Below are 576,716 nucleotides of genomic sequence, written 5' to 3' on the forward strand. Positions count from 1 at the left end.
AAAAGATCCAAATGGAAATTCTAGAGAATTCTGAAATTCGAGAGAAGCACTGAGATGTATCATACTAACAGGAAAAGTTTATTAGAGGAGCTCAACAGAAGATTTGAACCGACAGAAAAAAGTCAGTGAGCTGTTCAAACAGAAATTATAAATCTGAAGAATAGAGAGAAAAAAGATTGGAAAAAACAAAAAGACCAAATCTCAGAGACTTATATGGGTCACATGAAGCAGTCTATCCTACATGTAGTTGAAATTCCAGAAGGAGAGGAAAGAGAAAGGGGAAGACAACATACATGAATAAATAAAGTGTGAAAACAATGCAATTATTGGTTGACTTCTTGTCAGAAACAATACAAGTTGGAAAACATTGGAATGATGATTTCACAGACGTGAAAAGAAAAAAATCTCTCAACAAAGAATTCTATATCCAGACTCTTTTTCAGAAATGAAGACAAAACAAAGACAATTTCAAATAAATAATCTGACAAAATTTGTTGCTGTAAGACATGCTGAAGGAAGTCCCATCAGGCTAAAGGGAAATGACACCAGACGGTAACTCAGAGCCACAGGAAGGAATGAAACACACAGGAATTGGTAAGTATGTGCATACATATGAACAATTATACTTACGTATTTTCTGTTTTATTCTCTTAATTCCTTTAAAGGGCATATGACTATTTTTTTAACTTTTTTAATTGAGTTATAGTCATTTTACAGTGCTGTGTCAAATTCCAGTGTAGAGCACAATTTTTCAGTCATACATGAACATACATATACTTATTGTCACATTTTTTTTCGCTGTGAGCTACCACATGATCTTGTATATATTTCCCTGTGCTATACAGTATAATCTTGTTTATCTGTTCTACATATGCCTGTCAGTATCTTCCAATTTTGAACTCCCAGTCTGTCCCTTCCCACCCCTCTCCCCCTTGGCAACAGCATATGACTTTATTGTGGGGCTTACAACATGCATAGATGTGATGTACATGACAACAATAGCACCAAAAGAAGGGGATGCTACTAGACTGGTGGTGAGTTCCTACATCTTATCAGTAGCACATCAGTGTTTACTTGAGATAGATTAGGATAAGTTAAAGATGCATAGTGTATCTTTAGAAGAACGACTGACAAATAAAGCAAAGAAATACAGCTATCAAATTCATAGAGGGATGAAATGGAATACAGAAAATAATTTTTAAGCACAAAAAGTAGTAAAAGAGGAAAAGAGGAGTAACAACAATGAAAAAGATGAGAGAGCTAGAAAAAAAAAACAGCAAAATGGCCCACCTCATCCAATTGTATTGCTAATTACATTTAATATGAATGGACTAAACGTGCCAATCAAAAGTCAGATTGTCAGATTGGATTTTAAAAAGCAAGATGCAATGTACGTTTTCTATCAGAGATGCCTTTACATTCAATGACACAAATGCTAGCCAATGTATTTTGTCACTTTGGATATCATCTCTAGAAATTCCACTTGGGGTTTTCTTCGTATCTTCAGATTCTCTCCTCATTGTGGCTATGTGGCTCTTCTATCTTCTGAACATACGGAGCATATTTATAAGAGCCGTTTTAATGTCCTTACATGTTAATTAGTTCAATTATCAGTATCCTTTTTGTTTCTGTTTCTATGATTGGTTTTCTGCCTGGGTTCTGGGGCATTATTTTCCTGCTTTCCTGCATGGCTTGTTGTGGGGTTTTTGTTTGTTTTTGTTTTTTTATCAGATACTAGACATCGTGGTTTTATGTTGCTGGTTGCTCGATTTTCTTGTGTTCCTTAGTTATTGATATATTTTTTCCTGACACCCAGTTAAGTTATTGGATCACACTTAGATCCTTTCAAACTTGCTTTTAAGCTTTTTATTTTGGGTCCACAGCTGCCTTTAAGATGGTTTTGGGCCCATTATGATGTGCTTGACCTTTAAGTTTCCTACTGAATGTCCCATATATTATGAGATCTTTCCATGCTGATTTGTGGGAACAAGAACTTTTCCCAGTGCCACTTGAGGTCCAGGAATTGTTCTGCCTGTTCCTTTCCGATAGGTCATTCCCTGACCTAGGCTAAGTCTGTCTGACTCAAGGGTAGAAAAGCACCCAGCCAGTGATCCTTGCAGCTCTCTGGAACTCTCTTTCTGCACAGCTCCCTCCTCTGCAGTACCCTGCCCAGCAAACTGTGGCTGCCTTGTTCTCCCCTAACTCCAGTCTCTGTTTCCTTAACACAGCAAGACCACTGGCATCTGTTTGGTTCCCCTTTTCTGTGCCACCACCTGGCAACTCCTTCCAGGGGGTAAACTGGTGCGACTACAGAGCTCGCCTTGTTTGTTTTCCTTCACTCATGCATTGCAGCCCTGCTTTGCTGTTGTACAATTACTGAAAACCATTGTTTTATATAATTTTCTAGTTTCCTAGTTGTTTAGGGCAGAAGGGTAAATTTGCTCTCCATGCCAATATCTTGGCTAGAAATAAAATTTCAATTCCCCTGCTTTTTAAAAATACTTTTACAATATAATATGTATACATAATTTTTTTAACTTTGGGTATTCTAAGTTTATTTTAAATACATAGTAAATAGTACTGTAAGCTGTTTTTTAAATGATTTGTTTTCTCCACTCAGAGTAATGTTTATAAGATTTATCTTTATAGTTTTGAGTGGCTACCATTCAGCCTTTTTCACCACTGCATAACATTCTGTCGTGGGACTGTACCAAGACTAACTTCTCTTTCCTTCTGTCAGTGTTTGGACTGTTTTAGTTTTGTGCTATCACGAACAAAGGTGAGTGCTAATAGGACTATTCTCATACGTGTATCCTAGTAGAGACATACAAGAATTTCTCTAGGATATATACCTACGAGGAGAATGACTGGGCTTGGGGGTAAACAATATCCACTTTTTAGGATAATGCCCTCCTTTGTATTTTTCAACCTACTAGGCTACTTTGAGTTTCTCAGCCCAAAGCTGAGAACTCTTTACCAACTCAGAACCTTTGCACAAATCGCTTCCTCTACCCAAAATACTTTTGCCACTTGCCATTTACAAAGCATGCCCTTTGCATCCTTTAGATGTCAGCCTAAGAGTCACCTCTGCAGAGAGGCCATCTCTGCCCACCCACTCCGAAGCGTGTTTCTCCTCTGTATTCCCTGTCACAGCACCCAGTTCATTTACTGCCTTTTCCTCTCACCGGGCTGCAAGGGTCATGCGGGCGGGAACAGCATCTATCTTGTTGAACAGTTTATCTAGTACCCAGCTCAAGTGAGTATTTTTGAAACCTGTTTTCTGGATGAATGAGTTCATAAGCAAACCAAAAAAAAAAAAAAAAAAGACATTATTATTATCTGTTTTACAAACAAGGACATTGAGGCTCAGGAAGGGTTATGTAACATAGCAGCACAATACAGAGAGTGACTGAAGAAGCCAGGATTTGACTATAGGGCATGTTTTTCAAGGCTTTGGATAACAGAGTTAAAATAACAGAATCTTCCAAAAGTCTCTTAGTTTCTGGGACTCATTCAATATCTGGTGTTCCAGGAGTTTGGGGAATGTCTTGAGCAGGAACTAACTAGAATTCATCCATAGGCTACTGAGCATCTCTTACTCTGCATGCTAAAGATAGGTACCTTATACATTGTTGCCATATCATAAAAGAGTTTCTAGGGAGGATGGCGAGTGGGATTACTGGGGTATATTTCACTAATTAAATGTGGAGTATTCCACTGACTTAAGATCAACCTTATCTGTTTTAAACATGAACTAGAATGAGTTATTATGGACTTATTGAGTACATGTCCTTTCATCGCCGTGTCCTGCATGTCCAGCAGAGTGACTGACTTACAGTGGGTAGCCAGTACATATTAGAGGAGTGAAAACCGGCAGAGCTGGGTTGTGAGAGGGGACACCATTTCACCTTAAGGGTAAAACAATGCCACTGAGATTATACGCACAGGTTTTTCATATTATATCCAGGGATACCTCAGAGATATTGCAGGTTTGTTTCCAGACCACTGTAACAAAGAGAATATCATAATAAAATGGGACACATACAGTTTTTAGTTTCCCAGTGCCTATAAGAGTTATGCTTACAGTATGCTGTAATCTATGTGTGCAATAACCTTATGGCTTTAAAAATGTGTATACCTTAATTTAAAAATACTTTATTGCTAAAAAATACTAACCAGATCTGAGCCTTCAGTGAGTTGTAGTAGGAACATCAGAGATAACTGATCATAGATCACCATCATAAATAGAATAATAATGAAAAAGATTGAAATATTGCAAGAATTACCAAAATGTGACCAAGAGACAAGAAGTGAGCAAATACTGTTGGAAAAAATGGTGCCAATAGACTTGCTCAATGCAGGGTTGCCACAAGTCTTCCATCTGTTAAAAAAAAAAAAAACTCAGTACAACAAAGTGAAGCAAAACAAAATGAGGTCTGCCTGTATATGGACACATAGATACGAAAGCAAAATAATATGACAGCATGTTCCGAAGACTGTTACTGTTACAGAAAAGAAGCAGTATAAGTTATAGTAAAATTAAGTTACTTGACAAAACCAGCATATCCTGGCCGAAAAGACTCTTGAAGCTATGGAACCGGTGGTAGAGTTATCCTTTACGGCAGAATTAACTACAACCACGTATCACACACATACATGCCAGGAAAAAAACCTAACGAATGTGATTCTAGTAGAGACATGACAGCAAAACTAAAACTGAAAGATAGCAATCTAGTGCCGGTTGTTATTGTCTGAGGCTGTTTGGCACCGTGACTGAGATTAGAGGTATGAACATCAAATCTGGGTTCTAACCCAGATCTGCCATTTCGGACCATGAGAACTCAGCCAGTCACAACTCTGAGCTTCAGTTGTCTCCTCTGTAAAGTGGGGACAATAACATCTCCTTCGTGGAGTTATCATCAAGGTTTAATGACACAATAGGAGTGTTTAAAACAATCCCTGACACGTGTTCAATGCTCAGTAAGTAAGAGTGTTACTATGATCACCATGATTTTCATCATCATCATTATATCATATTGGTAATTTGATGAGCACACTTTAATGGTCAACTCATAGAACTGGAGATCTACCGTGACTGTGACGGTTCAGGAAGTATTTTTTCTATATTTTTTCATTTTGCCATGGCCTCCTTTTCTCTCCTCAAACAATAGCTCATTGTAAAGTTCCTGGCCAACTGGATTAATCTGTTGATAATATGTTATAACTTGATAACAGTTCATGTCAAGTGTACTAGAAATATAAACAATATTAAGGCCTATTCCAGAGGAATAATACTGTGTCCTTGTGGTCATGGGGCATCGAGGTCTTGATCAACGGTTAAAATAAAAAAGACTGAGAAAGTTTTGAGAGTGGGAGAGGTACCTCTTCTACACAGCAAAGGAGAAGGAAGTTGGGTGGACATGTGGGTGAATCTGACTCCATCCCATTACACCTGCCTATCAGAACTCCTCTGAAAATTAAATAGTATAATCACTGCTAACTTGCTTCGTGGAGCACCTGGCATGAAGTAGATACTAAAAAAAAATGTGATCTCCTTTTTCCTTCCCCAAACTCTCGAGTGCTCTAGAGTCTCAGTGGAAAGAAAACAAAACAAAACAAAACAAAACAAAACAAAACAAAACAAAAACCAAAAAAACCTTTCTGAGGATAAGGGGCATCTGGGTGAGAGTGGGAGAGTGTTGTCTGAAGCTCAGAGGTCTTCCTGTTTTCACAAAGGCATGAATTAAGGAAGCAACAAATAATGGAGCATCAAGGAAGAATTGCTGTGTGCCCTCTCTTTGATTTTTCTTTTTTTTTTTTTACTTCCATTCCTTGTCTTCCTAGTGTACCTTCTTCCTAAGGCTGCATTGTAGCCTAAACGCTTTTCGAACAAAATGTCCAGGTCACCTGACCATATGAACTAAGAACTGAGTTTTGGAAGCTATGATAAAGATACCACATAGGCATGAATCCTTAGTGATTATGCATTTTTGAAGATTAATAAATTCTATGAAGCTTCAATTTTCCTTTCAACTCACAGTTATTGAGTATCACTTAAGTATTAGGAACCATAGTAGATTCCAAGAATCGGACATCACGCTGTTCAAGTGGTTTGCAGTCCAACTCCTTTCCTGTCACCCTCAACCCTTGAAGGGTGGCTGCAAAGGAGAATATCTACACAAAGACAAAACCCTTCCACACTGATCTTCGACCATTGTCAGCCTTCATAAAGATAGGAAGTCAAAGTGAGGAAACACCAGAAAGCTACAAAGACAAAACAAATAGACACGTAGGGCAGAGTGACATGGTTAGTCAACCTGGTGCAAAGTTTTCTCTTAATCTCCATATTGTCATCGATTCTTTTGATCATTTCCAGGCAGTATCTGAAAAAATCTGCTTTTTGTCTTTTCACTTATTATCTTTAAATCAGAAATGCCACTTACTTCCATTTTCTTTTTTGTATATAAAAATAAGACTTAGAGTGTTTCTCTTGAGTGTCTTGAGATACACACACTTTCTTACATGCTATGCTCTAATCCCACATGTGGACTCCACTGGATTTTCTTCCATTCCAATTCCCTTTGCCCTATAGTGCATGATTATTTTAAATTAACTCCTTGCTATGTTGGTTGCATTATCCTATGCTACTTTAAATCCCTTGGGAATCAAGGAAAACTAAATAGAAATATATGCCCTTGGCTACTATACTAAATTTGTTGACGGTAACCTCCCTTTATGGATTCTTTTAGAAGAATGGCTTCCTGTAGGATTTTTTTTTAACCAGTCACAGTTAAAAGACAACAATTGCACTAAAAATTGCTAACTTTATAGGATTTTAATTTATTTTCTTAATAAGAATAATAGGTCAGGGAATTTACTTTTTCTAACAGTCCGAATTTCAGAGCCCTTTTCACCTAGTTACAAATGAAATTCGTATTAGGAAATAATGTATAAAAACATATTAATATAATTATATTTTAAAACATTCTGATCGGTTTCTTCCAATCATTTCTGCACTGTATGATTTGTAACCAGCAGGATGGTTAAAGGTTCACAAAGTCCCCTGGAAGTCTTTCTTTTGGGATAAGTCCAGCTCATAGCATGAAATATTATAGCTGCATAAATTATTAATACCACTTTAATCCTCCGTTTGAAACTACAGTGTGAACCCGACTGCTTTCCTGTGTAAACCACACCATGGGAGCATGTTAAGCACCTCTGGATGCTGCTCTAATTCTTTCAGCACTTAGCACAGTGCCTCCGAGCACGGTGGGCTCGGTTAGACATGTTTTATTCACTGGGTTCAGATCACTCGAATGCATTTAATGCACTAAATCATTCATAGGTGAAGTGGGGCTCGTAGTCAGTTCAATTCGACAAGCATTTATGGAACACCTATTATGTAACCCGATCATGTCACTCCCATACTTAAAATCTTTCCCTTATTCCCTCTGGTTCTCAGGATAAAATTCAACCTCCTCCATACAGCATATGAGGCCTCACATACTCTATCAACAGCAGCAGATATGTGGCATGCAGGCCCCTACTCCCAAAACATACAGAGCTAATGGATCCCATCACTTTTTCCCACAGAGACTGGATGTGGTTTCAGAATCCTTCTCCATACAAAGTTCTAGGGAACCACCACCAACAGACCAGAGTTGAAATCTATTTGCCAGCCCTGCCAGACTATCTCTCTAGTCTCCCCCAGATCCACCAAGCACCGTTTGCTTCAGCCACAGCACATGCCACGTAGTTTCCTAAACACGCAACACTTCCACACTGTGTGCCTTTGCGTCTGCTGTTCCCTCTCCCTAGAATAATCTTCTTTTCCGTGTGGCGCTCACTCCTACCCACTCTGCACGATCCAGATCACGCTCGCCTCCCCAGGCTAATGTGGATGCCTCTCTTCTGTGTTCTTGAAGTACCTTGCACCTGGGACTTTATCATGTCAGACCATGCTTGCTAATTGCTTGTCTCTCTCCCTGACTAAAATTAAATTCTTCGAGAGCAGAGGTCATGTTTGATTTCACTTTGTGTCTCAGGCAGCTGGCACAGAGCCTGCACACTAGCTGTTCAATAAACGTACAGAACAAATGTTCTAGTCGCTGCACTAGGCTTCAGGGACACCAAAGAGAATAATGTGTAAGAGCAGGAAACGTTTACTGAATGTTCCTATATGCCAGGTCCTCTTCCAAGCACTTTACGTGGATTGTCTTATTCAAACCCACCAGCAACAACCCTTCCAGGGGGGTTCTGTGATTAGCCCTCCTTTTGTTAATTGAGGAAACGAAGGACACACAGAGAAGCCAGTGACTCCTCCAAGGTGATGCCCAGCCAGAGAGTCTGGTTCCCGAGTTCCTAACCGTTCTGTTCCACTGCCTGGGCCCTGCGTGGACCCTGTCTTCACAGAGTTCAAAGGCTGGTAGAGGGAGACAGGCAGGTACGTGACAAATCACTATATAGCATGGGAGGATTATAACAGATGTTTGTGCACAGGGAGGGAGGGAGGGGGTGGACCACAGAAGATTAATGTGGTTGGGGTAGAGGGACAGGTGTTCAGGGAAGGTTTCGCTAAAGAAGTGGTATTCAAATTAGGTTTGAAAGACTAAGAAGAGCACACGAGATGGAGATGAAGGGAGGGGTGCTCTCGGCAGGAGGAAGACGACGTGCAGCACGCACTACCGGGGGGGAAGCAACGTGACGTTTGGAGACCGGGACCAGCTATATACTTTGTGAAGCCCAGGACAAAATGGAAATGCAGAACCCCTTGCTCACAAATGATAAGAATTTCAAAACAGGGATAGCAGAGCATTAAATCACACCACCCTTGTAAGTGCAGGGCACAGTTCGCTTGTCCGTGAAGCCAGACTGCCGGGCACCATAAATGCTTCAGCATTGCTGTAACAAGAAGTACCTGGGGCAGAAGCACTTTATGAGGCAGGAAATGACACTGCTGAGGTCAGCAGAGGTCAGATCATTTGCCCTGCTAAGCAGCCTGGACTTTGCCCCGTCGTTAACAAGAGGCCAGAGGAGGCTACTCAGCGGGAGCAGGGTAACCTGATGGGAGTCATTTGCGAAAAGATACTTCCGGCCCTCTTGATGGGACGTAGATGGAGGATGAGAGGAAAGCACCGCAGCAGTAGCAATTAAATGGGACCAGAGAGGCGCAAGTCTTGAACTTGGCCTTTCCAGGGGTGTCTGAGAAAGGTGGATCTGAGAGATGAGTAGGAGGCACAGCTGGCAGGAGTTAACACTCGAGGTGCACAAGGAGCCTGCAAGGAAAGAGAAATGGACCAAAGGCTCAACCAAGGATGTGGGGCTCAAGAGAACACGTCACTGTTTTGCTTAGGTCTACCAGACCCACTGAAAGCTGTGCATGAAATGGTTATTTAGCATCATTTATAGCAGGGACACCCCCAACCCTTGTACAAACTATAAGAAATCAAGTCCTTGTGCTGATTTCCATTTCTGCAACTCCCACAAGCAAAGAGGCACATGAAGAGTCTATTTATTTGCTTCTTGATCTCCTTCCAAAGAACCATGGCTTTTTGGGTCACTCAAGTGTTTCCCATGAAACAGAAAAAGAAATGATCCTGAAACCCATCTAATGTGATTTCTCAACTGCCAAACTGTTCCCAAAAAGCTTCGTGAGTTCTCTTTGGTTTTCTGGTACTGCTTGAATGTGATCTCCAATATAATAAGGATAAAATTAAATTAACACGTTGGTATTTGGAAATAGAAGTTCAATGTAAATACAGTAATGTCAATTTAATTTACGTGAAGACAGGAAACACCCAGTTCCTGGGAGGATGACAGTGATTCACAGAACTTCTGTGTTCACACTGCTTCTCCTTAATCCTCTAATGGTATTTTCTTCTATTCAGTTTTTCAAGGTTTTCAACCCATTTGTAGAAATTATCCTAATCATGCTAACTTCCCTTTCACCTATTTGCTGATTAAACTTAGGGAACCAGAATATCAACAGACACAGACTTAAAGAGTGAAACCATGGATCTGCTCATAATCAACTTTGTTAAATAACAGTTTTTGAAAATGGGAACACTGCAGATTGTAATTGGGTTTATTCTCTAGTTCCAAGGCTGTCACTTAAAAAAAAGAAAATTAAGCTGGAGGTATAGCTCAGTGGTAGACCATATGCTTAGCATGCAGTAGGTCCTGGGTTCAACCCCCAGCACCTCCATTAAAAAATAAATAAATAAACAAACTTAATTTTAAAAGAATTGAAATATAGTTGATTTACAATGTTGTGTTAGTCTCTAGTATACAGTATAGTGATTCAGTTTATACATATGTATATATATATTCTTTTTCATTATAGGTTATTACAAAAATTTCTTTAATGATCTAAGCACTCCTAAAGAGGACAGCAGTCATCTAACAATATGACACCAGTTGGGCAGCTTGGTGTAGCTGAAGGGTCATGGGCATTCGTGGGACAAGGGTTGGTACAGGTGTGATCTTGGTCAGGTTATCTAATCTCCCTGATCCTGGGTGTAAAGTGGGATTTCTATCTGCATTGCAAGTTTAATAGGGGACTGAGTGAACTCGCAGAGGTGTAAATCAGTTGTCCCAAAGCAGACCTTCAATAAAGTGAGGTTCCTGAGTAGCCTGTTCTTATGTCTTGTAGAGAAAATTAAGTGATATTTGATACCTCTATACTCTCTACCCAGTTTTAATTGGTTGGTTCTGAGAATACCTGAGTAGATTTCTTCCCTTTGGGTGTAACCAGGTGGGAAGATGCTTACGGATCCCAGCTTCAGAACCCCAGCAAGTCACTGAGGCTGGAATCTGCTCTGCCAGGGTCAGAACTTGAGACAACCCACGACTGGCACAGGGAAACTCAGAATCTTTATCTTCCAAACAGCCTTTCTTTCTGTCCCAGGAACTGCTTTTTAGCCTTCACGTTCAGTCCTTATTAGCAATTTCCCCAGAAGTCTCCCCCACCTCCCTGACCTCTCTGCTCTGTCAGATCCCCTGTGGTCAACTCTCATAGCAACCTGTAACTGTTTCTTCGTAGAATTTAGCACAATTATAACTGAGCAATCAATTCTGTAATTAGTTGATTCATGTGTATTTCCTTCAAAGCATGTGAATTCCTCTGGAACTCCATCTTGTTCATTACTTGTGGGCCTGTTCCTGGGGCATGCTCTTGCACATAGTAGGTACTTAACAACTACATATGACTGAATGACTGGGTGCTGGGTCCTTGTTAACTGATAAACAGTAGTAGTCATAGTTATACATGATACAGGTTAGCTTGCTTGATTCATGTGTGTACACTTTGTAGAGGACTAGTCTTCATACCCAAGGATGTTTGTGATTGGTAGTCAGTACACTACATGTATTGAATTGCTTTTCTCATGGCTACGGTTAGGGTTAGGGGATGGATTTGTGCATATCCAGCTATACTCTCTTGCTTAATAATTGTAGTATCTGCCATTGGACAAGTTGGGTGAGACAAATGACTCTCTCTCAAGGATGGCATGGCCTCATATAGTGGACAAGTGAGGAGAATAATAGAAATGAGAGACACCTTCCAAATCCACTGTGGTGGTACCTTTAAACTCACCTATAGAAGCTGAGTACACCTGAGAGTGACTTTTGGTGGGTTCCCAGCAATGGAGCCAATAACTGGGTGGTGGAGGAAAGCAATTAACAGTGAGAAATTACCACAGAGAAGACATTGAATCCACTGGCATTGATACTATTCCCCAACTAAGTTGAAGAAACTGAGGTTCAGAAATTTTAAGAAAAGTTTCCAAAGACAGATTTAGGATCCAAAATAAAGACAACTGATAGACAGAGATGCAAAGAAAATACTGGAAAAGGGGCAAGGAAGAAAATAACAGGGGGAAATAGAGAGTAATAGGATGGGGGCCCGGTCTGCAGACGCTAGGGACAGCCTCATTTTTCTAAGACATTATAATTGTAATAACCGGCTCTGTGACCCGTTTGCTCTCCCTAATATCCATCCCATTATTCTTAAAAGGCAAAAACTCAAGGTATGTGGACTAGGAGGTGGGAAAAAGACAACCCCACCTTAGAGCTAGAATTATCAGTAATCACCTTAGTCGGGATGAATTATCAGATACCTGACAAGGATGTGAGGATGGGTGAAAGAAAAGGAGGCGTGTGGGCAAGATCAAGAAAAAGTGCCCAAGAGAACAGGTTGTGGGCATAAAAATCCTTCCACCATCACCATTTTGCCCTACACCAGCCATTCTAAATCACCACTTTTCACCTTAGGTATGCAGTGGACATGTTACAGATACATGGTCTGAGCTCTGCCCAACAGAGGTCTGACCTCACCATGGTCAGTCCATGAGCTTGGCTTCTTCTGTATAACAATCTGAGAGAAAAACATTAAATGGTTCCACCATCACCAAACTAACTCATGCCAGGACCTAGAGTCACTCTTAACACCTCTACTCATATATTCATCAGAGCCAATCATTTGTTAAGGTCCAGTTCTCTCTCTGAATATGTCTTAACTCCATTTCTTTTCACTCCCTCTGCAGCCACCCTCTCCAAGACCCTGAAATCCCTCTTACACTGTTACAGCAGCCTCTTGACTGGTCTTTCTATGTCTGCTCTTGCCTTTGTCCAAGCTATTCTCTCTGCCCAAGATCCAGAATAGCATTTTGAAACATATAATTAAAATTAAAATTAAAATTAAAATCCTTCAATGGCTCCCTATTGTTTGGGGGATAAAATCCCCAATCCATCTGACAACCAGCAAGGTCCCATCTGCCTCGACTGGTCCTTGGCTAACTCTGATGTCCTACCTCCTGCTTCCTCACCCCTCGCTGATCTGGCCTTCTCTCAGTTCTTCAGGCTCACCAAGCTCCTTCCCTTTCAACCTCCCACTTTTTCCATTTAATTAACATTTTTCCCGTTAATATCCATCTTCCTGACAAGACACATTGAAACCCGCATGAGGTTAGGGGCCCTGTCTACCATTTTCAAGGGCCATGGTCTACCATTCCATGTCCAGAGCCCAGCACAATCCATGGTGTATAGTAAGAGGTCAATAAATACTTGTTGGAAGAGTAAACAAGTATTTGTTGACTGAGTAAATGAATGATAGTATCCACTTATTCAGTCCACAAATATTCATTGAGTCAGAACCTCTGGCAGGCAGTGTGTAAGGCAGCGAGCATACAGTGAACAAAAATAACAGTCCCTGAGCCCTTAGAGCTTATAGTCCAATAGACTTTCTCCCTTTTTCTCCTGGAATGAAATAACGGATCTAAGATCTTATAAAATCTTATACGATAATCTTGCTCTTCTTTGAGTTTTCTTGAGCTACATGATTTAGCTCTTAAATTCTCTCTCCTAAGCTCTTGCTCTGTTATTTTTCTCACCTCCTCATGGACAAGGTAAGATACTTGAAGGCAGGGAACTGTTTCAACTTTTTTTTTTTTTTGGTCCTATCTCAGTTTACCAAGAAATTTCTTTAAAAACAAAACAAAAACAACTGTGCTGTGTATTTTAATTAACAAGTGATAGGCACACCTGTATGTTAGAAATCAGAACAGTGGTTGTATGGGATGTGGGCATTGACTGGAAAGGGGTTAGAGAGCAGCTTTCTGGGGCAATGGCAAGGTTATACGTCCTCACTGGGTTATATCATTATTGAGATTATATTTCAATTGGGTTGTGTGAGTGTGTACATTTGCCAAAATGCATCAAATCGTATGATCCATGTCTTTCACTGAAGATAAATCTACTTCTATTAAAAATACTTTTTTCTCCTTTTAAAAATACTTTTTAAAAGTAACATATACTTATTATATGAAACACAATCAAATAAAAGTACACAAAAATAAGAAAATCAAAATGACCTGTAATCCCATCACTCAAGAGGAACGTTGTTTACATTGTCATGTGTGTCCTCCCAAATTATTTTATTTTTTACACACAAACACACAATATGGATTCATACAGAATGTAGTGGCGGGGAGGGTATAGCTCAAGCAGTAGAGTGCGTGTTTAGCAAGCACAAGGTCCTGGGTTCAATCCCTGGTACCTTCTCTAAAATTAAATACACCTAATTACCTTTCCTAGCACCCCCTCCCCCCAAAAAAAAGAATGTAGTGCCTCCTAATTTTTTTTGATAATCAGTACACTGAGAACATACATAAAAGTTTCTTTATAATTACTTCTTACAGGATTAATTTGCTAAACTAAGTAAAAATCAGGATCCTAACTTTGTTTCCAAAACTTTTAAAGCCTATGATATTCCATCATCATCACCAACAATAATACTGGCTGAATGTGAAATGCCATCCCTAGAGTGGTTTCTTGACCAAGAATGATCTTCAGACTGTGGTGCTAAGATTGCTAAATCTTGACTACCAGATGATCACTAACAGTAAATCTTTAAGCTGTTTCCAGATTTACGATCAGCTTTAACTAAGAACAGTCTAGTGACTAAGTACATTAAACATCACCTCAGAATCGATTCTTCTGTCCTCATCAGATTATTAAGCTGTTACAAGATCCAATTTATGGCATGTTACCCTTATATTTATTGTTTAATTCGTGTAGATTCTAATCCAGTACAGGGACCCCTATAATTGTATGGCTAGACTGCTGTGATCTACAGCTCCATAAAATTTACCACAGCATGAGATCACACACGCAAATCTCACATTTATATCAGACATTCAAACCACATCAAACTTAAGGCACAATATTTGAAGTCAACAAAGCCACAGCCCACCTCTAACACTTCCTAAAAATCTATTGCTAAATCTAGTTCACCAAGAAGACATCTGGGTAAATATTCTAGCGTGTCCTTTGTTAGTTTCCTGATGGTGGTACACAGACTCAGACAGAAGAATTATTTGAAACTACCCAGAAAATTAGAAAAGTACGGACTAGAAGCAAAGATCTGTGAGAAAGAGAAATGTCTTTAGCTTTACACTTCTGGCAAGCGATAAAAGGCAGCTTTAGTGACAGCAGCCAGATGGAGATCAAATGACAACTGTGAGTTCATAATGGTCTCCAGCATTCTGGCAAGCACAGGGGCAGTAGGGGAAGTGGGAGGGATCAGCTTTACTGGTACTACAAGCCAATCTGGTGCACATCAGCGTTATCTGACGTCAGCTAAAACCAGTTCTGAGGCACTACATCGGGACCAGCTGCTAGATACTGAAAGCGCCCTGACCTGGCTCTGTGTGCTCCCCGAGCGCTCGCTCATAACATTTACAGAACGCGACCAGTTAATTTATGTTCCCTACAGCAGGGAGGACCCAGATGTTGAAGCTGCAGTTGCTGATTTGAAAGGAGTTCACAAATACAGGAAGCTCTCAGAGGATAAAAGAAACATTAAGGGTATTCTACAGTTTGGGAAACGCATTGTTCTGTATTAAAACACACACACACACACACACACACACACACACACACACACACACTCACACATGAGAAAGTTTTCAAGAACATCAAGCCCTGTTCCTTAGCATGCAGAACTATATCATTCAGGCTATCAAAACTGCACAAAGATCTAAGGTACACAAATAGGGGAAGTTTACTTCATCTGTATTTAGAGACGGGAACACATATACTGGATTCATCTGTGGCTGTATGAAAATCCAGGGGGATTTTTCACAAAATTAGGTGAAGACAGGGAAGCCCAGTACTTCTACCACCAGCAAGGATGCCCCAAATGTTAGAGAAAATGAAAATAAAATATTTTATTTAGATGAAAGAATTGGAAAATGGGTGTCATAGAATTTACACTCATGGCATTCTATGTGCCATGCTCTGTAAGTGTGTACTTCTATTATCTCACTTCATCATAATAAACTGATGAGATAGGTACTATTATTACTCAGGAAAGAGACAAGAGAGGTTAAGTGATTTGCCCAAGCCTGCCTCCAGAGTCTGCACTCTGAGTACTATGCTGTGGGGCTGCGTGAACTCCAGCTGTCCTAGAGGACGATGATCTGCGGTGAAGGTGAGATCTGGAGTCTCACAAATGTGCATTTGCATCCTGGCTCTGCCACTTAGCTATGGGTCCTTTGCGCTGGTAACTAGCTTAACCTCTCCAATAGGCCACCGCTTCTTCAGCAATAACATGAACCTTAATTTTTTTTAAGTGGAGGTACTGGGGATTGAACCCAGGACCTTGTGCATACTAAGCATGTACACTACCACTGAGCTATACCCTCCCCCCTCAAGCAATAGCATGAAGATTATAGTATCTACCTCAAAGATGGTCGTGGGAATCAAGTGACGTCATATAAATAAAAAGTTCCAAGCATATGATAAGCATTTAACAAATTAGCTGCTTTTATTGTTAAATCACAAGTCTAGTTAGAAATCTTCTGAAACATCCCAGAAGCCAACTTCTGCTGCAAACAGATTTTAGGAGAAATTCTAAAGGGTTATATATGGGTTGAAAATTTGACATCTCGGTTTCTTTTTTTTTTTCCCCCCCAGTGAGGGGAGGTAATTAAGTTTATTTGTTTATTTATTTTTAGAGGAGGTAGTGGGGAAGGAACCCAGGACCTTGTGCACACTAAGCATGTACTCTACTGCTTGAACTACACCCTCCCCGGTGACATCTCAGATTCTTGAAAATTCTTGCTAGTAAGGGTTTTAGGTTAAAAGGAAGGACTTTCATTAATTAAAAAAAAAAACACCTCTGAAAAGAGTGAAGGGATATTTATCCATGTCATGGATGATGAGAAGTCACTTGAGAAAAAGTAAGTTGCAGAGTACTGCCAAAAGCCTGCGTTTGAAGGCTCCTCACAGCTAGACACAAAGACATCAGGATTTACACTGTGGCTGGATTTGAGACGCGTATAGCTTCAAGATCACAGATGGACTTGTTTTGATAGCTTATGTAAAAGATATAAACCCAAACTTATAAAATGGAGTAGAGGGTCCAGTTGCTAGGGGTAATGAGAGACACACCAAATTAACCAAACTTAATTCAGATGGTCATTAAACAATGACCCCACCTGGTTTTCAGTCGTTTTACCATCTGTTATAGCTGTTGCTTCTCAGACGGGAGAGTTCCCACTAACTCCCAGGTGCGACCTGTTTATTAAGACACAGTGCCAAATCATACTCCATAGCATTTGGTAACTAGGCAATATATTAAGGTTAATAAGGCAAGCTGTAACATAATCTCTACTAACCTGTTGAAATGGATTGAGATTTTTAAAAAATTGATACCAGAGAAGAGGAATAGGAATATGTTTTTAATTCTGTAGACAGATTATCTGGTGATTAAACTTTTTAGGCTCAGAAAAATAGCTTTTTTATGGTAAAATAAGATAGTAAAAGTTGTGATGGCTGCTGAAAAATATAGAATAATTATTAGAATAACAAAATTATTTAGCAAAATAATGGTAGAGCTGGAAGAGTCTTACAGGACAAGCTTTTCAGTTTCCAGTTGTGACCAATGTGTGTCTCAAACCCTGCAGCCCCCTGTCCCTCAGCCCCACCCCCACCCCCACCTGGCCACTTCAGCCAGGACACTTTTGCTTTTATTTATCTATATGTGGGATTATGCCTACTATTTCTTTTGCGGAAAGAGAGTTCTCTTCATATATATATGTATATATATGTCAAGTGTATACACATATTGCCGTATATAGTGACAGCTGAAGGAAATTTCCACAGAGTAAGAATTTACTGCACACACAACAAGATGGCATTAAGTACTGCACACTACAAGATGGCATTAAGGGTACTATATGAGGTTTTGATGCTACATAACAAGTGTGTGTGTGTATATATATATATATATATATATATACTGGACAAATGAGGAAACCGAGGTATGAAATGGGTAAACAATCTTAAGATCGGGCATTATTCAATCCACATTCTTAGAAGGACATCAATTTAGATTTATCAAGCTGGCTGTGCACACAAAGTAGCCATATAGATCTTAGTTTTATAGCATCATTTCAAAACATCCCTAAGATACAGACACAAACTATAAAGAGTCAAATGAATCTATAGACAGGCATTCTTGTATTTGATGGTGAATCTTTTTCAAAATAGGGAGGATGCCTTACCAAGGGTGATGTTCCAGCTGAGAAAGCAAAATCCCTGACACATTTCTGCTTAGTGGCCAGCGATACTAATAGGCCCTTCTCCTCCTATGTCTTAAGGGGATGAGCTAGAGCATATGGCAAAAATCCTTATAGGTCAACGACAGAATGTTAAACACAATCCATCACTTTGCCACAAACTGATATGGTCCATGAAGCAGAGGAGTAAAGTGTTCATAATGGACAGTCAGATAACAGTCTGCTCACTGCATTCTTCGGTTACTAAAAATGAGGCTACTTTAGACCTTTACAATATAAAGTCAAACAGTAGCCAGAGGACTGTCAGACAGCCTCCCAGAGCAACCATCCAGAAATGGGTGCTTCAAAAGACCGTGTCCTAGACACTCTTTAAAAGATCAGAGTCTTACAGGGTTTAATCGTAAATTGTCCTTTTTTAATATTTAATATCTTCCAGACCTTGAGACTGACATTCCACTGCCAAAGTAAAGGAGGACCAAAGCGAAATATAAGAATGCATATTATTAACAGAATAGATCTTACAAGCAATTTCAAACTAGAAGCTCTACTGGCAGAAATTTCCAGTGAATAGAGATTAAATGCTTACAAGCACTAAAGCCAGAGAAAGAGGTAAAAGTTCAGATAGTAATAAAGAAGGCTCTTATTTTCCTTTACGCCTTATTTCTTTTGTTTGCAGTCTCCTAAATATTACTCAATGCCTTTAATTTCATCTCTATTTGTGTTTCTTGTATGTTGCTTATATAACAAAACACCCTATCTCTGCTCTTTTAAATCTCCCACTTCAAAACTCACCTTCATAAAACCTTTCAAGGTTGTTTTCCTCATCATTATAATCTCTTTATGCTACATTGAAAGAACAAGACTTGAAGCTTGGCAATTAAGCACCTTTTAATCTATTGGGTTTTATACGTGTATACACTACAGACTGATAGAGGTCACAAATCCTTAGTTACAGAATGGGCCAGTTTATAGCTCCTGAAAAAAATATTTAAAAAATCATTGCAGGGGAGGGTAATAGCTCAGTGGTAGAGTGCATGCTTAGCATGCATGAGGTCCTGGGTTCAATCCCCAGTACTTCCATTAAAAAAAATAATAATAATTTAAAAAATCATTGGGGTGGGGTGAAGAGTGTATGAAGAAGAACATAAAATGTAGATAAGGGTATACAACCCTCTGTAATTATAACAGTACAACCAATAGAACTAGGATTCAATCAAAAATGGTTTCTAATATATAAGAAAATATATAGCTTTATGTTCCAGTTCATTATTTACATCTTTAAATCTGTATAACTTATTAATTCAACAATATCTGATTCAATAAATATTTATTAAGGGTATACTCTGTGCAATGCACTATTCTAACTACTTAGGGATCAAACAGTGAACAAAACAAATTCTACTCCATTGAACTTATACTTAGGGAGTAGAGTGGGCAAGAGAGAGGAACCAGATAATAAAGACAATATATAAGACAAGTATAATATGTATCTTAGAAAGTTTTTAAAAAGAGAGAGAACAGGGTCTAGGGGATCTGCAATGCCAGGAGTGAACAGGGTTGGCCTCACTGAGAAGAGAACTTGACAGGAGAGAGCTTTGTGGTGATCTGGAGAAAGAATATTTCTGGCTTGTAGTCAATGCAAAGGCCCTGAGGCAAAAGAAAGGCCCATGTGGCTTGAGAGAAATGGGCATGGGGAAGAGTAATAAAAGATGAGGTTGGAGTAGGCATTCAATATTTCTTAAACAACTGTTTAATAGAGATATAATTCTCATTCTCTACAATTCACCCTACATGTACTATTCAGTGGTTTTTAATATATTAATAGAGTTGTGCAATTATCACCACCATTACTATTGGAACATTTTCATCACAGTGAATAGATTTTTGTAGGATCTTTTAAACCTTAGTGAGGACTTGGCTTTGACTCTAAGTGAAAAGAAGAGCCATTGGTAAGTTTGGGTTGGATCCATGGCTGGGATTTGACTTGCTTTGTCTAGCCTTACTTTGGCTGCTGGAGGTGAGCAGAGGGGGGGTGAAAGCAGAGAGAGAGAAACTAGTTGTTGCAGCTGTCCAAGTGGGAGACGATGGTGGTGGTGGTGGCAGCCCTGAGAAATGGTTGGATTATTTTACATTTTGAAGTAAGCTGATAGGATTTGCTGATGGACTGGATGTGGGTGGTGAAGAAAGGAAGTCAAGGATGATACCATGGCTCAGGGGCTGAGCAATGGGAAGAATGGAGTTGCCATTGACCTAGAGGAGGACAATCAGGAGGCCAACTTTGTCATTCTAAATTTGAGATGCTTACTGTATATTGAGCCAGAGATTGTGAGTAAGCCTGAGGTTCAGAAGAGATGACTGACCAGATTGGAAGGATACTGGGGAGTCATTAGCTTATAAATATTTAAGGCTATGAGACTCAATGAGGTCACCAAGAGAGTGAGTGTAGACAGAGAAGGACTAAGCTGTTAAGAGTTAGGAAGAAGAAAATTTTACAATGAAGTGGATGGTGAAAAGAATCACTTCTTCTATTTCAGAGATAGAAAATTCAGAAACCTGGTCAAAGTGCCAGAACAAAATACCAATGGCCAACTACCAACCCAGACCACCTATATTCTCACCTTTGATTAGTCCACCAAGCGGAGACATTCACAGAGGGAACATTCCTACTGAGACAGAAACCTTCTGACCCACACTCAACCCAGCCGAGAGGTGGGGAAATGGGGTGAGGGAGGTCCTTGAAAGGTGTCCTAGCAAGTCTTTTCATTTGACACCTTAACTGGCTGGCTCCTGCACGGCTGGTGACATGTGAGCAGCGGGTGGCAACACAGGGGGTTAGCCTAAACCTCAAAGCAACACCATGACTCCATTGCCCTGAATAGTGACAGCTGAAGGAAATTTCCATAGGGTAAGAATTTATTGCACACACAACAAGATGGCATTAAGGGTACTATATGAGGTTTTGATGCTACATAACAAAATAACGCAAACTTAATGGTTTAAAAAAACATATTTATTATCTCACACCTTCTGTCTGTCAGAAGTCTGGGCATGGCTTAGCTGGGTTCTCCTCTTAGGGTCTTACAAGGCTAAAGTCAGTGTTGCTCAGTCTACCTTCTCATCTGAAGGCTTGAGTAGGGAAGGATCTACTTCCAAGCTCCCTCCAGTTGTTGGCAAAATCCATTTCCTTGCAGCTGTTGAACTGAGGAAGTTTGCCTCTTCAAACCAGCAATGGAGAAAGAAAGCCTCTGATGTTTCCATGCTCTCTTCAGAGAAAACCTAGGCCTGCTTCTAAAGAGCTCACCTGATTCGATCAGGCCCACCTAGCTTAATCTCATTTTTGATTAACTCAAAGTCAACTAAAAAGGGACCTTAGTTATACCTGCAAAATCCTTTCACCTTTGTCAGGGACTGAAACATAATTATGGGTGTGATAGCCCAACAGCACTGCCATACTCTATTGGTAAGAAGCCAGGGACAGGTTCTGCCCACACTCAAGGGATAAGAATAACACCGAGCTTAACACCAGAGGTTAGAGATCATTGAGGCCATCTCAGAATTTGCCTACACTGTGATGGCCCAAGAAACTAAACATTTATATTAGATTCAAATGGAAATATTGATCCTAAGAAGTGATATATTTTTAGGTATAAAGTATATCTTGTTTGAATGATCTTCTCTGGGAAAAAAGAAAGTGGCGGGGGGTGGGGAGGGAATTTAGAGTCTGCCTTTAAAAACTAACTTTACCAAATTTACACAAAAAATACATTAGGAACCTTATGATTTTTAACAATAAAATATAATATAGTTCTAGGTAGGCGTTAAATACATTTGTTATAGGCTAATCGATCTTCTTAATGTGAACGATGATCTGTCTAATAGTGAAACATAAAGCATCATATGTCTTTCAGATGTTAAAGGACTGACTCATTTTTGAAAGAAAGAAAAGATATCATTCTGCAGTGTAGAACCATTATAGGAATATATGTATGATAAAAGTGAAGAAAATATCAAAAAGACTTTTTTTTGAAGTACAATTTACAATGCTGTGTTAATTTCTGGATTTCTGGTGTATAGCACAGTAATTGATTTATTCTTATACATATATATATTCCTTTTCATATTCTTTTTCATTATAGGTCATTACAAGCTTTTGAATATAGTTCCCTGTGCTATACAGTAGGACTTTGTTGTTTATCTATTTTATATATAGTAGTTAATATCTGCAAATCCTGAACTCCCAATTTATCCCTCCCTACCCTCTTTCCTCCTGGTAACCATAGTTTGTTTTCTATGTCTGTGAGTCTGTCTCTGTTTTATAAATAAGCTCATTCATGTCTCTTTTTTTTAAGATTCCACATATACGTGATATAATATGATATTTTTCTTTCTCTTTCTGGCTTACTTCTCTTAGTATGACAATCCCCAGGTCCATCTATGTTGCTGCAAATAGCATTATTTTATTCTTTTTTATGGCTGAGTAGTATTCCATCACATATATACGAGATATATATATCCCCCACAACTTCTTTATCCAGTTATCTGTTGATTGACATTTAGGTTGTTTCTCTGTCTTTGTTATTGTAAACAATGCTGCTATAAACACTGGGGTGCATGTATCTTTTCAATTAGATTTTCCTTCAGCTATATGCCCAGGAGTGAGATTGCTGGATCATAGGGTAAGTCTATTTTCAGTTTTCTAAGAAATCTCCATACTGTTTTCTATAATGGCTGCACCAAATTACATTCCCACCAACAGTAGACAAGGGTTCCTTTTTCTCCATAGCTAAGTGGTAGAGCTCATGCTTAGCATGCATGAGGTCCTGGGTTCAATCCCCAGTTACTCCAATAAAAAGAAAAGAAAAGAAATGGATCAAAAAGACTCAATGTGCAAAGCAGGTAGCAGTGCTAAAATAATTTAACAATTCTTGAGTACATATTTTCATCTGATTTCCAAATATAACCGGTTAGCATCCTTATAAATATTACTGGAAGTTCATTCCAGTCCTGTGCCGTTAAAGTACCTGGTGTAGTTTTAAAAATGATTTTACATGTTGGAGTTATTTTTTAAGATACACATATGTATATACACACACATATATTATATATCTATATATCTAGGGATATTCCTCTGATAATTTGTACCATCCTCCTCCAGGACTAATAAACATCTGTGAACCATATCATCTACGATCAACCTAATGTATAACAGCAATCTAGCTGTAGCTAAATGCAGCTTCTACTTCCAGTTGGGAACACCAGCTTTGAAAATAATCACTAATGAAACATTGTAGATAGACTCAGCAATGAGGCAAAACGATGTAACATAGCTGAGTCAGAAAGTATGACAAATGAGTATTTTTGCATACTGGAAGACTAGGCTTATCTCACAGAGAACAACCCATAACACTTGAACAAATCACTTTCCCATGAGACCCAATATAGAATGCAATATAGTTTTTGAGTGGGGGACTAGGCTGATATTAAGAGGTAATCCTTTTATAGTGCATTTTTACTGCATATAGTTGGCCTGGGTGGGGCATTACTAGGGCTGTGGTTCATTTGAATTGGCATAACAATAGGCGGGTTCTACTGTCCTACAGTTTCCGTTCAGATGACTAAAGTCATGGGACTCTCAGCATAGCTGGCTGATGACAGTGCATACTATTTTGTCCCCAAATCCAGTTCAAGCATGGATATAGCAATTAGACAAGTACTTTAAAGGCAAAGGACCAGAAACTGTACAATTCTTGGTATATTGTAGGACATCAAAGCAGTTTTTTGGAAGTAGAGTTAAATGGGAAACATATTGAGAGAATTCAGGCATTGCAAAGCACTGCAGGATTCTGGGATCTTATTCAACTCTCAATTCTAGTCAACTCAATGAACACTGACTGTGTTTCTACGAAACGCAGAAATTGTGCTAGGTGCCAAGAACACCAAGTTGATGAAGTCACAGTCCCTGCTGTCAAGAAACTCACTCATTTCCCTAATTTTGTGTCAGCTTGCTGTGATCACACTTTCTTCTAAAAAACTTTGAAGAAATACCTAGTAGATAGAACCTTGGAGTTCCACGGAACACAGTTCAACAATCTCCAGATGATGACTCAGGCCAGATTGCATAATTCAGATTTTGTTTGCAGATCTGAAAGTGCTTCAAGCTCCTGCCTAAACTTCAGTCTAAAGGAATTCTTTAACAAAGACACTCCGTGTGAGAATTTAAGGTATAGATATGAAATATACCTTACACGCCTGGGTATATTATACATTGGTCAGCACCATTCCTTTACCCATTGTCCCTTGCTGACAAAGCAGTTAGGGATTAAGTGCAAAATGGCAGCGCAAATAAATGAACCAGAAAACCTACCTAACATTTTCCTTTTCCACTAAATTAAGAGCAAGAGAACTGGAGAATATTTTGTCTAGAATGACACAAACATACGGGTGCAAAAACTCCTGTGTAGCTTGGCAAAAAATTACTTCTGTGACCTTTGAACGGTGATGTTAATAATGCAAGGATGGTTTTGAATGCAAGCATATGGGAGCATTTTCACCACTTTTGGTGACTTCAGTAGGTTTAACACATACTTTTGCATTTATTGCATAAACTCATAAAGCAAAGTAAAGTACCCTCAACCTGTTCAGTGAAAGTCTATACATTCAAGTTTGCTTTTCAAAAGTGTATAACTGCTGCTTTCTTTCCACCCACAGATTGCCATTATCTCAAAGGTGAAATTTTAGCATATGACTAAAAGGTCCTGTAGCAGCAGCTTCATGATTCAGCATCTAACATCAATAATTCACAGTGAGATCACAGGCTCCCTGTGGAAGATAGTGACATACTTGCTTGCCTTATGAAAGGAAGTTGAGGGCTTTTTGAATTTAGATGTGTAGCTTGTGTGGGTGTCAGACATTTGTCTCTTAGCTGGTGCCGTGCAGAAGGATTCTCCTTTGGGAAAGACTCTGAGAAAGGAGAATTGGAGTTGTAAGGCTAGGATACACATGTGTGGTAACCAGCTCCTCCTGAACACGATTTTCCAGAGTTACCGTGGGCAGGTGGGAAGCCTTGCTGCTTTCTGTGGAAAAGATTCCACAGAATCTTGGTTCCCTGCCACTACCAAACACAAATGTGTTGATTTTTCTTTTTTGAGCTTCCAACCCTTGCAACCTTCCAAAAATAAATCAAACCAGCCATCAGGGCACCAAAATAATACTACTACTAATAAACAGCTTTGCCTAGACTTACATAAACAACACTTCTGAGGTAAACTTTGCCCCAGAGGTCTGGACACACTCTTTTTATGTAACCGGCTTACTAATAATTACTAGACTTGGGTGCATTAATCCTGAAAATAGATTTTCATGGAAGCCCCCCAAAACAAAAGCCATGAAACAAATTTTTAAAAAATGAGCCCCAACTAGAGAAACACTTAGCAGCCTGCTCCAACCCTATCTGAAGTCATCTCCCACCCCTCAACTCCCGCCACTGCAAAGACCTCCCCTCCTACCCACCCCGCCCTCAGGAAGAGTCCACTGGGAACCCGGTCCTCCTCTAGCCCCGCCCTACCCCCCGTCCTGCCCCCGCCCTCTAGGCGCGCCTTGCGCATGACTCCTCCCCCTTCCGCTCCTTTCAGCCTGGTTCCAGGAGCTCGGGTCAAATTATCGGGAGCAGGCTTATTTGCATAGCCCAATGGCTGTGCGTATGCAAATGAGGCAGGCGGTGGTTGGCTGGTGGGTGGCAGAATAAATCCTGCGAGCCGGGCCTTTGTCCTTCAGTGGCTGTGAGGCAGCTGCCGTGTCGGTGTTGTGGTCCGTGGCAAAGCGGGGAGGGGCCGAGAGCCGGTGGGCGAGCGAGCTGGGCGGCAGGGGCGGACGGCGCGGCGGCAGCGGGCGCTGGAAGAGCCTGCGAGGGAGTGCAGAGAGCAGGCGCCCGCGTACCCGCGGTGGCAGGAGCAGCCCGCAAGCCGCTCTCTCTCTGTGGGGGACCTGCAGTTGCAATATGACTTTGGAGGAATTCTCGGCTGGAGAGCAGAAGACCGAAAGGTAGGTCGGCCGGAGGCTCTTCTTGAACTCTGCTTGCCCACCGCGCGCACCCCAGTGCTGCCAGGCTGTGCAAGGTTTGCCCGGGAGCGAGCGGTTAAAAGTTTGCAGAGGGCACCTCTTCTTTTTTCCTCGGCGGGGACACTTCAGAAGCGCGCGTGGCCAGAAAGAGCGTGCCTGGTCGAGCCCCTCCGAGACTTTGCAAAGGGCAGAAGTAACCATCCCTGCCCCTGCGGCTCCTACCCTCGCGGCTCCTGCCCTCGGGAAAGGGAGGCGGGTGACACTCTCGGGGCTTCCCACAGGACGCGCGGCCTCTGGACGTGCGAGAGGTCATGGAAGTGACAGCTGGGCGAGCCCGGGGTTTGCAGAAGGCCCAGGTGCGCGGTGGCGCGTGCCCTCGGGAGAGAGAGTCGCGGTGCAGGGCGAGGGGGCGACGACGGTTCGGAGGGGCTTCGGGCTGACGGGACCCCCTTGCTCTGTCTGCGTGTAGGATGGATAAGGTGGGGGATGCCCTCGAGGAAGTGCTCAGCAAAGCTCCTGAGTCAGCGCACCATCACCGTCGGGGTGTACGAGGCGGCCAAACTGCTCAATGTGTAAGTGGGACCCCAACGTGTCCCTCGCGGCTCCACTAACCGCCCAGGCCCGGGGAGGTCGCCTTTGCGGGGCGCTCCTCGCGCTGCAGCGCCGCTTCCTGCTGTTTTCCATCTGCCCCTCGGCTGCCTGTCTCAGGGACAGCGAGCGGGCTGGGGCACGACCCCGGGGACCCGGGGGGCGGGGGTGCGGGCGCCCACGCGGCGAGTTGGGCCTTTGGGCTCACCAGCCCCGCCCCTGCCCTCAGCGACCCCGATAACGTGGTGCTGTGTCTGCTGGCGGCGGACGAGGACGACGACAGGGACGTGGCTCTGCAGATCCACTTCACCCTGATCCAGGCGTTCTGCTGCGAGAACGACATCGACATCCTGCGCGTCAGCAACCCGGGCCGGCTGGCGGAGCTCCTGCTTCTGGAGACCGACGCGGGCCCCGCGGCGAGCGAGGGCGCAGAGCAGCCCCCGGACCTGCACTGCGTGCTGGTGACGGTAAGGGAGAAGGGGACTGCGGGCAGGTCGGGGTTAGAGTCCTGGCAGGAAATCGACAAGAGCTGAGAGTCGGCTGACTGCGGATCTGGGATGGGTGGGGGTCAAGAGTTGGGCGCCTTTGCCCCATTAAAGAGTAGCTGGACTTTCAGCCGAGATGTGCTAGTTTCATCACCAGGATTTTCTCTGGTACAGAACATGTCTAAGCACGTTGGAGGCTGCCAGAAGCGGAAGAGATCCTTGTGAGTCAGCATTGTCAGCCCAGCTACTCCCTACCTACATCTGCACTACCTCCCGTGACTAATTCCTTTAGCAGGGCAGATTAGATAAAGCCAAATAAATTCCTGGCTCACCCTCATTAAGGAGTCAGCTTCATTCTCGCCAGTCAAAGCTAAAAATAGAAATGGTGTAGGAGAGAGACCTTATTAATTCCCTAGAAATACATTAAGAGAATGATGTGGAAATTTTTTCTTCGCCATCTTGCATTTTTTTCAGTGGAGCTTTTTTCCCCCCAGTAAAAACCTTTGGTAGGTAGATAACTTGTGTTTACAGAGGTAAAAGTGATCGTTTTGTCTTTTAGATTTCACTCCTTTTGGACTGATCTTGTTAAGTGGCAGCCTAATTATTCTGTTACTCCTGAAAAATACTACTCTCCCTTTTGGGAGGATAACAGGTGGCAACTCTAGGTAACTGCTCTGCAGCTCTCACCTCCTGGTAGCACAGCATGGAAGTATTTCTCAAAGTTGCTTCACTCAGGTCTCTGTCCACATACAAGTTTGGTAGCACAAGCCTGTGAATAATACTCTTATGCAAAACAATAAATATTAACATGCAAACATATTATATGGCTCAGTGGGTTGCATGTGTTTATACTTTGCAGAGTGTAGCTTAGTAGAGAATTACCTTTAACTGGTTTTACAGGAAACCCAGCTACCTAGAATAAATTTTATTTTTTTATGGTTGTAACTGGTCTCCATGTCACACAGCCAAAGTAATAGAATGTTCAAGCATCTTCCCCTCAAAAATGGTGTAATTATTAGGAAATGCTGATTTTTTAAATAGTAAATTTATTTTCCTGAATTTGTCCCCAGAATCCACATTCATCACAGTGGAAGGATCCTGCCTTAAGTCAACTTATTTGTTTTTGCCGGGAAAGCCGCTACATGGATCAGTGGGTTCCAGTGATTAATCTCCCTGAACGGTGATGGCATCTGAATGAAAATAACTGAACCAAATTGCACTGAAGTTTTGAAATACCTTTGTAGTTACTCAAGCAGTTACTCCCAACACTGATGCAAGGATTACAGAAACTGATGTCAAGGGGCTGAGTGAGTTCAACTACGTGTTCTGGGAGCCCGGAGATAGATGACTTTGCAGATGGAAAGAGGTAAAAATGAAGAAGGAAGCTGTGTTGAGACAGAAACACAAGTCAAAAGGAACAAAAATTACAAAGAACCACGCAAGAAGGAAAACAAAACTATGTATTAATTTAGGATCGTTGAGTTACATTTAAATAAACCAAATATGCTTTGTTAAAGTTTAAATGTGCAGCAGTAGTGTGGGTATTTTTGGTTCATATGCCCTCAAGTCAAAGAAAAGCAGAAAGGGTTAATCCTATTTTAAAACCATATTTTATTGTATTTTGATGAGATGTTAAATTCTCAAAGTTTTATTATAAATTGTACTAAGTTATTTTGTGACATGAAAGGTTATTTATGCTATAAATTTTTGGAAACACAATACCTACAATAAACTGGTATGGAATAATTGCATCATTTCTTAATGTGTGCTTTTGTTTCTTTTTACTTGGACTTTATTTTGAACGAGTTTTTTAATACGGAAAAATTAAAACCCTCCTGAAATGATATACATTATGTATATATATAGTATACATGTGTCTATATTATATAAATGGTGTGTATATATGTATGCATATATATTTTTCCCACTTTTAAACATTTGGGCTGGACATGGCATGATTTTGCTTTTTCATTTATTATTTAATGGAAATTTTACCGATGCCCTGCTCTAATATAATTTTGCTTTTTAATTTATTATTTAACAGGTATTTTACTGGTACCAGCTCTACCTGCTCATCCAAAGTCAGAAAAACAAAGGTGATTTAAAAGGAGTTGGAGTTAGGGAAAAGTGTTAGAAATTGCACTCGATGAACCTGAATAAATCCTTACATTTCAGTGCTATTAGTGCTATAAGAAGATTATATGCAACATGTTAAGGAAGCAATGAGGAAAGAGTGACCGAAGCTACCTGTAGGACCAGTGAAGTTCTTGGGGAGAGATCATTTTATTTGGATCTTAAACCAGGAAGAGGTTATTGCTAGCAGTAGTTTCTGAAAATGTGTGGCAGCCTGAAAGACCAAAACTTGTTCAGGGGACAAAGAGGGATTCTGTGTGCCTCTGGTGTAAAAAGATAAGGGAGAGATAAGGTTGAAAAGGTAGGTGGGGATTAGGCCCAGACTGAAGGGCATTCTGTGTCACCTTAGCATTTGGGCTTCCTTCTGTAAACTTTGGCCAGTGTGCAGAGGCCTTCACGCAGGGAGTGACGTGATCAGTGTTCTAGGAAGATAACACTGGGGACTGGAAGACGGGTTACTGGGATAAGCGGCCGTAGGTAAGAAGGCCAATTAGAAAATGACTGTAACAGTCCAAGGCTGTGCCCTGTGCAGAGGCATGTTCAGGGAACAAGCAGCCTGCCAAAGATTCCGGTGCCTTCCAGCTGTCTGCTACAGTTCTAAGGGGTTTGGTTAAATTATATCAGATGGGAGAGATGGAAGAAAAGAGCAGAAGAAATGAAAGGCTTCAGCAGAAGAGACATTTTTACTTGGAACAGTCACTTGATAAATTAACTGCAACAATCTCTTGAAGATACAGCCAAAGAAAGCAAAAAAACAAACAAAACCTACTGAGGTGAGGCCTAACATAGCTTTAGTCCACAGGCTTTTTCTTTGCCTCCTTCTCAAACCATACCCCCCAGGGCTCCCCTGCCGCCTGTCTCCCATCCTTGTCATGACTCCAGGCAATCAGGCAAAAGTAGAAACAGGAGAGAAAAACCAGCTAACAGTAACAACAACAAAAAAAGCCCTCCAAGTTTCTGCCTATCTTAGGAATAACATAGGCCGCTGAGCCCTTCATCTTGCAATTAAGTTTCTGTTTTTCCACATCTGCTAGAAATGTGGGTTTTCAGGCCTTGTTTAGACTTGTTGCATCTTACTTAAGCCAGGGCCCAATCCAAAACATAACTGATATTTAATACTCATTTCTTACATTATCAAAAGATTGAGAGCAGTGCATTTTAAACAGATTTTTTTTTTAAACCTTCCCACTAAAGTAAAAAAATATTTCCAATCCTTTTTCACAACTACTTCATGAAAAACCCTTCTGCAGAGATGAGAGAATTAAACTAGGAAGGCTGAGTGGAGAGGAGCAAGATGACTTGATGGAAAGAGCAGCCAGTATTAGTTCCACATTCCTTTTTCCTCATCTGCAAAAAAGATAAAATCTCCCATCTTGCAGAGTTGTTCCTCTCCTACAAGACTGTAACTTCCTGAAAGGTCAGAACCAATAAGTGTAGTCCAGTACTTAGCACACTTCTCAGCGCACAGTGAGTATTGAATGAATATTTGTTGACTAAATGATTTAGAAATAATGAATGCAAACTACCTGGCATATGGCAGGTACTCAATATGGTGTGTCTGTTACTAAAACTTAGGCGACAGCAATCACAAAATTTTTGAGGCATCAGAGAAATTCATTGCTTGTAACATGGTATATATATTGGAAGGAAAGCGTCTTGAATCTGTATTCTAAATTCATAGTGTTTAGAGATAGAAAGTGGTAGTATACATTCCTCAGATGGTTTTGTTTCAGGAAAAATTTCAACAACGAATGCAATGTTGTTTTGGTTTTTATATTTTAACTGTTGTTATTCTTTCCTGATTGAACACAACACAAAATTAACATGGCACTGAAAAATCCAGTCACGAAACAGTTAATTGTAAACAAGTGTGCAATCACCTGGGCAGATCCTACCTCTAAAGGATGCTAGTATCTTTCAGTTGTGGCTTTAAATGCCATTAAACCTACTTATTGCAAGTAGGTAGAAATGTTGCAAAAGGAACAAAAATCCCCTCCTCTACCTGAGGTGTGTTGTTTGTGGAAAATACCTACTTTTTCCACTGGCAACTTCACCCCAGTGTCAAAAATAGCACTGCCTCCTCCTTTCCACAGTTCACCAAGGCCCTCAGTAAGTGAAACTTCTGTAGCGAAAGGACTCATGAAGGCCACAAAATTTCATTTCCTGTAATAGGTATTTTATTTCCCAAACAAAAAAGGGTCATTACTAGGAAAAAGCTGTTTGCATATGTCAATTGGAAGTATTTCCAAAGCACGTTTTGAGATGCCTTACTGGAACACTTGTGAAGTCGTTGTTTCTTCAGTTTTCAACTGTATGGGTTAAATTTTATTCGTTGATAAGCGGGGAAAGGCTGCAAGCAAGGAAGTGTGTTTCCTTCAAACGAATAAAACTCTCAATGGCATGATTTAACACCAGGCTGGTGTCCCTCAAATTGAGTAGAACATTTTTTTTTTCTTTCCTTTTTAACAGTCCTTAGATAAACATAAGAAACTCTGTGAGAAGGCTGTGTTCATGAAGACCACCAAGAAGTACTTAGTGCATACTCTGGGCAAGGGGCTATGCTGGTTGTATTGAAGTCTACAAAAACTCAGACACATACTCTGGCTCTGAGGAGTTCACGGTCTGGTGAAGCAATGAGATGCACACATCAACAGATACAATCCAAAGAAAAAAGTGCCCGGAACATAAGAAGGGCCCAGAGAACTGCGATGGGAATCCAAAGGGTAGACATTTCTGGAGGGCACATGGGGATGACATGGAGAAAAAGATTGTAAGTTCTTTGATCAGAAGCTAGCATCGTATTTTGCAAGCTGCACAAATTACTTAATTGATTGAATATGGAATAGAATGCTTGGTGCTGCGGCGAATTCACATATGTAGCCTGTAAGGAGGGTTTGTCCTTAAGAAGTTTATCATCAAATAAGGAAATCAAGATTAGCAATTCACTTCTTTAGCACTATTTATGGAAAGCCTATCATGTAGCTGGCATGGTGTTAGGTCCCGGGGCTGCAAAAGTGAAAAAGTAAGGTCTCTCCCTTTAAGGATGTGCACAATTTAGAGCAGAAGACTGACACCTGCGATGCAGGGCGACGTGTGATGACGTGTGACGTTCAAGGCCGACGTGTTCCTGGGGGCCGGGAAGGTTTGCCAGATCCAGGGTGACCCAGAGGATGAGGAGACATGAAGGGGACTTATTCCAGGAGGAGAACGGCAGCTCTGGAGGGTAGGAACCCGAGGTATGTTTGGGGCGAGCTTCCGGGGCAACTCACAGGGCTTGCTACAGGCTGAGCACAGCTCTAAGCACTTTACAGGAACTTACTAGCACTCACAACCACTCGGTGGAAATAAATACTATCATTGCCTCTATTTTGAAGGTGAAGAGACTGATACACAGAGAGAGAAATTTGTCCAGAGTCTGTTAGTAAGTGGTGAATCTGAGATGCACACCGAGGCCCTGGAATCCATACTCTCCAATGACAGGTGGTGAAGTGGGAAAAGGTGGTAGGAAGCAGATCATAAAAGACCCTGCAAACCAGCCCCCTTTTTTGGTAGGAGATAGAAAGCCATTTAAAAATAGCTGCTGGGAGGGGAGAGGATAGTTCAGTGGTAGAGCACATGCTTGCAGTCCTGGGTTCAATCCCCAGTACCTCCATTAAAAAACAACAACAACAACAACAAAAAAACTGTTAAAACTGAGAAAAGAGGCAGTGTGCTATTACCACCACGAGAGAGGCAAGGAAAAGACGAAAATTATGGCTCATGAAGTCCTAATGCGAGGTTGGAAACTGGCAGCCACGAGAACTGTGGCTCATAGAAATTTTTTTGAATCAATTGTCAACATGTAAACATGGAGAAATTTCTTAGAAAAACCTTGATTTCCATTGTCTCTTGAAAAGTTGCCCTACGTGGCAGCAGCGGCCCACATTCTGCATGACAGTGTTTGGCCGGGGCTGAGGGGAGGCTCCTTCCTTGTAGACAAGGATTTCTAGTTTTCCACAGACCTCCCTCCTCCCTATTGTGAACTCGAGCCTGCCGGACTCAGGCTTCCCTTCCTAATCCTTTTAGGCATGTGGGGTCTACCCTTCATTCCCCAACAACAAATCTCTCTCAGTCTGGGGCTCAGATTCTTCCTGTGTAAAATGAGTTACTTGCACTATCAGAATTTCTCACATTGTTCCGATGATAATGGAGACCTAGGGATGTTTGTAAAAATACAGCTTCAAGACCCCTTCCCAGGAGCTTCAGATTAAGTGGGGCTAGGAAAAGTCTGTATTTTTTTTCTTTTAACAAGTACTTCAGGCAATTCTTATTATCAGGGAAGTCTGAGAAACACTGAGCGCTTTCTTGGAGTTCTTCCAGCTGAGACTCAGCAGAACCACTCTTTACAAATCTCGAGAGAGGGAGAGAGGACAGTTTTCACCTGATCAGTTTCCAGGCTCCCTGATGTCAGCCCACCAGGAGTGGAGGAATACACATTTCTCTGCAAATCTTGAAGGGATTCCCAGGGAAGAGGTACAACCAGAACAATTTGCTACCTGTTGACAGAGTTAGAATTCACTAGTTTACTAAGGTGATTACTGTACAAGTTATGAGACCCACACAAGGTGGGAGAGGCCACCTACAGGATGGCTCTTAGCCCCGCCTTGAGCTGACCCTGAGCAACAGACCTGTCACGTGCTGGGCTCTTGGACAAGACAAGGAAGAAGCTGATTAGCATGATAAAAACCACCTGTTGTGCAGGGCACTTGTCAGGGTAAGCGCTCCAGAGGCGACTGGAGTTTCTAGTTTTCTTATTAGCACTTTCTGGCTTCTAACAATCCATTTGATTTCTTGCTAATGTGCTTGAGACTCAGAGAGGGCAAGAGACTCACGCCTCCAAAGCTGCATGGCGAGTAAGGGGAGAATCAGAATTCTACAGTAAACTCAGCCTCTCAAGGAGGCCAATCAGGCAGCAGAGGTTAGCCCGGGGGAGGATGAAACTAATTGGATCTAATCTTTTACTTAACTACTAAGTGGGACAGAGCCTCAGGAAAACTAAAGGAGACAAAAAAAAAAAAAAAAAAAAAAAAAAAAACCAGAGAATTCTAAGAATTGTTCTCTTTCATTTTAGAAGTTCATCACAGGGAAAAATGATTTTTGTGCCCCTGGGTGCTCTTCTGCTATTGTCTTTTCTACAATTAAGTGTCTGAGAACTTATGCAGAAAAGCAGCAAACTCCTAGTATCACCGCTTAACACCTGATTACATCACCGCATTGTAATCACATTACAATCATCAAAATAATCACTCTGCGAGAAATGGTTCACCTGGAGAAGAGCCTTCTGATTTCATTTTGTTTCTTCGTGAAACTGTTATGGATAGAGCTGACAAAAGAGCAAGCAAAAGAGTACAGCAGTTAAGACAGTGGGCTTTTATAGCCAGAAAGACCTGCGTCTTGGGTCTTGGATCCCATCTAGAATTTGGGAAGGTTAGTGTAACTTCTCCCAGCCTCAATTATTTCTCCTAGAAAATGGGAAAAGAAACAAGGCTTGTATTATTGTCCCCACCTCCCCTGGGGAATAAAGAAGACAATGCGTAGAAAGCACTTGACTCAGTTCTTGGAAGTACTGGATATATGTAACCTAATCATAATCACATCTCCCATGAGAATTTTTCTGTGCGTGTATGTTATGTATGTATTCTACATAGTTTTATCTTTGCAAACGTAGAGGGTTATTTAAGTGAAAAAGAACCCCCCGTCCCCCAGTAAACTACATAGCCCAACAGAACTGAATACGGAAAGACACCATCCAATTAAATTATGTTACTTTCCATTTCCATTAACTTAATTTAGTCCTTTATCACTCAGTTGGATTATCAGAACAGTTTCTGTTCAAAATCAATGGCTGAGCCCATGCTGTGCACCAAGTACTGTGCTGGAACTTGCTACGGAAAGATGATTATGGTGCAGTTTCTACCTGCCTTCTAGTACGTACATCTAGCATGGAAAGCTGACAATTTTCAAGGTGGTGTGGCGGCAGGGCAGGTTTGGGCATGCGGGGTGTGTTTGTGTGTGTGTGTGTGTGTGTGTGTGTGTGTGTGTGTGTGTGTGTGTGTGTGTGTGTGTGTTTAGGGTGACGGTGGCGGTGGGGAAGACTTCCAGGGAAGGGCGATGCTTGACCGAAGTCCTGAAGCATGGTTTTACTGGCCTAACCGAGTCAGGGAAGAAAAATGTGGTGCACGAGGGACTCTTTTAGTCTGCGGTGTTTGCTAGAGGATTAAGTGTTAGGAAGGGAGTGGAGAAAGGTAGGCTGAAAGGGTAGACAGAGACCAGATCATAGAGGGCCTTGTGTTCCCTCTCAAGAAGCATGGCTTTGCCCTGCAAGCACTGAGGGGGCTCCAAGGATTTTATATAGAAAAGCAAAATGGGCTAAGAGTGATCTATGGTTCACTCTTCTCAGACGCGTTCAGTTGCTCAGATCCGTGTGATGGAGTTTCAGGGGAGTGTAATGTAAAGAGATAGCTGTTCATCATTCTCATCTGTTCTGCCCGCCTCCTCCGTCCTTCCCTGAATCTTCCCTCTTGTTAGCACCCCTCTCCCCAGCCTCAAAAACAGGTTTGAAATATAGGCCTGGCTCATCCTTCTGGCCGTGGTGATTGGTTGGGGGATAAATACGTGACTTCAGCCGGACTAATCAGAGATCTTCCTGAGACTTCTCTGCCAGCGTAGAGAATCTCTTTGCGGCGCTGCCAAACTGATGGATGGACGTGTCTAGGGTGGCTAGCAGCGGCCCGCCCGCTGCCCAGACTGAGTCTGTTGAAGAGCAAGGGCAGAGGTGAAACCTGAAAGCAGAGCTGCTGACGCCGGCTGTACCTGAAGTGAGGCCCGTGGATTTTCAGTAATGTGCGTCAACAAATTTCATTTTCAACTAAAAATAGGGCTTTAGTTTTATTTGCAACTAGAAGTGAGGGACTGAGGGATTTCCTGGACCCAAGACTTTCAGGGCTAAAACTGAGACAGTCCCAAGTAAACAGAAGTGGTTGGTTATCCTAATACCAGGGGTGGGTGGGGAGGTGGGGCAACCACGGAGGCTGGAGTCTAGATGGAGTAGTACAGTCAAGGGATGATTCGGGTCTCAGCTTACAGTTGGTGAGGAAAATCAGGGCTGGATTTGAACAGTGTTTGGGAAATGAAATAGGCATGACTGATTTCACAGATATAAGGAATGAGGGGGAATTCTTGAAGGCCTCTCAGATTTCCAGCTGGGGAAATTTAGTGATGATACTACTATAAATTAAAGTTTCGGGAGGGGAGCTGGGTTTAGTCTTGGACACATTGTATTTCAAGCTGTGTGTGACCATCTACTGAAAATGTCCAGTAGAAGAGGTAAGTCGGATGTTTGGCCCAATAGTTGGTCCGGATGCTCTGTTTTGGGAATCCTCGGCGTATAATAACTGTGAGAGTGGGTGAGCTCTCCAGGAAGAATGGTGAGGGGAGAAGAGCAGCAGTGGGCGGGGAATAGAAACCTGGGACTAAGGGTGGGATTTCAGAAGGCAGACAGAGGAAGAGGAAACAGAGGGGAAATAGGAGTCTGATGTCACAGAAGCTGGTGGGGCAGAGGGTGAGTTAACAGTGGAGAATAATTCCCGCTGTTAGATGAGTCCCTGAGACCGAAAGTTTCCATTGAATTTGGAAATTAAGAGTTCACTTGGCTGTTTTACTGGGCAAAGTCAGTTTCGTTATCCTGGTGGAAGTAAGACTACGTTGCAGTCAGTTGAGAAGCTGGGAGGTGGGGAAGAGAAGACGGGGAAGGTGGACGACCTTCTGGAAACATTTTGATAAAGAAGGAAAGAAGAGGATAAGGGGCTTCGGGAATAGCTGGAGGACGTGGCCTTTAACCCACGGTTGCTTCTCACCCGTGAGCCTGATGGGAATTATTTGGATGCGTGTGATGGGGACATTTGGATGTGGGAAGGTAGGACGTTTTAAGAATTCAGGCCGAATGACTGACCCCTACATTTTTTTTTTTGATGGGGAAGGCAGAATTATTTGCTTGGTGGGAGGGAGATAAATAGGGTTTGAGAAGGGTGATAAAAGTTTGGAATGGAGGAGATGAATAAGGACTAATGAAAGAATTGTGAAATTCTGCTGGGGGCTCATCAGAGGTTAGAAACACCTCTGCCAGTTTCTCTCCAAGTTTATCCTCCTTGTACATTCTAATTATCTTTAAGAAAACAAGGCTTGTCATGTCAGGACCCTGCTTAAACAATTCTACCAACTCCCACCACCCTCTGCCTATATAATCAGTAAAAACCCTTAGCCTTTGATGACTTAACTCAAACTTCCTTCACAGCCTCATCAACATTTTCCTTCTCTTACTCCCCACGCAGAGATCTGTTACCTGATACCCCAGACTTCTTCAGAACCTAGCATTTGTACATACTGTTTTTGCTGCCAAGAATATCCTTTCCCTATTCTTCACTAACTCCTACTCATCCTTCAAAGCCCAACTGATATATTGCCTCCCCTGTGAAATCTTTTCTGACTCATTCAGGCAGGGCGACTTTTTATAATAGCATTTACTACATGGCACAGTAAATTTATTGTTTCTCTACCCCCTAGTGCCCACCCCCAAAACCCCACCCTCACTATCGGGAGATCCTAGTCTTTTCTGGGTTTATCCTAAGACATACTTAGCACCGTGCTAGTAGCAACTACTACACTCCTAGTAGGAGCTCAACAAATGAATGAATTCCTCTTTGTCCTGCTTCTAAAAACCAAATGCTATTATTCACATTTAATGTTTGAGTGATCTGGTTTTCTTTTTGAAGTTATATTTTATGAACTTATGAGATATTGTTGGTATTTTGTTGAAGAACTTTACTTACTTAATTCTATTAGTTGCTTATATACAAAATACCTTTCTACAATTCATTTTTCCTTAAATATTTTTTCCAGTCCTGATGATGAGTCAGTAGCTGAAATATCAGGAAGTGATTCTTTAAATACCTTTTAAATATCTATAATTACACACAGCAAACCCACATACCCTTCTATGACCCCATACTAGAGTTTGCTTCTTTCCCTCCTCATTTTCAATTGAAGGAGGAAAATGTAAAATAACTGGGGACAAAGTTGCAAAAAAGCAACCAAAAGTGAATTGCTCTCCTCTCCAAAATTTGTGTAAAACTTAGAGCTAGAAGAAATCTTAACAATTACCTAGCCTAAATCCTTCTTTAAAAATAGATCCTTTTTTTTTTTTTTCTGGAAACAGGACCAGAAGTAATGCAAGTCCTAAGGTTGCACAGCAAATTAGTGGCAGTTCAGCTAGAACCTACATTTCCTGATTCCAAGACATGTGCTTTCTCTTACTTCATACTGACAACTCATGGAAAACTGCATTTAAAAAAAAAAAAGAGCATGTCAAATGTACTTTTTGGGTCTCTCTAAACTTCCATTACCTCATGTGTAAAGTAGGGATAATAATAGTAGCGACCTCATGGGATTGTTGTGAGAATTAAATGGATTAATAGACGCAAGATGCTGAGAATAGTACCCGGCCATGGGGAGTCTAGTATTGTTTGTTCTTCTTTAAGGTCATTACACTCCTGATTACTAAGGAACTAATTTGCTGACTTGACTTTGATTAATTTTATTTAAATTTTTTTAATTCAAAAAAAATTTTGTTACTGTGTTGACATACAATATGTTTCAGGTATACAACATAGTGACCCACAATTTTTAAAGGTTATACTCCATTTACAGTTATTATAAAATATTGGCTGTATTCCTTGTGCTGTACAATAGATCCTTGTAGCTTATTTATTTTAGTACATTTTTAGTACAGTTTGTGCCTCTTAATCCCCTCCCCACACTCCACTGGTGGCCCCTAGTTTGTGCTCTACATCTGTGTATTTCTTTTGTGTTATATTCTCTGATTTGTTTTGTTTTTTAGATTCCACATACAAGTGATATCATATAGTATTTGTCTTTCTCTGTCTGACTTATTTCATTTAGCATAATACCCTCCAAGTCTATCCATGTTGTTGCAAATGGCAAACTTTCATTCTTTTTAATGATTGAGTAGTATTCCAGTGTGTGTATGTATACCACATCTTCTCTAGCCATTCATCTGTTTATGAACACTTAAATGGCTTCTATGTCTTAGCTATTGTAAATAATGCTATGAACACTAAGGTGTGAGCATCTTTTCGAATTAGTGTTTTTGTTTTTTTCAGATACATATGTAGGAGTGGAATTGCTGGGTTGTATGGTAGTTCTGTTTCTTATTTGATTAATTTAAAAATTCCAAAAGTTATTTTGTTTCTCCCTCCTACCCATATCGATTCAAACCATGCTACAAATATGAATACAGACCACGGGCTGCAGAGTCCAGCTGACCTAGGTGTATGGAATTAGGGTCTACACTTTTCAGCTGTAGGACCCTGCATAGCCTGCTTGACTTCTCTGAGCCTCAGTTCCTCATCTGCAGGAATGAGTTAAATAAAGTCTACTTTCCAGAGTTGTGAGGCTTCAGTGGGAGGATACACACAGAGTGCCCAGCCTGTTGTCAAGGTTGGGTCCTTCCTTTCCCCAGAGCCCCACATGAATGCCTGTAAATATCGACAGATATTGTATGACCCATATTGAAATGTACTTCATAGATCTTAGATCTAAAGGGGTTTATTTAGAACAAAGCAGTTTTGATGCATTGGTTGTGGGAAAATATTTCAGCATTAAAAGTAGGAACAACCTGTTGAATGTGGATGATTCTTGAAGTGCAGTTCTCCAAAGGGGTGCTAGACTTCTGATACACTGTAAGGCTTCTTTGCGATTCTTGCCATAACCAGGTACAAGCTGTATTATTCCACATGCACATTTTTGAAGATATAAATTGGCTTACTTTTTATTTAAATCTATTTTAGAAGGAAACTTTATATCACAACTTGTTCAGCGAGTGACTGCTTTAGGCCTGCCCCTAACATGTCAACTTTTGGATGCACTGGGTCCTTATGATGTCACATGGTTCGTGTCCTACGTCAGGACCAGATTTAAGTTCTTTTTGTGGATGGAGCTTCTACTTCTATTATTAAGGAGTGTGTGTGTGTATAAAGATGGGGGCGTGATTAGATCTAGAGACCAGAAGTAGCAACTTGCACATGGCTGTCTCAGCTGCAGGTTTCTTAACTTCCAAGTTCAAGATCTTACCATTATATATCTCAACCATTCCAACTACTTGCTTTCATAATTGAATAGATGATCTAGGAGGATTTCTAGGGTCTAAAAATGTTTCACATGTCAAAATAAGTCTGAATACACCTAAAACTTTATTATTAAATTCTCCTTTGGGCTAAGCATTGCTCTCCCCATAGTTCTATCTCACAGTACCAGTGGTCTTCTACAGACTACTACGTTGTCATTAACATTTCAGGATGAATTTATCTGGACTCCATGTTCTTCCAGTGCAGAGGAAATACTGGTTTCTTAAAAAATTGGTAGTTGAGGTGAGGGTTCTTGAGAGCAGCTGTACATGTTTGCCCAAGGCTGGCCTACAGTGAAATAGCCTTTAATAGATGTGATTGACTCAGATAAGGAGACAGTAACTGGGGCAACAGAAGAGCTCATCTGAAGGCAAAGGTTTGCTCACAGTGGCAAAGGGGAGCATAGCAAGCAGGGTCATGCTCTGAAAAGAAACTATTGCTAAAGGCAGTAGTCATGCCAAGTTGTGCAAAGGTGGCCAGAGCTGACGGTGGGGCAGGTTCTGCAGTCAGAGCCGCAAGCCCAGAGTTTGTGAAGTCAGGCATAGGGAGGGAGGGAGAAATGCTCAAAAGACTGTCTACCTAGACCCAAGTAAGGCTTATGTGAATGTCAATATGTCTATGTGTAACCAACCACTTGCCAATGAGCTGACCACAGTGCGTGCCCAGGGGAGCTGGGCTGCCGTACGATGGGCGTTTCCACACTGAGCTCCCACCATTACCAGTAGGTTTGAGTTCTCTGTTTATAACGTTAAGGTTGTGTACCATTGCATCTTACTTAGTCTACCCTTTTCAGCCTCATTATCCTCTCTCCCCTTATCCCTACCCAGTCCCACCTGCCACTCCCAATGCAACTGTCTTCCACTGAGAGTCACAGGAACTTCTTTTTCGGGTAATTTGGTTTGAACCAAAGAAAGTGCTTGTCAGTTGCTATTTTTTCATGACCAAAGTGTCTAAGTTCTTTAGTCCCTTCCCAGAAAGGGTTGGTGGCACCCTTTGCCCCTACTCTCTGTAGCGTGTGACTGCTGGTTCTCAGAGGCAGGGGCCACCTCTGCAGCTTGCCCAGTCCCTAACGAGGCCCTCGTTGGCTGCCTTCCCCCCTCCTCCCAACCCTGTGGATGACATCATCCTCCCTTCATCTTGGTGGGAATCCCAGCCCCGGAGGAAGGGACAGGGCAGGAGGCAGGGTACTGTTAGCAAACACTTGGTGAATATGAGTCATCAAGTCTAATGACCCTTCCCTTTGTTATCTGTTTCCATGGTCACGGCCGTGGATGTGAAACAGCCTTCCACACATCGTGAATCATTACATCACTCCTGCTTAACAACTTCCACGGCCTTCCTCTTGCCTGCAGGGTAAATACATGGTATGGGAGATGCTCTGCACGCTAGGCTTTGAGCTCACTTTTCTCTTCCTCATATCACGCCCTCCCAAGACTTCATTCCACTGCATACAGGGTTTCTTCTCTCAAGACCTAGCTCAAACCCTGCCTTCCTCGGAAGCTTCCTCAGACTTTGCTCAAGTGGAGGCAGCCCTTCTCCCCCTGGGCTCTCACGGCACTGCGTGTGCAGTTGCGTTCAGGCACTCTGCACATGGGGCTTTCATTCTTAGTTTATGTATCAGTCATTCCCACCCTCCGTGCTCTAGACTGTGAGCTTCTCACAGGCTGGTGTGAGCCTTAGTCATCTGCGTGTCATGAGAGCCTGGGTTCCACATCTGGTTCTCAGCAGGTGCTCAGAAATGGTAACTGAATGAAGGAAGGAAAAGGAGAAGAGAATTGGTCTTCTATTAATTTTTGAGCAAAATATGGGTAGGAAGACACAATGAGGCACTGACCCAGTAAAGAGAGCAACGGTGCTTTAATGAAACTTTTCAAAATCTGTGGACACGTTAGCTGTGAAGCAAATGTTTTTTATTCTTTCCACAGAACAGATTTCCAAACAATGATCACAATGTTTAGGTTAATAAGATGCGGGACAGACGAGTAGCCAAAGAACGTTATAAAACAACAATCCCATCAACTATATCGCAAATGCAAATTTACTGAGACATCAAGAGAATATATGTTTATAGTTACATGGCTACAAACAAGACATTATTACAGTAATCAAGTCCATAAAACTAGAAAAAAAAGCCGTGTAACAAAAAGGCCTTTCATAAGCTATTAAATGAGCGTACACAATAGACAAACCAATTTCAGACTTGAAGCAGCTTATAGCACCAACATGTTGGCAGGACCAGTAGAGGGGTGGGCAGTTGGACGGACAGGAAGGATCTCAGCCATTATCTCCCTAAAGCCTGTTGTTTTACAGATGGTGAAATTGAGCCCAGGGAGACGCACTGCCTCGTTCAGTCACATGGCACAGGGGCACAGGACTGTCTAGACAACGATCCAGGCCACCCAACTCTACGTACATACTTTATTTTAACATACAGATAGTTCTATTTGACTTAATGCATTTTTTCCTATTAACAGATCTACCATAAAAGAAGTCAGTACAATTCATAACACACGCTGGTGTTACATTTATGGAGAAAGGACTGACGTGTACTGTGGTTCACTTCTTGGGCCTATATAGATCTTAAATCAAAATTCAGAGTGATCACTCAGATGACACTTAGTTGCACGTTGGTTGAAAAGAAGGCATCTGAAGGGAAAGTTTGGCACATCTTCCACTATCTAAACTAACCTATGGCTCAAAATTACTAAATCAGTGGTGTAATTTTTTTCCTGATAGTTTAAAGATTAGTAAAGTAGAAAAATAGTCCAAATAGAAAGCAAATCAGGTCTTTCCTTTAAAGGGTAAGTATGGCACTTTTCATTTTAATAGGGGGAAGAAGTGTTAAAAACCTAATCCTTTTTAGAAAAAAAGTAGCTACAACCTACAGCTTGTGAACCACCTGGTATAGAAAGTGTTTTTCTCTATTTAAAAAAAAAGTTTCTGTAAAATACTTTGGAGTCAGGAAATTCTATCTAGCATATCTTGCCATGGTCCTGAGGCCTCAATTGGACAGATTTATGATGAACTAATGAAGATATAAGAATGGAAAAAGAGATCACTGTTAGCAGAAGCAGGGTTAAAGGCGAAGTATAGTGAACATACGTAAATAGCTTCATAGATATGAAGCCAAGAAGCTGCATGTACATCAGGGATTGTGTCAGCATAGTGGTGGTTGGAGAAAATAACACACTGGGCATTTGTCCATCATTATCCTAAACCAGCTGCTGCAGGACAGTTAAACAGAGGCTTCACAAGTAGAATGAAGCCTGATAAATAAAAGTGACTTCCGCATATCATATATATGTATACATATATTATATTTTTCTCACATAGACGTCTCATTATAAGTAAGTCAACATTTAGCTACAATTATTTCCCTCCTTGGATCCAGGATCAAAGGATTTGATTTCACTTTTCTTTAGCATGCCCTATACCCAGTTAGGAAGTTACATGATGTTCATAGGCACAGCCGTTACAGGATCTGGCCAGCAAAAATGAAAATGAAATCTCCTGGGACCTCAAGTCCTTTCCTTACCACTATAAGCATATTAACAAATATATAGCAAAACATACTTGTTTTCTGTTAGGTAAAAGATCATGTTTTAGTACTAAAGAATAAACTATGTTTGCTACCAAAAATGTGTACATTAACAGGATAATAAAAGTAATTTCATGAAAATATTTTATAACAAGCTGCATTATAAATATTTAAAGAAACATGGTAAAAATGAGAGTGAAGGTAAGATTAGTGTTCTGAAACTATCAGTAGAAAAATATACTTATTAAAAAGAATGTCTCATTAAGTGATGCATTAAATGTAAAGTTATCTTAATGTACATTTCAAATTTCACCTTTTGCAAGGAAAAACCTCTCTCTCCAACAAGTGCCTGTAATTTACTCGGAAACTGGGCATATTGCAGAACCAAGCAGTAGGTGACAGTAGGTTAAGGGCAGTGGCATGATTCCTACACGGTCTTGGAAGAGGGAGGCCATTTCACAATGCTGAGAGGATAGGTGACTTGGAGAAATACTGAATATATTTGAGCACTTTAAGGACAGTACTGCATTTATTCACCCACAATCAGCATAATACTCGAAGCCCCGTTAGATTTTAAAGGGAGCTTGTACTGTAGGGCGGGAGTGTATGGAACAAGGAAAAACCGTTGCAAATAATTCCTTCTTGGGGTTGAATCCTTTTTGAGAATAAGTTTTTAATCCTTCATTAGTAGTTATTTCTAATGAACTAAAGAGGAATTAAAATATCAAAGGCCTGGTGTATGGTTTGGGCTTGTACATGAGGATTTAAAAAGATGGACCCTCTCTTCCTTTTTGGTCAAGTTAACATACCCTCCCTCTGGCCATAGGAGATGCCTTCTTTTGGGATTCCCCACTGGAAATTCTGAGGCTATGTCAGGGCAATATTCATGCCCAGAGGAAAACAAGGTACCTGACACCCCCCTGCTGGACCCCACGGGCCCAAGGAGTGAACCACTGAACCCAAGGCTCTCTCGGATGGCGTGTGGACAAGGTAGGGAGGACGCTGATGCTGCAGAGCTCTGAAAAGAGCTTAAGTGTCTTGATACCTTTACGTTCTTTGTATGTTTCTCTCCCACCACATTCCACCCACCTGGGGCTGGGGAGGGGAACATTACCTCTGAAGACAGAGGTTCTGGCAGCAGAGGAAAGACACAAGGCAGGCGGAGAAAGCGAGCTAAACCACAAAGTGAGGCCAAGGAGAGCAGCTGGTTTTCACGCACTTCTGCTCTGTTCCCATCATTCGAGCGGAGCTTTCAGAGGTGTCTACCACGACGCAGAGAATGGGCGCCCTGGCGCACAGCTGCCCAGAGGATCCCCAAGGGCCTCCTCCCTGCTTCTGGACTCAGGATCACCGAAGCCCGAGAGCCCTTGGTGAGCTAATACCTCCTATTATCAAAGGGCTTTTAGTTCAGTTTCTAAATGTTAATTGGCACAGTTTATTGTAGCCTAAGAGGTCAGCAAGATTTCAAAAGGAGAGAGAGGACTTCATTACTCAATCACGATGAATACAAACTTTAGGGTGTTCTTTACTTTTTGTACAGTAACTACAAGAAAAGGGTTTAACTCTGCCTACACACAGCTCAAGATAAAGGTATAACTTCTGGAGTTGAGGAACTGATGCTATGGAGAGAGAGACATTTTACTAAGGAAACAAGCTTTGAGATGTGTATATACAAACACACATATATATATATACACAAAACACTCCTCGCCCATGTATACTGTACAGATTGGCACAACCCTATTAAGAACACACTATGATAGAAAGGTTTTTAGGACTTAAGTTATTCTTGACATTTTTAATCTAGATGAGTGCTTGGGTAATTTAGGTCTTAACTGGATCACTCATACATTTAAAAGTATCTAATTGTGTTTTTTTTTTAAAAGGCCAGACCAACTTTCCTTCAGCAGTAACCTGAATGGAAAAACAAGATTGTTATTCTGTATTAATTTAGTAAAGGGTATTTTAGAGAGAGGACAACTTGGAAAATAAAGACTTCAGAGTCCATGATTCCAAGTTAAGAGCGTTTTAGTTATTAGCAGTGGTTACCAAATAAGCTGAAGGGTCAATCTTTTCAAGGAGCTGCTCATACTTTGCTTTGTGAGAACAGGGGAGGAACCGCCTCACTGCTCCTCTATAAGATGATACAGGTTTTTTTATCCTTGAAAGGGTTTTCTGAAGTTGGTATCCCCATCAGCAGAGGGTCACTCCTGGCATGCTCCTCGCAGTAGGACATGAGGTCTGCTGATGCCTTTGAAACCTGGCAGGTGGACAAACCAAAGCAAACAAAGAAAAAAATACTTCATTTACAAACTTTAAAGACATTGAGTGCTACCCCACTGGGTAGCTACCAGATTACTTGTAACTTAAAAAAAGGAAAAAGTGCTTTTAAATGGAGAAGTCTGGCAGCTAAGGTCTTCCTTAACCAAGCGATCAGACTGATATCAGGTGTTTCCGAGGGTGAGTGCGGCAGACGCACCACCAGCCAACTGGTATTCCTGCCGAAACATGTAGCCGGAATCTGATCGTCAGCAAACCATCCCACCTGAAGTAAGGGCCGTTCTGTACTCAAAACTGGGCTTTGTGTCAGATAATAATAGCAGCTGATCCCGAACGCAGTGGCTGTGCTGTGCTTACGTAGAAGAAGGCTCCTGGACTTAGGAGACGGCACAGTACAAGGGGTGAAGAGTCACGATGCCTGCAAGTAACTTTCAAGTAGTTTAGATACACAAAACTCACATAATTTTTCTTTAAACAGAAAAAGGGAAAGCAAATGTGGCACAATGCTAACAATTGGTGAATCCTGGGAAAGAGCATACGGGTGTTGGTTGCCACAACTCTTCCGTAGGTTTGAAATGTCTCAAAATAAAAAGTTGCAGGGGCAGGAGAGGAAGAAGAAAAGTGTCTGTAATTCAAGGGAAGGTTGTATCTTACTTCCTCTTCAATAAAAAATTGATGAGAATGCAGAACTGAGTTAAAGAGCTGAATAATGGGCTTGGAGCCAGAACTCTGAAAGAATGGAGCCAAATTCTAGGAGAGCTTCAAGACTGACTGTTAAAAGTTGGGCTTGGGGAAATAAAAAGGACAAAACTAGCATGGGGAGGTGCAGTACCTTCCTCTGGCGCGAGTTAAGAATGGCAGTGCCACACCCTGTTCAGAAGTCTCGCGGGGAGAGCCCTCAGAACGATCAGATCAATGTCCTCAGGACAGGGGCACAGGGCAGCAGAGCCCTGTCAGAGACAGCACAGGCAGCCTCCTGTTTGGAAGACAGGTGACTGTCTCCAGGCCCATAGGAATTTCTCAGGTGACCACTTCAGTATCTAGGATACGGGATGACTCACAACATTCCAGGGCACTTACAGCCTAGCCCTCTCTCGGGATTTGGGGAGAGACAACTTCAAAGTCAGGTGACCCAACACATGCCTCCTGGTTTCTTCCAGGTCTCAACCAAGGCTGGCGTGACTCACCCCGGGTGCAGAATGTGGTCATTAAAGTCCACACACGCTGAAAAAACTGCCTTCTCCTAAAAAGGACACCCGACGGCTGACATGTTATGCAAGGCTACCTCGGCTGCACCGATAGCTCTAGAACTCTTACTACATTCCCAAGGGATGACGAGGCTGTTTATAACGTCCACCTGGAACCCCTGTCCCGCTGGCGCACACAGCGAGCACAGGCCTTGACCGTGTGCATTCAGGGCAGGCAAGTCCTCAGGAAATCCTGTCACGGGTTTCAGGTTTTCTGTCCAAGCAGAGAGGCTAACTCAGACACTAGCTCACCAGTGCTTTTGATGTGAGGCCCGCACTAGGTAGAAATGAAAGAAGATTCAGAGGCTCCCAGCTTGCCGGGGGTCGGGGCGGGGGTGGTGGTAGTGGGAATCCTGGCACTTGGCTGAATTAAAGGGCACCACCTTCTCAGAAATGTGGTCTCGCCCTGGGAGAGCAGACAGAACAGGCCAGAAAACACGCCTGATCCGGTCAAGGCCTCTTACCTTTATTCTTTCAATGGAGGCCTCCATCCTTAACTGCTGCACGGTTCTCCTGGCCTGGGCGATATTGTTGGTGCTGGCGGTTTTGCTTGACATCTTCAGTTATGGTTCCTACTTGAAGTCTGAAAAAGAATTTATTTTAAAGGTGAAGAACAGTCGTCTTTAAGTTGTTGAATCACTCACAATGCTCTGTGTTACTGGGGGGAAAGGAGGCAAGTGCGGCCGTCACCCCCGCCTCCCGGAGGCGGTTACTACGAAGCCCCTCAGCAACTGGAGTGACGGCCTAGGTGTCTAAGCTCGGAGTTCTCTGGGCACCATCATGAATCTTTCGTCTGCAGAAACCCGGTACTAGTAGTTAAATCCAGGCGCCCCACATCCAGCACCAAGCAGCCTTTCCTTGGATTTTCTAAGGGGAAACAAATACACACCAACATCTGTGGTAGGTACGAGGCCTCCAGCAAAGGTGGGCACGGGCAGCCAGAGGCCACGCTCCACGTGCAGGGCACCACTACTGCCCTGGATGTTAGTAGAAGGGCTGATCTCACTTCGCTTGGCTCTCTTACCCAGTGCTTACACTGACGCAAGTCCTGGTGACAGAGAACAGCCAGAGAGAGTGCTTCCGGAGAACTCTGCACAAAGGGAGCCTTTTTAGGTGCTATCGAGATCTGCAATCGTTTGGAGAACGTAAGTTAAACAGGCAGATAAGTCTTTAGTCAAGAAAAAGTGGGAACCTTTCGGCTGAAAGACTCTCAGTGACAGATGATCTACAACAAATGTCAAATGGAATATAGCTGAAAAGCCTGAAATAGGCAATAAAACCTCATCCGTGTCCCTGCCCCTGTGACCTCTCTCTGGCCTCCTCCTGGTGGCCATGGTGTCTGCTCCTCCCACACCCCCACCACATGTTTGTGGCCTGACTCTCCCCTGGGGCCTGAGCCTTTGGATTTGAGGCTGCCCTCTGCCTCTCTCTCCCCAGCCACCTGGTGAAAAGCCAAGAAAATATTCTGGACCTTGAGCTTCGACTAGTCTGGTTGTCCGACGGCAGAGTTCAAGGGGAAGGGCTGGGGAGAAGCACAGCCTGGTGCCCTGCCATCTTCGGCTCAGCTCTCTCTCGGCAAGGTGGCACCGGAAGGAATCGCAGAGCTGGCAGGCCTGCCAGCAGTGTGGCAGTTTTATGACTCAGAGCAGGTGGACAGTAGGTGTGCCTCCCTGGTGCTATGCCTGGGCTCAGCAAAGTCTGAGGGCACCGTGGCGCCGGCAGCAAACCCCGGCTGACTCAACCTTCCAGAGGGCCGCAGCGGCACAGAGCAAGTCTGCCATGAAGGCTTCCACCAGGCAAGCCTGCAGAAAACAGCAACCCCCAGGCTCCGACGGTGTCCACCCGAGTTCCACCGCACTCAGAATGTTCCCGATGGCCGCGTTCAGGGACGTGGGGAGGGCTGTAACCTCTGAGGTCAGAGGTAGCTTTGGATCAAGGGACACATAAAACTGCTTTTAACTGTGTGCAAAACTTTGAAATCCAGCCTAGTCAGCAAGCTTCCTGTTGCTGGTTTGGACCTTGCCACTTACCAGCTGGGTGAAACCGGGCAGGTTGCTTAAGCTCCAGGAGCCCATGTCTTCTCATGTGTAATATGGGGATGCTACTGGTTTTGAGGATTTGATCCCCTGATGCACATGTGGTGTTTAGCACAGGACCAAGGCACTCCATATAGCGCAGCTGCTGTTCTGTTTGTCCTCAGGGGTCGCACCCAGCCCAGTGAGTGGATTCCCTGTGTGCCTGTCTCTCCCCGCGGCGAGCGGGCCTCCAAGGTGGGCTACAGGCATGGGCCCTGGGCAGTTCTGCTGCACTCGTGTCAGGTCAGAATGGAAAGCTACTGACAGCCAACTGAGGAGTTCCTTAGAAAAAGGGAGCACTTGCAGTGCAGGAAACTGGGAGGAGGTGTCTCTGGCAGGGCACGGTGGCCTTGCCTTGTCTGAGGCATTGGGCGACCTGGTTACAACACACTTCCTGACTCGCTGCCTCTTCCTCAGATTCCTCCATCATCCTGCCCCACCCAAAAGAGGGGCCTAGGGTCTCCTCCTAGTAGCTTCAGCGGCCCAGCCCCCTTCTGTGCTCCCAGGCAAGGGTCTTGAGCAGCAGGCAACCCCTCTGTGAACAGAGTGAAGCTCCCTGATTCAGGGCTTGCTGGTCCTCACTTTGTTCCCCGGAGCACGTTAACCGGGGCTCCCCAGCCAGCTGGCGCCAGTTCCCAGGACTGGCTCCCTGCCTCCAGAAGGCGAATGTGACACCCTTTCCAAGCGGCCTGTGGTTTCCAGGCTGCACCCTCAGGACTTTCTAAATGTTCTCTTTGCAGGAAAATAACGCCAAGCATTCTCTTCTTCTTCTCAACCTCCAGGGCAAAAAAGTTTCCAAGGCCTGAGCAAGTTTTCCTGTAACTGCAGAACATTTCACACACGTAGGAGGCCTGGGTCAGCCATGCCTCCCACCCACTTGGCCAGAAGCAAAGAGTCCACAGTCAGCCTTTCTTTTTAAAGTGCTCCGGTAGGTTCCCCTAAAATTGGCGAGAAACTCTGCATCTAGTGCATGAAGCACTTACTTCCTGACTGTATTATAGTCACGATTATAAACAACGATTCACAGTTCACACCGGCCAGCTTAGGGCTTCTTACAGCTTCTCCTATTCTGGCATCTGTGTTCTGATCTGCCTCACATAGAGCCTTCTCCCCTGTGCCTCAGATAGCTTCCTGCTCCCTTGCACTGGGGATTCCTCTAGAAAAAGTTGCACACTGCACCACTGGAAGGGAACATCGTTTCTTATTATAACGCACTTCCTACGGAGAAGTTGAATCAAAATTGTTTTAACTTAAGGAGCTTCTTCGAGGAACTCAGTCGGCTGAGCTGCCTCTCGTGTACACCAGCAGGGTCATGGCTGTTGGATGCCTGAGTGGTGGGCAGTGTTTACAGGAGCTGGAGGTCTCGCTGAGGACTCCCTCCCCGCTGGCAGCTGCTCTGCATCTCAGCAGCTGGGCTGCGGCAGAACCAGACCGAGAGGCTGGGGCACAAATATCTCTGAGCATCTCTGCACCTTCAGAGGGTTTTCTTTGGTCTTCCCTCAATGGCAGGGATGTCTGGATGTTTGTTTGTGCTACGAGTGGGATAAAGAGCTTGCTTTATTCTTACTCCAAGAATATCTTCCAAGACAAACACCACCTGACATTTGGAGGGAGCCTTAGAGCGCACAAGTGCTTTTGCCCACGTCTGTCCGTGAAGCCCTACTCTCATCCTAAAATGTATGTTGCTCTTTCATCCTTGTTTTATAGACAAGGCAACTAAAATTGCAAAAACTTGCTCCAAGTTGATCCAGCTCACAGCCTTGAACCAGCTTGTAAGCCTCTCCACCCCAGAAGCCACACTTCCTACTGTATCAAGGAAAGGATGCAATGCCGACGAATCTGATTCACAAACACTCAGAGCATCACCAAACAGTCCACAATGTGGTTCTCAAGCAAGAGTGACCCTGACTCTCCATGACCTGGAGTTGTGGCCTTGCTGATGGCTTCATGTTTGTGCAACACTCCTTCTGGTGTAGAAGGTATCTATTTGTCTGTCTAGTGCCCTGAAGGACAGGTCTTCCCTCTCATGTCTACAAGCTAAGAAAGAATGTTCTTGCTGCAGCTACTAGGCAAGGCCTGAGGTCAACATCTGGACATCCCGGGTCTCCAGGGCTCTGTCCCACCCAGAAGGGGCCAGGGCCAGGGCAGTGCCTGCTTGTGCAGATCCCCAGGTTTATAAAACTCTGGCTATTGCTTCTACAGCCTGTTTTTCATTTTCATATGTGGCTGAGAGATTTGAATAAACCTATTTAATATTTAGCTATTCAAATACTTTGCATTGGTTTTAATGCTGTTGTTCATCTGAATTCTCAGCTTCCCAGAAATTCCTAGGAACAAGATGTTGCCTTAGGGAAATGTGAGCATGTTAATCTTTTTCTAGAGGGGCCTGAAGCAGGGAGGGGAGGCTGGGGATAGAAAGTGTGTCACAGAACAGACTCTGGGAGGAAGGCATCAAGAAGGCCCAGGATCTGAATCACAAGTCATCAATGGCCTGGCCAGTACCTGCATCACTGGAGTGAAGCCAACACTGAGCAAACACACCCCTTGTAGGTGTCATAAAAGAGCAGGCCGCAAAAAAAGACAGCAGCTGTCCACTTATCCTCTGATCCTGCCCTCGACTCTCAATGTCCTCCTCCAGCTCTCTCTGCCTGCCCTTCCTCTGGGAGGGGGGCCAGCGATCTCTCTCATAGGCTTGCTGGGAGGACGGACAGGAGCACCGGCAGTAATGCCCCCCCGGGCACACAGATGTTTAGAAAGGGCTGGGCCCCTGGGCTCAATGAGAGGAAAACCACGCATTCAAGGGGAAACGGGAAAAATTCAGACAGCAAAGAGTTTCAAGGTAATGTGATCCATAGCAATGTCTCCTAGTAGGGCCTTGAAGGAGTGCAGGGAGGGGAGAGTCAGGCTCCCAAGAATAGTTTTTCTATGCTCATGAACACTTACTACTTTCTATCAGAGCCTGCAGGCTGAATCCAGGCTATGGATGTATTTGGTTGGGCCCCACACAAGGTTAACTCCATAGTGTGAGAGAGAAAGTGAGAGAGAGAGAGAAAGACAGAGAGAGAGAGAGAGTGTGTGTGTGTGTGTGTGAACTTTGATTGCCAATTGAAAAATGGAAATATTTCACTTTAAAAGAAAGAAAAATGTCTGAAAAAATAAGAAAATCTTACAAAAGTGGGCTGGATCTGAGTAGCGGTGCACCTGCCGGGCCCCCTATTTGAACTCGTGGCACCGCCTTTCTGCGGTTCGTTGGCTATTGAGCCGCTGGGAGCTGCTCGAGGATTAGGCCAGGGCACTTGGGCTCAGGCCTGCCCCTGCCCCTTCCCACCTCTGGGGCCCTGCACAGGACGTGCAACCTGGCTAGGCCTCAATTTTCTCATGGGAAAAATGGGGATAATAATACTTCTCCATCTCAAAGGGCTGTTGGGAGCATCAGATAAAATGAGCATGCAGGAGGAGTAAATGTAGAGAACAGTCCTGCTGAGCATTGAGTACCTGCATCCTCTGATCACAGCCCGTGGGCAGCCCCTGATGGCCTCCCCACCTCTGGGTGGGCCTTGCTGAACTGCAGGGTTGGAAAGGTAAAAAAAAAAAAAAAAACCCTACATCTCCTACTGTTATCAGGGGAATTGTGTCCCCCCAAAATTTGTAAGTTGAAGCCCTAATCTCCCCTTCCCACCCTGCCAAAAAAAAAAAAAAAAAAAACAACCTCAGAATGTGACTGTATTTGGAGACAGGGTCTTTAAAGAGGTGACTGAGCTAAAAGGGGCTCAGTAGGGTGGACCCTAACTCAGTAGGAGTGGTGTCCTCATAAGAAGCGGGAATTTGGCCACAGGTGGGAACAGAGAAATGACCACGTGAAGACACAGGGGGAAGGTGGACATCTACAAGCCAAAGAGAAAGGTCTCAAGAACCAAGCCCCTGCCACCCCCTGCCCTGACACCACGAATGCAGACTTCTAGCCTCCAGAACTGTGAGAAATTAAATGTCCGTTGTTTAAGCCACTGAGTCTAGCAGCCCAAGCCAAACACTACACCCAGGTTCTCCCAGGCCTAGAGCTCCGGACGATGGAAGTGAGAAGGCCAGCTTCTTGCTGCTGGGCTTATTTCTCCTCGCAAACAAGGTGGTGGGCGGGCATCTGCTCCTTGTGGCTGGAGGTGCTGCCCCCCCGCCCCGCCCCATGTCCAGTCATGAGCTGTATGGTGCTAAGCAGCCATGTGGTTGCAGCAGCCCCCAGTTCTTCACATACTGGAGGCCCCTGGGGCCCCGTTCTGCGCTGGTGTCTAGTAGTTCCTGGGAGCTCCATCAACAGCCTACTTCCCCACCCCTTCCACTGATTACACAAGCACCTCATCGCCCGTATTCAAGCTCATTCCGCTCACGTCCCCAAGAGTGCTTTTGGTTTGCTGTACCTGACCCCTGACTGATTCACAACTGTTAGTCTGTTGCTTTGTAATCTGTGAATATCTTACAAAAGTTAGCTATGATTTCTGTCTTCCTACCATCATTGCTGAACCTGACACACTCTAAGACTTGAAAAGAGGGAGAGCTAAGACCCAGAACTCTCCTTCTCCCCAAAGCTCACAGGCAATGAGGCCAAAGGTGGCTGAACCTGTGAGCGACTGGCTGCACGTCCTGCCCTGCTCCTGTCCAGTGCTGAGAACAAAGGGCAAAAACAATGCGTTGCTGGCCTACGGGGTGGAAAATAAGCCAGAGAGATGAGGAAGGGCTTTGTGGAGTGGTGGAAAACATGGTTTGGAATTGGGTAGAGACAATGAAGTGATGGTAATATTCCTTTCTAAGAGAAGTTTATTAGGCTCAGAATCAGCAGAATGAAAAAGAAAGAGGACAGCTCTCTCTCAAGACCTCATTAGAGCTCATCCTCTAAAAGCAGGTGCTTTTATACTTGCCAACCCTTCAAGGTCCTTGTCTGGTATCTTTGATTAGTTGATTTTACCTGCCATCCAGGGCACATGTCCTTGAATAATGATGATGATGGTGATGTTACTGTTATAATGACAGTAAAGTTCAACAAGCTACCACCATTTATTGAGTACTTAGTATGTGCCAGGTAAGTAAATTCCAAGAATCATTTCATTTAATCCTCTGAGAAGTGAATTCTTTAATCATTTCTGTTATAAAGGCGAAGCACAGAGAGGTTAAAAAATTCTTGGTGGAGATCACACTGATTTATGTAGCAGAGCTGGGACTCAGGGTCACCAGACTCCCAAGGTCATCCTCTTCATCACCACTCTATACCGCAAGCCTCTGAACACCAAGGACACAAGGAAGGGGTCGGGAGAAAGCAGGGCCAGGTGTCAGCAAGAAGCACTGGACAAAAGGAGACAAGGCCTCCATTTAAGGCCTGTTGCTCCCTCAGATAGATGGTCTCCTAGCAATGACGGTAGAATCGTGGCGTTGGGTGGCCTTGCGAGAAGACCTAAGTGAAGGAGAATTGGTTGCTCTTATTGAAAAGAAGGGCTGCCCCAGATTCTGGGTAGAGCTATTGCTAAAGACACAGGATGGTTCTGTCATCCTCCTGGGCCCGAGCAAAGCCGGCAAGAAGCCACAAGAATGAGCCAATCCCGGGCAGCAGATCCAGAGGAGAGAGCTGCAGAGCCTGAGCAGCTGGTTCCTAACTTCACTGTGTCTCTGGAACACCTGGGGCGCTTGTTGTAAAAAACGGATTCAGAATGTATCTGTATTTACAAGCTTCCTGGGGATTCTGATTTAGGTCCTCCTGAGAAGCACCAGTGCCTGACGGTCAGTCTCTGCCTCTTGGTTCTACCCATGTTTTACTTCTGCATGGGTCTTAGACCAGGTCAAACTAAAAGAATGTCACTTCCTACCTGTACTTAACTTTTCAAAACTCTGAACAAGCCCTGGAATGTTCTAACTCCTTTTAATGACCTTTCACCTTCAGTTTCAAATAGCTCTAATCATTTAACATCCTTTTTTGGAACTCAAGTCTAAATTTGTTTTCCTAACAGCCACTTCCTCCAGGAAAGTGTCTCCTCCCTGGCTTTTGTGATGCTCCCCCAACCCTGTTCTTGCCTGTCGGCTGCTACTCCTTTCTTCAGATCTTGCTACTCCTTCCGACCTGGCTTTCTCGGGGGCTCAGTCCTGGAGGGCTGGTGTAGCAGAGTGAACAAGGGCCTTACAGTCAGATAAACTCAAATCCTGGCTCATTACATGCTACCCCAAGTTGCTTCACTTCTGACCTTCAGTTCCCTCATCTGTAAAATGGGAAGGGATAATAATAGTATCTACCTAATCAGGCTGTACCAGGAGGAAATGAGAGAAATATGTAAATTACTCAGCACCTGCCTGACCCACATTGGTCCTCAGTTATGTAAAAGCTCTACCCTCAAGGACTTGAGCTCAGACCAGCGCACTTTGCACGCATACAGCCCTGACCCTTTACCTTAATTCCAACGTCTAAATAAAAGCTTATTTGGATTTGCACTCAAGTGTGCACAGCTGCTTCAAACACCACATACCTAAAACCCAACACAACACTGCTGCCTGCCCCTAACCTTTCTGATGCCCCTTTCTCAATGAGTGACACTACTGTCTTAGTCACCGAGGCATCCCTTTGCCTCAGCGCTCCTTCCAATTCCTAAAACTAAGCTCCATCCAATGACATGTGAGCCAAGTATGTGAGGCTAAATTTTCTACTAGCCACACGAAAAAAAGAAAAGTGAAATTAATGTATTTTATCTACCCCAATATGACCAAAACTAAAATGTACATCAGTGGAAAAATCTGAGATATTTTACCTTTTTTTGGTACTAAATCTTTGAAACTCAGTGTGCATTTTGCACGTGCAGCACCTTGATTTGGACTAGTGACATTTAAGTGCTTGCTCAGTCGTCACCGTGGCTCCTTATTGGACAGTGTAACCTCAGGCGCCGGGACTTTCCAAATTCTCTTGATTCCCACTTTGACAAACCAGGTCCCCATTTAAATTTTTCCCCATTTCCCCAGTCTGCCTCAGTCCTGGCTCCCAGCATCTCAGGTGACAATTACTGCATCAGCCTCGTAACAGCACTCATGTCCCTTACTTTTCTCCAATTGAATCTATCCTGACTACCATATGCTCAGATAACATACCATTTTCACCTTATTTCTCACTAGCTCAAAAAATTTCCAGGGGTTCCTCAGTACCCCCAGGAAAAGTCCAAAGGGCTGGGCTTTGCTGTCAAGATTCTAGGATTTCCACCATCACAGTAAATATCCTAATCGTACACGCGGCATATTCCTACACAGAGCTTGCTGTATGCCAGACACCAGCCTACATGCCAAGCACTGTCAACACAGTATCCTACTGAGTCCTCACATTCGATGTATTTCCATCCCCATTTTATAATGAAGAAACTGAAGCACAGAGAGGTTAAGTATATATCTAAGATCAAACAGCTAGCAAGCTGCTTGGCTGAGATCTGAGCCCAGGCAGCCTGACTCCAGAGGCCCAGCCCAGCCCCTGGCCTGCTCTGTACTGCTGTGGTGTCCCAGGGTTGTCACCCCACCCCCTGGGCTGCATCAAGTCCCACCCGCAAATCTCCAGCCAAGTTCTCCGCCTGCTTCTCTTGGCCTATTTAAATTCTCTCTTCTTTTAGGCTAGTTTACATTTTTACCTCTTCCAGGAAGGTCTCCCTAATTACTTTTGCTTACAGTGGTTAATTCCCTGTATGAATTCCTGCTATATGCTTAAAGCTCAGGGGTTCAAAGACCCCTAAGGATGCATGATGAGGAGGCAGGGGGAGTTGTGAAGGAATCCCCTCAAATTGTATTCACTATTCGGTGTGCATGCCTATGTTTATTTTTTTCAAGTATTTATAGCTATCATCAAACTCTCAAAAAGGGTTGGCAACACCATTTATTTAGATGCTTAATTGTATGTTATTTAATACTTATTGTTATGTAATTGACTTTGTGTGTGTGAATACTGTTTTCCCACTAAACTGTGGGAAGTTTAGCTCAATAATAATAGTATACAAGCGCATTTATTCATTACTGAACTATGTGCCAGCTACTGTATCAAGTACTCTCAACAGATAATGGTTCACTTAATATTGGCTGCAACTCCGAGAGGTTGGATTTATTATGCCTATTAAGACTGAAGCTCAGGAAGGTTGAATAATTTGCCCAGGATCAGACACCGAGAAAGTGGTAGAAACAGGATTTGAACCCAGATCTCTCCTACTTCAAAGCCACACCCTTAACCAGGCAGGTGAGTTATCTGTGCCATCTTCTCTCTCATATTGACTAATGCAGAGAATGAAGCCTTAATAAACACTTGGGTTAGATTAAGACACGCAATGTAGCAACCAATGCAACACATCAGCCAGTGTGAACCTATCACGCTGGGTGTTAATGTGCCCAGTGTTTGTTTCCTTAGAAACAGGATACACCCTGCTGCTCCTTCCCACAGCTATCCTGCAAAATACTGCCTGTTCCAAGTCAAAGGTTACCTGCCTGCCTGGTTCCCTTGACAGCTCTGAGGTGCTGAGGTGGAGTGCCTGGGATCCAATGCACTTGAATAGGGCCAGTTCCTGGCACTGTGAATGGTCACCTCCAGCGTGGGCTGGCCACTTGTGGGGTGCCCAGATTCTGGGGGCAGTGCTGCTTTGCATCCCCCATACTATGCCGCAAACAGGCCTGCAACCAGTGAAGGAGGGCCGTGCGAGCAGCTCTCTGATGCGCACTGCAGAGGTGCAGGGCCCAGCCCCTCCGTGTGCTGGGCCAGGGGCCAGTCATACAGAGCACGTGTTCACAGTCAAGACTGAGAGTGACCTTTACAGATGAGTTTTACTCTCTACCTAGCATAGCAAGACTGACTGAGAAATGATTTGTTCGTCTCTGCATGGCTGCCTTAAGTCAGCTGGATGACCCTTTTGTTTATTCATGAATGAATAAATAAATGAATGGATGAATTCCACGACGATTTAATATTGAAAACAAAGACAGAATGCTTTTTCTGTGTGGGGCACTGTGCTTAGGGCTTTACACAAAGTTATTTTATTTATTCTTTACAACATCCATGAAAAAGAAAGTACTATTATTTCATTAACTAGTTTTTAAATTTTAAAAGAATATGTGTTTAAAAAGTTTAAACAATCCAAAAGGGTAGATGACAAAGACTAGCTGCCCTTCTACTCTAGGCTTCCTGAGGCAATCACTGTTACCAGGTTCTCGTATTTCCTGCTGAATACATTACATGCACACAAAAACGTGATTTATTCATATAAGCATGTCTCTCAAAAAATACAGATGGAAGCATGTTATGTGCATTTCTCTGTTCTCCATTTTTTATTTTAACTAATATTATATTTGGAGGTTATGGTGAAGGTGGTATTTATTAACCCATTTTCCAGATGAGGAAATCGAGGCTCTTCAGAGCTAAACTCAACCCTGGAGCTCCTAACCATCAGTGCACACACTGCACCTGCCTGCAGGTCCTTCAGTAGGAGCTTGCTGGGGCTGGAGAGAGGAAGTAGGAATAATCAGAGAAACAGAAGACTGAATTTTTGCCTTCAGAGGGCTCACTGCTTTCTAGAGCAAATGATGCTGTAGGAAGTGAGGAAAACCGCTGGAACAGTTCTTCTCCACCCCCCGACTTTCTGAGTCAATAGGTCTGGGCTGGGGGTTCGAGAATTTGTGTCTCTAAGAAGTTCCCAGTGATGCTGAGCATGGGCTTTTTTTTTTTTTTTTTTTTTTTTTGTATCAGAAAGAGTTCATTAGAAAATTCTCACCCTGAACTGGTGTAGCATGCGATGTGGTACTGCCATTCATTAAACCCAGGTGGTCCTGCTGCTGTGGGGACCACTCATGGAGAAGCAACGATGCAGGGGCTCCTCACTGAGTCACCCCCACTCCTGGGCTCTTTCCCTCCACAGATGCCCAGGGTGCAATGAAGCGGTCTGGTCCCTTGGCTATGTTCTCATGTTGTTTGGACTCTTTCTCTCACTCCATATAGCACTGCTTGCTCCCAAAAGACACAGGCACTTCGCCTTGAGGAAGTTATTCCTGGCAAGGGACACAGGACCAATCTAAGGAAGGAGGCAGAGCATTCCAAAGGCCCATTCATCTCTCACCTGTGGTAATGTGGTCTGTGGCCCTTTGGATACCCAAACCCAGAATACTTGTGCCTGATTTTCCATCTGTGTGACCGGCGGGGAGTCCTCCCCACCAGCCTTCCTGAGGGACTGACCTCCCCTAGCTGAGCAGGGCTGGACGTTGTCTGCAGTGAGATCCCCCCCCCCCCCCCCGGGCTCTGTTGTCCCCAACTCAGCCACTCTACCCTCGCTCCTGGTGGGCTGACAAGACAGCAGAACAGAGATGTTTAGGATTCTAGTTGTGAAGGCCTAGCCCATCTGATCCCCCTTAAACAGAGGGCATGCTTTCTAGCACTGCTAAGCAGACAGGGGCACACCACTTGTCCAGAGTGAGCTAAAAGAAACAAACACGCAAACAACCCAAACACCTACTGGGAGGGTTGAAAGTGGGGCCGCAGGCAAATGCGGTTACATCCATCCTAGACTACGAGGCAGCTAGGTAGTCGATCTCCTGCTTTGAACGGTGCCAGCTGCTTGAAGGCATGGGAGTTTTGGTTCAGGAGAAAGGCTGAGGACGGAGAAGAGGCTGTGCAGCTCGCTGACATTTACAGTCACCAGCTGCGCTGGGCATCGCTAGCCAACAGTGAATGTGGGCTGTTGCACTGGTGATTAAAGGGCTTGTGATTCCAGCAAGATGGACTAAGTCCTGAATATAAATAAGGAGTATCAGTGGGCCAATAAAGCATGCCAAGTGTGCAAGTATTAGGAGCTTCGAGAAGACACGGTCGGTGAGGGCTTGAGCAAGGACAGATGCATTAAGAACACAGTCCTTAAATGGATCAATCCCTGAAGGGTAAGATGTGGATAGGCGGTAGTGAAGGAGTGGGGAGAAGCTCAGGACGGTGACTGCGGGGAGCAGCAGACAGTGGATTAGAGCTGTTTCACTTTATGTGAAAATGGGGCCACCAAAGGTTTCTGAGCAGAATGACAGGCAAAGGGAGTGTTATCAGAAAAACAATCAAACAAACTTATGCAGGATGGACTAGAAGTGGGGGCCAGAGAAAGACAAGTAGAATATTGCCATGGAAGGTCTGGGGGCAGGCAACATGGTCAAGGTCATATTTGCGATCAGATGGAACTGGGTTCAAATCTGAGCTGTGCCACGTTGGTGTGTATGATGTGGGATGGACCACTCAGCCTCACTGAACCCCGAGTTCTCTGTAAGATGGGCTAACAAGAGTGCTTACCCCACAGGACAGTGATGATGAAATGGAATCATGCAGAAAAGAGCCCGGCACACAGAAACCACCCATTGTTACCCACCAGCACCATCACTGCTATTGGGAGTTAGAGCATAAGGTTTCAAACAGATGGAGGTGATCGGGATGTAGAGGAAAAGCTGGATGCACGAGATAGGAAATGTAGGCGTGAACAAGACTTCTTTCTTTGGATAGGTGGTGGTGAAGCGCTAGACTTTGGAGGGAGAGCATGAAGGAAAGGGCAGAGCATCCCCTTGGGCCATCTCCATATGGGTGGGGATGAGAAAGGCAGCTTCAAAGGGGCCAAGAAGGAGCAGGGGGACACTGTCACAAAAGCTGGGGAAGAGAGGCAGGAAGGGCAAGTTAATGCTGTATAAGTATATTTAGTTAGTTCTAAATATGTTTAGTTAAAATATATTATGCCCAGAAAACATATTGGAAGAATATACTCCACAATGTAGCAACTGCTAGGTGGTGAGAATTTTAGGGGGTTATTAGTGTTTCTATGCACTTCTGCAGTGTGTTAGTTTTTATTTATTTTTGCCCTTAATAGCTGATACTTGTACAGCACTAACACTTGCCAAGCATTGTTCTAAGGGATTTACAGACATTAACTTACTTCATCCTCAGAACAACGCTATGAGGTTGTTACCATTGTTTTCCTCAGTTTAGGATTAAAGGAATTGAGGGAGGCAGACGCCTAGAACACAGCCAAGGCCAGGGCGAAGGTAAGTAGAGGGGCCAGGGCTGCGATCCCGGCCAGCCTGGCTCCAAAGTCTGGGCTCTCAAGCACATGAGATGCTTTTATGATAAAAAAACAACAACAACAACAAATTCCCAGTAATTGTTATTCACAAAACCAGGTGGAGGGGCAGGCATTCGTCACTTCACAGAGGTAAAGGAAGGAGACAGCAAGTATAGCTCATAGAACTCGGTGACTGGGGAGCCGCTGGGGGCCCCTGGGTGCGTGGTTTCCACAGTGTGAGGGGAAGGGAGGTCAAGTGATAAGGGATCTTGTGGGGGAGGGTACAGCTCAGTGGTAGAGCGCATGCCTAGCATGCACAAGGTCCTGGGTTCGATCCCAGGACCTCCATTAAAAATAAGTAAATAAAAACCTAACTACCTCCTCCCCCCATCAAGAGATAGATAAAAATAAAAATAAAATAAAGAAATTAAAAAAGAAGAATGCTAAGGGACCAAGAGAGAACCATTAATTCAGGGGATGCAGGTGGTGAGCGTAAGGGACTGTTCAGAGAAATGTGGCAGTCTGGCAAAGACAAGGAATTGGATGGAAACTTTTAGGGGCAAGAGGATTGTTTCTTTTAAGGGATGGTTGTCATCTGAGCATTTTCAAAAGCAGAGGAAGAACACTGAGCAACCAGGGAGAGTGAAGACCCCAGAAGGAGAAGGTCACTGAGAGAGTCAGAGAGCACGGACTCCAGACTGAGCTTGGGAATGAGGAAAAGGAGGGGCTGGGAACAGGGGACCAGAGAGCTACAGAGGCGGAAAAGCAGAGGATCAGGCCGCCAAGCAGCTCAGGCTGAACGCCTTCCAATAGGTGAGAAGAAAAGGGGAAACCACCTAGCGATGCAGCAACAACATGGGCGAATCTCTCAGACGTCACGCTGAGCAAAGGAAGCCAGTCACAAAGGAGCACATATGAATTCCATTTACGTAAAGTTCAAGGCAAAACTCGTCTATGGTGACAGAAACTGCACGAGCGAGGGGAGTGGGTGAGGGGGCAGATGAGGCAAGACTGGCCACGGATTTGCGCTAATTGTTGAAGGTGGGTGGCGGGCACCCGGGATGCATTCTGCTTTTGTGTATGTCTGAAAATTTCAAGGATAAAAAGTTAAAAGTCAAGTTCTATGATCCTAAACTCATCATAACCTATAACACGATAATTACCAACACGATAAGATGAGCTCTGTCATTAAAGAGTGGAAGACAGGTTAATTATTATCCACCGTTTCCTCTTCCAGATCACGATCTAGCAAGTATGCCCAATGTCCACAGAGCAGAGAGGTAACTGCCTTTCAAGGAGGCACAGATGGGACTGAAACAGCCATGAATCGGGCCCTCTGCCCATCTGACATGGCGCTTAGGCCCGGGGTCCCAGATGCCAAAGTTTAACTTGCCAGGGAGCCTCGCCCCTCGCTGCATTCACCGACAAAACCCGGAAGGCCCAGCACTGGTCTGGATACCCGTAACTTGTACGTGCTACAGACCACAGAGGAGGATACTTAATTTTTCTCTCTTCCTTCATCTCATCTTCTTCTGCCATGAAACTCTGGCAAGGAGACGTGCCTGACCTCCTTTCAAACCTGTCCAGACTTGACAACTACTTTGGGGAAAAGTAGTGTCTACTGAATTCCTGGAGTGACCAGCAAGGTGAACGTTTTTTGTGCTGGCCCTCCCGGGTAAAGCACTTGTTTGATTTGAGCCTCGTGGTATCTCAAACTTTAGATATTTTCAAAGGGAAAAGACTGAAGATACAAGGGGTTCCCAAGTTGGTTTCTTGTAGCTCTAACTCATTCTCTGTGTAAACAGATTCGAACTCTCCCTTTCCAAGCAAACTTGTTGATTAACTCCTCTTTCAGAAAATGTTACTTGAGGGAAAACATGGAATAGGAAACACCAAGCCAAGTCACTCAAGGTCCCAACCTCACCAGCAACATCAATGCAATTTAAATAATTTGGCACCCAAAAGGCACACTTCTACTGCAGCTCACTGAATTTTGTAAAATTTCAGTATGTCTCTGTTCACTTTAAGAGATGATATAAAATTCCTCAGAAATATGAATTAATTCAAATCCATTAAATTTTTCTTTCAATGAGATACAGGACTTTGGAGAAAGAGGGCTGAGTTAAGCAAAACATGTATCACGACAGAGTAACACTGAAAACATTTGGAAAGATGACACCAATTTAAATACACGACGTGTGACTACCAAGCTCGTTAAGGTTTGTTCTCTTAAACTCAAGAATTTCACAAAACAAGATCATCAAATGGAATGCAGTGGGAAAGGATGCTGCCTGTAAGCCCTGAAAAAGAATTTCTATGGCTACTTTCAGCCCCAGATTTTTCCAGGCCAGAACTATTTCAAATATTCTGCTTCTCTTGGTATACCAGGAACTTACCAGACCACACGTCCCAAGAGCTGGCTTTACAACCACGGTCACTGTAACTTCTCACAAATACTGGCATCTACTTCACCCATCAGAATCCTTTAAGTCTAATTCTCTACCTTTTGGTTGGCCCCTTGAGGCCAGCCGCCCCATATTACACAGTTCTTTACTTCTTCCACATACAATACACACAAAACTATACACACTGATTTGACTTGCTATGAGACACATGGATGGTTATGAGACACATGTTATGAGGAAGTGATGGCTTTGCAATTTTCCCTCTTCATAATTGAGGAACTACAAGGGACAATACATTCCCGGGGCTGGACAAGGAGCAGGAACTCAATACTTTATTTTGACACAAGGATCCATGGCAGTATTGTAGGTGAGGGACGATTAGAGCCTGAACCTAATGTACAGAAATCAGAATTTGTGAAACAAATGGGGATCATGTCACACTACAAAAGGATTCCTTCAGATAATACTTTCCCAGATGCATTAGCTACTGGACTCAGTGGTCAAGTCAGAGAAACTCACTGTTCAGCTCTGATTCTGATTATGTATCAATTAGGAACCATAATAAACATCTCTAAATTGTAACATTTTAAACACTACCTTCTTGTGTCTTGAGCTCAGTTTGACCTGCTGTTTCCACAGTGTAACATGAGCGCATATATTTTCCTCATTCCTGTTCTTCTGAAAGTGAGGGTGACACAGATGCTGGTTTTGGACTACCTGCTACCCTTGGTTTCAAACGCAGCTCCTTGTTTGGTCTCTGTCCTCAGTGGCACCTTCCCCCTTGCATTAATGACAAATATAGGAAAGTACAATTCTGATGCTGCAAGCTCTGGACAGAAAGAACTACCCCCAGGTGACTCTATCGCTTAAGTCAGCCTGTGCAGGTCAGGTGCTTGAAGTGGAGGGAAGGGGGCTGCGTCCCAAGGGAAATTCATCTTATGAGTGGCAATGGGAATACACTTTCCAGCAAATACTAACACCAATACAACAATATTTACTGCCCTTTATTTATTCATGCATTTAACTGGAAGGTTAATTAAACTTTTCTAACACTTAATGAGTCCTGAGATTAAACTCCTGAGAGAGATCACAAGAAATCAGCATTTAGTTGCCTGTGACCAAATATGAGTTTCAAAAGGCTGAAGTAAGTTCTATCAAAAGTTTGTCCTTGGGGTACCTTCTGAAGTGCATGAGATTCTTTGGAACATTTTTATGCACAATAGAAGTCAAAATAAATGACATGTGTTTATATTACTTGTAGAAATTACAAGACTGATTTTAACAGACTGAGTAAATAAACAAACTCAAGTCTCTCAAAAACAGCTGTTTACCTGTCAGTGTCAACATTTATAAATGAACATGATCGTGGGAAGCTTGTGTCTTCGTCTATAAATGAAAACCATCCCCAGCTAAATTCTGGGCAAACATATCCAAGTGTCACATGGAGATGCTGCCACGTTTGTACGTCACATTTGCCTTGACCCAGTGTTGAAATCTGGTATTCTATTTCTAATGTGGTAAGTCTGGTGTAATAACAATGCCACCAAAAGACTGAAACTTATGAAGTGCTTTCTCATATACCATCTATATCTTGTGATCTCTCTCAGGAGTTTAATCTATATCTTAAGACTTCATTTTATTTTAATTTCTACTAATGGACTGTGTGCACCTCTTTAATTTAATATGCAAATTTATGGGATCAATAGGTAAGATATTTTTGCAGAGAACTTAAAGTGTGAGGATCTTTTTGCCTCATAAGACTCCTATCTCATAGTAGCCTATCAGGTGCTTTCCCTCTGAATATTTAGTGTACTTTCACTTTTAATAATTCCATATGCTTCTTAAATAGAGAAGAGTATTGGTTTTTCCTCTCAAATATAATCTGTTTAGTGACATTTTCTTAGAAGCAGATTATACCTGCACTTAAGAGGTAGTGTGCTAACTACTATATCTAAAATAGATAAACAAGTTTATACTGTGTAGCACAGAGAACTATATTCAATATCTTGTAGTAACCTATAATGAAAAAGAATATGAAAATGAATATATGTATGCACATGCATGACTGAAACACTAAGCTGTACACCAAAAATTGACACATTGTAAACTAACTATAATCAATTAAAAAAAAAAAAAAAGAAAAAGTTAACACACACACACACACACATACATACACACACACAGAAAGAGGTAGTGTGGAGTGAAAACCAGAAACCACAAAGTGACTACTAACAGAGTTGCTTTCAGAATCATCTGAGCAGTTCTTTCAATGCACCCAGGTCCAAACTTCACCCTCAAACCTCCAGAATCAGAATATCAGGGTAAGTCCTGGGAAAAGTACATTCTGCAAGAGCGCCGGGTGACTGGGCTGCACACTTGGATGAGCGAGCCACAGGTGCTGTTCAGGCGCAACCCCTGGGTCTCCCTGACTTCTCTGCCAAGCTGGTGGCCTTGGGCAAGTCCCTTCCCCTTTCTGAGTTTCAGCTTCCTCATCCTTAACAAAGGACGACAATGTAAGTGCTCTGCGCCTCTTCTTTGCTTCTCTCTGAATGGTCCTTTCTTCCCTGCTCTGCAGAACTTCTCAGATCACTGGCTTAAGTACTTAATATTTATGTATTGCCCTAACGATCAAGGCAGGGACTGTGTCACTAAAATAAACCATGCAGGTGACACACACAGCTGCATCCAGTGTCCTGAAAGAATTATGCGCATTGGATGGGGGTGGGGTGGGGTGGTCAGCACAGAGCTGCTTCTGAAGCCCCAGAAGAATTTATAAGTGGGGGCCAGCCCAAATAAGGGAACCCCTTACCATGTGGGCTGTAAAGCAAGCAAGCATATAGGAGGAAAAATATGTTTATGGATGTTTTAAAATAAAGCCATGCCTACAAATACGGTAAGCTCTCTTTTAGCCAGAATGTTCTGGGAACGGGTATCAGAGCAAACTGAAATTTCTGGTTGAGTTACCATGTACAAGGGCACACTGCTGCCAGTCTCCCAAGATAACAGCACAATACACACACCACCCTGAACATAACTGCTGGTTAAGAAGGCACTTCCGTGAAATGTCATGATTCCAGATAAAGCTGAAGAACTCTTGGAACTAGTCCATTTTTTGGCAGTGATGCTGCTGGGCTGCCCCACCCTCCTGACTCTGCCTTCCGTCTCTGAGCTCCGACTCTCCCCGGGCACGTCGCCGTGCCTCCGACTGTCCCGTTCTGTCTCCTGGGCTGACAACTTTCTTGCTCCACATCCTCCAAGTCAGCTGTCCTTGAAGATTTTGCCTGCCTGCCTATTTTCCCTCTTTGCCCTCTCCTTCTGTCTACCACCAAGGGCTTGCAGAGGACTCTGTCATCCATGTCCGGTCCCGGAGCTATGTGTGGGGGCCCCCCACCTCTCCCCAGGAGGCCTGTTTCTGGACCTGGCTTCTCAGTCTCTCTGCTAGTAAAGCTACCTTTATGATGGTTACCTAGACTCCAAACGTCAGCTCTGTTTCTGAGACCACCCCGTTGCTCCCTGACATCCAGAGAGGTGACTGGTCCTGCCAGTTCTACTTTCCTATCCTCCCCTTCCTCTCTGGTGCCCCTGATGTCAACCTCTTGGTCAGGCCCTCCCTTGGTATGTGTGCAGAGATGACTACAGCTGCCTTGGTTTTCTTGGTTTCACAGAGCTCTCCCCCAACAGCTGTCAACCTGTCAGACTGCTGGCTACGGACCAGTAATCTTAGATAATGGCAAAGGCTAATTAAACAGATATGAGCCCACTTACTCTGCTGGAGTGGCCGGGACGGAGGAGCTGGGAGCACTACCGCTAACTCCGCCCCCCTTCCATCTCCACAGCAGACCCTGCAAGGACTCTGCAGATTCCCAGGGCTCCTTGAAACACAATTTGAAACCACTGCTCTGAGCCATCAAAGATACAACAGCCAGATACATCTTAAAATTCAGCTCTAATTATATGATGCTCCTCAAGAATCATCAACTGGATGCGGGGAATGTAAAAGTATTCCAATATTCCAGTATTCACTTAGGTGGAACATTTACCTATCCATTCTAGTCCTAGGTGTGTATCCAACAGAAACGTGTACACAGATCCACCGAAAGACACGCATTAGAATAGTCAGAGCAGCGCCGTTCATAACAGCCCCCAAATGGAAATTGCCCAAACGCCCCAAGCAGGGGAGTAACTCACTCAGCGGAATACTCCACAGCAAATGACAACAAACAAGCTTCAAATACACGCAGCGATATGGATGAACAGCACAAATATAACGCTGAAAGAAGCCAGATGCAAAGAGTAAAAAGAAGTACATCCCATCGGAGTCCATTAGGAATGAAAAAGGGGAAGGTGGCAGAGGGGAAACAAAGGGGCCTTTTCCAAGTGTTGGCTACGTATGTGTTTAGCTTGTGGAAAAAAAAAATCATTGTACTTACGATTTGGGTAAGTAGCTGTAAGACGTTATACTTCAAAAGGAAGTTAAAACAAAACAGAACAAAACAAAACCATCAACTGCTCCTAATTAACTGAAGTAAATGCAACTTCCACTGCAGCCCAGAGATCCTGCACAACATGGCTGTGATCCACCTTTCCAGTCTTCTGCAACTTTTTTTTTTTTTTTTTTTGCTTTGGGGATTCTTTACCTGCAGAGGGTCCAGGTACCCTCTCTGAAATGTTGTGGGTATGTACATTTTCTAGGGAGAGGGTCCACAGCATTAATCCAAGAGCACCCGCAACCAAAAAGAAGTAGAGAAAACCCACCTGACTTGTAGCCCCTCAAATGGCCCCTGGAATTGAAGTCTGACATGCTCTGTTAATTTCCCTCAGACTCCACACCCGCTTCCAGGTCCTGCCAGGTTACATCTTCCACTGAGTCTCTGCTGATCCTGCAATCAAAAGCAACCCCCATCTTCCCTCCCACAACTATTTATCAGGGGGCTGCTCTGATCCTTTGGTAGGCACTGAGCATGTACAAAAAACAAACCCTCAAGGAGCTTTCAATCCAGCAGAGGGAAAACTGATGTATCCCTGAATAACCTGCAGCAGAAAAGCAGCATCAGGACAGACAGAGAGGTCAGCACAAGGGGAGTTCAGAAGAGGGAGTGATTCCTTCTGGCTGAGGGAAATCCGGGCAGGCTTTATGGAGGAGGTGGCACTGCACTACAGGCTTTGGAGCTGGGAGGGGAGGGCACTTCAAATGGAGGGGCAAAGGCTAGTGCACAATGTGAAAGGTAGGTAGTAGATTTGCCAGAGCAGAGACACCATGAAAAGGAGCTGGAAGGCGTGTGGAACAGAGTCACAAGGTTGGCTGCTAGGGTAAGGAGTTTGGATTTTATGCTGGAGGCAACTGAGAGCCACTGAAAAATTTTAAGCAGGGAATGATATGATCACAGATGTGCCTCCTTGGTATGTCAGATGAATGGAGACGATCTGTTCCTCCTTTGAGGGTTGAAAATGCATTGTTCTGCCTCTCTGGCACTTAACTGCCTCTCGGGTAAGGCGGTTATCTGTGTGCTTATCTTTTTGTGCCCCCCACCCCCACCCGACTTAAGCTAATGAAAGACAGAAATGGTTTTAGTGCTAGTATACTGTCTTACGCCTGGCAGCGCTCAATAAATATTTACTTAACAAATGAATGTGCAATGTCTCCTTAAAATGGGTTTTGAGTGAATGAGGGAAGAGAGTGGGATGGTGGGACAGAAAAAACCCTCAGGGCACAGCATAAATGAGCCGGACAAGTTCAGGTGCTGCATTCGACCTTAAGATTCCATGTCTCTGCCTAGATGTTCACTAGACTGAATGACTGGCATCTGATCTGGAGGAAAAACTGTAATCACAAACGAGAATACTTAAGGCTCCTGAAGGCCCTAGAGAATATGTATGTGAGGAATGGTGTCCCACGCTGTGTTCATTCTTCTGTGAACACTATCAGTTCGATGCCCTCAGAATAAAGGGACTGTTACATCAGGAGACTCCAGTTAAATCCTTACCACCCAGAACATGGAATCCCAGGGTCCGGCCTCATTCTGGGCCCTGTTCCCTGATTCCCAGTGGGATCTGGGAAGGTGGGAAAAAGACTCGGACTGTTCAACCTCTCAGGCCCTTGAGTTTCTTATCTACAAAGAGGGGATTTCTAGGACCGCAAGTACTTTGCTGCAAAGAAAGGGGTTCTGCCTCCAATCAAAGCAGAAATTGAACACTGTGTTGGGAGAGAAATCAGCTCAGGCCCTGAGCAGCAACCCCTCCCCCGCCCCGCCCACTCCTGCCCCACCTCCACCCCCAGAGCAGCCCTGCTAATAATAATAATAATGGGCCAGTTTTTCTTTTCACATCACCACCTTTTCCCCTTTTGAAGCTCTTTCATCATGCCTCACGAACACCCTGTGATTAAATTACTCTGTATGTCTAGCATCTGGGAAAACTGAGGCAACAGGAAATCGGATGACTCGCCCAAGGCCCCCCAGAACTGGGAAAGAACCCCAGTTCCTGACTTTGAGACAAGGCTCTCCCTATTCCGGCTCACACTCTGGGATCTCTTCCCCCCTGGGCAGGGAGCCAGGGTTGGGGGAGGAACTGTCTCGGGGAGTGAGGACTCTGCAGAGGTGACCCAGTAATGACAATGGCCCTTCTGGTAGTTGTGCCCACTTGTATTTGGGCTCAGGGAGGGCCCTCCACTCGGTCAGGGCCTGGGTGATTGGAGTGCTCCATCATGGCCAAGGGCAACACAGGGAAGCTGAACCCCTGAGGATCCGAGCAGCCTGGGTGGCTTACTGGAGGGAAGGCGTGGGAAAGGAAAAAGCAAAGCTTCACACCCCTGCAACAGCGCAGGCTCCAAAGCCGCCCACTGCCCGGCCGAGCGGAGCCCGCATGGCGCTGGCTGGGACCGGAGCCGGCCCACTTAAGGGTCTGCTCTGCGTTTCCTGCCTTCTCACTGCAAAGCCTCCCAGCCCCAGCAGGCAACACCCATTATTAGCCACTACTATTTAGTCTAGACCTATTTTTGAAACCAGCTCAGGGTGTTTCCCTTACATTATTATTTTCTTCTTCTTTTTTAAATAACAAAAGGAGTATGTTGAAAAAGTCAACCTCTATGCATGTGAATACGATAAAAGGTTAAAACTCCTCCTTTCTGATTTCACTCCAAAGGGGTGACTACTGTCCCTAGTCTTTTTTCTTCCTTCCACACATCTTCTGGCCTTCCTAAACACAACCGTCATACACACTGATGTGGTTTTTCAAACACATGGGATCATATTTACACACAGTTCTACAAATTTCATTTTTCACTCAATAATAAATATATCATGGGCAACCAGCCTTGCTCATATAGGAAGCTGGTACATTTTTCTAATATTAATTTCTCATTTTGAGACATTTAAAATTCACAGAAAAATCACAAAGGGCAACATAAATATATATAAAGGAGTGATTCTAGCTGGGGGAAATCTGGGCAGGCTTTACGGAGGAGGCGGCACTCTTTTAAAAATTTGGAAATTCTGTAATTGGTCTCCTTCTTCCCCATGGATTTCTCTCTAGTCATTCCAGGGAGTCAATGTACAACCAACCTTGGAACATGCAGGGGAGGGGAAAAGCGGGGCCCCACCAAGCACTATCTGCCTGCTGCAGGACTTTGCACAAGGTGGCTCTGGCTAGCTGGGTGCCAAGACACCAGCACCCAGAAGCCAAGCCTGCAGAATTGAACTGCAAAGTTCCTCATCCAGCACCCGTCCCCCTGGAGGAGCAGCTCTGGTGAGCGGCAGGTGACTGGAGGAGTGGCAAGTTCAATAGTGCAATGCTTTGCAATTGCTTCCCCCTCTGGAAATCCAGGAGGCAACCGTGTGCAAGGGCAGCTGCCTTGTTTAAGCACAGGGAACTTGAGTTTCTTTCTCACCAGCACATTCTTTTTGCAGATTCTGCCTGGGCCACCCACAAGCGTGTGGCTAACCCTGATAGCTGCCCCCTGTCCCAGTAAAAGGGCATGCTAATCCTGACTCAAGGGCAGAGACCCAAGTGCAGCTCTGAGCTGCTATCTGGACCAACCAGATGGTGGGAGGTAGGGAATCCAGGGCAGCTAGAGAGAGAGCAGCAAGGGAAAGAGGGAGGGCGTGTTTCCTCTGTCATGTGTTTCTGAACACCATGAAAGAGCATTTTGGTTGCAGCGGGACCCCACAGGTAGCAGATGTTTTGATTCATTCTGCTACATTTAGAACATGGAGTATTTCTCTCTGCACAACTCTCCCCTGGGTTTTTTAGATGCACTGACTAATTTAGTCCTCACCGTCACGCTGTGAGAGCATGCCATATTATATTTTGCCATTGTACAGATGGGAAAAGTGAGGCAGGGGAAGCTATATAACTTACCCACTTAGTAGCAGATACAGGATTTGACCCCAGGTACTCTGGCTCCAAAGCCCACACAATTAACTGGCTCATGCCTTCGTATGCTACTGAGGTGTTTCTCAAAATGTATCACAACATAATAGGCATATACAGAAATAAAGGCCCATGTCACACCTATTTTGGAAAGCCCTAGTTCAAACAAAGATCAGCAGGCTTCTTTCATGCAGGACTTCTCAGGGTCTTTCCACACTAAGATGCATTTATGATCTGCAAGAAGCATGTGGTTTGCAGCATTTCCCTCAATTATTTGAACATAAATACTTTTTTCCTAGGAACATCTCATGAGATCATCTGCTGACCACACTTTCAGTAAATGCTGGCAAAGAGAGTGATGAGGAACAGGGCTAAAGTTCTGGCATTTGCCATTCAACTAACTTTGTGACTTTGGAAATTGCTTAACCCGTGCCTCAGTCTCCTCATCTGCAAAATGGGAATAAAAATAGTCCTGCTGTCTCATGTAGCTGTTGGGAGGATCAAATGTGTGTTTTTAAAAGGGTACCTGGCTCTAAGCATTCAAAACTATTGAGCTGTTATAATGATTATCAAGAATACTGAATAATTTAAGAAGAACTAGGGGATTATGAGAATCCCATTAATAGGAGGTGAGAATCCTTCAAGTGATATAAATTTTTTGTTGAATCTTCACTAACCACAGTTTCTGTCAGAAAAAGAAAAATGAAAAATGTTTACACAAAAGAGAATCCTAAAAACCCTGGAGGGCATTACCATTCCAAGAGGAGAAAGAAGGGAAAATATTTAAACAAAAACAAAACAAACAAACAAACAGACAAAACCACAGACAGAAAGTGTTTTTGGCAAAGAGGGTTCTCTGATACGGGAACAGATGCAGACCAAGGACACTGGCTAATTTCCTGAGCACTAAACAAAGCTGAGCCTTGAGCAGTCCTTCACAAGGGACGGAGCCAGGTGCTGGATCCACTGTGCTCAGAAGGGAGGGAGATGCACGCCGATCATCCTTTTTTGAGGGGGGGTGGGTAGGGTAAATTCTCATAACTGAACTGAAAATGGCTTGGAATCAACAGGATGTCTTCCTGTTCCCGTCTCACGGAGTGACTCAGCCGTCTGCCATTTCACTAGCAGCCACTGTGGGAGAACTCTGTGCAGGAACTTTGACTCAGCAAAATGCACCCCCTCCCTGCCTGACACGGCACCCCTCCCTGCCCTCGCCGTTCTGGTCTCGCTTGCCAAACACGTGACAGGGGACAAGAACCAAGCCAACTCTCCCACCCCAAATACTCAAAACCCCCACCAAACTGCAGAAGACTGCTACTCCCTGATGCAAAAGTGGAAGCCAGGGCACGGCCAGGGCTCCAGGACCCAGGGCACCTGGAGCGACTGCTTGCAGTGGGGCCAGCGCGGCTCTGGCCACCGGACCTGCTTCCTGTTGTGCAAGGATGTAAACGAGCCTGTGCTCAGGCCAGGGCCAGCTGCGCTGTGTGGCAGGGATGTGTGAGTAATGGAGCCCCCAGGGCAGCCTCTCAGTGGAACCTGCTGGAGGAGTCCAAAGACTCAGACTGTGATGCCAGCCCCAGAAGCTGGGGCCCCTCCTCCACCAGGGAAGCTGTCTGGGCATATGGAAGGGCAATTTCCTGAAGCACAGCCTGGGGAGGACAGGAGCCAGGAACATCAGGAGACTGAGTTGGAGGGTAATTAAAACCTAGGGGACTGGCCTGCAGGCTAAACTCAGAACGGTTTCTTTGGGTCACTTCTAATAGGCCTCAGTGTCTTCATGTGTAAAATGAGAGGCTCCTCTCTTTCCCGAGGCCCTCGTCTGTGCAGGCAAGAAATGGGTGTGCTGTCTAATATCCTCCTTAGAAAGGGTCTTCCTCCCCATTTTGCAGATGTGCAAACTGAGGCTTGGAGGAGTGACTAAGCTTGGCCAACAAAGTCCGTACAGGTGATTGAGTTGTGGAGCCAGAATTTGAACCAAGAATTGTGGATATTCAAATGTGTCCCCTCCTGAAGTTCCACATGGGCTTCCAAGCTTCCTTAAAATGATATTTGCAACTCAAATCAGGTTTTAAATTTTCAACATGAGAATTACTCACCTGGTAAATTGTCTACTGCAAATTAAACATTTTACTTTCACTGACCCTTTCTGGACTATTTATTCTTTCGCATTGCCAAAAGACATGTGCTTAGGGAACTGTAAATGGATTTTGAAATTAGCTAAAGCAAAGTCTAATTATGATTCTCCTATTAAATCACTTGAAAAATAAATCACTGAAGTAATTTCATGGCCAAAAATAAATGCGTTCTGTTCTAAGGTGATACCTCGATTACTGGTCTGAAGAAAGTTGGTGCTGAACATCAGAACAGGCATATGGGTGGTGGAAAGCTTCAGGCTCAGGTTAGGGAGACTGAGGGGTCCACCTAGGCCTGGTCATTAATGAGCTGTGTAATTCATACAAGTCACTTAATCTAACTCCCTTCCATTTCTGTATCAGGAAAACAAAGGGTGTGGTTTAGATCTGTGATTTCCAGCCGTTTCAAGACGAAGACTTGAAGATGTACACTCACTCACTAAACTCTCTCCCTTCCAGACAGTCGGTCTTTTAAGAGGAGCTTGCTGGTTATGAGAATACAAGAACACATTGTTCTGCTTCACTAACTGCAACATCTTCATATACTTGAACAAGAGTCATGCACTGATGGTCTAGACTTTTTATTTGGTTTATTGTCAGTGTGTGACTCCTATACACTCTCTCACCCTTGGCAATATACTGTCTACTCCCCTTGCCATCTTTGCTCTCCACAAATTTTGAACTTTCGCATTAAATGGCTCAAAGGCTCCTTTCAGTGTCAAACTTTGATTTTATTATATGCCAATTATTACTTAAGAAACCACATACCAGGTTTTCTATTTTTGGTTTGGAATAAGAAAGCAAATTTTCGATTAGTGATTTTGTTTTGCGCGAAACCACATTCATCATGCAACAGTTTAATAGCCACAGATTAACTCACTCATCAGACACATACCGAATGCTCATGCCGGGCATACAGAAGTGAATAAAATAGACATTGTCTCTGTCCTCACAGAGCTTTGGAGTCTGTCAAGTCTTTCCCACGATCTGAGCCCTCCCTCTGTTTATGCCCAGCTCCAACCTCCCCGGGACTTCTGGCTTCTAATATCCACCTGCCTGCTCAACACCTGCACTTGGATACCTACAAGGAATCTCAGACTCAACACGTGTACAGCAACCTCAGGATTCCTCCCCCAATGCCTGCCAAAATCCACCCTTTCTTAGCATTTGCCACCTCTGAAATGGCAACATCACTCATCCAAATGCTCAGGCCCAAAACACCTGCAGCATCGTTGGCTCCTTTCTTCCTCTCATACCCAGCAGGCAACCCCAGAGAAAGCCCGGCTGGCCCTACCGACAGAATCACACCAGAACCCAGTGGTTTCTGATCACCTCTAGGCTCCCAGCATGGTCCAGGCCACCCTCACCTCTCTCCTAGACTCCCAAGACGTCTTTTTAAACATCCTTTCCTATTTCTTTTTTTTCTTTTTTTTTTTTTTACTGACATACAGTTTATCTTACAATCAGCAGCTGGAGTGAAGCTTTCTAAATTTAATCCAATCATATTGTTCCTTTTGCTTAAAACCCTTCAGTGGCTTCCCATCATTCCTGGAATAATTCCAGGATCTTAGCATGGTTTATGAGACCTTAGATCTGGCCCCTGGCCACTATTCCAGTTTCCTCTCCCAATTCTCAAGGTCTACTTGCTTTTCCATAAATACATCAGGACTGGTCTTGCCATAGGGCCTTAGCATTTGCTGTTCCCCCTCCTTGGAATGCTCTTCCCTTAGATATGTGCGTGGGTTATTCTGTGTTTTTTTCAGGTCTGTCTCTGCTCACGTCACCTTCTCAGGAAGGCATTCTTTGATTGCCATGCCTGAAATAGCCAACACCCTACCCTACCTGTCACTTTCTTTCCCCTTATTCTGCTTCAGTTTCCTTCTGAACGCGGGTCACTTCTTGACATTATATTCTATGTATGTTTTGTCTGCTTTTGCCTCTAGAATCTGAGCTCCATGAGGACAAGGTCTGTCTTCATTTTTAAGGCCTGCCTTTTTCAAAGCTGGCTGCCCAGCTCCTGGAACCACGCCTGGTATGAACGAGGTGAATGAGTGACTGGGTGACACGATGGTACTATACGTCCCGTTAACTGTGTCTTATGTGCCAGCTTCTGTTTCCACATTATCCCTAATCCTTACACTCACCCGACAAGGTGTGCAATACCGTAGCCGTTCCAGAGACGAGGAAATGTGCTCAGAAAGCGTATGTAAACTGTCTGCAGTCTCTCAGGCACTGACTGCAGGGGACAGGGGGTGATCCAGGGTTTAAGTCGCACACGTGAGCTATGAAAGCCGAGGAAGTTAGTGGTACAGTGTCTGGTAGCTCAGTGACTGTCGGGTGGGCCTGCCGTTGGTTCTGTGAGAATGAGATCACAGAAATGATCCCAGCGGCTACTGAAGCAGCAGGAGTAACTTCTGAAATGGTCTTGGTGGCGACTGTGGGGTCGTGTACTCTGGATCCCTGGCTGCCCCACGGCTCAACCCACCCTCGCCATGCTCGCTCTGGCTTTCTGCCCCGGAGTCCTATCTTCCCAAGAGCTCCTGCTCACACTGGCTTCTTTCCTCCTTGTTAAAAGTAAGAGGTTCCAGGGTTTGCCTTGCTCCACATCTCATCCTCCTCAAGGCCGAGTGACAGTTCTTAGGCAGGCAGGAGGGGTCATGGGAGGGTGTCCCCAAGGACTATGACCAGTCACCCTGCTTGGGGCCTGGGGGAGGCAGCACCCCGCCAGGACCCCGCCCTCAGGCCTGCCCTCGGCTTGGCAGCTTCTAAAACTCCATCAGTGCCTCCAGAAGAGGTCCTCTCAGGAATGAAACATGTTAGTCAAGCTCAAGGAGACAGACAGAGACAACAGTGGAGACCCACCTCACTGCATAGGGCAGCCCTGCCTGGGGTGTCTCAGGGAAGATGCCCACTGAGACACTGGGAGTCCACATAGGGAGCACACAGTCTCAGCAAGGCTGAGAGGGAGATGGCTCAGCCGGGCTGCCCACAGGCCTCTGTCCCTCCAGCAGGCCCACCTCTCTGGGGGCCTCAGGTCAGCAGGTCTCTGCCCCGCACAATGCTTAGTAAACACCAACCGATGTGTCCCCTTTCCAGGCGCCAGGCAGAGGGCCTGCGGTACATCAATACCTTCTGTCCTCAGACAGGGAACCCCAGGGACCACAGTTTCTGTGACACTCAGGTCATGATCAGAATTCTGGGCCTAGCTCATCCTGCTCCGAGAGCCTCTCCTTTAAGGTGACATCTACACAGAGTCCATCTCCTCCGTCGTGTTTGGAGTTTTACCAGCTTAGTCTCAGAAGATCATCTTTATTCCAGGCTCTGCTGGAGAACAGAGCAAGTCCCTACAACGTCCTATCCACCAATGCATGATGGCTTTTCCACATGGGGACCAGCATGGCCTTAATTCAACCTAAGTGTACTGGACACCTTGTGTGCCAGGCCCCATGTACCGGGGAAACGGCAGTGAGGGAAGGTGGACAACACCCAGGTGATGAGAAGTATCGCTGGGGGATCATACTGGGAGATCACAGGGCCAAGGGGCTCTTACTAGCCCGGGGCCCTAGGGATGGCTTTTGGGAACTGGGTTTCAAGATCTACACCTTCAAAGGTACACACTGCTTCAGAGTTGTCTGCCTGGAGGGTGAGAGATTTACTCCCAATGATCCTCCAACTACTGTTACCAAGAACGTCTGGCAGATGAGCATCAGTAGTGAGGGACGTGTTCTGTGTCTACTCCTGTAGGTCAGAGCAAGCCAGAACTGGACATGAAGCAGACACAGTGAGTTCAGATTCTGGGGGACTGAACGACCTGCTTCATTCATCTAAGACTGTCATGACCACGAAGGCCAATGTGAAACTGGAATTGCTGTCGGCAAGTAGTTACCAGTCTTTTAAAGCCACTTTTGAATCCTTTCCAAAAAGCACAGGAATGTTCATATGTTTTGAATCAATAATCCTATCCCAGGGAATTTACCCTAAGAAAGTAATCCAAAGTAAAGGGTATTTGCATAGAGATAGTCACTGCAGTATTATATATTAAAATTTTTTTAAATGGAGAGAAAATAAAACTTCACAAAACATAGAAATGGATAAATTATGGCATGTCAGCTAGATAGAGTACCCTTCACCACTGAAGGTATAATTTTGAAGATTGCATTGCTACATAAAAATGTTTGGGATATTACGTTAGTAAAAACATTTTTACCTATGCTACGCACAAAGTGTATACAAATTATACAGCTGACCCTTGAACAACACAGGGGTTAGGGGCACAGACCCTTGTGCAGTTGAAAATCTGCCTATAATTTATGGTCAGCCCTCCTTATATGGGGTTTGTCAAATGCATAGTTCTGAATCCATATTCAATCAACTGCGGAGTGTGTAGTACTGCAGTATTTACTACTGAAAAATATCTGTGTAAAGTGGACGTGCATGGTTCAAACCCACGTGTTTCAAGGGTCAACAGTCTAAGCAAACAAAGCGATCAGAACATGGAAAGATGAACTTAATTTGCTAGAAAGGACTACGAACACTCTTGCTGTTGTTTGAGCAATAAAAAAAGTTAAGAATATAGCAAATAAATATACCTATTTCTCCTATATTTCCTCCTCAGTCTTCAAGAGCAGAAGTCTGCAAATTACAGCCTATGGGCCAAGTCCAGCCTGCTGACAATTTTTGCAAATAAAGTTTTACTGGAATATCGGCATGCTCACTTGCTTATGTATCATTCAGGGCTGCTTTTGTGCGACAGTGGTAGAACTGAGTGGCTGTGACTGGGAACGTATGATTTACAAAGCCTAAAACAGTTACTATGTAGCCTTTTATAGAACAAGTTTGCCAGCCTCTGATCTAAACTAAAGAAAGATCATGGCTTCATTCAGAAGTCCACCATACACAACCTAATAGATACTCCATGAATATGGATAGATCCACAGAGAAGTGCCTGTTTTATACTTTTATCCATTAGTTCCTTAAAAAAAATTAAAATGAACGACTTCCCTAAATACTTCTCCCCACTGTTTCTTCAACATGAGTAGGAAAGTCATGTATTGATCACATAGCTAGCTTATTATCTAATTTGGACCTCAGTGCATTTTAATAAAATACATAATAGAGAAAGGAGACAGAGAAATGCTTCTTAAGTTAAAGATTAGTGCTTAGAACTGAAAAAGCATTTCTTATGCTTAAAATTTTTTGTTTGTTTGTTTGCTTTTTAAAGCTTCTCTGGCCTTTGAGAAGAATCAACAAGCCAGAGTTCCAGGCTATTCCGACTGATTGCACACCTGGACTTTAAGGCCTTTTCTTTTCTCCTAAGCTGTTCCTTATTGCTCTACAAAAATGCATTCACCCTGGAAGAAAGTTCACCATATTCTAACCAAAGTTTCTACCAAGTTACCTGTGCTGTTAACTGTCTGGAATCTGTTTTCTTTGTTTGTAAAGAGAGGAAAGACTGGAGCCCAGGCCGCAGTGTCAATGGCTCATTCTCAGGTTTTGGAGGAGCTGGGACACAGAATCTGACCACCAAAGTTACAAACTGCTCTTTGATTCCAGCATTCTTAAGAATTTGGAATAATTAAATTAGCTGTTTGACATTAGAATAAATTACTGAAAAAAAAATACTGTGCATCTGAGGACAAACTCTCAAATCAATCAAGGAAGCAAAATCTAAGTCAAAAGTCACATACTGCCCGCTGCAGAGCTGGAGCTGGCAGCAGACCTGTTTTATTTGGCCCACAGAGAATTATTTGGAAAAAAAAAAAAAGGAAGCAAAAACAAAACCAACAATGGAGCCAACATTTAGACTTTGGGAGTTTTCACAAAGAAATCCAAATTTCTGGCTTTTTTTTTTAAGAGAGCGCACATTCCCACGTGGCTGCAGACTAGAGGTTAGGGCCCGGCCTCGCTCACTGTGACGCTGGCCTGGCCTGGGTCCTTCAGTATATGTGAGCTTGTGACCATGGGGTAAGTGATCTTTGGGAAATTGTTCCGGTGTTTCGTGTCGATGATGGGACCAATGACAGCTTAGGAATCAAATACTTCAAAGTCCTGAGACTAAATGTCAGTTCTTTCTCCTTCTCCACTTGGGGGTGACATGCATGAGGGGGAACTAGCCAGAGACAGATTCTCCAACATCCCTTCAGAGATGACTTGAATAAATAGATGGCCACAAAAAAGACTCATGCACAACAATGTGCATTAACAGACTGACATCAAGAAGTGTGTTACCCTCATGACCTCGGTCTGCTTATTTCCCCAGACTGTTCTACAACTACCTAACCTGTAATCACGTAACAAACACGTGCTGGAAAGCTACTGCAGGCAAGCCACTATGCTACATACTCACGAGCGATTCAGGAATTCTTTGATCCCTGGGATTTAATAAATTCATCTGGGAAGAAAACACCCACACAGACCAGAGAAGAACTAACAGCCCTAACTCTGTGCCAGGCACCATGCTCAGAGCTTTCATCCTCGCAATTACCCTATGAGATAAGTATGATTATTATCTCAAAAGAGGAATACATTTTAGAGCCTTAAATGGTAGAACCCAAAGAAGCTGAAGAGAAATAGTGCAGAACAGTGCGTACAAAGCGACACATACCACCTAAAAAAATAAATAAATATTTTTTTATCATCAATAAAGTCGTTGCAGTGAAAGATTTGATGCAGAGACCAATCAAAATACCATCGGATGGGTCTCGACATCATAAACTGCTATTTTCCACTCTTTGGAATGTAAGTTTTGGTGGCATGCAGACATACATTATTGATCTTAACAATAATGGTTAGTATTTATTTCAATGTTAGGAAAAATAGAGATAATTATACATCAGAGCAGTGGTTTTATCAATATTGTTTGGGAAAAGACTAAAAAGTGAGCTAATTTAAAACAGATTTAAAGAAAAACATTAAATAGATGGCATTAGATGATACACAGGTATGACATGATGGTGGTACGCAAAATACTGGTGTTCTAAACTCAGCCGAAGAGTAAAGATGCAAGCTGTCTATTTATTAATCAAGAAGAAAAAAGGTCTCTGATTGTTTAGGGCAAAACTCACAGCCACGCGGATTCACTAACAATGGTGTCTCTGGGTGGAGGGTTATCACTGAGGCTACTTTCTGGGATCTGAAGTAGGGAAGCAGTGGGGGGAGCTGTGTGAAAACACAATGCTGTCTAGTATTTTAGGAATTTGAATCCTGGATTTGCAGCATCAAGATTTAGTATGCCTTGTACTTAGTACCTGAAACAGAAGCAAGGTTCTTCTTGACAACGTCAGCCAGGTAGGCAAAACAATGTCAAAACACAGCCAAATAACACAAAATGCAACCCATTTTTGTTAACAAACCATAAAACTGCACCTAATCCCATGGCACACACGTTTCTATACAGCAAATGACAGAGATGGTTTTATTTGCTGCTAACAAGGCCCAAGGCAACAGGAGAGTGAAACCTAGATACAGCTGGATTAGATAAGGAGGGGGACAGGCCAGAAGGCCTTTGGACATAAGGGTACTTTGCAAGGTGAGGCCCTGGGAAAGAGGACGTTTAGTTTTCCTCACACTGGCCCATGTTTTGTTTCTTGACCCGGTCACACACAAATGCGCATGTGTGTATACACATGCGCACGCGTGTGTGCACATGAGCCCTTTAAAACGTATGTCACGTATGTATTTTTTTAAACTTCAGGAAACTCAAAGGGCAATGAATAAAGGCTGCTGTAATGCTTATGGCATTTTTATGTTTCTATTTATCAATAAACTGAATTCTTTGTCTTTGGAAACAGGAGCTAAGTTATGAGGCAGGCCACTCATCCAGGTTTTTTCAAAGACTCTGGTTCCTAAGAGACTTGGGAACATCAGTCAGGTACTAAGTAATTTTCTGGAAATATATCAAGACAGAAAAAATAGTATTTTCTGTAAGTAGAGTACTGAAAATGGAGAATATTATAATAATGTAGAAGCCATTTTGGGTGTGCTAGTGTGTATGTGAGTGGTGGGGTCGGGGGGAGAGGTATGCATAGATGGGAGGGAGGTGAGGGGAGGTGGGGGGAGGTGGGGGAAGGGGGTGGTGGGGGAGAGAGAGGGAGGCAGACATCCTCAACAGGCTTCGCTTGAACGACAATAATGTTAACAATAAACTGAACAGTATTTATGGGGCTCTTATACTAAGTAGCAGGCACTGTGTTAAACGCTGTACAAGGACCACCCCGTTTAATCTTCCTGCTAATCCCACAGGGGGAACCACTGCCATCCGTATTTGATGTATGAGAAACTAAGGCATGAAAACATTAAGTAGATTGGAGCTGTAAGTTGCAGCGCCAGGATCTGACCCTAGAGAGACTGACTCCAAACCTTTGCTCTTAAACTTTAGTCCCCCAGCAGCCTTCTAAGCAAGATGGGTCCAGGTTTAGCTGCAGGGTTTTGGAACTGCTGTATGCGAGTCTAGAGCCGGAGCTGGCATCCCCAGGTCTCCCTGTGCTGTGCCCCACAGCCCCCACCCTGGCACCTCCCTATACCTGATTTTCAGATGTGTAAAGGACGTTCGTGAGAATGGGTGCCAATGTGTGGTCTGCTGAGGGAGCCCCTGTATCTCAGTCCAGACAAGACACAGTTCCAGAATCACAAATGAGTAACCACTACTTGGCGAGTGGCTGCAAGGAGGACCCAGGTGGCTTTGTGAGGGGCTATGTAAATGCTCTCACTACCCCACTACAAAGTGTGCATTAGTCCCATCTGATAGAGTGAAGCCCAGAGAGGCTCAGTGATTTGCACCAAATCACATGCCTAGAAAGGGCTAGACCTGGGATTTGAACCCAGGCCTCTGTAGTGTCACGCTCTGTGCCCTCCTAGCACATGGCCTGAGGGAATATGTGATCCCATCTGAAACAACACTAGCAGTGGCTACACTGGTAGACTGCAGCCGGGCTGTCTGCCGGGCTTGACCGGCTCTGCTGCCCACTAGCTGTAAGACTGGGGCGAGTCCCTTTATTATCTCTGTGCCTCTTTCCTCATCTGTAAGATGAGGATAATAATTGTACCTACCTTCTTGGGTTGTGTTGAGGAATGAATGGGTTCATATTTGTCAAGTGTTTACTTATGTGTTTGTGAAATAATTACAAATACAAATTTCTCTTATGTGGGCACTTACACACAGATGGCGAACCAGGCAGGTGTGGCAGACAGAGCATCAAGGAAAGATGTACCTACATCAGGTCCCCCAGTGGCCGACATAGGAAGCTCACCACCACCACCACCGGCGGCGGGGCCCAGCAGGCTGGCACCTGAACTGCTGAACTGAAGAACTAGGCTTCAATAAAGTGCTAGGCTTTAGGCCCAGATCGGACATGAATTAGCTGTGTACTTGGAGGAGGCATCTCACTCTTCTGGGCCTCAGTTCCTCCCATGTGAAAAGCTGCTGGGCCCAGCAAGGCCAGGTGGTGTGGCACAGGGGGTGAGAGGGGCCAGAAACTGGGGCCAAGTGCCCTGGATCTGGTTCTCCCGCGTAGGAATTTTATAACTTTCAACAGCTTCATTTCTTTGAATTTCAACTTCCTCTCCTCTAAGAGGAAGAAAATGGTACCTGTCCCCCATATTTCACAGGGTTACAGACAAATAAGAAGACGAATTTGAGAGCCCCCTCTCCAAAAACAATCTACAAGAACACCTCCTATCTCTGGGGAGCAGGTGGACACTTAAATATTTGTGGAAATGGTTCTATCACTTACCACAATCTGGAATACTCCCCCGCCCCACATTGGTTTACTTCTCTCTCGTCTCCCTAGAATCTAAGGTCTCTGAAGGCCGGATACCTCTGTCTCTATCTGTGCAGTTAGTGAAAAGTAAGCACTTAAGACATATTTGATGGAATTTGTGGAAAGTAGGAATATAGAAATCAATGAATAAAAGAATTGGAAGTTACATGAGGAGCAAAAAAGCTGACCTGAAGATTTTAATTAAAGCCTAAAGAACTGAGAAACAGAAAGGAAGATATGCAGGTACAAGGCTCTCACATATCACAGAAATCCTCTGAATTCTTTGGGGAGGGAGTTTGGGTGAGGGACCGGCTGAGTTAAGATACTATAAAGAGGTTAAATTAACATACTCAGCAGGTACACTGACTTTCTAAAGCTGAATACTGACTGGGATAATTAAAGACCAGAGCCTTCTCTTTTTTAAAAAATTGACTCCCCTATAAACTACCTGCTGACAAAGGCATAATTGTAAGAATACACAAGGAAACGTTTCTGCTCCGTTCTTAATTTTAAAAAGTCCCATTTTACCCCAAGCTCAAGGAGCACACACATCCACCAGACCTTTTAAAAGGAAAATTACAAAACACTTTTTTTTTCTTGGTTTGATTTGTTTTTTTAAATTAAGCCTGCAACATCCTCTCTTCCCAGTAACCAGCTCAGAAGCAGCTTGTGCTGGAGAAGGCACTGGGAGGAGGGAGGGAGCTACCCAGGCGAGGAGGCGGTCACCCCAGCCCTGCACCAAGGGATGGAGGAGTGCCCAGAAGCCTCCTCCATCGCTGTTGGGCTGTGTGGCCGAAAATACAATCTGTCATTTTTTAAAATCCTGTTCTAAAAATAGGAGGTTTGGCTTAAATCCGCCAGTTGGTGTTTTGATTTTTAAATTATGTGCAAGAAATCATGCTTAAACCCTAGTGAGTACTGGTAAGTAACTCAGGGAGGTTGCGATTTTCTTTTGTTTTCCAGGTTCTAAAACATTTATTCTCTTAGGATCTGGGAAAGGTGAAAGTAGATAAAAGAAGGGTGGTAAGCAATAGTTGAATAAATTGCTGTATGTCTAGTATGTGGACCTGGTATTGAAAAGAATGAATTAGATCAATTTTTACAACCCAGAGGCCTGTCTGTGATCATTAAGTGAAAAGCGCAAAGGTCACAAAGAATGTTAATAATCCTATTTTTTATTATTTACAACTTGGATGAGTGATTTCTTGAATACGTGTAAGCACATTTGACTGTCCTTTATAAATGGATTACTGCATTCTGTTGATTCTTATTTTGTGGTTGGTGTTATTTCTTTGATAACTATGTAAGCTTAAAAAGCTAAAGCTCTATTCTTAGAAACCATAAACAGTACATATATGTATATTTTAAAACGGTTTTATCTCTCAATGAATTGCTCTACCTAGAATAAACTTTGTTTACCCAAGAACTTCAGGATAAAAAAATAGTTAAAATGATAGATTCTATGTTATATATAGTTTATCAATAAAATTTTTTAAAAAGTGAAAAAAAAAAGGATGGTGATAAGGATGCAGAAGGCATAAATCCCAGATTGAAAGCAAAAGGCAGCTAGACATCCCTAAAGCAAATAGCGTATTTTAAACGTTTTTTTTTTAGCGGGGGGGGGGGCTATAATTCATTCAAAATAAATGGAAGAAAACCTGATGAGTTTCAACTTACTCATACCTTTCCTGATGTCATTTCTGGAACCAAACTTCATGCATACAAAACTGCAAATATTTCTAACACGTAGCTTTAAAAGCATAAAGACTGTCCTGAATGTTGGGTGGGGCAAGAGTTGGTCTTTGGGATAAGAGTTTTAAAGTTTCCCTGATTAGGCACCAATCATAACCAGAGTGTATTTCAAGAACGATGCGTTATTATAGCATCTTAATTAAGGAAGATTGATTTCACATGAATGAGGCTATTTTTAAAAGGCTTTCATATGATGGGAGGAGGGTGGGGGGTGTTATAAAGAAGTATTAATGCTATCTGCTTCCAGACAAAAAGACAGAAGTATCTTAAACTTTTGATTTCACTTGTGAATTTTAACAACACAATTTTCGGCTACTCTCTAGAGTATAAAGAGCTGGAATTTTGGGTGTGTGTGGGTAGCATTATGTGCGAACCATGAAAGTCACCACTGCTCCCCCTCGCCCCGGAACAAACACCCACAAACCGATGGGGATACTCTGAAGGTTAAATTGGATAGTTCAATTGTCCAGGAATGTACGCTATGCAAACAATGTCGGCTCCCTGTGCCAACGCAGAGATACTGTGGGACTTGAGGCTGCTGGCCACCAGAAGGATGGTGGGGCATAGTTCTATTCACTGGGGCTAAGTGGGAACGGGCGGAGAGTGGCTGCAATGTTTCAGTCTCCTAATCTGCAGAAGACAAATAATTACAGAACTTGCTGTATTAAAACCAGAGACTGTTAGTCTGCATGCAGGGAGGAGGGGGTGGAGAGGGGGAGGGCAGGGATAAAGAGCCTTCCTTTTAGGGAGCAGAATCGGGAAGAAAACCTGCAAAGTGGACTACAATTCATTTTTCAAAGGATTCGGCTGCTGGTAAAATGGTTCTTCTGAAGAGGGGAAGTCCTGGGTATTTTAAGAGTCTGGTTAAAGATCAATAAAGAAATCCCTGGCTTTTCAGAGGCTGGTGGCGAAGAAATGAGTGTGAGGAGGCAGGCTGCCAATCAAAGATCAATCCCCTAGGACGGTCAGAGGCTGCCAGCAAGGAGACCATAGGCTTCTGGGAAGATGCAGTTTGCTTTACAAAAATCTCCCTTAAGCAGTTTTGTTTTTTTTTTTTAAGAGAAACACAAGGGATGTGGGACCTTCAATCGAGGCAGCAAGGAGACAGGAGGCTAATGGGAGCCTGGGGGGTGGGGGCAGCAAGAAAAGAGGGTGGAGGAAGGCCCTCAGTGTGTCTCCCTGGGACGGCGGTTATTTTATTTGCACCCTCTAAGAGTTCCCGAAATAATTAACACGCACTGCCATTCTTGTTTTTCCAGTGGTGATTTCATCCAGTCCCGGCAGAAACCCAGAATTAAATGTCACGGTTTTGTTTTCTGGAGAGCAAAACTCTCCCCCGAACGCGGGAGTTCTGCATTCCGAGGAGAGCACGTGAGGTCGGAAGCTGCGCAGCGCGCTAATCATTAACACGCCTCGTCTGAAGGCAGCGCTGCCCCTTTCTCTGCTGACGACCACGTTTCCTTCTATTGGGCCCTGCCCGGTCCCGGTTTACTTTCTGTTTCTCCCACTCACTTCCATGCATTCTTCCGTAACACAAGCGAGGTCCAGAATAGCCTCTCCCTTTCTGCTGGCCAACTCGACACATCCCTCACAAACCCTCCTTCTTCTAAATACATTCATCTCTGACCGATTTTTCCAAGGCCCCTCCCTCTTCTCACTGCCCTAGGGTAGGGGTGAGGGGTGGAGAGGAAGTTCCTCTCCTTCCCAAATGATGCAGGAGGATTAAGTAGAAGCAAGAGCTGTAAGAAACTGAACATTTAAAAGTTGTCTGAGAGGGAGACATGCCTAGAAATTAAGTGTGGAAGGAGCTAGGTCTGGGTTTGTTTGCATCCTAGCTTTGGCATTTACTAGCAGTGAGGCTCTGGATAGTTTACTTGAACTCCCTAAGCCTCAGTTTTTCTCATCTGCAAAAATGGAGATCATAATGTAAAAACCCTGTCAAGGGCTGTAAGGAGAATTAGACACAGCATATGAAGTGCTTCCAGTTCCTCAAACGTAGTGAACACTCAACAAATGTTTGCTGCTATATTATTATTATTACTATTATTATTACCCCCCTTTGGATAAGAGTGTCACACCCTCTTCCCCCACAGCATAACTAATAACAAGAACTCTGTTGAAAAGAACCGTAAGGAAGGCTCGGGTACAATTATTTGCCGACCCAGCCCCTGGGAAGCACTTCGCAGAGGAGATGTGCAGAGCAGAGCTAAGGGCCTATTTTTGGGCATTTCCAATCAGGACACAGCGGTTGATCTGGACGTGTTACCTGGCAGAGCAGCCTCAGCCACACACCCCACTCTGCAGGCTGTCAGCATTCCCAGGGGGAATGTAACCCATCCCCAGTCTCAGGAATTTTACAGCCAATCTGCCCCCCTCCTGATGTCCCTTCTCCCTCTTGGTGACCTCTAGGCTTGAGCTAAATGAAAAGCAATCGCTCTAGCCTCACGAATAAGGTGAGGAGCCTGCCTGCCTGTCCTGAGTCACTGGTTAAGGCCTGTCTTGTTTGTAGACTCTCCCAGAAAATGACACAAAGCACACAAAGTCGGGCTCCAAATCTCAGAAAGGCTCTGATTCACCAGGGCGTGCTTCAGAGCTGGAACCCTGGGCACAGGAGGTACACCACTGCCTAGACTGCCAAGAGCCTTTCTTCTTTGAAAGAAAGAAAGGAAGGAAGACATAGAGAGAGAGACAGAGAGAGCAAATAAGTAAAAGAGAAGAGAAGAGAAGAGAAGAGAAGAGAAGAGAAGAGAAGAGAAGAGAAGAGAAGAGGAGAGGAGAGGAGAGGAGAGGAGAGGAGAGCAGCCTGAACCTTTCCTAATAAGGTAATGCCACATGCCAGTTGTGGTTTCCAATTGCTCAGCATCCCGGGGTCAGATGACAGGCACTGCAGCCATCGCTTCACGCTTGTGCAAGGCTCTCCGGGAAGAATGGGAAAGTCTCTGGTTTGCCCCTGGGGATTACAAATGAATAGGGACATGCTCGGCCGGTGGAGCCCCACATTTTCCTGATTAACCACACCGGCCTCACATCCATCCTTGACGCTGCAGCCTGCAGGACCCTGGCTTTGCAGCCCATGCGCGGCGACTCTCAGGTTGCTCTGCGTGCATGCTTTCTTCTCCCCCCAGCTAGGTACAAGCTTCTTGAGGGCAGAAACGCTCCTTTATGCCTTTTGTTTCACCCTGCCATGCTTATCAGGGTGTAATCCACCCAGCAGTTACTCAGTAAATGCCTGATGACGGACTAGGGCTGAGAATTCCACAGATCAGTAGGTGATCGCTTTATGTCATTAACCCCCAACTTACAAATCGGCAGGGTTTCAAAAGTTGGTTTCAAAGAAGGTACTTAGGGAGCATATTTTCCCATAGAAACAGTGTTATAAGGGGGGGTTAGGTTTCTAGGCCCACTCGTTTCTCAGATTATCGTACACATGTTTATACACCTTCTTACTGAGCAATGTCATTCGCGTGAGACTCACATTAGACCAGCAAGCACACATGCAGAATAAACGTGCATGCATGTACTCCTGTTTTTGCTTTTGGTATTAAGATATCTTTTTCTAGCAGTTTTAAACTACTTTATCATTTGGGCCACCTGGATTTTCCCAACCATTCATTCACACACAGCCACACACCCCCCCATACATGCATTCATATTCTACCTATTTCCAAAAAATACTTGTAGTAAAATTCACAGCCTCCAAGGCGGACTATTTATATTTTTGTATAAATAAATATAAATGTGCTCTGGGGCAGCACTGTCCACTGTCCAGGATGGGGCCTTCCAGTAGGTCAGGGTTGCAGTGTTTGGGACCATGAGTACAAAAGTACATGCACCAAAGGAAAAAAAAAAAAGAAAAAGAAAAGGAAGAAAAAGTACATGCACCAAATGCCTCCCTACGATACTCCCTGGACACTTAGGTAACCAAAAAAAGCCACACCTTGGACCTTGTTCCCATTCAACAGCATCCCCCAAAAGATACATCTAATTGCATTTCCAGCATGAAAAGTGAGCCTGGTAGAAAGGGTTCTCCTGTGGACACTCCAGAAGAGCCAAACCGAAACAAGCAGCAAACGGGAACCTCTCCCAAACCTCACATACTAACAAACTCATGTACTAGATGTGTCTCTCCCCGTCTTTTAGAGTTCACGTCTGCCTTTCTAAACCAAATCACATAGTACAACAGAGATGTCAGGTTAATGACCGTGAAGTGTGACAAGTACCAGTGCATTTGTATCACATCTGTCTTTCAGCAAGAGTTATTACCAAGACACAAGAAGCTGTGGTCTCTTCCCCACCCCTCTGCGCCGGGCTCACCCTTGACTGATTGGGCTGACTCTTTAATGGGAAGCTCTGAATAACTGGACATTCTCGTTAGCAGCTCTTTTCCAACATCAGCTCTTAAAGAAAATCTAACACATGTTCCTTTACTCCCCCACTGCTGGGAGAAAGACAGTTTAATCAACATAGAGATTAATGACCTCGTACGCATCTCTCCTTGGGGTTTCAGGATGCTGCTCAGCTCCTGGCTCTAATCAGGGACAAGAGGGCAGCTGTCTGTCTAGCAAGTTTAGGAGACTGGGCTGAACGTACCTGAAATTCCAGTAGACCACTGTGAAAGTATGATTGTTTACTTTCAAAAATTTCACACATGAGCAGAGCACTGTTGTCTCTGGAAAATGCCAAGTGTGCAGGGGTGGGGTCAATAGGTTTTAAGCAGTCAGATCCCAGTTATTTGAATTATCATTCTAATTTGAAAATGGCAGGCGTGTGGCAACGCATGCTGCCTCCTCCCACCCCTGCACCCCCAGCAGACATCACTAAGGGATCGCAGTGCTCTTTTCTTGTTCGGCGCAGACATGAGTTAATTAACCTCTTTTCAACACCTAGCTCCAATCAACTGTAGGTGACACATAAGTTTAAAACAATTAGCTAGTCCTGCTCTAACTAATTTAGTACTTTACTTTTTACCTCTATGCACCTGACAGCTGCCTAAGGTATCATTACTTTAGCAACATCCTCTCTGCTCTCAGCTCATCCCTCTGCTAACCTGAATTACAAATAATATTACCTTTTGCCCACTGTGTGTTTACTATGTGCCAGACACTGTTAGACTCGAAATGCCAACTTATGTCTGTGTGTCCTTACAAAAATCCCAAAGCAAGCAAGGGTAGCTTGAACCTGATCTGTGTTACAGTGTCCTGCAACTCTTCCTGGGGGCTGAGTTAGTGGCCTCCCTTTGGCCTCGTCCAGTGCCACCACTGCACTGACCTTGCTGAGCTACAAAAGCAAGCTCCTGTGGCATCTTCCCCATTCAGCTCCATGAAGGCCAGACCCACGCCTCACTCACCTTTGGATGCCCAGCCCCTGGAACATGGCTGTGTACAAAGTGGGTGTTTGGTAAATGTGTTGTAAGAATGTTTTTGTTTTGTTTTTTAAAGCTCCTGTTTTCAAATAATCTCCTGGCCCCACCCCTCCTCTGGGCCATCCAAGGCACGATGGTCACTCAATCTCTGTTTCTATCTTCACTTCTCACTGCTATTGGGTTTTTTTGGGCTTTATTCTGCCTCCCACATGGCACTGCTCTCCTCAGTTCTACAATCCTCACACCTAGTGAAGTCCCTGAGCAGGGATGAATAGATTCTCTGCAGGGAGCTGTAGCAAAAAGAGCACTGGCCTGAGTGGGGAGAGCAGGGAGCTGCTTCTGGAGCTGTGCTGACCCCTTGGGTAGTTTCCGCCCCTGCTGGTTTCTGTGCTTGTTCATGGGAGAACACCTGCCTCAGCAGGACGGGCAGCAAACAGAATGTGTGACGGTGTATTTAAGCACTGGGTCCAGTTTCAAACAGGTTATCCCTTCTCCTTTCTGTGACCTGCCGTGGACAGGGCCCGGGCTCTCGCCAGTATGTCCCCATCCCTCTTGGGGCCGGCAGGCTCTCCTCCAGTCCCCGGGTGCAGCCCACTTTACGCGGGTCTGAGAATGGGCTGTGCCCTGCCCAGCCTGCGGAGCTGTGACCTCTGCAGCCCTGCCCGCAGCCCGTGTGCCTGCCTTTCTCCTCACCACCTCCCTGCACAGATTCTTCGGACAATCCCGGGGAGCCTCCCGGCGTGCGCTCTGACTCCGGTCGCCCGGCAGCCGGCGCCGGCCGCACCCGCCGCCCACGCGCGGCGCTCAGGCCCCACCTGAACGCCCCGCTCCCCGCCCGCGCCGGCTCCGCTCGGGGCGGGGCGTCCCGGCCGGCCGGCAGCGCCCACACACTCTGCAGTCACCCTGGCCGTGTCGCGGCTTCCACCTCCTAGTCCTGCGCACTCTCCCTCCCCAGTATTTCTCAAGTGACTGTTTTTATCCTCTGCCACCACGCCCGTTGGGCCGGTGAGCAGCTCCCCGCAACACAGCAACAGCTTCCTAGCTGGTCCGCCTTCCATCAGAGCCCCCAGTCAAGCCGCTCTTCCTGAAAGGAAATCTGATCGTGGCCCTCCCCTTTTCAGGCTGCTTCCTGGACTTGGACGTGGCTTCCTCCAGGAAGCCTTGCTGGTGTGCTCCTGCAGCACCTGTATTCTCCTGTTAGAACAACCAGCATGCCTGTAGGTCTTCTCCCCTCTGGGCCCACCGTGTTTTCCTCTGAACAACCCAGAGGTATTTTATAATTCCTTCTGTGGCAGGCACTCTAGCCCGCCACTCAGTAGCCATCGCCCCCTTCCTCCGTGCTGGCAGAACAAGTGCACCCTTTCCTCATGTGATTTGGGCAAATCTAGATTGATCTAGGGCATGTAAATGACCCCATCCCATTTGTCTGGGATGAATTTAGGGATGAACATATGCCTCAGTTCTGGCAGCAAGACACTGAGGGGAAGCTGGCTGGGGGCTTTTGAAAGGTCTCTTTGTTCTTAAAGAAGGATGCATAAGAAACCATTCCTTACCTGCTTTGGCACTGGGATGAGAAGATAGGATGCCTGCAGCCTTTCTGTACCTGTGAGGAGAGCTAGCTGATGCTTCGAGGTGGACATAATAGAACTTGGCATTGTCAAGGAGCGCTAAATTGGTCAACTGGGAGCAGCCTTCACCTGGACTTCTTTTTTAGATGAGGGAATAAGTCTCCTTCTTTAGATGAGAGAATAAGTCAAAATGGTTTAGGCCATTTTGAGTTGGGTTTTCTTTTACTTGTAGCCTAAACAGATATAGCTTCTTAGGACATTTTCTATTTTGTCTTAGAGGCATGGGTATATATCTTGTTCCCTCTGTTAGACCACGGGCTTTTAAAGGGCAGAGTCTGCACTGGATACGTCCTTGTAGACCAGAGGCAGGGTGGCTTATCCCACCCGCGTGCTTGAATGAAGAACCATCACTGTCTTCTGGCCTCATATTGTGAGGTGCCCCTACCCTTCAGATGGGTCTCAAGCCTTCTTCAGGAGCTTAATGCTTTGTTTTTTGCTCAAATTTTAAAAAAAAGTTCCACATAGGAAGAAACACCAACAAACTATAAAAACTCTATGGTCAACTCCTGGAGGCAGAATTTATCTCATCCACCCTTATACAGCTTATAGTACTGAGCACACACTTAGTGCAAAGTGGATACTCAAAATGTTTGCTAAACGAATAATTCAATTTGCCTCTGATGAATCAAGGGCACTTAAGACTTTTACAGTGTCCTAGGGTCATAATGATGAACAGTAATTATGAACAAATTGTGCTAAATGTAACTTGGTCCTGGGACATCACCAGTGGTAAGTTGTTGTTTGTTTATATGAGAGCCTTGATTCCACCAAGATGCTCAGGCTTTAAAACAGAACAACAGGCAGGGCCAGGCAGTGGAGAATGAAACAAAGACGACAGTTCAAGCAGCAGAGGCGCCCGCTGAATGTGCGCTCAGTGCCCGTGTGGTCTGTGCCAGGTTCAAGGCCACAGCCACAGGCAAGACAGACCCTGGGTCCTGAGGGGCTTGGCATCTGCCGGGTGTGGGTGGGGAAACAGACGACTTCTGAACCGTGTGGTCAGTGTTATAAAAGGTAAGGTAGAGGGTACGACAGGGATGCCCAGGCCAGACTTGGTGAGTCAGGACGGCCCTCCAGAGGAACATTTATGCTGCACCTGAATGCAGCGGGGGATGTGGTTAATCTAAGGGCATGAAGAAAGGAGGGAAAAAGAGGAGCATGATCAGGCTTGCAGTTTACAAGTCCATTCTGGCTGCACTGTGGGGTGGGAGAGCCAAGGCTGGACTCAGGGAGCCGTCAGGAGGCTGATGCCGTAACTCCCTGCAGAGTAACAGGGGCCCCTCAGTCTGGAAACAGCTGATGACAGATGACATCAGGCATGGGTCCCTAAGAGCTGGTGGTGCTGTGGCTCAGAGGGTGACAGCTCTGGACCCCAGCATTCCATCTTTTGAGTTCAGGATGGGGAGTGGGTTTGAGTTGGAGGCAACATGAGACAGCGCAGCGGCTTAAAGTTGCCATTTGGTTTTAAAACAGTTTGTTAGAACGAAATATGAAAACATGACACTTTAAGAGCAGAAGGGTAGCCCTGCAGAACTGGGGTGTGTGTGTGTGTGTGTGTGTGTGTGGTGTGGATGCACACGTGTGCACGAATATACAGGCATGATGTGAGCTCGTGCCTCCTCACTCACACTTATCCCATAGTTACGTGCACACAGGGACAGTTCTGGTCCCAACACTGGGACCCCTAGCTCAAGCCTCTTTGATCCTCCGTTTTTCCCAAAAGTCCCATGAAGGGGCTGGACCTCAGAATCTCTAAAATGAACACCTACCTTGAATTTCCAATTTTGGGCAGCAGAAGGGTTTGGTAAATGAAGGGCCCTGGCTAACTGACCACAGGGCAACCTGCACGGTGAGGCGTGTGATTCTCGATCACAGCCTCTCACTGACCACAGGGCAACCTGCACGATGAGTTGTGTGATTCTCGATCACAGCATCTCACTGACCACAGGGTGACCTGCACGGTGAGGCGTGTGATTCTCTCAATCACAGCCTCTCACTGACCACAGGGCAACATGCACGGTGAGGCGTGTGATTCTCGAGCACAGCCTCTCACTGACCACAGGGTAACCTGCACGGTGAGGTGTGTGATTCTCGATCACAGCCTCTCACTGACCACAGGGTAACCTGCACGGTGAGGCATGTGATTCTCAGCCTCTGCACCAGTTCTCCTAGTTGAGGTTCAGGTGCGCCTCAGCCCCAGGCGGCCCAGCGGGGCCAAATGGTCCAGAGCTCCAGTGGTGGGCATCTCCCTCCATTCCCCGGGATGGCTTTCCTGAGTGTGGCATCACGAGAGGACAGGTAGGAAGCACTGCTTTGGATGGGACAAGGAAGAATGCCCATAGGAGCCCGGCATGGCCTGCGGCCTGTCACTCACTTCCACTGTCTGCCAAGTGTCCAGCCGCTCTGTTAACGACACAGCAAACATCCACCCGCTTCTACCTACGTCCTGGGGAGGCGAGCACAGGACCAATGTGGCCAGAAGGGGACAAGTAGTGGGGCCAAAGGAGCAATGACAAGTGCGGGCCCTTCTACCTATGCCCTCAACCTCACGCCCCTCCGCCTCTTCAGAGACTCATTCTACCAACTGTCACCTCCCCGTCCAGCAGCTCTGGACCCTCCCTCTCTCCCCTTTGGCGTGCATAATTTTGGTTATGGTGGAAAACGTCTTCTATTTCAAGGGAGAAATATTCAGAGAGAAAATCACTGCTTTCCTTGAGAAGGTTGAACTTGGGGCTCGGAGTTCACACACCCCCCCTGAGATGCTGAGAAGTTCTGAGGAAGATTGGAGGTAGCACAGTTCACTTACAGAGAAAAAGCAGGAACGGAGAGAGGGTTACAAAATTAAGTCTCCCTGCTCAGAATCACAGGTCTGAGCAGGAGATTTTAGTCAAACTTCTTCTGGGCTTCCTGTTGCAGTGACACATCCAGAAACGAGCCAGAAGCCCTGGGACTGGATTATTACACCCAGAGACTGATAAATGTGGCCTGGGTCCTGCTTTCCTTCCTCAGGCCTTCTCTGCACTGTGAGGACCGAAAACACTGCCTGGCCTCAGGGGCCAGCCGGCTAACAGAGGTGGTGGGCCCCCTCCACACTCATGTCCCCGGCACTGGCCAGGGTGTCCCGACTGAGGAGCGAGCAGCCTCAGGGCTGCCTGGGTGCCCCTGCACACGCCGATGGTACAACATCCAGGGCTGGCCTGGCACCCTGCCACCTGCTGGCCCTGGCTTTTTTTTTTTTTTTTTTTTTTAATGGAGATACTGGGGATTGAACCCAAGACTCTGTGCACACTAAGCATGCGCTCTGCCACTGCGCTGTTTCCCTCCCCCGGCCCTGGCTTTCTGAGGCTAAAGAGATGCAGTGGGACACCCCTCTCCCAGAACAAACAAGCCCAAGAAACATCTGTCAGAAAAGGGTGAAGCAGATAAAATTCGCCGAGATGCTCCCTGTAGAAGTGTTTCCTGGAAACACCTGCCACGATGACAGCCTTTTCCTGTCTGTTCCAAGGGAACAGTACCTTACTACCCACAAAAGTCAGGGGCAAAATCCAGCATGCGAAGCGGCACTGCGGCCCACGATGCTCACGGGCGCCGGTGTGGTTCGGGGTAGGAGTGTGAAGACCCGCAGAGCGCTTCCTCAGGGAGTCTCCTCTGTGCTGGCTAATTACAGTCTAGAAGGATCCAACTCAACAAACACTCATCAGGCACCTACTGCACACAAAGCATCGTGGGAGGCAGCACGGCACAGCAGTAAACAAACACCGCCTTCGGAGTCCAGTGGGCCGGGGTTTGTGTTCTGACTTTTCCACTCACTCCCTCTGTGACCTCAATAAGGTTACATAACCTCTCGGTGCCTGTTTCCTCCTCTGTAAAATGAAGGTACTAACAGCATCTACCTTGCAGAATTACTGTAAAAACGATCCTTAGAGCTCTTAGAGTAACTCCTGACCTCTAGGAAGCAGGCACTCAATGCCTGTTGGCTATTACTATTATACTTTTTTCCTTCTCTATAAAATGGGCACAACACTCAAACCCACCTCACAGGGTTGCTGAGAGGATTAAATAGAATAATGAATGTATGATGTTTAGCATAATACTTTGCATGCAGTAAGTGTTGCTACTCCTTGAAGATCCTCCCTAAATTATTTTGAAATAAGACACTCAGATCCGAATGATGGTCCATGCAACAAAGAAATTCTTTCTTTGAACAACTTCAGCAAAGGGCCTTTTGTGACCATCCCCCTCACCACTCCCCTCCACCCTGAGTCCCAGTTATGCACAAAATACTCTGCTTTGTGCTGATTAAGCTCCATAGTGATGTTCTCAGGAGTTCTGATGTCCCTCCAAATAGTCTAGGCTTCCCTTCAACCTGATAACGACAGGCCACCCACTTTTCCATTTAAGGGGCTATTTAAAATTCCAGCGTTGTGAAACAGGGAGCCAGGCATGAAAGCTTCTCCTGCAAAGACTTCTAAGGCCCGTCCACTTGGCTGGGCAGGGAACAGAAAAGCGGTGTTTTATGGTATCCAACGCCAGAAGCAGAGTCATAGCTGCTACACTGAGGAGCTCTTCCTCCATCCTGGCGCAGTGCTGAGCAAGACTGAAGCATGGCGTTACTGAAACAAAGGCCTGGGGAAGTTTCAGGGTGTCCTGGGTCCTAGCTGGTGGGAGCAGAGCTATGGGCTCTCAGCCACACTTGGCCCTAAAGTCCGTGAGCACAAACCCTGGGACGGGACACCTGCCTCTGTCCCACAGCCAGCACCCCAGCTCATCCAAGGGTAACTAGTTTCCAATTTTAAGATCCCACAGTACTGTCAGTGGGGCAGTCCTTTTTTCTGGCTTTGTCTGATATTTGGCCAACCATGCCACCTAGTGGCCAATCAAGCACACCACCATAGGTCTTCTCTAAAGGCAGCCGGTGACACTCTGCTCACCTAAGAGGGACCTGGCCCATCAAATCCAAGGGGAAGAAACAGAGAAATGAGGCCCAGAGAAATGAAGCAAATTGCCTAAAGTTAAAGAGAGTAGGAAGCTAAAGAGTGAACAGTATGGAAAACCTGAACCCTGGAGTTAGGACGTTGCTCTGATTCAGACTTTGCCTAAATCCTACCTTCAGCAAGATGCTTTCTTCGATCCTTCAACAAATGTTAGTTGAGCACCGACTATGTGCCCATCACCATGCCAGATGGCGGGGACGTGAAGATAAGCCAGGAGGACAAGTCTCTGTCTTCACAGTCCAATGGGAGAGGAAGACAACTAAACTGGAACTCGCCAACGACAACACGAGTTAATTTAACTGAAGGACTTCTCTGGGGCCAGACGCTGCCAGGGGCCTGAGGGGTAACCTTCGCAAGAATCGTGTGATGGGGGTACAGTGATTACTCTCGCTTTAAAAATGAGGGTGAGAACACTAAGCTATGACCAATAAGCTAATGAACTCTTACACCTTTCCAAGTTTCCGAAAATGAGGTTGTTGGACTAGATGCTAAAAAAATGTCTAAGTCCTCTATCCAGCTCAGTTTTTCTTTACTTCTAGGATTGTGGGGGGAGAGCTTAGACTAGAAAACAGGTCATTTGACCAAGACTCGAGTGCTTTCTCTTCATACATGGTGCTAATCGATGCTTATTAATAATAACTGGTAGGTATCAAATGCTTATGATATTTTATATCCAGAATTTATATCAGCTCATGTGCTCTTCCTAACAAACTATGAGATATGTTTATAATGGAAGCAACACCTGAGTAAAAACATCATGCTCTAAAATGGTTCTTTAAAAAAAGGTCCCAAGATAAACAGGGAAGCTTCCAATCTAACCCTGGTGTAGGATTCTTAATCACTGTTTTGCCTGTTTGATCTAGTTCTTCAGTGGATGAAGAGGACTTACATCTTGGTGTCTTCAGGCTCCCAAGACTGGTATGGATAATGGGCTCAAGCCAATGATGGTTCAAAGAGGAGTGACTGGCCAGGGAAATGGGGAGCACAACTCAACAACATTACTGCTCTGGGGGTGACTCTGGGACTCTGGAAACAGCTGGAGAGCCTGCAAGGCCAAGTGCAGGTAGACCTGACCCCTCGGCTTTATTTATGACACCAATGAATAAAGCACGTTCCAGGAGTTCCACCGAGTACATCAGAGATCAGCAAACTCGCCAGCACAGTACTGCCTTCACCTTTATTCTGTCCTCCCTGGGGATATCTGTGCAGCATCTGCTTTGGGGGCGATCAGGCAAACTCCCACCACGATGGAGGCATCGAGTTCATGGGGAGCCTTGCTCCCGAGCCACAGGAAGCACCCCTACGTCCTGCAGCAGGACCACTTCCTCCTACGCCTGGGAAAGCAGACCCTGCAGGACCTGGAGCTTTCCCAGCTCTTGTCAAGACCCTCGCCTCCCAGCCGGGGTCTCCAGAATGATACTCCAGTGGGCCAGAGAATGTATGCTAGACACACTGGAACGTTCGGCCTGCAATGTCCCGGTACCCTTCCCTAAATGGCCTTTCTAGGTCCCCAGATCCATGCCTGCCTTGCCCAACCACCACCCCACCCCAAGCCGAGTCCACCTGTCACAGGAGCCACAATGCTCCCATAGTACCCAGCACGGGCCGCAACCACCGATCTGCTGCGGACTGTGAACACAGGAGCACTGGGTGGCTTATCCATCCTTAGGTACTCAGTACCTAGCATCATGTCTGGGTCACAGAAAGTGCTAACTTCCAAAAACTGGGAAAGCACAGCAAGGAATTCCAGGGCTGGACGAGGCTTAAGAGGTTATCTCATTTCAGCTCCTACCCAATAGAGGATTTCCTCCAAAATACCATTGAGGAAAAACAAAAGTTTTTAAAAACCATGTGTGTGCATGTGTGTACACATGCATAGATCTACAGCAGCCTTCTACAGAATGGGGCACGTGGCGGTGCGCAAGGAGCGAGGTGCTCTCAGCTCTCCTCTCTTTGTGAGTCAGCCATTACCTTTCCTGAGAAGTGTTTTTCTTCCTTATTTTTCAAGAAATGCATGCTATGTAGAGAAAAATGTGTAACATATACTAACGTGGATGCAAGATAACGAAAGTTAACACATTGCTGTATGTCCTTCTCATCTTTTCTCAGTGTCTTTAAGGCAGCTGAGATCACACTCTAGTATACAGTTCTATGTTTTGCTCCTTTCCAGCAGTGGCATTTTCCTATGGGATTATAAGCTCTTCATAAGCACCCTGTTTTAAAACTTCTATTTTGACATAATTTCAGACCTAGAGAAGAGCTGTAGGACTAGTTCAAAGAATTCTCTGATACCGTATTTCACCCAGATTTGGACCCCTCAAATGTCAACATTTTATTATAATTACTTCAATCCCTGTACTCCCTTTCCGAGAGAGAGGCAGAGAGGCAGAGAGACAAGAGAGACAGAGAGAGAGAAAAAGACAGACAGACAGTGAGGTGATGTTTTTACTCCTCAATACTTCAGTGTGTATCTCCTGCAAGTAAGGAGTACTCTTAAGCAACCTCACTGCTATTATCTAATCTACAACCTTATTCAGATTTCAGCAATTGTCCCAATGGTGTCCTTTATAGCAAAAGAAAACCCCAAATTCCACACGGCACTGAACTGTCAGAGCTCTTCAGTCTCCTGTAACCTGGGACGGTTCCTAAGACTTTCTTTGTATTTCGTGGTATTGATATTTTTTTTTTTTTAAAGAGTAAAGGCCAGTTGCTTTGTAGAATGTGCCTCAGTTTGGGACTGTCAGCTGTTTTTTTCCTGATCAGATTTAGGTTTTGCACTTTTGGTTCCTCGAAATGAATACACATGAATTTTAATAATGGCAGTGAGATTCCATTTTACATAGGCATTTCCTCATTGCAGAATCTTGGGCTGTTTTATAATTCTGCTATGATTCCAAAGTGAAGTGCTTTCTCTTTCTTCCTACCAACTATCTGTTGGCCTTTCACCATTAATTTCTATATCTAAGGCTGTATTTAAGGATATGGAATTAACAACTTTTTCTAAAACACTCCAGACAATTTGCAGTCCCACAATTGATAACTGCGCCTTGCACACTGGCATATTATAAGATATATTTTAATTCAGGGAAACAAAAAAGTAATATTGCACTGCTGTTTCAATAGACTCCATCTTAAAGTATGGTTACAAAGAGCACTGTTCCTCTCATGATCCTAAATACATCTGTTTGTTCACTTGTTCATTCTTTTGTGTTTCTTCATTCAGGAAGTCTTCACTGAGCATCTGCTCTGTGCCAGGACCCTTCTCTGTGCTGCATCAACCTCTCATGTAAAGAAACATACATGATAATACAGATGATGCTGAGGGCTATGAAATACCCCAGTAGCAAGTAACTGGAGGGGGCACCCCAGGGGGAGCGGGCAGGAGCCTGGTGCTTTGAGAAAGACACAGAGGCGGTGTGGCTGCAGCTGGGGTGCACAGAGGGAAGAGGGTCAGGCCCCTGAAGCCTCTCCAGTTCCATCTCATACCACATATCACGACAATCCATCCAAATGACTGCAGAACACTGCCCTTTACTAAAAACACGAGCGCCAGAATACACATTCCTAAAGTCTGCCCGCCCCTCTCCTTCCTGTTCGTCCTAGTCAGCAGAGCCTGAACTTTAGGGTGCTGCAATTTGTGAACAGTAATGAAAGCTTGAAAATGCTCTGAAATTAGAGGGAACTTACAAGCCATTCTGATGTGGCTCAGCCTTGCAATTACCTGAACATCAAGGAATCATTAATGAATCAGGCTGTTTCAACATTAGATTAATGGCCAGCTTCAACAGTGGAAGGGGGAAAGATGCCCAAAAAGAGAGAAAGGTAGGGTGTGTGTGTGTGTGAGAAATCTTGGGGGAAATATACACCCCCCTCCCCCCAATAATGCCTATTTAGTGCTTAGGACAATTGGTTTCCAAACCCTGGGGGGAAAAAAGCAAACATGATATGGTCAATTTTTTTTTACATAAAAACTGCATGAGATAAAAAATTAAAGTAGACAAAATATATAAAAATATGACCAATAATCATTAGAAAAACTGTTAAACATTGAAAAAATTTACAATAACCTATAAAGTGTATGCACCTTTTTTCCTTTCACATCCCATGTAGGCAATTAATCTGCTTTACGAGTAACAACCCACCTCTCCCAATGCCAGGCCCACAAACTGAAGGGCATCTCAGGGTTCCTGAGAGCAGAGAAAAGAATAAAAAAAAAAGAACCCAACTGTATAAAAGCATTACTAATATAAACACCATGACTGTATCCTCCACTTGGGGAACGGCGATCCCAGGACAATGGCGCTGATAAACAGTCATCAGGGACACGAACGACCACTTGGTGAACAAACGACGGCCGATGAGATTTCCACTGTGAAGGCGCTGGTTATTGAAGACACAATGGAAGCTAAATAACCGGGTCAGTTCTGGTCATTAAAAGCAGTAGAGTAATTAACAAAGGATTAATAACGGTGTCAAGAGAAAACCATGCTTTAACAGAAGGCCACATACATGGGAAGGTTTAAACAGACCAACTATTATCCTCCTAAGTCTGTTTTGCATTTTACTTTTAAAAATATATAAAACGTGTAGGAAGTAGCAGTGAAATAACTCTTACCTTGTTAGTCCCACTGTGACTTTCTGACAGGTGTTAGATGTAAGCGTAAATGAACTGAGGCAAATAATTTAAAGTAGCAGCACCAGAGGAAAAGATTTCAATGTGGACAGTGGTGAGTTGGAGTGTGTAAACCAGGATCCCTAATAGATGTCCAGTTGGTGGTTGAAATTCTTATTTTCTGGTTGGTTTTATGTCTCTGCCGCAATCTCAAGGAGTAAAAGAAGCCTACAGACTGTTAAGGATTTGACATAACTAGCACTGGGGCAGAGTTTTGGCAAAAAGTCCACTGTATTGTAATAAGCTTGAACCTTAAACCTAGTGGCATTTTAACCATTTTACTCTTTACAGAAAAAACACATTTAACCCTGAGTTTAAAATAACTGTTTTAAGGCCAAAAGATACTCCCAAACCTCAAAACCTTATAGACTCTCAGCCCCTTTCACTGTCCTAACTCATCCCAGGCTGACAATTTCTTTCCAGATTATCAGTCACAACAATGATGTCTGATAGCTCATTTTAAACAGTTCTCGACCTCACCACCAGGGGGAGAAGTTTGCCAGCATTTGAATGAAAGAGGAAATCATTTTCAAACTTGGATTTTTGCATGATGGTAGAAAGATATTCATGTACAAAAAGGGCCTTTCCCCTCCTCTCGTTTCTTCTCAATACATTTAATCCTAACTGATTAGCAAAGCACTCCAGCCCTTGTGTGGAATAAGGAAGGGGCATGATTAGGGCTGAGAGCAGGCCAGCACTCTTGATCAGCAGAGTCCTGTAGGCTGGCCGGCCTATCTCCCCAAACTTGAGATCAGAGTTATAGTTTTGCCAAAGCTGATACAGTTTCAAGGATATTCCTTTCCGTTTTTTTTTGTTTTTTGTTTTTTCTAAAGGAGAATTTTCCACCAAGCTTATTTCAGCCAGTGGATGGGTGCCTCACACGGGGCTGCAGGGCTGGGTCCCTCCTGCCTGGCTCCTTTGTAGGGCCTCCCTCCCCACAACCACAAAGCCACTGGAGGTCTGAGAGCTCCTGCCCTGCCTTCCTGCAGGAACGGTGGGACCTTTCCACCCCGGGGAAGGTGTCTGGTGGCCAGGAAGGAATCCAGACAGCAATCCCTGGCTGTCCCCCCACCCAGGTTAGGAGATGTGGTGGGAACTCAGGTCTAGCTGGATGTAGCCGCAGCACAGGACACACACAGGGGCAAAGTCTGTAACTGAGGTAGAAGCAAATGGGAGCTTTAGGGTCTTGGTGCAGGGGAAATGGGACCCAGAGTGTGTGCCAACTCTCTCAGGTCTGGGGACAGATCCCATTTTTGTGGCTCTTAAGCTTTATAAAATTAGGGGGCGTCTTTAAAAAAAACACACACACACACTCAGAATTGGGAATAGCACATTAGCTACAGGACATCGGATGGGGTCCTCGCCAGGGAGAGATCTTGAGGCTTCGCTTCACACCCACCATTATCCCCGTGGTTGCCCTGCGAGTTGAGGATGCACTGGGACAGGGTTCCCGCCAGCCTGGCCCACAGAATGGCAACGGGTGGTTCCTCTCAGGCCTCGTGGCTCAGTTCCTGCCTCAGGGAGTGGGCTACAGAGCTGGGGAAGGAAGAGGGCGGGCAGCCGCCCTGAGTCTCCCTTAGGTCCCGCTCCATCCTCATCCTGCCCTGAGCGCATGGCAGAGGCTGCACACACATGCGCTGGCCAAGCAGCTGAAGGGGCCCCACTGCTCTGCCACCCACCCTTCCCTCCCCTCTTTGTGGCTTCGCAGCCACATTTCAAGTTTCCACATCAAGGAAGATTACTGCTGAACCGTCTGTCTGCAGGAGGTGAGTCAGACCCAAACGAAAAGTGAGTTTGGGATCATTCGTTCACCAAAGGTGTCCAGGCATGAGTGACACGAACTTCAGAATCAGTCCAACCAGTAATGACGTCAGTGTCATTCTGCACAAACCTGGTATTTGCTGCAGCACGGGCACCTGGTCAGTAAGAAGCAAGGGGGACTGGCGCTCTGCTGGCTCAGGACTGCCCCTTGCTCCAGGAGGACGGAACTGCTAGACGGAATGCAGGCATTGCTGTATCAGAGGGAGCAAGCCTCCCCGTCAGGAATCCCAGCCCGGGCAGGCGTCAGCTCTCCACCCTCCAGACTATGTCTCTGTCTCTGGTTTGGGTCATCTTATTACAGTTCAGGCCCTGTCTTCTCCTCCACGTTCCCTTCCAGGACCTCCTTGGGTGCCATGAGGAGCCCACTATGCGTCTTTATTGAAAGAGCACAAAATAAACCGATCTCAATTTAGAGCATCTAACTAAATATAGCTAAGTTTGAGTATTTTCACAGTACTTGTAAAATCAACATATAAATTTGTCCTCGTCTCATGGCAAATTCACCTACCCAAAACTTAACATGGAAATGAGGTGAAATCTAAAGAAAAGGAGAGCTGTTTGGTTTAGGCATACAGATAGCTTGCTTTCATATACGCTACTGTTTGTTATTTATAAGCAAACTGGAGACTAAATATTCTTGTTCTTTCTTGAACAGCGAGAACAACTTTTTACATATAAAAGTGTCTTCAAGAGACCATTATAAGGAAAAAAAAGTGTTCTGCAGATTCTGTAAAATGGAGATAATGTTGTGATGGGAAAACGGAGACCACTGTTCTGTGGATGTTTACTATGTGCCAGGCCCTGTGCTGAGCATTTCCTACAGATTATTTTGCTTAATCCTCTCAATAACCCTGGGCAGTATTATCCTCAATTTATTATGTGAAATTTGAGGCTTTAAGAGTAAGTGGCTTCAATTCACTAGTAACATGGATGGACCTAGAGATCGTCGTTCTAAGTGAGCCAGAACAAGAAAGAAAAATACCATGTGACATCACTCATACGTGGAATCATAAAAAAAAAAAAAAAAAATGGGGGGGGAACTTACCTACAAAATGGAAACAGACTTGCAGACATAGTAATAGTAAACAATCTTATGGTTACCGGGGAAAGAGGGTGGGAAGGGATAAATTTGGGAGTTTGAGATTTACAAATGTTAGCCACTATATGTAAAAATAGATTAAAAAAAGTTTCTGCTGTATAGCACAGGGAACTATGCTCAGTATCTTGTAATAACCTTTAATGAAAAAAAAGTATGTATCTGCATGACTAGGACACTGTACCTGCTGCATACAAGAAACTGACACACTGTAACCGGCAGTACTTCAATAAAAAAAAAAAATTAAAATTAACAGAGTAAGAGGCTTCAGATATAGAGAACAAACTTATGGTTACCAGGGGGGAAAGGGGGTGGGAAGGGACAAATTGGGAATTTGAGATTTGCAGATACTAACTACTATATATAAAATAAACAGCAAGTTTATATTGTATAGCACAGGAAACTATATTCAGTATCTTCCAGTAACCTATTATGAAAATGAATATATGTATGTACACATATGACTGAAACATCATGCTGTACACCAGAAATTGACACAACAGTGTAAACTGACTATTCTTCAATTAAAAAAAGTATAAAAAATTTTTAAAAGAGTAAGTGACTTGCTCAACTATTACTGGAGAACTGCTACTTTTTCCAAGGCTTTAAAAGTTTTTAGAAATCATCCCAATAGGCCAATGCAAAAAATGGTAATAGCTCGTTTATTGAATGCATACCCTGTGACAGGTCACTGTGTTGAATTTACTACATGCCCAACAATCCTGTAAGGCGAATGGCATTATCCCCATGTAACAGATGAGGAAACTGAGGCTCAGGGAGGTGAAACCACTTCTGTCCCAATTGTCTCCAGTAGCTGAGGAAAGGTCTGAACTCTAGTCCTTCTGCTTACAAATACAAAGTTTGTTTTAGGTATCAGCATCTTGGCTCTTTTATAGATCTAGATTTTTGAATGGCCCAATAAAACCCACTATACTCTTTCAGGCCAAGAGAAGAGGATAGGTAAGCAGTGCTCAGGAGATCAATTCTGCCCTCTGGGCCTCTGTCTCCACATTATCAGGGCAGGAGGGAGGGAATGGGGCTGAGGAGTGGGAGCGAGAAGCATCTCACGTCTTTGAGGACAGCCATTAAAAGTAGTAACTCGAGGACATAAATCAGGTTCACAACTGGATACACAATGTACAGACTTGTCAGGGGGAACTAGTCCATGAAGGCACTACCCAAAATGCATTTAATACATTCTTAGGCCACGGTCCCCAAAGTAACTCCAACCTTAGCTGACCCAAGCATCTTGCTAGCACACATCACCTGCTCATCTGAGATGCTACCCTCACCATGGGGTGGAGAATTTAAACACAGTGACCTTATTCTGGGATCCACCATCACTGTGGCCCAACTTGCACATGACAAAGAAGGACCCCTGGGCAGAGAAGCCAAGTTCACAATGCTGGGGCAGACAAATCAGCTGAGTCCAAAGGACGCTTAAGCATAGAAGAAAAACCACAGAAAAGTGGGGACAGGGGTGTCTTTGGAGGGCAATAGGGCACATTTTGCCAGGCTTGATCTTGGAGACTTCATAAACTGTGGACGGACTCCTGATCAAAATGCCCCCCGTGAAGCATGGCAAGTCAGCTCTACCAAGAGAAAGGATGTTGGAGCCATGGGCATGAGAAATGGTGCTTGAGCACAGAGCTTCCCAACACTAGCTTTCTGTGCGGTTATGTGAAGTGCACCTTGGCGGGACAGTAAAGGAGACCCACACAGAGACAAGGTCAGAGGCTTCCGTGTGGTCTCAGAGAACAGGGTGTGGGGGAAAGCCTGGCTGCCACTCAAATCCCTGCAGCCCAGGCAGATTTTCTCAGACGAGGTTTGCATGCACACTCCCGATCCCATTACAGGAAAGCTTACAGGGACCCAGGCTTGGCTTCATGGAAGTAGCATCTTCCCAACAACTGCAAGTGTCTGAAAATCAGAATGCGGTGTGCGGGAGGGAGGGGAGTGGGGGACAGGGAGCTCCCCACGCCTGGACAGCTTTTCGCACAGGATGAAGGACCGCCGTTAGGGGTGTTGCAGAGGAGTTCCTTGTGCTGGACCAGCAGTTACTACGACAAGATGCTCAAGTGGAAGTTTCCATTGCGGCAACACGACTCAACGGATGGGAAATTCCAGAGCCAGGGGCCAGACCATTTCGTGGAAATTTCTAAGAAGCTGACCGAGCTGGCTCAAAGGGCCATCAGGAGGATATAAACAGGCTCGGGACAGTGGAAAGTGACGGGGGATTTTGAGGGGCAGATTCCTCGGAAATGCGCTGATTCCCACCCTCCTCAAGGTGGGTAGGGTGGCGGGAGCCCGATTTTCATCTCAAACCTAGAGACAAGGGTTTCAAAGGCAACACCTGGAGGGCTAGACCGGTGTCTCCTAGAGTCTGGGGACTGGTATGTGACACCTGCCTGAGGACACAAAATGTGGGAGCAGGGCTGAAGTGACCTAAGGTGGCAGAGAAGACAGTGACTGCTGGCCCTTTCCCCCATCGGGGGTTAAAGGAAGTGAATGCTGGGTACCAGGAATGCCAGCTGCCATCTCCCCAAAACAGGCTCTCCCCACCAGGGCTTCAGCCTGGGGGTGAGAGGACCCCAGAGACGGAACCTGAATGAGGACCAGAGGTTGCTGGAGGATGGAGGCAGCCAGCAGGAGAGGTACCGCCCGCATCCCGGGAGAGCCGGGTGGAAGGGGAGTCCTCGGGACAGCCACCGAAGCAGCCAGGAGGGAGAGAGGCCACTTCCCCACCAGCCAGGCTCAGAGACCCAGTGCCAGGAGCAGTGGGTTAAGAAGTGTCCTCTCTCTCTGCCTCATCTGGACAGGCTGAAGCGGTGGGCAAGATGGGAATACTGACAGTTCGATAGACTACAGTGGGTACTTCCAGTTTCCAGCTTGAGCTCGGGCGTGTGTGTGTGTGGCGTGCGTGCGTGCGTGCGTGCGTGTGTGTGTGTGTGTGTGTCTGTGTGTCTGTCTTCAAGGGGCCATAGGGCTTTTTGTCACCTAAGAGTTATCAGAAAAACCACAGCTCTAATCAAGTTTTTGTCAGGAAATGGGGAAAAACACACCACCACTGAATCAATTAGAATGGCACAGCGAGAGGACAGGAATAAATCTGCGTCTTAATTATGTCTCACAAGTTGCACTGTGCAGTGTCCTAGTCACAGCTGACCTTTGCCAGCACTGACTGTGTGCCAGGCACGAGGACAAGAACCTGACAGGCATGACCTCATCCAGGCCCCCAACAGCTCCGTGAGGCCAGCACTGTCGTCCCTTTTGACAGATAAGGAAACTGTGGCTCAGAGAGGCGAGGCGACTTTCCCAGAGTCACACAGGTAGGTAAGTAAAGCAGGAGCCTGGACTCAACCTCAAGTCTCACACTGAACCCCAGACTCTCTTTTCTCCTGGATGACTGGCTTTCAGCAGCCAGCAGTGACTGAAGCAGGACAGGGACTTGGGTCCTTTCCATCCTTCCCTCTCAGGAGTCCCTGAGATGGAAAACCAGAGAGCAGAGTTTGCAAACCACTAAATGGCACGATCTCAGCAGCCTCCTCCCACTTTGGGATTTGATAATTCTGTCATCTGAGGGTGGGGAGGTGGAGAGAGGTGGACTCAGCAGACATGGGGCAGAGAAAAATTCAGGGTTTGTCTCCTGTGTTTTCAGAGAAGCAGCTGGAAGGAGCTGGTTCCAGCAGGTGGTACCGTAACAGACCTGAGGTCCACAGAATTGCAGTCACATGTATAAACACATAGTTGGATAATGCACGCCGAGCACTTTGCACAGAGCGGGCACCAGGGTAAGCATTAAGTAAATGGCAACTACGACTGTGAATGGTTTACATATAGGCCTAAAAGCCTCAACATGCAATTTAATGCAACATACTCAGCCACTGACATCACTGTGTCTGTTCCATAAGGAGCTGTGTTTATCATGGACATTAAACTCTACTAGTTGAGCCAAAACAAGAAATGAATGTGTAAGATTAAGCTCGCCAAATCTAAAACAATTCGAGTGAGCCTGAAGCACGGGCTCTTAAGCCGTAGAGGGAACCAGGGAGTCCTACGAGCAAATGATGGAAGCATGATCCCTTCCTCCAGGAAAAAAGTTCACACACATTCTACAAATAATTATAGAAGCTCATTCACTGATTCATTCAATGGATTACAGGTCCATTGAGGCCCACTCATCATCTTCAGGTCTATCATCCAGACTGGGGGTCCTCAGGCCAAAAGCTGCCCACCTGACCCCACAGTGGGGTTGCCCACCCTCCCTCCTCTCCGTAGGCTCAATCATGACACCAAACTTGGACTAGGTATTCAGTGTAACTGAAGCTGAATCTAATTTTAAACCTTTCAAGTTTAATAGACCCCAAAGTAGGAATTTCTAAATCAGTGCACTCTAGTACCTAGAAACTGTGTTTGCTTGGAATGCTCTTTCTCTTCCTTTCTTCTTCTGGTAACAGAATTCCTCCTTTTTGCCTAGGGCCCCCCACTGCTGCGATTCTGGTGGGGTTCACCTTCTCTCAAGGAACACATGAACAAGCCCTGACCAAACATGTAGTGCCTGTGGTCTACTGCACACTTCCGGCCGGGTTGATTTAGGCAAGGAGTCCAACCTGGGCCAGTCAAGATCCCTCCTTGGTGCTATTGCTAGAACAATGGCAAAAGAGACACTCTCTTTTCGCTGGAATCCGCAGCTGCGAAGATGATGGAACTATAATGCTGATGGCTACCTCTGCATCATGGTGAGGGGGAGCTTGCCTGAGAATGAAACTGAGAGAGTTAAGCAGAGTCAAGAAACACAGAGAGTGAAGGATAATGGCCTGCTGATATTCTTTGAATCCCTGGATGCACCTATGCCGGAAGGCTATGCCAGTGTAAGTCAAGACACTAGTTTAAGTTGGATTTCTGTTACTTGCAACCAAAATCATTCTAAGAAACCTGACCTAAATGAAAACCAAGCCCAAAAGGAAATGCCCATTTATGGGCAGTCCTCATGGAATTCTGGGCTCTTCTCCAACAATGATCCTTCCTAAATTAAAAATTTTTCATCCTGTAACATTCCTGCAAAAAGTCTGGGCTTAACATTACTCTCATACCACCCTCTGCTCCTGATGGTTCATCTTACCAATGCTGGCAACCAATCAAATACTACCTCTTGCAATAAATAGTAAAGATACTGACTGGAAGAAGAGAGTTCCAGAAGCGGACAACGGTAGCTCAGTTTATAGCTCACTGCCACTGAATACATACCCAGAGTCTACCACTCCTATTCCAACGAGCCTCTCACACTGCCCTGGTTCCCCAAAAGGTCAGAGCACTCTCTGGTATCTAAAATGACCTAGAGCCATGGGGCCTAAAACAGAAGGAGAGATACACGTGGAGCAAGGGAAGTGGGCCGCACAGGTCACAGAGGACCGCCTCAGTGTAAAATCTGTGTATCAAAAAGCCACTCCACAGACTGAGTTAGGGAGCAGCAAGACTTGGGGTTGGGATAAATACCATTCACAGAATACTTTCAGGAAGTTGTCTGTTATTCTTCTAGAACAGGGATGGTAAGTAGATTTCATCTGGTGTGCCAGATCTGGTTCACAGCCAAGCATCCAGACTCAGCACCGAGAGTCATGACAGTCTGTGGGGTCCGTGTGGGGGTGGGGAGGGCTGCGGGGCGGGGGGGGGGGAATGAATAGATGCACTTGTTATTCCAGGTGAAACTATGACACTTTATCCTTGGACTTAGCAAGGCCAACAGAGAAATGCACACCTGGACTGGAAGGGCGCTTCCTGAGCTACACTCAGGTGTCCGTCCCATCACTGGCTGACACCAGCGGTAGTCCTCATGCGTCTATTTCTACTGGGACATTGTTTGCTACCTTATGTGGTATCCTCTCCATGAGCACTCAGGAGAAATTACTTTAAGTCTTGAATCACAATTAACCTTACTTCTTCTGAGTAACTAGCATGCTTTTATCTTCCAGCCACCGCGAACTGTTAACTAAGCATGTTTTCCTGGTAATGATTGCTCAGAAGCTCAGAGGGAAGACTGTGGGACCTGCTGGCAGGTATACAGGCTCTCACCCAAGAACTGGGGGCCTAACCTTATCTCTGACTTCACTTTTCCTTCCCCACAAATTTCCTTCCTTCCATATTTTTCTTAATCTTACTATACGTGTATTTAAAAGCCACCTCAAAAATCTTTAAAAGAAGACAGGCATGTATACTAAACCAACAGCAATCAAAATAACTGATTTGTACAACAAATCGTATGGTGAATGGAGAAAAGTTTTTACAAATGCTGCCTGTTGTGGTAGCCCTTATGGGGAAGTTCTAAATGAGCAGGGTGAGAAGGTGGTGGCCTTGGACCAGGAATAGCCCTGGGAGAAGCCGTCAAGTCAGCAAATGTCTCAGACTGGCCCCGCCCCAGCCCTCCTGGGGATCTCTCCCTCCATCCTCAGGCAGCTGGGTGTCCTCTCGTCCACTCCTGCGTGTCCCACGCCTACTCTCTCACTAGGACTGTTGGTGGCTCTCACTTCTCCCACCAAATCAAAGCAGCTCACACTTCTACAGGACCTTGTACTTGACATTGATAACTTGTCAATGGTTGATAGCAGCTTACCCAACTATTTCCTCTCTCACGAATGAAAAGGAAGAAGCCAAAGCACTGAATCACTAATGATGGAATAGGCTGTAATCATGATACAGATGCAATTGAATAAGGGGTTTTTCCTATAAATCTCAAATCATTCCATGTAAAGCAGTTTGAAGTGTCAGGCACACAGTTGGTATTGAATAAACAGTAACACTAGTTATGACTATAGCTGCTGTAATTACTAATCCTTCTTCCACTACTTGATTACTCACTGTCTAGTCCTCTGTCACTACCATGGCTACTACCATGGAGGTAACTGCCCCTTTCAAAACACTAGCCAGCCACAGATCCACAATCACGTATTTTAATTATATTTTACAGTTTATAAATCACTCGCACAACATCACCCTTTTTTATCTCTTGGCAACCCTCAAGTTAAATGTTTCCATTTCACAGAAGAGGAAACTGAAGCTCAGAAAGATCGAGTTTATAAGGTCCTAGAGCCAAGAAGTAGCAGAGCCAGGACTCAAACCCAGGTCTCATACACATTTCTTGTTCTTTCCACAAGTGGTTGCCAACATCAGAATCATCTGAGTGCTTCAAGATCCCGGGGTCCACCTAATGAATGCGGACGGCTCAGGGAGGGGACTGTGAGCTTGGATTTCAGCAGGTGCCTCGTGTGATTCCGAGGAGCTGCTGGTGGGGGACCTGGGGCAGGGTCCACGCTGCTTCTGGGCTGACTAGGTCCTGGCTGTGCTCTCGGTCCCATGCTGAGTACTGCAAGGGAGGCAAGGGGAGCCTCCCGCTCTCAGAGCGCTGACAGAGCTGCTGAGGAAGGAAGACTAGCAAAGGGGAAGAAGAGTGAATCACAGAAGACAGCGTCTGGCTTTGAAGTATTCAGGGCGGAGAAGATCACAGGCAGGGAAGGCCATGTCACAGAGAAGGGAAGATTCTCCTGGGCCCTGTAGAATGGGAGGGATTTCCAAGCGGAGAAGGGGTAAGCAGCATGAGGTGTCCTCAGGAGAAATGGTAAATAGGCCAGTCTGGCTAGAATACAAGGGACAGTGGGAGGTGAACGAGAGAGGGTGGGGCCAGATAACGGCAGTGGAGAAGCCAGAGAGGTGTCCAGGCTGGTGTGGATGACACAGAGGCACTGACAGTCTTGGAGCAAAGGAGGAGCATCCTGGAAGCTAAACTGAAGGATGACTGGTGTGGCTGTGCTGTGCATAATGACAGGAGGTGGGACAATGGAGATCTAGTATCGGAGAGTGGAGACCAGGATCCCACCGAGCTGCCTGAGATGCCATATGGCAAAGACCAAGACCGCAATCCTAGGGTCTGTTGATTACAACGGGATGAGAAGACAGGCTGTGAGATGGGAGCGTGATCTGAGCCCTCTCACTCTCCAGGTTCTTTTTATTTGATCACAGCTGTTTTCATGCCACTCATAAACACTGTAGGGTAGACTGTAAAAGTGGCCACAATTTTTCTCCCCTGTGTTTCCATCCTCCCTGCAATGTGACTCTGCAGCTCCTCTCACCAAGAGGTAGAATCTAGACTAGCCACAGAGTTTTCTCTAAACAGAATGTGGTGGAAGCAATGTTGCGCCAGTTCTGAGCCTTGGCCTCAAGATGCTTCTGCTGTCCTCTTGGTACCCTGCCCAAGCGCCCTGTAAACAAGCTCAGGGTAGCCTGTAGGACAGTGAGACACACGTCTTAGGCATTGTCATCACTCCAGCCGACAGCCAAATGACCCCCAGCCTCAGTAACCTGGACCTGTAGCTGACTGAAGACACATGAATGGTTCCAGCTGAAACCAAAAGCATCACATACCTGGGTCCAGCTTAAATTGTCAACCCACAGGATTATGGGCTAGAGAAATGATCATTATTTTGAGTCACTAAATTTGGGGGAGGTTTGTTATGCAGCAAAAGCTAACTGATGCACACCTCAGATAACAGCATTGCCACATATTAGGGAGTAGTGCCACATGAGGCCTCAGAAGCTTTTCCACTTAAAAAGCATATTCCTTTCCTAGGAACTTTCTAAAGGAAGTTTTCTACCACTATAGCACTGGTATGTCACAACAATCACATTTAGGTTTAAAGAGAGATGAGAGAAAAAAACAGGGCAGTCAGGAAGCTAATATGTTACAGCTATGAGCCAGTTTTCATTACAACACACCGCAAGGGACTGTCTAAATTCCCTGGCCAAAGTAACACTGTTGTTTTGGATACTGTGAGAAACAAGCAGATCATCAACAGGGGCCTGGAAATAGTTTCTTACAAGAAAAAAGTTTTAATTTAATAGTATTTGGCATGTAATCATAGATCTTTTCCCTGACCACATTCTTAGCAAAAGAACATGGATTGATCTTTTTTTTTTTTTTTTTTTTTAAGGCATGGAAACATTGTAAACCATTTTGGGGAGGAAAAAAAAATGTGAATAAATAGACATCTAATCATAGTACCAGTAGGGGTGCATCTAACTTAGAAGTGTGAATATCATTTCAAAAATAATGTTAAACAGTCACTTTGTCTTAAAAATGAAAACACACTCACCAGTAAGACTCTGCGTGGCCCACCGTTATCGGGTTTTAGGTGATGGAATGAATCTGAAATAGAAAGAAACAAACATTCCATAAGTAAACCACATTTGGAAAGGGTGTGCTTTCGATCCCAGTGACTGCCATCATGCTGAGCATTCATTCTTTCAGTTAAAGATTAGCAAAGCTTTTTCTGGCTCCTGATGGAGTAGGGAGTTTTTCGCCCACATATTTCAACTTCCTGAGCAGAGAGCATTCCCCCATCTCCTTCAGGGAGTGCAGAGCGTCCAGGCCAGTATAACTATAAATGGTAGTGTTTTCATCCAAACCCCTCCAAGTCCGGGGATGCCTCCCTAGTCATTGCTCTCGCCTCGTTCCCTCAACTCCCTTCTGCTAACACCAAACCACTACTCCCTGTATGGGACCAATTAAAAAATGGATGGTCCAGTATAACTTGAAGGGCAAGGGGAGGAATGTACAAGGCTCTCCCATCGTGGTCACCTGATCACACGTAACCACACCTTTGGCTTTTACTGACAATGGTGAGCCTAAGGCACTGCTATTCAACAGAAATGTAACGCCAGCCACATAATTTCAGTGATCTAGTAGCCACATTAAATAAGCAAAAAGAAGCAGATGACAATTTTAACATTTAATGTAACCTGATTGATTCAGAATATTATCATTTCAACACGCAACCAATATACAAAATCATTAACGAGCTATTTTGCATTTTTTTTTAATCGTGCTAAATCTTCAAGACCCAGTACATTTCAACCCAGGCTTGCAGCATTCCAAGTACTCAACAGCCACAGGGGCCGGTGGCTTTGACACCAGACAGCGCAGGCCTAGGGAGTCTATTCTTGGCCTTCAGGTACTGGCAAGGATCCAAAGTGAGTGAAATGCACATGGAGATTTTGTTCATCTATTTTCCTGCTCCTCAGAATCCATCATTAAGTACCCTCTTCCATGACGTCATGTAGTAGAAATAATAACATAATAATAGCAAATATTTACACAGCACTGACTCTGTATTCTTGGCATGCTCCCATGTCACCTCAATGAACCTTCACGATAATTTCACAAGGGGACTTGTATTATCATGCTTGTTCCTGTACTGAGGAAACTGAGGCACAGAGCGGTTAAGTAACTTACTTGAGGTTGTAAGACCTTGGCAGAGCTGGGATTCTGATCTACGTAGTCTGCCTCCAGAGCCCATGCCCTCAGCCACTATACTCTCAATTAAATCTGAGCGGCTCAAAATAGGACAATTACTTTCAGTTTTAATTATAACCATCAAGTGATCCAAGGCTGCTCCCATGATACATGGTCAGATAATAGCAGTGATGGCAGATGGAAGAGTTATGGGGTGCGCTAACAAATTAAATTTAAAGTAATTTGGAGTGGGAACACAAAAACCACAGGCAAGCCTGGGGTCAAAAAGACTGCACTGGTCTGGGGGGCCTGTCTGGAGGATCAGGAAGAGGGTGCAGGGGGAGGTTAATGTGGGCTCTTTGCAAAATCGTGTCTGTGATTTTTCTGAAGGAAGAATCTATCACTTTTATCTTATTCTCAAATGTGTCTGTAAGATGGACATCTCTGGATCTGTCTTGGCAGGGGCAGGGAGTAAGAGGAAGAATCAGGTAAAAAGGAATTAAGAAAACATGTCCTTTTACTTTATTAATCTGTGACCTCCACAGAAATCACACCCAATGAGCAAAATCAGATCCACACACACACGGATTCTCTGCTCAAATTCTAGGGAAGGAGGTCGGTCAGGGTGGCCGTTTAGAATCAACAGTCCATGGGCTGAGGCCACAGGGGATGCTGCCTCCCACTCTCCCCCGGCGAGCCCTGAATCCGCTGAAAATCCGTCAGTGGCTCTCTCTAGGTTGTAGGATCAAGTCCAAGTTCCTTAGCCCAGTCTCCAAAGCCCTAGTGATCTCGTGCCTGCCCCCTCCTGGGCACTCTCTCACTGGCACCTTGTCCTTTATCCACATAAACCTATTTATGGGTCCCTAAATGTCACCCCCCCCCCACTCCTCTGTGCCTTGCAGATTCTGTTCTTACTGTCAAACATGTCCTTTCCCTACAGTATCAGCCTGCCCTCAAGTCTCAATTCAAAAACCACCACTTCCAGGGAGCCTCTGTGAACTCCCTGGGCTGGCTGAGGACCACGCTCTCTGCAACAACAGTAGTAAAGCAGTATTCACTCAGTTCAATCGATTGGCATGTACTACTCCTCCCGCTGATAGTAAGGCAGGCTGGTTTTTGTACAGCTGTGTGCCAGGCTTTATGTGCTCCTTTCATCCTCTCAGTAACCATCTGAAATGGGTTCTTTTACTACCCCATTTAGCAGGTGGGCAAACTGAGGCATAAGTAGCCTATGGTCACGCAGCTTATAAGAAGCGGGGCCAGACTGAGAACCCGGACAGCCTGGTCCCAGCGCCACACCGTGCCCGCCTCCCACTCTGTTCCACTGCTTTCTACTCTCACTGCCCGGGTACTTCCTTCTGTTAATTCAAGGCTCCTGTATTTCAGTTTTTCATTTACTGGTCCCTCTGCCCACTTGTTGGCAGACTCTCTGAAGGTTGAGAACGTGTCTAATTCACCTTTGTCTTTCCAGAGCTTTGCAAGGTGATTGGTATACAGCAGATGTTAAATAAAGGCCCACCCAAGGAAACACTGGCACAGCAGTCAAAGGACAGGGGACAGGGCGACAAACTTGGGCCTAAACACACCAGGAGAAAGTCTCCAAATAAGCGGTCAAACAAAGCAAGCTTCAACTTCATCTTCTAAATTCAGCCAGCGCTGAGGGAATGATCCTTTCCTAGTTTAGTACGAGAGGGAGCAGAAGCGACTCAGAGTGTGGCCAACTCGACCAGGTCGCCAACAAGTCCGTCAGTGTCATTTTACTTTGCTCAGGGATTTAAGTAATGACATGGCCTCTAAAAGCCTTGGCTGGCCACCAGAAGGAGATGCCGGAAAAGGCACTTTCCTTTAAAAAATGCAATATTCAAAAAAAAAATAAAAAAGGACATAGAACCACTTCCTAAAGTTTTCTTTGGTTTCAAATAACTGCGAGTATATTCCAAATATATATTTATATTCCATATATATATTATATATATATATATATATATATATATATATAAATATATATTTATTTATTTATTTACTTATTTAACAACAGCTTCATGTTGAGAATCTCCTTGTGCTGTTCAGACATGGCTGTGCCCATTTTCTATCCTGGAGTTCTGTAATATGTTTCTTTCCATCACTGTCTAAACTCCCCTTGGATGGATATAAAAAGTCCTTGCAGGAGGACATTCTCCTCTTTCTCTAACGAGGGAAAGACAAAGTTTCAAGATCTGGGACATACACAGCCCTCAAGGGAGAAACAGAGCTTCTTCTGACTCACGCCAGAGGCTGCATCAGGACCGTGGGTCAGACTGCCGACTCACAGATAAACGCAGTTAGCAGAATACCCGTTCTTCAGCTGCTTGCACCCAGAATGTGAAAGAAACCACCAACTTCCCGTGAGTACAGATGTCAGCATCCTCTCAGATATTAACAACCAAATTATAAATCTCCATTTTGACTCTTGCTTTCTCATCTCCTTCCACGATAAACAGTAATTTAATTACTATTGAGAGGTTTACCCAGTGCAAATTAAGTGCCAGGCACAGTTGTTACATGCTGGAGATAACAGCCATGAATGAGGTAAGTGAGGTTCCTGATAGAGCAGCCCTTACATTGTAACAGGAGGTAGAAAATAAACAAGTATATAAAGAAGTATACAGGAGACCCCCAACAGTGTTAAGTTCTACAAATTCTTTCATAGGAGCAGGGAGTGATGCAACCTACGGAAGAGCGGATCAGTGCTTCTCTGGCAGCTGCAGGGAGGAGTCCGGAAGAGGCAACAGAGGATGAACAGGTCAGTGGTGACCAACTCTGAAGCTACTCAGTTGTGCAGATGAGATATGATGGTACCTTGGCCTAGGATGGTAGCAGTAGAGATGGAGAGAAATGGATGGACTCAGTATAGGTTCTGGGTAAAATAATTAGTTCCTACTGATGAAGTGGATATGGGAGTTGAGGGAGAGGAAGAGGCTGAGATGACATACAGGTTTTGGTTCCTGCAACTGAGTCAGCAATGGCTTCACTGGGGAGAGAAATGGGTTGAGAGAAGAAAGAAAATCAAGAATTCTGATTTGACCTTGCTAACTTGGAGACATCCAAGTGGAGAAATCAAGAAAGTACTGAGAAATGTAGAACTGTGCTGTCCAAAACAGTAGCCATGTGGGTACACGGGGGGATCTACGTTTAAAGTAAATACAGTTAAATACAGTTAAAAACTTATTCCCCCAGTTGCATGAGCCACATTCAAGTGGTCAGGTAGACGCAGAAGCAGCGACTGTACTGAACAGCACAGGTGTGCAATGTTTCCATCACCACAAAAAGCACTACTGGGCAGGACTTGTCTAGAATGAACATGATAACCTGCTAGACTCCTTTCATTACTATGAAGTTTCTTACAATTATAAAAGAAAATTATAGCTCTTAGAAATTTTTAGCTTTGAATGGTGATTAGATTCTGATCTGTCTGAACATATTTGTTTCTAGTCTCATTTTAATTCTCTAGAAAACAACATAACACAAATGGCAAAAAAGCTATCAAAGGGCCTTTGAGACACATAAAGGACCCTACTGTGGGCATGAAAGGTACATGCTCCATAAAGGTGAGGCAAAGCTGAAAGAAACATGCCCTGTGCCTTGAACTCATCACAGAAAGTGATGTGTTAGGAGATGCTGGCAGGGCTGACTTTACAAAGTACTGCCGTGTGGGTTAAAGCATCATGAAATCAAGTCTTGAGCCCTAAAGGTAAAAGACAGTAGGAGCCAAAATGGTCACATTTGCCCTTACTGTGCAAGGTTTCTGTCCCAGGGAAGGGCACACCTGGAGCAGGTGAGCTGGCCTACTTTAACCGACGGTGCCACCCCATTTCCCCACCTTGAGACTATCTCCTGGCCGGAAGAGCTGGTCTGGGCTGTTCACTGGGAGGGACTTTTCCACCTTGTCACTGTTCTTAATCTGTGGAGAGTTTCTAGTGACTACAAATTTGTTTTTAATTGAGGAGCTGGTGGTGTATGTCCTCAACTAATTGTGGGTCAGTTGAGGAGAAAGTAGCACCGTAACGCCAAAGCCCTTGAGGAATTTTAAAAAATACCCATGTATTTTCCTAGTTTGCCAAACTTTAACAGAATGTATAAAAAGTCAGAGTAAACAACGAAAGGGTGAAGTGTTACACTCCCCATATAATTTTCCCCCATTTTTCTTTCGAATGGGCAATGGCAGTTTATTTGTTTGTTTGTTTGTTTTCCTGGAATGGCAGTTTTGTAAGGACAGCAAACTTCTTCGGAACGACCCACAGTCCCACCATCCTGGGGCCACTATTCATTTCTGTGACCCTCAAAAGACATGTGTGTTACATGGCTACAGCCACGGTGTATACGCAACTGGTGGTGAAGGCTTTAGAGTTGGGCAGATCTAGGTTTGAATGTTGGCTCCTCAGCTAATGAGCTGCAAGTCCTGGGACAATTTACCCCTGAGCCTCAATTTTCTGGGTGTAAAGTAGGACTAAAAAGCCTTCTGCATATTGCTGCTCTAAGGTTAAGAAAAAGGGAGGACGCTAGGACACAGCCATCAGGAGAAAACCCACATACGACTGCTACTTTTTCCATTTTACTTTAAATTTCAAATATCTTTTTGTGTGCTTCTATGCATATTCATAATGACTGTTTGAGGGACCTGAGAACAATCCTTCATGTTGAAAAGTCAAGTTTACTAAATCACTTCCCTAATGCTGGATATTTAAATTATTGCCAGTTTTTATTACTATAAATAAGATTACACTGGATATCTTCACGCTTTAGCTTTTTTTCAGTCTTTTAATTTATTTTTCTAGTTTCCCTAAATACCTAACAGTAGAATCAGTAGTTTTTGCTTTTAAAGGGGTGTTTTATTAACATACGATAATACCACCAACAAAATAATTGAGTTTCTGAGAGCTTGACATTTTATACTTAAAATGGTATTCCTAATGCTGCTTTTTAATTTGTGTTTCTAAGATAATTAGTGAGGATGAACATTTTTTCCTATTTATTAATGGTTTGCTACCATGAAAAACAAGTTCATATTCTTTATTCATGTTGTAGGATCTTGATATTTTTCTTTTGAATTTGAATGAGTTCTTCACGGTACATGATAATCAAGAGTTAATACATGTATTTGCTACAAATATATTTCTGATATTTTGCAATTTTAAGACAGACATCTTTTCATTTATACTGCATTTTAATAAATAATAAGCAACAGCCAGATTTTGTATAAACTTCATGAGCTATGGCATTGCTTTGTGGCAAAATGTTTGGCTTTTGACTGTTCTTCAGTGTTCATTTACACCAACTATGATTTTCCCAGAAGCCACGTGAGTGGCTGAGGAGGGTGACAATTCCCACCTTACGGTGGAGAAAAGTGAGACCCACACAGGCAGCTGACTTACAGAGGGTCGCCACGTCCTGGAGTTGGCCAACACTGGCCTCAGTCCTCCGTTCTCTGAACCCAAGGATTCCTTGTGAAAGGAAGCTTGCGAGATGAATGAAGAGATGTATTTTGTGCAAAGTGAATTATTATATGAAGCACCAATTCCACAACGTTTCCGATTAAAAAGGCTTTATACAGAGCACTGGAGCATTGGGTCCACTGTGCTGAAGTCACTAGAGAGCAAGTCCACCAAAATGATGGCTTACATAATGGGCAGTCCTTACGCAGTTTTCACGTAGTTAAAATAATTTAAATACCTTAGACCTAAACTGTGTTGCTTTATTAGAATTATTCTTTTTTAACCCTAACTTGAGTACCACTTCTTCCCCTACGTATTCCCTCACTCGTAGGCTCAAGGAAATCCCTCCTTTCCTTGAAAGTGTACAACCTTCACCACTTCGTACTTGCCATTATAGGTACTTCAGAATGTGGTTCAACTCTTCTATTGGAGGAGAAGGTATCAAGGGTCCATATATTATTTGTGTTTGTGTTTCTCAAAGAGCCTAGCACTCTGCCCGGAACAACGGCAAAAACTATTTTAGTTTGGTTAAAAATCAGAGCATTGAAGCACAGGCTGCGTGAACTGTGTGCTTTCTGCTACACCAGTCCTTCCTTCGGCAAGCACACTATCACGGGACAGTTCTAATGCATTCTTAGGCCAGAGGTCTGCATTAGCTAAACAATACTAAACTACGTTAAACAGACTGTCCAAAAGTGTTTCCAGACTTGGACAAATCTGTATAATTCTGTAGTTATATCTGTTATGCTTTTACTGGCAAATTCTGATATAACTCATTCCTCAAAAATTCACTGTGTACACACACACACACACACATGCAAAAAAATCCTGGTTCAGCAGTTGGAAAAAACTCAGATAAAAATATGGAACATCTGTTTCCTAATACCAGGAAAATTCACAGGAAACGATTAATGTCCACTAGGGAGAAAGAAAAATAATCTGGATCAAATTATGAAATGAAACATCCAAAATTCACAATTTAATACAGTATAGCCTGTAAGTCACCAGATCTTCGAGAAGATTTCACATTGTATTAAAACTTGTGAGAGCAGAAATATTCTTATTCCATGTACATCCAACTAAACATAAAACTGAAGGTCCTCACCCTACATTATGTTCTTGGGTCCTATGTCTCCCCACTGATACTTACCTAGCCCTTGGCAGTTGGGTTGCTTACTACTTGCGTATTTTCCTAATGTGCTCAGTACCTTACAGGGCAAATGAAGATCTAACTAAACTAGACGGTGGTCCCTGGATAAAGAGGATATAGCTCTTCTGAGACAGATCTAGAGTGGCTTATGTCTCCCAAGGAGGACTGGAAAGACAGGCAGGGCTACCGCAAGGCCAAAGCCAATTGTAGATAAGGGTGGTCTCCTCCTTGGTGGCTCTTCCACTATCCCGTTCCTTATAAGCCTCTCCATACCTACTGTGTGCTTGGCAATGTGGAAGGTTCCGGGGGTGCAACAGAGAACAAAATACAGTCCATCTCTGCAAGGAGCCTACAGTGAGTCCTGCGGACCACTGATCAGGTAATTACAGCGCCAGAGGCACCTCATCTACCGTGTAAGTACAAGGAGCTCTGAGAGCACTGAGGAGGAGCACCTAGACCAGCGTGGGGGTGATCACGGAAGGCTTCCAAGGGGAAGCGGCATCAAAGCTGAAGAGTGACGAACGACCAGGGCTAGCCAGAAGATGAAAGGAGGGAGGCATGAGCAAGGCAGACGGAACAGCCTATACAAATGCCTGAGAGGAAGGGGGCACCTATACATACTAGGGGCTGCAAATGGCTTCGTGCATTAATTTTAAGAGTAAAGAGTTTCAGATCAGTGAGAGGCCTTATTACCTAAGAGGCAGTAGCAGACAAAACCCAAAGAGGGTAACCACCGTGAGGCACATGAGCTCAATGGAAACAACCCCAGATCTCGAGCATCCTCACATCAGAACCAGCTGGCACTGACTCATCCAGAGGGAACAGCCAAGGAGGCCCTTTGCGGTTACAGGCCTCTGGAGAGCAAGGAGATTGCCCCTCAGAGATGATGCTGGTCCCCATTCCAAGGAAAAACCCAGAGCCAGCTACCCAACCCCACAGACAGCAATAGTGGGCAGGCCTTATCACAACCCCAGGAGGAAGACAGAATCGTCTTCATTTTACAGATAAGTTGCTGGTTTTAGAAGCTGCTATTTATCAATGTTCCTTTCTGTTAAGTGACTCCACTTCTGACTAGAGAAACCAGCTCATCTTGGTATGGCTGGGACTTTCCAGTTTTAGCCCTGAAAGTCTCACATTCCAGGAATCCCCTTGGTGCCACACAAACCAAGATGCTTGTCACCCACCCAGAATTTGCAAGGTGCGTGAAGAGGACCCCAGGGTTCATGCCCTAGGTTTTTATATTAGAACTGGCGCAAAGTTAAATGTGACCTAACTCCCACCCACCTAAAAGCAAACCTAGACCATCTGAGCTACAAGACCCTCTGGAATATCTTGGGGGCTTGTCTGGGGCCTGTATCATTTGCAACAATTCATGCTGAATTATATTTGCAATGCACAGGGACCAGCTCAGGGCCTAGTGATCACTAGCTGTGGTGCAGCAGGGGAAGAATCACTCACTTAACACTTACAGAAAATAGTAATTAGCCAAAGACAGGTCTGAATTTAATTTCTGTGCTTGTTATTAACTGAGAAATAGCCAGGTATCTTTCAAATCTAATACTGAAAATCTTCCTTAAATAAATGAATCTACTGACCCACGCTGAGCAGTAAACATAGTTTCATATACCTTTGTTAACTTGGGACCTTACCCATTGCAACAGCTTATATTCTTACTGGTCAACAGACAGTTAAGAAAGTTTAGAAGACAAAGAAAAACAACACAACACAGTTCCCAATAATGGCAGGCCCAACAGGATGTTCCCTGACAGCAGTATCTGACAGGCAGAGGGTGGCGGATCAATCTTTACAAGATGACTGACAGTGAGAGACTGAGCCGTGAAGAACTCCAGAAGAGAAAATTTCCAGGGACTGTGGATGACATGGTGACCATACTTGAGCTTTTGCTGCAGTGTTGTTGACTCTGGCAGCCGCCCCACAGTTCTTGTCTGATAAAAGGGAACAGAAGTGTGCCTTTCTTTGCAACAAATTAATGGTAAAATGGCCCCTGCGGCCTTCAGTCAGCAGAAGATGCAGAAAGACTTCAAACTGATAAGAGCCAAGGGCCCACCATTAAATCCTGATTCAAAGGCACTCCAGCCCCCACCCCTGCCCCCACAAAGCTTAGCTCAATGTGCTTTGTGAGCCCTCCTGAAACAGGATGGATGAAGATACGACCTTAGACTCTTTCTCTGGCAACAGACAATGATCTCCAACACACTGCTGATGAGTTTTCAAGGAAAAAAATATTTTCAAAATCCAATTGTGCTCAAAGAGAGCTATTCAGGGAAAAAAACCTATTCAGTAGGGTTGAACTTTTATTAGCCTCAGAAAATTAAAAAAAAAAAGTAAAAAAAGTAAAATTTAGCAGCATTGAACACCAGTTATAATATATATTAGAACTGTGTTTCCCTCTAAAAATTCCAGTTTTATGGGTGCTTTCTGGATAACTAGGATTCTGCTGTATGTTGGAAATGATAATTTTGTCCAGGAGGCTTAGCTCTCTACTTGTATCACCCCTTTTGATGACACACTTTCCATCAGACACTGAGACAGACTCATCACAGAAATATTCCCGTTACGTCCGCTGCACAGAGTCAGGCAGCATAGTAACGGCAGGATGTAGCAAAGGGCGCTGCCCTGAGCCTGGGTCAGAAAAACAAGACAGAGGTTTTGTTTTCACTCTGCCAGACCTTTGCTGTGGATGAGCACACTTCTCCAGGCCTCGGACTCAGCAGCAGAAGTAAATGAGAAGTGGTTCTCAAGTGAGGCTGTGAGTGGCCCCCTCTGAGTCTCACATGTTCACAGGCACGTGGAAAGGGTGTGCTATGAATTACCCCGCCCTACTTCGGGGCCTGGACTCTGCTGGACAGTTTAGTCTTTCACTATAGCCACCAAAACATGGCAGGGCACTGAGAATCTTTTTGTCATTGAAAACCAAGGAAGGACCAGATAAGATAAAGAGATTCTAAGAACTTATGATATCCTTTTCTTGTATCATCAAGAGATCAGCAGCTTATACAAACAAACAAACAAATTCAACTATGTTCAACATAATCCACTCAAAACCACAGTTCAACAGGAGGAAGACAGCTCCTAAGAAAATTGGTACATCCAGTACAAGCTACGTGTTCCTACACCTACCACTTGCTTCCTGGGTAAAGCCACCTTTGCTGATTCTGTTCTAACATTAGTTTGCACCCCGCCTCCAGACATTCTCATGGACTTTCCCATTTTACATACATTTTGGATGACATAATCTGCTGAACCCCCTTGGGAACCAGAAAAAACCACCACCACTGAGACAAGGGGAAAAAAAAAATCTGTCATTCACCATTCTGCTGGGAGGATTCTGAAAGCAGCCCAAGACAGTCACCAGGGTTCTAACTGTGGAGCTAGCCATTTTCATGCCCAGCCTTGTCCCTGGGCTCTCGTGTTTCTCATTTGTTGACATACAGGGACAACTGGATTACAAAGTCCTTTAACTGCATTGATCATACTTTACACTTCCATGTATTTGTTTTCCTTCCCACAAGAATGAGTTCCTTTCATAGCAGCACTATTTACAATAGCCAAGACATGGAAACAGCCTAAATGTCCGTCAACAGATGATGGACAAAGATGTGGTATATTTATATAATGGAATACTATAAAGCCATAAAAAATAACAACATAACACCATTTGCAGCAACATGGATATCCCTGGAGAATGTCATTCTAAGTGAAGTAAGCCAGAAAGAGAAAGAGAAATACCATATGAGATCTCTCATATGTGGAATCTAAAAAAAAAAAAAAAAAAAAAGAACATAGAGACATAGACTACAAACTTGTTGAGGGGGTGAGGGGTGGGAAGGGACAGACTGGGATTTCAAAACTTGTAGATACTGACAGGCATATGTAGAATAGATAAACAAGATTATACTGTATAGCACAGGGAAATATATACAAGACTTTGTGGTAGCTCACAGTGAAAAAAAATAATGTGACAATGAATATACATATGTTCATGTATAACTGAAAAATTGTGCTCTACACTGGAATTTGACACAACATTGTAAAATGACTATAACTCAATAAAAAGTGTTAAAAAAATTAAAAATTAAACAAAAAAATTGCTATGTGTAAAAAAAAAAATGAGTTCTTTACTTAACACGTCCTAGGATGTACACACTTCTATCTAATTATCTATATCTAAGATGTTTACAATGGCCTAGCAGAAAAGTAATGGAACAGCTAATTCAGAAATCAGGTTCCTACTTATCTTCTATTGGCAAAGCTAGCTTTTGTTCCAATGAGTATGTCTCCCCTACTTCTAGGAATGGCTGTGGATACTGACGATGTAAGACAGTCTTTCTTAACCTTTTAAAACTCATACTTATTTTTGATAACCATAAAAAGCTTCCACATCCTTCCCCCAATCCCATTCTGATGTGCTCTTCCTTGTGTTTTGGGAAACTGTGATATGCATTCTCATCCCCTTGGCTGGATTCTCTCCTCTTCCCTATATCTGATAACTTTCACATCTACATCTCCATTCTGAACGTCTCTCCAATGATGCCTTATTAGGCATCTCAAACTTAACAACGGCGACAACCAAATTAAAAATCTCCCCACACTGCTCCTCCTTTGGGGCTCCCAGCACTGAAAGTGGGACACCACCATTCATGCCCTTGTTCAAGCCAGAGTCCTCAGTCATCTCTGGCTCCATTCTCACCTACTCTACATCCAGTCAATCCATCAGTCAGCAAATCCCGTCCGCCCTACCTTCAAAACATCTCGCAGATCCAATCACATCTCAGCATGCCCCCTGTCTCCCTGTCCGAACTGGCGGCTTCCCCCACCTGGAGGCCTTTAGCAGCCTCCACACTGATCTCGGGGCTTCACGCCTGCTCCCGTCCCAGCAGGGGGCGTGTCCACCCATGGCTTCCCAGCAGGCCTAGCGCACCCACTGAGGCCCCCCGTCAGGCCGACCCCGCTCGCGCCACCGGCCACGCCTACCTCCCCTTCCCCTCAAATACACCCGGCAACTCTCGCCTCGGCCGGGACGCTGACCCTTCCTGGCCGCTAGGCCTCTTCTCAGGGACACCGCGGGCCTCCATGCTGGGCGGCCTGACTTCCTCCGGGGCTCTGACAAGTGTCATCTCCTCAGAGAGGCCCCACTCTCTTCCCTGACCCTGCTCTGCTTTTCTTCATAGTACTTAACACTCTATTTTCTATTCTCCTGAATTATGAGCCCTTTCCTTCACTGGAATGTAAACTCCACGAGGAAAGGACGTTGTTCGTTCTCTGCTGTCCCCCTCCCCACCCCAGCGCCTGAGGCAATGCCTGACACAGACTAGGCATTCAATAAAATCTTTTTTTGTTGTTGTTGTTACTGAATGAATGCATACTGTCAACCAGCCAGAAATATTTTGTTGAACTTGATTTTCGGATGTTTGTATTATGAAAATAAATATTTCCCCTTTCTCCAAGTGAATCAGAAGACATGGTTTTTAAACGACACCCCCACACACTTTGGATTCTGATGCGTCTGCTCTTTCTGAACCCCCCTCCCCTGGAAGTGGGCTGGGGGCCCCGTCCCCTTGACTGCCCATGGTGAGCCTGAGTTCCGTGTATTCAAACTCATGGCTATACCCTGCGTTCTTAAGCATCTGACGTGTTTTACAGTCTTTTGCCTCTTACTAAAGCCTTAAAGCTTTATTACCTTCAAAAAATGCTCGGAGACTTCAACTAATAAAGAGGCTGTCTACCTTATTTACGGTGGTGGCAATTTCTTTCAGTTAATTCTGAAGACGGTGGGCTCAGATGTCAAGGCCAACTGGTTTGCTGCACTACTTTGTTGTATGCTTCCAGGCAGCTTGGGCCCAGGGGCCACAGAAAATACAGCAGAATGTTAAGAAAACTCTTTGGGAGAGACAGAAGGAAGAGGGAAGCACAGATCCCTCTTGTCAGGCATCTCCTATACATTTGGGTTTTCTGGTTGCTTCTTCAATATGGGTGCTTTCCAGAAGAGCAGTGTTTCCTTCATGAATGAGCCCCATTTATGATGAGGTACCAAGTGGTCAGTGTCAGCTCCGAGGGGACAGCCATTCTCCCAGCCCTCTGGCATTTCCCCGGCGTGGCAGGGAATGCAGCCTGCAGAGACCAGTATCTCTCCCTGAATTCCACCTTTCTCTCCTTCACTTGGCCTCCTAGCAAACCTCAGCCTTGGACAGTTGAGTCAGTTGGCATTGTCTACTATGTCTTTTCTCCTTTCCTTAAAGCATCATCTTTCTGGAGCTTTTATATGTGAGACTTGGAAATTCCTGTATAAAAACAGGGTATTACTCATCTCCAGTCACTTGAGAAATAGCCCAGTTCAAAGATATGGTCAAATTCTAACATGAGAGATAACACAAATAGAAAACATTGATCAGATCACTTTTGCCCTTTTATCTCCTCAATAAATGACATGCAAAAAAATTATCTGCAAGCCTCAGTGACATTTATTTACACATGTATTTCTTTAAAGCTTAAAAAGTTTTGATGTTCGTGACATGAAATCCTATTTATTTGGGAATATTTGTTTAATAATGTAAGTTGTTGGGTGGCTTCCCCCAAAGAGGACAATGGTTGATATTATTATTAAGCATTTTGTCATCCAAGTCAAAAGCTTCCACAAAAACAGTTTGATATGTATTTTTTAAACCACAAATCTGGATTCCTAGAATATGTGTGGTGTGTGTCTGTGTGTGCAATTTAACTCTGGACTTCATTCCACTGTAGTCTTTGCAGCCTTCTCAGACTGGACGAGCAATTTCCTTTCTTTCGCTGCTTTTCTGAGCAGTGAACCTGGGCAGAGCCAACGTCAACCACACACTAGTGACATTTTGAACAAGCCCCAAATTCCTGCACTTTTCTGCAAAGCTTCACTGCCAAGCATCCTTTTAGAATCCCCCCCTTGCCACACTGTTTTACATTTCTTCTCTTTACTAGCTTGGTCAGGAATTATTTTGTGAACAGTCTTTTGGCCAGTTTCAGCATAGGGCTTCTGGCAAAAGTCAGGATTGCAGCATTTCAGAGGCCTAGCATTAACTCCAGAAAATATTTGCCTGTTTTAACTCTTTTACTCCTCTTTTCTTCTACCACTCAAAAGAAGGAAAAAGAAGGGGGAAAAACCCTCACACACACAACAAAGAGACATACAGTCACAAAAACATTTCTACCCAGCTTGAAAACCAACAGAATCTTAACATCCCAACTGGGGGCTTGCAAATCCTGAATTCCCTAATGCAGATAATGAAGTCTTACAAGTAAATCGTATCCACTAAACTTGAACTTTACTTTAAAAAAAAAAATCCGTTTACTTGTGTGAAAATGTGACTCCCCTCAACATTTCCCTGCTAATGAAACCCCAGTGTGTTCAGGGGAGATGCTGTTAGCTCAGGAAAGGCGAGAGCCCTGGCCTAAGGGTGGCCGTGTGCCCTGTCAACACAGTGAGGTCCGAGGGGAAATTTCGTGAAGATGCTGGGAAAGGATTTTGCCTCCTCACCGGAAGACAGGAGCCATGTGATAGGTGCCTCCTTGGTTCTCAACTTTGAAACCAGTGGTGAAGTGACCACCATTTGGTGGCCATGAGAAAGCAAGTCTAACTTTTAAAAACTCAACAGAGCAAAGGAGGTGGAGCCAAGGAATGAAAAAAGCATAGATCTTTAGCGGCAACTGGCAGAATCAACCATCTCCTCCAGACTTTCTGAATAGGTAAAAAATAACTCCCTATTTGTTAGGGTCACAATTAGTCATGTTTTCTTTTCTGTCACTTACAGCCTTGATATACATGAGATGACAAAAGAGAGGTTTATGGCTTCTTAATTTGGTCCCCACTAACTTAGAAGTGAGAAAATTTGTTTGGCAAATCTAGGCTAATAGGGCAAATATGACTTGCCATAGAAGTACTTATATTATTTAGCACAGAGCCTTCTTACTCAATCCAGAATGATCATTCCATGCATGCATCCATTCATCTATCCAGCCAGCCATCCTTTCTTTTTTTCTGCCAACAATCAACTGCTGACCCTCCACCCAGGGCTAGGCACTGCACTAGGCACTGGGAATACAAACAACCCCAAAAGATAGAAAATACTATACCCATTTTAGAGATAAGGACACTTGAGGTTCAGAAAGTTTAACTGCCAAAGCCACAAGTCTACAAGTGGCAGAGTTAAGAGTCAAACCTGGGACTATCTGAATTCACCAGGCCTTATGCTTTTCACTCTACCATGCAGCTTCAAACCTAGCCATCACTTTGTTAGCCTAATTCCAGAATAACAAAAATTATATAGCTTTTTAACATTCTACAATTTTGATGACCTCTCATTCCACCATCTGCAGTTAATCTAAAGTAGTTATACTGTATCTAGATCCACCCAGACCAAATATCCACTTTTCACCTGGAAGTCCCTGCTTATGGGATAGCAATGTCACCATGATGATGACTGCTTCCACTGCAGTCACCCTTCATCTACTGGCCACTGCATGCCCCATCAGCTGGAAGACCTTTTCCACCTTGCTCACCAGAGCCTGGTACTCCCTGGCGCATGATAGCTTCTCCCTACGTAGCTATTAATTATATAAAGAAAACTAAGCACAATACTAAGATGCTGTCTCAGGAACTCCTGAGTGCCAGTTCTTAAGACTCTTAGTTTAATGAGCTGACATCACTTCCAAGCCCTTGGCTGAGAGTGCCATTCCAGAAGCTGCATGGTAGGTTGCTGACTAAGCAGCCTGTACAGCATGTTTATAGCAAATATGCTCCTCGCTGTGAAACGCTGGGAACCACCCAAAAGTCTAGTATTTGGATGCAAAGTTAAACCAATGGCTACTTGTCAGTATAGGAGATCATTTTATTGTCACCACAAGGGGAAAGAAGTGCATTGTAAGGACACAGGAAGAGAGGGCAACATCAACCAAGGTTGATGCAAATGCAAAAGCAGACCAACAAAGATGTACACACTGACCCAACTATGCAAAAATACGCACGTCAGGGAACCTGGCACTAGAATGTGAGGACTCATAGAAACAGTTCTCAAGTGTCCAGTGAAAACTCAGAATTTAATAAAACTACTCACAATTGGCTCTTCTCTCCACTTTATCTCCATAGCCTTTTCCTATGATCAATATTCCAGAATTTTTACAAAGTGCATGTTCACAATTTAGCATGTGACCAGTTTTGAAAAACATGCCTTCTGGGTGCCTACCATGAAAATGAATGCCCTGCTGATAAAAAAACACGCGTTTTTTTATTCGCTAGCTTAAACATATACATTGTTCTCGGTGCCTGAAGGCCACGTGATAATGAAGGTTCTGTGTGTATGTCTATGACAAGCATAATACATGATTCTTTCTGAACTGTACGTTCAGACAACCCAGTCTTTGCTTTGCAGGGACAACCCTTCCCTGCTGAGGCTGGCACACTCAGGATACTTTCTGCTTGAGGCCTGGATTTCTACACCCTTCCCTTGGCTAACTCTGGCTTGTTCAAAAATTTCTAAACTTGGGTGCACTTCCCTCAAGTAATAATCATACTGGGTACCATTTACTGAATATTTTACTACATACTAGGCATAGTTGTAAGCACTTTCCTGTGAGCCCAATTCAAGCTTGGTTTTTACTATAATCCCACGCACAGAGTATGTAACATTTAGCAGATGGTCAGTAAGTACGTGTTTACCCGTTGAGTTCTACTCTAGTTCGTATAACTCATACGCCCACACTAAGAAGGAGGTATTATAATTACCAACATTTTAGAGATGGGGTGCAGAAAGGTGAAGTCAGTGGCTTAGTGGCTAACATTTTGCTAAGGTTAATGAAACGGATTAGTCAGCTTTGTACTTCAGCTCATCCCATTTCAATACCTGGCTCATTCTAACTTGGAATATCACACTTGTACGAGTTAAAGGTTAACTGGCAAAATACAAGAAGTCATGCTCACCACAATAATTGCTACAATTCTTTTTCTACTCGTCTCCAACTCGCCCGGCCATTAAGATACAGGTCGTTTAAAGGCAAGGGCCCCCTACCCTTTCTTCCTCATTGGAAGGATGAAATGCTCTCCTAATGCCACCACGGACAAGACAAGAGCATGGGGAGGAAGGCAGCCCTGCTGCTCGCTGAGCACCTATATCCACAAGCACAGTTGAGTCAGGCAGCAGAAAAACATAAATTAAATTGACTGTGAAAAAAACGACAACTGAAGTATGAATAACACAAAAATAAAACGTTAACACTCCACACGTGAAATCTCCAGAAGCCCAAGCAGAAGGACGTGGCTTCGGGAACAGGGCCCCTTGCTGGGGTAGTCCTGACTTTTGCAAAATTCCCAACTGATTTTATTCAAATGATTCCCCATTAAACATCTCATACTCTTCCTGAAGAAGTTCTTACCTAGAAAACGGGTGGGAGATGGAAAAAAGAAGGGCCAGTCCAGCTCCAGTCAACGTGGGCACTGCCCCTGGGATGTTCATAACGTGGACACCTGGTATTTAACAAGAAAACCATTTCCTCGGAACCAAGACCTCTCTCGGGGGACTGAAAAGGCCAGGCTCTTCATGGTCTAGTGTAAGCAGGACTGAGGCAACCAGCATGTCCACTGGCACTACAGGGTCACCACAACGGCCTTGAAACCAGCATCCCTGGCTCAAATGCTCTCTCCTCACATCCTTGCTGCTCACCAGGCCAGTCTAATTTTCCCCAAATTCCATTTTCAGTCCTGTTCAAGGACCTACATGAGGTCCCTTTCACCTCCTGCCTCAGTCTGCCCTCCTCTGTCTGCTTCCCGGTGCCCTGTGCGCGAGGCCACCTGAGCCAACCAACCCTCTCCTTACTTTGGTGACCTCCCCTCCCACCCTTTTTTCCTCACACATGCCTCTCAGCCATGCTGAGGCCCAGGTCTGGAACGCCCCCTGTCCACTCAAGTCCTATGAGGCCCTGCTAACCCCGTCTCCTCCAAGGCGTCTCCTCTACCCCACCCCAACCGACTTCCCATCACCTTCCTATATATGAAGCTCTTTTGTGGAAAGGAACAGTCTCCCTCAGGTGACCTGACGTATCAGAGGTTTATTGTAAGGAAGGGCCATGGTGACAGGCCTCCTTGAGACCAAACAAAGCAGTTCAAGAATGGAGAGGAGCCAAGGCAGCGTTGGGGACTGGATTCTGTGGCCTCCTGTTAACAGCAGGAATACGGGGCCCTGTACACTGCTGACTCAGCCTTGTTTTTCCTGCTTCTGCTTCCTCGTAGCTTCTGCTGACTCAGAGTTAGCAACGTGGCTTCTGTGATTGTCTTCCCGGCCACAGATTAGAGTGCCAACTGCCAGCTCTCCCAGTCCTGGGTGTCTTTCATTCATAAATTTTTTTTTAATTTGTATAAGGAATCCAATTGCGCACATGGTACCTTTAAACTGGGCTTAGGTTTTCACTAGCAGACCAGGCTCCTTGTCAGACGATGGCTGCCATAGGGTCAGGGGCTCTTCCTGACCCAGTCATCTGAGGCTAAGGGAGCAGGGTCGGGGGAGAAGTCACACTAGTTAGGAACACGGCCACCCCTTTTTAGCTAATAGTCTGGGCTGCTTCCTTCAGCAGATTCTGGACTTTTTAGAAGGCGTGATAGGCATGGCAGACATATTTATTAGTCTCGTGGGTGAACTGCCCTTCTTTGCATCTCTAATGTACCCATGTTGCTATGCGTCCCTGGCTTGGTAGGGATGACAAAGCACTGTACTCTAGTCTGTAATCATTCCACGCCTATTTGAACTGACTTGGTACCTAGGTAGGTCATGCCAGAGAGTCCAGAACCACAGTGGTATTTGTAGATAAACTTCATTGGAGGAGGGAGGAATTTGAGTGCTCACTGATGTATGCCAGTGACTAGAACTGTTCTAATACAGCAGTTCTCAAAACTTTTTGATCTCAGGATCCCTCTACACTCTTCAAAATTGAGGATCACAAAGGGCTTTTGTTTATTTATCTTTATCTATCTATCTATACAATTGGAAATTAAAACAGAAAATTTGAAAATATTAATGAACTAAAAACATAACAATGATAAATCCATTAGATCCTAACAAAAATAATACTTTATGAAAAACAATGGTGTTTTCCAAAATAAAAGATTTAGTGAGAGGAGTAGAACTGTTTTACCTTTTTGTGAATCTCTTTAACGTCAAGTCTCTACAAATCTCTCTAATAGAAGACAGCTGGATTCTCATTTTTGCCTTTACGCCCAGTCTGTCATGATACGTTGTACTGGTGGTGGTACATGAACAAAGTCTGGCCTCACACTGATACAGATGGAAAGTAGGTAACTGTGGATGTTTCTCCTTGACTACACCAAAACTTAACAAGTAATGATTTCTTAAAAGTTAGCTGAAGCCCTTTCAATGAACTTTTCATATTCTTTGATTAAAATTGCTTAGTCCATCTTGGATTTGAATAGACCTTTTACTATGCTGGGCTGTAACATCACACACTGGTCTTTGAAGAATATTAGTTCACTGAGTTCTGTAGGTTTTCCGTATCTTGACACATTTCATCACACAATATCAAAAAAGAATACTCATTAACACCACCACCAATCTCAGGAAAGTCTTTACACTTTCTTAAAGTATGTTCGAGAAGCTGTCAAGTTCGTGGTGGCAGATACCAGTTTTCCAAAATCCTCATTTCTGCTTGAAAGCTAGAATTTTATCATTGGCAACAAATACTGCCAGTCACTCTTCCTGAAGTGACAGGCCGACTTTGTTTTTTTTGTTTTTTTTTTTTTTTTTGAGAAAACCACCAAATATCCAAGTCTGAACAGTCACAGTTTGCTTGTCAGACATTCTTCCAAGTAAAATGGCATTAGGTGAAACAAGCAGTTAATTCAGCTTGCAACTCTAATATCACACAAGTGTTTTTCCTTGAGACAATCATCACACTATATTTTCAGCAGAGGGGCTTTTCTAATCCTTTCTGTGTCACATAGAACATTAAAATGATGTACATTCAAGGGTTGAGACCTAATAAAGTCAATAATTTGTACTGCTTCAAGGACATTTGGAAATGAAAATGGCATTTTGTTTTGTTTCTTTACTGTGATGTATAGTGGTGAGAAATATGGATTCTGGTAAGTTTGGTGCCACTGCCTTGATGAATGATTAGGTACAAAAAGTTTTAGCCACCCACTGCTTTTGCAGCATTATTCCAAATGTCAATCTAACAAAAAAGTCAAATATCATCTCAATATTATAAAAAGAAATTTGACCATGTGGGCTCCCTGAAAGGTTCTTGAGCTCCCCGGGGTCTGTGGACTACACAGTGGAAATCACTGTTCTAAAAAGTGTTTGATAAATATTTTTGAATTCTTCAATGAGTGAATAAAGCTTCATATTAAGTAGGGAGGTTCTAGAAGGGTTTAGTGGATAAGATACCTGTTCAGCTGGGCCATCAAGACCGCAAAGGAAGTTTAAAGGCTGGGAGGAGTACAAGCAAAGAGAAGGAGCTAGAAATGTGCAGGGAACCTTCCTGGAGCAGAAGCAGAAGAAAATAGAACTTATGACCAGCGCCTTACATGCAGCAAAGCACGTTCTTGCCTGTCATCTCTGTCAACTCCCCACAACAGCCCAGTGAAGTAAGTGTCACCATCATCTCTGTACAGATGAGGAAACTGAGTTCAATCTGGAAGCTCTTTGAAGGCAGAAAGCATGTATGTTTTCTTCACTAAGGATATTCAAAACCCTCGCACAGTGACCAGCATATCAAAGGCACACAATAAACATTTACTGAAAAAATAAACAAATGAGGCCCAGAGAAATTAACTGACTGCTCAAGATCACACATCTAGAAAGTGGTGGCTCCAGGGCTGAACTCAGGTCTTCTGGAGCCAAATCCCATGTTGTTCCCACCAGATCCTAGGGTCTTCAAAGTGACAGAAACCAGAGCCCATGCTGGCGTAGGGGACTTGGATGTCAGTACAAATGGTTTACGAACTGAGGAATTTTTAGGAAGGGAGTTGCATGATCACATTTGTGCTGTGGAGGATTAAACCCAGCAGGCTCTGGGAAGGCTTGGAGTGGAGAGGGACAGGAGGAGAGACCAGTTTGGATCCTTTCAGTGGTTGCTGTGAAAAGCAGGACTTGGGTGGATGTCAGATAGACATCCCAGATTTCCCCTAATTCTGACACTTAACTATGTGATCTGGACAAGTTACTCTTCCTCTTTGATCCCTACTTTCCTTATCTGCAGAATGGGATAATAATACTATATAATTTCATAGAATTGTTGTATTAAATGAAAAACAAATGCACTTGAAGCAGCAGCACAGTTCTTGGCTCAATATTAGCTACCAAAAAAAAAAAAAAAAAAAAAAAAGGAAGGATGAGAGGGAGGGAGGGTGGGGGCAGGAAAAGGAGAAGGAAGGGAAGAAAGCAGGAAGGAGGCAGGGTAGGGGGAGAAGTATGGGGAGGAAAGGGAAGCATTTGTTGAAGCCTGAGTAAGGTAAAACTGGGCAGTGCCAGAGGGGGAGGGAATCTGTTAAGCCCTGCTTGTGGTTTCTCAACTAGAGAATAAGAAAGAGGCATCAGATCATTCTAAGGTTTCAAGCCTGTGTGACCAGAAAAATGAGCTGATATGCAGGTGCCCCCAGGGTATCCACTGCCCTGCCCCAGAAGCATAGTTTCTCAAAAGCAGTACCTGTGATTTTTAAGGTCATATGTTAAGATTACAACAAAACAGGGAGAGCAGTGTTCAAAGTGGTACCTTGGAAGCTCTGGTTCTCTCGTCACCCCTGGGTTAGTCCTGCCGGCCACCTCTCCCTGCCCTGCCACTGCGTCCTCCGCACCCCACCATACACTCGCCTCTCCCAGCCCCTTTTCCAGGTCCCATTGGACCCTGTTCCTTCTGTCCACGACTCTTCGGTCTGTGTCCTGCTGTAGGAGAATGAGGTACGTCTCCTCTCCTGAGAGGTGACCCTGTCCTGGAAGTCTCAGATGCTCAGCCCCCGTTGTGTGGCTGAGTGGGCCAGGAAAACAGAGAGGTGTCAGAAGAGGAGCAGAGGCAGAGGACGGGGTTCCGCTGGTCGGAGATGTGAGGCCAGACCAAGGATGGCAGGTCAGAGGAAGCTAGCGGGTCTTACAAAAAGAAGACAGTTCGGGGTCTAACGCATGCGCTTTCATCAGGAGGGGTCCTGCCCCCTCCCAGGGGTGGAAATTGGTTCTTGGTGGGGAGAGGAGTAAAAAATTCTTAATATTACAATGGTCTGTGGCCCTCTATAAAGCTCAACCCTACATAATAAAATCTGTATTCCTTAATATTTAACTAAACCAACTGACTTAATGAAACTTATGTTCATTTTTCTCCTTATGGGGTAACAGTGAAAAAAGGTTGGAAGCACTGATCTAGAAGGTGAGTCAGTGAAAGGGGTGAGAGGAGGGCCCCCTGTAAGGACTGACGGCAGGAGACGGTGGAGGAAATTGCAGTGATCATGGCTTATTTCTCCTTCCCTCCGTAGGTAAACTTCCTGAACTCTAACCACACCGAGCACTTAGACACGTCAGGCAGGCCCTGTGTGAAGCGCTGTGACTTTATCTTCACAATAACTTTATGATGATACGTCCCCTTTTTACAGATGCTTAGGGAATGGCAGTAACTCATCTAAGGACCCATGAGTGGCCAGAGGTAAATGATGCAAGTTTAGCACAGTCCAAGTCGGACATACCACAGTGAGTGTACAAAAAAGTGTCATTTGAATGAGACAGCAGAGAAGCAAAAACGCAAATGGGAGAGGAGACAACTGATGGACATGGAATCCAGGCAACAGGACATGACAGACTCCAGGAGGGAGGGCTGGCCTTGGCCAGCAGGGAGAGAGAGGAAGGAAGCGGAGAGCGCAGGTTCAGGGTTGGCGGCAGGTGATGGGGGCCGGGCCTGGACAAACCCTGTCCCCACTGGGGCCAGCAGCTGAAGGCAGACTGCGTGAGTTCCCGGTAGAATCAATCCACACAATCGCATTCCTCTCTCCAGGCACCTTCTCAAATGAGAATCAGTTAATATTATGTCTCCCTCCTCTCTCCCTAAAGGCCCAGACTCAGAAAAGGCAACCAGACACCGCGCTTCAGTGAAGTAATTCCTCCCCTTTTCTAGTATGAAGGCAACTTCGTGCCAGCAGAAGCAAAGAACAAAACAACTTCCGAGGTGCTCAGGGACAGTAGCTGCTGTTTTAGCATCCACGGTGTGAGAAAACGCTCGCTCCACATTAACTGTGTCCAGCTGAGACACGTAATATGACTTCACAGTGTCTTTATCACAAAAACGCATTTGTACAACAGACAGTTAACATGTGAGACATTCAGTCTGCGGGCCACACAGACTGGATTTGCAAGCCCCTTTGCAATATTCTTCCCCCAAGCCCTATCTCAGACCACAGGCTGGGGACAAGTGGTCTGCAAGAAAGGCAAGTGACAGCCTAGATGGGGAAGAGGACTGGATAACGCCAGTTCAAATTCCAGCTCTCTGATGACCAGCAAATTAGTGACAAATGAGTGACCGAAGCCTCAGTTTTCACAGAGGCTTGCAATGCCTCCGTTCGGTTTTCACCTCGGTAAAACGGGGACAGTAATATAAGGGTTTTAGCTCCAAATGGGACTGAACTGTTCGTATCTAACATAGTACCAGACGCACAATAGATGGTTAATATTATCACTGCTCTTCTCCACAATCAGTGGTTCAGTTCTCAAAGTGTGGCCCCTGCGCTGGCAGCGCCAGCATCACCTGGGAACTGCTTAGAGATACAGTTTTCAACTCAGACACACTGACTCCTCGGGGCGGGGCTGGGGACGCAGCAATGTGTTTTAAGAAGCCCTCCAGGTAACTCTGGTGCTAAAATTTGAGAAGCACTGCTCTAGAGTAGTGCTTTTTCAACTTTTTAAAACATAAGCAGAGGACTCCTTTTTTCAAAAGGTTCCTCAGAAGGTTGATTTGTGCAACATGAGTATTTGAAACAGCTCTGAAGGTCCTGGGAGGGGAGAGCTCCGACGTGTACCTTCCAGGTCCTGCCTCATTCCCCGCAGCCATCCCTAGGGACCCCAGGGGTAGGAAACAGGGGTCTTTGGCCTCAGTCACAGATGCTACCATTTGGGGTGGCATCACTGAGAGAATTCAAAGACTCAACCCAGCACTATTCAACCATATTTACAAGATAAACCCTGCTGCAGTAAAAATACTGCTTCCTGAGGCTTCCAGGGACATCTGTAGCTGTCACTTTGCCCTGGGTCACTCTCCAGGGTCACCCTCCAGCACCACATCACTGGCCCAACTCAGCTGTCTCATACGCTTGGGGGCAAACTTCCCACACCTGCCACCTGGCTTTCGTTGGCCCCAGTTTGATGTTACACTGCCTGCTACCCAAGCAAACTGTACCCCCCACACACAGGCCAGCAGACCTACTTATTCTGTGGTAGCAAAAGTACATTTTATGCCTTGATCCAAATCTGATGGCACACTTCTGAAGAGAGTTGAGGCCCACCAGTGAGCTGCGGGCCCGCCAGTGGTGAATCACCACCTGGGAACAAAGTGTGAGAACCACTGATGGAGAGGCGATCACCAAGGAGACCTGAGAAGGTTTTATCTGTTTATTGACTACTACGCGGTACCACGTATTCCACATGGGGCTCACGCAGGCTGACGTGAGAAAAGGAGCACAAGGAAGAAAAGCCTGGAGGGGAGCCACAGCTTCCGAAAGGGATCCACTTTGGTTCCTCAGATGAAACAGCTGACTGTGCAGAGAGATTAGGGAATGCCTAGGTAAGCAAGATTATTATGAAAAACCATCACCCACTGACCAAATCAGTCATCTGCATCAGGACCATGTCTCCCAGCTCTTATTTCATACGGGCTGCACATTATTTGTCTCTGCTCTGGCGACGAGGATCACCTTGACACGGTCAGTTCCCCAACTGTGGCACCTTAGAGAAAAGAAAACCCATCTGCAACTTGCTTCAAAATGAAAAATAGTTCCAAACACCAAAGACCATTAAAAAAAAAAGTCTGCAAAGGGATTTCCTGTCACTGATCTTCTACTCCCAGACTCTCCCAACATTACTGAGATGGGGGAGCAGAACAGGTGTTAAAAACAGGTGACAGATGAGGAGACTGAGGCCCAGGTAAGCTAAGTGCCCTTCCAAAGGTCACACCGCTGCCAGTGCAGAGCCATGTCTGCAGTCACAATGAGACCCCGGAGAGAGATCAAATCCAACCCCCTCTTTCACACAGGAGCCACCTTTCATCCAGAAAGAGGGGGTGACTGGCCCAGCCTGATTCTCCAGCACACGACCTGGTGCACCTGAGCCACCGGAAAGGTGAGCCTCTCGCCTGCTGAGAATGACGTAGGAGATGAGGACTGGCCTTCTTCCCCTCCTCAGTGCCTCTAAAGCTTGGATGATCCAAAATGGTAGTCACCAGCCACATGCGGCTAACTAAATTTAAATTTTAATGAATTCACATTAAATAAAGCAAAAAATATGCAACTCCTCAGTTACACTTTTCAAGTACTTAAGAGCCACATGTGGCTAGTGGCCACCATCCTGGACAGACTGAACGGTTCCATCTTGCAGAAAGTTCTACTGTACAGACCTGCTCTAAGTACACACAGCACAAGTATGTAGTCGGGTGGAATAGGCAGCTGGGCCTGGAACCAGGAGTCCTAGGGGTACCGGAAATTAGTTCTTTTACAAACTCAAGCTAATCTCTGGGCCTCAGTTTCCCCATCTGTAAAAAGCAGAAGTTGGGCTCTGTGATCACAATGGCCCGTTTCAGCTGCAACATCCCATAATTCTGTACCTAAAACTCCAGACGGCAGGCTCCTGACTCGCCCCTCTCTTCTTTCCTAGGACTCCCTGCTGGCTGTTTATCAAATTAGATCAAGAGAACAATGCACTTGGACTTAATTATTTCCTGTAGAAACACTGTCACTGAATAAGAATCAGATAGCGTCCTTCTCATCATTTCAAGGGTTAACATAAGAAATAGCCACAAAAACAGTCTCTCCAGATTTTCCCCAGGAGTAACTGCTGAAGATACTAAGGAATCTATCCCCAATGCCCTCACATAAGAACCTAAATGACAAATCTGTTGGCATTTAGGGCCAGAAAAAATATTTCTCCAGAAAACTGGTACATTTCCTTTAGCTGCAGAATGAGAATACACTGTTTCCTGCGATTCGGAGGGAGCTAGTGGGCAGGTACTGGCTTCTCAGAGGAACAGATGATCACACGTCAGTCAACACCTTCTCCACAGCGCCTGGAACAATGTCATCTCGCGTCAGGGCTCCTGGTGGCTTCCGGGCTGTGGCTCTTCCCTACTGAATATATACTCTCAGCAGAGGCCACATCTAACACTTTGTGAAGGTGCAGCTGGAATTACAACACATTTAAAAAATAAACAGTTGAATGATCTTCCCACTGTACCACACTGCAGAAATATACATTTGGAGTAATGTGAGAATAAAAAACACGGACTTCAAATCATTGAGCTGAAAAGGACTATTCTGGCAGAATCTGCAAAAGGCTGGCTTGGAGGAACTTCAGCATCCTCCTCCCTGCCATCATCTCCATTAGCCCCTCCAATTAAATTAAACTCCAATTAATTAAAAGAACAACAGCAAACATTTATTAGGCGTTGAGTGTCCTCGGTGTCAGGCACAGTTCTCTGCACTTTATCTGTATTAACTTACGCCTCACAATAACCGCAGGAAGGAGGCACAGACAGCATCATCTCCATCTTCTGGGAAAGGAAACTGAGGTCCCGAAAGGTTAAGTAACTTGTTCAAGGTCACAGAGTAGCAAGTGGCAGAGCTGGGATTAGTCTCGGCCAGTCAGCCTCCTGCCACTGCAGAAGCCCTCTTCAACAGGGACAGTAAACACTGTCTCACTTTAGAAAGTATAAATTTAAAAACATCTTTAGAAAACATTAAAAAAAAAATACAAGCAAAATAAAAAAAAAAAAAAAAGTACTTGCTTAGCAAACACAGCATCCAGATTTTCACCCTCACACCTCTTCCAGCCTGCCAGCCCTGAGCCTTTCCTGTTTAGAAATTCTGGAGAATGCCAACCCTAGATCTGTCATTTTTCCAACACTTAACTCTGAATTTCCTCAGCATTGTTTTCTGGTGAAATAACCAAAACGCCTCCATTCAATGCAACAGTCAACCAAAAGCACATTAACAATCGGTAAAACTGTTCCTCCTTAATACAACTCCATATTTAACAAGGGCAAGTCACAAATAATAAAAAGACAATTGAGCTGGGAACTGATAATTCCAGCCTTCGCAGCTGTTATGAGTCAGTTTAAAAACAAATTCACAAGAGTGATTGCTGGGCTCTTTATAAACATGGTACCTGCCAGGAAGCAGTTCCACTTTCTCTTCTCCGGACTTTCTGTCCTCCCGCAGATGTGGCCCCCATTTTTACAGTACCTCAGGTTTTACAATGCTTTTATGTGCTTTTATATTTTATATGCTTCTCAGGATAATCTTCTGTGGACAATAAAAGAAAAGTCTCTTAAAGGCACTAGAAAATTAACACTTATGAAGTTAAGTGTGTTTTCTTTAGTTCTAGAGGGCAGCGTGGTACAGTCTAGCAGACACAGGTTTGAATTCTGGCCCTACTCCTCATGAGCTGTGCAGCCTTGGGCAAGTTACTGAACGTCTCTGAGTTGTAGTTTCCTCTTCCATAAAAGTTTCCTCTTCCATAAAATGAACTAATTACACTTTCTTTATAAGGTGGTAATACTTGGTCAAGAGCAGGTGCACAAGAAAGTTTATTCTCTCTCCTTCTCATCATCAAAGCTGTAAAAAATGTAGTTTCAAAACCAAGTTGCACTCTTGAGATTTCACTTTTCATTTTAATCCAGGGTGTGACCATGAAATTTCCCAAGGGACTCCCACTTTCAGATGCTTCTGGAAAGTGTTACCATCCAGAAAGAAAGCTTCTAGCTCTCAAGGGGTAATGGGGAAATCTATGTGGAGCGGACATTCAATCCCCCCAAAAAAATCTCTCTCTAAAAATAAAATTGCCCTTGTATCCAGCAAAACACATCCACAAATCATTTCTATGAATGTGAATTTTACAGGTCACCTCCCCCCACAATTTTTCCTTTACTAAATCCCTGATAAAAATAAAATATGCTCCTGGACATAAAACACAATGAATGCTGACCATTAAAGCCATTTGTAGTCAAAAGTCAAGAGCCTACACACGCTCCTCAAACACAAGAATTTGTTCCCAGGCTCCATAATGAACCTGGCCATGTTGAACACGACTCACAAGTAACGTGAGTTGAATCCAAGACTCAGCTTTCTCAAGGAAGCTTGTCAATGGGGTGGTGTGGCGTGCCACCGAGAGAGGCCTTGGGTAAGACCCCCTTCACACCAGAGTTGCTGTGCCCTCCCACCGTGGGTGACTGTGTCCAACTGGGAACACTGACTCCCTTCAAGGTCACTCCTTTTTGTTTTTACCTAACAGGATACACCAATAATTTGTTCAGAAGCAGGAAGATCTGGATTAGACAGTTCAAGGGTAGAGCTCAGCATGTTTTGAGGAAGGGGCACTGTGAGCTGACACAGAGGATTTGTGCTCAAAGACTGCTCCCAGACCCCAGAATTAACAAGGAAAATGAGCCAGTGGCCATAAGGCTGACTGGCAGCCAAGTCACGACTTTCTCTCGTGTCAATCATCTGCGCTGCAGAGACCTAGAGTTCACTTGGGCAGTAAGAGGGCCACCCTCCAGGGCGCTCCCGCCCTTGACCGTGCGCTGGGGCCAGCCGGGAGCTTTACAGGCACGGCCGCCCTCCGGCCCCGCGCTAGCGGGGCTGACTTCACAGGTCTGCGTGCAGCCCCGGCTTCCTGATGGTCAGACTCACTCCCCAGCTGATCCTAATACGCAGACAAGTTCGCAAACCATTACCCTGGTCTCTTCGGCTTTCGAGGCTACCTGAGCCACTAGATCCTTTCTCGTTTGAGAATTCTTTTCTTTTCTTTTCTTTTCTTTTCTTTTCTTTTCTTTTCTTTTCTTTTTTTTTTTTTTAAGAAAGATTAAAAAAAAAAAAGATAATGTATGAAGTCATAAATTTTGAACTTTTCTCAAGCCAGCAAAGTTCACGGTCAGAGTCCACGGTATGGACTCACCACTCTGCCCCGACTCCACAGTAAGGATTATAAGCCAATCAAATCTGATGAGAGCACAGAATATAGTCCTCAGCAGCATGTAAAGGGTGCCCCTTTCAAAGAGGGTGGGAAGGGAGAGGCACTGAGACGTCTCTGGAAGGGAAAAGAAGTCTAAGAACAGCTCCACTGCCTTTGGATATCCTTACAAGAGTTTTCCCAACTCTGCAACTTCTGGACTTCACTGGACTCCTCCTCCTTGACTCAGCCCTGGAGTCTTGTTACAAATTACTCACTCTTAGACAAGGTCCTCCCTCCTCCTCCATTCTCAGGCAGCCTCCTGCCTCCCACAGGCAGGCTCTGTCCCCGCCTCCACCCCACGTTTCCAGGTGGACGCTCACCACTCACCGCCAAGGTGTGACCCATGAGTACCAGTGGGGCAGCAGTGAGTGAGATAGGTGGGGAGGGGTGGGGAGAGAGGGTGTGTCTAGAGGTCTCTCCAGGCCTGCTTCCCGCACATCATGATCCTGATACAGGCGGGCCAGTGATAAGAGCCTGGCCAGCACTCAGACCTCCAGCTCACAGGATGGATGTGATACAGCAGCACAAAACAGAAGAACAAGAGATGTGGGGTTCTAATCTCACTTCTGCCCTTTGTGAGCTCCATGACCTTGGGCAAGTAATAGAAACTTTCTTGAAAGAGCCTCAGTTCTGAAAAGCGGAAACTAATGTTTGAGCAGTGTTTTAGTCCATTCAGGCCGCTATAACAAAAAAAACCATACACTGGGTAGCTTAAACCACAAACACTGATTTCTTACAGTTCTGGAGGTTGGAAGTCCAAGATCAAGGTTCCGGTAGTTTCAGAGTCTGGTGAGCCTGTTTCCTGGTTCATAGATGGTCGCCCTCTCACTGTGTCCCCACAGAGGGGAAGGGACGAGACAGCTCTCTGGGGCTTCTTTTATAAGCACACTAATCCTATTCATGAGAACTCCACCCTCATGACCTAATTACCACCTGAAGGTCTCATCTCCTAATATCATCATATTGGGGGCTTGAAGTTCAACCTGTAAGTTTTGGGAGGAGGTCAACATTCAGTCCATAACAATCAGACTCTTCACAAAGCTTTTTGACAAGATGTGCTCCAATTTAAATTTTAATACAATAGAAATTCTCTAACATTTATTTAATCTTCTATGAGTTGAACATTGTCACTAGCACTATAAAGTCAAAAATGTCACTGGCTTCAAGAGATATAAGACATTCTGGAGGGGAGGCAGAGAATGGCAGGTAAAAGTACACAAGTCAATGTAATAAGCAGTCTGCTGGTTGAAGAGCACGCCACTGGAGACCCAGACAAGAGCAAATTTAAATACGTCCAGAGATAGGGTCAAGGAGAGAAAAAGAAGGTAACAGAGTGATGTCATCTAACATTTATGCAGCTGTATATGACTGACATGGTTCTAAGCACATTATGTATATAACAATTTCAGATAAGCCTCAAAACAGCCTTGTGAGGTAGATTGGTACTGTTATCCCCATTTCACAGATGAGGAATCTGAAGTTTAGAGAGTGCTATGATTTGAATGTGTCCCCTCAAAATTCAAGTGGAAATCCTAAACCCAATGTGATGGCATTTGGAGGTGAAGCCTTGGAGGGTGATTAGGTCATGAGGGTGAGGCCTTCATAAATGGGACTAGTGCCCTTATAAAAGAGACCCCAAATAAGTGCTGTCATGTAAGAATCTCTAGGTCCATCCATGTTGCTGCAAATATTCCATTCTTTTTACAGCTGAGTAATATTCCACTGTATGTATGTATGCATATACACCACATCTTCTTAAGCCAATCATCACAATATTATAAATCAACTATACTTCAATGAATAAATAAATAAAATAAAGAGACCCCACACAGTGAGAAGGGAAGACTGCTGTCTAAAACCAGGAACTGGGCTCTCATCAGACACTGAATCTGCAGCTGTCTTGGTCTTGGACTCCCCAGCCTCCAGAACTGTGAAAGATAAATTTCTGCCCTTTATAAGCCACCCGGTCTATGGGATTTTGTTGCAGCAGCTTGAACAGACTAAGACTGAGAGTCATTCAAAGTCACATGACTAGTGAGTGGTAGAGCTGAGCTGTGGACCTGGGCTTGACCTCAAGGCCCAGGTCTTCATTTTTTGATGACACTGTCTCTACTATAACTGAGAAACCATTTCTGACCTTGCCAAGCCCTTATCTAGCCAAGGCAAAGTCAGACACCCTCCTCTGTACTTGATGCTTCTCTAGTCACACTGCTGTCTCACACTCCTATCCTACAGAGATTGTTTTTCTGTCTGTTCACCACCCCATCTTCATTAGCTTGGTGGTCCTTCAAGGGGAGAAGCAGAATATAGCAAGTGCCTCATAAACAGCTGGCATTAAATAAATGCTTTCTTTATGCATGAAAGAAAGAATGAAATTATGCTAGGTTTCAAAACACAGACAAGAATCCACTGGGTAGTTGGAGGGAAGCTTCCTCAAAGTAGAGGCAGTATCTCACTCACTCGTCTATCCCCAGGACCCAGCACACACAGCTGCTGAATAAATATCTGATAAACTCTAGGCAGAGGCAACAGTGTGAAGAAATCCAGAGACTTAAGGCTCCACAGTGAGTATGGGTAACCTGGTTAGTGTGAATCATCCAGAGGGTGTGGGGGACCCAGAAGTGCCTTTCAAACTGCTGTGGAAGAGCAGCTTTCTGGTTTTATTCCTAATTCATTATGGTCCCATACTTTTATAAGATGCAGTAAAAAGAACTGCTAGAAAAATGAAATGTAAAATGCAAGTCCAACTTTCCCTTAGACTCCAAAGATGTAAAATGACTGTCAACTTGCTGTGAAAATGTCTGTGTACTCTCTGTGTGGGTACTTACCTAGTGTCAGATCGTTAAGAGTCTGTTGGTAGAGCGAGCTTTGAATGGTACCAGGAGGGTGGAAGCTGGGCTCCAGGCCTGCTATCAAGGACTGTGGGTTAATAATGTTTACAGTGGGCTATCTGTGTGCCAGGCTCCTAAGTGCCTCATACATTAACTCACTTAAATTCTAGAACCTTTCTGTGAGGTTGGTACTATTATTACACCCATTTTAGAGGTGGGGAAACTAAGACACGGAGCAACTAAATAATGCTTCCAAGATTCTGTAGCTTGTAGGAATTGTAGGCAGCCTTGAACCTGGACAGTGCGAATGCTTAACCACTAGCTTGTGACACCTTTGGGAAGCTGCCAGATCAGAAGTGACATTCAGATCTATGTTTTAGAAAAATCACCGTGGTGGCAGTGTGAAGGGGGCAATCAGTTAGGAAGCCGTGGTGACAATCCAGGTGAGAGGCAGTGGGGGTAGGGGAGAGAGCAGATGTGTGACCAGTTAGGAAGTGGATGTGACACGCCCTGGTGGGGGCCCGGGGTGTCTGAGCTGGAGGGAGGGGAAGAGGAGGGGAATTCTGCATGACTCAGGGGTCCAGAGCTTGGCATTCTGCATGGCTAGAGATGTCCACTGACTTAGAGAAGGCAGGGAAAAAAGCAGGTTTTGAGGGCAAAATGATAAGATTGGTTTTCAACAATCTACCTAAATTTGAAGAGCCTAAGATAACCTGCCATTGTGTCTTGGGAAAATTCTAGAGGCTGTGATCTCAGAGTAGTTTACTGAACTCAGGTAGCTACTATTTTTACTCCAGTTCTGCTAAACCACTCTCCTTCTCTTCTCCTTTTCCCTTTGCTCTAGTTATACTTAAAATAGTTTAAAAAGCAGAAATTCCTCAATGCTAACTTAACTCCCTTTGAGAGTAGATCCCCATCTGTGGCAGAGGCTTTCACACTACCCAGTAATTCTGGACACCAGTGAGTGTCCTACAATTGAGCTCAATTCTGACATTATCTCCCCAGAGATAGCATCAGATTCCACAAGTTAAAGGCTCTGAGTGGCTCACAGCACTTGGAGAAACATTTCACTTACTAGATCACTGGTTTATTATAAGTGGATATAACTCAAGAACAGCCAGGTGGAAGAGATGCAGAGGGCAAGGCGTGGGGAAGGGCACTCCGTTTCCATACTCTCTTGGAGAGGACCCCCTCTCCCACATCTCCCCATCTGCAACTCCTGGAAGCTTTCCTAACCCTGTCCTTTTGAGTTTTTTGGAGGCTTCATTAGTTAGGCACGATTGATTAAATCACCGGCCATGGGTAACTGGTTCCACCTTCAGCCCCTCTCCCCTCCCTGGAGGTCTGAGGGGTGGGACTGAAAGTTCCAACCTTTTAATCACATGGCTGCTTCTCCAGGCAAACAGCCCTAATCTTTAGGTGTGGCCCAAAGTCACCTCAATGATGTAACAAAAGACACCTTTATTGCTTTCATCACTTGAGGAATTCCAAGGGTTTTAGTTCTGTGCCAGGACCTGTACAGAAACTGTGTATATATCTCTTACTATAAATCACAATATTGTTCACAGCCATATCCTACCTATCCTCAGTGTAGGTAACTGAGAAACACCTGTTGAATGAAAAGAGATCATTTTTGAGTTTATTAAAAACTGAGAAAAGGATGAAGAGACAGGACGTTTTTGCTCGATGAGCTTAACAGTTAAAAGCAAAGAAACATCTGAGTACAAGACAGACACATCACAGGGCAGTGTCTCTTCCCCCGTGTTCCTTCCCCTTCCAGGAGGCCACTCCCTCCAGCCCGCACTCCTGCTGGACACCAGGACAGGTAACAGGGTGCCACGAAGAGCACTGACTGCAGAGCCAGGAAGTCCTGGATTTAAAAAGATGCCGCCAGCACTTACTACTGAGCCCTTAAGCAGTATTCAACCTCCCTGAACCTGCTTCCTCACCTGTAAATGGAACCAGTATTCCCTACCTACCTGGAAGGGCTACTGAGAGGCCTGAGAAAGTGTGCAGAGGTCCTAGCACACGTCGGTACCCGGCTGTCACGCAAGGAGTAACTGTCATCATCACTGTCATCGAATTAACTGCCCGCGCACTCTACTCTCTCAATTAGCGTTTGTCAAATGCATTTAGCTGTGAGAATAACTTCAACTGAAATTAAAGGTGATGGGCGTTGTGTGAGCACTACGATCATAATATTCATTGCAATAATAATAGTTAATGCCTGAGCACTTACTGTTTATATATACCAGTAGCTCTTTAATTTTTAAGCCAAAGATAGATAGTATTTAATCAATTCTAAGAAATAAATTCTGTTCACATTTTAACATCCCCAATACTGGGATGACTTTGTGGTAGTCAGAATGGGTCCCCAAAGATGTCCACGCCTTCCCAATCCATGAAACTCGTGAATACGGTATGTTACACAGCAAAAAAGGACTCTGCAGATGTAATTAAGGGAGAGTAGCCTGGATTACCCAGCTGGGCCCAATCGAATCAAATGAGCCCTTAAAGGTAGAGAACTCTCTCTGGATGGAGGCAGAGAGATGAGCAGCAGGGGACCTCAAAGAGATTCCAGGCATGAGGACTTGTCACACTGTTGCTGCCTCTGAGATGTAGGGCCCAAGTGCAAGGACCAAAGCAAGGTCTCTAAGAGGGGAGGGTGGCCCTCAACTGACAGCCAGCAAGGAGGCAGGGACCTCAATCCTATAACTGCAAGGAACTGGATTCTACCAACAACCTGAATCATCCTGCAAATGGATTCTTCCCAGAGCCTCCTAACAAGATTTTGGATGTGTGAAACCCAGAGCAGAGAAGCCAGCCAAGCCCATGATGACTTCTGACCTCAGAATTATAAGATAACACAGATGTGTTGTCTGAAGCTGCTAAATTTGTGGTAATCTGTTACGGCAAGCATAGAAAGCTAATACATCCTTAGGACTGATGTGGGTTTCAGCTCAATTGGCAGCAATTTCTTTTTTCTTTCTTAATGGCCAGTAGAAGAATGGCACATCTCATAATTGATGGCATCTTAGATTTCTGGAAACATGGTGTCATCGTCTTTATTTTGCAAATGGGAAAACAGAGGCCCTTCGAGGTCAGGTGACTTGTCCAGGTGGACCAGACCTCAAGCCATCATGCACATTGTCAGAGAGTGCACAGGGGCTGGAGAATCCCACCAAAAGGCCAAAGAACGGCTACTGTGATCCCCAACCCGGGCCTGGGCTGACCACAGAGACCCACTGGGTCCAGAAGGCCCTAACCGCAGCAGACCCAGTCATCCACTATTGATGGAGCACCCCGAGGCGCTAGGTACCATTCTGGGTCCTGGGCTAGAACAAGCAACCGAGAGCCTGTCCTTACAGAGCTGACACTGTAGGGCGGGAGAGCAATGCTCTAGCGACAAAACTCACTGGAAGGAAAACAAAGCATCCAGAGAGCTGAAAACCCACCTCCACAAGATAATAACGCATATACGTCGGAGCTGAAGAGAGAGCACTACACCTAGAGGATCAGACCTTCCTTTTTAGAGCTTTCACAGACCTCTGCCAAACGTGGGAACTCTGAGGAGGGTTTGTTGTGGTGGTGGGGTTTTCTTGGTTTTTTGGGGGGGGTGATTAAGTTTGTTTGTTTATTTATTTATTTACTTTTTAAAATGGGGATTGAACCCAGGACCTTGCGCATGCTAAGCACAAACTCTAACCCTGAGCTCTAAGCCCTCCCTCCTTTCTTGTTTTTTGGGTTTTTTTGATGGAGATGTGGGCTAACTTTAAACAGGACTGCCTCAGATGAATTTCTAAAATCAAGAAGTCAAAAAATAAACCACATAGTCATCTTTTCACTAAACCAAAACTCCTTTCTCTTTCAATGGATTTCATTTTTGAAAAGATGAAAATTAATTTTATATTAAAAGAGCATCCCAGGGCTGATGGATAGAGCACCTCAGAGAGAAAGACGATCCTGTGCAACTCCAACCCGCGCCCTCCGGGGCATCCTGAACTCTGGCCGCTCCCCTCACACTGCGCTCTTCCCTTTTCTCTTTCACGCTGGAAATGGGGTAGACAGCTCTCTGATGGTCACACCAAAAGGTGAATAGGAGCCCTATCCAGCATGTAAACAAAATGTGGCCTGTGTAACCTTTCAGGAGATGCATGGGAAAGGAAGAAAATCTAGATTTCTTAGAAGATTCTGTAGGAAATGCCACTGGAATTTATACATTCTCAATCTTTCTTGTTTTTGTTTGAGAGGGAGAAATTCTAGACTAGAAGATCATCTTCATAATGGTTTTGGAGACGTCCCAGTTTAATAATACCATTAGCTGAAAACTATTTATAAATCAGACATTAGCAGCTGGCATAAAACCCTATTTGCCATGTCTCTCGATTTTGCGCTGACGATTTGGCAGCCCACTCTGCCCTTAGGCCCCAAAGAGCTATCACATTCTTAAGTCTGTATTTAAGAGATTTTGACAGTGACGTAGGCAAGAGGCTTGCTTCAGGATGAAAGGTCAATAAATGGCCGCAGGAGGACCGGCAGGCCTGGACCGCCCATGGGAAAAGATGTACACATGGCCCCAAACCTCTACCTCACTCAAAACTCAACAAATTTAACCGACCCTAAATTAACATTCCTCACCAACGAGATTAGCAAAAATAAAAACAGCTGACACACTTCTTGCTGGTGGGGCTGCAGGGAAGGGGCCCTCTAACACACTGCTGGGGAGGGGGCAAAGTGAGTCAAGCCTTCTGAAGCGGGGATGACAGGGCCCTGTGATTCAGCAGTCCCACTGCCGGGAATCAATCCTCTAGGTCCACCTGCACAAAAGCAAAATGACACCTTTATCTGTTGTAGCACCATTTGTAATAGCAAAAGACTGGAAACAATTCAAAGGTCCAGCCACAGGGGACTGGTAGGATAAAATGTGGTATATTCACACAATGGAAAACAATCGTGCTGATAGAGATCTCCAGGACAGACTGCTAACTTAAAAAAGAAAACAGAATAGATTATATAATATATATATATAATATCCTTTTGTGAAAGAAGGAGGAAGCATTAAACATATATATATGTGTGTGTATATATATATACACACACATATATATGTATCTATATCTCCTCATTTGCTTGTATTTGCACGTTTCAGCCTGTAGAGAGTGTGGAGAAGGCTCGGATAGGGATGAAACAGGAGCAAGATTTCTCAGTGTTCACCTTTCTATATGGTTGTGAGGTTTGTGGGGACCATATAAATACATTACCAATTTTAAAAAGATGGAGAGGTTGTATAGGCCATTCTTCATAGCAGTGTGATGAACAGGACAAGACCAGCTTGGAAGACACAGAACTGGGGAGGCGTCTGGGGTCCGGGAAACCCGTGCTGATTTCTCACACTGACATCGGTAAATCAGAGAAACCTGGGTCCAGAGCCCAGGAGGTGCACGTGGAGAGGCTGACCTCTGCCCGCTGGATCTCACCAGCTGGGTGTGGGTGTCCCTGAGCCCCCTGACGTTTACTACAGCAGGAGGAAGTCAGAGAGCTGGAGGTGAGAAATGTTAGGATTTCCTCCCAGGCAGCTTGCCAGGTGCATCTATTTGCTTTCTGGATTTGGACAGTAATGGCTGAAGCATGCTGCTCATCAAATATTTATGTTCAAAAAGAGGGCAAAGCATGTGCCGGAATATTCTGCTTAATTCAACAGAGAGATATTCCTGAAAAGTTGAGTCTCCTGGAATTTCGTAAAAGCAAATGCAACTGTAAAGGCAACAGGTAAGTTTGCTCGCTGAAATTCTGTAAGGAATCCTTTTTAGGAATTGTTCATCTCCTGCTTCTCCTGTTTGGGGAATCTGAGTTTGCCTGAAGCAGGCTGCATTTAAGCAGACTAAATGTGAAAAGATTCCGCGTTTATGCACCTGTGGGCAGTTTTCACAAGGTGCAGCCTGTTCGTAAAACAGCAGAAGGCCAAGGTCCTAAGTGCAAACTGGCACGTCTGTCCTGAGAACCACAGCCTTAGCAATTTAACCCACTAAACATGGCTGGTCCTACCTGCTGTGCAGACTGTCTCTCAGGAGAGGAGCCAAGAGGAAGTTAGCTTTGAGAGGCGGCTTTCTCAAGGATCGACTTAAAACAGAAAGCAGGCCAGCAGCACCAGCCGGCACTGCGAGGGACGCAGACAATCCCCTTTTTTGGTTGTTGGTAGCTTTAGCAACAGGGGTCCCCACTTCTTACCCCAAACTAGAACAGTCTTTCTACACAAGCAGCAACCGCTCACAGGTAAATTCCAAAGGCTCCTGCGGCCACTGTCCTTTACATCCTGTCCCCAAGGGGAGGGCCCGTGGTCACTAAGTACCCTGGATCCCTCTGTCCATTCCCAGGAGGCACCAGTGCAGGGACCCCACAGGTTTCAGGCAATGCTGAGCACATCTGTTGGTGTTCGACCCACAGTAAACAATGTCAACGACACCTCAAGTGCTGGGCTTTACCCGCCCCTTAGGATTCGAGGAACTGAAGAGGAAGATGCCTGTCACAGGGAACACGCACTGCTGAACGTGCATTTCCCAGTAGGCATCATCAATTTTACTTTTTTGATTAAAAAAGAACACCAGCTCATCCACTTTGCTGGCACACACTGCAGAGAATGTGGTTTTATCCCCCCATTCCACTGGCATTTATTAAGCACTGACTACGTGCCAGATTCTGCAGGCTCCTGGCATTTAGAGGGTTATTGTGGCTGAACGGGGCAGGGAGAGGCAGGGCCGCCGCCAGCCACATTGGACCTTCGTGTGAGCTACAATGGCCAGCGCTCCCAGTGGACCTAGCCTTGCAGGCTTGATGAAAGTCAGAAAGAAGTGCCCCTTCCTCCTGGCAAAGGCAGTTCTAGCTCAGGACACGTGGTTTTCTGAGTGGATTTGAGACCCTACTTAACTTCCCTGGTACTCTTGCGCAGTCAACAACCTGTACAAGAGTTCAAGGCAGCCTTGTCAAGAAGTCACAATCCAATTCTTCTGCTTCTTGGCCAGACATCCAACTCTCCCCTGACAACTTGTCTGAGTAGCCAATCATGACTTTACACACCCATGTGAGGCCTCGGGGTCTAAAGGGCAGGTAGGTCATGGTCTTACAGCGCAAAAGGTTTCAGTAGTTTAGGTACAGGACAGGTACCGAGTCTGCCGATTTCAATACTCTTCCAATCTGCCTGAGATTCTGGTTGAATAAATCTGGTGTATGGATTCATACCAATAAAGTGCTCACTACACCTCAATAAAGTCCAAGCAGCTTTTGAATTTTGATTCCTCTGTCCATCCTTAAATTTATTTAGCTCATGTTGAGAGCTGAACTGTGTTGCACCTCTGCAATAGTTTCTCCCTGGAAAGCAGACAAAATTTGAGGTCATTGCAAGGTTGGGGTCTTAGTTAAAGGGTCCCAGTGGGGGTTGAAGATTTAATGTCCAATGCTCAGGGAAATCTTGGCTGTACCATGTACAGCTAAATAAAAGCCTGATTATCCTACATGAATAAAGTTAGGATTCTACCCCATGGGCTCAGCCGGGTTACAGTCATCAGGAATGAAGGCAATTCTCTACACGTGTTGCTCAAGTGCACCGATGACCACTGATTCACAGCCCACTCCGGTGAGCGCTGGTGGTGACACCAACCCAAGTTAGAGCAGAACAAGGGGATCCTATGTCAGTTACATGACACTGCCTACAAGGGGAATGGCAGTCTATTCCATAAGAAAGCAGATTACAAGGCCTCCTGTCCCTCTGGCCCCAAGGTCACTGCTTGCAATGAGTGAATGTGAAAAATTACAAAAGATTCTGAGCAACTGACTCACAGAGGCAGACCTAAAAGGAATTCCTCTTTGAGCTACTAATTCCCCGGTAGAGTTGAAAGTCTCAAAAGTCGTAACAGTCTACAACACCCCGGTTTTTATTATACAGTAATCCTCCGAAATGCAGACCCATTAAAAGAAGACAAAAACCCTCCCTGTCGGAGGATGGCAACCAGACACTTCCAGCTAAGCACTTTTACGATATCCAATAAAGCCTGACACAATAAACCAGACATTTAAGTGACAGGAGAAATGATTTTCCAGAGACTCGGCACTAAATGGAATAATCCATCTAGAAGTAACCTTCAGTCAAAGCCCCTCCACTCTCTGTCCTGGGTCCAAGCCGCCTGGTTTCTGGGAGGGAAGTGGGGAGGACAGCACCTGTCGGTGTGAGTTGGTTCCAGATCAGGACCTGCCAGGGCCTGCGTCTCCTCTCAAGGCCTTCTTTGGGAGTCCAGGGATGGGAGAGGCCCACTGCACACATCCCTTCAGGCCTGTTGGCTCTCAGGCAATTCTGGACACTTGGACTTCGGTGGTTGAAGAGGGGTAAGCCCAATGGCAAGACACCGATAATTCTCCTCAGGTGGGTCATCTCACCCCTAAAAGGAACCCCCTCCTGTTTCTCTTGGTCTGATTGACAGCTTCTAAACCAAACTTCCTCCATCAAGTCCTCCTCGCCCCCCGTGGAGCTGGATGCATCCCCACTGCAGTGCTCAGCAGAGTGCTGGGTGTGTCATGGGATGTGGCGGCAGGACACCTCTGGGTCCCACTCTCGTCTTGCCCCCAAGGGAGCCTTGCTTCCTCACCTGGGCTGCTGCGAGGATTGCGCAAGATCATAGGTGAAAGGGCTCAGACGGGTCCCAGAGGGCAGGGCAGCTCCATAAATGGAATCGCACAATTGTGCTGGATTTTTTACCCATGGAACTTTCCCATGAAACCATGTGCACGTGTGTCTTCCTTGCAGCAGTCCTGGAGACCGCGGACACGTGCAGGTGCTGTCTGCACATAGCTCCTCAATACAGGACTCGGACGGACGTGACAGCTCTGGACAGGGTCTGTGTGCAGATCCAAACTTCGAACATCTTTTCAGAAGATAAACCTATAAACTTCTGAAAGATTCTCTTGCTTACTGCTGGCTAATTCTCACATTTAACTTAAAGACCTTCAACAGCTGTTCAAGGTGTTTTTTTTCCTAAAACAGAAACAAAATCCTGCTATATGAAGCTAATAAACCTGGTTTTACTGAGTGTTATACAGAAGTGGATTTTTTTTTTTTTATTATATACACATGCTCATGGAGAAAACAGGGCGAGGGGCATGACAATTCCATCATCCATCTGGACTTTCTTTTCTATGCTTAGTAAAAACTTAAAAACCTAATTATAATTGTAATCATATACTGCAAAACTGGACACACCACCCTTCTCGTACTTGACGTATCCTAACATGGAATTCTGACTTTTTTTTTAAGTTTCTAATAAGAAACGAAAATGGGATTGAGATCTAGGAGAATTAATTTGTTGACTAAGTTAACACTGAAATCCATTTCATGTATAACAGATGCAATGACAATTGCCTGATTATCTTCTCTTACTTCTTTAAGCACTGCTTGACAGGACTTTATAAGCTACTAAGCTTTTTTAGATGTTGCAGAAACATTAAAATTTCATAGTGGTTTTCCTGTTACAACAAGAATGCATGCTTATTATATAACATATAGAAAATTTCAATAATAATCATTTAATGTGAATATTTATTGAGCATAGGCTGTGTGTCAGGCACTGTTCTAAATGCCTGAGACAGATTAACTCATTTATCCCTCCCAACACCTCACTGAAGCACAGCGGTATTAAGTAACTCGCCCACACTCTACACACCTAGAAGCATGAGCCTGGAATCCATCACTATGCTGTGATGTTCTAGGAGTGAAAAGAATCAATAATTTATTCAATCGAATCCTCCACTGCTTCAGAGTATAATGTCACAGGCAAGAAATGATTCATAATAATACTGTACTCTTTACAGTTATTTAAAAATATTATAAAGCCCCCTCTGCATCCCTGTGGAACAATTAGTAAAATGAGAAGCCATTTGTGGCACGAGCTACAATTCGTATCAATCCAATCCTATGCACCTGATGTGCATTAAGAAAATAACAGGCACTCAAAAGGGTTTGTTTTAAAGATGAAAGCATTTTTAAAATTTTGAAAATGAGTCAATGACGTGATGAGTAGATTCCCTGAATTAATTGGTTATCCATTCTCACAAAAGTTTACAATCAGTCACAACACTTTTACAAAACATTTATGAAATGCTCCCAGTCATTTCCTAAACACTTCTAATGGCTTACCTGTTAGCAGTGGACATCAGCACCTGAAAAATAACTGTATATCCCTGGGTCACATTTTTTACATTTTTAGTTAGAAATCATCCTAGGTTAAAGACAAATATTTCTGTTTCTGTTTAATGTCCTATCCAGGGCTAATAAATATTGCTGTTTTAAATATAAATTCTCTTTAAATTTAAAATGTGATTAATGAAATGTTTCTGACTGCCTGGTGGTAAAAATATTATATGACTGTAACTTCACACTAAAAGCACATTAAAACTGTTAATCCATTAATCATAATTATTCATACCACTATGGTAGAAACATGATGCACACGTACACAAATATTTTAGATAGGTAGGCAGATAGGTAGACAGATAGATAGATGGCTATCTAGCTCTATCTATAAAGCTAAGTAACGTCTTTGGAATTTAATTGCTCTAGCATTTCTCTCTCTCTATCCGTCCATCCATCCATAGATAAAATCAGGTGTGTTTTTTATCTGATTTATTTGTTCCACCTAGTGTTTCCAGAAGGTTCAAACTGCCATCTTGTAATTTATCCGATACCCTGCTGCTAAAGTCAGTAGATAAAATACCTAACAATTTTGAACATTATCTGTCCATTAGGTGCAAAGTGTTTTCCAAAGATTGTTCCATATACTTTCATAAAACCCCCAAGACAGAGACCACTGTCATCCTCATTTTACAAAGCAGACTGAAAATGGTTAAATAACTAATATTCCCATCCACATCTATCCAACACCAAAGCCCCTACCGCAAACCTCTGTTAAGCTGCTTCTTTTCCAAATCAGGCCCCAGAAAAATGTATCTGACCTCCACAACTTGCCTCCCTAAATTAAGCCTAAGCTGACATATAAAACTTAAAAAAAAAAACAACAAAAAACACTCAATACAAATCCAACAAACCCAACACAATAAATAACATAATTCTAAATTTGATTTTTTTTTTCTTTCAGAGAGAAATTTTCAACATAAAAAACCAGAAGTAATCTGGTATTAGCTGGCCATTTCTTCAAGTGTTTTGACTATGCAGCAACTTGACAAACCACCCAAATCCTTCAACAAGTGACAACATAAGCTGGACACTGCAAATCTCATTGTTAGAGAGCTAGTCTTTCCAATGGGACTGGAGTTTGCTACACAGAAAATCTTCATAGTATTAATCTTTTTGGTCTCTTGTGAAACACAAATCCACATTTTTATGTATCTCTACAAATCTAAATGCGTCCAGATTCAACACCTTATTGAATTACCTGGGTTAAAAACAGTAAAAACACGACTGCATTTTTTTTTAGAAGGCCTAAAGGCGCAGTCGTAAGACTGCTCAGCATTTTTTGGACTTAAACCAGGGTTTTATGGTGCTAGTTAACTGTTAGAGAAGGCAGAGGGGCTGAACATTTGATCCCAAAGTTCTTTTACCACTGAAGTCTCTGTAAAACGTTTGATTTCTTTAAGAAGTTGTATGTGTGTGTGAATCATATGTTTGTTTATTGAAACAAGAGCTTGCTAACACATACACTTTGGGTTTTTTCTTTTTTTAAGCAAAACAGCTCCCTGCTTGGATGTGACTGTTTTGGCAATAGTTAAACCAAACTCCGTCATTCTAGCGCTGCCTGCCTTCCTGGTTCTCCTAGGTGAGGGCCGCCATCCTGTGATAATTTACAGAGAGCTGAGAGGCACCAGCAATGGTGCAGTGTGGTGACAGACACTTTAAAAACAACGCCGAACTCCGCTTTTAAAGTAGAGAACACACAGACACAGTCCCTGCCTCCGACAACGTCCAAAAGGCTCCTTACAGTCAATCTATTCAGACGAAGCTACAACAGCCCCAGGAAATATAAACAGCGTCCGCAAAGACAGCAGGGGGAGAGGGGGCGGTGTGGACAGGAAACAACTGATGGGAAGGAAGCTAATCATGTGAAGTTTGTCCAACTCCACAGGGTCTAATACATTCCGGGTTTGTTTCCACTCAGAGCAGCCATTAAACGTGCCCTGACACGTGGGCGCAGGGGACCTCCCTTCTCTCCGGTTTTTGGCCATTTCCTTCTCTGTGCACTTGTTTGTATACAACCACGCCCGGCCGGACCGAGGTGACCACAAGATGACAGGCCTCAGCAGTTCCTTCACTCAGATTTCCAGTTGTCTAAAAGTTTCACTCCACAGCAGGGATTTAGCGAGAATCACGAGTTCCTTTTCGAAAGTTATGAATGGTTTAAGTAGTCAAGTTTACAAGACACAAACAGAAGGCGAGGGACAAGTGAGTGTCAGGGGACTTCAGGGACAGCCTTTTTAAATTAGCTTTAATTGATACGCCCTAGTTAAGATAATTTGTTTTTAAAGGAAGTCACTCTGATCCACGCAATAAGTGACCGGGCAATACTTTTTAAAAAATCACGCAAGACTCACGTCTGAGTCTTGACCTCCTCATGCCATCTGCAAATAGTCTCCGGGCCACTCAACTGCTCGGGGGACCCTCGCAGGATGTGTGATCTGGGTCCTCCTCTCCGTGACCCGCTATTTCCCCGCCAGACCCCTAGCGCCGAGCGAGTTCCAGGGCTGCGCACCCGCCGCCTAGTCCCCAGAAAGAGCGGAAGAAAGTAGGGAAGAGGGGCGTGGCGCCCCCGTCGCCCCCAGCTGCCGGCCCTCCTCCCAAACCTGGCACCGCCGGAAGAAAAGAGCTGGGAACCCCGGAGACTCCCAGCCCCAACCCGGAGCGGGGCGCACGGCCACGGGCTGGCGAGGAAGAGAAGCGAGCGAGCCGGGAGACCGCTCCTCCCGCCCTCGTCCCGGGGGCAGCGTCCCCCGCCCTGATCCCGCAGGGCCCCAGGCTTCGCGCGCCCGCCGGCCGCTGGCCGTCGAGGGCAAGAGCGCCGTCTGTCTCCGGGTCTCGGCGTCCTTTGCCCTCCCTCCCCCATCCCGGTCTCTGGCGCCCAGTGCCCCGACCAGTCCCCGCCCTCTGGGACACTCTTCCCTCCTTCCTTCCTTCCTTCCTCCGTTCCCTCCCTCCATCTCGCTTCCCAGCACCGGGAACTCGGAGGCGGCCCCCGAACTGGTCAGTCGACGCCCCGCGCTGCGCCCTTGGCCCCTCGGGGACAGACTAGCCACCTGCGCCCGCCGCTGGGTGCTCACTTGCCTGCCGGTGCGCTTCCCCTGCCGCCACCGCCGCTGCCGGGGACTCTGTCTCTAAGGGCTCCTGGAGACGGCTCCGACCTCTCCTCCTCCTCCTCCTGCTCCTCCGGGCGGGCGCCGGCTCCGCCTCATTCGAGGTAGGCGGGGCGGACAGCCCGACGGGCGGGGCGGCAGCGGCCCCGGACTCCTTCCTCCCGGCCTGGCCCTCCTCCCTCCTGCCCAGACGCCCTGGCTGTATCCCGGTTTGGCCGCCGAACCCGCGTCGTGTCTTGGGCGGGCGGGCAGAGGGCAGAGGTCAGGAGCGTTGAAGTCCCGCAAACGTCTGGCTGCCTTGGCCATCCCCAGTTTTCCTTCCCCGAATTTACCGAAGCCCTCAAGTTCAAGGGCTTTTGGGCCCCTCGCTTCTCGACCCTCCACGGGATTGTTCTGCCTCCTTGGAAGTTTCCTTCGCAAGTAACGCCTCGCCAACCCTTATGCCAACCGTCCCTTAGGCCGAGAATATGCGCGTTGCCAACCCCGACACAAAAGTTAGGCTCTGCTCCAGGAATTTCTTAAGAAAACAGTCACAGTAAAATTTAAAGGGCCCTGGGGCCACAGAAAGATTTTGCTTCCCAGAAGAGTGGAACTAGAACTAAGGGTTGTTGACTTTGAAGTACGACCACCCACTATGAGCTCCCCCTCTAGCTCTCCGCCATGAGATCTGTGTTTCCGAATGCCCAGTACCTGGCAGAGTTCTGTTTAAAGAATTAATTAGATTTGGTTAGTCTTTTGTAGATGGGTTCAGGGTAGGGTAGTGTGAAAAGCCACATCTTTTTCCATAAACTTCAAACTATTCACACATACAGCCATTCAGCGGACATTCACTGAGCACCTGCTATGCACCAGGCATTGTGCTAAAGGTGATTGGGGAAACACTAAGATAAATCAGACAGGGGATTCACCCCCAAAAAGTCCAGGAAGAGTCCAGAAAGTCAAAAAGATACAAGTGCAGAAATCTCACCACTCAGTAGACTTCCCGCATATTCCTAGGTGTCTCCTTTCTTGTTTGATGTGGTGGAGATAACAGAGACGAGCAGGCCAAAGTAGGTCACTGAGAACCAGCGTGGGCAGAGTCCATACTTGAAATAGAGTCTTAAAGGGTTGGCGAAGGATGTCTCTGTGCTGAGTTTCACCAACGGAAGAGAAGTGAGGCCTAGGGAAACAAGGAGTCAAGGATTGCAGTGAGGACATTATCTTTACTCTTCCTTCCCTCCTGACCCCGCTCAAGTATCACTCTCTGTGAAGTCTTTTGACCAGGCTGCAGAAGGGATGCTGCCCGGTTAGAGGAAGTCTGTGGTTGGATGCCTTACACCAGGAGCATGGTTCTTGCAATGTATGGATGGTGGTGGTTGTTGGGGTACAAGCCACAGCCTGCCAGGGGAGCTCTTTATGCCCTGCTTTGTACAGAGGTAGGAAATGCTTGACTGATCCACAGACACTGACAGCTCCAAGGACACACTCTAAACAGAGCAGCCTGATGCCAACTGGGACTGAGACCATCACACACTGGAGTTTGTATCTTTTGGCCATAGACTATAGAATTGACTCTTAAAGCCCTCTAGTAAGTCCATTTCTGGAGCACTTTATAGTTTAGTAAATGCCTTCAGGTACATAATCTCATCTGGAGACTGATGCACCAAGAATTTAAGTGGCTTATTGAAGCTTTTCTAATTCAGTGCTACTCAAAGTGTGGCCCATAGAACAATGATCGTCTGGGAACTGTCACCCTTCTGTAATGGGATAAGCATAGAACTTGAACGTGAGCATGTAAAAACTTTTATAGCAATTTGACTGAGTAATTTTCTGCCTGCTGAATTTAGTAACTAAAAATATGACCTTGTATTTTGTATGTCTCTTTTATTTCATTTTTCTTATTATCCATTTTGTATTTATCATGTTGGATAAAAGCATCAGCCTGCAACAGATTGAAAATAAAATCTCACAGATAGTTTGAGATGCACTGATCTAGTTAGGAGCAAGGCAAGAATAATAAGTGCTAACACTTTCATGGCAGATGTTACTTTAAGTGCTTTACATATATTAACTTTGTTAATCCTCCTAACAGCCCTAGCAGGTAGGCACAGAGAGGTTAAGCCACGCTGTCCAAAAGTGTCAGAGCTAGAAATCAATCCAGGGAGCCTGACCCCAGACTTTGTGCTTTTACCCATGACCCATGGTCCAGTGCTCTTTCTGCTTTGCTGTGTCCAAACTTCAGTCATTCATGTTTCATCTTCATATCACTGTGCCTCCTATGTGCTTTTTAAATTTATATTTTTGATCAACTTACTTTTGCTTTTTCTTACATATATTATACTTGCTGTTAGTAATTTCACCTGTGAAATCATGACTTTGATAAGCAAGTCTCTTAATCTAGATCACATTAAATACATGCCAAATGCCAGCAATTGCTATCAGGGCTCCGCCATATCCCCTCTGACCCTTCGCCTGTTTTGTGCACACTGGCTCCAGGTGTGCTTTCATTCCCACCACCTGCACCTGGCCCCAGCATTTTGTTGTCAGATCACCACCCTCAGCTGCAGCATTTACTTTGCCTGCTCCCAGGACAGCTGGAAGTGCCTGGGAACAGGTGCTCCCCGACCCCCGCCTCAGCCTTTCACCAGTGACTAAGGAGCATGGTGGTATAAATACTCAGGTTCCTTTGCCCTCAGTTGGGACAGCCTCAGGGTGGATCTCCATTATCTCCAGGACCTGATACCACATGCTTGCTTGTCCTTCTTACCCCTCTGGGTCCTAAGTCCCACTCCCCTGCCAGTGCTTCCTAGGAACACGTACTAATCAGGACCAACTATGTGATTTGCAGGGCCTGATGCAAGATTAAAAAATGTTTATAAATTATGAGGAACCTCAAGGTGGCAACCGCAGAATATTAAACCAAGTATGGGGCCGTGTGTGACTTTACAGGTTGCACAACAACAATGCTGGCCTGGATGCTAATAGGTCCTTTTCACTTGAGTTTTCATCTCAGGGTCTGCTTCTGGGGCACTTCAAGCTAAGACAACACTTATTAAAGTAAAAACCAGCACATCCAAATACTGCCAAAGTCATCTTGTGTAACACACTGGTGGTCAGCATCCCTCACCTTGGGAGGCCCGCCTTATAGGAGGATGCTTCACGACAAGGTGTACATAAGAGCTTGAGCCAGAGGAAGAGGTATTACTGTTGAGAGTGGCTTAGGTTAACAGGATGATGAGGCAGGAAACCGGGTTTTCTTCCCAATTCTGACACTGCATGATACAAACTGTGGTTTGTATTTGGGTGGTATCTTAGATTGAGTTACCTGGAAACATACATCTCAGAAGAAGAAGGCTTATTGGTGAGTGATTTAAAAAGCAAGCGAGGCTGGCAGGATGGGACAGAGGAAGACACTGCCTTTCAACATAGTAACAACTGGGCCTGAAGTCCAGGGGGTACCGGAGGTGGATGGCTTTTCAAAAATGGACCAAGTTGAGTCCTGGGTGCTGGGCCTTTGTGTCTCCATATCCTGCATTCCTGGGAAGAGGTGTAACGTTGGGCAAAGCAGTTCCCTCAGGGCAACGCCCAGTAATGGGCACAGCTGTGAGCGGTCAGGAACCAATCCAGGACCTCACTTGGGCTTATGTTCAGTCATAACTGGCATACTTAGCCCAGCTCAGGCAGGCCTGACCTCTTGGTCTTCCATGGAGCCCTTGGACAATATATTTTGCCTTCTTTATACTATAAAGCTATTTAATTTCTGATTTTTTTCCTCCAGCCTTCTTTAAAACTCTTTTTTCTTTCCCTTTCTATTTTCCGGTCCAACTGTTTTCCATCCTCCAGTGGCACTCGAGACAAATCAATCAGTCCATCAATCACTTGTCCATGAAAGAGCGCAGTGTACTGAAGTAAAATATTATGCATAATGAGACAAGGCCTTTGAGATTAAACCCTGGCTTTGCCACTAACAATCTCTGTGAATTTGGGGCAATCACTTCACCTTACTGGGCTGCTGCTTGTCTTTAAAATAAAGGGATTTACAATGGTCTCTGAAGTCCCAAGTCTATGAAAATTAAAAAAAATTTAAAAGATGGCTTTCTCTGCTGTATAATCCCTCAGGAAGCAAGCAAGAGAAATGATTTTATAACTCAGGACAGCTGATTTTTTTTCACTTAATTGCAATTGATAGGTGAAACCCTACTTCTGTGAATTTCTACCCAATATCCAAAAATCAACCCTAACTAAAGGCTCAGTCAGAAGGAGATGGGGAAAGATGAAAAAAATGAGTCAAATCAGTCAGTCTGTGGGTGATCAGCCCTCCACAGACTTCAGAATAGTCTGTCTAGTATATCAGCGTTGCTTCCTAAGAATTTTACTTATCCTATCGCACATGGCCAGACTCGTTGTCTGAACCTGCCCTAAAAAGTTATGGAGAGCTACCTCCTTTTGAATAGGTTACCTGGGTAAGTGTTTCACAAACTGGTTTTTCTGCTCAGTCAGAGGCTGCCATCTTCCCATAGAGAAGTTAGGTCAGGGAGAAGCACCCACAGTCTCAGAAATCCCCAAGTAACTTGTTGAAACGCGTATCGCCACAGGCAGGAGCTATGACCAAAGCTATGACTTCAGATCAGTAGTCAATTCAATGCTGTTCCATCCTCAAATGGGTGGAAGCCTTCAGAGGCCTGGGTGGGAGTGGCCCAAAACTGAGGCACTAACTCAAATTCGTTGATTACTACTAACTCAAAATGCGCTTTCTGGCTTATTACAGAGCTAGGCTCTCTAGCTCTAGAGAGCAGAAGTCCCCAGACACTGTTGTTTAAAGGTCAAATATGTGGACTCAAGAATTAGCAAATTTCCCATCACTGGAGGGGTTCAACGAGTGGTCAATCAGGAAGCAGAGATGTAGAAGCTATCAAGGGAAGCAACCCAAATGCCCACCAGGGGACACAGGGTACCTCCATCTTAAGCACCCTGTGAAAAGAGGTAGATCTAAATATATTGACATTAAAAAAAAAATGCCTGAATATATTTTTGAGCATAAAAAGCAAGTTATAGAAGACTGTGCATAGAATTTCCTACTCATGTATAAAAAAAAGCATACGCACAGAAGCACAAATGTTTGTGTGAGTATATGTTTGGCAAAATGTTAACAGTGATTTTTCTCAGGGTGGTAGGGTTTTGGGTAACCTATACTTTTTCATATTGCATGAATTTTTTTTACCGTGAAAATATAGGTTTTCTTTGAATAATGTTTTTTTTATTCTATCAATAGATCTTTTTTCATATTATAAAAAGAAAAAAGGCATTTTTGTCAACCAGGTATCAACCAGGGGTTGGCAAACTATGGCCAGAGGTCCAGACTATTGGGCATCTGGTTTTGTAAATAAAGTTTTATTAGAACACTACCCCACTCATTCATTTGTCCATTGTCTTTGACTGCTTTTACTTTACAATGACAGAAACCTTGTGGGTGGCAAAGCCTAAAATATGTATCTGCCTCTTTAGAGAAAAAGTGTGGCAACATCTCATGTGGACAATTAGACTAGGCAACTTTTCCAGTATGGCAAATTGCAGCCTAGATTTTACTAACTCTTCAGATTTTAATGTATCTGAATTTCTTTAAAACAGACAAACATGGTCTGTGTATTTTAAAGTACCTCCCAGTTTTAAGTAGTGATTAGAATAACAACAAAGAGACGACACCAATACTTGGGTAAAGTCTGTGTATCTTCCTTCTTTTTCCCTTTCCTTTTTCTTTTTCTCCTGCTCCCTTTTTTCTCTTTCTGTTCCTCCTGCTCTTCCTCCTCCTCCTGCTCTTCCTTCTTGTTCTTCCAATGAGATAGGGTAACCAACAAGTTGTCCATTTTGCCCTCAGATGTTCTGCTTGAGAGAGGACTAGGTGGAGGACTGAGGCCCCTGTCTCCTGCTGGCTGGTTCTCTCCAAGATGAAATGATTGAGGAAGTTCTGGACAAAAAATTATTCTGGGGGAGGAGGGATGAGCTCCCAAAGAATCCACCTAGACTTGAAGGAGAAACAGCCGGAGGAGTTGTGGAAGATAGGGGAGTACCAAGCTCCAAGGCTGGGAACTGCATGGAGCAAATCCCCTCTCTCTCCCCTCACTCCTCCGTCACTCCCTCCTCCAGTTTTCCTTAAAGCTTCCCTTCCTGTGTAAGCCGTCTGGCCTCCAGTACACAGAGGAGGTTTAGGATTTTTCTCCTTCACCATCAGTGGTACCCAGCATCAACACTCTCACTTACAGAAACCACACAAGCAAGAGTAGTTAATGCCCGTCTGGCCATGCCAGGCCCTTGCTCATTTCCAGAATTTGGCCAGAAGAGCTGGATGTTGGCCCCAGTGTGGAATGTACTCAGATGCTAAGTAATTAAATGGCTCAACAGAAACATTCTCTTTATCAACCACTCACCCCTGACCCTCCCTGAAGGAAATATAAGGCCCTTACAGTGTCAAAAAGAGAAGCAGCCTGTTAGATGATTAGATCATCGGTCCATCTTAAGCCTGTGCTACTGGGTTTTGACTCAGAAACAGTCAACTATGTGGATCCGTGAGCTAAGCTGTGACGAGAATGGAAAGTATTTTCTCTGGCACTCTGATAACAGACCTGTTAATTTCATTTAGCTTTATATTCTGGTGAGAATGGAAAATACCCAGCCTGCAACCTCTGTGACTCCAATTTACACTGCATGGTTCTCAAAATATCTAAGATGTTTTTTTCAGAGTATGGGGGAATCTCAGAAAAATGTGATTAAAATGCTATTTTTTCTAGTATTCTAGTATAACTCTAGAAATACTGAGATAATTGAATAATAACAACAACAAAATCCTGGTATTGTTGTTGGTATTATTCAATTATCTTGGTATTTCTCAAAATAAAAATAGGGACTAATTCTGTCTTGAGACTATCCTGTGAATTACATACCACATTAAAATTCTGAATATAATAAAGATGCTTTAAAGAGGGTTCTGACCATGTCCTTCTCCCGTTTAAACACTCCCCAGGTGTCTTGTTGCTGTTTTCTTTCCTATTTCCCATTTTACCAGGAAGGTCGAGTGTCTTTCTTTATGTTTATTAGTCACGTATGGTCCTAGTACCAATTTGGGAGTGGATCTGCTTCCAGAGGTCTCTCATGAATTGTGCTGGATATTTTTGTATTGCTATAAATAGCCTTGATCTTTGTTCTGGAATATAGTTAACTTACTTGGAACCAAATTTATCATTTTAGGTCTTGCTTTTAAGATTAATCTGGCAGGATTCGAGCAGTTATCACTTTAGGGCTCATTTTCCCCCCTATTGAAGCAAGACCTGTGTGTCTACCCAATGATCCATAAATCCTGAGGTTTTCCAGTCTGGCTGGTGGGAACAGACAACGTTCCCGGTCCTGTGCCAGCATCAGGCACTCCTCCTTTCATCCTCACAGCTGGTTCTTCCCCTGGCCTTGGGTGGCTGCTTTACCTACACAAGTTCACCATCACTCACGGTACCCAACATCACACTCAAGGGGGACCTTCTTCTAGTCTCTGGGTTCTCTTTCTGTTCAGCTCTCTTCTGTCGGATGCTCTGTCTTGTGAATCCTAGTTGCCTTCATCTCCCTGAGCTCACATCCCCATCTTCTCAACTCAAGAAGCCCACCACCTCTTCCTGAACTCCCCCTCCTGCTCTGCTGTGCCTTGAAAATGCCTTCAAAGCGGTAAGCAAGGGGACTTGTAAGACTCCGTTTGTTTTCCATCTCTCTGGGATCACTCTCCTTTTGTCCCCTGGTGTAATGTGTTTTACAAACTGTTGTTTCAGATATTTTGTTTGTATTTAGGATATTTCAGGTAGGAGGAGAAAACCAGTTCCTTTACTCCATGGAGACTGTAAGCAGCAGTCTCCCGATCACTCTAAATAAACCGTGCACTATTCTGCTTTTCCACTTATCATCATCTAATATTATTTTGTACACTTTTTTTTTATTGTCTGTCTCCTTCATCAGACTGCAAGCTATATGAGAGCACGTACTATGTCTGTTTGGTTTACTGGTATATCCTCAGCTATTATACCATTACCTGATGCATACTAGTGCTCATTAAATATTGAATGAATGAATGAAAGTGAGACAGGGCCAGATCAAGAGGACTTTGCCAAACACTGAAACTGAACAAGTTTTGCTGAGAGCTGAGGCTCTTATTGCAAGACTAGAAGGACATATGTAAAATGCTAGTCATTTGCAACTTGACGGCATTGTGGAGTGCAATGCTGGTGACTTCACTCCAGCTCTTGGTAGATTAGGTGACATTTTTGGAATCTGCTTGGAATTCAGGAACCTGGCCATCATAGTGAATCTTGCCTTTGACCATGCCTCTTAATCTGGTTGGCTTTAAGCTTTTTACAAATATAAATTATGTCTCACAATGGAGGTGCCACCCTGACCTCTTTTCTTGGGATTGTATCACTGTGCATTAGTGATACCCTCTAGGGCTAGTGATTCAGCACCCCTAGCCCATAATAGCATGCTTATTCCTCCTTCCTAAAAGAGAAAGGTTAGGGAACTATCTTTACCAACATCCTTAATTAGTTAGTGTCCTAATGATGAGCTTGACAAGTGAGTAATTTTCTTCAACATTTCACTTGATAATTGCAAAAGCCTCTCCAATGGTCCTTCTGAGTTGTCTTCAAAACAGTCTGCTGGAGGCAGTATTAAAATATTAGAAGTTATACCTACACTTATTTTGTGTTTTTTCCTTTTGTTAGGACAGCTGTTTAGGGATATAATATAGAATAAAAATACATATATTGGGCTGCATACTCAAAGTCTTTACTGTTGAAGTACATAATATAAAATGTTTAGAGATCACAGATCTAGTCTCTCTCCTAATGCACCCAACATGAGGCCAGATTACTCCTTCTAGAAGGCATCTCTAGTTATGCGCCTCTCCTCTGCCAATACAAACAAACAAACAAAAACCCCAAATCCCCAAACCTTCAGTGGCTTCAGTATAAGAAAACAACTTACAGTGAGCAACAATTGAAAAGAAGGGAGCTTTTCTATGCAGAGACAGTATTCAGCCCAAGACTGTTAATAAGCCCTCACATTTGTACCACACATTATAATTTTAAATGCACTGAACTTTGCCTACAGGCCTTCTGATTTCAGAAGAACATGGGTCTGCTCTCAGCCAAGATTTTCGTATATTTAGTTCTACTCCATGAAGGCTGTTAGCCCCAGAGACGAAACTGCGGACCCACAACAATAACTGCAAGGCCATGACTATTTCCCAAGGCTCCATCAGTGCATGTAAACAGGAAGAATTACTGAAGAGATGATGGAAATAAGGAACTTTAGATGTGCTAAGTTATTTACTATAAGAATACAGAAAGAGTAGTTGAGTAAAAACCAAGCTCCAGCACACCATGTTGTGTGTGTGTGTGTGTGTGTGTGTGTGTTTAGGAGTGGGGACAAGGATCAACAATGCACCGACATGTGAATGAAGAAGCTATTGTACAACAGGAACTTCTGGCCCTGGCCAGATACCACCTGACACCAAGTGGATTAGGAATGAATATATGTATATATATGCATGACAGATTATACCAGAAATTGACACATTGTAACTGACCATACTTCAATTAAAAAAATTAAAGAAAAAAAGAAATGAACTGTCTAATCGAGCCTTTCCTGAATTCCTAACATACAAGCTCATGAACAGAATAAAATGTTTCGGTGGCTAAGCTTTGGTAAAGGAGAACTGAAAATTGCAGACACTAACTCTGCCTGAAGCAGACCCAGCCCTGGGTGGTTCAGTGAGCCAGTGCATTCCTTTTCATTTGTTTATGCTGGTACACGTTGGGTTTCTGTCATTTCCAAGAGAATTGTGACACTCTCTTTTAACTCAGGTGCAGAAGCTTCAGCTAATCGTGTTTCTTGATTCTTGTTTATCTGTTCAAGGGCTTCTCTTAGTTGACTGATCGATTGAATTTTCATTCATACCCTTTTTACCCTATTCCTCCTCCTATTCCCTTCATATTCACAGACAAACATTCTCATTCTGTTGTGGATCTTTTTATTTGTACGCGTCCTTATAAAATATATATTGTTATTTTTGTACACGTATTTTGGTGTTGTATTATATTAATGGTATTGTATACTTCTATGTATGAATAGCACTACATATGGATAATAATACATTTTTCCAATTAAATGTTATGCTGGGCCATATTTTCTCCAAAAGTACCTCACCTGTTATAAATTTCCCCTCTAAGAAATACATATTCTGATGATGTCTTTTGTTACTGACAGTTGTTTTTGTCTTCTTGGCATTAAAAAAAAAAAACTCTTTTATTCTCTGAATGTCTTCTTTCTCACCCCTCTCCCCGCATATACCCTTTTTTTTTTAAATAATAAATGTTTTGGTTATATGGATGCAATGTTTTCTCATATCTTTGAGAGTATTAATGATATTTTTTTTGAGTTTTTTCTGTTATTTTTATTGACTCTGTTGTTTCTTTTGAGTTCCTTCTACCTTCTAAAAAATTTCTGTTTCTTTTTTAAAATGTGTCTTTCATGTTGGCAGCCTTCTTCAAATGTCTACTGATCCTTGGCTGATTCTGGTTGGAACGTCTCTGTGTGCTCAGGGCCTGCTGAGTGTGGGGAGTCGGTGAAGTGGTAGAGATCTGGCTCTTTTGTCTGCCTTCAGACCCCTATTGGCTTCTGTAGGTCTCTTTTCTTGGGCTAGCCAGATACACCAGAAAGGATCAGACACTGCAGTTGGGCACAGGGAAGGTTTAAGCCTGGCTGCCATCATTCTAGGAGCCTGGAAATCTCATCATGGTTTTTTGTTTTGCTTTTTAAATCCATATTTTTCAGTTGACCTTGTTTTTTGAGTACCCTGTCCTCACCTGTGGCTCATATCCATGCTTTCTAGGTGCCTGATCATTTATTCATTCATTCAATATTTATCCAGAACCTCTTAGCACTTTGTGCCAGGCATAATTCTAGGTGTTGAGGACCAACCAGGAGTCAAAACAGATGAAAATCCTGCCTCCATGGAGCTTACATTCTGGTGGAAATACTTCTCCAGTCTGCTGCCAGAGTCAGGGTGGGAGGTGGTTGCAAAAGGAAGTGGAGGGATTTGGAGGTCTAAGTGCTCCTTATGAAAACTTTCAACCAGTCCTCTATTTTCAGCTCCACTTCACATCCCTGTCTCCAAGAGTGCTCAGTGCCTCTGATTCTGAGCACTTCTGGGCTTTGCATGGTGGAACCAGCGTCTGCCTTCACAGACATTCAGATTTCAGCTTTCCTGGTTCTGCCAAGCCAGTTGCCTTGTCACTTGTTCATCTACTTTCTATTTCTTGTCTGCTTTAGTCTTCCCTCCCATTTTCCTTCTTCTTGTGACTTACACCTTTTTGTTTTTCATTAAATGTTATTTTAGTGGGGATTTGGGGAAGGAATAGAGATAATTCTGTATTCGATCAGCTTTGTTTAATCACGTACCAGCAACTCTATATGGGCACAAATTTGCTTGCCTGACAGGTAGAAACAGTGCCACCCTGGACGGTGGTAATACCAGGTTCTGATTTTCTGATAGTCTTGTCTTCGTGAAGCTGAATTGCTTGAATTTAGAGTAAGATCACACAGTGTTTCTAGGCCTCTGTTATTGTGGCTCATTTTCTGTCTCTTTTTCTCTTGGCCCTTAGAACGTGACTCATTTAACTCTCCTGTCCCTCAAATCATGTTTCCTTTTTTTTTTTTATGTCTACCATTGTCCATCGTCTTTTCCTTGCTTTGATATTCACAGTGAGAAAACACTTCAGACTAAATTCCCGGTCATCACAGATATGTCTTGTTATATCTAAAATAAGAGTGTTACTATTTTAACTACTATTATTAAACACTAAGTCAAATAGTGCCTTTTTTTAAAAGTTGGAGGGAACTAGTAGCTAATGTTTATTAAGCTCTTGACTATGTGCCAGACACTGTCCTAAGGGCTTTATACGCCTTATTTTCTGAAATTTTGCTCTTCTCCTATGAGACAGGTATTATTATCGCTTCTCTATGAGTGAGATATCAGGTTCTATCGCCTTATTTTATAAATGCAAGATTAAGAGAGATTAAAAACTTGCCTAGAGATTTACAGCAAAGGAGTGAAGTTTTTAAAATATCCGTCGCATGAGTCTGGTTTATTTGTTATCAGAGTCACACATATTCCTTGTTGGGAGTTTGAAGTGGTGCTTTAGTGCCACCAACCCCCAAGGCTCCCTGCTGAGGGAGTTCCACATCAACAGCCAATTAGGAAACAAGGAACCAGGTCTATCTGATAAAAGAGCAGGGATGTCTGGTTGGCTGTGCGGGAGGGTTGGGTCTAGAAGCCACCATGGGGTTTCCTGCTCCCTCAGGTGGAGACTGGCTGAGTCTAAGAGGGCGAGACCTGTGCAGCAGGTCCTCATCCGCTCACCTAACCCGCTGTGCAGGAGAGAGAGGCTCACAGCGCAGACCGAAACGCCGGGCAGAGAGCACAGGCATGGCTCGGCCTGCCTCCAAGCGGTGGCGGTGCCCAGGGCGTGGCTGCCGCTGTGCGATGGCACATGAAGCAGACGAGGGTGCTGCTCACGGGCAGGGCAGCCATTAAGAAGTGCCCCCCGGTGACTTAGGCTCCGCCCTTTTAGACTGGCGCTCTCCAGCTTCCTTGAGGCAACTGTGACATGGCCTGGGGAGGGGCTGGACATGTGGGTGGGAAACTGGGAAAAAACCTTCCCTTTTCTGTGGGTTGAGGTGGGAATGTGGGGAGAAGAAAAAAAAATAGGTTCTCTTCTCAATGGTTCTGCGTAGTGGAGATAAAAATGCCACTATTTTAAACATCTCCTGTAGCTAGTTTCTTCTATTTTAGCCTTTATATTAGTGTTAGTTGCAACCCACTCAATGGGTTTCTTGACCCAGTAATGGGTCGGGCCCCTCAAATGGAAAACATTGTTCTAGGAGGTCTGTTGACACAATATTGGAGGAAAGAACGGCTCTTGTTTGTAAAACACTTCAGTGGACCATTTGGTTATGGATAAAACAGGAATCACAGATTAGATTGGACAGGAGTGGCTGACGAGGACGTGTAGTTTGGTACAACTGTGAAGAATAATACAATTAAAAAGATATGAGTAGATATGGGGAGAGGGATTACTGACGCCTAATAATGTCGAACATCTTTTCATGTGCTTATTTGCCATTTGTCTTAGTCCAGGCTGCTATGCCAGAGTAACAAGGATGGGGTGGCTTAAACAACAAACGTTTATTTCTCACGGTCCTGGAGACGGCAAGTCTGAGATCAGGGTGCCAGCATGGTTGGTTCTCAGTAAAGTCTCTCTTCCTGGTTTACAGATAGTCATTTTCTCTTTGTGTCCTCAAATGACAGAGAAAGAAAGGACCAGCTCTCTTCCTCTTCCTATAAGAGCACTAATCATAACATAGGAGCTCCATCCCATGACCTAATTACCTTCTAAAGGCCCACAGCAGTTTTAATAAACCATATGATAAAGGAAAATGGGGTATTTTTATTAATAATGGTAGTAATATTGGTCATAATAAACTTTCAATCTTTCTCTCTCTTTTCTAATCTCCTATGCATAAAGCTCTGTGCTAGGCACCAGAGATACAAAGGTTAGCAGAAATGGCTCTTTTCCACGTGGAACTTATATTCACCAGGTAGGTGAGGAATTGGACACAAATTAAAAAAAAAAACAAATACAGAAATGTATAATTACAAAAATGATGTGCCCTAAAAGAAAAAAAACCAAGATGTCACAAAAAAGAATACTGGAGACAATTTACATTGTGATTTAAGTATTTCCAACGTGTAGCTGAAAAATGAATGGGTCGAGAGCAACTAAGCCCAGGAGAACTGCCTGTGGCAGGTCCTGAGGCAAGGGAAAGAGCTGGGGATGCAGGAGAAATCCCAAAGCAGGCAAGTGTGGCTGGGCTGCAGAGCAGCTGGGGAAGAGTGATGTGAAGTGAGCTCAGCAATGTAGGCAGGAACTAGGCAAGAGGAAAATCAGTTAGGAGGCTACTACAGAGTTCAGGCAAGAGATGGTGGCTTGAATCAGCATTGTGACCAAGGGTATGGAGAGAGAAGGAGGAAGTTTGAAGTGTATTTTGGAGATAGGATTGATAAAACACAGTGAGAGATTATGCTGTGGGGCAGGGAGCACAGGTGAAGAGGAAGGAGGTGTCAGAAACAATCCCCAGGTTGATGGGAGCGACTTCATAAGATGGTGAAAACAAGAGGAGGACGTGATTTGCATGCGGGGGGGATGGTGGTCGTGCTGCTTTTAGATGAATGTGAATTCAGAAGACTGACATGTGTCTACAAAAAGAATAAGCCTGCCTAATAGCACAGCACATATGAGAAACATATACCCGAGTCTAAAAGAGTTGAGACTAAAAGAGAACAACTCAAGTTCAAAATACATCGTCACCCTTCCCCTTGCTTTTGAGATTTTATATGGAGATTTTTAAAAAGTGTGGGCAGGTGTCCACCAGATGGCAATATTTCTTTATAAAAACCCAGATTTAGAAACCATACCTTCGCCACTACGTCAAGGTAGATTCTTGGGGGGCACACAGCCAGGGTCTAGTCAAAATTGTTGGAAGTGGAGCCCAGCTCGCCAACTTATAGTAATATGCACAGGCAGTGGCAGTTTTACGAGCAAGATCCTTCCGAGGCCTTTTACAAGGAGACAAAGGCTTGTGTGTGTGTGTGCGCGTGTGCGTGCGTGCGTGTGAGTGAATGTGTGTGTGCGCGTGTGCGAGTGTGTCTGCGCTAACTGGGACCAGGTGCTTCATAACATGAGAAGCCCCTTAATCCTAACTGCTCTGAGCGTTAGCACATGAGTAACATTGGGAGCTTCCTATCACCTTTCCGAGCCTCCTTCTTCACCTGTAGAATGGTGAACATGCTAGTACCAACCTCACTGGCTTATGGCGAGTATAGAATTAGATGGTGCATGCCTATAAGGTGCCTAGCATAGTCCTGGTATGCAGGAAGCATACCATGAATAAATGTAGCTCTTACTATCATAGTGTCCCCACCATGACCTTTATCCCCACTCTCCCTCCCCCAAGGCTTTACCCTTTGTCAGCCTAAGTCGTGGGCAGCCTTCCAGGCATGACCTCACAAGGGAAGCACATGAGTCACAGCAAGATGGCGGACTCCCTTCCAGGTCCTCCTAAGCGCTGCCTCATGGCAGGTGCTCCTCTTTGATAATCCTTCCTCCCCACTGCATTTACAGAAAGATGGAGTCCTTCTGTAATTGACTTGTCTGATTGGACAGGCGAGCCATGAAGATGGAGAGGGAGGAAGCGCCTGAATGGAACACAAATGCCAGAAAATCAGCCCCTTCCTAACACGCTGCATTGAATTCAATTACTCTCTGTTTAGTTGCTTTTCCTAATCTACTGAAACACGTACAATTGCTATCAGCGGACTTATAATTATATATTCCCAGCCTGCCAGGTGGGATAGGTCCAAGCGCCCGTTTTGTTTGGAGGCTGACGCAGTATGAATGCAGCTCCAATTTGTCTTGAGAGGAAGTCAGCTCGATGCCAGTGCCTGTGGTTCAGCTGCAGGGGTCAGCCGGCTCCCCCACTGTATTTATCTTCCTCCTTCCCTACCAGCTCAGCCCTCCAGATGCTTCATTTTCCCTTATAAAAGCCTAAAATATGTATGTGCTTTAAAAACATGTTTTAAGAAATGCTACCAATTATTACTGTTATTATCCGGTAACATTGCTTATTAGGTGTTTTTCAGCTTCTTTTTATTTCATGTGGGTTTTTTGAGAGGGGTAATGAGGATGTAGTGAGCAGAGGTTAGGAAATACACCTTTGTCATAGAGGGAAGGAAAATACATTTTTGGCTTTTAACGTGTATTGCAGGCAGCAAAACCAATTTTTATGTTTCCAGTCCATGTAAAAGACTGCCAAATGAGACGAGGGCAGAAGTGTGGCCACGTGGAACTCAGGTTCTCATACTTCCTTACGTTTTTACAGGGCAGCTCAGTTTAGAAAGCACAGTTTTTCACTGGCCTCTCACGTGAATCTTATACTGTAGGCATGGGTTATTTGCCACGTTTATTCAACTGATATTCAGAAAGATTAGGCAACTTGATTCATTCAACAAATATTTATGGCGAGTGGACCGTGTGCCAGGCAATGCTGTAAGAAGTAAATGAAGCCCTGCCCTTACACTGTTTACATTCTGGTGGGGAACACACACACACAGATAAAATACATAATATGCCAGAGAGTGATGAGTGGCATTGAGGATAAAATGAGGAACTAGGTAGGGGAGGATGTGTGGGTGTGTATTTGAGGGTGCTGGTGTTGCAATTTTAAATACGGTAGTGAGAGCATACCTCACTGGAAAGATGATGTTTTGTTAAAAACCTGAAAAGGTGAGGGAGGAAAGCCTAGAAGAAAGAACATTCTGGGAGGAGGCAAGAGCATTTGCAAAACTTGGAGGAGGAAATCCTGCTAGAGCAAATAAATGAGACAGAGCCAGGAGTAAGGTTTGGAGAAGTTAAAAGGAGGATTGTATGAGGCTGTCACAAGATCTTGAGAAGGGGTACAATGTCCAAGCTAGATTTTTAAAGGATTCCTAGAGGCATTGTTCATATATTAGAATGCTGAGGGCAAGACCAGAAACAAGATGACCAATTAGGGGGCTGTTAAGCAGCCCGGGAGAGATGAGGTTGGCTTGGACCAAGTGTGGTGGTGGTGGAAGTGGTCAGATCTGGAGCCAACAGGATTTGCCAATGGATTAGCTGTAGGGTATGAGAGGAAGAGAGGCATCCAAGGTGTTGCCAAGGTTTGTGGGAGGATGGAGTTTTCATTGCCTTAAATGGGGAAGACTGTGGATCCGGTTTGGCAAGGGAAGATGGGGAATTAGATTGAGACAAGATAAATTTGAACCTGTGACTAAACATCTCAATGGAGATATTGAGATATCAGTTGGATACATGAGTCTGGGGTTCAATGTAGAGGTTCTGGATGGAGAAATACATTTACCAGTCTTCAGTGTTCAGATTTTATTTAAAACCTTGAGATTAGGAGGACTCACCAAGGGAGTGAGTGTAGACAGAGTAGGGGGTCTGAGGACTGAACCGTGGGGCCCGCCAACATTTAAGGGTTGGGGAGTTGAAGGATCTAGCAAAAGAGAAGGAATAGGTAGTGAAGGAGAAAGAAAACTATGAGGACATGATCTTCTGGAAGCCAAATGAAGAAAATGTTTCACAGAGAGGGAATAATCAACTGAGTCAAAAGCTACTGACAGTTCATGTGAAATGAGGACTGAGAATGGGCCATCGGATTTAGCCAAGCAGTAGGTCTCCCAGTTATTCTCTCTCACAGCAGTCTCTTCTTCATTGAAAAAAAAATATATATGGTAACGTCTGCCTCTTTCACTGGATAGTAACCCCTATGAAAGCTGGCACATATTAGGAACTCACTTTTCATTTTTGTCTTGCCACATAGTATCCATTCCTCCTTTCCTGCCTTCCTAATAAGTCCCAAAGCACTTTGGGGAATTCTCTCTCTCCTGTCGTGGGGAGCCTGGGTCGGATGGCAAATTCAGGTGCTTGTCTCCTACTTTGGAAGCCAAAAGGGGCAGATGCTGGCCAGGACCCCTCACCAGGGGGCGGGCTCCATCCATCAGAGGCTCCTGAATTTACCCAGCAACAAGAGAAAGCGTTAAGTCCCCGCATCTCTGTCCTAACCAGACCCCTCCTGGTGGGAGACTGTTGCCATGGTTTCTGTTTCCTAGGCCTCCTGCTCCTCTGGGTCCTGCTTCTTCAGCCTCTCTTTAATTCTCTGAGCTCCCAATACCCTCCCTTAAGTAAATCTCCTTTTGCTTAAGTTAAACAGAGCCAGTTCCTGTTCCTTTCAACTAAAAAATTGTAACATTTAAGCACCAATATTTGTTGAATAAATGAAAAAGCATGGTTTTCATTTCCCAAATGGAAAGCCTGAAGTTCAAAGAAGTTTAACCTCTTGTCTAAGGCTACACAGCTTCCAGATCTCACTAATTCTTATGATGCACACTTTTCAAGTCCTCAAATCTCTGCCATCAGGCATTTTACAATTGATGATATTTTATAGTTAATTGGCAGTAGTTTCTGTTTTTATTGGTATATAAAATAACACTATGACTTACATCAGCTTTAATTCAATGAAATACAGTACTAAGTGTTGGAGTCAGGATTCAAACATCTCAAAAGTCTATACATCTTTGCTTTCCAACGAGTTTACTATCTAGTTGGAGAAAAAAAAAAGTATAAAAAGAAAGATTTCTCTAATGCTGGACAGAGGACCTCACCAAGCTTTCAGGATTACATGAACCCTGAGGGGTGGGGAGGGGAGCCTCTGGGTGAGCATCTAAATTGATCCTGTAGGGATAAGAAAGATCCTGGTCGATGGAAAGGTGGGAAGAGAGGACAGGTGAGAGGATACATTCTTGATGCTGGCAACAAAGCAGACACTTAAATGCATTTCTGAAACACGAGGCTGAGGCTGGGGAGGATGCTTGCTAAGTGTCTGCCCCCATTCCCTTCTCCTTCTCTAAAGTAAATTCTTCCTCCAATTCTCCCCGGGGTTCGTATCACCATTCTTTCCTGCTGCAACCTTTTTCTCGTCAGCTCCTCCTCTCCCATCTCCGGTCCTTTCATCCCAGTTGGTTTCACTCATATGTGGTAGACAGAATCCCCCCTGGGAGCCATGAACAGGGGAGAAGGTATTCTCAGTGGAGGGGCAACCGTGTGCGAGGGCTTGGAGAGGTGACACGCAATGTGTGTGAGGAAGGGAGAGTGGATGAATGCGACAGGAGAGCAGGCTCGGTGGAGGGCTTTATTCCTTCATTCAATGCGTTTTTATTGAGTGCACACTGGGTACCACTCTAGGCAATGGGGATGTAGCTGTGGAATCAAAGTGAAGTGCCCGCCTTCAAGGGCTTGCTTACCTTCTGATAAGAGGGCTTAAACCCAAAGCTAGTAAACAAATATATACACACTCACATGCACATATGAAAAGATGTCAGATGGTATAAGAGCAATGAAGAAAAACATTAAAAGGGTTAGAGAACCAAGAATGATGGGGTGCGTGTTGCAAATTCAAGTAGAATGGCCAGGGGAGTCCTCTTTGATAAGATGACATGTCAATAGGGAGGGAGAGATTTCTGTGAATCTCTAGGAGGAAAGTGTACCGGGGAGGACCCAGCACATGCAAACGTGCAGAGGGGGGAATCACTGTTTAAGGAATCTCCAGTCGACAGCAGAGTAGATGGGGGACAATGGGACAATCCAGCAGCACATGCATGTGGGGAGGAGCACTGAGCCAGACCCTGCAGGTCTTGACTGTGTTGTAAGGGTTCAGAGTTTTTATTCTAAGGAGACGGAAAGTCTTTGGAAAGATCTGAGCAGAGGAGAGAGAATGGGAGATAGATGGGGCATAATCATCAAGGAGCTGGACTGCTGCCCTAAAAAGTTTGAATGTGATTCCCTAACGTCACTGCGAGTTTCATTTCTGAATCACTGAAGCAGAGTAGGGAATCTACTCTAATGAATAAATATGATTTTTTTTTTTTGTGGAACACAAAGAGGCCCCCCACCTAGAACAGATGTAATGATGTGATAGTTTGTTTTGACAGAAACAGGCTAGAGAAGGTTAAGCTCCCTCCATTTTGCCTTTGGTTGTCAAGGAGATACCTCTGGAAACCTCTTCTCTTGTATCTAAATGTCACTGTGTAGCACTTAGATTTTTCATGTTCTTCTTTTATTATGTTATTGTAAAGTTCACCATGTAATTTTGTGCAGGAGTTAACAATTTCATCACCGATGTGTCTATTCACTGAAATCCCCTTTTGTGACATTCTGCTTGTTAGTCCTTCTCCATCCTTCTGAGGCTGGTTTCCCGGGGCATGGGGGGCTGTGCCTGAAAGATAATCATGTATATCTCTAGGAGGTCCCGAGTTCAGACAGGCTGAAATAGGCAGGTTCATTCTGAAACGCTGATGAGAAAATAGCAAATTGATGGATTCAGCTCGGGAAAAATGTCTGATGCTGGGGTGTTTCAGTGCATTATTTCAACTGCTGATCAATCGGGGCGGATGTTGCTGTATGCATTTTACAGAGAGAGAACTTGGGACCCAGCGGTGAGGAGACTTAACCAGGTAGTTGGTAGCCTTGGTTTAGTGTGATTTCTGCAACCCTGTACCTTTTCAAAGATATGAGCCGGAGGTGATAGATTAATTAGTTCATCCACTTCTTCATTCACAAACTTTGACTGAGTGACTACTGTGAGCCCGGCACTGTTCGAGGCCCTGGGAGCACAGAGGTGAATGAGACAGAGCACAGCCCGCGCCCGCCCCTCCCGTGCCTACACAGACATTACTCTTGGCTGTCGGCTAGATGTAGATGCAGAATCCATTATTGATCAGAGTTGGCCCTTTAGATGAAAATCTGTTTGTTCTGCCTGGCTCAGGCGGACATGATTCAGAGTCCGAGAGAGCTGACTCCTAATCGGTTCTCCCTCTGAGAGGAAATTGAGGTTTTTCAATAAGCTCCAGACAAAAAGACGCGTGGAGACGGATCTAGAGATTAAGGCAGTCACGGATATTGTTGGCCAGGGACCAGCCTCTCTCAAAGTGTTGTTTCATAAACTGTTTAACAATTCTGGTGAGTGGAATGTGTTTCTCCCAGCTTTTTCAACTCGTGCGTCTTAAAGCATTACGTCTCTGTGCCATAACGCACAATCGAGCATAAATGACGCATCCTGCTATTGCTTCTTTCAGCACAAGGGTGGAAACAGGTTGATGTCTTTGGACCTTTAGCATCATTTACGCATAGTGGCAATGCTTTCCTCTTGCCGTGGAAGGTCTTGAGGGCTTTCATCTGCTAGCAATTTGCTTTTAACAAATATTTTTAACCAAGGAGAGAATAGAGTTTCTATATGAAAATATCTTCCTGGAAGCTCTGTCAGTAACCAACATATTTAAAGAAGAGTTATACTACGTATATTACTGTCTGCACATCTTAATTATCTAAGTCTTCCAGGGCTCACCCAAATTGGACAAAAGAGGAGATTAATGAAATGTATTATGATGTTTAGACAGATCAAATAAAAATGTGTCAGATACAAATAGCTCACACTACATTATCTGATTTTGTCCTCAGCCTTTGTTTTTTCATCTGAAATGTCTGGGTATATATATTATCAAGAGAGGCTTGTCTGTCTGCTGTGCTATTTCTTGAGTGGCCCCTTTAGTGGTTTAACATAGGGTTGGGAGGCAACTGCTGTTCGGGTTTGGGGCATATCTGAATTTGGTCAATCCAGCAAGCCTGTTACTTGGGGAAATTGATTTTGAGGGAAGATGACAATTGATTTGCATGAGAGCCCAAGGTATTTTGGAAGACAAGAGGCCAAGGCTCCAAACTCTGCTCCCTGAGGTCTGGTTGGTTAGAGCTGTTGAAGAAGGGTGGGTGGAGGGCTCCCATTAAACCCAACGCAGGGAAGTGCTCTGAGGTTCCAAAAATAAAATCAACGTTATGGAGAGGAGATGTCTAGGCTGATGACCTGGGACCAAGGCCTTAAAGTTTGTAACATAGGGCTAGTTTCTTACACAGGGCTTCATTCATAAAAAGAGCTCTTCTGGACCAGCTATCCTGGCACAGTAAAAGAATGAAGGGGAGAATTCCTGAGAATGAGGGCGTCATCGGAAAGATCTGTAACTTCAGAGTCAAAATGAGGGGGCAAGCATGGGAAGGAATGGGCAGAACCAGGCCCCACAAGCCACTGGGTAGGAAACATGGCAGGTCTGGACCCATCCACACACTTGTTTCAGCTTGGTGCGGAGGGCAGGTGTGAACACTGTTGCATTGTGTAAGCTCCTGGGAGATCCCTGGACTAGACAGAGTTGGGGATATCCCCAGACACCACTTCCTGCTAATAGGCAGGAGGATGTCTGAGTATTAATGACATGACCATATTTGTACTCTCAATTTGTGGGATGGGACATACTAATTATAGTGTGTGTGTGTGTGTGTGTATGGGGGTTCAACTGGTATTTCACAACTCTTTGGATACCCCATATCTGCATCATAAACTGATCATCCTCCCCTAGAAATGGAACCCCTTAGTGATTGAGATAAGGGTCACCACTCTTATCATCAGAAAAGCCACTGCTGACTGGCAGGATACCAGGGGACTGGGCTGAAGATAGCCTAGAAAAAGCCTCAGGGAAAGCTTTAAAACCCCTGGGCAAATACAGAGTGGTGGGCAGGTTAGTTAGGGGAGAGGAAAAGACAAGAACAGCAAACTAGAGTGGTAAAAGATGGAGCCTTATCTTGACTCTCCAAGGCAATACATGGAGAGTGATTATTAAGGATTCTCACTCAAACTCTGAATTTCCAAACATCATGGGATCTTTCCTTGGAGGAAGAACATGCAAGATCTGATGTTGTAGGTTCTGGATGTGAAGAACTCCTGTACCTCAAGTCTGGACATCTCCAGAGACGTGAACTAACATGCTCACGCAGGACTGAGGTCACAGTGGAACCCATGAGGTACTGAAACACCCCAAGAGGGTGTTTTGAGGAATGCAATTATAGCCATGGGAGGGAAACATTTGAACTTTGTTCAATGGGGCATAAAAATAATGGTAAAAATAATAAGTGTAAAAATCATTATTTAAAACTTTTCATATGTCAGATCTTGTTCTAAGGGTTAGGGTCATTCAATTAATTAATGAAATGTAACTCATTTAATCCTCACAACTATCCCATGAGGCAGGTCCTAGTATCATGTTTTATCATCTGCCTTCACTCCAGGCTCACTTATGCTCCTCGTGGTCCCCAGGCCAGGCCAGACATCCCACCTCCCAAAGGTCTTCGCTCTGCAGTTCCTCCCCACATGCCCACGTGCCTTGCTCCCTCACCTTCTTCAGGTCTTTTCTCCAGTGGCTCCTCCTCAGTGAGTCTTCTCCTGATACCTTATTTACACTTGACATTCTCTCTCCTTCCTCTGTGCTAGATTTCTCCCCATAGCACGGATTCCCCTGCAAGATAGACACACACACACACACACACACACACACACACACACACACACACAATATGCCTTGCTTGTTGCCTGTCTCCTCTATCAGGATCCCCAAAGGAATTTTGTCTGTTTATTTTTCACTACTGAATCCAGAGGCCATAGTAAAACACAATGAACGATTGCTCCAGCACAGGCACGCACAGATGCAGGCAGGGGTACAAGAGTAGGCTTCTGGAGGGTCCCTGCTCTGCCATGTCTCATCTTTTTATCTGCTAGATTGTGGGAAGTCCAGAGGGTCCTGGGGCAGAAGTTGAGGCAGACATGAAGTTGGGGGTGAAGGTGGGTGAATTGCTTAATAACTGATGACACTGTACACGTGTGTTCTGGCTGAATCCCCAGTGCCTAGAATTATGTTGGCACATAGAAAGTGCTCAATGAATACTGGCTGAATGAATGAACTCCCATTTTACAGGTGAGGAGGCTGAGTCACAGAGACTTTAGGAAGAGAATACAGCTATTAGGTGACAGAGCCGGGCGTGGGTCCAGTCCCTGCCCCAGTCTGGCCCCAGGGCCTGTGCTCTGAACTGCTAGGCTCTACTTTTGCAGGATGGTTTCTATGAAAAGAGGGAAAGACAGGAGACTGCCACTCCTGTACCTGACACATCAACCTTATCATATTCTTAAGGACTCTTAAGGGTCCTTAAATTCTTCTTGGGCCAAACTGGGGATATGTGTAAATGAAATAAAATACATTTCTAAAAAACTGGAAATAACATTAAGTCAAGTTTTTGATTCATCTCTTCCTCCCATGACTGTGCGTAGCCACCAGGAGAATCTAGCTACAAAACAAGGAATAGGCACCATTTGAAAAACCACTCCTAGTAGACACACACAGTAACTATGGGATTCCACACGTGGCTGTCAGAATAATGGCCCTCCAGAGATGGCCACACTCCAACCAGCAGAACCTGTGAATGGTACCTTACGTGGCAAAGGGGCTCTGCATGAGTCATTCAGGGAGGGACCTTGAGATGGGGAGTCATCTTGGATGCTCTGGGTTGACCCAATCTAACTGCAAGTGTCCTTAGAAGTGGAGAACATTTTCCAGTTTTGGTCAGAGAGAGACATTTGATGATGGAAATAGGGTTAGAGAGAAACAACATCGCTGGCTTTGAAGATGGAGGAAGGGGTCACAAGGCCATGGAATGTGGGTAGCCTCTAGAAGCCAGAGAAGACAAGGAAATGCATCTTCCCTAGAGCTTTCATGAAGGACAGCCCTGCCCAGACCTGGGCTTTAACCCAGCAGGACCCGTGAGAGATTTCTGACTTACAGAACTGTGTTTAAGCTGCTAACTTTGTGGTCATTTATTACAGCAACAATAGAAAACTAACAGACCGCACCAAGTAGAGGAAGATTTAAAAATTCACCCAAGTCATCAAAGTGTTAAAGAAACTAAAAAGACCTAACTGTTGTTTTTGATTGAATTCATTCAAAATAATTGTATTCATATAGTACACAACTATGATTACTTTAACATTTTTGATTGATGTGTTATTGATATCAAATAAGTCTTTCCAGTCTTTTAAAGAAATGCATGATTTTCATGACTATCATGTAAGGAGAATCAAATTATAAGGGAACATTCTGCTACATCAATTTATGAGTCTATATTTCTCTATTAAATCAAGCAGCTTGTCATTTACATAGAGCAGACTTTGTATAAGTGGGAGATCATTGCCAAGATTTTGAGCTCCCTGAGGGCCACCCTTGTGGCTCTCTCCACAAATTTAATCGGCCTCCAACCCTGTTATTTCTTCCATCACCACGGTCCTTGCATCTGCTCATTTCGCTGCCTCTAATTCAGGCTCCAGCGCTTCACATCTGGACAGCTAAAACAGATATGAAACTGGTCACTTTGGCTCTTGCCTTTCCCCCTCTGGTCTGTCCTGTACATGATTTACAGATTCATTTCTCTCAAAGACCTCCTCCATCACGCTGCCCTCCTGAAAGGCAACACTCTCGCCTCTTGTTGTCAGGCATAGTAGAGATTCTCAGCCATTAGTAGGACTTAATTAGTGGTGAGCGGGTTACAGGTGACTTATATGTACCCAGTAATGATGTTCTAAGATGTGTAGATGATTTCTTTTTCATAAACATTTTTGGAGAAGATTTATTCATTTATATCCATTTCGCAAATATTTATGATCCATTTATCAGGTACCTGGTACTGTTCTAGGTACTGGAGACACCAGGGCGAATGAGAGAGAAAAGATCACCTTCCTTTGCGGGGAGGCAGATCGTGCTCAACAAAATAAGAAATACCCTGTGGTGGTACTAAGTGCGAGGCAAAATATTCAGACAGGGCAAATTAATAGAGCACTGGGTGGCTACTTTGGACTGAATGATCGAAGACTTGCGGGAAAGGAGGATATTTGAGCTGGTGCCTGCAAAGATCTGGGAGATGAGAATTTCAGGAAGAGAGAAGAGTAAGTGCAAAGGGTCTCAAATGGATGTGATCTTGAAGTACTTAAGGAATGGAGAGAAGGAGAGTGTGACTAGAGGGTGGTGTGTAAGCTGGCGAGGAAAGCAGTAGTCGGATGATCTTAGGTCTCAGGAACAGAACACTCAGCTTTGAATTTTCTCTTAAAGTGATAATAGAGGTTTAAATCAGGGAATTGACATATGCTAACATTTATCTTTAAAAGCTCATTTAGGTGAGTGGGTTATTGTGGAAGTCAGTTAGGAGCCATTGCCACAGTCCAGGCAAGAGTCTGCAGTGGCTTGGACTCGAGGTGAAAACGGAGGTAAAGAGAGGTCTGTGAACGAATCCAGAACACATTTTGGATTTATGACTGATAAGACTTGCTGGTAGACTGGATTCATAGAATGAGGCAAAGAAAGTAACTTCTGGGTTTTTGGCCTCACCCACTGGGTGGTTGGTGATACTATTTATTTTGATGAGGGGACCCCAAATCATCATTATGAATATCTAATGCTATACTGTGCTTTCTTGGTTTGTGAGGGATCTGGGGCAATTTGCCCTGATATGAAACGGTACAAAACTGCTATTTTTTATAAGACTATTCCTAATCCAAAATAGAAGATTAGACAGAAAAACTATATTCATCCAAAATACTCCAAGTGAGACAAATTTAAAGTTTTAAAATTATAAACTATAAAACAAAAGACTGTTTCTACCGTGTGTCATTTTATAGTACCCTTTTCCATGATGGCTGCACCAAACGACACTCCCACCAACAGTGTATGAGGGTTCCCTTTTCTCCACACCATTTGTTGTTTGTGAACTTTTAAATGACAGTTATTATGACTGGTGTGATGTGATACCTCATTGTAGTTTTGATTTACATTTCTCTGATTATTAGCGATATTAAGTATTTTTTAATGTGCCTATTGGTATGTCTTCACTGGAGAATTGCTTGTTTAGGTCTTCTGCCCATTTTTGGATTGGGTTGTTTCGGTTTTTTTGTTACTAAATTGTATGAGCTGTTTGTGTATTCTGGAAATTAAGCCCTTGTAAGTCGCATCATTTGCAAATATTTTCTCCCATTCTGTAGGTTATCTTTTCATTTTGTTTATGGTTTTCTTTGCTATGCAAAAGCTTATAAACTTAACTAGGTTCCATTTGTTTATTTTTTTGCATTTATTTCTATTGCCTAGGTAGAATGAATAAAGAGTCATTTAAAAATTTTTTTCAAAAATTATAGTTTTTTCTTTTTTATAGGATTCCCACCACCAGAAGTTTCCTCTTTCTCCCCAAATCTGTCTTGGGCTAGGAAACCAAATAGTAATGTTCATTAAAATCACGTAAAATAATGCAATATAATGCATTTGTGCAGTTGAACTGTAATAATTCTACCTAATAAAACTGAAAAAAAAAATTGCATGTAAAGTAAGAGTAAACAGGATCTGAATGAGAGGGTGAAAAGTTTCCTATGAGTAAAAGATATACATTTTTCTCACGGGCTTTATGACAATGATTTAGGTTGCTCACAAGCCTTGTTTGCTTACACGGAGCCAGAGAGACTACTGAATAAATGATCTCTAGATAGATAAGAACTTACTGACTTCAGTTTTGATATGTTTATGAGTTGCCTGTCTGCCTTTCCCAGAGTTCTTCCCTACCAGCAGCTGACAGCTTGATCTCTGTGGATAGATTTGACCCAACCTCATTGCGTCACACTTGCTGCAAGTTCAAAGATGACTATCTGTCCCAGTTTTAGTTACAGCATTTCCACCGTAGTAGTATGTCCTGATCTCCCATGGGTATCTTGTTTCTAGATCCATATCTTTGCCTCGTTTCCCCAAGTGCCGGCCTTGATGACATGGTCTACACAGACCCGTGACTGTAATCCTCATTCATGCTGGAGCAGGCATTTTATTCCTGAACCCAAGCCTGGAAAGTGGCACTGCTACTCCTCTTACTACTAGCTAGCATTCTCTGAACGTTTCTTAGAGGCCTGGCACGGTGATAATCACACTAGGCACATGATCACACTAAATTCTCGGACAGCTGCCCAATGAATTATGATGTTTTTCTTTTAAGCGATTAAACTGAAGCACAGAGAGAATATGAAACTTTCTAGTTCACAGGGCTAGTTAATGGGTGATGGAGTGAGGATTAGGACCCAGGGTGACAGGAAAGTCCCTGCTCCTCATCACACTACCCTATATCTGAGAACACACCTGACCCCCCTGGCTTGCTTGATCTGGGAATTACTTCCCTTCCTGTGCCCCTTCTGCCCCTTAGTTGATGTCCCTCCATGGTGGACCCCAGGTCCGTGCTTCTTTACTATTGCGTGTCCCTGCAAGTCCCCTTTCTGTGCTGGATTATTTCATTAGGCACGGTAGGTAGCCAGAAGTCAATTCTACAGGGGACATTTGTATTTTGATTTAGCTTCAGACTTTATAAATACTGAGGCAGTAGTTAGCCATTGAAGAGTGTGCTGATTAACCAGCCCTATAAAGTAGGTGCTACTGATACCATTTTCGAAAAGATGAAAGCACAGATCTTGTAATTTGCTCAAGATCATGTAAGTATTTTATGCTGGGTCTTAGATTTCTGCCCATGTCTGACTGATTTCAGTGTGTCCTCTTAATTTCTGGGAACTGTCTCCCAAGTGGACCTAGCTTTGGGCTCACAGGCTTCTGATTTTACATGCAGCATTGTGTTCTATTTTATTTCCTCATAAATAAATGTCCCTATATGAGTTTTTCTGGTAATGGAAATCTTTTTAATGCAGTTTTCATCCTCTTGTCCAGTCCCTTGAAACAGTAAAATTGATAAATTGTTTTTGTTCATCTCATTTTAGAACACAGTTAATCTTTTTCTTATTTTGGATTTGCGCTTTTGAATGCTTATTTTGTCTGATTCTTGCCTTGGAATATTTTTTAATCTGAATATATTACTGTCTGAGGAAAGAGGAGCTTTTTCTTAATAAAACTGAGTAATGCAATTTCTATGATAACAATTGCTTAATTATTCCAAAATAAACACAATATATCACGCTTAATGCATCATTGAACAAATTTACCACATGAATGCACAAAACCAAGAGAAAAAGTTATAAAGGCCAATTGTATGGAAAACCTGAAAAGGTTTTGGAAATTAAAAATAAAGGAAAAGAGATCCTTTAGCCAGAAAGAGCCAGCTTCAAAGACGCCACTGGCTAAGGGGAAGGTTTAGATTATGAACTTAACCCTACATGAAGTTTTCAGATTCCTGTGTAACTGGCTATGCTTTGTGCTGGGTGTGCAGAAAGTAGTAAGACACAGTCCTTGTCTTCAAGGAACTCAGAGTCTAGTAGAGGGTAGACAGCCATGACAAACAACAATAAACACAATAATAAATAACAATTAAATAATAATGACAATATAGTATGATTAGTGCATCAACAAAGCGTCTACAATTTGAATTCTGCTCCCTGGCGCTACCTCAGGCTTTTATGGATGTATTTTCTAATATCCTCTGACTCTGATTATTTTTTGGTAAAACAAAAGTCAAAGACTTATTGTTAAGCAGTTAGATTGACTAGAAAGGACCATTTTTGTTAATTGATTTTTTTGGATTGGCAAGAAATAGAATTTTCATCTTGTTACATACTCCATTCCATTTAATTTTTTTTTAATCTCCGTAACATTTATGTTGAGTTACTTTTACAGTGGCCCCCAAAGTTAGTTACATATAAGAATCTCCTCAGGGACCTGTTAAAAAATGGACTCCTGGGGCCCCAACCTCATCTGTAAGGTTCAGATTCATTAGGCCAAGAATAGGGCCCAGGAATCTGCATCTTAGACAAACTGCCCGGGTAACTCTGATGCTGGTGGTTTGGGGGAGAACGTAGCCCCTCTACGTCACAGTAGTCTGCCAGTCCTGGGCCACGTTATTGCTACTCTGATCCACTCTGCTCTGCTCTGCATCCTGGAGGGCAGGCTGGTTTCCAGACTCTTGTCAAGGGACATCCAGCTGGTTTTGGCTGATGGGAGGCACTGGTAGGAGCCGGCAGGATGAGAGGAAGGGAGAAGCCTCTGTCTGCCTCCTGTGGAGTCTTTGGGAGCGGCTAAATGCCCGTTAAGGCTCTAGTGTCTGCCCACCGGTGAGGATCCCAGCTTCTCCATATATTCCTGGCTTCTGGGGCCCAGTAACCACAACCCCACCCTCTGTACATTAAGGTCAGGGGTAGTGGCAATTAATGGTTTTGTCAACGTCCGAATTGCCTCACTCTAGCCGATGCTAAGATGTTCGGTCCACATCTCTAAGAATCCCCTTACCATTTTAGTCAGCTAGCCTGACTTCCAAAGGTAATTTCCTGCCTGCCTTGGCTGGAGGGTGACCCCCACCTTATGTTGTGTGTACAGCAGGCTGTCAGTGCTCACAAATTAACATCCCCTCAGGGGATAGCCCTTAACCAGGGCTGACCAGTATAAACACCCCAGCTCCCTTAACCCTTGGCCAGGATAATTCTGAGATGTGTATTTTGCGCTATTTTCCAGAGTGTCCATGTAAATTAAGCTCCAGCTGCCCACTTTGGTATCTAGCTAAAGAGATGTCCTCGTGGGCAAGTTACCTTTCCTTCCCTTCCTGTAGCCGTCCCCCCTCATCTGCCCATACTCCTTGCATTTTTTGAAACCTTGCTTGCATTTGAATCTTGGTCTCAGAGCCTGCTTCTTGGAAACCCAAGTAAGATGCTCACTGTCCCTGGTTAGCTTCTCAGCTTCTTCTTCTCACCCATGCATCCAGCTCCTGGCAGTACAGTCCTTTTGTCTGAAACCCTTGGAGGGATTTTTCTCATTCCGGTTAGATGAAACAAGGTACTAGGTACTACCACCACGCATGTGAACAAGCATGAACTTTATTCCCCAGGGGCTGATCAGCTAGAAGGGAAGACAAACAAGCCTACAGAACAGCAGTGCGTGGTGAGCACAGCAAATTCACAAATGTGCACGGTTCAGGGGAGAGAGATTACTTGGAGGAGCAGGCTAGCAGCTGGATGAGATTGGAGAACACTTCACAGTGGAGTTAATAATTAAGCTGGATTTTGAAGATAAATTTTGTAAGTGGCTTAGGGGAGGGGCAAGTGGCATTTCCAACAGAGGGACAGTGTTTGCAAAGTTACAGAGCAGTAAACTAACCTTATTCTGAAGACTTGTAAGCTATTTTTCTGGAGCATAAAGTGGGGGTTGGGGAAACGCAAGATATAACATTAGATGGGGCGCAGGGGCCATGACTGAAAACCGTCGTGTATTATGCTACAGAGTTTATGCTATGTAGGGCCTGTGATAAATATGAGAGAGTTTAAGGTGTAGGACTGACTGGTAGGGTTCTCCCTTTAGTGATATGACTCTGGGGCTCTGTGGAGGATGGACAGTTCGCTCAGACCTTATTGAGCACAATATAGTTAACTGAATTTCCTTTTGATGAGCATGACTCTTGCAATGCCTCATTCAATTCAGACTTTCAGGGATGAAATACACAGATGATATAAACATATTCATTCATTCATTATTGAGTGCCTTCTCTGTGCCAGGTCTATTCTAGGCATAGGAGATTCAGTGATAAATAAGAAAGGCAATTTCTTGCCCTCAGGGGCTACAATACACGTGGGCACTGAGGTGACATGGTCTAATTTCCCTAAAGGTGTTTGGGGACACTTAATACTCTCTTTTTTGTTTGTTTGTTCTTTTGAGATTTGATAAAGTGAACTCATCTACCCAGGCACCTTTCAAATAACTGCCTTTGTGCTGGGACTTGGAGCTTGCGAGCTTTTGCGTTCACCCTTTAAGAGTGAAATCTCTGTTTGCTATAGCCCTCTGGCTCTTCTGAACATGAGCCATGCTGGTGTTCTAAGTCAGACATTCTGTTTGCTCATCTTTCCAATGCAGGACCCCTGGACTGGGGAGCCCAGTGTGGGGCTCAGGCCCTTTGCTCCTCGGGGAGGCCCTCCTCCAGTTTGTAGGTCATGGACTGGGGCTGGGGGTCCTGACTAGACCATGGCTCTACTCACCTACCCATCTTGTTGTGACTACGTTTTTATACCTTTAGTTGGGGAGAATCTTTTCTGCTAGTCTTCAGGTCATTCTCATAGACAACTTCTCTGTAAGTAGTTACACTTTTGGTGTGCCTGTGGGGAGAGGTGAGCACAGGGTCTTCCTGCTCTGCCATCTTAATCAGCTTATTAGTCTCTTGAAATATTCTGTCAAAAAAAAAATTTCCTTGGTAAAATAATTGAGAAATGTTGCATATTTTTCTCCTATTAAAGATTCATCAAAACAAAATTTGCTAATGAGAGGCTCTGAGAAGGCCTACAATAAAGAAATCTGATCTCTAATTAGTTGTTCTGTGTTACCCATCTGTTGTTTTTACCTGCTCAGCATGTGTTCTCCTTTCTGGGAACCGCACCCTAATTTTGTTCTGGGGAACTAATCCTCTTGATTGAATGCAGTGCTGGAGGGCTGTAAATCAAGATGCCTCATTCTGCCCTAGCCAGAATACAGATATACAGCTCAAGATAGGCCAACAAGATGCTTTCTCCTCAGAATTTGTATCTTGAGGGGAGCAATGAAACGATTACATACAGTTGAAGTTCATTTATCCCAGTGGTGGTGTCCTGGTGTCCTGATTCCCGGATCTTTCAAATTGCTCTTTTTCTTGTGCTTTTAATATTTTGGTTATTCGGCTTTCCCTTGTATGATTGTTCACGCTGTGCGCTTGTATGGTCAGGCCACTCAATGTGGCTGTTCTCTTGCTCTCTGCACATCCCCTGCTCAACCCGCATCTGCTTCACCTACACCTGACTCACCTGACTGGCCTTCCAACATAGTTGCCCCAGGCCTCAGCTAGTGATTCTTATCAAAGGGGCGGTGAGGAGCTTGCCCCTCTGCTGGTTCGCCTGGTAACAAATGAGCCATCCTAACGTCAATTCCCCCTATAGCTGCTAACCTCCCCTGCCCCCTGGAGCAAGACTGCTGCTGTGTGCTGTCCACGGCACTTGGTAGGGAGTTGCTCCAGAACCTTGCTTCAGACATGTAAGCTCCCCCATTCCATTAAACCATCGATGTCTCTGTCACTGCCTCCAGGCTCTCTCTTCAGTCTTGAAGCTGGGCGAACACAGGCCTGCAAGTGCAGCCCAGCAGAACGTATGAGGGTACTGTGTCTAAGAGGAGGAAGGCATTCACCTTATAGGCTTATTTGAACTCATGAGAATGGGGATAGGTCATGGGGAGTCTGGGACTTCTGGCTGCATCTTGGAGCAGCAGAGGAAAGCTCCTGGTGAAATAAACTTGAATGGCGTCCAGGAATGTACATTTACTTTGGAGACCTGTACGTCTGTTTGATGCCTGCACATGCACAACCTGGTCTTGTCCCTCTGTAACTCTGGGTGTTTCCTGAGGTTGTGTTTCTCATTCCGCCACTGCTTTCAGATTCACTGACACATCTCAGAGAGTACCTATCTAAACACAGTCCCCTTGGCTGGGGAGTTGGCCTGAGGGTGTGGAGTGTGCCTACTGCCAGGGTATGTATGCTCTGGTATCAGGATGTGTCTGAGCAGCTAGAAATATGAGCACATACATGCATGCATGTTATTATAGCCTCTGATTGCCAGAGCCCTTGCAAGCTTCCTTTAGAAGGGCCTGGAAAACCAAGCTAATGTCTCTCTGTATTGGTCAGTTTGAGCTGACATAACAAAATACTGCAGATTGGGGAGGTTATAAACAACAAAAGTAAATGTATCACAGTTCTGCAGGGCTGAAGGCCAAGATCGGGGTGCCGGCATGGTCGGGTTCTGGTGAAAGCTCTCTTCCAATCTGCAGACTGCCTGCTTCTCTCTCACACAGAAGGAATGAGGGGTCTCCGTGGGGCCTTTAGAATAAGGGCACTAACTGCATTCATGAGGGCGCCATCCTTACTGACCTACCCACCTCCCAAAGGGACTCACCTCCTAATACCATCGCTTTGGGCATTAGGACTTCAACATGTGAATTTTGTGGGGACACAACCATTCAGGTTAGAGTGGTGTCCAAGCAAGAGGCTTTAGTTTTACTTTTTTCTGAGTGGACATATACATTTGGGCCAATTTGCAAAATAAATTTGATTGAGGGACTCCTGCCCCCACATTTTATCCATTCGCTCCTTTCCCTTCCCCTACTCTTATCCTTCCTATGCCAGTGAGACAGTCACCTGCTTAGTTTCTAATTTTCCTGGGTGGTATGATGTTTATTTGTGCGATAATAAACTAACAGCAAGTTTTTTTTTTTTTTTTTTTTTGAAGAAAGAACATCCTTTTAAATTTGTAATAGTTGCAGCCTTGTCTCTGGGCTGCCACATATCCTTCTAAGATACTGTAGCCAGTCAGAGTCAGGCGAGGTTGCTTCTGCCTGAAACTTAGGTGATACATCCCATGCCGTCTTTTAATACTCCACGAGATCCTCAAAACCTTTGGTCCCAAGCAGGACTAGGAAGGAAGAAACCTTCCTATTTTATTGATGAGAAGTCAAAAGCCCATTAAAAGGAATAAGAGGCAGGATTTCCAGCAATGAAGAGCAAAGAAGATGACAGATTCTCTCCCTCAGAAATAGCTGGAGAAAATGATTCCAAACAATTCTTTCAGGGCTCTGGAAACTGACAAAGGCAAGTAACAAGTTGAGAAACATTTATTCGTGAGACGTTGCTGAATTTTGAGTAAGAACAATGGGAGTCTGTGGCCCGCTGGCCTGGGGCTGCTCTGTACTCCTGCCCTAGACCTGTTGGCACCAAAGAGCTACTGGGATGGAGCTGCCTGTGAAAACCAGCAGCTTGGCTGCCGGAGGGCACTGACTTGATTTGGAGTGGAGGTCACTGTCAGAAAAATTAGAAAACTCTTTAGAAAACAAACAGGAAAAGCCTATAGCCTTGCCCAGCCTGGGGTTGTGGCCAGAAGTTTAACAGGGAGACTTTGGAAATTAGACAGGCTCTCCACGTATCACTGGCTGACCGAGAGGAAGTGCACACACACGAGGTCCTGGTGGGACCCAGTGGACCTGAAACCCACCTGCATAGACATAATGACAATAACAGCGCATAGAACAAAGAAGGAAATGGAGCTATCCTGGAACACAGTTGCTATAATTTACCAAAATTCAGTCAGTATTAACCCGAAGTTAACTGTAATAAGATGTATATTGTAGTCCCGAGAGCAGTCCCTAAGAAAAGAACTCCAAAGCTGTGGTTAAGAAGTGAATAAATTTGAATAGCATCACCCAACCAGCTAGTGGGAGTGAGGAGACGCTTCACCTCTGTGCCTCAGTTTCTCCGTATGTCAGTTCAGGAAGTCAACAGCAGCCACACATCCTTGCTGTTAGGCTCTGACCCCCCGTCTCCCGTCTGACTTAGTTCCTTGGAGTCAGACCCCGACACACTGCAGACTACCTGGCCTCTGGCCAGAGTTAGACAATCTGATGTGGTCGGGTTGTTCATTCTCATCTGTCCTCCTCCCCAAGCAGGACATGGACTTGGCGGCCCCTTCCTGAGGCTGAAGGGCTTGGCAGTGATGTCAGAAAAGTCAGGGCACTTTGGAGCAACTTGAGTACCATAGAACTTTCCATCCTCTTTCAGTGCAATGGAGGGCTCGCATTGGATTTCAACACACTGACTGTAGCCTCCTACATTTCCTGTGGTTCCTGTTATTCAGAAGATGGATTTTCTACAGTTCCTTCCACCCCATACATACACATACTGTCCCCCTCCCCACAGCCTCCATTCTCCACCTCCAAAACTCACATCTATGTTCCAACAAGTCAGACTCCTCCTCAGCACCTTATTCTTCTCAAACCAGCAGGACAGGACTTGGGGATTTATCACACTTTGCTTACACTAAGTCTCTGATGCCACAGACCCTGGCTCTGGGCTAGTCCCAGTTTCCAATCATTATTATCTTGAATCTAGACCAGTGTTTCTAAGTCTTCCACGTGTATAAGAATCACCTGGGGACTTGTTAATGTGAAGATTCTGGCTTAGTAGGTCTAGGGAGGAGCCCGAAATTCTGCATTTCTAATGTCTGTTGAAGAAAAACGCACAACCTAAAAGTTGCGAGTTAAGTTTTATTCGGGGACCTTATTGAGTATGTTAGCCCAGGAGACAATCGCAGATAGCTCTGAAGAACTGTTTTGTTTTGTTTTGGTTTTGGTTTTTTTTTTTGGCTGGGAAAAAAACATGTAGTCAAATATTAAAAGATTACTGTTAATCACAAGAAACAGGCATCTCAAGTTAATGATTTTAGTGCTTTTCTGCATAGGGAAAGATGTGAGAATCTGGGCTCATTTAAATTATTCGCTAGATATGCATCTTAACTATCTGGGGCCAGTATCTGACGCACATAATTCTTCCTGTTTTCCTCCATCCTGAATTCCCCTCAGGGAGCTTCACTGATGGGAGAAGGTGGCTGCAGTGGTTGACGGCTTGATTCTTGTTTACTAAATGGCAGGCAATATTCCCTGTCCACAGTAACATAGTCTCAGGAGATGGAGGTGCTGCTGTTCCGTGGGCCATACTTTGGGTAGCTGGGCTCCAGCCTAGAGCATAGCTGTATTCTGACACTTTCCTTGGAGCAAATATTGACACAGCATTATTTTAAGGGTACCGCAAGTTAAGAAACGAAAAATAAGATTCTAAAATACTACAAGAAAAACATTTAAACAGAGTTACAGACTTCAGAATGTAAATTTTTTTAAAAAAACTTTCGGTCCTAGTACGTTTTGTTGTGTTTTGTCTGGGTTTTACTGTAATCCCGGCTCCTCCTGTCTCTTTTTCAACAGAGTTTAATATTATACAGATTTATCTTGAAGCCCTTCCAAAAGAGTGTATTGATTGAGATAACAAAAATAACTCATCGTATTCCTCCATCCAGCCATCTGCACAGCCATCTGTTTAAGCATCCATCCCACCACCTCTTCATTCATCCAATGGTTCCTAGAGTCTACTCTGTCACACTGATGCTGTGAAGGGGGTAGGTGTTAATGAGACAGTTTTTGCCCCCAAGAAATTTCATCTCTCGTGGAGACGACACAATTCTCAAGATATATTCTCAAGGATAGTACTGATGCAAAGTCTTAAATATTGTCAGAGTGCTAGTTAAGGACTCGGCTGTAAACTGGAGTCATTTAAGATCAGCTCAGTCAACAATATAAACAATATTTTCAACAATTTAGACAGTTTTATTTTCTGGATAATATAACTTTTCTGATTTTTTTTTCCTGCCTATTTGCACAAAGGATCAATTTGAATCTAAAAAAAAATTCCGAAGTCTACCTTCTTTGTTTTCAGAAAGATGTATTCTTTTCTTTAGCACAGGCGAAAATATGGGGAGTTGGCGGGGGTGTCTTTAAGGAGGTAGCTATTACCAGCACAGAGGGCAGTGTTTGTTGATTTATTTGAGTCAGGAAGCTTTTTAGAGACTGCAGAAACTCTGAGGTGCTCCCACTTTGGGCACAAACCTTTAGAAGGAACTTTTTAAAGTTCATATCACCCACTGCCTCCCAGGTTGGTTGAGTCAAACAGCCTATTAGAGGTACATTCAGGATTTCTGGTTTTAGTGTCTCTCTCCCAGAAAAATCAGTCTATTCTAGCAGTTTCTCTACTAGTATTTTCATTATGGCCAATTAATCTTTTTAAAAATTTATTTTTATTTTCTTATTGAAATATAGTTCATTTACAGTGTTATGGTAGTTTCTGGTCTATGTCTGGTGTATGTGTGATTTCTCATATTCTTTCCCATTGTGGTTTATTACAGGGTATTTTATATAGTTCCTTATGCTCTACGGCAGGGCCTTGTTGTTTATCTATTTTACATATAGTGGTGTGTATCTGTTAATCCCATACTCCTAATTTATTTCTGCCCCAGCTCCTTTCCTCTTTGGTAACCATAAGTTGGTTTACTTTGTCTGTCAGTCTGTTTCTGTTTTGTAAATAAGTTTGTGTCTTTTTTTTTTTAGATTCCACATATAAGTGATATTGTATATTTGTCTTTCTCTGACTTATTTCACTTATTATGATATACTGTATGTCTATTCCATGTTGCTGCAAATGGCATTATTTCATTCTTCTTTTTTTATATGACTGAGCAGTATTCCACTGTATATTTATACCAGATCTTCTTCATCCAATCATCTGTCAATGGACATTTAGGTTCCTTCCATGTCTTAACTATTGTAAATAGTGCTGCTATGAATATTGGGGTGCATGAATATATTTGAATTAGAATCTTCTCTGGAAATATAAGGCCAATTAATTTTAAAAATTCATCCATATTTGATGATGATGATCAATACCTCCTGATTTATTAATACCAATACCCACAGGTCAGTTTTCCCATCTCTCTTATCTTCCCTTCCTTCACACATACATTCTTTTCTATTCCAAGTTCATGAAAACCAAAGGACTTAGCTCTGCAAGTGACTTCAGAGGGACAGACAGGATGTAAACCTACTTTGGAGCATTCACATGGGGCAGAAGAGGAGAGATGGCAACACTTACTGAGGGATGTTCACTAGTCCTTGTGCCTCTGCCCTACCTGGCCATGCCTTCTCTGGCATCCACCAATTTTCCCACGGCTGACCCAGTTCTCGGGGTCCCTTGTCTAATCCTCCCATGGGGAGAGTTGCTCGTTTGTGGGGTCAGGGTCTGGGACAATTGATTGGGCCATGCTGCCTAGTGGGTGAGGTTACTGCACCTTAAACGGCGTGAACCTCCTCTCTTCCTCTCCTACTTCTCACAGCTGGATAAGTAAGAGAATTGAGATAATGTTGGCTCACTCTCTTCACCTTCCTTCCTGCCTGTGTTTAGCCAAAGTGCTAAGATGTCAAGATGGAAACTTGGGATGGGAGGTCCCAGGCCCCACTGCAACCTTTATCAAGGCATTGCATTTGGGTTTTAAGGTTGTGCATAACTAACACTAAAGTGGTACTTTGGTTTTTATTTATGATTCCTTTTTTAGATGGCTCCCTCAGGAACTCCGATGGAAGAGGGAGATGTGCAGAGCAGGATTTGGGCATTCCTCGGTTCCTGGCCATAAAATCATTAATATCTCACTCCGACTCCTTGCTGCTATGGGGGAAAGAAAGCAGGATAGAAAGTGTATTGGTTAGAGTTCAGTGCAGGAAAGAGAAACCACTTTAGCTAGTTTATGCAAGAAGAGATTTAATGAAGAAAATTAGGTGCTAGTAAAAATCATTGGTGGGGAGGAGGAGCAAAATCCTTGCTACCTGAAGAGCATGACCAACCCTTGGAGAGTCACCACCTCTGAGGCCACCCCTAGAAATTTTGAGTAGAAGCACGCACTACCCTGTAGCCAAGGATCCTGCATTGTATATTCTGAATTGTACCTCCAAGGATCAGGAAGCCAAAATCAGGAGGCTTCTTTCCCCACTGCCTCCATGGCAACTGCCTCTCCTGCAGACCCTGGAACCCTGCCACAGCAAAAATCTCCTGTGTCCAAGACAACGTTTGCCAAAAGAAAAACAGTCCAAAAAGGGCAAGGAGAAGGCCTCTACCCCATTTCTGTTTTCTATATTTTGCACAAGTGCATCTAACTGGTGAGACGTAATTTAACACCCTAGCTGCAAAGGAGTCTGGAAATGCAGTTTGTAAGCCTTCCAGCTTCTGCGGTGTGGACAGGCACACCAGCAAGAGGGAGGAAAGGAGGCTGAACAGGGAGTCAGTCCATCAGCTCACCACAGGGAGCAAATGAGGGGTAGTGTCGGCGTTACAGAACATGTTTGTGTCCTGCCAAATTCATGTGTTGAAATTCTAACCCCCAAAGGATTGGTATTAGGAGGTGGGGGCCTTTGGGAGGTGATTAGGTCATGAGGGTGGAGCGGTCATGGGTAGGACTAGTGCCCCTATAGGAAGATACAGGAGAAAGCTTCCTTCGTCTCTCTTCTTTCCACCATGTGAAGATACAAGAAGACAGCAGTCTGCCATCCAGAAGAGACTTCTCACCAGAACCCAACCACATAGGCACTCTGATCTTGGACTTCCAGCTTCCAGAAATGTGAGAAATAAAATCTCTGTTGTTTGTAAGCCACCCAATCTATGGTGTTTTGTTACAGCAGCCCAAACAGACTAAGATATGTGGGTGTGTTACTTTATACTTAAAAACATGCTTTAATTAAGTATTACATGCTCAAGGAAAACCCAGGAAAAAATGAAAAGTAAAAAGGATGTAATAAACACCAGATATTGGTTGCAAGGAAGAGGAACTCTTGAAAGCAACTGGAAGTAACAGAAAAGCACTTGTGAGAAGGGCATGGCAGTGGCTCCTGGAATAATGAGAAGATTTTAAAAAGAACAAGGTCAGCTGTCTTGGTTCTTAATGGCTTCCCAGTTCCTCTTTCAGGCTCCTGTGAGGTTTTGCCATTCATCTTCTCCAACTGAGATTGGCTGGATGCTGGGCCATTTTTCAAGATCAAGAATGTGGAAAAAATGACTCCTTAGATCCTTGCATCCTTGAGATTCCTCAATTTTGTAATCTTCAGCAATTATGTAATTCTCTGATGTATAACAATTTTGAGCCTCCAGAGGGTGTATACTTTGCAACTTCAAAAATTATACCTAAATAAGGTTAAAGGTTTAAAAGCCAACCAAACTAAAATAATGCAGAATTTTGGGATGGGTGGGAAAGACAGGTGGTCAACTGAAAATAAGAGTCAGGGCCAGAATGGTAGTTTTGGGAACAATTAGCACTGATGTTGTGGTTGGAGACAGTTGAGGCTTATAGGGACATTAGCTCATACTCCTCTTTCCCTGAATTAAGAACCAAGAGAGAAATAAATAAAGATGTCAATAGATGGAGAGCAGGGTTTGTTTCATTTCTAGCAAGACTGGCCTGGTGAACATGATAAATGTGGCTTGGATCTGTTGCCCCTATTAGGTTTCTGATTTGAAATGAAGAGGCCTTCAGTTAAGCTTAGCACATGGAGGAAAGCAGGGCTTTTTCTTTGCACATGGAGGTTGGCACAAAAAGAGAGAGGACGGGCCACATGGGAACCAGGGGTTTTAACATCATAACCTCTTCCATGGGTGTCAGATTTCTGTCATTCTTCACTTAGATAAATCAATCCTCCTTCCCTGGGAAGAGAAGGTACCACTCAGCCGGGGTTTTCCAGTACTGCTTCCTTCCAGGAAAAAAGTTCTTTATCCAGGAACATGAGGATAGGACTGTCAAGTTTTTTCAATAGACCTGAAATAATGGGTGTGAGAAATCTGGTAAAACAAGAATGGAAAAGGACCAAAATAAAGAGTCTAGAGAATTCTCCAAAATCACATGACAAAAAAAAAAGTTGAACCAACCAAAGAAACAGTGAGATTGGTCAGAGGAACAGGTGAAAAACCAGAAAAAAATCTAATGCTTAAGAAATCAAGGGAAGGAAGAATTTGCAAGGTAGACTGTTGGTCAATGGAGGGAAATGTGGGTAAGTTGAGGATGAAACTGATTTAGAAAATAATAATTCATTGAGGTGAAATTCACATAACATGAAATTAACTCTTTTACAGTAAACAATTCAGTGGCATTTAGTACATTCACAGTGTTGTGCAACCATCATCTCTATCTAGTTCCAAAATGTTTCAATTACTTTGAAGTAAAACCCCATGTGCCTTAAGTGGCTTCTCCATAGCCACTCAGGCCCTGGTGACTACCAGTCTGTGTTATACCTCTATAGATTTAACTACTTTGAATATTTCATATAAATGGAGTCATACAACCTGTGACCTTTTATGTCAGGTTTCTTTCACTTAGAGTAATGTTTTCAAGGTTTATCTACATTGTAGCATTTATCAGTACTCCATTCCTTTTTACGGCTGAATAATATTCCATTATATATATCTATCCCATGATTTTTTATTTATTCATCCACTGATGGACATTTGGGCTATTTCTATCTGTTGGCCATTGTGAAGAGTGCTGCTATGATTTTGCATGTATATGTACTTTTAAAAGTATCTGTTTTCAAGTTTTTGGAGTATATACGTAGAAGTAGAATAGTGGGGTAATATGATAATTCTATGTCTAACTCTTTGAGGAGCCACCAAACTGTTTTCTGAAAACTTACTTTTGATTTAGCAATTTGATATTAATTGTTGATCCTAGCTAGAAGAGTTTCAGGAGAATAATGACTGGAAAACAGATGGTAAAGGATTAAGAAATGAATGAGTATAAAATTTGAACAGCTTTATTGATGTATACTTGACATATGTTAAACTGCACATATTAAAACACAGGTTTTATTTAGCCTTGGGGAAGAGTATAGGCACTTCTTCCTCCGAGACAAAAATAAAGTAACTAAGGGTGGGTCCGGTTAGCAGTGGAGGGGAGGTAAGTCAGCAGTGAAGGGGAGAGGTATTAAGGGATTTGACATCTGATGGTCTCTTTTTCCTGGTAAAAGAGTTGAGTTATCTGATCGAAATGAGAACGGTAGTGTGGGAATGGAGGAGTGAAGGAGATGTCATATAGGCAGTTAGATGCTTACCCCAAATTCATTCTCCTCTCCTTCCTTAGTAGTAGAGCCCTGATTTTTGTTTAGATGAGTGACATAGACAGCTAAAAGACTACATTTCCCCATTTCCCTTACAACTAAATGTGATCATGTGACTATTGTATTTTATGTGTGTGTGTGTGTGTTGTGTATTGTGAGTTATATGGAACTTCTATGAAGGGTTCTTAAAGGGAGATAACTCAGCTTTGAGGGGTGCTCTTTTGCCTTTCTGGCCTTTCACCCTCCTGCTGTCTAGAATATAATGACTGGTGCTCCAGCAGCCATTTTGGGTCATGAGGTGATCTTGAGGATGGAAGTCATCTGCTAAGGATGGTAGAGCAGAAAGATAGACACCTAGGTTCTGATGACTTTGTGTGGGGTTACTGTAACACATTTGGATTGCCAATCTCTGATTTTCTTTTACTTAGTTAAGAAATAAACTTAGATCGAGTTTAGGGCCACTATAATTTTGTGTTTCAGTTATATGCACCTAAATACAATCCCAGCTGAAACAGGAGCTTATTAAAGCTTTATGGTGAGTGGGAAAGGGAACTTACTAGGGTCCAGGAAAAAGATTCATGAGCTGAGGCCTCAGTGGAGGGAGTCATCCATCTGCACTATCATGTGCTTTAAACTACCCTAGGCACCCTGGGAGCAGAAGCAGAGGCACAGACGTGGGAAGACCAAGACTTGGGAGCCCTTCCAGCAGATGTAGCCGAACAACAGTTGAGTGAGGGACTAAGGATGCCGCAGTGATTGGGGTTGAAGCCTTTGACCTTTGACCAGGGATCCAGGTTGGGCAGGAAAGAAAGTGAAGCCAGTTGAGGACTGATGACCCCAGGGTGCTGGATTCTAATGGTTTTATGGCCCTACAGGTAGAGGCTCCACCAGTTGTGACCAGAACAGGGTTGATTTCTAAGTCTCGTACTTCTGAGGTGGGAAATCAAGAGAATGGTAATGCTAAAGCCTGGGTGCAGCCATGGGAGTGAGGAGGAGATCACTGCAGTAGAACAGAAATAGTTACGGGTACAAAGAAGGGCCAGACAATGTGGGCCTTGATGAAAGAGGGGCGGGGCTGAGCTGTCACTGCAGTAACCCAGCAGAATATCAACCTGAAGTCTGCTAAGGTAACTGACACCAAGAGGAATAACAGTTTTAGCTCCAGTCTTAAAACAGGCAGGTCACATTGAACATTTCTGGAAAGAACAAGTGGGCTAAGGGGTGCTTTACAACAGGGAGCTTGAGAGGCATGGTAAGAAGAATGCAGGTACCACCACCACAACCAAAAAACAGTGCAGACGTCTCCAATTCAGTGAAAGGAGCTGAGAGATGTCTGGCCAAAGATTCCCTGAGGTGGACAGTGACTTTTGGAAAGACATTGACAAATTCAATTAGACATATTTTCTGTTCAGATGTCTTCTGAACATGAATGACATTTCAATTAGTGTCATTCAAGGGAGGATCCTTTCTGTTAAAATAAGTGATTCTTCTCTAGCTCTCAGGGATGTGATGTGGAAGAAAAGAACAGACCAGGGGAACGAATGTTGTGCGTGTTTTTAGAGAAATCATTGTGGCTCTGTATTGATTTGTACCTGAGAAATAAAGTGTAATTTAATGAAACACATAATGTTCCCAGCCTGGGTAGCACATCAGCCTGGAAATGGGGGGAAAATGGTCAGCAGATTGAATTTTACAGATGATGGCTGTCCTTTTAGAGCAGAGACCCTCTCCTCGGAGCATCAGGAGGCGGATGGGGCATGGTGGTAACAGCGAGTTCTCCGATTAGACCCCCTAATTTTGAATCCCTGCTTTTTGAGATATGAACCAGGTGTCCTCGGGCACGTTATTTAACCTCTACCTGTTTCAATTTATTTATCTTAAAAATTCACCTTTTTGTCATTTCAACCATCCACACTGTAACCCTCCTCAGAGGTCAGCAGTATTATTGTTTTGTGTTTTTTTTTTTGGTGTATGCCTCTGAAGATACTCTACGCACTTAACAGTCCACAGATGTATTCATTTTCTCTCTTTACAAAAATGGAAGCACTTTTCTATATCCTTTTCCAAAAAAACCCCCCAAAAAACCGAGTACCTTCTTAGAGAGCATTCTAAACATTACACAAAGAGCTTCCTCAACTCTATTAAAGTAGCTTTCACATTCATTATCTTATTAGAAAATGACTGGTTTACTCTTTCCTTGTTGTGAGACAGCAAGCAAGGTTAATAAACTTGCCGCTGAGACACAGTGAGAAAGTTTCGGAGCTTGAACTAGGACACAAAATTTCCAATCCCACATCCATTGCTCATTCGTTAGACCAGCTTGCCTGTGAAATTGATCTGCGACTCAATGCTTTCTCAATAACAAGTCCATCTGGATGTTTGCCTTTAATGGCACTGTTACCCTAGCCCAGAGTCTAAATATAGTTGCTCTATAAATGTTTGTTGAGTGAAATAGGATTGGTTAATTCCTAACCCTGGATAATGATTCACATTTTAATCATTAATCCCTCATGTTTCCTAGGAGATATATCGTTAGCATATGTGCTAATGGAAAGACCAGGCATGGGCGCAAATACAAAACTTCCTGGTCCCAGCCAAGTGCAAATTGTTTAGCAAGTTGGAAACATTTGCACGGTCCTCCAGCTATCACACCATTGAATCAGCTAGCACCCCTCCTGGCCCACAAGGCCCCCCGTCTGTGAGTTCTACTTCTCAGAACTAATGTCTTTAATTTCCAGTTTTGTCCTCCCACAATTCCTACACTTATTGAACAGAAAAAGAGGAACTGGGTAAATCCCTGATAAACCCCCCTTTTTAGGAATCTGCAAAATGTGCTCGTTTCCTTAGAAAATGATTACAAAAATTCACTGAGTTGTGTGTTTGTGCAGCAAATGTGTGTATTGAGAAGGGGCGACACTCCTGTTTAGTGTGAACATATGCTCCCAAATGAAGGACGAAGCCCAAGTCCATGGTTCTGAGGGTCCTGTATCACCCAGCCGCCTGCACGTGGTGGCTAAGGGGGGCAGCTGTTAGGTAGCGCTTAGCCAGGCTCTCTGCTTGGGCAGCCTCTCCCCACCCCCGGCTTTTTTTAAAAAATTAATTAATTAATCAATCAATCAGTCTGACAATCGAGGTATACAGTGCGTGTAGGAAAACCAGACAAAGCCTGAGGATCCCATTTGAGCCACAGGTTAACTAACTTCCAGTCAGTTGGGGGTTTTCTAGCAGTTTTGTTATGATTAATTTCTAACTTAATTCCATGGGACATACTTTGAACAATTTCAACACTTCAAAATTAGTGGAGGCTTTATGATCTAGCTTATGAACAATTTTGATAATTCTCACAACCACACTATGAGATAGATATTATCATCCCTCCATTTTAGAGATAAGGAAACTGGCCCTAGAAAGGCTAAAAAAAAAAAAAAAAAAAAAACTTACTCAAGGTTGAACTGAAATTTGAATGCAGGCATCCTGGCTCTTTTTTTTTTTTTTAAAGATTTTTTTTTTATTGAGTTATAGTCATTTTACAATGCTGTGTCAAATTCCAGTGTAGAGCACAATTTTTCAGTTATACATGAACATACATATATTCATTGTCACATTTTGTTTCGCTGTGAGCTACCACTAGATCTTGTATATATTTCCCTGTGCTATACAGTATAATCTTGTTTATCTATTCTACATACACCTGTCAGTATCTACAAATTTTTAACTCCCAGTGTATCCCTTCCCACCCCTCACCCCCTTGGCAACCACAAGTTTGTATTCTATGCCTATAAGTCTGTTTCTGTAGACTTACCATATGACCCAGTAATCCCACTCCTGGGCATATATCCAGAAGGAACCCTACTTCAAAAAGACACCTGCACCCCAGTGTTCATAGCAGCACTATTTACAATAGCCAAGACATGGAAACAGACTAAATGTCCATCAACAGATGACTGGAAAAAGAAGATGTGGTATGTTTATACAATTGAATACTATTTAGCCATAAAAAATGACAACATAACGCCATTTGCAGCAACATGGATGTCCCTGGAGAATGTCATTCTAAGTGAAGTAAGCCAGAAAGAGAAAGAAAAATACCATATGAGATCACTCATATGTAGAATCTAAAAAAAAAAAAAAAAAAAAAAGGAGAACATAAATACAAAAGCAGGCATCTGGCTCTTGAGTCTACCCTCTTAACAACTGTGTTATAATGCCTCCACCCAGCCAAGGGGTTAAAAAAAAAGGGGGCAGACTCTTAAAAAGGTCCTATATCTGAGATCTTATGCTATTTGTTCTGGAGGATGGCCTGTGGTTAGTACAGTTGAAACATGATGAACTTGTCTTCAAGGTCTTATGATGAGAGCTGGGTATACAAACTTACCAATGGGAGGCATGGATCCATTGGTCCAAGGGTCCTCAAGGGAAGGAATTTAGTTTAAGAGGAGAGGCCGCTGAAAGAGGCCTGCTTGGGTTGTGAACAAAGAACCATTACTGGGGAGAATCACAATGGGAGGGGTCCTCCTCACACTTACGTTGGTTCTACACTTTGCACCAGGAATTTCTGACCAAGACTTGGAAAGGGGAGTGGAAACAAGAATAGAATTACTTAGTAGGTGAGGAGTATTTCCCCATTTGGCTTGATGTGGCCACATCTCAAAGGGACAGAACCATGGAAGACTGGCCAGGAAGCCAGACCTCCCAGATCACCTCTCATGACTCACAGTATAGGTCCCGGGTATCCTCAAGGTCATTGGTAGCCATGTGAAGGGTATCAGTCTGGACTCCAATCATGCACCCCACAGAGAGAAGGGTGTCCAAGCAGCAGTGGTAGAGAATCACAGTGACCCAGAGGCCTGGGGTGGGGCTGTCTGCTGGAGTTTCCTTAGCTCAGAAGTCACAGGCAGGGCCAGAGACCTACTGTTGATGACATGCCCCCACCTTCCCTCTAGGCTGCTAAGGCCTGGGAAACATGGTGTCGTACATTCCATTTCTAAGACAAGCAGAGCATCCAACTGTCCCCAAGGCAGAAGGATAGAAGCAACGCGGTATTTGTAAAATGCACTGAAGTTTTTTTACGCTTTTCAACACAAATTTATAATATAAGATATTGTAATTTACTTTTAAGATAACAGTGCTGTCAACTCATCTAATTATCAAAATTTACTCCTATTTGTTACTGGAAGGATGACTTAAAGGGTGGTTGATGCCAATGTACCTAGCTGTCTTTGTATTTTTAGTCTTTGACCTGTCTTGCTGAGGATGAGAGGGGTCTTATGGTATCAGAGAAAGAAATTATCTGGATGCCTTTAAATACAATTTGCATGAAAAACTTTCAAATCACTGTTTGGTTCCTTTTTTTTTTTAAGGTTCTTTATAGTTCATAAAGCATTTTCACATAAAATAGCTCATTTGATCTTCAGAACAACCTTAGGTAAGGCAGCTCTTAGTATCCTCATTTTTCTTTTGGAGAAATTGAGACCCAAAGAGGTGTAATGGCATGTCCAGGGTCACAAGGAGAAACAGAGTAACTGGATCTGAACTCTGTTCTTTGGAACCTAAGTCCAAAGTTTTTCCACTTCATCGCATGTTCCCTCCCTGCCCATCTACCCTATCCATCCATCCACCCACCCACCCACCCACCCATTAATCATTAATTCATACAAAAGTATCTGAGTATCTATCATGAGTCAGGCTTTGTACTAGATACTATGGCAAATAGAAATATGAGTCAGCCACAGACCCTGTTCTCAAGGAATTTGTAATTCACTAGGGATATCAGCTATGGAGTGGAGTGATTCTAAACTGAGACAGAATGGGGTAAGTACAAGAGAATCACAATGTCCTCTAGTTCTGATGCAGCAGGGACAACTTAGAGCTGGTAGACACAGGAATAAAATATGGAACAAGAAGTGATTTCTAGGAAGGAGGCCATGGTATGGGAATGCTATGTATAGCGGAAAACCTTTTGAAATCGATTAGCTACTGGAATGGCCCAAGGAGAACCTAAAATCGCTTAGGGGCATAAATACAGAGAAAGGAGTGAGAGAACATATCTAAAAGGGAACAGAAACGGAAGAATTCCAGCCAGTGAAATAATCTTTTTAAAAGAATGTATACAGGTTTGAAAATTCTGAGCCAAAGGAAAAGAGCCTAAAAGGTGGCCAGTAACATCTAGGTGGGTGAGAGAAATAGTACTTCTAAACCTAGGGAGCGTTTCCTGCTCAGTCTGAATATTTGGAGCATCTCATGGGCAAGGGCAACATAAAATCTGATACAGCTGCTTCCAGAGCAGGTTTGTATGGAATCTAAATCAAGAAATATAGTAGAATTAGGACAGCTAAGAAAATTGGAAATCTGAGGTTTTGGAAATGAGTCTGTTAGGAGTGCTAGGGTAGCAGTTGAGGTAGGCAAAGTGAATGAATTTTAGAAGCTGGGATCACCAAGGGATGCTCAGCATTTAGACGTGATCTGCATATTCAATGTGAGATATGAACGTCCTATAGCATTTTCTCTTAAATATATATTTTAGTATGATTTTGTGATAGTCATTTGCCCTGTATATCTGATATTTCCTATAGTGGTGAGGAAAGAAACTAGGGAAATACACCAATGAAAAATTAGTATGCCACGAAACAAACTGCCTTGAGGAATTAATCTAAAAATTGTCCAGATTAAGGTATTATGTATATATGATCTCATCAAAGGGCCTGGGTCATACTGAATCATTCAGGAATTAGGTACAATTGACCCTAAAAGGACCAGATGGTAATACTTCCAACCATCCAATTCAATCAAGGGAGAAAAATGTGGCTAAATTTGTGTTTCCCTCCCTAGACTTGTAAGGGAGGGATCCCTTTTAAATCCTCTCTGCACTCCCTATGCCCAGCACTGCCCTGAGAAGGTAGCTGTTTCTCTGAACAGAAGCATATGCCTTCATCGGTGAGCACCACGATTATTCCTGCAGTTCTTCACAGATGACAGAGATGGCTGGGGTAAGAAATATAGACATTAAGTGCTGCAGAAATTCAGAATAGGAGAAATCCCTTCTGGCTGTGGAGGACCTGAAAGACTTCTTAGATGAAGTAGGACCTGGTGAGATTTACACTGGCAAAGAGAAATGAGGGGGATCTTCGCTAACACTTCGGTGTCCAGAGGACAGCTGGGACTGTGGCGGGAACCCAAGGAAATGGAGCTGGAGAATGAGATCTTTGGAAGTAACAGCCTTGCGTCAGAACTGTAATCTGCAAGGAATCTCTGGGACCCCTTGCCTCTGAATAGAAATAAAAGTTTGAGCATAGAGAGAGTCCCTAATGGAGAGAAATAGAAGAAAGGCAGGGAATAGGCACAAATCTCTGGGTAAAACCTCCCTAAGTGGATGAGACGTCAACTACGTCAAACTCAGAAAAAGGTGAATGGGATGAAGACTTTATAGGAGTCAGAGTGACTTCCTGGTAAAGGAGGCAAAAAGGAAGCAGGGTTTCAAGTGAGCAGGGAGGAAAAGGTGATAGGGTTGATTTGGGGTGTCTGGTCTTCTTACTTGAAAAGAGAAAGCAAAAAAAAAAAAAAAAATTAGAAGAAGAAAGAAAAAGTATGTTAGAGGAGGGGAAAGAAAATAAACAGATCTCCAGTAAGGGGCTGCGTGTTTCCTAGGACCTGTGGCTCTTCCCTTCCACCCTGTTTCCCTGAGCAACCATTCACCCCTGGGGTCCTCAATGTAATTTCCTTCTTGGGGCGGCACCAATTTACCAAGCTCTAAAATGAGCCCTTCCCCCATGCTTGGCTATTGCTTCATTAGTGCTGCAAGAAAAATTAATTTATTGAAAACCGTTTTCTTTGTGGTTGTTGGTTCAATAGTGCCAGGGCTAAGATGCCTACCCGTTTCAGAGAAGAAGCTGAGAAAGACTGTCTCCAAAGTCTGACTAAACATTTGTCTGAAACAGAAATGCAATGCCCCTTCACTCTTTTCCTCCCCCATTTCCAGCCCCCATCCCACAACCAGCAGGGCCTGGGATCTTCTCTGAAGAGGAAAATGCGTATTCTTAGAGAATCTACTTGCTAGTTGCAAAGCACTGTTACTAAGCGTGTAGACCAAGGTTTGCACATCTCCCATGATGCTCCACCTCAGAGGCTGGAGAAAGCACTGTGCACTCTGTCAGTGGACACAGGAGTGCTAGATGCAGTGATCAGTGCATGGATCACTGCATGAATGGAGGAGGAAGGGGCTTTTAAAGGCAGGACTTCCCAGAAGCCAGAGGTAAGTGACATAGGCCTTCCACAGCAATGGCAGAGCAGTGGCAAGAAGACATTCCTCGGTAACAGGCAGTTATTAAATCTCTATTGTTAAAGATGACAAAAAGACTGCCAATGATGTGTTTGAATGCTTACTGTGGGACAGGCATTGAATGCTTTATGTATATGTATTAGAGCAGGCAGATAGCTAGATATGAGCAGAGAAAGGGGAACGCGAGCCAAATGGCAGGAATAGAGCAAAAAGGGAGGGGCACGGGCCAAATGCAGGAAACCATACGTTATGTCAACAACAGGGGTCCTTGGGCAAAGAAAAGCAGGTACAAATGAACTGATAAGAAATCACACATTTTGGGGTGACAAGTCCTAGGGGCAAGGAAAGGTGGGAAAAGGCAGGAATCTCCAGTGTCCAAATGTAACCTTTTGCTCATTATACACTCATTAAAATAAAATTAGTCTTGCAGATTAGAAGTACCCATCATGCACTGACGCCATGACACTTCAGATCCAGACAAAATGAGGACAAAAATCCCTCTTCCCCTCGGGAAGGTGGAGCTGGGATGGAAATCAGGAAATAAGACCCCAAACCCTTCGCTCCCCAATGAATATTCCACCCATTCATTTTTACACCCTATGTAACCAACTTGCCAAAGAAACTCAGGGCAGCTGCTCACCTGAGCCTGCCTGCTCTCCCCTTGAGAGTGTATTATCCATCCCTTAATAAATCCTCACTTTACTTTCTTAACTTCCGTGTCTCGTCTCTGAATTCTTCCTGCAATGAGACAAGAGCCTAATCACTGGCAACATATGCACTCATCTAAAACTTACTGTATGAGTTGGGCACTATCATTAAGACAACTTTATCCAAAAAAGAGAATAAAAAAATTAATAATGCAGATAAAGCTGTCCACTTGGACCACCACATACCAGCGTCCCTGGAGTTTCAGATGTTTCTCTTTGCATTTACATATAGGTATTTTATGGCTATTTAGGATTTACCCAGTTTTTTTCCATTGTTAACAGCTTGGCTTTGCAAGTCATTCTTCAGGGTAGAGACCACAAAGTAGAATTGCTGGTGGGAAGGAATGTGAATTAAAAAGAAATGTATTAGCTACTCCAAATTATCCTCCAAAAAGGCTTTTTTCAATTTATTTCCTCACCAACCGTGTGCAAGAATACACCTTTTGCTATTCCTCAGGAAAACCTGCTGTTACCAATCTTTTTACATTTTTTGCCAATCTCATGTGTGAAAAATGATGCCTTGTTATTATTTAATTTGTTTTCCCTTGATTACTAGTGAGTCTGTGCATCTTTCCATATCAGCTATTTGTCTTTCTTCTACAAATTACCTCCTCACGTCTTCATTTGTTTTTATTAGGGGCTATTTGTCTTTGTTTTGTTGATTTATTAGACTTTACATAGTCCACATTTCTCTTTCTAATGTATGTGATAGCTATTTCCTCCCAATCTACACTTTCTTTTGTGTTTAGTCTGTGGAGTCTTCTGCCATTTAAAAATTTGATGTATTCAAATGTATTTATCTTCCTTGCTTTTGCATTTTGTGTCTTTATGTGTTCCGCTGTATTTTATACGTTTATGGTTTTGCTTTCATGGTTGGTTCTTTAAAGCATCTAGAACATATTAAACATATGCAGAAGTTCCTATCTTCTTACTCTAAACACAAAACATGCTGAAGAGAATTCTCGTTTATAGAGCTTCACCCAAACCCAAGAGCGGTAAGTAGCAGTGGCCATCATTCCATCTGGGGATGTGCTGGGAGGTGCTGGTAGTTTGCAAGAAAGTATTTCCTAAGGCATAAATCTACATTCCCAAATGGCTCAGAGAATCAGATTCTTCAAAATTGTTTTTCAAGATGGACCCTGAACGGAGTGTTTTCCAGAACGCATTAGTACTCGGGGCTATTAATAGGGCATTCATAATTATCACACAAGGAAAAGCTTTTGTGTTCACACGCGATTGGGAGAGGCTTGGTTAAACGATGTTAAATGGGTTTCTTTGGGGACAGCTCAATTAGTGAACATTTATATTGATCAGAGGCTGCAAGTTGTCTTCAGATGGAAGTTTAGAGCGTGTGAAAAATCTAAGGGATCATTTAGTTCAGAGCCAATGTTCTCAACCTTGGCTACATTTTCAAATAGACAAGGGAGCATTAAACAAACCTGGGTGAATCAGTCTTCCAGCCTCAGAGACTGCGTTGTACTGGTGTAGGGTGTAGTTCAGGCATGGGGATTTTTAAAATCTCCCTTGGTGATTCTAACGTGCAGCCCAGGCAGAGAAACACTGACTCGTCCACTGCCTTCATGTAGTCATCAGGGAAACACGTGAAGGGTGGTGAAGTCTCACAAGCTAGTTAGGGGGACAGGTGGGACCAGACACAGATGTTTGGAACCCTCGGCCTGGCCTTTCCCTCTGCACTGTGCTACCCACACAACGTTAGGTGTGTAGGGTCCGACCTGGAGCGCACACTGCAGGCATCAGCTTTGGTGTATATCGTGTGCTTCTGTCTTGTGCTGTTGCTTCTGAAGGTCCTCAGTTTCCTTATCTATAAAAGGGGCATAATAATACCCCTTCTCTTTCAGCTCAGAGTTAGTCTGAGAATTGAGTTAACGCGTGTTACCTTGTTACAAAGTGTTTTGAAAAATGCACCATCGTCCAAATAAGAGGGAGGAGAGGAGGCAGGTAAAGGCAGGTAACAGTGCCTGACACAGTGCCCAGTTCATAAGAGGGGCGCGGGAGCTGTTGGTTAACAGTGATTGATGCTGGGAATAAAAAGCAGCTGCTCTTACAGAACAGTTCCTCCACAAACACACCTGGATTCCCTCAAGTTCCTGGCAAGTTGTCAACATTACCTCCCTCAGGGAACCATTGATTAAAGTTACCGTATTTCCAGCCCCAGGCGGTCAGAACATAAATTTCACATAATTAACATTCCGATGCATATGCATGAACATTTGTATAATTTTGCATGCTGTGTTCAACAGTCTCTGACTTAATAAAGGAGTATATCCCGCGGTGGTCGTGCTGGGGGGGTCTTTTTCCCAAGGCTGTGCCCTAATATAGGGGACAACTGTCAGGGTTCAGAGACCCTGGACAAATGGAGGGAGCTAAAGAGAAGCATCCAAGTACTGGAAAGAGAAGCCTCACTCTTGCTACTACAAAGCAGTTGCTCTGTGGCTTGCCTAGAGCATCATGAAACTGTCATGCTTTCCTGCAGAGGCTTTGGAAGCATTCAGGGTTCTGCAGGAATCTGGCAAACTAGTCTGCAGGAGGCCATGTGCCTGGGAGACCTGCTCACTACTTAGCCACAGAGAGAACCTAGAGATGGAGGCTTGTGATGGAGACATAATCATCACCACAGACGTTGCCTTCAGCTGTAGACCCTGACTCATAGCTGCAGACAGTCTGTGCCATTCATCATTCATTCAAAATATTCACATGGTAGGTGCTGGCACACAATGGTGAACATGCAGACCCCATCCTTGTACTTGTGGAGAATGCAGTTGCATAGAGGAGATGGACAAAAAGTAAGTCAATGGAAAAAGAATCTAATTTTGCAGCACTATGAACAAAGGGCTGGAAAGAGACGGATGGACAGTGTTTGGTGGGGTGGCACCTGCTTTTTTGAGAATGGTCAGGAGTAGAGGCCTGTTCAGTGAGAGAGGGACATTTTGAGCATTTTGAAATAGAATGTGTGAAGGACATGGGGGAGAGGGGGAACAAACTTGGCATGTTCAGGGGAGTGGAAGAAGACCAGGGTGGAATGAGGAGGAACGTGGCAGATGAGCAGATGTGGGTGGGATACAGGCAGGGGCCAGATCATACCAGCCATGGATAGGTGTGATGCATCTGAATTTTCCTCCCGGGGAGGGAGTCTGCTGCCAGTGTTAGAATTACAAACAGGTGCTACTACAGTTGTTTGGGGCTTGGCTAAATCTATGATTAGTTATATATGGTCATACTTTTTCTTTCCTTGGGAGTGAGTGCCTTTCAAATGGCCACAGTCTGTATAAACAAGTTTGTCATTACAAAGGGAAAAAAAAATAGTAGCAACAGATATCATATAACAGTTTTTGGTTTGCAGAAGTCCTTTTACATTTGTTTTCTCATTGAATCTTCAGACCAAACCTGTAAAACATTGAGTTCTCTCCATACAAGAGAGGAAGAAATAGTCTCAGAGAAGTTAAGTAATGTCCCCAAATCACACAGCTGCAGCTTATAATATTTTATTTATAAGTATTATAAACAGCAGAGCTGAGGCTGAATCTGAGTGCTCTGACTCCCAGTCCAGCGCTGTGTCCAGCATACATATACCAAGGTGCCTTTCCTCATATCTTTTCTGAGAGTGAACGTGACATTAAGCTAGATTTCTTCTAAGACACTTGCTAAGTCTATAAGCTACAGTGATAACAATATTCATTGACAGCTAGGCTTTTTACATGCTTTTTCTTAATTAATCCTCACAACAGTTACATAAAGTATGTATTATGTTCTGCTTTTGATATGCCATTGAGGTCAAGTAACTTGTCTAATGTGATATAGAAAATGACAGAATCCAGGACAATTTTCATTCCAACTTCCATGCTAAACAGCCCCACGAGCTCCTTCTCTGTGATTCTAGGAGTCATGAAACTAGAGCTTTTGCCTGGCACGGTCTTAACCTGGTCTGAATGATTGACTCTCTCTGCATCTTAGACTGCTGGTCTGTAAATAGGATGCTGAGCAGATTTCATCTCACTTGGCAATTCCAGTCCATCTGTTGTGGCTGCCAAGAGCTCTGTGTTGACAGGGATTTTTCTATTGTATCTGAGCTCAGCAGGAGGAGTGCAGTGACTATTCTGTGGTGGCTTGCAGGGGCAGGGGGTGGGGTCAATGTCTTTAATGATCAAGTCCCACTCGAAGCTCTGATAATTAAGAGCCCGTCTTAACTGACCTTACCTGGCACTGACTTTAACGTTTCCCAGGAACTCTGTACGACCTGGGCCAGGCTACCCTTTACTTACTGTTCTCCACATGATTTATTTTTGCACAACTTATATTCTTAACAAGACTGAAAGATATGAAACACCGTCATCTACTTCTTTCTGCATTCTACGCGGCGGGCCTAGGACAGGGTTAAGCTCATGGGGGTTGTTTTCTAAATGCAGATTTTTTTGGTTTTAGTACATTTCAACTTTCTCGCAAACTCTGTTCATGTACGTAACCTGATATTGGTATCTGTTTTAGTTTGTTACTAAACTTGCAAAAACTATTTTTATTATTGCTATTAATGATCAATACATCATTAGATTTAGAGATATTACCATACATTATCCATTTCTCTGTGATTCCATCTATATAAAATTCTAGAAAATGCAAGCTAGTATTTACTGAGGGAAATCGGATTGGTAGCCATATGAGGATGGAGGAGGAGACGGAGAAGGAGGAGGTAGGGGGTTATAAAGGGGCACAAAGAAACTGCTGAGGTTGATGGATTGTTTTTTATCATGATTGTTGTGACATTTTCACAGGTTGGAACATATGTCAAAACTCATCAATTGTACACTGTAAATATTGCCCTTTTTAGTATGAAATCACAAGGGCCCTTAAAAGTGGCAACCCTTTATATATTTGAAGACTTTTCTTAGCTAAATGCAGATTTTTATCTTACATAATTAATTATATCTCAGTTACGAGGAGGCAAGGTAATGCAGCCCTATGCTTACATTTGTCTTCAATACCTTATTAACTCCTGGGACCCCTTTGCAGCTTAGAGAGCTAAATATTAAAGATAAGGAAAAATTTCACTGACATGTATATATAAAGAACTAATGTACAAATTGCTGAACAATAGATAAAAGGGGCAAATGAGAGAGAACTAGTTCTGAGGCTTCAGACCCGTGGGGTATTTGCTTCCCCGAGACTGGAGTTGGCTTGCTGAATGGCCCATGCTGGCACTAAAGATCATAAGGCAACCTGAAAAAAGACTACAAGCTGTTGGTGATCATTATTAATGGGGATAAATAGCAGTTGTGGCAATTTCTCATGTGCTACTTTTATTTGTGTGTGTGTGTGTGTGTGTGTGTGTGTGTGTGCGCGCCCAGGCAGCCCTCTGCAAGTCTCCATGCTGCCCTGCCTCTGTGCACGTAAATCCTGTCACCTGCAGTAACTTTCATGCCATCACTGCGTGTCTGAATCTCATGTCCCAGCTGAAATACTGAACTCTTTGGAGCACTCTTGATTTTTTCAGCTAGATGCAAACTTTTCCTCTTTGAACTCCCTGTCACCGTAGTTGGACTTCACTGCGGTACTTTCTATCTTGAATTAGTGGGCATTGCAGAACAATCAGTCTTTCCTACTAGACTGTGAAAACAGTACCTTAAGGCCAGAGAACATGTGTTATTTATCTTTGTGTATCTCCCAGTGTTCCCTGTCTTACACTCTGATGTAAGCAAGCCTTGTTAATAGTCTACAAAGAGGAACTATTTATCAGGCCTGCCAGTCTGCACAGCCCATCTCGATCTGAGCACCCAGAAGAGTTGCATGGAGTGGTTTGGGGCTCCTGAGAGGTCCTACGATAAAGGTTGCTGAATTGCAGTCACAGAGACGAGGTGATGTCAGCTGAGCAGATGAGATCCCTCCCTTACAGGGAGACGATGAGGACTAGAACCAAGTGAAGTAGGCTGAGGACCAAACCTTCGGCAAACAACATTAAAAAGAGAGAAAAGAAAAAGGGGAGACTCTGGGAAGGAATAACCAGGCTGCAGGAGTAGACTCTGGAGAGAATGGAGTCACAGGAGCTGGAGGATGTGGAGAACAGTGTCAAAAATCAGAGAGCTTAAGTAAGATAATGTTTAAGAAGTGTCCACTGGATTTAACAACAGAGAAGATGTGATGACTTTTGTCAAAAAAGATTCTGTGAAGTGGTGACTGAGGCGGCCAGCTGCTCCCGTTCTTGGGGCTGAGGGGGCTCCTAGGATGTGGGGTGTGCAGCGCCAAAGCTGAGAGAGTTCTAGGCAAACCAGGATGCGACATTAGCCACCACAGGTGCGGCAAAAAAAAAAAAAAAAAAAATCAAACCCCAGGGCTGCGGAGTGACTGTGGGTACAGTAGTAGTCATAGGAAGTAGAGTTGGTTCTTTTAACTGCTTGTGAAAAGGTGGAAGGAGAGCTAGGCTGGAGATGTGAAATAAGTCAGACAGAGAAAGACAAGCACTATATGATCTCACTTATATGTGAAGTCTAAAAATTGAAAAAAAAATCCAAACTCTTTAAAAAAATCTGATTTGTGCAGATTTATGGTTATCGGGGAGGTGGTGACGGAGGGGAAATTGAAGAAAGAGAATCAAAAGGTACTAACTTCCCCTAAAAAGATAAATAATGCCAGGGATAACGTACAGCATGGTGACTGCTGCATGGTGTATATGAAAGTTGTTGAGAGGGTAGACCCTAAGAGTTCTTATCACAAGAAAAAAATTTTTCTTTTTTTTTCCTTTTTTGTATCCATATGAAATGACAGATGTTAATTAAACTTATCGTGGAAATCATTTCACAACATGTGAGTCAAACCATTATGCTATACATGTTAAACATATACAGCGCTGCACGTCTACCACATCTCAGTTAAACTGGAAAAAAGAAGATGTAGGCTGGAGAATCGTGACTTAGAGGTTTTCAGAGCCCAGGAAGGAGCAGAAGCCCCCAGGCGAGGCAGAAGTCAGCAGAAGGATGCTCAAAGAAGGAAGTGTGAGGGCTGACGGCCAAGGAGAGGGTCCTGGATAAAGTAACACGTAAGGGACAGGAGAAAGGACAAGCATTCTGCCTGATCAATCATCTCACTACTAAAATCATGAAGCTACAAGCAAGTGGCACAAATACATATGTGTCCAATGAATATACCTCTGCGGTTGCACACGTGGTTCTGTAGGACCACAGGTAAGTATGGGCGCACCAGTCATATATCATGCACACTTGATACGTGAGAATGGCCAGAGTACGTGTAAAAGAAATGCCCTGTGGAGGTTGCTGGGGTAGGTGCTGGCAATCAGGGCAGGCATAGTGTTGCCTAAGGATGGTCTCCTCTTAAGATCTTAATGATTCTGCCCTCTGGGGACTTTCCAGAAAAAATCAGAGTTTGAGAGTCTTCTTGAGAACAGAGGAACAGGGACTCATCTTGGCTTCCTCACAAGTGGAAGGGATCTTGGGAAGAGAGCCTGGTCTCAGTGGACATTGTCCAGAGTGTCTTGAGTGCCAGTGACCAGGATTAGGGCCACACAAGAGGCTGGCTTGTGGTCTGTCTCTCCCCAGCCACTGGCGCTTCATTTCCTCTCACTCTGGACAATTTATATTCATATTAGTCAGCACTGTTTGTATTAATTAGCATGCTTTTGGTTGCAAGTTCCAGAAAATCCTAACAGACTTAAATAGTGGAGAAATTTAGGGTGGCCCTAGGGTTGGTTGGTCCAGAAATCCGACAGTCTAAGCTTCCTAACTTCCTATTCACCCATCCTCACCTGGCTGTTCTTGTGTTTTACAAGATAGCCTGCTACCACGGCAAAGCTCAATGAAGGAAGAGGCACTGTTTCTGCTCATGGATCTCTCTCTCTCTCTGTCTCCCTTTTTATTTTCAACAGACTTTTTTAGGGCAATTTTAGGCTCACGGCGAAGTTGAGTGGCAAGTATAAACTTCCCATATACTTCTTCCCCAACCCAGGCACAGCTTCCTCCCTGTCAACATCCCTACAAAGTGGTACATTTGACGACCCTACGCTGACACATCACAACCACCCAAAGCCCATCGTTTACATCAGGGATCACTCTTGGTGTCGTATGTTCTGCAGCTTTGGGCAGATGAGTAACGACGTGCATCCACCACTGCTCTATCATACAGCGCCGCTCCACTGGCCCCGAAACCCCCTGTGCTCCACTTACTCACTCCTGACTCCCCTCTCGCCTCTGGCAACTACTGATCTTCTTACCGTTTCCATAGTTCTTCCAGAATGCCGTATGAGTAGAATTGTACTGTATGTAGCCTTCTCGGATGTGTCTCTCTTTAAGAGCAAGAAGAACATGACCAGACATCTCCTGCCACAGACCTCTGTTCGTATATCACATCATGGGGCAGATCCGAGTCACATGGCTGCCTGTAAACCAACTCATCTGAATCACATAATCACAGTTTTGGCAACATTGAGCAACCTGACCTCATGCCTCGGAAGTAATACCTGTGAAGGCTGCCCTCAGTATGTTCTTCTTTAACTTAAAAAAAAAAAAAAACCTGGAAGAATTAACTCTTTAATCAGTGTACGCTGCCATGTCTCTGCAGATACCTGTGCAGGACCGCACAGCTGGTTTTCTTACAGGAAGTGAGCAGATGCGCATAAACGCGGCACTCAGGTGACCCACGAGGCAACGGGAAACTGGCGACTGGCTAAGGGCTGACTGTGGTTCTGCGTGCTGGTCCTGTGGTGTGCTGTAATGGTGGCCTGTGGTGCTTGTCTACTCCTGGGCCACATCATTCTGATTTTTACTTAACCAATATGTTTGTTTATTTATTTATTTATTTACTTACTTAACTTACTTATTTTAATGGAGGTACTGGGGATCGAACCCAGGACCTTGTGCATGCTAAGCATACACTCTACCACTGAGCTGTTCCCACCCACCATGGGCCACATCACTGTGAATACTGGAAGACCAGTATTGATGAAAAGCTTAAATAGAAAGTGCCCTTAATTCAAAAAGTGCTGTAGGTACTGCTACAACAAGGTGTGTTTGTGATTCTCTTTCAACCTGTCCTCATTTAAGTCTCTGCTGAAGTGTTACCTTCTCAGAAAATCCTACGCTGACTACTTTAAAATAGTACATTCTGTGACTCTCTTTGAGCCTTTGCTCTCCTTCATTTTTGCTTAGAGCACTTCTTTGCATACGATGTAACACGAAATGTTTTTGTTTGTTGTTATCTCTCTACCCTGCAGTCTGAGGGAAGGGACTGTGTTTTCCACTGCTGAGAACCCAGAACCTCAGGCAGTGTCTGACACATACTAGATGCTCGTTAAATGTATATTGAGAGGGAAATGGGATCAGGATTGACTCAAACTTTTAGGATTTTCCTTCTGAGTCATGCAAAGAAGGGATTAAACACCAGAATAAAATATAACTTCTGTTTGTCAGGAGAATGGGAGAATAACTGTGGAGAGGAAAATTATCTTTGTGAGTCAGGATGAGGTGGTTGCCTATGTTTGGAGCTTCCTGGCTCTAAATAGCCCATGGCCCTCCATCTTAAAAGGGGTTAAAATAACTCTTGTCACTGAGGGAACCATGTCCTTCACCCTCCAATCCATGCAAACTCTCCTTCACACACACACACACACAAATTGGAAAAAAAAAAAAAAAGAGAGAGAGAGAAAAAACCCAAACCCTCCTTCAAAGTATCTGGCCCACAAAGTTGCCATTTAATGATTTTTTTGTCTTATCTAATTTGAGGTCTTTTCCAATTTGTCATGAAGTTGGCAAGGAGGAAGCAAGGTCATGACCTAGACATATCTCATAAATGAGCCCCTTAGGTTCTTGCAAAAGCAACAGATAGGTTTTCCTGCCTGGATTTCCTGTGCTAAAGTACCCATTCAAATGAAAGACTATTATTATCAGCAGCAAAATAATAATTATTATTCCTTACACTGATTTACCACCATACACTTTTCAAAGAGATTCCATCTCTATTCTCACCCTTGCTGATTGTAACCATTGGTAAAGTAATAAGGTAATCAAGGCAGATTGGGTTTTTTTTTCTTTTTCCCATTTAAAGATGAAGAAAGTGAGTCACTTCTTCCCTGCCTCCAAAGGGACTTATTTACACAGCTAATAAGTGGCAGAGCTTGGACTGGAATCCAGATTTTCTGACACTGTGTCCATTCTTCCCATAACGCCCATGTTGACGGTCTCCTCTTCTCTGGCCTACGCTAAACAATGCAATTGTTTATTTTGGTTTGGGTTGAATTTGGCAAACATTTAGTAAACATTTGCAAATAAGTTTATACCGCAACCATAAGGAAGGAGGATCTCTTTAGTGCTTCAAGTATTTATCCCTAAATAAGTCACCCGATTTGATTTTTTTCTTAAGCATTTGCTGTATTGGGTTTGGCTCTTCTACTCTACACAGATAGTAGAAGTTGACACAGGATGATTTTTTTTTTCAGATGTTTTCCATTCAATTTTATTGAAGCCTATTTTATATCCAACAAAGTGTACCTATTTTAAATCCACAACTCTATGAATTTTCACAAATGTATGCAATCATGTAACTTCCAGCAATATCATGACATGAAACAATTCCATCATCCCTAAACTGGCTGTTGGGTCCTCTTTCCCAATAGCAGCACATCCGATCTGCTTCCTGTCATACTAGTTTTGCCTTTTTCTAGAATGTACCCTACAGTACCAAGTGTTCTGTGTTGAGCTCTTTTCACTTCACAATAAAAAGCAATGAGCACACAACAATGTGGATGGATCTCAAAAGTGTCACGCTGTGTGGTATTTTATTGGAAGAAAATGCCAACGTTTGTGTATCAGTTCACCTGGTGATGAGCCTCTGGGTGGTTTTCACTTTAGGGCTAAGGGAAATGAAGATGCTCCGAATATTTGCATACAAGTTTTATGGGGACAAGTATTTTAATTTTTCTCAGATAAATACCTAGAAGTGAAATTGCTGGGTTATGTGCTATGTATATATTTAACCATATAGGAAACTTCAACTCTTTTCCAAAATGGACATACCATTCTGCATTCCCAATAGCAATGTGTAAAACTTCCAGTTGCTCCAGGTCCTTAAGAACATTCAATATTGTTAATGTTTTACAATTTAACCATTCTAGTGTGTGTCTGGTGGTGTCTCATTCTGTTTTCAATATTCATTTCTATGATGACTAATGAGGTTAAAAATCTTTTCAAATGCTTACTGGTAATATGTATATTTACTTTTGTGAAGATCATGTTCAAATCCTCTTTTAAAGTTTTTAGCAGGTTATTTGTTTTATTATTATAAAATTACAAGTTCTATATATATTCTAAATATTAGTGATGTAGGATGACTTTTGACTTTTCTTCCCTCTTCTGGGCTGCCATAATGCTTCATTTTAACCTCATTTTTATCTGCCGAAACATGTTGAGTATTGGTGAAGGTATAGTGTATGGATAAATTCCAGGACTGCCATCCCCTAGGAATGCCCCTGATTATAGCCATTCTGTTGCCTTGGGTCTACTCACTGCCTTCTGGCATGTCTGAGACCCACCCTGTAACATCTTTAGCTTGTTTAGTGTCCTGGATCCTGCCTGTTGACACAATACACACTGATGGAAAAAAAATGGCCCCATAAGTTTCCCTTACGTACTGCTATAATTCAGAGTGTCAATGCATGAAGAAATTATGAGGTGTGATCAAACTGAAAGGGAGAGGACACATGGCAAACTGCATTTGCCTGAAACTTTACATAAGGCTGAAAAACCAACTGTCCCCATCAAAGTATAAAGGGCTGACGGAGATTCAGGAGGAAGCTAAGGACTGCCTCAGACTCCCTGCGGGTCTCTAAATAAAGCCCTATGCCTTCCGCAACCTACACGAAATACCAGAAGTGCGTTGGTAGCAAGGGAGCAAAAGAAATGAAGTTCTCAGGGAGACAGGAATCTGGGGTGGATCTGTTATGCATGACTCATTCACTTCCCCCACAATGGCGACCATGAGGGCTTAGAAGACACTTCTTTTGGCAGGACATTAAGATGAAATTTCTGTTTCTGAAAGTTTAGCGAACAAGATGCTCTGGCTGACCCTCCTATGGGAAACAATTGAAAAGTCTGAATACAAATATTTTTAAAAAATTAAATGGAAGCACGAGCTGGAAAGAAAGTAGAGAATACTTGGAGTTCAAAACCAAAGTGAATAAAAAGGGGCAAACTACTGATGCATGCAACTAGGTTAATCCCAACAGCATTATGCTGAGTGGAAGAAGCTGGGCAGGAAAACAGTACATACTGCATGATTTTACTTCTGTAAAGTCCAGGAACTTCAAATGAACCTTCAGTGGCAGAAAGTAAGCTGATAGTGACAGAGATAGTGCAGAGACAGAGAGGGGTTCCCCGGGGGTGAGGGTGGATGGAGGGATGTGTGACCAAGGGCAGGAGGAAACTTCTGGGGGGATGGAAATGTCTTGATTATAAGGATGACTTCAAGAGTGTATTCTCCTAAAGTTGATCAAGTATGTGTAGTTCATGGTACTGCAACTATACAGCAAAAAGATTGTTTAAAAAAAAAATAACAAAATACAAAGTGATACCAGGAACTCAAACTTAAACTTCAGCTGTGAAGTGCTTTACCCTGAGGGCATGCACCAAACTCTGGTGATCTTGAGTTTCCTGTTCAGACCTTCACAGGGCAATGGGAAATGGAGAGAAAGCCCAAATGGATGAGAAGAGTGGGAGAGCCCCCGTACAAAGCTGAACCGCAAAGTTCTACGCCTTTCATGGAAGAGTGACCAGAGAGTAAACCAACTTCTCACCCTCTGCCCACTCAGGGGGTGATGGTTTGGTTTTTTGGTTTTTCATTTGTTTTATCTCTCACTATAGTTATTTTATCTTTATAGCAAACACCAAGTTTCTGGATCAGGGATCAGACCAACATTTACTTACAGCAGAAACAGGGCTAGTTTCCCAGGCTCCATTTTCCCCCTTGGGGTGATGCGATACAAGTGGGTGTTCACCCTGCATGTACAGAAGGGTCTGTCCTACAGGAGGGGAGCCTGAAATTAGGACTCTCAGAGCTGATATGGGAACTTCTGCAGGGCGGCCACCCTCCCTCTGCAGAGAGGGAGAGAAATGTTTGCTCTCTAATGTAAACAGATCCTCTCTGGGAAGAAAGGGGGAAAGTCCCTAGGTGTTTACAACCCTTTGAGATGTAGACAGATAGCTCCAGGGGAGATAAACTCGCATATCTCTCTGGGGTTGTACACCGTCTTTAACCAGCATTTGCCATTCACTCATTCTTTGCCGGACATTTTTGCTCATATCCAAACACGAAGATAGTCACCTGTTTCCCAACAGGGGACAGATGGGAAAACTGCCCATTTTGAGCTTAGATGCTTATTGGAGGGGGGTACCTACTTGAACATTCACAAGCACAATATGGCCCCATTTAGACTGAATTCCCATTACCTGGATGGTAATAATAAATTAAATTAGATACTTAATTGATGACTTAGCAGCTGATTAGGTATAGCTCAAGACAGAACTGGAAAATAAATCTAAAGAAATCAACCAGTACGCAGCAAGGAGAGACAAAGAGATGAAAAATATGAAAGAGAAGTTAATAGGTATGGAAAGGAGAGTGAAATGATTTATGATGAGTCTAATTGGAATCCCAAAGGGAGGAAAGAGAGATAATGAATGGGAGGCAATTTTTGAAGAATAGTGGCTCCAGAATTGATGAAAAACTCTAATCCTCCAATTTCAAAAGGCCAATGAATTCCAAGCAGGTTAAGTTAAAAGACATACACCCCAAGGTACAGCATAGTGTGTATTGAAAGCAACAAGTGAGAAATATGTATTACCCTTAAAAGAATACCTAAACTACTAGATCAAGGAGTCAAACGATCTTTAAAAATTGAGACATAATTCACATGCCATAAAATCCACTATTTTAAAGTGTACAATTCAGTGATTTTAAGTATCTTCACAAAGGTGTACAGCCATCAGCACTGCCTAGTTCCAGAACATTTTCATCACCCCTGAAAGAAATCTCAAACCCATGACCAGTGACTATTCATTCCACTCCCTTCCTCCAGCCCCCGGCAGCCAACAATCGCATTTCTGTCTCTATGGATTTACTTGTTTTTGACATTTTATATAAATGGAATCATACCATATGTGGCATTTTGTGTCTAGCTTCCTTTACTCAACATAAAGGTTTCAAGGTCCATCCATATTGTGGCATGAATCACTACTGTGGGTTTTTGGTGGCTGAATAATATTCCATTGAATGGATGCACCATATTCTGTTGATTCACTCATCTGTTGATGAACGTTGGGGTTGTCTCCATTTTTGGTTGTTATGAATAATACTGCTATGAACACTCATGTACAAGATTTTGTGTGAACATGTGTTTTCAATTCTGTTGGTCCATACCCAGAATTACAATTGCTGGGTCATATGGCAACTATGTCTAGCCTTTTAATGCATTGCCAAATTGTTCTCCAGAGGTGGCTACACCATTTTCCATTCCCTCCAGCATCATATGAAGTTTCCAATTTTTCTGTATCCTCGTCAACACTTGCTATTGTCTGTGTCTTTAATTATAGCTAGTGTAATGAATGTGAAATGGCATTCCATTGTGATTTTGGTTAGTACCTCCCTAGTGACTAATGACACTGAGGATGTTTTCATATGCTTGTTGTCCATTTATGTATGTCCTTTGGAGAAATGTCTACCAAAGTCTTTGCTCATTTACCTTTATATGGTTGAGTTATGAGAGTTCTTTACATATTCTTGTTACTAGGTTCTTATTAGATACATGACTTGCAAATGTTTTCTCCCATTCTTTGGGCTGTCTTTTCACTTCCTTGATAGTATCCAGATATTTATTTTTGAATCGTGGGACAGCAAGTTAAAAATTTTTTTTAAACTGTTTTAGTGTTGTCCTGACTTGCTTGTGCCTTCTTTTCTTCAGCTTTCAGTGAGTAAACTCAGCAAACCCAAACCAAAGCTTACCTTGGATGCACAGTGGCATACCACAGTGTTGGTTACCCTGAGTTGGTCTGTTCTTCCTCAACACATTGCCTTAGATAGACACACAGGGAACACAGAATGACTGCCCCTTACTGAGAGCAACTTAAGAGTGCTGAGTAAGAGAAAACAAGTAGCAGTTTGGGCATACTTGTGTAGTACACGTGCACATTGCACGTGTGATGCAGAGCTATTGGGACAGGTTGATATAATGACTGGTGGTCTTCTCTGGGATGGTGATCAATATTGGGTATATATGAACGATTGCCTTGTGGTTCAATTTATTATTGTTTTCAATTCACTTCCCTGGGTATACGGGAGGAAGGATAGAGTTGATCCTTTTGCTTTCCTCCAGACTGAGAAATTCTCTGTGTGTACCTCCTAAATTCTCATACAGCCTCTCCTTTCAGTCCCTCCCACTTCCTCCAGCCCCCATTCTATGGACCACTGAGTCCCAGTGACTTGGCCAGCTGGGTATCTCCCACCCAACCATGTCTTTCTTCTGTTTCCATCACCACTCCCTGGAATGGGCCTTTGTCATCAGCTGCCTCCTAACTCACCTCCTGGCTGCAGTCCCTTAATATTCCACTTAGACCCTGCATTCATTGCTGCCCTGGTATTCTTCCAAAAGCCTGATCTTGCCATTTATGCTCTAAGAACCCAACAAAAAGGTTTAAGTCTGTTTCATCTTTATTTGTCCTCAGCAAAGTTTGTTGAAAGAAAACATTCATGAAGATGTCACTTATTTGCATAAAAACCTTCATTGGCTCCTTTGGCCTGATGTCTGAAAGCCTTGGCATGGCATCCACAGTGCCTTCCAAATCTTGCATTATCACTGCTTCCTGCTCCATTCCCCACTGTTCCGTTTCCTCTCATATCCTGTCCTCACCTACAATACAGCCACCTTGCATTATTATTCTGTCCCTTGTCACCCATTGGCACCTCCACGTCTCTGAGCCTATGTTCACTTAATCTTTCCTCTAAGAATGTTTTTGATTTATTTTTTAAGCTGATTGGAATTCTTCTTACTCTTCCAGGAACAACTCCAGCATCTTTCTTCTCTGCAGACTTCCCTGAAAACCTGTTGGGATCCCTCCCCCTTCGCTCCTGCTGTGCTTTGTTTACTTCTCTCTGACAGCTGTTACACTCCTGGCTCCTTCCTGAAAGGCTGGGATTTTGCCTAATTTGAATGTATCCCCTCAGGGCCTTGTTCAACGGATGTTCAATAAACATTTGTTGAATTGAGTTAAACTTTATGTGCAACCTGAATATTTAGTTATATCACCAAGGAAGAAAAATTAGGAGTGGGAGTGGGTACGTATTCCATAGAACTATGTTCTCTTGATTCCCTAGAATTTTTAGGTATTTCAGGTCTCACCGAGCTGAAACCCCTGCTTCACAGCCTCGGTGCTGTCCCTCCCTCCCTCCTCTTCTCTCTCAGGCTCTGGCTTGCCGCTGCCTCGTCTACATGACCAAGTGGGTGTGGGATCAGCCTCCTCCCCACTCTGGTTTGTTCGATGGTCCCACAAAGAAGGAGGAAGGTGACTCTCTGGGACTGTCATCCAGCTGCAGGCAGGTGAAGGAAGGAACGGGAGAGAGAGGCAGGTGTTCCAGCCCCTTTCCTCTCTTGTTCTGTAGTGAAATTCACGGGGGACCTTGTGAGAGGGGGAATCGAGGGAGAGGAAGCTCAGGATGCTTCTCTAGCACATCATCTTTCCCCTGCGGTCTCCGACAGCTGCTCACTGCTTCCCAGAACGCACTGCCTTTGGGGTAAAATCTAGGGTTCAGCCAAAAAGTCGTGAAGTAAGATTGTAAAACTCCTACACTTCAAATTGTCCATCCTGCTGCCACAATTCATTTGCAAGGACTCAATAAGAATGCTATACCTACACAACCTAGATAACCCAGAGAGGGCCTGTACTTAGCACAGGCTTCTGGGGATGGCTTTCCCTTCCCTGCACACAGTAATCACCAATCCTTCCTCATGCTGGGGTGTGGCATCTGCCCTCCTTACTAAGCCCCTATTAGCTTTTTGCCTGGCCCTTGGCCTTTTCTTCTTATAACTTCTTATAAATTCTTATAACTACTATGTGCAGTTTCAGCCCTTCTGGACAGCTTTGAAGGCAGTCTCCCCATCCATTCCGCCCGTCTCTGCACATCCTCTCAAAGCTCCCCTCTACACACATACTTAGAGGGTGTAGCATCTACCTATCCTGTCCAATATGGTACCCTCAAGCCATGGGTCATCATTTAGACTTAATTAAAATTAAATAAAATTAAAAATTCACACTAGTCACATTTCAAGCACTCAGGAGTCACATGTGGCTAGTGGCTACATGTTAAGTCAGGGCAGATTTAGAACATTTCCATCATCACAGAAAATTCTGTTTGAATACACTGTCACTATGAGGAGCTGGTCTTTCTGGGACTTGCTTGTTGAATTTTATCTGAGCAAAATGACTTTTCATTGTAGCTTTTCTTGCTCATCTATTACTTTCTTCAAAATATCATTTCCTAAATTGGGATTTGGTTTCCCCCGGATGGCTATACAAAAGGAGACAATAGAAGAATAGCCTATTTTGTACCAGCTAGCTTGCCATGCACTTTCTATATGTACTCTCGGTCCTCACAACAATCTCGTGGGCTAAGTAGTTCTATTTCTATTTACAGACACGTAAATTCAAGCTCAGGGAGGTACAATGAGCTCAACCCTGCGCATCTGGTCAGGAGCTGGGATTCAAACCCAGGTCTGCCTGGCTCCAAAGTGCTTTCTGATATATATCTCAGTGCCTCTTCAGCATGAAAGACTCTGAAATGAGGACTTGCTCCAGCTGAGACATACAGACTCGGGAGATTTAGTACACAATCACCATTCTCAGAGGTCTCCCAGTCTAGCTGGGAAGACAAACAGCCTCATTGCTACTGTCATAGCATTGCAAATATTTATACAACACTTTATAATTTACAAAGGGCATTCTCAGGATTTCAAAGTCCCGGGAGGTCCTGTAGAGCTGGGCTTATTAAGGGAAACAGAGGTAGATGCAACCGAATGATGGAAATGCTGAGGCAGGAGCAATGAACAGTGATTGACTGGCCAGCACAGAGAGGGTGTCCCAGGAGCCGAATTTTGATGGATGACGTGGATTTCTACAGGCAGAAGGGGGCACTGGGCAGGGACAGCCACATGATGAATGGTAGGCACCCAGGCTGCAGCCTTATCCCCCTCTGATCCCTCCTCCTTCTGGCAGCTGGAGTGAGCTTTCTAAAACACAAGACTGTCATTTTGTGGCTTTCAAGTTTTCAGTGGCTCCTGGGATATAGTCCCAAGCCCATGGGATGGTTGGGAGGCTGCCCAGTCTGGACACAGCACTCCACCCACAGTTCTTGACTCCTTCTCCCCTCACACCATGCAGGTGACTTGTTTCCTTCATACCCACCAAGCTCTCTCTCAAGCTCGGCTTTTATTCAAATTTTTCTCCTTGACTTGAGTGTCCTTCCCTTCACTGCCTTCCTGCTCTTCTGGCCCATGCTTCTTTATTCCTTCAGAAGCCAGTTAGCTGCCTCCTTGGTGTTCTGTGGGGGCCCCAGGCTTGCCTCTGTTTTAACTGCTACCCCCTCCATTGGAATTGCTTCATTTGTGTGACTCTCAGCATCACCTTAGATGATAAACAACTCAAGGGCAAGGGATGTGTCTTGTTTGTTATATACGGAGCACTTAGCACATAATAAGTGATCAATGAATATTTGATGGATGAATGAATGACACTGTTCCCACTTACTGAGGACACTCAGCTGTCTTTAGGGATAACACTACCTTTCCTGGTGAATATATAAGAAAGACCTTAAAGTAAACAGTGTACTGATAGTACCTGACTTATGGGATTTAACTACAAATTAATTTTATTTATGTCTCCCAATGTCTCCATACATTTATTCATTACGGCTAGTTCCTTCCTTGCCTCTGGATAAAAATGTGCGCAGACTCGTGACTTTTCTAGATATCCTTGGGTTAAACAATCCATCTCAATTTAGAAATTAGGAAATCAGCAGCCAAGTCCTAGCTTCCCCAATGACCTGCTAATCTGGTCCCCTCTATTTAGTTCTATTACTTTCTAGGATAAATGCCCACTCTCTTTCACCTGGAGTGCTGCAGTAACCTCTAGCTGGCCTCCAAGTTTGTCTCTCTGACTTCCTGAAGGACAGGTGAAGTTTTTTCCACCAAAGTTTTCAATGGTCCCCCATCGTTTACTGAATCAAATCCAAATTCTTCACCTGGCGTTCAAGATGCTCCACAATGTACCTCTAGCCCATTCTTCCAGTTTTATCTCCCATCAACTTCATACAATCTGCTGTCACCAAATTTCTCAGTATTTCCTGAGCGTGCCTTTACTCATGTTGTTCCATCAACCTGGATGCTGTGACTCCCTCTTTAGCCTATCAAGACTGACTCTAACCTCCAGGATATGGTTCATATGCCCCCTTCTCTCAGAAGACTTTCCCAGTTCCCCAGTAGGAATTACTAAATTATTCCTCATTCCTGTAGCTGCGGTAGAACTTTAAACAAGTCCAATGCATGTCATTTCAATGAAATGCCTAATTGTTAAAAGCTGAATTTTATCGGATGCATCAGCTATTGGATATTGCAGTGCAGGGATTTGATTGGGGGGTGGGTTGGAAATGAAGATCTGTGGATGGGTGAGTGGTGAAGACCTCCAGAAGAGATAGAAAGTGATCCTCCATTTTTGTGGGGTGGTAAAGGATATTCTAAGTATAGACAGATGGAGGACAAATGCCAGAGACAGAAGATGATAACTGGCTAAGAAAGTCTCCATTTCCTTTCTGTTGAAGTCCACATATAGTCTGGACCCCTGGGCTCCAATAACAGCACTCAGTTGAGAATGTGTCCCTGACAACTGAAGATCTGTTAGTTAAAAACTGGGAAATTCAACTCCAGGCCTGTATCTGATAGGTGAAGCGAGGAGCACTCTGAAGATCAGAAGTTTGGCATCCTGGGGAAGGGGCTTGCCAAACGTCTTAATCTGGTTCCTGACAATGTCTTTAGATTATGTGAGGGTGATAACATTCTGTAATATAACTGTGTGCCAAGATTGCTTCCTAGATGTACAGTGGGGTGGGGAATGGTAAGGAGCCTCGTCTGCATCAGTGCCATAGATGGTCCCAGCCAAGTCACGAAACTAGCAACATGAGGCTTGCACTTGCATCTTTATGTGGCTCCAGAAGAAGCAAGTGCAAATCACCGCGAGGTTGCACAGCACTTACTTCATCCCATGTTGTACTTTATAATATTAGTCATGTGCAGATGTGATGCCCTGTTTGACTGTTTGCACTTCAAGGACAGGCATCCTGTGGGAGCCACTGTGGTGCCATAAAAAATTGACGAACAGAAACCTTAATTACAGCAGCATGTAAAACAATGAAGCTAGAACACTCCCTTACACCATACACAAAAAGAAACTCAAAATGGGTCAAAGACTTAAACATAAGACAAGATACAATAAACCTCCTAGAGTAAAATAGAGGCAAAACATTATCTGACATACATCTCAAAAATTTTCTCCTAGAAGAAATAAAAGCAAGAATAAACAAATGGGACCTAATGAAACTTACAAGCTTCTGCACAGCAAAGGAAACCATAAGTAAAGCAAAAAGACAACCTACAGAATGGGAAAGAATTTTTGCAAAGGAAACCGACAAAGGCTTGATCTTCAGAATATATAAGCAGCTCATACGACTCAATAAGAAAAAAATAAACAACCCAATCCAAAAATAGGCAGAAGACCTAAACAAGCAATTCTCCAAGGAAGACATACAAATGATCAATAGACACATGAAAAATGCTCAATATCACTAATTATCAGAGAAATGCAAATCAAAACTACAATGAGGTATCACCTCACACCAGTCAGAATGGCCAGCATTCAAAAATCCACAAATGACAAATGCTGGAGAGGCTATGGAGAAAAGGGAACCCTCCTTCACTGCTGGTGGGAATGCAGTTTGGTGCAGCCACTGTGGAAAACAGTATGGAGATTCCTCAAAAGACTAGGAATAGACTTACCGTATGACCCAGGAATCCTGCTCCTGGGTATATATCCAGAAGGAACCCTACTGCAGAATGACACCTGCACCCCAATGTTCATAGCAGCATTATTTACAATAGCCAACACATGGAGACAGCCTAAATGTCCATCAACAGATGACTGGATAAAGAAGAAGTGGTATATTTATACAATGGAATAGTATTCAGCCATAAAAACCTACAACATAACGCCATTTGCAGCAACATGGATGCTCCTGGAGAATGTCATTCTAAGTGAAGTAAGCCAGAAAAAGAAAGAAAAATATCATATGAGATCGCTCATATGTGGAATCTAAAAAAAACCAACCAAACAAAAAACAAACAAACAAAGCATAAATACAAAACAGAAATAGACTCACAGACATAGAATACAAACTTGTGGTTGCCAAGGGGGTGGACGGTGGGAAGGGATAGACAGGATTTCAAAATTGTTGAATAGATAAACAAGATTATACTGTATAGCACAGGGAAATATACACAAGATCTTATGGTAGCTCACAGAAAAAAATGTGACAATGAATATATATATGTTCATGCATAACTGAAAAATTGTGCTCTACACTGGAATTTGACACAACATTGTAAAATGATTATAAATCAATAAAAAATGTAAAAAAAAAAAAAAAAAAAGAAAGAAAGAAAAGAAAAGAAACCTTAATTAAACAGTCAGGATACCAGAAGGGGGAGCTCTCAGGCTCTGTGACAACAGCAGAGCCCAACAAGAAGACTAAAGACCCCTCTTCTCTCCAGACAAGGACTCAGCCAGTGAAAATCCATGGACTCTTTGTTTACTATACCCCCCACCCCCAATTTCCTTTTTCCCTCTATAATAGCATTCCTCTTTTTTTTTTTTTTTTTTGCCTGTGGGGACTTCACATGTCTCACCAAGGTTGCAGACTTCAAACTGTAGTTCTCTGCTGAACCTGAATAAACCCATCTTTGCTAGATAAATATCTAGTAGTCTATTTGTTTTGGGTCAATTTTGGTGGCCTGTACAGGGACCAGAGAAGACCTCTGATGGCTCTGGGGCTGGTGAGCAAACAGGTGCAGGACCCACAGTTGAGCCCATTGTCACTCACTGCTTTTCTCTCTAACCCTGGAGTTTGAAGTGAGATTTTTCTCCTGGCTCCAATCTCATGCCCTCTTTGCATCTGAAGCTCTCCATGGCTTATTTAGAATCTATTTTAGGGTTTTGTCTTTCTGATTAGGGCCTTTTTCTGTATGTGAGTACTTGCTTGACACACTGGTCTGATTTTGAGATCAGATTGTTTCAACTGAAGCTGGGTGAGAAGTCATTGGCCCATTCCTTTGGGAACAGGAGCTGCTTCATTGAAACTGTGCCAGTTCAGTTGGCAGCTTGTTCCTTTGGAAGAGGGGTATTCTCTGGAAACTGGCTGGAAAGCCTTTGGCCTAGCTCCTCCGAGGTCAAGCTGTTTCCTTGGAACTGGCTGGTATTAGCTTGCAAGCTGTTTGAGTGGCTTGAAAATTATTCTATTACTGTAAAGAAAAACCTCTGAAAAATGGAATCCCAGTTATCTAAATATTTTGAGGGCACCCATCCCCACCCCTGCAATAGGGACTGCAGCTGATTTTATGTTTAAAAACCACAGTCCTTTCATGTGCATTTCTAAGTAAATGGAGAAACCCGACCAGAGACAATGTAGAATATCAATGGCCATTATAAGGAACTCTTGAAATCCCCAAACTCAAGTTTCTTAAAACTAAATTCTAAGTGAAGTAAGCCAGAAAGAGAAAGAAAAATATCATATGATATTACTAACATGTGGAATCTAAAAAAGAGAAAATAGGACACTAATGAACTCATCTACAAATCAGAAACAGACTCACAGACATAGTAAACAGTCTTATGGTTACCAGGGGAAAGGAGGTGGGAAGGGATAAATTTGGGAGCTTGAGATTTGCAAATGTTGGCCACTATATATAAAAATAGATTACAAAAACAAATTTCTTCTGTATAGCACAGGGAACTATATTCAGTATCTTATAATAACTTTTAATGAAAAAGAATATGAAAATAAATATATGTATGTATATGCATGACTGGAACACTGTGCTGTACAAGTTGACACATTGTAACTGACTATACTTCAATTTAAAAATTAAAAATTAAAAATTAAAAATTAAAAAAAAAACTAAATTGGATTATAATAGCTCAAAAGTCCAGAACTGAGTGGATGCCTCTTCTGATTGGTATTCTGAGGCTTCCAAACATTATCAGAAGCCTAAAACTGCCTCCCTGCATAATAAGATTTTAAGATTAATTAAGGCAAACAAATAATTTTGGAAAGATAAAATAGATCCCAAAGCCTCAGGCTCGTCTTCCTTGGCTGCTCCATCACAGGTTTCACCTCCACACCATCTTGTCTCTCTCCCTTGGCTTCTCATGGCCAGACTCTGCCTTCAGCATCATCTTCCTTCCTTTCTTCTATACCACCCATACCTCCTCTGTATCCTCATCCTTTATACTAATCATCCTACCAGACTTCCCCTTTTCTCTGAAATTCTCTCCACTCCCTTTTCTTCTGAACTCGTGAACTCTGTCCCTTTCAGTTTAAGCCTTCTGAGGATCCAGAGCCTAAACCCTTGATTTCTTATATTCTCCGGACTAAAGCTGAACTGCAAGCCATAGTCAAAGATTTCCCCAAAGTAACCAAGGATACTCACAGATTTGCTGAGGAATTTATTATAGTCAATCCGGTTTCTCTGACTTTTATCAATGAGTTCATATGCTCATTGGTGAAGGTATATGCAGCACTGGATGAAAACCTCTAACTGGGAAAATTCTGAAAGGTTTCTAGAATTACAACTGGGAGACCAGCCTGCTAACCCACATAATCAGGCTCAAGTAATCACTAGGTGACTTCATTGAGCAATTCCTAGTGCTTTTCCGAAGCCTGTTGATTGGAACAAAATTCAGGCTTGCAGGAAAAAAATCTGATGAACTTATTCATGACTATTATAATTGACTTCAGATTATTTTTAAGGAAAATTCTTATCTTCCTTCAGATGTTGATTCCACCTGCACAGCTTTTAACTCTGTTTATTAATGGACTATACTGGGACCTTTTCCTTCTAGTAAAAAGGACCAAGATGGAATCGGAAACTATGTTCACTTCAGATTTAGTTAATCTGGCAAGTTAGCTCCCTCTCACTCTAGATGAGCCACCTAAAAGGAAGACAGCCAAAATTCTTAATCTTCAGCTCCAGCAAATGAAGGGTCCTAAAGGAAACCAAAACCGTCCTAGTTTCTGCTATTATTGCAAAAAGCCAGGACATTGGAAAACAGATTGTTACAAATTTAAGCACTTTAAATATCTTCAGCCTTTAGCCAGACTTTCCAGTGTCCTCCCAATTGTCCAAGAAATTGCAGGGGCTCCTCCCAGTCCTCCCTCTTAATCAGCTTGGAGAAACATTTATCCAGATTGGGTAAAATCTCTTCCAGTCCTGACTGATACTGGAGCCACACTCTTGGTGCTCAGTCCCACTACTGTGAAGCAGACAGCCCTTGTCCTGGAGTACTAAGACAATTTACATAGTGGGGACTCTCTAATGAACTTCAAGACCTTTCTGTCTCTGAACATATTCCCTTTTGTTCAGGCCTTTTGAAAGACACACAGCCTTTTCTCCTTAGTTCCTCTGCTCCTACCCAGTTATAGGGCTGAGACTTCTTAGAGAAGTATCGTGTTGAAATTTCTTTCTCCAAAAAGGAGGAAATAATTCTAAAATTTGACAGTAGTCATCAGAGTAACCAATGAGGTGAATTAAATGGCCCTTTGACATTTTTTATTTGTTCTCTGTCTGATGCTACTAGAAGAGGTGATTCTGGAAACACTGATCATTTGTCCCTGTTGAATCAGCTACCATCTTCCTTATAGACAAAATCTCCAACTGACACTGACAAAACTCACAGTGCCCTTCCCATCAAGCTTCAAATAGATCCCTCAAAACCTCTTCCCCAAATTAGTCAAAACCCTGTAAGTAAAGAAGCCCTTCAAGGCACAAAGCTCACAACAGAAAATTACAAGTCTCAAGGCCTCGTTATCCCTTGCACGAGCCCCTGTAACACTCCCATTTTACTGGTGAGAAAACCTAAGGGCTGAGGGTGGAGGTTTGCCCAGGACCCCTGAGCTATAAACACCACCCTGTTGTTCCTAACTCTCATACGTTACTAACATCCATTCCCACTGGCAGCAAATTCTTTACTGTAATTGATTTACGCAGGGCATTCTTTAGTTCCAGTTGGTGAAGTTACCTTTTTACCTTCTCTTGGGAAGAAAAACAATTCAGGTGGACAGTAATGCCTGAGGGTTTTACTGAGAGTCCTTCTTATTTCTCGCAGATCCTGAAGGCTGATCTGGATAACATAAAGTTCCCTAAAGGGTCTACTTTGTTGCAACATATAGATGATTTGCTTCTTTACTCTGCTCAGGCTTCCTCACAGGAAGGCAGCCTCCGATTACTAAAGCTTTCATCATTAAAGGGACATAAGATTGCCAAAGAAAGATTGTATTTGCTCACACACAGGTTTGATACTTAGGGCATCTGCCCTTAGGACAAGGGCTACACCTAGATCCAGGGAGTCTTCATTTTCCCAAAACCCCAAACTAAGTGCCCACTGTAAGGTTTTCTCAGGCTAGTTGGTTACTGCTGAAATTGGATCCAAAATTTCTCTTTGATGGCCAAACCTCTGTATAATTTACTAAGCAATAACAATTCCAACTCAGTTGTGTGGGAAGAACTAGATGCCTCAGCAGGCCTAAAAGGACAGTTTGATGAGCTCACTTGCTCTTGGCCATTCCACTTGTCAGATTCCCTTTTTCCTTTCTGTATAGAAAAAGGAAAGAAACCCTCTTGGAGTACTCACCCCAAAGCACAGGACCACCAGCAATCCACAGGGTGCTACAGCCAGCAACTGGACGCTGGGGCACAGAGATGCCCCACCTTGCCTTAGAGCCATTGTCCTTTTGGTTAAGTCCACTAAGGAGGCTGTTGTGAGATCCCTTTAACAATTTTTGTAACTCATACAGTAGACACTTTCTCGAATTCTCATCACACTCAACATTTCTCAGCCAGCTGCCTCACCTCCTATGAAGTCCTTTTTGTTAACTGGTCCTCACATAACTCTTTTATATTATAATAACCTTGACCCTGCTACTGTTCTTCCCCCCAATCACTGACAAAGCCCTTTATGACTGCTTAATGCTGATGGATCACCTCTTGACTCTTGTGAAGATCTGTAAGAAATTCCTCCAGGTAACATTGACTTCTCATGGTTCACTGATGGTTCTTATCTAAAAGGGACCAATGGCAAATGTTGTGCTGGGTTTCAATTGTAACTTCTTCTGACGTTGTTCAGACAACACCTCTATCTAAGGCTACTTCAGCCCAAAAGGCTGAATTATACACTCTTACATCATCTAATAATTTAGCCAAAGAACGAAACAGCCAATATTTATAGTGACAGTAGATATGCTTTCAGAGTAGCTCATGATTTTGGAATGTTATGGAAACAATGTGGGTTCTTACTTCCAGCAGAAATAAAATTAAAAATGGCCCCAAGTTCAGGAGTTATTGGATGCAATACTCTTACTTTCTGCTTTAGCTGTTATCAAGATTCAAGGGGCACTCTAAACTTGACTCTCTGGAAGCTGAGGGAAGTCACCTTGCTGATATTCTGCAAGGAATGCTGCCCTTAAAGGGACCAACAGCAGCAGAAACTTTGTCAGGATCTAAAGGGATATTTCCCCAGATGATAACTAGAGAAGCCCAACAATTGGCCCCAGAAAAGAAAAAAAAATTGGAAATTCAACAATTGTTGGTTTGATAAAAAGATAAAGCTCTAGTTTGGACCAAATAACCCAGTCCTACCTGGGACCCTAAAAGTCCTACTCCTTACCACTGAATATGTGCTCAGCCATTGGTCTACTGGCAAAAAGACAGTGTTCATGATCAAGGCTCAGAAGGTGCCTAACTCAGTTGTCCCACTTGTTGGAAGTACAACCCAGAGAAGCCTGTTTGTACTGCTCCTGGACATTTTAAACTGCCTAATGGACCATTCAAGTTCTGGCAGATAGATTTCATACAACTTCCGTTGTCTCATGGATATAAATGCTTTAGTCATAGTCTGTATGTTTTCACACTCGACAGAAGTCTTTTCTTATAAACAGGATGCTGCCTCTTCTGTGGCTAAAGTTCTTTTGGGAGAGGTTATCCCTACCTGAGGAATTCCTCTCAAACTTCATAATAATCAAGGAACTCATTTTACTGGCCAGGAATTTGTGCTGTATGGCTTTCCCAAGATATCTGTACCAGGTCTGTTGGAAATTTGTTTCCAGACCTTTAATGATGACATAACTCTTCAGATGAACTTCAGTGTCTATGATATTGAGCACAAGCAGACTTCAGATAAAAATGCCTGGGAGATCTTCCTTCTACCCTTCCTCTTTACTCAAATGTGACCTCAGTAGTTTTCCAGTCTGTGAACTTTCCTCCCGATGTGAGACACTATTCCCAGGAAAAGTGGTTCCTGGCACTGGGGGACAAAAAGCTGCTGAAACTAGAAAACCCAACTCTTGATCACTGATGCTTTCAGAGAATAATCTTGATCAACAGGGGGAAACATAAAATAATAATAGTAATAAACGGAAACCTCAACTAAATAGAATTAGGAGATCAGAAGGGGGTGGTCTCAGGCCTTGGAATGATAGCAGAGCCCAACAAGAAGATCAAAGACCCTTCTTCTTTCCTGGCAACAACTCAGCCGAGGACTCTTTGTTTACTATCAACTTCCCAGTTTCCTTTTCCCCTTCTGTAACAGCGGTCTTCTTTCCTGGCCTATGGGGAACTTGCGTGTGGCTCACCACGTTTGACGAACCTGAGTTGTATTTCTATGGTAATTCCAAGTCACCCTATTATTGCTGGAGAAATATTTGTTTCAGGTCACCAGTTTTCATGAAGAGAATGCTTTTTACACTCACTTTGGGCGTTTGTTTATTGAATGGTAGCTGCTTTCTTCATTTTGGCTTCCCTATTGCTTGAGGTTGGTACCCTCAGCTGCCTGAAGCTGAGGCCTATTTACAACAAGGCTACAAGTTCAAGCCAGGTTTGGGCACATTGCTGCACCATGCTGTTGCTTGACCCTTCAGGCAAAACTTTAGTTGGCAATCGGCAATCAAATAGTGGGATGGGGGATAACTTGCATTACATCACGTAAGGTTTTGCATTCAAAGGATTGGATAGTCAAGTATGGAAAAATGTAATGAGTGTGTAAATAGAATTTTCTATGCTACAATGTGTGTTTTTATAGTACCACATAAGTCACACAGGATTGATTTTAAAAAAGAGAGAGAGAATGTGTCTGTATAATGTTCAAATTGTGTTGACTCTTACGTAATTTCCCTAGGCAATGGGAGCTAGATCTGTGGTAGCAGAATTACAACTACAGCAGGAAAGAAAAATTCCTCAGCTTGGCTGCTGATTTGAAGAAGCCCTCTCAGCATATTTTGGGAAAATTCAAACATGAGCACCTGTACCTGGGACTTGCTTCCTGGAGCAGGCACCCCAGTCTTGCACGTTGCTGGGCAGGTAACCTGTCTCCCTGCACCCACTTTAATGGCAGTATAACTGCACTGTTTTTGTGCCTGCAAACTAGTATAGGTACTCTTGCTCTGCGAATTTTAAATACCCCTTTAGTCAGTACAATGCTTTGCACATGTGATGTACTTGATGAATGAATGGAAAATGAAAGACTAGACTCTGAACTTGATAGCTCCATTGTATTCCAGGTAAGAGATCCTCACCAGCATAATCATTATTTGAATACATCATCAGTACCAGCATGCTCAGTTCTTTTGATATGATAAATAAGAAGGCCACTTGTTAGAAAAGACAACTTTGTTCTTCCGTGCCAAGGAAAGACACAGGAGGATCTGAATTTAGTCCACGTGTGCCCTTTCAGCTCTGTTTCTCCAGGCCCCTGGAGCCAGTCCCCAAAACCTAGTGCTCTCACAATCTCTGCCTGCTACATGACTTCACTGCTGCTCACTTCACTCACCAAATTATAACATTTTAAAATTTACCTGTTTCCTGATGTTCTCCACTGGAATGTGAGCTGACTGTGACAGTCTAGCTCTTTGAATAATGTGTTCCATAAATACTTGTTTAATGGATGAATATATGCAGATTTTATCCTCTGGTGCAAACACGAGGAAGGATGATTTGGCATTGCTTTTCACAAATGAGTGTATGCATAGCCAGTCACCCAGCAGTTTCACTCCCAGGTATGCACCTATGGGAAAGCTTTCTAGTTCTTTCTCAATATCCATTCTCTTCTTCCACCATGGAAGTAGAATTTCTAGCTGGTCATCCAGAATAAAGATTTCATTTCTCACCCTTCATTGCACCTAGGCCTGGGCACTTAACTTCTGGCCAGTGGGATATAAGTAGAAATATGTGTAGCATTTTCCAGGAAACTTTCTTAATAGATAGGTGATGTATATGCTTTGTACCTGGCTTTTCATTCTTCCTTCATCTCACTGGCTAAAATACAGAATAAAATGCCATCATCTTGGATTGTGAGGCTGAGAGCCACACTCTAGAAATGGTAGCATCTTACGCTGGAAGGAAACTGGGTTTCTGCAAACTTAGGAGAGCAGAACTGCTGTACTAGCCAGGTACATCTACCTGAACTTTACTTAAGTAATAAATACATTTCTGTCTGGTTTAACCCATTGCTATTTTGGGTTACTATCACTTAGGGTTGAAACCAAGCCTAACTGAAACAGTACCTAGACAAAATTTTGCACGTGTACAAGAATATCCTTAGCACAATTGATCATTGTAGAAATAAAGAAGTAACTGACCAAATCCAACAAAAATCGAATGGATATATCTTTTTCTGTTGAGTCATGAACTATACTTTACAGTAATGAAAGTGATTAAATGACAGCTATGCACATCAATGTTGATAAATTTCCAAAACATATTATTAAGCAAAATAAAATGACTCAGAAGAATGCATACAGTATGATACAAAGTATAATATAAAGTTTAAAAATATGCAAAAATATATTCTTTAGGGGTGCTGCATACACATAGGAAGTACAACTTTAAGAGAAAAGGGGAATGATTAACACAAAGTTCAGGAGGGTGACCATGTCTGCATGAAGAAGGTGAAGTTCATCAGGCGAGGGCACAGAGGACTTCAGAGGTCCCAGGATTTCTGTGAAACTCTGGGGGTGGGGGGGGTACATGGCATGTGTGTTTTCTTATTAAACTAGACAAATATGCATACATACTCTTTTGAATGTAGGAAATATTTCATCATCATCATCATCATCATCATCATCATCATCATCATAAAAGATTCTACTCTTCCCTCTGATGACACCTGTTGTCTTCTGCTTGCTCACCTTACCTCTGTCATAGCAATCTTAAAAATCTAGGAAAGCCATTAAAGATTGAAGCAGGTGTGTTCATAGCAAGCAATCAACACATTGGTTAATGATGACAGTTAGTACTAAAGGGAAAGCCTGAAAAGCCAATGAAAGCCTCTGTATGGCGAGCTACCTTACTCATTAATATCTGTTAATTACCACTTAAATTCTAGTTTTCTTTAACTTATTGATAAAATCCCTTCCTAATAGAAAATAGAAATTTACTAATTCAGTGAATACTTACTAAGTGCCCACTGTGTGCTTTTACACCGTTCTCGGCACTTCGGATAGCAGTGTGAAAACAGTATAGATGGGTACAATGAATCCAAAGGGCCCTTATATGGTGCCTTCAGAGTCAGAAGCAACAATAACAGCTATGTTACTATTAATATAACCATTACATATTTAGTCTGAAAGCCTTAAAGCTCTGCAGCAGTTTAGCATTAAAATCTCTGTAATAGTTTGTTAGCCAGATTAAGCTTGTTTAATTCTACAAAATCAAACCTCCCAGAATTTTGGCGGCTTTAAGCAAGAGTCTATTTCTTGTTCACATCCATTCCACTTTGAGTCTGGGCTGCTTTTCAGTGCAATTTTCTTCCATGTGTAGGCTCAGAATTTCAGGTATTTTGTGTGATACTTGGTGTCAAGACTTGCTCTTACAATCACCATGGCAGAGAAAGTGTAGCTTGAGAGTCTTCAATCATGTTTTGTTGGCTAAAGCAAGTTATACGACTCCTTCTAACTTCAAGTGGATGGGAGAAGGGCAATTTTACTGTCAGTTGGAAAGGAGTGGGTACTAAATACCTGTGAATGGTGGCAGGGCCATAGGTAGTTTAATGAAAGTAAACACTATAAAATGTTCTCATGCATCACCTCCCCCACCCTCTGTTTAAGCTCCAAGCAATCCTACAAAGAAGTTATTATTTCATTTCTCTAGATAAGAAAGTACATCTTGTTTGCCTAAGATGACTTTTGCTATAAGGGGTAAAGAAAGAAATCTAGTCCTGCACTTGACGATAGCAATGTTTTATTGCCCCTTTTACATCACACATAGCGGAGTGAATCATAAACATAACTCATGCTCTGCTTTTAAGCTTCCAAACATTAACACAATAAGAGTCATGCATCTTATGCCTGGAAATACTCATTATTCAGAGCAATCATTGTCAGCTACAATTGGCTATGCCATACATATTACATACATCAATATGTAGAGGAGCATTATTCAACAGGTTTCCTGTTGCTACACTCCCAATGTTTTCTCTTAAAAGTGTTTAAATGCTGAGATTTGCAATCTGCTTTAATAAAATCCATGGTTCTGTCTTTCCTAGTTCAACTATTCACTAATGGACAAGCATTAGTAGGTGTGGTAGGCTGAATACTGGCCCCTCCAAAAATGTCCATGCCTTAATACCCTGGGACCTATAAATATGTTACTTATGTGGAAAAAGGGATTTTACAGATGTGCTTAAGGGTCCTGACTTGGGGAGATTATTCTTAATTATCTGAGCAGGTCCATTATAATCACAATGGTCCTTATGAGAGAGAGACAGGAGAGCCACAGTGAGAGAAAGGAGATGTAATGATAGAAATAGAGATTGGGCTGATGCAATTTGGAGATGGAGGATGAGGCTATGAGCCAAGGAATGCAGGCAACCTTTCAAAGATAGAACGGTCAAGGAAATTGATTCTTCCCTAGAGTTTCCAGAAGGAATACAGCCCTGCCACCAACTTGATCTAGTTTTATAAGACTCAGATTTCAGACCTCCAGAACAGTCAGAAATTTGTAGTGTTTTATGCCACTAAATTTGTTTTCATTTGATACAGCAGCAATAGGAAACTAATACTGTAGGCAAACTGAAATGCAGCATCCTGGAATTACAGAGATATTCGTAGCCCCCCCTTAGGAGATTATTTATTTCTTCTCCCTACACTGGTCTCCTTTAAGACTTCCTTATTGATCCCTTTCATGATCAATGAATCCTCTTCTATACCTCTAAAAATAAAACACAGAACTCGGGGATAAAAAGTACTTTTGACTCATGTTAGAAATGACAGGAGGATGGCTCCTCTAATCCAGTTTGGAAGAAGAGAAGGTGTAAAATTTAAATTAGAGGAAGAAGCAAGGTGGAAAAGAAGTCACACAGGCTTGGAAATCAGATCTGAGCTTGAATACAAGCATGGCCAGGCAACAGGAGTGTGCACTTGGGTACTGTGGACTGAATGTGTTCTTCCCAAATTCATGTACTGAAGCTCTAATCCCCTTTGGGACGGTATTTGAAGGCATCGCCGTTGGAAGGTAATTTGGGTTAGATGAGGGTCATAAGGGTATAAATGTCTTATAAAAAGAGGAAGAGACATGAGATCTCTCTGCCACGGGAGGGTAAAGCACGAAGATGCCCATCTGCAAGCCAGGAAGAGGGTTCTCACTGGCGTTGAATTGGCAGGCACCTGGATCTTGGACTTTCCAGACCTCCAAAACTGTGAGAAATAAATTGTCGTTGAAGCCAACTGGTCCACGGTATTTTGTCACAGCAGCTCGAACTGATTAAGACATTGGGCAAGTTACTTAATCAGACTACCTATTAGTTTTTTAATATGTAAAATTGAAAATAGTACCTTTGTTCTCAAAAGGCTATGTGAGAATTAAATGCTACATAGAGTAACTGAGCGCTCATATATAGAAAAGAATGGCACACTGCCTAGGGATGTGGGCTAAATTGTGACCCATCCCCTGCTCCACGCCATACTCATTCACACACTTAAGTGCTCACCCCCAGGACCTCAAAATGCGACTGTGTTTGGAGACAGGGTCTTAAAGAAGTAATTAAGGTAAAGTGAGATCAGGAGGGTGAGATCTAATCCAATACAAATGGGGTCTTATTAAAAGAGGAGATTAGGACACAGAGGTACAGAAAGAAGACCGCGTAAATACGCAGGGAGAAGCCAGCTAACTATAAGCCAAGGAGAGAGGCTTCAGAAGAGACTGAACATGCCGACGTGGTCATCTTGGACGTCTACCATCCAGAATTATAAAATAAATTTCTGTTCCTTAAGCCATCCAGCCTGTGGTACTTTGTTATGGCAGTCTCAACAATATTTCTTAGTATACCTGGAATCTGGTAGACGAGGACTAAAATAGAATGTTGACTATTAATTTTAATTATTTTGACAGTAGACTTCACTTCCACTGCATTGCAACCATTCACTTCTGTTCTTGTCACTATTTGAAACCGCTTTAACTCTGAAATCTTAAATTATGGGAATCCCTGTCTCTAATCACAAGATTTAGCCCTCTTTCCCTTTTTAACTACTAGTCTTGTAGTTTTTCCTCACTGAAATGGACTCAACCTCTCCACAAAATGGAAAGGTCCAAGATGTCGACACCCACCTGGATTCAAATTCTTCCCTATGCAATTTGAACCCAGTGATCAAGGACAGGTTGTATGTTTTCCATTTCCAAAAATTGCACCATTTATTCTATGTAACCCATTCTCTTTACCCCTTGCAATTGGTCCCCAACTTAGAAGATATCCAACTATTTGCTTGATCTCATATTGTCAGATAATACTTAAGAAAAATTTACTACCATGTATATCTTGATGCCACGTCTCTTTAAAGAATGTTGAATATACAACACTGTTCTAGTCTTAGCTGTCACGGAGGATGGTTGTGAGAGTGACAGGTATTCTCACTTTATAGTTAAGAACTATCTCTACTGTTTAATGACAGAGAAGTCCACAGAACTGGAATGAATAAATCCTAAAATTTGTACGGACTCACAAAAGACCCTGAATAGCCAAAGAAACCTTAAGAAAAAAGAACAAAGCTGGAGGTAACACGCTCCCTAATTTCAAACTGTTCTATAAAGCTACAGTAATCAAAACAGTACAATACTGGCACAAGAACTGACACATAGATAAATGGAATAGAGTAGTGAGCCCAGAAAAAAGCCATGCTTACATGGTCAATTAATTTACAACAAAGGAGCCAAGAATATACAGTGGGACAAAGACAGTCTCTTTAATAAGTAGGGTTGGGAAAACTGGACAGCTACATGCTAAAGAATGAAACTAGGCCACTTTCTTATACTATATACAAAAATAAACTCAAAATAGATTAAAGATTTAAATGTAATACCTGAAACCATATAATTTCCAGAATATAACATAGGCAGTAAGCTCTTTGACATCAGGCTTAGCAATATTTTTTGACTATGTCTCCTCAGGCAAGGGAAACAAAAGCAAAAAAAAAAAAAAAAAATGGGAGAGCATCAAACTAAAAAGCTTCTGCAAAGAAGGAAATCATCAACACAACAGAAAGGCAACATACTGAATGTGAGAAGACATTTGCAAATGATATATCCGATAAGGGGTTAATATCCAGAATATATAAAGAACTCACACAAGTCAACATCAAAAATACAATCTGGTTTAAAAAATGTGCAGAGGAACTAAATAGATATTTTTCCAAAGAAGACTTCCAGATGGGCAATAGACACATGAAAAGATGCTCAAGGAATCTAATCATCAAGCAAATAAAAATCAAAATCATAATGGGTTACCATCTCACACCAGTCAGAATGGCTGTTATCAAAAAGACAACAAATAAGTGTTAAGGAGGATGTGGGAAAAAGGGAACACTTGTGCACTGTTGGTGGGAATGTAAGTTGGTGCATCCACTGTGGAAAATGGTATAGAGGTTCCTCAAAAAATTAAAAATAGAACTACCATACGATCCAGCAATTCCACCTCTGAGTATTTGTCTGAAGAAAACAAAAACACTAATTTGAAAAGATATATGCAATCCTATGTCCACTGCACATTATTTACAATATAAGTTATGGAAGCAACTTAACTGTCCTTTTTTGTTGCTGTTAGAATGCTCTTTCCTTCACTTTAAAAAAAATTGAAGTATGGTTGACTAACTGTCCTTGGATGAAAGGATAAAGAAGATGTGCTTTACACACACACACACACACACACACACACACACACACACACACAGGAATATGACTCAGCCATTAAAATGAATGAAATCTTGCCATTTGTGACAACATTGATGGACCTAGGGGAAATTATGTGAAATAAGTCAGATAAAAGACAATACTGTATGACTTCACTTATATGTGAAATCTAACAAACAAAAACAAACAAAACAAAATAGAAACAGACTCACAGATACAGGGAACAAACAGGTGGTTGCCAGAAGGGAGGATGTGAGAGTGGGGGGTGGGCGGGGAATAAGCTAAGGGATTAAGAAGTATAAACCACCAGTTATATAATAAATAAATCATAGGAATGTCATGTACAACATAGGGAATATACTCAATAATATTGTAATAACTTTGTATGGTGACAGATGGTTATTAGATTTATTGTGGTGGTCAATTTGTAATGAATATAAATGCCAAATTACTATGTTACATACCTGAAACTAATATAATACTGTATGTCAACAAAACTTCAACTGAAAAAGAAAAATAAAAGTCTGTAGAAAGCCAGATACTAGTATGATTTGATGTCTTAGTTATGTTAGGATAAATATATCTCTGATTTTCTTGCTCTTTCTGTCCTCTTGTTACCTCATGGTTATAAGACAGCTGCTGATGCTCCAGCATTTATTTCCATGTGGATGGCAGTAAGAAGGGGAAATCTTTCACTGACACTGTCTCTTTCATTGTCTCACCAATTCATTCTATCCATAATTATTAAGGTTTCTCCTGGCCCCATTCTTGGTTCTCTTGTATTCTTGCCATGCACGTCCACTCCACGTGTGATCTCATCTCGTAGCTTCTACGACCAGCCACCACATGCTGATGATTGAACAATCTCTATTCCTGGCCTTATCCTCTTTCCTGAGCTCTAGTTCCTAATCTGCAATTGGATAGCCATCAGGACTTTCAACAGGTACACAATCAAATGAGGTTCTTTGCCTTTCCCTTACCACATCTGTTTTCTCATATGTTTGATTGATGGCATTGCCATCCTCCCATCTTTCTATGCTAGACCCTCCCCAGGGCCCTTCTCAGCTCCCTAGCTCTCTCTGTCTCTCCTCTACCTCTCACCAATATCTAACAAGCAACCAGTCCTGTCAGGTCTCCCTCAGACAACTCTCTGTCTATTGTTCTGCTTTAGCTGAGGTTCGTGTCATTTCATCTCCTCTAAAGCCTTCCCTTGTCCCCATGTGTGGTTAGTGCTCTGTAGGGGCAGCCTCAGCACAGCAGCTGAGAGCATAGAGTTGAAGCTCAGGTTTATGCCCTGACTGTGCCACTCACCAGCCACATGACCTCGGGCCAGAGGTTTAACCTCTCTGGCCTGGGTTTTCCCATCTGAGAGATAGAGATAATAATATTCCTTACTTTTTAGGGCTCTTATGTAAGAATAAACAATAAACAAACATGCATGCAAAGCCTTCTGAAGAGTGCCTGCTCAAACCCTATAAGTGTTATTGTTCTGATCATTCAAAATCAGATATGCGTATGAAGGGCTGAGCCCGGAGCTGAGCTCGTGGGGAGAGGTCCGTAAATGTTAATTGCTATTATTTTTATCTGTGCTCTTTCTGCTGCTGCATTCAGGGTCCTGTTGGAGTACTTCTCACTGTGTTTCACAATTTATCTCTTAACATCTGTCTCCTTCACTAGACTGTGTGCGTCCCCCTAGCAAAACATAGACCCATTGTGTTTCAGTCATCTGTGTGTGTGGTACTTAGCACAGTGCCGGGTACAAAATTAGGACACCAACATATGTTTTCAAGGGAGTAAGTGAGAAAGACAACAAACAGTCCAGAAGTTTCCAATGGTGTACAAGCTCTTTTGATCTAATTCTGTCCTTCCCTCAGGCCTCAGATACCCCCCACCTGGAACTCCTCAATGCCCCACCTTGACAGAGCAGGGGTTCCGCCTCTGTGTTTCCAGAGCACACGGTGCCTGAGTCCTCCGTCTGCTTACTCTGACTCCCTTGATAGATAATCACCTCCTGCAGGGCAGGAAGAACTCCTTCAACACTACATGCCCGGCCAGCACACAGCGTATTAACTGACACATGGTACTCAATATATATCTGTTGAATAATGCATGCATGAATTAATTCTCGCAACAATGCTATGAGATAGGTACTAATATCATTCCTTTTAATATTTGAGGAAACTCAGAATTAGTGAGATGAAATACCTTCCCCAAGGCACAGAAACAGAAAATTAGGTTGAAGACATATGAAATATGGATATTAAATTTGTAAGCAAATATGCGGAGTTGCATTAGACCAAGTCCCAGAGTAACAGTGGCTGAAACAATGTAGACGTTTGTCTGTGATCTAAGTCTGAGCTGAAGTGGCAGCTTTGCTTCACAAAATCAGCAGGGAGCCTGCTGCCTTCCATTTGGGGCTCAGGGCTCAGCCATCCCTGGGATGCACACCCGATTGCATGACCCACGACGGCTCCCACTGTGCCTGGAGTTCAGGCCATGGGAGGCTGAGCAGGGATGGGGAGAGCCTCTCTCCTTGAAGGATGCCATCTGGCACTTGCACAGCTCACCGTCACTTTTGCACACGTGGCCACATCTCATTGTGAAGGTGACCGGGATATAGGGTCTTTACAGCAGGCAGTCATGGGCCCAGCTTAAAATTCCATTCCTTCAAAGAAGGAGAGAAAAAAATGTCGGTAACCAGTGCTCTCTTCCAGGGACAGTACAGCTCCCCCTTTCCTGAGTGGGAGATGATGGAAAAGAAAGGGAATGACAGTAGAGATACATTTTTTCTTTCAAGTAGCGTAACTCATTTTCAACATGTCAATGGCATAAAAAAACAGGGGAAAGGGTACTTCTCTAGAATAAAAGAAACTTAAGAGACATACAGCCAAATGAAATGTGTAGCCCCCGTTTTTAGATCTTCATTTGAATAAAACAACCATAAAAAAAATTGGGGAATTTGAAATATGAGTCATGATGTCATGCTTTGGGTAATAAAACGGTATTTTGGCTATGTTTTGTCAGAGATGTATGCTCAGGTATGTAGGCATGAAATGACATGATGTCTGGGATTTGCTTTAAAGCAAGAGAAGAAAAGGGGGAAAGATGAAACCACATTATAAAGCCTTGATGATTACTGAGTTATCTTACTTTGGGGTTTATTACAATTTTTTCACGGTAAGAAAATGAAAACAGGAACAAAAAACAACCCCCCGCACTGCAACTAGCTCAGCCCCATCAATGGAGATATTTCAGTCCAAAGATGGAGGAAATAAATAAAGGTGCCATTTCTCTGAAAGTTCCAGGTCCTTGCAGAGCTCGGGGGATGGCAGGTAAAATCAATACATGTGTCCTTATGACTAAGCCTCTCTCCAAACGCTCCCCTGGGGACTCAGGTTCTTCTTTCAGGCTACAACAGCACTGACGTTTTAGAAGAGAAAAACAGCCCCACAAAGTACTTAGTATGCTGGAGCTGTCGCTGGCGCACACTAAGGGAGAAGCAGGAACATGCTGGCGCAGCCTGGGCCTCTCTCCGGGAGGTGCTCCCTCCCTTTCTCCTTAGAACATGGAAATTATCTAAAATCCAGAAGAGAAATCATATCATCTGGGGGAAAACTGGGCCCACAGCAAGTCACGATGGCAGAGTTTTTCTCCCCAGAAGGATGCGTGTTTGTTTCTGGGCTGCTCTGTGCTACTTCACCACCAGCCAGGGAGCAGGATAACATTTGCTGCGCTCTGTTTTGTGGGACCAGTGCTGGGAAATTTCAGGGCAGACGCAGCTAAGAGGGTAACAATTTACATGCTGAAAAGGTCACCTGTGAGTGGCTCTCAGCCTCAGCAGCAGGGCTGATTTTCTTCTGATCACAGTGTTACTGGCTTTCAGAAAACAATTAGAACAAAGCAGTTCGCCATCCTCTGTGTGGCTGATAAGAAGTTTTTCATCCATGCAGTGCTAGACATGCTACCCTAGGACAAAATGTTTATGATGAATTAGGTGAACGCAGTTGCTCATGCACGTGAACCTATATACCCCTGCCTGAAGCCAGTGATTTGTGTGCAAACCCGTGCATTAAATATATTTCATCAAAGATGTCTTGAATACCTTGAATACCAACTTGTTCAGGGTATTGCCCCAAACATTGAGGAGGCAGAGCAGACCCTTGCCCTCAGGGAGCTAAATATCTGGTCTCATGTTTATGCCTCGAAGGTCAGTGTCAAAGAAGATCATAAAATTCAAGTTTACTTCTTCCCTGAGGGACACACTGTGCCATGCCCCCTATCCAGGTCTGCTTATTGCCAGATATTATATCCCCCACTAATGTGCGTATTAACAGATGATCCTGGCCAAGGTCAAAGAACCATCTGGAAGATTTCCCAAAACAGCTGTAACAGAAGACCAGGTCTATGCTCTGCTTCCTGAAAACTGTTGTGTTGATCTAATACACACTATTCCTTCTCCTAGAGATCCACATGCAGCCATTCATCCTCCCGGACTTTGCAATAAAGAAACCTACTTGACCTAGCGTTTCCCAGACTTATTTAACCTCAGAACCTTTTCATCAAATAACACTTTTATTTGTGCTTCATGGAACATACTTTGAGAAATGTCAATCCAGAGCACCTTAGACCGTTAGAATTGTTGACACTGGTCTGAATCAAACAGAATAAGGATGTGCCCAATGGGAACTACTTTGGCAGCTTTGACTTTTGACGCATTTAAAGCTAAAATCGAAGAGACTGAAACTCTTACAAGACCTTTTTAGCAGGCTTCTTGCTAACTAGCTTTTTTCAAGTTAAAGGTGATCTTATGCTTGGCTTACCTGAAGGGCTCTCTCACACGGAACTGAATGTTAGTGAGAGCTGAGAAACGTGCCAAGCAGGGCCACGAGGTTGTGCCTTCCTTGGGTGGGAGGCGGTGCAGTTGTCGTGGTCTCTCAACCCACAGTCATAACGTGAACACGCACCTTGGGTTTGTGCAGCACGGACAACCTGAAGAGCTCCCGCACCTGGGAAGACTGTGGCTGTGAGTGCAGGGAAGCTGACTTATTCACCTTTGCATCCCTGGTGTGTACTACAGTATCTGGTATACAGTAGGCACTTGATAAATGAATGAATAGGTGAACAAATGGCCTAACTTCAGGTACTATGCTCACTTAACACTTGTTCTTTGGGGAAATCAAGAGGCAAAGCTAGGTGAAGACTGGCTATAGCTGACAACCAGCAATCACAAGATTTAGCATACTGCAGTCATCACTTGCGCTGTAGGACTGAGGCAGGAATCGGGCTCCCAGCAGAAACATACTGGCCAAATGCAACCTCTCTGGGCTAATCTTAAAGTTAACCTTAAATTTTCAGATGAAGAGGTTCAGTCAAGAAAGACACACTCAGAGCTGGCTGCATGGAAGAAAACTCATAACTGGTGTGTGGGTGATATTTCAACTAACTCTAGCTATGAGCTTAAGGGGATGGGGGTGGGGTGGAGGGAGGAGGGGAGAGCAAAGGCTGGAGAGACCCTGAGAGGAGCCATCTGGCCATTTGTACACGGATCTCTCTTCAGAGCAACTGTTCCTGCAAGGTTCAGAAGGGGAGAAAGAGAAACACAATTGATTTTTATCCTTGAACATCTAACCAAGGTACTGAGGCATCATGCTGGTCAGTGACTTGAGAAACTAAACGTGATTCTGCTAGAATCACAGAATATCACATCTGATGTGTACCAGTGATGTATGATGTGTACTTTAGAGACCATTTATTACAGCCTGATCTCTCTCTCTCTCTCTTTTTTTTTTTTATTACAGCCTTCTCTTTATGATGAAGAAGCTGAGACCAAATAAATGAAGTGGGTTTTTCTGACCCTTGTCTAACAGTTCATGGTCTCACTGAGACTAGAAAACGTTTCCTAGCTCTACTTTTTTCCTCAGCTTCTAGTCGATATGACATCACCTCATCATATGAGGATGTCAAAAATTCCTACTAAAAAGCACTGACAGTAGATGATGCTAGAAAGATTGCAGCTGGATAATAAAAAGCCCCTTATACAATGCTCAGGGATTTACACAGTGCAGTGACAGTGGGAAACTAATGAAATTTCAAAGCAGAGAAATGACATTGTTTGGGGTTTTTTTAAGAGTGGGAAAAGGTATATAATCCAAATACTAACCGCAAGAAAGCTGGTGGCTACAGTAACATAAGGCAATGGTAAGTGGAGTAGATTTACCAGATTCAAACCTAGAGCATCTGGCATGACACTCCAGTATTGGAGTTGTTAAGGGAAATAATTCAATATAAAATCTCGTGCCAACCCAGTGAATCCTAAGCATTAAACCAGACTGTGATGCCTGTCACAGGCAATCTGCTAGGGAAATTGCCAAGAGGAAGAAATCTCACTCTTTTATACAGCCAGGCAGATACAATCCATTATATACATGTTTAACTTCCTTTACCAAAAGGAAAAATAAAACTTCTGTCATTATGAGAAGCAAAAAGGTACATTTTGGAGCCAAGTGGTAAACTTAAACTCCCACAGATGCAGATCCTGCCCTCCTTGACGTTCAGAGATAGTTCCCAGGCCTCCAAGGAAGGCGTTCTTGGGATGCAAAACTGGCAAGTGGCTTATTAACTTTTAAACACACTTGCATACATCTCAAAGAAACAGAGAAAGCCCTTACAATAGCAAGTTTTCTAAAGAAAATGTTCAGTTGGGAGGAAGGGGGAAAGTTCTATTTTTCTGTTGACTAGAGGAAATTTTTTTAATTTAAATAGTTAACAAAAATTTTTATTTGCTCTTACAGAGTTTCTTCTCTTGCATGGCATCACTGTTCCAAGATCTTTTTTGGGTGCTGCGTTAGTTTCTTAAGGCTGCCTCAGCAAAGTGCCACAAACTGGGCAGCTTGTAACAGAAGAAATCTATTTGCACACAGTAACTTTGGAGCCAGAAGTCCAAAATCAAGATGCTGGCAGGGCCATATGCCCTCTGAAGTTCCTAGGGAAGGATCCTCCCTTGCCTCTTCTAGCCCTGGGTAGCCCTGGGCGTTCTCTGGGTCATGGCAGCATAACTCCAAGCTCCATTTCTGTCTCGGTGTGACCATCTTCCCTCTGTGCCTGTATCTCTCTCTCTTACCAGGACACCAGACATATTGGATTAGGGCCCACCGTAATCCAGTATGACATCACTCTAACTTGATTATTTCCGCAAAGATACTGTCTCCTAATAACATCACATTCACGGGTCCTGGAGGTTAGGACTTCAGTGTGTCTTTTTAGGGGACACAGTTCAACTCGTAACAGGGCCAAGATATGTATACTTTATGAGGGCTGGGGAGTGTGGAATGGTTTCTTGTCCTCCTCTAATTACCCCCTTCAAATTCAGTGACACTCTTCCATGCCATGCTTGGGCCATAGGGATTTCTCCTGGGACTCTAGGGCATATAAGGCACCAGTCACTTTGCAGGTGTCTCCTTTCCCTCCGTAGCATTCCAGGAAGCACAGGCAGTTGCTCTCTCCAATGTGGCTCTGACACATAGTCTGGACTTCCCTTTATTCTAAGCTCCGTAGACTTCCCTGCCTTTATCCTCCTCTTCCGTTCAGCCTGAGATGTCTCTTTTTGGCCCAGAGAATAGACTTCTCCCTCCACGACTCTCCATGACACACTGACTCTCCTAGGGAGAGATTTTGAGGCTTGTCTCCCCTTCTGTCCTGTAGGATTCCTTGCTCCCCCTCCACCCCTGCTTAGAGGTAACCAGCACAGGGTTGGCTACCTGCTTCAATGTCAGGAAACAGGCAGAATCATCTATGACAGATAAGACATCAAAACTGCACCCCAGCTACAAAAAGAATTGAGGTATTGAGTAAAAAGAGACTGTCCTCTGTTAACAAAATTTAAAAAGAAAAACCAGCAGAAAAGAGTAACTGGCCTCCCCTCTCTCACGTGGAGCTAAGCCTTTCCCTGCCTGCCCCGACCCCTTGGGCGTGTGATCACCTGTGGATACACAGTGTGTAGCCCCAGTTTGTCTAGCTCTTCTTCCCCACCACTTCCTTTCTTCCTCCTCACGAAGAACATGATTTCTGTTTTTTTCCTGCCATCCGCTGCTTGCGAACCAGTTTGCCTCATCACCAGTCATTTCCTTCTCACACAAACACGTCTGTCTCCTTTCCTCAGACCCTTTTCTGTCTCTTACCTAATTATATCATGAAATGTTCCCTCTCCAGACTTGTCATGAGTGCAAAAATGGCCCTAATTACAAATGATGGGCATAAGGATACTCTAATGACACACTTAGAGCCAGGAAAAAGAGAGCCTAAGTGTTCGCGGAAAATGAAGACATTATAATAACGGTGCCATCACTTGCAAAGTCCTTCAAAGTCCTCAGAAGTCTCCTTCAGACTCTCCCAGAAAGTTTCTGTCTATCTCTCTGTCTTTCTCTAATCACGCCTGTCCCACCTCAAGTAGCCTTGTGAGAGATAAGTAAATTCAAGTATCCGCGATACCAACCGATCTCCGGGAAGAACTTTAGAGGCACCTTATACTGAGGAAACGAAGACTCGGAGAAGCAAAATGCCTTGCTGAAGAGCACGTGGCTTGCAGACGAGGGGTAACAGGAATATGTGGCCCCAAGAGATGCCACTTTGGCATAAGGATGCTTTTGAGCTGAAGGCAACTGACAAGAAGCAGACCTGAGAAAAGTTCTCTGCCTTCCCCCTACTGGCCCAAAAGCAGGACATAAATTTACAAAGGTATCCATCCTCCCCTCTTAGCCAGGAAGGACAAAGGTTAATTCCCAGAGACAGCCTCAGACCCTGAACAATGGAGAAGGCATCAACATAACAATCTCTTTTTCTTACTCTTTTTTACCATGCGTTTCCTGTAGTCTTCCTGTAACTGGCATCCCCTCCACATTTCCTTCTTAGGTCTTCAGTGGAAGATGGTATTTAAGCTGGGGTTCTAACTACCTCAGAGAGTTATTCCTTTCCCCCTGGGTATCTCCCATGTAGACATGAGAGATACAGATGAGGGATCTTCTCTTGTTAATCGATCTTTTATTACAGAGATCTCAGCCAAGAACTCAGACGGGTAGAGGGGAAATTATTTTCTCTCCTCCACACCCATGATAAGAGATTTGAACTAGGTCTTTTCCTCGCCTCTGATGTTCACTCTAGTACCTCGTGTTGTCTTCTCATATCCCGATGCTTAATTTTTCTGTCTAATTTACTAATACTCGTGGCCAATAGGGCCCATCCATTCATTTAGTTAATATTTACTGAATCCCTACTATGTGCCAGACATAGTTAAGTGATTGGCAAGGTGGAGGTAGGCAAGGCTGGCACAATGCCTACTCTTGCTGAGCTAACATTCTTTTAAGAAAAACACAAAGAAAAGCAAATAACTAATTAAATACAGTGTCTCCTATGAGAGTTGATAGCTTTATAATGGGAGCATTGATATTGCTTACTTGAGACAAGGTGTCCCAAAGTGACATTTAACATTTTTAGTAAGGCAGCATTTTACCTAGATTCGGAGTTAAATAATATTTGTTGGCTACTCTACAGACAACACAAATATGTATTCGGAGTTGCAAAGAGGTAACTTAGAAAATGTTGGAAAACAGTTTATCTTACAAAGTGAAAATGAGGCTTGTTTCCTGGTATGTTCCCTACGAGGATTTGACTGCAGGCAGGACACAAAAGAAGACCTATAGAGCTGAAGATGACCTGAAATTCCCAAGAGAATAAACCCATATGCCCTCAAGTGTTGGCACATACAGATACAGACTAGCAACATAGCAGGCATTCAAAAAGTATTTTTAAATCAATGAATGGAGAAATTTCCGTAAAATTTCAAATCTCAATAAGCAGAAAGAACAATGGGAGAAATTCCTCTCCTACGCTATCTTAATTCTCACTGAAAAGGAAAAACCAATTGTTACAGTGCATCATTTTCAGATTACATTGCAAATGTATAGAAATACAATTGATTTTTGTATATTATCTCATATATACATATATACACATACACACACACACACCTGCAACCTTGCTGAACATGCTAGTTAGTTCTAACAGTTTTAGCAGATTCCTTAAAGTTTTCTACATACAAAATCACATCATCTGCTAAGAGAGATTGTCCTACTTCTTTTCAATAAGCATGCTTTTTATTTCTTTTTCTTGCCTGCAGTACAATGCTGAATAGAAGTGGTGAGAGCAGGCCTCTTTGCCTTATTCCTAAGTCTCAGGGAGAAAGCACCCAGTCCTTCACTATTAACTATGTTATTAGCTGTGAGTTTTTTTGTAGCTGCCCCTTATCAGGTTGAAGAAATTACCGTCTATACTTAGAATGTTGAGTATGTCTTTGAATGTTAAGGTGTGTTCCCTGTGGCAACATGTGCTTGGAGTATTTCTTTTTAAATCCAGTCTGACAACCTCTGCCTTTTGACTGGATTGTTTACCCATTCACATTTAATGTCCTTATTGACATGGTTAGATTTATGTATGCCATTTACTTTGTTTTGTATATATTTCACATCTTTTTGTATTTCTGTTCTTCCTTTGCTTCTTACTTTTGAAAGAATTGAGTGAATATTTTCTAATACAATATTTAAATTTCTAATAGTTTTGCTTGTTTTTTTTTTTTTTTACTGTATTTGTTTTAGTTATTTCCTTAGTGGTTGCTCTAGTGCTTACCATACACATCTTAACTTACCAGAATCAGCTTTAGGTTTATACTAAATTAATTCTAGTGAAATATAGTAATGTTACTCCTATACAGTTCTATTCTCTTGTCCCCATTTTTGTGGAAATATTTATATACATTTATATGTATGTATTACATCTATTAATGCTATAAACCTAATAATATATTGTTATAATTATTTATGTAACTTTATGTCTTTTTTTAAAAGTTGGGGGAAAGGAGAACAAGTGTACAGGAGAACAAGTTGACCCTTGAACAACATGGGTTTGAACTGCATGGGTCCACTTATACGTGAATTTTTTTTCAATAATTATGTACTACAGTACTGCCCAATCACATGGCTGAACTTGCTGGTACAGAGGGCCAATTGCAAAGTTACATGCAGGTTTTCAGCCTCATGGGGGTTGTGCCCCTAACCCGTGTTGTCCAACAGTCAACTGTACATTTATATCTTCTGATATATGAACTTTCCTACATATCATTTCTGGTTCATTTCATTTGTCCTTGTGGATTCAAGTTCCCATCTAAAATTACTTCCTTAGTTCAATGAGCTTAACATGAATTTCCAGGCAAGTTCTAGAACAAATAACGAAATGTATCATATGTGAGCACTTAGAAAAGGAACTAACATTTAAGGAACACCAGCTGTGCTGTAGATTAGTACTAGGTGCCTTATATGTGTTTAGCATTTAATTCTCAAAGTACTTTTCCAAACAAACTTATGGTGACCAGGGGGAAAAGGGAATGGGGAGGGATAAATTGGGAATTCGGGATTTGCAGATACTAACTAGTATATATAAAATAGATAGACAACAAGGTCCTACTGTACAGCACAGGGAACTATATTCAATACCTTGTAATAGCCTGTAATGAAAAGAAAATGAAAAGGAATATATATGCATATACACATATGGATATATATACAGACACACACAACTGAATCACTATGCTGTACATCTGAAACTAACACAACATTGTAAATTGAATATTACTTCAATAAAAAAATTAAAAATGAAAGTGCTTCTCTAAATTAGCAATCTAGCAGATGAGGAAACGAAAACTCTAAAAGGTGATGCAGCTCTTCTCCCGTCATCTGTACTGCCTATACGTCATCTCTGTATTAAGCACATGTGATTCCTCTGCCTGGAATTTGCTTTCCCACTGCAGTCAAACTCCTCCTTGTCCTTCAGGACTGAACCCAAGTGTTACCTCCCCATAGAAGCATTCCCTGGTCTCTCAGTCCATGTGGCAAATTATTAATTGTGTGCAATATTTAGGTCAAAGGAAATATGGAGAATTAAAGTGAATTACCCAGTTGCTGCTCAATAAATATTTGTTGAATTAATAGCACATATCACATAATGAAAGTGTTGACTCAGCTGTGTGTTTGTCAAGACTCTTTTATTTGCAAGTGATAGAAACACAATTAAAACTTGCCTAAGCGTAAAAGGGGAACGTATTGGTTTTTATAACTGAAAAGACCAAGGGTAGCTGATCTAAGTCACAACTACAATTGGTGCTCAACAACATTGTTGATGAAATCATTAGATCTCCTGTCTTTCTCCCTCAAAGTTTCTACTCTGTCTCCCTCTGTATTAGCTTCATGATTAGACAGGTCTCCTGGAGAATCACAAGCAGCTTACTTTCACCACCTCACCAACCCCAGTGGGAAGAGAAAGCCTCAAAATGATTTGGCTGGCAGAAACCTCAGGTAGGATTCTCACTGGCACAGCTTGGGTTCTGTGTCTATCCCCAGCTCAATTATATGGCCAAGAGCATGGTATGTTTCGATTGGTGAATCCTAGTAGTCTCCTACATCCAAAGGGCATGATCAAAAAAAAAAAAAAAAAAAGGAAGAGAATATTTCTCAAAGGAAATATTAGGGTACCAGTATCATAAGAGGGAGTAGATTGATGCCAAGCAAGTTCTATTAGCAGGAAGCTCTTGCGTGGCAGAAACTACAGCTTTCCTTCCTCAGTTCCTTGAATCTGGCACATAGTAGGTAGTAAGTATATGTTGAATGATTGAACTCAGGATATGTGTGATTCCTGAATCATGCTTTCCGCCACCCAGTGCTGGAGCTGGATGAGTCTCAGGAACTAGGAAGCAGTCTCCAAGAGGAAGGTGAACCACTTGTCCTGATGGCTTCTTCCTTCCTTCCCCTCCTCCTTCCCCTCCTGTTCCTTCTCTTCCTTCTTCTCCCTTCTCCCTCTCTCTTGCACTCTCTCTCTCCCATGATGATAAAAGTAGATCTGGATACTGGTTTAACCATTAAAAAAAAAAGCTAATGAAATTCCTGAGAGCAGAATGGAGAATGTTGCCCCAAGAGGATATAGATCTGGTTCCCACAGAACTAGAGGGGGATAGACTGGGAACCTTGTAATATAAAGAATGAGGGTACAATGCAGGAAATTCTACATTGGAGAGTAAAAGACTTCATGGTGGGGTGAAGGCAAGATGGATGGCCAATGAGAAATCTCTGGAGTAGAAAAGGGAAGGGAAGCAATTCTTATTGCTTAGGGGCAAGATGGAGACCAAGGATTGAAACTAACTTGGAGGCAGATTCCAGCTCAACATAATGAAGTCTTTTAACTATTAAAGAGTCTTAACAATGAGATGGGTGTGGTTTTAATAACAGCATTATTTTGTGTTAGTTTCAAGTCCCCCAGAAGCCAACTCTGAGACAAGGATTTGGGAGCCAGTGGTTTATTTGCGAGGTGAAGAGGGATCACGGGGAGAGGGGTAGGGAAGCATGGCAGAGAGGTGATGTGGCCAAGAAAGAGTGCTTTATCAAGCCAGCCACCAAGGTGGATAACTGATGCTTAATCCTGCTGGAGAACTTCGGAGAGCAGCTCAAAGCCATTCTACTAGGGGACAAGGGAGCAGGGTATTTAAACTCTGACTCCTGACAGCCATTTGTGTACCGCTACTCCCCTGGTACCTCGGCAGCAGGAGAAGACGGGGTGCTGGTGGTGGGAAGTCTGGTTGAAGTGCACTGAAAAGGTGGGGGCAAAGGTATCTGGATGGAGCACCTGCGGCCCCTGCTGTGCATTAGTTGAGCACTTTACAATGTGCCAAGTACTTTGCACTTATGATCCTATTTGTTCCTCACTGACACCCAATCAAGTAAATACTATTTTACTCATCTTATAGACGAAGAAACAGAGGCTCCGAGAAGATAGGTCACTTCTTGTGCAGCTAGAATGAAGCAAGATTCGAAGTCACACTCCAGCCTGTCTCAATCTAAGTCACTCGACTATTCTGTAACATCACCTTCGCAGCCTCTCCCAGGCAGTTGGCCCCAGCTCAGAGTGCATGACAGACCTGCAGCAATTTTGTAGGGGTGTGGGGGTAGGGGCTACGGATTCACGCCACCTGCAACTGAACAGCTACAGAACAGCCTGAAGCCTTTGTGAGGGCAGACGTGGAGGTGATGGGGCAGACTCTGTCCTCCACCGAAGTGCCAAAGAGGAATAGCAGTGTTTGTGGAGAAGATGACAGTGTTTGTGAGCTGATTGTAAGTATGTACATCAGCTTTAGGGCTCTCTCTTTTAATTGAAGTAGAATTGATGTATGATATTATGTTAAAGGTGTACAACATAATGATTCGACAGTCAAATATATTATGAAATGATCACCACGATCAGTCTAGTTACCACCTATCACCATGCAGAAGGCTGACAGTGTTATTGACTATATTCCTTATGCTGCACATTGTACCCCATGACGTTTATTTTATAACTGGAAGTTTGTACCTCTTAATCCTCTTCACCTATTTTGCTCAACCTTTCACCCATCTCCCCACTCATCTCCCCTCCATCAACTACCCCTTAGCTCTCTGTGTCTGAGTCTGTTTCTGTTTAGGGCTCTTTGATGCCTGAGGGACTTCTCTCTCAGAATGTGCCTGTGGCGCCCAAGAAGGATGAGGAGAACAGTCTGGGTGTTAACTAGACAGGTGTGAAGACACAGCCCCGGTGCTGAAGGGCCCAGTGTCAGAGGGCACCTGGGGCACGTGCTGGAACACGGTGTCTGCCTGGACCACTGAGGTCCTGGAGGAGAAACGTCTCCAGCGTCCAGGGCCAAATCCTAGGTTTCCCAGGACACACACCCTGTGCCATGAGTCCATTCCTGGCAGCACTTTGTTGCGCATAAAGAGCACCGGTCTTAGAAAGACCGGGGCTTCGATCTGAGCTTGTCCACTTACAGGTGGACTAGGTGAAACAGGGTGTCCCCCAGATTCATGATTACCTTGAACCTGTGAACATTATCGTATTTGGAAATAGGGTCTTTGCAGGTGTACTCAAAGTAAGATGACGTCAGACTGGGTTAGGATGAGCCCTGCCTGATTCAATGACTGGTGTCCTTAGAAGGAGGCAGAGACACAGAGGGGGAAGCTGATGATGTGAAAACAGAGGCGGAGATGGGAATTCTGCTGCCATCACCCAAGGAGGGCCAAGGAATGCCTGTGACCATCAGAGGCTAGAAGGGACGAGAAAGGATTCTTCCCCAGTGACTTCAGAGAGAGCACAGCCCTGCCAACACCTTGGCTTTGCACTTCTAACATCCTACAATGTGAGAGAATAAATTCCTTTTGTTTTTAGACACCTGGTTTGCATTTTTTTTTTTTAATTTCAGAGTTATTTACAGTTTTAGTTAAAGTATAGTCAGTTTACAATGTTGTGTCAATTTCTGGTGCACGGTATGATGTTCCAGTCATACATATACATACTTACATTCCTCTTCATATTCTTTTTTATTTTTGTTATAGATTACTATAAGATATTGAATGTAGTTTCCTGTGCTATACAGTAGGACCTTGTTGTTTATCTGTTTTCATATATAGTGGTTTGTGTCTGCTAATCTTGAATTGTTTTATAGTAATTTTTTGTACCGAAATGAACACAGCTCCGTGATTAAAACTTCCCTGAGCCTCAATTTCTTCCTCTGTGAAATGGGGATGAGAGGAGACACATGTAGTAGGGTTTTCTCAAGCCCCGCATTCAATCAATGTGAGTTCGCTTGTAGAAGATTCAGAGGGGAGAGGTGCCCACAGCTACCTGCCCCCACGTCCCAGGGCTCTGGAACGGCCAGCAGCTCCTGAGAAAACGAGCTCTGGTCTGCGGGCGTGAGCACTCTCCTCTTTTCACCCCCTGGGCTCCCTTCTGGCTTTTTCCTTCCAGACGGAGAACATTGTCTGGGGGCATCAACTGCTCCTGGAAGCCAGATCGGTCTGAGCTGGTGATAAATGGATTGCTGCCCACAGGAGCACTGCCGTCTGACGTCAGAGACGGCCGGGCACTAATTAAGGGGTTACTGTGTTTACAGGAAGATGGGGAAATAAATGTCAAGACGGCAGTGCTCCGGCTGCTGTTTCACAGGGTCGAGGCCAACTCTAACACCTTTCAACTAGAGGACGGCGGTCCCAGGCCACCCAGGCTCCTCACGTGGCCACAGCAAGCAAGGCCTGGTGCCCAAGGGGTGTCTCTCGCTCTCTCAGCCCCTCATCTTTTCCCTGCTGGGTCTCTGTTACAGGAGCGGGAAAAAAGAAGCGAGGAAAATTCTGTCTAGTTAATTGAAACATTTATAAAGAAGCCACGTTTTCAATCTCTAGCCCGGCTGCTCATGATCCCCCGCAATCCCGCTGTTGGTATTTGGAACTGATAAATCAGTCTTTCTAAACAGGTCCTAAGAGGCTGCTTGGATTTGGAAGGACAGGAAATTAAAGAGCCTTGGGAGGGGGGCTGTCAGCCTGTGCTCCCACGCACTGCCCCCATGCCAGACAGCGGCTGTGGCAGAAGAAAGCAAATGAAGGCGCAGAGCAGGGAGGGTGAGGGCGATGTTTGGCATTCACATCACCGCCCAGGATCCAGAGAGACCCTGGCCAGGACTGACAGCTGCGGCACAGGAATTGATTGCCCAGAGTGCCTAGTCTACAGTTGGCTGCAAATCAAAACCTCATGCCTTCTGCCAGATTCTCAGCCAGGAGTTTAATTAGTGAGAAAGGGCAAAAGGACTGAACCCTCAGCCTGTGGTCCTGACCTATAGTTCCTAACTCTGGAAGCCTTTTGCAGCACTGAGCCCCCAGATATCCAACACAGAGCCCCAGGTTCAAAGGAAAATGGGAAAAGGAGAAGTGGAAAGGACGCCAGCAGCAGTATGGGAGGTGGCTCCCCAGCAAAGAGCAGTTCCCAACAGGGCACGGTCCTGGGAAAGGGGTTCTGATTCAGAAAACAACCTGGAAGCCTATTTGAATTCAGCTGAATTAAATTAATAAATTAATTGCAGAAGCATCTCCAAAAATGTTTTTTTTTTCCATGTAGGAGGACTAGAAGCTCCGCGATAATTAAAATAACCATTATAGGTACTGTTTAGTAAGTGCTACTACATGCTTGCAAGTCTGCACACATCTGGTATGTTTCTTACAATAACCCTGCAATGTAGGTGTGTTCCCTCTGGATAGATGAGGAAACTGAGGCTCAGAGATGCTAATTAAGGTGCCCAAGATCTCACACAATATGGAAGGAAGTGAAAGAGCCAGGAATCAAATTCAGCCTGAGTCCAGGTCCATGATGGTTCTCTTCTGGTGCTCTGGTTATCTATTGATGCATAACAAAGCTACCCCAAAAGTCAGCAAAGTAAATCAACAACTGTTTTACCATGGTCATGATTCTATGGGTAAGGAGTTCGGCTGGGCACCATAGGAATGGCTCATCTCTGCTCCACAATGACTGGAATCTCAGCTAAGATTGGGAGGTAGTTGAGGTAGCTCTACTGGGGCTGAACGTCTGGGGTCTCAACTCTGCCTCTCCACTGGGTTTCTTGTTTTTTTCCTCCACATCGCATCTACTGATGTCCAAAATAGTTTCTTCTCTCCCACCTCTGGTGCTTGGATTTGGATGGCTGGAGCTGCATCTCTTCCTCTCTCTACCCAGCCTCTCCACGTGGCTAGCTTGGGCTTCCACAAAGCATGGTGGTCTCTGCATAATCAGACTTTTTAATATGGTGCCTGGCTTCTTTAAGACCGACAGGAAGAGACAGGAATTAGAAGCTGTAAGTTTTATAAGTATTAAGCCCAGAAACTGGCACAGTATGACTTTTGCCATATTAGATCTGCCACATGAGTCACAGAGCCTGTCCAGATTCACTGCGAGCTCATTAGATGCTCCGTGAACATCATCTCTGCTCCTTACCAGCCGCCATGCCACAGAGAAGCTCTTTCCCTTAAATTACCCTGTTTTGGACGATAATGATAATGCCTCAATTTTGTTTAGCTTTTTAGATTTACAAAGAGCTTCCAACTGGATCTCTTATTTGAGCCTCATAATAGGACTTTGAGGCAAGCAGAGCAGGTTGTACTCTCCTGCTTTTAACAAAACCAAGCTTTCAAAAAGCAAAAAGCCTTACCCCAGGTCGACGGTGGGTAAGCTCCCAGCCCACCCAGATCCACGCAGCCCCCCGACTCCAGCTGAGACCTTCTCCTGCCATACCCGCTGCACTGCCAATGCACTCTCATTTGTCATATATTATTATTCTGCAGCTTAAAAATATTTCTAGAGGGCTTCAAAATAATAGGTCTATTAATAAAATATCAAGCTAGAAATGATAACTCCCTTTTACTGAATTTAATGATGAAGAAAGGTATGTGCTGTACCTTAATGGAAGTTAAATATCTGTTTATTTGTTTGACTTTTATTGAGGTGAAATTCACATAACATAAAATTAACCATTTTAAAGTGTACAATTCAGTAGTGTTTAGTACATTCACAGTGTTATACAACCACCACCTCAATCCAGCTCCAAAACATTTTCATCACTCCCAAAGGCCCTGTGTTTGATAAAATAAAATTTATATGGTAATTTCACCTTATACTTGGAATCGAGATGCTTTGTAGATAATTATACATAGGTAACACTAGGTTTTATTAAAATGAAAAATGCTCTGTCTTTGGACTCAGAGTGACCTGGATTTAAATCATAGCCCTTCAGTTTTCTAGCTATGTGGGTTTCAGAAAGGTATTTAACTGAGCCTGTTGCCTCATTCCTCATAAAAGGGAGTAATGACACCTACTTAGAAGGGAAATTGTGAGGACGGGCGAGATAATGGACTTCAAGCATCTCTTACAGGGCATGGTTCTTAGTGGTTGCCTAAATGATGGTAGTTGCTATTCACAGTATTAATAACCAGAAAAGAGTTACAGGACCTTAGGAAAACCATCACAATCCTCTGGGCCTTGGACTCCAGGAGGGAAACTGTGTGAGTCTGTATGATTTCTAAGCTTGGATATTTAAGACGGGAAAATATCTCACAGGTCTACTTCTCTTTCTTCTTTTTAAAAAGCCCCTTACCACCTTCCTTCTCCATACCCCTGACACACACACACACACACACACACACACAAACACACACACACACACACGCATGCGTGCTGAATTTCTCATCTTATTTATTAGAAAAACTTAATTTTAACAGCTGTATTGAGATACACTCGCTATGTGATAAACCACCTGTTTTAAGCACACAAGGTGATGTTTTGACGTGTGTATACACTCATGAACTCTTCATCACGATCATGCACCATCACCCCTAAAAGTCTCCTGTTGCCCCTCTGTAGTCATCTCTCCCATCCTCTCCCACCCCGTCCCTCTGTGATGTTTGAGATGTCCCTCTGTTTGGCAACCTTGTTATCCCCTACATGTAGATACATAAGTTCCCTCAGGGCAGGGACTATGTATGCTTTTCACATTACTGTATTCCCAGAAGCCGATGGAATACAGGAAAACAGGAGATGCTCAAGAAATATTTGTTAAATGAATGAACACCCCCTTTGTCCCTGGACTCCTGATGCAGTGATACTGAAGCTTTTATTCTCTGAGCACTGCTGTGATTGATGCCAAGACAGAGGAGAGCTCTGGGGGCTGGAGTGTCTGGGAGCATTTCACAGAGGAAGAAAATTGCTTTGAGGCTCCGGTGATGAAAAGGGCTTGTTGAGGAAGGCAGGGCTAATGGCTTGAGCACAGGCCAGGAAGCAATCTGGGAAAGATGAGAGAGTATGGAATGAGTCGGAGGCAAAGTGGCAACTGACATGACTGACAAGTGACAAGGATTAGGCCCCCTGGAGCTGCAGGAAACCTGAGCCTTTGTGAGAGAGGAAAACAAAAATAAAAACAAAGCAGGAGCTGCTGGTACCTTGGCTGAGAATCATGAGATGTTAGAATTGGCATAGATATTCAAGATGAGACAAATACTGTCATGATGCAGATGAAAAAGATGAACCCCAGAGAAGTGAAATAAACTTCTCCAGCTCCCACAGTGGAAGAATGGGAGAACCAGAAAGAACCCAAGTTCTTTAGTCTCTGCTTGCTTTCTCCATTCATCTTCTAATGTTTACTTACTTAATTTATTGAGCTCCTATAATATGCAAGCCCCGTCCAGCGAGGCACTGGGATCATACAGGGATGAAAAATATCAGTGGCCTCACGGTCTAGTGGAAAAGACAGAATAGGTCCAAGAGATGCAAGGTGAGAAGAACTTGACCTGCTGGTTGTGGCTTTGCAGACAGGGGAAGTTTTGACAGCTAAGGAATGCGGGCAGCTTCTAGAAGCTGGGAAAGACAAGGAAAAACACTTTCCTAGAGCCTCCAGAAAGGAATGCAGCCCACCTACACCTTGATTTCAGCCCAATGAGACCACTGTGAACTTCTGAACGACACAACCCTAAGATGATAAGTCTGTGTGGCTTTACGCTGCCATGCATGTGGTAATTTGTGATAGCGGCAACAGGAATTTCATACAACCACTTCCTAGTGACAGAGCCCTAGTTACTTACATTCTCTTAACAAGTTTCTTCAACACATAATAATCATAGTACTGAACCCTTTACTTATTGTGAGGAAAGTGAAGAAACAGAAATCAAGTCACTAGAGCCATGTCTGGTGTTATAGACAGAATTGTGTCCCCCTCCTTCCAAACTCACATGCTGAAGCCATAACTCCCTACCTCAGCATGTAGCTGTATTTGGAGAGAAGGCTTTTAACGAGGTGATTAAGTTAAAGTCAGGCCAATAGGATGGGCCCTGATCCAATTTGGCAGGTATACTTACAATAAGAGAGAATTTGGGCAAACACCAGGGATGTATGAATGGGGGCAAGGCAATGTGAGGCCACAAGAAGGTGGCCACCTGAAAGCCAAGGATAGAGGGCAGGAGGGTCCAAGCCTGCCAAATACCTTGATCTTAGACTTCCAGCCTCCAGAATTGTGAGAAAACAAATGGTGGTTTATGCCATCAGTCTGTGGTACTTTCTCATGGCAGCCCAAGCAAACTAATACACCACCCCTGGTCTGCCCCACAGGCTGGGCTGCTTGGGGTTTGCTCTGCACCTGTTTCAGACACCCCTCTTTTGATACGCGGTAGATTTCTCAAGATTTGCTGTGTATAAGGACTCCTTTTGAGAAATACATTTGGGGTCGCTGGGCTGCAGATATAGTGAGGGTACTCATCCATCTTCCCCTCTCCGGCTACATTCAGAGCATATAAAAAAAAAAAGAAAGAAAGAAAGAAAAAAAAACCATCTGGCAGATGAGGGCCCCGGCGGTTACCATGGTGAGGCGGAGCAGAGCCGGGAGACTGGGGCGTGTGTGTCGCTGTCTGACACTTGAGCCAGGGAAATGTCAGCCTGGCTCGTGTTCATTTTGGACAATATTTTTATCTACCTTTTCTTTCCCCCAGCTAAGTCATTTTAAAAACTTTTGTAGGTCCAGTTCTGATCACTGAGTGTTTCCCACTACAAATAAAAAGCTCTTTGAGAACAAGGACTGCGTGTTTTCCCGTTTTATTTTCTTTCTGACCTCTCCCCTTCCCTGCCACACCCTCCACATTCCCCGTCGCCTTTAAACCTGTGTGTCACTGAGTTGATACTCAAAAAGTATTTGTCGAGTTGAGATGAATTAATTAACCTTTGGAGAAACTCTGTTTTCCTGTTTGCTTCTGATTTTAAAAAGCACTGACAATTAATATCATGGGGAGTTCATTCAAGTGGCAGGATCTGTCTGATACTTGGTTTACAGCTGCAGCAGGATTGAGACACATGAGCAGAAAACAGGGGCTGGCGTCAGGAATTTAGGGCAGAGACACGGCTTGAGAGCACAGGTTGTAGACTTGGTTGAACCTGGGTTTGCGTCCTGGGTCTGCAGCCGATTCTTTGTATAACTTGGGGTCAGAGACTTCACTCCTCTGGCCTTTTTCGTGTTCCTCAAAGTGAGGGTCCTAATCATACCTGCTTCACGGGGTTCTTCTGAGGCTTAGCAGAGATGGCACGGGTAGCGCCCTGCACCTTGCACTCAGCTAACAGCTGTTATTATAATACGGTTACAGGTTTTCACTGGGGCTTTGTCCTCAACTCCATAAGTTCAGGCTCTTTTTTCCTGATCTCTAATGTTCCAGGAAATGTAATGTCTCACTCAGGTCATGTCCGGGGGCAGATGTGGACAGACCACAGACCTATACCTCCTCCCAAGCTGTCGTGGGTTCCCTTCGATGATCACAGGGTGTCTGAGGCATCCAGAGGCAGAGATGTCTGGGGAGAGGGCAAGACTGGGCCTGGAGAGTTTTCCAGGGGCAGGCAGAGGGGAACCAGTTTCAAACAGCATAGTCCAGACTCAGGAAGCTACAGACACCAGCGTTCAAGGCTGTGGAAGGTGGTTTCGCTGACATGAAGTGCCCGGCCCTGGAAGCAATTTGCCAGTGAGCGGATAGTCTAGGAGTGCCCAGAGAGCCAACAGTGATGGGAGGTGTGGTGATCACTGACTTTGCCCCTCTGCAAGCTCAGTCTGGTTTCTGTCTCTTTCCTTCCCTTCCAAGTCAGGCACCCCCTTTTCAATTTATGCAGAAGCTGGGAGGTGGGGTCTGTTGGACTCTCATCCTCTCGTAGCTCAGCAGCTCCAAGCCTCAGAGATCCAAGCAGAAGCTTCCTTCTCCCTCCCACCCCGGACGTCCCCCGTTCTCCCTACCTAGTCACACTCCAGGTCACAGATGGGCTCCTCAGGTGGATCGACACATCGTAGAAGGGAGCCATTTGTTAAGGGGTCTACTGGGTGCTTAAATCCATCCAATGGCAAAATCCACCAGCATCTATCACATATTTACTGTGTGTCAGGCATTTTGCCAGGTGACTCACAAGCTTTAGTCATTTAATGTCCCAACAACCCTAGGAAGCACTTCTTTTCATCTCTGTTACTGTGACTGAGGAAACAAGTCCAGAGAACTTAAGGGACATACTTAAGGTTTCACAGCAGAGCCAGGATTTGAATCTGATACATTAATGTAGCTTTAAAGTGCATGCTCCTCGGTGCAGAGAGGCAGAACGGCAGAGCCAGGGGTACAGAGGGAACGTGCCACAGTTTGAAACCTGGATCCACCACTCAGCCTCAACAGACTTGGGAAAGTTCATTGATCTCTCTCTCTCAGTTTCCCCATCTGTAAACTTGGGAATAATGATAGTACCACCCTCACAGGGTTCTTAAAGATCGTATGGGTTCACAGGTATAAAACACTTAGGTCAATGCCCAGGACACAGTACTCGCTTTATGCACATCTGTCATTATAATTAAGCACGGCATCAGGGTGGCCCCTGTGTCTTGGTGACCTCCCTGGAAAGCTGCCCGAAGTCTCTACATCAGAGAGAACCTGGAGCATCCTCAGACGCACCTTCTCCAACAGTCCTGGCCAGGACCCCACGAGCCTTTGAGAGGGATAAAGGGGCTGGATGTAGGGACCTGCCCTTTGCTGCTCCCCTTGCTGGTCCTCCCCCTCATACGTGCTTCGTTTTGGCAAAATTAATGATGAGAACGAGCTGAATTCCTCAGACTTGGATTTGCATTGTGGCTCCAACTTTTACTAGTCGTGTGACTTTAGACAAATTAAAAAACCCCACCATGCCTCAGTTTCTTCATCTGTAAATCAGAAACTGGCTGAATGGAGGGAAACAAGAGGGAGAAGGACCTGAGGCAGGGAAGCACCAGCCCTGGTCACTGCCTTCCTAACAGATTTGCCCAAGGTGCTTTAAGAGAACAGCTCCTTAGTACCCACAAGGGTTGAACATCTTTGAATGGTTCCTCGCCGGTGGTCTCTTTGACATCTTTGAGTTCTAAACATTCTGGTCAAATTTAAGGCTCAGTGTTCAGCATCACTAATTATAAGGGATACAGAAATCAAAGCCACAATGAGATATCACCACACACCTATCAGAAAGGCTGTTACGAAAAACAAGTAAGTGATGCAAGAATGTGGAGGAAAGGAAACCCTTGTGCACTGTTGGTAAGAATGTAAGTTGGTGCAGCCACTATGGAAAATAGTATGAAGGGCCCTCAAACAATTAAAAATAGGACTAGCACATTATCCAGCAATTTTGCTTCTGGGTCTGTAGCTGAAGGAAACAAAAACAGTAACATGAAAATATATATTTGCCCCATGTTCAACTGCAGCATTCTTTACAATAGCCAAGACATGGAAATGACCTAAGTGTTCAGTGATGGATGAACAGATAAATAAAATGTGAGATATGTATATATAATATTATTCAGCCAAAAAAAAAAAAAAAAAAAAGAAGGAAATCCTGCCATTTGTGACAACATGGGTGGACCCTGAAGGCATTATGCTAAGTGAAATAAGTCAGACAGAGAAAAACAAATACTGTATGATCTCATTTTTATGTGGCATCTAAAAAAAACCAAAACCAAAACAAATTCATGGATATAGAGAACAGACTGGTGGCTGCCAGTGTCAGGGAGTCTGGGGTGGGCAAATGGATGAAAATATTAAAAGGTACAAAGTTTCAGATGTAAAATTAAAAAGTCCAGGGGATGTAACATACAGAGTGGTGACTAAAGTTAATATCACTATATTGTATATTTGAATGTTGCTAAGAGAGTAGAGATTTAAAAAATGAAAAATTCAAGGTTCAGAAGAATAGGTGTTTCCAGCTTTAGATTTATCACAGATGCAAACCTAGAAAGTTGCTTATCAGTAATAGGTCTGTTCAGATTTTCTGTTTCTTCCTGATTTAGTCTTGGAAGATTGTCTATTTCTAGGAATTTATCATTGGCCATCCATCTTGTCTTCACCCATTTTGCTGTGGCTCCTTCTTTCTATCTTTAGTTGTGGAAAGTCTTCTCTGCTCGTCTTGAAGTCACTCTCAGGGACCTCTGCTCTGTAATTGTGCTTTTGGTGTGCCCAAGGAGGAGGTGAGCTCAGGATCAGGATCATCCTACTCTGTTCTCTTGCTCCAGATTCGTGTTAATTCCATTTAAGTCTTGACTAAGCAAAGAAAGAGAAGTGTCAAAGGACCCCAAGCTAAATGACAGCAGCCTGCTCCCCTGTGGCAGCTGTGGGAATGGCCTCTGCCTTCACCCCAAGTCAACCATGACCAGCTCCTCAGAAGAGAGGGTGGCTCTGCAGCTGACGTGGATATAGAGAAGAATGGGGAGAGGGCTGGGGAGGGCTGGCGCATGCCCGCTCACAGCCTCTACCAGCTGCGCTCGTCCAGCCTGAGTTTTAACATCACCTTTTCACTGGACTCTCATTTCCCTGGAGGGACACTAACCTTGTCTGGCTTCTTCCCACTTGTGTCCTTAGTTCTTAGCAAAGTGCCTGGCATACAAGTGAGACTCAACTGAAATTTGTAGAATGACAACTGAGTGAATGCTAGCTACTGTGCTTGTTGTCATTGTTACTGACATAAAGAGTCCTTTACTGTGGTATAAATCTATGCTTACAAGCTTGTGATCTGTTAGAGAGATAGCTTCACACACAGAGGCCTCATGTTCCCCTATCTCCAACTAGATAAACTTTTCCCAAACTCTGTTCTATGAAGCACGAGGATATTATAATGTTACAAGACAAAGATCTGCCAAATAAAGATTATTTGGTCAAAAAAGCTTAGAAAGTGCTATATCCATATTACTTTCCTCTCAGTTCTCACAAATTAACTGATTAAAGGCCCTGAGAAGCACTGCAATACAAAAATCTGCCTCTCTCTAGCTGCTTGCCCATGGAACCATATTCTCATGTAACACCCACAGATATCTCTCGGTACATAATTATTTGGGAACTGCTGAATTACACTATGAGTGTTTTGAAGGCAGGGGCCATGCCTTGTAAATACTGGCATTGCTGAGCAGTGTTGTGTACGTAAACACTGGTCAGTAAGTGCACGTCGATAAACTGTTCTAGCAATCCTCGCCCTATGTTTGTCTCCTTATTTTTCTTAGGTTTATTTCCAAAAGAGCAAAGGCCTAATTGCAGCTTAATGTAATTGCCTATAAATCATAATGAATTTATTTCCCCCTTTGCCAAGATTAAACCATGGCAATTTGTAATGATTTATTTACAAGGGTAATGGAACCACAGGATCGATTCTAATTCAAGCTCTGTCACTCTCTAGTTCTGTGGCCTCAAGCAAGACAGAAGTTTTCAGACGGTCTAAGAGCCCTTGATCTCTTCCCGTCAAACTCCATTCTTCCACGTTCCTCTGCATGTACCCAAATGGTATCACTATCAACATTTGTACTCAAGCCAGAAACCCAGCATTTTGGACTTCCTACATTTCCATCCAACCCCCTAGCAACTCCTACTGATTCTATCACTGTAACGCATTACATCTCAAGTTATCCAGTTCTCCCACCTCCACTGTCACCTGGATGGGACCACCAACCATTATCTCTTACCATACCTAATAACCGCCTCAGTGGTTGCTTGCTACTTGTTTTGTTCCCTGTCCCTATAATCTGTCACAATGTCAGCCAAAGTGATCTTAGACTGCAAATTAGGTAATGGTACTCTTCTGCTTAAAAATCCTTCAGCTTTTCCACTGCATTCAGAAAACAACCCAAGCTCCTTGCCACGGTCTGTGTATCTTTGCTGACCTTTGCTGCTACTTCTTGTCCTTTCTCCCTTTGCTCTCTGCAACCCTGATGTGTGAGCCGCCTTCCCTTTTTCCAGTCTGAGCTTCTGCCACCTCAGAATGCTCACCCGTACTAGTCACTCTACCTGCAGCAGAGCTCTGTCCGCGCCCCATGCAAGGCTGTTTCTTACACTTTCAGTCTGAGCTTAAACAGTACCTAGTAAGCCCTAGCCCAGTTCCCACCAGCTGTCCGTGGTCTCTTTGCCCCTATTTTTCCTCTTTCCGTGCCTTGTTCACCACCTTTAGAGGAGCACTTCTTTCCACTTGGCATTGCTTTCTGTGTTGTGTGTGTGTGTGTCTCCAGTGGAATATAACCTCAATAACCCAGGGACCACGTCGGTTCCTTGTATCCCCGATGCCCAGCAGAATGACTGCAGATACACAGGAGGTGCCTGGTTTAAAATTTAAAAGCCTTCCTTTCCTCAGCCTAACAAACACGAGTATCACTTATCTTTGAGCCTTACCGTATACCTTTAAACTTGCTCTCAGGGACAAGGCAGTGCCAAGAATATCTGTTGAGTCTCTACCATGTGCATAACATCCTGCTAATAAGTATGATACATCCTGAAGAAGAAGGCATTCTGGTGCAGTGGAGAGAGAGGAAGGGCTTAAGCTTTGAAGTCAGAAAGACCTGGATACTAACAGCTCTTAACCCTCACATTTCTGGTTAAATCTTTCTTCCCCCTCCCCTCAAAAACAAAAACCAAACCACTGTCTTAGCTGCCCTATTAGGTGCCCCCCCAGCACCTGAGTCCCATGTCCTCACATTTATCACTGCAGGCAATGGTCTGCTTGCCCTTCATTTTCCACTTGACTCCTGGGGACCATTTCTGTCCTGTTCACTTTTATCGTCTCATCACCCTCCACCCCTGTGACTGTATTGGGAAACTGCAAATTTCATGTGCTGCCTTGAAATCTTTGAGCCTCACAGTGCCCCAAAGGCCTAACTGTGAGTTCCATTGCTTTTGTCAGATATGCTCCCGCCCAGCAGGAAAGATCTCTTATCGGCAGAATCAGCTGCACCTCACCCAGTCCTCAACTGAATGGGTTTCCTGACAGCCCCTGGAGTTATTTCAAGAGTCCTCCAATCACATCCTCCCACAGGAACCAGGAGTCAACTAACTCTTTTTTTTAACTACAAAACCTGCCCCATCATGGTCCCTGCTGGCTTACTCCACTCCCCCAAGGGCATCCTGCTTCCCCTGTGTGATGCTGCATGGTGCTCGGTGTCCTTCTTCCCTGGGCTGTGAGTTTATGTGTCTACTCAACTACCGTGAGCTCGGCGCTCAGTGTCAGGCGTTGTATGTTTGGATACCTTCCAAACACTAGGGTGAGATAGGAGGTAATAAAACATCCATACTTACACACACACACACACACACACCCCAAGCAGATATGATCATGCCCCACACAAACAGCAACACTTTTTTCTCAATCTTGACTAGGCATCAAAATACACTTTAGAGTTTTTTTTAAAAAATTGACTCTGGGCCCCATTCCAGGTCCACCAAATGGGAAGAATAGGGGTGAGGCCCAAGGGTGTGTATTTTTGTAAAGTACCACTATGGATTCAGGTGGTTGTCCATGACCAAGTGCCACTGCGGTGGTTGTGTAACAGACACCTGTTGCCTGACTGACAGGACCTTCATGCCCTTCCTGGTGACACGGCTTGAAGGACAATGCTATCATTCTAGAGGGAGTATGTGACAGAGACTCTTGCCCAAGGATGACAAACACTTAGCGATAGCTTTCAAAACCCTCCCGAGCCCTCGGCAGACACCACACATTGATCACCGCACTCTTCCTGCTGAGGCTGGCCTCTGGCTCACAATCCTTATCAGCTCCCACCGCCTGATGAATGCTATCGTAAGAGATGGAACCTGTATTTTCCCCTCTGCCCCGCCTTCCCTGACTTGTACTTTGTGGTGATGTCTGTGACTAGCAGCCCTCACCTCTGCAACTCCGCTCCTCGGACCGGGGCATCTCCCTGAGCGGAAGCCTCCTCTCAGCTCTTGCGGGGGGCCTGCCCAAGAGCCCACTCTCCAGGCTGTTTTCTTAATTGTCTCGGGTCATTGGCCAAACCTCTTCCTTAACCTTAATGCCCTCTTTTTTGGGGTTTTTAACATGTCGCACCATCTTTACATTTGTCAGTGTTGGTTCAGATCTCTGGGTTAGGTCCACGTGGAAATAAGCAAGCGTAACAGAATTATCTGGTGTGGTCGGGAGAACTCAAGATTTGAAATCAAGATGGGATTCGGTGAGTCATCCTTTCTGAGCTGTGCGGCTGCAGGCAAATCCTCTCTGTACTTCAGTTTTCTCATTTGCCAAGTGAGAACAACAATAATACCTGTCCTTCAGCGTTACATAATGTTACATATTAATGTGCCATAGAATGTTACGAGCTAGCATAAATGAACAACATTTGAAAAGTTAGAACTCCAAGGTGTTTAATAGCAGCGTGTGGCTATTTCTCACCTCTGCAAGAAAAATCTCCTTTTCTCCAGGGCAGCTGAATAAATAGGGCCGCTTTTCCGTGCAAGCACACTTTCCATTATGCGAATGTACATTCGATTAGAATGTAAAATGCAAGCCATCGGTCTTGAGGTGTTAATGAGCTGCCATTTAGAAGGGCCAGGGAAGCAAATTAGGTGTATGTGCATAAAGCATCAGAATTGCCAAATCTCTACCTGACCAAAAATGGAGCTGTTCAGATCCTCATCCTCTGTTTCTCATCCATCAATTTAGGAGCTCCAGCTGGTGCACTGGGTCCATGTGAATATGATAACCAGGGGAAAGGGGTGGGAAGGGATAAGTTTGGGAGTTTGAGATTTGCAAAGGTTAACCACTATATGTAAAAATAGATAAAAACCAAATTTGTTCTGTATAGCACAGGGAACTATATTCAATATCTTATAATAACCTTTAATGAAAAAGAATATGAAAACATAAACACACACACACACACACATGCATACATACATACATGACTGGGACATTATGCTGCACACCAGAAATTGACACATTGTAACTGACTATAATTCAATAAAAAAATAAATAAAAGAGAGAGCAGTGGCTTTCCTCCATCCCTGCCCAGACCCATCTTACTCCAGATCCTGGCTGAGCAAAGGGAGTTGAACATGGCCTGGACTTGATTTCATCAGCAGTGGGATGGGTGGGCTGGTTGCAAGGAGGGCAGGATGCCTGCTTCATTCTTACTGGAAAACAAGCCTTAAAAAACCTCCTGATACGTGTCTTTGTTGGTATACAGAAAAAAGTTTCGAAAAACAGAATGCTCCCTGGAATATTATAAACAACATTTGCAGAATTAAAATAACAAGAATGAATCATAAAATTAGAAAACGGATGATGTTACATAGAATATCTGCAATGTGCCAGACACGGTGCCAGCTGCTACGTCTATTTAGTCTTTTTAAAATTTAATTTCAAATTATAAAATATGTACATGGTTTCAAAAGTTAATTAATTCTACAAAGCTTATTAAAGGTAAATCAGTCGGACTGCCACACTCACCTCACTCTAACAAATTGTTCCTACTGCTCAGAGAATACTGCTGTGAACCCTTTAAGCAGTTTCCTTGCTTATTTATCTCTGCATTTCTCAATAACGAGTTTCCACAACTACCTCTCCATTTTACGTATTTTGTCCTTACTTCTTGCTATGGAAGATGATGATTCAGTTCTCTTATCCCTCCTAGAAAACACACACCCACACACCACAAACTCTGCTTCCCCCACACTCTTAAAATATTCGCATCATAATATCTGGTGACATCAAGATGACCAGGCAAAAATTTTATTCATCATTGAGCCATAAGGTATGTACTTTATTATAAACTTTTTTTTTTGGCTTGGTATCTGCTAACTCTTCTGAGCTTTGTACTTTTGCTACCGTATTTTTTAGATTTCCAAAAGCTCTGTTTTATGAATCTTCCTTCTCATAATAAAAATCTGATCTTATTTTGTGGCTGCAGTAGAGTTTCCCAATAAAGTCTCCCTTCTCTACAAGAAGATTCGTGATAGTTATTTTTCTCTTTTAAGTTACTCATGCCTACATTGTTTCTCTTTTCTATAAATTCCCCCTTTTTGGTGGTTTTTAGTTTGGGTCTACAATATTCAAGTTAGGGGTTTTTTCCAAGTGTCTTCAGTCAACTCTGAGCCCTCAGCACATGTTTAAGAGCAGGGCACTAACAAAGCCACTTGGAGGCTCGAAGGGGCGTGAGCAGGGCTGGTGAATGGGTGGGCTTCATGGTTGGTGGGACGGAATCAGCAGTATCAGGATCTACATGTCTTTTCTTGTGGGGTGAGTGCATTACTCAAAGAAGGCCTCCGTCTACAACCGGCAGGCAGCATTCTTCTCACCTTGCATCACTTTAAACTTTTTCTGTCTTCCTCTTCAAAGCTGAAGGGCCTTTACCATCCTATTGGGCCTACCCAGATGATGCAAGATAACCCCCTACCTTAAGGTCAGCTGATTAGCTGCCTTACTTTCCCTTTGCCATGTCAAGTAACCATCCTATGCTGGTGCTAAAATACATTTTACTTTAAACACTGGGAGGGAGTTTGGCCTGATGGAAAGAGGACTGAAATCAGAGTCAGAGTATATGTGCTCTATTTCTGACTATACCGATCTGTGGTGAAGTTCACCTATGACACGATATATTGTATCAGTAAGCTCTGCACATTTGGGGTTGCTGTTCTACCTCCCTGATTTGGCAGGGTCTGGACACATTTTTGGTTGTCCCAGCTGGGAGGAGGAAGAGCTACTGGTGTCTAGCGGGCAGTAGCCAGGGATGCTGCTAAACACGATGATGCACCGGAGAACCCCCACCACCAAGAATTATCTGGCCCCAAATGCCAATAGTGCTGAGGCTCAAAAACCCTACCTGTGGAAAATGGACAGCAGAGCTGCAGGAGAGGAAGATGGGGAGCAAGTTAGGATGGTCCAGGTCGAGATGACGGTGCTTTAGACTCACACAGTAGCAATGGAAGTACAGAAGTGGTGGGATTTAAGGTCTATTCTGGAGGGAAAAGTGATAAGGCTTTGAGATGAGCTGTATGCGGGAAGTGAGCATGACGTCAAGGATGACTGACAAATCGCTATAATGACCTTCTGGATCAATGAAGGGGCAGTTACTGAAATGAAGGCTTCTAGAGGAATAGCAATAGGTAAAAACTTAAATAGGTCTTATTTTATATCAATTTCACCATAAGGATATTAACTCATTCAACCCTCACAACAACCCAGTGAGGTAAATAGTTTGGTAAATGAAAATGGAGAGGTAAAAAAGAGGTCAAGTAACTTATCCAAGGTCACCCAACCAGTAGCAAGTGGATTTTGAATGCATAATGTTCAGTTCCAGAGCCCGTGCTCTTAACCACTGCACAATACCACCTTTTGGAAGGGCAGATTTGGGGAGAAAGATCAAATCTCTTCCCATAGCTTCATGCCCTTCACTCCTAACATCAGTGCACATGCTTGATGACTTTAATACCCCCTGAAGATGCACTCAACCCCCCTTTCCTATGATGCTTCCACTGTATTCACAGGGCAAATCACCCCCCACCTTGAATCAATCAACTATATGCTTTTTCTGCCCTTGTGCCCAAGGTGCTGGACACAGCTCGGGAAGTCCACAGAGCCTGGGGAACTGCTGTACTTACAGTCATGGCATCATGGTCCACAGAAACCTCAATGGCAAGTCATCCCTCTGTTTCTGGAGGGAGCTCTCTGTCCCACTCCTCAAATGGCCCTCTCCTGCTCAAGTCCCCTTGCTCCGTCTCTTACCCTGGACACTCAGTAGATAACCCTGGACCCTATTCCATCAATAAAATGCAAGTATCAGGCCAACACGTCCTCATCCTCCAGACACCTGCTTCCTATAAGCTGATCTGTAGTCCCACCCATCCTAGCCTCTTTCATTCCCAAATTCCTGGAAAATACATCCTTCTTCCCAATTAAGGCCAATCCATCCCTCCTCTTGTGCTCAGGATTCATCCTCCTCAGGGGCCTCCTTCAGAGATCATTCTAACACTCTCTCCACCTGTCAACTGCTCCGACTTGCCCTGCACCTCCCCAGCATTTAAAGGTACTCAGTCTTGTGTTCCATGTGCACACAGTGTCGTTCTTATCATGGCTTTTGCTCAGATAGCATACACAGGAGGGTAATACCCAGTGCGCTAGGGTAGACTCAGATCTCAAGCATTTTAGTTCTTTCGGGTACAAGGCAATTCTTCATTTTAAACTATACCTTTCCAATCATTTCTGCCATAATGAAAAGTTGCTGATGTCTCTTCCAGTGTCCGACCATTCAATTCAAATCTTTCAGCAAACATCCCATCCTACTTCTTTCTCAGAAAGAATTTCATAACCACAAGGAGGAAAAAGCCAGAGGCACAGCTGCCTTTGAGCTTCAGGCTGCTCACATGCTGTTTCTCCCCACTGACCCCTCGGTGTTGGGTCACATGTACACGTGCAAGAGGGAAAGACAGAGGAAGCACAAAGACGAATTCCATCTGTGAGCGATGGAGGGAAAGGGCCTCTCTCATGTTTTTTAAGGAGCCCACATCCTTTCCTCCATTTGCTTAGTCACTCGACAAAGGTTATTGGATTTCTGCTATGAGTCAGGCCCTAGAGAAAACAAACGCTAAGCCGGTTTTTAATACCTGGTAGGGATGTAACGTCTTCAACAATAATCATAACGCAGATCTGTAATCCCTGAGTCATACTTTCAAAGTCCAAAGAACTTTGAAAACAGAAAGATTTTTCAGAAGTTTGCAACACTTGTTGGACAGCCAACCTGATGAGACTGATCGGAAGCCATTCATAGACTTTATTCCAATCATTTAAACATATGCCATGCATTCAGACCTATCACTGGAGAATATCAATATGTTAAATTTATAACGTGCTGCCTCAGACTCGATGAGGGCATTACGAGCATGAGAATTCTCAATTCCAAAACACTTCTGGCTTCAAGAGTTTCTGTGTATGAATTACATGCCCGTACAAAGAGAGAGGCTGGTATGGAAACAAAATATTCATTAATATTCACTGAGTATCCAATACCAAGCAAGCACCTTACAGGCACCATCTTACTTAATTAAACCTCGGACAGCTCAGAGAGGTAGGCACTGCAACCCCCATTTTCCAGAGCAGGATACCGGCCCTCCACTAGGTTAAATATCTTGCATTAGGAAGAGGCTTAGCAAAATTCAAGCTCCCGTCTGCTGATACATGTGTACTGGTCTATGTCTCAAACTGCCACTCAGGAGCGACTGAGCGTGAAAATGTGTGTCTGAATCTAGCTGGTAACTAACTGATGCTAGATCATAAGAGATATATGAAAAAAGCCATAAAGACATATGGGCTCATATGTCTAGAAAATGTCCTGGAGGGACACGCAGAGGAGGCAGACAGGCGTATGGCTTCAGAGGTTTAGGGACTACATCATACAGGAGGTGGAATTTGAGCTGATTCTTAAGGAGTGGGCTATCTCTTTGCTCGTAAGCTGATAAGCATGTTCAGTCTTTGCTTCATGGAAAGCAGACTCCTGGACTGGGTTCTGGCACCTGTTTTTGTGTAAGCTTTCCCCCAGGGTTCGTCCCCGTTGTGCTCCATGAAAGGGGGTGAACTGGGGCTCATGGTTACGCAGAGCCAGCTCCCTCGGGGGTTCAAAGTGACCCTCTGGGTTCGGGGCCCATGTGTTGGGCTGGCGGCACAGAATTTGAAGCGTAGCATCCAGGCCACCTGCCAAAGAGGTGATCCTGGGGATCTCATAAAATATATTTTATTTGAGCAAGAGGCTTATTTTTGTCCTTCATGATTGTACATCAAACTCCTTTTATACGTCTTGAAACAATGAAAAGGGTTTGTCTTGGCTTTTCAGGGCTTATAAGAGGCTTGCTTCCTACGGGACTCCCTGAACACTGGCCTTTGCCTCTCTGGGGCATGGAACATGCTTCCACTGCCAGCATCGCCAGGGGCACATCAGTTTTCCACCTGGAAGGAGCCAGCGGATGCGAAGGTTTGGCTCATAATCTGGAGCGGCAGAATGCTTTTAGCATATCTGTGCTGGGGTGGAGGTGGTGGGGCTAAGAGAGAGGATACTGCCTTCCTAGCAGATCTGAGCTATTTAGTGAGAAGGAACAAACAGGAAAACTATGACCAGGGAGGACTCAGGCTATAGTCATAGCTGAGAACTGGAAAAGGTTTCCAGCAGCGTGGTACCACTCTGGGGGCATCCCCGACCAGGGCTGTACAGGCTGAAGGACGGAACGCTGGGCTACCTAGAGGGACCACTGGTGGGTGTGTGACCACTGTGTCCTCTTCTATCCAACGAGGGCGAGAGTGATGGGCCAGATAATCATTAAGTTTCCTTCGAAATCCATAATTCCTTGCGTCTGTAATTCTGTTTTAATTTCACACTTACAATATTTCAGTTATAAAGCCAAGGCAGGATATATATACTCAGATAATATACATCAAGACACAAATTTTCACTCTCAGTCACTCCTGAGTGATCTGATACATATATCAGCACTGCATCTTATCAATAGATAAGAGCTTGAATCCCAGCTAAGCCCTTTCCTTATGCAAGCTATTTAACCTAGTGGAGTATCCTGCTCTGTGAAATGGGGATTTAGTGCCTACCTCCCTGAGCTGTCCTGACGTTTAAGTGAGATGATGTCTAGAAAGTGATTTGCATATATACGTGCAAATATATATATATATACACACACACACACACACACACACACATACATACATACTTACATACACATTTAGCAGATTTAAGAGGCAACCAGGGAGAGGGTTTTATCAGAGGATAACCAAGTACTGTGCTGTGACAGGAGGATCAGAGTGTGAGGGGTTAAAGTGAACTGCAAGCTCTGCTCTGAATTGAGCACTCTGAGCAGCAGCCCTAATCTCTAATGGATTTAATAAGCCCACCCTGTGATGGCAGGTGCATCTGCCAGACTAGGGCAGTCAGCGTTAGGTTTTGGCTGCCAGCCTAAGGATAATTATCACCCAGCCAATGAGAGACAAGCTCACTGTGTGCACCTGTAATGGGAAAAGCACTAGGCTGTCTAGTTTCCGAGCTGACACAGAGTGGAGCCTCGTTCCACCTGTGGCTTCTCCCGTTCCCACTCCAGGTCTGTTCTGTCCAGTGGTAAATGCTGGTTAATAACAGCATCGCAGAGGCAACATGGTGCCTTTGCGGAGCAGCAGTCTCTCCTTGGGCCCGAGGCTTTGTCCATATACTGTGCTCTTTCACAGCTGGGGATAGGGTGGATGGGATATAAAATTGGAAGGTGACTCTAAAAGCATGAAAGTGTGTATTACCACATTTAAAAATGTCATTTAAAAACTATGTAAATAACAGCATACTAATTTAACTGCAGGGTCTGAGAAATGTTTAAGCTGATCACAGCCTGGGCATAACGAAGCTTTTCAGGAGCAGCCACTCATTTCCCAGACTCATATGGATCACCTCCATGTGCCAGGCGGTGCTAGAAGCAGGGATTGCTGGATTTCCCCTCTGGGCTTACACCACTAAGAGGAGACGGACACAGAGAGATCATTATAATACCACGTGATTCAACGTGGTAGGTCTTTGGACAGGCACTGGAAACACACGGAAAAAACAAGAGATGGGTTTAGTGAAGTGTGTATGTGTCTATACGTGTGTGTGTAGCATGCAGGCCTTCCTGTGGTGACAGTAAGGATGCATCTAAGACTGGCAGGATAAGTACCCACTCATTAGCTGACAAGGTGGAAATGAAATTCTGCCATTTCAGGGGAAGGAGCAGAATGGCCAAGCCCCAAGATAGACATTGTGGTGGCATGTCTAGAGGAGAGGTTCATTCATTCAGCAAATTGTTATTTATCACTGCTGTCTACCAGCACCTGTGAGAAGGCTGCCTCTCAGTCCTGATGAACAAGAAGACAGTCTTGGCCCTGAGAGATTTTACATTTTGGTTGGGGAGATAGACCGAAAATAAGTAAACACATTCTTTACAATGCAAATTGTAGTCAAGTTAGTAAACAAACAGAGAATGTGGCTATAAATCAATGTCATGAAGGAAACGGAGACAGAATTGCTGGGGAGAGACATGGACAGGGTCAGCTCCTAGAGCAGATGAGGTTTAAGCGGACATCAGAAAGGTAGGAAGGCATCCACCCACCTCCTGGCCTCATCTGCTCCCAGCTCTCAACTCTCCAATGGTTCCCACAGCTACAGTAAAATTCAGGGCCCAACCAGGCCCCACTGACCTCTCTGACCCCACTTTCTACTGCTCTGCCCCTTACTTGTGGCCCTCTGGGCACACTGTCTCTCTTGCTTTTGCCTGAACTCTCCAAGCGTGTTCCCAGATAGGGGATCAAGTGTCTACTCCGCCTTCTGCTGGAATGCTCTACCCCAGCCGTTCCCAAGATTCACACTCTCAAATCATTCATGTCTTTCCTCAAATGTCATCTCATCAGAGACGCCTGACCAGACCACCCTAGAGTAGACACACCTTGTCCCCTGCTACTGTCACCTTGCTCTGATTTGTTTTCTATAATGCTTCATTACCACTGCCAGGTATCTCAGCATCTATTTCCTTATTTATCTGTTCACTCCCAATATCTTCTGCTGGAAGATAGACTTCATGAACTGTGCATGTTAGACCAGGGCTGGCTTCCTGAGCATGTGACCTGCGCAGCTCAACAGGGCTCCATGCTTAGAGGGCCCCTGTGCTCGGTTTAAGACCCTGCTGCTGCTGCCGCCTTGAAATTCTTAGTAATTTTATCTCTGAGTGTGTGCCATATGTGAAGCCCAGTGTTACAGTGGGGCATGCACAGAGGAGAGGATGAGCAGAGGAGATACTCTGGACAATAGCACATGCACAGTTGTGGTCCAGCAGCAAAGCCCACATGCACAGTTGGCCTGGCCATCTGATGTGCATGCACACACCATGAGGCAGGTCAGGGTGCTCTGGGGCCTTGAGGCCGTGTCTAGGGCCAGAGTGAGGCACAGGTTGCTGACAGAGACAGCAACATGAGCAGCAGAAGCAGCAGTGGTCAGGGATGTAGGAGAGACAAGAGACTCCACTTAGGGGAGCAATTCTGGAACCCGTGGTAGGAGGCTAGTTTGCCCATCCATCTGTGGATTTTGTTCTTAAAGCTTTGCACAAATGTTAATTTTCCATTCCAAGTGCAGGACAGAAATTGCTCATGCTCAGACAGTAAGCTTTGTCAGCAAATAATTACAAAATAAAAAGCAGGTACATTGAAATTGCAATAAAGCATATCAGTGAGTTATTATAATTCTTCAGATTTGGAATCCCTGATTTTGATAGCTGCCGTAATATTACAACACAAATACTCACAAGCTTAGAGATCAAAATTAAATGTAAAGGTGTTGCATGCAATAGAAAAGGACACCGTTTTCATATGAAGCTTCTGATGAACAAATTATTAACAAGGAAGATAATTTTTAATGAATGTTTCCTTCTAATTGAAGATACAGTGATTGAACGCATTAAACAGATACTTAAAATTAAGTCACTTCCACTTTCTTAAACAATATCCATAAAGTCAAAGGAAACATAAAAATACAACAGTGTAAATATACATGTAAAATTAAGTGTAGACTTTCCTGAAACTCATTTGTGTGAAGAGCTAAATCTTTTTAGAAAAATTATTCCACAAGAATCATCAGCTCTACATGTAATAAAATTTGTATTTTAAAACAATTTGCCTGAAATTTATCCCAATTTGTCACAGACTATAAAATACTCTGAACAGCTTATTAACAGGTGCACCAGTAGAAAGATCTTTCCCAAAATTAAGCTTTTTCAAACATCATTTAAAATCCCGCATTTGCCAACAGTGATTGATGCTCCTTCAATTGTATTTATTGAAATGAATTTGTTAAAAGTATAAATTTTGATGACCTAAGATATTAATTTGTAGGACAGCAATCCAGAAAACCTTATGATCAAGTTATTAATGTTACTTATTACATTATATAAATTTATAACATCAGAAACATTATTTTTCCAATATATAAGTATATGATATTACTCATGTATCATTATTACCCGTTACATTTTATAAGCAATAAAATATATTTAAAGGAAAAAGTTTTGTATTTTAGTACTTTTAACAACACTTTCTTTCTGCCTTTTGAATAAAGCCATTCTTACTTTGCACTTAGCCTCACAAATTAGGTAGCCAGCTTTGAGGCAGGATCCTAGCAAAAAGCAGAATGCAATTACAATGGTTCAAGGGACTTTAATTAAGGGAACACTTACGGAATGAGAAGGAACGCTGAAGGCGCCATAGATTAGCAGTGGTAGGAAAGATGTTGCCACACTGAGAGCTGTAAGAACAAGAAGGGAGAGAAGTGTTATAGATTCCAGTGAGAGCTAGGGCCATGGAGAATTGACAAGTAGGAGCTCATGGTCCAGAAGGATGTCATTACCAGAATCCATGGGCCAAGGTCCTGGGAGTGGGGAGAAGAAATACTCTGACTTCTCTCACCTCTCAACATCTAATCTCCTGCTACACCTTCTATTGGCCAAATCTTTACCCAAAGCTAGAAAACCAGGCAGCCTGGGTTGTGAAGTCTACAACTGTCAGGGGGCAGTTTTCTGGACCATGGAGCAGGGCAGAGAAGGACAGAGAAAGCATTGTGTGTGTCTGTGTGTGTCTGTGTGTATGTGTGTGTGTATTTAGCACACAGAGGAAGAGGATTTAATCTGCTAAATCTGGGCTACATCCCATGCACCTAGAACAGTGCCTGGCCCATGGTGAGTGTTCAAATACCTGTTGAATGAACAGAAGAACAGACGATTTCATGTCTGCTTTAGTAAGTGTTAACTAGTAGTAGTTCCCTGTAGGTCATCCCTCCTTTCTTTCTCCTGAATGCTTTTCCTACTAATGTGCCTCCTTCCATGAAGCAGTATTCACAGGAGGAACCTCTGAAAATTCAGATGTCAGGAGCACACGTACGCAGCTACCTCTTAAGGAAAGAAGCCCAGTGGGCTCGGCCCTCCCCTGTATGAGCTCCTACGGCCAGGCAGTGCCCTTGTGGTGAACCTTGTTATCTCAGCCTCGACTGACCGGGCCAGCTCAGTATGCGACATGTAGCAAGAAACCTCTGCCTCTGAGGGTCCTGGCAGGCTGTCTGCCCAACAGGGTGCTCTGTGCTCAGTCAGTCAGACCCTCCTTTTGGGGAAGGATACCTGCTGAGTGAGCAAAGAGGAAGCAAATCTTTTCTTATCCTTCAGGCTCTACACTAAGGACTAGAAATTGGGCAGAAAACGGCATTCATGGGCACTGCCTCTTTTCATTGGGAGCTCTCTTGGCTGATGAATTTGTGGGACTCTTGTATGGAATTCCATCTTCTCTCATATCGTGGGGGTGGAGGGCACATGTATTAAATGTTTAAGGCTACATTAAAGTTTTATTACTCTATTTTGCTGCTTTGAAAAACCATCTTTGTGCTATAATTCTCGGATCAGTAACATAGTGTTAGCTCTGTGTGTGTGTGTGTGTGTGTGTGTGTGTGTGTGTGTGTGTGTATTAATTCCTGCAACAGAAGGCATTTAGCCTAGTGTTTTACCTCTGGATTTATGAGGCACAACACAGTGGGAAATGTGCAGCCTAAATCTTAACAGCCGGGCAAGTTGAGGTGGGAATATAAAGCACACAAGCAATCAATACGACACTTTTAAATGAGTTTTGTGAATGTGCAGTTGTTTTAAATTATCCTTGGAAGCAGGAGATTAAAGCAAGAGAGTAGAAAGACAATGAAGGCTGAGGAGTGGGCATGCGGTCTCCTAATGAAAGAAGCTGAATGTCCAAGTCCCGTCTCCTGTGGCCAGAGAAGGTTAGCTACTACACTGAACCGCGTGCAAGGGCTGATATTTGACTTTTTTGACCTATTCCATTTAAGATAATGACAGCTTCAACAACCTAGTTTTCAAAAAAAGTAAAGAGGAATAATTTCTTATGACTACTTACATACTATTACATAAAAAACACGTTTTCTGAAGAAAAAAGAAAATGCACATATACGTATTTGTCTATACATGCACTTTTTGATTCTCAGAATTTTCACGTCTGTTTACCGCACCCATCTATTCTTGCATGCTGTCTCCTTTATCGATTAGACCCCTTAGTATGTAAATCCTCGTTGTTTTCAATTCCCAGTCTGGTAATCCCAACACCCCTCCCATATCTGAGTATGGTTCTCATGCTTGTTTTGTCTCTTTAAACTGTTTTCTGACTTTTCATGCCTTGTAACTTTTTTCTTGATAGTTGGCTATGGTATACTGGGTAAAAGGAACTGCTTTTGAAGGAATTCAAAATATTAGAGACAACAAACAAAGGGGAAAGGATGCTGGCTGGCCAAGAAAAAGGATGCTTTTTAACTGCTTTATTTCTTAGATGAGTATTTCCCTATGAACGGGAACAGACATTTTTAAGAATTTGACACATTTTACCAATTTTATTTCTTCAAAAAGTTTATACTAATCTGCTTCCTCACCAACAACATAAAAGATAAACCACTTCCTGGCAATATAACTAACACAGGTGTTATCATAATTACATTTCACAATCTTGATAGGCAAAAATTAAGTGTATAATTTCAATTTGCATTTCTCTGCAAGTTGTATTGCATAGTATTAGTGCATTATATTTTTATGTTTATTTTTATGTTTACTGTAATGTGCATTTATTCTTCTGTAAAGTATGGCATTTCATTAATTCTGAGACACTACTGATTTTAAAACATACCATTATTTTATGTACCACCAAGAGAATTTTCAAATATGCCCTCTGCTACTAAACTATATCACAAATACTTATTATTATTTAAAATACTGACTTTAGAGGTGTTAAAATATAGAAAGTGTGCAAACTGGAATCAATAAAATGTGATACGTATTAATGTTCTCATCTTTTTCTGTTAGTCTTCTTTTAATTATTGAATTCGTTGGTGATTTATTATAGCTAATTTTTCCTGTTTATCATTCCAATAACAATTTTAATTATGGTGTTTTTTAAAAATACATAGAAGTTAGTGTTATTATGTATAGAATCTATTCATCTGGGCCTAGCTCAGATCTCAGGGGAGGGCCTGCAAGAGACACCATCTTTTTAGAGCTGCACTTTCTCATCTATAAAATGATGACTTTGGACAAAATTATTCTGAGTTTTCTTTTTGTGCCAACATTTTGGGGGGACTACTGGTGAGTAATAAAATTAACTGATAGAGTTTACCTCCTTTTTGGCCTTGCCTATCTTTAGTCAGTAAAAAGAAACATTAAAAGGCAGGGCCCAGTTGAGGAAGCCAGAGAAATAAGTTGCATGTAATCTTTAAACTCGGTATTTAACCCTTGAGGACATGAATGTCATGTAATAAAACTGGACAAAATAACAGAGCAGACAACCATACTCAGGCAACAGGAATAATCTAATTTAATGTCAGCCTTTCACTGGCAGATCTTTTTACCCCAGATAATGTTCTATTTGATTTTGTCCTGACTGGGCACCTAAATCTAACTACTGCCTTGTAGGAAAAGAATCTGAAAGAAGGAACAAGGAATATGGTAGCAGCACAATAACTGTTATTTATTCACTGAATAAATATTTATCGATCACATATTTATTCAGCACTCAGTGTTCCAGACACTGGGTTTGGACCTGTGTGTGGTCCAGGCACAGACTTTCCTCTCTAGGTGGGTGATAGATAAACAAACACACACTCATGCAATGGATTATTTAGGTACTGTGATAGAAATCTTAATTAGGTCTTGTGGGGATATAGGGAGAAAGCATTTAATTTTGCAAGGATACCCAAGAGAGGTACAGAATAGCTGAGGCTGGTTCCATATTGAAAAGCAGAAAGTAAGAAGATGCTCATAAAGGATGAGCAAAAGCAGAGGTGCAGGGGCTTGACACCGCCTGGAGGGGCTGCAGGTCTAAAATGCCGCTGGGATGAGGCACAGTATAGGACACAGAGGTGGCAGGCACATGACAAATATTAAAGGCAATTTAAACCATGTTTAAAAAAATTATGCTGGAATTTACCCTGTAGTGAGGGCTGTGGGAGGGTTTAAAGCAGTGGAGTGGTGTGGGCAGATTTACATTTTAGAAAGCTCATTCCATTATCTGCATGAAACCTAGATGATGAGAAAAGCTTGGAGAGTGGAGGCAAGGAGACTGGCGAGGAGATGGCTGCCGTGGTCCAGGAGAGAACTAAGCCAAAGCAGCCATAGGAAGGTGGGAAATGTGGCACTTCTGTGAGATGCTGGATCTGTTTTCTGTTGCTGTGGAACACAAAAGCACAACCTTAGCAGCTGAACCTAGCGCCGATTTATTAGCTCACAATTCTGCAGGTCAGAAGTCCGGGCCTGGTGTGGGTGTGTTTTCCGGACAGGGTCATACGAAGCTGAAGTGGAATGCCAGCCAGGGCTGCTGTTCTCAGCTGGGGCTCAGGGTCCCCCTCCACCCTCATTTCAGTTGTTGACAGAATTCACTGCCTTGCATTTGGAGGACTGAAGTTCTAGCTTTCCTGCTAGCTGTCAGATGGTAGCTACCGTTAGCTCCCCAAAGACATCCTTCACCATCTGCAGCTCGCAGCGTGGATGTTTGCTTTCCTTAAGTCATCTGGATCAATTGTTTTCAAAAGATTTATGTATTTGGATTGGGTCCATGCAGATAACCTTATTTTCTTAAAATCAACTGTGCCATATTACTAACCTAATGACAAGAGTAAAATTTATCATATTCACAGTCCCAGGGATTGATTATGCATGATTCTTATACGGCGGGAAATCTTGGGGCCATCTTAGAGTTCTGCCTACCACACCTGGTACAAAACAACCACCAGAACGAAAACGAGACTAGATACAAATTGGTTCCTAATTGCACGGGGGAACCGGGAAGAGAAAAAGACTAGGTGGTTTGTGTGACTGGGTGGTGTGGTTCACTAAGGTGGGGAGTACAAAAGGACAAAAAGGCCTGGGGTTCCACTTTGAACTTCGCAAGGTTGACATGTCTGAGGGCTATGCAGGGGGTCCAGGAGGCTGTATGAATTACAGGAGAGTAGTTGGAAGGAAATACAAGATTTTTAGTCATTGATAGAAGATGCTAGGAAAGACATGAAACTGGATGAACTTGGCTTTATTTTAATTGTGTCAACCTCTTTGCACTCCTAGATTATAAATTCCCTAAGGGCCGAGTCCATGTTTTCCATTTCTGTGATTGGGTGCCTTCCATAGAGCATGTACACAAAAATGTAATGGGTGGGTGGATGGATGGATGGATGGGTGGAAGGGTGGATGGATGGATGACTACGCAGGGAAAGTATGCCAAGCACTATAGAGTTTATTGAATCCTCAAAACAATCCCACAGAGTAAGCACTTTTCTTACACAGAAGAGGAAATTGGAGCCCAGAGAGATTTCTTAAAATCCTGGATCACACAAATGGTCAACAGGAGAGATGAACTACAAATCCTGGACATCTGACCTCAGAATCTAAGTTCTTAAACACTAACTGATACAGCTCTTCCCCCAATCCCCCCATCTTGCTGAAGAGAAATACCTCCTAACTGGGGGAAACAGAAAACCCAGTGGGGGGAAAATGGCCTTTGACCTTTGAGACATGAGCTGGACTTTGGCAGCAGAAGCCGGGAAGCCTGAGTAGGGTTGCCAGACTTATCCAATAACAACAGCGGATGCACAATTAAATTTGAATTTCAGATAGAAAGCAACATTTTTTTTAGTGTAAATATGTCTTCATTGGATAGCCTGCTGCAACTGGGACAGAATTTCCACTTTCCCATGTAACTTTTTACCTACATACTTCATAGTTCATGCTATTCATCTCTGTGGGAACACCCTACCCTTTCTTTTTGCCAATCTTAATGGAAAAATCCACCCTTCAAGGTTTATTCATGTTAACTATCAACCCCTTCATACAGATGAGAAAATTGAGGCTTGGATCCCAGTTACACAGCTCATTCATTCACATAACTGGGACTTCAGGGTCTCGTGACAGTGATTTTCATTCTTTTTCCGCTAATGCACACCAAGCCCGATCTTAGGCCTTCCACTTTGACCCTCAATGCATAGATACCTCTCCCTCTTCTCTGCCTCTCAATATGGCTCCTGAATTCAAGTTTACTCTTACTGTTCAAAATATGTAAGCCTTATTTTTCCAACAATACTTAAGTTCTCTTAAAACAGGAATCTGCCTTATGTAACTTTTTCTTTTTCCCCTCTTTGTACATACCCAAGTCACACTGATGAAATTTCCAAAAATCCTGTGTAATGGTCTCAAAAAGCCACTCAGGTCTGAGCAATCTGCAAACTCCTGTGAGTTCTTGCAGGGTGAATTGCCAGTACTTGTGACTAAAATTGGTTTTGTTTTTCATAGAATGCCAGGAATTGCCTGCTTTCAAAATGTGGTCCAATATTGCTCCTTGTTATCTCTAGGTTAGCGGTTTCTTCCGGGTAGACATTCCCACCCACTAAAGAAATGTCCAGAACAAATAGCCAAGGACTAGACTGATTTATCTAACGGTAATTATTCTCTCATCGTTACTCAGCAACACAGCGCTTGATGACATCTGCAGTGTGCTAGGCATTTTGTCAGGCAGTGGGGATGAAAGATGAGAGAAACATGGTCCTTCTGCTCAAGGAATTCACAGTCTATTAGAAGTGATTCAGCTTTGCACAAATGCCAGAATACAAAGCATAACAGATAAATGTTGTGGAAGTTCAGAGGTGGGAGATATTTACCTCCAGCCTGAAAGGAAAAGAAAGTAGAACTTCGATTTTTAACCTTGATTCTGCTCTAAAATTCATACAGCCGGTCCTGATATATTAATTATGTGGATTGTAGCCTCAGAATAATTACTGTGATTATCTCAAGAATTTTAAAAAGGACTAAATGTTAATGTGAAAAAATGACAAACTCAACGAGAGGCATTAGAGGAAGCTGTTAAGTACAACTGGAAAGGTTAAGAGCGCCCACTCCCTCCCATCTTTAGCTCCTTCTCTGCTCCTGGGAGAAGCAGCATGACTCACTGGCTCCCTTTTGTAATCATTATTCTTTTGCTCACGGCAATCTTACGGAATTAATCTCTCTCCTTCTCCCTCTCTTCCCCCCTCCTCTCCTCCTAACCTTACAGGCATGTCTGTCTCCCATGTCTTATTTATCCTAGTATCCTTCAGCAACCGCCTTTCCTAATTTATCTTTTTGAAACTTTCTCTTTTGTACCTTTGTATAATTCATTCACCACTCATATCAGCCAGGACAAACTGGTCTTTCCGATTGTAATTTGGTAACTAGTGATCAATGAATGAGTATTGGATTAAATAAGTAAGCTATACAATAATACTACTACCTTGCATTGGAGTATCACTTTCTGGTTTTTTAAATAGTTTTTGTGTGTGTGTGTGTGTGTGTGTGTGTGTCTCTCTCTCTCTTTTTTTAGTTTTGAGATGTAATTGACATACAGCACTGTGTGAGTTTGAAGTGTACAGCATGTGATCTGACTTACATATATTGTGAAATGATTAGCGCAATAAGTGTAATTAACATCCATCATCTCATATAGATACAAAAAAAAGAAAAAAAATGAGTTTTTTTCCTTATGACGAGAACTCTTAAGATTTACTCTTTTAACAACTTTCATATATACCATACAGCAGTGTTAACTATAGTCATCATGTTGTACATTACATCCTTAGTATTTATACTGAAGGTCTATTGATTATTGTATTTCTTTAATACAGACTTAGAACTCAACTCAACCACCTTAAAATTGGACAGATGCCCAGTGTTTCTCAGGATCCTTAAGTTAATTCTACTGAAATCCCTGATCTAGCTCCTTGAAGAGCCAGCTCAAACCTTCCCATGCCTGGCAGGGACAGGCATAACCCTGACCTCCACTCTCCTCCACTGGATTTTGATGGCACCAGGGACAGCCCATCCAACTGCTGCTGTTCTTGATACTGACATCCTCAGTAACTGGACTCTTTCAGAGGAGAGTTGCCAATTATTATGGAAAATAGGCATTGTTCTGTTTGGTCCTATTACAGACCTATAACTATGCCAAACACCCTGAAGGAAGATATGCCCTAATCATCCCTGAACAGGTCCCTTTAGACTTAGACATCCTCCAACTGTTCTTACAAAGATCTCCTTGGATTTATTGTGCCTCCTTACTACATTTAATAGGCTAGGTCACCAGGCTGTAGACATATCAGAACTATTAATTGCACATAAATCTGTCCCAAATGACAGTGTACCCAACTGAAGCAAATAGTAGCTGTAGTAAAATTTATAATTATTAGAATAATAATCAAAATAAAACAGGGTTCTCTCAGATAAGTCCCCCATTAGGACCTTATTCCAAACATTTGGCATGGAAGATTCAGGGATTTAAGATTCTCTAGTCTCTTGATTTTGGAAAAGTCCACCAGTGGCAAGCCTTACTCCAACAAGTCATTCAATCCTTGTTTGTTCTTAATGCCATTTCTAACACTGCTACTGCTCTTTCAGCTACCGTGCCAAACATTGTTACACTCAGGCCTTCCTCCCACATCCCTGCATTCACATTAAACTCCCTTCCTGACTTCCCCCAACGGAAACCCTTGCTCCTATTAGGGACCCAACAGTCCTTGGATGCCATAACCATCCCCTGTGGACACAAGCCTATATACTTCATTGGAGGTACATTGGTTGCCACATAGTTTTTAATTTTTACAGCCCTCATTGATACTGGATCCCAGATCACCTTGGTATTTAGTAAGACTTCAAATTTTAAACAGGGGAATTGCTTAAGTATCAGCAGTGTCACTGGGCATTGAGTCTATGGAAATTAAATCTCTCTCACCCTTACACAGGCACCATTAAACTTAAAAACTCTGTAAAGCATTAACCCCAATGAAATTGCCCAATCCTCTCATAGGTATCAATGCTCTAACTGAACGAGGTTCACACTGGTTTAGGCCCAAATCCATTGCCCTAACAACTGGTCACACTAAGTGGATCTTGGTGGATCTGCCATGCTCTAATAAAATTGTAAACACCTTAAAATATTATATTAAATAACACATTAATGAATTAAGACTCATTGTTCATGATTTGCTTGCAAAAGGAGTCCTCATTCTCATCATTTCTCTCTTTATTAACTCTATCTAGCCTGTCTGTAAGACAAAAATAAAAAAGAATTGTTGGCATGATATATTCAAAGTCATGTAAGAAAACCCCACAACCTAGGATACTTTACTCAACAAGACTATCACTTAGAATAGAAGGACAGATACTAAGAATTTCTCAGACAAGCAAAAACTAAAACAATTCAACAATACTAAATCTACCCTAAAAAAATGGAAAGGTCTTCCCTAAATATGAAAGAAGCAAGAATCTATAGGAAAGGGAAAATCACAATAGGAAAGGCAAATACATAAAAGGATTAAAATTCACCTAAATAAGCCAGTACATAGATTAAAATCAATCAAAAATTTGTGTAAAAGCAATTATAACTGCAATTAACAGAAAAAGGATAAGCATGAAGATGTAAAATATCACATCAAAATCACAAAATGTGGGGGAGGGGAGTATAAAAATTTAGATCTTCCAGAATGTGTTTGAACTTGTATGACTATCAGTTTAAAGCAAGTAGGTATAGTTATGAATCAATATACTTAAAAACTAGGGTAACCACAAATCAAAAACATACAATAGATTCACAAAAACCAAAAAGGAAGGAACACAATCATAATATAAAGGAAACCATCAAACCACGAAAGGAAAAACAAAAAGAAGAAATGAATAGAGAAGAAATGAATAGAGAATAACTATAAAAGCAACTGGAAAACAAGGTTTAAAATGGCAATTAGTACCTGTCTATCTATAATTACTTTAAATATCAATGGACTAAATGCTCCAATCGAAAGACAAAATGACAGATTGGAAAGAAAAAAAAAAAAGCACCTACAATATGCTGCTTACAAGAGACTCACTTCAGGGCAAAAGACACACACATACTGAAAACGAGGGGACAGAAAAAGATATTTTATGCAGATGGAAATGATAAGAAAGCAGGGGTAGCATTACTCATATCAGATAAAGTAGATTTTAAAACAAAGGCTGGGGTGGGGGAGGATATAGCTCAAGTGATAGAGTGCATGCTCAGCATGCACAAGGTGCTGGGTTCAATCCCTAGTAGCTCCTCAATAAATTAAATTAAATCAATCAATCAATCAATCAATCAATCTAATCACCTACCCCCATACATACAAAGAAAAAAAAGGGAAAAAAATAAAAGAAAGACAAAGAATGACATTATATAATGATAAAGGGATAAATACAAGAAGATATTATACTCATTAACAAATATGTATCCAATAGAGGAGCACCTAAATATATAAAACAAATACACAGACTAAAGGGAGAAATTGATGAGAATACAATATAATAGTAGGAGGCTTTAACACCTTGGTGACATCAATGGACAGGTTATCAGACAGAAAATCAATAAGGCAACAGAGGTCCAAAATGACACAATAGACCAGTTAGATTGAATTGATATCTACATGACACTACAATGGAAAAAAAAATCACAAACACACACACACAAATTTCTTTTCAAAATGCATGGAAAATTCTCTAGGATAGGCCACATACTAGGTCACAAAACAAGCCTTAACAAATTTAAGAGTACAGAAATTATTTCAAGCATCTCTTCTGACCACAACTAGACATGAACCACAGAAAGAAAAACAGGAAAAGAATGAACATGTGGAGACTAAACAACATGCTACTAAAAAAATGGGTTAACAATGAAATCAAAGAAGTCAGAAAATACCTCAAGACCAACAAAAATGAAAAACACTATCTTACAAAATCCAAGGGATGTAGTAAAAGCAATTGTAAAAGTTCATAGCAATCCAGGTCTTCCTCAAGAAAGGAAAAATCTCAAGCAACCTAATGTATCATCTAAAATAATTAGAAAATAAGAAAAAATAAAACCCAAAGTCAACAAAAGAAAATAATAATAAAGATCAGAAAGGAAATAAATCAGAGATCAAAAAAATAGGAAAGACCAATGAAACCAAGAGCTGATTTTTTGAAAAGATAAAATCAACAAAACTCTAGCCAGGCTGACCAAGAAAAAGAGAGGACCTAAGTAAACAAAATAAGAAATGAAAGAGGAGAAATAATTGATACCACAAAAATACAAAAAATCATAAGAATACTAGGAACAGTTATATCCAACAATTGGATAACCTAGAAGAAATGGACAAGTTTCTAGAAACATACAGCCTGCCAAAACTGAGTCAAGAAGAAATAGATAATTTGAACAGACTGATCTCTAGAAATGAAATAGAATCTGTAACTTAAAAAACAAAAAACAAAAAACAAAAAACTACCTGCAAACAAAAGTCTAGGACCAGATGACTTCACTGGGAAATTCTACCAAACACACAAAGAACCTATCCTTCTCAAACTATTTCAAAAAACTGAAGAGGAGGAAACACTCCCAAATTTGTTCTATAAAGCCACAATTACCCTGACACCAAAACCAAAGACACTACAAAAAAAGAAAATTACAGGCCAATAACTTTGATAAAAATAAATGCAAGAATCCTCATCAAAATATTAGCAAACTGAATCCAACAATACATCAAAAGGATCATACATCATGATCAAATTGGATTCATTCCAGGGTTGCAATAATGGTTCAACATATGCAAATCAATGCGATACACCACATTAATTAACAAAAGCAAAGGGAAAAAAAACACATGATCATCTCAATAGATGCAGAAAAAGTATTTGACAAAATTCAACATTCATTCATGATTTAAAAAAAAAAACTCTCACCAAAGTGGATATAGAAAGAACACATTTCAACATAATAAAAGTCATTGATAACAAACACACAACCAACATGATACTCGACAGTGAAAAGCTAAAAGCCTTCCTACTAAACTCAGGAACAAGACAAGGATGCCCAGTCTCACCATTTCTATTCAACACAATATTGGAAGTCCTAGCCACAGCAATCAGACAAGAAAAAAGAAGTAAATGCTATCCAAATTGAAGGGAAAGAGGTAAAACTATCACTATTTGCAGGTGACATGATATTACATAGAGAATTCTAAAGTCTCCACACAAAAATTATTAAGGTAGTAAAGAGCCAGAGAATCTTTTAAAGCCAGGAATTATGTAATGAAAAGGATGGCTTAGAAAACTTGACATGGCAGAGGGCATAGCAGAAGAGCTAAGGTAGGGGGAATATACAGTTGAAAGAAGACATAAGGGTGGGCTTGTTTCTGCAGTGGACATTCCTTATAACTCCCTTTCACATTTAAAGTAGCACATGCTCACTATAGCAAATTCAGAAAATACAGAAAAGTAAAAGATGAAAAACATCCATGACACCAATACTCCAAGGTAATTATTATTAACATATTTATTTCCAGGTATTTTTCTAGGCATACATGCTCTAGGTAGACTGAGAGATAAAGAATAGATAGATGTATAGATAAATAGAAAGAATTAACAGAATTAACTGATAAAATTGGAAACACATCGCTTGTTGTTTTGAATCCTGGGCCCCCCATCCTTGTCCCCATGATCATATTGAGAATGTTTCTCCCCTGCTGCTAAACATTTCTTTAAATTGCCACATTTCTTGTTGATTGAAATATGATGTAATTTAAGTAATTTGCTAATGGTTGGATATTTTCTTTGGTTCCTATTTTGTTTTTGTACTTGCAAATAGTGCTGCAGGGAACAACCTTGTACTTTAACCTTAGCCTTTGTCTCTGAATATTTCCTCGGGTTTAATTTCTAACAGTGAAATTAATAGTTTAAGGGGTATGAGCATTCTTAAGGTTCTTGATCTGTATTTCTGAATTGCTTTCTGAAAAGGCTGCAAGAGTTTGCATATCCACCAGACTTGGGCAAATGTTCTGCCAGTGGGTTATACATTCTGCATCAGCTTTTAAGTATCCAGCCCTGAGTTGTGTTGATTATGCAGTTTCAAGTTGGATTTCAAGTATTTTGACTTGGATCATGTGTAAGATCAGGACAGCTCTTTCTCGAAGCCAAGTTTGTGCAGTGGCCTGGGCATTTGATAAGAAACTATTTATGTTGTGGGAGTAGAAATGGAGGCTGACATCATTGAGCTCATTGCCTGACAGAAAGAAATGCAACTTGGGGAAAGCTCTTTGCAGTAGCAGAATACAAAATTAATGTACAGAAATCTATTGTATTTCTTTACACTAACAATAAAATGTCAGAAAAGAGAAAGTTAAAAAAAAATCTCATTTAAAATTACATCAAAAAATATCTTAATAAACTTAACCAAGCAGCTGAAAGATCTATATGCTGAAAACTATAGTTTCCTTCATCAATGTTTTAAAGATGAGTCAAAGAAATGGAAAGATACTCCATGTTCTTGGATTGGAAGAATAAATACTGTTAAAATGGCCGTGTTGCCCAAAGCAATCATTAGGTTTAATGCAATCTCTGTGAAAATACCCATGACAGTTTTCACAGAACCAGAAGAAATAATCCTAAAATTTGTATGGAACCATAAAGTCCCAGAATTGCCAAAGCAATCCTAAGGAAAAGGAACAAAGATAGAGGCATAACCCTTCTAGACTTCAGACCATACAACAAAGCTATGGTAATCAAAACAGTGTGATATTGGCACAAAAACAGACATATAGATCAATGGAACAGAATAGAATCCAGAAATAAACCCCCGGTCATTTAATCTATGACAAAGGAGGCAAGAATATACAATGGAGAAAAGACAGTGTCTTCAACAAGAGATGTTGGGGAAGCTGACAGCTACATGTAAATCAATGAACTTAGAACACTCCCTTACACTATATACAAAAATAAACTCAAATGCTTTAAATACTTAAATATAAGATATGACATTATAAAAACTCCTAGAAGAGAACATAGACAAAACATTCAGACATAAATCATCACAGTATTTTCTTGGATCAATCTCCCAAAGCAAGAGAAATAAAAGCAAAAATAAACAAATGAGACTTAATCAAACTTAAAAGTTCTTGCACAGCAAAGGAAATATCAATGAAATGAAAAAACAACCTACAAAATAGGAGAAAATATTTGCAAATGATGTGATTGACAAGGGGTTGATATCCAAAATAAAAAAAACAGCTCGACACAATATTATAAACCGACTATACTTCAATTTTAAAGAAGTTAAAAAAAAAAAAAAAGACCCAGCTCATACAACTCAGTATCAAAAAAAACCTAATCAAAGAATGGGCAGAAGATCTAAACAGACATTTCTCCTAAGAAGACATACAGATGGCCAATAGGCACATGAAAAGGTGCTCAATATCACTATTAGAGAAATGCAAATTAAAACCTCACACTGGTCAGAATGACCATCATCAAAAAAGTCTACAAATAATAAATGCTGGAGAGGGTGTAGAGAAGAGAACCCTCCTATGCTGTTGGTGGGAATGTAAATTTGTGCAGCCACTAAGGGAAACAGTATAAAGATTTTTTAAAAAACTAAAAAATGGAACTACTATATGATTAAGCAATACCACTCCTGGGTATATACCTGGAAAAGATGAAAACTTAATTTGACAAGATACATGCACCCAAATGTTCATAGCAACACTATTTATGACAGACAAAACAAGGAAAGTAACTATGTGCCCATCAACACTGGCTTAAGAAGATATGGTACACACACACACACACAGTGGAATAATACTCAGCCATAAAAAAGAATAAAATATTGCCCTTTGCAGCAACATGGATGGACCTAGAGAATGTTATAGTTAGTGAAACCATTCAGACAAAGGCAAATATTATATACTATCACTTATATATGGAATCTAAAAATAATACAAATGAATCTATATACAAAACAGAAACAGACTCAACAGACGTAGAAAACAACCTGAGGCTTGCCAAAGGGGAAAGTAGGGGTGGGAATAAATTAGGAGTATGGGCAATTAACAGATACAAATTACTATACATAAACAGATAAGCAACTATATAGCACAAGGAACTATATTTAATATCTTATAATAACCTAGAATGAAAAATAATCTGAAAAAATACATATATATATATATATATAACTGAATCACTGTGTGGTATATCTGAAACTAACACATACTGTAAATCAACTATACTTCAATTTAAAAAAATAATGGTGCCTTGTGGTCAACTATCAAAGGTACCTAATTAAGGACAGTTTGGTAAATACTATTAAATTTACTGACTCTATTCAGCCAGACACAGGAAAGTTCTTTATAGTTATTGATCTAGGTAATGTTTTACTTTATCCCCATTTCTTCAACACCACAGCCACAAATCGTACTTACTTTTGAGGAGTCCCAAGGTACATTCACTAGTTTACCTATGGGGTATGTCAATAGACCACCACTGCTCATAATCTATGCAGATGAAATCTTTAAGGCTCACTTTGCTCTCACTCTGCTATGGCATTACACTGACAAGTCCTGAGAGAAGACACTCATGGGGCTATTCACACAAGACATTTGAACTGTTGTCCAGACTTTGACTAACTACAACTGAATCCTTGCACCTCAAAAGGTCCACAGGTCCATCACCTCAGATTTTGAGGTACAAACTGGTCTGTGTAAGGTCAATTGATAATGCAAAATTGCATATTTGCAAACAATTTTTGGTATTCTCCACTCCATTACTCTCAAGTCCAAAACCTATCTGACCTAACTGGCTTCTGGTAACAATGCATTTCCCATCTACACATCTTATTAAAATCTATTTACGTAGTCACTAGAAAATTAGTTCAATTCAAAGGGTCCACTCCAACAACAGGCCCTCGGGGCTACCCAAAAAGTCATCTGTGATATGCAGAATCATGGCCCCTCAAGGATGTCCTGATCCACAGAACCTGTGAACGTTAGATTATATGACAAAGGGGAATCATTGGTTGCAGATATAATCAAGGTAATAATTCAGCTGACTTTAAAATAGGGAGATTAACCTGAATTATTCCAATGTACCCAGTATAATCACAGAGATCCTTAAAAGTTGAAGAGGGAGCCAGCAGATAAGGTCAGAAGAAGAGACGACAAAAACAGTGCTATGTTCTGGATTTGAAGATACAGGAAGGAGGAAATAAACCAAACCAGAAATTCTCTTATACCTTCTGGAGCCTCTGAACCACATGGGATGTCACATGACTCCATATGGATTTCTGGAGCAAATAGCCACCCTCAATAGCCAAGAGGTACTCCTCTTGCAAGACAACTCTTAGAGGCCTATTGGGCCCTTCTTGATCCAGAACTACATGAAGTGTGGGGTCCTTTGGAATCAACTGCTCATTCAACCTTGGGTCATGGAACTAACATCCCACAAGTACTTAACACTTATGATGGCTTAGCACTGCCATCATAGCCCTCTTTTTAGAGTGGAAATGGTACTTGTGAATACAGCACAGACTAGGCCCTCAGGAATACCCAGACTATAGTGGATGTGGCTTCCCTTGCCACAGTCCATAGATCCAGGAGAGGTTACCCCTCTCCCAGCCCTGTTGGCAACTTGGGGGGCCCTCTGGGATAAACTGAGTCCAGCACAAAGGGAGTCCATTAATTTTATGGATGGCAGCACAACCATCACATGTAATGGAGCCCACTTGAGAGCTGCTATTTCCCATCCCATTGGTAGGATATTCCTGTTAAAGGATGGGGTCCAATTTTTGGCCCAATTAAGGGATTCAATCATAGTTACTTTGGTACTGGAAGATGCCCTCAATAAGGATAAATCCATTGTTCGTGTTTCAAGGATTCCTGTGCAGTAGTTAACGGTTTTGTTTGGTTTAGTCAGTAAGGCTCAAAATAGACTTTAAATTCAGGGTCCTGGGACTGAGATTCTACTACCCCAGCTCAGTGCCAAACACATGACTTAGGCTCCTTTCTGCCCCTGCTGTCATCCTTACTTGCTTGGAGCAGTCAATTAGTCCACAGCTTCCCAATAAGAAGTTACACCATAACTTCTAGAGGCAGAGGAATACTGCTCTTTGGTCTTATTTATAATTTCTCAAGCATAAAACTTTGCCTTAAGTTTTGGGTCTAGTCCAAGACTCATATCAGGAGCCCCCACCCTCCACCACACCAGGGTTCTTACAGGTGCTGTTCACAAGTCACAGTCAACAGCATAATCACCTCAGGAATGACCACCTCAGCCCAGCAGCCCAGTGCAGCCCAGATGGTGACCTCAGCACAACCAACAGTCCCAGCCTTAACACTGGTGCCAAGGGGTCCTGCTAACACAGTCCCATGTTGAAACCTGCCAAATAAAGATTCTGCTCCCTGATCTTCTCTTCTCCCAAACCTAACCATGGCTCTGCTGCACACCTGTATCCCCTATAACTTCCCAACCTCTTTTTATTCTTTCTTACTTTCTGACTTACTCCTCAGTTCTTGCTTAGCTTAATCCTGTTCCCAACCAACTGATGCCACCTCACCATGGCTATTATGGCCTGCTTAATGAAAGACCCCAGCCACCCTGCTTATGTAAGTCTCTACAACTCCATATCCTCTCCTGCGCGATGTATGGACACCCAGCAAGAAGCTGCTTATTACTGACAGGCCCTTCCTTGCCTGACGTACCCAAGCCCTGATGAATGGCACTGCACAGGGGCTCACCTTTGCTCATTATCTAACCTGCTGCATCAAGGAACTCTCAGATTATTTAGATTTGTGTTTGACCCACTCTTTTCCCTCTTTATGGGATTGCTTCTTGGTCTAAGCAAATAACCTCACCTATCCCCACTGGTGCCCTACAATGTGCCCCTCCCCTTAGGTATTTAACACCTGAATTGGGTTCTCCATCTCCACTAATGCTACACAAAAGCCTAAAACTCTACTCCTCTCCAATGCTTAATAGTTGAGGTCTGGCTATAACAACTACTCCTGTGACCACCCACACATCACTCCCCACAATGCCCCCTACCACCACATCAGCTCTGATTTCCTCTCATCTGACAACCCACATTTCATTCTTCACTATTCCCCTGTTGTAATCTCCATTCCCCACTTTCCCAGACCTGATGGACAATATGCATGTAAGAGTAACAGAGCATGTCACCTGGAGTTAAACTGCCATCAATGCAGGACCTGCTCCCAGGCGCCCCAGCCTAGACAACTGCTGTACCACTAATTTCTGCCCCTTTGCAGATCTGCATTATTCGTCTCAACTACTTGTCATCCCCTCCAGCCACCCTCCAGCCCAGCACTCCCTCAGCCTCACTAGGTGCTTCTGAATTAACCTTCCCTCCACAGATTCCTTACCTTTCCCCGCCTCTACCAGTAATCAACATTACATTCAGCTGTGTCTTCCCCACCCCCTGCTAGGAATATTTGGCCCTCACATGTCTGCTTTCATACAGATCTGCCCCCCAGAAATTCCACGCTGGGCTACTGGTTCTCCTGTGGCACTATTCCTTCTCCCCGGGTCCTAAACTACTCCACCCCTTCTGCCCCATGTGACTTGGCCTGTGCCCTTCACACATACAGTACCCAGGTCACTCTACACCGAAACAGAGAATTCACTTCTCTCATGGAGCCTTCCCTCAAAAGGGCCAGATTTACCTATCATATTGGACCTTATCACAATCTTTGGTATAACAGGCATAAATTTAGGTGTTTTCAGTTTTGCAACACAGACTCAGAGAGAACACACAAATGCCACAACTCCTAGAAGACCACATACAGCCCAAGCCTTAGATGCAATTAGTGAGAGAAAACTCTCTGGTTGCTATGGTAGCTGATCTACTGGCATCTCAAGGAGCACTGTGTGCCTTGAAGGGACACTCCTATTCCATGTGGGTCAGCGGTACTGGAAAGATCTACAGAAAGTTCAACAGATAAAACAATGAACCAAAATTGTCAATGTTATTACGAAAATACTTTGAGATTCTCTGGACTCCATTGATTTCTTCTCCTGGCTATCTCTTTTGCTGACTCCCCACTATCTTCCAGGGAGCTGTCATAACAATTGCTGGCCTTATTATTTTGGGTTGGCTTGGCAAATTTAGTTTTTTCCAAGTACATATTTATTTACAGGAAAACTGGGAGGTTGCTGTATTAACCCAGATACCTGGAATTACAATGAATGTAGGTGAGAAACTTCATCCCCCAGTTGACATTTGATTTAGTGCTGCTAAACTCTAAGTCTCATCTCCTGCTGTGTCTGTCGGTGCTGGTACAGTAAGGTCCACACCGTTCCACTCCTGTCCTAAAGCTCATGTGTGCTCTTGCTGCTTCCTTCAAACTTCATGGCGGTGGGTGGGCTCTCCTCCCACTGGCAGTACTTTCCTCTCTACAAAATGCTGGTGTGCCGTCTACACTATCACTTCTGGACCTTCTCCACCAGACCCATCTCCTTCGCTCCTCACCTTGGGACTCCCCTGTCTGCGTGAGTCTTAACCCTTTCTTTGATCATACCAAAGGACTACTCTTCAGGGTTTTGACATCTGAAGCTAAACTTAGAAGGAGGCTTCCCCATTTTATAACAGAGTTGCTCTGACATATTATTACAGTTAGTTTACTGATGAGCAAATTGAAGAACTCTGATATCATCCTAGGTGATTATTAGACCCTACCCCAAAGTTAACACTAATATGATCATAGGTCTTTGAAGCCACATTGTTTACAATAAACTCGAGCCTACAAATCTTTTGGTGTGTGGTAGGATGCCAGCCAGAAGATATCTCTAACTGGAAATGACATCTTATAGTTGTGGCGAGAATTAAGAGGGAAGCTTTTAAACCACCTGAAAGTGCGGGGCGGGTGGGGCTGGGGCTTACTGCTTGGTCCTGAAGTGCTGGTGTTCTCATGCTAGGAGATGGTCTCCCAGGAAATCGTTCCTACTCCTGCTCACTGTGTGGCCAAATTCTTGTGATCAGTTTGTGTGACCATCTATCTCATGGGAAAAAATGCTTCAGCTTTCTTCATCCATGACAATGGTTTTTGGGTGATCAAGGACACAGTAAAACCACAGACTAAGAAAACTCAGATCATGACGACACCCTGGAATATAAGGGTTACCAGACACAGCAGAAGAACCATACTGCGGCGTCTTTGCCGATACAAAATTCCCTAAAGCACATTCATCCCACTTTTCTTCCAGGAGAAGGTCGGTATGCTGAACATGATTGATAAGTCTCTTGGTAGAAAGAGATCATGGCACTTTTTTCAACTGTGACCTTAGAGGAGCTTAAGATGATAAATGAGGTGTGTGTGGGCTCCAGTGTATACCATGAAATAGTAAAATAACAACAGATCTCCTGTCTTGAGTGTCTACTATGTGCCAGGTAGTTCACACACATCATCTTTTAATCCTTACAAGTCTGTGAGGTAATTACTACTGCTGCCCTCATTTTACAGAAAAGGGGACAATTTCAAGGTCATTTAGCTAGCAAAAGACGGAGAAGTTTTCTAGTCCATGTTACTCTCCATATCTGAAGTCATAAACACTGTCTTTCCTTCTTAAGATGTCTGTGATGGGCAAAATGGTGCCCCCTCCCCCACCCCACCCCCAGCAAAATGTGTCCACATCCTGATCTCCAGAACCTGTGAATATGTCACCCTACAAGGCAAAAGGGATTTTGCAGATGTGGTCAAGGAAAGAATCTTGGGTTGGGGAGACTATTTTTAGGACTATCTGGATGTGCCTAACATAATCACAAGGGTCCTTGTAAGAGAGAGGCAAGAGGATCAGAGTCTGAGGAGACATGACTGTGGAAGCAGAGTTTGGAGAGATAAGGCCATAAGCCAAAGAATGAAGGCAGCCTTCAGAGGCTGGAAACGTCAAGGAATGGATTTTCCCCTAGAGCCTCCAGAAGAAACACAGCCCTGCCAACTCCTTGATCTTAGCCCTGTAGACCCATTTCAAACTTCTGACTTTCAGAACTGTAAGAGAATAAATTTGTGTTGTTTTACAATGTTATGTTTCTGGTAATTTATTACAGCAGCAACAGGAAACTGTTACCAAGTCCCACTGTACTGTAACTGTACTCTCTGGTATCACTATTTATCTTGTAGTATATAAATGTGTGTGTGTGTGTGTGTATGTGTGTGTGTGTAATGCTCAACCAAAATTTTTACTCTTATTTTTATCCCTCTATATCTAACAAATCTTAACCTTTTTTTTTTGTGCCTATGTTATACTAGGCACTATTCTAGGCACTTTACAAGTAAAGACTCATTTAATTTCCCTAGCAACCTGTGGTAGCGATAGCTTTCCATACAAAATGTGCATTTCCCTACAATAGTGCAGAGTTGTTTCTAGAAATTGGTTGCTCAACAGAGACTACATTTTCTATAGTATTTCATACATCTAGGTATGGCTATACTAGTTTTCGGCACTGAAATCTGAGCAAGGGGAATGTGCTTAGGAAGGATGTACGCCTCCTCCACTCTTCCTTTCTCTGCTGCAGAGACCGGGGAAACTATATATTAAAAATAGGGGGACCATAAAGTAGAAGCAGCCTTGGTCCCTTTTCACCATTGCAATCTTTTAAGAGGAAGAAATAAACTTCTATTATGTAATTTACTGAGACTTGTAGATTTATCTTTTATATCAGCCAGTGTTACTTTCACTATACTACACCCCTATGAAGTATACATTATTAACCTCGTGTTTAATGGTAATGAAATTATGGCTCAGAATAATGAAATAACTTGACCAAAGTAACAAATTTGAAAGTGGAAAAGGCAGAATTTTGACTTCAAAGACCACTGTGCTTCCACAATGCTACATAATATCTTATATAAAACTGTGTTCCTTTAAGGAGCCTCCATGCTGTTTTCCAAAGCAGATGCACAAATTTACATGCCCAACAGCAGTGTAGGAGGGAGGGCTGACTTTTCTCCACGTCCTCTCTAGCATTTATTATTTGTAAACTTTTTGACAATGGCCATTCTGACCCATGTGAGGTGATACTTCATTGTAGTTTTGATTTGTATTTCTCTAATAATTAGAGATGTTGAGCATCTTTTGATGAGCCTGCTGGCCATCTGTATGTCATCTTTGGATAAATATCTATCTAGGTCTCGTGCCCATTTTTTGATTGGGTTGTTTGGTATTGAACTGTATGAGCTGTTTGTATATTTTGGAAATTAATCCCTTGTTGGTCAGATGGTTTGTAAATGTTTTCTCCGTTTCTGTAGGTTGTCTTTTCATTTTATTGATGATTTCCTTTGCTGTGCAAAAGCTTCTAAGTTTGATTAGTTCCCACTTGTTTATTTTTGCTTTTGTTTCCATTACTGTAGGAGATGGATCCAAAAAAAATACGGCTGTGATTTATGTCAAAGACTGTTCTGCCTCTGTTTTCCTCTAAGAGTTTCATAGTATCCAATCTTAACATTTAGGCCTTTAATCCATTTGAGTTTACTTTGGTATATGGTGTTAGAGAATGTTCTAATTTTATTCTTTTTCAGGTAGCTGTCCATCTTTCCCAGCACCACTTATAGAAGAGAGAGTCTTTTCTCCATTGCATATTCTTGCCTCTTTTGTCATAGATTAATTGACCGTAAGTGTATGGGTTTATTTCTGGCTTTCTATGCTGTTCCATTGATCTATGTGTCTGTTTTTTGCCATTATCGTATTCTTTTGATTACTGTAGTTTTGTAGTGTTGTCTGAAGTCAGGGAATGTGATTCCTCCAGCTCTATTCTTCTTTCTTAAGACTGCTTTGGCTAGTTAGGGTCTTTTGTGTTTCCATACAAATTTAAATTTTTTTTCTTCCAATTCTGTGAAAAATGCCATTGGTAATTTGATAGAGGTTGCATTGAATCTATAGATTGCCTTGGGTAGTACGGTCATTTTAAAATATTGTTTCTTCCAATCCAAGAACACGGTATATCTTACTGTCTGCCATCTTTAATTTCTTTCAACAGCATCGTATAGTTTTCAGAGTACAGGTGTTTTGCCTCCTTAGATATGTTTATTCCTATGTATTTTATTCTTTTTGTAGCGATGGTAAATGGGATTGTTTCCTTAATTTCTCTGATATTTCATTGCTATCTTATAGAAATGCAACAAATTCCTGTATATTAATTTTGTATCCTGCAACTTTACTGAATTCATAGATGAGCTCCAGTAGTTTTCTGGGGTGCCTTTAGTATTAACTATGTATAATACCATGTCATCTACAAATAGCAACAGTTTTACTTCTTCCTTTTCCATTGGGATCCTATAAAAGGATCCTTTTCTTCTCTGATTGCTGTGGCTGGATTTCCAAAATTATGCAGAATTAAAATGGCAAGAGTGGGCATCCTTGTCTTGTTCCTGATTTTAGAGGGAATGCTTTCAGCTTTTCACCATTGAGTATGATGTTAGCTGTAGGTTTGTCATATGTGGCCTTTATTATATTGATGTATATTACCTCTTTGTCCACTTTATGGGGAGTTTTCATCATAACCAGATGTTGAGTTTTATCAAAAGCTTTTTCTGCATCTATTGAGACGATCATATGGTTTTGATTCTTCAATTTGTTAACGTGGTGTATCACACTGATTGACTCGTGGACATTGAAAAACCCTTGCAACATTGGGATAAATCCCACTTGATCAGGCTGTATGATCTTTTCAATAAATTTTGAAAGTCAATTTCCTAGTATTTTGTTGAGGATTTTTACATCTATGTTCATTGGTGATATTTTCTTGTAATTTTTTAAAATTATTTTTGTGGTATCTTTGTCTGGTTTTGGTATCAGGGTGATGGTGGCCTCAAAAAATGAGTTTAAAAGTGTTCCTTCCTCTGAAATGTTTTGGAATAGTTTCAGAGGGATAGATGTTAAATCTCTAAATGTTTGATAGAATTCACTTGTGAAGCCATTTGGTCCTGGACTTTAAACTTTAAAAACAGAGTTACCTTAGGATCCAGCAATCTCACTCCTGGGCATATATCTGGAAAAATTGTTAACTTGAAAAGATACACGCACCCCTAAAGTTCACAGCAGCACTATTTACAATAGGCAAGACATAGAAGCAACCTAAATGTCCATTGACAGATGATTGGATAAAGAAGTTGTGAGATATATATATGTATATATATATAATTTTATATATGTCTCATATTTTATACGTATATAATGGAATACTACTCAGCCATAAAAAAGAATAAAACAATGCCATTTGCAGTAACATGGATGGACCTAGAGATCATCATTCTAAGTAATCCAAGAAGAGAAAGAAAAATACCATATGTTATCACTCATATGTGAAATCTTAAAAGAGACAACATTGTAAAATGACTGTAACTCCATAAAAAAAAGTTTTAAAAAAATTAAAAAATAAAAATACAAAAAAAAAGGACAGTATAAACTCATCTACAAAACAAACAGTCCCACGTAGTAAACAATCTTATGGTTATCTGGGGAAAGGGTCAGTGAGAAGGGATAAATTTGGGAGTTTCAGATTTGCAAATGTTAGCTACTGTATATAAAAATAGATTTTAAAAAACAAGTTTCTTCTGTATAGCTCAGGGAATTATATTCAATATCTTGTAATAACCTTTAATGAAAAAGAATATGAAAACAAATATATGTATGTATATGCATGAATGGGACATCGTGCTACACACCAGAAATTGACACATTGTAACTGACTATACCTCAGTTAAAAAAAAAAGAATAAAAATAATGTCATTTGCAGCAACATAGTGGACCTAGTGATAGTCATACTAAGTGAAGTAAGCCAGAAAGAGAAAGAAAAATACCATATAATATCACTTATATATGGAGCCTAAAAAAAAGGACACAAGAACTTACAAAACAGAGACAGATTCACAGACATAGAGAACAAACTTATGGTTATAGGGAGTAAGGGGGAGGAGGAGGAATACATTGGGAGTTCGGGATTTGCAGATACTATTACATATAAAATACATAAAGAACAAGGTCCTACTGTATAGCACAGGGAACTCTATTCAGTACTGTAGTAGCCTATAATGACAAAGAATATGAAAAGGAATATACATATAGATATGTGTAACTGAATCACGTTGTCATACACCTGAAACATTGTATATTCTACCATACTTCAACAAAAAAGTAAAAACTTTTTACTTTTGAACTGGTGTTCAATTGTCTGTTGAACAAATCCATTTAGGAAAAAAACTCTGAATCATAGATTTTAGGTCTAGAGGCACTTTAGAAATTATCTTTCCTAAATCTCTTATAGTACTTCAAAGATGAGAAAAGGGAGGCCTAAAGTAAGTGGCCCATGTGAGGAGACACAGCCACCTCCTTGTCTTCATGCAAACACTCCTATGTGTCAGCTTGCTTTTTTACCCCCCAGGAAGTGCTTTTTTTTTTCATTGAAGTAGAGTTGATTTACAATGTTGTGTTAATTTCTCGTGTACAGCATAGTGATTCAGCTATACATAAATGTGTGTATATATATTTCCTTTCATATCCTTTTTCATTACAGGCCATTACAAGCTATTGTAATGTTCCCTGTGCTATACAGTAGGATCTTGTTGTTTACCTGCTTTATAAATAGCAATTAGTATCTACAAATCCCAAACTCCCAATTTATCCCTCCCCACACCCTTTCCCCCTGGTAACCATAAGTTTGTTTTCATCTTGCCTTTTACTCAAAAAATGGTTTTCAAACATTTTTATATAATATCACCCATGACCACTGGAGGTAGAGTCTCCTCTTTAGAATTTTTTAAAAATTAACTATTTTTAAAAAAAACTCTCTGAAGCTATTGCACATCATAAGATATATATTTTTTCTTAGAATATATATACCTTGTTTTATATATGTGTATACATACATATACACATATGTTTTGTTCTAATCTTGGTCTCTAGTTCTATTGAAACTAAGTTATCTTCATGCTATGAAAATAAAAGTGGCAGAGCACTGAACAGATGGAGAGTTAAAAGAATGAGTTGAGGATTCCACATCTTGGCAGTCTGAAAATATGTTCTACTATAGTAAACATATTTTTAGCAAACAAATAATGGCAACCCACATGTTGCTCTCTCCTAGAACTCTCTAGTTTGGCTTATTTGTTCTCTAAGTATAGCTGAACTTCTTTGCAGTGAACGACAACTTCCCCCACTTTTTAAGCCTGAGAGTGAATTTAAGAATGCCAGAGAACTGGGTAAAATTGTAAAACTACAATTATGATTTTTGCATTGGATGAAATGTTTCCAGTGAGATCAAAACACGGGTACAAGAGGGACTGTTCTGATTTCTGTCACTGAGCTCATTTTTTAATTTAACATAGAAATTCTAATATGGAACGATTTCTCCAAAAAGCCATAATTTAATAATGACAGCTCTAGGAAAGGGAGGTCTGAAAATCTGAATATACAATGTACCGGGAGATAATGGCAGTCTCACTCTATTTGTGATTCTCCATGATAAATCTTGATTTCAACTCAGCATCTTAGCATCAAAGAATCTCAGTGCTAGAACGGAACTTGGGGGCATAGAACAAAGGGTCTCCTCAACTGCAATTACCTGAAAATTACCTTACAGCTAAATTTGCATACTAAACATACTATTCATAGTAGTTTTTCTGCAAATACACTTCCAAGCTAAAGATCAATTTTTATTTTTTTATTGAAGTATACTCAGTTTATAATGTGTTAATTTCTGATGTATAACATAGTTATTCAGTTATATATATGTATTCCTTTCCATATTCTTTCTCATTATAGGCTACTACAAGGTACTGAGTTCCCTGTGCTATACAGTAGGACCTTGCTGTTTATGTATTTTATAAATAGTAGTTAGTATCTGCAAATCCTGAACTACTAATTTATCCCTCCACCTCCCCTTTCCTTCCCTGTAACCGTAAGTGTATTTTCTATGTCTGTCTCTGTTTTGTAAATAAGTTCATTCGTGGTTTTTTTTTGTTTGTTTTTTTGGTTCCATATATGAGTGATATCATATGGTATTTTTCTTTCTCTTTCTGGCTTACTTCACTTAGTATGATGATCTCCAGGTCCATCCACATTGCTGCAAATGGCATTATTGTATTCTTTATTATTGCTGAGTTATTCCATTGTATAAATATTCCACAACTTCTTTATCCAATCACCTATCGATGGGCATTTAGGTTGCTTCCATGTCTTGGCTCTTGTAAATAGTGCTGCTTTGAACATTGGGGTGCATGTGTCTTTTCAAATTAGTTTCTTTGGATATATGCCCAGGAGTGGGATTGCTGTATCATAGGGTATGTCTAGTTTCGGTTTTTTAAGGAATCTCCATACTGTTTTCCATAATGGCTGCACCAAACTACATTCCTATGAACACCACACAGTCAGCATGAGGGACTGGCTGAATGTATGAAGGGCAGGGACTTAGTGTAAGTTTACAGACCTATACTTACTGGGAACTCCTCCTTCAGGAGTAATTGCAGTTCTGAATGGGGAATAGAGGTCAATGGGTTACCCACACCAGCTGGCATACGTTAGGCACGCCCAGAGCTGGTCAGTATGGCTGCGGCAGCCTTGACCATCTGAAGGCATCACCGACTTACTAATGCTCAATTTGAGGTGGCTGAACACAACTTGTCCCTGTAAGAAGTTGGGGAACACTGGCTGCTCAGGGTCACATAACTAGTTAGCATGCTAGAATCTTCCTCCTCATCAGAACTAACCAAACGGATTGTTCCACCAACTTAGAACTGCTAGTGAGAAGCTGTCATTCTTATCTGTCTGGACTGGGCCAGAATCCCCCTGTTGAGTCAAATTAAGCCAAAGGCACTGCTTCTGGAAATGCCCGTCTTTGTTTCCCTTAAGTTTAAACTTTGCGACCATACTCTTCCTAGAACTCAAAGACTTTGATTTCCTAGAATCTGCCCTAAGGGTGGTAGCAATTACCTTGTCACACAGCCTAATCTACACTGCTTTATATCTGATTTTCATCCTTGATTAAAGTAAACATTCTTGATGAATACTTCAGTTTCTTCTGTCTGTACAGGAATTTCACCTCTATGCAGATTTTCCCAAGGTTTCTGAAGACTAACAAAACAGAACTGTGGTCCTATTTCCTCATTCATGGCTGGGCCCCCAGGGGGTTTGAAATGGCTTTGAATACTTTGTTGTATTTACACAACAAACACTCTGGGTCCATGGGGCTCTCAGTCGGACACATCAAGGGTGTTCTGAGAGGCAAAGCGCAGGGACAAGCAGCATAAGGTTCATCCTTGTTGTAGCATGTAGCAGTACTTCACTCAGTTTCACTGTATGGATGTACCACAGTTTAATTATCCATTCACCAACAGGCACCTTGCTTATTTGCTCACATTTGATGGGCATCAGGACTATTTCCTTGTTTGGCAGCTATGAACATTCATGTACAAGTCTTTGTGTAAGTATATTTTGTTTTTCTTGGATATATACTTGGAAGTGGAATTGCTAGGTCATATGTAAATTTATACTTAATGTTTTAAAAAACTGCCAAATTGTTTTCCATAGTAGCTGTACCATTTTAAATTCCTACCAGCAATGTATGCTAATTTCTCTACATCTTCCCCAGCATTTGGTGTTATCATCATTTTTTTTTTTTTTTAGCAATTTTGGTAGGGGTATAGTGATATCATTAGTTTTAATTTGTATTTCCCCAGTGGCTAATGATGCTGAACGTGTTTTCATGTGATTATTTAACATTTGTATATTTTCATTGATAAATGTCTGTTTGTGTCTTTTGCCCATTTTTTACCTGGAAATTTTTAAATGTTGAGTTGAGAGTTCCTTATATACTCTTGACAGGAATACTTTGTCCAATAGGTGATTTACAAATATTTTCTTCCGGTTTGTATTTTTGTCTCCATCTTTATTTTAATAAAGTTGTTCACAAAGCAAAAATTTTTAATTTTCATTTTCATGTTGATGAAAATGTATTAATTGTTCCTTTTATAGATCATACACTTAGTGTTAAGTCCAAGAGCTCTTCATCTGGTCCCAGGTCCCAAAGACTTCTCCTATGTTTCTTCCTAAAAGTTTTAAAGTTTTGCATTTTCCATTCAGGTCTATGATTCCTTTTGAATTAATTTTCATATAGGTTTTTGTTTTATTTTGTTTTATTTTGCCTTGTTTGCCTATAGATGTCTGCATTAATCAGCTTAGGCTGTTATAACAAAATATCATAGCCTGGTGGCTTAAATAACAGAAATATATTTTCTCACAGTTCTGGAGGCTAGAAGCCTGAGATCAGAGTTGGGTTCTTGGTGAAGGCCCTGTCTCTGGCTTGCCCAGAGCTCCCTTCTTGCTCTATTCTCACACAAGGGAGGGAGGAGAGAGGGAGGGAGAGAGATGAGAAATCTAAGATCTCTCTTCCTCCTTCTTCTTATAAGGACTAGGACCCTATCTTTATGGTCTCATTTAACCACAAATACCACCTAAAAGCCCTGACTTCCAAATGCAGTCACACTGGGGTTAGAGCTTCCACCTATAAATTTGTAGGGAGTGTGGGTGGGATGGACAAAATTCAGTCATAACAACATCCAGTCGCTCCATTCTTGAATTGCTTGTGCACCTTTGTCAAAAACCAGTTGGGCATATGTTGCAGGTCATTTTCTGGGCTCTCTGTTCTGTCCCCTTGATCCATGTGCTTCTCTCTCTGCCAGTCTCATACTGCCTTGATTACTGTAACTATGTATTAAGCCTTAACATTGAGAAGTCTTTATTCTTTATTCATACTTTATTTCTATTTTTAAAAATTATTTTGGCCATTTTAGTACATTTCTTTTTTCGTATAAATTTTAGGATAAGCTTGTCTATATCTACCAAACCATGCTTTGGTTTCTGTAGGAACTGCATTAAATCTGTAGATCAATTGACTCTTATGGGCTGGCTAAACACATACACAAGCCTAGAGGGAAACGTTAAGGGTGTGTAGAAGCGCGGCCAGAGGGGCAGGAGGACCAGGATTGCGTTTATCAGTGGCAGTCCTGCTCCTGGCTGATGCAGTGGGAGCTAATCATCTATGCCCCTGCTTCTGGATCCTCCTGTGGGTACTTGTCAGCCCACGAGAGTCCCAGAACAACCAATTATCAGCCTTGAATTTGAGTCCTCTTTGTTACTTTTCTGTGTAGCCCTGGAGCAGGGCAACTCTCAACTTTGGGACTGGTCTATCCTCAAGGACAATCTCCAACTCCCATTGACCTTGGGCTACCAAACTACTCAAATGCAGCATAAAGAGAACATGCCTTGGGAAATGGACCCTCTCTATTATTAGCTATGATTTAGACCTAGTCCCTCTGTGGAGCCCTTGGTCCCAATAAGCAGAGCTGGGAAAATGTTCAGGACTCTTTTCCCCTTTAGCTGTAAGTCTAGGCTACTCACTGCCTCGGAGACCACGGAAGGCTCCCTTTCCCTGAGCCCCCCTATTGATACCCTTGTGGTGTCTGCCTGACTTTCTCAGGGCACAGATAACCCTTCCTTAGCCCCACAGGAGAGAGAGTTCCAAAGCCAAACACAGAAGGCAAAAAGGGACAAGCCAAAGACACACCGTGGCATTCAGATTCCAGCACTGTTTTGGGTTTTTTCATCATTTTCCTTAGCACCCAACCCTGCGGCTCTGTTTTCCAGGGACTTGATCCAAATCAGTGCTTCAGTGTTCCACGGAGGTGGAGCTGGGCTGAGGGGGAGGGTAGCCTTGGTCTCTCCCTAGAGGCTGCCTTTCCCCAAGCTCATCCTAACTGTGCTGCTAAATCTGTTTGCCTGTATTGGTGGAGAAATTGAGTTTCATAAATCATCATGCAGCTCACGTGGGCACTAACATCAGATAAACTGCCTGACAGCCTGGCTGTAACAAATCATTGCTTGTTGCTAGGCTGCTCCTTAGAGCTCTGAGAGAAAGATTCCATGGCGCAATAACAACCAGTTATGTGTCCCAGGGGCAGCCAGAGCCACGGCTTTCGCCTTTCAGTGCCTTTGCTCATGTTGCTGCCTCCTTTTCAGAGAGGACCCCTCTATCCATCACCAAACCCAGCTCAGCTGCCTTCTGTGACGTCTCCCTGCCCCCCACCACTGTTCCCGCAGCAAAAGCATCATGAATCATTCCACTTCCGCTGCCCTAACAGCCCTCTTCTATTATTGTACTTCTAGCATGATTGGTTTTGTTCCTTATTAGATAGTAAGCTGTGGGCAGTGGGGAGCCAGGGAATGTTTCTGAGCTGGGCAGAAACCTAACCAGATTTGTGCGTCAATCAGATGACTGATGGTAATGGAGCATGAGATAGTGGGGAGAAAAATCCGAGGCTGAGTCACCCGGGAGGTGGTTCTGACAATGTGAGGGATGATGGGGGTGGATCCAGTGCGGGGGTAGTCAGAATAGAGAATATTGACTTTAATTCCAATGTGTTGGTACGTTTTACCTGAAACATGTGATTTAGATCTCTCCATCAGCAAAACAGGGAGGGGATTGCCGTGGATGGATTAAATGAGATCAGGCATGAACAGCACCTCGCCCGAAGCCTGGCACTTGGTGGGGGCTCAGGAGCTGTGCGTTGCCTCCCTCTGTCCCACTGCAGCAGCCACAGTTCTGGGCTCTCATCATTCTTGGGGCGGGGGTGGGGGAGGGCGAAGAGTGATGTGGAAGCCAACCAGGGCAGAGAACTCATCAGTTCCAGGTGAAAAAGAACGACCTAAATGAAGGCAGATGGATGGATGGCCTTCTCACTTGCAGCTCAGTGGTATAATATATCTACTCATCCAAGATTTGAATTTTAACCATGGACAACAAGAGTCCAAGTTTCTACGCTAGAGAAGGTTGTTAAAATGCACAGAGCAGAGAAGCTCTTTAAGAGACAAGATTCATGGTGGTCTTTTCAAAAGGAAGCAGAAGATTTATTATAAGCACAGGTTCTAACGTGTGTCGTGCCCAGTGCCCTCCCTCCTTAGGACAGGGAGGAGGAGAGATGCCAAGGGCGTTCAGCTGGGTGCTCGCTTTAAGCCCCTCCCTGTGTCCTTCGGTCATGGCTGCTTCAAGCTAGGAAAGGCCAGAGTAGTCATGCTGACCATCAGCAACTTGTGTGTGCTCTCTGAATCTTTGCTTTTCTAAATCTACAGTTTGGGAATAATCAGCCTTTCCTTTCCTACCCCACAGGGTTTTGTCAGGATTGAGGCCAGGGAATAGGAGCTACGACCTGGTGTTACGTATCTACCCTAAACCCACCCATTGGCTACAGAGAGTTCTTTTAGAAACACTCACCTGAGTTGGTGACTTAAACCTTAAAACAGCTTCCTCCTGCCCTTACCAAAGTCCACAATCTTTAGCAGGATTCACAGGCCCCGGCATGCTCTGACCCTCATTTGTCAGCTTCAATTTGTGTTTTGCCTCCCTTTGCTCCCTGTACTCCGGCTGCACTGGCCTTATTCTTAGCTCCCTTAAGATGCCATACTCTCCCAAAAGTTCTAGACCTTTGAACATATTGTTCCCCTGCCTGGAAGACCCTTGCTCTTCATTTTCACTTGGTTAACTCTCATCCTTCTTTTAGAATTCAGATTAAATTAACTTTAGTCATTCAAACCACAAGTGTTTATTAAGTAACTACTGTGTAGATCATGGGGACAGTGACTAGAAAGGGAGATCCCACAGATCTCATATTCTAGCAGTGGGGGGACAGAGAAAACAAGCAAGCAATGAATGAACAAGATAATTTCTTTTGGTGGCTGTTGGAAAGGCAATAAAAGGATAATGGGATAGGGAACTCCTGGCTCCCAGGGGGAGGGGGGGTCGGGTGGTAGAGGCCATATACCTTGATTAGATCACCCCTTAGTGACCTGAGCCATGACATTGATAAAAAGGATACTCCAGAGAGAGGCAGCAGCAAGTGCAAAGGCCCTGCAGCAGGGACAAGCTTTGTAAAGTCAAGGGGAGGAAAAGGAAGCCTTGTTCATAGAGCCCTGTGATGGAGAGAGAGGAGGATACCACAGGGCAGAGAGGTAGGTGGGCAGATCATCTAGGGCATTATAAGCCATGGGTAAGGAGCTTAGATTTTAAGTATAAAAAGAAACCCTTGGGACATTTTAACTTATATTTTAAAAAGACTACCTTGGATGCTATGTGAAGAATGGGTAGTAGAGACAACAGCGAGACAGCATGGGATGCAGACCTTTGGAGATGCCTACAGGAGGTAAGGTGGCCAAGCTGGTGGCACAGACAAGGGTGGTATTGGTAGAACTGAATAAAATTGGGGTGTATTTTAGAATTAGAGCCTGTAGATTTTGTTCATGGATTGGATAACAGGGGTGAAGAAAACAGAGGTGGCAATATAGAAAGTAAGGGACAAATACCCCTGGGGGGAAATTAAGTCTTCTTGTAGAAGACTTCCCTGATCTCCAGTCCTGGTTAGAGCTTTTTATTGGTTGCTCCTAGAGCAACCTGTAGTTCTCCTTTGTTAAGACTCCTAACATTTTTCGTTGCTCAGTTTTTGTTCAAAAGATTTCCCCCACCAGACCTGAGGGAAGGAACCCACCCGTCTTGTTTCCCCAATGCTTTGCACAGAGCCTGGCATATAATTGTAATTTATAATGTAATGTAGTGTAATGATATTAACACTTTAAGGAGCAATTTTGCTGTGCCAGATAATATTCTGAGTACTTTACATGTATTAACTCATTTGATTTTCACAACAATCCCCTGAGAGGGATACTATTATCACATCCATTTGACACATAGGTAAATTTAGGCACAGGGAGAGTTAAGTAAACTTGCCTAAGGTCACACAGCTAGCAAATACCAATAAATGAATAAAGTTATTTTACAAACAACAGATTACTGATGCTTCGCTCTACCACAGTGAGATACGCTTGTGTTCCCCTCAGCAGTTTGAGGCCAGCCAGACTTAGACCTGGTTATGGGGTCATTATCTGGAAGCAAAGTCAGCAGGCTTTTAACCATCCAGAGGCTAATTGAGAAAAGAAGGCTCTATTATGGAGACAGCATAGCACAGGGGTTGAGAGCACTCACTTCGGGGCCAGGCTGGCTTGGTTTGAAACACATCTCTGCAAATTACTGTGTGAGACTTTAGCCAAATTACTTACAGTCTCTCATGCCTCAATTGGTAAATCTGGGCACTACTAACAGTACTTGCCCTCCTTTGGACTGGATGTGACAATATTTGTAGAATCCTTAAAGTATAGTAGCTGTTACGGGAATGAACTGTAGGTTGTCTATAATAAATCCCAAGGAATGAGAGTTCTTTGCTGTCTGTTTTCTCCATAGGGCATTCAAATTCTGAATTAAGATGTTAGAATCTAAAAACCAGAGGGGTTAGAGCTGACTAACCTAATTCATCCCCTCTTGATCATATAGATAAGCAAACTGGGGCATGCTGTGAGGATGAGTGGATGAGAGAGGACAAAATCCTGGGAGCCTCTTAGAGAAACATGAAGCTTTCTGTATGTTAGAGCTTTAAAAAAGATGTTACATATAATATCCAGAGCTAGAAAAATCAGGCATCTTTATGATTGAAAAAAAATCTTCCCAATCATTTCTGAGACAATCTCTCAATTTTCTGTGATTTGAGGGTCAAAGAGCAGGGATGATTACAGTGTTCACTTACTTTCTAATTTTGTTCCCCCATCAATCAAAAAAAAGAAAGCTTGAGCATCTTTGATTTTCTTTTCCTTTTATTCTGTCTTTCAGTCCTCTGGTGGAGGTGTTAATGAAAAGTGAATTGGCCAAATCCCAGCTCATCAGGAGGAGACAGAAAAGGGCTAAAAATTCATGGTAATCAGGCCTCAAGTCATCAGGCTTGCCCATACTGAAGCTGACTTAAAAGTAAGGTGTCCGAAAAGGCAGTTCTTCCATTTCTTTAAAGAGCCTTCTCCAAGTTGCATTCCTTTCTGTTGGGCAATGAGCTCGATGACATCAACCTACATTTCTACTCCCACAACATAAATAGTTACTTATCAAATGCCCAGACCACTGCACAAACCTGGCTTCAAGAAAAAACTGTCCTGATCTGACACACGATCCAAGTTAAAATATTTGAAATCCAATTTGAAACTGCGGCCTGGCATAATCGACACAATTCAGGGCTGGATACTTAACAGCTGATGCAGAATGTATAACCCACTGGCAGAACATTTGCCCAGGGCTGGTGGATATGCAAATTCTTGCAGTCTTTCCAGAAAGCAATTTAGAAATACAGATCAAGAACCTTAAGAATGCTCATATCCCCTAACCCAGTAATTTCACTCTTAGAAATTAAACCTGAGGAAATATTCAGAGACAAAGGCTAAGGTTAAAGTACAAGGTTGTTCCCTACAGCACTATTTGCAAGTACAAAAACAAAACAGGAACCAAAGAAAATATCCAACAATAGCAAATTACTTAAATTACATCATATTTCAATCAACCAAATACGTGGCTGTTTAAAGAAATGTTTAATAGCAAGGGAGAAACATTTCCAATATGATCATGGGGGGTAGGGGCAGGGGGGCCCAGGATTCAAAACAACAAGCAATAGGATTCCAATTTTGTCAATCAGTTCTATTTACCTATCCATCCATCCATCCTCTATCTCTCAACCTACCTAGAGGATATACGCCTAGAAAAATGCCTGGAAATGAACATGTTAACAATAATTACCTTGGAGTATTGATCTCATGGAAGTTTTTCATCTTTACACTTTTCTGTATTTTCTGAATTTCCTATAGTGAGCACGTGCTGCTTTAAATGTGAAAGGGAGTTATAAGGAATGTCCACTGCAGAAACAAGCCCACCCTTATGTCTTCTTTCAACTGTAAATCCTCCTAACTATATACTCCCCCTGCCTTCAACAATTCTGCTACACCCTCTGCCACGTCAATTTTTAAAAACCATTCCTTATGTTACATAATCCCTTGTTATCCCTTCGCTGCCTATATAATTATATAATGGTGTAACTCCTTAACTTGGCCTTCCAGGTCTTTGGCAATCTGGTAGGAGCATATCATCTGTGCGTTTTTACTCGTATTTTCTTCCTCAAATCCTCAGATGCTTATGGAGTGCCAGCTCTGTGCCAGTTGGCTCCTTGCTTCCCCCTCACCTCCCACCACTCCCCGCATATTAGCCCTGCCCCGGAACAGTCTCAGTTGCTCCTACCTTCGAGTGTCTGCTCCTCGCCCGCTCCGCTGCAGAAGACCCAGGCCTCTTCTTACCCAACCAGGTTCGCTTGCCAGACGTGCAGCAAGTCAAGTGCTGAGACACTGAGGTTGGCAGCAGAGGGTTTTTTTCACAAGGCAGCCAAGCAAGAAGACGGGAGAACAAACATCAAATCAGCCTCTCGAAGGCAAGGGGCTTGGAGTATTTGTGGGATGAGGCTGAGGCGTGGGGAACTTGGGGAAAGGTGATAGGAAATAAGAAAAAGGTGAGTAATCATCGTTCTGCGCAGGTACAGCTAAGCTGCAGGCTTCTTCACGCGCCTGTTCTTATAATGGAAGCGTTTGCGTGTTCTGAGGGTGGAGTTTTTGGCCTTGTGACGTCAAAAGGTCACTGAAGGGACACTCCTGTAAGCGCAGTTGGAGAGTTGGTGGTCCTAACCAGTCTTAACTGGCTCAAGCTTGGACTAGACACAGCTGACTCCAAGTTCCTGAAAAACAACTGGGGCAAACTTCTTGTGGTTTAGACTACGTGGCTCTTGGAGGACACGCACTTTTTTTGTAGCAACAATTAACGTGAGTTTGATCGGTGGAGGCCGGTTTCAGATTTAGTGGATCGAACTGATGATTACCCTTGGGTTCACTCCCAGAGACTTCAATTTATCTCCCCAACCAGAGCACATGTTCTAGGGATTTAGGGTAGGTGTCTTAATCTCTTCTTACTTAAGCTTTTCTGTTTGAATAATGAAAGTTCTAGTAATAATGTGTGACCTCCACATCCGCTGTAAAGATCAAAAGACTTAACACATGTTAAATGCTTAGAACAGTGCCTAGCATAATGGAAGAGTTCAAGAAATGTTTCTTATTTGTGTTAGAGACTGTAAATCCTTAAGGTAGGACACTAACTTCATTCCACTTTATAAACTCCCACAGGACCTCGCATCTTGCTTTGTCTTCAGCTGGGTACTCAAAGAATATTTGTTGAGAAAATGTATGGGGCTGAATGACAGTTATGAGAGCCTTTACCGACCACACCTCTCACGCTTCCGGGCACCCTGTGACTATAAACCGTACCCACATCACTAACGCAGTCAGTGCCAATGCCAACCACAGGCACAGCCTGCGCAGAGGCTGTTTAACCTGGCCCCGGGTTTCTTCCGCCCCTAAAGCCCTCTGGGGGTAGACAATGCTTTGGTAGCCTGCTCCCAGGTTTCTGCGCTGTTCGTGTTTTTCCATGCAAGTTGCAGTATAGCTACCTAATATTTTCCAATCTCACTAATTTTTCTGGCCACAGCCTGAAGAAAATCGCATTAAGCCTTTCATTTGAAGCCCACACATTGTACTACCGCAAATGAACGTCAGGAACTGTGAGTGGACGGCAGGGGGACCGCCTACGCAATTCATTTGCAAGTTAGAGGAAAACAAACAAGTGAAGGCAAAATATCACCAATTTATCTGCATAACCGTCGTGCACGAGGGACTGCAATAACATTTTCACGTGTTATCCTGCTGAAAAATGTTAAAAGGCATCAAGAAGCTGTGTGACCACGGTCAAATCAATCTGTCCCCCTAAGCCTTGGCTACTTTCCTCAGGCCACCTCTTCTCTGCCCAGATACCTCTCCTAGCCTGACCCACCTGTCATCTGTCTACTAGAAAACACCAGTTGCATGTGCCAAGTGGAGTTGATTATCTCCTACCCCAAACCCACTCCTGTGTCCCCACCATCCACTCAGCTGCCCGGGGCAGAATCCCTGGGGGACAACCTCACTACCTTCCTTTCCCCTCACATAAAATTCATCACAAAACCATTTCAGCTCTACCATGCGGCCCTTGTTCTCCAGATGAGCTGCCACGACTTCAGGCCATTTTCACGTCTCACCTACTGTCACCACAACCTCCTAACTGGGCCCCCCCTCAACCCCCTCTCGGCCTTTCTAATCTAGTTTCCTCTTATAGCCCATGATCTTTTCCCAATAAAAGAGTGACCTTGTCATTCTCTGGCTTTTAAGCCTTCAAATGGCTCTCCATGAACTCTATCAGATGCCATCTGGCCCCTGTGTCTCTCTCAAGCTCCGTCTCCAATCCATCATTGCCTCCACTGCACACTTGGGACTTCGTACACTGCATGAGAGGTTCTCGAAGGGTGATTCAAGTGCCTGTGGGGTCCCCAAGGCCCTTTCAAGGGGTCTGAGGTCAAAACTATTTTCATAATAATGCTAAGACATTATTTGCTTTATTCACTCTCATTCTCTCATGAGTATTTAGTGATGTGTTTTCCCAAGGCTACACGGCAAGCCATATTGCAATGGATCGAATGCAAAAGCAGGTATGAGGCTCCAGCTGTCTTCTATTAAGCCAGACATTAAAGAGATTTACAAAAATGTAACTCTGTGTCACTTTCTCAATTTCTTTTTTGTTTTGGAAAATGCATCTATTAGTCATAAAAAAAATGTATTATTTATGTTAGTACCTAATGGCCTTATTATTATTATTTTAGATTAATAAACATATTTAAAATGTTTAGTTTTAACTCAGTGTTTGACAGTAAATATCAATAGATATTTCCCATAGAAACAAAATCTTTTGGGGAGCTCTCAATAGTTTTAATGCTCTCAAGGGGTCCCAACACCAGAAAGTTTGAGAACTACCGAGCTAGCCCAATGGAACCACCCAGAGTATTCCAGAGCATCACGTTCTCGCTCTCTTTCTCCTTCAGGCTTCTTTTCAGTGACTCTCTTTGACAAGGATATCTTCCCCCGGCATATAACCTTTTCCCTCCTCCTCCCTTGGCCTACCCAGCGCTTCTGCACACTTCAGTACTAACCGTGAGAGCCACCCCTCGGAAAGGACTCCCCTCAGCTCCCCAGAGCAGCTCCAGGGCCAACTTTTACTGAAAGCGTCTTATATCTCAAGCATGACAATAATTACTTTACCTGAATTTTCTCTTCCCCTGAGTTAGGCTGAGGCAGGGACAAGAAGGGCCAGGAAGAGGGAGAGATACCATCAGTTTCAGTCTAGAGCAAAGGAGAGTTTGGCTGAGAGGGGTTTAGAAATCACTCAGGTCACACAGCTAGTAAGTGGCACAGTGGATTTGAATCCATTCTGTTTCCACTTCAGGTTGCCCAGTGGTGCGCTGTTAAATCTTCCATAACTGGTCCTCCAGAGGGCTGAGCCCTGACTGGTAGCATTTGGCAATTTCCCAGGTGTAAATACTCCTATGCTGGCCAGTTTCAAGCTACCAATGTGACATCACTGAGCACAGTGCTGCGGTAGCACGTAGCACAGAGCATTCCCAACGTACAAACATAGTCAACGTGAAAAACTCAAGAGCACAGGTAACAGTAACATGTAGTAACATAATTAGGAATCACAGTGATGAGTTTTGGATATTTTGAGTTTGAGTATATTTGTTTTAAATATAATTAAACATAATTTATTTAATTGTGGCTTTAGACAACCTAATTTTTCACAATGGCTGTGTTTAGCAACCAGCTCACAAAATTCCAGAATTTTTAACAATTGGCTCTTGTACCTTAGAATTAACTGTTCAACACTTGAAAATTTCAGATGCTCAGGCTCTCCTCCAAAACTACAGAGTTGACCTCTCCAGGGCGGGGCACAGGCTTTTGCATTTTTACCAAGCTCCTCAGCCTTCATCAAGCCCAGAGTCATCTGTAAATTCTTTCCTTCACTCACGTATTCAACCCACATTTATTAAGGGCCTGAGTCCTTCAGATGCTGTTTCCAGGTGCCAGGATGATAATACTGAATAAAAGAAAAACAATCTCTGCCTTTGAGGAGATGATGTTCAAGTGAAGGAGACCGTGCGTAAACACAGAAGCAGAAATTATCTGCTCTATGTGCAATTAGCAGTAACTCTTTGAAGAAAATGAAATGGTAAGGAATAGAAAGCAACGCAGGTGCAGTGAGTGGTGAAAGGTCTGAGGCAAGAGTGAGCGGGGTGGGCGTGAGGAGTAGCAAGGGGGGCAGGGTGGGTGGAGCACAGAGGTGAGTGAAAGGATGTGAGATCCAGAGGGAGGTATGGCTGGGCGGGGAGGGCCTTGGGGCCGTGAGGTCCGGCTAAGAGGCTGAGCCCTTCACCAGAGCTCCCAACCCAGCACCTCCACTGGCCCTTCCAGCCAACCCTGGTCTGCCTACTGGTCCACATTCCTACCAGACTGTATGCTCCTTTAGAGCCGGGACAGAGTCTATTTCCCAGAGTTTGGTGCAGAGTCTCATGCATCATACAAACTTCATGAATGTTTGTACTAGAGTAAAAATAGCAACAATCTAGCATTTATCTGGCTCAGCTTCAACCAGTCCAAACCCCTGGGACTGGAAAGCATAAACGTCAGGGATGCAGGCTTTGGTATCAGATGGGCTTGGTTTGAATCTAACTCTTGGACACAAGTTCATTCACTACTGCCCAGTTTCCTCCTCTGTAGGAGTACTAGTATGCACTTCAGAGGATAATTACCTGCAATCATGATTTTTTGTCTTGTGCTTAGCAAAGTGTCCTGGCCATGTTATCTAAAAGCTCCCCTGACACTCCTGGTCCCCACATCCTTGTTATTTTTCTTCATAACACTTATCACTGAGGTTATATTATATAATATTTATGGATTTGTTTATTGTCTCTTCCCTCTACTCTCTATCCCACTGAAATGTATATTCTGTGAGGGCAAGGGCTCAATCTGCTGCATTCATCTCTATATCCTTGGCACCTAAAACAGTCCCCAGTACCTAGAAGGCCCTCAGTAAATACTTGAGAGATGGAAGGATGGGGATGGGTGGATGGATATGTGAATGAATAGGAATTGATGGATAGTTGAATAAATGGATGGGTTGATGAATAGATGGATAGATGGCAATGGATGGATGGATAGGTGGATAAATAGGAATGGATGGATGGATGGATGGAGATTGGTGGTTGAATGGATTGATGGATGGAAATGGATGGAGATGGATGGATAGATGGATCAAGTTTGATAGTTGGATAGATGGAGGGAGAGCTCAATAAATACTGGTTATTATTAATAACTTCATGCTTTTCAAATACCCTCCTTTGGATTAGAGGACCCATTGGTTGGCTCACTTGTTCTCCAGAATCTTGAAACTGCTTTCTTCTTCCACACGTGGCAACTGCCATGGCCTCCTCCAGCTCCTGGCCTGTCCTCATGTAGTAGTTTCAAGTCCTTTGGGTGACACCATCTTCCCCACTGTGTTCTGGGGAGGTGAGAAATCTCCTTGAGAATTTTCTTTATTATTCTGCCAGGAAATTGTTCAGTCTGTTTCTAGGATCTGACACCCCAGAAGCTTCTCTGCTTCAGACCTGATGAAACCAACCTCAAACTGACAAGTTTCCCGGCAACAATGGGGTAATTGCACTTCAAAGCATATATTTAGCTCTTGTTTTCCATCTGCACAGAAAAGGTGGTTGATTGTTCTGACTTAAGAACAAAATCCTACCTTCAGATTTGTTTGACTTGTGCTCTCCCTTGGGAGAGTGAACATGGGAACAGAACATGGGGCTATGTTCTTGGTTATGGTGATTAGGAGATCAGAGCTTTTGGAATCAAGCAAATCCAGGCGTAAATCCTAGTTCTGCCCCTTATTAGCTCTATGTCTTGGGAAGATATTTAATCTTTCTGAGCCTAAATTTCATCTATAAAATGTGACTTCCTCCATTAATATGTATTTATTCAGCACCTATTAAGTTGTAGGCATTGTGCTAGACTTCAGGGGTACACCAGTGAGCAAAAGCCACACATGGCCTCATGCTCACAATCTTATACTTGATGTGATTGCAAAACCACTAAATAAATAACATTGCAAAGGAGAAGGACAAGGTGTGATAGGAACTTATAATGGGGATGTAACCCAATCTGGACAATCAGAGGTGTAACTGAGGCAATAAGGGTTAGACTAAGTTATGCAAAGAAAAGATGTGGGTAAGTGGGCTGCAAGGAAAGAGGAAAAAGTTTGACCTTTTACTGAGCTATGGTTTAGGACTAGAGATGAAGATTCTGTTTTCATAAGAAGTTTGGTGAGATTTTTGGAATAAACCACACCACTTTGGGGACCGGGTAATCAAATGCACAGAATTTGAGACAAGGCAATGATCCCAGCTTCTGCATGAAATTCTGACGTGTTCCAGTATTGGGAACAGCATTGTGTGAACTTGACTTTGGACCTTGCTATTGGGAGACTGGGCAGCTCTGGAAGAACATGGTAGATGCCAAGTGGGACTAGAGTTGGTTGAACAGTTTGTACACAGTTGTAACCCGAAGTGCTCTCAACGCTTCTTGTTGGGAGTGGAGGTGGTGAGTGCTAACCAAGTGAGGATGAGAATATAATCTTTTATATAAGGTGTTTTCTCATGAGATTGAGATAGTTAAAGGGATAACACACATCACTAGTACAGTCATAAACAGAAGCAAAAAGTCTAACAGCTCCCCTAGTATTTGACAGTAAACTGATCATCCAGAATATGAATATGTTAACACTTTTTAAAATTTTTCAGTAGAATTGATGTACAATATTACATAAGTTACAGGTGTAACTTGATTCACAGTTTTCAAAGGTTATACTCCATTTATAGTTATTATAAAACATTGGCTATATTCCTGGTGTTGTACAATATATCCTTGTAGCTTATTTTATATCTAATAGTTTGCACCTCTTAATCCCCTACTGTTATATTGCTCCTCCCTTCTTCCCTTTCCCAACTGGTAACCACTAGTTTGTTCTCTATATCTGAGTCTGCTTCTTTTTGATTGTTATTTTCACTAGTTTGTTTTATTTGTTAGATTCCACATATAAAGCTATCATATCAAGATAGTATTTGTCTTTCTCTGTCTAACTTATTTCGCTTAACATAATGCCCTTCTAGTCCTTCCATGTTGCTGCAAATGGCAAAATTTCATCCTTTTTCTGGCTAAGTAGTATTCCATTCCACATTCCACATCTTCTTTATCTATTCACTTGTTGATAGACACTTAGATTGCTTCCATACCTTGGCTATTGTAAATAATGATGCTATGAATATTGGGGTGCATGCACCTTTTCAAATTAGTGTTTTCATTTTCTTCAATATATACCTAGGAGTGGAATTGCTGGATCATGTGGTAGTTCTATTTTTAGCTTTTTGAGGAACCTCCATACTGTTTTCCACAGTGGCTGCACCAATTTACATTCCCACCAGCAGTGTATTAGGGTTTCCCTTTTCTCCACATTCTCACCAACATTTGTTATTTGTAGACTTTTTGATGACAGCCATTCTGACAGATGTGAGGCGGTATCTCTTTGTGGTTTTGATTTGCGTTTCTCTGATGATTAGTGATGGTGAATATCTTTTCATGTGCCTGTTGGCCATCTGTATGTCTCCTTTGAAAGAATGTCTATTCATTTCTTCTGTCCATTTTTTACTTGGATTTTTTAATGAGTTATATAAGCTTACATATTTTGGGTATTAACCTGTTATTGGACATATCATTTGCAAATATTTCTTCCATTCAGTAGGTTTTCTTATTGTTTTGTTGATGGTTTCCTTTGCTGTGCAAAAACTTTAAGTTTAATTAGGTCCCATTTGTTTATTTTTCCTTTTGCTTCCTTTGCCTGAGGAGACAGAGCCAAAAAAATATTGCTGCAATTTATGTCAAAGAGTGTTCTGCCTATCTTTTCTTCCAGGAGTTTTATGGTTTCTGGGCTTATATTTAGGTCTGTAATCAATTTAGAGTTTATTTTTGTATATGGTGTGAGAAAATGTCCTAATTTCATTCTTTTACATGTAGCTGTCCAGTTTTCTAGCACCACTTACTGAAGAGACTGTCTTTTCTGCATTGTATATTCTTGCCTCCTTTGTCATAGATTAATTGACTATAAGTGTGTGGGTTTATCTCTGGGCTCTCTATTCGGTTCCATTGATTTATGTGTCCTTCGTTGTGCCAACCATTTCTAATTAATTGTCCATATTTACAAATTGTGAGATTTCCCATAAAATTCAGAAAAATTTTGTAACCGTGGGTCCACATCTCCCAAGAGGACTGAGTGGAGGCAGCTCCCTATAGATGGGCACAGTCTTCCCACAACCTGTCCTCTAGACTCCCTACTTGCCTGCTGTGGACCTTGAGTTTGAGATCATCTTGTTTTAAAGATGAAAGGAACTGCAGTCCACAGAAGTTTCCAGAGGCTGCCAGCTAGTTAAGAACTGCAGAGCTGATATCATAGTTAATATCTGAAAGAGTGCTTCTAAAGGCAGGATAGCAGGCATTTTCACTCAGGTGGGCATTTTCAAGCAATAATTCCAAACATGTGATGAACTGCCTTGTCCTCAAACAGCCTGGCCTCATAGCACTGCTTAATTCACATTTAAATTACACTGGGAACAAATACATTTCACAATGTTCAGCTCCAGGTTGCAGAGAAAAACATACTAATAGAGCTCTGCAATTACGAGCAATTTTTCTCTGATTCCCTCTCTTTCTCTCCCACTCTGGATTAATGATTGCCTTCACAAAGAGTCCACATGAGCTTTCAGAGCCAAAGGAGTAAACAGGAGGACATGCATTAACGTGGCAGGCTGGTTACCTCCCACGCCTGAGGACAGAGCTTTTAGAAATGGAATTTTTCGGATGTGCTGCTCCTACAAATGTCAGGTGAACATAATCTCCAAGGCAGTGGGTGTTGGGGAGAGCGGCATTCGCATTAGCCATGGAGGAAATATCCAGCAGAAGTAAAGAGGGAAGGAAGCATCAACCCAATTCAACTAAGCAGTAGAGGACTTACTGTGTGCCAGGCATTTGAGCACAATGCTGTCACAGGTATTAGTTTATTTCCTTCGCACAACTCACAAGGTTGTGAGCAGGAAAAAAAAAATAAGTGAGGAAGGAAAGACACAGGAAAAAAAGCAAGGATTAAACCCACATTTTAAAATTCTGGGTTCATCTTGGTGATGTCAGGCAGGTCTGGGGTAGAATCACAGCTCCAGTGAACCTGGTGTGTGACTTAAGGTTAATTATTTAACGGTTCTGAGCTTTGTCTGTTTCTTGTCTGTTAAGTGCCATATGCTAGGTGCACGATACACTTATGGTTCTTTTCTTTCAATTAGACTATGTGGGGCTACTAATATTGAATAAAATTTAAAAAGCACTAGGGTTGGTGTTAGAAAATTTGGATTCTAGTCCCTACTCTGTCTGTCCTTCCCTGCTGCGACTCATAAGGGAATTATCTATTTTTTTCAATAATTAGAAAAACAATATTGCACATGGTAATACAATTCAAATTGCATTAAAGGTTATAAAATGAAAAGTGGGTCTTCTCTCCCCATTAAACTGCCATTGCCTTCCTCAGACCCAATGCCTATTAACATTTACTTGAATATCCTTCTAAAAGAGTTTTCTGTTATGAATAGACAACCACACATGCACACACATACACTCAAATGAGAACGTATTTAAAATAAGTCTCGGAGATATTGTGTGTTGGCCCATATCACCTCATTATTTCAATATAGCTGAGCCCATATTAATAGTCATTTAGGTAATTTCCAGTCTTCTGTTAATAATAGCAATAGCTAATATTTATGCATTGATTGGAATGTGCCAGGCACAATTCTAAGTACATTATGTGTATTAACTCATTCAATACAACCATCATGGGTAGAAGCTATAATTATTATCATCTCCATTTCCCATCTGAGGAAAACGATGCCCAGAGGACTTGCCCCACAGACACACAATCAGCGGCAGAAGTAGACAGAACAATGCTGTAATGCACATCTTCGTCCTCATAGTTGTGTGCCTGTTTGTCAGAATACCTGGCAAATGATGGCTCTTAAGAAAAGCAGCAGTGGAATCAAATTGCATTTTTGAGAAATCAATATGATAGCAGGGTGGAGAAAGGACCCATCTATAGCACCTGTCACACTCCACTGTGCATTTTTATTTTCTTTCCTGTCTCCCTTGTTAAATTACAATCTTCTTGAAGGTGGGAACTCTGTACCCCAGGGCTTGGCACAGGACCAGGATATTGCTGACACTTAATAATGCTTGTCCATAATTATTGAAAAATAGAGAAGCCTTCAATGGGAGTGGTATTTGGTATTTGGACTGGGTTTCAAAGGGTGCATAAAATTTTGATAGGCAGATAATGGAAGAAAAATTACATACCTTGTGATAAGAAACAACAAAGGGATGACTACATAGGACATTTGAGAGTTGTCCAGGCTGGTTGGGAAAAGGGTGCATGGTGTGACAGGCCCACGGAGGAGACTGCAAAGGAAAGTTGGAGGCAGACGCGGGGGATGATCTTTGTGAGATCTTTTCTAGGTCACGTCCATTAACCTGAAGGATAAAACAGATGAGCATCTATGACTGCACCCACATAGAGCCACAATACCGGTGTCATACAGTTAAATTTTTTGAATCTCAGTTTACAAAATTGCATTTATCTCCACACCACGTTCTTTCCCTCCACTTTTTCACTTCCCAGTGTCAAACGGATGGCAGATTTGTCAATATCAGTAGCCTGAAGAAACATCATATCAGTGCAGTGGGCATATTTTCAGTTTTCATTTATTTTAATCCTCACCAACTCCCTGAATTCACTGTCTGACATATTTATTTTTCTAAGCTCTGGGCCTGTGGGTCCAGGTTTATAGATGTAGCTTATAGATGTACTATTGAAATTCATTTATATGCAAACATAGCTCTCAGTGGATTTTGTTACATTTCTGCTCATCTTGAATTTCATGAAGTTACATAGACATCTAACATATATTACATTAAATACATGCTAACACTTTTCGACACTTGATTGTTGATTCTAGCTAATGTATGTAATAAAATTCAAATCAGACATTAGTTCTGCTAGCCACTCTTACTGGGCACCAGCACTGCCCAATACAACTGTAACGTGAGCCGTAAATACAACGTAAAATTTTCCAGTAGCCGCATTTTAAAAGTAAAAACACCAAACTAATTTAAATAGTATGTTTCATTTACCCCACTATTTCTAAGACATTATCTCAACCTGTAATAAATATTAAAAATTATGAGATGTTTTACCTTCATTCTTTTCATAAGCAGTCCAGAGTGTACGCTATACTTGCAGGACATCTCACTCTGGACCAGCCATAGTTCAAGGGCAGAAGTTACATAGGCTAGAAGCTGCTATATTGGATTGTGTGAAAATAGAAGCCATAGGTTCCAGCACTATTAGGAATAACACTATTAGCTTGAAGAATGGTTAGAATGGTTTATATCTTCCCTGCTCCCATCTAAGCAGTAATAATATAAAGCTTCTTTCTCACTTATGATTATTTTGGGGAAAGAACTATTAAGTCTCTAGGCATAAAAGATTCCAGCCATGTGATCTCCTCAGGGGAAAGTTTTCCAACACCCCACATAGTGCTTCTCATCCCTGTATCTAAATCAATTGCATTTTGCAATTGTTGATTTGCTTCTTTACCTCCCTTCTGGATTCTAGGGAGGCTCTGAGAAAGCTTTCTTTTCCATATCTCTATAACACAAACAGAGAACAGAAAAGGCTTCAAATATTGAGCCTGTCACTTGCTGGTTTTGGAAACTTTATCAATCTGCAAAAAGGGTATAACAGTATCCACGTCACTAGATTGTCGTGAGGATTAAATAATATAATGTAGAACACTGACATATAGAAAGATTACACAAAATGTTTTCCTCTAATGTGATGTAGAAACATTGGCATGTAGACAGACTGTATAAATATTTGCTATAATCTTAAAATATTTTTTACTAAGCATCACATGCAGCATTAAATCTCCTCCTTCCCCTTTCTAAACGGTCGTATTTGCCACTTAGTAATCCCTTTGCTCATCTGGAAAGAGCAATGATGAATGCAATGTATTTTTCAAGGAGAATTCGCCTGGAAAATAGCCAAGATAGAGTGTTTCCTTTTAGAAATGGAATTACTCCATTAGGGACTTTAGCTAATAAATATTTTTTAAAAACATAATACATAAAAAGGAACATAGCAGAACCACTTAAGTATTTTCTAGTGGCTGAGAATAATAGCTTTGAAAAATTAAAATAACTATTGAAGAGGAGGCACTGAATGAATTTTCTAGGCTCAAAACTCTGGCTTACTACTATGAGATAGATGTTTATGTTTCCTCTTCAGAGATGTGCTTCTAAAAATCAAGTTATAAGAAACCATTCTTTAAAAACACATTTAAGTTGTTCAATAAATATTTATCTAAGAATACATATTTTATGGGGAAAAAAATCACCAGACTAAGAGCCTCTCCTCTCCCCTCAACTGAAAAAACATTCAAAAGCAAGGACATGTATAAATATGTATTCCCCCCCCTCAAAAAATTATGTTCAAATATAAAACGACTCTTTTTTAAAAACTCCCTTAAGGAGAAGTTTCTCAGATTTCAAATCCCACCTGTTTCACCCCTTTCCTTCCACCCCCTCCCCACTTCCCTTTGCTTCCATCTCCCTCCTCACTCCCCTTTCCTTCAATCCTCCCAATATCCAGTACTTCTTTTTTTAATTAGGTCTTTATTTATTTTATGGTGGTACTGGGGATTGAACTTGGGACCTCATGCATGCTAAGCATGAGCTCTACCACTGAGCTATGCCCTCTGCCACCCTTGCCCCAACACTTCTTGAGGAAAGACTTTTGAGGCAGCCAAAGGTGATTTTCTTTTCACCTGTACCTCCAAGACAGCAGCAGAAATGAGTAAGCAACCTCTTCATAGATGCCTGGAGTTCTTCGGGATGTCCGTCCAGGAAACGTTATGGATACGAACCGGCTCTGCATTGCAGGAACCCCTTAACCACCCCCACCCCCCATCCCGCTATCCCCCCACTCCCGCCACAACTGGCTCATTTCAAAAGGGCAAAGGTGTCCATGTGTAAAATTCTTGTGGGAAATCTTCGCCAGATGTTACTGGCAATGGGTAATGGGTAATGCAATGGGTAATTTTTTTGTTGTTGTCCAGTGAAAAAGAAATGATTGCAACTGATTGCATGCAGGAAAAGCTTTATTAAGTCACAGAACTGTTATAATTTTTTTTAGAATACTCAAACATTTTTAAATGACTTAGGAAACAACTGGCATATATTTAGTAAGCAAGTTCCACTTTCACAATTTTCTCTGCTCCCACCCTCAATGTTCAGCTATAGAATATTCCTTTATTTATCATGTTTAGTATCTCTGTCTCACAGTCATTTGTCAAAGCTTTTGTTGCAAAAACATGTTTCTTCACAATTAAATACACAATGGGAAGATGTGATTAGACATTTACAGGACTTGAAATATTTAGGAATAATACACAATAATAGGATTACAAGAAGGGCAGTGGCATCTTTCAATTCTTTTTGCTATTGCATTCTTTTTTCAAACATTAATCTCTCAAGTCTGTCCAAGTCTTTTCCTTTAAATGCACGGCGCTCCTTTTCCCTCTCCTCTTCCAATGTCAGTATTTTAACAATTTGAGTTCTCTTGCCTGGGAAAAAGAAAAGCTATTAATTCACAAGGGACATTTATTGACGCCTAATTGTTACAACCCAAACCACAGCACAAAGTCAGTCAGGTACAGGTGACACATCACGATGGGATTGGTCCGTGTTGTCGGCACACTGAGGGAGAAGAAGGTCGTCGGGCTTCTCGGATTCTCGACTCACATGATGATGCACTTGCCCAGCAGCTTCTCGGCGGTCTTCGGGATCTGGGATTTCTTCTGGGGAGCCTGGGGGGCGGGCTTCTTCTCGTGGTTCAGCAGCAGGTGGAACAGCTCGTGCACGTTGATATTCATCTTGGCGGAGGTCTCCAGGAAGGCGCAATTCCACTCGGACGCGCGGGCGGCGCCTTCTTTCTCGGTCACCTCCCGGCGGCTCTCATCGCACTTGTTGCCCACCAGCACGATCGGGTACTTTTGCGGGTTGTCACCTTTGAGTTGGCGGATCAGCTCATAGAAGGGCTTCAGCTCGTCTAGGGTTTGCTTCTTAGTGACGGAGTAGACCAGGATGAAGGCGTGACCCCTGGCAATGGCAAGGCGCTGCAGGCCCCGGTAGCGGCGGCCGCCAGTGGTGTCGGTGATGTGCAGCGCGCCCACCTTGTGGCTGCAGCCCAGCACCTGGCGATAGGTATCTTCGATAGTCGGCAGGTACGCCTCACGGAAATTGCCGCGCACCCACCTCTGCACCAGCGCGCTCTTGCCCACGCCGGCGGAGCCGAGCACCACCACGCGGAAATCTCTGCTCCTTCTCTGGGGCAGGCAGGTGCGAATGACGATCACGGTAGGCAGAGGCCGCAGCCGCTTCATCAGTCGTTCCTTGAGGCCGAAGCAGGAGTTGCCCATTGTTGGGTATTGGCGAGGAGATGCGTGCACACCTTCTCTGGCTCTTGGCCAGCAGTGAGGGAAGCCTAGGGGGGAAGAGAGGAAGCGTGAGAGACGGGCGTCTAACCCCTAATGTCGCAGCGCCTGCCTGGCCGCCGCTCCTGGCAGACTCGCGGGGAGTGGGGGTGGGCGGGGCGGGGGAGGGAGGCGGTGCTTGTCTCAGCTCGCTCCCTAACCCCGCCCCCTTTTCCCCTCCCTCCTCTGCGGCGGAGCCAGGCTCACCGCCCACCCCAGGCACCCACGTAAGGCAATGCGGGCGGGGAGGAGGGCAGGCTCGCCTCGCACCTCTGCCGACACCTTACTGTTACTTTCGCAGTGACTACGCACCCATTTTTATTTTTTACGCCACACTACTCCACTCTCTACAGAATGCTGCAATAATGGTCAGCTTGCCAGCCCTTGAAACACACACATGTGAGCGATGTTACCAAACATTTCCTTCTCAAATAAGCCCTTGTCTTCTCTCCTTCGGAATTAAAAATCGTGCACGTCTCTGACATGGATCGATCACTGCGGGCGAAGGTAGGATGCCGCAGACCCTGCGATCCAGGGTGTGGTCACAGGGGCAGCGAAGGGCGCCCAGGGAACCCACAGAGCCCAGGATTCCTGATGCTAACAGAGACCCCTTACCTGCAGCAACTGTCCCTGGATACCCGCTTCCCCGGCAACGTGCCTACAGGTTCCCACCCCGCGATAGCCTAGGCAGGTTCACCCGCTAAGCCTCGCATTCAAGTGCCCGAAAAAAGGCAGAAGACAGTTTTTACCTCTTTCCAAGGTTGGACCCTCGCGGCAAACTCGCTCCTCGCCGAGGTGGTTTTGGCCGCGGCAGCCGCAGCTGCAATTGCGTAACCAAGCTCCGAGCGGCAGCCGGCAACCAGCGCGCTCGGAGGCTCGGGGCGAAATGCTCAAACAGTGGGACTGAGGCTGGTTTGCCAGAGCCAGGGGGCGCAGGCTGGGAGACTCCACTTGCACAGTTCGCAGAGGGGGGACTGGGCTGTGCGGGGCTGGCCGAGCCCAGACATGCCCCCCCGCAGTCCGCCCGGCGTCCCCCGCATGGGTACCCAAAGCCCGTGCAGGGGTGGGGGTGGGAGGCGGTCCTGGGTTCACAGGTGCCCGCCCATTGAGGGGGGTCTGCTTACAGCACTTGCGATGCAGGCATTTCTCACCTACTGCAATCCTCACCACTTCTATGCATTTTGCCCCCTGTAGGGTTAGCCTTTCCCAACCTCACCACCGTCTATTCACTGCAGAATGGCCAGTTAGCATTCTCCCCACTACCAGTGCTAGGCACTTCACCGCATCTCATCCACTTCTCTCAGTAAACATTTGTCCAGCACAAAATCCAGTTCTGCCTTTCCAGGGAAAGACCAACGAACACTTCTGTTCTAAAAGACTTTAGAACCTGCCTTCTGGTAGGCTTTCCTGTGATAGAGGCATGTTCTTTGTTTCAGGGTTGAGGGGTACCCTCTAAACCCAGCGACATAAAGCAGCCATCACATCCATCACCACTATTTGTACAATATGTCTCATTTAGTCGTCATCACAAAAACCTCACAAGAGAATCAGGACAGGAATGCAGGCAGCCTTCTAGGAGCAGAGAGCGACCCCTGGCTGACAGCCAATAAGAAAACACGGACCGCAGCGCTAGCAACTGGATTTTGCCAACAACCTGAATGAACTTGAAAGCAGATTCTAATCTAGAAACTGCGCATGAGACCTGCTAACACCTTGATTTTAGCCTTAATTAAGCTATCCAGTTGAACCCATCCTGACTTCTGACTTACAGACCTGTGGGTTCTGTAGTTGGTTATTGTTTTAAGCCACAAAATCTGTGGTAATTTGTTACACAGCAAAAGAAAACTAATGCAGCAGGTAAAATTACTTATTCAAGGTTACAGGGATCATAAATGATGGACCTAGGCTGAAACCTAGTTCTCCTATCTCCAAATCTTGTTCTTTTTCTCCTATTATCATTCTGTGTCATTAAGCTGATACACTATATTTTACTCATTAGTGACATTTTTATAGCTTTTTTTTTCTTACCCAAAGGTAGAGATCAAGAGCACATGCTTTAGAGGCAGAAAACTAGGTTTATAATGTTTGTGGGGTTTTTTTAAAAAAAACTTTTCCTTCTTTTGAATACATCTTAATATGCCTGTGAGCTGTGGGAGCCTGGAGAAATTATTTTTCTGTAGGAGAAATGATACCTGTGAGAAAGAATCGAGAGGAAGATGCAAAGAGCTACTGCCTGAAGCACTAAGTAGAAGGCATACAGAATGCAATAGGCAGTTCGTAAATGACAACTATTGACCTTCACATAATAATAGAGAAGACTGTATACATATAATCCTGGAGCCTCTGAGCATTTTGACAATGGCTTTTCGGAAGCTGGCAACGACTTCTTTAATCCAAGAAGAGCAGATTTCAGTACCGGAAAACATTGCAGGTTCGGGGATAAATAAATTGAGGGCAGAAGAACTTGGGGCAGGGAGGAAGTAGGGTGAGAATTCCAAACAATAACAAAATCACTGCCCAGCCCTCCTAAGCCACAAGAATCACTCTGCCTATTGAAATTAGAGCAAATAAAAAGCCCTTAGGAATAAGAAAGACTAGGAAAGAGGCTCCTGAAAACACTGATATGGAAGATGAATGAAGCTGCCTTTGGAGACAAGACACTTAAAACAAACAAACAAGAAGAAGAAGAGAAGAAAAAGCTAGGGAGGGGGGTATGGAAATATATATCCCAAAGCTAAAGCCTTTAAATCCCAGACAGATCAAATTAAGAGATTATTACATAGAATACACAAAGAATGATGAAAATACGAAACTATAGCTTTTACATCCAAACCAGGTCTTGTACCTCAAAAGCCAGTATAAAATATTTTACCTTAAAAAGAGCCCTAGCCCAAGGAACAAGCACTGTCCTGGGCCAGAGGATTAAAAAAAATAGGCCAGACAAAAGTTCTGGAGCAAATATTGTCTAGTTAGGGTCCATAGTTTGGAGGTATATCAGGGAGAAAAGACAGTTAACTGAAACCAACACTGAGATGAATCAGATGTTTGGAATTAACTGACAAGGATTTTAAAGCAGCCATCATTAAAATACTTCAACAGGCACTTACAAATTTTCTTGAAGCAAATTAAAAATAAAAACTTTCAGCAAAGAAGTAAAATGTATAAAGAGGATCTAAGTGGAAATTATAGCACCAAGAATTACAATAACAGGAATTTTTAAAACTGCCTGAATGGGCTCAATAGTAGAATGGAGATGCCATTGGATAGAATCAGTGAACTTGAGAATAAAGCAATAAAATTTACTCAACATAAACAATAGAGAGAAAATAGACCAGGGGGAAAAATGAACAGAGCCTCAAAGACCTATAGTACAGTAACCCAAATCCCAACATTCGTATTATCAGAGTCCCAGAAGGAGAGGAGGAGAATGGGTCTAAATGAGTATTGGAAGAAATTTGAAAATTTCCGAAATTTGGTAAAAGACACAAACTTACAGTTCCAAGACACAGAGCAAACCCCACCAGGATAATTCCAAGGAAATCCATGCCAACATACATAACTGAGTTCTGAAAACTGAACACACAGAAAAACTCTTGAAAGTAGCTATAAAGAAACAACATATTACCTATCAGAGGAACATTAATTCAGATGATGGCAGATATCTCATTATAAACCATAGGTGCCAGAGGAAATGGCAGGACATTTTTCAAGTGCTGAAAACTGCAAAGTCTATATCCAATAAAATGGTCCTTGAAGAACAAAGACATGTTCAGATAAAGAAAAGCTAAGAGAATTTGTTGCTAAAAAACCTACCTTAAAGAGTGGCTAAAGGGAGTTTTATAAAAAGAAAGGAAATGATAATTTAGAATATCAGAAAGGGAAGTAGAATATCAGAATAGGGTAAAAATAGGGGTAAATATGATAAACCATTCTTCTTCTTATAAGTTTTTACAGTCATGATGATTGAAACAAAAATCAGAACATATGATACTCAAAGCAATGATATTTAAAATTGGGGAAGGCAAGGGGGCCTAAATAGAAGTAAGGTTTCCATACTTCATTCAAATGATAAAATGATACCAATAGATTATCATGTCATATGCGTATGTTGTAATACCCAAAGTAACAATTTTTTATACAAAGAGATACACTCAAACACACTAAACATAAATCAAGATGGAATCCTATAAAATGTTCCAATAAGCCATGGGGAAGGGGATAAAAGAGAAAGAGAGGAAAATCAGAAAGCAAATAATAAAATTGCATACTTAAGCTCAAATACAGCAAGAATTACCTTAAATGTAAATGGTGTAAATACATCAATCAAAAAAGGCAGATTGGCAGAGAGTATAAAACAAACAAACAAACAAACAAACAAAAAACAAAGCCAACTCTATGATGTTTGAAGGGAGAAGAAATTCACTTCACATTCAGTGACATAGGTTGGTTGACAATAAGGATGTTTTTATATAGTAACATGGAATATATAGAAACAAAATTGAAAACAGTATTATTTACAATCACTCTACAGAAAAGTAATACTTTGTATATAATTTACAAAACACATAAATAATCTGAATGCTGAAAATTACAGAATGATAATAAGAGAAATCAAAGAAGACCTAAGTAGATGGAGAGACATCATCTGTTCATGGATTAGGAGACTCAACTTAGTAAGGATGTCAGTTCTCTCCAAACTGATCTGTAGGTTTAATACAATTCTTGTCAAAATCCCAGCAAAGGTTTTGTAGGTATAGACAAGTTTATTCTAAAATTTATATAGAAAGGCATAGTACCTTAGCTCAAATACTCTTGAAAAAGAGGAAAAAAGTGAAAAGAATCACTCTTCTTGATACTAAGGCTTACAATATAGCTGCAATAATCATGGCAACGTCATACTGGTGGAGAAGTAGGCATGCAGATCAGTGGAACAGAGAGCCCAGGAATAGGCCTACACAAATACGCCCAACTGATTTTTGACAAAGGTGCAAAAGCAATTCAATGTAGGAAGGATAGTCCTTTTAATAAATGGTGCTAGAGCAAGCTGGATATCCACAGACAAAAACAAACAAGCAAACAAAAAAAGTCATCCTAAATCTCACACCTTGTATAAAAATTAACTTAAAATGATAGTGGACTTAAATGTATCATATAAAATTACAAAACTGTTTTTTTTTAAACAGCATCTTCAGGATTTAAGTCTAAGGAAAGAGTTCTTGATGCCAATAGAACAGTCCATGAAAGAAAAATTTGATAAATTAGACCTCACAAAAATTAAAAACTTTTGTTCTGTGAAAGCTCTTGTAAAGTTAATGGAAAGAAAAGGTATACACTGGGAGAATATATTTACAAGCCACGTATCTGGCGTAGGACTAGTATATATAGAATACATAGAGAATGCTCAAATCTCAACAATTAAAACGTTCAATTACAAAATGGGCAAAAGACACGAATAGGCATTTTACTGAAGAAAACATACAAATAGCAAATAACCACATGAAAAGTTTTAACATCATTAGCCACTAGAGAAATGCAAATTAAGAGGCCAATGAGATATTGCCACATTTCTGTTAAAAAAGCTAAATTAAAAAGTAGTGGTAACACTAAAAGTTGATGAAGTTGCAGAGCAATTGGCATATTCTGCTGGTGGAATGTAAAATGGTACAGTCACTCTGGAAAAGAGTTTGCAGTTTGTCATAAAACTAAACATGCAACTAAACATACAACCCAGCAATTGTACTCTTGGGTATTTTTCCCAGAGAAATGAAAACTTACGTTCACACAAAATGCACATAACTTGATGTGTCAATTTTGTACATAAATATTTATAGCAGCTTAATTCACAGTAGTCAAATACTGAACACAACCCTGCCATCCTTTAGCAAGTGAATGGTTAAACTATGCTACATCTATATTATGGAATGCTACTGAAAAAAAAAAGTATTGATACAGTCATTTTGGATGACTCTCAAAAGAATTATGTGAGTGAAAAAAAGCCAATTACTTGATTCCACTTATGGAACATTCTTGAAATAAAATTATAGAAATGGTGTTAGTAGTAGGGGTTAGAGATGAGGGACTATGCATGGAAGGAAGGTGGGTATGCTTGTAAAAGGGCAGTGTGAGAGATGCTCAGGGTGATGGAACTGTTCTGTATCTCGGCTGCGGTTATAGATATACAAACCTACACATATGATAAAATTCCATGGTGCTCAATACATACACAAATGAGCACAAGTTGAAAGGGGAAATCTGAAAAAGAGCAGTGGATTGTATCCATATTAATATGCTGGTTGTGATATTGAATACAGTTTTCCAAGATGTTATCATCAAGGCAGACTGAGTAAAAGTTACTCAGGATCTCTGTATTATTTCTTACAATTGCATGTGAATCTTCAATTATTTCAAAGTTAATAAAAACATTAATTTTAAGAAGCACTTGCCAAAAAACCAAAAACAACACAACTCTTGTGGCCCCCTGTTGCCTACAGAATTAAAGTGCAAACTATTTAGCTTCAAATTCCTAGCTGCCTGCAAACAGATCCCAAATTCCCTTTCAAATCCTACCTTCCACAAGTCCGCACACAGAAGCTTAATGATTGGATATTCTTGCGAGTTCCGGTGTCTGCTTCTCCACTCAGCTCATCCTCCACACCGATCCCCTCACTCACACACCACAACCCTGCCCTCCTTCAAGGTTCACCTTCAAATGGCACGTCCGGCGGGAAGGAATCCTTCCACTGAGTTCCCACGTACGTTTCCACCTTGTATTGCAGCTTTGCATATACTTGTTTTATATTCTCCACAAAGCTATGAGCTTTCCTCTGATGGAACTTAGACTCATTTATCTCTGATTCCCTCACAGATGCTAGTAAGCACTGGCATGTAGCACTCAGAGATGACCAGGATGGTGTGGGGTAACGGAGATTCCATCAAGAAGGGTAGAGGTCAGTGAAGGAGTTCCCAGATCTGGAGCCAGATGGCTTCTCTCCAGTCCTGGTTTCACCACCTGCTTGTAGTTTGGCCCTTAACTCTATCCTCAGTATCCTCAGCTGACAACAGGGAAATACATGGCAAGTGCTGACATGTTAAAAAGCATCTTCCTCAGTACCTGGCAGTGAGCAGACACTCCCAACGCTGCTGGAGTTTGGAGGCCTGGTCTCCAGTAACTGTTCACTGACATACTACTTGTATGGACTTACACAAATGACTTGTTTTCCCCTTACATTCAGTTTCTTCATCTGTAAGAAAAGGGTCAACAGTACATAAGTTTGAAGTGAGATGAATTGACTTATTTTTGTAACATTCAGGCAGGGTATTGCTTGCGGAATGTGAATGAGCTAACATTCATTTGCGTCTTTGCTGTGAGCCTAATATAGTACACGTGTTTATTCATTTGGAACTTACACTATGAGTTTATGAAGTGGAAACTAATACTAAACGAATACATTTGAGGAGACTAGGCACAGAGAGGTCAACTACGTGGCAGAGGCTAGGAAGTCCGGCTAGTTCCCGGACTCGCATGCTTCACACCACGCTGCCTCTCTAGTATCATTTTGGGAGTCTGTTTTCTTCCAGTTTCTTTCTGGACTCCTCCCTCATCTTAACCTCTGTAGACAAGTAGTGGCAGTTGTGTTCCCCATCCTTCACAAGGGAATAGTATCTTCTTTACGGTTTTGATTTCCAGGATCAGGGTTGCTTCAGACTCTCTTTCCTTATCCCATTCAGGGATCTCCTCCCATTCCTACAACTTCTGTTCCCAGCCTGACTGCTTTCTCCTGGCACCCTGCTGCTATAAATAGCTCCTTGTTCATAGAGGTATCAGCTCTTACCTCATAAAGAAAGGAGCACACCTGGTGAAACTCCAGCAGCCCCTAGCCCACACATACCCTGCAGCATTTTCCCTTTTCTCCATCCAAAGTTGATGTCTTCACCTGCTTTTTCACCTGTGGTTCTAGGAGCAATTGTATTGACTCACCTGTGATGCTTGTTAAACCTACTAACCCAACTTACACAATGCTACTGTCAAATTTTTTCAATTACAAAAACGCAACCCACAACTACAGAATCGGACCCTATAGGTGACACCTGGGGGGTTGCAGTTTAACAAGCCCCTCAGGTGATTCTGATATGGAAGAAAGCTTGAAACTAACTCCTTTAGAAGCTCCCTTGATCCATCATCCCATCTCTAACCTAACAGAATGCGTGAAGGGGGTCAAAAGGTAAAAAGAAAAAAGAGAAGAAATACAAGAGGAAAAGCAAGACTGGATGAGAAAGTTATGAGTATGGTTTTGGGCATACTGAGTTGGAGAAGCCTGTGGAGACTATTTCTAGTACTCAGCTGGAACTATGGGAATAGAACTCCAGGGAAACATTGGAGCTGGGTAGATAGATTTGATGACTATATTTTCTGAAACAAGAACTGGGAACTATGGTTTGTAGTGGATTTTTGTGCCTCTCCCAGATTCAAGAAAGAAAATTTTAATACCAAAGTGTTGACATTCTTGGGTTATTTCAGTGTTTTAGGCAATTTGCTTAACTTCTTTATCCTCAGTCTTCTTATCTGTGAAATTGGGATAATAGTGCTACCTACTCTATAAAGTTCTTCTGAGTAAATAATGGATATTTAATGAGTAAATAAATATAAAATGCTTGGGACATAGTAAAAACACAGTAAATGTCAGCTATTCCTACTTATGGGGACAATAGGACTAAATATTAAAAAAAAAAAAAGATATGAAGGAAAGATATAGCTCAGTGGCAGAGTGCAGTGCTTAGCATGCACAAGGTCCTGGGTTCAATCCCCAGCACCTCCATTAAAAACATAAGTAAATAATCAAACAAATAAACTTAATTACCTGCCCTCCCCCCAATTTTCTTATTTTAAAAACAGGTATAAAGATTAGAAAGGAAGAAATAAAACTGTCTTTGTTTGATGATTACATGATTGTCTATGTACAAAATCCCAAAGAACTGACAAAATAAAAAACCCACCCAAAATGAATAAGTGACTACAGCAAGGTCACAAGTTACAAGATAAATGTACAAAATCAATTGTTTTCCCTTATACCAACAATGAACATTGGAATTTGATAATAATAACACAGTACCACTTACATTAGCATCAAAAAACTTGAGATACTTAGGTATAAATCTGTCTAAATATATACAAGATCTATATGCATGGAAATAAAAGAAACTCTAATGAAAAAAGTCAAAAAAAGATCTAAATAAATGGAGAGATATTCTGTGTTCATGGATTAGAAGATTCAGTATTGTTAAGATGTCAATTCTTCCCAACTTGATTTATAGATTCAATAAGATCCCAACCAAAATCTGAGCAGTCATTTTGTGGATATCAACAAACTGATTCTAAATTTTATATGGAAAGACAAAACAACAACAACAAACACCCAAATAGCCAACACAAGACATGAAGAACAAGGCTGGAGGACTGAGATTACCCAACTTCAAGACTTACTGTAAAGCTTCAGTGATCAACACAGCATGATACTGGTGTATTCTGCTATTGCTGGATAGAGTATTTTATAAATGTCAATTAGGTCGAGTTGATTAATGGTGCTATGTCAGTTCAATTGCATTATTACTCGTTTTCTGCCTATCAGATCTAATAATTACTGAAGGGGTATTCAAGGTGCTAAATCCATAATAATGGATTTGCCTACTTCTCCTTGCAGTTCTATTAGATTTTGCCTCATGTCTTTTGATGTTCTTTCATTAGGTACAGAGGTGACCAGGATGGTCACACATTAAGGATTGCTATGTCTTCTTAGAGAATTGACTCCTTTATCATTATGTAATGACCCTCTTTATCCCTGATAATTTCCCTTATTCTGAAGTCTAATTTGCCTAAAGTTTATATAGCTTCTTCAGTTTTCTCTTGATTAGCATTACTATTGTACATTAACCTATCTGTGTCTTAATATTTAAAATGGATTTCTTGTAAAATATATATATAATTGCATCATCTTCTTTATATACACAAACAATCCCAGTCTTTTAATTGGTGTATGTAGACCATTCATGCTTAATGTGATTATTGACATATTTGGTTTCACATCTACCATGTTTGTAGTTCTTTTCTGCTCATTGTACTTGTTCTTTGTTTCCCTCTTTTTTTCTGCCTTCTTTGGTTTTAACTGAGCATTTTATATAATTCCATTTTCTCTCTGTTAGCAATATCAACTTACAATATACATTTATAACAAATTCAAGTCTACTTTCAAATAACAATATACCACTTTGCATGCAATGAAGGCATCTTATAACATAGTATTCCCAATTAATCATTCTCATCCCTTATAAATTAATGCCATTCATCTCACTCATCCATACACTACAATCACCTAGTGCATTGCTACTATTATTACTTTGAACAGTTATCTATTAGATCAGTTAAGAAGAAAAATAAAAAATTTTATTTTACCTTTATTTATTCCATCTCTAATGCTCTTCTATTCTTTATTTTAAACCTGAAATCTAAAGAAAAGCTTTAGAGAACATGCTGTCTGGAGAGAAACTTGAAGGGAAAGGAGGATCTTGGGGAAAAGACATTATAGACAGAAGAATGATGCCCAAAGGGCACAGAGCCAAGAAGGCATCTATGGATGAAACAGCAGTTGAATTGGAATCCATCCTAGAAATCATCTGCGGTTTAATTACCTCGTTTCCTAGATGAGTAATTTGCCCAAGGTTACACAGCTAGAAATTTGCAGAACTGGGATTCAAACCCAGGAAGAGTGACTTCAGCATCTATTCTAACCACAAAAGGGTGTTAGGACCTGCTCGAGGTGGCTCAGCCAATCAGACACAGCCAGGACAAGGTCTCTGGTCCCTGTCTCCCAGGCCCTCACCTTCCATTCTCCCACAGGTACACATCCTGAAACATGATTAATGCTCAGAAATCTTACGGGGATTTTAGAGATGGAGTTAATGTAGTCTTCTGGGGGTCAAGGGTAAAACAAGGAATCAGAAATTGTATATTCTCAGGAGGCAGAGAGGATCTGTAGAGTTTCACTAATTACAGCTTTGAATAGGCTGCCAGCATAGTCTTCTTAATGAAATGAGCCAGAATCCTTCTTTGGAAACTTTCCTAGACAATCAGGTCTGTGTAAGTGAGTACTTACACCCCAGACCCAAGAGAACGCACCAACCAAGTGAAGCTACCCTGAGGAGGGGGTGGTGGGCGGACAGTGCCAGACACCACAGTGGGACTGGCAGAGGAGGGCCTGCTTTCTTTCCTAGAGTATTATGTAGCAATTACCAGTAAAAGATTGTGTATCCACATAACAAGAAGAATGGGTGTTAAAAACATAGCGCTAAAAAAAATCCATAGTGCTTACTGTAAAAAAGTAAGAAAATGGGATAAGATATATGGCACCTCATAATTTACATAAATTAAAGATATATGCCCACAAAACAATATTGTACATTGTTTTCAGGAACACATACATTCAAGATACATATTAAACACATTAGAACAGTTGCCTATGGGAAGCAAGGGAAGACAGTGAGCTATACAGGATGAAGATATGCATCTATATGTAATATTTAAATATATAACATAATTTACATATTTACCTTTATCATACACACATGATCTATATAAGGATATATATAATTTAATATATTGTATATCCTTATATAGATCGTGTGTGTGTGTATGTAACAACCCTGAACACTGCTAAGAGGCTTGAGGGCAGCGTCTGTAAATGATTCATTTTAGAAGGCCTCACCCTTCCTGGTATACAGTAGGCAAACAATAAATATTTTTGAATGAATGGCTTCATATTCAACTTGCCCAGTGTCCTGAGCATTACCTGCCAGGCAGAGCAAAGCCCTTTCTTCCCGCAGCTCCCTTGCTCCTGCTCCAAGTTCTCTCTTTGCCACTGTGTTCTGTTAAAGTGGCAGGAAAGAGCTGCCTAGAAAGAGAGGAATAATTATTAAAGAATGAAAATAATTATCCTCATTTTTTTAAAAGCACATTTTACACCCCTTTTAAGTAAAAGAGTTTAGTTTTGCAGCATATTCCCTTTTGATTTTTGCCATGTGCACAGTGTTTCCACTGTAAAATACTCATTGGTTAAACAAAGCATTTCTCTGTACAAGTCAGTAAAGAGAAGTAAGTTTTCACCCCTTTGTGTTACTTCAGCAGGACTCTGAATGCCATTGTGGAACATAATAGTATATGTTCTTCATTTCACTGTTTTAAAACAAAATCGTATTGAATTTGTTAAGTCTGATTTTTTTAAAACGATGTAAACATTTTATAACAGCTTCAGATCCACAGAATTATTGCAAAGATAGTAAAGAGAGTTCCCATATACCCCACAGTCAGTTTCTCCTATTATTAACACCCTATGTTAGTATGGTACATTTGTCACAATTAATGACCCAATGTTGAAACGTGATTATGAACTCAAGTTCGTACTTTATTCAGATTTCTGCTAAGAGGACCTCAGTACTTTTTCTTAAGGCCTTCAGCTGATTGGAAAGGCCCACTCACATTATGGAGAGTAATCTACTTTACTCAAAGTCTACTGATTTAATGTTAATTACATCTAAAAATTATCTTCATAGAAGCATCTAGACTTGTGTTTGACCAAACAGCTGGGTACCATGGCCTGGCTAAGCTGACATATAAAATTAATCATCACAGATAGTACAGAGAGTTCCCATATGTCCCATAGCCAGTTTCCCCTATTAGCAACACTGTACATTACTATGGAACATTTATCACAATAAGCGAATGAAATTGATACACGATTATTAACGCAAGTTCATTTTTTTATTCAGACGTCCCCATTTTCTTTCCTAATGTCCTTTCTATGTCTCAAGATCCCATCCAGTTTACCACATTATATTTAGTCATCATGTCTCCTTAATATCCCCTTGGTTGTGACAGTTTCTCAGACTTTCCCTATTTTTGATGACCCTGACAGTTTTGAGGATTTACCAGTAAAATATTTTGTAGAATGTCTCTCAAGTGGGGCTTGTCTGATGTTTCCTGCATAATTAGATGGGGGTACTGTTTTGGGAGGAAGACCACAGAGGCACGGTATCATTTCCATCACGCCACACAAGGGACACGCCAGCAACATGACTCATTGCTGCTGAAGTTGACCTTGATCACCTGGTTGAGGAGGCGTTTGTCAGGTTTCTTCACTGTACAGTTATTCTTCTTTTTCTCCCTTTCCATCAAGCCTGCTTTTAAATTGTAAGGCTAATTAACAACATTTCAGAGACTGGCCTTAAAAAATGAAACCTCTACAATTAACAAAAGGATTCCTAGAAAAGAGTGAGGTTTCCCTTCCCCTGCACCAACAGTGGGAGAGATGTTTCCTCCTGACTCGTGAAGATTGCACAAAGAATCTGATTTGATAAAGTTTTAAACTGACAAAACACAAGAGAGTCAATTTTGTTTTTCTGTATAATACGGAGATTTTCCAACTGGTTCTGCTCTTTGCTAATACAGTTTTTCCTGGATACATAATGTGAGAATACTGTAACATATCATAGTAATAACATACAAATCAAATGCAGAGATTAAGAAAAGACAATGAGCAGAATGGCCATCATTAAAAAGTCCACAAACAATAAATGCTGGAGAGGGTGTGGAGAAAAGGGAACCCTCCTACACAGTTGGTGAGAATGTAGTTTGGTGCAGTCATTATGGAACCAGTATGGAGATTCCTGAAAAAACTAAAAATAGACTTACTGTATGATCCAGCAATCCCATTCCTGGGCATATATCCAGAAGGAACTCTAATTTGAAAAGATACATGCACCCCAATGTTCACAGCAACACTAAATGCAATAGCCAAGACATGGAAGCAACCTAACTGTCCATTGACAGATGACTTGATAAAGAAGTTGTGGTATATTTATAGAATGGAATACTACTCAGCCATAAAAAGAAATAAAATAATGCCATTTGCAGCAACATGGATGGACCTGAAAAATGTCATTCTAAGTGAAGTAAGCCAGAAAGAGAAAGAAAAATACCACATAGTATCACTCATATGTGGAATCTAAAAAAGAGAAAAAAAAGAGGACACTAACAAAGTAGAAACAGACTTGCAGACATAGTAAATAATCTTATGGTTATGAGGGGAAAAGGGGTGGGAAGGGATAAATTTGGGAGCTTGAGGTTTGCAAATGTTAGCCACTATATAAAAATAAATTTAAAAAAATTTTTTCTGTATAGCATATGGAACTATATTCAATTGTCTTGTAATAACCTTTAATGAAAAAGAATATGAAAACAAATATATGTATGTATATGCATGACTGAGACATTATGCTGTACACCAGAAACTGAGGCATTGTAACTGAATAAAAATACTTCAATAAAAAAACAACAACAAAAGACAATGATAATATTGGAGGAAAGAATTTCAACCAGGCAACTTGAAGACAGCTTCATGGACGGTGTGATGTCTGAGTATGGTTGTAAGAGATAGAGGAGGCTGAAGGAACATCGCAGGCACTACCATGAAAAGGAAAGGACAGAGCATAGGGAAGGGAGAGTTCTTGCTTGTGAGCACAGGGTGGGTAGAACTTCTGTGTGAGGCTAAAGGTTTTGCACTTTATCCTGTGAGCACAGGTGTGGAGAACACTGACATTTTGGGGTAAGGAGAAATATGATCAGGTCTGTTTTAGAAAAATAATAGGCTAGTATCTAAAGACAACTGGAAGGACAAGAGTTTGGGGTGGGGGAAGGAGTTATAAGACATATGGAAGAACAGTAATTAGAGGAGGTGATACTGGAAATAGAGAAGAGTAGAGAAACTTGGGTGGTGAGGGTGGGGCAGAATAGACAGGATTTGGACCTGTGCCATAGCTAACAGTAGCAGAGACCGGCAGGACGCACACCAACCCCATCTCCTTTTCTTCCCGGGCAAACAGCTAGACTCCGTCCCCCGGCCTCCCTTATGTTAGCTGTCACCGTGTGACCGAGTTCCAGACAAATAGAACGTGAAGGTGAAAGTCATGTGTGACCCTTCCAGGCCCATCTCACTCTCTCTATTTCTCTCCTCCCTTCCCCATCAGACAGGGCCTAACGTTCCCCTGAAAAAGCCCTCACTGTGGCCCACAAGCTTGTGGAGGTAGTCTTCTCAGTTCTCCCCAGACAGAGCTAATCTCAAAAATGCCACGGGGAACCTGACCTTCAAGGACAACTTGCCTTTGAGTTGGGAAGTGGCAGGTCTGGGTCTGGGGCCCAGGGCCCGGGTGCTGGAGGAGGGAAAGGGTCCTGCTTCTAACACTCCATAGGTTTGGGGGACTCAGAAATGCTTTTCATCTTAGAGGTGTGCACTGTTCTGTTTGGGGTCCTGGGAGAGGTAAGCTGGAGGGATGGGTGGGGACCCTGAGGCCTGGAGACACAAAGTATCTTATTCAAGGTCACATAGCTGCTTCTCCACCTTAAATGGTTTGCCAGCATGGTGTAGCAGATCATAAATAAAGTCTAGACTTAACTAGAACTCATTAAATCTAAGAAGAGAACTGAAACGGGCATTGTGGCCTCTACTCTATGGACAGGCTGACCCCACTCTCATTTACACATGGAAACTTTGAGGCCCAAACAGAGAAGAAGAGGAAGCTCCCACTCTTCCACAGAACTTACCGTGTGCCTGCAGCCTTCAGAAAGCTTTCCATGTATTGGGGGGAGAGTATAGCTCAAATGATGGAGCACATGTTTAGCATGCACAAGGTCCTGGGTTCCATCCCCAGTACCTCCTCTAAAAATAAATAAATCAATCAACCTAATTACCCTCCCCCCAAAAAAAAGAAAAAAGAAAGCTTTCCACATAGTAATCCATTTCGTCCTCACAGCAGCTCTACGAGGTAAGTATCATCTCCATTTTGCAGATGGAAGAAACAGGCACAGAGTGGACAAGTGACTTCAGAGGGGGTAACTACCCTAGAGTCACACATCTAATAAGTGGTAGAGCCAGGATTCAGATCCCTGCAGTCTCGCTCCAGAGCCGGTGCTCGCAGCCACCATGCTACACCAGCTCGGAAACTAGCGAGCATCCAGGCAGGCAGCACTGAATCTCCTTCCTCACGTGTGCAGGCTTCCCACCGCCTGCGGGGCAGAGCTCCAGAGCAGTCTGCACTGGTTTGACGTGGACAAAACTCCGTGGTCAGGCCCAGCTTTCCCTCATCCAGCCTCTCTCCATACTGGGTGCCTCAGCACACCTCAACCCTGCCACCCCTGCCCTTTCCGCATCTGTGAGCAGCTCTGTAGCAGAGCGGGGAGCAGGTCCTTAAGAGTCAGAGCTGGGTTTGAATTCTGGCTCTGCAATTTATTGTCGCTAGAATACCCTTGGGCAAGAATATAATATCTTCCTACTAGGGTTATCATGAGGGTTTAATGCAACAATGTAGAAGAAGTGTTTAAACAGTGCCCCACACATAATATGCCCTTTTTAACAGCAGGGGAAAATATTGATATGTGAAATCCCAGTATTTCCAGCTTCAAACACCTTGAAGATGACCAGTCATACCCATAAATGGTGGCAACACCCCTCCAGGCTACGCATTCTGATTTAGGGTATGGAAGATAGCGATAAATAGCCATTGGAGCGTGCAGGACAGAACACTCACAGGGGCCGGGAGTGGTCAGTAAACCTTCCAGAGTAAGCGGCTATGAATTCAGACTCAAAGTGGAATTGATTCATCCAAGTAGAAATGAGTGGGCAAAGTATGGACAGATGCTTAAAAGCAAGAAGCACATAGTATTTTATGGTGGTGAATTTTGTTTAGGAATATGGGCACCACCAGGGGATCAGTGGGGCTCATGTTTGAAAAGGTAGCTTGGGGAAGGATTATAAGGGTCTTGGAATCCAGGCAAGGGAATAGGAGGTTTCTCCCTCCCTCCTTCCCTTTTTCTTACAACAACAATCCTAACAATGGCAACAGCAACGACAAAAACCTCACAGAGCAGAGCAGCCAAGGTACTAATCTGTGCTCTCAGATTAAAATTTAAAACCCAAATCTCAGCATACCACTTGCAGGTGATGGAGGCTGTGGTCACACAGAAGGGTCCTGGCAAGTGTGCTCCTCTTACAACAAAGATCTCCGAGGGCTGCGTGCACTCAGGATGAATCACAGCAATTTGCAGCTTTGTGTTGTTGGAGACATTTCAGTTCTGCTATTAGTCAGTTGGTGCTCAAAGAGTTCTGCCCTCTTCTGATCCAGGATTAAGACAAAAGACTTACCGGGGCCAGAGGAGGTGTAGGTTGGGTATGAACCATCAAGAGCCTCACAGGCGAGGACAGAGCGCACTTGAATGCCAGCAGGGCCCAAAGTCTTGAGTCAGGCAAGGGACCTTCTCCCAAGGTGCTTGATCTTTGTTGAATGTCCTTCTTCAAAATCTTCAGGTTACATTCTGTGTGCAGCTCTTCTTCCGTGTGTTCAACTTTGTTCTTTTATTAGCAGTTATTAACCACAGATCATTTTTCACTTTTATTTCATCGATGTCACATAAATTGTCACATCAACTATTAAGCCATTATGATGTGTAAACAAGCAACTCTGTAAGATCAGTCTGAACAGGGCATTCCTGATTTTTTTTTAATTATTGAAATGTACCTCACATTAAAAAACGTGTAAAAATCATAAGCATACAACTCAATATAATCCATCACCATAACCAATGGGACATTTTTGGCACCCCAAAAGCCAAGTTCAGGTCCCCTTCCCAAAACTACTTTCTCCCTGTTTAATTACTACACAGACTTTCAAAGCTATAGTTAAGTTTTGCTTGGTTTTTTTCCCTTATATAAGTGGAATCATACAGTGTATATTCTCTTGTCTTGGGTTTTTGTGCTCAAAATAATGTTTGTGAGATTTGTTCATGTTGTATGTTTCCATGTTTTTTTTAAAATCATAATTGCTGAAGAGTATTTCACTGAATGAGGATACCACGATTTTTATTATGAATGGACCTTTGGGTTGCTTCCAGTTTGGGGCTATTACAAATAATGCTGCAAGGAACATTCTTGTAAATGTCTCTGTACACACATGCTTGTACTTCTGTTGGGTACACACCTAGGAGTGGGGTTGCTGGTCACAGGGTAGGTGTCCATTTCAGTTTGTATGTCCTTGATTATTAATAGATTGAGCAACTTTTCTAAGTATATCAGCTATTTGGATATCCTCTTTTGTAAAGAAGGTATATTGAATTGTTTGTATTACTTACTGATTTGTAAAAAAGTTTTTCATGTATTTAAGACACAAGTCCTTTGTCAATTACGTGCTTTAAAAGTTTCTTCTATTCTGTGGCTTACTTTTTTGCTCTTTTAATGACATCACCAGATAAACAAAAGTTCTTATTTTAATATAAGCCAATTTATCAGTATTTTCCTTTATTGTTGATGATCATTGTGTCATTTAATAAACATTTCTCTCTATCCTCACATTATGAAGATATTTTCTTATTTAAGCTTATAGAAACTTTACATTTAGAGCTACCGTCAGTTGAGAATTGATTTTTATGTATCTTGTGACATAATAATCAACTTTCTTTTCCTTTCCCCATAGTTATCCAATAGGCAACACCATTGATTGGATTATCCATTCCTCACTGGTTTTGTGTCAAGTTATAAGATCAAATGTCCATGGGACATTGTGCTGTACCCCAGAGACTGACACATTGCAACTGATGGAAATTCAATTAAAAAAAACAAAACAAGATCTTACTGTAGCACACACGGAACTGCATTCAATATCTTGTAGTAACTGGTAATGAAAAAGAATATGAAAATGAATAAATGTATGTACATGTATGACTGAAACATTATGCTGTACACCAGAAACTGACACAACACTGTAAACTGACTATTCTTCAATTAAAAAATAATAAAAACAAAACAAAACAAAAGAAAAAAAGATCAAATGTCCAAATAGCTGTGGACTTGTTTGAGGACTCTTTTCTCAGTCTGTTTGTCTATGTTTACACCAACATCACACTGTTTTAATTACTGTAGCATTATAGTAAGTTTTGCTATCTAGTGTGAAAGTTTGTGTTACACTTGCATGGTAGCCCTTTTTATTTCCATACTTATTTTAGAAGCAGCTGGTAAGTTTTTATTAAAAAATACTACTGTGATTTTTATTGGGATTGTAAATGATGGAGTTTACGTTTTACAAAGTTTTTCAATCCATAAACATGGTGTATTTCTCCACTTCTATAGGTCTTAGTTAATTTCTCTCAGTATTACATTATTTTCTGTGCAGAGTTCTTGTACGTATTTTGTAAGATTTATTCATAGGTATTTGGTGTTTTTGTTGCTACTGTAAATGGTGTCTGCTTAAAATTTTTATTTTCTATCTTTTATTGCTATAATTGATTTTGTATCTTGACTTTGTATCCAGAAGCCTCGCTAAACTCACTATTTCTGATAATTGTAAATTATTAATTTTTCCTGCATTATTTGTAAGCAATAATAATTTTATTTCTTATGTTCATTATATCTTTTGCTGACTTTCTGTTCTTGTTGTACCTGCTAGGACTTCCTGTAAAATGTTACAAGGAAGTGGTGATACTGGGCATGTTTGCCTTATCCCTAGTCTCAGAGAAAAAGCTTTCAGCATCTCACTGTTTAGTACAATATTTGGTTTTTTTTTCGCTAGCCCTTATGAAACTAAGGAAATTCTTTTCTATTTCTAGTTTTTAAGCAGTTTTTTCCTCCTCATGAATAGACATTGAATTTATTTAAATATTTCTTCACTTATTGAGATGTCCAGAACATGTATAACTTTCTTAGTGTTAATATGGCGAATTACACTGCTTTGTTTTTTCCAATGTTAAACTAGTCTTGCATTCCTAGAAAATATCCAACTTGATTTTGGTGAAGTGCACTTTTTATATATTGCTGGGCTGAGTTTGCTAATATTTTCTTTAGAATATCGGCACCTACGTTCATGAGTAATATTGGCCTGTGACTTTTGGTATCAAGTTTATAGGACCTCATAAAACAAATTGGGAAGTTGTCCTCTTTATTCTCTGGAATAGTCTTTGTGGAATTAGAATTATTCTTTCTTAAACATTTGGTATAATTCGCTGGTGAAACCCAACTTTGTGGGAAAGAGATTTGGAAATAAATTTTAAAAAAAATTTATAGGACTAATTCTTATCTTCTATATCTTCTTGTATCAGTAAGTAATGATTTTTAAGGAATTTATACACGGCATGTAAAATTTCAGGTTGACTGGCAAAAATGTTTGTTATCCTCTTGTTAATTTTGTAGCATCTGTTGAGTTTAAGCAAACTGCCCTTCCAGCACCTAGCACAGTCTATCAGCTGGTAGCATTCAATAAATTACTTGAGGAATGAATGAATAAATAAATTTGAGTGAAGCAGAAACACATGAAGGCACATTAACCAAATACTACTTACCATCATGTTAAGCTGGAAGGCACACAGTTGAAGAAGACCCTTGTCCATGCCGGAAGCCTGTATCTTTGAGGCCTTGGCCAGTGGTTCTCAAACCCGTCAGACACAGCACCATCATTTAAAATATATATGTGTAACTCCCACTTTGCTATCTTGAAAAGAAATTCACAGATAGCCTAAATTTTTAGAAAATAATAGAATATTCTGTCGAATAGAAAATCAATAAATGAAAAGTAATTTATGATAAAAGACTGTGTATTTCAACCTGGAGATGTTCTGGCATGACTAGACCAGAGACATGATGAAGATGGCAGGTGCCAGCTCCTTGCTGTAACGAGTCCGGGTGGATGTAAGAGAAGTAAGACAATACTCAAACAATGTTTATTGTCAACACATCTTCTTTATATTGAACTTTTTGAGATAAAGGCTAAATGAGCATATTTGTGTGTGTATATATATAGGTAGAGTCGGTTTGACTGTGACAGCTACAAATGCAGACGGATACGGGTGTGTTGTATTGTTGACTCAAATGCCAGAAGCGCTGATGTTGACGATGGAACATTTCGAAGTGGTGAACAATTCTTGGTAAAGTTCTGAAACAAACCAAGTGTAGTCTTCTCTCGATTTACACAGGAGTTGCATTCCTGGAAAATTCAGTATGTGTCAAAATCATGTAAAATATCCTTTTAAATGTATGTAAAATGGAGTTAGGTGCTAGGCTCTGGTAACCATAGAGATTTTTACCCACATATACTTCCAACGGGGTGTTTGCAGTTTGCGTGGGGCTGTCTCCCTCAGTGTAGCACTTCAGTGGATTTGTTCCTTGCAGAGTAAATCCCAGTAACACCCCCAAATACGGCAATAATCAATCACCCTACACCCAACAGAGTTTCCACAACCCCCCTTACCGCCCCCCCCCCCGCCAGGAAGCACTGCCATCCTTGCTGAGAATCTGTGCCTGGTTTGTCTTCCTGGCTCTCCCCCAAAGTCTGTGACAGCACCATGCAGACACTGGAGGATACAGCAAGCCCCTTAGAAGGATCCTGAACTCGCATCACTCTTTCATCTTCATATTTATCTTTTATTATTTTTTAAATTTCTTACTATCTTCCCCAGAGGATGTTTTGGTAAGTGGAAAACAGATACCCTTATAAACAAGGTGGTGGGGGGGGATCTGTGGGGTGAAGAGTGAGAGGAAAACAGGCAGGCAGAATGAAGCTGGGGTGAACCTAGTGGCTAAAACACACAGTCCCAGGGCTTGTGCATCTGCTAAATGTGAGCGGTAACCTGGGTTGTCCATTTAAAGAGGGACCCTCGAACGGTTACACAATTCCATTGCCTAGGAAGTAAAAACAAGGTAAGAACATAGACTCTGGAGAACATAGACTCTGCTTAGCTTTAACGTGGCTCCACCCTTTGTAGCTTTGGGCCCTTGAGTAAAGCACCGTGCACTTTGGTCCCCTTGCCTATAAGCAGGATAATAATCATAACAATTCCTAGAACACCTAGCACGCGGTCTGCTGGGAGGGTTTGACAAGCTGATGTTCATCAAGCGCTTAAAGCAGCACACGGTAGCTAGGTGTTCATGTTATGTGAGCATTTGCCAAACAAACAAGCAAAAACTCTCGCTCAGAGAAAACACAGCTTTTTCTAGCAGTTCCTCTTACTGAATGACAAGGGATTGAACTGCCCAGCTTGGATGCTCAGGGAGAAACTCCACATTCATCAGTTCCAACCTGCTCGTGCTACCGTGCTGGAAACTGCAACCAGAGGGGGGGAATCTAGTGGCCAGACTCACACAGCTAAGTTTGTGGAGGACCCAGGTTCCTGGCTCCTGTCTGCTGTTCTTTCTGGGACTCCGTGGCTGGAACTGGCCTGGGGGTGGGGGGGGTGCAGGGAATGGGCCCATGATCTCTGCACCTAGTGTGCCCGCAGGTTCCAAAGTCCCCCCTGACTCTTACTCTCCAAACTCCTGTTTGTCCCTAAGTACAGAGAGCAAAGAATGAAACAAGTCAGGTGTGAGTGGTCCATAAACTCAGACACTCAAGGAATATGCAAATTCAAGGTGGATTTCCTTTAAATAAATCTCTAACTTTGGGTAGGAGGTGGGATGGAGTGGTAGAGGGTAAAGGTTTTGGCAAGAATTTAAACCTCACTGTGTCTCGGCATCATCCAAGTAGACCCCTCGCCTCAAATTGTTCTGTGCTTGTTGTTTTCACGAAGCACCTGAGTCTTCCTTCTCCTGGCCCTGCTCAGACCTCATTGTTTTACTGGGGCACGATCACCAGGGGCTCAGATGTGTTCCCGCTCTGGTTCTGACCCCGTGCACTGGAACCTGCATCTGGGACTCCTGCCCCCTTGACCAGTGCTCTCTCTGCCACACCAGGGTGGGAACTGGCTGTGAATTATATAGCTGGACTTGTCTTAATAGCGGACTCTATTAAAGAACAATAGTTTTATCTCATCATGTGATTCAGAGATGGTTGCTAGGGAAACCACTGGGAATATGTTTAATTTGTAAATCCCGTAATTGCCCTAAATTAGAGTAATTCACGCTCTTGCTTCAAATGCATTTGGACTGAGCTGGCTGGGAAGCAGGTGAGGAGGAGACAATGATCACAGGTTGGCTCCCATGGCGACCTGTTCGCACTCCTTGTAAAGTGTTTTTTTACCACCTGCTTTGTCAAAAAAGCTACAGGGATTAGAGAGAAAGCCCAAGGGAACATTATGGTGTCCTTCTAGTGGACCCGGAGAGCTGGAAAGCCAAAGAGGGCAGGCCCTCTCTTCTCACTAATTCAAGTGGTCGCAGCAGAGGAGGCGGGGGCAGCACCAGCAGTGATGGAGAGAGATGAAAGGACTCCTGCAAAGACTTTTTATTTTAAAATGGAGTCAGAATCCAAGCATTGTCGTTTGCAGGGGGCTGCTAACTAAAAATGAGCAGAATCAAGCTAGCTGAAAAGTTTTATCATCAGAAAAAAACGGGGTGGTTTAAATGTAGGATCGTAGTGTTCGATTTGGAAGCGGGCCCGGGATTGTCTCTGCCAAGCCCGTTCTTGATCTGCATCTGTATTCAGAGGGTCACCCACACTCTGCTCTTGCACATTTCCAACGACGAGGCGCTCACTCCATCCCATGGCAGCCAATTTTGTTTTTAAAGAGTCCTGATGGTTAGGAAATCTGCCTTACATTGAGTCAAAAAATGGGGTGCAGTGTGGGTGGCCTTTCCCTGCTTGGTGCAGTCGACTGGCTAAGTTCCCAGAGGCTTGTTTGTAAGCTGAGACGCATCCTTCTTCAGTCATGGATGCTCATCACCAACAAGCCGACCTGGCTCTGGGGCCCAGGACTGTCCATACGACTGGGGACTCCTGCCTTCAGATGGAGGGGAGCAGCAATGGGGAACAAACAGAATGTTCCTGGCTGCAGCGCTCGATTAAGAACAAAGAGAACAGCCTCTGTCTCTCAGGGCCGGGCGATGTTTATCTCATTGTGAGAAAAAAAAACCAAAATCAAAGCACAGACCCTGTTGCCCAGAATAAATGTCAGATGAAATTCTTCCCTCTACAATATCAGAATCAATAGAGGATGACTCAGTGCTTCAGATGTCGCTCAGTCCAGTGGGGTCATTGTGCTCTCTTTCGGAAACAGCATCGTTCCGTGAATGCGGCTGAACGTCACATTAGCGTGTGGCAGCTGCAGCCCCCTGGTGACTCACGCTGGAGTCTGCAATCAGTGAGAACCCCCAGGCTGCTTCTCCTTTGTTGGTGCAACATCACATGGCTCCCATCCCAGCTCCACTGGGACCGTAGATGTCCTGGGCTCCTTCTAGCTCCTTGTCTGCTTTTGTTGTCAAGTCTATGAGGTCACCTTCAGGATGTTAAAATTCAGGATCCCAGGGATTGCAGCCTCCTGTCTCCTGACTCTTTGGCACCTCTCCTGGTCTTTAAGGTCCCCGGAGGTCACTGTCTGTGGATAATTGATCTCATCAGCACAGTCCCATTCTCCTCAGCTCTAATTCATCCAGACCAGTATGTTTAATGAAATTAAATGTCTAATCTGCCTTTTATCAATGTCTATTCTCTCTTCCAATTCCTTGACAGAAAAGTTGAAGGAAAGGCAAGAGCTGAAGAGTCCTGCTCTTTCTTTGATCTATTTAAGCATCATAATTAGTCTATCTGATCATTTTTACCCGTGTGAGAGGTAATGGTTTAGGGTTTTGGAAAGAGACGTCCAGCCTGAGCATTTATATTTTGCATGGCGCTTTCACATTGTTTAGTACTGCTTGTTTTTGTGCTGCCTACTTGTTTTAACAAAGAGTTCCCAGGTCTAAAAAAATGGACACATTCATTCTATTCTCATTCAGTTCAGTCGCTCTTATGGAAAGTCTAGTTTTATGTGCCACAAAGCCATACCCAAGGTTTGCCTCATTGGAGGGAAAGAATCCAGGAAGAAATACGTGGTCATGAGTGACAACTTCGCAAATTTCAAACTATGAAAGAATGGCAGACGTCACTGTCAAAGGGGCCCTGGGCTCTCCAGGAAGCCCACATCCCAGACAAAAAAAAAAAAAAAAAAAAGGATCCTAGTTTTCTCTCTGAATTCTGCTCAAGAATGACTAGGAAACTACCTACCATGTAAAACTGGGAAGTAAAGAAAGGACATACTAGAACGCGGAGGGTGTGGGTAACCTCAGCCTTAGAGTAAGGAGCTGGAATAGGTCTGACTTAGGAAGCAGGGATGGGAAGACAGGCCTGGGCTCCAAGGCGGCACCTATGGGAACCCTATCAGTACTGGACACCGGAAGGCAGAGGAATGCACAAAGACAGCCAGCAGGGAAGAGGGAAAAGGATCCTTATGTAAATCGTGTGTGTGTGTGCACTTTTCCACTTCATAGCTGTGCGTCTCTGGTTAACTCACTTCACTTCTCAGATTCTCAGTTTCTTCATCTTTTAAAGGGGTCTTAAACAGGGATAATAATGCTTCTACGTCCCAGGATTATCTTGAGGCCCAAAAGAGGTCATGGAGAATATTATCCACCACTGTCTCCCTCCTCCCTCTAAGGCAGTGTCCCCACCCCTCCCACCCTGCCCTTGGTGTTCTACAGTCTACACAAAATCCACCCTCAGCTCGCTCTTCCACTGCAGTTGATCAGAATGAGGTGAGCAGTTACACCAAAGAGCAGCTAGCTGGCCTCAAAGAAATACAACATGTGAACCGAGTCCCTTGGAACACCTTCCTCTTTTGAGATTTTTCACCGAGAACTGAAGTTTTAATTTCATTTAATTTGATTAAATTTCCATAGCCACACGGAGCTAGTGGCTACTATATTGAACAGTGTAGGCTTATAGATTTACTCTCTGGAGAGGATAAACCAGAAAGCAAAGAGCTAGACAAAAACTGAAAAGATCTTTTTATTGTAGGAAAAATCCACACACCAAAGATGCTGTGGATTCAGAGAAAGGCTAAAGAAATATAAAGGAAAGAAATTATATTGCCTACAGGTATTCAAAAGTAGAGATGACTGTGAAGGCCAGATAATTTCAGTTCTGACCGTCTAGAACAAAATCCCCTGCTAGTAGAATTCAATAGTGAGGTGTTAGCAAGCACTTCCGGCACTGAGGAGAACTGGATACCACGGAGTCCCACTGCTATAAAGGGAATACAACCTGATAAGACACACCTTTTATTTTATTCCCAGGCTTGCAAGAAGTGATGTGTGACTCTCCCACATCCACACTCACCCTCTCCCAAAGATCTGAACACACAGTGACAAGTACAAGAGAAAAGCAGAGCTGCCCTGCTGGCAAATGCTGACATTAAAACACAATCAAAGTTAAGTAATAAGGTGAAGAGATTAAGTCTGGAATTCTAGTAGAGGGGCTAAAGTTTTCATAAGTAGATAACACCTTCTGGCTCTCAGCAAACGCAAATGCAATTCTGCTCTGGCAAGAAGCTTCCTCAATTTGGGTTTCTAGGATTTTCACAGATTAAGATCAACAAAATATAAGCTCTTAATCAAGTTTAACCAAAAACATAAGAAAGCAAATCACTCTGAGCCAGAGGCAGAAGAAACAAAGCACACCAGATTTAGATCTTCAAGGACTTTAAATATTAGATAATCATATATAAATGTGAAGTAACTATGTATGAAATCCTTAAAGAAGTGAAATATGAAGTCACAGACATAGAACACACTGGCGAGACCATCAAAAGTTAAATGGTAAGTTTGAAGAAGTTAAATATAATTTTCATAAATGAAAAATATTATTATCAAATAAAATCTGGGGGATGAAAGAAATATCAAATATTATCAATTATCAAATAAATAGGGGATGAGAGAATTACTGAAGTGGAAGATAGAGTTGGAGAAATTAAACAGAATACATCCTAGGGAGAATTAGAAGATGATAAATGAGAAAGATGAATAAATAATGATTATAGCTTCCAGGTAAAGATAGCAAATTGAGCACATACATCTAATTTTTACTCCCTTCCCAAAACCCATTATTTTAAGATTTGTATCTTCTTTTTTAGATTCCACATATAAATGATATCATATGTTTTTCTGTCTGACTTACTTCACTTAGTATGATAAGATAATCTCTAGTTCCATCCATGTGGCTGCAAATGGCATTATTTCATTCTTTTTATGGCTGAGTAATATTCCATTTTGTGTGTGTGTGTATGCCACATCTTCTTTATCCAATCATCTATCAGTGGGCACTGAGGTTGCTTCCATGTCTTGACTATTGTAAATAATGCTAATGAACATTGGGGTGCATGTGTCTTTTCAAATTATAGTTTTCCCTGGAAACATGCCCAGGAGTGGAATTGCTGGATCATATGTAAGTCTATTTCTAGTTTTTTAAGTACCTCCATACTGTTCTCCATAGTGGCTGCTCCAATTTATATTCCTACCAACAGCGTAGGAGGGTTCCTTTTTCTCCACACCCTCCCGAGCATTCATTATTTGTAGACTTTTTAATCATGATCATTCTGACTGGTGCAACATGATACCTTATTGTAGTTTTGATTTGCATTTCTCTAATAATTACCCAAAACTCATTATTTTAAAAAAATGATACATGCCCACAAGGATGGGAAGAATATGAGAAAAAAACTATAACAACAAACTTTTGGAAAAGGAAAGGCAGATGAACAAGTGATACCAGACTCATAAGAATTTAGAAAGTCAAATCCTGAATTGGTGATGAGAAAAATCATTGAAATCAACCCAGTTGGAATGGTAAAACAAACACAAGGAAAGTAGAAGGAAGGATATAACACAGAAAAGAGCATACATTCATATAATAGGGAACAAAGATCCAAAAGAGAGAAACTGCCAAACCCAAAGGGCTTTGAAAAGACGATTAAAAATGGATTAATCTCTGGTGAGACTGAGAAGAAAAGAGAGAAGGTATGAATATATATGAACAAAGGGACATACCTACAGATGGGCAAACTTTTTAAAAAGTGGTAATAGAATACTCTAAACTACTTTATGCCTTTACATTAGAAGAAATGAAAAAATTCCTAAAAATATATTACTTATGAAAGTAACTGAAGAAGAAATGGAAACTCTAAATAGCCTTATACCAGCCTCAATCCCTTTTTTTTTTTAGTGGAGGTACTGGGGATTGAACCCACAACCTCATGCATGCTAAGCACATGCTCTACCACTGAGCTATTCCTCCCCGCTAAATAGGCTTATGATTTTATGATTATTAAATAAAGTGAAAGAGAAGACCAAAATCTTTCTGCAAAGACTCAGATGATTTTATCAGCATATGATTATCTGATTATATGGAAGATCAAATATTTAGGAAGTGCCAAGACATTTTGAAGGCAAAAAGATGAAAGAACTTGCTTTTCTGGATTGCAAGACTTACTAAAAACCTAAAGTAATTAAAACAGTATGGTTTTGAGGTCAGGATAATCAAATTGGTCAATGGAACAGATTAGGGAAATAGGTCTACATATATCATAGATGAAGACAGTGACGTTGTAGATCACGGGTGGGTCATTCAAAAAATGGGGCTGAGGTCACTGGTCGTGCATACAGGAAAACTTGAAAGATGAGCTTAATTCTCAGATACAAAAATTAATTTCCTATGGATCAAAATTTTAAATATGGAAAGCAAAGCTTTAAAATTTTTAGAAGAAATTTCAAATATCTTGATAACCCTGGGATTTATCAAAAGGATTTCTTAAAAGGGACACAAAAAAATACCAACCAAAAAAAGGAAACACTGACAAAACAACCATATTAATATTATCAAAAGATCCTGTAAAGAAAGTGAAAATACCAAGACAATTGTAAGAGATATCACTGACAAGGACATGATCTCCAGACTGTATTTTTTTAAATTCTGCAAATCAATTAGGACAACTCAATAAAAAATGGGGATGGGATACAAATAAGCATTTTATAGACAAGGAAACACAAATGACAAACATGAAATCATTTAATCTAAGGTAAGGGCTGAAGTCACGACTTCCAGCTTCAGCCAAAGGCTGCTGAGGGGGCAACGACACTGCCCCCCACCAGCTCCTCCCTCAGTCCTCCTCTAAGAGTGATTCAACTTTACTCGCTGAGACACAGCCACCGGCAAGGAGAGGCCAAGGTTCACCCAGTAATTGTCAGGGAGGTGAACCCAGGGGCGAGTCAAAATTCAGCCTGAGAAGGTCGTGTCTGGGATGCGGGTCCAGCCCAGTGCAGGGGGCAGGCACAGCAGGGGGTCCTGGGGGACCCTGGAAGTCAGTGCTGGCCGACAGCCCACTCCCCCTGTGCGCAGGTGCCCCAGCCCTGAGAGGCCAGACAGAGGGGTTAGAGACCAAAGCCAGGAACTCACCGTCCTTCCCTTTATCTTTTATTTGTTCAGCGGTCATGAGCATGGGGGGACCAGGCATGAATTCCCATCTCTTGGCTCCACGACATTTTGTGGTCTCAATTTGAAATGCTAAAGGGTGATTAAGGCTGGAAGGAAAGGACCACTCATGTGAGTGGAGAAGCTGGGAGCTGGTTCCTGCTGTGCCTCTGCCCAGCCTGTGACCCTGGACACGTTATGGCACCTGCTTTTCTCTTCTATTAAGAGAGGGACTCAGTTCTCACTCAGGGTGTTTCAACCCTCCTACTGGGGCCTTTGAAACTTGCAGGAGAAAGTTTCTGGTTGTCACAGTGACTGGGGAACCAAAATGCCAGTGGTGCCCCTGGTGAGACACCGGCTCTCCCATCCTGGGAGCCCTCTGCGTTTCTTCGTATTGTATGCACGTGTGATGTTCTCTCCTGCCAGCCTGGAGACTGCGGGACTTTGTGAAGCAAGCAAGTCTCCTCCCAGACCCTTCAGGACAGAAGAGTGCTGTTGTCCTAACTTCAGCATCTTGAGGGCTGCAGATGCTCTGTCCTCACTCCTTTCCTGCTTGGGGGCCGAGTCACCCTCACAGTGAGGTCTGGGTGAATTTGGTTGAAGTGGACCACTTGCTCCAGTTCTAGCCGCATTCTCAGAACAGCTCTGCATTCAGGGCCTGCATTCTGTTGGCCTGTGCAAAGCTGAGCAGCGCCCTCCCTGGAACACCTCGGGAATGCACACGACTGACTGCTTTGAGAAAATGCCTCGCCAGGTAAACACCCCATGGCTGTGGCTTGAGAGGATCAGACCACTGCCAGCCCATGTGGGTGACTCTGTGAGTAGTGGATGGAGGGACCCTCTAGGAGAAGGTGGCCCCATACCAGGGTGCACAGCTTGATGAGTGAGAACCAGGTTTCACTGCTCGCCTGCTCCCTTGGACAGGCACTCTTGTGCAGTGCACAAGCTGTACAACTGTACCTAGTAGCCCAAACCTCTTGTTCCCTATCAATCTGGTGACCCACCTTTGGCTTCACTCAGGATGAACTTGCCTTTCAGTGACTACCTTGTGGCTGCCTGAACTGGACTCTAGTTCAAAATAGATGGGTCCAGGTGTCCAGCCCCATGGCCTGAAATTCAAGGCTTTCTATACTCTGCTTCCAATTTGCTTTTATTTTTATTTCCTTAAGTCTTTTTGGGGGGGATAACTAGGTTTATTTGTTTATTTATCTATTTTTTTAATGGAGGGACTAGGTACTGGGGATTGAACTCAGGACTTTGTGTATGCCAAGCACACACTCTACCACTGAGCCATGCCCTCCCTCGCCCCCCAATTTGCTTTGCTATCCACTACACATCAGACTTTCTTATAGGCAGGCTAGCCTAGTTACTACTGCCTCCCAAATAATGCTCATGAAATTTCATCTTCACACTCTCACACTCTTCCTTTATCCTGCCCTGTTATCCAACTACTTGAAGACTCAGCTCATTTTCGCTTCTCTGGGAAGTCCTCTCAGATTGTCCCAGCTCAGAAATCACTGAAAAGCGCCCACTCTACTTCCCACTGGTCACTGTCTACACAGCTCATGTACTGAGAACCTAGAAGATCCCCAAGAAGATCATAAGTTTCTTGGAGGCAGGAACCTATTGAAGGGACCTGGCCCCCACGCTCTCTGGCTTAAGAACCTTGCTTAGTGAACTAAGTCAAACAGAGAAAGACAAATACTGTATGATTTCACTTATATGTGGAATCTAAAAAATAGAACACATGAACAAATTATGGTTAAACAGCAACAGACTCACAAATATAGAGAAAAAACTAGTGGTTACCAGCGGGAAGAGGGATGGAAGGAGGGGCAACGTAGGGGTAGGGGATTAAGAGGCACAAACTATTATGTATAAAACAAGCTACAAAGATGTATTGTACGGCATGGGGAACATAGCCAATATTTTATAATAATGGAAAATGGTGTATAATCCATAAAAATATTGAATCACTCTGTTGTACACCTGAAACTAATATAATATTGTAAGTCAGACTATACTTCAATAAAAATAAATAAATAAGAATCTCACTGAGCAGTTACCATGGTAACAAATAGCTTTTCCTATTCTCTTGAATCAAAACAAACAAACAAACCACTGAAGAACAAGGAATCTAGCTCCCTGCCTGGGTTAGTAATGAAAACAGCAGGACAAGATTGAGGCCAAATCTGTGAACCTGGTTTAATCAGTTGCCCATGAACTTGGCCTGGGATACGATGGTCCCATCTCACAGAAAGTGCTTCATTCTGGAGATCCTGGTCCACCTGAGCCCTGAGTGCTGGGGCAGGAAGCACTCTGCCTCCGTGAGAGCTGGGAGACCGCAGGGGCTGGAGCTTCTGTAGCAGGAGAAGCAGCCTTGCCTTCCGGGGGTGGGGGAAGCCTCACCTACATGCTATCAGATCTGTGAGTTTAACATCTATGAGTCAGATCTATGAGTTTAAGAAAGAGATGCTTTAGATGGTCTTCAGAATCTCTAGTGAGTTTGCACCAATCTCAGGCCACTTATAAACTCAAGTCCACCACAATTCAGCAGAGCCAATGTTTCAGAGCATGCCTCGAAAAGGGCATTTTTGCTGAATTTCCCTAGTAACACCGTCATTCCACAGGTCTGACTAGGCCCCTCTGCCCCGATCTGGGCACAGTGCTAGGCTCTGGACACACAGCTGGGAAAAAACCAGACAGACCTCCCTGCTCCCATGAGCTTCAGTCCACTTTTCACACGACCTCAGCACTTCAGCAGGTGTTCAGGCTACTGTGACAGGGAGGTCACAGGAGCCCCTGGGGTAGGGGACCAGCACGCATCTTTCAAACCCCTCTGTTCCAAGTGCGGTCCATGGACCAGCAGCATCAGCACGAGCTGGGAGCATGACAGAAATGCAGAATCTCAGGCTCCTCCCAAGACCTTCCAAACCAGAAACTGCACCTTACTAAGCTTCAGGGAGAACCCTGTGTCAGTGAAGGTTTGGAAAGCACTGCTCTAAAATGCCACGTCCCACAAGCTGTCTCGCAAACAAGAGAGAGCTGATGGTCAAATAGGCTTAAGAAGGAGCCTTCCCGTTTCTCCCTCGCAGACTCAGGAGCCGGCACATGAAAGACAGGTGTCCTCAGAAAAGGAACTTGTTTAAAATGCCAGCGCTCCTCAAACTTCCTTGACAGCCCAACTTAGCACCTGCAAACATTCATTGGAACTAGTGTCCTTTGAAACACATCTTGGGAAAAACCATATTGGCCCCCTGGCAGTCACAGATTCAGCTCACTTGGTTTCAACAATCCTGGATGGAAAGAGCCCAGAGCATGGTAACTGGCAGCTTTGAGGCACAAACTTGAATGATGCCCACTGCTCGGCTGGGACTCTGGGCAAATGTCTCAGCTCAGAGGACCTGCTGGGTCAGGGTGCGGGGACCCAGGGACTGCTGGTCACGTGGCTGGGCTGGTCTCCACAAAGCTCATGGGGTAATAAAAACTCTGCGTCTCCGTGAATACTGGCCACCACATGAGAGATGAGGCTTTGAGATAATTTAAGTTGCTGTTAACATGCAGCGTGAGGATGCACACAGGTAACACTGCATTCTAGATGGAACGGGTCATTTGGGGAAACCCAGAAGCCACCATGAGCATCCCCTATTTGTCACTTCAGGAACTGGAGAAGGTCTTGGGCTAAGTATACCCCACAGGGGTCAAGAATCCACCAAGATGATGGTAACAGCTGACGCTCACGGAGAGTTTCTGACTCGCCGAGCCTACCCCGACCCACGTTCCCTTACAACAATGCAGTGAGATAAGTAGTGTGAACCATTTGACACATGAGGAAACCAAGGCACAGACTAGCTTCTCGCTTCAATCCCTTTTATGCTGAATGCAACTTCTGAGATCTAGGTGACAGGTGGTTGGTGGAGACCAAACCTGCCAGATGATGACGTGGTCCCCGGGCCCCCACCATCCCCTCCAGCCAGCCCCCAAGAGCTGAGAGCCTTGTCCAGAGCCCCAGCCGGGCAGTGGCCACGATTCCAATTTGTGCCTCAGCTGAACTTCCAGTTATCATGCTATGGTCTCATTCCGACTGGCAGAGTGGAAACCAAGAAAGTTGAATCTCCTTTGGGAGAATGTCTCTCCCGTCCCCACTTTAGGGGTGCCACTTCAGGTGTGAGGCAGCCCTCCGTGGGCAGGTGTCGTGGTGGCCTGGCGCTGGGAGGGCACGCCTGATTTTCCTGACCCTGCATTTCTGTCATGCCCCGGGCGGAGCCGGTGCTCCTGGGGCCGTCCTGAAAGCAGGGCATGGGCGGGGCGGCAGCTGGGACGGAGCTTGCTTTGGTAAGGCCTGAGCTCCCCCCGCCCCAGCCCCCAGCTGCTGCGTGTCCTCTGGCAAACCTCTTCCCCGGGCCCTCGTCCCTTCTCTTTAATGTTCAGAGTCACGATGCTCCTCCCGCCCCCACACAAAGCTGCTGAGCGTCTCACCTGGTGGGGGTGGCAGTCCCTGGCACTTTCCGCTTCAACTCACTGACCGTTTCTCATGAGGTCCTTCCCGGGGCTCCCTTGGGCTTGTGTCTGCTCCAGGCTGGCAGATCGCATCATGAGAGACCTTGCCTAATCACCCCTCTCTCTCAGGGACACGCAGATCTGCTGCTTCCAAATCACATGTCAGACCCCCAGGGGTGAGGATAAAAACCCTGCTGTGTGTTTAGACAAAACCAGGGACAAACTGTCTTTGCTTCTTGGGCCGACACTTAGAAGTAGTCCCGGGGCCCAGAGGTCAGTCACGCAGCTTGTGACGTTCTACTCCCTTTGGGGCATGGCATAGTGTGGTGGTGATGGAGTCACCCGGGCACAGCTTGGGAGCTGGCTGTGTAACCCAGGACAAATGACTTAACCTCTCTGAGCTTCAGGTTGCTCATCTGTAAGTGGCGTGGATAGAGGACCTCTGCCACGGGGCTGCTGTGAGGTGCTGGCACCAATCAGTGCTTCCTAAAGGGTGGCTATAATTAATATTGTTACTTAGACACTGGTTACAAGAGGGGATTCTGGGGTATACAAACACAGAATACTTTGAAAATTTGCCTTTTGAAAACAACAGATTTCTGAAGGCATTTTTAAGAAGTAAAATTTAAAAAATGTGGTTTTACAAAGCTGACATTTTACATGAGGTTGGGCACACACAATAGAAAAAATTAACAAGCAGAAATCCAGGGCTTTTCAATCCCAGGACTCCCTCACTCGTGCTGGGCCCCACTGGCCTCTGCCCTTTCCCTCCTGGCAGTAGCCACTGGCATTTTAGTGCAGTGCCCCCTGGAGACTGGCAGGCTCCCCACTTCCCAGGTCAGTGGATGCCAGCTCTCCCCGGGAGCTGACCTGAAGCCCTCTCGCTGTACGCTGTCCCTGTACACCCAGAGCTGGAGGCCAAGCTGGGAAGAACTTTCAGTTTCATCACTAACTTCCAGGTTGCCTCCTGCCCTTAGTGCTGAACTGGAGAAGCAGGACTCACAAGGGCCTCAGGACAGAAGCCTGAAGCAGCGGGTCAGAGAGTCCACCCCTCCGGTGACTTCCTTGACCCTCCCATCTGCAGGTCAGTGTTGGGGAGGCAGCAGGACAGGGACCACACTTGGCAAGGCCCTACTGTGAGCACGCACTTGCCATGTACTAGCCTTCCCATGACTGCATGGGGTAAAGGACACAGAGGCTGCGATCCCTGAGAGGTGAGCCAAACCAGCAGAGTCGGTGTTTGCCTTTCCAACAAATAATGCCAATGTCTAGAAAACTCGGGGCAGGAAGAGATGTGTAACTGCTAGAAATGCCAGTGAAGGCATGTACGGAGTGGTTAAGAGTGGGCTCTGGAGCCAAACTGAGTTAAACCATGCTCAGTTATTTCCCAGCTGTGTGACCTCAGGGAAATCGTTTAACCTCTCTGTGCACCAGTTTCTTCATTTTTTAAAATGAGGGTAATAATCATACCTAGCTCTTTGGACTGACTTGTGGATAAAGATGAATTGATAAATATTAAGCAATAAAAAATGCTACCTGGCACATAAACATAGTAGGGACTCCATTAATAGTAGTAAACTGTTGTTATTGAATTAAGTCCCATGAAGATAGGAACATTTGTATGTTTTGGTTACTGGTCTGCTTAAGAACAGTCCCTGGTACTTAATAGGTACTCCATAAATATTCTTTGGGTAAATGAATATTAATATTACAATCAGTTAAAACTTGTCTTTTGTCTTACAGGCATTATTTATTTTGACCAGCAGAGGGCAGCAGATAGCTATGACTGACAGTAATTCTGGGCAAGGGTGGTTTTAAATGTTAATTTTGACAGCTAACGTGCTGTCCCCTCCTGAGCCAGCTGGTGTGTTGAGAGGTTGCTACTGCACCTGTAGGAGTGGCTCCTACCCCTCCCACTTACCTTTGCACAGGATAGGATGACTGGCAGAAATTCCAACTCACAATAAACCGTGGTCTGATTTTTTTCTCAACTTACTTTCAATTTCCTTCCTCCTTTCCTCTCTCCCTCTCTTCTTTCTCTCCTTCCTCCCCCTTCTCTAATTCTCTCTCTCTCTCACACACACTCACTCCTCTGCATCAAACTAATATACTGTACATGTTCCCAAACTGTATCTGTACAGCTGCACCTTGTACTCCAAACCATGAAGTCTAGAGTGCATATCCTTAAACAGTATTCTTCCCAACCAATAAATGCTGCTAAATGTGGTATAAAAGGGCATCTGATTTGATAAAACTGGGCCCAGAGAGGTACTGTAACTTGGCCAAGGACACACAGTAATTAGTTGAAAAGTTAGAGCACTAGCCAGGGCATTCTGCTCTGTCCTTCAGGTCATCACTCACTTCCCCTTGTACCCACAGAGGTCAAGTGGTCCCCATTTGTTGATCCAATCAATGTGGCCATCAGCTCCTGGCCCCAGTTGCTGTTCCCCTGGGCTCTGGACAGAGATGACTGCTTCCCACGGCATCCCCCTGGGACGTCCAGGCGCAGGGGATAGTCAGAAACCTACTTGCTCCTCAGCAAACTCGGCCCCTGCTGACAGCTCTCACATTTCCTCCATGACCCAGTGAGAGTCCGTCTTCCCCAGATGACAGATCCCACCAGCAAAGTCAAAGGAGAGGACCTGGGTAGCCCCTGGGGAGCAGAGCACAGAGGCTCTGCGTCTCACTTCTGGTGTGGCTGGCACTGGACCACATCCCACAGTCAGCTCAGGGCTGCCCCAGCCTCAGCTCATGGGTGGCCCACTGCCACAGCCTCCTCAGTTTGCCTAAGATTCTGCCTTTCCCAACCATTATCCCAAAAAAGCTTATTTGGAAAAAAGTATTTACTTGAGATTCCTACTGAAAAACAAATTTCACATGAATTGATGAATTAAAAAAGGAAACTTATAAAGAAAATTTAGAAATTGGAAAAAAAATGGTGGACCTATTCTATTAGATTAGAGACATTTCCTTAAGCCTTATAGCAAAGGTACAAACTAGAAAGGAAAAGATTTAGATCTGATTAAATAAAAATTAAAGAGCTCCATGCCCCCTAGAAACATCAATAACAAAATTAATCGCAAGCAATCAATTGGGGAAAGTGTGGCTATGAGTATGAGAGACAAAGGATGAATATCCTAAACCAGAATGTCAGAGGAAAATGGATGAATTATCTGAACTGACAACTTAAAATGTAAACTCACAGGAATATAGAATATGTTCAATCTCCCTGGTCATAAAATAAATGTAAAATGCAACTTTCTTTTTGCATCTTGAAGTGGCAAAGGTCAAACCTGCAGAGTATCAGTGATGCTGCGAAGCCACAGGTCCCCATTCTGCTGGGGGCACGTTTCTGGAGGCCACCATAAGCTTACATGTGTGCAAGAGAAACACTTTCTTCCATAGCCTTTAGCACCGTGCCGTGTTTGTTACCTATTGCCCCCTCACCACCTTCCCTACCAGGTCAACATACACCTTGGTGAAAGGGACATTGCTTACCGGTCCATCCCAAGTACTTAGTACACACCTGGCCCATAACAGGGTAACAGACACTTACTGAGCGAGTGTCAGAACTTTTGCCCCAGTAATCCGACCCTTAGAAACTGATCTAAGGCAACCATCAGAGATCTACGACAAGATTTATATACAAGAATGGTAATTACAGCATATCATATCATAGTCAGACTTCACAAACCATTTAAAAGTCCAAAGTAGGGGATTAATAGACAAATGATGATACATCCTTATTAGAGACTACAATAATAAAGTCATTAAAATCATGTTGTAGATGATATAATGGCATGGAAAGAGTTTCTGGATAGAGTGTATTGTGAAAAAAGCAGGTTACAAAACACTGTTTTCTAGAGAATTTCTCCAGGAATCTTCTGTATATAATACCATCCTAATATATATAAAATACATATTCTATATACACATATATTTGATACAGGCATGCACATGCATGCATAGGAAATATGATATATGCATATATATACACATGCGTACATGCATGTAAAAACTTGTGTAAGAACACACTGACATTTTAAGTGTTTATCTCTAATACTTGGTATGATCAATGAAAAGTTAATTTTTTTTTTCTTTACTCTTTTATGTATTTTTCCAAGGTTTTTACAATAAGCCAGTTTTGCTATTGGGATCAGATAAGAACACAACGTAGCACCCACATTCCTCAAGCCGACCCTGGTTCCGGGAAGCTAACAGCCCCGCGATGACCGCCGTGCTCACTGGGGCTCCCTCCCCTTCTCCTCAGACAGCCTTCCAAACCTGCACACGAATCCTTGTCTCACAAGATGCCTTTAGGCGGACCTGGCTAAGATCCATAAATACGATTTGAAATTCCTGCCCATTCTTGGGAACAACTCCCTTTGTGAAGCATTTCACGAGCAAAGGAAAAGTCTTTAAAACAAATACTCAGTTCGTGTGAGTCTTGACCAGCTTCTGGCCTTTCGTGCTGCCTGTGCCGTTTCCATCCGGACAGTGTTTGAGAAACAGGCACTTGCGGTGGAAAGATCCACGTGTTGGGCGCTGTTGTCTGTGGCTCACTTTCAGTCTCTGTGTCCCTGAACTGGCGCGAGCTCATCATGGGAGTGAAGACCGTCCTGACCTTGAGTCCTCCGATGGAAAGAGTTGCTGGATATAGCAGCCACCTGAGGGAGCTCGGAGCCTCAGAGGAGCTCAGGAGAACAATGAAGACCAAAGGGGCCACGGAATCAATAAATGTACAGAATTTATTTACACCAGCATCCCCCAGGCTGTGATGCCAGCACATGTGCCCACAGAGGAGCTAGGACAAGTGCCCTATGTTGCTCTAGGATGTCATAAACACATAGCCTCCTTTACGGTTCTTAGAATCAGGGCTGGTGAGGACTTCAAAGATCACATATTTCAAGGGGGATGGGGTGTAGGCAGTTGCCCTGAGGGCAACGCTATATGCAGAGTTATGACAAGAACCCATTAAAAAGCAGTGATTATCATGGAGCAATTCCAAGGTCTGACTTTTGTCCTAAGAATTTGCTCAGTGATAGCTGTCATCCTCCCTTTGACCAGAAGAGGGCAGACACTTGCCATCGATGGAAGTGGAGAGCAGGCAGATATTTTTTAGGCTGGAATAACATCTCCCAATAAGGTCATTCTGCTCTAATGAGAGTTGCAGCTCAAAACAAAACTCTTAACAATTGTGCTGCAAATACACTACTGAAAATACAGGGAGGTTCGGATACTGAAGAGCTTTTCTTAGTTCCAACTTTGTCATTTCACCTCTCTGAACCTCATGTCTTTACTGTGTAGTCACTATGTGAATGTGAAGAGGTGATAGATAATTAAAGGAAAAATACAAAAATCACTAAGTTCCATATTACAAGACACATACACACAAAGAAAGAAGTTTAACTGCAAGTGTGTGTTTTTGTATGTGTTTTGTGTGTGTGCGTGTGCATGCTTGTGTATGAGTGTGTTTGTGTGGATATGTGTGTGCAGAGAGAGCTGGCAAAGGAGAAGTCTATGCTGAGGGAGGAATTCTCCAGCAGTTGAAACCAATCCATTTTGCACTGGGAAAGGTCTTAACCACTTTTATTTACATTTCAAACTGTGCTTATTTTAAAAGTTAAAGATGTGCTTTACCTATGGAATCTGTGTGAGGGAAAAGTGAAATTTCACAGGGATACATGTGAAGTTCTACACTTCAGTTGAAAAATACTGCTGAATACAAAGGAAGGTGTTGGTGATACAGGCATACCTTGGAGATGCTGTGGGTTTGGTTCCAGACCACAGTGGTGAAATGAATATCACAATAAAAGGAGTCATGTGAATTTTTTGGTTTCCCAGTGCCTGTAAAACCTATGTTTACACTATACTGTAGTCTATTCAATGTGCAGTAGCATCGTGTCTTAAAAAAGTATATACCTTAATTAAAATACTTTATTGCTAAAAAATGCTCACCATCATCTAACAGAAGGTTGCCACAGGCCTTCAATTTGTAAAAAATGAAACATCTGCCAAGTGCAATAAAACAAGGTATGCCTGTATTAACACTTAATACTCTAAGTGATTTAGTGGTTACATGGTCATGAGAAGCAAAAAAGTAACAGGTGGATAATTTTTCAACTCTAGTCTCACTTTCTTATGATGTTGAGCCCAGGAGTATTATTTTCTCACTAATCTGTGCCAGCTGGAGCAACACTGCAGTCTGAGTACCATAATCTGGAAGAATGAGGAACTAGAATGGAGCTAACAGGCCAGGAGGGAAGGGTCTGGAAACCACGTCTGGAGGAGGGGCCGAGGAGCCAAGACGGGGGCCTGGAGGAGAACAGTCCTGGGTGGGGCAGAACCTGTGAGAGGGGAGTTCAGTCAGAACAAAAGGGTCGAAGTCGCAAATGGGGTCTGGTCTCAACATTGAAGGGTCTTCTCAATAATCGAGGCCAAGTGCATGGTCATGGAGACAAGAAGCTCTGGACGCTGGACAATTCGAGGAGTTCCTGGAAGACCCCTCCGATATCAGGACAAGAGAAAGGCACCTGCCGGAGCAATCTCAGAAACCAAGTCATCCCTGCACACTGAACTCAGCCAGGCGGCAAAGCGTGATGGCAAGAGAGCAAGCACACCAAAGGCAGGATGGTTCCCACGGCACAAAACGATGGGAGGGCCTTGAAGCACAGGGATGGCGGCACAGGCTCCTGAAGGTCAGGCTGCCCCCGCACATTAGGCCTCACCAACTGCACTAACACCTCCCGAGGCTGAAGGGCAGTGAAAGGAGCGGCGTCTGATTGAACCAAGGCAAGGACTCCCAAAGGACGTAGGTTTGCACAGCAGTCAGAGAGATCGGGATGAGCTGAGGGGCATTCTGTGGCTCACTCACCAGCCCTCCCCAGCTGGACTCCCACACGGCGCTCGGCACTTTTTAGGGAGCTCTGTGGATTTTCTTTGGAGGTACAGGGATGATCCCTCAGGCTGTATCATGGTTGAGATGTTATCTCTTTCAAGGGCACCCACTCCTCTGTGCTTTTATGCCTTGCCCGCCTCTTTTGACCTCCATGGTTACCAGACAATGGGAAGGAATAAGGTGTCTGGGATGATGGAGACACAAGCCATCCAGACGCTTTGCTGTAAAAGGCTGCATGGGAGCTGTAGTTCACTGACACTGCCCAGTGTACACCGGTCAGCCCCTTGCAGCTTGGTCAGTTTGAAAGAGCCGACAAAATCAAGTGTCTAGAACTGCCAAGATGAGTATGAGACCCAAGACCAACCTCCTCTCTGACATTTCTGTAGACCTTCTCAAAGTAGCTGCTGGGGACCGGAGGTATGGCTACCAAAGGCTTCTCCAGCTCTGAGAGAAGGGCGGTTAAAGCACTCAGACATCAGAGCTGAGGCATCGTCCCAGTTCTGAGAAATGATTAAAACTACCAGACACTATGAGAGAAACCACTTATTTCCTTGTTACATTTTCTTCCCCTAAGGGGAAAATGCAGGAATAACATGGGTTCACCCATAGAAAATGGATCATTTTCTATCAGAAATAGTAATTGTATTTTTTACTTATTTGTTGAATATAATGATAAATTTTATTATTTTTTAAAAGCAGAAAGATGTGGAATTTTATACTTCTTTTCTATAATATTCTTCAAAGCTACTTGAAAAAATTTTAAGACAACTTATAAAACTGGTATACATGGCCAATAATTCTTTTCTCTTGGTTGATGGCCCTTAATAAAGGCTTTTTCTCACCTCTTGAAGGGTTTCTTGAAATTTCCAACTGATTGATTGAAAATAGTTGTGTTCAACCTGCACTGTTGAAACTGAGAACGCCTTCAGCAGAACTCTAACGCTTGTTTCATGATCGTGGAAAAGACAGAACACACAGAGGGACAGGCTACATCTTCTCTCCTTTTGACCTCAAATTTCTCTGACATCCATCTATTATTTCTCTCCTATCTCTGGATGAAACCTTTTACTCTTTCAAAACTAACTGATCAGCTTGTGTCCTTTATTCCAAGTCTCTGACCTTCCTTGGGGCTTATGCTACCAAATCATCATCCTGACTTCATGGCTCTCACCCCTCAAATTTATAAACTCAGTCTAGTTCTCTCCAGACTGAAAAACACAAGCCTTGCCTCTACTCTGGCTCCTCCTGGAGCACCATCCTATGTCTTTCCTTCTTAATGAGACCACTTATTGACTGCATTCTACCTCTAATTTCTGCCTTGGCTGTAAGATCCCACAGGTACAAACCACCGAATCCACCAGGCTTTATTAAATCTTTAAATGCTGTTCAATCTCTCAGGGTATTGAACTTTGTTTCCCCTTGAATCTGGGTGCTCTAGGAAAGTTCTAGTGAAGTCCCTCTTTTGACTCAACTTGCTAGACTTGACTTCTGGTACTTAACAGAATTTTGGGGTAATAGACTCACTTCCCCTCCAGAAGTCCCTAATTGTGTCAAGGCCCTCCCTCCCCTCACCCAGGAGGGCTTGAAATCTGACTCTGCCCTTGCTTCTCAGGAGCTCCACATTCAGAATGCTCAAACCTGTCCAGTTGCATCCTCAAAATACATCCCCTCTTCCCCATGTCCTCGACTACTGCCCTGGTCCCAGCCTTGGTGACCCCTTCGCTGGCTTGTCCAGCCTTTCTGTGCTCCAGTAGTCATTCTGCTCCTCTCGCTTCTCTGCCTAAAACCCCAGGCCAAGTCTGACAGCTCTTCCCGTGGCAGTAAGCACCCATCTTCTGGCTGACAGATGCCTGGGGCTCACTGTCCGCTCCTTCCGCGTGCCGGCCAGGCCTGCTGCCCAGCCCGTCCCAGCATTCCCCACTCCTTGCTTCCTCTGTCACTTCCGCACTGCTGTTCCCTTTGTCCTTTGGCCTCGGTAAAATCTTACTTCTTCTTTAAGGCCTATCTCTGGCCTCCTCTCTAGCTCCTTAGGAGAAACTCTCCCTCCGTCCTCTGGGACAGGAGATCATTCAGCAGGTTTTAAGACTGCGAGGCATGGGCTACATTTAATTCCTGGTCGATCAGCAGTGGATGCCGAGTACACTGGATTACACACCATCACGTTTACCAGGACAGGAAAAGGTCTGAGAGAGCAGCCAAGCCAAAGTATTTCCTCCCATCACTGCTTACCATGGTTTTAGCCAAAATCAGGGAAAAGAAAGGATGGAGAACGGGTGCTGAGGAGGTGGATTAAATGAACTGTGCCCCAAGCTTCCAGACATCAACGTCTGAAAACCAGGACACTCACAAAATTGTTTTTGGACTCCAGAAAGAACACATTTACGTGGCTTTAGAATTTAAAATGCACTTCCATATATGTTAATTGATTTAATTTGCACAGCCGCCCCGTGAAGCAGTTAGTTTATAGAATGCCAGTTTGTAGGTAAGGGAACAGCCAGGTCAGGTAGTTTCAGCAAGGTCACACTACAGAATAAATCACAGACCTCTGCTAGGAAACTGCGCCTTCCAACCTCAGATCCAGTATTCTCTCTCTCTGTTATACCATGTTGCCTCTCCAATGGCAGAGTTAAAATAAAGCGAAACAGGCTATTGGGGGAAGTGGGAATAGGCAGGGGGGTGGTAATATACTTCTAAATCATATAACATTTCTCCCCCCCCTTCCCATCACACATGCCAGCCTAGGGAGGTTAACCACCCAGTGCAGAAAATGTTACCTTAATTTCCGGAAACAGTATCACCCCCAAACACTCTGAATTGACGGCAAAATATTTTAATTTTTCATAAAGTTATTCCCCTCCCCGCCTCCCCCGCCACCCTTCCCACCCCATAGATGCCATGTGGAAAAGACTCTGCAGGCATGGGTGCTGGCTGAGCAGGAGGACGATGTGTGCATATACATACAGGTTTATTTAAATGATTGGATCTACACTTTCGGAGGCTGTTTGAAGCATCTTATCAAAAGAAAACACATTTTAAGCAAGAGGTTAAAAAAGCTTTTCAGACCCAAAGGCCATTTAATACAGTAAGTCCTACTTGGATAGTTTAGCAAACATTTTTTAAAACCCACATCCAACAGACTGGTTAGTATTGGATATACAGATTTGGTTTCAAAGCTGAAATGCCCCTGGTGTAATAGACCTTCTCATGAAAATCAGTTGCTTTATATTATGCCATAAAAAATAGGGACATGTATCTACTGACAACTTAAATATTAACTCAATAGGCTACTTGGTGATATAAATAGGGAAAAAAAAAAAGTGGTCATGGACTAGGAGTGAGAAGACTATGACACCAGCCCATCCTGGGTTGCAGAGGGTGTTAAACGCTATCCTAGAATCTAAAACAGGAAAAAAAAAAAGTCAAATATTCCACTCCATATAGAACCCCTCTGGCCCAAGCCATCCCCCAAGGAGTACACCCCAAACACATGAGGTTTACTAACCACCTGCTACAGATGTTACTATGTCACTAATTAACAATGATCACAAAAAATGTGTCATATCAGAGGTTCTGTTATCATACACAACACATCAGCGGCTGTAGGAATCTTCCTCCGAGAGCTCCCGTCGGAAGTCAAGCTGACAATGTCCAAAGCGCTGGTCCAAGAAACCACAGCTAAGAGACAGAGCGTCTGCTTGCTCGTGGAGCTCTCTGGCACGCCCCCCACTCCAGTTATCGGAGGGGCTGGGGCACAGGGGGCAGTCCCAGCCGGGTGCTGCAGCCTTTACTCCTGGGCCTCCTTGCGAGTCAACTTGTAGATCTCGGTGGGTCCGTCCACGTGGGTGATAGTGGTGGTGAGCTGCAGTTCCTCCCCACTGTGCACACCCAGATCGCCTGAAACAGGGTTTTTGGTGTTAGATGTGGTCAAGGAGGAAGGAGAAAGCTGGGATTCGTCTCCATAACAATTGCCTGATGCCAGCCCTCTTTCACATTCTAAACTTAGGGAGAAAACCGGGGCACAGGCACCCTAAAACCAGGGCTGACTCCCACCCTTTGCACTTGGACTTGGCAGTAATTTTTTTTTTAATCATTTTGTCTCGCACAGAAGAGATATTAACGATAGAGGAGTCAGCTTACTGCTGCTGTTATTCGTGGTAACGGTTAACAGTTAAATGAGAGCTCACTTTGTGCCTGACGCTATTCTTGGCTCTTTACAGGTGATCGCTGAAATTTGTCAAGTGCTTCTTCTGTGCCTATTGAGATGAACCTGTGGCTTTTGCTGTGTTTAATCCTCACAAGCACCCTCCGAGGCAGGCACTCTGGTCACGCCTGCTTTACAGGTGAGGAAGCTGGCAGGCAGGTCAGGAGGAGGAGCAGACACAGGAGAGCCTGGAACCAGGCCAAGGAAGGAAGGTCTGACTCCAAGGCCATGCACACATTCGCTGCAGACAACTTACAAAGCAGCTCTGGCATGTGAAGGCAAACAAGACCTGCCTGTATCTACCAGATTGGCCAGGGTGCTGTATCTAATGCCTTTAGGAACAATTAGGGTCTTTCTCCATCAGGAAAGAAGTACCAGAAATGTGCCCTGAATTTTCTGCTATCCCCAGAATTCTATCCAACACCAGTGTTTCAGAGTCATCACCAGTGGACAAAGGGATTCCTCTGCTAAAATAGAATAATGTGGCCTCTTCTCAACCGGGAGGAAAAAACATGAGTTTCTGTGTTAAGCCTTTAATAATGTCTGCTACCTGCCATAAGATAGTTGAGTAAATACATAACTGGCAAAGGGAAAACAGAAAACGCCCAGATCCAATGGTGCTCAGTCGGACCGTGTGCAGGAGCACGTGTACCCACATATTTGCAGAGAGGGGTGCTGGAGAACAAAAGGTTATGGTTATGTCTGTGATTTTGATACTTATACTGTACACATGACTTCATAATTTCAGAAACTGAAATTGTCCCTAGTTCAAAGCATGGACTAAAATACACACGCACGGCTTTCAGTTGGGATTCCATGCCATGCCTTAGAGGACAGCTCTGGCCCTACTCTTAGGGCTAGTATTTTGTCACTAGTTTAGGAATTGCTGGGCATCAATGAATTTGATGACCTTAGGACCCCAGGGGTGAGCCCGCCCACTGGCCCTGCAGGCTGCTTGGCTGGTGCCCTCATGTGTGCCATGTTGTATTAGATTTTTATTGTAGACCCATTTCCCAGTGGCTCTACAACTGAATCAGTCTTATGAAATGCTGGAATTGTGGGCTCTCTACCCAGGAGCGTCCATAGTCCCAGAAGCAGGGTCATTAGCTGTTGCAGAGACTGCAAACGGCATTTGGGTGCTGGCAAGTGTCCAATTCACAGGACAGGGGCAGAGCAGGTGCCAAAGGGGTATCAGCCCAGCCTCCCATACTTCCAGCCCTTGGGCCAGAGTACCCAGCAACACGGCGCGAAGGCTGCGTAAAGGCTTCAGGCAGAGCTGCCTGCCGGGGGCCACGCTGAACCCCTACTTGCATAATCAGCAATTTTCCCTGGGTTACTAATTTGCATTCTCCCTGCTGCAACTTTTAGTCCGTTCCTCAGTCAAGAACAGGCCTAAGCCTCAAAAGCCTTGGTCAAAGCTAGTTCTGGATTTGTGTATCTGGGTGAGCTACCAAAACTTCAAAGCCAGTTTCACAATCTACATGTCTGAGAATCATCAAAATTTCAAAAGAGCACCCTGACCACCCCAGTAGACCCATTAGCACCTCCAAGAGTTTACCTAAGGAATCCCTTTCACTGCAGACTTCTTAGAAATAGACACTAGATTATAATTCTACTCAGGTTTTGAACCAAAGGTGCCAAGTATTTAAGCTTAACATGTGATTCCAATTGCAGGTCCTAGAAAATGTGTATGACCCCACAGGTGCCATCACCCAAAGAAAGAGCCAAAATTACTTGGGCTTTTTTATTTTAATAGATACCTATATTATAGTGCTTGCCATATGTCTGACTCCATCCTAAACACTTTACAAATATTAATGCATTTAATCCTCAATTCCACCCCTTTGATGGAGGTACTATTCTCATTCTTTTGATGAAGCAACTGAGGCACAGAGAGGTCAAATAACTTTCCCAAGGCCCAAGTTGATAAAAAGTGATATGGGATTCAAACTGGAGCAGTGAGGCTCCAGAATCCAGGCTTTCAACCCCAGGCTATGCTGACTCTTTGTAAATATTCAAGTTTCCAACAGCCATTGAGACTGCCAGTGAAGGATGAGTCCACATAGAAGGTATTACCCTCACAAATATATACATACAATAATTTGGATGAATCGTTCAGCATATTAATTTTGCTCTTGTATCTGATAAAGGAGAATTTATAGCACACAGCATCAGTGCACTGATAATAAGGAGAACTATTATTAATGAGTATTTACTGCATGCACCAGTAGGGGCTTAGCATGCCCTGTATTTCCTAATAGGATGTGAAGACACTGAGACTCAAATAGGCAATGAATTTCTCAAATGTGACCCAGCCTGCTCCCTGCAGAGTTGGAATGAGGACCGGATCAATGGGATTCTGGCTAGCAAAATCTATGATTCATGTGCACTTTCTCTGTACCTCGAAGGCCAACACTCCCCTTAGGGATCTGATGGGAACACGGCAGTGACACAGCAGGAGCGGGGATCCCGCCATTCGTGTCCAAACTCCACCAACTCTTACTTCTGCCAAAGTCTCACTCCATCTGCTCCTCTCCCTCTTAGCTCCTGCTGCTCACTGCACAGACATGCTCAAAGTCTCTTTCCACCTAAGATCGAACCCCCCCCCCAAAAAAAACCCTTCCAAAAATGTGATGTTTCTTATCAGTAGCGAGAGGAAGAATAAACAGAAAAAGGATAAATTATGAAAGGTTTAAAAGAAGAGAATTCTTTGGCTTGCAGTAAGTCTCTTTTCCTGGTTAGGATGTCAATTCATCTCAGCTAATTAACAGTAAGATGAAGGCTCGTTTCTAACCAGCGTGAAATGAGACCAATCTCTGGCACTGGATTTAATCTCAGAGGACTATCAGTGGATCCGTATCTAGGGTGTCACATCCACAGATCTGTAGCTGCTGCCTGATTTTAATGACCTGGAAGGCATACTGGGGACCCAGAAGGCTACATACCTGTGCTACAGTGATATAATGACAAGCACAGCTTCCTAAGACTGGTGGCATTTTTTGGGGTGTCCCAAATAAAATTTTATTATTAAAAATTTTATCCAATTGAGACTTTATTTCTGCATTTCGTTTTGTTCTATTGTTTGAATAAGACATTCCTGAGACATTTACTGATTCGTTTGTTCCACTCTCAAACAGAAACTGAAATTTGTTTTGGGTTTTTTTTTTAAGTTTTTGTTACATTTATTTATTTACTTATTTTAATTGAAGTGTAGTCAGTTTATAATGTGCCAATTTCTGAGGGACAACATAATAGTTCAGTCATATATATGCATACATATATTCATTTTCATATTCTTTTTCATTATAGGTTACTATAAGACACTGAATATAGTTCCCTGTGCTATACAGTAGAAACTTGTTGCTTATCTATTTTATATACAGTAGTTAGTATCTGCAAATATCGAACTCCCAGTTTGTCCCTTCCCACCCCTTTCCCCACCCTGGTAACCATAAGTTTGTTTTCTATGTCTGTGAGTCTGTTTCTGTTTTGTAAATAAGTTCATTTGTCTTTTTTTTAAGATTCCATATGTAAGTGATACCAAATGGTATTTTTCTTTCTCTGTCTTAAAATGACAATCTCCAGGTCCATCCATGTTGCTGCAAGTGTTTTTTATGGCAGAGTAGTATTCCATTGCATAAATACACCACAACTTCTTTATCCAGTCATCTGTCGACGGACATTTAGGTTGTTTCCGTGTCTTGGCTATTGTAAATAGTTCTGCTATAAACATTGGGATGCATGTATCTTTTTGAATTAAAAGATCATACCGATCTTTCTCAAACTCTTCCAAAAGACTGAGGAGGACTGAATACTCCCAAACTCATTCTATGAAGCTACCATCACCCTGATACCAAAGCCAGACAAAGATACCACCAAAAAAGAAAACTTTAAGCCAATATCATTGATGAACATAGATGCAAAAATCCTCAACAAAATATTAGCAAACAGAATCCAACAACACATAAAAAAGATTATACACCATGATCGAGCTGGGTTCATCCCAGGGACACAAGGCTGGTTCGGCATACATAAATCAATCAGCATGACACACCATGTCAATAAGAGAAGGACAAAACTCCCATGATCATGGAATTTTAATGACAACATTTGTGAATCTGTGGCTAGTTTAGTTTAAAAAAAAAAAGGAGAAACTGTTAATTTAATTCCAATGTTGCTTCACAGAATTTGGGAGAGACCCACAGTCTTTTAATATTAATAAGAGCTACCTAATTCTGTCCTCACAACCACTAAGGCAATTAACACCTCATTACCCAGATGTGGAAGCCGGAAAGCTCTCACACCACAAGTTCATATTTATTTCTTGAGGTCACACAGAGTATATATTGGAGCCAGGATTCCACACCATCTATGTCTACCTCCAAAGCTTATGTTCTTTCTATAATACTCTCGACTTCTTTTCTGTGGAATTTTTCCTAGTCCCACAACAAACTTTCTCCTATTCACCTTCAAAGCTAAGCTCAAATGGTAACTCTCTGTAATGGCATCCCTGGTTCATGGCAAAATGAGAAAATCAAGGAGAGTGTGGTATTTGTAAAGCTAAATTATTTCCATGCTAAGGGCTGTTGTTCACTCAAAGATTATATCCTTTTCTGTACTTGGGGTGTTAAAAAAATAGTGGATGGTAGGTTTTTAAAACCTTTTTAAAAAAGCTTTCTAAATAATGTAAATCACCGGCACAGTATCTGGCATGCAGTAAGTGCTCATTAAAACACCCACCAAGACTTCCTCATGTGGACCAGTCCAGCTCCCCCCTGCCCTGCTCCGCACGGCTCCGTCTAGCCCAGCACACCAGCACTGGGGTTCCCCACTGGGGTTTAGGGAAAAACCCTCAGCAAGAAAACAGGTGTGCTTCGGGGTGACTCAGCCTTTGAAAGTCCCCTCTCGGGAATAAGGCAGAGTGGTCTTGGTGGGACTGGGTTCAGCAATCCTGGGTCCAGCCATCTCTCAGTCCCTTTCAACCATCAAGGTGGTTTATACCAGGCGTGAAGTGAGCCATTTCCCATTTACCTCCAAAGCGCCTCCAGCCGCTCAGTGTCAGGCACCTCTGAAGAGGAGAACACAATAAAGCCTAGACATTTCGTGTGAAACCTTAGTGTTTATGGCCCGATTATAGCTCATTTGTTGAAGTCCTAATTCCCATTGCCTCAGAAGACGATGGTATGTGGACTCAGGGTCTTTAAAGAGGTGATTTGGTTAAAATGAAGTCATTGGGATGAGCCCTAATCCAACAGGACCAGTGTCCTTCTGAGAAAAAGAGATTAGGATGCAGGCAAACACCGAAGGAAGACCGGGTGAGGACAAAGGCTGTTGAGACCCACTTTAGAATCTGAGTCGAGCCCTGGGGGTAAGACCAACTCCATCACTGCGCACACGGCAAGAGGAAGCCAGGCTGGCCGCGGGTGCATGCAGGTCACCCAACAAACGAGCCGGGGAAAGATCGCAACAAAAGGCAGCCCCTGTCAAAGCCTCATGACTCAAACCAAACGTCTACGGAGGCAACAAAAGCCAAAGCTACCTTTCCTGTGGAACAAGCAGCAGGGCACCTCAGGAGCCTCGGGATGCAAAGGTGACCTGCGCGGCAGCTCCCCAGACAAGGGCCCGGGGCTGCTGCCGGGGCTTCCTGCAGAACGAGCGGGCGAGACAGAAGACAGCCAGCGCGGACAGAAAGGGAGAGGGACCTGCTGGCAGTCAGAGCGTCTCCTGTTCCCTCTGTCATAGGCATCCAGTCATCCAGTCAGGAATTCCATTTTTCACTTTCTTCCTAAAACCTTCTGACAGAGATTTTATAGATGAAAGAACAGAGAAGTGAAAGCTAGGACCAAGAACTGACTGACGTCATAAGCCGCTCTGCCTGCTTTTTCCCCACATGACCTCGTGACTGAGGGGGTCTGGGCACGTGTCATGTGTTCAGGGTTTGACCATGTACCCCTGGGAGATGATGCCTTTGCTTGGGGCTGCAGCTCGCTTCTGCCTGGAAGACGTCCAGAATGATCCACAGGTTGGTCAGGGACATGGGCAAAAAGAGCAGCTTTCATGAAAAGGCAGCAGGAGCAGGAATGTGAATGGTCACCAAAAGGGAGAGTCTTAAGAACCTTTGCTAAAAAAAAAAAAAAAAGTATATGTCTGTTTGTGTATATGTACACACACATGTATATATACACAATTGCATGTAACAGACACATAGTTTTTTACATATATATATAAAGATATATGTAAAATACAGGTAGGAACCCAGAACGCCACAGCCCTGCATCACCAATCAGCCGCTGACAACATGAAAACCTTCTGGCTTGGACACTATGAAGCTGTCCCGCGACGTCCCGCATTTCAGGAGGCTGAGGAAGAAGTCTTATCTCGCAGACCAGGCTACTAGCTGTGTCTCTGTCACTCCATCCTCTGAAACCCAGCACCGGGCTAAGCCCTAAGACACCCCCCAGTTCATGTCTGAGGGTCATCGTCCAAGCCACACAATAAGAGAAACAGAAACATGCGAGAGAAAGCGCTCTCTGGAAAAAGACCTTCTCTCGAGCCTCCTGCCCGCTGTGCTTCTCTCTGTCCATCCCTTGACCAAACTTTCAGGCTCTCTGCTTTCACTTCCTTCCTACCCTCTGCCCCCGACACTTCTCAGCATTTCTCTCCACCCCAAACAAAACTGTCTCTTTCCTTAGCCTCTTTGGCCTCAGATGCACTGGAATCCGCTTCAAGTTCCCGGAAATAGCTTTCCTCAGAGGTCCACCCAGGACCCATCTCACAAAGGCAAGAAGCTCCGCACACCTGGGATTCATTCTCCATAGCAAGATATCCGAATTCTTGGCTCTGGACCTTAAAAGCTAGAGTGGGGAGGGAGTCCAAGCCATTTAAAAATAAAAGCTTTCCACAAGAAAGGAAAAGGAGCCTGGGAAGGCTGGGGGAGGAGGAGAAATGCCATCCAGAGACTCAATTTAAAAATATAGTAGGTTTCTAGGTCTCCATGTAATAGTCCAAACCAGCTCTTTCCAAGGAGCTTCAGAATCCTGGCACGTGCTCCGTAGTCCCTAGGATCTGTTGTGGGTCTGGCGCGGATGACAGAGGAAGTCAGGAGAGAAGGAAAGTGATGGGAGAACCCAGCGCGGGCAAGCCCCTTGCAAACGCACCGACACAGCACCACACAGGGACGTGCACAAGCTGCCAGGGGCCCACAGCGGGTGATGTCGCTGAGGAGGGCTGCTAAATCGTGTGACTCTTGTGTTTACGATCAGAACAGGGTCCCAGAGAGCCCGCCTGCTCAACTGCCTGCAGAATGGCTTTCAGCAGGGGCCCTACTGGCATTCTGGGCAGGACAATTCTGCACTACAAGGGACTGCTGTGCCTAGAGCTGGCCATCTAGCATCCCTAGAATCTGGCCACTCAAGGCCAGTGGCACGTCCCGTCATAAGTGACGATGCAAAACCGCCATGAACTTTTCTGAACACCTCTTGGCAACGGATTCAGGGGAGATGACCTCCTGTTGAGAATAGCTTCTGAGATTTCTGTGAAATTACAAATCCAACTACCTTCCACAACAACAAAAATCTTATAGGAAAGAGATCAAGTGCTCTTCTCAACTGCAAGGACTGAAGCCTAGGAGTGGGGGGGCTGTTGAACCGGGTGAGAAGCCTCAATGGGAGCTGCCTAACATTTGGCTTGCAACTCAAGCATCTGGCCCCCCAGAGTGGCAGGCAGCCACCTGGCCCCTGTGGGCTTGGCCCCGGCCCTGGCTTCCCGTGTGCCTGAAAGTGCTGGGGTCGGGCGAACTCTCACCAGTGTCTGGAAGCCCCTCACGTTGCACAGAATCGCCCGCTGGGCTTTGTGACAGGAGGTGCTCTTCTGCCCCTTCCTTGCTAACAGGAATACAGAGAACCACAGAACTCTATGTTCTCAAAAGACTTTAAGAGATCACTCACAGGTGGGAGAAGTGGTGCCCGGAGAAGTGAAGCAGTTTGCCAATAGCCACAGAGCAAAAACAACCAGAAGATTTTACGTACATGAAGTGCTACAGCACACAGCCAGGATTCAGTAACTGCTGCCCACCAGGATTAGCTTTCCAGCATCCCAGGAGGTCCAGCGATCGCTTTAGGCGGTTTTTCCCTGGAGGGCAGGAACCTCACCTATCAGGTTTCAGCTTAATACTCTCAAGTCAAGGACAGGTCCATACGGTTTCTGTCAAAGTCCAATAGGATGGCCACGAGGTGAAGTCAAGGTTCTTATTGGCAAGCTCAGGATCCCTTCCTGCTGGCATCATGGAGGTCCACTGTGTGAGAGCCCACTCGCTCCCATTTCCATGCATATAGTAAAACACTGAGTGCGAGCAGTGGGAAGGAAGCTGGAGGCTGCCTAGCTCCCAACTTTCTGGAAAGGAAGTCAATCAAACTAAGAGTTGGGCAGGTAGGTAGGTAAGCCAAAGGTCTTTATTCTTGCCCGAGACACATGGCCAGGGATGGACCTGGTACTGAATGTGACAAGAAGCTGTGGAGCAGGAAGAAAGAGAGGCCTGATGTCCGGGATGCCTTTGCACAAAAGAGGCAGGTACAGCACTGGGGCCATATGGTGGCTGAGACCATCCCATACCCCTGATCCTCTGCACATTTGCCCTCCTCTCTCTGCCCCATCTATCATGTCATCACGCCCCTCTTTTTACCCCTATCTCAAGATCACTGGCCTGTCTGTAAAATGTGAAAGCTAATCTAGAACTCCTATTTCTAAAGCATGAACACACTCAACATTTTCAAAGAACCCTTAAGAACCAGTCCTTGCCCACCAGGAGTTAGTGTTCCAGGGTTCCAGCAGGAGAGGGAAGACACAGGCGAACTCATCTCCTACACCCACACAGTGAGTGTCACCTGAAAAATGTGACCACGTTCCTCCAGGACAGTTCCTTAGAACACTAGTTCCCAAAGATGCCTGGCAAAAGGGTTTTAGGGCCAGATGATTTCATCATTTGGAAGTGCTATTACCTCCACCCATCTTAAAAGACTCACAATACAAATTAATGTGCTAAAGGCATTAAGATATTTTGCAGTAAAAATCGCATTAATGCTGATTAAAGACCCAATGATTCTCAAACTTATTTGACTATTAAAACCTACCAACATCCCACGGCAACAATATTCCATTGAATGTAATTTGCCGGACTCCAACTGGGGTGATCAGAAATGTGTTTGTAGGAGGAAATATTTTAAATGGGCCTATGAGACGGGTAGGGTTTTATCAGACCCAGATGGAGGGAGGCAGGATATGAATCCATTCATTCTGCACACACTTGCTGAGCACATCCTGTGAGTAAGGCCAACCCTCAGTGCCATGCAGACGTGCAGATCTTAAAGTCCTGGTCTCTGCTCTGAGACAGAGTGATGGGCACTGGCTTTGATCTAATAAAGAGCATCTCCGGTTTGGGGAACAGCAGGTATGTGGGAGAAAGAGTAAGGGTGGAGGCAAACAGTGCAGGGCTAAGGATGCAAAGAAACAGGAGCCTCTTCCATGTTAACAGCACTGGCCTAGGCAGCAGAATTCACTTCCCTCCACCGTGGCTCGGGGAGAAACCCCAGGCAAGCCCCATCCTTCCCTGGGTCTCAGTTTCCTCATCTATAAAATGACTGAACTGGCTAAGTTCTCCAAGGCTTCCTGCAGCATCAACATCAAAGACAGCACATCTAGCACCTACAGGGAGGACAGTTACAGAGACAGATGAACAGCTGTTGGTTTGGATGTGTCAACAGGCTTGCAGGAAAATGAGCAGGGGGAAGAGGAAGCCAAGCTCCGTTCAACTCTCGGGGCCAGTCCCCCTCCACTCACTATCTCAGGCTGTGCTTCTCAAACTAGAAGAATACATGTGGCATGCTTTCCAACAGTCAATTTTGCTCCAAAAACTGAGGAAAACACACTTAATTTTCCATACTAAAACTGGGACATGTTGTAGACTAGAATGCAATATTCCCAACATGTATTACAGATTTTTAAAAATGCAGACTTACAGAAATCTCTGCCCAGTGCTGGCTTTTTGTCTCCCTGGAGGTGCACGTTCACACATGGAGGAGAGTTTAACTGGGGAACCCAGAGCCTTTGCTTTCTAAGTCTTGTAGAGACAGAAGCCTGCTCGTCCTGAATAAAGCTATGCCAAAGAGACTGGAACTCACCATTGGACTGGTCTTCCCCATAGTTCTTATGGGACGGCGCGTACAAGAACATCAAAGCGAAGACATACAGGTTCCACATCCCGTAGATGCCGGTGAAAAAGGCGCTGTTCACTTGGACCGTGACGCCGCCCCACTTCCAGTGGCCTTCGGTCACCTACGGAAAAAGGAGTGACATTCAATTGGAACTGAGAAGAAACACAACTCCAACAGGAACGAACTAACACAAACACCACGTCTCCTCTATGTATGGGAAAGGGAAGGGCCACGTGAGACTCCATTTCTTAATCTGAATCATACTAGCATGAACTGAGGCTAACCGAAGGCTTACGACATGTGAGGCACAAAGTCAGTGGTTTTCATCCTGGCTGCACGTCGGCATCACCTGGGGGGTGTCTCCTCCTGAAACAGCAGTACGTTGAGATCCCTGACTTAATGAAACTGCACTTGAGTCTAACACTTACCAACAATAACTCCTCCTCCCCCATCTTCCCAGCTAGATGTAAGCTCCCTGCAGGCAGAGACCAGCTCTGCGACGGCCCTAGCTTAAGTGCCTGATGCACCACAGGGCTGGTTAAACAAACAGATGGATCCTCAGAGTGACTAGTTTCCCTGGGTGGGGCAATGTGGAGAAGGCGAAAGCACAGGCTTAAAGTCACAGACCCCGGATTCAGTTCCAAGCTCCACCACTCACTTTCCCTTTAATGTAAGAGAAGTAAGATTAAGACTCTAAACATCAGTTTTCTTAAGTGCAAAACAAAAACTTGAAAGATTACTGAGGAGAATTAAGTAAAAATATTTCTAGAAATTTCCTGGCACACAGCAGACACTCAATAAATCCTATTTTACAATGTCACCTATGTTAAGTTACTCACGAAGAGAACTAGGAAGCTTTCATATGCTTTACAATTTGGCAAGAATGTTTTGAGGTTGCCTTTGTCTATGTTAATGACTTGGTAATGGTTTTAAGGGCTATCTGATGACATCCAGTTTGCACGAAGAACTGTCATGAGGACTGTTGAGCCAAGAGACTAATCATTTATGCCAACTCTAAGATCAGTGTAATGATTTTGACCACTTCTGCCTGCTACAGGAAACCGTAAATGAGAGTAAAAGAAAGGATTAGACTAGACAGACGCTCCTGTGATAGCTTAACGAGACTGTGTTATATAAACCATCTCCAGGAGCCCCTCCTTCTGGGAGCTAAAGTGTGAGGTGGCAAGCTGCATCTAAATGTTAATGACTTTAACAAGCAGGCTGATTTCACCTCCTGTGTACCAGGCAGAGGGTCTCAATTCATTTGGGACCCCTAGCCTAACCCATGACCCATGGGGGCCCCAGGCAGAACAAAGCTCTAAGTACAGGTATTTCCTTCGGAAAGGCCTGGAGTGTCAGTTAACCAGGTTAATGGATTATAAACTTACCAGTTTCAGTTTGGCCTTGGTGATACATAATTTTCCATTTTTGTGGTTTATAGACAAACCACCACCATTAACTCTTATTTACTTTGGAAAATAACTCACTTTATATGACATGCTTAGGAATGTTTTCTGGCAAAGAAGGACTTCATAACCATTAATGATTTTAAAACAGTGTACCAGCATTCAAGCTATTTAGGACCGCTTAGCAACCTCTGCAAATGTCACTCTTCTTACGTGTAAGTACAGAATATCCTAACTTTATAAAAATTACAATACTTAGAGCATACTTAAGATGGTTTTTAATGTATATAACAGAAGAGGAGAAGGGGCCTTAAGATAGCTTTTGGAAATATATGTACCTGTCGTCATAACAAAGGGAGCTCTTCTGTGCGGTCACAGAGGGGAGGCCAGGCTGGGTGAACTGAAGGTAAGGAGGGGTAAGACTGCTCCCACTTTCCTCTGCTCTGTCATGGCAGTGGCCCCGTCGGCTAGGGAAGGGCCTGTAGGAGAGCCTCCCTCCTGTGATCCAAGCTGGGGACACTCAGCAGTGACAACTCTGCTGAAATGGAATCTTGCTGGGATCGGCATAACTGACCCATGGAAGGAAACACCTGCACGCCCAGTACACAGTGGTGCTCTCCAGACAGACGCCTGGTGAATCAACATAGACGGGGATGCAGGGATGTGCAGGAATGCCAGCACCGGTCCACGGAGGTAGAAAGAGGGGCTGGGAAGAGTCGCCTTTAGGAAATATCTGACTGAGAAGTTAAGAGAAGATACTGCATTCCGTAGTAAACCATAATTACTCTTAAAAGTAAGATGAGCGGTCAATGGCTAGTGAGTACAATTTCATTTACACAGTGCTCTCTACTATGTTCTTCCATTATCACTCAAAACAACAGGTAATAAGTGTTAACACAGGTAATAAAGTGAAGATTTTTAAATATAATAACAAGGATAATAATAGTTAATATTTATTCAACACTAATGATACGTCAGGCACTTTACTAAGAATTTTTCATGGAAGGTATTATTTAGTCTGAATAACAACTCTGTGAGGTGGGTGGGTAATATTTGCACTCAAAACTCATGGATAAACTATGACACAGAGATTATCTTGCCCAAGACTGCTCAGCCAGGAAGTTGTGGTTCTGACTCCAAAAAAGGCATTCCTACCCATTATACAAAAAGGGTGAGTCTCTTAAGTTAGCATATGAAACAACTTTTATGTCAGGTCAAATTTCCCTTGAAATTCACTTAATTGACCATAATGCACATTATTACATAGATATAATATATTCACACACACACATACACAGGTTTCTGTATTCAAATCTGTATAGTAATATATATATATATATATATATGCACTACAGATCCCAGACGTAGTAATGTGTGGTATATAATAAACTGGATATATATGCAAGACACAATTTTACAGCAGAACCACTGAAATGAGATTCTTGTACCATGAGGGACACACTGGAGCCAGGGCTGACTGAGGAAAGAGTAGATTCATGCCCCCATTTCATGTTTGCTTTGGGACACATGCACCCGTTTCGAATGCAGTGGCAGAATTACCTATACTATTTAATTTGTCATCTCTAAATATATTATTTCCTGCTGAGGGCAAAGAGCTGAATTTGCAGAAATGGACTGTCTACCTACTGTCACTCTACTGTTGGGAGACCTGCCTTCCCCTCTCTTCTCTCAATTATTCACGCCCGGAGCTCTCAGTACATTCCCACCAGTATGTACCACAACCAGCAGCCTCAACAGAGCAGGCCTTGTAAATCCAAAATCTGAATAATGGCAAGGCAAAGAGCTGACAGTCAGCCCTTTTCACTTTCGGATAGAAAAGTCAGGTAGCCCCAACCAGGGAAAAAAAGAGTCTCTCCTCTGCCTAAAATCTTATTTCTCAAAGTCCCTGTTTTTCCTGATTCCACATCTGAACAATTTACTTTTGTGTGAAACCACCCAATTACAGCCCTGTAGCCAAGTGAAGGTCAAAGCCCTTTACACACAGTAGTCTTGACAACCAACATTCCACTTCACAACAAGATTTCCAAATCCCAGACACAGGCTCTCTTACTGGAAACATTTCCTCTGTAAGTAGCAGAATGAAGTGATCACACACACAAAAAGAGCTGGGGACAGGCTCTCTGGGAGCCTCCTGCATGTGGCTTGACCTGAATGTCAGGCACCTGGAGTCCTCTCAGTGAAGGCTGGTGACCTTCTCGCCTGCATTGCACTTCTGTTCCCAACTGCCTGCCACCTCTAAATGGAACACCTCTTTCTTTTCCAGAGTGAAGGGGCTAAAACACCAGACTGTGATATGCCAGCTTGGTTGCTATGACCGAGGCCGTTAAAATGGCAGGCATTAAAAGACAGCACCTCAGTCCCCAGCTACAAAGCCTCAAGGTCACTGCATTCCACAGCTTCCAGCGGCCTTTCATTCCTGGCCTCAGAGCTTCAATATCCTGGCGAGATCCCCTCGCATTATATTTCATGGGGCTTAAATGCAGGCTCTCCCAGCAAGCCTGAGAGCATAATGGGAGTTTTAATACATTCCTTTTACCTAAGGCTGGGATCCATTTCAAAAAGTTACCCAATAGGTTTTCTTTCAGGTGAGCTCATTGCTGAGACATTCCAAAATGACATTAAAAAATAAATCCTCTGATGACTGTATTAATACAGTACCTGGGACACTGAGAGTTATGCCTGAAAACGTCTTAGATATCTATAAATAAACGTTAAAAAAAAATAACCCAGCAGGGGGAATGTAAGGAGCTAATGGAATCCAAAAGCCCTCATTGCTACCCCCTTAGAGTTGAAATCCACTCCAGGCTGACTGTCGCAGCAGATATAAAAAGCCAGCCACCAACTGGAGCCCTGTTAGAAAATACTGGGGCAGTAGAATGTTAAGCTTTTTCTCCAAAGAAAAGCCCCAAACTCTGTGACTTGGAAGGCTGGCCTCCTTTGCTTCAAAAAGGTGCACTAATTAAACATGTCTAAGATTAAGTTCAGGCAACATGTAGCTGCCTTAAATCAGCCAATGTCCCTCTTGACTCCAGGTGGGAGGGACCCTGCAGAAACAGGAGGGTCAGCGGGAAGGGCTGGGGGAGAACACCTTCAGCTTTCTAAAGTGGCAGAAACATGTTAGGGGCAAAGGTGCCCTTCCTTCCTTTTATTATTCAGCTCATCTTCCTTAAGATTCCGCTTCTCCAAGGAGTGCGTCCTGCTCTCTCAGCCTCGCAGAACGGACGGTATTAGGTGTCACACTGCATTACTGAGGGATCGGAGGACTGGAAAGCATTTGGTCACATGAGGGAATCAGCCAGGGGATAAGTCTGGCCTCAGACACCCTTGGTTGAGCCTCTGCTGGTTGAATAAAAAAACCATTCAGAATTTGAAATATTTTTACTGCATTTGGAGGGCAGGGTGTAGTTTCCAAGGTTTTATAAACAGTCTGCTACAAACACAGCACTGTTACAGGTCAAAGCAGAGGTGGTGAACAAAACTTCTGGAGATATGTATGTGTATTTGTTTTATTTTTCTCTACTCACTTCAGCCTTCAGCAGCAACATGAACACTGCCCAGAGGGTGTAGCCAACAGGGTTCCAGGGGTTAAAGGCACCCCCAAGTATCCTTGGATAGAATTCAAGGGGTTGGTGAACTGGAGCAGGAAAAAATTCTACCTTTATTTTCACTAGTCTCTAGCTGGAAGTTACCATTTCTGTCAAGTATGAATGTAGAAATCAAATCCCTGTAGTATTAACACCACCTGTAATTTTGTCACCAATAGAAATCATATTTTTATACCAATTAGTTATAAACCTGAAGTCTCTGTAATAGGTATAACTGCAAATATATATCATCCATCCATCCGTCTGTCTATCGATCTATCTACCTACCTACCTAATTCTCTTTGAAATCCAAAGTATTTTATTTTGCTCATTTAAAAACATTCAAAGAAGAGTCCCATGTCCTTCACCTAAGGCGGCCTAGGGGGTCCAGGACACAAAAAAGCTTAGGAGTCTGTCTCGCAAAAGGAAGCCTGCTAGCAGAACAGGGCAAGTCTTATCCTAAGGCTTTGTCTGCACTACTAACATTCTCAATTTTCACCAAATATAGAGATGACAGAGCAATTGGCAAAGAAAATCTAAAGGACCGGATTCTAGTCCCTAAGTTACCAGATAGCCTTCAGCACGACCTTCACCCTTCCTGCCACTCACAAGAGCACAGCTCTTCTCACTCACGGTGTGCCGGGCCCTCTGCAGGTCACTGCGCAAGCATTACTGCGCATGGTCCCTACCGACACCTTCTTCAGGTGGTGCTACTATTTTACCACTTTACAGATAAGAAAATTAAACCTTAGAACCGTTAAGTAATCCATCCATAGTCCCACCCAGCAGGAAAACAGCATAAATGGGAAATGTCTCTAAAGCCATTAGATTTCATATTCTAGCAAATGGAATAACAGTTCTTATACTATTTAGCCATAAGATTTTTGTGAAGCTCAAATGGATGATAGATACATAATATGTATGACTTAAATGATACTTCACACTTTCTAGAACGAGCTACCTATATTGAAAATCATTACTGAGAATTTTTCAAGTATGGTAAAATTATGAGTTTGGGAAATAACTGGCAGAAAGATAAGGCTCTACCAAGGGGGCTTTTGAATTACATTTCCTGTTTAAGTGGCAATATAATTGTTACGAAGAATGGCTGATGGATTGTAAAAGGATCTATGTTAATATTAGATAAAGATCAAATCAAATTAATACTTCCTTGTTCTGCTACAGGGCTTGAAAAGTTTATTCTCTTAAGTAAAGGAAACAAGTGCCTTTCAATCTAGCTGTAGGCTTCTACTTTATTTAGCAACTTTTTTCCTCCTACAAGGCTGTACTGAAAGGAAAATTCAGTCTACCTCTGGCCAAGTGATAACTAGTCCCAGATTAGAGCATCCTAAAAAAATGGCTTGGTCAAGACATGGAAACAACCTAAATGGCCATCAACAATATACGGTGGAATACTACTCAGCCATAAAGAAGGATGAAATAATGCCATTTGCAGCAACATGGATGGACCTAGAGATTATCATACAGAGAAAGATAAATATCATATGGTATCATTTATATGTGGAATCTTAAAAAATGACACAAATGAACTTACTTTCAAAACAGAAACATACTCACAGACATAGAAAACAAACTAATGGTTACCAAAGGGGAAAGGGAGGGGATAAATTAGGAGTTTGGGGTTCGCAGATACAAACTACTATATATAAAATAGATAAACAGCCAAGTCCTACTGTATAGCCCAGGAAACTATAGTCCATACCTTATAATAACCTATAGTGAAAAGAATATAACTGAATCACTATGCTGTACACCAGAAATTAACCCAACATTGTAAATCACTATACTTCAATTAAAAAAAAAATAGCTTGGTCAGCTGCCCAGAATCATAGCCTCTCTGTTCCTTTCTTAGCAGTTCTATAGAATTTTCTGTGCAAAGTAGAGGCACTTTTCCAGGGACATTCTCATCCTGACCTCTCAGGCTCCACTTACCTGACTAACAATGAAGAAGATGACAGTCATGGCAGCACAAGCCAAGGTGATCAGCATGAGGAACTTGAACCTGAAAATTAGCCCCTGTTAGGACAGAAAGAGCAGTTTAACATTCTACCAGCTACCATCCATCCTTTTTTTTAACATGTAAATCTATAAAAAGCTAATTTTAAAGAAATCTGTAAAACCAAATCCCTAAGAGTGACAGTAAAATAATTTCACAAAGTAACATTTCTCCTGCAGATGTGAATGTGGCTGAAGAATTTCTTCGGCCAAATATTTCCTAGGTTCTTATCTCTCATGAAACAGTGATACCAGAGTCTGGGAAATTATATGCACAGCACGTCACGAGGCTGCTAATTTCCCTGCTAAGCTGGTTATGCTTCTCTGCAAGGGTTCAAAGTTACCAAATCCAAGTTTTCTGCGGTTGTAATAAAATTCTGCTCCAGTGAACAAAAAGAAATGTGCATATTAATCAACATGAAGTGGATTTGGTTGAATTTTCTCATGTGTCGCTCCAGCCCTAGAGACAAGCAAAGCTCCCCAAAGGGCCCACGGTTTCCTGCAAGCAGGATTTGAGGGTACCTGTGTATCAGAGGATGCCTCCTGTTCAGGGGCTCTTATTTCCACTGCATATAAAAACCCTGTGGTTCTGCAGTTCCTGTTTCTCTTCACACAGAGGAATTAGGCCCATGCCTCCAAGGGCAGCCACTTAGGCAAGAGCCCAAGCGATCCTTGAAATATTAAGAATGTGTCACCTGCATTCGAGATTTGAGGATGTCGAGTGCTTCATCTGAATAGGGCCACGATCTATAAATAGAGATTACTGAACCCTATTGTGAGCCCCTGTTGGATGTTTTAGGGGGAATGTGGTCTCTCGAAGTCTGGAAATCAGATCACCTGGGCTGAACCCCAATCTTAAAGCTGATTCTCAGCAAGGGAACCTTAAATAAAGGCTCCCCCCAAGCCAAAACCTAATTCTACCGTCATCAGATCTCCCATCTAGCACGCGCCTACATTCCATTCCGAAGCTGAGGAACCTGCTGAACAAGTTCACTCCTCACTGGGGATAGAAAGGCATTTATAGTACAGAAAACTCCAAGATCGAGACAGGCCAGAAAAGTAGATGTTTCTCAGAGTGGGACTTAGCCTCTTATTTTGCCCAGAGACCCGACATTACATGAGAATCTCTCAGCGTGTATTTGAAATAAAAGCTTCCAGTCTCCAGGTGTAGGGGTGTGTGTGTGTGTGTTTTCACATCAAGCAGGCGGCAGTGAGTTCCTGAATGGGTCGAGAGACGTGCTCACCTCATAGTGCAGCCGCCGGACTTTGCTCATGGCTGGCAGGGTAGACTGCTTCCCGCTGATGTTCCGAAACACCTGAAAGACCATGAAGCACAGAAACAGGAAGTAGAGGCAGAGGCAGATCCCAGCCACGATGATGAAGGCCATCTGAGGTGTCCAGTCAAGGAAATGGCAGGCTGGCCAAGGACCCCAGCACTTCTCCCCAGATCTGTGTCAATACTCTTTGTCTCTAGATATTTAGGTGATTTTCAGGGGGATAAAATACTAAAGCCTGGCACTCTAATATCCACAACAGAGAGGTTTTCTGACACAAAAGTACCAGTGAGGAATGTCCCAAATTGCTATCCAAGCTCTGTAAGAAGAGGAACAAAGCCTTGCTTGTTAGAAATGTAGGCTCTAGGGCTCACCCTGGACCTGCTGCTGAGTCAGAACCTGCCTTTTAACAAGGTCCCCAGCACAGCCATATGCATAGTAAATTTGAAAAGCACTAAAATATTGGATATTGGTTGTACAATACTGGTCAGGCAGAAAGCAGCCTTAAAGTCACCTCAAAAGTTAAAAACACAGGTGCCTAGGTCCCACTGATATGCAGAATGAGACTGTCCAGGGGCTAGGAAACCCAAGTATAACCAAGTCTGGGAACCACTGGGCTCATCCCTGGATTTGTATGAGGTGACTGAGATGCCCTGGCGTCCGGAGAGGATGGCGTGAGGGCTGGGTGCAGCAGCAGCAGCTGCAAGGGATGCTGAGCATGGGATTGAAGTTCTTGAAGTAAAAGCAGGGATGGAGTTCTATCTGCCATCTTCTGCCACCACAAGAAAAATCTTGTCAATTGGAACCAAAAGCAGGACACATGGCCAAGGTGGGAATTGAGGGTGGGGGGCAATACAATCTGAGGCTGATCTTTAAAACTTAATCTGAGAACCATCAAGGCTCAGGGTGGAGTGAGCTGGCTTTGGGAGGCAGGTGACCAGACTCCAACTCCCTTCTGCTACAACCACACCCCAAGTTGCATATTTTTAAAATGTTAACAAGCGTGAACTCGGCATTTGTATTTCATTAAATAATATATCGAATGCAGTTTCTTCTTCCCTAAAATCAGTGGTGCCCTTGGATGAGAGAATAGAGTTATGCTGCAGGCCTTGACATTTGTTTGCCTCCCTGGACCTCCATCATATCTACAGAATGCAAGGGTTGCGGTGGATTTAACATGATAAATATTCCTGGTGTTGTGCAGCTAACATCTTTTGGTGGGGGGATGGGGGAAAGGAGGAGCTCAATACCCTCATCTTTAAAGCAGTGATACTATTGATCAGTTGGCTTACAAAATTTTTGTGATACTGAGAAGCCAATATAAACATCATGGCCAGACAAAGCATATTTACCAGCATATGACAAGATAATATCCATCACGGAAGAAAACAACTCAAGCCTTTTTCGCCTCTCCAAGAGGACAGTCTTTTAATCTTGAAGCACTTAACATATTATTGTGGGAGATAAATTATTTAAATCCAGCATCCTAAAAGGGATAAGCTAAGACTGTCGCTTCTGCTTCACGAAGATGACTCAGACGGGTTTTATGCCAGCCAACCAGGAGCCTCCAAGACTCCTCTGGAACTAATCACCTTAGCCTTATCTCCACTGGGTCTTGGAAGTGAACAGCAGCGGCATGGGATGCCAGCACACCAAGGTCAGTGTAAGAAGTCTTGCACACAGATGACTTCAGAAACAGGCTCTCCCGCAGGGGCCCAGAGACGAATCTCCGTGGCTCCAGGGAAAAGCTAGTCATGCTTCAGTCTGTGGTAAACAAGTGTATAATAGATAATTCAGACAGGCAGCAGTAAGACCAGCAACTCTGATCCCTCTGCCATGGGGATGAGCTGCAACCTCTGTTTTGCCTGCTCTTACCTGGGGTTGAAAGCAAGCATTAATTCTTCTCATTATCTGCCTTAATTGTGCCGTTATCATTGGTCTGAAGATCAAAGCCCTGGCTGAGCACATATGGAGATCATCAGCGTGACTTAGAAAATGATCATGGGGACCAGGCAGCTACAGGAAGAAATAAAACCCTGAGCCCATCAAGGAAGGATACAGCCAGCTCTGTTCCAACATCTGTCGTCCAGATACTGTAGAAGGGATTTGTGAGTTGCACCCCTCTACAAAGAGAAACAAGATGGAAAAGCAAGACACTATTAATACAGAGGCAAAGGGGAACTTTCCTTTTTACATACTCCCAGCTTTTCAGCCTGGAGGGGTGGGGGCTGTATTTAGACTAAGTCACAGAGGACTTAAAGAGAGACGGAGTTTGAAGAGTATGAACAGCTCAAATATTTTGCATCTGTAAAGAGCTCTGTCTTTGATCTCATCCCAGTCTTTAATCTGAGGATGTGACCATGGCCAATGCTTTCATCCCACAGGCTCCCAACCACCCCTCTCCTTTTTAAATACTTTTTCTAAAGAGCTGGGAGTGAACATGGTGACACTCATTTCAGCCCAGAGTCCCACAGTCCCCTGCTAACCTCTCACACATATCGAATATGAAGAGGCAGAAGGCACCAACAGCAATGGGTCCGACTTGCTTCCAATACCCTGCTATGTGGTTCCGCTCGTGCTGATCCTGAGAAAAACCAAGTTGAAAAGTGAGGCAAAGACGGGGGAGGGCTAAGTGACTCCGCAGGTGAGCCAGTCATTGGTCATTCAAACAATCCTTGCTGACCACCTGCTGTGCACCAAGCATCTGCTAGACTCTAGCATACCAGGATGAGTGAGACCAAATTCTCTGTCCCTGAGGAGCTCATTGTTGTTCGCCCTTCCACAAGGGAACAGGATGCTACGGGAACACAAAGAAAGGCCTTGTCCCTGTCTAGGAGGAAGATCTTTTCCTCTACCTCTCCAGGTTTGTCTACCTGGTCTAAGACTTGGACTGACGTGAGACAGATTAACAGGTAAAAATCAAACAAAAGTTTAATAACATGTCCCCAAGGGAGAGTCCCAGGAAAACTGAATAACCTGTCCAAATGGCCAAAACTCTCACCTTAAATATCACCCTCAGCTAAAGACAAAAGAGGATGTTGTGGGTAGTGGTTTGGGACTTCAAAGGATAAGAAGGCAATTCACGTGGAAATGGAAAGCAAATGTCTGGTAAATAAATGTTTGCTGGGTCCTGCAGAGATGGAGGAAACTCCCATCTTTTAGGCCCAGCCTAGAGCTCTCCCCAACCACCCCCAGCCCCCCTTCTTTGCAGATAGCTCCCATGATAACTCTATCTTTAATTCTTGGGCCCTCTACCTTTAATTCTTTAAGGCAGTCAGGGGGAAGGTCAAAGTTTCTTCCTGAGTCTTTTGGGTCTTGATTGTTTTCAGCTCGAAATAACTCACATGCCACAGAGATATTCTGGTTTGGGGTGGCAGGTTTTGTGCTCCAACATACCTTAGGCAGTGAAAGTTCTGTGGTCCACAAAATAACTCATTCACAGTTAAATTCCTACGTGATTTACCACTTGTGGTTGTTAAGATGGGGTGGTTCCAGAGGACAAAAGACTCAAAAGCAATAAAAATTTATCTAGTATGAGAGGTCTCTTATGATCAGGAAAATAGATATGCTCTATCTTCATTAGAAACAAGAATGGTTCCTCTTGATAGATACACAAAGGTGGTAAGAGACAGAAAATGGAGGATGTAAAGTGGGGAAACCAGGAAGGGTGAAAGACATGCCGTAGCACCCAGGCCAGGCAATCGCCCTGGCTGGCTGTCCTGCCGCTGTCCCTGAGCCCCTCCACACCCAGTCCCCGCTGCCGGGGCTCACTGTCAGTGCATCTGCTGGAGGACCCCTTAGGCCCACCCCAGCAGTGAGGAGAAGCCTCCCTCTCCTCTCATGGCTCTCCTGGGAAGGCTGCAAGACTTCAGAAGCAATGATCAAACCATAGCGGAATTTAAGAGTCCATCTACTATGAGGCCCATGTGCCTGACACAAGGACCAAGCTCCAGCTGGCTTATCATCTCTGCCACAGCGTGATGACTGCACCATTTTTATTTTTATCCGTGGTACCTTCAGTTCCTCTTGAAATACGATTTGGTGTCTGGACAAGCTGAGACCAAGGAGGTCAGCATTTCAGGGTAATAGGGGTTACTAGGCCACCTGGACATACTGCCAGCTGGACAGATCTGGTAACCACAATCTCTAGTGGTTACCTTGGTCCTGGGGACAAGCAGGGCTAAAGCCAAAGGACAAGAAGTAGTGATAATCATTAAAGTTTGTGTGTTTACGTTCTGCTAAATACTTATTCACATTATCTCATCTAAACCCCACAAAAACCCTGTACATTATCCTTTACACTGCATTTTATAGATGAGGAACCTGAGATTCAGAGAGATTACGTCACTTAGCAGCTAGTTTATAAGGGGTGACACAGGGATCTGAACCAAGAGTCCGACTCCAGGGCTCTGGAGCGGGCTCCTGTATCCACTAGTTCATTCGGCCTCACCCACTGTCTCCTCCTGTCCCCTGGGGCGCTTACCATCATGTGCTCGCCACAGAAGATGATCCAGAAGGAGAGGAGCACTGCGTAGAAGATGCCCTGACGGATATCGCCGAACAGCAGCATCCAGGTCCAGTCAAACCCGATGGAAAACCATTCCACTGGGATGTTGATAAAAGTCATGGAAATCCCCAGGGCAAAGATGACTCTGATGGTGAGAAAATATCAGGGAAATTGCTTTAATCCTCTGGGAGGCAAAAACTTTTTGATTCAAAAATCAAAACCCAGTTTTCGGAACTGAGATGATGTTACACATTGGGACTGAAACCATATGACCAGTTTCTTCACTCTCACAGTAAGATTTTACACGGAGATACAAAACATCTTCCTTCACTGGCACCACTGCAGAGTAAAGGACGGTTATGTTAATCTTTCTATATAGTAACTGAATGTTCTCAGCTTTATTTTGGTGCCACCTCAGATTGGGAGCTTCCTGCAATGTTTTTACCCTCCTTGCCTTCTTAACAGACTTCATTGAATATAATTATCCTCTCTTACCTATTCAGGGTATCATTAACCTGACCATTAAAAACACTCATTATTATGCTATCCTCAGCAACTATGAATTACATAAGCATATTTGTTTCAATAATACATGACTCCAAACAATATGAAGTATAAATTATTTTAGCTGCTTGTTTCATTTTTATTTTGCTTTTCCCCTGTTAATTGCCACTTTTCTACCAAAATATCGTTTATTTTGTTACTGATTTATTCATACTTTCATGCTGTGTTTTTTAAGCACAGATCATGTACCAGGCATTTTGTTAGGGCCACAGACACCTAAATGAGCAGGACCAGTTCTTTCATTTGAGGAGGTATGTTTAGTAGCTGAGCCAGGTAAAGTGTAATAAGCAACTGAAGTGTGCACAGGCTGTGACCAGGTCTTCTAACTTTGATCGAGACAGAAAGTGAGCTGAGTTGTGAGCCAAGGTTAGGGAGGTGGAAGGGCATCCCAAACAGAGGGAAGAGCCTGGATGGAAGCACAGAGACCTGGAACAGCCTGAATCATTTGGGGAACTACATGTGGCACACTTCAGGAAATGCCAGGACATGATACCAGAGAAATCTAAAAAAAAAAGAAAGAAAAGGCTGAGCTCATGAAGAAACTTGCATACTTCATTACAGAATTTGAAATTTATCTTATAAGGACTGAGGATCCAGTAAGAAGGTTAAACCATGGAGTGACATGATTCATTCATTCATTCATTCATGTATTCATTCAACAAAGTCTTTTTTATTGAGCTCCTATTATGTGCCAGCCATGATTCCAGGATACAGTAGTAAATAAAGTAGGGTGAGGATCCTGCTCAGGGATGCTTGTATTCAGATGGGGTGAGGCATGATAATAGAGAATGAGTATTATGAAGAAGTATCATAGAGCAAGGTAAGTGAATGGAGAATGATGTGGTGCAATTTAAATAAGGTAGACAGGAGGAAGCCTCTAAGACAGACATTATATCAGGGCCTGAAGGAAATGAGATACCTGCAAAGGAGCACTTCAGATGACAAGAACAGCAAGTGCAGAGGCTGCAAGGTGAGTGCGTGCCGGCATGTCTGAGCACCGCCAAGGTGGATGGCGGGTGGTGGACAGAACAGGAGATGAAGTCAGAGGTGGTGAGGGTCCGGATCGTCAGGGTTTACAGGCCAGCGCAAAGGAAATAAAAAGCCAACAGAGAGCTTTGAGCAGAAGAGTGATCTGATTTCTACTTAAAAGGAAACAGTCTGGCTGCTGTGTGCATAGAACGTAGGAAGCAAAATGATGGAAGCAAGGAGAGCAGTGGAAAGGCTGCTTCCAATAGTCCAGGTGAGAAATGAGAAATCTCGGTGAGTTAGTTTAGGGAGGTCACAGCGGAAATGGTGAGATCCCTGGTGTGCTGGAAGAGGGGTGTGAGAAAAGGAGAAGTGAAGGATGCCTCCTACGTGTTAGCCTGAGCAGCTGAAGGATGGAGCTGCCGTTTCCTAAGATGAGGATGCCTGGAAAGAGGAAAGGGAAGGAAAGTGAAGTGGGGGGAAAACAAGTGTGGTTCTTTGTATGTGTTCTATTTTTGTGTAAGTTAAGATGTTCAATAAACAGGTGAAATACTTTGGTCTAGAGTTGGAGAAGCTGAGGTTGACCATGTAACGAAGAGTCACAGGGGTGTAGATGATTTTTAAGACCACAAGAGCAGATGAGACCACTTGGGAAAGAAGCTTAGCTAATGAAGAGAAGAGGTCCAAAGACTGAGACCTGGCTCCACAGTTTAAGGGCTTGGAAAGATGCCTGGAAACAGCCACAGTAACTGAGTGATGGTCAGCAAAGGAGGAGAAGAACCATGAGACAGGTCGAGGAGGCTCTATGAAGAAGAGGGAGTGATCGATTATGTCAAATGCTGATGAAGAGTCAACGAAAGGGAGGACTGAGAAATGAGCATTGGATTTGGCATGAGGCGGTCCCTGGTGATCCTGTCAAGAGCAATTTTAATAAGGTGTGGAATGGGCTCAAAGAAGAACAGGAGGAAACAATGAACAGACAAGATTTTTGAGGAGTTCTGTTGTAAAGAGGAGCAGAAAAAGGTGCGGTGGCTTCAGAAGGCAGTACAAAGAGTTTTGACTAAGAATGGGCGATGGTAGAGTGTGCTCGTATATTAATGGGAGCAGAAAGGAAAGAGGCAACAATGTGGGAGAGAAAAGGGGATGTATCTACAGGAACGTCATCCTTCTGGAGGTGAGAGGGGTTGGGATCAGTTAGGCGCAAGGCAGTTCATCCCCAGTAAAAGAGAGAAATATCTGATTCAGAGCACGGGAATGAAGAGCAAAGACAGAACAGAGAGTGGGAACTGAGAGCAGTAGAACCCCTAGGACTTAATCACAGTTTGCAAGTGAAAGCTGAAGGAGACAAGGGAGTCCAGGATAATTCCTGGTCACATCACCAGCCCAAGTAACACACGGACCACTTGAACTAGACTCCAGCGAAACCAGGACCACGGCAGGCAAATCACAGGATGCCAGTGTTCCTTAAGAGTGCTCCCAGGTCAGCTCTTACTTTTCCAGCAGCACTGGGGGTCGAGACATCATGGTGATCCTCCTCCAGTACCACACCATAATGATGAAGATGCTGGGGGTGAGGAAGGTCTTCATGGCAAACCACACCTTGGTGAAGCCTCCGTTTTGGTGAATGCCCTGCACAGAGACCAACCATGATTTTGAAAGCCAATATATCTTAGTGTTACTTCTACCGGCAGATGCATTTTGGGGAGAGGTCAATAGAGACCTTTTCTGCCGAACTCTCAAGATCAAGAGCTTTAACATCCACAGCATGTAGTGTCTTCATACTCCCCACCCGCCTCCCCTGACCCCTCCTCAGGCACTGCAGACAGGTAAATCAGAAGGCATAAAAATAGACTCACTCTGTCCCCGGGGAATGATTAAGAACATGATCAAAGATTTTTCTGTAACATTTTCATTGAAAAATTGGAGCTATCTTAGATGCCCAAAATGTTGGCATTGGTAAAATGTGTTAAGGTAAATCCATACTGTGGACATATTGCAAAGTGTATTTATATTGTATTCACAATATACCATAAAATTTTAAAAAGCAAGGAACAATTGAGTATGATCCCTTTTTTGTAAGGAAAGGATTTTATATATATATAAAATATATATGGAAAAAATCCGGAAGGAGATCTAGCTAAACATCAAGGTGCTTATTTCTCTAGATGGTAGGCTACCACAGGTGATTTTTATGTTCTACTGTGTGTTTACTTGCACTTTCTAGCTTTCTACAATAAATACGTATTTGTTCCTTAAATTAAAAAAATCTAAATTAGATTTTTAAAGTCTTGTTCCACGTTTTACTTTTTTCTCTGCTAAAGAGACAAAATGGAAAGAACCTAAACCACCACTGCTCCCTTTAACATCGGTGCTTGCAAGGTGAAACACGTAAAAAGAAAACTTACTTTTATCTTGGTGTTATTCATTATGCAATCATGATCATTATATTAAAACTTTGAAAGGACACAACAATTGCATTACTGTCCATTTCTATAGTCTCTCACACAAATTTATGATTTCAGCCATCATGGGTTTGTTATTATTCTTACTTCTCGGTGAAATAATTGAGACATGGAGATGCCAAGAGTGAGATGGAGGTTCCTCCCAATACATGCTCACAAACCAGTGTTCCTAGCCAGTGCTCTGATGTCACAGGCTGCCTGGATCAATCAGATTCACTTACCACCAGTCGAATATCCTTTATCTCTCCTATCCCAACGTTGATTTTCTTCTTCTCATTCACAGGCAGCCGGATGTTTAGAAGGTAATACTTATGAGCCACAGACCCGATTTCCATGAAAGGAAGGACATCACATTCATAGTATCGGCCCTCATGTTCCGGGGTCTGGAAGAAGAGTGGTGGGTTTGAGGCAGGGTCACTATTTCCAATAGACTATGTCTGAATTATCTGGCTTTTGCCTCAATAGCACCAATTCCAAAAAGTTAATGCTTAAACATATACCTTTGAGGTACAGGTAACAGGGTACACCAGAGGCATGGTATGTCTGCCAACTACCCATCTCCAAAAAAAAAAAAAAAAAGCCACAGTAAAACCCGAAATTTTAGGTAATGAGCAGAAATTTCTTTCTTCAACACCTTTCTCAGCTCTTCAATCCTTGTTAGAGCCTTGCATCAGACTACCCTTGTCTACCAGGGCTATTTGCAGGGTATCATCAGAGACCCAAAAGGCACTGTGAAACGGTCAACTCCTTAAATATTCAGGAAGAAGCCCTTGCTAATGTTCATCACATTCTTGGATGATGGCTAATTATTTACATGGTTTTGGCCTGCAGGAAAGGGTGTAAGAAGCTGAAAATATTTTCTTTTTACTGATTTGACCACCCAAAAAAAAAAAAAAAAAAAAAAAACCAAAAAACCCAAGGAGCCATTGGAATCTGGAAAGACACAAAAGGATGAAAGAGAATAATGAGATTAGTTTGCTAGAGATGACCTCTTGCCATTTTCTGCCTCAAAAGCTTTCCAACTGCCCAAGAGACAAGATGGCAGAAGGGAGCAGAAATTTTAATTAAAAAGTATAAATATAGCTCAGTTTCTAGGAAAGCCTCTTGGACTTCCTGCCAAGAAATTTAACAGGTCCTAGCCAGCACACGGCAATGGGAGATTGGCGAGTAGGGGCACAGCTTGCTTTTGAAAACTAACTTCTGCTCTTCTACCCCAGGACACATGGCCACGTGCCCTGGTCAAGGGGTAGGGGTAGGTGGGTAAGTGTGGACATGCAGAGGCATGAGCTTTATCAGCCAGGGACCCTTCTCTGATAAAGCAGCAGAATGTCTGTCTTCACTGTCATATTCATATATCAGCTTCAATGTTTGCTGGTACCTCCTGAGGAAGTGCTAAGGGAGACTGAATTTGGTGTTTCTAAGCCTGAATCCTCAGGACCTCCATCATTTTCTGTAAATCTTCAGAGTAAGAAGTCCAGTGGAGAAATTGGAAGGACAATAACAAGGAGTCTGCCCTTTCTGTGATCTTGGTCAGAGCCTAGAGTGCAATAAACAGATCTTTGTACAGAGCAGGAGACACACATGACAAAAGCAGAGGCAGAGCAGGCAATCACCTGGCTTACGCGCTTCTACTCTTTCCTGTCCCACTCACGGGAGACATCACTAATCAATCATGATCACTTTTCATCCTCTAGGTCTGAGGAGTGCTTATCAGAACTATGAGTTGCCTAGACATGGCATGTGAGATTTTAAAAATCCTTCTATAGAAAGAATCCTTTTCCAAACCTCAGCTGCAGGCTATGTAAGTCTTTTTGTATAGATCTGTCTCTCCCCTCTGCTCTTCTCTTTTATACTTACAAATCAATGCTAGTATTAGGACTCTGCAGAACTACTGAAAACACATTATGGGCTCTAATTCAGCCTCAGAGGAAGCTGCACTGAGGAGGCTGGTTACCCTCTGTGGTAACAAGAGGAGGGTTTTCTCATACGTCTCCAGTCAGGGTCTTATAGAAATAGAAAGTTTGGAGGAAACAAAACTTGTTTAGTGTAATGCCACTGACTGGGTACAGCATGAAGACAGGAAAGCTGTTGCCTCTGACACTCCTGAAGGTAGGCACCGTGCTGTGATAAGGAGGGCACTGGACTTCAAGCCAGGAGCCATCAATTCTAGTCCTGACCTCACCCCTTGCTGGGTACCTTAGAAGGTCACCCACTTCATTTGGCCTCACTTTCTTCCTAAGACAGAAAACAAGATGATTTAATAAGATGATCTCCAGGCTTCCTTCTAATGCCCCATCAAGGGCCTCTGCATGTCCTCCACTTCCCTGTCCCTACAAGAGGGTAACACCACCACAAGAGACAAATTTACCTAAGTCCGACAAACTAGAGAGACACACAGGATCCTGGGACTCTGGCCTGGCCTACCTGTCTCAGAGACAAATGCACTGTATCCTGCTGGGGCCTTTTCCTTCTGCACTGAGGTTCTGCCTCTGCCGGTATTTAGGGCATTTAGGAAGAAAGATTTCCTTCTCTCTCTTCCTCCCTCCCTTTCCTTTCCCCCATCCTCCTCAGCCCTCCAACTCCAACATGAGACTGGCTAATTAGGACAAATTACAGCAGGTGGCAACTTGACTTTTTTTTTTTAAACTTCACAATCCACCAGGGACTAAAAAGCTTTAAAGCAATTTCTCATTTTATCTTCAGACTCAAGTCTAAATTTCACTGCAATCAAAAAGCATAGATTTGATGATTCATTTCCTTCACACTCTTCAAGGTTTAATATCTTTCTTGAAAGAGATCAACACATCCTAAAGCTAATTAAGCAACTGTCATTAAGCAGTTGCAGACTTCTTAATGACCTCCCCCTCACTCTGCTTCTCAGTGCCCTCTAAGTGTAGAAGTTAGGTGAGAAATGACTTTTCCCTCTTCTGAGGATGAAATACCATATCCAAAGCTTTATATCCTTTAGCTCAGGTATCCAAGTCTTACCTCTGAAAGATGCAATCAACTTGGCAGCGACAGCTAGAGAGGTTATAATTAAATCCCTCCATTGCATACAAAGATCTGAAAATATTAGCTATTCCTCTCTCTTGCCACCTTTAGTTTCTTGTTACCATTCATTTTTACATATAAATTTCCCCCAAGGGCCTACCCAAAACAATTTCAAATGGCTTTTGGGGGGAGGTGTGGGGGGATATCTGATCATTCAGCAGAAGGTCTACTGAAGTCACTCAAGCTTTATCAAGCTTAAGAGAAGGAATTGAAATCCTGTTAAAACACAGATTCCTTCGTCCTTCACTGAGATTTTGATTTAGAGGTTTGGGGTGTGACCGGGGAATCTATATCTCCTACAAGCTACCAGGAGATGCTGATGCTGTCTGTCCTTAGACCACACTTTCTGTGGCTCTGGTCTAGGGAACCTGGGGAGGGAGACTTAAAAACCACCAGGTGCCCCAAAAAGTGCTCACGTGTAGGGTGTACGGTTTGCCCAGGAACGTTTTGGTTTATACCTTTCGTCCTGGTGGCCCATCTGGTCAAACGTGTCCCAGGACTAGATTTTAAGGGATAAGGTCACCCTGCTTCTGTTCATTATCTCATCTAGTCCTTAGAAAGATTCCCATATGTATAAAGGAATTACGATCCCACTTTTGCAATGGAGAAACTGAACCGGGCAGATTAAGCAAGTTTGCCTGAGGTCGTGCAGTCAGTCAGCGATACACCCTGGAACTGAAGCTGAGTGTGTTTTGCTCCACATCCAGGCCTTTAACTACTGGTAATGAACCTGCCCCGCCGCATCTCACTCCTCTTCAGGGCAGGATGGACAGGGCGGGGGCATGGCACTCAGAGGCTTCAACCTGCCATTCAGACCATACCACAGGGCACCCTAACTTGGCAGTTACAGGCAAAAGTGAAGTTAGGAAAGGCCGATGTCAGGAGAAGAGAGCAACCTAATCAATCAGCAGAATGGGTGCTACAAAGTAGACCAAATCCTTCAGGAGCAACTGACGTGAAGACGCCGAGGGACGAGTGACATAATCAAGGAAGTGCTTCCCTGCAGTCTGGCCTCCCACGCACTTCACACAAAGAAAACAAGACTATTTCTGCCCCTGCAGGGACATCAGCGATCACCTGGCTGGTGGTGCTCCTTGAGAAACGTGAACAAGCAAGAGGAGTGGTGACTGCGGCTCCGCTGCACCTTCACAGAGGCTTTCAGGGAGGGGGCAGGGAGCTGGGAAGGGGGACAGAATCTTGGGGGTGGGGGGAGCTTGTGTGAGGGCAGCACTTGGCATTTGAAAAGGTCCCTCCACTGATTCTGATTTAGTTCTTATACCATCAAATCCCATTGTCCTCTGAGGGTCACTGAGTCCATCCCTACATTTTAATCTCTCAAGAATCTAAGGCCTTTGTCCCAGAAAAACTTTCATGCAGGATAGTGACCTTCCTCCATCAGTGGCTGAACAGGTCCTCCTGGAAGAACCAGGGACGGGAGAGACCTAAACGTGTATAAGAGGACTGGGAGGTCTCAGAGGAAGCGAGATTTCTCCCTCAGGTCCTCCTCTTATCTCTGCTCTTTGTTCCCTGGCATTGTTAGTCTTCACACCTGCACGCTGACTTTGGCAACAGAGATGCCTAAGAAACAGAGAAGCACACACAAGCATTGATCCAATATGAGCAGATCTACACACCTAAAATTAACTTAGCAACATTCTTCAAACACTTTTAGCTAATAACCAAAGAACCAAGAGTTCATTTCTAGGGAGGCATTTCATAGAAACAACTAAATCACTTCAAATGCACATTCCTTCCTCTGCTCTTTCCTCCTGTGCAGGGGCATGGAATACCTACACTGCCCTCTTCTAAGACAAAGGACAAAGACTACTAACCTCCACGCGTCGTGCATGCTAAGAAACAAAGAACGTGCCTGCAAATTGTAAAGCAAATCTTCCCACGTACCTAGAAACACAATAATCACCCCATCAACTAGACACCAAGGGACCCTACCTTGGGGGAGGTGAAGGTACATTTGAGTTTCCGGGGCACTCTCTCACGGGCCATTTCAGTCCACTCAGCAAACATATCGTCGCGGTAAGCCAGGGAAACGTCCATGGAAACTTCTGCATTTTCTCCTGCAAGAGAAAGGATGAGCAATTCAGAAATGGGCTTTGGGGAGATACTTTGGAAATAGTTCAAAAATTCTTATAGGCTCTGCCATGGAAAACAACCAAACAAAAGAGCTGTATCAGCTCCTATCAAATTCCAAATCTAACGCTCCAAACCTGAAGACTTAAAAGTCATAGGATGAATATTGAAGCTGGACACTGGGTCCCCTCACATAACCAACGGCTCTGCCAAAAAGTCAAAGAGCTCCCAAGGAAACTCTTCCAGAAACGGGGTCTCACTCTCTCTGAGGCAGCTCCAATGGTCAAATTCTGACTCACGGTCAGCACTCAGCCTGCTGTAACTTGCCCCACTGGTCCCAGGTCTGCACACAGGAGTCACACGGCAGATGAGGTCCTTCTTCCATTAAAGCGCCTTAGGTACTTGGAACATGCACCTCATCTCCAGGTTTCCTCTCCTCTCTGATAAAAATGATCAAGTTTTTTGATCACCGCTCAGAGACATGTTTTAAGTACCTTGGGTATTTCTTTAGGACAGACTCCAGTCTGAAAGCATCCTTCTTAAAATTGCCCACCAAGAAGCTCTCAAATATAGGGTCTGCTGCTTCTCTAAAACTCAAAACCCCTTCTTGATGGTGTGGTACAAAGTTGATATAAGAGGTAAAGTGTTTTTTCCAAGTTAAAGACTTATACAAATACAGGAATATAATAATAAGTACATAAGTGTGCAAATGAATGTTCACATATACGTTCTTATAAGTAAGGACCATGAATGGGTTCAACTCACCACAGAACTCACTAAGGAGATTAGATTAATAAAAATTCCATCTATCTATTTTGTGTGTTTTATACTCTGTTGAGCAAGTTCAAGAACTGAGGGATCTTAAAGGGGAAAAAAAGCACCGCTATGTATCTAACATGACTGTGGTGAGCCAGCCCCCACTGGGGTTATGAGACTGGGGTCAGTTCTACGCTCTGGAACCTGAACACCAGATAACAAGGGAAACAGGTAAGAATAACTGCTGTCTGGAAAATTAAGGCTTTTCTACCCACTGGCCCAGTGTGGCCTGAAGACAGTTTGACTGTGTGGTAGATCCCTGACTCTCTAAGGAAATCTAGGAAGAGAAAGAAAAAATGCAGGAAAGAAGGGATTTGAGGCCATTCTGATATAGCTGAAACCCTCAATGAACATCTGTGCCCACTCCTTTATTAGTACTATTTAAATCCTCAGTAATAATGATCAGAAAGAGAAGTAAAAAGACAATCCCACTTACAATCACATCAAAAAGAATAAATACCTAGGAATAAACTTAACCAAGGAAATGAAAGATTTATACTCTGCAAACTATAAAATGCTGATGAAGGAAACTGAAGATAATACAAAGAAATGGACAGATATCCCATGCTCTTAGACTGGAAGAATTAAATTGTTCAAATAACCACGCTACCCAAAGCTATCTACAGATTTAATGTAATCCCTGTCAAAATATCCATGACATTTTTCATAGAGCTAGAACAAATAATCCTAAAATTTATATAGAACCACAAAAGACTCTGAATTGCCAAAGCTATCTTAAGAAAAAAGAATAAAGCTGGAGGTATCACCTCCCAGACTTCAGATTATTCTACAAAGCTACAGGAATCAAAACAGCATAGTATTGGCACAACAACAGACATATAGATCAATGGAACAAAATAGTGAGCTCAGAAATAAACCCACACATCTTGGTCAATTAATCTATGACAAAGGCAGAAAAAGTATACGATGGAGAAAAGACAGTCTCCTCAATAAGTCGTGCTGGGAAAATTGGACAGCTACATGTAAAAGAATGAGATTACATTTCTTCACACCACATACAAAAATAAACTCAAAATGGATTAAAGACCTAAATGTAGGGCATGATACCATAAAGAAGAGAACATAGGAAGAACACTCTGACATAAATCCTAGCAATATTTTTTTTGGATCTGTCTCCTCAGGCAAAAGAAAAAAAAGCAAAAATAAACAAATAAGATCCAATTAAACTTAAAGCTTGCACACCACAAAGGAGACCATCAACAAAACAAAAAGACAACCTGTGGAATGAGAGAAAATATTTGCAAATGATGCAACTGACAAGAGGTTAATATCCAAAATATACAAACAGCTCATATAAGTCAATATCAAAAGAACAAACACCACAATCAAAAAAATGGGAAGATGACCTGAACAGACATCTTCCCAAAGAAGACATACAGATGGCCAATGGGCACATGAAAAGATGCTCAACATCTCTAATTATTAGAAAAACGCACATCAAATCACAATGAGAAATTACCTCACACCTGTCAGAATGGCTATCATCAAAAAGTCCACAAATAACAAGTGTTGGCAAGGATGCAGATGTCACTGTTGGCAGGAATGTAAACTGGTGTAGCTACTACAGATAACAGTATGAAGATTCCTCAGAAAACTAAAAATAGAACTACCATATGATCCACTCCTGAGTATATACCAGGAAAAATAAAAACGGTAATTCAAAAAGATACATGCACCCCAATGTTCATAGCAGCACTATTTTCAATAGCCAAGACATGGAAGGAACCCAAGTGTACACAACAAATGAATGAATAAAGAGATGTAAAAATATTCACATATGTATAAACACACACCCTAACACAGACAATAGAATACTACTCAGCCATAAAAAAAGAATGAAATGCTGTCATTTGCAACAACATGGACAGACCTACAGAGTATTATGCTTAGTGAAATGTCAGAGAAAGACAAATACTGTATGATATCACTTATATGTGAAATATTAAAAAATAACACAAACAAATGTATACAGCAACAGAAACAGCCTCACAGATATAGAAAACAAACGTGGTTATCCATGGGGAGAGGGAAGCAGGGAGGGGCACATAAGGGGTATGAGATTAAGAGAGGCAAATACTATGTATAAAATAAACAACAAGGATATATTATATAGCTCAGGGAATTATAGCCATTATCTTATAGTAACTGTTCATGGACTACAATCTGTTAAAAAAAAAAAACAAAACCTGAATCCTTATGCTGTATATCTGAAACTAACATAATAGTGTAAATCAACTATACTTCAATAAAAAATAAATAAAAATAATAAATCTTCAGTCAAACATAGTGAATTGGCCACTTGTGCCTTCCTCCTCTCACTCCTGCAACTCCACAAAACAAAAACAGACAAAAAGGCAAAAACCAGGAAAGGAAAACAAAGGAAATTAAATCACAAGGGGGAAAAAACGGTAGTGGCACAAGCAGACCAGATTGAAACAATTTTTTTTAAAGATGAAAAATAGATGAAGTAGGATTTCCTGACAGCCACAGAGACGGGTACAGCTAAAACTCCCACAGAAGGGATATTCTGAAAAAGTGAGCCAACATGTCCAAAAGGCCCTTGAGCCACTCAGAACTGGAAAGCACCATATGACAGGAGACACAAGATGCTGACAGCAGGGTAACAGGGTCAAGGTCGGTACACAGAATCATTGGATCCCCAGTCCTCATCCATCTTCACATCTCCTCTCAGTCCAAGGGGAGACTCTGGACTTGGGGGCACCAGGCTGTGCAGAGACCCAGGGCTGAGAACGGGGATACTAAGAGTCTGTACAAGAAACTGTTGGGACCTGGCTTGGCAGAGGCGATGCTCAGAGTTTGTATATCTTCTTGGTTAGGAGCCAGGATGGCTATAACTGCTCTTCGCTTGGCAGCCTCAGTGGTCAAAAGAAAGAAATGGCAAAAGCTCCCACCTGTGAGTTGAGTATTAGGCACCAAGGTACCTCCTTTCATCTCTAACACTAGGATTAGGAATTGGGACTTTCAACTCTGCTGGGAGAGTACCCCCAGAACCACAGAACTCAAGAGGACAAACTTGAAAGTTACCAGTTCACATACTATGCTCCCTGGAGGGCCAGGTTCAGGGCAGCACTAGCCTTAGACACAGCAGGAGGGGCCCTGAATCTGGCCCCCTATGTTCAGAGCCCTGCTCTGTCTGGCCCTTTTCCAGCTGTCCTCTTTCTCTTTGCACAAGAACCTCAAGGGAAGGGGACGTGCCCACCAAGAGCCTAATTCCTTCCAAGAGTTTCTAGAATTTGGTCCAGGAACTCAGCACCCCAGGATATGTGCCCAGACAGCTCTGAGCCTATTTCCACAGCCTGGTGTGCCGCTTCCCCCCGATTCTGTCTTCCAAAGGGGACTACATAACCACCTGGGCACCCCCGGGCTCAGGAGTGGTCAAAGGAACGCTGTTTGCAGGAGGATACAGAGACTAAGCTTGGGGGTTGGGGTGTCCACACATAAACACACTCCTTGCATGGCAGGGAACCAAAGAGTGGGGAGAGAGGCATCTGGAAGCCCACACTCCCTGGTCAGTCACATTTTTTTTGGCACAGAATTCCAAGCAGTCCAAGAATCCTAAGTTCAAACCCAAACTTCCAGTTCATTATGAAGGTGAATTTGTTATAACTGGATGATAGAACTTATTTGGCTTAACAATGAGGTGTCCTGATTTATTACTTTAAAATATTTAGACACACGGCAGCCGTGCCTTCACTGGGACTCTTGCCCTGGGCCCCACCAATGTGGTTCAGAGCAGGTGCCTCAAGGAGAGACAGGGCCGGAGAGACTCACCTCCTGGCCTGCTTCCCACTATAAGAGTTAAAGCCACCTATTGGGATCCCCAGGCTGTTTTAAAATATGCTGTTAAAAACAAACAAAATTTTTAAACACTGTTTTCACATACAATTACTCTGTATCAGGCGCTCATGACTTCCGTGCTTTCATTTAAATGACCTCATTAAACAGCTCCATAAAGTGGGCACAGGTATTTCCTTCTGATTAGTGAGTAAACCGAGGTCCTCAGATACGACATGACTCGCCTGAAGTCACATGGCTGCTGTTAACATGAGAAAGACAACTATTCTGAAACCGTCTTAAAAGACAACCATCTTGTCTGTACTGCTCGAAGAAAACTGGCTAACTCGTGAGGAAAGGGGCCCCTCAAACTAGTCACAAAGTAGGAATAGGTACGTCTTGAGTAAAACCAAAGGCTCCCTGTGAACATTCTCCCCTCTGGTCCTCACACCCATCCCACGAAGAAGAGGTCACTTACATATATTGTCCAGAAATATTCGGCTAGTAAATGGTAGAGCTGGGACTTCGACTTCAGTCTGGATCACCCCAGACCCACCCCGCCACCAACTGCCACCTTCTATGACCTTTGTTGGTAGAAACAGAATTCAAATTTAACACTTGGATCACGCACACTGCGTGCAGGGGCACCACTCAACTCTGACCAGACACAACCTTCTACAGGAGACACACACGCAGTGTCCCTGGGAGGCCACAGGCACGGCTCATGGCATGTCTGCAATGGTCTAACACGAGCCTTCAGGGAAGAACCCCCCAAACCCACACAGAACCATTTCAGAAAACCGACTAGAGAAATGTTACTGATCCTCCAAGTGCAAAGCTGGAAGCCCAGGGACCCCTGGGTTCAGCTGTGGTTCTGGCCCAAACGAGGTGTGCGATCAGGGACGGGGAGCAAGCCCTGTGGGTCCGGGCAGCCGCCTTCACTCCAGCCCGCAGCCGTCATGAGAGCAGTAGGTCGTCTTACCAGACCTGCTGCCTTTTCCAAGAGAAGCCAGAAATTCAGGTGGTTATAAAACATCTCTCAGTTTGTAAATGTCAATCACCAAGTCACCAAAACCAAAATAAAACATCTCTGTGCAGGTCAGCTGATAAGACATCAGGCAAGCTGAGTCACTCTTCGGGGGACACCCTTCACAGGCCCCCACACCAGCATTCTTTTCCTTCCATCCCACCATCAGGTGAAGTACTTTCTAAACCTCCTATTACATTCATGAACTTTATCACATGCTCTGCCAGATGCCCACACAGCACCTCCTGACTTCTGGTGCCGTCTGGGGCATGTGTTATTCCCGCTCGTGAGGGGAGAGGTCAAGACTCAGGAGGCTTCTTCCCTAGAAACATCAGCCTCGAGCTTCTGGAGCTTCATGGCCTATAGTTTGACGGAAACCACAGGGAGAACAGCCGGTTCGAGTGGCCCCCTGGCCGTCCCTCACTGGACTCTGATCTCACCCCTCACCACCCCTGGCTGTACCCTAGGGCCCCTTAGCCTGCTAAGTAGGACTTGCCTCTGAGGATTCTGTGATCATTAAATTAGTTACTACATGAAAACAATTTAGAACAGTGAAGAAAGCATGCATAGTTAGCTTTTGGGAAGTAAAAGTTAAGTCTTATGCCTACTTTTAATTCAGAATAATCACGAGGTTTCAGAGACATGGAACTTCCCACTATGAACCCCTATTCAAACCTGGAGCACAGAACTCACAAACAGGAAAGCACCGGGCAGAGGAGCCCAGCAAAGCTGTGAAGTCAGGCGGCAGGAAGCACTTTCTCTTCTGCCTCCAATAGACTCGGAAACAAAGTTCAGCTTTAATGACTATGTTGTGTGTAATAAAACACCGGTCTCATGACTCCTGGGATACTGCGTGGGCAATACTCCCCTCCCCTCGCCACCATTCATGGGGATAATGAAAGTGAAGCATCCAATCTGAGCTCCCTGGGAGAATGGCAGGAAGGCCAAAGCTACCTCCGGCACCTGGAGAACCTTCCCTATAAAACAAGGACACTGGTTATACCAGTTCTGTCGGGTAAAGTTGTAAGGTATCAGCATAGGGAATTTATAGATTTGAAATGCATGGTTTTCTACACCTAAACCAGACCAGCAGCTTTGCTAGCCTGTGGGCTTCTGAGCTTCACATTTCTCAAATGGCTTTGGAGACACATTTTGGTTGCATGGAAAATTCATTTGGAATACTGAGAAGGGAGATATGGATAGATACTGTGGTTCATTACACTTACCATTTCCATCCTGTTATGGGGGCGGTGCTCTGACCTGAGTAACTGCACTCCAGGGTTCTATAGGACACACCCAGATGGCAGAGCATCATTACAGGCGGAAAGATCTGTGCCCTTCCATATGGGGAAGCATCGACCAACCATACCCTTAAGAAGCATTTATCTCTGTATGAGTTAAAGCACTCTGCCCTTCATGAGAAAAGTGTTAGCTGATCAGTTTTCTGAAGACACGTGGAAAGCCAGAGAGGTGAGCAAGTCCTTTGCATAAGCCAAAAATGGTGGGGAGACAAATAGCTAGCAAACAGTCTGAGCACCCCAAGAAACCTAGGGGTTTATGAGGTTACCCAGAATGTAAGAATGGCCCCTGGCGAAGAGGGTGAAGTGATGGAAGATGAAGCTTCATTCAGGAAGTCATCAGAACGCTTCTCACTTACACTTTTGGAAATAGGTATTTGCCAGCCAGGATAGTATAAAGAGGGTGGGGGCCAAACAGATCTGCTTTTCAATTTTATCTTTATGTCTTCCCAGCTAAGTGACTTTGAGTAAGTCCCAATTTCAATTTCCACCTCTGCAAGATAGGAACAGTGGGACCTACTTCCCAAGGCTGTTGACAGGACGACTTGGCACACAGGCACTTAAAAATACTCGGTCTTTTCCATCCAGTCCCAGGATGGTTAGGTTATACTGTTGCTCAATTAACTGGAAATAAAGGGGAAGAGGGGAAGGGCAAGTTGCATTAAGGGGAAATAAAGAATTATTTTATGGTTGTCAAAAGCCTTTAGGTTTCCTAAGAAACCTTGATTTCCCTGGGCCCGTGCCCTGGGGAAAAAAAATTAAAGAGATTTCAAAATACTTCTGTGCATTCCCACGTTACATAGGGGAGCTGCCAGTCACCAGGTTTGTTTGGGTAACCTCAGAAAGAGGCCGTGCAGACCAGCCTCCTCCCAGCCTCCTGGCAGACATATAATCTGAGGTTATTTATGCCAGCGTTCCTTCCCCGATCAAAAACTCCCTGACCCGGCTTGTATTTTCTTGACGCTTTCAATTAAGGAAATAACAAAACCAACCCTGTCCAGTATCCATGGTTAGGTCTGGCAAAAATGGACTTGGCTAATTATAAATTTGGTCCTGGCTTTTTTCTTAAGATGCCCCACAGGCCAGGCTATGAGTAGTTATAAAATGAATGAGTATAATTATTTCACAAAACAGCCCAACAGTTCAGTTTGCATCACCTCTCTCATTTTTCCCTGTCACATCAAGCATTTGCATTGTGGAGAAAACTCCTCACGTGTAAGAAGACATTTTTCTAAGCATTGTCATTGCTATATTCTGAAGCAATATCCCCTAATTGAAGTAAGCTGTCTATGAAACATGATTAGACATGGGGGAACAGTCCTCAGATCAGGCTTTTTGCAAAGTGACACCTTTTCAGTTAGAGAACACCCACTTATCCCAGCTACGCCGTGTTGGACTGCTTAAAGGTTATACATTTGGAAAAGTAGCTGGGGCATCAAATGTTTTGTAAACAAATGGATCTGCAGGACCACAAAATACAGAAAAAAAAAAATACATCCTGGTGTTCACTGGATTGCAGAGTAGCTCTCTCCCCTTCTAACTCAGCACACTCGCCCTGAGGAGTCTCCTCCTCTCCTAGGACACCAGCCACCTTCTTAAGTTCAGATTTCCCTCCTGAGTTTCAAATCTGCAAGCCCACTTTCCACTGGATGGCTCTATTTCCATGGTGCAGAAAAGAAAGTCAAACCACCAAATTTGGTCAGTTCTCTCAACTCATCAAGTCTTGCAGATTTATGTTCTCTCTCCTCAGCACCACTCCTCTTGTTAAAAGCCACCGTCATCTCAGGTCTAGATGACTCAAAACACATGACCCAAGTCTGTTTTTCACACTGTAACAAGACAGATGATTTCTAAAACAATTTAAATGTCTTTACACTGTCCTCAGTCTAATGCTAAAACTCCTTAAATGGCATAGAAGACCAAGATGTGGCTCTTGGTTAGCATCCTAGGGTCTTATCTCACGAACCCTTCCTTACTCCTGCCCTGGAGACTGGTTACCTTGAATGTAGCCCGCCATCCCTCCCCAGCCATGGAGATGGGTTAGACAGAGTTCAGACTCTGGAGAGAAGCAGCCTGTGATCGTGGTCCGCCTTGGCCACCTGGTACCTGTGCAGTGGCAGGTAAGCTGCTGAACTTCTCTGTCTATAAAAGGGGGAGAACAGCATGCCTGTCTCCTGTGGTTATGAGGATTAAATGAGGTACCATGTGGATTACTCAGCACAGCCCTGGGATACAACAAGCACTCAGTAAATGCTGGCTGCTTTTTAAAGGTTGTTACTCAAGGTTACCTTCACTTAACTGTACTCGGGGTCCCTGTAAGCACACCTAGTTTTTACCAACTGCCCCCTTCGAGAGGGTGAATTACAAAAGAGGTTCTTTTCCTCCAGGCCGCAGATAGTATTCTGCTCATAATACCTGGGCATCCCGACTCGTACCAGAATACCTCCTGCTCATCTTCGAGAGTTCCACAGATTCACTCCCACCTTCCCTCACCCACTGAGACTGCTGAAGTGCCCCTCCTCTGGCTCCCACAGGCCCCTGCGTGCCCAGCTCTGTAACATGTATCCTGCAGTCCACCTACCTGGCTACTTACCTAGATCTCTTTCCCTGGCCTCCTCCCACTGAGACTGAGAGGTTTCTGAAAGCCAGGGACTGTCTGTCTTCTTCACAGCTCTATCACCCATGTCTTTATGGAATAGATATTCATTAAGTTTTTGCCAAATGAATGAATGAATATCATCATCATTCTTTCTCCAACTACTCCTCCAAACCAAAATTCCCTCTGCCACTCCATTACCTGTATACCGCACATGTGTAGTCTACAGTTTGCTCTGTTGTGGGGGCATTCACTTCCTTTTCCATCCTGCCTGATTCCCTTCTCCCAACCCCACACATATGTATATGTATACACACACACACACTCAGTCTCTCTCTTTCTCTCTCAGGAAAAGGGATGTTCCTCAAATTTGGCCCAAGGGTCCCATCAAGGAACAATATGCCTGTCCCCAGGACTGGGTAGAAAGGGAGTGAGCCTGTGGAAGGCACTGTCTCCTTCCTCCCTCTCCATCTGAATTGTAATATGGGGTTGTTCTCGTGTTCTGTTTGAGAGGGCTTGTGGGGTTAAAGGAGGGGACAGGATGGAACCACAGGGGCTAGAAACCAAATAGTTCTATGACCTGTTCTAGAGTTTAAGGATTAAGTAAAGCAATAAAAAGGTGGGCCTTTGAAGTGTGTATCACACCTGTCCAAGTCTACAGGGGTAAGAGAAGAGATGAATGACAGGCAAGAGATTCCAGAGAAGTAAGTGGTGCAGCACTCATTTGGGTGTGACACGTCAGGTCCCTAGGGATCTACTCAAGCCTAGATTTCCAGGACAGAAAAGAAGCCCAAGAACTGAGACATCATAACAACTGGTGCTGCCACCATGACAGAATAATACACGTCTGAAACCTAGTCTAATGCTAGATGGGCCGCCCGATCCAATTCACTCTTTCCTCTACCAGATGTTTTTAAGCATCTACTAGTTTCTATGCATAATAGTGGGGATAAAAAAAGATATACAAGGCAAAGTCATTGCCCTCAATTGTTCACAGTAAGGTGGGGTAGGAAGGTATATACATAAATAAGAACAATCCCGTGTGGGAGGTACTACATTAGAAGTACATGTATACACTCAGCCCTCTGTGCCCACCATGGTTGCAGAATCTACAGACACAGAGGCCTGACTGTACTGTACCATTTTATGTGAAGGACTTGGGCATCTGTGAATGTTCATATTCCCTAAGGTCCTGGAACCAATCCCCCGGGGGTATCAAGGGACAACTGTAGTCAGCACAAAGATGTCAAGAGTGCTAGGGAGGGGACAAGGAATGCAGCATAGAATACATGTCCTTCTCGATTATCTTATCTGGAAGAGAGGACGTGTAACTGTGAATCGCAGGATGAGTATGAGTTCACCGAGTAAGGACAGAGGAGAAGGAATTATAAGCAGAGGGAGCTGCATGCATAAAAAGTCATGGCAGCACAAAAGAGCAGGATAGTCAGAGAAACAAGCTACTTTAATACAGCAAGGAATGAGAGAAAGAGTGGAGAAAACAGGAAAGGCTGGAGAGGAGGGTCAGATGACAAAGAGAAGAAACGTGCTCTAAATGCTGCAGCATTTTGTTCAGAAGGATCTTTAAGCAAGAGATCTGGCCGCTGTGTGAAAGGCAGACTGGGATGGGGCAGGAGGGTGTGGGTAGAGAGATCTAGAAGAAACTGAGGTCCACTGCCCTTACACAGTTCTCAGCATGCTGAAGATTATTTACTCTCATGGTAAGTATCACAAGAAGGATCTTCCCTGTTTTCCAAGAAATTTGAACTCAACAATGAACCAATCTTTTTCTAACAAAGCTTAAGAAATCAGAACCAATCAAGCCGGCAAGTGTTAAAACACTGGAAAGCAAATGTGGCAACAGCTCTTTTCTATATGATCATAATCAATATAAATGTGGAGTGAAAACAAACTTGACAGCCAAGGGAGGTAAACACACAGTGGGCTTCTTTGCTTTCTCCCTAGGACACCATGAGTGCACAGGGCATTTAGAATAGCTGATGCGATGGTTATGAAATCTACCTGCCTCCTTCTCTCTCTCTCTCTCTGAATGCAATTAGAGAAGAGGGCTTCATTCACACTGAATCTAAAAATAGACGATGGCAGAGTTCATAGACTGACAGCTGCATTCCCATACAGTAACCAAGAGAGGAAAGGGATGGCTAATTTAACTTAACAACTTCCAAAACAAACAGTGCAGAAGAAGTCCAGGATAAAGAGAAAACACAAAGGTCACGTCTTCAAAGGGCTGGAAGAGGAATGGGGTCACTGTCTGGCAGTTTATCAGTCCTCCTCAAATCCTGATGAAACTGGTGTAGTATTTTGCCCAGATCTGCCCAGAGTCCTTCAGACAAGAGCTCTGGCAGATGAAGCTCCTGAAGAAATCTAAGCAAGATCAGGCAGAAGGGCCAGGACGTGCCCTCCTAAATTTTTCCACATCACCCGGAAACCTAAAAGCTAAGAAAGTCACTCCATTTTCTAGATAAGATAAATGAATGCGCGTTTCTCCTGTTCATGGTATCTAAATTATACTCTGCCGAGCCTGGGGCAGGGAAAAAAAAAGTTATCCAGGAAATAAACATGGATCATTAAGGGGGAGAAACCAGGTGTCTAGAAGGAATGAACCATTTCTTTCTCTCCTTGGTCCTAAAATGTTTTAGCTGTCCTCCGCTGTCCGCCCTGCCCAGGGAGGGGATTAGGTTGGGCTTCAAAAGAAACAAGGGAGTGCCTGTGGACGGAAAGCAGATTCTCTCTGCAGCTCCCCCACAGACCTGTGCTGGTTCTCAGGGCGGCTGCCAGCCAGCTAAATGTCAGATCACCGGTCCCCAGCATTCCCGCGCCACGCCACCTCCATCGCCCTGGTGACTAAGCTGTTTCAACAGCTGTGTTATTGCTGGAGTCAGGCCAGTGTTATTCACACAGAGTATTTGTTTCGGACAGCTTACGTGGGGAATGACTGCACCCAGGATCTGGGGTTCTATTTGCAGATCAGGTTCTCCCCTAGATCATTCAGCCAGGGCATTCCCTAAACTTGAGCTTCAGGTAGCAACGGGACAATGCTGGGCTGCCGCTCAGGCTTCCAGGAGGTGGACGGACTCCTAACACTACAAAGAGGGTGGAGAAGGCCTGTGTGTCTGTGAGAGAGAGAGAAGGAAGCGTGATCGAACACCAGGACCCCTGGCTGGGCCCCAGAAGACTTCCACTACCCTTCCGTCAATAAAAGCCACTCCACACTAACCGGAGGCTCCTTTTTCTGCTCTTCCTCTCTTTTACTGCTCTTCCTCTCCACCATCATCCTCAGTCTTTCCCCTGAAATAACGTATCGTTCCTTCCAGGTAATGCTGGCACCTCCTTTGCCTCTGTCAGTCTCTCCGTGCATCTGGCCACAAACTTGCCTCTGACCATCACTAAGTCTGGACGGCGTCCTCCTGTGGGCTCCTCCCTCAGCCCCTGGCCCTCTCCCCTCTCTCGCTGCATTGCTCACCATCATCGATGTTCCCATCACTCAGGAAGCAGGGCGGGCCCTTGGACTTGCTCATCCCCTCAGGTCTCTAGTCTCTTGCTCAGCATAGCAGGTACTCTGTGCCTAACTGCTGAACAAACCAACCCAACTCCCTTGCATTGAGGGCTGACGGGAGGCGGACAAAGGCACTGCATTTGTGACCTTTACTCTCTGGGAAGGACCGAGTTCCACTTCTAGCCCCATCCTAGGCTGCACCCACCCAAGAACCCTACTAGCCTGCTCTCTCTCCTAAGTCCTTCTCACCTACGGCAATTGGGAGACATTTTCTGGTATTAAATAGATCACAGAAATGTGTTTTCTTATAAAGGAGGTCTTGCATTTCAAAAAGAAATAAAACAATGATTCCTAAAAGCACGCGTTTTTGAGGGCCTGTGACCTGCATTTCAGCCACATGGAGATGCCAGACAGACAGAAACGATCATCTGCGATCTCAAAATGAGGAAACGGAGGCACGTGGTCTCAGGGTCAGTGTGGGAGGGAGGCAGGTTGTGAACTGGGTTTGCCTGACTCCACCACTCCAGTCCTTTCCCATTATGTCACTGGTTAGGAGAGGAGACCTGTTTCTCGCTCTAGGAAAGCCATAATTAGCTGTGCAACTGGAGAAAGTCACTTTACACATTGTATGCTTTCATTAAATACCGAAGTTAAACGTGTGATGACTAAGGTCCTTCCCGTCCTAACATCTCATGAATGTAGAAAACTAAAACACCACCAGTTGCTTAACTGCCTTCTGTATTTGAGGCACTGTGGTTAAAAACAAAGGACAGTACAACAATTCCTGCCCTCAGGGCACTTATAATGGAGTTAATGCAACAAAGGATAAAAACTCGAGCTTGACTAATATGAGTTAAGCAGAAACAAATACAAAAGTACCAGAGTACAGGGCAGTCCCGGAGGAAAAACAATGCCAGAACCATAAAAGGACAAAAGTGCATTGCAACAATGGTTTCTCTCTCCTCCAAAAAATATCTTCATGCTGCCGGCAGGAAAAGCCAGCGAGCAGAAGGGATCCCGTCTGTTTCACGGGAAAGCTTTGTTTCCGACAAGTTTCGTAAAGGAAAAAGTAGGCTAGAACAAGCTTTTTATTTCCAACCCCCTTCTCTTCGTTCCGTGAATGAGGAGGGGATGAGAATGACAGCAGGCAGCCAGGGAGAAAAATAATATGGCTGGTGGGTCCTGACCTCTCGGATTCCTGCCGACAGAGAAGCCCGAGAGGCAACACTTAATTGTGAAAAAACCAGCCTTGCTCGCCTCTTATCTTTTTCCTCTGTGACTTAAAACCCACAATTACTGGCAACCCCTCGATTCCGAGTCACTCAGCTGGTGGTGGCAGCAATGGCTGTGTCTGTAGCTGAAAAGCAAATGGGGAGTTGGATTTTACCTGCCTCGGAAGCCAGCCTTGTGCAAACACGGCCCTAACCCAGCTTTACGACTTCTCCCATTAAAAAGTTCACAGATGCCCTCCCGTCGGGAAGACCACCACGCGAGCAGTCCAGATGGAAAAAAAAAAAAAGAAAGAAAGAAATTCGATTTCCAGCTGCTGTATAATTCAAAGGACAAGCTATGAGTCTCAAATCCTGAATTCCACATTTCATTTCAGCACTAGATACGTGATTTTCAGTTCTTTTTCTTCAGGATCAAACTCTAAATTTCTTAACCAGGTTATTAAGGCAATTCACCAACCAGTCCTTCTATCTTTCGAGGGCTTATCTTTTCTCTCCAATATGGAATTCTTCTAAGAAATGAGTTCACTATCCTTTGCATACAACATATTATTTCACAGCATCTCACGGTGGAAAACATGGGTCTTAGTTCTGCCTTTCTCAGCTGCAAACCAGAAGTTCTCGGACCTCAAAGAAGTTGTCTCTCATATATCCCTCTGCTCCCTATCTTGTATTATTACTCTGTTTCCAAACATTTTAATTTACATGTTAATATATTTACAGTCAAATAGGATTAAATCATGCCCTGTGGGCATATTCTCGTTAAGGGAGCTGAGAATTTCCCACGTTTTCTGTTTTAAGGTGTGCTCCAATTGCTTAAGAGGCGGTCAACGTGCAATTCGGCACTTTTGGGGTCCACCTATAACATGAAGCTGGAGCTCTTACCTTGAGATTCGAAGACCTCTGAATCCCACAGGTGACCTTCAGGGCTTCAGTTGAAATATGAATACAAAATATCTGAATGGGGCCTTTGCACATTTTTCTCCCAAGGTCAAGGTGCTTGATCCAAAGTTAAGTACTGTCCCTGAGGTAAGGAAAAGCCTATGGCCAGCATCCACCCAGGTCTTTGCTTTGCACATTTGGCCCTGCTGCCTCCCTTCCTAGGTTTCTATATTGTCTCCAGGACTTAACATTTTCTTCTCTCTGCTCAAGTACAAGAATAATTAATAATGCACTTTTACTGAGCATTTACTATGTGCACTGTGTAAAAAGCCTCATGTGTGTTATTCTAGTTTCATCCTTAAAACAACCCTATTTAAGGGTGGTACTACAATTTCATTTCAGTTATTTATTCATACCTTTATTATGGTATAATTCCTGTAAACTACACATATTCAGATGTACAATTTGATGAATTTTGATAGATATAAACTCCAATGAAACCACCACCACTATCAAGATAGCTAACATATCCATCACTCCCCAAAAGGTGCAAATTTTGAATTTCCAATTCATCTCTTCCCAGCCCCTGCTTTACCCTCTGGTAACTGTAAGTTTATTCTCTATGTTTGTGAGTCTGTCTGTTTTGTAGATAAGTTCATCTGTGTCCTTTTTTTTTTTTTTTTTTTGATTCCACATGAAAGCGACATCACATGGTATTTTTCCCTCTCCCTACCTCACCTAGAAGGACAATCTCTAGGTCCATCCATGTTGCTGCAAATAGCATTATTTTCTTCTTTTTTATGGCTGAGTAGCATTCCATTGTGTGTGTGCATGTGTGTGTGTATGTGTGTGTATACAAACACACCACATCTTTATCCAGTCATCTGTCAGTGGACATCTGGGTTGTTTCCATGTCTTGGCTATTGTAAATAGCACTGCTGTGAACACTGAGGTGTATGTGTCTTTTCGAATAATATTTTCCTCCAGATGTATACCCAGGAGTAGGATCGCTGGATCATACAGCAAGTCTGTTTTTAGTTTTTTAAGGAATCTTCAAACTGTCCCCCACAGCGGCTGCACCAATTTACATTCCCACCAACAGTGTAGGAGGGTTCCCTTTTCTCCACACCCTCTTCAGCTTTCATCATTTGTGGATCCTTTAATGATGGCCACTCTGGTGTGAGGTGGTATCTCATTGTAGTTTTGATTTGCATTTCTCCAACAATTAGCAATGTTGAGCATCTTTTCATGTGCCTGCTGGCCATCTGGATGTCTTCCCTGGAGAAACATCTATCCAGGTCTTCTGCCCATTTCTCGACTGGGTTGCTTGTTTTTTTTATATTAAACTATATGAGCTGTTTGTATATTTCAGAAATTAATCCCCTGTCGGTCACATCATTTGCAAATATTTTCTCCCATTCTCTAGATTGTCTTTTCATTTTGTTGATGGTAGATGGTATCCTTAGCTGCGCAAAAGCTTCCAAGTTTAATTAGACCCCATTCGCTTATTTTGTTGCCTTTATTTCCATTACTCTAGGAGCTGGTTTGAAAAAAAATACTGCTGTGATTTATGTCAAAGAGTGTTCTGCCTATGTTTTCCTCTAGGAGTTTTATAGTATCTGGTCTTGCATTTAAGTCTTTAATCCATTTTGAGTTTATTTTTGTATGTGGTATTAGAGAATGCTCTGATTTCAGTCTTTTACAGACTTTGCCCAGTTTTCCCAGCACCACTTGTTGAGGAGACTGTCTTTTCTCCATTGTATATTCTTGCTTCCTTTGTCATAGATTAACTGACCATAAGCGCATGGGTTTATTTCTGGACTTTCTATCCTGTTCCATTGATCTATGTGTCTGCTTTTGTGCCAGTACCAGGGTGGTACTACTATTATTTCTATTTTGTAAGTAAAGAAAATAAAATGTAAGGAAGTTCAAAAACTTACCAAAGGTGTCAATTTAAAACGGGTCAGGGACTCAGCCCAAACACTCTGGCTTCCCAGAACCAAATAAGGCTGCCCTTGGATTGTTTCTTTGCTGTCAGATGGTCGACAGTCACAAATTCCAACATCTCCTTTAAGACTCCACCCTTCAAGACTCAATTAAAAAACTATCTTCGCAGTGAGCTAATCATTTCTCCTTCTGTGTTCATGGAATGCTGAGCACTTAGCACTGAACACATCAGTATAAATTTTTGTTTCCCTCCGAATTAGACTGTGAGCTCTTAACTAATTCTTTTGAGTACATCTCAAGTATTCACTGTGCCTGGGGCTGTGCTAAGTATGAGGACACAAAGATGAACAGGATACCCAAGCTACAGTCCCTGCCCTCAAGATTCAATCTTACAGGAGGGAGAGAAGTAAACAAAGAAGGGCCATGAGGTTTTCTGAAATTGTATTATGAAGGATAAGGACTTGTCTTTGTACCTTAAATCCTAAGAAAAAACTGCCAGCACATAGTAGAAGCCCAATAAATGACCACTAAATGAACGTAGGATGTTAGGAAGGTAGCCTCAGAAGCTGGGCTGTTAAATTAAAAGATCTACCATTCCTTTATGAAAACGTTGAGGTTATTTATATACTGACTCACCTAAAAACAGCTTCCTGTGTTGGTGTCTATGATACATTTTTTAATGTCAGGCTAAAAATACACTTCCAGTACACCAACCCTGTCTGCCTACCCAAGGACTAGAAATGAACACAAGGTAACACGTAACAAAATAAAAGACAAGAAAACTCACTCATTTCAACACTAAGCTCACCCACTAACAAAGGGGCATCCAACCCCACTGAACAGCACCTTCTAAAATGGTTCAGACTTGAGGGTCTTTGAAGTAACTGATTCACAAAGCCCAAGGAAAACTCATGAGATTTTTATAGAGCCCAAGAACCTTAAGTGAGTCATGGACTCTCAGCAAAGGAGACATAGAGTGGATGGGACCTTAGGGGTCATCTTACATAATTTCTCACTCAGACCAGGAAGCCACTCCAGAGCACTATGGACTCATGCCATAGATTCAATGGGATCAAGACACTGGAATCCCAAGATCCCTTTCACATTATAAGCCCTCTATTTCTCGCCTAGAGAAGTTGGAAAAATCATTTAACCTCTCGTCCTCAGTTTCCTCATTCTGTCAAGAATTGTTGAGATGATCAGATGAAATGAAAATAAAGTTGTCTTACTCAGAGACGATTTGGTTGCAAGTCACAGGATTTACCCACACTAGCTTAAGCCAGAATCAGCTGAAAGGATACTAGGGTTTCTCAAGAAACTCAAGGGCACAAAGTGCTGACAAGCTTGAGGGAGTGGAACCAGGAAGAGTCATCACTTGCAGTTGATCATAATTACAACCCATGGTCCTTCATCTCCACTTTCCTCTTTACATCTGGTTTCCCACTTTGTCAACCAGCCTTCTCTGCCTCTCCATGCATGTGACAAATGATGGCTGCCCAGGTGGCCCTCAGGAATCTTCAGTTGAAATGCCAAGGAAGGTGGGCCTGGAAATAATGAATCCCAATTTCGTACAAAAGGAAATCGGACTGTTCCCCCTTGAGGCATCAGCTGTAGCTGGGGGACTAATTGCATGGCCAGCTGCCCACCCAACAGGTGTGGTGGAAACTCATACTCTGAGGGTGGAGAGCTAGGCAAGTTCTTTAAGAAAATGATATGAAGCTAAAGCAAATGGCTGGCAACATAGACAACCACCAGCATCTCTAGTACATGGGCATTTTGTAAAGAAACCCAACTCATGCAAGCTATCACTGTGGTCATCATTATGACTGTCCCCCTAACCAGCTGCCACTTGATTACTACCAGTGACAGGCTGCTCACTATTTAAAGAGAGCCTCTTCACTGTTGAACAACTCCAACTACTAGAACTCTTTTTCTATGTGATGGCAACTTTCAGATACTAAATTTAGATATTTTCAGTCTTCCCCCAACCCTCACCTTTAAAGAATGTGCATCATCTTGCTTGTTAGGTCAGGCCTGGGCTTTCCTTTGTGGTCATAATATGAATAACCAGTAAGGCAGAAAAGGTAGATTCATTGGACAATTACTTTAGGAAACAACCTAGACGAGAACAATTAAAAAACGAGAACCTCTCTTCCTTTGAAGAATTACTGCTACATCTCCTACTAACACCTACTAACTTATTAAAGCAAAAAAGGAACTGGAACCATCCTTAGCGTCAGTGTGTAGACAGCAGGTAGATATTGATGAAAAAAATTTTTTTTTCCCACTGCGGGATCCCTGGTACTTTTGCAAGTAGAATTCTGCTTTGCTGAACAAAGGGTTTTCCTTCCCCCACCTAACTTTCTTTTGCTCTGAAAAGCATCATTCAGAAAATCACCTCACTTCATGTTTTCTTAGGTCACCCAAAAGAATAAAGGTATGATTTCCTATAAAATAACCTCACACAATGAATATATATATATGTTCATGTATAACTGAAAAATTGTGCTCTACACTGGAATTTGACACAACATTGTAAAATGATTATAAATCAATAAAAAATGTTAAAAAAAATAAAGAAAAAAGAAAAGAAAAGAAAAGAACCTCACATTAGCTATGTGATGACTGCCTGGTATTTAGATACTGACAAGAATATCCAAAGTGAGAAGAGGAGGTAAAAGCATTTTATATATAGGGGGGTGCCATCGAGGAATCTGCTGCTGCTGGTAGCTTTGCTGCCCACATTTTTCATTGATGTCACCAGGCTTTTATTTTAGTAACCAGGATATACTTGTTACGGATGCAAAGAGAATCTCCTCATTTATATTCTAAACTCAGAGCAGGAAATGAGACACGTGGGTGATCTGCAGCTGTGGCACTATAAACAGGACCAGCCTACCTCCTAGTCTAGATTCTAGACTGCACTACATTCCCTGAACTTGGGAGATTAAAAAAAAAAAAAAATAGAAAACACACCATTTTAAAAGGACCAGCACAACTTTTGTCCAAAAACCTTAGCGGCCACTGTTTGGCAGCAGGCTCATGGGCCTGTCTGTGGGAGCTACTTGCTGCTGTGTTCCGTCCACCTCCCCACATGGTTGACACACAACCAGGAGGTCCTGCTCTGTCTCTGGCCAGCTGTGCTATAGTGGGCATGTACTGTAAGGTTTTTTCATCTGGTAAATTAAAGGACTGGTCCTTTAACGTTTTGGGGCTAATTACCGATTTGAAAACCTGACAAAAGCCACAAACTCTTACTGTCAAAATGCACATAAGTTACTATGACTAAAATTTCACACAGACTATCAAGGCTCACTTGGCCCTTAAACTCTACTCCCAGACTCCGGGTTGAAGACTATTAAACCCTCAGCGCTCTAACCTTTCTTCCAGGGTTCAAAGTCTGCAATCACACAGTTGATGTTCAGAAACAATAACTGCAAATTATTTAACACCATTTATCAGTGTTTTGCTAAGACTAGAGACCAACCAACACGATCTACTTCCCCATGTTAAACGGACCAGTATGCCAACGGATGACTGGAAGGGACTGGATATAGCAAACTGTAAACATTAATAAAAAATCTTGGGAATGTTTTGAAAGAGCCCAACTCTGTTCCTTGATTGGACTTTTTTCGTTTGCAAGTACGTAATACAAAACCACTGAGCCATTCACAGGATCCAGCCAGCTTAACAGTGATGCTGTCCAAGTCATGGACTTACACCCATCACACTCAAATAAAACCAAGCCAGAGGTTCCTGTGCTCCTGCCAATATAAACATATTCACAATGATTCATTCCAAAGTTGTGTCTGAAGATTCCCTCAAAGAGAAAGATAATCCATGAATGAGAGTAAACAAGCACAATGTCCCTAATCTTCACTCTCCTGGGTTAATCAACAAAACAGAGTCTTCTCCCAAGATTTTAGTTTCTTTCTATTTCCGGTCAATAGGTAAAACTGAGTTATACTAGTAAATTCTAAGTTGGACCCCTGGTTTGAAGGGGACATACAACCTCTTAAGAGGAATGGCCATGTAAATTTAACTCAAACACTGACAACCTCCCTACCTTTACCCACCACCTCAAACCCCACTCCAGTTAAGTCTCCTGGATCTTTCTGGTGTGTTTTGAGATTTTTTTTTTTTTCAGGTTTTTTTTTTTTTTTGAGAGGGAGAAGGGAGGGAAATTTTGAAGTTTTATTTCTGCTCACATTGATTCTCATTGAGGCAGGTAAGGAAATTTGCAAGTAATTAAAAAAGTCTCGGCAACATCAACCTGCCATAAAAACTGTCCGATAAGAAACATTTCTTATAAATAGAGATTGTCACATGGTCATGAATCAAACAAGGTCTCTTCTAGGGGAAGTGGGGGAGTAGGAGTGGGAGGGTAGAAATTAGGGTTCTTCTCAATTACTTGCTTCAACATATTTTGTTCAAGAGGATTATCTGATGAAGCATGGAATTTCAGTTGTGGGAATACCCTATTACCAATGAACATTTCCATCACAGCGGTTGTAGTCTTTTGGTGTATAGACTCCTCTGTCCTATTAAGCTCTCTTTGTGGACTCTTCCCAAGAGCCATCAACAAATATAGAATGAAGAACCATGCCTCTTGCTAATGGTCAACACTAAGATCACAGATTCTTTTTTTCTTCAAGAAAGTCATCCCTAATCATTTTAGATAATGTGACAGTTCATTTTTTACAGTTAACAGACTGTTCCTTTATTCTAATTGTCTTCATATGGTGTCTACCTAACACTCCATAATAGGCACACAAATGGAAGAGCACAATCATTTCATAAAAAGTCAAGCAATTTTCTCCCAGGACACTCAGCCATCTAACTGGAAAACCAACCAGGTAATAATATCATTAATCCTTTTTTACAAGAAATGTTTTCAGTTTGAAAGAAGAAAAAATCACTCATCAGTTATAGAAACAATTCCATTGTTTCATGGAGTCATTTGCAAAAATGAAACAAGCAAGTTAAGACTTAATACTCAATTGCAGTGTACAGCACAGGGCTGAAGGCAAGACATAATGACTTTATTACCTTAAAACAGGAAAAAAAAAAAACTGGTTTACCCCACCCTACACCATTTTTCAGTATTTCTTAACTTAAGAGATTTTTAGACCCCTGAAAATCCTAGATTTGCTACTCAAGACAGATCAACCTATCTTGAGGCTTTCTGCCAATGAATCTCAGTGTTTCTATTTCAACAGCCTGTAGATTTGAAAGCTGGGTAGAGACATATCAAAAAAAAAAAAACTCCCCCTTCTTTGATCTCTACACCCAAGTTTCTCAAAAGAAGCCCCATGGAGAGTCTGAGGTTATGCTAAGTACGTGACTTGCAGTTGTAATCAATAGAGTGACATCCTGGTATAAGTGGGTTCCATTTTAGCCAACCCAAACCTGTATTTTACAAATACATATATAAATTGAATGACCAATAAAACACTTTAAAAAGAATGATGTATACCCGGCTCTAGAGGATATTTTCAAATAACAAAATTTGCTATTACACAAAAATTTTTCTCAAGGATTAACCATTCAGACACCAGATGTTTAGGCTCACTTTTTTCTGATACTTTTTAGTCTACTCACACTCCCTCCATTTCCTAAATCTTCAGAGCAAAAACTGAAGTCCTCTGTCCCTTTCAACTCTATAGAAGCACCATGTTTGTACCCCGGCAAACACATGAATTCCATTCTTCCGAAATATTTAGATAAAAGTAAGCACTAACCCAATCATAGATTTCAACAGACAGGTCTGGTAAGAATTTAACAGTCATCCCTTGTTATCCACAGGGGATTGGTTCCAGGATCACCCTCCACCCAAAACCCCAGCAGATACCAACATCTGTGGATGCTCAAGTCGCTTATACAAAACGCTATAGTACAGTGGGCTCTCAGTATCCACAGATGCCATAAGGGGCACTTGTAATCAGCATTTACTGAAAGGTCCATCTAGAAGTCTCTAGACTCACTTCGATTGGCTTTTCCTCTCTAGATCTCGCAGACTATTGTTTTAAAACTATCACCATTTACAAGTTGAACTGGCTACTACTTTTCATACTTAACTCTGAATGACAATTGCAGGTTTTAAAAATGTTTATGCTTGAAAGATGAAAAGTAGGGATTCTGTTTAAAATTGCTTTTTCATTCCATAATATATATGGAATATCTTCTTTCTCAACAATCAAATATACACATTCTCTAAACACTTTTATTACTATAAATTACCCTATACTACTGTCATTTTCCTCCCCAAAGACATCACTCTTATTAAATCTTGGACTTGAAACAGTGACCAGCTTTTAAAGTGAACGTCAATGCTTATTTAGTTTCTGAGGGACTGTCAAGATGTCAAACCCTAGCTAAAAGCTGTGTCATCTTAAACTGAAAGTTTAAGTGGAATAAACATTTAGTGCCAAGTAACTGTTTCATTTAAAACATACAGTCCTTTGATCATTTTACCTGGTCAAAGACCCTTCAAAGATTGGTGAAAACTCTGACCATACATATACTGAAAATCCTAACTTTAATTTCATAATCCAAATATGAAATCTCTTCGTATTATTTGAAATCTGAAACTCATTTCATAGACTGCCTAGGAAAGTTTAAAGAAAAAACAGGATTGGTCCTGATTTTTCCTTCCATTCGAGGTAATACAGCCAGAGCTGAATCTTTGATAAACAGAAAGTCATCCACATATAATAGAATCTTGTTCACCAAACACCCAATCTTTTTCTTCTACCCCATTTATTGCTGTGAGAAAGGCATCCAAACAACGATAAAGCATAAAAAAGTGGACAGGCAGTCACATATGTTCTTAACACAAGGTTCAGAGGAAAACCTAGACCTACTGGGTCTTATAAATATGATTATGATATTATAATATAATGATAATATAAATATGATTATGATTAAAATATATGTATACATGTGCATGTCTATATCAATCAGCAGAGACACACCATCCCTCTTTAACTGATGCTTTCCTTAGTGTTCATAAACAAAGGTAAAGAGAATAAATTTAAGGAAAAAAATATTCTCACAAATCCAATCTGTAACATTTTTCATATTAAAGTCAACCTCCCCCACCCAGTGCTACTGCTCAAGAAAAGTATTTTTTGATCTGGTTTTCTTGATGCCTCTAGGGTTTCAGTTATTTCATACATTTATCGAAGGAACTGTTGTCTATCTTGATAATTTTTTAGTGTACCTCCACTAAGTGCAGACCCTCATGTTACAAGAAATTTAAGGGTATTTTTTAAGATAAGAATCTTTAGTTTTGATGGAGATAAAATATATTTTGGAACCTGAAGGTGTACTTGGGGGGAAAAAAAACATAAGACACATTCACATTTCATTTACACACAGAAATATTTTAGTTGAAAGCCTCATCAATATAGGCATTTTCAATGTTTGGAATTCACATTTGCTGGGTAGTAATTCACCTGTGAAGTTATTAAGATATGTAATAGGTTCTGACCACCAACTAGGATGGGGGTGTGGAATTTCCCACAAACCCAACAGTTCGGACGCCAGCAGGGTGTCCTATAATTCAACTCAGTTCTGACACAATCTACCCAGAGCATCTGATTCCAGGGGTTAAAGTCTCAGTCCCACAAAACTGCCCTCCACTTCAGATGCCAATCACAAGCCCAGGTCCCTGTGCTTCTGACCTGCCAGCCACAGACTGGAGGTCCCCCCATGACCTCCCCCTGGCTTCAGATGCCAGCTTCCAAGTTCAAGTTGTTACCTGTACTTCTAACCTACTAGCTATTAAATCAGACGTTCCCACGACTTCCTCCTTGGATTTGATTAACTTGCCAGAGCTGCTCACAGAACTCTGGAAACCCATTTACCACTAGATTATAGGTTTATTACAAAGGATATTAAAGGATACAATCAACAGCCAGATACACGAGCAAGGTCCCTAACAAGGGAGTTCCTATCCTCCTGGAGTATGGGATCCAGCATGGTGTCCTGTGCAGGCGTTCTGATTCCCCAGCCTGGAAGCTCTCCTTTTGGGTTTTTATGGAGGCTTGATTGATCAAATCTTTGGCCACTGGTAATTGATTCAACCTATAGCCCCTCTCCCCTCCCCTCCAATCATGGCTGTTCCCCTGACAACCAACCCCTACCCTCAGGTGCTTTCTAAAAGCCATCTTATTAACATCAACCCAGCTGTGGCTGAAAAGGGCTTGTTAAATATAGTAAGACACCTATTTCATCTTTATGGCTCTGAAGTTTTCGGGAATTGACAACAAGAGATCAAATATTGTAACAAAAGTCGCTCCCATTGCTCTTAGCTCTAGGGAGAGTCCAAGGATTTGGGGAGCTGTGAGCCAGGAAATGTGGACAAGAACCAAATATGTACAAGAAATATATTCTGGTCATTTGAATGACCAAATATATATTTCTTAAAAACCCAATAAAATTATTTCTTAATTTCTGGTTTAGGAAAAATACTCGATTTGAATTTAAGACAATTTTATTTACAGCGCTGAAGCTAAAAAGTCAACACTGAACTTTCAAATATATTTCAGATGAGTCTGGAGATTTCTAAAATATTCAATACATTGATTAAAAAACACAACTTCATTAGGAACTGGTAAAAACCAAAGTGGCAAATATATTTGAGTTGTTTCACATTACTAGGAAAGTTTCTCTAAAACTTTCAACCATACAACATTCACTAAACAAACTTAAGAATCTTTTTCTAAGATTTTGTAGTATAACTTTACTTTATACATTTATCATTGGCCTCTAAAATTTCATGTGAACTCAGCTGAAGCTCTGAGTTATTTTACTAAATGATTTTGACGCCAAGTTCCAAAACCAAAATACACGACCAACTACTTTCAGCAATGCAAAAGGCAGAACAGCGAGACAACTCAACGCTTTTCTTACGACCTGAAAACAGAACCTCACTTCAAATAATTGTCCAAGTATTAGACTACACTCTAGACAACAGTCCATCACAGCAAGAGGCTGACTGAAGGTGGAGATTTATTACTCTTCATCAATTCTGAATATCTGACTGCTATTGAATCAATGTAAGCAGTATACGAGCAGCTGGGATCAGAACGAGTTTGAATGCCAGTTTTATTGATTACTGAAATGTTATTTTAATAACAAAAATCTTATTTTGGAGTTGAGGGGAAGCACCTCAATCTGTTGTTTTCCATTCCTTTTTTGGTAGGAGAATGACACAATCCAAGAAATATTTTCATCCACAAATTCCTGCAAAGCTGCAGATCACATACATGTAAGCACAATGCACAGCCTGCCCACTGGTAGCTCACAATTTAGTAAGAAGCCACACTAACAGTTCACCTGTGCAGACTGCAGGGCTGGCCATCGCCAGGCAAGAACAGACAAAAGTTGTTCAAAGAAGGATCAGTCATAATTGGTAGGGAAGAGGGGTGGGAAATAATATGGAAAATAGCTGAGAAGCTTCCAGGGACCTGTGACAGGTGGGATGTCTTGAAGGATCAATAGGTTTTCAAAGAGGAGCCTTTTAACCTTTTGGAGGAAGGGGGTCATGAGGAAAGAAAGAGGTAGTAGGAATAAAATGAACAAAGGTGCAAAGGGAGGATTATTCCTGTTTGAGGATGCAGAGAATACATGCAGGCTAGCAGTGAAAGGTAAGAACGGAGAGGACTCTGAACGCCAGGCCTTATCTGTTAGTTACTGAAGGTACTTTGAGTAGGACGAGGATAAGATTAAAGCTGTGCTTTTTAAAATAAAGACCAATCAATCCCACTAACCAAGGTAGAGAAGAATTGAAAAGAAGAGCTGAATTTCAGAAATAAGGCTGAAAGGATAATTATAATAGTTACTTTTTATTTTTAAAGTTTTTAGTAGTACTTATTATGTTCTAAGAACTTTACATTAACTAATTTATTCCTTAGCGTATTTGGTTAATCAGGAATTGTCATCCACATTTTACGGATGAGAAAGCCGTGGCTCAGAGAGATTCAATAACTTGCTCAAATTTGCAAAGTTTATAAGAGGTGGTGCAGGGATTTAATCCCATCTCTGCCAGACTCCCAAGCCCATGATCTTAAGAATTCGGCTATCCTGCCTCCTGGTCTGGATGCCAATAAAGCAATGAACATATTTCAAATGACCCCAGCTGCTTTGAAAAGTATGCCATTAGACAGGCAACCTCTATGATGGTTCTCTGTGAGCCCATTGCCTGATATTCATGCCCTGTGTAATATTCTCCCTCGAGTGTGGGCTGGACTTACTGGTTCACTTCTGACTAACAACACAGTGGGAGAGACGGGATACCACTTCTAAGATTGAGTGGCTCTATCTTTGGCACTTGTGCTTTTTCTCTGCCCTTCTCATCACTAGCCGGGGGCCTGGAGGAGGGAGGGGGGAACAAGCGGCCATACTGTAAGACAGCCCCACGGCGAGGCCCACGTGGTGAGGGACCAAGGCCCGCCAAAAGCCACATGAGTGACCACATGAAGCAGATCCCTCTCCCCCAGTAGAGCCTTCAAGCCTTCTCTTGAGACTGCAGACCAGACCAACAGCTTGACTGCAACCTCATAAAAGAGGCTCAGCCAGATTCCCAAATTAAGCTGTGCCTGGATTCCCGACCCAGAGAAATGGGGAGATGAAACATGTTTGTTGGTTTAAGCAGCTAAATTTTAGGATAATTTGTTACTCAACACTAATACAGCACTGATATTTAATTTCTGTTAAAGAGTAAATCTTTTCCTTTGTATTTGGAGCTGGGAGATAGAAGTCTTTCTAGGAACATTATACATCAAATACACAATAGGCAATCAGCCCAGATAACAGAGTGCTGTGTCCTTGACCTTCACACCAAAACATAAGTCAGTTAATCTACCCCTGTCAGCCTCTCATGGCTCCTCTCATGACTGTCCTCATTCTCCTTTTCTTGAACACACTCTTAGAGCTAGGAACAGGGGACATGGGAAGTGCCACCGGACTACATCCGGCTGCTGTGCAAACCTGGACCTTCCCACCAGCCACTCCTCGTGTCTAGGACGCTCTCCCACTTGCTCCTGCCCGCATACTCAACTCCTTCTCAGGGTCCTCGCTCTTCAACACTCACCTCAAAGATCTGTTTGCTTACCTCTACACACAAACAAACATACACACACACACACACCCAAGGCAGCCTTTCCTTTCTCTGCTCTAAAGCCTCTTCTTTATGCTCCCAAAGGTCCCGGGTATACCTCGGTCACAGCACCCAGCACGACACTAAGGGCTACAGTACAAACTATACTGTAATGACTGGCTACCTGCTTGTCATTTCCACTTGACTGTAAGCCCCTTGAACGATCGTGTCTTCCTATGTATCCACACGTCCAGCCATCAGTTCAGTACATGGCAGTGCTGGGCGCTCAGTAACAGTTTGAGATAATGGGTAAGAAACTGAATGAATTGAGGGGAGGGGTAGAAACTCTGCATTCTGAAAAATTATTTCAGCATCACCAGTTCCAGATGAACTGTCTGTCAGGCACATACACTACTCCAACTCCTAAACAGTAAAATGAACGTGATTATGTATCAGGGGAATTGCTGATACAAAAACATTAGAATTAGAAATAGTGCTTTAATTCATAGACAGGCCCCAGGCAGAGCTGTCTTTAACACACTTTTTTCTCTTTCACTCTCAACCCCTGATCCTGCTTCAGTTAAAAAAAATGTTCTCATCTTCTCAACATCAGATTCCCCACACTGTCCCCAGATGCCACAATCACCTCCACCAATCACCCAATAATCTCTTCCTCATGAAATGTTCAACTGCTTCATGCCCTCAAAGAGTCTTGCATCACAATTGGGTAAGCTAAAAAAATAACCTGGTTTTCTGAGAAACTGGATGCTCGTGGGTTGGTATTCCCATCTTGGCAGGTAGATTTTTCTAAGGGGATGACTTCACTCAAAGTCCAGCGGGAAAAGACGTTTGGAAATATGGGACCTCTCGGAAACCCTCCAGTCCCTCCACTGGGATGAGCTCCTCCAGGCACTAGAGAGGTGGTGACGCGTGGTTAGGACAGGGCTCTGGAGCCAGGCTGCCTGCCTTTGAATCCCAGGTCTTGCACTTTCTAGCCTGCTGATCTTGGGCAACCTCACTGACGCCAAAGTTTTCCACCTGCAAAATGAAGTAAGACCTACCTCTTGGTGGGAACTGGTGGGAAGATAAAATGGGTTAATTCAGGTAGAGTACACAAAAAAGTACCTAGTAAGTAGTAAGCAGTCAATAATTGTCACTAGTAATACTATGATTTTACTGTTATCATAACTGGCTCTGAAAAACCTGAAGAGAGAAATTCCCCAAGATAGGAGAGGGGTGGGGAGGGCGCACTTACTGATTTGATTGTTGAGCTTGAATGCAATGTCCAGCTGCAGGATGAACAGCATGAACTGGAACCAAGGACTCATCTCCATGGAGGGGAGGGGAATGTGCACAGAAAACACAATGTCATTGGCTTCGATTTCCCTTGGAATTGCTTCCTCGATGTCTCGGATCTTGTCGCACTGGTTGAGTCCCCAAGGCATTAACCATTTTGCCTTGTGATGGTTTTTACGGGCATCCACGCATTTCACTGACATGTAAGACACTGCCGTTGTGGGCCCTGGAGCTGAAAAGAGAATGTTTTTCTGTTTTAGAACCATCCACTGAAGCACCTATTTCTGGCAAACATTCTTTCCTCTATTGTCTTCTCTCCATTTTTCACACCGCCTTCTATAACTTGGATACAGTAATTTCGAAAGCTCTCCCAAATTCAGGGGAGGATCCTTCAGTGACCTCCAGAGGTGTCAGAGAGCATCCCCAAGAGCCTTCCCATTGTTTTCAAGCATTGTTATTTACTGAAAGAATACATTTACAGCTAGTTTTGCTCAGTTACCTCTTTGCTCCAAACCAATGTCACAAAAATCAACTGTGTTTCAATTTCTACCTGCCTAAGGATTTGGAGGGCTCTGGGCTTCACAAAACACACTGTCTGAAGTCAGAAGCCCTGGGTCTGAAGGCTGGTCAAACAACTTACTCTCAGGTAATTTTGCATAAATTGGTTAAATCTATAGTAGCTTCAGGATCCTCATCTGAGAAAAAAGATGGTTGGCTTCTAAAATTCCACCAAGGTTGTTGGTTTTTAAGATTCTTCTTACTCTGAAATTTTACAACATACTTTTGATTGAGAAAAAGAACTATTTTGACTCTGGGCCCCCACTTACTCTACCCGACAGAGAGTGGGAACCAAAACACTGACCCTTCAAATGTACACTAAAATGTGATCCATGCATTTCAAAACGGATCATCAAACTTGGAATATGTAACATTCACAATTTTGTGATTATAAAATGGTTATGTAATTAGAACAGACAGTTTGCACAATACAAAAATGTTAAAGTTCAAAACACCATTTACCCAAAATCCCACTAGAGGGAAGTAACCACTGCTGGAAAAGTATCAAAACATTATCTGTCTTTCCTCTGAGTATGTGATTAGATAAAAATTTATATGAAGAGGAATTAATGTGTATAACTTTAAAATACATACTAATATTAACACATAGTTTTACAAAATAGGACCATACCATACATAGTAATGTAGCTTTTTTTTTTTTTTTTAATTCACTTAGCAAAGCAGAGTAGCACAGTGGTGAAAAACAGCAGGTGTGGAGCCAACCTGCCTGGTGTCAGATCCTGACTCTCTAATCTCTGGTTGTGTCACCACTGATCCAAGCTAGGAAAGTTCTGGGTGAATTACTAAACCTGTCTGTGTATTAAAATTAATATCTCTTAAATGGCAACAATAATAGTACCTACCTCTCCGAGTCATTGTATACATTGAACAAGTTAACACTGAAAGTATTCAGAACAGTGCTTGAAAGCACATAAAAAACAAAATTAATTTTAGCTATCATAAATATTTTCATATATAATTAAACATTTTCAACTAGTGGTTGCAAAATAATCACATGATACACCAATTTTCCTACACCCCCACTTGGTTTGTAAAGGTTTTGTATAAATAAGAATAATTCTTTGCCTAATATGTTTTGTTATTAATTTATCTCAACTTTTCTATCTGCTGTCTCGATTTGTTTATGGCATATTTTAACACAGATTTCCAGATTTCATATACATTTCATATAAGGATTTCACACAGAATCTCTTTTCCATTATGTTTTCCCCATGCTTCCGTGTATTGAGACTTTCTTATCCCCAAATTCAATAGCCACCTTTACTGCTTTCTAGTTATTTTTAACAATTTCACTTTTTAAAATATATAAATAGTTGATGCACCTGGAATTTGTTTTGATATAAGAGATGAGGTGAGGATCTATTTTTATTTTCCTAAATATTTAAATTATTCTTTACTGAACAAACTCTTTCTTGTTGATTTATGACATCACCTTATCTCATGTACACCAATAGATGTTTCTGGACAATCTACTTTATTCCATGCATTGGACTGGAAACTCATGGCCCAATACAACATGGTTTTAAATCATGTAATTTGATGATGTGTATCAATATCTGATAGAGTAAAACCTCTCCCCAACTCCATTTCATATTTATATCTCTTTGCTGGGATTTGACGTAAATTACATTGAATCTATAAATTAATATGGACAGAGTCAGCATCCTTTCTCAGCATTTAGTTTTACTATCCAAGAACAGTGATTACTTCTCTATTAACTGGAGTCAATGTTGATATCTCTTTGAAAATTTTCATAGTTCTTTTCATGTAGATCCTTTTACTACAATATATTTTAAAAAAACTATTTATAAAACTTTCCTCTGAAAGTTAGTAGTAAAAGGAAAACATTACAAATTACGGTTTATGCGCATGGTTTAGGTATGTTAAATTTCATGCATAAGACACTTGGCATACTGTGCTTTCAGACCTTTTATGAACAGAAATCGTCTCTTATTAAACAGAGATCAAAGAGTACCTGGAGGAATACGTAAAGCGAGAAGTCACTTAAGACACAAGAGTGTGTATTATTAATATTCTGCCCTACTTCTACTGCTCAAATAGACATTTTTCTATTGATCTGTTGGTAAATATCAATCCTAATAGTAAATTTTGAATAGTAAAATGTTATGTTCTCAGAAAGTTGTGACAATGCCTGCTAAAACTTACCAGAAAACATAGCACTGCTAAAGTCTAGGTGAAAGTTTCTTCATTCATATCCTGCACACTGCAACACAGAGCCACCACTAACCTATGCCAGGGAAGTTTCCCTTTAAAAGTTAAAACTGTATCATGAAGACATTTTACACCTAATGCATCTAAAATCAGACATCTTGCTTATTATTAGAAATATGAATCAATCAAACTTTGGTTATCCTGACTCAGCTAAATAGCCCACTGACACTAGAAAGACCAAATGGCACATTTAACTAAACCCTTTTTAATGTGGTTGGAGATATAAACAGGGAGACAAAAGTCATGAATTCTATTTTTGCCTAACACACTCAAACTGACTATTTGCAGCAGAAAATAGTTACTGCATTTTAAAACTTCTATTCTTCCAAAATGAACCTAACCTTTTTTCATTTTTTTTTTCCTTTTGAAAAACAAGTCTCTCCCCTCCTTTGACTGAAATGAAAAATAACTAGCCGAGTTCCTCAGTTAAGCTCCAAAACCACATTCCAAACTTAATAACAGAGAAGCTGAACACTTTACGGGCACAAAGGCTGCATTTTTAATGGACATAGTGAACCCCTGCCTTTGTAGCAGCCTGAATTATTTTCATTTTTTCATTAGTCTAGTGTTTCTCGCATAAAGAAAAAAGTCCCGGGAATACTAGTATTTCATAAAGATCATGGCAATGAACTTGAAAAAACCTCAAATGCATCTCTGAGAATCACAAATATTTTTCTTTGCTTGAATAAATCAGTCTTTTAGTCTCAAAAACGTTTTGCATAACTTTAAAAACCAGAAGATAATTCAACATTTTCAATTTTTCTAGTTGTGTTCAAAAGGCAAAACATTTGCATTGTTTGAGAAAGTAAACAGACGATCTGATATTTAAATATGGACAGTTAATGTTCTCCCAATAATATGTTCACAGTTCTAGACAATTCCTACTCCAGCTAAAAGTGAATTCCTAGATATCTCTTATGTAGTAAGTATATCAAAGTGAACTAAAAACAAAGCTTCTAGCTGGTTGCCTACTGTAGGTGTTTTCATCAGCTGTAGCCAAAAACTGTGACTATATGGATCACAAAACAGGGTCTAAAACCAAAAGAAGTTTGATTTCTTTCTTTAAATTAAAAAAAAAAAGTGACGGATTTTATTATAAGAACAAAGAATGAAATGGAAGAAGCTGAAATTATTTGTAAACTTTGAACAAGCCACAATCAACTAACCAACAGTTATATGCAAGGGAAACCTTCGTTAGTCACCAGCGTGGTTCTAGGGATTAATAGTTTGTGTACTTAAGAAGGGGCTGGATGGATTCAGGTCAACAAACTGAGTCATGTTTGCTCAGGTGAAAGCTAAAAATAATCACTCCTCAGTGTTCCAAGGATAGTAATGTAATATCACCCAGCTGCCTAGGCACACATTACAAATGTCTCCTCTCCATATCCATAGCATTTAGTTGAAAACAAGGGGGCCCAAAGCTACTTCTACATCAGTACAATTTAGTAGGCAGAGCAACGCGGCCCAAAATGAATATGCCCTGGCACTGTGGATCGGTTACTTTATGGCAGGTTAATACAGCATGTAGAGTAGGAACAGAAGTTAGAAAGCCACAAGTTACTCTTTGAAAACACCACCCGAGTTTGAGGCCAGTTCTATTTGCCATGTCAAACATAGGCCATTTGTTATTCTTTTTTTTAAATCTGTATTTCAACACAGAATTTTTGGCCTCCACCTCTCCACTGCAGCAGAGAACTGTGAAATCTGACACCACACAACATTTAATTTTAAAATAAAATTGATATGAAATCAGTAAGACTTCTAATTCAAGGTTATGGAAAACTGCACACAGTCTGAAGTCTCTTTGAAAACTGTGTCCCTTCAATTACATACATTACTAAGACTCATACTGCATTCACCAAATATGTCTTGAGTACCTACTATGCACTAAGCCCTGTTAGGTGCTTAAGTGAGCCTAACAGACATCAGTCACTTGGAATACATAAATAATGGGGAAAACAGACAGTACTTAAATAATTACAGGAAAAAGTAATTATAGTTGTAGTGATACTATATTTATTACCCTGACATTACCTGAGAAAGAGCAATAGTCAGATATTTAGAAGGTAGGAGAAACAAATGCACTAAAATGAGGCAACGATTCCAGTCATCATTACAATTGACCTTGAATAAAAGTGTAACTGAACAATGACTAAACCTGTACTTCTTTTGGAAGAATATTCATTGACCCCAGTCAGCTTCCTGTTACGGCATCTCAAGGGCTGTCCAGTTTACAAATTACTATCCAGCCAACCACTACTGCTATCATGCTCAAAGCTGAGTCAACATCAAATCATTAGCCCCTACTCCTGCCAGAACCTACAATTAAAGAGCTGGATAGAGATACAAGACTTGGTTGCCTCCTAGAAAAGTTAAAATAAAACTAAAACAACACGCTGACAGGACACATGGTCTCCGTTCAAGCCAACACAGACTATTTATTTCTCTGCTTTATTACAAGTAAAGATTCCTTTAGCAATTATCCAGGAGTATTACTATTATGTGGGCACTGCGTTACCTAAAGATAGTGACAAATGACAGTAGTCCCAGAACCCGAGTTGCTCACAGTTGAGTGTGGGAGGCTGAGAAGTTGGCTGAAAAGTACATCCTGATTGAAGCGTGCCCCTACAGATGCCTGCACAGGACGCATCATCCGTGATGAGGGCTGGGAGGGCTGCTTGCCGGAGGCCGGGACTTAGACTTCAAAGAGGCAGGTTTCGCTAGCCAGGCGGGAAAGGGGACCGGAGTGGGGAAGGCACTGAAGACGACCATGTGCTGGGTCAGTGGATATCCAGAAAACCACACGTCAGTCGTCCCTCTGTATCCACAGAGGACTGCTTCCAGACCCCCACGGAGACCGAAGTCTGAGAATGCTCAAGTCCCTTCTATAAAATGGTGCCACACAGTCGACCCTCCTTATCAGCGGATCAGCCGTGGCTGGTCCATCTGCAGATACTGAAGGCCAACTGTATGGTCCACGTTTGAGTATTAAATTTAAAAGAGATCAATTAATAGGTGAAAATGCTGCACCATCCAAACCTTGCTCCAGCCCTTTGCTTTCTCTGACCAGTGGTCGAGTTCTCTAGGGGACCTTGGCTTCTGCTCCCAGCAGTCTGCTTCACTGACACAGCAATGTAAAGGAGAGACCCACAATTTTATTTGGGAGAATCTTTCCTTCTAAGACACTGTAGGTATCTTGTAGGTAGCCACAGGGCCAGACACGAACAAAGGGTGGTCAGGAAGGAATGGAGAAGCTCCTTCTCCTGTTGTGGCAATGGGGTCTCCAAAGAGCCTCTGCGGTCTGTAATCAGGAATAGCCTCCACCTAAATTAGAGGAAGCCTGTCTGCCTTGCAACAAAAATGATATTTCAAGATTAATCTGCTTTAGGCTCCAAGGGGAAGAGATGTGGAGAACAGACCAATTAAAAGGGTAATTCCTGTTTATAAGCATTAATAACCAGAACCCCTCAATTTGAAAAAAAAATATGATTTTAAGTAAAAATGGTCAAACATTTCAGAAATATTTTAAATAATTTTATTTTTGCAATAGCATTTTAGCTAACAAAAGTAAAAAAAAACTATACACACCATTTTAAAAACATGTAATCATTTCACAGTGTATATTAGTCAAATAATTATTCTATCTATACACCTAAAACTTATACAGTGCTGTATGTCAGCTGTATTTCAATAAGACTGGAGGAAGAAATTCAACAATTGCTATCAGATACTTTCTACTGACTCAAGAGGGAGGTTGATTTAACTCTTTAAACCTAGTCTTAATTCAAAATCTGCTGTCTTAATCTCTGCACCTGTGAAAACATGAATAATTGGTGTACTTATCTATTTTTTTTTAAATTTATTTATTTTCACCTTGTTCCCTAAACATTTTGGATTACTAGGAAGTGAATATAAGACTATTTTTTAAAAAGAGTCAAGGCTGATTTAAAAGGTTAGAATTAACGTTTGGGGCACTAAGAATTACTCCGCCTATGTCTGTGTCTCTAAAAGGAGAAGACAAAAGCTGGGTAACTTTAGCCCTCACAACTCTCACCTGAATTACAGCTAAATGGTTCAATGTCATTTCACTTTGTAATATGAAGGAAACTTCCATTGCCTGGCTATGAACGGTATTTATAGGAAGTTCATAAAAGACTATACACTCAAGTTGGTTCTAAGCTTTGCCTATCTGAATATCTGTCCTTACCTAGATGAGAATTTATATGAAATGCATTGGGTATTTAAGGCCCTTGGACAGTTCTAGGGTTCACTTAGAATTTTTTGATTCCCTCCCACGGAAGGGAGCAGGGAGAAGCGGAGAAGGAAGAGGAACATAGGTGGCAGAAACCAAGGAGATTAGATATTTACGTAACTACAATTTTCATTCAAAGGGCCCTCACAGAACTCACTGAACATAAAAGAATCTCCAGCTAAATGTAGAAATTACCTTTAAATGTAAAAACTGAGTTCCCTCAGAGACTGTGCCTGTCTTTCTCACACTCAGAAACCTCCCACTTTAATTCTAGTTAAAAGGAAACACGTGGGGTATACTAGACAACTGAAGTAGCCAGATTGTACTATATGGTGGAGTTGTGAGGTTTTAGACAGCTAGCGATTCCTTGAGACAATTCTGCTTACTGTTCCCTTCAGGTAAGTTCCTAAAAAGATTCCTTAGTGTCTACCACAGCATGTATCTAAGTTTTAGAATGTCTCCTAATAATGACCACTTCAAATTTTTCAGCTAAAGAACGTGTAAATACTTGTGTTAAACTGACTTAGTGCTTCGGAATTAACTGACTCGGTCTGTTAATTCCTTCACTGAAATTGCTCTGAAGTTAAAATGGTCAGACAGTCACTCTGCCTCTGCGACTGACTTTGAAGATGAAATTCTTCCATGTTTCAAACATACCAATTAAATCTTACTAGATTACTAAGTGAAATATTATTTCACAATTCAATCTCAATTCCTGGAGAACCAAAAATGCGTGTGCAGGGCCAAAGCTCTGGAGAGGTAATTTTTGGAATTATCCTAACCATGTCCTAGTGTGTGTAGTGGGGTACACTAAGTGACTTGCAATTCATTCTTGCCAGCAATTTTCAGTAAGTAGTAGTTAATTATGCTAACATCTGTTCTAGGAAAGCTAAATTTTTAAACACAGCAGAACATTTCTCTACACTAACCTACTACCACCAAAACACACAAATACACACACATCACATAGCAGAGCTGAATGCAAAGCAATTTGTACTGTACATACACAAGTCAAGCACGTATTTAAAAACAGTTCCGTACAATATAAACTTATAAATAAATGACAGACATTTTGACAGCAAACTTTCAGAAATTGTAGCAAACACTTGTGTAACTCACTCTGACTTAAAAAATACTGCATAATAGTGTATGTTTACATCTTCAGCTGACTGAGGATTTTAAATGCTTAGCCTGCAACCTCAATTGTTCTGGAGCCAAAGATGTAGCAGATTTGAAGAATAGAAGAATTGCTCTATATTTGTCAGAATCTACACAGCAATCAAGCAGCGCCACTTGGCTTCCATTACTTGCCTGGCTTGGATCCCGTGGAATTGAGGAGTGTTGGAACCAAGAGGAAAAAAATTAGAGTGCTTTGGGACACTGAGCCAAATTCTTACATAGTATTTGAAATGCCATGGTAAACATGAAGTTACTTTAGGCTCAAGAGTAGTGCCAGTTTTTTTTTACCTTTTTGAAAAAAATAATAAAATGCATAAAGGGCCCTTCCAGAGACTTAGCTTATAAAATCTGCCAACCATTAGACGTGCTAATTGGAGAAGCAATCCTGAATTCCAAATTCAGATTAAGACACTGACCCTCAACTTTGGTGTCTGGCAACAAAGAGAGACTAAATTAAGAAGCTCAACAGAAGTCCACCAGGTCACTAATTCTAACCTCTAGCTCTGAATACCTACAATGACTGTTTCTCCATCACTCCAGAAATACTCAAAACAGTAAAAACTAAATACACATGAAGGGAACACAAAAGACCTCCACAGAAAAACCAAATGGCTCATCTGTTGACGCTATTGCTCATTGCTCGGCAAACCAGTCATCTGGGCTGAATTTTTGACTTTATGCCAGTGCGTCAAAATCACCCACCATTCAGCCAAAAGGCTGTGGAATACAGCCAAGACCACCTATGGAAAGTGAATTATAGCATCTTATAATTTACTACCTTGGCTATGATCTCATAAACCCAGCATGGAGGGCGAACCAGCTCTGTGTGGGAAACCTCCCAGAGCCCCAATAGAGGCCCCTAGAGCTGCTCTGGCGGAGCTCTGGGGGTGGAGGTGACACAGAGGTGGCCAGCTGGCTGTACAAGCGGGCCAGTCTGCCACTGGCACACCTTTGGAGAGAAACTTTAGGGCTAGAAAACCCCCAAATTCAGTCTTCTAGGAGAAATGGCTGCTTTGTTCCGAAGTATCTTTTGTACTGTATAATAATTTCACACACGTTATTATTTAAAATGTGTTAATAGACATATATGATTTATAAATTACAGATATCCTTTTATCAATATTACCAATGTTAATAATGAACACGAACACTAACTAATATGTGGATTGCACATTGTATTTTACAAAGCACTGTCAGACACTTGGATCATCTAATCTTCACAGTAAACAGGTCAAGTTGTTATTATAATGGTCCTTGTTGCATGTGCGTAAGATTGGCGGTTTTGTCCCACCAGTCAGTGGCAGAGCTGGGACTAGAACTACGCAGTCTGACTTCATATCTGGTGCTCCTTCCAATATGCCACATTGTCTCAATTGCCAGTTTATTATTAGCCCTCACTATTTATTAGCTCTCTCAAATTACTGAGAGGTAATATGCAGAGCAGAAAGATGGATAAGGAAGACTGAATAGGGCCATAAGGAGCTCCACAGACAAGGCATCGCCCAGCACTGGGCTGAGCAGGGCATCCCACAAAGGGAACCAGTGGGACAGCTTCTCTGGAAGACGACAGTCAGCGACAGACGGCCTCGGCAGAGTTCCAGAAAAGGAGAGTGGAATAATGGGCTTCCGAAAGTGCACTGAACTCACCTGAAATAACGGCTACTCTTCCATATCTTACTGGAGTTTTGGTTGTAACTTCAAATTCCAGGCCAGCAGTCTGGAGTATCAGCCTAGAGAAGACCCGACCCAGGAGCATATGACAGCTGCATGGAAGTCTGTGACAGACCGTGCAGGCAGGTCAAGGGCCAAGGTACAAATGAGGCTGACTTCAGAGCAACGTAAGGAAGAATTCACTGGCAATTCCCGTAGGCAGACAATGGCACAATCTGACTCAGGAAAGGGCGAGCTCCCCATCCATGGAAACATTCAGGAAGTAACAGAATAGATAAGAGCCTGAACTAAGTGAGTTTTTCTCAGCGATAACAAAATGGTGAAGTCTTCTATTCATACATGTGGAACACTAGAAAATGGAGACCTTAGGGCCCAATAAAGAACTTCATGTAGTTTCTTTATGTTTCTCCATATTCTGACCCATTTTGAAAGACAGATAAAAGCGATTAAAGGAACAAAAGTACAGAACATTCTGAAGAGTCAAAATTTTAGTGTTGGACAGTACAAGCCGAGACTAAGGTCAAGCAAGGTCTGTTAATGACTTCATCTGGAATTTCACAAATGCCAAGAATAATCATATCCCCTTCCCGGATTATTCAAAGAAAAGTGGGACCTTTTACTCTGTGAATTCCCTAGAACTGGAGGTAGAGGTACATGTTAAGGGTAAACTGTAATTTTAACAGTCACATCTCAGGAACTGGATTTTTTAAAGTGTTGAAATAACAAAAGTAAAATCACTATGTACTTGTTAAAATATTTTAATATTTTCATCAGTCCTAGGTGGGAACTCAGGTGCCACCTCCTTCATTCAATTTGTTAAATGCCAGCATCTGAGGTCTCTGCCAATTTTCCTACAGTAACAAATGATCCTTACTTCCTCTGATCCCAGTATCACCTGCTCTATGTCTTTATTATAGCATTTTACTTTATTTGCAAACATAGTTCCTGGATCTACAAAATCATAAACTCCAGTGGGGAGGGACCATGTTTTATCCCTCCTTATGGAACCAAGCATAGAGGTTTGAACATATAAGTACTCCAAACCTGAAACGGACTATTTACATTAAAGTGTCTTTATGTCATAATAAACTTAACATTAAGTTATGCTCAATTTACCAAATAAGCTTTTATCAAAAACTTATTAAGACATCATTTTTTAAATGCCCTAGTGGATGAGATCCATGGCCTGCCTATATCAAAGTACAATTAAGACTAGCATTCAGAGAGAGTTTGGGAAGAAGCCATGGCTGCCTTCCATGATGCCAACCTCCCGATGGTACACACGGGTTCATTTCCACTTATAACAGTTCTTGCAGATCTTTATTAACCTATATATGAAATGAATACTGAATTTTGAGGATCAAAATGAACTTGTCCTAAACTGAAACACTCACTCCAAGAAAAAGGTAAATTTACACATCAAAAGAATGTGTGTGAGAGACAACAGGCAAGCAAAAACTTTTTGAAAGTTTGAAAAATTTCTTTTCAAATTCTGAAAAATTTCTTCCAAAGGGTTTGTAACCAATATTAAAACTATGGGAGCATGCTTAGACACCACTCTTTAGCCTGTTTCCTGGAAACTGAGGTTCTCAAAGGTAGGACTTAAAGTTATTTACCCTATATCTGAAGGGATCCAGGCCTACATAACAGAAAGAAAAACAGGAGACAAAGTGAGATAAAATATTCACATCTTAGCCTTAAATGTACATCATAAATGGCAGTATATTTGAAGCTTTTATAACAAAATCTGTATTCTTAAGAACCTACCTAAGAAAATTTGGGGCCATTTTGGGCCATCCTCCAAATAAGTCATTCCCTTTTAAAGGCATCAAATCCTACTTTGGAGATCAAATCTACAGAACAGGCTCAGAAGACAGAAACCCAGGCAAAAGACTCTTCCACTGCATGTACGATCTGTTTACCCAGCACTCTGAGTTTTTCTCTCTGGTCCAATGAATTACATATGAAACTTATGGGGAAAAGTAGCAAAGAAAAACAATGGAAGACTTCTGGTCTTCCTGTGGAGCACAGGATGGGTATCAGAAGTCTTGAGATGACACCTGGAGCTTCTGAATGGTGACGAGCAGTTTCAGTTGTGACCGAGGGAAGAGCTAGTTAGGAGGAAGAATTTGCAGCCCCTGTTGATTAACGTGGGATGTGTGTGAGAGAAGTCAAAGATGTCCCCAAGTTCCTCGCACAGGCAGCAGATGGATGGCAATGTCATTTGCTAGGAGAAGAAACCAAAGGAAAATGAATGATACGTCATATGACAGGCAGAATATATAGAAGCTCTAAGTACAGAGCTTGTTAAATCAAAGAGCTCAGTTTGTACTGGGGGGGGGGTGTCACAAATAAAAGGTCAAAACATGAATGAGTAAGATTTGGAAGAGGAATTAGATTTATTCTTGGTGGTTCCAATGTTGAAAGTTCTAAGACATAAAATCTGAGATCAATAAAATCAGACAGTCCAAAGTTAACCAGACCGGTTGAAGACAATGAGTTGCCCACACCTGTGTGAGTAGAAGTACTCCTCCTGGTGGCACCGGTAAGTGCAAGGAGCGCAGAGGACACACGAGCACTGGATGGGGTGGAAAGGTGGCCTCTAGGGCCTTCTCCATCATCACAATCTGTGGGCACTTTTCATACACTTACAGCGCCAGTTCTGGGCCACCGATGGTCTGCTAGTCCTGAACTACACAAGTGTGAGGATAAGAATCTTAGTGGAATGAATTATCCCAGGAATCAGGATTGTGGAGTTCTAGTCCTGGATATGTCACTATCCAGGCAAACTGTTCGACCAATCTTGGGCCCCAGTTCGCTCAACTGTAAACGGCAGTATTTTAACTGCTAAGTATTCCTAACCTAGAAATTCTTTCACTCTAACGGAAATTTATATGTTCTATGTTATGGTGAAAGTCATTCTTTTTAGGTTAAAAAAACCCCTTAAATTAGGATCACTGTATATGCCAATAGTACAGGCTGCCAAGCCTTGCCCATCTAGGCCCCTTCTCCTCTCATTTTCTGTGTATTTTCACATCTGTTAGAGGAAAAGACCTTAATCTCTTACCCTGTTCTGTTCTTTGTAGAGGCCAAAATGGGCTCTGGGTGTTTTCTATCTTCCAACAACTGGTGTAATCAACAAACTGTTCCAGAAAATAAGGGCAAGCTACAGCCAACTGTATATGTAAAATTTCATACCGATAAATTCAGCACCATGAAATATACCCCTATAATATATACTATACGAAGGTGGTCCAATCTAATCATAATGAAACCTTTTAGGGAAAAAAATCAAAACTGCATTCCAGTTTCCAGCCAGTGGCCCATACACTCACAGTATAACTCAACACAAAGACATTCCAATACAATGAAATAATTTGGAGCATCTCCAACCTCTATTTTTCAGGATGATAGAAATAAGCTCAACAGAGCTGAGTCTGTTATTCAGAAGAAATGGAAGTCGTGGCAAACACTGCCGTAAGCCAAAAGATCACTGACGAAATTTGTTAATGAGGTATCAATTCATAACATTCACTCGTATATTCATTTAAACCGCTGGGTTCTTAATATATTTCAAGAGTTGCCCAGATTATGGAAAAAACATTCCATAACAGAAAGTGACAATTACAGTGCAGCAAGGGAAACGCTTTCACAAGAAGGGTTCTTTAGGTTGCTACAGGCACCTACAAAAATGGGGGGGAGGATATAGCTTAGTGATAGAGTGCGTGCGTAGCATGCACAAGGTCCTGGGTTCACTCCCAGCACCCACACTAAAAAAAAAAACTACTACTACCACTACTACTACTACTACTACTAATAATAATAATTTTAAAATACATAAATAAACCTAATTATCTCTCCCCTAAAAAATTTTTTTTAAAAAAATAGGCATCTACAAAAACACAATAAGAAAACTTAAAAGCGAGTCAGAAAAACTTGGGTTCACATCCCAGCCAGTTACTAGCTATTTAGTTGGGCAATTCACATAACCTTACAAAACGCCAGTTTCTCCTTTGTAAAATTTTACTAACAGTACCCACCTTAAGTTTGTTGTAAAGATAAAATGGTTGATAGAGAGGGCCTATCACAGTACCTTGCACAGAGTGAGGCCTTAGTGAATGTTAAGTATTGATACTAACAGTGCTGTCAGCAGATAGAGAAGATTCTGGTGGGAGATGGCAACTTACTCCTTACTCTCTATCCTGTCTTCCCCCACCCCCTGCAGGATGTGCTCATCAACATTCAAGGAACTAGAAGGTCTGAATTTGGGGTCTTAAAAGTGAAGGTTCTCCTTGCAGTAAAGAGACCCAACAAGCAGAGATGATTCTATCAGAACCTTAACCTGAACATCTAAGAAGTCTTTCCCCAAGAAATACCCCAGCGATATCCTAAGCAGCCTGTTGTCTGAACACATAATTAACCCTTAGTTTTCTCCTCAGTGAAATGGGACCATAATATCTCTTTTCACAATTGTTTTCACAAATTATTAGAAAATAACTCTAACCAAATGTATTGACATGTCTTCCCCACCTGCTCTCCTCCTCCCTGCAGAGAGAGAGATGGCTGGGTTTGCTCGCTCTGCTGCGTGCCCTCACCTGTCCTCCAACGAGGGGTTCGCCTATTGCTAAATGGAGTCTTTGGGTTTTCATGATACACAGTCAAGAGAAAAGAGACAAACAGAAGAGACGGGCTTGGGTTGGGGAGGGAATTTTATCAGTGGCGGTTTGAGGGGTATTTTGGAAAAGAGAGGTTAGAAGCGTCAAAGTGGTTGGGAAAGACGAGGGAGATTTCTAGAAGTACTGCTACAGATTATATGTCTTCTTTACCATGTTTCACCATATGAATAGAGAACTGAAGTTATCATGTCATTTTAAATTCATTTTTGGTGGACTGTCCATTTGTTTGACAGAATCACTAATGCAAGATGGATCGATTAGGTCAGTCATGTCTTTGATAGGACCAATACTGAAAAAATTAAGATAACAGGTGTAAAACCTTCATATAAACCTTTGGCAGGATTTATTTAATAAGCATCTGACATTGGGAATATGAAAGGGATGAACATTTTAGAAAGGCATACTAGGATTATGGGATAGAACATATTAAGTTAGAGCTACAGCTACAGGAGATCATCATTTTATTTCAATATTCTGTTCAGCGTCTGGGCTGCTTACAATCGGAGAGCTGCTGATGCCACTTCCCATTAGTATTCTTGGCTGCCCTGCCCCCAGCCCTCTGCCCCAGGGTTTCTCAACCTCGGCATCACTGAGATTTGGGCTGGCAAAATGTTGTGGGGGCTGTTCTGTGCACTACAGGGTGTTTGGCAGCATCCCTGGCTTCCATCCACTAGTTGCCAGTAGCATCTTCCCTCCTCCCCGCAAAAGTTGTGAAAATAAAAATGTCTCTAGACATTGCCAAATATCCCCTGGGGGGCAAAATTACTCCTAGTTGAGAACCCTTGATTTATCCCAACCACCCAAGCTTAGAAGGAAAATTCATATTGCACTAAGCCGTTCTATGACACTCCCTTTTCAGAGAGTCTGCAACTACAGGGATTCCAAATTCTCAACAATCCATAACCATTATAGGTGCCTACGTGCTGGCCTGGCTGCATCCTGCACTGGGTTGTCATCTACAAATTATAAACAATTAAACAGCTACCACTTGTTGGATAGTTCTTATGTGCCAGGTGGTGGGCTAGGGGATTAACTGGATTGATTCTCACTCTTATACAGCATTAAGTGGTAGATATCTTTATCTCCATGTAGAGATGAGTAAAATGAGGCTCTGAAAATGTAAATAACTCAGCCAGGGTCACAGCCAATAAGTGGTTGAGCTAGGGTCTGCACCTAAATCCATCTGAGTCTGGAGCCTCTCTGTCTTAGGTCACACTATTTCTAATGAGAAAAACCAGTGCAAACACATATGGGACCCACATTTGGCCTGAGTTACAGGACTTAAAATGGGGAGGCCGGTGCATAGCCTGCTGTAGAACTCAGTGTTCTCTGAACTAAGCTGATCACCAGTAATAGAGATGTGTTTGTTCTAAGGACACTAACAAGTTGATTTTTGAATGATAGATTTTCTGAAAACAGGAAAATGGTAGTTTCCTCTGAGTGGAAACAACAAGCAGTAGCTGGTTGCCATGGTAGCAAAGGTAAACTTAATCTTGACTGAGAATACAGTCACCAGACAGGGACAGCAAGCGTGGTAAGGAATCCTGCCACACAAGGGTGTTCTCACCTGGAGGAGAGAAAGTCAAAGGAGAGAAGTAACAGTCATCCTCAATCATCTGAAAGGAAAGCAGCACATGTTCTAGATTACCCCAAAAGGGAAATCCAGGATTCACGACTGGAAATAACAATGTGGTGATGGAAGCCAGTTTTCCACTGAATCATAAAGAAAGAACATTTAACCATCATAGTGTTTCAACTAGACTGAAAAATTAAACAGTTTTAATTGTTTATTGAGCAACCGTCACTGGAATAAAAAAAATGCTGGCAGGGAGGCCATCTCTGATGGGGAGACCGCAGTGAGCGTTAAGGTTAGACTAAATAAATGCCTAGGACCCTTACAACACAAGAATCTCTAAAGAATTGGGGAATTGTGGATTCCTGGTGAAAACAGACAAATGGAGGGTGGGGAAGGTGGGGTCTCCACGGGGCAAAGAGCACCAGCAGTAGTTTATCATCATAATAGGAGAGGTAAACGCTAATCCTGCCTGGGAAGAAAATACCACTTAGGTGAAAGCAGAAAAAAAGGAGAAAACTTTGCAGGCTATGGGGATTTCATCCTTCTGTTCTGAATAGATGACCAAGAGATAAGGCAATAGGGATTAAAAAAAAAAAAAAAAGCCCCCAAGCCAAGCAGCTCTTTCATCTTCTAAGCCACTGTGACACCTCCTTCTTGGGATTTGCAGCCACCTCTCACTATTTGGCTTCAAAAATCCACACAATTTTTTTTTTTAATAGACAACCAGGTAGGGGAGAGCTAGAATAATGGTTGATAAGCTTTCTTCTAAACAGTAATATTGTCTTGGTCTCACTATTCTTTTTTTGGGGGGTCTCACTATTCTTGATTTGCTGTCAACCAACAATTCCATTATAAAACAACTCGGTTCAGGGAATGGACGGGACAGGGCTAACCTCTCAGACTTTCCTCTTGGAAAACCAGCCACATTGTAACTTTGCTGGGCCCGTCTTGGAAAATAAAGTTGTTAACAAAGTCAACTTCTGCTAAGGCATAAACGTCCCTCGTAAAAGGGAGGTGCTAAAAAATAACAGGTTTTCGGGGAAAAAAAAAAAAACTACACTGATTCATCTTACCATATTAAATATGAGTAATACCTTAAGACAATTTTCCCTATCTCTTCATCTCCAGGGCACTCAAAACATTTAGGTTCTCATTATCTTACACCATTAAGTGGGTACCAAAGATTATTACCCTCCTTCGGTTTCTAAGAAAGCAACTACAGAAAGATTAAACAAGTAAGTTGTCCATGGTTGCTCAGGAAATGGAGATGCTTGGAGCTACCCGTTCAGTGCTTGTTTTAGGGACTTAGTACTACAAAGTGATTGAATCCCAACTCACCAAACCCCCCAAGTCTCGCTTATCTCGTCCCCATCTCTCAAACACATATGAAGTTTTCATTAACTAAGCACAAATCCACCACCCGGTAGGTCTTGGACAAGGGTCTCCTACCAGACCAGCACCATGTCTGCAAGAAGCCTGTCACCACATCTGACTTGGTTTGCCAAGAATTGACCCACTACTTTCTGTATCAAGTGAAGTTTATTCTCTCTGGTCACATCTAGGAAATTTTTAACCCGTCGATTAGCTATTAACAATCGGTTTCACTAAGACGAGACAGAGGACAAAATAATAATGGTTTTAAAAAAAATGCCTCCACCATTCTGATTACAAAGGAGGCATGATTAACGAAGTTCCCTTTGTGCAGGCTCCATTCTGAGAGCCAGAGAAAGAGCTTCCCATCCCCCCCCCTTTTTTTTTGATTGCTGAGCCTTCTCCTCCTTGTCTCATCACCCACACAATCTGTTCGTAGCCCAAAGAGACAATCCAGCCAGTCTGTGAGGAGTTCCTAAAACATTTATGTCATGAAAGCAGACGGGATGAACAGGACCTCATCTCACAAAGGATGATGGGACATTCAGCAAGAGTCCACAAAGGGAAATACAGATGGAAGGCCCTAGGCTGAATGCATTTGCCCACAATGTCTAACACAATGCCCATCCTTATGGGTATTTGTCAACCTTTGGGCAATTTACAGCCAGCTCCAGGTTTCGTCCCCCAAACTCCATTGCTTTTAGAACATACGGTTTTTAAAGAAAATACAATTAACAAGCTAAAGAAGTCCAAGTCAGAGCTTTAAGGATCCTTTAGTCTCTCTAGAACTTTAAATATGAAAACAGCAAGTGAGACAAAGATTCTAGTTCCAGCTCAAACACATCAGTGGGCCAAGATGCATATAAAGCACTTAGCACATTGCTTAGCACATAGTAAGTGCTCAGTTAGTATTATCTAATAATTTTACCACATCTTGCTGTTTTATTAGAGATATTTTATACATGTCCTGCCTGTCTACTCAGCTAAAACAATGTCACCTTTTTGTCACTGGTACGTTACAAAAGATAAGTGGTTTCATATACATCCTCTTATTTACAGATTTACAGATCAATTAGGATATAAACAAAATACTAAAAGCAAACCTAGTCTTATAGGTGGCAAATGGTAGGTTCCCATGAGATCTCAACTCAGTAACTTTACATCCAGTGTTTTCTTTCCATAACACGACAGATGAGTAGATTTATCATGTTTTGTGCCTTTATGTTCCCCAGAACTTAGCAAAGTGCTAAATTATACCTTAATCACCATCTAAACAAATTTCCAATCTGCAAGTAACCTAAAGACTCTGAGGATTTATTTTAGTGCCTTTAACGGAAAGAAAAGAAATAGGTGGAAAAGGCCAACACATTTGGCTTTGAAAAAGACATGTCTCTTTTTATTTGCCAAGGGAAAGCATTACCAGGTCCACTTAGCAAATAAGCAAAGGAAAGAAGCATGAGGGATTGAATGATCTGTCTGTCTAACAAGGCAGACTGGGCTAGAGCCAGATCTCTTAATACTCTGCTCACAGTTTTTTCTATTAAGCTTGTTCTTATTTCAGTGCCTTGAATGACACAAATCTTGTCTTGAATTATGTATGTCAAGTTGTGCTTCCAATGACTACCCACACCTCAAAGCCCCAGGTCAAACTCCCTAAGTCTTCAAAAAAATCTTTTTAATCTAATCTAAAAAATGCTTTGGACACTCAGTTTATTTCACCCAACTTTGACCTTAACAACAAACTGTCTGATTTTATCTGTCTTGTCTCTCCAATCAAATTTAAGTTGCCCAAAGGCAAGATCCATGTGTGTATTCCTTCTGGAGCCCATGGCAAGTCCAGTTCAGGGATTATAGTAACATGTGCCAGCTCATTCTTTGTTCTGCCTCAAAGACTCCTGAATGTCCCAAAGAAGCCTTGAGCCATCATAATACCTATTCAAGTTTCCTAACCATCTCCCTCAAGATTAGTCTGCTTGGGCAATCATTAAAGCTTCTCCTGTGCCTTCAAGAACCCCATTCTGGCTGCTGGGACATCCTGTTGCCATCCATTTCACACAGACATCCAGCTCAGCAGGAGTACATGTTGCAATGAGCTTCGCTTCAAAGCCAACATCCTGGCCAAGTTCCAAAAATTGTCAGTAATGATCTTCACCACCCAATTGATGCTCCAACAGTGGTACAACACACACACACCCACCCACCCCATTTCAACTACTGCTTCAGTTGGAAAGGCTGTGCCTAACAGAGGTTGGTTCCGCACCTGATTTTATTTTTTAATTGTTACCCCAAAGACCTATTCCACCAAACATGAGCAAACTCTCAAATACGCCTTCTGCAATACAGTAGTGGTCTCCATTAACCTATCTTTAAACCAAAGGCATACTAAGTGCATCAGTTTGGGGTCTTTTGGTTATAAGAGAAAGGAAACCCTGTTCAAAGTTGCTTAAACAAAAATTAAATGAATCAATTAGTAAGGTGAAGATGAAAAATGTCCTGATCCTTAGATAGTGGTTGCTTGAGAAATCAAATTATATCAACAGATCTCATTTCCTTACACTCACTGAATTCTCTTATATTTTATTAGCTTCATTTTCAAGTTTCATTGGAAGGATGCCTGCAGTTCTAGGCTCATGTTATCTGGGTTCAGGTTCAATAATAAAACGAGAGGACATCTCTTCCTGGTAGTATCCATAGAAGTCTCAGAGTTCACTTTGATTAGACTAAATTGAGCCATGTGTCCCCTGTGGCTTGGTTACATTCCCATCACTGGAGTCAGAAGTGAAGCTTCTCTTAAACCTCACGGACTGAGAGTTGGAAAGGAGAGATGCCACAAAGGAAACGCAGGGTCCCACTATCAACAGAATTAGGCTGAACTATCCTCCCTTGTAAGTCTTCCCTTTTCCCCTGACTTTTAAGAAGTTGTATTACAAGGATGATCAACTTTGAAAATAGCATTTTAAAGGAAGGAAACAAACAAAAGAAGCTAAATAGCCAAGAAGCATATGAAAACAGGTTCACCCTCACTAGTCATCAGAGAATTATAAATTAAAAGAAAAATATATTGTTGGCACATTGGCAAAAATCTTTAAAAAAAAAAAAAAAAAGGAATACTCAGTACTGGCCTAGATGCAGGAATACAGGCACTTCCAGGACTTGACTTATGAGGTGTGCGGTGGTTATCACTGATCTTGAAGGGCATGCTGATGATTATCATCAAAATCTTTAAAAGTGGGCATGACTTTTGACCTAAGATAAATTCACAGAAGTGAAATCGCTAAGCAAATAATTAAGGGTATGGATAAAAATTTGACTACAAGGAAGGTTTTCCCAGTACTGCTATTACACAGCCCCCAAAATGGAAATAACAGCAGTGTTCGCAACGGGAGACTGAGTAATTTAATTATGGTAACTCATTCTATGGATATCAACACCCAAAATGGCCTTTCAGTGCACATTTACAGGAAGACTTCAATAAGGGAGAAAGGCACACCATGAAAGAGTTACTGGTAGGTAACCACACCACAGCATCCTTTACCAGCTAAAACTAGTAAATTAGTTCCACTGTCATCTCCCAGGTGCTCCTTGGCTCCTTCTTTAAGATTTACCATAGGATTCTAAAGAGTCAGATTCTGCCCAGGAAAAGATCAAAATATCTGGACACCCTCAGCAGGCCAAAATTTGTTGATCCTTCAAAGAGATATTTTTTACACGTTTCCTTAACAATTGTCTGAGGGAGGAGCTGAGTGTTACATGGGGAAATTAAAGATGGGGAACCAAAGATGGCATGTTCTTGTCTTACAAGATAGCTCAAAAAGTAATGTTTGGTTAATACACAGCAACTTCCATAACAAATAATTCTCTATATTAGAAAAACTAAGTTTTTTTTTCCTGTTTCTTCCTATAATCATGTAGCAATTAATCTTCAAATCCTCAGAGTAATTCCACCAAAAACAAATCTCACGAAACCAACCCTTCTCAAATAAAAATAACCATAAACACAGCTATTCTCCATTTCAGTTTCTATGACTTTAAAATGTGAATATTCCTGGTGAACTGAGCCGTCTTAGAGTGCTGTTGGTAAGATCAACTGAGATAACTTCTATGAAAGCGCTGTGAAGAAGGATAAAAGCACTACAGAAATGTGAGTTCTCAGGAGTATGAATCTGTCACCGAGGTTTAACACACACTCAACAAGCATCTCCAAGTCTGTCTAGTCTTTGGCTCGGCTGTAACCTTCACGGGCTTGCCTCATAGTCATTTCTGAGAACCAGGCGCTGGCCTGCAAAGTTTCCCTGCGACACAAGGACGCGGCCCTCTCTACTTTCACACTGGAAAAGTGATTATAAAAGGGCGGTGTTTTTAGCTGTTGAAACTTAGGTAATTTATTTAAATAATGGGGAGAGATGTCAAAGATAATCCAACAAACAGACGGACATGCCTGGTATGGACTGGAGCCTGAAATGGAAAAAGACAGCAGCATAAACAAGCAGAGGGGTTAAGGGCTTCATATTATCTCATTCAAGTCACGGCAATTAAAAATCCTGAAAGATGTAAACTTTTGAGAGTGTGAATTCTTTGAGAATTAGCACCCAGTACTGCTATTAGCAATATTTTATAGCACTCCAAATAAAGTATTGCTTTAAAAAAAAAAGTGTTTCTTGGTAGGGCTATGCCTCTATACTATGAACTTACATAGCATTTTTCTTACAGTCTCTTTCCCATTTTGAAGAATGGGAAAAGTTTAAATAAAACATGGATGGGTCAATAATAAGTATACTGAAGTTCTCTTCAATGCCCTTCTTTTTAAACCTCCACCCCCAATTACATCCCTCCCTTGAGGATATTTACAATCCTCTATGACACATGCTCCGTACCTTCTTGGTTCAAGGAAAACACACCTACAGCATTTCAAATTAACTACTGACCCTTACTCTCACACTATAAACAAACTCTTTTCAAAATCTCAATTGCATTGTGTCCACATTGATTAAAGCTTGAAGCCTGGTGACCTCATGTGGTGTTAACTTCTCCCATGCACCAACAGCATTCTGCCTTTCTACTCAATTACCCCCTTTGGTGCCAGAGGATCGCTACCCAATGAACACACACAATGGACTTCTGCTTCATTACACTAACCAACAGCAGGATAGAAATAAGCAGAAGAGGAATAAACAAGCTAATTTATCATGAGGACAGAGCAAGCTTTCACCAGTCTCGCCATGGAAAACTTCAGTGGTTAACAGGAATATCAATAGTCTGGGGGTGATGTTTATGATCTTACAGATTATAGACAGAGCCAAACAGAACCTCAGTGATTAAAGAATTCTGCAGATTAGCAGGTGTGAACACATGCACACAAAACCATGCCTTAAAACTCTGGGGTCCTGCATAAAACCTACCGAATAATTCTTTTGGGAAGCACAACCCAGGGCTTTGGATAATGTGGACTGACACCCTGATAATTTGCCCCTAGTGTTCGACCTAACTGTGGGGCCCCTCGTATTCATCTTTGACGAGGTGGTAAGGAGGGACCCAGCCCCTTTGTCAGAGGGTCTGGATGCCCCCCTCATCAGGCATGGCAAGGGCACAGCGGCTGATTGAATTAACAACCTTGGAGGGCTGCAGTCCCGGTTCCCAGACATTAGCACCATCATCCAGAACAAATTAAAAGTCTCACAGCAATTAAGCAGATTTTGAAAATGAATTTCCCATGGTTCAGTGGCTCAACAAGCAATCTTCAGTTAAGTATTAGAGAAGAGTTTTAGAAGGAGGAGAGGGGGAGCTGACTGTTGAATTTCCAAAGTAAACATACAACTGGCAGAGGCATAAACAATACACTTCTGAGCCTCTGCTAACTAGACTTTAACATTTCTTTTATAGAAAGTTGGAAATAGTCACAGAAAGGTGAAAGAATAAAAAATTAACCAGCAATGATACTAAAATGGTGGATTTTAGGCAGGTCCTTTTTCTTTTTCCTTGATGTGTACATATTTTTATTGAAATATAGTCAGTTTACAATGTTGTGTCAATTTCTGGTGTACAGCATAATGCTTCAGTCATACATAAACATACATATATTCGTTTTCATATTCTCTTTCACCATAAGTTACTACAAGATACCAAATATAGTTTCCTGCACTATACAGCATGAACTTGTTGTTTCTCTATTCTATATATATCAGTTAGTATCTGCAAATCTCTAACTCCCAATTTATCCCCTCCCACCCCCTCTCCCCACCTAGTAACCACAAGTTTGTTCTCTATGTATGAAAGTCTGATTCTGTTGTTTTTCCTTTAACTTTAATTCATTTAACACCATTATATTCTTGTTCAAAAACAAATAAAAATTGTAAGGGAACAAAAATGCATATTTCTAGCCACTAGGTTTTAATTTCACACAAGCAATCTAAATCTGACTCTAGAACCATGTCTCTGTTCAAAGCAGGCAGAAAATCTTCTATGTCAGCCTCCCAAAGGACTTTGGGTGATTTAACTCTGGGAACTCATTCCTGGGTTAAAAGAATGAGACTCATAATAAAATAATACCTAGCATATTCTATGTATTTACTATTTGCAAGTTACATTACACATAGTTATCATTTCACAGATTATTTCACTTAATCCTCAGAGCAATGTCACCAGACAAGTACCATCACTCCCATTTTACCCAGCTCTGAGATTAAGTAAATTTTCAAGGCCACATAGCCAGCAAGAGCTACAGCCAGGATCTCTATCCAGTCCTTCTGAACTCAACGCTCTTGCTTACACTCAGAATAGCAAACTCCCATTTCCAGTGTGCTTTTACCTAGCCTTTAGAGCGACAGATGGGTTCACAGCACACACACACAAAAGTCTCATTATGCTGATGTGATGACCCAGCTGAGGAAGGACTCCTGTTGCCTCTTTCAAGCCCCTGTTTTCTCTCCATCACCACCACCCTCTCTCCCCTGACTCTATGCCAGCTCTGTGTCCCCTCCCAAGTACTCCCACCTCTAGCTGGAAGGTCTGGCTAAGAACTCCAAGTCTAGCTTTTGTGTGACATTCTCCTTGGTTTTTGCTTCCTCCCCTTTCAGTTTACATCTGCTTCTCAAATCTCTGTTCCCACATCTCCACTTGGCTCCAAAAGTCAACAGGCCCAGGGTTCCTCTTTGCCTGCAGGCACACATTCAGCACAGCATGTCTCAGTACTGTTCGGGAACCTGGAAGAATGTGTGGATGAATTCATTCCCACCCACCAGCTCTACAAACTGAACACAACGGAATGCAGAGGTGGTTATTTGAATGCCTTATGCTTTCTTGTCAAGGGCAGTTACAAAAGCTGACATCATAAATACATTACTGATCTCTAAGAAGGAACCGTAAATATATCTGCAAAATTCTTAGAAGGGAAACTTAGAAAGATGAATCTTCTATCTTTAAAAGTTTATAGAAAATTAAGCAAATTATGTGGTCTTCTTAAAGAGGACCCTAAGAAGCAGCCCTCATGGTGCAGAAGAAGCACATTTACATCTTAAAGATAATAGTCACAAAATTCCACTATGGCGCAACATTCCCATGTGAATATTCAAAATTCATGTACTAGTGTGTGTTTCCTTTTTCCCAGCAAACTTTATCAGTCAGTATGGATAACCAGTCACAATCAAATATGGCCAAATAAAGACCAAATACATAAATAAGACAGTAGTAATCAGTATAACAGTAGGCATAGATCATGAAACACTTCACTGGTGGTCAGGAAACTTGGTTCAAATCTTACTCTTTCACTGCGACTTCTCTGGGCCTTAGTGTCCACAACATAACAAGAAAAGGTCCCTTCCCAAAACTCTCCAAATTTACAATTTTATAAATCTAAGCATACAGACCATAAAGGTGACATAATCTTTTAAGTTCAAGTGAGTTACAAGAAGTCTCCTCTCATTTAAATTACAAAAGAATAGCCCAGAATAGAGTGTTACAAATTTTAGGGCTGGCCTTAAAGTTGAAGCATTTTAGCCACCTCTGCAACAGGTCCAAAATGCAAGGCATTTATCTATTTCTTCAAATAGTATCACTGGGCACCTACACTGCACTACCCCGTGGTACACACTGGAGAGAAAGGAGAGCAAATTAGACCATCCTTGTTCTCATGTAGCTTATAGACTTATACAGATTATATTTCAACTTTATTATTTCTCTATAATTCCTTATAATATGATAATTCTAGGTAAAGTTTCAGTAGTTAATATTTTATAAGAAAAAGATCATTTTTTCCTTGAAGCTTGACTTTCAAGAGTCTTTGTCATTTATGTTAATCTAAAAGCAAAAACATTTCCCAATGGATGATGACTTCAATTTTATAATGTAAAACAGAAGAACAACTGGGATTTGCTATGCAGCAAGCATGGATGGAATCTCTCTCCTCCACGTATGGAGTGATATTCATTTAGAAGTCATGCTACCTGGGCTCATCTATGCTATAAAGAGCCCTGAGTACTGGCAAGCATTTTAAAAGGCAAAAAATTAAGATTCAAATTAAACCTCGGTGAAAACTACACAAGCTAGATCAAAAAGTAAGTTAATTGCTCTAATTCCCCAAATGTGTGGATGACATGTTTCCTGAACTGCTGGCCTGCATGGATTATGCTTAATGAGAAGCCTACCAAGCAGGGTTGCTGGGTTTCTAACTTCACGTAATCCACTAAGAGGCAGAAATAAGCTGCCATTGCCCTAACTAAACATGGGATGACTCAAAAAAAAAAAAAAACCTCAAAAAGTTAATTAGTGATGACTTCTAATTCAGGGAAATGGCTAATATAAACTAACTGATGTATCACATATGCTCAGGTAACTTATGTCCTCTCATTCAAACCCCACAACCTCCTGTGAAGGAGGAACTTTTAGATGAGGAAACTGAGGCTCACAGCATGTAAATGGTTTGTCCACATTTGATAACAAACCAGGTCACGCCCACTGATCAACTCTAAAACCCTTGCCATTACTTATAAATCTGATCACTGTGAATGGAAGGATCAGTAAGTTTATCAGTGAACAGAGGCATCATATGGAAAACCTTGAGCCAACACCACGTTGTTTTGTAGTGTGACAACTTCCTAAGAATCTTATAAGAAGCCCAAGTCATTAAAGGCAACTTTCAAAATCACTGTAGCAGTGCTGCTTAGCTGGGAGAATGACTCTAACTAGAGTGGATGCGGAGGGAGCTGATGACTCCCCAGAACAGAGCTGGTACCACTGCCTAACCACATCCTGACCCAAAATTGGATCCTCTCAAATACACAGTAATGCTGAATTTGTTCAAATCCCAAGCATATTGCTCACCCCTCTCCCAAATTATATTTTCTCTCTTTGTCTTTTTTAACAGGTGGGTGGCGTAGTGGACAAGGGGCATGGGAGAATTTTTCTGATATCTATAAAAGTATACAATGCTAATTGAAAGGCGACCTGAATATACTTTTAGTTTAAAAATCTTGGGCATCTACAAACTATCCTGCTTCTTTCTCTTTCATTAACTATTATCCAGAAATACTATGTTCTCATAGAGCAAAACTCTGGGGTCTGTTTGGGCATGTTCAAAGAATGGTGCCGGCCCGGAATTTGACACCGGCTGGCTCATGAACTCATGAACCTGCAGATGCTGTACAACAAGGAGGAAGGGTGACTGAAAGGATGTCTAAGGTCCTGGAGCGCCCATCACAGACAAGTCCCTCCCCACCTCACCCATCCCCCACCTCACAATGCTGAAGAAGCTGATCCCTTCTAAATTCAGGTGTGTTCTTTAAGTGACAGCAAGGCCTCTGGTGCAGTCTTTTCAAAGCCTCAGTAAAAATCTTATCTACAACTTCCCTTAGCCCAGGCATGCAGGAGCTAAAGTCAGAGCCCGTTTCACACAAGCCAGAACTAGCTCACAGAGCAGAGAAAAGAAAGGAATGTGGGTACGTGTCTTTTCCACATTTGAGGCATTCCGGTCTCAGGCGAGTTACAACCTAAATGAGGGCAGATGAAATATATGAGAACTCAGAGTAAAAGGAACAAAAAAAGACCTGATCTGCCCGGAGAGAGGGCTGGATTTCACAAATATGGATCCCAACATTTTGGTTGTCATCACCTGAAGGCAAGCAAGGTTAAACAAAGACTTAAAAGATTCATTACAGCTGAAAAAAAAAAAAAGAGAAAAAGAAAAAAAGAAAAAACATTCATTATAGCCAAATCAGAGGATGCTGAAAAACACAGTGCTTTGTGACTCTGCTTAGTTTCAACAAAAAGAAAAGAAGAGGAAGAATTTATGGTGTCATACTCACATCTCTGAAATCACAAAAATATGCTGGTTAGTCACAACAGCATGGGGCCCTCAACATTTTAAGCCCTATTTTGACAATTTGAATTTTCTACTTGCAATTACCTTCAGAGTGAAGAAAGGGCAGAGACAAAGGATGAGCAATTTTGTTGTTTCTTTTGTATGTAAAATAGACTTTAAAAATATAGGGCATGTCACTTCCCCCAGACTACAACTTCAGAATTATGCCTGCCACAAACATCTCCTGAAAGCACAAGTTAGTCACAGAAGTTTAGACAAGGAAGCTTCAGAATGACGAAGTCTTAAAACCAATCAGGAGGATGGCATTTTGGTTGGGTTAGTAAGCACCATAGTGCATGGATTTTTTTTTTTTTCAAGTTTTAAATTTACATTTCCTCAAGCAGGAAGGAGGAAGGTAATGTACCACACCCTCAGCAAGCAAGGAAGAAATTTAGTTTTGTTTTTGTTTTTGTTTTAAATTCTGTGGTGTTCTTTAAAATCCACATAGAACAGCTTAACATTGTATATAATCCTATTGCTCCATAAAAGATTGGCTAAAAATATTAAGTACCCAAAAGCAAGCAGAAGACAATAAAGTCATTGCTATTCTATTTTCAAGTAACTGAAAAGTCAATAGAATTGTAAGAACCAAAGTTGGGAATTTTCTGCACATTAGCTCTATGGCCTCAGACAGAAATTAGATGATCTTCCTACTGAAAATGAGGAGATGTATGTTTGGAGCACTGACTGGCATTAGAACCTGAGTCTAAAAAAAGGCTCTGCCTTTAATTGTGTAAACTGAGTCCCTTCCCTTTCTTGGGACTCGGACTCCTCCTCAGAAGAGGCAGGACAGGATGCTCTCCAAGGCTCTTTCATCTTTACAATTTAGTTACAACAAGCAACCACTTCCATTCAGGCCAAACATCACCAAAGCAGACAGATAGTGGGCCCAAAAAGCTGCATTCATAACAAGTGATAAGATCACTCAATGGGGGCTATGACGTGTGACATGACTTGCCTATATCCAGAGACCCCAGAACCCTGGGCATGCTCCCCCTCTCTCCCTGGGTCCTACCACACTCCTACATCTCTCTGCTGCCCCTGAGTTTCTGTGGCAAATCATCCCAACTGTTGCAGACTTAGAAAATGGCATAACCAAGCTCTACTAAAGTTGTATATAAAGCAGAAGTAACAGGCGTGGAGTAAAATGTACATGCCATAGGACAATGATTTAGACTCATATTCTTATACGATCATTGTCTGCAACAATATAAATATCTACCATTTGGGGAAGGCTCATTTTGAGACATTCAGTTATAACAGGAATTCATGTTAGAGAGCAGGCTGACCTCTCTCTATATTTTCAAACCAAAAATGAGTAATGCTTTGGGTCATTCCACTTCCCTCCGCCTAAGCAGCTCCATGAATCTGGAGGTGTCTGACAAAGTGCTGGTGACTCAAGGAAGAAAAAGAATAGAAAATAAGCAATGTCATGGCTAAGTATCTCCAGATCTAAGAACAGAGAGGAACAGGGAAAGAAAAGAAGGAGAGATTGATATGGGGTTAGGCAGATGGTTTCAGCAAAATGTCCTCTGGGAATCACATCTCTGGTTGGTCTGGTTCAATGAGAAACCCAAAGGGTGCCTTTTCCTCCTGACAGTGGACTCCTCACTACAATCATCCATGTAATAGGAGGCCTGTGTCTTACATCAGAGTTGAGGGCGGGAGCCAAGGAGCTTTTGTGACTTATTTGAGATCATGGAGACCACAGATCATCTGCAGAGTTAGAGCCAAGCTCTCTACTACATGATGAGACCAGGGACTCTCTCTGGGAGGGACTCAGCCCAAAACTAAAAGCAGCAGTTAACTGGCCCCCAGTCAGCTCTTATGAGCTTAACCTTATTAATCTGGGGCTTGGGGAAAAAAAAAAAACTGAGCCAATCACTTACAGGCCCATTACCTCCTGCATAAAGAAAATTCATAATGCCTTGCCAAAACAAATATAATAACTTGGTGTCTTCTTTCAATTACCTCTGCTTTCTTAGAAACATGTATCTGTGGATAAAGCCTCTGAGTTAACCCAAGGAATTACCTAGAAGATTAAGAAGGCCCTATAATTCCTTGGGCCAGTGAAGAAAGAATACCCTTTACCAGGGAATATTAAAAGAAGGGAGTAGGAAGGAAAAAGAGGGAACAGAAAGCTGCACTTGAAGGCTGGGGATTTAAACAGGCATAGTAGATAAAAACACAGTTTAGCTAAGGGTGGGAGTGAGGGGTGTCAGCTCAGTTTGATGGGGCGTTGGGGCGAATTGTGCTAAAAGGCTAAAGAACCTTAAGATTTTTGTATCCTAAAATCTATGAGTTGCTCTTTTCTGTTATTTATCAATCCTTTTAGATTAGCCCAATTATGAAAACGGAAAACGCAAACCACTTTATCATTAAGTTTGAGAACTTCAGTGCGTCCAGCTGGTCCTCTCAACTCCCATCACTGTCCTCCACTGGGGACTTTCTCTGGGAACCATTCACACCTGGCACGTGTGTCTATTCTATTAGGCCACCATTACAACACCTTAGAGAAGACACAAGACTTAAATGAAATAGACACGATCATTTCACGTCTTGATGCTCTCTGTCGCCCGTCATCTCTTAGAGCCTCCATCAAAACTGAGGGCAGCAAATCTTTCAACAGAGAAAAACCATCAGCATTTTTTCCAAAGAACAAAATGTACCTATTCACAGTGTCAGCATGGAAGCCTCTGGTTTGAAATACCCTCATTATCATGCATGGGTGTGTATATAAGCAAAAATTATCTATTGGGGAAACAGTTTTCAACTTTCAGTAAGAGGCTCTTCTTTCAACTGTTCTATCATCACTGCCAATCCACACCCTCTAAAAACCTCTCCAACCCCAGGCGATTTCTCCTCTCCTCTTCCTTTGGAAAAGTCCAGACTTAAATAACTGTATAAATATATTAAAACCACTAACTAGAGAAAATAAAATCGAGTAATCTTCCTTAAAGTAGCAAAACTCAAACTTGGCTTAATGGTTAATGAACATGGCTGCTTGGCCAACTGGATGATTCACAGAGTTATGGGGACTGGTTAGAACCTGTAAGAAACTGGTTGCACTGGCATTATGCGGACTTCTCAAAAGCTGGCCTCCCTTAGCTAGGGCAAGGCACTCTTTAGTAAGCACAGCTGCACTCCATTTCACTTATCAGATTTGATATTTTTTCCTTATAATAGGTTACCCAATGGTTAAAAATGAGAAATTAGTTGCATTTGTAGTGTTACTCATCATGTCTTTCTACGCTCAAATCATTTTTATTCAGCCCTAAAAGTCAAGGCTTTGGGAGGTGGAGGCAGGAGCACCTACTGGCTGGTAATTCTGGCTCTGATGTCAAATTGACTGGAACGCAATCCCAACTTTGACCCTGATGAGCTAGGTAATCTCGAGCAATTTTAAAAGGCCTTCCTTCTTGCACCTCAGTTTACTTACATGTAAAATGAGCATAACAGTACCAAAAAGTCTTGCACATAGTGTCCATTTAACACATGTTAAACAGTATTCATGATTTTATTAATATATTTACTTCAAGATGAAATATTCATATAATTACTTGACGATATAATTAACAGGGCTTCCCATTTCACACGTTCTCAAATTCCCTGCAAATGAGTGAGAATTATCGTGATGTTAGAAACATAGTAGGAAATCTTGCTAGTGAACTTGGATTAAGAGGGACTCTTTCCTACCTCTGGTTCCCCTTAGGTTACTCAGGCTTTAAATCTCCTCTTCCTAAGCTCCAGCAGCCCTCTCCTGGATACACAGTAAGCTCTAATCAATACTTTGCACGTTAGGTAATATACATGAGCTCCAAGCTAAGGACCTTCATACAATATCAAATTGTAAATCTCCACAGAAACACCTTTATGAGGAAGATAAGGTAAGAATCTTTACTCAGTCTATATGGATTTAAAAGTAAATTTTAAAGGCCACATTATTGCAAAATATCAACTAGCCAGGAAAGGCTTGAATCTAGATCTGGGTTCCAGGCAGGGAAGTTGAAAACCTTACAAAGCCACATTATTATCACAAGTAAAAGGGAAAAGGGAAAGTTCCAACAGAAGGCTAGACAGGCTGTACTGAATGATTAGATGAAAGCGTGATTAGAGATTTCTAGCATTAGCATGATTTTGCTGCAATAACCAAGTAGATAGTTTAGTGTTTTTGAAGTTAAATAATATAATTTCAATTACAAAAAATTTCCCACTCTTTACAAAAGAATTTTTGAGGTTCTTTTGTAAAGTACACCTACACACCATGTTAGATACTCTGGTAGTTAACAAAGAGGAAAAAAAATGACATGGTTTATTATACATTGGAAAGCAAACCCTTATATACTCTGCATAAGTGTGATTTTATTTAATTTCTTAAAATCCTGCAACTTTCAAATAAATGATAGTAGCAGAAGCAAAACCTCATACGAATGCACCACAATTAAAACCATCCAGAAAAGTAGACAAGTCCATGTAAAAATTGAGAAAACTGATTATATACATGTGTATATGTATGATATATATATATATCCACATAATATTCTCAACATTAAAAAAATTTTTTTAAAGGCTGCTCACATAGCCAGCCTTTGAAAGAAAGCAATCTTCCCTAAAGAAAGAGTAATGATCAATTTGTTGATACTCACTTGGATTTAAGTTTGGAATATTCTCATTTATGGCTGTGCTTAAAACAATGCAATAGTTTTCTATTCATGCAGTCCTGATCTTCATATGCTTACCAGTTTTAGAACAGGTGGGAACAGTGACCTGCTTTTTCAACCATTATATCTCCAGACATGACTAATTTGAAGCTGAGCAAATTGCACATAATGGGCCAGGGAATCAAGTTCATGATTTTGAGTCGGCTGCACTCTTGTTTCAGGGCACATGGTCTCCTTCTCCTCCCCCCTTCCACCACCCCTGCAGCTGCTTCTCCATGAACTAAATTCACCACACGTGAAATCAAAGGGAAATTATTTTTTAAATTTTCTGCAGGCTTATTTTTAAGGAGGATAAAGATTAAGCATATCTTTAAAAATATTTTCTTTTCCTTCAGGGGTTCTTAAATTTTTAAATTAATTTCAAATGCAAAATGAGTTAGCCATCTAAGAAACCTCGATACATAAGAAAACAATCAGATGCATGATTTTATAATGGCTCAAAGTTTTTACAAAAGCATGGCATACTTCACTGAATTCTTAAGACCTCAAATTCTACCACATAAGATACTGCTTTCCAGAATCATCTTGCAAAATCCCATTAAAGGTTTAGCAGTATATAGACACTGGCACAAAACAAAACAAGCACAAAAACAAACCAACTAAGAAAAAAAAAACTTGGTTCTAAGAAAGTTGTTGGAGTGGGGAGGTATTTAAGTTGACTAATCAAAAACCCAATCCCTCTTATTTGCTTTTTTACCTAATATTTAAATCTTCCCCATCAATTCTAGAAAGCTACAACCAAACACCAGTCTAAATGTCGTATAAAATTGTCTGAGCACTCAAAAATTCATACAATTTTATAACTGAAAGGGACCTTAAACAACCTACCAGTGAGGAGTTTGAAGCCTTCTGGTTAAATGAAAAAGTCCCTGCACACTTTGTGCACATGGTTTGTCATGATTGTTTGGGCTGCTGGTTGTTTGTTTTTGTTTTTCATGTACGTGTTTGGAGCACTTACACTCTTACTATCAGGAGCTTTGCCATTCAGCTCCTCCCCTTCCTAGGCTGCCATGTTTACTTTCATCCAGGACAACAGTGATCAAGTAACATTATATATCAAGGCCAATTCAAGGGGAAGATTTCACTTTCTCACTTGGCCTCTGCAGTGAATTAGGAAGACACTGTACACCCGCGACATCTGACTTCTGACAGATCGAAGGAGCTGAGCAGGGAAGAGTTGTCTTCTCACTGGGGAGGGTGGAGGAGGAGGTTTCAGAACTTTCCTTAGACTTCCCAGCCTACACACATTGCTACTTCCAAGCTGATTCCACTTGCCTACTTTGTTGAAGGTCCATCCTTTGCTCAGTTTCACCTGCTTTCCAGTTTAGGGAAGTTTGGTAGGAAAATTTATCATGGAACTTTTGTTTATATTTATATCCATGTTTAGGTCTTGTAGCATACCTAAGTTCTTAGATTTGTTAAATAGCAAAAAAAAAAATTAACTTTCTGATTGAGATAAAGGCTAAGCCACTATTCAAAGTGCTTAAGGTGAACTGGATTTGATCTTTTCAGCTTTCCCACCAGAACCTGGGACACAGCCTTGGCAACTGAGGAAGGGGGTATTAACTAAGAGGTAAACTTACAGTTTCTCCCAAGAAGTGTTATACAGAGCTGCTTTTTTTTTTTTTTTTCCTTTTTCAAAGAAAACTGGAGCCAAAGCAGTTCATTTACTGAGGGGGATCTAGACCTATCATTAACCTTTTGAGATAGTTATCAAGTGGGGTCAATACCAAGTTTTCTAGGGGGGAAAAAAACTCTTGGCACCACTTATTCCAGACGAGCCCTTCTTTGAACATACAACTGTTCTGATCCCATGGAAACTCCAGTGTCCAGCAGCCACTCACTAATGCCCGTGGACCTTCTCCACAGTATAAGATTCCAGAAATTATACTAGTTCCAGAAGTGCCCTAAGAATCCCACAACAGCAGATAATGGGCTAGATCAGCTTTAGAAAAAGAAGCACACACCAACACACACCAGGGAACTATGTGTAATGGTTCGCTGCTTGTGCAAAAACCTCAAAGAGGATGAAGGTCAGACAGGGATAATAGGCCAATTTAATTCTGAAAGCACAAGGTGCAAGAAATTTTAATTATGGTCTGCCACTGAAATCACACAAGATCCAATGGCATCTAACTGCAACTGCTCATCAAGGGAGACAAGAGGTGTAATTGTAACCGCTGCATAATCACTGTGAGGGCACAGGGAAGGCTGCCTTCAGCTCCCAGCAGAGAATGTATTAAGAGCCTCGAAAAATCCAATACAGGGAAACATGGAGATTGCACGTAGCTAAACAGGAGCTTATAACAGCAGAGCCAGGGTGGGGAACAGAGGGAGAGTGTGTGTGTTTTGTGTTGGGGGTGGGGGAAGAGTTTGAGGATTCCAAGAATAAAAAGATTAAGCTATTTGACCCAAATTGAGGGCATGAGCTTGGAAAACTCTGAACCTCTTTCTGTTTTGTGGATACATACACAGAGAAAGGCACGATCTCTTCCAGAAATTCTCTCCTTGGTGAAGCTTCATCCATTCTCCTTTGTTTAAACAGCTTGGATGTTACAGTGATTTACAGAACCAAACTCCCTTTCATTTGTTCCCATCAAATTCAAGTCTGGAGACAAAATGACACGCACACGCCTCGAGATGCCCAAGCCTGTGCAGCTCTCGCGACTACGACAACCGCGATGACGCCCGCGCTGCGCGGGTTCTGGAAAGGGACGCGCGCCAAAAGCCCCTCTGTGGACTCTCCTCTCTGGAAAAGTTTTATAAAAACGCGAAATAAAGAAGCCAAGCCTCCCATTCACGCCGGTTGTGAAGTTGGCGCTGAAGTTTGTGCTGGGACATCCTAAATCTCGAGGGGGAGGGGAACGCGAGTGTGCGGAGAGGCGGAAGGATGGATGGAGATGGAGACACGGAGAGAGGAAGGAATTTTTCGAGTGGAAGGTCCCTGAAACCATCTTCTTCACCCGGAAGCCTGTTTGGCTCGGAGAGGTCCGGGCGACGCACGCCAAGGGAGGTCTTCTAGGGCGGGCGCCGTCGCCGGGAAGCCGGGGAGCTATCACCTGCGGGGGGGCTGCGGCGGGGGCGGGGGCTGCTCTCCTAGGCGCCGGGCAGGACCAGGGACTCCAGACTCACCGGCTCTCGGGGCTCTAAGAAGTGGGGGAGGGGAATTCGCGAGAGGGCAGGAGGCCAAAAGCAACACCTTTCGGATACGCTTTTCCCCTCTGACCTCTCTCCAACTTCCCGCAGCGCCAGCCGAGAACTTTCTCCCACCTCACCTCACCCCATCCAGGCTCCCTGCCAAGGCTCGGACCTGCAGACGGCCACTGCGGGAGGTGGGGCGGGGGTGCGGCGAGGAAACCGAAGGCGCGAAGGTCGGGACCCAGAACGCAAACTCTCTGCCCCCAGCTGAGACAACCAAATGCGTTTACATATGCAATGATCACAACCCTGTAACAGGGCTCCGGGTCTGCGCCCGGCGGAGTTCTCCGACTCTTCGGTTGGTCCTTAATAAAGTCCATTACGTTGCCCTCCGGGAGCTGATTGAGAGGGAGCCGAGAGGAAAACGGGGGAACGCGGGAAAAAGCGGGGGAGAGCAGCAATCAACTTTGTAACCTAGCGCTTCCTCGCGCGATCCGTCGCCATGCTTAAAGATTCCCACCCCCGCCACCCCCCACCTTCCTTTCAAGTGGATACTGAAACTAGGCCAAAACTTTTTCCCCTCCTTTTCTCTTAGCCACTAGACTGGATTGTGCCCCACGGAGCCCCATGGAGCTCTGCTTTCTTAAGCACAATAGCCGGACTAATTAGATCATAGAAGCAAGGCAGTGATACTGTAACAAGTAGCCCGAGAGGCAAAGAGGGAAGGGGCCCGAAAAGAGAGAAAGGGGGAAAAGTTTGCAGCTCTCTCACTTACCAATCAAGCCTCCTACCAGAAAGGCGATGATTTGGAACACGAGCAGAATCCCACCAACAATGCACAGCTTCTTGGTGCTCATGTTTTCTATAATTGCCCCAGCCATTTTTGCGCCCCCCTTTTTTCTTTTCTCCTTGAAATAAATGTTTTAGGGTGTGCTTTTTGCTCCCTCTCCCCTCACGCTCCCTTCTCTCTTGCCTCCTATCTGGACGCTGCAAAACTTCAGGGGTGCGGGAGCGCTGCGAGAATGGGACCGGGACGGAAGGCGCCCGCACGGATTCCCCTGGCGCAGCCGGTTCGGGCTCCCCCAATGCCCGGAGCTGTGATTGTGGCCGCTCCGCCGCCTGTGGACGCTTAAAGGAGCAGGGAAGCGGATCACATGACGCCGCCTCCCTCCCTTTCTTCCTCCCTCCCTCTCACGCTTCCTCCCTCCCTCCCTACCTCCCTCGCTTCCTCTCCCCCTTGCCCGCCTGTGCGGGGCTCTGAGCTCTGGCGGGTGCTGTTGTCCAGCTCCCGGGTTTGGGAGGCAGCCTGTCCTGCCCGGGGCTGGTATCGCTTGGGGGTGGATGTTGTTAAGTGGGTTCCCCCTACTCCGCCTCCCACACGTTTCCTCTTCTGGTGCGAGATTTAAATCACCCGTGGGCAGCTTTGCAGACCTTTAACTTACGCGTTGACTTTAGGAAATGGTCCCCACCCCCGACTGCTAGAACTCTCTTTAGGAAGGAGGAGGAGAATTTTTTAAAGGGACCCAATAGATGCTTAAGTCACAGCACGGAGATGCGGAATAAAGTCTCAGCTCGGCTTCCTTCTGTCTGATCCCAGCCTCGTTATTGGGCAAATAACCACCTAAATCCCCTCACTGCACCCCTTGAGGAAACCTGCTGTCCGGCCAAGTCAGGCCACTGTTCATTACCACATTATCCCCTACTCCATAGGCTTCCAGAGCCTTGACCCTGGCTCTTGCCTTGAAAGAAAATATACTCTATTCCATCGGAGTTCAAACCTCATTTTAAAACCAACAAGTCTAAAAAATCTCTCTTATTTTCCAAACCACCTCCATGTAGTTTCTCTGGGAACTGAACCCCTACAATTCCTGTATTTACTTTCTTACCTCCTATTGCAAGGACTTGTGTGTACACGTTTGTCTCCACCATTGAGCTGTAAACTCCTAGGAGATAGGGACCAGGTTCTATTCATCTTTGTACCCCCTAGGGTGCTTAACAAAATTCTAGCTCTAGTAGGTCCTCCGTAAACTTTTGTGGAATGAATAAATAAGTGAATGTGAAAGCAAGCCCATGGTGTGCATTTCAAAAGCCTAAAACAGAACTTATTTGATTTAGACGGAACACATATTAAGTTACAATGTTTGTTGTCTCTTTGTGAGGGTATATTTATATTTATACTTAACTTCAAGGGGGAAAGGCAGGTGGGACTCTAGAGATTTCCTGCTCTATCAAGCCTAAATTCCTGGACTGGGTTGTTCCATGTTTCATAAACTGGCCACTTGGCCAGTACAACTCACATTGCCCAACAGACCCTTGATTTTTTAACAACCCACTCCCACACATACACGGTTCCTGACACCCACCACTCCTTACACAACTGGTTTCCTGTCCCTCCCCCTCTTCTACACCTCTTCTCATCAAGAGAATATCCAAGTCCTATTCCCTCCTCTACTCTGTTCCTGAACTTCCATTGCCTTTATAGAAGATGCCATGCAGGTTACACTTAATAGAGGTGTTCATTTCTAGTCTCCAACTCGACTAGGCACTCCTTAAGGACAGGTACCAAACTTTATAAAATTCCATCTCCTTGGCATCTAACAGTTTTTAACAGTTCTGGGGATATAGGTGCTATTTACTCACCGTTTTTCCTTCAACCCTTTAACCAACAGGTACATATTCCACCCTTAACCTGTCCTAAGCTTTCTTTTCTAAGCACTTGAGGACACCAAGGTATGAAGATGCTTGCCCCAGTCCTGGAGGAGCCCCAGTCCAGTTGTTTTTCACTGAATAGTGATTAACAGCCTTGACTTTAAAGAACATCAGATCAAATGGGAAGAAGCAGAGTTACTGTCAGTAGTATCAGTCATCATTTTGACTGGTACCCAAATACAGATAGACCAGCATGGGTTATTTGCACTCCTTCTTTACATTTTCAGAAGCTGACATCATTTTGTTTTTTTCCTGACAGGAGTAGGTTCCAAAGCATCATAAAAAGAATGTCCTTCTCACCTCTACTGTTAGTTAACTCCACATTCTGCGTTCTCATCTCAGCAAGCTGCCAACTTCCACACATTTAAAGTAGTTATGCCTCTGTGTTAGAATTTCTTGTTTAATACCAAGGGACATTTCTAAAGCAAGGCTAATAGGACTCAATATCAAGATTTACTCTCCATTTGATACTACATTTCACTATTTAAGAAGAAAGAAGTGGTGTCCTATGCACTTCAAATGGGTATTGAATCTATAAGACATTCTTGGCTAGTTGAACTGGTTTATTCATTTAAGATTAGTGAGTCCTCAACTCATTTTTCTATCAACTGCTAGAGCACTCCTCATCACCTCAGATCCCAAATGCATCTCTTTAGAATAATAGGCCTAACTCTTTAGGTTCCAGTGTCCACATCTGGAAACTAGAGGTTTGGAATTAAATACTGGTTCTCTACCAAGGTGATCCCCTATTTTGAAAGGACATTTATATAACCATTCTTCTAGAAAGAGATATTTTTAATTGCTAATCAGTGCTTCTAACTTGCCTTATTTTACCAGTATTGCCAAAACGAGTATAGGGCAGACACCCGCAGTATTTATCACCATGAACTGCTTTAAAATTCACAATGTCTGAATGTTTGAATAATAAAAGTAACTGTTGGATCCATATTTCCCAAGGGAATAACACAGACAAGTAGAAAAGAGCATGAAGGAGTGTTTGAGTAGGCTGGATCTGGGGGAGAGTCTAGATCCCAGCTCTGCCCTATGGTGCTGTGTGTGATCACCACAGGCTGTTACATAGTCACCCACTCTGAGGCTCAGGTTTCTCATCTGTAAAATGGAGATGATAACAGTACCTACCTCAAGGTATTCTTGCAAGATATGATGAGGATGACCATTCTGGTGAGGTTAATGATGACATGATGATTATATTTAGGATCCCTTAAGGGAAAACAAAAACCTTATGTTAAAAGATAGTAAAACTGATCACTAAGTGGTTCTTCCTCAGCTCTAAAATTTTATCATATTATAATTATTTTTGGAAGCATATTTTAGGAGCAGTCTGGATGATTAACTCTATTTGACAAAGGTGCTAATAAGGCCAACTAGTATTGGTTATTGGTTATAATAATAATAATAGTATAATAATATAATAATATTATTATTCCCAGTATTGAACACTTAACAACACTCAGTGAACTTTAAACACAGAAACATTCTATTCTAAAAACTGCTCCCAACCACTAATAAAACACTTCTGGGGGGTAGGGTCACTAGATAAAGTGTCCAAAGGATGGATAATCCAAGGGTGCGATCCATCTCTGCCAACCAAAATCGATCATTCCAATTCCATGTCACTAGACTTTAAGTTGGGCATTCTGATGTATCCATTGCCTTACTTGAAGGGTTTAGCATATGGAAGGTCATAAAGATGTTCAGTGCATATTTATTGAATGGATGAGTGAATGAACATATGAATAAATAAATATCTAACTGAAGGTGGATTCACTGCAACTCCTCCCTGTCCCTCAACTGCTCATTCCTATCTAGCACGTACTGACTAAATGCCTACCTGGCACATTTTTCCTGGGCTGAAGTTTACACACGTACCTATACAGGTGCTTTGTTGTCACCTTTGGCTTGCAAGCTCCTAAAAAACAAGGAGAGTATGACCTGAGCTTCTGTGTCTCTCACAGCCCTGGCACAGCAGCCTGCACAGAGGAAGGCTCAGTTCCTCCAGTTGAGAAAGCCCACTTTGAAAGCCATGGGCAGCATATCGTTATTGTCATTGTTGTAACTGTAACACAGAAATCTGAAAGAATTGCATCTACCTACTCAAACATCTAATTTACTTCTCAGAGGGACCTAACAAAAGTAATAATCCCACTCTGAGGCTTCTCATTCTTATAAATAGCTTTTATCCGTAAATGGCATCCCCGTGGCTCCTGTGTTGTTGGTATTTTCTTAATAGCTAGTGCCTACGAGTGTGAGCAGGCATTCTGGGTTCACACTCTATTATTCAGTGTCACTTCTCTCTCTCTATACATGTATATACACTTATATATTTTTCCAGTTTCTTTCAAAAAGCTTATTTTTTTTCCTACACAGAACCACCCTCCCCTTCTTTCTCTGAGTCCCATTGTCTTGTATTGTGTGTACATACAACACCTTTTCCAGCACCTCCTTTCACACACTCACCTTGGGTAGGAACCAATTAGAACCCAGGGCTTGGAAGACCAATACTTCTACCTGATCTTTAGATGAATTTGTTTAGTTAATAAATACCCCACTACTCCCTCCCTTTTTACACATCAGCACCTGACTGGCAGGTCTCCATTTCAACTTTTCTTTTACCTTCTTTGTACATTTCAACATTAGGTTTATTCATCGCCATCTTTAAGTCTTACTAATTGTATAGATAAACTTGAGGAAATTACTTACCTTTTTGAGATTTATTTTTCTTATTTCTTAAAAAAAAGTGATAATACCAACCTCATAGGTTGTGGTAAGCATTAAAAAAAATAATGTTACAAAGTGCTTAGCACAAAGCTGACAACACAAAGTGGGCATTCAACAGAAAATATTTTGTGTGTTTTAAAGGAAGAGGTTTCTGTTCCCAGATAGCAAAAAAAAAAAAAAAAAAAAAAAAAAAGAACTATAAAATACCTAATTACTGTCTCTTATGAAATTGCCTCTTTGAAATTGCAACCTGGAAGGGCAGGTAAGAAACTTTATAGATTTCCAGAGGCCTCTGGTGGAAAGCAGCTGACAACCTGAAGTAGCCAGCCAACCCCCTGCTGTTGCTCAGGCTTGAAAGAGGCTTTGGCAGAGAGCAGATGTGCCCTAGTGTTCAAACCTCTGAAGTCACATGTGCTGGGTTCCTGGAGCAGAGGTGGGGGAAAGGGCCTTTTCCCTTCACCTGTTTTCACAGTAAAAGTCTAGTGGGGTCTGAGCTGACTGCTCTCCCCAGCCTGCCATGCCCTCATGACCACCCTTCCTCTGCATCTCACCTTGTACTTTGTCATGCTCACAAGCTCCTGTCCATCTGCTGCTCCCCACCCAGAGGGGCAGTGGGAGGAGAGCCTGGTCAGTGATCCTGTGATGCGTAGACCACGCTCACCACTGTAGCACAGAGTCGGCACACACATTTTGTTGAATAAATGAATGACGCACAAACATGTTCCAGTCCCTGGCAGTCCAGGTGTTCAGGAAGTGGCCAAAGGCAGGAAGAGGGGCTCAGGCTTAACCTCAGCCCCAGACCATCTCGGGTGAGAACAGGCCCTGACTTGGACCAAAGCCCAATCCTTACACCATGCTAATTGTAAATTAGCTCAGAATCATCACTAAGTAGCCGAGCATGAAGGACAATCTCCAATAAAAACAGCTTCAGGTGTGTCTATGTGTAATGTGGGAAAGTAGAGGTTGTATGAGGATAAAACACATGAAAGTCAAGGACCTTCATATTTCTTTCCCACTAATTAAAGGAAACTAGGATGGCTGGGAGCGAGGGAGCTCAGGTGATTCCACAAATGTCAGCTACAATGGCAGCCAATAGCCCCTAATAATAATACCAATAATTATAACAGCAACAACAATATGAACTTGTATGGATTGCTTCCTATGTACCAAGCACTCTGCTAAATGTTTTACATATGTTATCACCATTAAAACACACAACAGCCTTATCAGGAAGGCACTATTTTTTATCATTTTAAAAAGGGGAAAGTCAGTTCAGAGAAGTTAAGGAATATTCCCTTGGCCACAGAGCCAGTAAAGTGGGGAGTTAAGATTCTACAGTAGACGGAACACACCATTCATTCAATCATCATATACGTATTGAGCTCCTGCGTGTGCCAGGAGCTGCTCTAGACGCTGGGGGATAGCAGTGGGCCCGGAGCAGGCCTTGCCCTCATGCAGCCTACGTCAGAAAGCCTACTCTGAAGCCTCGATTCTTATCTCCTTTATGTCCTTTGAGCTCACCAGAGAAAAAAACCCCACAAGGCTGTGGAAGTGAGGAGAAATCACGTTATCACTGGGCTAAGGGGCCTCACTCCTGCTTTCCCATGTTCCCTGAGGAGACATTCATTTAGTTACCCCCTTTTCTACCGGTTCTGAGACAGGCACTGTTTTAGTGTTTTCAGCTACTACTTTGTTCATGTGCTCAACTCTGGTTTTTTTTTTTCTCAGCACCTTACTCTCCTATCACACTCCCTCCAATAAAGCCTTAAATCTTTGCAAGTCTTTCCTTGCTTAAATCTGCCACTAAGGCTTTTCCAAGTTGAAGATCCATTTTCAAGTCAAATGACTCAGGAAAGTAATTGTTAAGCATAATTTCAGAGTGTTTTGAAGACATTCTTGAAGAATACAAATTACCAAAAGACATTCAATGCACAAAATTAATTTTTGCTTAGCTAAGCTGCAAACTGAGTCTGAAAATTTTTTTTTGATATTTTGTTGTCTTTACCCAAAATTTTAAGCTGCTTTATCAATATTATTCATCTTACTGTATAATTTCTATGGGAAAAAATTCCTGACCTCTGATATATGTCTTACTTTCCTAAGAAATCTGATACCTGAAGGCTGAATTTGATGATAATTTTTTCATTTGTTTCATAAGGATTTATTATGCATTTATCATATGCCAAGTATCTGGCAAGTGCCAGGATACAAATACACAAAGGACAGATATGCTCTTGCTTTCATAAAGTTTATACTCTCAGGTATATAAAAGGATTTTGGTGATGCAATGACTCTATTCGCCAAGATAGTTAAGTCCTAAAGAACCACCGGTATAAGAGGCATGAAAGACACCTCAGATCTGAGAAAGGGAAAGGACAGGGGCTGCGCTCCTTGGCTGGATGTACAAGGCGCTCCACACTCTGGCTCCACCCAACCCTCAGAGCCAGCACAGAGCAGCGGTGAAGAGCACGGGCTCTCGAGCTAGATTACCTGGGGTCCGAATCCTCGCTTTGCCACTTACCGGTTGTGTGCCTGGGCCAGTTAGGGTAATCATTTAGTCACTCAGTACCCTCATCTGTAAAATGGGAATTCTAATACCCTCCCCAAATATGACCATTATGAAGAGTAAATGGGATAATGTGGGTAAGTATTTAAAACTATCTGAAACATTTCAAGTAAAATGTATTTGCTAAAAAAAAGAAATAAAAGCAAGTTTTTTCCTCTTTTACTACTGCCACAAGGGCACCTTGGATTCTGTTCACGTTAACATTTTGATAAATCCCCAAAGCACCATGTGTTGTTGGATATATATCTGTTAGTACTTATTATTAGTATTAGTAGTATCATTTTCATCCTTATTAATTTATTGGTGCTATCTGCATAATTATTGGAGGTAGTATGAGAAGCAAGGATAAAGATCACATGGATCTGGGTGGAATTCCTTGGGCAAGTAACTGGAGCTCTCAGAGCCTCAGCTAAGTCTCCTGGAGTTGATGGCATCCTCGCAAAAGCTATGGTGAGGACTGAGCACATGCGATGTATAAAGGCAGTGCCAGGCATTTGATAAGCACTCAGTAGTGTAGAACTAGAGGAAGAGGGGGAGGAAGAGGAGGAGAATAATCTTAGAGGTGGCTGCCATTATTTAGAGAACCGAGGTTCAATGCCCTCAACCTGCCTTCTCATCATTCCCTGTTCAAGGACTCTTCCTCCCCCTGTGCTGTGTTCCCCTCAATGCCAGTTTCCTGTAATCTTTGTTGACAACTCTCTTTCATCAAACAACCCTACTCTTACAGAGCTGAGGAGCTGTCAGTTGGAAAGAATGGGCTACAAAGCCTCCAGGGCTGCTTGTTGAAGCTCCATCTTTCCACTACCACACATTCTTTGAGATACTTTTTATCCTCCTGCCACATAAGCAGATACAGTGTCTCCTTTGTGTGAACCCTCATACAGCTGTATCTATTATATCCCTTCACACGTGCTATCTGATATTGCCATTATTTGGGCACTTGTCATATCTGCTCCAGTAGGTCACAATTTTTTTTTTAAGATAGAAGGACTGTGTTTTACTCAAAAGATCTTTTATTTAATTCTAGTAGAATCCCAGGCTCTGTAGTGATTATTTCAGATCTTAGCTACTTCCTGACCTTTGCCTCATCACTTCCTTCTCAAAACAGGTGTTCTATTTCACTGGCAAAGTTGGGGGAAGGAGTCATGAGACATAAACAGTCTCAGCCTCCAAACTCATCAATCTTTTCTGATGCCTGATCTCCAAAGAAGCAATGAACCAGTCTTGGGCAAAGCGTACAGCTTTACTTACGCATACTCACCTTTACTTACGCTCTTAGACCTATTTTAGAGAGCTGGCCAGCATAGCCTAAGAGTTAAGAGCATGTGTTCTATTTAGCCCCAGCCTCCAGGGTCAGAATAAAGATTAAATGAGTTAGCATGTGAAAAGCACTCACTAGATAGCGCACATGGTATAACTCAGTAATTGTTAGCTATTACCTTCCATCACCTTCTACAACTTGCTCCTTGAACGAACTTCTTTCATACCTTTCCTCAATCTTACTCTCAAATCCTCTGCATCCTAAAAAACATCCTTCTGAACCCTGTATTCTCCTCAATCCATCATATTCACTGGCTCCTTACCTTTGGTTATGAATCACACTTCTGGAAAGAATACTTCTTATTTGCTGGCTTTAAAACCTCACTTCCCATTCCCTCCCTGACCTACTGCAGACAATTTAGATTCCAGACCCAATATTCCCCTGCCTCTACTCTGACAAAAATCACCAGTGACCTCTTTGTGTTCCCTAATTGATGCCACTGAAATTTAACACTCTTCCTTTTGGAACAAGCTCTCCTACCTCCCCGGGTGACTTTACTTTCTCGGTTATCCTACTGCTCCAACACCCCCTTCTATCTCTTTCACCAGCTTCCATTTTCTCCACCCACTCCTTGAATGTTAATATTCCTGAGTATTCTCTCCTTTAGCTCATCTCTTCTCATAGGGTCTGTGACCAAATCTGGATCTTCAACCCTGACCTCTTGACTGAACCACAGACTCACAGAACTAATCGCTTTCTAGACATCTATGCCTAGACAAACCGCATGAACCACTATATAGTTTACATGCATAAACCAACCAGCTGTCTTCCCTATCTCACTTAATGGGCCAATTTCCCAACCAGTTACCTAAGTTACATGTCTCAAAGTCATCCTTGATTCGTTACCCACACATCCAATCAATTATCCGGACCAGATTCTGCCTCCCCTATTCATAATGAGCTACCATCTCCTCTCCATCCTCCCTACTCCTCTGCAAGTCCAGACCCTCATCTTCTGTTCAACTTGGGACAATTGAAGACTTTTCTTACCAATTCTCTAATCTTTGGTTTCTTTTTATAGATAATCCAATCTGCACAGTTTCCAAGTGTGATCATTTTAAAACACACTTCTGTTTTCCTCACTTTCTGAATATAATTCTGCAGTATCTTCCCATTGCCTACAAATAAAGCCTACTTTTTAAGCCCATGTCTAGCAAAATTTCACTGAATACTCTAAGATCTAGTTCCTTTGGATCACCTTTCGTCCCAGACTCACCAAGGCACTTCTTTGCACCTCACTGTGAATAATTCTCAGTCTAGCTTATGTCTTTCTCCTTGTAACATAATCATTGGGATAGACCAGTTGACCCCTAGGTGGTGTCACCAAGCTATAAACTCGTGGTATTTCTCCTGTTGCATTATCTATTTAAAAGTGCTAGCTATTCAGACACCCAAATGGAAACCTAGAAATTAGTCTAGACTTTTCATTTAAAAATGTACTCAACAGACACTGACAATACTACCTGCCAGACATCATACATTATGCATTATCATAATAACAGCAAACATTTATATCATACTTACTATGTGACAGACACCGTTTGAAGTGAGATAGATAGATACAACATATAAATACATAACACTTAGAACAAATACAGTATGATAGAAATATATATCTCAAATAGTTGTGAGGATTAAGGGTTCTAACTACACTCATATATATCACTTAAAACATTTTATCCTCACCATAACCATTTGAGATGCATACTATTGTTCTATTTTAGACACTGGGGAAACTTTAGTTTGGAGAGGATTAGTCATTTGCCCAAGATCACACAGCTCATAAACACTGGATCTGGGCTGTGAACCCAGTCAGTGTTGCATCAAAGTTCATGCAAGTTAACAGTTACTCTCTTCTGCCTTTGATTCAATTAACAGTAACAATAGCATCCCTTAAGGCTTCCTATGGATTAGACACTGCTCTGAATACATTACATGTATTACTTCATTCACTCTTTATAAGGAGGAGGGTATAGCTAAGTGGTAGAGTGCATGCCTAGCATGCACGAGGTCCTGGATTCAATCCCCAATACCTCCACTAAGTAAGTAACTAACTAACTAAATAAATACACAAACAAACAAACCTAATCCTTACAAGACCCTCTGTGAGGTAGATGTCATTCCCCTCCTTGATTACCTAGACAGATAAACTTAAAGAAAGCCAAACAAAAATTCAAACTGGAAAGCCAGAAGAATCTGGAAGTGACTACTCAGTTCAAGAGTATGCCTTTACTCTTTTAAAACCTTGTTTCAGAATTCCTTGCAATTTTCAATTTCTGAAGTCACAAACTTTGATGTTTTTGAGAATGAGGGTCTCATTCATTCAACCACCTACCTATTCAGCAAATGTTTACTGAACACCTACTGTATGCAGAACACTAAATACTTCAAAGAATGTTTCTTCTCTCAAGAAATTAAAAATTTAGAAAATGAAAAGGACACTGAAGCCAAGAAGTACAATAAAGTGTGACAAGCAGAATTATAGAGAGGTTACAAAAACAGACTCTAGAACCAGACAGACTTTGTTCAAAGCCTGGCTTTGCCACCTACCTCCTGTGTGATCTTCAGAAATTCATGTAAACTACTTATGCCTCTTTTTTTTTCTTCATAGTACCTACATCATATGACTGCTGTCAAGATTTTATGTTTTAATATATGTAAGACTTTGATCACTGCCTGGAACACGGCAGCACTAAGTAAAGGGCAGCTGAACTCAGCAGTAGTAGCAGTAGTTGCCTTTGTAATGGTATCACCGTACAAGGGTACACCAGCATTGGGAAACAGGAAACAAGAGTGTTTATTTTATGTTGGAGAAAGGAAAGAAGTTCACATAAATCTTTAGAGAAAAAAATTACTCTAGATGAGTTTTAAAAGAGGAGTTGGTGGTCTCCAAGTAGGCAAAAAGGAAAACTATAGATTGGCAAGGTTAAAATCAGGGAACAGTAACTCCTAAAATTCCTACATCTGACTGAAGAGGTGGTACAACTGTCATTGTGTCTCCACCATATTGCTTTGGAGAGCATAGCCATGGGAGACAGGAACATAGTAAGGGTGGAGATGCGATGTTCTCATTATGATTATAGATCCTGAAAGCTATCATTTGAAACCATGTTTATTATTGGACTGGGAATAATAACACCTTCTCCCATGTTTGTATAGCACCAATTGTGTACAATTTTAAGATAATATCTTAGTAATCTTCTCAACCTTGGAGGTCTGGCCAGTTATAATTATCACTATTTTCCATACGTGAAAGCAGAAGTACAAGAAAGGGAAGGTATAAACCCATGATTGCTCAAAAAGTTACCGATGGATCTAGCAAAGGGACTCTAATTTACAGCTCAATGAAGGGTCCAGAATAACCAGATCATACTGATTCCACACTCTCCCTCCATTTCTCTCCTTGCCAAGGAAAAATAGAGCAAAATGTTGTTGCTAAAAAGGCTAAGGTGGAGTTAAAGACAATTAGAAATAGTGAGGGGCTCTGCAGAAAATGTTGGATGAACTACAATATGGGTTTCTGACGATGAGTGGGATTGATGTATTGGAGATAAGTTAGGTTGTTTGCCAGAAGGAAACGTGGGTTAAAATTTAGATTGATGTATATATGACTTACATATAGTAAACTACATAAATCATAAGTGTACATATTGATGAATTTCTACAAATAAATATTATATTTGTTTGCTAAAGATTCCATAACAAAACACAACAGACTGGGTGGCTTAAGAAATTAATTTTCTCACAGTTCTTGAGGCTGTAACTACAACATCAAGGTGCTGGCAATGTTGAAGTCCTCTGAGGCGTCTCCCCTGGCTTGTAGATGGCCAGTCTCTTTCTGACTTTTCACATAACCTTTGCTCTCTGTGCTTGCACCCCTGATGTCTCCTCTTTTTCTTATAAGGCCACCAGTCATATTGGAATAGGGCTCTTCCCAAATGGACTCTTTTAACTTAACACCTCTTTAAACACCTTATCGCCAAATACAGTTACGTTCTTAGGTACGGGGCGGGAGGGGGGATTGGAACTTTAGCATATAAATTTGGAGGTGGACATAATTCAGCCATAGCAAATACATAGACAAGATACAGAACTGCCTCGATCAATATACAGACATTTCCGTAACGTCAAAGGGCTTTTCTGTGCTCTCTTCCAGTCAATCAGTCCTCCAGTGCTAATCCTTTCTCATCTTTATCACCATCGATAAGTTTTTTCTTCTTTCTGAACTGCATAACCTGCATTTGTTATCTTTTTGACTACTATTCCTCCCCACAAAATGTCTGTGAGATTCATCCATGTTATTGCACGTAGAAGTATTTTATTTCATTTTATTGTGTTATTATTTTATAATTACATAATATTTTAGTTGCTTCCAGGTTTTGGCTGTGGTGATAAAGCTGCTGTAAGCATTCTTGTATATGTCTTTTTGGTGGACATAATCATTCCTTTTTGTTAGGTATATAGCAAAAGTAGAATAGGCTAGCCTATAGATATATGGGTATACTTGATGCTAATAGATACTGTAGAATAATTTTCCTAAGTAGGTATGCCAACATACACTCACTGGCAATGTAAGTTTCAGTTGTTCCACATCTTCATCAACATTTAGCATTATCAGTCTCTTTAACTTCAGCCATCCTGGTGTGATGTATGAGTATATATTATTGGAGTTTTAATTTGTATTTCCCTGATGACTAATGCTGTTGACTTTTGGTCATTTGATATCCTCTTCTGTGAAATGTCTATTCAAGTCTTTTTTCCATTTTTTTAAATTGACTGACTTTTTTTTTCTTACTTATTTACAGAAGTTCTTTGTATATTCTGGATACAGACCCTTTTTCAGGATTTGTATTGCAAATATCATCTCTTAGTCTGTGACTTGTCTTTTCTCTTTTTAAATGGTGTCTTTTCATGAACAGACGTTGTTAATGTTAATTAATTCAATGTTTCAATCTTTCCTTTTACAGTTTGTCTTGATGTTTCATTTTTAGAAACCTTGTCTTTCTCCAAGATGATGAAGATGTTCTCCTGTGTTTTCACCTAGAAGCTTGATTGTTTTATTTTCACATAAAAGATTACGATTCATCTCAAATTAATTTTTTATACATCTATCCAATTGACCCAGCACCATTTCTTTCCCCCAGAATTGCAGTAGTGGCTATGCAGCAAATCAGATGATGCTATTTGTGCCCGTCTTTTTCTGGGATATGTATTCTGTTCCATTTGTCTGTTTATCTCAACTATGGTAACACCAGACTGTTTTAATTATTGAAGCTTTATGTTAAGACTAACAGATTTGTTCTTCAAAATTGCCTTGGCTCTTCTAAGTTTTCTGAATTTCAAATAAATTTTAGAATCATCTTGTCAATTTCTACAAAAGAACTTCCTGGGTTTTGACTAGGCTTACATTGAACCAATTTGGCATGAATTGACATTATATTAAGTTTTCCAGTCAATAAACGTCGGATTTCTTCTACTGATTTGGGTCTTCTTTAGATTCTTTCAGTTGTATTTTATATTTTAAGGGAAGAGGTCGTTCACTGCATTTGTTAGTTTATTCCTAAATAGTTGGATTTTCGTGTTATTATAAATGGTAATTAAAATTCTTTTATTTTCTGGTTTGGTACTGATATATATATGAAATTGGTTTTCTATATGGACCTTCTATCCAGTGACCCTGCAAAAATTAATTTATTTTTATAATTTATTTGTAAATTCTTTTGAATTTTTACATTAACAGTCATGTCATATATAAATAATGACAATTTTACTTCTTTCTTTCCAAACATTACAACTTTTATTTTGTTGTCTTGCCTTTTTGTAATGGCCAATTCCTTCAGTACAATGTAAAACTGAAAAGACACCTCTATGATATTTATTTTGGAAATGTTAGCCAGTGCAATTGGACAGGAGAATAAAGAAGATGAAAGAAGGAAACAAACTTACAATCATTTGTAATCGATGTAATTATAACCCTAAAAAATATAAATAATTCAAATAAAAAATTATGTAGAGGAATAAAAATTCATTAATCTGGCTAATCACAAACTTAGCATAAAAGATAATCACTTTAATGATTATCTGTCAGAAAGAAGAATGAAAGGAAATGTCTCATTCACAATTACTATGAAATGCTGAAATTCTAGGAGTTAATGTAACAAAAAAGCACAAAAATTAAAAATTCTTCTGAGGTACATAAAAGAAGAGTTAAATAAATGAAAAGATATCCTTAATTTGGGTAAAAGGGCCAATATTTAAAAAGGCATCAGTTATCTTTGAATCAATCAAAAATATGAATCAAGTTTTTGGGACTTTTTTGAGACTTGAACTAAATGATGCTAAAATCCATATGAAAAATATATATGTAAGAAAAAATTCTAAAAGAGAAGAATCATGAGGGACATGACAGAAAAAGTATTTAGAACTGTATTTCCCTGACCATTGATTAGACAATGAGACAGATAAGAGAATCCATGAATAATCCTGAATAATTTTCAGAATTTAATAAGTGATAAAAGTCAACTTTAATAAATGAAGAAAATATGAATTGTTGAATAACTAATATTGGTAAGACTAGCTGAACATTTAAAGAACATGAAGCTGAATTTTCCCTCTTCTCCTTTTATACTAAGATGTAAAAAATGAAACTTAAATGTGAAAAAAGAAACCATAAAATACTTAGAAGAGAACATGGGATAATATTAATTCATTAACAATTTTGGCCTAGGAAAAATCCTTTCTAAGCATTTTTCAAACCTGTAAGCTATTCAAGAAAAGTTAATATCCAAATTTATATCTTAATATTTTAAATTATTATCAATTTTAAAATTCTATGTATAAAATGGAATCATTTTGCTGTACACCAGAAGCTAATACAACATTGTAAATCAACTATACGTCAATTAAAAACATAGTTAAGGTCAAAAACAAACAAACAAACAAACAAAACTCAAAGCAGTAAAAAAAAAAAAAAAAAAGGGCCAAATGAAAGATAAGAACAGATTGGAAAAAATATTTGTAATATGTATGACAAAGCATTCTTTAATATACCAAAAATTTCTCACAAATAAGTGAATAAAAGATAACCCAATAGAAAAAATGTGCAAGGGAGTTCATGGTAAACATCTTAGTAGACAATTAACCATATTTCAAATTGTACAAATTAAAACAAGAATAAATTGTCATTTTTTTTCTTTCCAATTGAAAAATTAAAAGATTATGTAAGCCCAAGGCCACAGGGAAATAGGTATTTCTATGTATTGTTGATAGTATAAATCACTATAAACCTTTTATAGGAAATTTATCAACATGTTTCTGAATTACTAATGACGATATCCTTTGACTTCCATCTTAAAATTTATCCTACTCAAGTACTTGCAAAATTTTTCAAAGATATATGTACAGGAATTTCACAATTTTTTCTGTAGTATTGCTTTTAATAGTGTTATGGGCTGAGTTGGGTCTCCCCAAAATTTGTATGTAGAAATCCTAACCTCCAGTATCCCTGAATGTGACTGTATTTGGAGACAAGACTTTTAAAGAGGTGACTAAGTTAAGATGAGGCTGTTAGGGTGGGCCCTGATCCAATCCGACTGGTGTCCCCATTAAGAGGAGATTAGGACACAGAGATACACAGAGCAAAGACCACATGAAGATAGAGAGAAAACTGCCATGTACAAAGCAAGGAGAGAGGCCTTAAAAGAAATCAACACTTAGAATGCCTTAATCTCAGGATTCTGGCCTTCAGAACTGTGAGAAAATGAACTTCTGCAGTTTAAGCCTCCTAGTCTGTGGTATTGTGCTATGGTAACCCTAAAAAACTAATACAAACTGTAAAAGTGAAATTTTTTCAATGGCTTATAAAAGGTAGAAAATGTTACCAGTAGTTTTCTCCTGAAGTTGGGATTATAGAGTAGGGAGGATATAAGGCAAGGAAATTTTGTTTTACCTTCTATCTCTCTATTCTGTTAATATTTAAAATATTGAAACTTTATTACTGTTGTAATAAAACAGTTCATCTTTAGCAATGGAGAACCTGTATCAATTGTAAGTGTGTGTCAATTTTTAAAGTCCCAAAAAATGCAAAGAAATCTCTTTTGAGAGCATACAAAGTTTCTCTTATTTTACTTATTTTTAATTTGCTGTTTCTTCATGATCTAGCTTTAAAAATAAATGTAATTCATTTTGATTCTTTTGTCTGGTTCAATTGCTACTCATTTATCAGTATTGCTTTCTATTGTTTTTCTTTCATAAATCTTTGCTGGTTATTTCATCTTTTTTCAAAATTTAAGAAATCGTAACGTTATGCACTCAAGAACTGCATTAAAGTATTTAGAAAAATCCCTTGGCTTAAAGTTCAGTTCTTTATTTTTCAAGAAGACATCAATCAACCTACTGTAACATGAAACAAATAATAACCACACTGTTGTAATAACCCTCTCTTTTAATTACAGTCTAGGCCAGAGGGTTAGGGATAAATATATGGTAGATAGCACTGTTATTGGGCAGTGTTCCACTGTAGACTCAAGTCCACAGCTCTACTTCAGATCTCCTTAGAAATATGATTCTCAGATAACTAAAGGAATACAAAAATAGTATAATCACCAATTATTAGTTGGCCTTAAATGTCAGTATAACTCTATCGACAACATTTGTTCCCTTTATTTTAGGAGAATATTATTGAAGCCTAAGTAACTATCCCACTCTGGTTAAAAACATGGTAGTACGAACAAGTTAATAAAGGGAGAACATGAAGTTTACTTAACTCACCTGAAGACTGTGCAGATGTTCTTTAAGCAGAGAGATTCATTCTCTGAGTGAACGAGATGCACTAACTGACGGGCAGGAACATCCCTGGGGCTTACCCCTCTACACCCTCTCACAATTGGTTTGCATCAGCTACAGCCTTCAATGACGTTATAATTCAATTGAACAAGCATTATTTTATGGGCCTCCTATGGGTCTGGAGCTTTTGTTAGGTTCTGTCAGGGCAACAAAAGAAGTAGATGAAATCTGAAACAGCCGAGGCTCCATGGAGAACATGAGGAATCAGATACCAGCAGTAGCTTTTGCCTGCCTCGACCAGAGGGGAGGCCATCCTTGCTGCAGCTTTTAGTCTCAGGGGTAGGAACTGCAGAGTGAAAGGACAGAAGAGGAAATACCATGTGACTTGACGGAAATTACACAAACTATTACCTTAAAGGTCCATGTTTAAAATGCATTAATTACCTATAGCTTACTCACTTGGTCATTCATCTTGTTCAATAAATATTTATTTAGTGCCTGTTGCATGCCAGGCAGTATGCCAGACACTGGAAATATAATGGTACATCACATGGCCTTCCTGACTTTCAGGAGCTCACAGAGAAACAGTTTTGATGAAAAGTAAATTAATGACTAGATTTCCCAAATCTTGAAAGATAGCTGGAGAAATCCTAGTTCATGTGCAAAGAAGGATTTTTTTAAATCAGCAATGGATTCTTAGTCCGTTGTTGAAAAGCTCAGCTCGTGTTTACAAAAATGCTTAGCCCAAGGTTAAGAGAAAGGAGAAGAGAGTGGGGCCTCCTGCATTTGAATCCTAATTCTGCATCTTCCTATGTATGTGAATTTGTTTAAAGTTCTAGAGTGTCTATGTTCGTTTCTCTGTCTGGGGATAGCAAACTGAGGATGACAACAGTGCCTAACTCACAGAGCGGTTATAAGGATTCAGTTAGCTATACATGTGAAATTTAGTAGTGCATGGCTCATAGTAAGCTCTGTTATATTTACATTTAGATATTTCAGATTTAAAGATATAGTACCAGCTTCCACAGTCAGAAAGAAAACTAAAGTGAATTAATTAAATTTAATAAATGTTTAGGCATCATTACAATCTAGGATTATGTCATCTAACCAATTACAGCTCGATTTTACTCATATACTCAAGAGGGGATACAGACGCATTTTAATGTGCTTGGCACAACATGGGGAAAAGCTTCCAATAGTTAAGTCTCCAGGTACCATAAGGGATTATACATTATCCCTGAGCACAGAAGACTATCTATTATCAGGCACTGTGCTAAGTGCTTTGCCAACATTGGTGATCCAATGTCTTAACTATAAATGTGAACTCTAAGCAGTTCTGAAAACCAAACTTCCATAAGGCTATTTATAATTTGTGTTTATCCCACTTATGTGAGTATATTCATATGTTTTACTGAAGAAATGCTAATATGTATGATAGATTTGAGTATTCTACAGAAATAATTCACTTACTTCCTCCTGAAATATATTTCCCTAACTCTGAACTTGGCCATATGGCTTGCTTTGGCCAATGGAACAGAGTGGAGGTGATGAGAGTGGGGACTTTAAACCTGCTTGTGAGGTTTGGGTTTGGTTTGTCTCTGGCCTTTCTGTGATTCACCCTGAGAAACCCTGTCCCAGGAACTGCTGGTCCCAGAAGAACAAGAAGAAATGCACAACAGCCTCCCCAAGCTTCAATCTGGGGTGAACCCAGCCAATCATAGCTAAGCCCAGATGACCCCACAGCCCAGAGTGGTCATTCCAACTGACCCACTGATCTCTAAATAAAAAAGACAAAATATAAATTAAAAAGATGGCTTTTGTAAGCTACTGAGTTTTGGAACATTTTGTTACAAGGAATTATGGAGGCAGTAGCTAACTAATACAACGTATTCAATTTTGGACTCTGGTGGGGGTGTTGCATAATATTCAATATGTTCACCATATTTCCTTTGTAAACATGCTTTCTAAATTTTGAAACACATTAGGCCTTAGGGTTTTGGATAAGAAACTGTAGTTTTGCATTTTATATAACCATTACAACACTCCAATGAGATATTCCCTGTATTCTTAAATATTAGGCTATTCTGCTTTTCATAGATGGTGTTCATTTCTAGTAAAAAAAAATGCAACACACACACACACACACAATGATTTACAGTTATACCTATTGTCTTTACTGTTAAAAATTTTCTGATAACTTCTAATCTCAATTTTTGGGAAAAAAATCATAAACACTCTGCATTTGTTGAGATAGTCAATTTAGGGTTTTTTTCCCTAAGAGATTAAAACATTAGAAGGGATATGGGTATAAAACAATCATTTTAGTGGTAGGAATAAATTAAATCACTCAAAGCTAGTATGTGTTAACTGTTCCTTGTCTAATGTTGCTGTGGATTGACTGCTAATATTCAGAGTTCACAATAAACCACTCATCTTTGCCATGAAGGCTAATTTTGATTTCAAGCTCATTAACTGATTTCATAGATTAAACCAATGACAACTCTTGTGGTATTTACTTCTGGGGGATTTTCACTGAGTATTAAGAGTTCCTCTGACTAATGTTAGTCATTAGTCAGTCTTTTCTAGAAATTATCTGGTTGCTAAATATTAAAAGTAACAAATTATATTAATGGTTTTATCACTATCGGAAGTTTGAAACTTTACCTTGTTTAAGGCAAGCGGGCTTCTTAAGTCTTGTTTCATTTCCTGGTCAGAAGCAGGTAACTGACTCTTCTTTAGGTGGAACTAAAGTTCATAAAATAAGCATAAGACAACATGAAATAAAATTACGAATTTTAGCTTCTACTAGAGGTGATTCAGGCTCTTTCTAGGTTGAACAATTAGGCTCTTGTTACCTCCCTGAGACTTACTACATAAGATAAATATTCAATTTTATGAAAGTACACTGACTTCAGAATTATAATATCTTGCCAGCGAAGATAGATTCCATCAAAAAATTCTAAGGCTAATTGAATTGAACAGTAGAGGACAACAGCAAAGTCAACAACCAGTCATTCTTACTTTTCATATTTCTGTGAAACTTTGAAAAGCAATGGAATCAACATTTTAGTACATAAATGAGCATTCTAATGATAAAAATTGACTTTATAGTATTTTATTCATTTTTCTAGAAGTAAAAAGAAGGCAACTGATTACCCACAACCTCAAATCTAAAATATATCAAGTGAATATCAGTGTATTGTAGAAAAGTATCAGTAGGAGAATAACCTGATAGTTTGGAGTAATTCAGACTTTATTCTTCGTTTATATAAGCTATGCTTAGACTTGGAAGATGTAGTGGATTAAATAATTTGTTGTTCTGATTCAGTCATAATAGAAATGATTGAATTCTCTGAATTTCTTGTTTTTCTCCTACTTTGGTTTCTATATGTCTATTATCTGATTTTTATATGTATAGATGACAGAGAAGTAATTCCTGAATTAACTGATTTCCCCATGCACTCTTTTCTTTGTGTCAGATAAATGGAAGGGAAATTCTCAGAGGCCAGGAAACACACAGGGTTTCTAATCTTTGGTTGAAAAGCTGGAAAACCTTAGTTTTATTAGTCACTAGGTTAAAATGTTTCAAAAACAAAACAAACAAAACAAAGGAAACTGATATACTGATTCACAAATTGCTTTCTTCAAACACTTTGGGGTCGACATGCGTATATGTATCATCTCTGTTTTGAGCTTTTCAAATCTAAACAGAAAATGTAGGTTCAGGAATATCTTCAAGGGAATGACAAAGGTTGAGAGTAAGCATTTGCTTGTACTTGGTTGAAAATGGATCTTGGGAAGAGACACACATTCTGCCTATGTCTGTGAGCAACAAGGGTTGGGGCATTAATGACTTCACTGGTTTCATTTGTTGGGTTTCTTTGGAGGGAGGGAGCAGTGGAGGAGGTTGGTTCCTTTGTTTATTTTACAAGTGACCCAACACTATGCTTAAAACAGCACCAAAACTCAAGGGCAGGTCTATGCAATTCAGTCAACCTGTAAATGACATTTGTTTAGGGAGTTGAAAACCATGTCTGCCTTTGATTTAAAACTTTCTGTCTAAACAAAATGAAGACATTTTGTTTATTCTACCCTTCTCAAGAATAAGTTGGTTTTCACATTGACATATACTTTTTAAATGCGAAGATCTCTGTTAGCACTGGTACAGGTATTGATCAATCAGAACAAAGGCCAGCCTTAGACCACCACCTTTAGGCTGAATTAAAGGTACCTGCTGACTATTAGCCCTACCTATTAGGCTTCCTCAATCCACTTCACTCTTTACCAACATAGTAGTGGCCCAGAGAATCATCATATGAAGTTTAGAACTAAAAACAGAAGTAATAATAGAAGTCACTATAAAAACAAAAAATAAAAGGACTAGCCCCTCTGATCTAGATCTGAGATCAAGAATAATGTTGTAAGAGGGGAGGGTATAGCTCAGTGGTAGAGTGTGAGCCTAGCATGCACGATGTTCAATCCCCAGTACCTCCGTTAAAGATAAATTAAAGATAAATTTAAAAAGCCTACTTACCTCCCCCACAAAATAAAGAATAATATGATAGAATTACTGCCTATTCACTGAGGAGAATCCTTTTATTGATGCTGAAAATATCTAGGGCACTTCAAATCAACAGCCTGGGGCTCACTAAGTCCCTAGAGGATTATGAATATTAGGTTTTGGTCTAGTATTTTTGTTGTTACGGCCTGTTTCTTAAAATCTTTTTATAAATCAGGATTTGTGGGGTTTTCAACACAAATTTCGAAGGTGTATGAGTTTGTTTACTCTTTTTAACATCAAAAATTACTTGAATCAAGAAAGAAAGGTAGTATAACCCCTTGACAGTCAGGCTTTAAACCTCTCCTACACAAGGCTTACAGCTGCAATGGTGTTCATATACAGCATCTCGCTAATTTTCTCAACCCTTTAAGCGTAATTGTTCCTGGTAACCATGAAGAAATTTAGGCTCAGGAAGCTAAGTGACTTACTACAAGGCACATGTATCATAAATAGTGGCCCAAGATCTTGAACCCAGCTCTTCTGTCCTTCAGCCCACACTATCTCCTGGACAGACACACTCAACTGGAAATACAGTTCTGGGTTGTTAGTTCTGAATGGTTAGGAAGTCATACCAAAAACTCATGCTCCTCCTCTCCCCTTGCCCACACATTTAATATTTTCCATCAAGTGAATATGGCTGTGGAAGCCAGTCTTTGGGGAGGAAATAAGGCAGTGGCCATAGAGAGAGTACCAGCCTGGGTCGGGGGAGGTAGGATATGGAGATGGAGGGAGGAACTGGTGCCAAGAAGCCAGTCCTGCCTACGTGACAAGTGTAGGTGTCCCACTTCTTATCTAATACTGGCTCTTTACTTCTCTGCAGCCTGACCGCAGGTGTCCCCAAAGGTTCCTAACCTAAGAATCACCCAGTTTGCAGTGACTGGGAATGGCTCTGCTGAGCTACTTGCTTTTCCTTTTCCCTTGATCCTACTAAAAAATACTGCTTGCAACCCCATCACTTTGGGAGCAGACAAAAGAACCTTTGAGAATCTACCTAAGAAGATCTCTGCGCCAATTGCTGACAGTGGTCAATCCTGGGAAGATTTCAACTTTTAATCACTTTTGTGGTATTTCGATTTTTATGATTGCATATTAGTTCACATTAAATAACATAACTAAATACTTGAAAATCTCTGTAAGCTCTACCAACTGTGCAATGAAAAAAGTCAGTATTTCTGCTTTTTGACATATCTTGATAAAGCTCTCATTGACACCTTATACTATTACTTTCCTTTTTACAACTTTATGTGACAAGGCAGTTTTAAAGGCAAGACAGGGTGGTAGTAACAGTCTACGATCTGAGGTCAACTGACACCAATTTGTGTCCTGGCTCCTTCAATAATTTGCTATGTGACCTTAGGTAAATCATTCAACCTTTCTGAACATTAGTTTCCTATAATAAAAATTGACTAAATAATGCCTATAAGTTCTCCCTAATCATTCACTGATAGACTAAATCATTATTTCTATTGTATAGCATGGTTGCTGGTAGTCCCTAGGTGTCCATTCTCTTTATCTTTTACTAAAACTCTGAACTACAAAAGATATTCCCCAGCCTCCCTTGTAGTCAATGGGATATGAGCAGAAGTAATGTTTGCAACTTCTGGGTGGCTCCTTTAGAAGTAAAAAACATGTCTTTCCTTTGAACCCTTCCCCCTTTCTGCTTGCTGAAAGCTGACTGAGGAGACGTGTTCGTAATCCATCACCCACCTCGAGGAGAGGGCAACACCATCAGGAATGACAGAGACAGAAGGAACGTGGACCTCTCATACTAGGAAGCTGCCTTATGACCATTTATTGTCAAAATGTTCTATGAGAGAGAAATATGCTTCTATCTTGTTTAAACTGCTTCTGACAAGTTGGGCTTTTGTTTTAGTAATCAAAGTTGGACTTGTGGCCTCTTTGATGGCTTCACACCTCTTGCCCAGGTGGTGAGACATCTACGGAAGACAAATTTCTGTCTCAATGCCTTGCACTTCCTTGAAATGAGAAATTTGTCTCATTTGGCTCCTTTCAACTTGTTTAAGAATTGTTTTTCACTATGGTGAAACAAGCCAGGACCCACAGTTCAAAGAAAAATTCTCTACCAGACATGAAAAATTCAGGAAGTCCTATGTAGAAGTTTCTGACCTTGACCCCTCAGCCCCTCACTCCTCACTTTACTGTCTTTATTGCATGCATCACCATATTTCTACCTCCTTTTGAGTCTCTGTGGCTTAAGGCAGCGTTTGATTTTTTTCCAGGTTATAACCTTAGCTCCTTTTCCTGCATAATGCTTTCTTTCATTATGAAACCCTCTCTAGGCAATGTGATTCTGAGTTCACACCTTCCACATAGCATTCCTCTCCAGACACAGCCTAAACTCTCATCTTGGAGGGCAGCTCCTGCTCAGGCTGCCACTATCACTGGGGTAAGTTCCACACACTTTCTGTTTCACTCTATCAGCTTTTATCACTTGTCTAGCATGATAGTATTTGTATTTTTGTCTGCCCATCACACTCGTTCTCCCCTCTTCTTCTGGTAACAGAATCCTACATAAGAGTCATGAGATGACCAAATAAGCTTTATGGTCATAATGGACCACAGTCCATAATCTATGTTTCTAACCTCTGCAAAGTCACATGGAGAGAGATGAAAGGATGTTATTTCCTTTCTGAGTATCCCAATCAGTTGTATGCTTCCTTCAACTAAAGCAAAAAGCTTAAGTGGAAAAAAACAACGTCGCAGGTTTGTTTTACTAGAGAAATGTCCACAATGTTCTATGTGCGTGCTATGTCTTCAGAGCAAATCATCCTCAACTAGTGTATTTTTTTTTTTTTCTGTAAAAAAGTCCATGTAAAAGTCACAACATTTTCAGCGAGGTAAGCCGTCTTTGTTCCCTGGGTACTGTTGACTGAACAAGGCAAACTTGAATGGGCTTGATGTGAAGGAGGCCAGGGTTTTGAGGGGACTTGGCAATATCTGTGCCCAACAAACGCACACAGAGAGGAGGAGTGGAACTCTCAGACTATATCCTGAATGGTGTTGAACATCTCATTCTTGAAAGTATAGGATTAGAGCCAACAGTGGCTGACTCCACAGCTCCCCAGTCACACCTCCATGTTATTTCTATTACCTAAAATACTTGGAACAAACTCATTACCAAAGATAATCTGCAACTGACTATTCACTGCAATCTTAAAGAACCTTACTAATACAATTAATGTCCTACCTAAGAAATAATATATATAATATAATTATATAAATATTTTATATAAAAATATATTTATAGAAATGAATGTATATTAATCATATATATATATATATATATATATATATATATATATATATATATATAAAGAAGTTATGATAGATATTACCTAAACTTAGTTATATATTCCCTGGGTTACCCAGGAAAGTTCTGGTTTATACCTATTGTCCTGGCATAATTATTAACAATGCCCATTTCAGTTTCAGAAGAGTTCCAACATGGTCACTCTAGCTAGATTAGATCCAAAAGAGATCTGTTATAAGACAGAAGATAATTAAATGTTGAAATGAGGTGGGAACATTAGAAAAGGTTATATCATTTTCTTTGTTGGAAGCCTCCAAAATTTATTACTCAACTGAACGTTCTGAGAAAATGTGTCATATCAAAGGGCTAGACAATGAATTTTGTTTCTGATGCTGTCAGAAACAAACAAATTTCAAAATATGTCCCAGGTAAGCCGATGGTCATAGGGATAAAAAAGTCATGTTAAATATGTCCAGAAGTTCCTAATTTTTGCTTGGATCATGTTAATGTTTGGTCTAATGTCTTCAATGACATCTTAGCTATGTTCTTGATTTTCATTTACATCTATTTTTGCAAACCATAGGCAGATGTCAGGGTCTACTCAGTGTCTCTAAAATAGTTTCTGAGTCATTCCCAGTTACCTATCATATTGTCAGAACAATCACAGAGGATACACAAGCAAAGCATACCAGGGGTTGAAACTGAAAATGGAATGCTGTCAATGCCCAGTGACTTATGATCCAATGGCTTTTTGCTAAAGCTGTCTTCACAGGTTTCAGGGTACTATCTAGATCATACATCCTATTTCTTGGTGTTTCATTTCATCTCTATTGCTTTAATTATAAGTTCCTGCTGCCTTAGTTTTTGTGCGTAGACTAGTAACAGTTCCCCAGTAGTCATTCTCTCTTTTCCTATGGTAATAGTGCTTTCCTCCTCTAGTTCACACTTTTTTGCTGGTAACATGGCTACCAGCTAGAGACTAAGAACATTTGTCAGCCCCCTGGGAGCCAGGCATGGCCATCTTGCTAAGTCTTTGACTTCTGAATTTGAGCAGAAGGTGTGTATATTATTTCTACATTACAGATATGACACTGCCGTCCCAGGGCCTTGCTACCCCTAGTATGGTCTTTGGGCTAGCAGCATCAGCATAACCTGGATGCTTTTTAGAAATACATAATCTCAGGCCCCATCCTTGGGTCCACTGAACCAGAATCTGCATCCCAGCAAGATCCTCAGGTGGTCTGGATGCACAACATTTGAGAAGTACTGCCTTAGTAGTGGATGATGGAACAACAGGATAGAAAAAAAATCCAGGTCTCGATTTCGTTGAGCAAAGCTGTCTACTGGCCTGGTCTGCCCACCTGCAGACTATTACGACAGAGCACAATAAAATTTTATCTCATTTAAGCCATTGAATTTGGGGGTCTCCTTTTGACCTCTAACTTATATTTTTTAATTCCTTGTAATAGCAAGCCTACTTTTTAAACCTCTGCCAGAGTCTTTTGGAGAAAGAGATGAGAAAGGATATTTCCTTTCTGAATATTCTAGAGTACTCCCTCCACCCTTCAGGACAGTACCTAAATTTAACTCAATCTATGTTGATTTATCTGGGACTAGGAGAGTGGGGAGTGCTCTTACCCCATCCTCCTGAGTATCACTGCACATTCCAATGATCATTTTTGGTCTCCTCGAGGATGCTGAGTTAAGAAGCTCGATATAAATATTAAATGAACTGAATACACAATGTCTCCGGAGATGGTTTCATCTTTTCTTTTCTTTCTTTCTTTCTTTTTTTTTTTTTTTCCAGAAGATCCAAATCCTAACTAACAGCATTAATCAAATAGACCACATTTATTTTAAAGTACATTAGGGCATGCTTGTCCTCCTTTTAATATATAGACTCTCACCCACTATTTAACAACAACCATTCCTCCTTACTTATTTCCTCCCATCCCTGATTTGGTAAATGTATTCTCTAGACTTGCAATTCCCGTGCTTCAATCCAACAAATATTTACTTAATGCCTTCAGAGTGCTAGGCATTATATTAAATGCTAGAAAAATAGCTGTGAATAAGATAAAATAGATCTGGCCATATATAGCTCACAGTCTAATTGGGCAAAAGACCAATGAACAAGTAAATACATAGCTGAAGAATGTTAAGAAATGGAAAGTACTTAAAATACTTGCAATAATGTTCACTGACTGAATAAATGAAGAAATAAATTAACCATTAACACCTTCTCTCCAAGCCTCCACAGAGATGGGGACAAAGCTGCCTTATTTCCCTTTCCTGCCTCTCTCGCTGTTTTGGGCTCCTATTGGTCTTTATGCCTGTGCAAGAGAAGCTGGATAATTAACCAGCTAAAAATAAGGGCTTACAGTTAACGCATATGGAAGATGACTGGAAAGGAACTTGGCAAAATGAAAATAGTTGCACTTGGTGGTAAGATTGTGGCTTATTTTATTCCTTTCCTTGTCATTAAAATATTGATTACACAATACACTAAAATTGGAAATAAAAAGGGCATGTGTATGGGTATGTTAATCTTCTTTTTCACTTTATAAGGGAAGTGCAGTTGCATTTTCAGCGCAATACCAGTATCTCATTGGAGTCCACTGGGACCGACTAATGTCAATTTCCTTCCTTCTTGTCTTACAGAAACAAGCCACTGTGACAGCCATTTACTTGTACTTGGACTATAGAAGGCCCAGATTTTCATTTCTGTATTGCCAAACAACTCTGAGTTTTAAATATTATCTTCACTTAGTGCTCATACGTTGGTAGTCTTCTCTGAGGGCATCAACCAAAAGTCCAGGCCTTTTTCATAACAGTTCACTGATCTTCCTTGAAAATCCATGGACAGTGGACAGATCAGATAGTGGAGTGGCAATTAATGAAATAAAGAGGAAATTGCTCAGGACAGGAGAGAAAAGGTGAAACAAACAGAACAGACTACTGCTGAATAGGGCACTTCTGAGGCAGAGGTGCTGCCCAGGGAAACCCATGCTGTTGATCTATTGCTGCAAAAGGAGCCTTCCCAAAAGTGAGTGGCTTAAAACAACAACAGCCATATTTTTGCCCACGATTCTCCAATTTGACCACGATTTGGGCAGATAGCTCACCTCTGCCCCATATGCAATTGGCCAGGGTGGCTCACCTGGGCTGGAGGATCTCAGACAGCTTCACTCATATTTCTGGAGCTCCAGCTAGGGTGGCCGGAATGGCCGGGGGTGGCTGGGTCTGCTTCTCTGTCTATGGCCTTTCTGTCCAGCAGTAGATGGACTCCTTTACATGGTGTCTTGAAGGGCTCCCAAGGGAGTGAAAATACAAGTTTCAACGCTTCACAGAGCTTGGTGCAAACTTATTTCTCTTCCATTCTTTTGGACAAAGCAAGTCACAAGGTCATCCCAGATTTAAGAGAAAGGATAACAGACTCCACTTCTAGAGGAGAGGCCCAGCACATATGTAGGAATAGGAGGGGTTGTTGGTGGTCATCTTTGCATGTAATTTACCACACACTGTGAGTCACCCTCAGTAGTACCCACCAAGAATCCACAACTATCACAAAACTTACAGGGCAGAGGGGAGATTAATGCCACAAATGTGTATAGGTAGGAAACATAGTTACCCTACTCATCTTTAAGACCATGATTACAACTACTACAACTAAAAGGTCTAAAATATGTTAACTGTAACAAGATAATATCACATAAAATCATTTGATACATCCACCTGCGAGGCTGGTGTCATTTCTTAACTTACAACTAAAAAAAAACTGAAGCTTTTTTCTTTGTTGTATCTTCTTTTAGCCTACATTTTCTTTGAAACTTATATGTATTTATATATTTCTTTATTCAGTTTATTTAATTTGTTTTGATTTATTGTATGTATTCTTATAAGCTGTCCTAATTCTGTGCAGTAGATATATAGATAAAAATATAGTTTGCTACATAAATATGTCACTATTTATCTATCTTGGATTCAAGGAAGTTTAATGACTTATCAATTATCACACACTTAATGCAAGACAGAACCTAACCTGGTGCTTAACTTTTCTGGACCTAAGAGAACTAAAATAATAAAATCCTAATTGTATTCTCCATTCTAGGTTTTCTTAAACTCTTGGGTTACTCCAGGCTCACATGATTATTAAACACAGAAAACTGAATATAGTAAACAATTTTATAAAGTAATATCTTATTTCAACTTGAATTTACTTTGAATTTAATTCAGTAAATACTTACTAAGTGATTGCTCTGTGCCAGGTACAAATCTGGGTGCTTGGAGCCCTTCAGTTAACAAAACATGTTCCTGCCCATAAGGAACTTACTTTCTAAAAATGGCATCCTGTAAACAAAAACCAAATCATTTCATTGTGCGGAAAAGGATTTGCAAAATGAGATTGTGCAGGACATTAAGTGGGAGATTATGATGATTTTATGGTAGCATCTTTTTGAAGTTTTGTCAAAAGGAATTGAACTCTGGTTTTCTCTCCTTGGGTGAGAAATCTGTGTGAGCTTTACCTCTGGCAATATTTCTCTCGGCCTTGAACTCCTCTGGGCACTCAAAGCATAGCAATGATTTCTACATAGATTCACCATTTATAATCTGAAGATTTCTCCCTGTCTCCCCCTCCTCTCCTTTGAGGCAGTCTGAGAAGACAGACACTGATGTTTCATGGATGACCTTTCATTTTATTCTCACCCTTCACAGTTGAACACAGACACAGGCTGAGGTTCAATAAACATCCATTTGAGGCCACAAATCTGCCACTTAGGGGATACCTTCTATCATCTCACAATTTTATTTATCACCTTTTTTGTTACCGTTTTCCACTCTTTGTAAAATTAGATGGGCAAATGCAATAAACTGTCCATCTAACAGCACAGATAAAAATTGTTGCCATCCTGGAGGCACCTCCATTTGAAAGTTCAAACTTTTGCTCACTGGGTGATGTGTGGAGGTCTAAAATTAGCTCAGAACTGTCATTTTAGGAGTGTCAATGTGCAATGTATAAAATTTCATACATTGAAAAGATATAACTATGAAAATTTGAGAACCACCTTTGTGAGACCAGCCGAAGTTCTTGTAACTCAGCAAAGCAGGCCAGACAGATACTGCAAAGCAACCTGTAACAATGCAGGAAAGCATGGGACAAAAGCCAAATAAATGATATCAGGACTAAACTGATGGACAGGACAGGCAACAGGCTGTTTTGATGCTTTGATGTACAAGGTGCTTGAAAACATTGTCTCATTTGATCTTTCCTATAACACAGCTTTAGTGATAAGAATGTTGACTGAAACACAAGAGTAGTTAAGAAACTTGCTTATGACACATGATCAGAAAGAAATAAATCCAGTTTGTCTAACTTTAACGCTCAAACAATTAACATTTGCATTGATTACCAATTCAAAGTGCACTGAATTCAGTTGAATTGAACATTTTTCAGGTCTTTCTAGCTTTTGCATAAGGCTTTGATGATGCCACAAAGGAACTTGCTTGGAATTAGAAATACCTGAGTTGGAACCTGGATTCTGCCATTTCCTACTGACAGCACTTGGAGCAAGTCAGTTTTCATCTTGAAAACAGAAAGATGATACCTACCATGCTGTGGACCCTGTGGGTTTAAGCAAGGCACCTCAGTGAACGGAACTCACAAAGCTAACCTGGTAAAGAGAAGGCTTGAGTGAAAGAATATAGGTGAACATGGCGTGATTGTGATTCCCTGAGGCTGCATCTGAGGCTGAAAACAATAGAAACAATAGTTATCCCAGTCTGCTTCTTACATGTTCACAGGCTCAAGATGGAGCTTGAAATAGTTTTCTAAATGAGGTTTGGGAATTCTTTGTGGATTCCAATTACACATCCTATTGCTGGACCTCATTAGCACACGTAATTGAAAACTGACTCTGTGTAATGAGGACAACTGGAATCTCCGGCTTGGAGGCAGCGACTTTGGTGTTACTGATTCCCCATTCTCCCAAAACACACCCGCATCCACCCCTCAAACACACAGCCTCAGGAGCAGGGGAGAAAGAGCCAGAATTCTTCCATTACTACATTTCCTGTGATGTCAGCCTCCACAGGAGCTTTTGTTTCACAACGTATGTAATATGTGGATAAACAATGGCAATATGAAGTCTTATAGGAATCCCTGATACTGGCTTCCTCAGAATACGCATTCTTAACAGAGGACAATATTATCACCAAGGAAGTGAAAATTGGTTCCTAAAGGGTGAGAAAAACCAGACACTACAATGGTTTGTGGCCTTTCGCAGTGCATAAATAGATATACAGTGTATCTGTGGTATTAAAAGTTCCTGGCAAGTGGGCGATTAGGGGAAAAAAAAAAAAAGAGTGGGAAACACTGCCTTAGGGAGAACATAAAGTTCTCCAGCTCAGTTTTTGATTCCAGGAAGAAGACAGGAGGCAGGACTATTCTCAGTGCTCCATTCTATAATGGCAATTTCAGGGGTTCCAGTTCATCGTGACAGTGGTTTAAAAGAAGGGCTCTGAGACAGGGTGCTTGCTTTGAAGCCCAGTTCAACCATTTATAGCTGTGTGACCTTGAGCTAATTAACTAACCTCTCTGTGCCTTTTGTCTTTCTTTTCACTTATAAAATGAGTAATATTTCACACTTAAGATTGTTGTGAGGGATACAGGACCCAGTTTATATTCATAAAAAGAGTCAGCAGAAGCCACTCCTACTTTTGTGAAAGAGTTCTGGTGTCCTTTAAATCCACATTCTCTAGGTGACCAAATTCGGGCAACATACTTTTTTAAACTTTGAGGATTTTGAAAAATAAAGAATATATAGAAATAGGTTATAGAAAAGAACAGATCTAATATATATTCCCACAACATGAAAAGTTAATTTATGTTACCATTTTGTCATATTTGCCTTAGCCTTTTTTATGTATCAAATATTTCAATTACACAAGGAATACATATACACATATCCCTTTTGTCCTCTCTGTACCTCCAGTCATACCATGGTGAAGCAAAATTTTTTTAGGTGCCCATTGCCTGCCAGGTATACTTTCCTTAGAGGACTTATGAATGAGTATGCCTGAGAGACCAGCCATCCTGTGAAGCATAATCCTCTATCCAGACAAACTAAACGTCTTCATTCAGGTTAAGACCCAAATTACATTTTCCCCACGAATTGAAGCAATGTTTCTTGGGCACCTGTGGTGTGGGAGATGTTTTTGAACTGGAGCCAGAACTGTAGCACAGGCCCAGAAGTCAGCTGTTCAAAGTGAATATCTGGGTAGCTGGAGTAAGTGAATTAAATCAGTTTCCATGCTTCAGGTGGCATTCCAGATGTTTCTCATGAATGGTAATGAATAACCCACTTCCCCTATTAATAACAAACCCCATGATGGCATTTGCAGATGACTCCGTCCTTTTGTTTTTAGCGTGTAGGTCTCAGCAAAGGAAGATGTGAGCTTCTGGGTTAGGATCAGACCTGGGAACCACAGTGGTTTGCACACTGGCCAAGTGTCCTGGCAGTGGAGAATTCTGCAGTCACAGATGCCTAGGAGGCAGAGGAGTGAAAGTCTTGAGTCCTGAGTGAGGCAGCTCTAGGAAGCTGGCATGGCCTGGGTTGCTTGGGACTAGGCTGTGACCCAAGGGACTGGAATCTAAAGGAGAGGCAGAAGGCTGACTGTCCTCAGGTGTGGTTATCTACTCATCCGGTGGAACCAAGGGAAGGATCTGTTTAGGTAACGGGGGTTGCAAGATAATGGTCACTGCCCAGAATGGCGTGTTCTCTACTGAGGGTGACTCTTGTACTCGGCATTTGGCTATGAGGAGGGAATGCTATCTGGTGTCCATGCAGAACTCTGAAAAACGGAGCTGTGGAGGGCCCCACACCGCTGTAATTACGGCCTGAATGGTTTCTCTCTCTCTCTCTCTCTCTCTCTCTCTTTTACTTTAAAAGCAAAATAAACATTTTAAATGTTGGATATAATCCACTAAACTGTAACTATTAATAATGATAATAACAATACTGCTGACTGTTTTTAAGTGCTTCTCAAAGGCCATGCCCAGCACCAAGCTATTCTCACAGCAGCACAGAGAGTCAGGAGGAGGTATCTCCACGTTACAAGTCAGACCTAGTTTCATTCACTCCCTTGCTCCCTCACCATCCAGAGAACATTTACTGAGCCTTTTCTATGTGCTTGGCCCTGTGCTGGTGCCTCAAAGAGTTTACCATCTACTACAACTCACAATAACTAAAAGTCACACTTTTATTTTGCTCACTTGAAATTGGTGGAGGAGAGGGTGGTCCCTAAACCAGAGAGGAAATGCTGTGCATTACTGTCAAAAGAAAAAAAGAAAAGGTCTCAGTTTCTACTTCCAAAGGAAGTCCTGTGGGGAGAGAATGGGATGGTGAGTATGTGAAGATAAACGGAGAGCCTGCAGAGGAGGAGAAAAACCCTGGCTCAGTGCCTCTTCCTTTTTCTCCAGCGCTCCTTCCTTGGGTGCTGCCTTAGCGCTCCATGCTAACTTATACAGAGCAGTACTTGTAAAGCACTTACTTGTCTGTCTCCAACAGACTGTAAATTGTAGTCAGACTCCTAACAGGCATAAGATATCTTAGCTTTTTTTCCCCAGTACCTGGAACACTTAAAAAAAAAACAACTCATTTTAATTTTATTAAAATGAACAGAGAATGAGTGAGTGGATGCATGGATTTCTCTTGGGCCATTCTCCTGTGCACATATCATGGACACACAGATTCACGCAGAGGACATAATCACACAACTTCACATATATTCCTAGGGAGATGGGAATGCTGTTCTCATTACCGCAGCCCTTCCTCGGCTGGCCCAGCCATCTGTGTGGCCACCTCTTCCACCCCCACTCCTCAATCAAGGCCAATTCTACCGGCTCCGTCCCTCCCACCGCCACCACCATGCAGTGCTCCCTCTCAGCTAACCCAGGAGACACTGGACTACCAACAGGTTAACCTTCTGGCAGCTTCCAGAAGTCCTGGCATTTTGACTCTATATGGCCCTAGAAGGGATTTTGCCCAGCATTAGTCTGTTTCAGGAGAAACACTTATCTGGGGGCATTTTCACCTGGCTGGGGGACACACCCCCACCCGAGGTCAGACTCTTGAAAGAGAGACTCAGGTGTAGACTGCTGCAATTCCTCAGAGATCGGCTGTCTGTTCAGGGAGGTGCGAGGGAGCAGTGGAACCAACTTTGTTGTGCATCTTTGATGTCCTAGACATTCTGCTGGATGCTTAGATGAGTTAGCTCATCCACTCACGTGAAAATGAATGTTTCTACATAGGTGCTATGATCCTCATTTTGCTAATGAGGATGCTGAGGCTGAGAATGGAAAGGAAACTTGCCCAAGGCTAATAGTTAAGAACTGACTCTCTGAGGAGGGTCATAATTCAGGGTCATAATGCTGGGGTCACTAAATATGTTTTCTTTTCCCCTTCCTACTAGTATCTATTACATACACAAAATACATTCCTTAGTATCACTGGGAATCCAAAGATAGATGGGGTAGATCCGGTCTTCGTTTTTAACACACACCTATTAGAATGTGAGAGAGTGATACAAGTGCATACAACGTTATGAAATCTGCAGAAATGCTCTCAAAGAAGTGCAAGGAAATTTCTTGTAAAGTCAGAAGAAGAGAACACTTCCTAAAATGCAACATTTGAGTGGGGTCTTAAAGGGTGAGTACTATTTCACTAGGAAGAGATGATCTGTCAGGAAGGGAAAACCTTTTCTTCTATCCTCTTACATCCAGTAATTGGAGACCTGTGAATCAAACTGACGAAAAGAAAGATGCATATGATAAAGGACAGATTTTCATTCACTCAGGTATGTATGAGAGTTCACAGAAAAGTGTGACTCAAAACCAATAAGCCTTTTTAGGGCTTAAACTTGGATGCAAACAGTGCCCGCCCCCAAAAGGGTACAGAAGATGTCATTCCCAAAGACAGCAAAAGATAAAGTAAAGATCCTCATTGTCACAGGCAGTCTCAGCACCAGCCAGGCAAAGAGGAAAGATGGCTAAGCCCCCTGGAAACCGGCAGTGGTCAACACGATGCCAGCTGTAAATGGAATGCCAGGCTCCTGTATTTCTGTTAAGGTGACTACAAATTCCCAGGGCCCCCGACATGACGGTTGACTGCCTGCACATGCAGGTCCAACAATCCTCACCCCCTGACAGCTGGAAACTCAGAGAGCAAATGCTCTCACTAAACCAGGCCCCCAGGACACACAATGAGACAGACTGGACACGGCCGCTACCCCTGGGAAGGAAAGGATCTATGGCCAAGAGCAGTCGAAACTGAGAGTCGCCCAAGAGTCATAATGCCCCAAAACTAGTTCCACCAAATGTTTTCTCCTACCAGTCTAAGTTAGAAAGAAAAGACAAAGAGAACCTCTTACCACTCGTTTTCAACTGGACTCCAAGCAGAAATGCAGGAGACAGAGCAGTAAGGAGAGCTTGCCCTTGCCAGCTTCATCAGAGGTCCTGAGGTCTCAGAACCAGTTTCCAGAGCACACCGTTAAGTCCCAACAATCCCATCCTTGTTGCCAACCTGTCAGGAAGGGAAAACTTTTCTTCCACCTACCCTCTTAAGTCACTGGGAGTCTGCAAATTAAACGACAAAAGACAGATAAGCAAGGGAAAAGATAGATATTTTATTCACATAAGTACAATGCATGTGGAAGTTTACACACAAAAAATGTGACTCGAGGTGGTTAGAATTTGGGGCTTATGTAGTATTTTAATAGGGGAAGGGGAGGGCAAGAAGGAAACATATTGGAAAACAAATGATTTTAGGGAAAGATAGATAAGCCCTCAGGATTAACAGACAGGAGACGTGAGAGTTTAAATGTCTGTTTAGGCGTGGTGCTGATTTCTATTTGCCATTGATAAGAGTCAAACTTTTCTGGTTGCCCTCCAAAGGAATTTTTGACAGCTGAATTCTCTTGAGTTCTTTTAGGAGGCTCTGCTCTTAGGCAGATAAGAGGGTTAAGGAAAAAAAGACTTCCCAAATGCCATCAGTTCAACATAATTTTTTATGCTACAGTGGAGTATTCTGGGCCCCTTCAATGTAGAGAAAGGTGATAATGTCTTAATATTTATTACTGCTTTGCGAACAAAATATGCCAGGAATACATCTTACCTTGAGTGAAGCAGGATGTTTTGACAGTATTTCTGACTCCCCAGCATTTGGAGACTTGAAAAAGTCAACCATTAATTTCATAGCTGCTGCTTCTCCTTCTGTTCATTATATTCATCATCACCAACTTGGTCACTCTCCCCTGAGCCTGAGGTCAGAAGTAAACCGAGTGTGAGGAACAGATACAAATATTGGGTTGGCAAGTGATGATTGGCACACTACTTGATTTTTATGTTAAAAATCTAAAAGCTTAGTTTTTTTTTTTTAAAGGTCATAAAATAGGAGTAAGTACTAAATGCCTATGGCATTACAAATATTTATGTTCTCATCTTTTAAGCCATGGGGAAATGTCTTTTTGTCTTCCAGAGATTCTGACCTAAATATAGCATGTCCAAGCAGAGTGACAGGGCCATTTAAAATAAAATTCTGAAAGGAATATATCTAAGGCTTATAATCTAGATAGGTTTATAAAATACAAATAGGTAGTTGGATATAAGAATTAATTTCTGGGTTCTCACATCTAGGAAGGAGCCTTGGTCCTGGCTTGCCAATCTCAGGCTCCAAAGTGGAATGATGAATTTTCTAAGAAGAAACACAGGTTTAGATTTAACTATTGGAAAATGAGGGCAGCAGCACATCAAAAGGGGACCCCTGGAGTGAGAAGCATTAAAGATAAATTTTTCCTGAAACCGTAAGAGCCTTGCATTTTGACATGTTTTGCAACTGACACCCAATGAGCCCTCAGGGTATGAAAACAGTACCTTTTAAAAACATATTACCTTAGACTTATTTGGAGAAAAGGAAGAGGTATAATTATCAGATTTAAAATTTTTTTTAACATTTAATAAACTCTAAATAACCTAACCTAGTAAACATTCTTAAAATTCGTGCTTCAAAAAAGAATAATAAGCATTGTAAGTAGGATAATTGATATTTTCATGACTTCTAAAAGCCTTTTCATGGATATTTCACTTGAAAACAATAATATCAACTTTGGTATTTTCACTGATGTCTTGTAAATTGGCAAGTCTAAAGAAATAGGCCAGGGCTTGAGAGAGAACAGGTTTTGCAAATTAATCTTTTTCCTGATGACAGTGTTTAAAAATGAATTTGTAATGCAAGTCCTTTCTTGTAAGAGTGCGAAGTGAAGAAAACAACAGGCAGTTCATAATAAAGTGAAAATTAAAAATGAAATAAAAATACACAGTAGGACCACCGATAGCCTCTCAGGAGCATCTGTAGAAATTTGAAGAAAGCCCTCTTTCTTTAGAATGTACTTAGCAAGGCCACAGAGCAGACAGCGCGGCAGGAGAAGCATGGCTGGATTTTAGGCCCCATGTCCTGTCCACTGGGCACCCTTGTACAAGGCACAACCTGCAGAGTAACATGAAAATACCCTGCTCTTTGTGCACACACACACTTACATGTGCACAGACTGCCCCTGAGAAGAGTCTGTCTTTTTTGTTTTTTTAAATTCTTTTGGGGGAGGTAATCAGGTTTATTTATTTATTTTAATGAATTTTAATGGGGATTGAAACCCAGGACCTCATGCATGCTAGGCACAGCACTCTACCACCGAGCTATTCCCTCCCCCGCAGCCTCTGAGAAGATACTCAAAAAATTAGCAACACTGGGTACCTCTGGGGAGGAGAGTCGGGTGAGGGTCAGAAGCAGATGTGTTTCCTTGAGTAGCCTTGGTGCTCTCTGAATAGTACGTTATTGTATGTATGTATTACTTATTAAAAATAGAATAAAAATACTAATGAAGTTTTTATTTTGAAGTAGAGGATATAGAAAACGCACAAATGAGTCAAAAAACACAGGTGCCATGTAGAGTAATGAGAGCGTTTTGGTGTTAAGAGAAAAAGCACCACCTCTGTTTGCAAGGACCAGGAAAGGCTTTCTAAGGGAAATGGTGCTGGTCATCTGTCTCAGGGCCTGAATAAAATTTCACTGAACAGACAGTTGGGGTCCTGAAGGAGGCGTTTCACAAGGAAGGAGAATGGTAAGAGCAAAGGCCAGAGGTCAGAACGGGGACCAACCCCCTGGAGAACTCAGTAGGCCTATTTGTGGCATGGTGGGTCTGCACAGGGAGGGTGGTGGATAGAGTTGGCAGAAATCTGGGGTCATAATATAGAAGACCTTGGTTTCTAAGCTGAGATGAGTAAAGTTTGCAAAATAAATTTAAAAAAGAAAGATTTGTAGCTGGAGATGGAAAAAGAAAATTAACAAAAGTGCTTATTAGCTTAGCAAATACTGACAATGTAAGTTATCTGAGGTTGGTAGTCTTTTAAAACCTTTTTTTTTTTTTTCAATTTTTCTACACTAATTAGAAACCCTATTGAATTTTAACCGCACTAGAACCTAAAAAGCTTTAATCCCAACTCAGCTAAGTAAGAAAACTGCAACATAACAATAAATAAGATCAAGAAAGAAGGGGGAAAGCATCCAATGATGACCAAAAAAACTGAAATCAGAAAACACAATTCTCTAGATTACAGGTCAGGTTTTGAGTGATTATGAGGCAAATGAAAACAGACTTCCAACTCTGAGATTAGGAATTTCTGTATTATAGGAGTTTCTCTTTTTAAATCCTTAAACATATTAATTTAAAATTTTGTATGCATAAATGCTTTTCATAGGTGATTTTCAGAAAATGAACTGTGGATATCATATACAGATTCTGGAGGAATGGAAAATATATTTAAATTAAAATGAGAAGCTTAAATTGGATAGATGTGAATGAAATGCTTCATAGAAGGTATCCATAGAAACCACTTAAAATAAAGAGAAATGTTAATTCTCTTTGTAAATTGAGCTCCGAGAATCAAAATGAGAGTGAGGCATTTAGTGTAGGTGCAAATACACTTTGGTCTTATCTATGTGAAACACACTAACTGACAATTATATTTTTTTGGCCATGGTCTCCACTGATAGTCACAATCAATTTATGGCCATAGAGTTCATGGGATTCAGCTGGTAAAAGAGCGAAGCTACACTGGCCCAACTTGTTGATTCAATCAAATGTGTGATCAGCAGACCATCAGTGCAGTGTCCCAAGCTTTCAGCAGTCTCTTGACGACATGAGAAACTGAACTTTACCAACCACTTTATAGTGATTACATAAGACATTTGGGGACACCACTAAAAATTTCCTGCATGGACTTCCCAAGAAAAGTCTCCATTTCCCACATTCTATTCTAGGTCTGTGCATAAGCAGACATGTTTTACATTGCTACAGTCACAATGTTTGGAATTCAGTATTCTGCTTGTGTGTGTGTGTTTTGTTTTGTTTTGTTTTTAACTAATCTTAAACTCCTAATTTATCCCTCCCCCATTCTCTTTCCCCTATGGAAACCGTAAGTTTGTTTTCTATGTCTGCAAGTCTGTTTCTGTTTTGTAAATAAGTTCATTTGTACCATATTTTAGATTCCAGACATAAATGATTTCATATAGTATTTGTCTTTCTCTTTCTGACTTACTTCACATAGTATGATAATCTCTAGGTCTATGCATGTTGCTGCAAAAGGCATTATTTCACTCTTTTTCTTCTCAGTAATAGTCCATTATATAATACACATCACACCTTTACCTAATCATCTGCTGATGGACATTTACCTTGCTTCCATGTCTTGGCTATTGTACATAGTGCCGCTATGAACACTGGGCTGCATGTATCTTTTCAAAATAGAGTCTTCTCTGGATATATGCCCAGGAGTGGGATTGCTGGATTATATGGTAATTTATTTTTCGTTTTTAAAGGAACCTCCATACTGTTTTCCACAGGGACTGCATCAATTTACATTCCCACCAACAATGTAGGAGGGTTCCCTTTTCTCCACATCCACTCTAGCATTTATTGTTTGTAGACTTCTTAATGATGGCTATTCAGACCAGTGTGAGGTGTATACCTCACTGTAGTTTTGATTTGCATTTCTCTAATAATTAGCAATGTTGAGCATCTTTTCATGCACCTATTGGCCATCTGTATGTCTTCTTTGGAGAAATGTATATTTAGGTCTCCTGCCCATTTTTAATTGTGATGCAGGAAAACGGATGTGGGGCATGAGGAGGGCCGAGTCCCAGGTCTTGGCTGAGCCCCTGGGATGTGCCCTGCCAAGTGTGGGTCCTTGGCTTCACGCAGGAAAGAATTCAAGTGCGAGCCACCGTTGAGTAAAGGTAGACTTACTTAGAGAGAGACATATTGCATAGAATGTAAGGCAAGAGAAAGGCAAGGAAAGAGGTGTGGGAGTTGGGTGCTCAGGTTAAAGTAAAAGTAGGTACACACTCCATAGACAGAGTGCAGGCTGTCTCCAAAGGGGAGAGAGCACAAAGGGCCACTAGGCGTGGGGTTGTCACTTTTTATGGTCTCAGTAGCTTCACACGCCTACAGGTGGGATCAATCCAACTGCCCTGGGGAAGGGCTGAGATTGCCAGGAATTGGGCCACCTTGGCCTTTTGCGGTTAGCCTTGGGGCTGTCATCAGTCCCTGTGGGCATGTTATTTGATCACGCTGTTACAATGAGCACATAATGAAGCTCAAGGTCTGCTAGAAGTTAAACCTCTTAATCCTTAAGGCCAACTGGGAGTTGAATCTTCCACCATTTTGGTTGCTGTCATTCCTTGTGTGGTTGTGCCCTGCCCCCTTCCCTCCTGTCTCAATTGGGTTGTTCATTTTTTGTCATTGAGTTGTATGAGCTGTTTGTATATTTTGGAAATTAAGCTTTTGTTGGTTGCATCGTTTGGAAATATTTTCTCCCATTTTGTACGTTGTCTTTTCATTTTGTTCATAGTTTCCTTTGCTGTGCAAAAGCTTATAAGTTTGATAGTTTGATTAGGTCCCATTTGTTTATTTTTGCTTTTATTTTCTATTGCCTTGGGAGATCTGCTTCTGTTCTTTAATATGTAAAATGTAAACATTTTCTAGTTACATTTCTTCTTAATTTTTCTTTGTCACAATCACAAATGATATCACTGAGTTGATGACCATTTCAGAAATGCTAACAGTAGTAATTCATTCTTCCAAAAATTTTACTTATTTATTATTGTATTATTTAATTATTTTATTTGCAGGGAGAGGTAATTAAGCTTATTTCTCTTTGGTGGAGGTACTGGGGATTGAACCCAGGACCTCGTGCATGCTAAGCATGTGCTCTACCACTTGAGCTACACCCTGCCCCCTGTAATAATTTATTGTTGCTAACTGTCTCGTTTTTTTCCTGCTTCTCCCTGTTATAGGTAGTTCTATAATTAACCACTTTTGACTTCACTCCATAATCCAGGTGATATTCTCCAGACCTGCTGTTTATAATAATAGCCTTACACATTCTCAAATATTTTGGCTACGTAACACTTTTATACACTTATGAATTATTGAGGAGCCGAACAGATTTTTTATGTCAATTATATCAACCAAAACTTATCATTTGAGAAGTTAAATTGAGACATTTTAAAAATACTTATTTTAAAATAACAAATTCATTATATGTTAACATAAATAACTTAATTTTTATAGAAATAACTATATTTCCCTAAATGAAAAAAAATAGTGAGTGACATTGTTTAACATTTTGAAAGTCTCCTAATGTTTATGTCAATGGAAAGCAGTTGGATTCCCCTATCTACTTCTTCATTCCATATGTTGCAGTATCTCACTTCATGTAGCCTCTGGAAAACTGAGTAAAAAAGGCATGAACCTCTTAGCATTATCATGAAAACAGTTTTAACCTGAATGGGTATTGGTTATCTTCAATCACACTTTGAAAATCACTGTGCACACCATGTAAATATGCAAAACTATTACATGGCTAAAGGGCAACGTAGTTTGCTGGTCTGAGGTCCTTCTCAGACTTCCCAGAGAAGAGTCTTTATTTATTTTGCTGTTCTAAGAAACTGCTAACAGAGATTGTTCATTGTCAGTGTCTCCCAGTTTACCTTCTTTGCAGTTCAGGAAATATTCACTAGACGCTAGCAAATAAGTTTCAAATTTAATAGCAACATTAACTTTCCTCATTAGCATCAAAGTATTTTAGAGCTAGAAATGCTGAAAGAGAAACCTGTATCATCTGGTCAGTTATGAGATGGGGACCACCAGCTGTATGCAAAAAATATTTAGGTGAGATAACTGTAGGTAGTACACAGGCAAACATTAAGTAACATTGAGTAAGGGAGTGAGAAAGCTGTCTCCTGTTGGATTCTCTTCCCACCTGGTTACCTTGGGAAGTCTCAGCTTGTTTTTGTTTGTATGTCCTTCATACACCTTAACTAATTTGCAGCATCTTTAACTAACTTGCATATTTTCCAGTTTAACATAAGTTTAGCCTAAGTCTTAGAGCCTTAGGCAAGCAACAGTATTTAGCTAGAGCTTAATGGTATTGTCTTTATCATCTTATTTTTATTACTACCATCTATTTAGAGCAAGTCATTTCAGTTTTTAATTTAATGATGTTTAATTTAAAAACATCTGGTTTTTAAAAGTGCGTTGATTTAAAGAAAATAGTTATTAAAAACAGTATGCATAATGTGAGCAATGAAGTGAATGAGTTTTGGAAAAAAAACTGATTTAATTTTATCCTCAATTTACAGGTAGGGAAATCAAGGCTTAGAGAAAATTAACTTGCTTGAGGTGACCACAGTAAGTCTTAAACCCTGACTTCCTTACTCTCAATCAGGAGTTCTTCCTACTACAGCATAATGAGTGCTAATGTCTAACACTTAATCGTCTGCCCCTGAAGTCAGACAAATTCAGGTTAAAACCCATACACCATACCTGGCTAGCTGTATAATCTTGGACAGACTTCTTAGCTTCTATCACCTCAGTTTCTTCACTTGTGAAGTCAACATAATTCTAATTTCACCTGAAGGTTTTGCCAATATTAAATGAGATAATATTTTAAATGGTTTGAAATGACTCCTGGCTCTCAGTAGACAGAGCTATTTTTATTAGCTGAAGTTACTCTTGGTGCACTGCAGAGCATTTGGAGCAAAAGAATCTTCATAGCCAGGGCTTGGCTCCAGTGTGTGTGAACTGCATCTGCCACTTGGATCCTTACTTAATTAAAGGCTGGAAATCATTGCATTTCTCTGGAGGAGCCTAACACGCCTTTGGTTGCAGGGAATGAAGGTTAAACGTGTTAACTGGGAAACTTATGCAACCAAGGGTTAAAATAGCCTTGAAGTGAAAAACCGAAGAAGAATTCTGGCCTCTGGTGTGTGATGCAAAGCCAAGCGTGTTTGCCTTTGTGAGCCCTGGAATGCTTCTGGTGAGCCTTGTTTGTTGTGGAAACTGACATGATCAAAGTGGGGAGAATTAAAACGATGAACTCCCCAGACAGAGCCTTGAACCTGAAGTCTCACACTGAGGACAGACAAGCCAGTTGACAGCAGCTGGGAAGAAAAGAAATGCATCTCTCTAGTCGGACCAGTATGGCTGGTAGATAAAGACCCAGGATGGGGAACTCTAGATGAGAATTCAGATTTGGCAGATTTAGGGTAGTGAAATGGAATGTTGACCTTGTGGTCTTTAGGATTCTTGCAACATGAAGGTTGTGGTTTTTCAGACGTCAGTTTTTAGAGTGGAGTTACTAAGTGAAGCAGGCACTTTTAGTATTAAAGCATTTGGGGGTGGGGAAACGGTGCTAATTGCCGTGAGATGCTGTGCCAATTGTACTGGAGTGTTCTAAGGCATGATGTCATGCTTCTTCCCATATTAATTTCCAAATGTTGAAAAATTCTCATTATGGTTAAGTAGAATAAGTGTCCCTAAGTGGCTGGCATGATTTTGGATTGTTTGCTCACTTGGTCCTTTATCCCAGGATGAGGATTAGTAAAAACTCTTTGATATTCTGGTAAGTATGAAATGACCTTGGAGTCCCACCTGTTGCTAAATTAGGAGGCCTAATCAAGGCATTCACAGAATCATAAAACAGAAGGGTTGGATAAGATTTTAAGGAAGTTCTGTCCTACTCACGTATTTTAGAGATGGTGAAACTGAGGCCCGGGGAGAGAAAATTACTTGCTCAACACTACACAGAGACTTCTGCTTTTTAGGCCACTGCTCATTTGTTGTCATGCCAAAGAATCCCCAGCAAATAGACTACTGGCCTAGAATAATACCCACATGAGAGAGTCACCTTCTGGGCATCTGTAATTTGAAATGCTGCAGGAGTATCACTCTTTTTATTTTTGAAAATTATAACGATAATCCTACTTTTTCTTTTCTTTTTGTTTTGTTTTTTTCTTTGTGTGGCTTATCTTTTTATCTCTGTGCCTCCCAGGGCATACTTCACCAGGACTCTCCTGGACAGAGGTAGGTAAATGGCCAATGAAGTTTTTATAAAGATCACTAATACATTCAATACTCTGCACACTGAAAGAATTTAATAATCATCACACCTTACATTTGAGTGCTTTGCAAATCCAGAGTGCTTTTTAATCACCTCTCCTTTAATCCCTATACACTCATACTGATACAGGAAAAACGAATGTGGGGCGAGAGGAGGGCCATGTCCCAGGTCTCAGCTGAGTCCCTGGGACGCGCCCAGCCAAGTGTGTATCCTTGGCTTTGCGCAGGAAAGAATTCAAGAGGGAGCCACAGTTGAGTAAAGACAGATTTATATTTAATTAGGTAAAAAAAAATTTTGTTATTAAAAATAGGTTAATATAAGACTGGAGTTTTATTCTCTGAAATTCTGCTTTTGATAACATATTGTGTGTGATTCTTTGCCTTTATGTGATTTGTATTCACTTTTAAAATCTTTGGTTAAGTAAATAAATATTTAACAAATTCTAAAAGTTCTTTGTACCTCCAGCTAACTTTGAGATGCTTTAAAGGAACCCTGAGGTATCTTAGATATTAAATTAACTAGGATTATTTGGTATGTTAAGTTAAATATAATCAGTCATAATTTTAGTAATTGCAAACAAGTCTCTTTATCAATTACAGGTGTTTAACCACAACTTTTAAGTCTTTTGTCATTATAGACAGTTGAACTGCTGTTACAAAGGTGCTTCATCTTTAAGAAGATTCATCGGAAGTCTATGGAAACAGTGGGTTATACCAGTCCCACATCAAATGATGGCTTTGCGAGGATTCCAGCCCATACCGCCCTCTGATGCAAAAACAAAAGGCTGTCCTGCCCCTGGGGCCCCCAGATTAGGCATTCAGATTTTTACTCCCTAATAAGCAGGGTCAATGCCCCTACTCAGCCTGGAAGTAGTTTTGGAAGATGGACCCTCGCCTTTCTGCACCCCCGTAAGATTATGGGAGTAAAAATCTCTGAGAGGGGAATGAGACAGAAAGGAAGGGGGCAAGGCACAGCCATTCAAGGAATGACACAGCAATTAACATCAAAATGGTGGAAGATCCAACTCTCAGTAAGCCTTGAGTCCCAAGATGTTGGGAGACTTGACTTCCAGTAGACCTTGAACTTTATATGCTCACTATAATATAACATGGTAAATATTAACATGGTAAATGCCACTCCCACAGGCGCCATGACAGCTTTGAGGCTAACCATAAAAGGTCAAAGAGTGGGCGGTGGCGCAATTCGTGGGAATCCCAGCCCCTTCCCCAGGGTAGTTGGAATGGTCCTCCCACTTGTCAGCATATGACGCTACCGAGCCCATAAAAACTAGCAACACTGCGCCTCTTGGCCTGGTCTCGCTCCCTCATCCTCGGAGACAGCCCACACTCTGTCTATGGAGTGTATATCTACTTTTACTTTAACCTGAGCACCCAACCCCCACACCTAGTGGCCTTTCTCTCACCTTCTGAAACAGCCTACATTCTGTAGTCTGTATCTCTCTAAATAAATCTACCTTTACTCAACTATGGCTCGCTCCTGAATTCTTTCCACGGTGAAGCCAAGGACCCAAACCTGGCAGGGCACGTCCCAGGGACTCAACCGAGACCTGGGACATGGCCCTCCTTACACCCCACATCCTGTTTTTCCTGTGTCAATATGAGGGAGGCAGAGCAGTTATTATTATCATCCATGTTATGGATGCACTAAGTGAGACAGAGAGAGCCTTGTGACTTGCCCCACTCCACACAGCCCCAGAGCAGCTGAGAGAGACCAGCGGGACCTTCAGCCCCTCAGGACCCTCTGTTTTGGCAACTCTCACTGTGGCATGCAGAGGCCCAGACTCGCTGATTCCCCAGATTACATTCTCTGAACTATTGACTTGGTGGGAGTTTCAGGAAATTCTACAATTAGGTAGAGGGAGGGTCTAGGAGAATCAGAGGGACCTGCTCAGATGGGGCAGGGGAGGGGAAGGCAGTCTGGAAATCTTGCATTAAAAAAGGTAAGAGTCAGCGAAAAGTTTAAGTCTGCAGAACTAAGAGATGAAGTCCCAGGAAGAGGCTCCTTCTTACTCTTTCTTGGGGCTCCCAGCAACTACTTCCTCGAAGCAAACGTTTGACACTTGCATTTCTTGTTATCTGCCTAGCAGGAGCACCCCTGCCCTGGAGCGAGGCGGAGTTTGGGCTCCCTTGGCATCCAGGCCCTGGCGCCATCCAGCATGGAGTAGGGGAGAGCCTGCAGGCCTCCTGTTGGGAAGCATGGGGATGGGAGGGGAACGTCGGCCTCACATCAAAGCCATCAGAGAAACCCTGAGGGGTTATTGGCTTGCTCTTCTCAGAAGTGGCTTTCTTTTCCCCAACTAATTTCCTGCCCGGGCCCTAACCCAGGTCCCGCCCTTTCCCACCCTTCTTCCAGATCCACTCCACGTCAAGCATCACTAAAACAGGCTACCAGAAAAAGGAAGCTGGGCCCCGCGGGTTTCCGTTTGTCTTTGGAAACCACTTACGAAGCAAGAAGTGGGGCCCACAAATGTGTACCCGTCAGAAATGACCCTCACCCCACCCCCACTCCAGTTGAGTTACCAAATGAGGCCAATTCATTCTCTGGAATGTAGCGGCCCAGGCAATGATGATTGATACTGACAGGGAAGCTTTCATGTAGCAATATCCCCGGCCACCGGCTGTGAGGCAAAGAGAAAGAACTCTCTGGAATTCACAACATTCCCCCTCCAATTAATCCCCAGCCACCCCGCTGTGTGTGAATGGGTTGTGCTGGGGATTCGTGGCTCTGATGCAGGGGGATTTGCTGATTCCTTTGAGCCCCCTGAAGAGAGGTGATATGGAGAGCAGATAATCAGCATGCAGAGCTGGGCGACGTGATGAATTGGCTCGGCTGGGCCTGGCTTCACTATTTGTACACTTTTAGGCACCTCGGAAACTGGGTTTGCAGACAAAACGTATGCTGAGGGGCCCTCAACCCCCGACCTTTTGTGGGCCTGGATAGCAGCGGCCTCTCCCACTGACTTAAGACGGGAACCTTGTCTCAGAAAGGAGGAGCCAGAGGCCAAGGGAACAGAGCTCTGATTCTAACCTGGCCTGCCCTGCCCAGCGCCTCGATCCAGCTTTAATTCTGTGTTTTCATTCTGCGGAATTGCAGTTTTCAGTCTAAGTCCACTGCCTCTCAAAATGCTGTCTACGTTTCGCTCAGCTCCAGGTTCACCTCTGTGAGGCCATCCCGACCAGCAAGGGTATGTTTTCAAAGTATTGTGACTGTCCGACGTGTCTTCTGATTTGCTGGGTCTGTCTCTGTTTACTTCAGTGCCTCACACAGGGCTGAAAAATAATAATAGTGCCTGACTAAAAAGTAGTAACTAACGTTTATTGAGCACTTACTACATGCCTGGCACTCAGAGTTTATGTGCATTAACTAATCCTCACAGCCATCTCTGAAGGAGGCACCATTTATAGGGAGGGAAAAAAAGGCTGAGGCCTTCCTAACCTGCCTGGGGCCACAGACTGGAAGGAGGAACGAGTGAGTGGGCAGTCAGATTCTCTCCGCACAACCTCTGGGTCCCACAACCCTCGTCTCTGTTTAGACTCTCACTGCTTCCCACCAGGTGTGCCTGCCACAGAGCTTCTTGTGTCCAAGCACACAGACCCTCAATCCCCTCCACACGGCAGCCAGGGGGAGCTCTCTGAGACACCCCACAACGGGCCACTGCCCTGCTTGAGCTCCTCGAAGATCCCCATAGCATCTACGAGAAAGTTCAAACTCCTCAGCTTAGCACACCAGCCCCTTAATGATCAGGCACCTGGAAAGAATTAAATAAAGATGGAGGCGATAATCCTAATTACCTCTTGGGGGACTTTGCCAGATGGTGCTGTGAAGGGAAAGAGGGCCTCTTCCTCAGACTCTGGAGTTACTTGTGGGCCTGGCTCCCTGAGGGCACTCCTCATGGACACCGCCCCCATCCTGTCATTCCTGGCAGTTGCCACTCTTCACTTGCCTTCCTGGGTACCTCTTCTTTCATTCAGGACACAAGGTGTTGGATGCAGATTTTACTTCTGGTTCCACTACTGAAAAGAATTCAAGATGAACACTGGTTTTTAAGGGTTTTTGTTGCCAGGAACCACAGGGCACTAGACAAAAACTGTGACAATATCCCTAACTAGTCAATGCTCACTGTCAACCAATCCACATTTTCATACCTTGCATGCCAATAAATTACCTTTTAGACACTACATTTCGGTTTTCCTCCATCAGCTGACAAATGAACCTGCGGGCTCTCCCATGGGCACTGCCTGCCAGTCACTGTTCAGTTTTAGCAGCAGCGTCTTTGTTTTCCTAGCAGTGTTATTACAGTTATTTAAGGATTTCATTATAAGCATCCCTATCCTTACAAAAACACATAAAACTGAAATTTTCAACTTATACTTATTGAAGTGCTGTGATAAGTGTGGGGGGACTGTGGTGAACAGGACAATTAAGGTCCCTTCATTACGCTGAAAAAGACAATGTACAAACAAATAAATATGCAAAAGCATGGTTAGCAACATAAGGAAATAAATCAGGGTGATATGATAGAGAATTGGTAAGGACTGTTTTAGATTAGTTAGAGGAAGGGCTTTCTAAGCAGGTGACATTTGAGCTGAGATCTGCATTGTAAGAAGGATCTATTCATACAAATAATTGGAAGTAGAACATTCAGGCAAGTGCCAAGGACAGAGGTGAGCAGCCTGCTTTCTCTGAAGGCTATAGCAAGGATGTTAGAAGGGCTGAGGTATTCTGAGCGAGCAGGGGATGGGGTTGGAGATTGGGCAGGAGATGTGAGTAAACAGATCTTTAAAACCATGCAGGCCAATGGCTTTCAAACTCTTTTATGTGACCTACAGTAAGAAATATATTTTATGTTAACAGTCCACTGGACACACTTACATATACCTACACCTGAAAGAGAAGTTTCATGAAATAATATTTATCCTTACTGCAAACAATAAACTTTGATATTTTCTATTTTATTTTACGTTAACATGCTGATCCTGAATAAGCAGTGCATGGATCTCACAGCCTAGAGATGGCTCGGTCTGGAAAGCTCTGTCCTGGATTAAAGCAAGGAATTTGGATTTTATTCTCAGTGTAATTGGAAACCTTTGGAAAGTTGTAGGCAGCAGAGTAACATGATCTTATTTACATTTTTTAAAACTGACTCTGACTGCTGTCTGGAGAGCTGGCTGTATGAAGGTGGGCGCGAACCGCAGCTGGGAGACCCGTTAGGAAGCTGCTGCGCTTCACCTAGAGGAGGAACCATGGTGGCTTGGAGAGGAGCGGCAGCAGAAGACACTGAGAAGAGTGGATGAATAATATGGAATTTGGAGGTAAAACCAACACTGGATGTGGAATGTAAAGAAGAGAGAGGAAGCAAGGATGACTCCAAAAGTTGTTTGGTGGTTTGTTTTTAGCAATGAGTGGTGTAGCCGCTTGTTGAGATGAATTGGGGGATGATTATATTTTGGAGAATGGCAATATTGTTTTGGGTATTTCAAGTTTAGGATATCCTGTACCTACAATACATCTTATTGGAGGTGGTAGGTAGGGAGTTAGACATACCGGTAAGGGTGCTTTGGTGAAAGATCAATCAGTGTTGGTGATGAAGCTTTAAGAGGCAGTGGCACGTGTATCTTGTTTAAAGCCATGGGATGATAGGTGTGACCTAGCGAGAACGTGTGGCTGGAGAAGAGCAGTGGGCTTCCCACCTTCTGGACCACACCAGCAGTGACAGGTCTCCCAGAGGAGTACTCCGTTCTGAAAGTGATGTTCCCTGAAACACAATGGAATAGGAAACATCATTAGATATACTGGGTAACAAATAGTCATCCGTGGAACTTGAGGTGGACAACTGTGTGATAAATTACAGAAGAAAAACCAAGTCTAAGAACATATATGACTGGCTCTACTGGACCTAAAATGTAATAATGGTTTCATAGTTCGTTTAACTTTCTGGGGATAGAACACGTCTCATATTGCTTGCATGACTTCATGGTGAACTTCTACCCAGGTAATTTTAGTGCCTACTGTTTCTTAGGAATTCTTTACAGAAATAGGGGACTACCTATGTCATAGAATTTATTCTTTGACTCCCCTTATTTAGAGCAATGTTCTTATTCTCTCGCATCGATGTTAGATGTTCTAGTTGAAGGCGTTTATACTCTCATTCAACCTGGCTTTTCTTCCTGGGCTGGAACACATCTATCCTCACCTCCCTTGGTAGGGAGAGTCTACCCTTGTCTCCCATCTCTCCCTCTCTTGCAGTCAGGCAGGGTGTCAGAACGACTTAATTGTGGAAGCCATTCTAAGAAAAAGAAGACTCTTTACTTTCTTCCTTCCCTTACCTTCTCTTCACTTTCCTCCCCTTCCTCCCTCTCTTCCTTCCTTCTTGTTTCTTTCTCTATCTCAAGGGCAGTGGTTTTCAAACTTCAAATGAAAGTCTAAGTTAGAGCCCCAAATAGAAAATAAACAATGGACTAATGGTGCCATTTTCTTCCCTTTGTAGGAATCTCATCAGCAACTTCAGGAAATCTAAGGGCTCCACAAATCATCACTGAAGCGGATTCATTTCTTCTTGGAGGAGACTTCAGGTAAGAGAAGTCTCTAATACCTGTGAGCCAGTTGTTTACTCAGAGAAGGCAAATTAAGATGATTTTCTGTGACAGGATCACTGATAGGATTTCACCCTAGAGAAATAGTGGAGAGCCAGAGAGCTTACACAGATTGCCTCTTAAAGAGAATCACATTTCATTCGTTAATCAGAAAATACGGTTTACTTAATGATTTAAATAATTTAATAAAAAAAGCTGGTGTGTTTTTTTTCAAAAGGCAATGTAGTTTAACTAATGCTCATTTTGAAATCAGAAAAGTTGATTTAATCTCTGCTTTATCTCTTACCAGCTATAAGCCTGACATAAGAGCAAATAATGTAAATTCTCTGAGCCTCAGTCTTCATCTATTAGTTGGGAAAAAATTTTTCCTCATAGGTTTATTGCAAAGACTAAGTGGAAATAACATGCAGAGTACCTGGTACCTGGGAGTATTTGTCATACAGTAAGTGGGCCCTTCATGTAAGACAAATAGTTATTATGATTATACATTTGCCTACCTTTGGTGACAAAGGTTAACCTGGGTTAGATACAGCCTCCAACCCTGTAAATGCTAATGAGAGGTCTGGCTGATTTTAAAATGGAGCATGACGCATGTTTAAGGGCCAAGTGAAATGGGTTTTGTAATATATAGTCATACTTTGGATGCTTCCTCCAAAATTCAAGTCTGTTATACACCTAAGGAAATGAAAAAGCCAAAAAATTCTGGCAGCTGGCCTAACGGCCTGGATTCCTTTGGGTCAGTATAGTTTGTCCTCTTTGTTCCTACTTAACAGAAGTTAGGTCCTGACCACAGCTCATTTTGACATTACTTTATCCCTCGGATGCCTCCTTGAGTTTTCAGAGCACAGAACACAGAGAATAAACATAACCAAGGCATTATGTTTATGAAAATGGGAGTCTGCATAACTAAAATTGAGTTTTACTCATTCATTCTTTCACTCCCTCAATAAATATTTCCTGAGTTTTGTGTACTGGGAACACATATGTACAGACACTCTATCGTGACAATGACAAGACAAACAAAACTCTGCCTTCAAGTAGGGTCAGACAATAATAAATACATGAATAAATATTTCAGGGTGTGGTAAGTGTGACGAGGAAAGCAAGCATGGTGCTGTGGCAGAGACTAACAGCAGTGAGTAGTTAGAGAAGGCTTCTCGTGGGAGACAGTAATCAGGATGAGACCAAAATGCCAGCCAAGTGAAAGGTCAAGAGAGAAGCTCTCCGGAGAGGCAACAGCAAGAATGCTGAGGTGGGAAAGAGCTGGAAAGGTTTTAAGAACTTCTAGAGAGCCAGCACGATTGTAGTATAACGAAGGAAAGAGGGGGAGAGAAAGGCAGGAACCGCATCACACAAGCCTGTAAGGTATTTGAAGATTTTCTAAGTCTATGGGACGTCACTGAGGGCTTTGAGGTAGGGGAGTGACATGAGCTGGTATACATTTTCCAAAAAAATCATGGTGGAGAGGACAGACGGGAAAGGGGCAAGAGCGGGTGCACTGGGACAACGATGAGGTGGCATGGGTGGTGGTTTAGAACAGAGAGGACTAGAGAGTTTCAGGATTTATTTGGGATGCAGAGCCAACAGGACTTGCTGATGGATTGTGAGACGTGAGAGAAAGGAGAAAATCATGGTTTCTGGGTTTATCAAGTGTTCTGGTGGTTCTGTCAGTTTCAGAGAAAGAGAAGATTTCAGTGTGATCCGTTTAGGAGCTGGGTGAGGAGGGAATCACAGGTTCCATTTTGGAAATGTTAAGTTTGGGATGTCAGCAAGACAAGCAAGCAGTATGCCAAAAAGTCAGCTGGATGTAGAGGAGAGTCTGGAGCCCAGAGGAGACTGCTAAGCCAGAGACAGAAGTTTGAGATTCTTTGGAAATTTGTTTGTCTTCAAATTCAAGGAGATGGATAAAATCATATAGGGAGAGGAAGAAGAAACAGCCCAAGATTTGGCTTTGGGGACTCCAAAATTAAGGTGATTGGAGAGGAAAAAGATTTAGCAGAGAGAACCAAAAAACCATGGCCTTGGGTTAGGAGGAAAATCGTAAGTGATGATTGTAGGAAAAAAAACCTAGGAGAGGCAAGTGTTGTGGGAATAAAGTAGTTAACTGTGTCAGAATCAATTTGTAACCCCCAGATTTCTTTATATGATAGTCTACAATACCCATCTGGACAAGATTGATCTTGGCTAAATCTCTTATGAGTGTCAGATGGGCAATTTATTTAACCTTTCTCTTAAAGTTAATATAGGAAATTCATTATTTTTCAAATCTCACCTTTATTGAGGTATAATTGACTTATCTAATTTTTCTGAGTGTTAGTTTCCTCATTTGTAAAATAGTGCAATATATGCATTTCATAGGCATTTGTAAACACTGAATAAGCTAATTACATAAACTACTCACAGAACACTACGTATACAGTGCTCAATAAATAGAAGTTATTATTATGAGATAGCATTACGCTTAGAAACCAGAGGACCTACATTCTAATGATTTCAGTGTAAATCCTACATTTAACAGTTGTTTTGGGGGGCAATAATAATTATTTGAATTTCAATTTTGTTACCAATAAAATGGGGAAAATAATTTCTGTCCTGCCCTTCTTTCCCGTAGGGCTGTCCATAGGATTAAATGGAGTAGTGAAAAGAAGGAGACTCTAGTGAGCTGTCTAGTGCTAAGGAGTTATGAGGAATTTGTCCAGTAGAATTTCTTTTTGTTCAGCTTTCAAATCAGTCATATGTCTACACTTTCGGAGTACTGGGAGTAGGTTTGAAGGAGGCAACAGACAAAAGTGAAAAAATGAAGCTTGTTAGCTAGACCCAAACTTATCAGAGTTAAGTTTCAGCTCTCCAATACTCTGTTCCCCTTATTTTCTTTTGAAGGGATCTGCATTAATACAAGAAGAAGCAACTGGCTCCTGAGGACATCCTTCCCAGGATAGTCAATCCACTGTGGATGTTCCAAATCTAGCCTTTGATAAGTTGAGGGTACATGGCCAGCACTTATCCATAGGAAGAGGAATTCTTCCCGTCCATGTTGTGACCATGTCTCCTCAGCTCCCCATGACTCAGGAAGAGATAAGCTGAATGGGAGAAGGGAAGTGAGGAAGAAGAAAACAGTGGGGAAATAGAACGATGCATGGAGAGAGAGGAGTGGAGGAACTTTTAGAATTGGAAAGAGGAAACACCATCCTCAAATTAAATTTGCTGGCATGGGAAGATCCTGGAGGAAAGGGGTTCTGGAGGGAGGGGATGTTGAAGTGCCTCTGGACCAATCATAAAATGTTTGCTAATTAAAAAACCAACACTAAAGAGATGAAATGACTAATTCAGGGTTACTTATAAAAGCTGACACTTTCGCAGTCACTGGTGATTTTCTATGGTGTTTAAAAAATAGCAAAACCTTAGGGGGTGGATATAGCTCAGTGGCAGAGTACATACTTAGCATGCACAAGGTCCTGGATTCAGTCCCCAGTACCTCCATAAAAAAAGTTAAATAAATAACCTAATTACCCCCCCACACACAAACTAACTAAATAACAATTTTTTTTAAAAAAAATAGCAAAACCTTGACATTATCTTTGACATCTCTTTCTGTCTCTCATACTCAAATTCATCAAAACAGATTATTCTGAATATATTTTAAAATACATCCAGGACCTGACCGCCGTTCATCGCCTGCAGCTCTACCATCGGAGGCAAGCCACCCTCAGCCTCCCCTGAATCAGTGTGGGCTTAGGCTTTCCCCTGGACTCCGGGGAGGCAACAGTCTCCTCACACAGTAGTAGAGTGATCTTTGTAAAAACTCAAGATCATGTTCTCTCTCTGTTCAACATATTCACTGGCTTCCCATCTTACTCAGAGTGAAGTTCAAAGAGCTAACCATCACCTAGAGAGCCCTGCATAATACCCCCTCCCCCATGCTCCTTTCATTTTGTATCCCACCACTGTCCCCATGCCCCCCTCACTTCATTCCAGCCACAATCTCTCTGCTATTCCTTTGACAAAAGCAACATGCCCCTACCTTGGGGCCTTTGTACTTGGTGGTTCCCTCTGCCTGAAACATTCTTCCCTCAGATATCTGCATGGCTCACTGCTCACTCCTTCAGGTCTACTCCAGGGTCACCTTATCAGAACACCTTCCTGGCCAGCTTCTTTAATTCGTACACACACACTCCGCCCTCCAGCCCTCTACTCCCTTTTATTCCCTTCTAGCATTGTCACCTTTGTACATGTTTCATATTTGATTATCATCTGTCCCCATACACTGGAATATAAATTCTATGAAGAAAGAGATTTGTCGTCTTTTTCAATCCTTGATTTCTAAATCTGGCATATATTAGGCACTGAACAAATGTTTGTTGAATGAATGAATAAATGAATCAAAACCTGTGACTCAGAGCAAAGAAGCAAAGACATCGGGATTTTAAAAAGATGTGGAGATAATTCTTAATTCTGTCATTTACCAGCCATCAGCTTTTAGGTACAGTATCAGACTCAGTTTCTCCAGCCTATTATGTGTGGATGGTACCTGACTGCATCCCATACAAAGTTGTGAGGAGTAAAGGAGACATCGAATTTAACTGCTGGACCCTATATACAGTATCATTCTCGTAACACTCTTGTAAGGCAGGTGTCATTTTCCCATTTAACTGGGACCACTCTAAAGCTCAGAGAGTTGTTATCTAGACAGTAAAGGGTGGTGTTAGGGTTTTCAGCCAGTGTCCTGTGGCCCTTACACTCACATCCTTTTCACCATGGGCCACCTTCAAATGTTGGTTGTTATTTTCAGGTCAGTATGAGGAGCCAAGTGTGGAAGAGAGTGTTGCACATTGAGTTGTTGACATCAAATCTTGATAAAATGGGAAAGAAGGGATTTTAGCAAGTGAAACTTTTCTCCTTGTTGTGGTTAAATCTCGGCAAAGAAAACTGTAGCTGACTCTCCTGAAAGACTATAGCCACTTCCTCAGTCACTGCTGGACCACTCAGAGCCACCCTGGAACTTTGCAGGGATACCTTCATTTCCTCTCTTCAGCAGATGTGGGCTCTGCCATTCACTAAAGAAATGCTCTCCACTTTGCAGGCTTCCTTCAAGTTCCGAAACATGGAGAGAGAAGAGGCAAGCCAAAGCAAAGTCCTGGCTTTCTTCTTCTTTCTCAGCTCTTTCTGGTCCTTTCTAATGTATATTGTGATCGCTGCCCAAGGCTCAGAGAATTTCATTTTTAGTTCTTCTGCCTCCCAAGTACATTCTCAGTGAATGAGGTCTTCTCCCCTTCATGGTTTCTGGGCCATTTGGGTCCAGATGGGTCACCTGTCTCAAAGGGATGCCACTGATTCTGATAGAAAGCTCTATGAACGTGGGTCTCTATTTCACTAGCTCTTATTTTCATTTTGATTGTACTTGTGGGGAGAAGTGCTATTTTAACACAACAAATCACTTTAACCAGCAGGGTTTCCCATTTGTTTCTTAGCTTAGGTTGGGTGGCAAGTCTGGTCAAGTAAATAGGTTTCTTAGAACAATAGTTCTCGTACTTTTCATGTTCAAGGTATTTTTAGTGGCTCAACTTGAAGGACTGTCATCTGACAACAGTAAACAAGTCAGCAGTCATTACTGATCAGTCTGATCTACAGGAAATAGAATTGCCTCATATTGTAGGGTTTTTTTTCCCCAGCATTCCCTTGATCTCACAGAACCACTGTTACTGTTTGATAGAAATATTGACGATCCTGACTACTCTCTTAAATACACAGAAGAGAATGTTCTCAAGTGTTCCAGTAAATGGTTCTTTCCTTAGCACCTGTTTGAATCCGTGATACAAACCTTTCTGGTTCACAGCAAGTTTTGCTCAGCCCTATACTGTGTTGCACAGCCCACTGAATGCAATGCTTAATCTGACAGGCATTGTCGAATAGAGTATCTTTAGTGATAGCCAAAATGTATTGGGCATATTGATCACAAATAAGTGGCAGTTTTTTTGATTCATACATGTTCTGTATCACACTGCTTATAAAACTTTGGTCTGGACAAATGCAGACTGAGATTCTGATTTTCTCTGTTCTCTTTTATTTTTCTCTTTTACATATAACTGTGTTTAACTTATGCTTTTGCCAAGGTGATTTGCAGGGTTTTGGTTTTTTAGCTGCCCAAATACCAATTTTTCTTTTCTCTAGGTCCATGAGGTCACAAAACAGTAACATCTAAATACAACTCTGGTTTTCAATAAAAGAGTCTAGTATGCAGAAATTTTATTTGTGAAAAAAATTGAGTTTGGTCCTAGCCACTTGGTAATTGGATGGGATTGGTCTGAATATATATTCCTTCCTCTGTAAAATAGAGATAATAATGCTATCTATGTATGAAGATTAGATAATATGTGGAATACATGTGCTACAGTGCCTTAGTATTAATTTCCTTTTCTTGATGGCCAACTCTTTTTCTGGGTACCTATATGTGTCTGCTGTTGCTGCTATCTGAAGGACTTGGGTCAGGTCTAAAGGATGGATGAGTTGGAACTGACAGCCAACCAGTAAGCAAGAGTGAGAGGCTGAATTTCTGAAGTGGTAAAAAGATGCATATTAACTCTAATCTTCATAAGATGTTTAAACATGCCCCCCTCTTTGTATACACCTTGATTTAAAAAATTTTAAAGACAATCTCAGTGATTCCTTTCTTCCTTGGCCTGAGTTCTCCTAATCCTGGGCAGTAAATCTGAGGAAGAATGAGAGCAAGGCAGGGAAAGTGGGGGAATAGTCAATAAAAAGGTGCATTATCAAGCTGGCAATATGTGATATCAGGTGACACTGTTACCTGATTTATGTGACTTTCTTCTAAGAGACTGTAAAAACAACTGCTGCTCAAGTCAGTCCTTCGAAGAAAGGAAGGAAGGAGAACTTATCTATTAGCTCCCAATTCTCATTGGTCAAATGCTTGCTCCCTGGGACATTAATTCTTTTACATTTCTGGGATCAGCATATGTGGTACCTTACAGGTCTCATGTCATCTCATCCTTCAGCATCAACTGGAACAGGAGCCAAGATGTGATTGTACAGGCATGTGTAAGATGCTGTTAGGTTGTGGCCACATGAAATGAGTCAGAGTGCAACCAGAGTTTGTCAATACTGTGACAAGTCTGGCAATGACAGAAGTGGCTTAGATCAAGAGAATCTGAAGCAACCCTAAGTGGTATAATATTATGATACAATCCACCCCCTTGCACTATTCACCTCAACCCATGTGCTCCTGTTATATCTGGCTGCCATTCTAAAATCAGAGACCTCTCTCTTTCTTTTTCTTTCTTTCTCTGGTGGGAACAACATGCTGTCAGCTTCAACTGATTCCAAGGTATAATAAATATACTCTCCCTTCTTCACCATCTATTCTAGAATTCTCTCACTTCAGTTGCTTGCCTGCTGAAGTGGCCTCATTTCTGAGGGTATGTATCCACAGTGGCCTGGCCTTTTCAGGCTGTGGTTGCTACAACTGATCATTTTCCAGGTATAAAACCACCAACAGATACCTCAGTGAATTCCTGGGTTGCTGACACATCCCTTTTTATACCTATTGTATAGCAGCAATTCTGGATTTTTTCTCATGATAATGAGGATCAATTACCCCTGACAAGACATTAATACCTTTCTTTGCCTGATGTTTCTTGGTGTAAGGAGCTCAAAGTGAACAGGTAGGTCATACCTTCAAGAACTTTTCTGTGTCATTTGAGGGAAGCATTCTCCCATTTCAGTCTACCTATTTGATCCTCAGGAGATACAATCTCTATCTTGCAGAACCCAATATCAGAAAGAACAAATTCTGTGAGTTTTAGAAATTGTAGTGAAAGAACCCACCTCTATTTTGACCCTGTGCTTCCCAGATCCCTTTATTCTTGGTATTTAGGATAAAGCATCACTGTGTATCTGCCATTTATCAGCACATACCCTGTATCCTAGAAGATAGCAATCAATCCCAAGATGGTGCCTTAGGTGAACCTTCAACAAGGCTTTACAGTGTTTTATTAGACAGCTGCTCCTGGTGAGGGGTGTGCACTGAAGAAAAGTGGTTCCTGTAATTGTGCTTCTATTGTAGCACTTCCTTTGGCATAAATAGGGATCTCACTCCAGGGAAGTGTTGAATGGAACATGATGCTGATAGATCACGCATTCTGTGAGGTGGTTGGATGGTGGTGCTGAGGAAAGTGCAAGAGAAGGAAAACTAATATTGTTAGCAGATTTCTATTCAATGAGGCCAAATTACTGCCCTTTTCATGGTAGAAGTGGCCCATTGTAATTGGCCCACTGCTAAAATCGAGGTTGCCTCAAGGGGATGGTGCAATATTGATGGCTCAGATTTGGTATCTTCTCCTGGAAAACTGGATGCTCACCATGGCAGTAGCTATATCAGTCCTTTTTTAAAGAAAGAGTTTTATATTTTTATTATACTTGGGCAAATACCTGGGAGTAAAGTTGCTGGGTCACATGGAAGTTATGTCAGTCTTGATTAGAGGAAGTCCATGCTGTTAAATGCATTCTGTGTCTTTATTCCTCCATGTGGCCATTCTTTTGATTGGCCCATTTCATGAGGCTTTAAGTTGCTAAGGAAAGGGGCAAACTGATATCTATAGGAAGAGTCATTCAGTTCCCTTAACTACTGAAAGCTTCCTCTGCAGGGAATACTTTTTGATGAGCATTAGTGTGAGACATAAGATTTGCACACTTTGTTCCCATTTTTATAGGTTTGTTTATGGACCTCCTCCCCACCACTACTTGTCTTAAACCTCCAGTGTTATTTGTTCTCAGCCCCTCAAATAACTAGCCAACTCTTGCAACCACTTACTAGGAGTCTAAGTACCTCAAGCTACATCTCCTTCCATTAGCACTGAATGACCAAGTGTACTGCTAGCAGATCTGGCCACTGGAGCATTTCTCTCCACCAGTGTATTCTAGAAATACCCTTGAGTGGAACCGTAATTGTCTATTTCACCAACATATTATGCCACCCAATCTGTGAACCAATCCCAACCTCTTTCTTCTGGTGATGACTGAAGGGCATCCCTCTATGAGCTATTGGTTTGAGCTTCAAAAGAGGCATTGATACAACAGGGGTAGATGACTTGGGATTCTGGGATGGTTATGCAAAGTGCTTGTGCCTTCTTGAATCACTTGGGCCCAATCTCCAATGTACCATTTCCATAGAATAATGGATTGTGTTGCACCTGCTTGAATTTATAACACAGTGGATTACACAATATCCAGCATATAATGGGCAACTCTGGTCACATAGTCCTTGATATCAGTAATCAGTCCCTCCCAGGGTCCAGTAGAATGCCAGCTATTGATTTTCAAACAGAAAATCTGCTGCAAAAGGTCTGGCCTTGCTCGCAAGCTCTAAGAGACTACGTGGCAACTTGCCTATTGGGGTTTGCCTGGTCCTCCACTCAGTATCCTCATCTGTTACCTTTAGTGTACAGCCTGAAAGGGTAGGTGGTCACAGCTTCAACTTGTTGCCAACTCCTCTCTTCCTCGAGTCCTCCGTGAAATTGGCAGCCTTCTGAGTCACCTGATAAATAGGATGGAGCAGTGTTCCTGAGTACAGTGTAACCCAAAGAGGCCAACTTAGTACTGGAAGTTGTAATTCTTAGTGGTAGGAGGTGCAAGATCCAACAATCTGTTCTTATCTTAGAGATGTGCTGTCCAGTAGAGTAGCCACTAACCCCATGTGGCTATTTTAAATAAAGTTTTAAAAATATTAAACAATTTAGTTTCTCAGGATCACTAGCCACATTTCAAGTGCTCAACAGCCACATATAGCTAATGGCTATTTTATTGGGCAGCAAAGATACAGAGTGTTTCTATGGCGGCAGAAAGTTCTATTGGATAGCACTGCTTTGAGGCCGTGTCCCTACAAGTCAGGTTAAGATTTGAACACAGGTCTCTATGGTGCTAAAGCCCATGGTTTTCCTACTTCAGCAAGTTGCAGAGGGGCTGGGTCTAAGCAGATGCTTTCCTGCTATTGTATTTAAGGGCAACATGAGCAATCCATTTGGATTTTTGTGCAACTGAATTTTGGTTCATGCAAAAATTCCCTTTGCATTTCAACAAATGAAAAAGGCTTTTTATCTAAAGGCCAGGTCTGCTGTGGCAGCTCCCCATATCTGACCTCTCTTTCTGGGCCACAGTGGACTCAGAAAGCAGATTTCTTTTTAAGGAAAGTTTTCATACAGCTCAGAAACAGTGTGCATTTTCAAAGAAACAGGGCTGACTAGAATTCTGTGGCTGACAGCAGAATCTCTGAATGCTGCAATTCTGCATTTCCGTCTGCACTCCATGAAAGGCGAGGATCATTGTCCCCACAGAATGCAGCTAAATGACAGCTGGAGCATGAATGGACAGGAAAAACATTCTCTTCCCTCTAATAACACCACTTATAGCAGACAGGGAGGTTCTCTTCTGAATGTGGTAAAGAGATGCTGTTATGATAAGAGTAATTATTATACATTAGTTAAAATCCCATTTAGGGAGTGTTATATTGCTACTATTTTAAAAGAGGTTTGCTAACCCTCCAAGTTGGAAGGGGAAATTAATCAGTGTCCGTGGAAGGATCTCCAAGATAAAAACAAATTAAGCCTCCCCATCCTGCCTTGCCTGGGTGTCCTTGAGTTGCTGCTTCCTTTGTGACAAAGATAGTATTTGGTCTGATCTATTCTTATTGAAGAGAAAGGATGGAACATTTGCTCAAGGGCGTCTGATATGCCAGACACCATGATAGGTACTTTAAAAGAAGAAGGCACCTTTGAACTAGGATTTCCCATTGTTCCCACCCAGTTCACTGGAGAACATTGCTAAATTGAGGCACTTGACCCCTAGAACTATGTTTATGACATAAATTGGATCATCTGTTTTGGGTGGCCCCTCCCAAGCCATTCCTGATTATTTACTTCCATTTCATTACAGCAGGCAAAAGAAAACAGGGGATTAAAAAACACACTACAGTTATTTCTTTTAAACTCTTCCATGAATACTAAAGACATTTGCTTCAGGATTGTTGGCTTGAAAAATATTTTTAAAATATGGCAGGTCCAATTACTACCTGAAATTAAGTGCTATTAACTTTTATTCTTTGTCTGATCCCACTGGCTATAATAGTTCATCATTCTTCCTATCAAATATTTTGAACTTGTATCCCAGATTTTCTGAGACAGACCTCATTTCATACACTGCAGCTATTGTCAGGTAAGGCAAATTACAGCATATGTACTTAAATGCATTTTTATTTTATAAATCTTTGTGAGATTTATTGTGTAAATAAATTTACAAATAATAAAAAAAATCAATGGCACGTGCTTAATTTTAGCTTCAAAAAAAATACATTCACCTATCACCCAGATCTTGACCTATTCCATATATTTCAGTTAGTTTTGATAACTATGTTAATTTTAGACCATTTATATAACCTCACCGCAACTCAGGTTTGTGTGTGTGTGTGTGTGTGTATGTGTATTTAACCATAAAAAAGGAAAAGAAGCTTCACCACATAGGGTTCTATGAGGATCAAATGAGATGATGTATAAAAGCATTAGTGACTTTCCCTTCCGGGCAAGATTGGTTTAACAGGGACCAGATTTACCCTCCAGGCTGAAACAACCCAAAACTGGCTAAAATATATGAAGCAGTAGTTTTTAAGACAGTGGGCAATAAGCAACAAAGGACAGTAATTCTTGAGAGACAGGAAACAAATGAGGTGAGCTCTGCAGTTGTCACAGCCTGCTGCCTTTAAAGAGTTTCCAGGCAGTGCAGCAGGGAGGCAAAGTAAGTTTCAGGGCAAAGAATATTACCAAGAATAATGAATGTCATTTTATAGTGATAAAGGGGTCATTCCATCAAGAGAACATAACAGTCTTAAACACATATGCACCTAATGACAGAGCTTCAAAATACATGAAGCCAAAACACGATGGAACCACAAGGAGAAACAGATCAACCCACAGACAGGTTTCTTTTCTAAAACAGCTTTCAGTTTTGACTGGGAGGAAAGAGTAATCAATAATGTGATAGATTAGAAAACTGAAAATGTTTTAGAAGTAATGCTATAAAAATAACAAATGAAAAAATGAACAAAGAATAGCTAAGTTTCATTCACTAGAGAGGAGATTTAGATAATGGAACGTTAGGAAAACTGGGAAAGGACTTGGATGGGGAGCAGCAGAAGTGGAGTTCTGTGGGGAGGTGCTGGAAGTGCAGTGGGTGACTTGCATATGAGATGATAGGATAAGGTATTTAGACAGTAGTGTCACAGGACAAACAAGGGAGAGAGACGCAAGATGCCCAGCAAAAATATTTCTCTCTCCTTGTCATAAATACTCTTCAAACTATTTTGTGAGACTTCCTCCCTTCAAGGTTAAACCAGATGCTCATTATAATCCAATTTCACCTGGACAAAACTCTAAAAGGATGATGTATTGGTTAGGATAGGCTATAGCCCAAAATTCAGTAGTGTAACACAGTAAACATTTCTTTTTCTTTCATGTAACCATCCAATAGAGTTCTGCTGTATATGGTCATTCAGGAGACAGGCTGCTTTTGTCTCATGTTTGTGCTTCTCCTTCCACTTTCCAAAGTCTTTTTAGCTAGTGGATGGGGTAGGAGAGCCAGGAATGCATGAAGGAGGTTTTTACATTTCAGGTCCAGAAGTGGCTCATGCCACATAGGTTCACATTCCCCTCACAGACATGCAGACACATGGTCTCAACTAACTGCAGGATGTGGTCCAGCCATGTGCCCAGACAAAAAGCAGAACACTGGTATTTGTAAACATTAGCAATCTCTACAACAGATGTCCTCATCCCATCTATTTATTGATGCTCTGGGAACCACTTTGCTTTGTTGAACACTGGCCCTAAATTGTTTTCTAAGTGAATTTAGTGTTTTTACTGTAGTAAATGCTCATGGAAAGAATCTGAACTGGAGTCAAACATGAGTATTTTCTAACACCACTGAATGGCAATAAAACATTATACAAAGATATAAACAGGCTGATATAAAAATGTATCATCAAATCTCAGAATGTTAGAGGAGAGCAAAAGAGTCTTAAAAACCATCTAATTCAGTCTCCTAATATTGCAGATAAATAAACTGAAACCAAGAGAGGCTAAATTATGTGTTCAAGTCTCTGAAGATAATCAGTAAGAGAGCTGAGGTCGAAACATAATTGGTATGACCTCACGCTTTAAATTACCAACAGGAATTTAACACATCAAGATAAAAAGTCTACATGTTCTATTTCCAAAAGGCACAGAACAATTAAACAGTTTTGAAATCTGGTAGTCTTTAAATTATACAGCTGCATAAAGGATACTCACTTTTATTTTTGATAGACATTTTTTTTCTTTTGATTGATGAGATAAGAGTCTACCAGAGACGTGCCTGCTGTGCATGAGTGAATGAATTGGACTGTTACAGCAGTCAGGGTGGGGCTCTTTCTTTAAGAAACAGCTGGCCAATTTTCTTGGTTTTCATAATTACAAACACAGATCAAGTCAGAAAACTGACAATGTATAGTCCTTCGCTTTTAGGGTAGCAGCCTTTCTCAGTGGGACACACAGACTTGCTTTGTAGTGCTTGTTCTTCTCCTTGGTCTGATCCATCTGAGTGCTGCTAGCTCCCTTCTCCTCTTCCTCTTTTGTACACACCCCAATACCTGGTTCACTTGGATTTGACACTAGGGATTCCATACAAGTGTATTTTTCAGACAAATGAAGTCTACCTGCATTATCAAAATATATATAGCACTTAAAGCAGTGTCTATTGTATAATAGGTACCAGGTATATATTCGCTCAAGGCATCACAGCCTACATTGTGGAGGGGGTGTGGGAGGGCAGATACTAATAGAAAACACAAGTGTATTTTCTAACATAGTGAGTGAAGGGAAAGTACTAAGTGCTATTGTAGTGTTAACAGAGGAACCAGATTTATCCTGGCACTGTATTATAGAACTCTTTATATTTTAGTATTTCTCTCTGGTATATAAGTTTTTTGAAAGCAGGAAGCATGTCTTAATTTTCCTTACGTAACTGTCAGCACAGTATCTTGAGCATAGCAGGGGCTCAAGACTACTTTGGAAAGAGAGATTAAAGGAAAGAAAGAAAAAAAATCTTGATTCTACAGGTATCACCATGAGAATATAAAGATGTTGGAGACGAGTATTCTGCAGGGGGTAGAGAATTAAGTTTCCTGGTGACCCCTAGGTGCAGCGCCTTCTGCATAGAGGTCACCATCCCAGTGATTTCAGGCATCTGCAGCTTAATGAGGGTGTATCCATTTATGCATTAAGGCTCATTCACCTTTTTCAAAGTAGTCCCGCAGGTCTTCCCAGAGGACTTGTTTGCTTATTTTATACAGGATTCTTAGAATACTGCTGACATGTTTGATAATCAGGGAGTCTTGGTTGGGGGGGGTGCTTATCTTGGAGAAAGGCAATGAGCTATGTTTGAAAGCAGGCTTTCTTCCTCTCATGGGAGTTAAACAGTTTGAAAACAGGCTGCCTTCAGCCTTGACTGGAATCCAGGGTGAGGGAGAAATACAGGGATGCCATATCAAAGGGAGCATACTGTTCTCCTGGCCTGAGGGTGAGTTCATTCCACAGGTCACCTGGTCTGAGGGAGCTGCTCCCTGTGGAGCTGAGGAGAAAAGGGAGGAGCAGGTGAGCCTTGCCCCAGGCCACACAGTGGCTGAGCCAGGGACCACCTGTACGCTCCCAGTCTGACACCCTACACCATAACAAATGGGAATTTGAACAGTATGAAATGACTTTTAAAAATCTATAAATAAATAAGGAGAGAGAAGGAGGAGACTGTATTGTTTGAACCTCCAATTTTAAATTGTGTTGAAAGCCTATTTTGAAATAAGGCAATCAAAATAGGTTTAAAATGACAGTAATACCAGCAAATACTTGTATGTTATTTATTATTTGCAGGGAATTATTCTGGGAGTTGTAATAAGTTCATTTAATTCCCACAAGATGTCCTGACCTGGGCTCAGGGCCCTGAGGCTGCCCCAGAGGAGGCCAGTAAAACCAGGGCTGCATTGGGAAGTTGGAAGAGGGCAGATAACTGGGCCATGCCAGGGTGTGTCAGTGAAGGAACACAGGAGTGTCACCGCCCAGGTCCCCAGCAACAGTCTATCAATAACATCCCCAAATAGAAAGCATCAAATAGCCCAGGCCTTGGCTTTGAGTTGTCACTAACCCAGGTGGCCAGCTCAGGAAGCATTAGAACATTTTGCTCTTCTAGGAATAAAAGAACCACAACTGTGTCCTTGAGTCTGTTAAACAATGTTAACTAGAGGGAGGGGTCAGGAGAGAGGTAAGTGTGGTGGTTTCTGGGCAGGAGATGGGAGAAACCACATGGCTCATTTGCCTGGCACTAATGGATCTGAAGTGAGGAGCTTTGATGCCAAGGGGACTGCTGTCTTGAAATAGGAAGAACGGAGAACAAGGGAAGTCCATTAGTGTCATGTTTGTATTTCTCCTCCTCTCAAGCTGGATTTTAGGCTCACAGGGAGAAGAGACCAACAATTTCTATCCTCAAGAGCTTTGCCCATTAGTGTCAAATTCTCCCAAGGGGGAGACAGCAAAAAAACCCAGCAGTGTAAACAAAGGATTCAGAAGCTTACCAGAAAGCCTCTTTCCTTTGCCCAGGCCATAGCTATGACGTCTTAGGAAAATGATCAGTAGTTGGTAATCATGGCAGGTGCTTCTTTCCTCACCCTCTCTACACTTGCAAACTCTTGGCAAGAGATGGCCTTACCTTTATGGGGTCTGAATCTAGTCCCACTAACTACAAAGTCATAAAGAGTCATCAAAATTGCAATGTACCTTTGCTCTGGTCCATCATTAATTTTACCAAAACAAAATGGTTTGATCTACAGAAATCAAAAATAACAAAATAAAGTAATACAAGTAAAATAAAAAATAATGTATAATATTTATCAGCACCTACTCTGGGCCAGGTAGTTTTAAGTGCTTTACAAGCTCTAACTCTTTAACTCTTACAGTGCCAAGAGGTAGAATCTGTTTATATATCCATCTTCAGTCGAGAACACTGAGGCCCTGTGGGGCAAGTAGTTCATCATCTATTACTACTTAAAAAACCTGCTCCAACACTATGATTACACTCATCTCCTGCTTTTTTGGGTCATGATTCTGGACAGGGCATGACAGTCAAGCTCTGCTTTGCTCTAACAAGTCTAGAACCACAATTGGGATCACTTGAATATCTAGAGGCTGGTCAGGCATCTCTCTCTGTAGCGGAGTCTCCACATGGCCAGCTTGAGTTTCTTATAGAACGGTGGCCTCAGGGTAGTTGGACTTCTTCCATGGTGACCCAGGCCTCCAACGGCAAGTGTTCAATAGACCTGAGCCGAAGGCTTCTTATGGCAAAACCTCAGAACTCCCAGAAGGTGACTTCTAATGCTAAGACTAGCCAAGATTCAAGGAGAAGGGAATAGAAGAAACATCAAAGGACTGAGAATCATTTTAAATCTGCCACAGTAAGTAATCAATCAAGTGATATGGCCAGTAAGTTGGAAGATAGCATTGACTCAGACACTTAACCACTACGCCAAGTTTAGCAATCTGGTAATTGAATTTATGTATCATTGAGACAAACCCAGTGGATGACAGATATTCTGACATTCATTGTAATTCAGTTGTTTGGAACACAGATTACATTTTCTTGTAAACAAATGTGATGTTTCTTCCTTCTCTCCCTTCTTTAAACATTTGTTGAACACTAATTTCGTGCCAGGCATTGCCCCAGGTTTTAGGAATACAAAGCAAACAAACTATTGTCCCTACTTTTGAGTCTCATGGACTAATGAGGAGGGACAAACATCTATTAATTACTGTCAGTGTGACTAGCATTGTATGATAGGAATATGGAAACTGAGGAAGAAACACATTAACTCTAGGGGCGTGGGAAGGCTTTTTAAAGGAGATAAGGTTTGATTATATCTTAGAGGATTAAGAGGAACTTGCCAGGTATTATGGACTGAATGTTTGTCTCCCCTACCCAAAATTCATAGGTTGATGCCTTAACCCCAGTGTGACTGTATTAGAGATAGGCCTTTTACCAAACTAATTGAGGTTAGATGAGGTCACAAGGGTGGGGCCCTGATCTGAAAAGATTAGTATTCTTAGAATTAGAGACACCAAAAAGCTAGCTCCCTCACCCTCCTTCACTCCCCTCCCACCCCAACAAACCAAGGAAAAGCCAAGTGAAGACATAACATGAAGGCAGCCTTCTGCAAGCAAGGAATAGAGCCCTCACTGGAAACTGAACAGGCCAGAACTTTGATTTTGGACTTCCAGAAACTGTGAGAAAATAAATTTGTGTTGTTTAAACCACCAAGTCTATGGTATTTTGTTATGGCAGCCTGAGCTTTTTAAGACACCAGCTTAAAAGGAAAGGAAGAATGTTCCAAGGAGAAGCAATGGCATATCTAACTGAAAGGAAACTTAAAAGAGCATGGTATATTTAGGGAACCAGCAGTAGTTCAACAAGCCTGAACCATAGCGTGTTTGTGGGTAGGCAGTGGGAAACAGAGCAGAAAGATGCAAAAAGGTGGGTGTTTTGACCTTGAATTGCTGAATTAACCAGCCCTACAGCTGCCTGACCTCTAGATTTCTCCTTATGTGAGATGTTTCCATATTCTTTGAACCACCATGACATGTTTTCTGTTCTTTGTTTTCAAGGGCATTGAATCATTCAGAATGAATTTTGACTGCATTTTACAAAAATCCTAAAGTAATCATTACTCAGGCCGGTGTTTCCTTTATTGTGTTGTTTCACCATTATCAATATATGACTTGGGGATCATATTACAAGGACCAGCTATCATTGGAGATCATGTTACAAGGACCAGCTATCATGTCTACATTCCAACCAGGGAGACAGGAGGATACAGATCACATGTCTTCCCTTTTTACAGACAGAAACCACATTCTACACTCCTACTTGTATGCCATTGGTCAGAAGTTAACCACATAGAAGCACATATGTGGAGGCTTGAAAAGCTGTCTTTCCTTTGGATGGTTTTGCTTCCAGATAACAATCTGTGGACTTATTACTAAAGAAGAGGAGTAGGGATATTGAGAAATGCTTACCTGTTTCCATCACCTAGAGACTCCCACTAATTCATCTAGATGATAATGCACTTATTTATATGAAAGGTGATGAGTGGAGTGGAAATGGATTCCCAAAGGGGGTTTTGTGGGTTACTGTGAGGATAATTCTGGTGTGATTGAACTTTTACCATCTTTTCTGATGTGCAATCAGTTTCCTGATGGAACAATAAGTATTCATGCCCAATGTACCTAAGATGGCTTTCCTGAAGTTTTATAGGCTTTTCATGTAGCAATCCTTGTTGAGAAGGAAGAGACATAAAACAGAGAGAATATTTTTCTCAGTAGGATATACGTTCTGTTATTTCATAGTATTTCAGTCTGTAAAATGCTTCAGTATCATATAGCCTATGTGGATAGAAAAAGCAAAAGCCATATTAAAGAGTCATTCTACAGCTTTTGCACAGCAAAAGAAACCATCAACAAAGTGAGAAGACAATCTATAGAATGGAAAAGAATATTTGCAAGCCATATATTTGGTAAAGGGTTGATATCCAAAATATATAAATACAACACACCAGCAAAAAAAAACAAAAACAAACAAAGCCCCCCAAACAATCCAATTAAAAATCCAATTAAAAATGGGCAAAGGACCTGAACAGATATTTTTCCAAATAAGATATATCAAAGGTCAACAGGTATGTGAAAAGATGCTCAACATCACTAGTTATTAGGGAAATGCAAATCAAAACCACCATGAGATACCACTTCATGCCTGTTAGAATTGCCATCATCAAAAAGATAAGAGACAACAAATGCTAGTGTGGATGTGGAGAGAGGAAACCCTCAGTGACTGCTGGAGGGACAGTAAATTGGTACAGTGACTATGGAAAACAGTATGGAGGACCCTCATAAAATTAAAAATTAGAAAAAGAAATGGTAAAAAAAAATTAGGATTTGGGGTTTAACAGATACAAACTACTATATATAAAATGGATAAACAACAAGGACCTATTGTATGGCATAGGAAACTATACTCAGTACCTTGTGATCACCTATAATGGAAAAGAATCTGAAAAAGAATAGATATACACATGTGTATAAGTGAATCACTTTGCTGTACACCTGGAACTAACACAACATTGTAAATCAACTGTACGTCAATAAAAAAATTAAAAATAGAAATACCATACAATCCAGCAATCACAATTCTGAGACTATATCCAAAGGATATAAAGACAGTAACTCAGAAAGATAATCTGCACCCCCATGTTCATAGCAGCATTATTTACAACAGCCAAGACATGGAAACAACCTGTGTTCATTGACAGATGAATGGATAAAGAAATTGTTCCATATATATATGAAAATTCTATCACTTGCAGCAACGTGGTTGGACCTTCAGGGCATTATGCTAAGTGAAATAAGTCAGACAGGGAAAAACAGACACTGTGTGGTTTCAGTATAGGTCGTGTGTGTACATATATATATGTATATATATGTATATATACACATACATACATACATACATACATACACAAACTCATAGAAAAAGGGATCAGGTTTGTGGATACCAGAGGCAGAGGGTGGGGGGAGGGGGAATTGGAGGAAGGTGTCAAAAAGTACGAACTTCCAGCTATAAGATAAATAAGTACTGAGGATGTAACGTACAACATGATGACTATAGCTGACATTGCAGCATATAATATAGTATAAGAAAGCTATTAAGAGAGTGAATCCTAAGAGTTCTCATCACAGAAATAAAAAAATTTTTCCTTTTTTGTTGTTTTCTTCTTTTTTTTTTTCTTTTTATTGCATCTGTATGAGAAGATGGATGTTAGTTGAACCTACTGTGGTAATCATGTCACAGTATATGTAAACCAAATCATCATGCTGTATTCCTTAAATTTATATATTGATACGTGTCAAGTATTTCTCAATAAAACTGGAAAAAATTGTCATTCTGGTTTAGGAAGGAATTCTGGTTATGACTACTGCAGCTATTGGACTCTTGTTTGCAATACTCAGGTAGAATACACCAAGTTTAGGTATTTACAATAAAGCCTAAAGAGCATCCAACTCAGGGCTGGAAGGAGATTATTCAAGGACTGAACCTACACTGGAGAGTAAGAAGCTACATACTTCACGAAAGCAGTATGATTGTCACTTTCTTCTCTCCTTCTCCCTGAGGAATTGGTAAACATCCTTAGACGGTGTATTAGTTTCCTGGGGCTGCTGTAACAAAGTACCATAAACTAGGTGGCTTAAACAACAAAAAATTTAGGGTAGACATCTGAGGGCGGGGAGAGAGAATCTGTTTCAGGTCTCTCTCTCCTAGATTCTGGGGGTTTGATGGCAATCTTTGGCTTGAAGATTGCATCCTCACTGTGTCTTAACATCTTCTTTCTTCTATGAATACCCGTCTCTATGTCCAAATTTTCCCTTTTTTTAAAAAATAAGGACACCAGTTGTATTGGATCATGCAAGGACACCCTAATGATCTCATATTAATTTGATTACGTCTGTGAAGCACTGAGGTACTGGGGATAATAACTCTGTGTGTGTGTCTGGGGAGATAATTCAACCCATAACAGATAGGTGTTGGTCTGAGGAGAGACCTTTGATTTTGATATGGTTTAGATTTACCATCTTGTGGCTTCCTTTGATTTTCTTCTGGTGCCCCTACACTCTTTTTTCCCCAAGTTACTCTGTGCTTATTAGGGCACTCAGTAGTGATTGCTTATGTTATTACTGAGAATCCACATTAAGTATTCAAATTTTATTATCAATATTGCTGAGACTGATTCCTGAAAACCTGCTGCAAAATGCCGGCTGCCTGGTTTACTTTTTACTGTGGGGATAGTTGCAAGGTATTTCACCTTTGCTTCCCTCATTTCCTCTCAACTCTCTGGATGCCTCCTCTATGCCGCCATCCCCTACACAGAGGTTAACTTTCTTTTTTCTCTATTTGCTGCAGTGAAGGGGAACTTTTAGAGAGAAAAGTCGTCTTCTGCCTAGAATCTAATCTCTTCCTCCCTAAGCTACTGCACCTTCTGTGTAACACCATTAAACGTAGCCTCGGGGTGCTCAGGGACCAGTTTCTATTCGCTATTTCTTTCCCAGGACAGTGTACTCATACGTTCCTGCCTTATTTTGAAATAGTGATGTTTCCTGCTATGTGCAATATTCCTCAGCCCATCCGCAGTCCCCTAATTGTGAGAGTGATGCTTGGCTGTTCTTTGAGCAGAAGCGGCCACTGAGTGGGCCAGCGTGGCCCCAAGCTGGTACCATCCTTGGCTTGTCTGGAGATGTTCTTGTGAGGGGGGCTCACAAATCTGTATGAATTGCTCACATTGGTTCACTTTAGGATTCCATGCAGATGATGCAGTGAGTACAAACCAGACAGGTGGAGAGAAACAGAGATGCAGTGAGAAAGTCTGAAGGACTTGCCTGGGCCCTAGAGAGTCTAAAGTCCTGATGGCCTCTTGTTCCTGCTCCAGACACTATAAACCCTGAAAATAAACTCTCTCCCTTTCTAAACGTGGTCCTTGCTACAACAGCAACAACAACAACAACAACAAATACCACCACCACCAAAAAAACAAAACTCAGATTTCTAACCACTATTATTATTATTATTATTATTAATCTCTTGAGGCTCAGAGACTTTAAGGGATTTGCCTCGTGTCGCACAGCTGTTAAATGGTGGAGCTTGGACTTAAGCCTGATTGTTCTGATAACAAATGCCATATGCTTTCTACTTCAAAGTACTTCACAACAGTTAGTGAAAACATTCTTAGAAGCAAAGCACAAGGATAACACTTCTTACAGGGGTTTTCTTCCTTTTAGCTCACTAATGTCATTGGATCTTCAAAGCAAACCTGTAGAGGAGAGACATGAGAGGCAACTTTATCTTCAGTTTTGAGTGCAGAAATTGAGCTTCTGGAAGTTAACTGACTTGACCAAGTCCAGAAAACCAAGAAATAGTAGGGGCAGTGATTAGGATTATGTCTTTTTTTAATACCCAACCCAGTGTGTGGCACATATTTGACATTCAGTCCGTTTTTAGGAAAGAAGAAAATGAAGGAAGGAAAATTGGGAAGGAGGAAGAAGAGGAAGGACAAAGGAGAGTCTGTTTTTATAACCTCAAGTTACAGTCAATATGCAGAGAGCAAAGACTTCGTGCTGTTTACCATCCCTTCAACCTAGAGCCCCACCCAAGCCATGTTCAGCAATCCTCAAGCTTATTTCTTGGAAGGTCTGTGTTGGGGATACCTAAGGCCTCAATAATTCTTGTCCTCAGTGAGTCATCCTCCCCTCCATTCATTTATATAACTAGCCTAACCACAGCCATTGTTGCTGATTACATGCTGGAAATGACCTAGCAATGTTTTATTTAATGATCTCCAATCATTTCCATCTGGTCCGTGGGTGGCTGCACAGTCATTATTCATCAATGAAACTTTACAAACACAAACACATTTGTAAGTATATAATAAAACCTCAACAATTTACACTAATTGGAGGGAAGGCCCATATGAATTAAGAAAAAGTAAGAAATGCTGTTTTATTACTTCAAACTCATGACGTAATTAACCGCCTAATGAGCATGTGGCATGGTGGAAAGAGCACTGTAATGGGAGTCTTGTGAGGTGGATGTCCTTAAGAAGAGAGGTGAGCTGAACAGAGGAGACACATAGTCTAGGTCACACAAGATGCAACACTGGAGCATGGTGGCCACATTTAAGGGTCTGGCTCTTAGATCTGTAGGTCCATAAATGTGAAAATATTGGTACTGCTAGCAATGATCCAGTCAGCAAGGCTAGAAGACTGACCCCACACAATAAGTAAATGAATCATGCTAAACAAAATCGTATGAGCCCTGAACATAAAACTTAATGCTAACATTGTTAATTTTGTTTGAAAGCCATCTTTCAGGTGGACCAAGTCTGTAAGTGGGCTGATTAGAACATTATCTCTCATGTAGGAAAGTGCTTATGGTAAATCAATTTTGATTCATTAGGTTGCATTTTGTTACAAGTAACAGAAACTAAAATTCAAAATAGGTGAAATGAATGGAGGCATTTGATAGTTTCTGCACTGGAAATTGAAAATTGGAAATCCAAAGTAGAATGAAACCTGGAGTTGGACTGACTTAAGCACTCAGCTATATAATCAAGTTCTGGTTTTAGTTATTTGTTGTGTGTATGTGTGCAAATGCTCATGTGCCTTGTCTCTGCCTTCTACAATTTCATATTCATTCTAAGGCTGGATTCTCTTATGGTAGCATAACAGATACATTGGCTTTACATCTGCACACCACATGGCTCAGAATGGAATAGGACCAAGACGGGGTGGAGAAGGAAGATAAAAGAAAAGGAGAGGAGAGGAGAGAGAGGAGGACTAAATGTTGAGAAGGCAACAGTATTGTCCTAACACATACAACCCTTAGGTGCATGGGAAGCACAGAAACAGAGAGGGAAGAATTCCCTGGGTGAAAATGACAGACACTACCATCCAGTTCATGGCATCGCCCCTCTTGGGCAGAGACGGAGGCAACATGGCTGGTTTACGTTCTTTCACTGCCCTTTTCTAGTTCCCACGCAGGCTAGGCCTTTCCTTCCATTGTCATCTTTCTTTAGGAAGATTAAAATAAAATTCATTAGGCCACAGCTCTTTTTCCCTCATAAGTTGTATTCTAATTACCCCTTCCTGAGATTTCATTCCAATTATTTTGACTAGACCTTGAAATATCCATGTTTATTAAAAGCTCTTTGGATGGTGGACTTCTCCCAATTTTATGTATATTCCTTCCTTCTTTCTCCCGAAGAAGTTACTGGTCAACAAGCTCTGGGGACATTAAATCCATTTAGTAAGCACTTTCTATGTGGCAGCCACTGAAATAAATACCCTAAAAGGCCAAAAGATGAGCTGCAGTCCCACTGTGGTGGAATGTGGGGACCAGAATCAGAGATTGACCTACCCTGGGCATATGCAGGCTTTTCCCTCATTAAGAATCAAGCTCTTTCTTTCTTTGATGTCTCTTAAGTCTTCGATGGATCAGGGAAGATCTCTGTAGCATCTGAACAGTCCCTGATCTGAGGTACAATTAATGATCTTTTATCACATATGTGTTTTTCTCAATTAAAAAAAAAAAAAAAGAGGTCCAAGCGTTCTCAATAGGAAAGAAAACTAAGCAACTTCACCAGGTGTGGGCAGAGTCACACTTGCCTAAATATGGCTGTTTTGTTGTTCCTCTCTACTTGGATTGTCAGAGGTGAGACACGACAGTGCCTACGGAGCCTCCATCCCTGTGTGCAGTGTAAATAGAAGACAGTTAAACTCATTCAGGGAAAGTTTCAAAATGCCGCTTACACGTGTGAACCAGTGGGCATAACTGAGAAAATGGTGCTGACTTCCCTCGTCTCTCAGTCTTCTCGGCTACAAAATCGGTACAGCACGACAATGTGCACCAGGCTGGGACTCAGCCCTGGGTTGGAGTCTCAGGTTGGCCACTTGCTAGCTGTGTGACCTTTCATCTCAAATACTGCTGTTTGTTTTCCATCTCTAGAAGTTTTACATGAATCTTTTTCATATTCTTCAGTTCCTACCATGCTTATGCCTTCCTCTGCTTTCTTGAACATATGGCATGTATTTATAGAAACCATCTAAACATCCTTGTCTATTAATCATATCATTTGCGGCATTTCTGTATCTGCTTCTATTGACTAATTCCCCCTGCCGCCCCCTCAAGTTTTAAGTCGTATTTTCCTACTTCTTTGAATACTTATTTTTCTGGTAGGTGGCAGACATTGTGAATTTTATGTGGTTGGGCACAGATTTTTTTTTTCTAATCCTTTAAATATTTTTTAGGTCTTGTTTTGGGGGATGCAACTGAGTTACTTGGAAACAAATTAATTCTTTTGACTTGCTTTTAATTTTTTTTTTAGGCAGGTACAGAACAGCCTTTAGTGAGCCTGATTTAGCCCCACTGCTAAACTAAGGTGATACCTTTTGACTAGGTACGTGTCAGGCGATCTTTCTAGTCTGGTTGCAAGAATGCAAAATACTCGCAACCCTGGGTGAGCTCTGGGAGTGCCCCTTTCTGACAGTTCTCTCCTTGCATTGCTAGTTTCTTGCACACAGATGCTGATTAGCTCTCAGCTAAAGATACAAAGGGAACCCTCTGCAATGCACGTCTCTGGAGCTCCTTTCTGTGTGGCTCTCTCCTCTCCAGTACTCTGCCCCAGAAATTTTAGCTGTTTCAGCCTCCCAGACTCCAGACAGTGTGTCCTCAAATGGCTGGGTTCTGTTTGGTTCCTCTTCCCTTTGGTATAACCTGGAAGCTTTCTGCAGACAGTGAGGTGGGGCATCCCAGGTAGGGCTCACCACCTTTCTTGTAGGAATCAATGTCCTGCTCTGCCAGTTGCTGAATGTCTGAAAACTATCTTTTCATAGATTTTGTTCAGTTTCTTAGTTGCTTAAATTGGGAATGTGAATTTAGTCTCTGTTACTCCATTGTGGCTGGAAGCAGAAGTCCACGTCTCCTGCTTTATGAACCACAGCTCCACTGCTCAGTCCTCAATTCCTTCAGCTATAAAGTGGAAATGGTAGCAGTATCTATTTATAGTGTGGTTGCGAGAATTAAGTAAAATAATCTGTGTGATGTACTAAGTATATTGCTTGGCATGTACCAGCTAGCTATAAAATCCTAGCCATGACGATGAAATTGGTGCTCAGCAGACATCTGCTTATGCCGAACTCAAAACCACGAGTCTCTCTCTATGCCACAAGTTTTATGTCCACAAAATGACCAAGGTCTGTTTTTATTGCTGAGTCTGATCTGGGATTTATGAGGCTCTCCCCTCTGCTCTTTAGAGTAGTCCTCGGTAAACTATGACCCACGGGCCAGATCTGCCCCTCTGCCTGTGTTTTGTGAGTAAAGTTTCAATGAAGCACAGTCATGGCAGTTTATGTATTGTCTACAGCTGCTTTTGTGCTACAAAGCCAGCACTGAGTAGTCATGACAGAGATCAGATGGCCTACACAGCCGAAAATATTTACTATCTGGTCCTTTTCAGGAAAAGCACGTTAACCCCTCTCCGTGGGTTGGGACAGACAAGTCCAAAAGACATCAGCAAATTCCTGCCTCTTTACATCCCTGTCCCTGGCTCAGGAGAATGGGGTAGGAAAAGGTGCAGCATGTATCCAGGATCTACAAGCGACTTCTCTGGAAGAGCTTGGAGTCCATGAGATTCATCCTAGACCAGTTCTTCTGTGGGTCTTAACTTATCTTGATTAACTCTCCCTACTCCATGTAAGACCCCCACTCTTGTTCGTAGTCAGGAATTCCTGGAGTCCTGAAATGTCACAGACTAGTTAAAAGTCACAACAAAATTTAAGAAATGATGTGGGTTTGCTCCTGATGTTTTGGCTTATGAATAATTTTTATTTTATAACAGAAAGGACATAATCCCTAGCGATAGTTCCCACGTGGGGTAAATTTAGCTTTATTAAAAACTCATGAGAGTATCCTTATTTTTCTCTTTTTACTGCCCATCAATTAGCACTTTGCCCATAGACATATGTTTGGGAGCAAATGCTCCATGTGTTCCTTTTAGTTCCTGGCTCACCTCTCCCTGGAGTTCCTGACACTTCAGTTCAGGGTCTGGCTCTGTGCCTCCCTGTGCTCCGTAGTTTAAATCCTCCGATTACATCCTCCTGAGGTACTCTACTTTCACACGGGTAATACTTGTTAGACTGGTGACAGTCGCTCAATGTCAGTTTTACTCATTACTTCACAGGGAGTAACCTGATCACTGTCCCATGCAGGGTAGCTTCCAGATGCCTTAAATATTTATTGAATGGATTTCATTTTAATTTTGGGCTGATTTTCCTTCGGAAACGTTCTCTCATTAAATGTGGCCTTCTCAGCCTCTTACACTCCTTTCTCCTCCGGAACTCAGGGACCAGAAGGCTTCTCAAACTGTTCCCTGAGCCATCCCCATGGTGGAGGACAATGAATGAGGACTCCAGGGGAACCTAGGAGTATAGGTCTAAGCTGCCCACCACATATGGGAAATTTCTTTGAAGTTTCATGTTTTAGCTTGAAAATTTGTATGAATGTTATATTCTGCCCCATAATATATTCATTTGTTTAGTAGAAAAGATTCTTTTTTTCTTCAGTTACTTAACAACATGAAAAGATGATCAGCATCACTAATCATTAGGGAAATGCAAATCAGCACACTAGGTAAATGCAACAACCACAATGAGAAACTACTTTACATCCATTAGGATGGATTTTATATATATATAAAAAAAAACTGGAATGTAAAATGGTGCAGCTGCTATAGAAAACATCATGGCAGTTGCCCCCTCACCAATAAATGTAGAATATAGTATAACCCAGCAATTCCACTCTGCGTATATACCCAAAAGAATTGAAAACAGGGACTCAAACAGATATTTGTACATTAATGTTCACATTATTCATTATAGCCAAAAAAGGGAACCAAGCCAAATATTCACTGATGGATAAATGAATAAAAATGTGATATATATATACATATATATGTATGTACACACACACTGGAATATTTCTCAGCCTTAAAAAGTAAGGAAATTCTGATTTATGCTACAACATGGATGAACATTGATGACATTATGCTGAGGGAATAAGAAATAAGCCAGATCCCAAAAGACAAATATTGTACGATTCCACTTATATGAGGTGTCTAGAATAGTCAAATTCATAGAGACAGAAAGTAGAATTGTGGTTACTAGGGCAGGGGGAGGGAGGAATGGGGGTTATGATTTAATGGGCACAGAGTTTCAGTTTGGGATGATACGAGGAGTCTGGAGATGGATGGCAGTGGGTGGCTGCTCAACATTGTGAATGTACACGATCCCACAGAACTATACACCTAAAAGTGGTCAAAATGGTCTCTTTTATGTTATGTATATTTTACCACAATAAAAAAAATAACAGCGATAAAGGTTTATTTCAGAAAATTTAGAAACTACAGAGGGGTATAGAAGAAGAAAATATTAATCACTTGAATTTTCATCACTGGAGATAAATTCTAAGAGTTTGATACATATTGATCTTGTCCTTTTCATGCACATGTACAAATTTTTAATGACTGTAGAGTCATGCTGTTTTGTATTTTTATAATCAGGGATGGGAATTCACATTATTGAGTAACTCTGTGTGCCACTTTCACTTACTTATTTCATTTATCAAAAATTCATTGTGAAATAAATAGGTTTTATATCTCCATTTTGTAGATGAGGAAACTTAAACAAGTTTCTCATGTTCATTTAAATGGAGAGAAGAGAGTTTAAAGCAAGTCTGTGTAACCACAAACCCATATTCCTTCCAGGATTCTACTCTACATATGGCACTGGGAGGCAGAAAAAGAGGTTCAGAGACCTGCATTACGCTCATTTTACAACAAAGGAAACTGAGGATTGAAGAAATTAAAGTGAGTTGCTCATACGTTTAGACATTACAAGTCTAAATCCCAAACTTTCACAAGTATTTCATGAAGCATGAGATGTGGTTTCCTCTTTACAGGGGCGTCTCCATGCTGGAGAGATGTCAGTTGTCCTTGGAATCCTAGTCTCTCTTCCAGGCGCAAGGTAAATCAAAGTGTCTCCTTCGCACGAGAGTGGTAGAGATTTTTGCTTTCCCTTCTCCTTTTACAGCTCGATAAGACTCGACTCTGAAGTCTTGGCTGCTGCTAGGCAGGAACGTTCTGTTTGTTTTGGTCCAGAGTTCCTAATACAAGTCCTTCCTGGAGATGGAGGTGGAGGTGGAGATTGGGAGTGGCCAAGTAACCATGTGGCAATCCTGCCAGCTAGTGGCCACCCAGAGTATGGGTCTAAACCCAGGACACTGCCACCTAGGGACTAGCTACCCGTGTTGACTCAGTCAGAGGGCATAGGCTTCCCCACTCGGCTTTATGAATGATCAGAGGGAAGGAGGCTCAGAGGGATGAAGTGATATGTCCAAGGTGTTGATAGAGTTGGGATTGGAATTCGAACTCTCTTGAATCCCAACTCATGTAAGACATTTATTAAGCATGTTCAGCAACAATGAGAATGGGCTACCATGTGCAAGATTATTCCTATTTTTCACAGCGATTCTCCAATGAAGATATGTTTTTATGCCTATTTTATTGATGATAGACTTAGGCTGGAGATATTATTTGTCCAAGCCTACACAGCTATTTGGTAACAAGATTAAGATCCAACAATGAGTTGGATTCCCCGAGGCCAAAGCATCAAGCCCTCACAATATATTAGTAGATACAAGTTTAGTCTCTGTCACAGTTTCTTCCAAATACTAGATAGATCATAAATGGTTTTTGATGATACATACAGAAAAAAAAACTATTGTTTTGACCATAACTAAAACCAGCATAAACTGAAAAAATAAAAGCCATCATGGAAGAACTAGTGTTGGAAATGAGGCCTGAAGGAGTGATAGGATTTCAGAAGGAGAGTGATCTGATAATAAAAAGCACCGAGGAAGAGTGAACTGCATGAGAAAAAGTACAGGAATAGTTTGGGAAACAGTAAATAATCCGTTTTGGCCAGAATCAGAAGATAGGCTGTAATTTGGAGAGCTAGGAGATATGAGCTAGTTTGGGCACCTATTGCAAAGGACTTGGAAGGGGAACTTGTTTGTTTTTCTTGAGCAATTGGAAGTGATAGAAAGTTCTGGTGAACAAGAGCATGGCATGTTTGAAGCTATACCTTAGGAAGTTTTTTTTTTGATAGCTGAAAATGGGTTGGATTATAAAGTGGCAATCCAAAAAGAGAGGAAGGGATGGGTGATATGTCATATGAGGAGGGGTGCTGAAATATATGCATGTCTAGGAAGGGAGAAGGCCAGGACATGTGATATCCTGTTTGTTAAGAGTAATAAAAATAGCAGAGTTTAAAAAAAGCCTTTATTCACAGTATCTATAAAATCAACAAAAATACCATTTGCCCGCATAGAATCATTATTTTAAAAAATAGGTGTGATGGGTGTGGTGATAGAGATTACAGAGGAAATTAAGGGCCCCCACCCCAAGCTACCCTTTGACACTGCCACTGACTACACTTGACCCCCTATAACTGAGGTGAGTCTTTTAACCTCTTGAAATCTCCCCTCTCCAGAACTGTGATCCACTACAGTTTCCTGGGATTTGACTAATTCTGGTCTTTGAGGGTGTGAATCAAAAAGGGGAGAGAAAAGATTCCATTTTTTTTAATTGAAGTATAGTTGATTTACAATGTGTTGTGTAAGTTTCTGGTGTATAGCACAGTAATTCAGTTACACATATATATATAAATATTCTTTTTCACATTCATTTTCATTGTAGATTATTACAAGACAATGAATGTAATTCTCTGTGCTATACAGTAGGACCTTGTTTATTTATTTTATATATAATAGTTTGTATCTGCTAATCCCAAACTCCTAATTTATCCCTATCCCCCTTTCCCCTTTGGTAACCATAAGTTTGTTTTCTATGTCCATGAGTCTCTTTTTGTTTTGTAAATAAGTTCATTTGTATCATTATTATTTCATTCTTTTTTATGGCTGAGTAGTATTTCATTGTATATATGTGTGTATATACATATATATACCACATCGTCTTTATCCAGTCATCTGTTGATGGACATTTAGGTTGCTACCATGTCTTGGTTATTGTAAATAATGCTGCTGTGAATATTGAGGTTCATGTATCTTTTAAAATTAGAGTTTTCTCTGGGTATATGCCCAGGAGTGGGATTGCTGGATCATATAGCAACTCTATTTTTAGCTTTTTAAGGAATCGCTATACTGTTTTCCATAGTGGCTGCACCAAAATACATTCCCACCAGCAGTGTAGGAGGGTTTCTTTTTCTCTATACCCTCTCCAGAATTTATCATTTATAGACTTTTTAATGATGGCCATTCTGACTGGTGTGAGGTGACACCTCATTGTAGTTTTGATTTGTATTTCTCTGGTAATTAGCAATATTGAGAAGAAAAGATTTCATTTTTGATGGTTCCGACTGAGTAGTTCTGGACTGTGGCCTAGGCATCTATATTTAAAAAAAAAAAAAAATTCTCACCCCTGGCATAGACAAAAGACAAAAAAGAATTAATAAATTTAGGAAATACCCCAAATTTGGAGATGAGATAAATAAATCACTCCAGCAAAAGACAGAAAGAAGATCAAGTCAGCAAGGTAGAAAGAGAGCCAGGAGTGTGCATTGTTACCAAATTCAAGCAAGCAGAATTTTAAAACCAAAGATTTAGTTAACAATATGTAATACTGGGAATAAGACAAAGAGAATAAGACCTGAAGAAAGTCCACTGCATCTAGTAATAAGGAATCACTCGTAGTCTTAGATGAGTGAAATGAATGATGAGTGAAGAAATGTTCCAAGGAGAACTTACTCCATGTGATGTTAACAAGTGTTCTGCAGAAAAATGGTTCTATGGTCAAATGTGCTTGGAAAATATTTGATGAAATTAATAGTGTCCATTATTTGGCTATTCAGAACTTTTAGTTTGCAGATATGCATTGCCCTGTGGAAATAATTCTGAATAGCTATCAACTTTTTAAGAAACTGATGTATTTTATACAACAGAATTTTGGAAATGCCATACTAAAGATTTTGACTTTGCCTGGGTTTCATATTTTCATGATGGAGATCTGAATGTACTTGCAGGAAGAAAAGGATTTTTTAAGAAGACTGTGAAGATGCAGAGAAAAGTAATTTTTTATAAGGATTTAAGATAAAATGGGAAGAAAACACTCTTTGCTAAAAGCAGAACAAGATAGAATTTCTCTTTAAGTAATGGGCTGTTTTTTAAAAAGATAAAATATACGGGAATATGCTTAACAGGAATTTTTCAAAACCTGTGTGATGAGAGAGAGAAAATACTATTCAAAGACACATAAGTAGATTCAAATGAATGATGTCTTAGTATGCTAGGGCTGCCCTAGAAAAATACCACAGATTAGGTGGCTTAAATGACAGAAATCTATTTTCTCATAGTTTGGGAGCCTGAAAGTTCAAGATCAAGGTGTTGGTAGAGCTGGATTCCTCTGAAACTCTCTCCTTATTTTGCAGATGGCCACGTTCTCATCGTTTCCTCACCTGGCCTTTCTTTGTGTTCACATATCCATGCTGTCCCTACCTCTTCTTATAAGGACACCATTTCTGTTGGATTAGGGTTCCACTCTTATGATCTCATTCAACTGCAGTTACTTCCTTAAAGGCCAAATACAGTTGTGGGTGGGGTGGAGGTGGGTGGTCAGGGCTTAGACATATGAATTTGGTGTGTGTGTTGTGGGGGGACACAACTCAGTCCATAACAAATGGAAAGATGTTTTTTGTTCTTGTTAGGGATGCTTCAACCTTATTGATGTGATCCCAATAAAAATCCCAATGAGCTTGTTATGCGATTGGACAAGTTGGTCCTAAAGTTAATATGGAAAAATAAACAGAGTAGCTAGGAAAAGAGTGAAAAAGGAAACTTCTGAGTAGAGCCTAGCCTTATCAGATATTAAAAATACAACAAAGCCTCTATAATTAAAACAATATAGAACAGGCATATGAATAGACAGATAATGGAAAAGAATAGAGAGTCCAGAAATAGGTCCAACTATTCAGAAATAGCTAATGTATAATATGATAAAGGCAATATCTCAAAATATTGGGGCAAAGATAGTCTTTTAAATAAAGAGACATAATTGGGACAATTAGATCGCTCTGGAAGAACGTTAAAATTAGAACTATTTCTCACAGCGTACACAAGAATAAATTCCAAATCAATCAGAGCTTTAAACATGAAACCAAAACCAAAATATATGACAACAAATAAATGCAGATGAACTTTACTATCACCTGAGTGTAAAGTTTTCTAACTATGACTAAAACTCCAGCATAGTAAAAGAAAACATTGATTATCTTAATTTAAAAAGTAATAAAAAGAAAGAAAAATTTTGCTTGACAAAAAATGTATGATAAGCAAAATTAGAAGAAAAATGATAAACTGAAATAAGGCATTTTTAAACATATCACAGATAAAGGGCTAATATCTCTATTTACAAAGAACATTTTAAAATTAAGGGGAAAAAAACCCCAAAAATCCTATAGAAAAAAAAGGGCAAAATACATGCAAACATAATTCACACAAAAAAGATAAAAACTGTGCTCAACTTCAGTCATAACAAGAGAGATAAGTATTAAAATTGCACTGAGATGCTGTTTCTCACCCATTTTATTGGCCAAAATTCCAAAGTTTTGAAATTCACCCTGTCGACAAGGTTATGGGAAATAGGCACTCTCACATATTGCTGTGGGAATGAAAAATTGTACAAGTCATAAAGGGAAGAATCTGGCCACATTTCACAAAACTGCATATTCATTAACCTTTGACTCAGCAATCCTACTTCTAGAAATTATCCCCAAACACACACGAGGTTATTCACTGCAGCACTATTTGTGGTTGCAAAATATTGGAAACTACCTACATGTCCAAGCTTTGGGGTTAGTTGGATAGACTATTGCACATACAGGCAATGGAGAACTGTGCAGCTGTAACAAAGAATGAGCATGGCATCTCAGAACGGATGTGGAGTGACTTCCAGAAGACGTTAAACAAAGACAGCATTTAGAGTGTGCCACTCTTCAGGTAAGACAGAAGGGAAAACATACACACATCTGCTTATTATTATTAGAAAAATTAGAAGGAATGAATTGGAAAACAACTGGTTGGTTACCTACATAGGGTTGTCGGGGATAGGGACCGATGGGAGTGACCCTTCTCTGAGTATCTTTTGTATCGTTGACTTTTGAAAGCACTTTAATACTCTACAAATTTGAAAAACAAAAATAATTATCAAGAAAGGGGAGGGCTAAACCTGAAAGCAATTGAAAACAAACAAATCTAATTTTATGTTAAGTGACTATAATCTTGCAGAAGGGAGATAAGACAGGGAAAGGAGAGGAAAGGGAAAGGCAAAAGAGAGGGAGGAGAAAGAAGGAATTCAAGTTAATTAATGAATACAGTATTTGACTACGTACCCTTAGTCATGGCCAAGGTAGGGTGTGTATGGTTGTGTGTGTTGGGACAGTGGAGTAGGGGAGGTGAGGACTGGAAATAAATCCTTAACTCTTTTTTGTAGTTTTGTTTATTGTAGTAGTACTGGGGAAATTCTGAAACTACCTTAGATGTATCACAGAACTGAGCAAATGAATACACAGTATGTTTTAAGAATCAGGAATCTCTGTCTGTGGAGAAGTGTCATGCAGATATGGATTACAAAAGAAAATAAAAAACTCCATAGGCATGAATTGGAATTGGAAGCATCAGTGCAGACACTTGATTTCTTTGAAATCTGTGTGTGTGCATCTTTATATGCCTATGTATTTTTATTTTTATATTTGTATATATTTTTATGCATATATGCACACTTGTATGCACGTGTACGCATAGATCTCCTATCTCTGGCTGAAAGAACCAAGAAGCAAAGGTCCCCCTCCCCCACAGTAGGAGTGAGCGTCCTGATCTCTAACACCACTCCCCACTAAAAGAAGTACGACTCTTCAGAAAAAATGACTGATTCCCAGAATTGGAGCAGGGTAGGTACAAGATGGACCTGGAATATCTTGTTACACCAGATAGTAAGAAATGTTGGGAAAAAAATTTCACAAGGATATGGGAGCTAGCTTTGAAGGGCTCCCACCAGCCAAATCTAAGTAGCAAAATAATTAAGTACAATAATTAAATCTAAACCACTGAAAAGCACAGTAATTCATGAGTCCATACTGATAATAGATAAATGGGAGGGAAGAAAGGACTCTTGCTTACAGCAGAATGCCAAGGATTGATTATTCTGGAGTGGAAAAAATCATAAATTTTGCAACCATCATAGTGAAGACTGGATTAGACAAGCATCCTCAAAACATGATAAACCTAGAGGGAAATTTTGCTCTGGAGCAGGATATTTGTATGGACTTTTAGTATATTCTCACAGATTGCTTATTAGTCCCATGGAGGAATAAAAAAAAAAAACAATAAATAGTTAGTGGGGAAGTCAGACAACACCTTGACCAGGTGATCAAAATTAGCAGGACAGAGAGAAGTCATGGGCTCCAAATGTAGTACTCGAGAAGGACATAACATCACCTATGCATCTGTTGGCTGAGAAAGAATTTAATCACGTGGAAACATAAGACAATCATAAAATGATAAATTTTATGTTTTTAAAAAAGGGAGGTGGGACTGTATTCTTCAAAAATGTGAATGTCTTAAAAAACAGACTGTGGAAGTATTCTGGACAAAAGGAGTCTGAAGAGATTTGACAGCTAAAAACATTTCCAATCCTTGACTGGATCCTGTATTGGAGGGCAAAAATGCTGTAAAGGATATCAGTAGATTGGCTGATAATACTGGAATATGGGCAATAGATTACATAACTGATTATCTGAGAGACTATCCTTACTTTTGGGAATAAACATTGAAGTATTTAATGGTAAAGGGCCATGATAGCCAGCCATACAAATGGAGTAAAATGTTAGAAAGTGGATAGATCTGGATAAAGGGTATATTTGTACTATTCTTGTTTTTTCAACTTTTTGTAGATTTAAAATTATTTCCAAATAAAAGTCAATGTAAAAAATGGCATATTTTATAAGAACGTTAAGAATAACAGATGAGGCTCTAAAACACTATTTAGCAGGTGGGACAAATGGATGCAAACTATTATGGCAATTAGACAAAGCCCTCTAGACAATATTTGCTTGATTTGCTAAGTAGACAAAGAGAAAATAAGCTTGTAGTATTGTACAATAGTTGTTTAAAGGCTGCCTAAATGTCTTCTCTTCCTAGTCCATCTGTTTCAGATGCCACAGGAAAAGTTATAAATATTTCAAAATAAATCAACTTGAAAAACAATTAAAAACTTTTCATTCTTAAAAACAAATAGCACTGCTTATTCAATCAGTTTAATGTAGCATTCATTTGGCAGAGGAAAACAAGATTAATTCAAAGATAAACAACAAAGCTAATTTCTTAGATGACTAGCAAGTCTAACGGAAATTATTTTCAACTGGGAAATCCCTAAGAAACCTAAGAAAACATTAAGAAACTTCTTAAATGGGAAGTGATAATTAATGTTTAGTGTCAAAGGACAAACATTCTCCAGCTGCTGTTTGCATGGCATTATATCTTTGGCAAGGTATTTTTTCCCCTTTCACTTGTGCATTGTTTATTTTGAGCAATTGTTCATGAAATCAGACATGTTTTGTGTACTTCTTACCTGTCTCTGAGGTCTTTAGCCACTCATTCCAGCCCCAGGTATTAAGCAACCAGCTGTGCATGAACTGGGACCAATTCCTCACAACAACCTGGTATCACTTTGCCTTCTGCCATCTCTTCATATACCTCATCTCTGCCCTGTAGATACTGGCATGAGACCTCGAAGACATGCTCAGTGTCCACATACGTGCAACTCACATGTAAGGAGGGAATTAATACCCCACTGGATAAAACTCTGACACTGGAAGATTGAGCCAGTCTGGCTGGACTGTTCTATGAAGCAACTTTTTATATGGCCTCTTGGAAGAAGGTACTATAGGATCTAGAATTCAGTTTTGTTTAACAGCAAGAGGTTGACCTACTCAGTAATACACTTCTTGGATAGACTCTCACTCTTTTCCTGCCTGCTTTCCCTTTTCCCTCAGTCTTGCTCCCTGGGACTGCATTCTACAATAAAGTATCAGCATGTAAGCTTTGCCTCAAGCTCTGCTTTTTGAGAAGTCCAGGTTAATACAGTTATTAGTTGCTCAATGAATATTGGGAAGTATGGGAAAATCAAAAGTATTTAGTTTGTATTTTTATTCTGAGGCTTAGCACCCTCTAGTGGAAACTATTTTTCAAGTTCAATCTTGCCAAGACAGCCCCTAAAAGGTTTGTGTGTGTGTGTGGGTTAGCATTCCCAGGCAGAACTACGTCTGGCTAATACAACAAGAATTAAAGAGAGTTGTACTCTGGGTTTTGTCCATTTCTGCTGATACCTGGAGAAATACTTATCTAATGGAAAAAGTTAAGACTGACTGAACCCACATCATACAATGTGCATTAAACAAAAAGAGGAAAAAAAAATCAATTCTGATTATTTTACAGCCAGACATCTGATGGACTTTTCAGAGAATCTTCACCAAAAATAGATTTTTTTGGATGTACCTTAGGTTGCTTTTGCCCCGTGTGATCTGTGTTCTTCTACTGAGCCAGTTGTTAACTGAAAGCCCATAGTCTTGACCTCTGCCTATTCTCAGAGCTGATTTTAAGTACCCCTTCTTTATCAGTGAAGCTTTAATTTTTCTCAAATGCCCACCACACCCTGCCTGTTGTTGATCTCAGAAATCTTGTTCACCTGCAAGAGATAGTTATCTTTTGTTCTCACTACCCCATGTCCTCATGTGCTTTTTGTGGCAATGGTACCTGATTTTGTTTTGGGATATGTAACCCTCTTCCATTTTCTTGCTGAAGATGACTTAAGCCTCAGGCTACAGGATTGAATTAGAATATTTAATCACCCTAAGCAATAGTAATTGGTTCAAGACTGGGCATATGCCCAAATCCAGACCACAGAGGATAAAGAGATTTGATTTTGAATTTTTGTTCAACTTTTTGGGAAGAGAATTTCCTCTTACACGGCACTGGTCTTGCGATGGTGTCAGCCTTAAGTTGTCTAGGAGCCTCTGTGCAAAGTCTGAGAATGTAACCAGTCAGGAGGAAGTGGAATTGAGGGATGAATCCTGGTGATACCATCTGATTCCTAAATGAGGCCACTGGTGAAGCTAGACTCTCTAACAGATTTTACAATCAGGTGAGCCAATACCTTTTCTTCTTTGTTTAAGCTAGATTGAATTGGGCATTGTAATTACTTGTGACTAAAAGATTCCTAACTGGTAAACTGTTTAACACTGAACTTGCAGCCTTGTCCTTCAACCTGATCCTCTTTTGGTATTCATTATTTTAGTGAATGCCATTATCATTCATCCAGTGCTAGCTAGAAACCTAGGCATCATCCTGACACCTTTCTCCTTCTCAAGCCACATGTCTGTTCTACCAGTGCGAGTTGGATATTTTTCCATTTAAATATTTTTTTGAATCTATTTCTCTTTGCCTAAGATAATCTCATCTTTCACCTGGGCTATTAAAACAAAACAAAACAAAGCAAAACAAAACCCCTAAATGTCCTTTAATGTCTCTCATGCATCCCTCAATCTGGTCTCCACTCTTCATCCAGAGGGATTTTTTTTTTTTAAGCACAAATCTGAGCATATCATCCTCCTCCCATCCCAATCCTCTGATTAAAACTCTACTGTTACTCTTAGGATAATGAGAACTCACATGAAAACATCTGACTCTCACCCACCTGATCTAGTCTCATCTTAAACCCCTACCCCAGTCACTCAGGGCCATTGTACATGTTGATTCTTCTGCCTGGAATGTTCCCTACCCTTTCCAATTTTTAACTATGAGTCATTTCCTCAAATAAACCTCTCCTGATCTCTTTGATTAAGTTCAATAATACTATTAAGTCTCTCATACCACTGTGTGCTTGATTTGAGATCTGTTCCAAAAATAGGGGTGATTGTTCTTTCTTGACAACATTTTTTTTCTTTTAACAAGAATGAGATGCTAAGACAGATATCAGTCAAAAATTCACACATCCTTTTGTCAACTATTAAAAGCAGTGACCAAAATATACTTAGCTATTACCTGTGCTACCACCTGTCTGAAGGTGGTCCTGATCCCTGAGTGGGTGTATAGAGGACAGACATATAATTGAATGGTGAAAGGAGGCAGTGAGGTGGGAGGAGGTGAATGTGAAAAAGGTTTGCTCTAGAGCAGATGGACCAGGTGTCCTAGTTCTTTTTTATAACCTGCTGAATGGGAAGAGGTTGTGACTGATCTTATTAACTTTGGCTTGGAGCAAAATCTTTATAATTTCACTTTAATGTCCAAGTGTGACGCCCACATCATCATCCCAGAATAGACTTCATGGATCTTACGGCGGCTAATGGAGTGTGATGACCACATCTCGCTTGAAGTGAGAACAAGCTGCAAACAGAATAGTTAGCTGACAGCCTCTGGATGCTGTAACTCTGGGATCCTCTGAAGTGTCCATGACAAGTAAGTTACATTCTCCCTGGCTGCTCTAATCCAATAACCAAGCATGCAGGTCTACTAGAGCTGGACCATGCCTGCTTAACACGGGGCTCCTCTAAGGATCTGAAATATTGCACACATTTGGTTAGGAGACTTCTTATGGAAGAAATGGATATGGAGTGTTTTTCTCTTTCATTTTGCCATATCTGGAGGAAAAGGAGTAGAAAAAGTGCTGGAGAAGCAGATCCTTTCTTGACCATTAGGATTTGGTGATGGCTAATTGGCTGCACATTCCTGAGTCAATCACCACCTTCAATCAACTTCATTCCAAATTTCCTGATGAGGAAGACCCACAGATCTGGACGGTGATGGACTGGTCTCTGAGCAGCTGTGTAGGCACCTGTGGTTTCCGTGAAGTATTTGGTGCATCACCCATCTGACATCCATCTTACCTACAACTGTGACGAATGTGATTCATTTGGCAAATGCCTTCCTTCCCTTCCTATCCATCTTTTGATGTCCCTGTCTTCCTAGTCTTGAGATCTGTGGGTGGGGTTGTGATCCAGTTGCTCTCTTCTGCCTTGCTTTGCCAATATTCAATACTTCTTCCCAAAACTCCTTTCCTCAAGTTCTGATAGCAAGTGCTGGGGCTCAGCAGATGAATAATTGGCAAGCAAGGTGCCAGCCTCCTCTTACTGTAGTCTCACTATAACACAGCTGTCTGTCTCATGGAGTCTCTCAAACCAGGAGTGACGAAGCGAGGCCCCAGGAGTTTGAATCTGACCCCCACTCCAAAAAAAGAACTTTGCCTATTCTTCAACTAATTTTTATTTTTATCTTTCTTCCCTAGCAAGGGGACAAGGTCTGGGAAGAGGAATCATTTTAGTGTGCCCAGATTTTTTTTTTTTTTTGGTCCCACATGGTAAGGTCTTCATTGAGCTTATTAATATAAAACATTTTGAAGTGGATATAGGGAGAGCAGGAAAGTAAAATGGGCATCTTAAGTGGCTATCATAGGTTAAACAGATATCTTGCAAATCAGTTTTAGTGCCAACTTTATTGAATTACGAGGATTAAGTTAAGACAATACACGTAGCATATTTAGAATGGTGCCTGGACATATTAAGTAATCAGTAACTTTAGCTATTATTTTTGCATTGATTAAAAATTTAGGTGAAAATTGAAAATAATTTTATTATGTAAAAATTTTATAATGCATATTTCTTCATTTTTTCTGACAAAAACATCAGAATTTGCAACGGATACTCTTTTTGTTCAAAATGGCAAAAGAAAGCATTATATTGTCTTTATAGTTTAAAAAAATATAAAATTCTGATTTACTTGGAAATCCTTGTTTATTTGTAGCTAGAGATGTGATAAAATGATGTGTATGACCTTTTTAATAGCAGGGGCAGAATCCAAAGGAGAGGGCACTTTGGTAAACGTCCTTCACTGTCATCTGCTTTTTAATGCTGTAGTTTAATGCTCAATTTTTCTTCAGCCTGTACATTGGAATGTCTCTCCCTCAGAAGTAAATGACTTTCATTGCATCAAAATAACAAAGTTTTTGCCACATGTGGTGCCCTCTGAAGGAGTCATTTTCATTCTGTCTGTTATGACCTGTATCACCATGTGTACATTATCTAGCAGGTCTGTGGTTGACTGAACTACTCTGCTACCTCATCTCACCACAGGTATATTTTTGCATTGGGCCACTGAGACTCACTGTGTTATATTTCCCAGTCCTTTAAACTATCACTATGCCCAAATGCTACATACAGCACATTGTCCCTCAATTATCATAACAGTGTGAGTTTAAAAATGAGTGATCATTAAAATATTATTATAGAACTGTTCCATTTATTGAATGCTGCCAGTATTTGTATTTCTTGATAAGTAATCTTTTACATCAGGGGTTAACAAACTAGAGCCGGCCACCTGCTTTTGTAAGGAAAGTTTTATTGGTACGCAGCCATGCTTGTTTGTTTATGCAGTGTCTGTGGCTGCTTTTGTACTATAGTGGCAGAGTTTAGCAGTCATGATGCCACAAAATGGCCCTCAAGTCTCAAATATTTCCTTTCCAGTTCTTTACAGAAAAAGCTTGTCCACTTCTGTTCTTCAGTGTGATTACTTCTGTATAAGAATATCCAGGCTGAGGGTACACCAGGTGACTTCTCAGACCTTCTCTTAGGGACAGATCTTTGACTAATTTTGAAGAGGAGGGAGGGGAGATTAATTATTTTCCAGATTACTCTCATTGTGTTATACAAGCAGAGAGAATGACTGACAATCAATGGATAATCTACTATCCCCTGTCCCGTGGTCCCATTATAAGTTCATTCTTAGGCATGTGGCCCTTAAGACCCAGCTCCTTCCTGCTTCTGGGATTATATTAATGTGTCACTATCAATTTGAATGGGAAGGGAGAGAGGGTGGTCAGATTTTCCCTTTCATCTATCTATATTTTGCCCCAAGTTTGCAGTCTTTCCTCTTAGCTTTGGGACTCAGAAATTATCCATGCTCTTTTAATATTAATAATCCACATAGCAGGGGGCAACTTTTGAAGTCTACCAGAATTTTGCAGTTGCTGCTGCTCATATCCTCTTCAGAGTTTCGTTACCAGTTGATTGAGTAGGGTAGACTTTCTCACCGTCTCCTTCATGTGTTTTATTCCCTACTTCATATTTTCCTTTTGTCTCTCTTGGGTGGTCTTTTGTAAAAACAATTTTTTTAATCTTTATTTTCCAGTTTATTAAATCTCTCCACTGCTGAGTCTAATCTGTGGCTTTTTACTCTTAATTTTTTTCCATTTCTAGAATTTTTATATGGTCCTGTTTTATATCTGGTTGGCCAATTCTAGTAGTCTCTTGTGCCTTTTTGATACTTGCAATACTTAAAAAAATCTTGACAGACAAAACATACTTATTTAATATTTGGGGTCTGATTATTTCAATATTTGTTCTTTATTGTCTTAATCTGCTGTTTGTTTTGTCTGCCGGCTTTCACTCATCATGGTTTGCTTCCTTCTCAGTTTGGTAAGTTTTGATGGTGAACTTGCATATCTTAGAACATCTCTGAGAATTTTCTGAGTCTGTGCCCAAAATTAATTTCTCTAGAGCAGAGCTGATTTTTCTGCTGGGTTTCTGGGAACACTGTCAGCTAAGGTTCACTCAAATATATCTTTGTTGAAGGTTTTAAATACATGGGCAGTGTGGCTTTTGGCCCTCAAACCATGAGAATACAGATTTGTTGTGAGGAATTTCATTGGAAACATTTATTTTCTGTTTTTTCTTTATATTTTTTCTTTTCACACAAAGTTAAGGCTGAGAAAGGTGGTATCTCCCTTAGGAAGAGGCTGTTTCTAGTTTACTCATTGACAGTATCGCCCTTGGTGGTCTTGACTTAATGAAAGAGGTCTTGAGTCAGCCTCCCACTTTGCTTAGGCTTCTTGCTGTGTCTCCTGTTCACTGCCAGGGGTCCATTAAAATTCAGATTTTAGGCTATCAGAAATCAGTGTGTGCCTCCAAGGAAAAGTTGGGCTGTGGCATTAACTTAATTTTTTGCGCATCATTCGACTCTAAATAATTCTGTTCCTTCCCACCAGCTCAGTTATACATTCAAAATTTTATTTCATGAAGAAAAATCTTTCCTAGCATTTTCTGGTGTGCTATATTCTAGAAGGACTTTCACTTAACGTTTAGATGGCCATATTTTCAGAAATGTCCATTCACTTAGAAAGATTTTTGGATAAAGAAGATTTATATATATATATATATATATATATATATATATATATGATAAAGAAGATATGGTATATATGTATATATATAATGGAACATTACTCAGCCATAAAAAGAATGAAATAATGCCATTTGTAGCAACATAGATGGACTTAGAGATTATGATACTAAGTGAAGTAAGTCAAACTGAGAAAGACAAATATATGATATCTGTTATATGTGGAATCTAAAAAATGATATAAATGAACTTATTTACAAAACAGAAACAGACTCACAGACATAGAAAACAAGCCTATGTTTACCAAAGGGGAAAGGAGCAGGGGAAGGGTAAGTTAGGAGTTTGAGATTAGCAGATACAAACTACCATATATAATATATAAAATAGACCACAAGATCCTACTGTATCAAACAGGGAACTATATTCAATCTCATAATAAACTATAATGAAAACGAATCTGAAAAAGAATATATATATAAAACTTAACCACTTTGTTGTACACCAGAAACTAATGCAACATTGTAAGTCAACTATACTTCAACAAAAAATACTTTTTTTTTATCTACTGTCATATGTTTACATCTCTCACCCTTCTTTCTTCACAACATCTCTTGCATTTTACCTTTAATCTTCATGTTGTCCATTCTCAGCCTCTACACCTTACACTTGGACTACTGCAGGGATGTCCAATATGGACCTCCCCTGCCCCACTCCCCATCTCACTTTACAGTTTATCCAGCATGTGCTAGCCAGAAATCTACTTAGACAAATGAAATACAAAACGGTCAGTGACAGCATTTTGTATCAGCATCTTGGAGAGAGCTCAGAAAAAAATATGAGCAATCCAAAGACAGAAGGTTATATTGTAGGAAACCCGTAAGTAAATAAATAATCAGATAAGCACTGTTACAAAGCAGGTCCAAGAGGCTGTCTCTGGGAGCAGAGAGAAAAAATACATCAAAGCTGACTGGATAGAGGCATGGGATGCTGAATGGCTTTACAGAAAAGATGGAGTCTCACTCAAGTCTTGAAGTAATTGTTTTTCAGGTGAAAAGAGGCTGAGTGAAGGTATTTTGGGAGTAGAAACAGTATGTGCTTTTGCTTTATTTGGAGACTAGAAAGTTGAGTAAGGTATAAAATGAAAGACATCCCAATGGTAGAACATGTAGTTACAATTTAGATTTCTGTTCTGCAGAAATATATAATAAAAACAATACTTCTCCTCTTCTTTCCTACATTTCATTGTAGTTCACCAACCCAACAGTTTGTCAGAGAGGTAGTATTATGTTCTAGAGATTTGAAATTGCTTTATTAGTCACCTAGCTCATGCTATTGCTAAGATTTAAATTTTCTCCACCACATCATTCCTAATGGGTTTTGAGTCCCTTCTTGAATGCCTTTATATGCAACATAGTGCGGGGCAGGTGTTAAGACCAAACTCAGGAGTCAGACTGCCTGGGTTCAAATCCTAGCTCACAACTATAGCAGGCCATGGCCAGACCTACAACATTGAAGAATCAACAATACATTGGCCAAGCAAGAGCAAATACATGGAGATAATTAGATTACATGACAATGGCTCAATCAGAAACTATGAATCCGGAGACTCAGCACTAGGGGCTAAATGATGTGGTTCTCTCCTGGGCTAAAAACAAGTAAAGGGCAAGTACAGTGTTGCAGATTCTTCCAACCTGGAGGATCTCCACACCACATGAGCTACTGAAAGTACTCTACTTTAGGTATGCTTCCTTAAAAATAAAGTTGTCACCTTCCCATCTTGCTCTTAAGTGGATATTTTGCATTGCTTACTAGTTGAAGCAATAGTAAAATAGCAGGAAGTTTAACTTAGCTCACACAGAGTTATCAGTTTTGTCAATCTGGACCTAGAGCAGCCTCTGCATAGCTTAATCACTTACAAACTATGATTTGCTCATCTCTAAAATAGGACTGATTTGAGGATTAAATGAGATAATGATTGCAAAGCCCGTGACAAGTGTCTGGTTCATACGGAGTATGAGCTAAGGTTGGTATTATTGTCACTATTTCACATGGCTACTCACTTCATTTGTGCCAGTTCTTTCTTATCCAGAATCAGATGTAAACTCTGTATGTTGGTTTTTGTTCAAAAAATTGTGACGTTTTGTAGCAGTATAAAAATTTTAATTTGCTTTGACTTTTCCTAAGTACGTATTTACCAATGTCTTAAATGTTCCTTCTGCTTCTTTATTCTTCCTTCCATTCCTACTTTTTGTCCCATCAAAATAACAGAAATGGTTGGTGTAATTCACTTGTGTACATAAATTATTGTTCTAAGGGCAATTAATCATAATCATTTCTTGCTCTTAAGGAATTTTATAGTCATTTTTATATGAAATGTTTTCCAAGTCATTAGTTAATAATAATAATTATCAAAT

At 42.4% G+C, this 576,716-nt stretch overlaps 4 protein-coding genes and 1 long non-coding RNA gene across 14 annotated transcripts; 1 reads left to right on the forward strand and 4 right to left on the reverse strand.

Moving 5' to 3' along the window:
• The first annotated feature begins 25,834 nt into the window (after positions 1–25,834).
• On the forward strand, positions 25,835–28,967 carry GADD45A (growth arrest and DNA damage inducible alpha). Its single transcript, XM_032494546.1, is given in 5 exon segments — positions 25,835–26,120; positions 26,608–26,653; positions 26,655–26,710; positions 26,956–27,193; positions 28,282–28,967. Coding segments are annotated over 5 exon segments (498 nt in total). The 5' UTR covers positions 25,835–26,076; the 3' UTR covers positions 28,396–28,967.
• A 13,455-nt stretch (positions 28,968–42,422) lies between these two features.
• Positions 42,423–161,457, reverse strand: GNG12 (G protein subunit gamma 12). Of its 6 annotated transcripts, none has more exons than XM_032494550.1 (4): positions 161,036–161,457; positions 114,914–114,966; positions 48,114–48,232; positions 42,423–46,382 (listed from the first exon to the last, which is right to left on the reverse strand). In XM_032494550.1, the coding sequence occupies exons 3-4, from the start codon at positions 48,204–48,206 to the stop codon at positions 46,257–46,259; spliced, it is 219 nt and encodes a 72-aa protein (XP_032350441.1). In that variant the 5' UTR covers positions 48,207–48,232; positions 114,914–114,966; positions 161,036–161,457; the 3' UTR covers positions 42,423–46,256. The 6 variants fall into 6 exon arrangements, with proteins under 6 accessions (XP_032350441.1, XP_032350440.1, XP_032350439.1 ...); XM_032494549.1 differs by having other exon boundaries at positions 161,060–161,456; XM_032494548.1 differs by having other exon boundaries at positions 161,064–161,449.
• Positions 161,458–162,029: 572 nt separating this feature from the next.
• On the reverse strand, positions 162,030–322,856 carry LOC116668069. Its single transcript, XR_004325147.1, has 3 exons — positions 322,495–322,856; positions 286,650–286,717; positions 162,030–162,251 (listed from the first exon to the last, which is right to left on the reverse strand). It is a non-coding gene; the product is annotated as an uncharacterized LOC116668069 (long non-coding RNA).
• Positions 322,857–335,502: 12,646 nt separating this feature from the next.
• DIRAS3 (DIRAS family GTPase 3) lies at positions 335,503–348,754 on the reverse strand. Of its 2 annotated transcripts, none has more exons than XM_032494557.1 (2): positions 348,736–348,754; positions 335,503–336,906 (listed from the first exon to the last, which is right to left on the reverse strand). In XM_032494557.1, the coding sequence occupies exon 2, from the start codon at positions 336,839–336,841 to the stop codon at positions 336,161–336,163; it is 681 nt and encodes a 226-aa protein (XP_032350448.1). In that variant the 5' UTR covers positions 336,842–336,906; positions 348,736–348,754; the 3' UTR covers positions 335,503–336,160. The 2 variants fall into 2 exon arrangements, with proteins under 2 accessions (XP_032350448.1, XP_032350447.1); XM_032494556.1 differs by lacking the exon at positions 348,736–348,754 and adding an exon at positions 337,645–338,928.
• Positions 348,755–357,697: 8,943 nt separating this feature from the next.
• On the reverse strand, positions 357,698–480,373 carry WLS (Wnt ligand secretion mediator). Of its 4 annotated transcripts, none has more exons than XM_032494554.1 (12): positions 453,342–453,465; positions 443,412–443,684; positions 413,790–413,914; positions 409,010–409,171; positions 407,819–407,955; positions 404,773–404,941; positions 402,776–402,873; positions 402,349–402,412; positions 400,260–400,403; positions 398,953–399,036; positions 391,956–392,109; positions 357,698–357,961 (listed from the first exon to the last, which is right to left on the reverse strand). In XM_032494554.1, the coding sequence occupies exons 1-12, from the start codon at positions 453,448–453,450 to the stop codon at positions 357,843–357,845; spliced, it is 1,638 nt and encodes a 545-aa protein (XP_032350445.1). In that variant the 5' UTR covers positions 453,451–453,465; the 3' UTR covers positions 357,698–357,842. The 4 variants fall into 4 exon arrangements, with proteins under 4 accessions (XP_032350445.1, XP_014420102.1, XP_006191081.1 ...); XM_014564616.2 differs by lacking the exon at positions 453,342–453,465 and adding an exon at positions 479,974–480,373 and having other exon boundaries at positions 357,843–357,961; XM_006191019.3 differs by lacking the exons at positions 357,698–357,961; positions 453,342–453,465 and adding exons at positions 380,526–381,473; positions 479,974–480,327.
• Between the last annotated feature and the right edge of the window lie 96,343 nt (positions 480,374–576,716).

This window comes from Camelus ferus, chromosome 13 (genome assembly GCF_009834535.1).
Source record: "Camelus ferus isolate YT-003-E chromosome 13, BCGSAC_Cfer_1.0, whole genome shotgun sequence".
NCBI lineage: Eukaryota > Metazoa > Chordata > Mammalia > Artiodactyla > Camelidae > Camelus > Camelus ferus.

Coding starts and splice junctions, on each gene's coding strand:
- GNG12 (XM_032494550.1), bottom strand. CDS start 48,206: ATGTCAAGCAAAACCGCCAGCACCAACAATATCGCCCAGGCCAGGAGA. Junction 46,383..48,113: donor CCTCCATTGAAAGAATAAAG/GTAAGAGGCCTT, acceptor TCCACCTGCCAG/GTTTCAAAGGCATCAGCAGA.
- DIRAS3 (XM_032494557.1), bottom strand. CDS start 336,841: ATGGGCAACTCCTGCTTCGGCCTCAAGGAACGACTGATGAAGCGGCTG.
- WLS (XM_032494554.1), bottom strand. CDS start 453,450: ATGCTCCTGGGTCGGGTCTTCTCTAGGCTGATACTCCAGACTGCTGGC. Junction 407,956..409,009: donor TAAAGGATATTCGACTGGTG/GTAAGTGAATCT, acceptor GTCTCTGTGCAG/GGCATTCACCAAAACGGAGG. Junction 392,110..398,952: donor TCTTCTTCATTGTTAGTCAG/GTAAGTGGAGCC, acceptor CTTTTTCCGTAG/GTGACCGAAGGCCACTGGAA.